This window comes from Hemiscyllium ocellatum, chromosome 24 (genome assembly GCF_020745735.1).
Source record: "Hemiscyllium ocellatum isolate sHemOce1 chromosome 24, sHemOce1.pat.X.cur, whole genome shotgun sequence".
NCBI classification, from domain to species: Eukaryota; Metazoa; Chordata; class Chondrichthyes; order Orectolobiformes; family Hemiscylliidae; genus Hemiscyllium; species Hemiscyllium ocellatum.
This window is the reverse complement of record NC_083424.1, coordinates 55,985,204-56,561,919: the sequence shown is the minus strand read 5'-3', so window position 1 is coordinate 56,561,919 and position 576,716 is coordinate 55,985,204. Positions and strand designations below refer to the sequence as shown.

General features: G+C 43.7%; 6 protein-coding genes across 11 annotated transcripts; 2 read left to right on the top strand and 4 right to left on the bottom strand.

The window, feature by feature from the left end:
- The first annotated feature begins 11,696 nt into the window (after positions 1-11,696).
- smpd4 (sphingomyelin phosphodiesterase 4) lies at positions 11,697-85,221 on the top strand. 3 transcript variants are annotated; one of them, XM_060843835.1, is made up of 19 exons: positions 11,697-11,838; positions 12,677-12,763; positions 16,649-16,791; positions 20,735-20,810; positions 22,161-22,269; positions 25,862-25,914; positions 27,950-28,101; positions 31,366-31,498; positions 38,408-38,479; positions 41,070-41,162; positions 48,495-48,646; positions 54,556-54,646; positions 55,786-55,886; positions 61,869-62,032; positions 64,866-65,071; positions 69,489-69,725; positions 72,477-72,608; positions 73,489-73,617; positions 84,243-85,221. In XM_060843835.1, the coding sequence occupies exons 1-19, from the start codon at positions 11,800-11,802 to the stop codon at positions 84,564-84,566; spliced, it is 2,493 nt and encodes an 830-aa protein (XP_060699818.1). In that variant the 5' UTR covers positions 11,697-11,799; the 3' UTR covers positions 84,567-85,221. The 3 variants fall into 3 exon arrangements, with proteins under 3 accessions (XP_060699818.1, XP_060699819.1, XP_060699820.1); XM_060843836.1 differs by lacking the exon at positions 41,070-41,162; XM_060843837.1 differs by lacking the exons at positions 11,697-11,838; positions 16,649-16,791 and having other exon boundaries at positions 12,680-12,763.
- Positions 85,222-91,882: 6,661 nt separating this feature from the next.
- On the bottom strand, positions 91,883-141,108 carry LOC132827421 (coiled-coil domain-containing protein 74B-like). Its single transcript, XM_060844097.1, has 8 exons — positions 140,754-141,108; positions 116,621-116,665; positions 114,543-114,620; positions 111,150-111,291; positions 105,250-105,463; positions 104,574-104,674; positions 103,573-103,629; positions 91,883-92,127 (listed from the first exon to the last, which is right to left on the bottom strand). The coding sequence occupies exons 1-8, from the start codon at positions 141,061-141,063 to the stop codon at positions 91,992-91,994; spliced, it is 1,083 nt and encodes a 360-aa protein (XP_060700080.1). The 5' UTR covers positions 141,064-141,108; the 3' UTR covers positions 91,883-91,991.
- An 11,551-nt stretch (positions 141,109-152,659) lies between these two features.
- Positions 152,660-308,164, bottom strand: med15 (mediator complex subunit 15). 3 transcript variants are annotated; one of them, XM_060844094.1, is made up of 18 exons: positions 308,033-308,164; positions 299,999-300,086; positions 299,272-299,323; positions 295,123-295,143; positions 272,891-273,085; positions 268,294-268,466; positions 261,560-261,775; positions 248,814-249,047; positions 231,929-232,036; positions 192,579-192,694; positions 188,311-188,438; positions 177,814-177,948; positions 169,718-169,781; positions 168,092-168,158; positions 166,189-166,349; positions 159,013-159,179; positions 158,690-158,788; positions 152,660-153,155 (listed from the first exon to the last, which is right to left on the bottom strand). In XM_060844094.1, the coding sequence occupies exons 1-18, from the start codon at positions 308,098-308,100 to the stop codon at positions 153,019-153,021; spliced, it is 2,229 nt and encodes a 742-aa protein (XP_060700077.1). In that variant the 5' UTR covers positions 308,101-308,164; the 3' UTR covers positions 152,660-153,018. The 3 variants fall into 3 exon arrangements, with proteins under 3 accessions (XP_060700077.1, XP_060700078.1, XP_060700079.1); XM_060844095.1 differs by having other exon boundaries at positions 272,948-273,085; XM_060844096.1 differs by lacking the exon at positions 231,929-232,036.
- An 11,044-nt stretch (positions 308,165-319,208) lies between these two features.
- On the bottom strand, positions 319,209-333,804 carry snrpd3 (small nuclear ribonucleoprotein D3 polypeptide). The gene is made up of 3 exons (XM_060843833.1): positions 333,600-333,804; positions 320,225-320,417; positions 319,209-319,404 (listed from the first exon to the last, which is right to left on the bottom strand). Exons 1-3 carry the CDS (start codon positions 333,723-333,725, stop codon positions 319,343-319,345), a joined length of 381 nt encoding a protein of 126 aa, XP_060699816.1. The 5' UTR covers positions 333,726-333,804; the 3' UTR covers positions 319,209-319,342.
- A 340-nt stretch (positions 333,805-334,144) lies between these two features.
- On the top strand, positions 334,145-353,320 carry gucd1 (guanylyl cyclase domain containing 1). The gene is made up of 6 exons (XM_060843832.1): positions 334,145-334,398; positions 334,744-334,828; positions 334,915-335,080; positions 337,753-337,844; positions 340,502-340,743; positions 352,250-353,320. The coding sequence occupies exons 1-6, from the start codon at positions 334,368-334,370 to the stop codon at positions 352,339-352,341; spliced, it is 708 nt and encodes a 235-aa protein (XP_060699815.1). The 5' UTR covers positions 334,145-334,367; the 3' UTR covers positions 352,342-353,320.
- A 7,950-nt stretch (positions 353,321-361,270) lies between these two features.
- On the bottom strand, positions 361,271-497,682 carry upb1 (ureidopropionase, beta). 2 transcript variants are annotated; one of them, XM_060844090.1, is made up of 10 exons: positions 497,553-497,682; positions 495,078-495,249; positions 473,471-473,558; positions 462,792-462,886; positions 408,606-408,767; positions 395,884-396,053; positions 391,200-391,281; positions 371,709-371,751; positions 365,138-365,292; positions 361,271-362,856 (listed from the first exon to the last, which is right to left on the bottom strand). In XM_060844090.1, the coding sequence occupies exons 1-10, from the start codon at positions 497,666-497,668 to the stop codon at positions 362,773-362,775; spliced, it is 1,167 nt and encodes a 388-aa protein (XP_060700073.1). In that variant the 5' UTR covers positions 497,669-497,682; the 3' UTR covers positions 361,271-362,772. The 2 variants fall into 2 exon arrangements, with proteins under 2 accessions (XP_060700073.1, XP_060700076.1); XM_060844093.1 differs by lacking the exon at positions 408,606-408,767.
- Positions 497,683-576,716: the final 79,034 nt, after the last annotated feature.

Below are 576,716 nucleotides of genomic sequence, written 5' to 3'. Positions count from 1 at the left end.
TCTAACACCCCTACTGCTACCAATCCTTCAATTGTGTCGGCGATGCAGGCTTCAGCCTCTGGTTTGTGTGGGTATTGTCTCTGCCAAATCGAAGAGGGGTCTATTAAATCGAATGTGATTGGTGTGACGTGTTTGCAGTAACCAACGTCCGTCGAACCTGCTGACCACAAGGTATCCGGTAGAGTATCAAGCATCGCTACAGCCTGTAGATGGTCTGTCTTTTCTCTGCCATGAAACCTTTCAATCTGCGTATGTTCCAGCAGCACCTTGTCAGTTGTCCTGTACATAATTCTATAAGCTTCAACTGATGGTGAATATTGTAAGCCGGGTAACTGAGTCCAAACCCAATCAGTTGGCACCATCAAGCGTTTGGACATAGGTCCCAGATCCTTGGCTTGATATTCAGCATGCACTGCCAATGTGACATGCGGTATAGCTTCTTCAAACATCTCGTACCATTCCAACTGTTCTGCAGTTAGTTCCACAACACGCGCCACACCTTCTGACCCGAGCAGAATGCAACTGGAGGAAATATCCTATTGAGTGTTGATAGAATGCATGCTGATAGATTTCATCATCATCTCTATCATAATATAATCGTCTTTCGGGAAGCCTTCTTTGTTTCATTAGCCTTCCTTCTAGCCTCATCGAGCTGTAACTTCAGCAACTGCACTTGAGCTGACTCGTTGCTTTGTTTATCTTCATCCTGTTTTGTCCTGTAACGCTTCGTGTGATGTGTCAAGTGTTTTTCCCACTGTTCTGTAGAACATCCTGGGATATCAGGATTACTCTTCATTGCCTCTTTTACTCCCTTAGGCATCCCTGCCATAATGGCATTCCTAAATAATGTGGTCTGTAGCTGACCCGACCCTGAATGGCTCCCCGCAGTATCTGTCCACGTGCCTTTACGTCTAGCCAAAAATGCAGGCATATCCTTGCCCACCTTCATTGTGAAGGTGAGCGAGTGCATTGCCCCCGGTGGAATTGGGAATCTATCCCTCATTGCCCTTCCCACACAGGTGGCATGCTGCACAAACGGGTCCGAGTCAGGTACTAAGGTGGTCCCCGCAGACACTTCAATCTGCTGTACCTCCCACATACTCAATTGTTTGCCCAATAATGCTCTCCAGTCGCCCATAGCTAACTTGTGGCCTAGTGTGTATTGACAAAATTTAGTCATCCAGGGTCCACCTTCCTCATGGGCGGGGGTATTTTATCCAAGATACAGTTCATGTCCGTACAGGTAAAGGGCTGATACACATCCCCCGTAAAAGAGCCTTTATAAACTAAAGGCATTTGGTGGTGCTGATATTTTATAGGCTGCCACAATGTATCCCTTTGTCGCAGATCATAACTGTTTTCAAACGGGGGCTGTACCCCTGATGGGCCATGTTCGGCATGCATGGTAAGCGAGCCTTTTAAAGTGATGGGGTATGTGTTTGGACCGTCCCCTGGTCGGGACTCGTCGTCTTCACTATCTGTGCTATTCCTTGACTCCTCCTCATCCCAGTTTTCCCTACTTCTTACTTCTCTTAAATCTCTCCTTCTCCTGTCTGAGAATCCGTCATCTGGTAACTGACCTGAACCATGTAATCTTCCCCTCATTTCATTCTCAGCCCTATACGATGTCGAGTGAGCATCTGGCTCTTGCACTATTGAATATCTCCCCTGTCCTGGCTGTTCTTTGTTTCTGCTGTACGTGATTGTCATCCTGCTTGCTTCCTCTGCATCCTTAATCCTCTGTTCAGCTTCTAATGTTAGTTTTTCTACGTTTCTGATGCTTTCTTCTAGTGCTTTTGCCAGTCTTTCTTTTACTACATTATACTTTCTTGTTCCTACTTCTTGCAAATCTAACACCCTTTCTTGAACATGCATAAGTGGCATTTGTGTTACAGGATATGGAAGTGGTGATTGTGCACCAGGCAAGTTAGGATACAATGGCGCGGATGGTCCTGCCTTTTCTGTTTTAGAGGTACCACCTATTCCCCTTTGTAATGTTTCTACTGCTACACAGGCTAATGTCATGTTATGTAGATTAATCCTCCTCTCTTCTTTCTCCTCGCCTTCTTTTGTCCACTTTCTTCTAACCAATATTGACCCTCTCTCTCTCTTCATATGCTCTTCTACTTCTAATTTAACTTGCTCTTCTGCTTTTCCTAAAAATGGTAACAATTTCTTCCGCTCCTCACCTTTAGGGATTTTGCCCTGTTTTTGTAATTCTTCCCAAATCTTGTCATATTTCTCCATCATTGTTTTTTGTTTGTTCTTTGCAGGCCCACTGACTAACTGACTTCTGGCTTTACCCCACTGCTGTTTTACGGGCAACATTAAGTCGGAAGAACATCCTCCATTTTCTTCACACTCTTTATCAAATTCCCCTACCATTTTATGCATTCTTGTTTTTAATCCTCCCGTCCAGTAGTCAGTCGGTTTGGATATAATATAGCCGAGCAACCAACCCAATCAGAGACAAATCCGGTGGCCAGTCAGTTTGTATGGAGTACACCTGAGCAACTGACCCTTTCAGTGAGAATTATCAGCAGTTTCGTTGTCACCTTTAGATTTCCACTGCCTACTCTCTCTCGCTGAGACACCACCGTCTTTGTCTCCGAGACACCACTGGCTTTCTGCCACCCTCCGTACATTCCCCAATATAATTTCAAAACTTACAACACATCAACCATAAACCAACATTTGTGAGCGTTGCTTTTATGAGATCCTGCTCAATGGACTTTAAACCTTCTCACACTTACATACCTTGGTGCTTTTATGAGGACTCTAACCCCATGGGACTTTAAACCTGTACGTATTATATCAATACTTTATCCACTTACTATTACCAGGACACTTACAGTATAATGACAACAATCAATTTAGTATCTCCAATTGCAGAACTTCGATATAAACAGGTGTCTGCTCACCTTTTTATGCGGCGCCGCTTGTTGTTGTCATCAGACGTCAGTTGTCCGTTGTTTCTATTTTTCTCTCTTTTCCGTCACTTCTCCATCTTCATCACGTCGGGGTCACCAATTGTTGGACTTTGGCTCAATCTACCAACTTACTTTCTTCTATGTGTGAGCCCAGTCCTGTGTGTTCTTTAAATGAAGCAATAGAAGAAGATATTCAATCTCACACTCTTTAGTTTTATTCTAGCAGTAAGTGGATAAAATATACAGAGCTCTGTGTCTAAAACTTTCTGTCCCTGACAAACTACAAAATGTGTCAGTTCAAAAAGAAAAGACGTATTCCTGCCCCGACCCAGTCTTTTATACAATAAAAAACGTTATGTAATCACTGAGGTAGGATTATCTTCTGATTGGCTGTTGATCTGACTCCATTCTCCGCCTCCTCGCATTCCCGGATGTCCGACCCCACGTGACCTTCCTTTGCCCACGAAATGGCAGACCACGTGACCTTCCCGTCCGCGCAATGAAGCATCACGTGATCCCCTTCTGTGCGCGCAACGGAGCATCACATGACCTCCGCACGCCGAGCACATCCATACTCGCGGCCAGCTTATTCCACAAGTAAGCCATATATTTACATGACCACTAGTCTTGACCTCCATGTACACTGCTGCATGGTCTGAAATAACTATATTTCTTATTTTACAGGACAATATCGAATTCAGAAAGGTTGAGGGGACAAAAATAAATCAATTCTGATATGGCATTTATGCGGGTTAGAATAACAAGTAAAATCTCTACCCTCAGGATGAAGACACCTCCACACATCTACCAGTCCCAACTCCCTATTCAGATCAGCCAACTGCCTAGATCGCAGAGATATACCCACAGACATCTTCGGCATCCTGTCCACCTTGGGATCGATAATACAATTAAAATCTACCCCTATAATTGTGTGACGCACCCAGAGGGCCATCAACCTTGAGAGCGCATCTGTTACGAATTTAAAAGGATGTGCTGGGGGCAATATAATATTCAAAATCCCATACTCCTCTCCATATATTCGAGCTTTAAGTATTATAAACTGTCCGGACTCATCTTTTATCTGGCTTAACATTTGGAACGGTCGATTCTTCCGGATAAGAATGGCCAATCCCCTACTTCTCGAATTTAAAGGTAGAAAGAACACCTGACCAAATCCTTCCTGCAGTTTCAAATGGTCCTTGTCAATTAGATGTATCTCCTGTAAAAGGGCTACATCGACCTTCTTTTTAAGACTTGATAGTATCTTTTTTCTTTTAGTTAGCGAGTGGCTCCCTTTAACATTCCAGGTGCACTATTTAAATGAATGGCTAGCCACAATCGTTCAGGAGGAAGAACCCCACTCAAAAAGCATTGAGTAGAGACCGTAAACAATTCACATAAATTTAAAAATATAACCTTTGAAACAACTAAATCAAAACTACTAAGAACTACTCCTAAGAAACAATAACGTAAAACAAAACTCAAAGGAGACTTTTCCCCTTATCCACAAGGGGCACTCCTACCATCCAATAATCCCACCATCCAATAATCCTACCATCCAATAATCCCACCATGACTCCTTCCAACTAGAGACATGCCCTCGGCCCAGACATCGCAAAGTAAGATAAACAAATACCAATGTCTTATCACAGGGAAATTAAAAGTGAGCAACCAACCATCCCCTTCATATTATTACCCTCAGCATTCTTAGCAAAGCAGCAACATGAAATAAAATATATACAATTACAATCCCAGCGAGTATTAAAGGAAATCTTGAAAGCATCCCCCAACAACCAGATAAACCAAGCAAATTATAACTAAGAGTTAAAACAAACAGCACTCCCCGCCAAAGGAATGATGAAAAAGAGAAAGGGGGGAGGAGGAAAAAACAGGGGTTAAATAAAATATTCGTCCATATAGTTCAAATCCTTCAGTCTATTTGAGAAAATTCTTTTGCTTTTTCCAGTGATCCGAACTTATACACAGACCGTCCGTGACTGAAGTGCAGCGCTGCCGGGTATCTCATGGAAAACTGAATATTTAAATCCCTCAGACACTTCTTTACCTCATTAACCGCCTTCCACTTGTGTACCACAACTGGAGAGAAGACCAGGGACAGCATTATTTTGGATCCCTCGTATACCGTGGCTTGGGGATCCTTCCCCAAAGCTCTAGAGGACTCCAGCAACATCTGCTTATCCCTGTAGTGCTGGAGTCACACTAGGACTGGGCAGGGCCAAGGCCGTTGATCTGCTCTTCTAAGGCCCAGACTCGGCATTCATGAGCCCAGACCTGACCCATGGAAGATTCAGCAGTGGTCTCGGAGGCCGCGGCCCATTGCTCCGCCCCTCCAACATGCTGCCCAAGTTTCTCGATCTCCCGGTCACGCTTTTGCAGCATGACCAAAATCGACTCCCAACTGGACCGGGATTCCTCAATCGAAGCATTGATCTTCTCTTGGAGTTTGACGAACTCTGAGATCAGGCTCGCCTCTGCAGGTAATTCCCCAGGGGCGGCCGTGGATGCATCTGTTGCTGCGGGTGGGGTGGGGGTCCCTGTCTGTTGCGAACTCCGTGATCCTTTACCTTTAGTGGCCTTAAAATGTACCAAACTACTAAAGTTTGGTGCAAAATGGCTATAGTAGCTGGGAAAAAGCTATTTTTAATGATTTAAAAAGTGAGGGGAGGGTTGGTACACCACTTCGTCTGGGTCCTGGGCAGAGTTCAGCAGACTTAGACCTACTGGGTCATCGCCATCCTGAATCCCTCAACGCCGTGTGTTTGATTTTACCTTTTTTGCCAAGGGCTGTTTAAGGTAATTGTTGCAGGAATTTGGAACAATTAAGTTGGGATAGGCTACTCGGTTTTCAGATAAATTAAGTTATTCAATATTCTGTTTTTTTTTGTGTTGCATTCAATGATCTTGCAAATACATTTTGTTTAAAATTCAGTGGTTGGGTCAACTGCTCATGTTGTCCCCTGTACAAGAAGGGTAGTAAGGATATTGTGAGTAACTACAGACCAGTAAGCCTGAAGTCAGTGGTGGGAAAGTTGCTGGAAAAGGTACTGAGGGATAGTATCTATTTATATTTAGAAATGAATGGGCTTGTCAATGATAGGCAACATGGTTTTGTGTGGGGGAGAGATCGTGCCTTTGTAACTTAATAAGAGTTCTTCGAGGAAGTGACCAAGTTGATAGATGAAGGAAGGGCTGTTGATGTCATATACATGGAGTTTAGTAAGGTGTTTGAGAAGGTTCCCCATAGTAAACTAATGGAGAAAGTGAAGTCACATGGTGTGCAGGGTGTTCCAGCAGGTGGATAAAGAACTGGTTGAGCAACAGGAGGCAGAGAGTAGTAGTTGAAGGGAGTTTCTCGAAATGGAGAAAGGTGACCAGTGATGTTCTACAGGGGTCAGTCCTGTGGCCACTCTTGTTTGTAATATACATAAATGATCTGGAAGAGGGCACTGTTGGTATGATCAGCAAGTTTGCAGATGACACAAAGGTTGGTGGAGTAGCAGAAAGCATAAAGGACTGTCAGAGAATACAGGAGGATATAGACAATAGACAATAGATGCAGGAGTAGGCCATTCAGCCCTTCGAGCCTGCACCGCCATTCAATATGATCATGGCTGATCATTCCTAATCAGTATCCGCTTCATCCAGTATATAGTATCAGTATCCAGTATATAGATAGACTGGAGAGTTGGGTAGAAAAGTGGCAGATGGTTTTCATTCCTGAAAAATTTGAGGTGATGCATTTAGGCAAGACTTATTCTAGAGCAAATTGTACAATGAACGGAAGAGCCTTGGGGAAAGTTGGTGGGCAGAGAGATCTGGGAGTGCAGGTCCATTGTACCTTGAAGGTTGCTGCACAGGTGGATAGAGTGGTCAAGAAGGCATATAGTATGCTTGCCTTCATTGGACAGGGTATTGAGTATAAGAGCTGGCAAGTCATGTTAAAATTGTACAAGACATTGGCTTGGCTGCATTTAGAATACTGTGTATAGTTCTGGTCGCCACATTACCAAAAGGATGTGGACACTTTGGAGAGGGTGCAGAGAACGTTTATGAGGATGTTGCCTGGTATGGAAGGTGCTAGCTATGAAGAGAGGTTGAGTATGTTAGATTTATTTTCATTAGAAAAAAGGGGATTGAGAGGGACCTGATTGAGGTTTACAAATTCATGAAGGGTATAGACTGGGTGGATAGAGACAAGCTTTTTCCCAGGGTGAAAGATTCAATAACGAGAGGTCACGCTTTCAAGGTGAGAGGTAGAAAGTTTAAGGGGGATGCACGCGGTAAGTACTTCACACAGAGGGTGGTGGGCGTTTGGAACGCTTTGCCAGCAGAGATGGTAGAGGCAGGCACGGTAGATTAATTTAAGCTGCATCTGGACAAATGCATGAGTAGGTGGGGAGCAGAGGGATACAGATGCTTAGGAATTGGGTGACAGGTTTAGACAGTACATTTGGATTGGCTGAGGCTTGGAGGGTCGAAGGGCCTGTTCCTGGTCTGTAAATTTTCTTTGTTCAACTGCATCACTCCTAGAAATCTCCACTTTACGCCTGCTTAAAACAACTAGCAACATTGGAGTCTGGGATACTTTCTTGAAATATTTTGAGGGGGTCTGGCCTGTTCCACAACACTGGGAACAAACTCTATCTTCTCATTCACCTCACAGACTGGAAAAGTTGCATCTATGTATGTCGAAGCTAAGCTTCCAAACCATTGGACCAATTGAACTACTCAGAAAACACTGTTCTGATAAGGGGATACAATGTTCAGGGGATACAAACAAAACCAGAATTGTTGGGGAAACTCAGCCCTTCTAGCAGCATCTGTGGAGAGAAGGCAGAGTTATAATGTTGAGTCCAGTGACCCTTCTTCAGAACAGATTCCTCTTACTTAATCCCCTCTTCATTGGTCATTTCATTTTAGCCTGAGTACTTTGGCCTCTTCAACACTCTTTCCTATTCTCTTGTCACTGACCCAGGCTTTATGTATTTTAATTAGTTTGGCCATCTTTGCCTCTTCTGCATCCTTAGTAGTGTCCTTTGAGGCACAGAATTTCCTCTTTCCAACCTATAATCTTAATTGCCCATCCTTTCTCTCACTGACCTTCTCCCACAGCAAGCAGCTGTAGGTTAATTCTTCCTAACTTTTCACATCCTGCTCAGCAATCTCAATATTGATGCAGGGGACTTTGCCACTGGCTCAGCACCTTCCTTCTTTGCAGAACATCTATTTACTTGTCAACAAGACTACTCCCATAAGTGGCAGTGCAAAGATGTATGCTAGTGTAAGAATATGCAGGAATTAGAAAGCAATTCAGATATTAGCATGTAATCCATCCGGTAGTTTCACAAATGTCGACGATCCCTTCACTTGCTGTCGGAGTTGTGATATTTTCATTATTAAATTTCACGAATGCCTATCCGCAACTTGAATCATCGGTCAAAATCATATTTGCCTATTAATTCCTACATAGATCTATTTCACTTTACAAAGGCTGCCATTTTTCTTCAGCCTTTGGAGTTGTTCAAGAGTTAATGAACATCATATTTTGCAAATAATTCAGGGAGCAGTATGTTAGTTCAATGTTTTACTTAGTTCATTTCCAATAGGCAACCTTTTGATGACAGGTTGAGATGTTCCAACATTTGGAAGAGCATGAAGTACAAATCAAAGCAGTCAAATGTATAATATTCAAAATTCTGTCAGGTATTTGGGTCACAAGTTAGACAAAGGTGGCTCACATCAACCCATACTGTAACAGGAAATATACCACACCCTCAGAATATCTCTGAGCTCAGATCTTGCTTTAGTCTAGTGAATTATTATGGCAAATTCTATCAAGTCTGGTAAACATATTTCATCTGGGGTTTAGGACAGACAAGTGTGACAAAGTGTTCAAGTTGTGTGGTAGTAAATTGGAAGATGGTACAATGGTATACTTATACATTTCAATGGTACAATGCTTGTACATTTAAACGGTGTAATGCTTGTACATTATACATGTCCAATAAGACTCAGCTAGCAGGTGACACTTCTCCATATGCAGTAAGTGTCCAGCTCACTAATGTCTTGGATAATAGTGAAGAAAAACAGATTGCATTTGCCTTACAAATCCTGTGCCAGTGTGCAAAATTATACTCAGACAGAGCATGAAACAATGTCTTTGGACTTTGGAATGTGATTTCATAAATACCTGTATTGTTGTGATTTCATAATCAAACCTTACCATGGGCCACTGACAGTTCCTTTAAACTCAAAGTCTCCAGTGCCCACTTCAATTGCAACCCAAATGCAGACATGGGCTTTGATTTGATAGATGTGATATTAAGTACAGGTGATCAAATTACCATCCCCAAGTGATATAGAACTCAAGGATGACTTTTTACATGTAGGAGTTGCCAGTCAAAGTAGATGACACAGATAGAACAACCCATAGGGACGCTGTATTACCAAGGGCATAGATCTATATTGCAAATAGGTGGCAAACACATATACAGATTTAGAAATCAGGCTTCCTTTTTAAATGTATAAGAATGAGCTGTCAATTGATAAAGGTAGGGTTAGGTGGGGAGTCAGGGTTGTAATTCCTGAAAGGTACAGACCACTGTAGGAGATGCAGAAGACATTGGTGTCTCTCTGCAAGTGGGAAGTTGCTACCTGGGTGCGAAGGCACACCAGCATCTGACCATCTCCCTCTGTGGGAGATTCAGCAATGTAGCAAATGCCCAGAGTTTCCTTTTGTCCCAGAACGGTTTTTTTTTGCACTGTAGGGATTATGTGGCTTCTGATAATTACAAGTGTGAACCAAAAGTTTTAGAGAAGAATCACTCTGAAAGGATGGATTGTGATATCTGAAAAAGGAGGTGGTGAGGACTTCGATGTGGCAAACTATTAGGGGAACTCGGCTGATAGTGTGGTCAGTCACCTAAAAACACAAATAAAGCTTGTGCTTCCCATCTTCAAATTTTAAAAGCATAAAAAGCTTAAAATGCTGAATCTCAACCATAAAATACACCCATGTTTCACATCCTTCTGTTTGTTGCTTACGATGACAAACCCATGTCCACTATCACTGCACAGTTCAGTCTGCTAGCCACCACCTCTCTGGGGAGACTCCGCCATTCCATACAACAGCTTTTACCACATCACCAGGAAACAAGCCCAAAACAAATCATCAACCGTTTACAGGGAAAAGCACCTCATCACATTCCAAATAAACCATTCCCATCTCAATACTTTCACTATTACTGCCCTCCTGAGGATCAGACCGAACTGTTAATGCCTTCCCAGACCCCGCTCTTAGTGCCCCCCCTTCCCCCAGACCCTGCTCTCCCTGTACCCCTCTCCCCACATGGCCCAGCTCTCACTGCCCCCCTCACCCTGGGCCCCCTCTCACTGCTCCCCCTCTGCCTGCTCCTGCTCTCACCGCCCCCCTAACCCCCTTCCCCCAGGTATGCTCTCACTGTCCCTCCCCCCTCACTGTCCCATCTTCCACTCCGCTCTGACTGCTCCCCCCGCCCCGGGCCCAGCTCTCACTACTCCCCCTTCCCCCGCTTTCACTGCTCCCCCCGCCTTGCTCTCACTGGGGGGGGGGCTCTCCCCTTCTCTCTGTTTTCAATGGGGAGCGCTCCCTTCCCCCCCCCTCACTGGGGGGTAAGCTCCGCTCCCCTCCCCCTCGCTCTCACTGGGCTCCTCCCCCTCGCTCTCACTGGGCCCCTCCCCCTCGCTCTCACTGGGCCCCTCCCCCTCGCTCTCACTGGGCCCCTCCCCCTCGCTCTCACTGGGCCCCTCCCCCTCGCTCTCACTGGGCCCCTCCCCCTCGCTCTCACTGGGCCCCTCCCCCTCGCTCTCACTGGGCCCCTCCCCCTCGCTCTCACTGGGCCCCACCCCCTCGCTCCCACTGGGCCCTTCCCCCTCGCTCTCACTGGGGCCCTCCCCCTCGCTCTCACTGGGCCCCACCCCCTCGCTCTCACTGGGCCCCACCCCCTCGCTCTCACTGGGCCCCACGCCCTCGCTCTCACTGGGCCCCTCGCTCTCACTGGGCCCCTCCCCCTCGCTTTCACTGGGCCCCACCCCCTCGCTCTCACTGGGCCCCTCCCCCTCGCTCTCACTGGGCCCCACCCCCTCGCTCTCACTGGGCCCCACGCCCTCGCTCTCACTGGGCCCCTCCCCCTCGCTCTCACTGGGCCCCTCCCCCTCGCTCTCACTGGGCCCCTCCCCCTCGCTCTCACTGAGCCCCACCCCCTCTCTCTCACTGGGCCCCACCCCCTCTCTCTCACTGGGCCCCTCCCCCTCGCTCCCACTGGACCCTTCCCCCTCCCTCTCTCCCCCCGCTCCTCACTCTTTACTTTACACCAACATCCAAACAATCAGAAGCCGCCATTTTCCCGAATGAACATTACTCGCGGGTTTCTCGCTGTGATTTCAGTCACACGGTAACATTGTTCCCATTCGCCAAACCCGTGCTTTAACCCGACCAATCAGTAACTAGCCTTACTCGAACCGCCAGCCCTGTCAAGTTCACCTACACCAATCGTCAGCCAAGACCTATATGACCCAATCAGCAGCGAACCTCTGTCCGACCTCATCCAATCAGAATCCGGATTCGTCTCATCACGTCCAATCAGCAGCGGATTCCTCCCCCGGTCTGTTCCAATCAGCAGCGGCTTTCCCTTCACATTGTTCTCCAATCGGGTGTTGCAGTCAGGACCACGTGATATTGATGTCGCAGGTTGATGACGGCGATCGGCGCGGCGGCTTGAAGCTGGCGAGTGGTTCTGGAGTGTGGCGGGGGTTGTTTGGGCGGGTGTGTGGCCGCTTATCGCAGCGGGATACCCTCTGCGGGGAAGGCATGGCGGCCCTGCCCTTACAGCAGCCCAGCTACCTGCTGGTGAGTGCACCGGGCTCAGCCGACGGCCTTGGCTTTGGGTTTTATTCCTAACAGAACCCTGTGGATGCTGGAAATCTGAAATAAACACAATTTAAACTCTTTAAACACTCAGCAGGTTTAATACCTCTGTGCAACAGAATAAACATATCTGACCAAAGGCCATCAGCATTGTAACTCATTGGAAATGAGCTGAACAGACAGCAGGATGCCATGTAGAAACTGGGGGTAGAAGAAGAGCGCAAGAAAAGTTTTGTGGTTAACTGGAATGATTAAATGACAACCGCAATGATAGTGTGAGGTGGAAGCAGATAGCACTGTGACAATATAGATCAATCCTTCCCAAATTCTCCCACTGATATCTATTCCAAAGCTTGGAAATTTTCTTTAATCCCACATCGAAAAGCAGGTAACTGAAGAGATGGTCTGTCAGCTGGTGGGGAACGGGGGCATGAGCACTGGTGGTTATTGCTGCTTTGGAGCTTGTTACCCCCAAGGTTTTAACTTATGATCCCATTTTGGGAAGCTGAGGTATAGAAATGATCTGGGTGCACAGAATGAAAGGTTGATGGCTATATGATGGCTACTAGCTCTTTATTGTGAGTGTCCTTAGGTTCTCTACAGTGTTAGTTTTTTTGCTATTTGTCCTTGAATCTTTTTGTGTGATAGATTGTAACTTTCAGGAATCAGTTTCTCTTCCACTTGTTCCTTGAAAGCATCTATAAATTGAACTTGCACATTTGTAGATTTTTGTCTATACTTTCTGGTGATATTTGGAATTCTGATCCCTGTCAGAAGCCTTTTCAGAAAATGAAGGAATGGAATTGTTCTCTCTTTGCAGGCTCTTCTAAAAGCAGATGGTACGAATAAGCCTCTATTTCAGAGATGTCATGAATTATCCAAAGCGATAGAAGATTATTCACCCAAGGTATGATGCTACCTTATCTCTCTTTTGTGATAACTCTTGACAGTTCTTCCAGTACATTGACCTTGGGTGTATATACCCTCTATGCCATCCCAGGCCATAACTACACATCCTTTGAGTGTGTGCAGTCCTTATTTCTGACCCTGTCTGTGTGAAAGGATGCAGCAAGGCATGACCACAGCACTACAGATGGACTTTGCATGAGCATTCTTTTACTTTGGGTATTGTGAATCTGTGGAATTCTCTCATCAAGTGAGATATGGGTACTTAGTTGTTTAAGGTGGAGATTGTTAGATTTATGAATATATGAACAATTGGAGAATCCTGCAAGAAAATGAAATTGAGATCAAAGGTCTGCTAGATTGTAATTGACAAGAGTAACCTTGCAGGGCCAAATGGCCTCCTATTCATAGAATTATACGTGGAAACAAACCCTTCAATCCAGCCAGTCCATGCTGACTATAATCTCAAACTAAATGAGTCTCACCTGCCTGCGGTCCAAATATTTCTTATTCATGTACTAATCTAAATGTTTTTTTAACATTGTAACATTGTGCATCCACCTCATCCTTTGGCAATTCACTCCACATATGAACCACTCTGTTTTTAAAAACAAATCGTACCTCATGTCTATTTTGAATCTTTCTCCTCCCTCCTGAACAATATGCCCTCAGTCTTGAATACCCCCACCCTAGGGAAAAGATCCCTGACATTTATTTTATAGATACCCTGTCTTGATTTTGTAAACTTCTAGAAGGTCACCTCTCAACCTCCTACATTCCAGTGAAAAGAGACCCAGCCTATCCAGTCTCTCTAATACCTCAATCCTTTCTCTGCAATGTCCTGGTTTATCTCTTCTGAAACCTCCTCCAACTTTATAATATCCTTCCTATAACAGAGTGACCAGGACTGAATGCAGTACTCCAGAAGCGACCTCACCAACATCTTGTACAATCTCAACATGATGTTCCAACTCCTGTACTTAATGGTCTGAAAAATGAGGGAAAGTATGCTAAATGCTGCCTTAACCACCCTGTCCACCTGTGACACAAGTTTCAAGGAATTACTCCTTGGTATCCTCCAGATCTTGCACTAATCGGTGTGAATATTCTGCTGTTTAAGAAAGCTAAATTTTAGATTAGATTACTTACAGTATGGAAACATGCCCTTCGGGCCAATAAGTCCACACCGACCCGCCGAAGTGCAACCCACCCAGACTCCTACATTTACCCCTTACCTAACACTAGGGGCAATTTAGCATGGCCAATTCACCTGACCCGCACAGCTTTGGACTGTGGGAGGAAACCGGAGCACCTGGAGGAAACCCACGCAGACGTGGGGAGAACATTTCGGGCGGCACGGTGGCACAGTGGTTAGCACTGCTGCCTCACAGCGCCTGTAGACCCGGGTTCAATTCCCGACTCAGGCGACTGACTGTGTGGAGTTTGCACGTTCTCCCCGTGTCTGCGTGGGTTTCCTCCGGGTGCTCCGGTTTCCTCCCACAGTCACAAAGATGTGCGGGTCAGGTGAATTGGCCAAGCTAAATTGCCCGTAGTGTTAGGTAGGGGGTAAGTGTAGGGGTATGGGTGGGTTGCGCTTCGGCGGGTCGGTGTGGACTTGTTGGGCCGAAGGGCCTGTTTCCACACTGTAAGTCTAATCTAAAAAAAACATGCAAACTCCACACAGTCAGTCGCCTGAGTCAGGAATTGAACACGGGTCTCTGGCGCTGTGAGGCAACAGTGCTAACCACTGTGCCACCATGCCGCCCACCATTTAATGTTTCCCACCTTGCTTTGGACTAGTAAAATAGTCTGGTGGAAAATATAATTAATGAGCCCATCCTCTTCCCTCACTCCATCCTACTTTTATCAAAAAGAGTCAAAATCTTCAGTTGATCAGCCCAGCTCAGTACCCTGTATATTTTTGTAATATCACATTTGTATTTCTGTAGTTGATATTAATCTGAACTAGTAAGTAAAGAAAAGGGGTTACTTTTTAATATTGAAATGTTCTGGTTAATACTGAGTACTGGTGATCCAGGTAAATGTTTCACAACTTCCTTTTGTAATCCAGAAATTTGTTAGTGAGAAACTAAACTTGATTAGCTCAATTCGAAACTGAAATTCATAGCTCCTTGAAAGTCCATGGAGTTGCAGGTAGATAGGATAGTGAAGAAGGCATTGAGTACGCTTTCCTTTATTGGTCAGAGTATTGAGTACAGGAGCTGGGAGTCATGTTGCAACTGTGCAGAGCATTTGTTAGGCCACTGTTGGAATACTTCATGCAATTCAGGTCTCCTTCCTATTGGGAGGATATTGTGAAACTTGAAATGTTTCAGAAAAGATTTACGAGGATGTTACCAGGGTTGGAGGATTTGAGCTACAGGGAGAGGTTGAACAGGCTGGGGCTGTTTTCCCTAGAGCATTGGAGGTTAAGGGGTGACCTTATAGCAGTTTATAAAATCATGAAGGACATGGATTGGATAAATAGACAAGGTCTTTTCCCTGGGGTGATGAAATCCAGAACTAGAGGGCATAGGTTCGGGGTGAGAGGGAAAAGATATAAAAGAGACCTAAGAGGCAACTTTTTCACGCAGAGGGTCATATGTGTATGGAATGAGCTGCCAGAGGAAGTGGTGAAGTACAACTGAAATGTTTAAAAGGCATCTGGATGGGTAAATGAATAGGATGGGTTTATAGGGACATGGGCTGGGTGCTGGCAGGTGGGACTAGATTGGGTTGGGATATTTGGTCGGCATGGACGAGTTGGACCAAAGGGTTTGTTTCAGTGTTGTACATCTCTATGACCCTATGAACCCCAAGGTCTACCTGTTCCACAATACTACCTAGGGCCCTACCATTAATTGTACCTTTGCATGTTTTACCAAAACGCAATGCTTTGCACTTATCTAGATTAAACTCCATGTGCACACCTCAGCCCATTGACTGACTTGATCAAGATCTATCTGTAATCTTAGATAACCTTCTTTGCTGTTCACTACACCACCAATTTTAGTGCCACCTGTAAACTTGCCAACCACACTAACTGGCCATGAAACGATACAACCAGCCATCCTTAGTAGCCACATGCGCAGATGACAAGCAACATGAATCCGACTGGGACAACACTACTATTATAGGACAAGCCAAACAGAGAACAGCCAGGGAATTCCTGGAGGCATGGCACTCATCCACATATTCAATCAATAAGCACATCGACCTGGACCCAATATACCGACCATTGCAACGGACAGCTGGAACTGACAACCGGAATTGGCAGATTCAAACCACTACAAATGCTGGAGGAAAGATCACAGAAGCGCTTCACAGGAGGCTCCCAAGCACTGAGGATGCCACCTAGACAGGGGACGAAACATCTGCAACACAAATTCCCAGCTCGGCGAACAGAACCACAACAACGTACCTTTATATTTTCATCTAAATAATTTATATAAATATCAGAATTGGACCCAGCCCTGATCCCTCTTCAGTTTTTCTTAAGAGTCTTGTATGTTTCAAAAAGATTAACTCTCATTCTTTTCTCACGTTTTTTTTCCCCAATACTACCCTAGGCCGTACTTCAGTTGTGCGAGCTCTGCCCTTGTTCGTTTTGCTAAAAGGCAATACCTGTTGACCTAATTTGTCAAGATCTCTTTGTAATCTTAGGTAGCCTTCTTCAATGTCAACTTTACCACTAATTTTGGTGTCACCCATGAACTCACTGAGCATGCCTTCTGTATTCTCACAAAGCTATATTCATAAAGCTCTTATGCATTTTCACCATCAGGGAGCCTTTTTACTTTTCTAGTGTGTCTTTTGCCTTTTATCAGTATTTAGTTACTCAGCTGCTTGGTGAACCTGTTTTTTTTTTTTGTTTTGCTGTTTCTAGGAGCTCCATTTGATTTTCCCCTGGCTAATGGAGAGTGTGTTTGGCAACCCAGATGGAACTGTTCCTGGTTGGAACTTGCGATATTTGCAGGGTCGTTTGAATCCAAGTGAATACGCTGCTGTGGTTGATTTTTTAGATCCCAGGTATAACCATTCTTGCTTCCTTTTCATTGTAGAAGGATAGAACTGAAGATTGACTCTAAGGAGCCTAAATTATAAAAGTAGTCAATCTTCCTTGTATGCTTACAAACTTGAGTTAGGAGTACGAGTAGAAGAGGGAGTTGGAGTATCAGTGGTAGGGAGACCAACTATGATCTCATTGTTCTTTTTTTTAAAAGTCCATTCACGGGCTGTGGGCTTCTTGGGTCAGCACTTAATGCCGATTCCTAATTGCTGTTGAGAAAGTGATGGTGAGTTGTCTTCTCTTAAACAAAACACTCAGCTCCTCAAACCACCTCTGCCATCCAATAAGCTCATGGCTGATCTGATCTCCCAATCCCTGATAACATCCAACTCTCTTCCTCGTCAAGAATTATCTACCTTTACCACTAAGAAAAATTGATTAACATTCAATTTTTCAGTCCTGATTGGGCGACTCCTGATTTTTAGCTCTGTCCTGTAATTAAAATTCCAGAGAAGCTGAACAGATCTCATAGCATCTGCAGAGACAGAACAGTGTAATATTTCCTGTCAAGTATGACTCTTATTAGGAATTGTTCTTAGGAGTTTTATCAGACTTGAAACGTTAACTGCTTCTCTATTCACACATGTTGTCAGATTAACTGTCAGTCTAATTTCCATCAGTGAATCAAAGTTTCAGAATTACTGTATCTGCTGCGATGCACTTTTGAAACATCCCTTTGAGAAAGGTCTTGCAGAGATGTAAACCTTTATTTATATTTGGCTTTTATCTGATATTGTCAACAGCAAATAGGATATAACAAAAACTATTTCCATAAGCTTCATTAGCAAGCATTCATAGGTCAGCAACAGCTGTGTTAGGTAAATATTTAAGCTCATCTTCAGAAAACTGCAATGGGTTGATGAGTGGCAGATGGAGTTTAGTTTGGATAAATGCAAAGTATTGCATTCTGGTAAAACAAACAAAGGCAGGATTTGTACAATTAATGGAAGGGCCCTAGGTAGTGTTGTCTGACAGAGACCTAAGGGTTCAGGTATGTAGTTCTTTGAAATTTGCATCACAGGTGGACAGGGTATTTAAGAAGGCATTTAGCACACTTTCGGAGTAAAACAATGACTGCAGATGTTGGAAACCAGATTCTGGATTAGTGGTGCTGGAAGAGCACAGCAGTTCAGGCAGCATCCTTTCCTTCAGTTCTCACTCCTTTGAGTGTAGGAGTTAAGTCGTGTTGAGGTTGAACAGGATGTTGATGATTCTTCTGGAGTACTGAGTCCAGTTCTGGTCGCCCTGTTACAGGAAGGATATTATTAAGCTGGAGAATGTTCACAAAAGATTTACCAGGACATTGCTGGGAATTGAGTTAAAAAGAGAGGCTGGACAGGCTGGGGCTTGTTTCACTGGAGTGTATGGGTTCACTGGAGCAGAGGAAGTGATGGATGCAGTGTTTAAAAGACATTTGGATATGTAGAGTCATAGAGATGTACAGCATGGAAACAGGTCCTACCTATCCATGCTGACCAGATATCCTAGATTAATCTAGTCTCATTTGCCAGCTCTTGACCCACATCCCTCAAAAGGGGGCGAAAGTGAGTACTGCAGATCCTGGAGATCAGAGTCGAGAGTGTGGCGCTGGGAAAACGCAGCAGGTCAGGCAGCATCCGAGGAGCAGGAGAACCTCTGTCCTTGAACTCCACCCCTCCAACCGCAACAAGAACAGAATCCCTCTGGTCCTCCCCTTCCACCTCACTCACATCCAAGGCCCCAAAGGATCCTTCCACATCTGTACCTCCACTAATGTCATCTACTGTATCCATTGCACCCGATGTGGAACGGGGAGACAGGATGCCTACTTGTGGATCGTTTCAGAGAACATCTCTGGGACACCCGCACCAACCAACCACTGCCCCGTGGCTGAACGCTCCAACTGCCCTCTCACTTCACCAAGCACATGCAGGTCCTGGGCCTCCTCCATTGCAAACCCTAACAACCCGATGACTGGAGGAAGAATGCCTCATCTTCCATCTTGGGACCCTGCAACCATGCAAGATCAATGTGGATTTCACTAGTTTCCTCATTTCCTCTCCACCCCCATTATCTCAGTCCCAAGCCTCCAAATTGACACTGCCCTCAGGACCTGTCCATCACCTTTCCCATCTATCCGCTCCACTCTCCTCTCCGACTTATCGCATTCTCAGCTACCTCTCCCCCCCACTGCCCCCCAACCTCACCCCCCTCCCATTTATCTCTCAGTTATCCTCCCCCTGACCCACAAGTCTCATTCCTGATGAAAGCTTTATGTCCGAAATGTCGATTCTCCTGCTCCTCGGATGCTGTCTGACCTCCTGTGCTTTTCCAGCACCACACTCTCGACCCCCACATCCCTCTAAACGCTTTTTATTCATATAACTATCCAGATGTCTTTTAAATTCTGTAATTGTACCAGCCTCCTCCACTTCCTCAGGCAGCTCATTCCATACACTCACCATCCTTTGCGTGAAAACGTTGCCCCTGAGGTCCCTTTTAAATCTTTCCCCTCTCACCCTAAACATATGCCCTCTAGTTCTGGACTCCACCCCCCCCCCCAACCCAGGGAAAAGACTTTTGTCTATTTATCCTATCCATACCCCTCCTGATTTTATAAACCTCTATAAAAATACCCCTCAGCTTTCAATGCTCTAGAGAAAACAGCCCCAGTCTGTACATTATCTTTGGGAAGCGCAGTATCTTGGATTTCAAGTATATGATTTTGTGACCTGCAGATAGACTTGATGGGCTGAATGGACTCTATGTTAGCCCTCCAAACAGCATCTCATACAGACTCAGCCCCACAATCCCCTACTCTATTCCTACATGACTAATCTACCTAGCTTGTACAAGCCTAGACACTGCAGCGCAATTTACCATCGCCAATCCATCTAACCTGCACACCTTTGGACTGCAGGAGGAAACTGGAACACCCAGTGGTGCAGATATCGGGTGAATATGCTAATGCCACACAGACAGTCACCTAAGGCTAGAATTGAGCCTGGGTCTCTGGTCCTGTGGGACAACAGTGCTAACCACTGTGCCACCACAAGGAAAAACGCCATTTGGCACATCGAGTCAGCACATCGAGTCCAAATAAGATCCCACCAAGGCCCCCCCAAACCTACCTCTATAACCCCGGATTTTACCATGGCCAATCCACCTAGCCTGTGCATTCTTGGATAATTTAGTGTCACCTAACCCGTATATCTTTGGATTGTTCTGGACTTTAGACAAATGCATTGCTTCTCTGACTGTTCTGGCCAATGTTTTTAGCTCACCTGTTTCAGGAGAACGTATTGTGCGGTCATTTATCTGGTTGCTTGTAAGAGTTTGGTGCGCGCACACACTGCTGCATCTCACTGCCTAGTAACAGTAATGACAATACACAATTATTAAGTGATTGTGATAACGTTTGGGTTGACCTGTACGCATGAAGGGCATCGGAAAGAATTGCTTGCTTTAATATAACACTTCTAACAACCATTGGATGTCTCTAGTGCTTCACAACCATTTGTGTACTTCTGAAATGTGTTCACCATATTGTTGGAAAAGAAGCAGCCAATTTGCAAATGGCAAGCTTCAAATGATATAGCTTTAAATTGAGGGGTGATAGATTTAGGACCGATATTAGGGGTAGTTTCTTCACTCAGTGTAGTAGAGACGTGGAACAGCCTGCCTACAACAGTAGTAGACTCGCCGACATTAAAGCCATTTAAATGTGGATGATAATGGAACGGCGTATGTTAGATGGGCATCAGATTATTTTCACAGGTCGGTGCAACATCGAGGGCTGAAGGACCTGTACTGTGCTGTAACATTCTATATTCTATGATATTAAATGCAAGGTTTGCATTAAAATCTACCACTTCGATGACTTTTTACTATTAATGAAAATTCTCTTTTTCTTATATTTAACAGTGGCCCAATGATGAAGTTAGTTTACAAACTTCAGGCTGAAGATTTTAAGTATGAATTCCCACTCTCATATCTTCCTGTGAGTATGGAGCAGTGTTGTACTAATGTACATTGTGTTCAGGGCAGATTCGCAGCATTAGTACAACATTTTGTGACATTTTAAGCAATTAAGTAGTGACCACGATATTGACAATGATGAATATTACAGATGCCCTTGGCCTAGATGTCCTAGATTGTACTAAATAATCGGTTAGTGTAGCCAAGAGGATACTTTTCCTGGTTAGGGAGTCAGCAGTTCAGGTCCTGATATTGGAATTTTACAGCATGGAAACAGACTGTTTCATCCAACTCATCCATGCTGACCATGTTCCCAAACCAAGTAAGCCCACTTGCCTGTGTTTGGCCCATATCCCTCCAAACCTTTCTATCCAAATATCTTTAAAACATTGTAACTTTATTTGCATCCACCACTTCCTCTGGTAGTCCATTCCAGACACAGACCAATATATAACAAAAGTTGCCCCTCATGGCCTTTCTAAATCTTACCTCTCCTTTAAATTATATCCCCTGGTTTTGAACGGTTTCTCCTCCCTCATTTTTATAACTGGAATCCTCCATGCCTGGCAACACCCTGGTAAATCTTCTCTGAAACTCCTCCAGTTTAATAATATATTTAATAATATTGTGGTGACTTAATCAATAATTGATTCTTGTGTTGGGTACCCTGTATCTTTTCAGAAGCCATGTTGTATATTTCTACTGATCCCTTCCCATTGCCAGTAATCGTGAAAGAATAAATCATAAAATCATAATCATATCGTTTGCCACATTTCTCAAATAACAGATGTCAGATTGGTTTGACCCTTTTTTGAAACATGAAGTACATGATCGAGCTTTCAGTTGAATGAAATTACCCAAGCTATTCAAGACTCAGTCTGGTAGTGTCTGCCCCAGCTCCTTAATTGACCTTTTCTAATTACTGTTTGTGCATTCAGTTTTTCTAATCTGTCAAAAATGCCATCATCTGTTGTATGTGTGCTGTTCAGGACTGAGCACCCTTCTTTGGAATAGAAATATAATCAACAATGATGCAAAAAATATCATTCGGAACTTTTACCATAACTTGAAAATCAATATAAATCTGTCTTGCACTGCCCTTTAATTGCCCTGTACACTCCTTAATGATTATTTAACTCAGCTTTAAAAATCATTTCTGCCCTGACTGTAGCAGTTGTTCACAATCTTCATTTGCAGAGATGTTTTGTCTACTCATGTCTTCCTTATGTCCATATTTATCTATAAAAAGATCAATGCCTCTTGTGCAGAAATTTGTGTGAAGGACAGATATAAACTATCTGCAGTTTGAGACTGGCTTCCTGAAAATTGCAATGCTTTCTAATATTGGTCTGTTGGTGTTTTTATCATCCAGGGTCCTGTGAAAGCTTCAATCCAAGAAGGTGTTTTACCTGATTTTCCACTGTATCATAACAAGCTGCAGTTTCCTCTGTCAGGAATGACCAACCTCAGTCTCTCACTCAGTATCCTTTCACTCAAGTGTATGTGGAGCTGATGACTCTGCCTTCGCTGTGTAGTGTTGGTGCCGGATCCTTCTCTTTGCATTTTGTGTTTCAGGATATTAATTTGCTTGATTTTGGGATAATCTGAATAACTGGCTTCAGGGCATTTTTATTTGTGTTGTTTCAATCAAGGGCGTGGGTAGAATATCTGGATATGTTAACTGATATAGCTGTACCTGATCTTTGAGTCTTTGTTGATGATTCATTGCCAGAAGTCCCAGCTCATGTCATTGTACCTGGTCAGAGCTGTCACACTAGCAAGAGCAAATGCACCTCGTAATTTAAATTCACTCAACACGAAAATGGTTTCAGATTCCAGAGGGATTTTAATAGTAATAAAGACAGAGGTACTGTGCCCCGGCCTGTATCCCTATGTACAATGATCTGAACTTGGATACTGTAAGGGTGCTAATTGGTATCAAAACTCTGAAATTGATTATGCACAACTGTCAAGATTCTTGCTTCTGTCCAGTGACTTCCTCTCAACTTTAAAACCCCGAAGTACTTTTATGGTACTGTTGTGGTACTGGGCAAAACACCTAGATGTCATGAGTTCAAATCCCATCATGGTAATGTGTGAAACCTGGTAACTTGTCAGCTCTCACCTGAAACACTGACCATGAAAATAGACAGCTTGTCACTTATAACTCTTATTTTGTTCAAAGAAAGCAGACTAATAATCTCTGCTGGTTCTGTCCTGCATGTGATGCCGGTTCTGGAAGCTGCCTGTAGGCCCTCTGCAGTAGCTACCCTCAGGAGGATATCTCAGCTTATCAGATCTCTCATTTCTGGTACCCTATTAGTAAATACCTAAAGCACAGAATTGAGCACAGTGCACCAGCTAAGATCTAATCAATGATATGTAGCAATCATAAATATGCAATAATGGACCTCTTCAAACTTTCTCCAGCGTTCAATAAGATCATGGCTAATCTAGCTGTAAATTCAACAGCACTTTCCAATTTAACCACCTTAATCTTTTACTCCCTTGCAGATTGAAAACAAGTCTCATTCAGCCTTGAATATATTCAAAGACCCTGCCACCACGTTGTCCTGTCGTCTGTGGAAGAGAATCCCAAATTCTAACGACCCTCTGAGAAAAGAAATTCCTGCTTATTACAGTCTTAAATAGGAAACCCCTAATATTAAAACTGTGCCCCATAATCCTGTATCCTTCCACAATGGAAAATATGCTTTCAGCATCCTTTAGAATCCTGCTTCAAAGGTTCATTTCTTATTCTTCTAAGCTTGAATGAGTATAGACCCAGCCTACTCAACATTTCTTCACAAGATAACCCCTTCAACTCAATAATCTCAGTGCTCAGTTCATCAACTACACCAACACATTCCATCCCGACCTTAAATTCACTTGAACCAGGCATCTCCGACACCTTCCTCCCCTTCCTGGACCTCTCCATCTCCATCAACGGTGACCAGTTCAACACTGACATGTTCTACAACCCCACCAACTCCCACAGCTATCTGGATTACACCTACTCCCACCCTGCCTCCTGCAAAAATGCAATCCCTTATTCCCAATTCCTCCGTCTCCACCACATCTGCTCCCAGGAGGACCAGTTACACCACAGACCAGATGGCCTTCTTTAAAGACCACAATTTCTTCTCCCATGTGGTTGATGATGCCCTCCAGCACATCTCTTCACTTCCTGCAACTCCGTCCTCGAACCCCTCTCCTCCGACTGCAACCGGGACAGAACCCCCCGGTCCTCACCTTCCACATCGCATCATCCTCTGCCACTTCCACCACCTACAAACTGAACCAACCACCTGAAATATATTTCCTCCGCAAAGCTACCTGCTTTGCATAAAGACTGTTCCCTCCGCCACTATCTTGTCAAATCCACCTGATGCCTGGAGGAAGCGCACCTTGGGACCCTCCAACCCCAGGGCATTAATGTGGATTTCACCAGTTTCCTAATTTCGCCTTCCCCCACCTTATCCTAGTTCCAATCTTCCAGCTTAGCGCCATCCTCATGACCTGTCCTATCTGCCCATCTTCCTTCCCACCTATCCACTCCACCCACCCCTCACCTCCATCCACCTATTGCACTCCCAGATACCTTCCCCCGCCAGACCCAAACCCCTTCCATTTATCTCTCCACCCTCTAGGCTCCCAGCCTCATTCCTGATGAAGGGCTTTTTTCCTACTCCTCGGATGCTGCCTGACCTGCTGTGCTTTTCCAGCACCAAGCTCTCAACTCTAATCTCCAGCATCTGCAGTCCTCATTTTTGCTTAATCAGCCAAATGAACGTTCTCTGAACTGCTAACACAAATATATCCATCTGTCAGTAAAGAGACCAAAGCTGTACTTTGTACTCTCAGTGCAGTCCCACACAAGGCCTGCACAGTGATAACAAGTCTGTCTTTCTTTTATATTTCATTCCTCTTGCAATAAGGGCATTCCTAGTTGCATGCTGTTCCTGCATGTTAACTTCTTATGATTCATGTGCCTGCTGTCCCAGATCCATGTACTGTCGCACTCTGCTGTCTGTATTCTGTTTTTCTATTTCTCATGACAGAATGATAAGCCTAATTTATTTTCCTAGTGTATTCTTCTGCCAAATTTTGTCCACTGAATTTACCTACCTCTATCCTTTGGCAATTTTTTATTATCCTACCCATAACTGATGTTCCTCCCTGTCATCTGCAAATTGCTTGCGAAATATTCTGTTTCTTCATCCTGATCATTAATTGTAAGGTTGTAAGTAGTTGAGGCTTCAGTGACTGCAATCATGTGGCATTCAGTGGTTACAGTTTGTCAACTTGACAATGACACAGTATGACTGTTAGCAGCATGAATACAGGGTTGACTGAGAGCCCTGGCAATTTCAGAATGGTACCAAATCCAAATCACCTACATAGGCTGGTTCCCCCTTGATCAACTCTGGGTTACATCCTCAAAGAGCTCTAATAAGTTGCTCCAACACTCTTTCCCTTTTGCAAAACTATGTTGAGTCTAAAGATGACATCATAAAGGATTAGCTTAACCATATCTCTTTCATAAAATCAATGATCTTGCCCTGTAAACTTGTCCCACCACCTTTAATTTGTGTATGTGAATCCTTCATTTGTCTAGGCTAACCAAAACATCTGGTTTGCGGATGGGAAATGTGTGACTGATGTCCATGCAGTCAAACTCCAAGGAGGCAGCTGGGACTCAATGCTGCAAGTGTGAGACTGGTTTAAATTTGTCCTGAAATATTGATTCCCTAACTCTGTTTGGCAGATTTAATGCATAGTTTTCACACTTGATAATAAATAGAACTCACCCAAATCCTGTTAGGACAATTATGTGTCGAGTTTTGCTGGTGAACGATTCTCTTCCTTCTCACTACATAGAATGATGTTTCTTTTTCTTCATGAAAACTGTGTCATTTATTACTCTAAAAGGTTGTAGCAAGGTGCGCTTTGTTCTGTGAATTTCTTTGGAGCATTGGGATTGAATTTTGAACAGCTGTACGATGAACCAGCAATGCAGAGACTTTCACAGTTTTTTTTAAAGTAGTTGGCAATTCTTAACTGCATAACCAGATCCCTTTGAATACTATTTCTTCAATTTTGCTATGCACCTCACCACACCGCGGGTAAGTTGAGACTGCTGGATATGAAGTGGCACAGGATAAAGGACAGAGAGAGCCTGCTGCCTGGGTGTTTGACCCACTGCCAACAGTGGCCTCTGTCAGGGATGCCTAAGTTGTAACCTTGACCCTGTGGCTAATGATTCATTCCATAAAGTCTTGGCAGTTCCATTCTAATTGAGATTTATAACATAGAAGTGTTTCAGTAAAGCCCCTCATCAGATCTATTCAAGTAGCTGTGCATCATGTAATCTTCCTCCACCCTATCTCTGTAACAGCATGCAATCTCCCACCCAACTCTCCCCTCCGCGCCCCACCCCCAATATACAGTTGTTATTCAATCTATGGTTTTGACAATTCTTCATATTTGATTAACCTAAATATCTTTCAGCCTACCACATTACATAAATTGAGCTCATTCAAAACTTTTATCATTGACTCTGCTTCTGTTCTTGATTTTAAAAATACTCGACCTTATTTTCACGTACTTTGAAGGTGCTCACCCAAAAAGCAGATCTCTGTAATCTTCTCTGCTTTGGGATACCTGTACCCGTCCAGCATTTCCCTCTGCTTGATTTTATTTGCGGAACCATCTTGGATATAGCTTTACCTATCGGGACTCTTGCCTCTGGAGCATTCTCCCTAAACCCCTCACCATCTACCTCTCTTCACTGCTTAAAATTTATCTCATTGCCCAAACATTTAGTTACTGTCCTATTTTCTTGTGTTAAATTTTGTTTGAAAAATCTTGTGAAGTTCCTCAGAACATTTTATTTCATGAACTCTACTGTATCAATATGAATTGTTGTGGTACTTTTTCTCACCCTCATTAACATATCCTCCCATTCTTCTTCAGTCTTTGCTTAGCTTCCCCTTATAAATTGTGCAAAGTGACTCACTTGCTCAGTATGGTAGAGCAGAAATTCCATATTCTCGCCATTCAAAAACAACATTTATTTAACTTCTTTAATGTAAAATATTCCAGGAACCTTCACAGGAATATTATAAAGCAAAATCTGACACTCAGTGGCAGGAGATATTAGGGCAAGAGGCTATAAACTTGGTCAAGGGGGTACGTTTTAAGGAATATCTTGAAGGAGGAAAGAGTCTCACAAGGTTTATTGACAGAGCTTTTGCCTAGCCAACAGAAAGCATGGCCACCTCTTGGTGATTTCAATCCATGCCAATGAATTTGTCACTTTGAAAAGGACTCAGATAAAGAAAAATAAAGTGCAAGATCAATGTAAGATTGTGATCATTATGTATAATGATTAAAATGTTGGATGCAAAATTCCAGTTGATGTTATGATTGCATCTAAACAATAATGTGACAGGTCAACATGAATTGTTGCAGAATGCTATTCTTGTAGTTAGCTTTACCAATATCTCTCAGTTCAGTATTGCCAGCTGTGTCTCTGTTCCACAGCACTGCCAATCTGGCATCTACCAACTTTTTCCCCTCTTTCTCCCAAATACATGCAATATCAGAATAGTTTTGAAACTCAGTGAAAGTGTGTTAGGAGTCTTAAGCACTTTTTTTCTGTGCTTCTCCAGTTCTGAACTCTTGTATAACCACAATTTCTTTAGTGCAACCCCACCTTCAATCGCGAGGATGCAAGGTGTGGAATTTTCCTTTGAAACTCTTCACCTTACTTTCCTCCTTTATTACACTCCTTAAAATCTATTTAATTAAGCTTTTAATTATCAGTCTTAATATCAGCTTATGTAATTTGGTGACAGGTTTATTTGATATTTTTTCCCATATCAAAGTATAAATATAAATTGTTATTCAAAGCTCTCTTCACCTTTTGTTGCTCTCATTTCATTTACAATATTAAGACTTGCTGTTGAAAATGTGGACCAAGAATATTGTTTCAATGGGGATGTTACATTTTGGGAGTAGCAAGTGACACAAATACTTCACAGAACTGTGTGGGAGATCATGGGCTGGGTATAGACTGATAAAATGCTTCACAAAAACTTCAAGGCTCTTGTGGGAAGCATTTTGTTCTCTTAATATTGCTCTCAACTCTTGTTACAGAATTGTTCATCCGGTCAGCTCTTCAGCACCTCAGACAGTGCCTATTTTGTCATAGTGGACAGGTACCTGAAATACTTTCTCCCTACAGAGGGGAATGTGCCACCATCACCAGTTCTGAATGCATGTGGAACAGTTTCTCCCCCAACACCAAGGTACTTTTGCTCGTTTTTCTAACTATCAATTATATTGGGGATTCTGGGATGAAGTTACATAGAACAACACGGCGCAGAACAGGCCCTTCGGCCCTTGATGTTGCATCGACCTGTGAACTATTTTCAGCTCATCCCCCGATACTATCCCAACATCATCTATGTGCTTATCTAAGAATTGATTAAGTCTGCCTAATGTGGCTGAGTTAAGTACATTGGCAGGCAGGGCATTCCACATCCTTACCACTTTGAGTAAAGAACCTGCCTCTGACATCTGTCTTAAATCTATCAACCCTCACTTTATAGTTATGCCCCCTTGTACAAGCTGACATCATCATCCTAGGAAAAAGACTTTCACTGTCTACCCTATCTAATCCTCTGATCATTTTGTATGTCTCTATCAAATCCCCTCTTAGCCGCCGCCTTTCCATTGAGAACAGACCCAAGTCTCTCAGCCTTTCCTCATAAGACCTGCCCTCCAGACCAGGCAACATTCTGGTAAATCTCCTCTGTACCTTTTCCAATGCTTCCACATCCTTCCCGAAATATGATGACCAGAACTGTATACAATATTGGCCTGTATACAAGAGTGGCCGCACTAGTGGTTTGTTTAGTTGCAGCAATATATTGCGGCTCCGGAACTCAATTCCTCTACCAATGAAACCTAACACACACCATATACCTTCTTAACAGCACTATCAACCTGGGAGGCAACTTTCAGGGAGCTATGTACATGGACTCCAAGAATGGGGCGGCACGGTGGTTAGCACTGCTGCCCTACAGTGCCAGAGACTTGGGTTCAATTCCCAACTCTCTGTGTGGAGTTTGCACATTCTCCCCGTGTCTGTGTGGGTTTCCTCCGGGTGCTCCGGTTCCCTCCCACAATCCAAAAATGTGCAGGTTAGGCGAATTGGCCATGCTAAATTGTCCATAGTGCTAGGTGAAGGGGTAAATGTAGGGGAATGGATCTGGGTGGGTTGTGCTTCGGCGGTTCTGTGTGGACTTGTTGAGCCGAAGGGCCTGTTTCCACACTGGAATAATATAATCTAATCCCTCTGCACATCCACACTATCAAGAATCTTTCCATTGACTCAGTATTCTGCCTTCCTGTTATTTTTCCCAAAGTACATCACCTCACATTTAGCTGCATTGAACTCCATTTGCCACCTCTCAGCCCAATCTTGCAGTTTGTCCAAATGCCCCAGTAACATTCTTCCAAATTGCCCACTACTCCACCGACTTTAGTGTCGTTTGCAAATTTACTAATCCATCCACCTATGCCTGCGTCTTAAGTCATTTATAAATGTGACAAACAGCAGTGGTCCCAAAACAGGTGATTGTGGCACACCAGTAGTAACCAGACTCCAGGCTGAATATTTTCCATCAACCACCACTCGCTGCCTTCTTTCAGAAATCCAGTTTCTAATCCAAACTGCTAAATCACCCTCAATCCCATGCCTCTGCGTTTTCTCCAATAGCCTACCATATGGAACTTTATCAAAGGCTTTACTGAAGTCCATGTATACCAGGTTAACTGCCCTACCCTCATCTACATGCTTGTACACCTTCTCAAAAAACTTAGTTGTGAGACATGACCTGCCCTTGACTAAAACCAATTATCTGAAATCAAATTGTTGCTTGCTAGGTGATTATAAACCTTATCTCTTATAATCCTTTCCAAAACCTTTCCTACAACAGAAGTAAGGCTCACTGGTCTATACTGACCTGGGTCATCTCTGCTGCCCTTCTTGAATAAGGGCGCAACATTTGTAATCCTTCAGTCCTCTGGTCCTAAACCTGTAGACAATGATGACTCAAGTATCAAAGTCAAAGGCTCTGCTATCTCCTCCCTAGCTTCCCAGAGAATCCTCAGATAAATCCCATCCGGCCCAGGAGACTTGTCTACTTTCACTCCTTCTAGAATTGAGAACACCTGTTCATAACTAACTTCGATCCTTTCCAGTCTAATATTAGATTTGATTCCCTTCGACCCAACAAGTCCACACCAACCTTCTGAAGAGCAATCCATCCAGATCCATTCCACTGCATGCCCCTGACTAATGCACGCTATGGGCAATTTAGCATGGCCAATTCTCCTAATCTGCACATCTTTGGACTGTGGGAGGAAACCGGAGCACCCGGAGGAAACCCACGCAGACACGGGGAGAATGTGCAAACTCCACACAGATAGTTGCTCGAGATGGGAATTGAACCCGGGTTCCTGGTGCTGTGAGGCAGCAATGCTAACCACTGAGTCATCGTGCTGCCTCGTCCCTCATTCTTCTCCTCCACAATATTCTCCTTTTCCTGATTGAAAACCAATAAAAAATGTTCGTTAAGCAACTCTCCGATCTCGACAAGGTCAACTTCCTACTTCTGTCTTTGACTGGCCCTATTTCTACCCTAGTCATCCTTTTATTCCTCACATACCTATTGAAAGATTTAGGGTTCTCCTTTATTCTATTTGCTAAAGACTGCTAGTGTCCTCTCTTTGCTCTTAACTCTCTCTTTAAATCCTTCCTAACTGATCTGTAACTCTCCATTACCTCATCTGAACTATCTTGCCTCATCAACAAATAAGTCGCCTCCTTCTGCTTAACAAGGGATGCAATTTCTGTAGTAAACCACGGTTTCCTTACCTCACCACTTCCTCCCTGCCTGATAGGGACATACCTATCAAGGACACGCAATATCTGTTCCTTAAACCAGCTCCACATTTCCATTGTCTGCATCCCCTGCATTTTGCTACCCCTTTCTATGCATCCTAATTCTTGCCTAATCACATTATAATTGCCCTTGCCCCATCGATAACTCTTGACCTGTGGCATGTACCTATCCATTTCCATCGCTAAACTAAATGTAACTAAATTATGGTCACTTTCTCCAAAGTGCTCACCTACAACTAAATCAAACACCTGCCCTAGTTCATTACCGAGCACCAGATCCAATATGAGCTCCCCTCTTGTTGACCCTTTGACATACTGTGTCAGGAAACTCTCCTGTACACATTGGACTAAACTAATCTATTTGAATACCAAATGCTTTTCTCCTGTTTGTTTTCTTTCTGTCACAGTAAGCCAGCTCCCTCAGTATTCACCCACAGAGTGCTGATGTTATTGAGCAGGAATTGATTCAGGAGACTGTTAAGAATTTATCTGGCTGAGCCACTTACTATCAAAACCATTTATCAGTGGGAAGAAAATGCACATTTGTTAACCAGGATGTTGTGTCCTCCTTCAATATCTGTTTTTTATTCTCTTCATACAGAACACCAAGTGTACCATTCACGTCCTATGGTGGGCCCCACACCAGCCTACTGAAACGTCACATTTCACATCAGCCTTCTGTGAATACAGACCCAGCTGCTCAGGAAATCTGGAGATCTGAAACACTGCTTCAGGTAATGATCAATACAGTTTGGTGTCTTCCTTGCTGCAGAGCTTTGTAATGCTATCCTGGTCAAAGTATTGAATGTGACTTTGTTAGCAGACAGTTTGCGTTTGCTTGCAAACAGAGTCAGTATCAAGTGTTAGCAAATCAAGTCGTAGAGTTTGATACTGTTCAGCAGAAAGCTGAACTCCCAACCTTAAGTCCTCCCTCCTGCATGTTTTTGAAACCTTGATCTACTCCTTTGTTACTTTGGACTGCATTATTCCCATTTCTACCCTCTGTAAACATAAGTGCATCCAAAGTTCTCCTGTCCAAATTTGCACCAAGTCCTAGTTCACCCATCAGTCTGGGCCCATTGACGTACATAAGTAGATAAAAGCATAGCTATTGTGTTGCTCTATTTTTGATATTCTGTATACCATTCCTCCCAGACCTATCATATACACCATTGATGAATGTACTGTTAGCTGTCTGCATTCTAATGGAGCTCCCCTCCCTCAACCTCTCCAACTGATTTCCTCTTTGAAAGCCTGTGTCACTTTGACCAGGTATTCTGGCCACTTCTATGTTCTGCACAATTTTAGTAATTAATCTCATGTTTTTATTTATTTGAATTATGGAAGTGAGCAGATTATGAATGGCAGGTTGTGTTATAATGATTAATTATTTCGTGCATTGTTTTTGTCCCCTTTGCATGTGAAGTATATTAGGTAAAATATCAATACGCTCTGAATCCACAGCTTCTCCTATTTTATTAGAGTAAATTGACAAATTTACAGTTCGTAACCAATAACATTTGCTTTCTGCCCTGTATTCAGTTTTATTTTAATCCATCCCAGTTTTTGTCCCTGCAGCATTTGGGTGCTAGTGGTAATATTTTGTAAGGCGTTTGTCTCAATGTTTTCTTTGCAACTCTTGGTACACCACTGGTGGCCTGTCCTTTGCTATAAACTCCACTACAGCCATTTAATTTATGTTGTTTCTTATTCTCTCTCTTTCGGGCATGTTTTTAGTTGTTTTGTCCTTGCATAGAGAACTGTACTCTTAGCTTTTATAGTATTCCTGAAATTCTCTCCTTTGCTGTCCTATTTCTGTCCATCTTCCGAGGTAAGCAGTATTTCTGTTCTGCTTGTGTCGTAGTTCCTTGATACAAGCAGCCTTGAGTTCAGGCAGTTTATTGCAAATGCTTCTAGTGTTGCTCCATTAGCTTTTCCTTTACCATTGACGCCAGACTTTTTAAAAATCTGGTTTGTTGGCTAGCACCTCCTCTTTCAAGAGCCTTGCATGGGATCCATGTCCTGCTCCCTCTGGGTTTGAATGATTTACAAAAGCTGCTTTGATTGCTCGTTGTGTGGTTCCTCTATGTCTTTCAAAATTATTGCCTTCACTTTGGGGGAGAAAGAAGTCTTCATTATGAAAACATTTGTTAATACTGAATGTTTTAATAAGCTCGTTTTATTGGGGGGTGGGTGGGTGAGGTGTGATGGAAGAAGGCAGGGCAGGTGACTGTGGTGTCAGCAACCATGATTACATTAATTTTAAAATGGTGATGGAAAAGAATAGACCAGATCTAAAAGTTGAAGTTCTGAATTGGAGGAAGACTAATTTTGATGGTATTAGGCAAGAACTTTCCAAAGTTAATTGTGGGCAGATGTTCACAGGTAATGGGATGGCTGGAAAACTGTGCCACAAGGATCGGCAATGGCTACACTGCTTTTTGTCATTTATACAAATGATTTGGATGTGAACATAGGAGATATCGTTATTAGACTTGCAGATGACACCAAAATTGGAGGTGCAGTGGACAACGAAGAAGGTTACCTCGGAGTAAATTGGGATCTATATCAGATGGGCTAATGGTCTGAGGAGTGGCAGATGGAGTTTAATGGGCAGCATGGTGGGTCAGTGGTTAGCATTGCTGCCTCACAGCACCAGGGACCCAGGTTCAATTCCAGGCTTGCGAGACTGTCTCTGTGTGGAGTTTGCACGTTCTCCCATGTCTGCATGGGTTTCCTCCGGGTGCTCCGCTTTCCTCCCACAGTCCAGAGACGTGCAGGTTAGATGAATAGATTAAGCTAAATTCCCTGTAGTGTTCAGGGATGTGTAGGTTGAGTGCATTAATAGAGTAATAGGGTAGGGGAATGGGTCTGGGTCAGTTACTCTTCAGAGGGTTGGTGTGGACTTGATGGGCCAAATGGCCTGCTTCCACACTAGGGATTCAATTCATTCTATTCTAGTTAAGTGCCAGGTGCTGCATTTTGGAAAGGAAAATCAGAGCAGGACTTACACACTGAATGTTCAGCAACACTCCCCAGGACCTTACCAAAGACCTTGGAGTGCAGGTTCATAGATCCTTGAAAGTGGAATTGCAGGTAGATAGGATAGTGAAGAAGGTGTTTGGTATGCTTTCCTTTATTGGTCAGAGCACTGAGTATTGGAATTGGGAGGTCATGTTGCGGCTGTACAGAATGTTGGGCTCGGCCTCCCTCCTATCAGAAGGTTGTTGTGAAACTTGAAAGGTTCAGAAAAGATTTGCAAGGATGTTGCCATGGTTGGAAGGTTTGAGCTACAGGGAGAGGCAGAATAGGCTGGGGATGTTTTCCCTGGAGCATTGGAGGCTGAGGTAGAGCTTTATAAAATCATGAGGGGCATGGATAGGATAAATAGGCAAATCTTTTTTTCCCTGGGGTAGGGGAGTCTAGAACTAGAGGGCATAAGTTTAGTGCGAGAGGGAAAAGAAATAAAAGGGATTCGAGGGGAAACTTTTTCACACAGAGGGTGGTGCATGTGTGGAATGAGCTGCCAGAGGAAGTGGTGGAGGCTGGCACAATTTCAGCATTTTAAAAGGCATCTGGATGGGTATATGAATAAGAAGGGTTTAGAGGGATATGGGCCAAGTGCTGGCAAATATGAAGAGATTAGGTTGGGATATTTGGTCGGCATGTACGAGTTGAACTGAAAGGTCTGTTTCCTTGCTGCACATCGCTATGACTCTATTTTAAGTTATAATTGATTAGCTCTTCAGAGTTAGTGTTTATTTTATCTGTGTTTTTTTAAATTCCAGTTGGAGTCCAAATCAAACACTCCTATCCATCCCTCAAATATATCCCATGTAAAGGTTGACTTCTGGCCTAAAAGAATTGGTTTCAAAAATTCTACTTTACATGAGTTCATACCATTTTTAATCCAGTTCCCTTTTTGAAAATTGCTATTGGATCGGCTTCCACTTCTCTTTAAAGTAGTGTGCTCCAGATCATCATAACTCATTGTATATTATATTTAGGCCTCATGTCATTTCTGGTCCTCTTGCCAATCACCTTAAATCTATGTTGTCTGGTTACTGACCCATTTATGGGACCCTTATGCTGACCTTATTTATTCTTTCGAAACTCTTCATGAGGTTGAACGCAACTATTTCCCCTTGACTGAGGGATCACCAACCAGCAGTATAGATCTAAGTGGCAGAAAATTTAAAGGAAATGTGAAGAAAAACATTTTCACCCAAAGAGTGGTGGGTATCGGGAACTTGCTGCCTGTAAGAGGGGTAGAGGCAAAAACCCTCATTACACATGAATGTTTAGATGTGCACTTGAGATGCCAAGTATCTGAAAACAGAATTAAAATAGTTAGATGGTTGCTTTTGACTGGTGCAAATCAGTACTTTAGTTTTCTATGACCCTATGACAGTGCCTCAAATAGCGTGTGATAGCCTTCATGATTTGTCCTACTATCTGCAAACACTTGTGTGTGTTCACTCATGGGTCTCTTTGTTCATGTACCCACTTGAAAATTGTCTTCCAGTCCTTCTGACCAAAATCAATCATTTCATATATCTCTGCATTAAATTTCATCCGTATCTCTTTCCATTTCACCAGTCTGTCTTTATGTTTCTGATATTTCTGGGTTTTTGTTGTCTGCAACTTTTGAAATTATACTCTGTATATATTCAAGTTCAGATCATTTTTATATATTTGTAAAAATAGTTGTCCTATACTGATGCTTGGATGACACCACTAAAACTTTGGTCTGGTCTTAAACACAGCATTTGAACACAGACCTTTAGCATTGCTGAAAGACAAACTGTTGAGTTCAAGAATATCAAATTACAAAAGGAGCAACAATTTATACTGTCTGAGAACAGGGGGCTGATTGGTTAGCCAGTCAGTTTTGATTGATCAAGACCCATTATGGAGAATACGTCAGGAACTTAGGGGCGGTACGGTGGCACAGTGGTTAGCACTGATGCCTCAGCACCAGCGACCTGGGTTCAATTCCCGCCTCAGGCGACTGACTGTGTGGAGTTTGCACATTCTCCCCGTGTCTGCGTGGGTTTCCTCCGGGTGCTCCGGTTTCCTCCCATAGTCCAAAGATGTGCAGGTTAGGTGAATTGGCCATGCTAAATTGCCCGTAGTGTTAGGTGAAGGGGTAAGTGTAGGGGTATGGGTGGGTTGCGCTTCGGCGGGTCGGTGTGGACTTATTGGGCCGAAGGGCCTGTTTCCACACTGTAAGTAATCTAATCTAATCTAAAAACTTATTAGAAACGTAGAATATTGGAACAAGAGTAGAACCAGAACCATTCAGCCCATCTAGCTCACATGATATTCAGTATGGTCATGGCTCAGTCTCAGTGATATACTCCTGTTCTCACTCCTTGTTGTTTGACATTGTTAGCCTCTAGAAATCTATTTGCTGCTTTTGAAAAATATATTCAATGATTTAATTTAATGCCATAACCCACCATATCATTTCTGTTTGGAGGCCAAATGACAACTCCGGCTAATGTTTTTCACCTCTTCGTGTTTCGTAACCTTTCTCTCTGTTGCACTAATTTAATCTTTCACAGCACCATTCATTTTTTTGTTTCCTGTCCTTCCTAAAGTTTGAATAACCTTGGATGTTCACTTCCCAGCCTTAGTTGCATGTGGGAGCATGACTGTGTAGATGTAATCATATTATACGTGTTTACGACTGTGTGTGCTATTAGTTTCTGTCCTTTACTGAGTTTGCCTTGTGTTCAGATATACAACCTTCAGGCTAATCTTTTTTAACACTTCTTGTACTAGGACTTTATTTACTGCTAGCCGCATATTTGCTTTCTACTTTCATAACTTTCATTTCTATTTTAGCTTCCCCAGGCTTTGTTTAATCCAAAAAAGGGCACAATGCCTGGTTATGCTTCTTTGTCCTGGGTATGTAAATTCATAGCTTCTAGCAAACATCATTGAACCACATTGCTAAATCCACTGATGATCTTCAGTTGGTTGGTTTTCTGTGTCTCCTTCTGCGATGACTGTTCACTAGTTTATCTATAACTATTAGTCAGTTTAGTATATATCTGTACTTGTCCCTTTAGTCCCAAAGGCTTCAATTTTGAAAACAAATTGGTCATGCTGTACTTCATGACAATCCATATATACAACTGCACCTTAGACTGTTCTCATCCACTGTTATCTAAGAGCTCAAGTTGGTCAAATACAGTTTACATTAAGTAAATCTATACTAGCTTTTTATTCACCCAAAATTTGCAAATATGAATTAATATAGTGCCAGATATTATCTTGAAGTTTTCCCACCACTAACATTAAGCTGACTGACCTGTCATTTTATAGTTTAATAATTTTGACTGTGAAACAAGGTGTTTTCCTCTGAATCTCCTTTCAGTATCTGAAGTTGTATGCCTTTTCTATCCTGAGGGCTGGAAACATTTTAATCACCTTCTCTTCGGTAGTTCCTGTCCTATTCATTTCTCTGCTGCCTCTTCATAACTACATTGACTGTAACCTCTTTTTTTCGTGAAGGCAGATGTGAATGCTCATTTGGAATCACAGCTGTGCCATCCATCTCCACAAAGTCATTACCTTTTTGGTTCCCATTTTGACTCTTCTTTTGACTAATCTTTTTACCTGATGATCAAGTTATAATCACTTTGTTAGGTTGCCCACTAACCTCGTTTCTTAGACTGTCATCCTTGCTCCTTTTTTGTTTCTCAGTTCCCCTCTTTGTATTGAGTTTGATTTTCTTTGAAATAATGAACCTGGCATTGTTCATAAACATCTTTTAACTTAGATTTTAGTTTTTGCCTTCAGTCATCCAGGGGACTTTAGCTTTCAACGTCCTTTTTTTTCCAGCTAGTGAGAATGTCCCAAATCATTACTCAAGTTATCTGCTCTTTTAAAGGCCTCCCATTACTCAATGTTTTACATATTTATCATTCATTTCAATCCTTTTGTCCATGTCTAATTGGTCAGGCTTGATCTCAGCCAGAAAAGCCATGGTGCTGAGTACAGTTGTTTTGTGCCTTGCTCTAATTTTGCAGGATTACTTCACTGTCTTGTATTTTTGTTTGGCTCCATATTGAAATGAATTTCAGAAAGCTGACAGGGAGTGATGAAGACGATTCCTCTTTGCCTGCCTTCTGCTTTCTCCCATTTATTTCTCTTTGGGTGAATATATGGTGTAATGCTGTGCTCTAAAGAGCAGCATGTTCTACAATTCAAGGAAACAAATACATGAACAGGGCTGAGCAAACATTCTTGACCCGAACGAGAGCTGTCTTCATCAAGGTGATTGAGGCAGAAATTATTGGTCATCGGTGTAAGCTGGAGTTTCTGCACAGCCTTAGAGAGACTTGCTGATTAAAAATATTGTCAAATATACTACACAAGTACAAGCAGAGGAAACTACATTTAACCCATTAAAACACCCGGAAGATTGATGCATTCAGAAATTTTAGAAAGTTTCAAATAACTTACTTGATGGGCTTTTGAGTCACTGCCAAAATGTGGGGGGGGCAGGGCTTTTGAAACATGAGGATGAAAGGGTTGAGCTGGAGGAGAGAGGGGTTTGGATGCAAGAGCTGGTACGGGAGAGGTGGGCTAAATGCTTTTATACCTTTTACTTTTCTGTTGTTTGCTCACAGATTTTCATTGAAATGTGGCTTCACCATTATTCACTGGAATTATATCAGAAAATGCAGTCTCCCCATGTCAAGGTATGTGCTCCCATATTTTTCTTATGCTTTCTGATGAACTGGTTTAACTGCTTTATCACTTGTCTTGAGTGCTATGTGTGGGCTCCAGCAGACTGCAGTTATAAAATTGAAACTGGTTTACTAATCTACATTTAACCTGCAAGCCCCTGATTTTTAATCTGCTGCTTCATTGAAACCGATTTGTGTTTCAGGCTCTAAAGGAGTGCTTCCAACATGATTCCTGACCGCTTAGGAATAGACTCAACCTCATTTTGGTTTATTGTGAAATTTAAATTTTCTTGTCATCTCTCATGGGATGCGACATTGTTGGTCAGGCCAGGAGTTATGGCACTTACTTAATTGCCCTGGAGAAGGCGGTATTGAGCTGCTCTAATGAACCACTGAAGTCCATGTGTGTAGGTACATCCCCATTGCTGTCAGGGAGAGAGTTCCAAGATTTTGACCAGCAACTCTGATCTAATTAAGAATGGTGTGAGACTTCAAGGAGGAGAAGCATTTTACTCTGTTCCCCCCTCCACTTTTTAGGCAATTTTTAAAATTAAGTATTAAAGTAATTTGTTTTTGATAACCTACGGTATTATGATTTGATTTCAGAGATTTCATGAGTAAATTCTAACATTCTAATTACTCCTTGACCACACCCCTGAAGCAGAGTCATTGCTTGGAATTATGGCTGTGGATCAAATGCTGGTTGTACTGGATTGAAATGGCTTGTTTTTAAAACTTGTGCTTCATTTTGTGGACCAGAGCTCCCACTGGCATATTCATGTTATCCTGAAACTCCCAGTGTGACCAGGATGGAGTTTTTAAATCTGAGGGTGATCATTTAGTTTGACCGCACTTTAGAGCTCTGCTCCAGCTTTGCATGTTGTGTCGATTTGATGCTTTGGGTGCATGTGCGTTATGCTTCTACATTATTTTCTTTTTTTCTCCCCCCTCGCCATCTTCATCGTCTCCGCTCTGATTCTGACTGCCTTGTACATTTGGGGCATTGCAAGCCAGGGCCACAGGTATTCACTTTGAAACCGACTAACTCAAGTTAACCTTTTTGAGGATGAGGGTCTGCCTCAGCAGTCATCTACTTTTCGTAATTCTGTTCTTTTGAGAAGATGGTTCTCTGCCTCTATTTCAAACCATCAGTGGCCTCGGCTGATTGATGGGTTACATGTACAGTTCGACTGTTCTGTTTTAAGCTGTATCCAACTGACCCACTATAGAGCGCACCACTGCACTAATTGCTGGGAACTAAGCTGACTAAATGTTTAGCTTTTCATATATGGGCCAAAAATGAGACAAATATTTCAAAAGCTGAGTGTCCTTCAAAATTCAAAAGGGTTAACATGATATAACCTATTGCAGTGTTGTGACTTGGTTTATTTAACAATTTTAGAGATATGTGCATGTTTTTAGTTCGACCAGACATGAAAATTTCAAACACCCAATGCTAAACTCGGAACCCAGTGACAACACTACTGCTTGCTTTGGTTACCTCTGGGCAGCTTCTGTGACTTTGGTAATGCTGCATTGACTAAAAATGTGTATTTCAGAATTGATGGTAAATTGATTATGTTCTTGCACTGTACTACTCAGTGTTTCATGTTTGTATTGGCCATTGTATCAACCCTCTTAACTGCCATTCAGTGCTTGGTCAATGCCAGCAGACAATGCCTAAAAGCAAATCTGAAAATCTAAAGCTCGAGACTGCAGAGTAATTCTGCAAAATGTTTCTCTTTGGGCAGTTCAAGGTGAGGGATGTTGTGCTCAAGAGTGAAACATTTTTGAACATAGAACAGTACAGCACTTCGATGTTCGGCCTTCGATGTTGTGCCTGCCTTTTATGCTATTCTATACTTTTATGAAATTTATCACGAAATGATGTCCCTCATTAAATGCCTGCAGTGGTCTTTGTTCTCAGTCACTTAAAAACAGTTTTATTGCCATGCTTAAAGCGTGGTTCATTTGCAAATATTAGTGCCTTGATATTGTCCTGGTACCAGACATGGGGCAGGCGATTGATCTCACTGATGGACCTCACATGAAATTGAAACCCCTGATGCAATCTGATTATAGTCTGAATCTATTGACTTATTGAGCACTGTAGAGGGCAGTTTACTCTGCATCTGAACTGTGCTGGCCTTATCCTGAGTGTGTTGTTATGCAGGGGAGCATTGTTGACTGAACTTGATCAGCACTGACATAGCTCCTGGTTCTTGAAGTTAGCCTGGGAGCAATAATTTGTTTCACTAATGCAATGATCTCACTTTTAAAGCCCACATCAGTACAATGTTCTGCTTGGTCATTGGGCACCATTCCAATCTGCTGCCTATTGACTTTATCTGACACCTGATACCATTATTGACTTTCAATCTCATTTGATCCAGTGGCTGTTAAAACTGCTAGTTTTTTCAGTTGTGCTTTTTAGAAGCTGGAGTTTGGCCATAAAGGGTGTTAAAGATGTCCATGTTAGCAATGAATGAATGTTTAAATGTTGATTTTGCTGTGTTTATAATGTTTCTCTCTCTCTCTCTCTGTGTCTCTCTCGGTTAATGCTTTCCCTTTGTATTGTCTTATTTTTGGATGCTAACCCCAGTTGGAAGTGCTACAGTACCGCCTCGGTATTTGCAGTACTCAGTACAACTCTGCATCACCACTGCCTGGCCATGGCACCTTCCACACTTACCAAGTACCTTTTTATTTTAATTTTTGGTGTCTTAATTTAATCTTGTCAGCCACATGGTAAAACTGAGAATCTATGCTATCCAATAGTGCCAATCAGTGACTCCTGGGTACAGGGCAGAGTCTGCTATGTTTCAGGAAGTAGATTGTCCCATGATGAGACTCTTAACTGAGGCTGTCAATCAGGTACTAAGTGCATAAGCCTGATGATTGTGGGCCTGTGAAACTGTGAAATGAGACCAGTTACTTAACCTTTGCTTCAATTTGTGTCACATTGTAAAATGCTACTATTTGGCCACTGAAGGACAAGAGACTCTTGCAAGAAAAATGTGCTGAAGAAACATCTGCTAAGTAACATGCTTTTAAATAATTAATCCCATTTCATGGCCTTGCTGTCTCATGTAGATTCGCTTTCTCATTGATGCTGCTTACCAGGACCTTGATTTTCTCCCTGATGCTTAAAACTCTTCCTTTTAACAGCAGTTGACTCTCTGTGCCATCCGAATCCCAATGCATTGACTGAATATTTTCCTGCCTTACTGTCTCTAGCTGTTGGACAGGGTCAGGCAGAAGATGAACAAGAACTCTTAAGTCTTTGAGATTTAATTATTGAAATATTACAAGAAGTTTCATCGAGAGGAGTAAATTGTTGATTTTATTTGAGAGGGACATTAGAAAATGCTCCCTTTTTAAAAAAAATTACAATTATTTTTCATTGAGTGGATGAGACCTGAAGAAAAGTGAGATGATGGAGGAAGACATTAAGTGGGAGAATCAGGCTGAGACTAATTGAAACTCCTGAGCGATTGGAAAGAGAGGAAAAGGGCCATCAAATTAAGACAATTGGTCATATTAGAGCCTGTATTTTGAGTTGGAACCTGTTCAGAAGTATATGGAGACAGATCATGCTATTGGAGGACAGAGCAGTATTGGACATTTAGAATCAAAACAACTTATCAAAAACTTATGCTGTTACCAATCAAGGGAGGCTTCTGCCCCTCAGGTAGATGTAAAAATGCTCATGTGCTATTTTGAAGAGCAGGGCCTGTAGATAAGACTCTTTCAATTGCACTTTCACAACTCACAACCTCTATTATCTAGGAAACCAGGAAAATATGTGCAAGGGAACACCACGACCTTCAAGTTCTCGTTCAAGCCATGCATCATCCTGTTTGGAATTATGTTGTTCCTGCCCTATTGCTAGGTGAAAATCTTGGAATTCCCTCCCTAATAGCAGTGAATACTCCTGTAGGTATACCTGCATTACTGGGACTGTAGTAATTCAGGTCAGTGCATTCCTACCATGTTCTCCAGGACAATTGAGAATGGGCAATAAATAGTACCTTAGCCAGCATCACCTTCATACTTTGACAAATCGATTCACGCTTCAGTCAAGGAACATTATTCAGTGTGTGACTGGTTTGGAATTGTTAAGTGAGGGAATCTAAATAAATGGTCATTATCAATTAGAGGAAAGACTTCAGCCCCTGGTTCGCCAATCCATCTATTTGTGTAATCCTGCATCACCAGTGCCTCGAGATTTATTTCCCTCGAGTGCCCATCCAATTCTCTGTTGAAATCACTATCACCTCCACTTCTGTTGCCCTCACAGGCAGGAAATTTGAAGCTATTACCACTTGCTGTGCTGCGTAAAAACAATTGTTCTTAGATTTCCCATCCGATTTCTGAACCAAAACCTTACATTTGTGGCCCTAGCTAATGGAACAGGTTTTCATTGTCTGCCTTATCAAAGCCTGTCTTAATCTTGTGTACCTCTGTCAAATCCCCCCTCCATATCTGCTCCAAGAGAAAACAAACCCAGCTTTTACAACCTAACTTTATAACTAAACTTCCACCCCCCCCCTCCCCCGATCCTTGAAACCATTCTGATAAATCTCCTCCTCTGCACTCTGTCAAAGACCCTCCTATCCTTTCTTAAGTATGACCAGAACTGGACGCAATATTCCAGTTGTGGTTTAAATCAAAGCTTTCTTAAGGTTCAGCACCACTTCTCTTGTGTTATCTGCGCCTCTATCTATGAAATCAAGGTCTTATATACTTTTGGATGTAGGTTTGCTCATTGAGCTGCAAAGTTTATTTCCAGAAGTTTCATTACCTTACTAGGTAATATCTTCAGTGGGCCTCAGGCGAAGAGTGGCTAGGGTTTCTGGACATGTGTTCAAAAAGAATGGGTACCCAATGAATACAGTCTGCCGATTTCTCAGCAACAAACCCAAGCAAACAGACAAAACACGTCCAGAAACCCTCGCCACTCTGCCCTACATCAAAGACATCTCAGAAATGACTGCCAGGCTACTCAGACCCCTTGGCATCATGGTAGCCCACAAACCCTGCAACACACTAAAACAATAGACAATAGGTGCAGGAGTAGGCTATTCAGCCCTTCGAGCCTGCACCGCCATTCAATATGATCATGGTTGATCATTCCTAATCAGTATCCGCTCCCTGCCTTACCTCCATAACCCTTGATTCCACTATCTTTGAGAGCTCTATCCAACTCTTTCTTAAATGAATCCAGAGACTGGGCCTCCACTGTCCTCTGGGGCAGAGCATTCCACACAGCCACCATTCTCTGGGTGAACAAGTTTCTCCTCATCTCTGTCCTAAATGGTCTACCCCGTATTTTTAAGCTGTGTCCTTTGGTTCGGCACTCACCCATCAGCAGAAACACTCTGCCAGAGTGTCCAATCCTTTCATAATCTTATACGTCTCAATCATATCCCCTCTCAGTCTTCTAAACTCAAGGGTATGCAAGCCCAGTTGCTTCAGTCTTTCAGTGTAAGGTAATTCCAGGAATTGACCTCATGAACCTACGCTGCACTCCCTCAATAGCCAGAATGTCTTTCCTCAAATTTGGCGACCAGAACTGCACACAGTACTCCAGGTGTGGTCTCACCAGGGCCCTGTACAGCTGCAGAAGCACCTCTTTGCTTCTATACTCAATCCCTCTTGTTATGAAGGCCAGCATGCTATTAGCCTTCTTCACTACCTGCTGTACCTGCATGCTTGTCTTCATTGACTGGTGGAACACTCAGATCTCTCTCTACTGCCCTTTACCTAAATTAATTCCATTGAGGTAGTAATCTGCCTTCCTGTTCTTGCCACCAAAGTGGATAACCATACATTTATCCACATTAAACTGCATCTGCCCACTCACCTAACTTGTCCAGGTCACCCTGTAATCTCCTAACATCCTCATCACATTTCACCCTGCCACCCAGCTTTGTATCATCAGCAAATTTGCTAATGTTATTGCTGATACCGTCTTCTATATCATTAACATATATTGTAAAAAGCTGCGGTCCCAGCACAGATCCTTGCAGTACCCCACTGGTACCGCTAATGAACTTGAAAGACCCTATACAAACAATGAGCAAAACTAACATCATTTATAAATTACCATGCAAGGACTGTAACAAACACTACATTGGACAAACGGGCAGAAAACTAGCCACCAGGATACATGGACACCAACTAGCTACAAGAAAGACATGACCCTCTCTCACTAGTATCCTCACATACGGATGAGGAAGGACACCACTTCGGCTGGGAAAACACATCTTTTGCCCGAAGCGTCGATTTTACTGCTCCTCTGATGCTGCCTGAACTGCTGTGCTTTTCCAGCACACTTGCATCCATCCTAGCACAAGCCAAACAAAGACATGCACGAGAATTCCTAGAAGCATGGTGTTCCAATTGGAACTCTATCAACAAACACATAGAGTTAGACCCCATCTCCCACCACCTGAGAAAAGGAACAGGAAGTGACTTCACCACAGGAAATAATATCATCACAGGAAATGACGTCCCCAACCCAAAGAAACATAAATTGAAAACAGGAAGTTTCAGCGTTGCTTTGCCTGAGGTCCACTGAAGATGTTACCTAGTAGGGTAACGAAACGTCTGGAAATGAACCTTGCAGCTCAGTGAGCAAACCTACATCCAAAACCTCAACCTGAGCTGCAAATCTTTTCAAAACCCGCTCTTATATGCTTTACTGACCATCTCTCAATTTCTCCTGCCACCTTCAAGATCTAAGTATGTGAGGTTATGAGGAATTATAGTTTGGATGCTTGCAAGATAAGTACCCAAGAGAGCTACACTTGGAAACATAGAAACTCTCAAGGCTGGATGAGACGAGTCTTTGCTTCTATCTACTAAAAAACAAGATCATCTTTTGGCACTAAAATTTTGAGCATTACTTTATTTTACCAAAGTTCTGTTGTTTTGCCATGTATGAAGCGTTTTATTTACAAGTTGCCTTGGTTAAAAGCCCATTTACCATGTGGCTTTCTTTGTGGTGTGTTAGCATTCTACTGATGTAGATGTTTCAGTTCAGCATTTCTCTTGGATGACTTTAGTTACGGGCTGTTAATAAATACAGCATAGAGTCATAGTCACAGAGATGTACAGCATGGAAACAGACCCTTCGGTCCAACCCATCCATGCCGACCAGATATCCCAACCTAATCTAGTTCCACCTGCCAGCACCTGGCCCAATATCCCTCCAAACCCTTCCTATTTATATACCCATCCAGATGCCTCTTAAATGTTGCAATTGTACCAGCCTCCATCACTCCCTCTGGCAGCTCATTCCATACACATACCACCCTCTGTGTGAAAACGTTGCCCCATGGGTCTCTTTTATATCTTTCCCCTCTCACCCTAAACCTATGCCCTCCAGTTCTGGACTCCCTGACCCCAGGGAAAAGAATTGTCTATTTGTCCTATCCATGCCCCTCATAATTTTGTAAACCTTTAAAAGGCCACCCCTCAGCCTCTGATGCTCCAGGGAAAACACCCCAGCCTATTCAACCTCTCCCTATAGCTTAAATCCTCCAACCCTGGCAATATCCTTGTGAATCTTTTCTGATCCCTTTCAAGTTTCACAACATCTTTCTGATAGGAAGGAGACCAGAATTGCACGCCGTATTCCAACAATATTTCCTGTCAGTTCTCACCCTGCTCCTGTTGGGAGTTGACAGTGTACGCTGTACATGGAACCAGCCTACATGATGTGTGTTCTGTTGCTTGAGATGGAAACGGTGCCAAACACACTCTTTTGTAGGCAGAGTGTTGTTGGTGCCAGAAATAAACTTGATAATTAATAACTGTTTTTATACAGTAAAGTTCTGCACAACAGACTCAGTAATGAATTATAACATTCTATTTCAAATGTGACCTTTCCCCAATTATAGAATCCCTATGTTGTGGAAACAGGCCATTCAGCCCAACAAGTCCACACTGACTCTCCAAAGAGTAACCCACCCAGACCCCTTCCCCTAACCTATTAGCCTATATTTACTCCTGACTAATGCACCTAACCTACACATCCTTGAACACTATGGGCAATTTAGCTGGCCAATCCATCTAACCTGCACATTTTTGGATTGTGGGAGCAAAATGTAGCACCCACAGGAAACATACAGAGACACTGGGAGAGTGTGCAGACTCCATACAGACAGCCGCCTGAGGCTGGAATCGAACCCAAGTCCCTGGCACTGTGAGGCAGCAGTGCTAACCACTGAGCCACCGTGACCATCTTGTTGATCCAAGACAAATCCTGGCCTTTAAATGTTTTCATTTCAGTATTTTCTGTGAATTTTATTTTTGGTGTGGGTGATTTATTGCATGGGAATGTTTGTAGTGACTTCACATCAGAACATCTTGCCTGTGGTAAGGTTGAAATGATAACCAGCATCTGCAGAAAGGGTTTGCACCTCTGCCAGGTAATATGAATTATACCCTGTTATATAATGTGACATTTATATTGAATTACCATTATTATACTCTATCTGGGATACAGCAGATGCAGTCAGGTGTCTCCCATAGCATAGCTCGATGTGATCAGTATTTTTTGTTTTTGATGCTTCAGCTTGACCTTCAAGCTTTGGATGTTGAAGTGAAACTGTTAGTGCAGAAAGTGGTGTCAAAATGCTGGACCAATTGATATGTAAAAGGCTGTGCTCCTCATCTAGGCTGGTCCTGAAGATAGTTACTGAGTCAAAGAACAGAGCAAATTCCAGCCCCATTGCTTGGAGCGGAACCCAGAGGAAAACGTTAACAAATAAACAGCATGAAACTTGCCAATTCAAAGCAAAGGCAGAAGCATCCTGTCCTAGAATAACATTCAATGAGCTATGCTGAAGCAACAGTGTTGTTTTCATTATTTGATCCAATGCTTAATGTTCTTCTTTGAGAAAATGACTCATTCAGCATCATTCTATTCAGTGTCATCTTTCATACCTCATGTCCCTTTCCCCTTTACGGTGACTGAGCTAATAGTACAGGCCACCCATTGTCAGTTTTCTCCAATCATATAGTCCACAGTCTCCCAGTGCACTTCCCAGTTAACAGGATTTGGACATTGCGTCACTGGATGTGTTTTTCAGTTAAGAATTACACTATCTTTCCCCAACCTCACCCCTGATGACTGTGTCTGTGACCAGTCCTGATGAAGGGTCCTAACCTGAAACGTCGACTTGCCTGCTCTTCCGATGTTGTCTGACCTTCTGTGCCTTTCCAGCTCCACGTTTTATCGACCCTGACTCCCAGCATCTGCAGTCCTTACTATCTCGGTTTCCCTGTGCTTAGTTTTAACGAGGTTTCCTTCCCTCTTTGGTCCCTGAAATCACTGACTCTTGAACCTCCTCTTGACTAATTGGTCCCTTTTCAGTTGTGAAACTACATTGTGAATGTTGGCCATTTAGTTGCAGGCTGAAAATGCAGCCTTATCCTCAGCTATTTGCGCTTGGTTTTCACACATTCTCACAACCCAAATTGCGGCCACAGCATCACAGTTAGAAACAGGAACCTTCCAATCATGAGCCCTGACTGTCATCCTGGTCAAAATCTATTAATTTCACAGATCAGAAAGGAAATCTGGGATCTTGTGGCTGAATGAGCCTGTTACACACGAGTGAGAGTTTATTTTGAATAAGATCTGAGAATTTGGATGAAGTGCTGCATGAGCAGGCCACTTTGCAGATGATAGGACCAAGGTGTCAGCCCATTTTGCACTTAACAATTTCTGATGCTCCTAGGAAAAAGCGAGAAGCAAGGAAAGTCAGTGACCATGCAATTGTTCTTGTGGAGTGAACAGAGTTAGGTGATAAATTATTGTTTTTGGTGCATGTTAGTTTAATTATTTAACTCTGCCATTGTCATTGTGCAGGTTAGATATGAGATCAGTCAAAACTGGTCCTGAGAAGGAGATACATTTAATTAAGTTGATCCTTACATTAAGTTACTGCCTTAGCATTGAATTATGATTCTGCATGCTCTCTGCATTTTCTGACATCTGTTCTATATTTGATAGGAACCCTTCACTCCAACAGAGGAGCATGTGCTCATGGTGAGGCTACTGGTCAAGCATCTCCACTGTTTCTCCAATAGCCTAAAACCAGAGCAAGCCTTGCCTTCACCTTCAACTCATTCTCACACTGCGAGTCCACTGGAGGAATTCAAGAGGTTAGTCATCTCTTTTTATGAATTGTGTATTTCTGAAGATTTCAGTCTGACTGAAGTAGAGACTGAGTGGAGATAGTGGGCAGTTACCTCAAATGGCAGGATATAACTCATGTCCAGCAAGAATCTCTATGATGATACCCAAATATTGTACTGTTATTATTGATGGTCGCATTAAAAGCCACATGTCCAAGTTTGCTGATGGCACAATGAAAGACAGTTTGGTGAAAATGCAGATGGAAGCTTAAAATTATGAGGGAACTTTGAATGGTTGCATGCAAACAAAAATGCAGCAAATGTGCATGTAAAATCATTCACTTTCAACCTTAAAAAGTTAGGTACCTTTTAAATGATGAAAAGTTAGAAATGGTGAGGGTTCAAAAATATTTTTGTTGGGATTTGGGATTTTGGTGAAGATGTGTTGGGGTGTGGAGGTGAAGGTATACATGTTTGAAAAAGGTTCTCAACAATCGCAGAGCATGCAAAGGTTAATGGATTGCTGGACTTTGTACCTTAAAGACAAGGAAATAAAAGTCATGCTGCTGCGCAAAGCCTCAGTAAGACCACACCTATGGTGCTGCAAGCATCTTTAAATGCATTGAAAATGGACCATAGATTTACCAGACAGTTGTGTGGACTCCAAACATTAATTTACAAAGCACGTAATTTTGCAAGTAATTAAGTAAGCTGGGCTTGTATTGCTTCAAAATTTGGAATTAGCTGAAGGATAATTTGATTTCAGGATATTAAGGGAACTAGGTTAGATGGTGAGGAACTGCTTTTTGATGAGTTAAGGACTAGGCACTGTGTAACACTGAGAGTGAGACCTTTCAAGGATTGAATCAGGAAATATTTCTTCAAAGAAATGGTAGGAGAAATGTAGAACTCTCTTGGGTGGATAGTTGATATGCGTGATCAATTGTAAATTTTAAAATAGTTTTTGTTAACAAATGGAATTGAAATGGGAGAAGACAAGTATCAATCATGATCTCACTGAATGGTGGACAGGCTGAAGGTGCTAAATTACCTGTTCCTGTGGAACCTGTGCTCCGAAGTAATTCTATTTGGTGTTGCCTAAGTCAGCATCAAGTTCTCCCAACAAGAGAGTCATGAGACTACTTCCAGCCAATGTTATTAAATATTTTAGATCAGGTCCTGCACTGATCAGTAGAGTCATAGAGATGTACAGCATGGAAACAGAATCTTCGGTCCAACCCGTCCATGCTGACCAGATATCCCAACCCAATCTAGTCCCACCTGCCAGCACCTGACCCATATCCCTCCAAACCCTTCCTATTCATATACCCATCCAAATGCCTCTTAAATGTTGCAATTGTACCAGCCTCCACCACATCCTCTGGCAGCTCATTCCATACACACGCCACCCTCTGTGTGAGAAAGTTGCCCCTTAGGTCTCTTTTATATCTTTCCCCCTCACCCTAAACCTATGCCCTCTAGTTCTGGACTCCCCGACCCCAGGGAAAAGACTTTGCCTATTTATCCTATCCATGCCCCTCATAATTTTGTAAACCTCTCTAAGATCACCCATCAGCCTCTGATGTTCCAGGGAAAACAACCCCAGTCTATTCAGCCTCTCCCTGTAGCTCAAATCCTCCAACCCTGGCAACATCCTTGTAAATCTTTTCTGAGCCCTTTCAAGTATCTCAACATCTTTCCGATAGGAAGGAGACCAGAATTGCACGCAATATTCCAACAGTGGCCTAACCAATGTCCTGTACAGCCGCAACATGACCTCCCAACTCCTGTACTCAATGCTCTGACCAATAAAGGAAAGCATACCAAACACCGTCTTCACTATTCTATCTACCTGCGACTCCACTTTCAAGGAGCAATGAACCTGCACTCCAAGGTCACATTGTTCAGCAACACTCCCTGGGACCTTACCATTAAGTGTATAAGATTTGCTTTCCCAAAATGCAGCACCTCACATTTATCTGAATTAAACTCCATCTGCCACTTCTCAGCCCATTGGCCCATCTGTTCCAGATCCTGTTGTAATCTGAGGTAGCCCTCTTTGCTGTCCACTACACCTCCAATTTTGGTGTCATCTGCAAACTTACTAACTGTACGTCTTATGCTCGTATCCAAATAATTTATGTAAATAGTGGAGCTAACTTGCCTCAATTGTTTAATCAAACAACAAAACTTGTATTGATGTTGTGTTTTTAATTTCACAACTGTGCCTAGTTGCTTCATTGTATCAAAGTCAGGTACAAAAGGATTCAGTAAAATTTCTCACTAAACTTTTACTGAGTGCAATTTCCAAATTAGTCCACTTTTGCTGCACTGAATTAGAAGGGTTGAGTCCCCACCTCTGACCCTGAGTGTTTTGTCCTTTAATTATGTTTCTTTTAATTTGCATCTCTCCATAGTTTAATTGTGAAAATGCTACATATACGCCATGCACTGGATAATACAATAATACAAGCAGACCTTCAATTTATTGCTTCTCATGCCATGTTAAGAGCTAGGTGATATGTGTCTCCCGAATGTGTCTTTCCTCCCATTGTACTGATACTGCAGTAATGGCACTGTAGGTACCCTTTCCTCATGTGTTAAGGGACCATCAGGAAAGTGATTTATCTTTACTCCTCACCCTCTTCCAAACAGTCTGCCTTCCTGAAAGCACTGCTGCTTGTTTTCTCATCAGCTGTTGAACTTCAAAGGACATTGCTTTCTGATAGATGGTCACTGATGAACCATCATTCTCTGTCTGTCCTTCCCCATTCTCTCCCCACCTCCATCCCCAAAGACACTTGTAATTCATCTAAGACATCTTCTTTGAAGCAGCGGGAGCAGAACGGAAATGTGGAGAGATATTAAACCAAGAGGGAGCAGAACTGAGTTACTGTGAGAGAAATAAGAGTCAGAATGTTGAAATAAAACAGGAAGGTATTGAGGAAAGGTTAGAGCAGCCACGGATGCAATGAAGAGCTATGTTGAGGTTACAGTTGCAGTAACTTCTGTGATTATTTTAATGCATGTTGTCTATTATTAGATGCACACTGCCTGAACATGAAGACTTTCCATTAAAAGCTCTGAAATGGTATCTCAAGTGCCAGCTTTTAAGCCTCAGCAAACACTTGCCTGCCTTGTGTTGCTGATGAATGATCTAGAATGGGAAGATTATGACATTGCCATTTATGGTAGGGAAAACTGATTAAAAATCTATCAAAAGGACAATTGTTAATTCATGCTGGAGTACTTAGTTAGGCCACACATGAAAACGTCTGTTCACCAAAAACCTTCCTAAAGTATCACAGGAGGGTATCGGTGAGCAATAAGACTGATTAAAATCTAAAGGAAATGCACTGAGGGAAAACTGGAGAAACTCCATTGTCATGAGGAGAAATAGGAAAAAACACAAGGTTCAGAATATTCTTTTAAATCAGCCAGCATACTTGCATTTAAATCCAAGAACATTTTTTCTGACTGTAAGTTGATTGTTGAAGGAGTGACATTCTCAGAGATGAACATATGGAGCAATTTGCCAGACTGTGTAACATAGACCATAATACATAGGAAGAGAATTAGGTCATTCGGCTTGTTGCGTCTACTCTGACATTCAATGGTCTCTGATGGAGTTCTCAACCCCATATACCATTATCAACACTTGTCTTTTCCCCATAACCCTTGATCCACTTCTTAAGCAAGAACCTTTTTACCTCTCTCTTAAATATAGTCAATGACTTGACCTCCACAGCCCTCTACTGAAATGACATTCACAGGTTCGCCACACTCTGCCTGAAGAAATTCCCCCTTCAGTTTTAAAGGAGCGGCCCTTCACTCTAAGGTTGTGCCCCAGGTTAGAATCTCTCCATTGCAGAAACATTTACTCAGTGTCCACTCTATCCAGGTCTCTCAATATTTGCAGGTTTCAATGAGTTCCCCTTACACCCTTCTAAACTCCATTGAGTACAGACGCAGAATCCTCAATCATTCCATATATGACAAGCTTTTCAATCCCAGGACTATTCTTGTAACTGCCTCTGGACACCCAACAAGGCTAGTCTATCCGTCTGTAGATAAAGGGCCCAAAACTACTCTCAATATTCAAATGCAGACTGACCAGAACCTTATACATCCTCAGCAATCCATCCCTTCTCATGTATTCTTGTCCCCTTTTGCCTACATTTGCCTACAAAAGTGCTAACTGAACCTGCTTATTGACCTTAAGAGAATTTAGAACTAGGAGTCTTAAGTTCCATTGTGCTTCAGATTTCCAAAGCCTTTCCCCATTTAGAAAGTATTCTATCTCTCTATTCTTCCTACCAATGTGCATAACCTCACACTTTGCCCCATTGTATTCCATCTGCCACTTCTTTGCCCACTTTTCAACCTGTCCCAAGTCCATCTGCAGCATCTCCATTTCCTGTCATCCACCTACCTTTCTGTCATCTGCAAACTTAGCAACAATCCCTCAATATTTCGTCCAGACTGTTTATGTATAACTTGAATAGTTGTGGTCCCAACATCTATCCCTGCGGAACTTCACTAGTTGCTGGTTGCCATCCTGAAAAAAACCCCTTTATCCCCCCTCCATGCTTTCTGCTAGTCAGCCAATCCTGTATGCATGCCCCTAACACCATGGGCTTTTACGTAGCAGTGTCCTTGTGGCATAGACGGTGGTGGTTGCTTTTCGGGCTGTGACCAGCAGTGTGCCGTAAAATTTAATGCTGAATCCACTGCTTTTTGTCATTCACATAAATGATTTGAATATGAATGTTAAAGGTATGGTTAGCAAGTTTACACATGACACCTAAATTGGTGCTCTAGTAAACAGCGAAGAAGGTTACCTCAGAGTGCAAAAGGACCTCGATCAGATGGGCAAATGGGCAAAGGATTGGCAGATGGAGTCTAATTTAGATATATATGAGGTGCTGCATTTTGGTAGGAAAAATCAGGGCAGGACTTATACACTTAATAGTAAGGTCCTGCAGCGTGTTATTGAATAAAGACACCATGGGGTGCAGCTTCATGCATCCTTGAAAGCAGAATTGCAGGTACACAGGATAGTGAAGAGGGCATTTGCTACGCTTGCCTCAATTGGTCAGTGTACTGAGTATAGGAGTTGGGAGGTCATATTGTGGCTTACAGGACATTGGTTAGGCCATGTTTGGAATATGACATTCAGTTCTGGATCCCCTGCTGTAGGAAAGATGTTGTGAAACTTGAAAGGCTTTAGAGACAATGTACAAAGATCCATAGTTGCAAGGTTTGGGCTTTCAGGAGAGGGTGAATAGGCTCGGGCTGTTTTCCCTGCAGCATTTGTAGGCTGACGGGTGATATTGTGGAGCTTTACAAAATCATGAAAGCCATGAATAGGGTGAATAGACAGGTCTTTTCCCCAGGATAGGGGATTCCAAAGTTAGAAGCCACAGGTTTAAGGTGAAAGGGAAAAAAAAATTAAAAGGGTCCTGAGGGGCAATATTTTCACGCAGATATGGAATGCACGTGTATGGAATGCGCTGCCAGAGGTGGTATTGGAGGCCAATACAATTAAAACATTTTAAAAGGCATCTGGATGTGTATAGGGGATTTAGAGGGATATGGGCCAAATGCAGGCAAATGAAACTAGATTAATTAAGGATATCTGGTCAGCAAGGATGACTTGGATTGAAAGGTCTACTAACCTGTTCACATCTATTACTCTGTGTGTACCTGAGTGTGTCTAAGAGGTGAATGACAGTAGTAAATGTAGATGTGTTGTTTGCTGCTTTAGTACATTGCTGTTCTTTATCGTGTGGCTCCTGCTGTGGGTTGGAGGAAGTTACAGGCTGAATTACACCAATTGATCATGAAAATTAAGATTCTGTGAAGTAGTTTTTCTCCACTTCTTGCACATGACTGCTTAGTTAATGTGAAAATAATTTGCTTTGATTTTCTTGCAGAGCTGTGATTTCATGCTTTCTTCAGCAGAAGTTGTATGTGTTCCTGCAACAATGTTTCAGTCACTGGCCTCTGGATGCCTCCTTTAGAGCGGTATGTTGCAACTGAGCACTGCATGTTTTTATTATGTACCTCAGAACTGCCTATAAAAGTTGGAATTATGTTGAACTCCTCAATGCACAGTAACTGACACTAGATTGAACAGTAGGGATGTTTGCCATGCTCTACTGTTGCTGTGTTCCAATGCTAGAAACTGAATTTCAACACACCATATGAAATGGGAGCAGCATTAGGCCATTCAGCCCATCAAGTCTGCTCTGCTATTTATTGAGATCATGGCTGATCTGATAATCCTCAACTTCCTTGTCTTTTCTTCATCACCCATGATTCCCTTACTGATTAGAAACCTATCTCAGCCTTGATCATACTTAATGATCCAGACTGAAATGATTTAACAACAAGTGGTTGACTGAATTTTGAAGTATGATTAGCCAAGATCAAACTTGAATTCTCATCCTTGTCTTATCACCTCGAGTTTTTTCCAGCCCTAAAATTTCCCAAGAATTCTTAGCCCTCTCTTTCCCATCTATCGGCACCATTTGTAGTTCTGCCCTCAAATGATGAACCTCCTTTCCTCTATCCTTTTGCTTCTCCACCTTCAAGACCCTCCTTAAATCCCAACTTTGACCAAAGCTGTCAGCTGTTTTACAATATCGGACAAAGTCCAGATTATCATTAAAACATTTTGAACTACTTGTGCTCTGGCAGATCGCAATATAACCCTTGTCTGTGTTGAGTGAATTGCTGCCAATGGACAGGCAGTCCCTGGGTTGCAAATGGATTCTTTTCTTCAGTCTATTCACAAATCCATTTGGTCACAATTTGGAAGACAAAGCAAAGCAATATAGCTGTTAGTTATTAAAGGCAATGTTCCTTTGATGGATCTTTAAAATTTCACCCTGCACAGGAATATATATATAAATCAGCGACCCCTTGCTGTGTAGAATGACAGTGTAATGCTGTTAATTCTGCTGCCATCACCAGTACAACAAGAAGTTATGATTTCATTCTGATGAATCTGCTTGATAGCTTCAATTTTCAGACACAATCCAACTTAAAGTTCAAAACTTATAATCGTACAGCCTGGTGATTTTACACTAAAAAGATTCCTTGGAGACAGGGTTCAATTTTTAATGTTTGCCTCTTTTTAATAGTTCAGTTTTTCTCTGCAGGTTTTGGAAACGTGGTTGAGCTATCTGCAGCCATGGAGGTATGCCGGAGATAAACCATTCAGCCTGATTGATTCTATGGATCGCAGCATACCAGACAAATGGTAAATCACATGGAAGACTTTGATATAACAGTGCAATTACAGTTAAAATGCAAGCAAAGGTACTCTTCTAACTTGGCTCGAGTCATCTTCACTTTATACCCAATTTTGAGCTCTCAGTGGAGAGCTATTTCTTTATATTATTCATATTTTTGAGCATGGGATCTCTGGGCCATGCTCCTCTCTTTCCCCTTCTCCAGGTTAAAAGCAGTACACCACCCATTATGTCAAACAATAGCTATCTTTTATAAGGTGCAGTACCTAACACTGCAGATATTACAAACAAATGTGTTTACACCAATTAATCTTTGATCTGCCAGGAGTTAGGAAGCAGATGTATTTTAGTTTTGTATGGTGGAAGTAAATTGGAAATGGTTTTGTCAAGATGTTCACTGCACGCCCCACCCCCAAAACAAAAACTAGATTTGGGAACAGCTGGTTAAAATTGGTCAAACCATTTGCTCACTTGGGGGTAAATGCTGATCTGACAGTTTGGGCCAATTCATAGATTGATAAAGTGCAAAAAAGGCCCTTTAGCCCATCGAGTCTTCATCGACATAAATACCACTAAAAGTGTACTAATCCCCATTTCCTGCACTTGTCCATATCCTTTTGTGTTATGACGAAATATCATGCTTTCCTGTTGCTACTTCTGTGTATTTACACAAAATTGTTGAACAGCACAGTACAGGCCCTTCTGCCCTTGATGATGTGCTGACCTTTTATGCTACTCTAAGATCAAACTAACCTACATACCCTTCACTTTATGATCATCCATGAGTCTATCCAAGAGTTGCTTTAATGTCCCTAATGTATCTGACTCTACTACCACTGGTGGCAGTACATTCCACACACCTAACACAGTGAATGGGAAGTGGCAAGATCCAGCTAAATTAGAGTCATAGAGATGTACAGCACAGAAACAGACCCTTAGGTACAACCCGTCCATGCCGACAAGATATCCCAACTCAATCTAGTCCCACCTGCCAGCACCCAGTTCATATCCCTCTAAACCCTCCCCATCATATACTCATCCATATGCCTTTTAAATGTTGCAATTGTACCAGCCTCCACCACTTCCTCTGGCGGCTCATTCCATACATGTACCACTCTCTGCGTGAAAAGGTTGCCCCTTAGGTCCCTTTTATATCTTTCCCCTTTCACCCTAAACCTTATACCCTCTATTTCTTCCACCACCACAGGGAAAATACTTTGTCTATTTGTTCTATCCATGTCCCTCTTGATTTTATAAACTTCTACAAGGTCACCCCCTCAGCCTCCAACACTCCAGGGAAAACAGCCCTATCCTATCCAACCTCTTCCTATAGCTCAAATCCTCCAACCCTGGCAACATCCTTGTAAATCTTTTCTGAACACTTTCAGGTTTCACAAAATATTTCCGATAGGAAGGTGACCAGAATTGCATGCAATATTCCAACAGTGGTTTAACCAATGTCCTGTACATTTGCAACATGACTCTCAACCCCTGTGCTCAATACTCTGACCAATAAAGGAAAGCATACCATACACCTCCTTCACTATCCTATCTACCTGTAACTCTACTTTTAAGGAACTGTGAACCTGCACTCCAAGGTGTGCAACACTCCCTAGGACCTTACCATTAAGTGTATAGATCCTGCTAAGATTTGCTTTCCGAAAATGCAGCACCTCGCATTTATCTAAATTAAATTCCATCTGCCACTTCTCAGCCCATGAACCCATCTGATCAAGATCCCGTTGTAATCTGAGGTAACCTTCTTTGCTGTCCACTACACCTCCAGTTTTGGTGTCATCTGCAAACTTACTAACTGTACCTCTTATGCTCGCATCCAAAGCATTTACACAAATGATGAAAAGTAGAGGACCCAGCACTGATCATTGTGGCACTGCATTAGTCACAGACCTCCAGTCTGAAAAACAACCCTCCACCACCACTCTCTGTCTTCTACCTTTGTGCCAGTTCTGTATCTAAATGGTGAGTTCTCCCTGTATTCATTAAGATCTAACCTTGCTCACCAGTCTCCCATGGGGAACTTGTCGAACACCTTATTGAAGTCCATATAGATCACTTCTACAGCTCTGACCTCATCAATCCTTTTTGTTACTTCTTCAAAAAATTCAATCAAGTTTGTGAGACAAAGCCATGTTGACTGTTCCAAATACATGTTCATCCTCTCCCTCAGGATTCCCTCCAACAGCTTGCCCACCACCGATGTCAGGCTCACTGGTCTATAGTTCCCTGGCTTGTCCTTACCACCCTTCTTAAACAGTGGCACCACGTTAGCCAACCTCCAGTCTTCCAGCACCTCATCTGTGACTATTGATGATACAAATATGTCAGTAACAGGCCCAGCAATCACTTCCCTAGCTTCTCACAGAGTTCTAGGATACATCTGATCAGGTCCTGGGGATTTGTCCACTTTTATGCACTTCAAGACATCCAATACTTCCTCCTCTGTAATATGGACATTTTGCAAGGCGTCACCATCTATTTCCCTACATTCTATATCTCATGTAATTTTCCACAGTAAATACTGATGCAAAATACTAGTTTAGTATCGCCCCCATCTCCTGTGGCTCCATACAAAGGCCGCCTTACTTATTTTTGGTAGGCCCTAATCTCTCCCTTGTTACCCTTTTGCCCTTAATGAATTTGTAAAAGCCCTTTGGATTCTCCTTAACCCTATTTGCCAAAGCTATCTCATATCCCGTTTTTGCCCTCCTGATTTCTCTCTCAAGTATACTCCTACTGCCTTTATACTCTCCTCAGGATTCCCTCGATCTATCCCGTCTGTCCCTGACATATGCTTCCTTCTGTTTCTTAACCAAAGCCTCAATTTCTTTAATCATCCAGAATTCCCTATACCCACCAGCCTTTCCTTTCATCCTAACATGAATATGCTTTCTCTGGATTTCTCATTTTTGAAGGCTTCCCATTTTCCAGCTGTCCTTTACCTGCGAACATCTGTCCCCAATCAGCTTTTGAAAGTTTTTACCTAATACTATCAAAATTGGCCTTTCTCCAATTTAGAATTTCAACGTTTAGGTCTGGTCTATCCTTTTCCATCACTATTTCAAAACGAATAGAATTATGGTCGCTGGCCCCAAAGTGCTCCCCCACTGACACCTCAGTCACCTGCCCTGCCTTATTTCTCAAGAGTACCTTCTCTAGTAGGTACATCCACATACTGAATCAGAAATTTCCTTGTAAGCACTTAACAAGTTCCTCTCCGTCTAAACCCTTAACACTATGGCAATCCTAGTCTATGTTTGGAAAGTTAAAATCCCGAACCATAACCACCCTATTATTCTTCCAGATAACTGAGATCTCCTTACAAATCTGTTTCTCAATTTCCCTCTGACTGTTAGGGGGTCTATAATATAATCCCATTAAGGTGACCATCCCTTTCTTATTTCTCAGTTCTACCCAAATAACTTCCCTAGATGTATTTCTGGCAATATCCTCCCTCAGTATAGCTGTAATGCTATACGTTATCAAAAATGCCACCTCCTTCCTCTCTTGCCTCCCCTTCTGTCCTTCCTGTAGCATTTATATCCTGGAATAGTCCTGTCCATCCGGAGCCATATTTCTGTAATTGCTATGATATCCCAGTCCCATGTTCCTAACCATGCCCTGAGTTCATCTGCCTTCCCTGTTGGGCCTCTTGCATTGAAATAATTTATCAGTCGTACCTTGTTCTCTGCTTTGTCCTGACTGTTTGACTCACCTTTGTGTTTAACTGTACTAATCTCAGATTGAGCTCTTTCCTCACTGTCTCGCTGGGATCCCCTCCCCCCGCCCCCACTTTCCTAGTTTAAATCCTCCCAAGCGGCTCTAGCAAATCTCCCTGCCAGTATATTAGTCCCCTTCCCATTTAGGTGCAACCCATCCTTCTTGTACAGGTCACCTCTACCCCAGATGAGATTCTAATGATCCAGAAATGTGAATCCTTTTCCCGTACACCAGCTCCTCAGCCATGCATTCATCTGCTCTATCCTCCTATTCCTGCCCTCACTAGTTTGTAGCACCAGGAGTAATCCAGATATTATTACTTTTGAGGACCTCCTTTTTAAATTCCTGCCTAACTCTCTGTAATCTCCCTTCAGAATCTCAGCCTTTTCCCTTCCTATGTTATTAATTCCAATGTGGACAATGATCTCTTGCTGGCCCCTCTCCCCCGTGAGAACATTCTGCACCCTCTCTGAGACATCCTTGATCCTGGCACCAGGGAAACAACACACCATTCTAATTTTTCATGCTGGCTACATAAATGTCTGTCTGTCCCTCAGACTAGAGAGTCCCCTAACACAATCAATCTGTTGGAACCCTACGTACCCCTCACTGCATTAGAGCCAGTCTCAATACCAGAAACTTGACTGTTCGTGCTACGTTCCCCTGAGAATCCATCATCCCCTATGTTTTCCAAAACAGCACACTTGTTTGAAATGGGGATAGCCACAGAAGACTCCTGCACTACCTGTCTACCTCTCTTACCTTTCCTGGAGTTAACCCATCTATGTGACTGTATCTGAGATTTGCCCACCTTTCTATAACTGCCATCCATCACATCCCCTTGCTCTTGTAAAGTCCTCATTGCCTCTAACTGTCTTTCCAACCGATCCGTTTGATCTGATAGGATTCGCAACCAACGGCATTTATTGCAGATATAATCCTCAATAACTCATAAACTCTCCCTAAACTCCCACATCCAACAAGAAGAGCACATCACTCTACTAAAGGCCATTTTTGCTTCTTCCAATGTACAGACCCAGAAAATATTCCTCTACAAAACACTGCTCCAGGTTAAATTAATACTCATGGCTTATATTTTAAGTTTAATCAAGAGACATGTCTCAATAAAACAAATAATCAAGAAAGAACCCACTCTACTCACTACTGCAGACTTACTGTAAGGCCACATTTAAAATATCCATTATTCTGTCTCAGTGCTGTGACCTCTCCAACAGGTTCCTGTTGTGAATTTGTGAATCAGTTGTGAATTTCACTGTTTGTTAATTTTCCCAGACGCACTCCGATGCCCAGCGATAGATGAATTCAACAGCAAAGGCAGTAACTGTGCAGGTTCACCGCTGTTTTAGTTAGCAATGGGGGTTTCTCTCTCTCTCTCTCTCTCTCTCTCCTACACCGACCTCACCATGTGCTTCCTTTGTCTGTTCCTCTCCCTTTTTAAAGTGCTGTTATTTTGACTTTTTTTTTCTCCAAAGTTCCAAAAGAATGCAACAGTTAGAATTGTCTTTAATTGATTGAACTGGAAAGGAGCTGGGATTTTGTTCTGTTATTTTATTTGAAAGATGTTTCTAAGATCAGGTTTATTTTTGTGTAAATATGTTTGAGCGAGTACTATGCTGCTTTCATTGGCTGAGGCTCACTAAGCTTGGTGTAATTTATTCTGAAGCAATCAATCTGCTAGTATATTGTTTCATTGCAAAGACCACTTTTCATTCCTTAAACTTTCCATGTCATCTTTTATTTCCCTCTCTCCCAAGCAGATAAAAACAACAGTTGTGCATTACTCAACTTTTCTTTAAGATGGTAGATACTTTAAAATTCTTTAAAGACTTTGAAAGATGAAGGATTGTTCCCAGTGGTTGGCAATCAGAAACATAGGTGCAGATATGAAGATTGTCTCTGCAAGAGCAAAGGGGGAGTTTTAAATAAATGCTTTGTTGCTCCATGCAAATATTGGAAAGTGATTCCAACATCACGTAAAAAGAATATGTAGCCGAGTTGATTAAAAAAATTTAGGCAATGGGATTAGAGTGGATTGCTCAGTTTGAAGAGCTAACAGAGACACGGGCACAATGGGCTGAGTAGTTATTCTGAGGACACCATATTTTGTTGGTGTTTGAGCATTCCTTGTGGAACCATGGTGTGTGGAGGATTCTTCCGGTTTTCAATTGTCACAATCTAATTGGTGATTGATTATTTCTGTCTTGCTTCTAACCATTCATTCTATCTCACAGGGCACCCTTTGTGCAGGACAACCTGCTGATGTTCACAAAACTCTTCCAAGGTTTTTTGAATCGAGCATTGCGCACTGACCTTGTCAGTCCCAAGAATGCACTGATGGTGTATCGAGTGGCCAAAGTGTACAGTCAGCCCAACCTTGCTGAAATGATCAAGGAAGGTAAGAATTGATTATGACACTATTGTTTATCATAGGAACATAGCAGATTGGAGTGGGCCATTCAACCAATCAAGCCTGCTCTGTCTTGAATACAATCATAGCTGATCATCCATCTCAGTCCCTATTCCTGTTTCTCCCCATACCCCTTGATCTCTTTTGCCCTAAGAATTAATTCTAAGCTTTCTTAGTCTGACAAGGTTCCCCATGGGACCCTGGTTAGCAAGGATTTGGATACAAAACTGGCTCGAAGGTAGAAGACAGAGGGTGGTGGTGGAGGGTTGTTTTTCAGAGTGGAGGCCTGTGATCAGTGGAGTGCCACAAGGGTCAGTGCTGGGTCCACTACTTTTCATCATTTATATAAATGATTTGGATGTGAACATAAGAACCAAAGTTGAAGGTGTAGTGGACAGTGAAGAGGGTTACCTCAGATTACAACAGGATCTTGATCAGATGGGCCAATGGGCTGAGAAGTGGCAGATGGAGTTTAATTTAGATAAATGTGAGGTGTTGCATTTTGGGAAAGGAAATCTTAGCAGAACTCATACACTTAATGGTAAGGTCCTAGGGAGTGTTGCTGAACAAAGAGACCTCGGAGTGCTGGTTCATAGCTTCTTGAAAGTAGAGTCACAGGTAGATAGGTTCGTGAAGGTGGCGTTTGGTATGCTTTCCTTTATTAGTGTTGAAAATGTGTTGCTGGTTAAAGCACAGCAGGTCAGGCAGCATCCAAGGAACAGGAAATTCGAGGTTTCGGGCCAGAGCCCTTCATCAGGAATGAGGGGAGTGTGCCAGGCAGGCTAAGAGTATTGAGTACAGGAGTTGGGTGGTCATGTTGTAGCTGTACAGGTTAGGCCACTTTTAGAATATTGCATGCAATTCTGGTCACCTTCCTATTGGAAAGATGTTGTGATACTTGAAAGGGGTCAGAAAAGATTTACAAGGATGTTGCCAGGGTTGGAGAATTTGAGCTACAGGGAGAGGCTGAACAGGCTGGGGCTGTTCTTCGTGGAACGTCGAAGGCTGAGGGGTGACCTTATAGAGGTTTACAAAATTATGAGGGCATGGATAGGGTAAATAGACAAAATCTTTTCCCTGACGTGGGGAAATCCAGAACTAGAAAGGCATAGGTTTAGAGTGAGAGGGCAAAAATATGAAAGAAACCCTAAGGGGCAACTTTTTCACGCAGATGGTGGTATGTGTATGGAATGAGCTGCCAGAGGAAGTGGTGGAGGCTAGTACAATTGCAACATTTAAGAGGCATCTGGATGGGTGTATGAATAGGAAGGGTTTGGAGGGATATGGGTCAGGTGCTGGCAAGTGGTACTAGATTAGGTTAGGATTTTTGGTTGGCATGGTCGAGTTGGACCAAAGAGTCTGCTTCCATGCTATATATCTCTATGACTCAAAGATTCAATGCTTTAGTCTCAACTGCTTTCTGTGGCAGAGAATTCCCCAGGCTCACTACTGTCTGGGTAAATAGCCAGTCCTAAATGGCCTTAGCTGCCAAGCAATCTAATGGAACTGCTCCAAGGGTGTAAAGGATCTTGAAAATGACCACCAATTTATTCACTATTTCTTAGGTTCACATTTTTAACTACTCTGGGATGTAGGTTATTTGGCCCTGGAGACTTATTGGTTTTAATCCCATTAATTTCCCATATACCATTTCCTTCCTAATAATTATTCCCTTTAGCTCCTTCTTCCCCTCCTCCTCCCTTTCCGTTCTCCAACATTTTAGGAAGATTATCCATGTCCTAATTTGCGAAGATCAAACCAAAATATGTATTTAACTGGTATTCCGTCTCTTTGTTCCCCATTATAGCTTTCGCAGTCTCTGACTGTAAGATTGATTATCTTCACTAACTTTTTATCTTCACATCCACACGAATTGTAAAAGATTCTCTGGGTGTCTTCCCCACAAGCGTACCTTCATCATCTATTTTACCCATCTTAATCAGTCTCTTTGTTCTCTTTGGCTGATATTTAAACTACATCCAATCCTCAGCTCCGCTTTTTTTTGGACAATTTGTTTGTCTCTTCCTTGGATCTGATATTGTTACCCTTGTTGGCCACGCTTTGGTCACCTTGTCTGTTTTATGTTTGAGTCAGATGTGCTCTTTAGGTGTTTACCATTGCCTATTCACCATCATTCCTTCAGTAACATTTATCATAACCAGCTCACATCTCATTCAAATCATGCTTTACTTCATTCAGATTCAGAACCCTGGTATCAGAATTAACCACATCACTCCCCACCTTAATGAAAAATTCAATCATAGCCACTATTCCCCGAGTGACCTTGCAGAGCTAGATTGCCAATTATTCCTTTCTCATTACACAATACCCTGTTCAGGATGGCCTGCTCTCTTGCTGGTTCCTTGATATTTTAATCCAGAAAAACGTCTCATACTCACTTCCCTTTGCTGTCATTACTGATTTCATTTGCCCAATTTGTATGCAGTTTAAAGTCATCTGTAATTACAGCTGTGTCTTTATTGCTTGCCTGTCTACTTTCCAGTTTAATGCCTTCAAAGTAGTCTCTCTCAATCTTTCCATCTGAAAGGACCCACAGATCCAAATTGTATGGTTTGCATTTGCTGCCCCCTGCCCCAGGGGTGCAGGGTTCCCTCTGGCAATGCTGCCTTGTTTCGTGCTGCGCCTCCCACATTTCTGCACTGGTGCTTCAGTCTGGGTTCTGAGTAATCTTCCCCAGTCTGTGAGCTTCTGTGTCGGGTGATATTGAGCATGGCTGAGGAATTTCCACCAGTTCCTGGAAGGTAACCGTTTTACTTTTGGCAGTGATGTAAACTCCACAATGTGTCCTGTTTATAAACAGCTGAGCGCTTGTTCATGGAGCCTGATCCAATGCATCGCCCGAGGCAGCATCGTGTATATACGTCTCCTGGCTTCAGCAGCACCTACATGTCCTCATGGCATTCCCCAATGGCGGATACAGCCTTCAGAGTCAAGAGTCATGTGTACAATTTGGAGGGGCAGGACTGTGTGTACAAGCAGATGTTTGGGTCCGAAGTCAGGAATCTGGTGAGTACAAGGTGCTGAATGTTCATCCCTGATCCATGTTCCCTTGTCTCTTTGGTGGAATGTAAGAACTAGGGATGTGATAGATCTGGGGTCATGGGAAACCAGAAAACAGTCATGAAATAGTCCTCCTCACTCCTTGAAGACAGAGGTATGAGTCCCAGAGATGCTGACTTCTTTTTATATATATATATATATATATATATATTTTAAACAAACAAACAAAATATGATAAATGACCCCATGGGCATTGATTATTGTTGGAGTCCTGTGGTAACTCCATAATGATGTTGTTGAGCTAAGCAGCAAATTACAGTTCTAAAGTGCAGTCAAGCCTGGTGATCCAGGGAGTAAATGACCTAACATGCTTAAACTGAGTTCCCTATTTCCTCCTGACTCTGTAGATAAGACAGACTTCCAAAGAGTCAAAGGGAGCTCAGTTTAAGCATTCACTCATTGCAACACTAGGCTCGACTGCACTTTAGAACTGAAGATTGCTGCTTAGTTTAAGAACAACCTACAACTGGATCCCAGAATGTTTCAATAGAGGGTCATTGAGCGAAACTTGACACTGAGCCACATGAGGTCAAATGAACAAAAGTTTGGTCAAAGAAATAGCTTTTGAATAATGTATTTAAAAAGCAGGGCGAGGCTGAAAGGTTTAGGGACAAATTCTGGAGCTCGGGGTTTAGGCAGCCAAAGGTATAGTGCCCAGTGGTCGACTTGTTAAAGTTGATGATGTATAAGTGACCAAAATTAAAGGAGTGCAGATATTGAACTTAGGCGGGGATTACAGAGTTAGGGATGAGAGTGGCTGTGCAAATACTTAAAAGGACTTTTCAAATCAAGCTGGTGTCAGTCAAGGTTAGTGATGAATGGGACATGGTGAAAAACCTTTAGATTAGATTAGATTACTTACAGTGTGGAAACAGGCCCTTCGGGCCGACAAGTCCACACTGACCCACCAAAGCGCAGCCCACCCAGACCCCTACATTTACCCCTTACCAAACACTGCAGGCAATTTAGCATGGCCAATTCACCTGGCCCGCACATCTTTGGACTGGGGGAGGAAACTGGAGCACCCGGAAGAAACCCACACAGACATGGGGAGAACATGCAAACTCCACACAGTCAGTCACCTGAGGCGGGAACTGAACCCAGGTCTCTGGCGCTGTGAGGCAGCAGTGCTAACCATTGTGCCACTGTGTCGCTCACTGTGCCACCGTGCCGCCCACCATCATTTGAGTTAGAACATAGAACATTACAGAGCAGTACAGGCCCTTTGGCCTCAATGTTGCGTCGAACTGTGAAACCAATTGAAAGCCCAAATAACCTACACTATTCCATTATCATCCATACGGTGGCTCAGTGGTGAGCACTGCTGCCTCACAGCGCCAGAGACCTGGGTTCAGTTCCCGCCTCAGGTGACTGACTGTGGAGTTTGCATGTTCTCCCCATGTCTGTGTGGGTTTCCTCCGGGTGCTCCAGTTTCCTCCCCCAGTCCAAAGATGTGCGGGCCAGGTGAATTGGCCATGCTAAATTGCCTGTAGTGTTTGGTAAGGGGTAAATGTAGGGGAATGGGTCTGGGTGGGTTGCTTTTCGGAGGGTTGGTGTGGACTCGATGGGCCAAAGGGCCTGTTTCCACACTGTAAGTAAGTAATCCAGTGACCATTTAAATGCCCTTAATGTTGGCGAGTCCACTACTGTTGCAGACAGGGCATTCCATGCTTTTACCACTCTCCCTGAGTAAAGAAGCTAGTTCTGACATCTATCCTACATCAATCACCCCTCAATTTAAAGCTATGTTCCTTCATGCTAGCCATCATCATCTGAGGAAAAAGGCTCTCACTGTCCACCCTATCTAACCCTCTGATTATCTTCTATGTCTCAATTAAATCACCTCTTAACTTCCTTCTCTCTAACGAAAACAGTCTCAGGTCCCTCAGCCTTTCCTCTTAAGACCTAACCTCTATGCACCCTTTCCAAAGCTTCTACATCCTTTCTATAATGTGGCAACCAGAACTGTAAGCGATACTCCAAATTTGGTCACTCCAAAGTTTTGTACAGTTGCCACACGACCTCATGGCTCTGAAACTCAGTCCCTCTACCAATAAAAGCTAACACACCATTGGCCGCCTTAACAGCGCTATCAACCTGGGTGGCAGCCATCAGCGATCTATGCACATGGACACCAAGATCTCTCTGCTTATCTACACTACCAAGAATCCTACTATTAGCCCAGTACTCTCTATTCCTGTTACTTATTCCAAAGTTAATCGCCTCACACTTTTCTGCATTGAACTAAATTTGTCACCTCTCAGACCAGGTCTGCAGCTAATCTATGTCCCTCTGTAACCTACTACATCCTTCTACACTAGCCACAACTCCACCACTTAGCGTCATCTGCCAGTTTACTCGCCTATCCTTCTACACCCTCATCCAACTTATTTATTAAAAAAATGACAAACAACAGTAACTGAACTCCATGTTGAACATTTTCCGTCAATCACCACCCATTGCCTTTCAGCTAGCCAATTTCTGATCCAAACTGTTAAATCACCCTCAATCCCATATCTCCATAATTTCAGCAATAACTTATCATCGGGAACCTTATCAAACACCTTACTGAAATCCAAATACACATCAACTGCTTTACCCTCACCCACCTGTTTGCTCACCTTCTCAAAGACGTTTATGAGGCACGACCTATCCTTCACAAAACTGTGTTGACTCTCCCTGCTCAAATTAGTTTTTCTAGATGATTATAAATCCTATCTCTTATAATCCTTTCCAACACTTTACCCACAACCAAAGGGAGGCTCACTGGTCTAGAATTACCAGGGTTGTCTCTACTCCCCTTTTGCTATCCTGCAGTCTTCTGGCATTATTCCTGGAGGCAATGACGATCAAAGCCAAAGGCTTGACATTTTCCTCCCTGGCTTCCCAGAGAATCCTAGGATAAATCCCATCTGGCCCAGAGGACTTATCTATTTTCACCCTTTCCAGAATTGCTAATACTGCCTCCTTATGAACCTCAATCGCATCTAGTCTAGTAGCCTGTATCTCAGTATGTTCCTCGACAACATTGTCTTTTTCCTATGTCAATACTAATGAAAAGTATTCATTTAGCATCTCTCCTATCCCTTTGGACTCCATGCGCAACTTTCCACTACTGTCCTTAATTGGCTCTAATCTTAACCCTAGTTGTTCTTTTATTCCTGACATACTCTTGAAAGCTATAGGGTTTTCCTTGATCCTACCTGCCAAAGACTTCTCATGTCCCCTCCTGGCTCTTCTTAGCTTTCTCTTTGGGTCCTTCCTGGCTAATTTGTAACTCTCAAATGCCCGAACTGATCCTTCACATCTCATCCTAACATAAGCCTCCTTCTTCCTCTTAACAAGGAAGAGGTTCAACTTCTTTAGTAAACCCTGGTTCCCTCACTTGACTGCTTCCTCCCTGCTTGACAGGTGCATATTTATCAAACACACACGGCAGTTCTTCATTGAACAAGCTCCAGCCCCTGCAGTTTCCTTCCTCATCCTATGCATCCTAAATTTTGCCTGATTGCACCATAATTGCCTTGCCCCCAGCTCTAACTCTTGCCTTGCAGTATATACTTAATCCTTTCCATTGCTAAAGTAAATGTAACCAAACTGTGGTCACTATCGCCTAAGTGCTCAGCTACCTCCAAATGTAATACCTGGCCAGGTTGAATACCATATCCAATGTGGCCTCACCTCTTTTTGGCCTATCTACATGCTGTGTCAGGAAACCCTCATGCACACATTGGACAAAAACTGACCCATCTAAAACATTTGAATTATAGCATTTCCAGTCAATATTTGGAAACTATCTTGTCACTCTTGCTCCTATCCAGAATCATCTTTGCTATCCTTTCCTCTATGTCACTGGACCTATTCAGGGGCCTATAGAAAACTCCCAACATGGTGACGTCTCCTTTCCTGTTTCTAATCTCAGCTCACAGTACTTCAGTAGACGATGCCACTATAATACTGTCCTGGACTAACAGTATCACATATCTCCCTCTTTTACCACCTTCCCTGATCTTCCTTAAACATCTAAACCCTGGAACTTGCAACACCATTCCTGTTCCTGCTCTATCCATGTCTCTGAAATGGTCATAACATTGAAGTCCCAGGTACCAACCCATGCTGCAAGGTCACCCAGCTTATTCTGGATGCACCTGGCTTTGAAGTGGACATACTTCAAACCACCTCCCTGTCTGCTGGTACACACCTGTGACCTTGAAACCTTATTCTTGACCTCACTGTTCTCATACTTCTGTATACACTGGAGCGACAGTTTCCATCGCCCTGCTGAATTAGTTGAACTGATATTTACAGTCAGGGTAGGTGCAAAGCTTATATCTATCTGAATTATTGGCTCATTCTTCCATAGGTTCTGAAACTGGCCCATTTAATAGCACAGGCCAAGCAGACAGCAAAATCAATCTCTGATCATACAGCTGAGCAATCGACAGGCCAGTCGCTCATGTCCTTATTGGGCCTGACCACCTATGATTTCAACACCTCAACTTACGGAGGCAGTGACCTGGATGACTTGGGACCTGATGAGATACGGAAAACTGATGAGTACCTTGAAAGATCACTGGAGTACTTGTGTTTAGTGTTCAAGGTAAGTTTCATATTTTGAATGTTAGAATTGATTTGAGTGAGACTTTGCTCAGGATACAGACTAAATTGGTGGGTTTGGTTCCTCTGCTAATCTTGCATTGCTAAGGGATTTCTACTGTTACAACCCTCGGGTGCAGAGGGAGTTCTAACTGTGATCTTTGAGATTTCTGGCTATGGAGGTGCTGGGGAGGAAATCAAATTCTGATGAATGTGTTTACGTATCAGGCCAGTACCACTGTTAGAGAGCTGTGGGGGTGCCTGGAGGGCAACTGGCGATGTTCTAAAATGAGACATCTTCCCTTGTTTATCTGTTGGAAGATTCTACAGCATTGGACTACTTACAGAGTCCAAGAGTCAGATTGTTTTCCTTTGCCTAGCAACCAAACATCCTTCGCCCTATGAACTGCAGTTACGTTATGCCCAAAACATTTTGGGGAAATGAACTGCAAGTGAACAGCAAATCTTTTTTGTTGTTTAGATAATGGAAATATATTTCTATGCACACTCCCAATTCAATCCCTTCACCTGCACTATATCAAAACCTCTACCTTTATCTAGGAAGCTTTGGTTATAGGCAGGTATGGACGAAGGATTGATTTTGACTTTTTTCAATCTGCTTCCCAGCTCAGTGCATAAAGTGCAATTCAGGTTCAGGAAACCTGCATCCCAGACTGATATCTCCACTGGAAGTCAGGCTGGTAGAAGACACAAGCTAGTAAAGGATTTTCAGACATGGTCATTCTTCTTCAACAGTCTCTCATGGCTGAGGATGAGTTGCTTCCACTTAAGAAGCCCTACAGTGTGGATACAGTCCATAAGGCCCAAGAAGTCCACATCAACCCTCTGAACAGCATCCCACATAGAACCATCCCCCTACCCTATCCCTGTAACCCTGCATTTTCCATGGCTAACCCACCTAGCCTGCACATCCTTGAACACAGTGTAATTTAGCAAGGCCAATCCACCTAATGTGCACATTTTTGCACTATGGGAGGAATCAGGAGCAGCCGGCTGAAACCCACGCAGACTGGGGGAATATGCAAACTCCACATGGGCAGTTGCCTGAGACTGGGGTCAAACCCGGGTCCCTAGTGCTGCGAGGCAGCGATGCTCACCACTGAGCCTCCACACCGCCCTGCAGTATGGTCCACTCCTGGAATTGTAGACTCTGCCTCTGGCGGGGCAGTGTTGTTTGAGGAGACGGGCTGCTTACCCCTGGTTTCCAGCTGCTCCACTTGGTGATGCTCAAAGTGATTACTGCTTTTGCAGACGTTTCTTCTCCAGTTTGTGCCTTCCAGGATAAGTAATTCCAATATATTGGTAAAGGTGTTGCAGTTGTTTAGTGGAGCTTTTGGGGTGTCCTGTAGTGTTTCCTCTGACCACCTAGTGATCACTTACTATTGAGGATATTGGAGTAGAGCACTTGTTTCATCAGTGTTGTGCCAGCACATAAACAATGTTCCCTCCCCCAATCACAGCTGGTCGTGAGTGACCAGTGCCTTGATACTGGGCATATTGATCTGGGAGAGGCCACTCAAGTTGGTACACTTAACCTGCCAGTGAATTTGTTGGATTTTGAAAAAGTTATAACTATACAGAGGTTTGAGGGGTCTGCTGTACGTGGTGCATGATTCTGATGCATTTCAGAGGCTGGGGACCATAACTGCTCTGTAGATGATGCGGTCATGGATTCAGAGTGTCTCTCTGCTGTATTTTAATAATTTTTCAAGACACCTCAATGCCTCTTTCTTTCACTATCTCCATATCCCTTTGTCGTTAATCTCCAGAAACCTCTCAATTTCTGCCTTGAACCTGCTCAGTGATTGAGCTTCCACAGCCCTCTGTGGTGGAGAATTCCAAAGAGTCACCAGCCTCTGAGAGAAGAAATTCTTCCTCAGCTCCATCTTAAAGACTGAATTCATTAAGGCAAGAAAGTAGTGTGTTGGTAATATTGCTGTATCAGTAATCCAGAGGCCCAGGCTAATAGTCTGGGGCCATCATTCAAATTCCAGCACAGTAGATAGTAGAATTTTAATTTGATTAATAATGTTAAATCTGGAATGAACAATTTGTCAATCACATTATAGCCAATTCACATTGGTATAACACACATTATACCAGAACGACCTGTACACCTATAGTTCATCTATGTCACTCCTTTATCACTATTATCACCGCCTTTGTTTTGTTCTGGGCATTGTCACCTGCTGTTCAAATTCCTCCCCTCTGTGCAGAAGTATAAAACCTCTCTCTCCAGCTCCTTTCAGATCTAAAGGAGAGTCCTACTAGATTCATAATGTTAACTGTTCTTTCTCTCCACAAATGCTCCAGTATTTTCTGCTTTCAATTTTAAGGTTTCCGGCATCTACACTGTTTCGCTTTTATTTTATAACTGTTCTCTTTTCTGGGCTTGATACATTTACAAATGTATCCCCTTGTGAATAATAAGAAAGCAAGCCACACGGGCTTACAAGCCAACAGATCTGCTCAAACCAAATCATTGCCTCGGTAAGATTGAGTTATTCATTTCAAATAGTTGCTGATTGGAAAAGTTGCTTAACACTAGTCTCTGCATTTCACACGACGCGCATCCTCGGAAAAGTGATCACAAGGAGTACTTCAAATGTGGTAAAATGTTTTTAATCTTTAAGTTTCCAATAGGAAACAGTTTGAACATCCTCACCACTGAGTTCCTAATAACTGAGTGAGTTAGAAAGTTCAGCTGATCAAAGTGATATCTGTTTGTCCACAGTTCAGCACCCCACACCTGACATCTCTGGCAATGAATGTGGGAGCAGCTACAGATGAAAATGGAAGGCACCAGATGCCCGACTGTATTCAGGGCGAGAATGGGCTGACCTTGACCCAACTGGGCAGGTACCAGGTATGTAAACAACCCTGTCACTTGCTGTAGCACATCTGATACACAGGAGTTTCAGAAACCAGAGCAGAAATGGAGTTTTCAGTATTTCATTGTTTGTCTCACTGCTCAGCCCTGGCTCCCAGTAGTTGTCCTTCATTTCTGTTCCTCGTTATGCATTGAGTGTTTACTGAGCCAGAGCAGGCTAGGGGAATTCACTGAAGAATTCCATGCCACCTCTTGTTCTGATTCCATGTTTCATTGGGAAGGATAGGACCACATTTAGCAAGTTTTGGAGTACTGCCTTTACACCGATCACCTACCTCCTGGGCATGGGGTTAGAGAGACATATTATAAAAGTAATCGTTTCCCTTGCGAATAACTTAATACCTGAAAAAGTGAAACATTCCAAGCAGCTCAGTAAATTTCTCCAGAAAGAGTCTGAAGTATTTTCACAAACAACACTGTGGCTTCTTCCTAGTCTAGATGAGCCTTACTGATCATGGCCAGCTGGTAGGCTTGGTTGTGGGGGGAGTAGGAGACATGTATGTTCTCGAAACCAGGGAGGATGAAAATCAGCCAGCTGCTACATTCCTCGTAGCAAACCGGTAATATTGCTGGAAATTGTGGGCGGCTGAGGGAGGAACTCATCCAGTTTTCAAGCACTTGCTGCAGCTCACTCACATGTCGAGTTGCCACACGTGCACTGATCATTGACTGTCACTGAGGAGCAGATTAATGGAGCTGACACTGGGTTAGGTTCATGATGTGACTTTCACTAGGAAGAAGGTCAGTGGTTCTGTCTACTGCCTTGTTCCTTAGTGGGTGGGGAGAGGGTTTAGGGGCTGAATTGTCTTCCTTGTGTACCGCTGTCTGGCTGTACTAAATTGTGCATGTTTTGCAGATTATAAATGGACTCCGACGGTTTGAGATAGAGTATCAGGGAGACCCTGAGCTGCAACCAATTCGCAGCTATGAGAGTGGCCTGTTAGTACGTCTACTGTTCCAGATATCATCTGCCATCAACCAGCGGGTATGTTGGTCATTATAGCCAGCAGTTATTAGTACTGATTCTTTCTCTTTCTATTTAAAATTGACTGCGCAATGTGAATAATGTTTCCTCTTCCCCTTAAGACCTGGGTGCAGTTAATAAAGAGAGCTGATCAGGTGGGGTGTAGAGGGGCAAATGGAATTTATTTGAAAAGTGTAAAGTGATGCATTTTGGGTAGATTAACAAGGCAAAGGAGTGCATGTTGAATGGTTGACCTGTAGAAGTCAGGGCTGCAAATGTGTTGCTGGTCAAAGCACAGCAGGCCAGGCAGCATCTCAGGAATAGAGAATTCGACGTTTCAAGCATAAGCCCTTCATCAGGAATAAGAGAGAGAGCCAAGCAGGCTAAGATAAAAGGTAGGGAGGAGGGACTAGGGGGAGGGGCGATGGAGGTGGGATAGGTGGAAGGAGGTCAAGGTGAGGGTGATAGGCCGGAGTGGGGTGGGGGCGGAGAGGTCAGGAAGAGGATTGCAGGTTAGGAGGGCGGTGCTGAGTTGAGGGAACCGACTGAGACAAGGTGGGGGGAGGGGAAATGAGGAAACTGGAGAAATCTGAATTCATACCTTGTGGTTGGAGGGTTCCCAGGCGGAAGATGAGGCGCTCCTCCTCCAGCCGTCGTGTTGTTGTGTTCTGCCGGTGGAGGAGTCCAAGGACCTGCATGTCCTTGGTGGAGTGGGAGGGAGAGTTAAAGTGTTGAGCCACAGGGTGATTGGGTTGGTTGGTTCGGGCGTCCCAGAGGTGTTCTCTGAAGCGTTCCGCAAGTAAGCGGCCTGTCTCACCAATATAGAGGAGGCCACATCGGGTGCAGCGGATGCAATAGATGATGTGTGTGGAGGTACAGGTGAACTTGTGGCGGATATGGAAGGATCCCTTGGGGCCTTGGAGGGAAGTGAGTGTGGAGGTGTGGGCGCAAGTTTTACATTTCCTGCGGTTGCAGGGAAAGGTGCCGGGGGTGGAGGTTGGGTTGGTGGGGGGTGTGGATCTGACGAGGGAGTCACGAAGGGAGTGGTCCTTGCGGAACGCTGATAGGGGAGGGGAGGGAAATATATCTTTGGTGGTGGGGTCCGTTTGGAGGTGGCGGAAATGGCGGCGGATGATACGTTGTATGCAGAGGTTGGTGGGGTGGTAGGTGAAAACCAGTGGGGTTCTGTCTTGGTGGCGGCGGAGGAGCGGGAAGTGGAGGAGATGCGGTGGAGGGCATCGTCGATCACGTCTGGGGGAATCTGCGGTCCTTGAAGAAGGAGGCCATCTGGGCTGTGCGGTGTTGGAATTGGTCCTCCTGGGAGCAGATGCGGCGGAGACGAAGGAATTGGGAATATGGGATGGCGTTTTTACAGGGGGCAGGGTGGGAGGAGGTGTAGTCCAGGTAGCTGTGGGAGTCAGTCGGTTTATAATAGATGTCTGTGTTGAGTCGGTCGCCCGAGATAGAAATGGAAAGGTCTAGGAAGGGGAGGGAGGAGTCTGAGACAGTCCAGGTGAATTTCAGGTCGGGGTGGAAGGTGTTAGTAAAGTTGATGAACTGTTCAACCTCCTCGTGGGAGCACGAGGCAGCGCCGATACAGTCATCGATGTAGCGGAGGAAAAGGTGGGGGGTGGTGCCAGTGTAGTTGCGGAAGATGGACTGTTCCACATATCCTACGAAGAGGCAGGCATAGCTGGGGCCCATGCGGGTGCCCATGGCAACTCCTTTAGTTTGGAGGAAGTGGGAGGATTGAAAAGAGAAGTTATTCAGGGTGAGGACCAGTTCAGTCAGTCGAAGGAGGGTGTCAGTGGAAGGGTACTGGTTGGTGCGGCGGGAAAGGAAGAAGCGGAGGGCTTTGAGTCCTTCGTGATGGGGGATGGAGGTGTACAGGGACTGGATGTCCATAGTGAAAATAAGGCGTTGGGGACCGGGGAAGCGAAAATCCTGGAGGAGGTGGAGTGCGTGGGTGGTGTCCCGAACGTAGGTGGGGAGTTCTTGGACTAAAGGGGACAGGACCGTGTTGAGGTATTGGGAGATGAGTTCGGTGGGGCAGGAGCAGGCTGAGACAATGGGTCGGCCGGGGCAGGCAGGTTTGTGGATTTTGGGCAGGAGGTAGAAACGGGCGGTGCGGGGTTGTGGGACTATGAGGTTGGAGGCGGTGGTTGGGAGATCCCCTGAGGTGATGAGGTCCTGGATGGTCTTGGGAGATGATGGTTTGGTGGTGGGAGGTGGGGTCGTGGTCAAGGGGGCGATAAGAGGAGGCGTCCGCGAGCTGGCGTTTGGCTTCAGCGGTATACAGGTCAGTGCGCCAAACTACTACCGCGCCTCCCTTGTCTGCCGGTTTGATGGTGAGGTTGGGATTGGAGCGGAGGGAGTGGAGGGCTGCACGTTCTGAGGGTGAGAGGTTGGAGTGGGTGAGAGGGGTGGACAGGTTGAGTCGGTTAATGTCACGGCGGCAGTTGGCTATAAAGAGGTCGAGGGCGGGTAGGAGGCCAGTACGGGGTGTCCAGGTGGATGGGGTGCGTTGGAGGCGGGAGAAGGGGTCGTCAGAGGGTGAGCGAGAGTCGTGAAAGTAGGCACGGAGGCGAAGGCGGCGGAAGAATTGTTCAATATCTCGCCGCGTGTTGAACTCATTAATCCGAGGGCGTAGGGGAATGAAGGTGAGGCCCCTGCTGAGGACTGATCTCTCATCCTCAGAGAGGGGGAGGTCTGGAGGGATGGTGAAAATCCGGCAAGGCTGGGAGCTAGGACCTGGTGTGGGACTGGAACTGGAGCTGGGGGCGGGGTTAGGGGCGGGGACAGAGATCGAAGTAGGGGCGGAGTTAGACGTGGTGACGTTGCTCGATGTGGGGGCGGGGTCATGCGTCGTGACGGAAATAAGCGTGGGGGCGGGGTTACGTGAAGTGACGAAAGACGGCGTGGGGGCGGGGTTATGTGTGGTGGCGAAGGTTTGCGTGGGGGCGGGGTTACGCGTAGTGACGAAAGACGGCGTGGGGGCGGGGAAACCTGAGGATTTGTGCTCCTGCAGGTTAGTGATGTCAGTGGGGGCGGAAGTGGCTGCGCCGACGTCAACCGGAGGGGCGGAAATGGTTGCGGCGACGGAGGAGTGGTGGTCATTCCCGGTGGCCGCGTGGGTCGCGGGTCCGTCGGCGATCGTGGAAGCGGTTGTGTGTGTGGTGGTCACCGGGGCAGTTGTTGGGGCGGCGATCGCGGGGGCTCCGAGGTCGGTGGGGGCGGAAGTGACGTCACGGTCGACGGCGGCCTTTGGTGCCGCGGGCGCTGTGGAGGCCACATGTGTAATGGCGTCCGACAGGCCTATAGAAGATTCTGGAATAGTTGAGGAGCCACGAGTGTTCTGGAATAGTTGAGGAGCCACGAGTGTTCTGGAATAGTTGAGGAGCCACGAGTGTAGAAGTCAGGGACCTTGTTATGCATGTCCGTAGGTCCTTGAAGGCAGCAGGATAGGTGGATCAGGCAATCCATGTAGAATTTGGGAACCTTGCCTTTATTAATTGAAACAAGACGATTATGATAGAGCTGTATATGATGTTAGTTTGGCCACAGCTTGAGTCGTGTGCAATTCTGGTTACTACACAGAATGTGATTGCACTTGTGGTGGTGCAGAGGAGATTCACCAGGATGTTGCTTTGGATGGAGCATTTCAACTGTGAAGAGAGACTAAACTAGGCTGGGGTTGTTTACCTTGAAGCAAAGAAGGCTTTGAAGGTGGATTGTGGTGTTCAAATGTATGAGGGAAATACATAGAACATTTTCACCTCAGCAAAGTGGTCAATCGGGGAAAAGATTTAAGGTAAAGGAATGCGAAGTTCAGAGGGTACTTAAGAAAGATTTTTTCCAGTCAGTGGTAGGTATCTTGAACTCCGTGGTTAAAAAAAGTGAAAAGTTGTTTTGCGAATTGGAGGAAGGTACTGTTCACCTGAGGTCTGTCGTAGGGCCAGTGCTTTCCTTGATCTATATGTGATACGTGAAATTGGTTGCTGTTCACCATTCCAAAATTTGCAGATGACAAATCTTGGAGTTCTTGTGAACTGTGAGGAGAATAATGATCAAATCATAGAATTCCTGCAATGTGGAAGTAGGCCATTCGGCCCATTGAGTCCACAACCAAAGAGCATCCCCTACCCTATCTCTGTTAGCCTGCATTTCCCATAGCTAATCCACCTAGTTGCATATCCTTGGGCAATTTAGCTTGGTCACTCCTCCTAACCTGCACATCTTTGGACTTCGGGAGGAAACCAGAGTCACTGGTGGAAACTCCTGCAGACACGGAGAATGTGCAAACTTCACACAGATAGTTACCTGAGGTTGAAATTTTACCCAAGTTCCTTGGTGCTGTGAGGCACTTCATATACTTCAGAAGGACATGGGTTAGTGCGATGGATAGCAGATAAAATTTAATGCCGTGAAATGTAAATTGATGCATCTGAAAGGAAGAGGGAGGTGCATCAATACAATCTAAAAACTGCAGTGTTAACAGGAGTGTAGAAGCAGAGGGGCTTATGGGTATATCTGTATAAATCTGTGAACGTGGCAGGATAGCTTTTTAAAAAAAAATCATTTGTGGGATGTGGGTGTCACTGGCTGACTAGCATTTATTCCCATTCTTAGTTGCCCTTGAGAAGGTGATGGTGAGCTGCCTTCTTGAACCAATGCAGTCCACTTGCCATTGGAGAGGGAATTCCAAGATTTTGACCCAGTGACAGTGAGGGAATTGCAATATATTTCCAAGTCAGAATGCTGAGTGGCTTGTAGGGGATCTTGAAGGTGGTGATGTTCCCAAAATCTGCTGCCCTTGTCCTTCGAGATGGAAGTGGTCATGGGTTTGGAAGGTGCTGTCTGAGGATCTTTGGATGATTTCTGCAGTGCATTTTGTAGATAGTACACACTGCTGCGACTGAGCATCAGTGATGGAGGGAGTGAATGCTGGTGGATGTTCTGCCAGTCAAGTGGACTGTTTTATCCTGGATGGTGTCAAGCTGCTTGAGTGTTGTTGGGGCTGCACTCATCCAACCAAGCAGAGAGTATTCCATCATGCTCCTGACTTGTGCCTTGTAGATGGTGGACAGCCTTTGAGGAGTCAGAAGGTGAGTTACTCATTTCAATATTCCGAACCTCTGACCTGCTCTTGTATAGCCACTGTGTTTATGGGTTGAGTCCAATTGAGTTTCTGGTCAGTGATAACCCCAGGATGTTGATAGTGGGGGGATTCAGTGATGGTAACCCTGTTGAATGCAAGGGGGTGGTGGTTAGATTGTCTCTTATTGGTGACAGTCATATATCCTGGCATTTTTTTGTGGCGTGCGTGTTACTTGCCACATATGAGCCCAGCCTGGATATTGTCCGGATCTTGTTTCATTTGGACATGGACTGCTTCAGAATTTGAGGAGTCACCAATGGTGCTGAACATGGTGCAATTATCGGTGAACATCCATTTCTGACTCTATGATGTAGGGAAGGTCATAAATGAAGCGGTTGAAGATGGTTGGACCGAGGACACTGTCCTGAGGAACTGAGATGACTGATCTCTGACAACTTTGACCATCTTCCAATGTGACGGGTATGACTCCTACCGCCAGAAAGCTTGCCCTAATATCCATTGATTCCAGGTTTGCTCGGGCTCCTTGATGCCACATTCGGTCGAATGCAGCCTTAATGTCAAAGGCTGTCACTCTCACCTCACCTCTGGAATTCAGCTCTTCTGTCCATGTTTGGACCAAGGCTATAATGAAGTCTGGAGTTGAGTGGCATTGGTGGAACCCAAATTGGGCATCACTGAGTGAGTGCTATGTGATAGGACTGTTGATGTCATCTTCCATCACTTTACTGATAATCAACAGTAGAGTGATGGGGAGTTAATTTGCCGGGTTGGATTTGTCCTGCTTTTTATGTACAACATAACATACTTGGGCAATTTTCCATATTGTCAGTCAGATGCCAGTGTTGTAACTGTACAGGAACAGTTTGGCTCAGAGAGCAGCAGGTTCTGGAACACAAGCCTTCAGTACTATTACTGGAGTGTTGCCTTTGCAATATCCCGTGCCTCCAACCGTTTCTTGATATCATGTGGAGTGAATCGAATTGGCTGGAGACTGTATCTGTAATGGTTGGACCACTGGAGGAGGCCAAGGTGGATCATACACTCGCGCTTCTAGCTGAAGATTGCTGCGAAATTTTCAGCCTCATCTTTTGTCCTGATGTGTTGGACTGTTCCATCATTTGTGGAACCTCCTCATCCTGTGAGTTGTTTAATTGTCCACTACCATTCATGACAAGATGTGGCAGGACTACAAAGCTTTGATCTGCTCCGTTGGTTGTACCATTCCTGATGAAGGGCTTATGCTCGAAACGTCGAAGCATTCCTGATGAAGGGCTTATGCTCGAAACGTCGAATTCCCTATTCCTGAGATGCTGCCTGGCCTGCTGTGCTTTGACCAGCAACACATTTTCAGCTGTGATCTCCAGCATCTGCAGACCTCATTTTTTACTATGGCATCATTTAGCCCTGTTTATCGCTTGCTGCATATGCTGTTTGGCATGCAGGTAGTCCTGTTCGGTAGCTTCACCAGATTGATACCTCATCTTCAAGTACGTCTGGTGCTGCTCCTGGCATGCCTTCCTGAACTCTCCATTGAATCAGGGTTGAATGGGGGATATGCCAGGCCTTGAGGTTACAGATTGTGTTAGAGTACAATTTTAATTCTGTTGATGGCTTACAGTGCTTCATGGATGCCCATTCTTGAGTTGGTAGATCTGTTCAAAGTCTGTCCCACTAAACACAATACAATGGAGATTGTGAAGGTGGGACTTTTGTCTCCACAAGGACGTACAGTGGTCATTCTTATCGATACTGTCATGGACAGATGCACCTGCAGCTGGCACATTGGTAAAGAGGAGGTCAACTATGTCTTTTCCTCTTGTTGGTTCCCTCACCACCTGCTGTAGACCCAGACTGGCAGCTCTGTCCTTTAGGACCTGACCAGCTCGATTTATAGTATTGTGCCAAGTGATTCTTGGTGGTGGACAGTGAAATCCCCCACCTAGAGTGCATTCTGTGCCCTTGCCATTCATTGTGCTTCCTCCAAGTGTTGTACTGATGTTGGAGAAGTACCGATTCATCAGCTGAGAGAGTACGGTAGATGGTAGTCAGCAGGTTTCCATTCCCATGTTCAACCTAAAGCCCTGAGATTTAATGGGGTCCACAGGGTCAATGTTGAGGACTCCCAGAGCAACTCCTTTCCAACTGTATACCACCTCTGCTGGGTCCGTCCTGCCAGTGAGTCAAGACATATCCAGGGATGGTGATGTCTGGGACATTGTAAGATATGAGTATGATTTTTGACACACTGTTGTTTAATTAGTCTGTGACACCACTCTCCCAATTTTGATACTAACCCCCAGATGTTAATGGAGGAGAAAGTGAGGTCTGCAGATGCTGGAGATCAGAGCTGAAAATGTGTTGCTGGAAAAGCGCAGCAGGTCAGACAGCATCTAAGGAGCAGGAAATTCGATGTTTTGGGCATAAGCCCTTCATCAGGAACCAAATGTTAATGAGGAAGACTTTGTAGGGTCGACAGGGCTGTTTCTGACGTTGTCTCGTCCAGTGCCTAGATCGATGCCAGGTGATCTGTCTGGTTTCATTTCTTTGAGACTTTGTAGTGATTGGTACAACTGAATGATTGGCTAGGCTATTTCAGAGGGCAACTGAGAATCAGCCACAATGCTGTGGGTCTGGAGTCACATGTAGGCCAGACCAGGTGAAGATAGCAGATTTCCTTCCCTGAAGGACATTAGTGAACCAGATGGGTTTTTCCGACAATCGACAATGATTTCGTGGTCATCAGTAGATTCTTAATTCCAGATTTTCTTTTGTTGTTGAATTTAAATTTCACCATCTGCCATGGTGGGTTTTGAATCCAAGTCCCCAGAACATTAGCTGAATCTCTGGATTAATAATCTAGCCATAATCTAGCCTTCGCCGACCAGCATTGAAGAAGTCATCATTACGGAATGTGGGATCTTGGGTGTAGAGTATAAACTGAAGTATAATGAAACAATAACAGAAATTGGTGGGAAAACATAGCAGTTCTGGCAGCTGCTAATGGGGACTTTTATGAGGGGATCTACAATTTAGGGGCACAATCTCAAAATTAGGTCATTCAGCTAAGACAGAGATAAGGAGTTTCATCTCTGAGGATTTAGTTTTTTGATTTGTTGTCCCCAGAGAGCTCTGGAGACCAGATCATCGAACTTATTCAAGGCTGAGATAGGGAGAGTTTTGATGTAAAGGCAAAAGGGTTCTGGTGGGCAAGTAAGAAAGTGGAGTTAAAGTAAAAGTCTGATCAGCCATGATTCCGCAGGTTCACCACCCTCTGGGTGAGCAGATTTCTTCTTGTTTCAGTGCAACATGGTCTGTTATGTGTCCTGAGACTACGACCCCTTGCTCTGGACCCTTGGCTAGGAGGAAACATCATCTCCACATGCAGTCTGTCCAACCCTGTCAGAAATGAAATCCCATCTTGTTCCTCAAAAATCCTGTGAAAATAGGCCTAGTCAGCCTAACTTCTCATGTATTTCAAATATACCATGCCAGGAGTCAGTCTGGTGAATATTCACCACAGGCCCTCTCTGGCAGGTATTTCTTTTCCTAAGTCAAGGAGATCAAAACTCTCCACAGGATTTGGCTGTGGTCTTATCAAGGCCTTATAAACTGCATTGAGTTCCTTGTCCCTGTCTTCAAACAGTCTTGCAGTGAAGACCAACATACCATTTGCCTTCCTAATTGCTTGCGGTCCTGTGTGCTTGAATGACCAGTGTATAAGAACACCCAGGTCTCTTTGTGCATCCACATTTCCCAATCTACTACCATTTAAATAATACTGTCATTCTGTTTTTCCTGCAGAATTGACATAACACGTTTACCAATGTGATACTGTGTCAGCCACGGACTTGCCCAGTCAGTCAACTTGTCTAAATCACCCTGATATGTTTTATGAATAGCTGGGTCTGGATCCCTATGGTGCACCACTTGACACTTCTTGCAGTGTGAAACTGATCCATTTATTCCTATTCTACTTCCTGTCTGTTAACCAGTTCTGAATCCATACCACTATATAGAACAATACAGCGCAGAACAGGCTCTTCTGCCCTCGATGTTGCGCCGACCCGTGAACTATTCTCAGCTCATCCCCCTATACTATCCCATCATCATCCATGTGCTTATCCAAGGATTGTTTAAATCTCCCTAATGTGGTTGAGTTGCCTACATTAGCAGGCAAGGTATTCCACGCCCTTACCACTCTCTTGAGTAAAGAACCTACCTCTAACATCTGTCTTAAATCTACCACCCCTCAATTTGTCGTTACGCCCCATCGTACAAGCTGACGTCATCATCCTAGGAAAAAGACTTTCTCTATCTACCCTATCTAATCCTCTGGTCATCTTGTATGTCTCTATCAAATTCCCTCTTAGCCTTCTTCTTTCCAATGAGAATAGACCAAAGTTTCTCAGCCTTTCCTCATAAGACCTGCCCTCCAGACCAGGCAACATCCTCGTAAATATCCTCTGCTCCTTTTTCCAATGCTTCCACATCCTTCCTGAAATATGGTGACCAGAACTGTACACAATATTCCAGGTGTGGCCGCACTAGTGGTTTATATAGTTGCAGCATGATATTGCAACTCTGGAACTTAATCCCTCCACAAATGAAACCTAACACACTGGATGCCTTCTGAACAGCATGATCAACCTGGGTGGCAACTTTCAGGGATCTATGTACATGGACTCCACGATCCCTCTGCACATCCACACTACCAAGAATCTTTCTAATGAGCTAGTACTCTGCCTTCCTGTTATTCTCCCCAAAGTGCATCACCTCACATTTAGCTGCATTGAATTCCATTTGCCACCTCTCAGCCCAATTCTGCAGTTTATCTATGTCCCCCTGCAATCTGTAACATTCTTCCAAACTGTCCACTATTCCACCGACTTTAGTGCCAACTGCAAATCTACTAATCCATCCATCTAAGTCATTTATAAAAATGACAAACAATAGTGGTCCCAAAACTGATACTTGTGCCGCACCACTAGTAACCAGACTCCAGGCTGAATATTTTCCATCAACCACCACTCGCTGCTTTCTTTTAGAAAGCCAGTTTCTAATCCAAACTGCTAAATTACTCTCAAATCAATGCCTCTGCATTTTCTCCAACAGCCTACTATGTGGAACCTTATCAAAGGCTTTACTGAAGTTATTAACACCAATCCCACAAAGTTTGATTTTACTCTCACATGGGACAAAAGATTTCTGAAAATATGAACACACTACATCCACTGGTTCTCCCTCATCTATTTTACTAGTTACATACTTCAAAAAAATTCCATTGGGTTTGTTAAACACTTTCCTTTTCATATATCCAAACTGACTTGATGTATTACTGGGTGTGTTTTATGTTTCCTGTTATCACATTCTGTATAATAGACTCCAGCATTTTCCTGAAGGTCATCTAACTGGTGTGTAATTCCTGATTTTCTCCCTCCTTTCTTAAACAGGTGGTTCAGGCTCCAGGGGTTAAATTGCCTAATGCTCCTTCTATTTTTTATGTTCTTCTCTCTTTCATGTCCTACAGTTTGCTGGTGAAATGGAGGCCCTGTGTCAGCGGGACAGTATAATGGGAAAACTGGCTCGTTATTACCTGACCTACCCAGAGCTGAGTCGGAGGATAAAGTCAGGTCCCGTGACATGCCGCACCTTCCAACAGCAACGTCCACGGCTCAGCCTGCGTTTTCTGGCTAGTTATCGCACGCTGTTCTCTCTCTTCATTTGTATGGTTATTGGTGCCACACTCAACCTGAATCCCTTAGCTTCTTTTCTCTTGATCGTGACCTTCTGGTTTCTCTGTGGGATTGTATGGGCTCTCTGTACAGATCAAACAAAACCTCACCAGGCATGAAAAGTAAAGGAGTCAGCTGTTTCTATTTTTTTTATCATCTTCAGAAAACGATTTGTTTCAATTGTAAAAATTAAAACCAATTTTTAAATCAGATACCAATACCTATGTTTTAAAAATATTTTTTTAATTATTTAGTGTTACTGTCTGAGCTGTTAACTATAGAGTTATTTTTACAGATGACTATGTACCTTTCTCTTGTTATATGATGTCCCCTCAGTATTGCCCATGACGTGTGGTGGTGAGGTTTTGCCAGAAGAAACATCAATTGAGCCAATGCCCTGGGTCTGGTTTGTTAGACTCTGCAGTCTGTACTGGGATTTAATTTGCAGCTCTGGGAGTGTGCTTTAGTTACAAGACTGGCTCATTTCTCATGTTTGTTGCTGCAACCATTGGAGAATGGATTGTCTTGTACCCACTAGCACCAGCATGGAACTGAGCTGAAGTGAGACCAAGTACCATGAAATGGTCATCCATCTGAAAGTTTAAAGCAGGCCCTAGGACTGATCACTTCAAACTAAGGAAATATTGGCAATGCAGGGATTGCTGTTGTCAAAAATTGAACTTGTTCCTGAGTGTGCATTCTGCTGTATGATGTGAAAATTACAATTACAGAACTGATAATACCAAAATAAACACAGATAATGGAAATATTGAACAGGTTGGAAAGTATCTGTGGTGATGGTTCAAATTGATGATCTGAATTTAGACGAAATATCATCAGCTTGAAAGGTTAACTCCATTTCTTTCTGCGCACATGCTTGCCTGACTTGCTATTTCCAACATTTTGTTTTTTGAATGACTTGATGTATTCAATCTGTGTTGAAAGATTGGGAGAAGGATGGAGTAGGGTTGAGAGTGCACACAATCCCAGAATGAGAAATTCTGTCTGCGGAAGTTGAGCAGAGTTCTCTATATGCTAGTAATTTGTGGGGCTTTGTTAATTCAGCATAGAATCCAGCTCCCCACTGTTCCATGTCCTCACTGCTTCTGCCTTTTTCTGTGAAATACTTTTGTGTCGTTGGCATGACAGGTGTTGAATTTCAGCGGAATTGATCTGAAGATGAAGTGTACAAAACTACTGTCAATATCCTGTGTAAAATTGTCAGCCACACTAAAGGGAAATCAGTAATGTATTTTCAAAATGAATTTGATAAATCTTGAATTTAGTGTTTAATCTGTTTGTATTTTAATGTTCTACTAGTTGGTATTTGAGGCACTGCAATTTAAATTAAAATGGAAATGTTTAGTTTTTTAATGAGATTGGAAATGTTGATATTCTGAGGTATTTGGGGATAATCATACAGTGAGTAGCAAGTTATATTCCAGTCATTGAAGTAAAAGCTAAGAGTAAAAAATTTTTACTGATGTTATTTAGGGCCTTGAAGTGATGCCAAAGTATGACATAATTTTGATTTTGTTACCCAAGGAAGGACCCTGTTTTGCATTCTATTTAGGAACAAGCTGTTCCTGGAATGACCACTGACCGGTTCACAAAACTACTTAAGAATCCACTATCCCAGGCAGCTGTGTTTGAGAGACATTGAGTATATTCAAGATCTTCATCACTATAATTTGGATCTTCAGGGAATCTAGGCATATGAAGAGCTGGAAGGTGTAAGTTTAAATTAGCCATGATCTCCAGAACAGTGGAGCATGACTGAAGGGAGGAAAGACTTGATTCTTTTTCTTAAATTTTTATGTTTGTGTTCTTAGAATAGGACCTTTTTAATCACACAAAGGTAATCATCTCCTAATGAATGCCAGTGATAAATGCTAATATAATGGGAGGATTTTTTTTTAGATTTGCTACAGTGTGGAAACAGGCCCTTCAGGTCAACCAGTCCACACTGACCCTCTGAAGAGTAATCCACCCAGACCCATTTCCCTCTGACTAATGTACCTAACACTATGGGCAATTTAGCATGGCCAATTCACCTGACCTGCACATCTTTGGACTGTGGGAGGAAACCGAAATACCCGAAGAAACCCACACAGACACGGGGAGAATGTGCAAACCCCACACAAACAGTCGGCTGAGGCTGGAATTGAACCCGGGTCCCTAGCGCTGTGAGGCAGCAGTGCTATCCACTGAGCCACCATGCTGCCCATAATGTACTAGCAATCACCCTGATCTCATGGGTTATAAACTAATCAACTGACACAATCATGTTAGCTTGTTCCGTCATTGTGTGATCACAGCTGATCTGTAACCTAATTCCCCATGCCCCTTAATCTGTTTAGTTAGCAAAAATCCATGGACCTCTGATCTGTTGCCATTTGCAGAAGAATTCCAAACTTCACTATTTGTGTAGAAGCTTTTTCAAAATGTCACCTTTGTAAATCTTCCAATTTTTATATTCTGCCTCCTACCATAGACTCACCAACTAGTGTCAAGAGTTCTCCAGCACAGCATCGCATCCATGTGGTTAAAAAACATAACTATTCTAATCCTGTTTTCCAACACTTGGCTCACAGCCTTATATGCCTTGGCATCACAAGTGCACATCTAAATACTTACTAAATGTAATGACAAACACCTCAGAGGCAGAGTTCCAGGTTCTCACTTCCTTGGCTTAAATTGGTCAATGCCGACCAAAATGTCCATCCACTCTAATCCCATTTCCTAGCACTTAACCCATATCTTTCCTTTCCATGTATTTGTCCAAATGGCTTTTAAATGTTGTAATGTACGAGACCTAAAGGGCAACTTTTTTACACACAGGGTGTACATGTATGGAAATGAGCTGCTGGAGGATGTGGTGGAGGCTAGTACAATTACAACATTTGGAAGGCATCTGGTTGGGTATATAAATAGGAAGGGTTTGGAGGGATATAGGCCGGGTACTGGTAGGTGAGACTAGATTGGGTTGGGATATCTGGTTGGCATGGACGGGTTGGACTGAAGGATCTGTTTCTGTGCTGCACATCTCTATGCTCTATGTACCTGCCTCAACCACTTCTGCTGGCGGCTCATTCAATTTGCAGATCACACTGTGTAAAACAAAACGTTGCCCCTCAGGTTCTCTTATTCTTTCTCCTCTAATCTTAAACTGATGCCCTCTAGTCCTCGATTCCCCAATTCTGCATTCACCCTATCCATGCCTCTCGTGGTCTTATACACTTCTCTAAGGTTACCCACCTCCACCCTCCCAGTCTCCTGCGCTCTAAAGAAAAAGGTCCTCACTTGTTCAACCTCTCCCTATAAACTCAGACCATTGAGTCCAGGCAACCTCCTTGCAAATTTCTTTTGCACTTTTTATCTGGATTCAATTCCATTTGCTACTGATCAGCCCATCTGACTATATCTCCTCTATATCCTCTTGTAAACTGAGAGCAACCTCACTATTTGCCACCTCACCAATTTTTGTATCATCTGAAAACTTATTGATGAACTCTCCAACATTAAAGTCCAAATCGTTTATATAAACCACAAACAGCAAGGACCACATACACTGACGTGATCCCACTGGACACAGACTTCCACTTGGAAAAACATCCTTCAACCATCCATCTGCTGCCGCTTTCTACTGCTGAGCCATTTTGCCAAATTTCTTTGGATCCCCTGGGCTATTATCTTTGTTATCAGACTCTCTTTGTTGGACTTTATGAAAAGTCTTGTTGAATGCATTGCCCTGATGTACAGACATGGTCAAATCTTTGAAAAATTCAGCCAAGTTGGTCAGACAAGGCTGACAAAATCATGCTGACTGTTGTTGATTAATCCCTAGCTCTCCAAACGCAGATTAATTGCATCAGAATTACTTCCAATAGTTTCCTGAACACTGAGATTAGACAGCAGAGATCAAGTGATTCCCTTGAAGTATATACAAGCAGTAGAAATATTCTTGAGTGAAATCAGGAGAGCAAAAAGGGGACATAAGATTGCTTTGGCAAATAGGGTGAAGGAGAATTTAAATGGATTCTAGAGAGAGGTTGGACAAGCTAGGACATTTTTTTTTAACAGTGTAGGAGACTGAGGGGGTATCTTATAGAAGTGTATAAGATCATAACAGGCATGGATAGGGTCTTTTTCCCTGGGTTGAAGAATTGAGGACTAGAGGGCATCAGTTTAGGGTTAGAGGGAAAAGAATAAAAGGGAACCTGAGCGGCAACTTTTTTTTTATACAGAGGGTGGTACGCCTGCCAACAGAAGTGGTTGAGGTGGATACATTAACAACATTTAAAAGGCGTTTGAACAAATATATGAATAGGAAAGATTTAGAAGGATATGGGCCAAGTGGAGGGAAATAAGGTTAGCATGGATGGACCAGTTTGGGCCGAAGGGCCTGACTCTGTGACTCTCATACAGTATTTGTTAATCTTAATAGTCCTGAAGGCTATAAAGTGCCCAGCTAAAATATGGTCTGTTGTTAGTGTTATGTTTTACTGGAACATTGCCACAGACCTAGGACAAAGCCAAGTTGCCTATGCATAATGATTTTCTAAGCATCTTGTTATAACCTCTAAAGTGGATTCTAGCACTTGCCCTATGACAGACAATAGGCTATAGTTTCCTTTTTCTTACTCCCTCCTTTCTTCAATATGTGTCACTTTACCTATTTTCAATCTTGGGATTTATCCAGAATCTAAGGAATTTTGAAATATTATGACCATTGCGTCCATTATTTCAGTTTTTTAAAGATACCAGGATGAAGGCCATTATATCTTGTGAACTTTGTTAGAAAAATTATTAGCCCTAAAGATTGACAACCTAGTGATGGTTATTAAGCTAGATTAGATTCCCTACAGTGTGGAAACGGGCCCTTCGGCCCAACCAGTCCACAATGACCCTCTGAAGAGTAACCCACGGGGCGGCACGGTGGCACAGTGGTTAGCACTGCTGCCTCACAGCGCCAGGGACCTGGGTTCAATTCCCGCCTCAGGCAACTGACTGTGTGGAGTTTGCACGTTCTCCCCGTGTCTGCGTGGGTTTCCTCCGGGTGCTCCGGTTTCCTCCCACAGTCCAAAGATGTGCGGGTCAGGTGAAGTGGCCATGCTAAATTGCCCGTAGTGTTAGGTAAAGGGTATATGTAGGGGTATGGGTTGGTTGCGCTTCGGCGGGTCGGTGTGGACTTGTTGGGCCGAAGGGCCTGTTTCCACACTGTAAGTAATCTAATCCACCCAGACCCATTTCCCTCTGACGAGTGCACCTAAAACTATGGGCAATTTAGCATGGCCAAATTCACCTAACCTGCACATCTCTGGACTGTGGGAGGAAACCGGAGCACCCGGAGGAAACCCACGCAAACACGGGGAGAATGTGCAAACTCCACACTGACAGTCGTCCAAAGCTGGAATTGAACCTGGGACGCTGGTGCTGAGGCAACAGTGCGAGCCACCTTGCTGCCCATATAAAAAAGTAACCTCTTCAAGCATTGTCACATAACCCACAATTGGAGTTGTCACCATCGAGACTAGCCTCCAAGCCATTCAATGAATTCAAACTTCACCAATTATGTGGTGGGATTTGAACCCACATCAGCAGTCATTGAGGTCAGGATTACTGGTCTAGTTACATTACCAGTACACTACCATCTCTTCAGGCTACAACATAATAGTAGCAGAGTAGGATGCCCCAGCCAGAGCTTGTTCGCTCTTTTTCCTTTTTATTCTCTCTCATGTATTTTTTTCTTTATCTTTTTCCTTTTCTTCATTTGTTATTTTGTTCAGGTTAGTGTTTGGTGACTCTGACTCTGAATCAGTATTAGTTTTGCAGAATAGCTGGCATTCTGCCCTCATTCATTTCTGCAAACACCAATGCCAAATAATTCTACAATATCTTCACTATTTCTGTAATTTCACTGTCACCAGCTTGTTGTCATCAATGTTCCTGACTACTGTTTTTCTTAATAGAATTGTAAAATGTTTCATCTTCTGTGGGTTTTACATGTGTCATTTTTGTTGCTGTTACTATCTATTCTGTTGTCCTTTTGTTAGAATTTGTACTTGTTTTTTCCTTCTGTACATGTTTAGTTTTACATTGTCTCTGTTCATTTTAGTCATCTATGGTTTTGTTTTTGCAGTGATAGAACCAGTTAAAGTACAGAGTATCTCACTTTGAATTCTTTTGGAAAACCAGCCACCGTCTTCGATTATTTTACTTATTGACTGCATGTGTCCTGTTTACTGTAGATATTCTGCTTCATAACAGTGAAGTCAGTCTTATTAAATCTAGAACCTTAGTAACCATTTAATACTTTTCCTTTTCAAACATTACATTAAATTTGATCAGGTTATGACTGTCTGGCTTATTACTCCATTACTAATTCTAAAATGGCTTATTCCTCATTGGCTCTTGGACAAATTGTTGCAGAAATCCTGTCCATTTAAGAATTTCACTAACTTTCTGACATGTGTTGGTACGTTCATCCCAATCTGTATTAAGTTAAAATCTCCTATTAAACCATCTGCCTTTGCTGTACGTTTATGTCATCTGCATTTATACAATCTACCTCTGGAATATATCCGCAATGTCTCAATTATGTGCTTTTCTCCTGTTATGTCAATGTTAATGCTGAAGTGATTTAATTCATAACCACTAAGGCTACCATTACTATTTCTTAGCTTGCTCCCATCATAACCCGTTACACTGAATTTCCACTGTGGATCATCTTCAGCCATGTCTCCAACATCATCCATTGATGCAATGGCTGACTAAGTACCTCTGATCACCCATCAAAGTGATCGGAGCCCTGTCGTCTGTGGATACCTGTTCAGACATTGTTATTACACACACACACACCCCCTGACAGTTTGAGGAACATGAATTTATAGTCAGCCTGACACCAGTGTAATTATTCCATCTACACCATTTTCTGCAGAGCCTGCAGATGCAACCTTGTCTCTTACTGCAACTGATTAATCACCATTCATAGATGCAATACATTCCAAGAAAAAGTGTGATCATGAAAAGGAGAGAGCAGCTTTTCCTTTAAGGAACAGGGTCAGATTGTTTTAGAATTATTGCAAGCCTTAACAGCATGTAATCCAGAAGGAACGCAGACCACTCCCAGAAGTGTGGCTTGATCTCTCAACTCTCCCTCTGACAGCTGCCATTAAGTTGGACACCAATCATATCCAGGCTGCTTTGATGGAATTATGCTTTGGCGACTATCTGTTCAATAGATCAAAGGTTCGGACCTACCAGCTAGGCAAGGGCATGTTGGTTGCTGCCATCTGCTGTACCTGCTTATAAAAGGTTATCTGTATTGATATTAGTATTCATGTACAAGATGGGATTTAGGGCTAGTTTAAGGAATATTTTAATGCATAGTAAAGCAGGTTTCCCTGTAGAACAAATGCACAAAGTCAGTCCATTCATATCAATGTCCACAAGAGTGCATGTGCGTGAGATTATTAAGTGCAGATATAAATTTTGTGACCATAGAGCTTTTGTGCACTGGAGTCTCTCATTGACTCAGAGTACTACAGCAGAACCTTCCGACAGCGGTTCTTCTGCACGGCCTGCAATCGCCTCTGTCTCTCTGTGGCTCGGTTTCCCACTGTATTCTTCAGTGCAGGAAGCATGACTCTATCTGCTGTCGGTAGCACAGTTTCAGGCCTATGGAGTGAGAGCACAAGTCTAAGAATGCAGCTAGGCAAAAAAGGGCACGGCAACACCTACCTCAGGACTGATCGCAGGATCTGGGATCTTCTAATGCACTCAATTGTGTCTCTGTTGCCTCATGTCCCATTTCTAAGTACAGTGCACCAGGTAGAATATATCAAACTGTCAGCACAGAAACAACTTGTATAAAGATATGGCTTGAGGACTTTTAACTGTGTCTTTCTGAGTTAAGCATAAGCAACAAGGATGACTTGATTGTGACGGCCTGAAAGAGTCCTTGGTAGGCAAGTATAATTAGTACTTATACATGGCACGTAAAGGATTGTATTTTATTTTCAAATTAACTTGATTTAATAACGTTTAATAAATAAAGTTTGTTTAATAAATAAAGACTCGGCAGAACATCCTGGTCCTATGGAAAGCACATTCTTAAGGGGGTACTCTAGCATAATTCTCATGCACAAGAAATGTCATCAGCTGGAAGTGCTCAAGTTCTTGGTTTTGGAGAAGAAGCAGTAACTGGCATTACTGCAGTGCATCTGTCAGACTGAGCACTACACTGAATATGTGCGGACGGAGAGTGAATGGCTGACTGCCAGACAATCAAGGAGCAACATCTCATTCTTTAAGGAGTATTCAGGTCCAAATATCAGTGAGAATGCTGGAATCTCTGGGGAGGGCTGCCACAACCATGTACATAGGTGGCTCAGTTAAATGGAAGAAAAGGGCAGGTTGGGAAAGCAATAGTGATAAGGGATTCTACTGTTAGGGAATAGATGTTACTGTGGATATGAATCCAGGCTGGTACGTTATCTCCTTGTCACCAAGATCAAGGATGTCAGTGAGCAACTACAGAGCATTCTCAGGGATGAACAACCAGCAGTTGCGGGTCATGACTGTACCAATGACATATGTAGAAAAAGTGATGAGGTGTTACACGCAAAGTTTAGGGAGCTAGGAAAGAAACTAGCAAGCAGGGCCTCTGATTGTAATTTCCAGATTACTGGCTGTCATCTTCAAGCAGAGGACTGTGTGGCGAGAGAGATTGTGCAAGAGGGAGGTCATTAAATTCCTGGGACATTGAGACCAGCACTGAGACAGATGGGACCAGGTTGCATGTGAGCAAAGTCAGGACTAATGTGTTTTCCTTATGCCATTAGGGAGAGTTAAAGTACCCTAGCAGGGATTTGGGAACATTAGAGAGAAACAAAATGTAAACTAGGAACAAGAAGCTCAGCGCAAGCTGGAAGAACACCCCATCTTCTGCTCAGGAACTCTGCAGTCTTCTGGACTTAATATGGAGTTCAACAACTTTAGGGCTTGCGCACCTCTCCCCATGTTTTACCCCACTCCCTACGGTAGGGAGACTAGTGGAGAAAAACCTGAAGGAACGAATTAATAGCTATTTGGGTTAATTAGAGATAGTCAGCATAGCTTTGGATGTAGGTTTGCTTGCTTTGTCAGAGGGAGGTCTTGCCTAACAAATTTGTTAGAATTTTTCAAAAATGTGATCACGTGTTGATGAGGAAAATTCACTTGATGTAGTTTATATGAATCTTAGCAAAGCTTTTGACAAGATTCCATATAGAACACTGATTGAGAAGGTTAAAGCACATAGAATTCAGGGAAATATGGCAAGCTGGATCAGAAACTGGTTTAGTAATTGGCACAAAGGGTAGTGGTAGAAGACTGTTCGAGCGACTGGATACCAGTGTTCAGAGGTATACCACAAGGGTCAGAACTGAGACACTTATTTTTTGTTATATACATAAATGAAAATGTAGGGGGAATGTTAAGCAAATTTGGAGATGACATTAAGACTGGTTGTGAAGAAGATGTTTGTAGGTTATAGGAGGACGTAGATGGGTTTGTCAGGTGGACAGATCAGTGTCAGATGGTATTTAACCCTAATAAGTGCAAGGTGATACACTTGGAAAAAGAAACAAGATGAGGGAGTATTTAATGAATAGCAGGACACTGAGTGGCTTAGAGGAACAGAGGGATCTTGGGGTAATTATTCACACATCCCTGAAGTTAGCAGAGCACGTGAATAGGATAGTTATGGCAGCATATGGGACACCTGCTTTTATCAGTCGTGGCACAGAGCGTAAGAGCAAGGAGATAATGTTGGAGCTGTATAAAGTGTTCATTAGGTCACAGCTGGAGTACTGTGTGCAGTTCTGGTCATCCCACTACAAGAAGGTTCTGATAGCACTCGGGGAGTATAGCACAGAGGAGGTTCACCAGGATGTTGTCTTGGATGGAGAAATTGAGCTAAGGATAGGTTTGGATGTTTTTTAGAGTAGAAAAGATTGAGGGGGTATAAGATTATGAAAGGTATGGACAGGGTGAATAGAGAGCTGCTGTTCCTCTTGATTTTAAGGGTCAATCACAAGAGGGCACAGGTAAGTGGCAGGGGATTCAGAGGGGATATGGGAAAATACTTTTTCACTCAGCAGGTGATGGGAATCTGGAAGGTAGGTGAAGCCGGAAACCTTACAAACTTTAAAAAATATTTGGATAAGCACTTGAGATATCAGAAAATTCAGGGATATGTCACAAGCATAGGAAGTTAGGATTTGCACATCTATGACAATGTGGACTTGCTGGGCTGAAGGGCCTTTTCTGCACCATATGAATATATGAATCTATTACCAGCTGCTCATTCCCCTAGACTGACCATTAAGCTTTGTCAATTTTCTCTCTCTTTGGGCTCTATCTATTGTTTACTCTCCCCCTTCGTCCTACTCTATCTTTTGAATAAAAACTATTCTTTTCCTACCTGCCATCAGTTCTGAAGGAGGGTCACTGGACCCAAAATGTTAATTCTGATTTTTGTCTAAAGATGCTGCCAGACTTGCTAAGATTCTTCAGCAATTTCTGTTTTTGTTTCAGATTTCCAGCATCTGCAGTTCTTTTGGTATTTTTAACAAGAAAAGGTTCACAAGGTTGATTTCAGGATTGGAGGCAATTTCTTACGAGGAGAGGTTGAGCACGTTGGGCTTGTACTCATTTCAGTTTAGAAGAATGAGAGGAGATCTCATTGAAACATAAGAATTTTATGAGTTTTGACAGTGCAGATGTGGATAGGTTGTTCCCCTTGTGGGTGAATCTAGGACCAGAGGGTATAAACTAATTGCCAATTTAAGAGAGGTTTGAGGAGGGATTTTTTTCTCTCAGAGAATGGTGAATCTGTGGAATTCCTTATCTTACAGTGTCTGGGTCCTAAAGTGTATTTAGGATTGATTCAGGCGGATTTTTATGTGGTAAGGGAATCAAGTGTTCTGGGATAAGACAGGAAAAGTGGAGTGGAGGACCATCTGTTTGAATAAAAGCAAAATATTGCAAATGCTGGAAGTCTGAGACAAACACAGAGAATGATGGAGAAACTCAGCAGGTGTGGCAGACTCTGGAGAGAGAAACAGAGTTAATGTTTCAAGTCCATTATGGCTCTTCTTCAGACTTCTTCTTCTGTAGAAGAGTCATACTGGACTTGAAATGGCAACTCTGTTTTTCTTGTGGTTTTATGGTCTTCAAAATTTATTTACCTTCTGCCTTAAAAATAATTGAAGGATTCTGCTAATCCTAATTTCTGCTTCACTTTTTCAGGAAGAAAATTCCAATTCATGCTGAAAATTATCCCAAACTACTCCCACCTGCCTGCTCCTGGCCCATATGCCTCCAAACCCTTCCTATTCATGTACTTATCCAAATGTTTTCTAAACATTGTAATTGGACTCCAGATCCACCAGGGCCTCAGGAAGTTCATTCCACATGTAAACCACCCTCAGTGTAAAGCATTTGCACCATTTGACCTCCTCTCATCTTAAAAATGTACTCCCTAATTTTGAAATCCCCCATCCAAAGGAAAAGACAACCAGCATTAACTCTATCAATACTTCTCATTATTTTGTTAACTTCTGTAAGGTTACCTCTCAACCTCTTACGCTACAGTGAAAAATGTCCCAGCCTATTCAGCCTTTCTTTATATCTCAAACTTTTCATACCCAGCAACATCCTGGTAAATCTCCTCTGAACCCACTCCAGCTTAATAATATCCTTCCTTTAACTAGGTGACCAGAAGTGTTGAGGGGTCTGTTTCTGTGATGTATGACTCTATGATTCATGACCATCGTAGAAAATATTTCACCTCATCTCTTTTAAATGCTCAGCATTGGATTTTTAAACCGTTCTAGATTAGAGTCATAGAGATGTACAGCATGGAAACAGACCCTTCGGTCCAACTTGTCCATGCTGACCAAATATCCTAACCTAATCTAGTCCCAATTGCCAGTACTTGGTTCATATCTTTCTAAACCTTTCCTATTCATATACCTATCCGGATGCCTTCTAAATGCTGTAAATTGTACCACTTTCTCTGGCAGCTCATTCCATTCATGCACAACCCTCTGTGTGAAAAAGTTGCCCCTTAGGTCCCTTTTATATCTTTCCCCTCTCACCCTAAACCTAGGCCCTCCAGTTTTGGACTCGCACAACCCAGGAAAGACCTTGTTTATTTATCTTATCCATGCCCTGCATGATTTTATAAACCTCTATAAGATCATCCCTCAGCCTCCGATGCTCCAGGGAAAATAGCCCCAGCCTATTCAACCTCTCCCTATAGCTCAAATCCTCCAACCCTGGCAACATTCTTGTAAATCTTTTCTGAACTCCTTCAAGTTTCACAACATTCTTCTGATAGGAAGGAGACTAGAATTGTATGCAATATTCCAAAAGTGGCTTAACCAATGTCCTGTACAGCAGCAACATGATCTCTCAACTCCTATACTCAATGTTCTGGTTAATAAAGGAAAGCATACCCACTGCCTTTTTCACTACCCTATCTACCTGCAAGTCCACTTTCAAGGAACTATGAACCTGCACTCCAAGAGCTCTTTGATCAGTAACACACTCCAGGACCTTACCATTAAGTGTATAAGTCCTGCTCTGATTTGTTTTTCCAAAATGCAGCATCTTTGCATTTATCTAAATTAACTTCCATCTGCCACTGCTCAACCGATTGGTCCATCTTTTCAAGATCCCGTTGTACTCTGAGGTAATCTTCTTCACTATCCAGTCAATTTTGGTGTCATCTGTAAACTTACAAACCGTATCTCCTATGTTCACATCCAAATCATTTATATAAATGACGAAAAGTACGGGACTCAGCACTGATCCTTGTGGCATACTACTGATCACAGCCTCCGGTCTGAATAGCAATCCTCCACACCACCCTCTGTTTTCTATCTTTGAGCCCATTCTGTATCCAAATGGCTAGTTCTCCCTGTATTCCATGAGATCTAACCTTGCCAACCAGTCTCCCATGGGGAACCTTGAATGCCTTACTGAAGTCCATATAGATCATGTCTACTGCTCTGCCCTCATTATCCTTTTTGTTACTTCTTCAAAAAACTCAATTTTGTGAGACATGATTTCCCATGCACAAAGCCATGTTGACTATCCCTAATCAGTCCTTGCCTTTCCAAATACATGTAAATCCTGTCCCTCAGGATTCCCTGTAACAACCTGGCCACCATTGATGTCAGACTCACCGGTCAGTTCCTTGGCTTTTCCTTACTTCCTTCTTAAATAGCGGCACCACATTAGCCAACCTCCAGTCTTCCGGCACCTCACCTGTGACTATCGATGATATAAATATCTCAGCAAGAGGCCCAGCAAACACTTCTCTAGCTTCCCACAGAGTTCTCAGATACACCTGATCAGGTCCTGGGGATTTATCCACTTTTATACATTCAAGACATCAAGCACTTCCTCCTCTGTAATATGGACATTTTTCAAGATGTCACCACCTAATTCTCCACATTCTATATCTTTCATGTCCTTCTCCACAGTAAACACAGATGCAAATACTTGTTTCGTATCTCCCCCATTTCCTGCAGCTCCACACAAAGGCTGCCTTGCTGATCTTTGAGGGGCTCTATCTCTGATGAAGGGCTCTGGCCCGAAATGTCGAATTTCCTGTTCCTTGGATGCTGCCTAACCTGCTGTGCTTTAACCAGCAACACATTTTCAGCTCTATCTCTCCCTAGTTACCCTTTTGTCGTTAATGTATTTGTAAAGTCCCTGTGAATTCTCCTTAACCCCATTTGCCAAAGCTATCTCATGTCCCCTTTTTGGTCTCCTGAATTCTCTCTTAAGTATACTCCTACTGCCTTTATACTCTTCTAAGGATTCATTCAACCTCTCCTGTCTATACCTGAAGTATGCTTCTTTCTTTTTCTTAACCAAAACCTCAATTTCTCTAGTCATCCAGCTTTACCTACACCTTCCAGCTGGATTCTCCATAAGAAGGAATATCCTCTGTCATAACCCCTCAAATTTTGCTATCAAATTACCTCTTACTCTTGAAAACTCCAGCAGACACAAGCTTAGCCTGTACTACCTTTCAAGTGGCATAGTGGTTAGCACTACTGCCTCACAGTGCTAGGGACCTGGGTTCGATTCCAGCCTCAGGCAACTGTCTGTGCAGAGTTTGCACATTCTCCCTGTGTCAGCGTGAGTTTCCTGTGGTTGCTCTGGTTTCCTCTCATTGGGAATAAGATGTGCAGGTTAGGTGAATTGGCCATGCTAAATTGTCCATAGTGTATAGGTTAGGTGCATTAGTCAGTGGAAATGTAAAGTAATGGGGGAGGGAAATGGGTCTGTGGGTCTCTGTGTGAGATACTCTTCAGAGGGTCGATGTGGACTTGTTGGGCCTAATGGCCTGTTCCTACACTGTAGGAATTCTATGATAAGGCAATCACACCTCCAGGTACTGAGTCTATAGCTACCAATGAGTAGGAAAGATTTAAAGACACACGTTTGCAAGATAAGAGGTATCTTAAACCACATAGTAGTTATTTATTATGGGGGATTTGAATCATCCTAATGTAGTCTGGAACAATAAGAGAATAAAGTACAGAAGATTTATATTTAAGAATTTTATATATCCATATATTTCCAGTCCATTGAGAAAGGAGGCAGTGTGATATCTGGTTCTGGGGAATGAGGTGGCACAAATGGATCAAGTGTCTGTGAGGAACATTTAGGAGCAAGTGACTGTAGCATTGGTTATGTTAGCTCCTGAAAAAGACAAAGAGTAATCCAAAATAAACTTGAGTGGAGAGCTAATTTCAAGAGGGAAGTGGAGCTGGCTCCAGGAGATTAGAATCAAATATTTGGGAGGCTGTGGATTGCCTCTTAAAAGGATATAGTTCAGGTATATTCGCATGTGGGGAATAGTGGGAAAGCCCGAATTCCCTGGATGACCAAACAGGTGGAAAGTAATATGAAAGGATACATATGACAGGTGTCAAGTGGATGATACAACAAGGAACAAAGCTAAATATATAACATATGAAACATTCAGGAGGACATTGGATAAAATAATGTGCAAGGAGATTGGCACCAGGTAATGATGCTCATTTAATGAGCTGGTGAAGACAATATGGACCAAATGGTGTCCTCTTGCACCATTCTGTGAATTCCTCGGGGGAGTGGAAAAAGAAGTAAGAGCTGCAAAGACAGAGTATGAGAACAAATTGGCAGCTAACATGAAAGGGTATCTGAAAGTTGTTTATAGCTTTTTCTAAGAGAAAGTGAGGAATGCAGATGCTGGAGATCAAAGTCAAGAATGTGGTGCTAGAAAAGCACAGCAGGTCAGGCAGGATCTAAAGGAGCAGTAAAATCGACGTTTTGGGCATAAGCTCCGCATCAAAATCTTATGCATGAAATGTTGGTTCTCCTGCTCCTCGGATGCTGCCTGACCTGTTGTGCTTTTCCAACACCACAATCTTGACTATAGCTTTTTCTATACAGTCTGTGTCTATATAATCTAAGAGAAAGTGAGGATATAAATTTATAGCTATATAAATTGTGAAAGAAGAATTAAAGGAAGAGTAGGGCCAATTAGGGACCAAAAAGGGGATTTACACATAGACACAAGAAGCATGGTTAAATAACTAAATGTGCACTTAGAACATAGAACATAGAACAATGCAGCGCAGAACAGGCCCTTCATCCCTTGATGTTGCGCCGACCTATGAACTAATCTAAGCCCATCCCCCAACACTATACCATCATCATCCATGTGCTTATCCAAGGATTGATTAAATCTCTCTAATGTGGCTGAGTTAACTACATAGGCAGGGCATTCCATGCCCTTACCACTCTTTGAGTAAAGAACCTACCTCTGACATCTGTCTTAAATCTATCACCCTAGATTAGAATGGTGCTGGAAAAGCACAGCAGTTCAGGCAGCATCCGAAGAACAGGAAAATCGACGTTCCGGGCCAAAGCCCTTCATCAGGAATACATCTCTATTCCTGATGAAGGGCTTTTGCCCAAAACGTTGATTTTCCTGCTCCTCGGATGTTGCCTGAACTGCTGTGTTTTTCCAGCATCACTCTAATCCAGAATCTGGTTTCCAGCATCTGCAGTCATTGTTTTTATCTAGTTAAATCTATCGCCCCTCAATTTGTAGTTATGCCCACTTGCACAAACTTTCACTGTCTACCCTATCTAATCCTCTGATCATCTTGTATGTCTCTATCAAATCTCCTCCAAGCCTTCTTCTTTCCAATGAGAACAGACCCAATTTTCTCAGCCTTTCCTCATAAGACCTGCCCTTCAGACCAGACAAATCCTGGTAAATCACCTCTGCACCTTTTCCAATGCTTCCACATCCTTCCCGAAATATGGCGACCAAAACTATACACAATATTCCAAGTACGGCCAAGCATGACATAGTTGCAGCATGACATTACGGCTTCGGAACTTAATCCCTATACCAATGAAACCTAACACAGTATGCCCTCTTAACAGCACTATCAACCTGGTGGCAACTTTCAGGGATCAATGTACATGGACCCCAAGATCCCTCTGCACATCCACACTACCAAGAATTTTTCCACTGATCTAGTATTCTGCTTTCCTGTTATCTTTGCAAATTGAATCACCTCACATTTAGCTACATTTTCCACCTCTCAGCCCAATTCTGCAGTTTATCTACATGCCCCTGCAACCTGCAACATTCTTCCACACTGTCCACTACTCCACTGACTATAGTGTCCACCTATGCCTGCATCTAAGTCATTTATAAAAATGATTAACAGCAGTGGACCCAAAACAGATCCTTGTGGCACACCACTAGTAACCGGACTCCAGGCTGAATATTTTCCATCAACCACCACTTCTTTCAGAAAGCCAGTTTCTAATCCAAACTGCTAAATCACCCTCAATCCCATGCCTCTGAATTTTCTCCAACAGCTTACCATATGGAACTTTATCAAATGCTTTAGTGAAGTCCATATATACCACGTCAACTGCCCTACCCTCATCCACATGCTTGGTCACCTTCTCGAAAAACTCAATGACCTTTGTGAGACATGACCTGTCCTTGATGAAACAACGTTGACTATTTGCAATCAAATCATATCTCTTATAAGCCTTTCAAAAACTCTTATAACAGATGTAAGGTTCACTGGGCTGTAATTACCTGGGTCATCTCTACTGCCCTTCTTAAACAAGGGCACAACATTTGCAATCCTCTAGTCCTCTGATACTAAACCTGTAGACAATGACGAACCAAAGATCAAAGCCAAAGGCTCCTTCCGAGCTTCCCAGAGAATTCCATTCTGGCCTGGGGGACTTGTCTACTTTCACTCCTTCTAGAATTGATAACATCTCTTCCTTACTAACCTCAATCCATTGTAGTCTAATATTTCATATCTCATTCTTCTCAGATGCAATTTCTGTGGTAAACCACGGTTCCCTTACCTTATCACTTCTTCCCTGCCTGACAGGGACATACCTATCAAGGACACACAATATCTGTTTGATAACATCTACCTTCTTCCTTGGTAAAGTCAGATGCAGAACTTTGCTCAAAGGTGCAGCTGAGAACTGGATGGGCTAAAATACAATAACACAGTATTAGAGAGGTTGTTGTACTTAAATCTCCAGGACTAGATTATTCCCAGGATATTAAAGGAAGTAAGAGTGGAAACTGGAGCGGCCTTGCTCCTTTATTTGGATAATTAAGGATTACCTCAGGAAAGCCAGTGTGAATTAAGGAAAAATCATATTCAACTTATTTGTTTGAGTTCTTTACAGGAACAGAGAGGGTTGATAAGGATAATGTGATTGATGTGGTGCACATTGACTTTCAAAGGAATGTGATACAATGCCACAAAACAGGCTTGTCAGCAAAGTTGAAGCCCATTGTGCAGAAGAGACAGCATTATAATGAAGACAAAGTTAGCTGAGTGTCAGGAAGCAGAGTGTATTGAAAAGTTATAATTTTGGATTGAGGAAAATGCATTGTGGTGTTCCCCAGGAGTCAGTATTGGGGCCACGTGTCTTCTCAATCCATATTAGTGACCTAGACTTGAGTGTACAGAACTCAAATTAAAAATTTCCAGATGAGTCAAAACTTGGATTGTAAACAGTGTAGATTTCCAGAGGGCAGAGACAGATTGGTAAAATGGGCAGACATGTGGCAGAAGAAATTAAAGGCAGCAAAGTGTGAAATAATACAGTTTGTTTGGAAGAACGTGGCAAGACAACTGGGAAAAAAATAATTCTAAAGTGAGTGCAGGAGCAGACAGACCAGAATTTTTATGGAAGTGATAAAGTGATTAATAAAGTGTATGGGATATTGGTCTTCACTGGTCAGTGAAAAACAGCCACAACATCTGACCCACCCCCACAGCATTAACTACAAGACTGGGTTCAATTGTGCACACCTCTGCCCCCACGTTGAATATCCCATCAACTACTCTGCCTGGACCTATGTAAGATGTTTGGATGAGATAAGAAAATGTTTCAGTTCCTATGAATATTGCATTATTCTTTAGGGGAGACGCGGAGTTATTTATCAGGTTCTATTGCCCTATCTGTCTTGTCTATCCTATTTATGTAAGTGTTTGGATTTAAAGAGGGTACAGTTTAATTTTTCATTGCTGATTAATAATCCAATTTGCTACATGTTTGAGGATAGGTTTGTTATAATAATAAGTTTCTGTTTTACTTGTTCAATGCTGAAAACTGACAGGAGTTCCTTCTTTCTTAGGTACTGGTTACAGCCAGATGCTAAACAGCCTAGAATTACACTACCCATGTGCACACTTGTGATGATCCATGAAATAGCGGAGCTATTGATTCCTAGTGTGGTATTCCCAACCGGGGATGCGACAACAGAGTCAGGCTGTAGGATACCTAGCCTCACATAACTGAAAACATTTTAGCTTGCTCCTTGAAGTGACTCTTCATTCCCTTGGCTGTTTTAAATTTGCCATGTCTGAATTACCAATGACTAAGGTCAGTGAAACATATAAAGTGGGAAAAAGTCCTGACACTTCTTGATCTCAAGTTCTTTCACTGTTGACTTGTGCACAGAAAAAGGCTTCAGGTTGACACCAAAATGCTCAGTAAACTTACAGTTTTTTTGGTGGTTCTTTCAAAGGCACTTTGGGAAGCTGCACAACATCCCGGTCCCTGAGAGGAAAACAAACACAAAGTTACTCACTCTGAACTATTTCATATATCTTATTATTTTACCAATACACCACTCCCTGAGCAGCTCTCGTTGAGGATAAATAATTGTATCATTCTTCCCCTTTTGCACAAAATATCACAAGGACTAAGCTGTTACACTTGTGCAGCCTCCTACCAAATTGATGTGGATGCCTGGCAGGAAGAGATCACAGGCTGCATGGAGTCAAAATGAAATCTGGAGACTTTTACATTGGCTAAAGTTGAAATGCAATCAACAACTGGCAGTGATTTGATTCACCATGGTAATTGTCACTGTGTGAAGAATACGAATCAGGAGAAGTAGGCTATTCAGCCTTTCAAGGCTGCTGTGTTATTCAATAAGATTATTGCTGATCAGTTTGTGTTCTGAATTCTACATTCTTGTCTACTCTCAATAGCCTAACAAAAAAAAACTGTCCACCTCCAACTTAAAAATATTCAATGACCCTGTCTCCACTGCCTTCTGAGACAGAGAACTCTGAAGTTACAGAACCCTCAAAGAAATATCTCTAGTCTAAAATTAGGTGTACCCTAATTTAAAAGTATCTCCTAACTCTGGACTCACCTATAAGAATAAATATCTCTTCCATGTCCACCATAACAAGACCATGAGATCTTATAAACCTCAGTCAAATCACCCCTCGCTCTGCTGAGCTCTAGTGAAAAAATAAGTCCAGCCTGTCCAACCTTTCTTCGGAAGACAACCTGCAATATGCAATGTGCTCATTTATAGAACGGGATATTTAAGAGTTAGAAAATTATATGTGGTGAGCAACAGTGATAGTACATAAATTAACTCTAATTTGCTCAAGTTGATCCCAAGCGAGTCTTCATCTATTCATACTTTAGTTATTAAACAGTATTGTATTTCCCACAAGATTGAAATAAACATTCCAATAACTCACTGACTCAAATCAGCTAGGTAAGCCTTAGCAAGGAGGTAGGCATCCGGAGTCCATTTGTTGGAGTATAGCAGATCTTTCAAACTCGTCTTCAAACGTAGGAGCTAAAACAACACAATTGAATGTGAATGATGATACAAACAGTAGGATGATCGCTACAGGGTCAGAGACAGAGGCCAGTGCATATTTACTTATTTCCTACCTCTGGAAGCAATCAGTGCTCTGTCTTCTCATATAGGTAGAGTAGCTTTAGATTTGGATCATTGTAACAGAAATTAGCGATAATACTGTAACACAGATAGAATCAAAGTCCCAAATGTCTCAATAATAAAAAAAGCCTTAGTGAATGGTTCCAGTCTCAATTCTCGAACAATGAGTTAACTGTATGGATAGCTATTTTGAGGATAGCATAGTTGTAATTTTTATTATTTATCTTTGTAATTTATCTGTTGAAGTTAAATGATCTGTCAGTTAACAGCTGAAGCTCAGAGATCTATTACTAAAAATGAGCAGATTACATGATACAATCTGATATACTCCAGTTAGCTGCAGTTATCAAAGGTACAAAGTGCACTTCCTCAAGTCATAATGACACAAAGCCCTCTAACAGGATTGCACAGTGATGCTGAGCTCAACGAGAATAACAATGCTAAAAGCTCAGTAAACAAGAAATTCTTACCTCCTGAGACTGTAAGCTGTTGGTATTATGCAAGTGTTGGACGATGATTGCACATTCCTGCAATGTTGGAGCTCGAGGTGATCCAGAAGGATCTATCTGGATCAAAAGGGGAGTGAGTGATGTAACAAGTATCTGTGTCTCATCTAATTCTGGTTGAAGAGTCAGCACAGGTAAGACTAAACTGGATTGCTGTGAGGCTTCAGATCCATTGTTCCTACAATAGAAGAATCACCATTGGTCTGAAACATATCTTGGACAAATGTTGCGTTTTCGGATTTTATCTATCGACCTAAGGGAAATTGAACCTTCAGGAGCTGATTGTGAGGATTATTGATTCATCAAGGGGCACTTGCCACTGGATCTGGTTCAAATCCTACCCAGACAGACAGACAGTTTATTTTGGAACACTCGGGGAAGTGCCTTTTCCGAGTCTTTACATCGCTCGTCGATGTTTGTGTACTCTCTAGCAATACCACAGACCAAGGACCAGGTGATACTGGTGGTATATGAGGCTGGTTATTTTCGTCATTATTAGCAGGGACCTACTGATGTTGGTGATGTTGTAGGATTTTGTGGACCGGCATCCCCCCGTTTTTTATCTTTTTATTTTTATATTTTTTTTTGGTAGGGTTCGGCCGGTCCTTGTCTTGGTGAAGGATCTTATCGCACCGTTTACGGTTATTTGCTCACTTGTCACTGAAGAGTTGTAAGAGTTCAAGTGTCAGTGACAGAGTGAGCCTTGATGTCTTTTGGGTGAACGTACCATATCTCTCGATGCCGAGGAATTTCATGAGGCGGTTATTCATATCCAGCCACTTGCCTCGTGCACCCATCATGGAGCCAAAGTATTTGGGGTCCACGCCTCCTGTCAATTCCGTGACCTCGGCATTCAGGTGTTTATATTTCTCTTGTTTTTCCCGCCATGCTGTTTCCAGTGCTTTGCTATCATTCTCATACCGCACTGTGACATCTACAACCGCGATCTTCTGCTCTTTTCTAAATATGAGATCGGGCTTCCCTAGGGAACCGTCTTTGGCAAACAGCCTGGGCTCCACGTACGATGTCTAGCCGTACTTACTGACGTGTTTCTGCAACTGGTCAGCGATCGTGTTATGGCGTTTTATTCAAGCATTTTTCACAAATAGGCAGCATCCTGAGATGTGTGATATGGTCTCGTTTGCCATCTCATACCTTCAGCATAGTTTGTTTCGGTTTGGCCTTCCTCTAGATAGTGTGGCTCTTGTCGGGTATAGATTACACCGCAGGAGCACGCTGTTTATGAATCTAGAGGATTTTTGTTGTACTCCGACTTTTGTTCAAGAATTAGAGATCTTGTCATTTCTAAAGTACTGGATGCCTGCCCCTTGACACTCCAGCTTTTGCCAATTTTCAAATTCCCACTCCCTCCAGCCAGCATACCTATGGGGTGGTTTTGGTCGCCTCACGTTTGCCTCCTGGAGTACAGGCATGATGTCTTGAATGGCAGTCATCGGGTTGGTTTCCCCTTCACCGCTATTGCGTCTACTGGGTTGGAAATTTTCAATTTCCTTCAGGACCTTGAGCTCGCGCAGTCCTGCAACTATTTCTGTGTTGCTCTCTCCTTTATATTGAAAGGAGGCCCGAATGACCACTGGACATGTCGAGTGCCTCACGTTTGTGAACAATTGTGGATGGGATTTGCACTTTCAGTTTTGGGATGCCTAAACCGCCGTTCCTGTTGCTAGCGTATAGCACTCCGTTAGCGATATGAGGTGGTAGGTGTAGGAATTCTTTGGTGGTGTTACGGATTATTTGGTCCAGTTTTATTAGAGTTGCCTGCAATGCTTCTGTCAGGATCAGGTGGAAGTACAATCTGGAAATGACATGTATCTTTAGGATCTCCAGCCATTGTTGTGGTCGAAGAGGTGCTGCTTGTATTCCTCTAACCCAGGACCTAAGCTTCTCCTCCCACTCCCCTTCTGCCACAACTGCCCATGGATCGATACGGGCACCCAGGTATTTCTCTGTGTTGCCTGGGGGTATGTAGGCTATGGACTTGTCCCGCAGCTTCCAGTTTGCGAAGTGATTGTACAAGAAGGTTTTCCTTTTAAAAATGAAGTGGTATCCCTTCGTCTTTGCTGTGTTAATACTGAGGCCTGTATGGTCACAGTACAGCTGGAGCAGCTTCAGATTCCTAGCCATGCCGGTGTGTGAGTCGCTTAGAAGGGCAATGTCATCCACGAAGGCTAAGGTCGAGCAGTTGACTCTCCTGCCACGCAGGGGCATGGAGACCCCCGGGTTGGCCCTTTCCAGAGAGCATACTAATGGATCCAAAGCAACGTTAAATAATATTGGTGAGAGTGGGTCGCCCTGCTTTACGCCCCTCTCAATGGCTATTGGGGTGGTTAAGTTTCCATTCCCTTCCACCACTGTTGTGTTGCCAGTCTTTGATGAGACTTAAGGAGAAAGTGAGGACTGCAGATGCTGGAGATCAGAGCTGAAAATGTGTTGCTGGAAAAGCGCAGCAGGTCAGGCAGCATCCAAGGAACAGGAGATTCGACGTTTCGGGCATAAGCCCTTCTTCAGGAAATGGTTTCCTGAAGAAGGGCTTATGCCCGAAACGTCGAATCTCCTGTTCCTTGGATACTGCCTGACCTGCTGAGCTTTTCCAGCAACACATTTTCAGCTTTGATGAGACTTTGGGTAGTTTCACTCTTTTCAAGGATTTGATCAATAGCTTGTGCCCAACCGAGTTGAACGCTTTTGCTAGATCGACAAATACAACTGCGAGGTCCTTACGATTGTGCTTTGCTCCCTTAATGATGTTTTCAAGGACGACAATGTTTTCATTGCATCTGGGAATGGCTACTAGGAACCCCTTCTGCCTGGGGTTTATTTTGACTGTTTCACTTAGGCGTTTTGCCATTATTTTCGTGAACAGCCGGAGCAGCATTGGATCAATAGCTATTGGTCGCCAGTTGTCAATGCTTTTCAAACAGTCCTTATCCTCGCACTTTGCAATCAGGACCGTTCGACTCTTTTTTTAGTGAATCGGGTATCGTGCTTGACTTTAGCCACAGGGAGAAGAGGCGGAGTAGACGAGTTTCCTCTTGCTCATGGATTGTTCTTATGTCCTGCAGTTTCAGGTCCAGTGGTACTGTTCTCGTCTATCCCCTTGATAGCTGTTTCAACTTCCTCTACCTCAATGGGTTTCATCAAGCACCCGTCATCAACTTTGCCAGTGTATGGGGCATACTTATTTATGTTTGATTTTTTATTTGGTGCTGACAGTTTCTCACAGAAACAGGTCTCCAACTTCTCTTTTGAGAGAGGACAAGCGGATGAGGTCGGCGCCCCCATGATCTCGCGAGCTAGTAGGTGCCGGTTAGTTTTGTAAAGCTGCTGTGTTGCTCTAAACAGCACTTAACGTGCTGCCCACCATTTTTTGGCTCCGGTATTGCTACCAGTCCTTTTGTCTTTCTTGGCCCAATCTTTTTGAGGCCTCTTGTGTTTGTCCTGTCTTTTCCTACTATTCATTAGTAGGTCGGTAATACTCTCCGCTAGTCCGATTCCGAGGGCAAGCGTGTCCGGGTCATTCCTCGCGCTCAAGAGCTCCTCAGCTTTTGTAAGCTGGTCATCTACGTCCCTATGTTTACGGATCGATGTCGGTGTTCTTCGGCTGGCCCTTTGGCGTTGGGCTTGATCTGCGGAATTTTCCTGGACACTCTCTGCCTCGGAATCGTGCGAGTTTATACCTGTCGTTGATTCGCTGATGGTCGTGACCTCCGTCGGGGTGTTTGCCAGGAGCCTGCGCTTGTCTGATATTTGCTTTGGTGTTTTGGTTTTGAGGATGCTAGCAATGGATTTGTTTATAAATTTGCATTCTGCAAATCTCACCTCCAATTCCCTCAGGAATGCCACCTCCTCCTGTGACCATACGCGGTCACTTCTCCCAGGTTTTCACTTGACTTTGGGTGCCGGTTTGAGATTTTTCTTGTTTCGTAGAACCAGGTGTCTGTGCCTCTCATGTTGACCAAGGCTTGACTTCGTTGAAAATCGTTGGTCACATGCGCTGCATGCAAACTCCCCAGTTGGAGGTTGTTTTGTTCCTTTGCATTTTGGAAAATGGCAGGCGATTGAATGGTATCCTCCTGCTTTATTGCAGCGTGAACATTTTGTTCGGATGTTCTTTATTCCGTTTTAGTCGCATGGGTCTTAAACAGGCTCAGCGTGGGGAAGAGGGTGTCCCAGTCCTTGCAGAACAGCCCATCGATGGGATAGTGGATGACTACCTCTGAGACAGATGTTCTATCGCACACTGGCTCGATAACAACTCCTTCCATGAAGGCAGTTGCATCAGCTGTTTCCTCGCCAGTCTCATTTATAGTCTTTTTTAGGTCTGAGCCCTGCATTATGTCTCGATAACTTTTGTTGTAGAAGATTTGGGTGGCTATGCTTGTCTCAACCGCAGGGTGGGCCGCCCTTACGGTGCCTTCTTCAATGTTATCTATGTCATCCGTTACAGGGTGAGCCAGCTCTCTGGGAGGGGTGACCAGTCTCAGCTCCATGTAAGGTAGGAGGTAACATCTCAAGGTCGTTGTCTCGGTCTGGACCGAGATGGACCTTGTTGTGGGTTTTAAACATGTACAACCTAATGGCTTATCCCAGCTCGCAGTTGCGGATGACTGGGGGGAGGTTGTTTTTCCGGGACGCTTCCCAGCCGGACTGCTCCATTGAAAATGGAAGACTCATACTGGTTTTTTGAGAGCAGGTCAGTCTAGACCACGGCCGTCTCGTACTTTTTCTTGGTCACCCAGCAGTCAGGACTGCTGGGCTTACTGGCGGGGCCAGCAGGGAGGCACGACATAAACTATGCGCCAAAAATACGTGAAAATGTCATAGTCGGCAACTACGCCTTCCTAACGGGGTTATGTCAGAGTTACTCCCGCCTTAAGAGAGTCATAGTTACTTCCGTGACTTCAAGATACTCTCAATCCTGTTCTTAGTGACTACACAGTGTTTAATGATTGGCAATGACTGGTCTAAGTTGTGGGAATTGATGCAGTCATGTTCTCAGTAAAACTTCCTCTAATCTACCCCAACAATGTAGTGTAGTCTCAACCCCAGAAGGCTCTCTCCTACACCAATGAGGATTTTGTACTGAGGAAATAATTCCCCATACCACAGTATTTGGATAAGATTATAAGTAAGATCATGTTTTGTTCTCCAGGCCAATGTCTACCAGGAACCTGGCCAGCCCATTTTATGCAGGATCCTTAGAGCTAGCAGGTGAAGGACATTTTCAGACTGGCCTTTAGAACAATGGACACTTACTTTCATGAAAAAGGGTCTTTCATGTAAGCGGAGTAGATTTTTTTTCCTCTCAGAGTCTTAGGAATTATCTTCCCTGGACACTGATAGTGAGGTTATCAGAATTTTTTAAGGAAGAGGTTTTACTAACAAAGGAATAAAAGGTTATAGTGGCAAGCAGCAATGCGGATTTGAGGCCACATTCAGATCGGCTGTGATCTTATTGAATAGCAGATCAGCTTCAAGGAGCTGAATTCATATGTTCATCCCAGCAATCAGAATTAGATTTTAATTCAGACTCCTGAAATGGTAAGTTAATGCCTAGGCCTCTATGGCCTGAAAACTGTGCTTAACTTGGTTGTCATTTCAACAAACCACTAGTCAAATCCCAATAATTATATTATGATTAGGATCCATGATGTTTGAAAATGTCCAATTCTCAGTGTGGTGTGATGCATGAAGACTGGGAAGCTTAATCTTGATAAAGTACAACCTCCCCCCACCCCAATCCTAACAAATATAACCAACTGCAGGGGTTCATTGTGGGCTATGATGGGCTGGCCAGCTTGCAGGATGGAAGAGCCTCTTGCACTTCTCATATCGCACTGTACCTCCTGTTAGCTGCCTCTGTGGAGAGTTTTCGCCGAGCAGAGTTGTGCTTCTGTGGCTCTTTCAGTGCTATCCTTTGCTCCTTGACACGATCTTCTTGCTGTACAGCTCGGCGCTGATTACCTTTCTGAGAATGCTTTCTACCTGCAAGAAGAATACAATGAAATTGCTGACAAGATTGTCAGAGGCTTCAGAGAATTTAGATTAAATTCCCTACAATGTGGAAACAGGCCCTTCGGCCCAACATTTATTGCATGATTCTTTAAACTGGAGAACTATTCTTCTAAGCAGAGCAGGTAGAAGTAATCTTTACAAATAAATTAGCCAAAACATTCAATTTAACATGATAGACCATGATAGCAAATTAACATTGAGCAGCCATTAAAGAATCACCTACAGAAGTGGGGTGACTGCTAGGCTTATTAGTTCAAGTTGTGTTCCCATTTAAAGGTTTTTCTTGTATTGCAGTAAGGATGCTTCTACAGTACAGTCTGGGACAGAGAATTAGTTAAATGCTTTGTAACTGCATTCACAAAGGAAGAATTTTGGGAAAACATTGCCTTTAACAATAATGCATTATATATATAATTTAAAATTGACCAGGCGATTAAAATGCTAACAAGGCTGCTTTTAAAAGTTTCCTCAAATATTACAAACGGCATGTGAACAAGCAACTTATTTGAAACAAAAATAGGAATTGCTGGAAAAACTCAGCAGGTCTGGCAGTATCTTTGGATGGAAAGCAGAATTAATATTTAAGGTCCAGTGACTCTTCTTCAGAACTGTTTTGATTTGTTTCTGATTTCCATATTCTGCAGTTACAGACTCATAATCATAGAATCATACAACATGGAAGCACACCCTTCAGTCCAACTAGTCCATGCTAACCATGTTCCCAAACCAAACTAGTCCCACCTGCCTGGATTTAGCCCAAATCCTTCCAAACCTTTCCTTTTCATTTACTTATCCAAATGTCTTTTAAATGTTATAACTGTACCTGTATCTACCACTTCCTCCGGCAGTTCATTCCACACACAAGTCACTCTCTGCATAAAAAAGTTATCCCTCATGTCTTTTTAAATCTTCCTCCACTCACTTTAAAAATATGCCCCCTATTTTTGAACTCCTTCTGCACTATTCACTTTAACTATGCCTCTCAAGATTTTATAAACCTCTATAAGGTCACCCCTCAACCTCCTATGCTCCAGTGAAAAAGTCCCAGTCTATCCATGTGTTTTTTGTTTCGCGAAGCAACTTGTTAACTTGATCCAGCAATCGACAAACACCTCACATCCATTTGACTGGGAGGTTCTGGGCAGTCAATGGGGTGTCTGATATAGCCCTGTTGCATGACAGAACAAGTCAAAAGGTCAGAAGTCAGTTTTTGTGAAGCAGGTAGCATTGAAGCCAACCCAGCAGAGGCTGAGGGGAAGATTCAAAGCAGAAAAGTATTTAAAGGTTATAATGTTTAAATCAAGTAGGATAAATCATTGATGTTGGCGATTGTAGCATAGTGATTGTTTTGTAATATTACACAGAGAAGCTAACGAAATTCAGTGAATTTGAACATCTGTAACTGTCAAATTGCACACTGACTTGCTGAAAAGATTGGAACGACTTGATACAGTAAATAAATGATTAGTCAGAACTTTAGAGGGTAAACAATTACACAATTAGATTCACAATCACGAAAGTGGAAAATAGGCAGACCAAGTACATCCCAAAATGTAAAACATGGAAATAGTACAGCTAGCTAAATCTGTAACACTTATATTTACTAAAAGAGTGCACAGCAAGTCTTCAAGCAACCATAAAATTGATTAAACTAAAACTTCATACATAACATACTTTAATAAACATGAAGCAAAAGCAATACAATGTGAAGCTTTGGAAAACTTTGACAAATACTCTTTGCATTGATATAACTACTTGTTTTCTTGGTATTGCTCATACTCAGCAAAAGTAAAACAGCATGTAGCAATGCTAAATAACAGATGTACTATGTGAATACCCATGAATGTTGCTCGTGGTCAGTTTTAACATACTATGGAGATATTTTCAGATTTGAATGGGTTATGTAAGCTTGTTTTTCATGCTTCGCTTATATTATTTGCGGTTATTTATTGTATTTATGTAGCACCTTTCATGACCTCAGGACATCTCAAAGCAATTTACAGCCATTGCGGTATTTTCAAAGTGTCTGGCTCTTTTATACAATTACTTCCTTCAGTTTAATTATAGTTATTTTTATTCGACCTGTTTGGACATCCTAGGATGATGACGTCAGCTTGTATGGGGGGCATAACTTCAAATTGAGAGATGTAGATTTAAGACAGATGTCAGAGGCAAATTCTTTACTCAGAGAGTGGTAAGGGTGTGAAATGCCCTACCTGCCAATGTAGTCAACTCAGCCACATTAGGGAGATTTAAACAATCCTTAGAAGAGGATGGGATAGTGTAGGGGAACAAACTGAGAATAGTTCACAGGTTGGCGCAACATCGAGGGCCGAAGGGCCTGTTCTGTGCTGTATTGTTCTATGTCCTAAATTATGACACACCTCCCAGGTGGAAATTGAACTCAGGCCTTCTTTCCAGATGTGGGGAGACACCACCACTGCACCATAAGTGCCTTTTGGTTTAACAATATAATAACCATGTTATAACAGATTTCTGAATCATCTTGCCTGATCAATTACAATTGTTCAACTTTCTCACGTGATCAATGAATGCATCCATGACATGGATTCTCAGATCAACATCTAAAAGCAAAATTGGATTTGGGGGGGATGATGATTGTTATAACTCAGTAATGAAGGAAAATGTCTGAATTGGTCCAGGAAAATTGGACTTGATGAAGAAAGATTCTATTCTCAGAGTTCTAGGTGCAAAAACTGAAGTTAGATTACAAAGGGAAGTGAACCTGAGGATTTTCATTCAAACCTTCCACCACAGGACACAAATCCACAAAATATGATCTTTTCCATAGAACTGCTTAATATTCTGCTGTCAGACAGATAATAAGAGTTATAATGGACCCTCCTGTGGACATTACATTCAAACACTGGACAGATTAAAGAGCTATAATAATATGTAACTGAAAGAATCAATCCCACACTCACAACAACGTAGCAGAAGAAGAGTACAAAAGAACTCAAGAGGCAGGACCAGGACCATTTGGCCCATCCAGCTGGCTTCACCATTCAATATAATCATGGCTAATCTTGAGCTTCAACCCCACTCTCCTGCCATTTCATGACAATGCAGCTCCTGACTACAGCCATTGAGTATGTCATAAAAATGCAGCTTTTACAACATATTGAAATTGGACAATCAACCAAAAATGAATAAGGGTTAATAGCATGTAAAAGGAGATGAAGGAGGTTTTGCATATTTACCTGTAGAATGGTCTCTGGAACTCATTTGGGTAGTATCTGAGATTGGACCAGTTGGACTAACGCACATTGAACTCCCCACTGAAAAATAAAATAAAATGGGCAGTTGCTCAGTTCATTGTATGCACGCTGGATCTTTATTGAGAAAAGCTATAATAATCTCACTTCTCTATTATTTCCTCAGTGCTGTAGATTTCTTCTACAAAAAATATTTATCCACATTTTTAGGAAAAGGTGCACGAGACTCTGCCTCAGAGCAATGTGCAATTCTTGTTTTCTCTAAAAATATGAGATTGCCCACCTTTTTTTTATTCACAAATGGGTATGAGTGACAATGGCTGTCCCAGCATTTTTACTCATTGCTAGTTACCCTTGAGAAGGTGAGTTGCTTTCTTTAACTATTTGGTGTAGGCATATCCACAATATGTTCGGGACTAAATTCCAGGATTTTAACCCAGTGACATTGAAGGAACGATAAAATATTTCCAAGTCAGGATAATGAGTAGCTTGGAGGGGAACTTGCAAGTGATGGTGTCTCCATGTATCTACTGTCCTGGTTATTTTAACAGTAGTGCTCATGGGTTTGGAAAGTGCTGTCTGAGGAGCTTTGGTGAATTTCTACTATGCACTTCAGAGATGGTACACCCCATTGGTACTGAACATCAGCAGTGGAGGGAATGAGTGTTTATAAACCGATCCACATATCCTTGCTCATTCCACTAGACCACACTTCACTATATTCCTCTTCACATCATCAATTCTTGGTTAAATTTTATACTTTTGTGATTAATTAACTGTGAGAGTTCATTTGTCAGACACATGCCCAAATTATATTAATACTGTTAAAACAAGATGATCCAGCACCAAGCCCTGGAACATATCACTTCCAGTACTGACTACCAAGGACCGGGTTCTGGATATACCAATTCCAGCAGCAATTACTGAAGTATACCACTTCCAGCTCAGACTCCTTAGGGAATACCACTCCAGCTATGACCTTTGGGGTATTCCATCTCTTGGTTTGACCTGCAGGGTATACCATTTCCAGCAACAACTTCCAACATTAGCACCTGGAGTATACCAACTTTAGGGCCAACCTCTGGGATATACAACTTCCAAAACTGACCCGAGGTATAATACCTCCAGCACTGACACCTGTTTCATCAAATATGGTCTGAAGGAATGTCTGAGACCTAATGGAGTTAGGGAACAAATTATGGATATATTAACGAAGGGTTGGTTGCATAATTATGGGGAGCTAGTAATGAGTGGGGTGAGTGTGTGGCTAACTGAAATAAAGCTCTCACATAAATAAGTGGACTTAGACTTAGACTTAGACTTACAGTGTGGAAACAGGCCCTTCGGCCCAACAAGTCCACACCGACCCGCCGAAGCGAAACCCACCCATACCCCTACATTACCCCTTACCTAACACTACGGGCAATTTAGCATGGCCAATTCACCTGACCCGCACATCTTTGGACTGTGGGAGGAAACCGGAGCACCCGGAGGAAACCCACGCAGACACGGGGAGAACGTGCAAACTCCACACAGTCAGTCGCCTGAGTCGGGAATTGAACCCGGGTCTTCAGGCGCTGTGAGGCAGCAGTGCTAACCACTGTGCCACCGTGCCGCCCAGAACTTGGGATCTGTTTGAATAATTATCTTTTGGCATATAATCCTGAGGTATACCATCTTCAGCAATGATGCTGTGTGTGGGTATACTAATTCCCTTGGGAATACCACCTTGAGGACCACACTGGCACCTAGGGTTTACTGCTTTCTCTAGTCCAAGTAAATTAATTATCGCTCTTCTATTCTGACCAATCAACTTGCTAATCAGCATGTCTTTCTTTCTCAGCTCTGGCTTCTGCCAGTTTGGACTTGGCTGACACACTATTTGCTCTCCAACTATTGCTCTACTGTGCTCACTCTCTACTGTTTTACCAGGTAGTCCAACACCCTATTTGCTTAGTTGAAGGTTGCTGAGACTCTGTTAGGTTTTAAACCAGCTGTATACTTAAACTGCTGGAGATGACAAAATTAATTTAACAATAAATAAAAGTTAATGAACATTTTACCTTGAGGGGTCAACCTCTGATTCATTATCATTTTGAAATGGAGATCTGAAAATAAGAAGCAACTCATTAGGTATAGAAATAAACAATTTGAGAAGAAGATGACATGCAGTGCATCACCAAGGAGTGAAGCTTTTCTAGAAAGTTGTTATGCCTTTTACAATACCCCATTAATCCATATTACATGATTGTCACTAGAATTTCATTAAATGAAAACAAGTGGGAGACTTGACAGGGAATGTTGTTTTCTCTTGTGGAGGAGTCTAGGACCTGAAGCATAATCTCAGAATAAGGGGGTTGCATATTTAAGACAAGGACAAGGAGAAATTTCTTCTCTCAGAGGGTAATAAATCTATGGAATTCTTTACAGCAGAGGACTGACAAGGCTGGATTGTTAGGTATATTCAAGGCTGAGATAGATATTTTTAATCAGAAAGGGAATTAGGATTTTGGGGAAAAGGTAGGAAACTGGAGTTCAGGATTATCAGATCAGCCATGATCTCATTGAATGCCTACTTCTACTTTTATGGTCTCTGGTCAATGAATCCACGTTACAGAGTTGTCACTGGAATTTCAGATAAGAACTTGCATTGAAATAGCATTTTTCATGGTATTGGGATGTCACAAAATGCTTCATGATCAATTGAATACTTCTGAATTGTTGCTAATGTTGTAATGTGAGAAAACAACAGTAAGTTTGCACACAGCAATACCTTACAAATAGTATTGAAGTGAATGGCCAGATATTTTCTTTAGCAATATTGACAGAATAAGAAATATGGCAGGAACCTTACCGAACTCTCTTGTTCATCTTTCAAATAGTACCATAAGATATTTTATGTTTTCTGTTTTCTTTTATGTTCACCTGAGACTTAAGACAGCACTTTGCTTTAGCATCTCATTGAAGACACTATCCCGACACTGCAGAACCACCTCACTTCTGTACTGAGGAGATAATCTAGAGTAAATACTCAAATAAAAACAGAAAGTGCTGGAGAACCAGAATGTCAAAGAAGAATCATATCAGTCTTGAAACTTTAACTTTTGTTTCCCTCCCACACATTTTGCCAGACCTGCTGAGGTTCTGCAGCATTTTAATTCAGGCCTCCAGTGTATACAGTACTTTCCTGTTATTATATACTCAAAACATTGCAATGCAACTTGAACCTACACCATTCTGACTCAGAGAGGAGAGTGGTATGAACTGAGTGCAGGCTTTGCTTCCTTTTCTGTACCTCATTATTAAAACACCATCAAAGCCTGATGCAGCTTGGTGGATAGGTTGTTACTATTTTGACTTCCAGTCATTAATATCAATGATGCTGCACTTCAAGGAGAACTTCGGAATGTTTTTGAAGTCTTCTCTTTGTCCTTCCCTGGAACACTGGCCATTTTGAGAGTTGAGAAACAGGACTTGGTAAAGGAGAGACTGTTAAGCAATCCAGACATACCGTATATATTTGTGTAAAAGTCAAATCTTTTAGACTATTTTTAAAAATTCAATTTATAGGGTTGACTATTACATGGGCACTAATTTTAAAGGGCTGAAATTCATGCTGCAGTTGTTGTGGAGGAAATGTAGAGAATCACCTGGAAATGCAGAGAGTTCTTCAAGAAGTAGTTCTTTTATTTGCAAAAAAAACCGTACACTGAGAAAGCAGATTCTCGAATGCCCCCAAACCTCAGAATCCGCAGTTTTTAATTTTTTTTTATCATGTTTCTCTTAGCTTATCTGCATGTCCAACTATATTAATCAAAGTACCCTACTCTAGTTACACAATAAACCAGTGATGTTAGTTCCCATTATCTCTTCATTCTACTTAATGTTATTCTAATGTCAGGGTTAGATATTTAGTGTCAGCTTTTGCAAAAAATGGTCTTTCATTCCAGACCCTACTTGATATTTTCCTATTGTCATGATTAGATATTTATTGCCAATAGTCTCAAGCAGACTGACCCTACTAACTATTAATTAGACATTTAATGACATGTCCCAAATGTTTATACTCCCAATCTTGTCATAATGATACTCAACAGATGAGGCTAATTTTACTAATTGTGTTATCTCATCTCAACATAGTGACTTTTCAACCTCAACCTTACTCTGCTAATTGGTGTAAGAGCATTCTACTATTCTTATCCCATCCTGCCTTCCACAGACCCCTTGCAACAAATCACCAGTGGCCTTCATGCTTTAACCCTTCCTTGCTTTCATGCTATTTGTTTTACATACAGTTCAAAATACCATGTTTTGATCGCTCAACTTGTCTCAGGTAAAGAAGACAAACATAATGAATTACGGTCAAGGTAATTACCAGATAAAAGCAAGAGAAACAAGAATGAATTACTGGCAGTAAATTTTATTTATACATGTTGGTATGAAAATTTAACATGTCAAAGATCCTTTGAAATCCTGCAAAATTACACTGTTCAACACTGTCATGGCCTGGTAGAATGGCCCACTTAAAATGAAACATTTATTAAATTCTGAATATGTAAGCATCTTACTTTCCCGTCAAATTCTTCTGTTTTCCTCCCATTTACCCTTATATGTAATGAACCTCAGCAACATTAACAAATTTGTCAAAGAATTAAAGATATACATAACAAATATATCTCAGTTTTATTTGAATATAACAGCACAATTAAAATGATTAACTTTTTAACGATATTATGTTTTGGATGCATAGTGAGCAAAGTGGGATAAGTACCAATAGACTTAGTACCAGTCTGAATGAATCAAAACATGCTCTTGCAAACGAAGTGGGCTAAATAGTAAGAAAAGGAGGGAAAAGCAGAAGGTGAACGTACTGTAATTTGTTAGAGCTGTATTGTTTGATACCATGAACTTTGCAGCTCATAGTGGGTACTTGCATATGGAGGTAGTTACCACTCAATTACACAATCATTCATAAAATAGGCAAAGAAGGAAAAATATCGAAGAATTATTCACAATATGGATACAGAAGAAGGAGGCTGGGGAATTTTGAGTCCATGTATGATGTAATTTTACTGTTGTTGGGTGAGGTGGGTAGGGAACTGGAAAAGAAATTATGATAAAGAGCAGTATCAGACAGCCACAGAGTGAAATGGGAGTCTGTACTAATCCTGATCTATAAGCATATCCGGGAAGTAAAATATAAAGTAGAAAACATGGCAGGATGGAAGAGGAGGGAAGGGAATGAGCATGAATGTGTGAGAAAGGTCAATGACAAAGAAAGTAGCAGGATTGCTGAAGCAACCATTCTTGCATCGAAAGCCTATGTGTAGACATATATTTGTGTGCTTAGTGATTTACTTAAAGAGGAATCAAAGTGGGGGCGGGGGGGGGGTCGTTAGAACTGTCCATGGCTGTGCAGCACAAAATGGCAATAGGCTGCTCCTGATTAATGCAGGAGAACATGGCTGCTAGTAGATAGAGGGCTTGGGAAAATATTTGCTTAATATAGTCTTTACAAGTAGGACAACAGTAGCTCTATAGACTCAGGTTTATTGAACTAAGACAGAATGTGCAACTCCAGTTGTTTACACAGAAGACATAGATAAGACATTTAATTACTGAATCTCATCGTGGGCGGCACGGTGGTGCCTCACAGCGCCAGAGACCTGGGTTCAATTCCCGTCTCAGGCGACTCTCTATATGGAGTTTGCACATTCTCTGGGTTTCCTCCCACAATCCATGCTAAATTGCCCGTAGTGTTAGGTGAAGGGGTAAGTGTAGGGGAATGGGTCTGGGTGGGTTATGCTTTGGCGGGTCGGTGTGGACTTTTTGGGCCGAAAGGCCTGTTTCCACACTATAAGTAATCAAACTCTCCTGAATTATTTAATCAATCTGTTACAATACTACATTTTAGTCAAAATTCTTCAGATAATCATAGATATGGATTCCAAAGTAGTTAAAGATACACCTATATGCAAAAAATCACTAAGAGCATTAGATGAAAAGATTCAAATCAGAAATCCAATTACTTACACACTACGGTCGAAACACAAGTAAAATAAAACAGAATTTAGAATAACAACTATTAGAATTTAGAAATACAACAGACTCGAAATCACAACTTAATGAAGGAGCTGTCCCAATACCCACAACATCCTGAAAACACACCCATTCGTAAATGGTAAATTTAAACTCAGGTTCTTGCAGGTAGGAGAGATGGTGCAGAGAACAGTCAGGCAAAAAACATCTGTTGAAGCATGGCACCTGTTTTTACAGTAACAGTTCTCTGCTACCAGATTCTGACTGCCTGCTAAAACAACCTCAGCCTTTCCGCATAAGACCTTCCCTCCATACCACGTAACATCCTGGTAAATATCCTCTGCACTCTTTCCAATATTTCCACATCCTTCTTATAATGCGGTGGCCAGAACTGTACGCAATACTCCCAGCATGGCCACACCAGAGCTATGAAACTCAATCCTTCTACCAATAAAAGCCAATGCACCATACGCCTTCTTAACAACCCTATCAACCTGGATGGCAACTTCCAGGGATCAATGCATATGAGCACCAAGATCTCTCTGCTCATCCACACTACAAAGAATCTTACTATTAGCCCAGTACTCTGTATTCCTGTTACTCCTTCCAAAGTGAATCACCTCACATTTTTCCGTACTGAACTCCATTTGCCACCTCTCAGCCCAGTTCTGCAGTTTATCCACGTCCCTCTGTAACTTGCAACATCCTGGAATACTATGTGCAATTCTGGTCTCCTTCCTATCAGAAAGATGTTGCAAAACTTGAAAGGGTTCAGAAAAGATTTACAAGGATGTTGCCAGGGTTGGAGGATCGGAACTATAGGAAGAGGCTGAACAGGCTGGGGCTGTTTTCCCTGGAGTGTTGCAGCTGATGGGTGACCTTATAGAGGTTCACAAAACCATGAGGGGCATGGATAGGATAGATAGACAAAGTCTTTTTCCCTGGGGTTGGGGAGTCCAGAACTAGAAAGAAGGTTTAGGGTGAGAGGGTAAAGATATAAAAGAGATCTAAGGGGCAACGTTTTCACGTGAGCTGCCAGAGGAAGTGGTGGACGCTTGTACAATTGCAACATTTAAAAGGCATTTGGATGGGTTTTTGACTATGAAGGGTTTGGACGAATATAGACCGGGTGCAGAAGGGACTAGATTGGGTTGGGATATCTGGTCGGCCTGGACGGTTTGGACCGAAGGGTCAGTTTCTGTGCTGTACATTTTTATGACTCTATAACTATCCACAACTCCTCCAACTTTAGTGTCATCCGCAAATTTACGAACCCATACTTCTATGCCCTCATCTAGGCCATTTATAAAAATGACAAACAGCAGTGGACCCAAAACAGATCCTTGCAGTACCCCACTAGTAACTGAACTCCAGGATGAACATTTCCCATCAACCACTACCCTCTGACTTCTTTCAGCTCGCCAATTTCTGATCCAAACCGCTAAATCACCCTCAATCCCTTGCTCCTATATTTTCTGCAATAGCCTAGCGTGAGGAGCCTTATCAAACACCTTACTGAAATCCACATACACTACATCAACCACTTTACCCTCATCCACCTGTTTGGTCACCTTCTCAAAAAACTCAATATAGTTTGTGAGGCACAACCTACCCTTCACAAAACCATGTTGACTATCCCTAATCAACTCTCTCCTTTCTAGATGATTATAAATCCTATCTCTTATAATCCTTGCCAACATTTTACCCAGCAAAAGTAAGGCTCACTAGTCTATGATTGCCAGGGTTGTCTCTACTTGCCTTCTTGAGCAAGTGGACAACATTTGCTATCCTCCAGTCATCTGGCACCATTCCTGTAGATAATGATGACATAAAGATCAAGACCAAAGGCTCTGCAATCTCCTCCCTAGCTTCCCAAAGAATCTGAGGATAAATCCTATCCGACCCAGGGGAGTTATCTATTTTCATACTCTCCAAAATTGCTAACACCTCCTCCTTATGAACCCCAATCCCATCTAGTCTAGTAGCATGTATCTCAGTATTCTTCTCAACAATTTTGTCTTTTTCCAGTGTGAATACAGACGAAAAGCATTCATTTAGTGCGCCTCCTACCTCTTCGGACTCCATGCACAACTTCCCACTATTGTCCTTGACTGTCCCTAATCTTACTGTAATCATTCTTTTAATCCTGACATACCTATAGAAAGCTTTAGGGTTTTCCTTGATCCTATCTGCCAAGGACTTCCATGTCCCCTCCTGGCTCTTTTTAGCTCTCTCTTTCGGTCCTTCTTGGCTAAATTATAATTCTCAAGCGCCCTGAGTCTTCATATTCATCCTTCCTCTTGACAAGGGGTTCAATTTCTTCAGTAAACTATGGTTCCCTCACTCAAACACTTCCTCCCTGCCTGACAGGTACATGTTTATCAAACACACGCAGTAGCTGTTCCTTGAACAAGCTCTACATTTCAGTTGTGCCCATCCACTGCAGTTGCCTTCCCCATCCTATACATCCTCAATTTTGCCTAATCGCATCATAATTGCTTTCCCCCCAACTATAACTCTTGCCCTGTGGTACATACCTATCCCTTTCCATCGCTAAAGTAAATGTAACTGAATTGTGGTCACTATCACCAAAGTGTTCACCTACCTGCAAATCTAACACCTGGCCCAGTTTATTACCCAGTAACAAATCCAACATGGCCTCGCCTTTTGTTGACCTATCCTCATACTTTGTCAGGAAACCCTCCTGCACACATTGGACAAAACTGACCTATTTAAGGTACTCGAACTATAGCGTTTCCAGTCAACATTTGAAAGCCCCATAACAACTACCCTGTCACTCTTGCTCCTCCAATCCAGAATCATCTTTGCAATCCTTTCCTTTATATCCCTGGAACTTTTTGGAGGCCTATGGAAAACTCCCAACACGGTGACTTCTCCTTTACTCTTTCTAACCTCAGCCCATAGTACCTCACTAGAGGGGTCCTGATTAAACATCCTTTCTGCCACAGTAATACTGTCCTTGACAGGGAAATTTGCTAGAGCTGCTTGGGAGGATTTAAACTAGTAAGGTGGGGGGGATGGGACCCAGGGAGATAATGAGGAAAGAGATCAATCTGAGACTTGTACAGTTGAGAACAGAAGCAAGTCAAACAGTCAGGGCAGGCAGGGACAAGGTAGGACTAATGAATTAAATTACATTTATTTCAATGCAAGGGGCCTAACAAGGAAGGCAGATGAACTCAGGGCATGGTTAAGAACATGGGACTGAGATATCATAGCAATTACGGAAACATGTCTCGGGGACCGGCAGGATTGGTAGTTTAATGTTCCAGAATACAAATGCTACAGGAAGGATAGAAGGGGAGGCAAGAGAGGAGAGGGAGTGGCATTTTTGATAAAGGATAAAATTACAGCTGTGCTGAGGGAGGGTATTCCTAGAAATACATCCAGGGAAGTTATTTGGGTGGAACAGAAAAATAAGAAAGGGATGATCACCTTATTGGGATTGTATTATAGACCCCTTAACAATCAGAGGGAAATTGAAAAACAAACTTGGAAGGAGATCTCAGCTATCTGTAAGAATAGTAGGGTGGTTATGGTAGGGGATTTTAACTTTCCAAAAATAGACTGGGACTGCCATAGTGTTAAGGGCTTAGATGGAGAGGAATTTGTTAAGTGTATACAAGAACACTTTCTGATTCAGTATGTGGATGTACCTACTAAAGAAGCTGCAAAATTTGACCTATTCTTGGGAAATAAGGCAGGGCATGTGACTGAGGTGTCAGTAGGGGAGTACTTTGGGGCCAGTGGCCATAATTATATCAGATTTAAAATAGTGATGGATCTAAAAGTTGAAGCACTAAATTGGAGAAAACCCATTTTGACGGTATTAGGCAAGAACTTTCAAAATCTGATTGGGGGCAGATGTTTGCAGGTAAAGGGTTGGCTGGGAAATGGGAAGCCTTCAGTAGTGAGATAATGAGAATCCAGAGAATGTTATGGTGAAAGGAAAGGCTGGTAGGTATAGGGAATGCTGGATGACTAAAGAAATTGAGGGCTTGGTTAAGAAAAAGAAGGAAGCATATGTAAGCTATAAACAGGATAGATCAAGTGAATCCTTAGAAGACTATAAAGGCAGTAGGAGTATACTTAAGAGGGAAATCAGGAGGGCAAAAAGGGGACATGAGATAGCTTTGGCAAATAGAATTAAGGAGAATCCAAAGGAAGTGGTAGGTTACAGCAGGATATAGATAAGTTGCAGAGCTGGGCAGAAATGTGGCAAATGGAATTCAATGTAGCTAAGTGTGAAGTCATTCACTTTGGTAGGAGTAACAAGAAGATGGATTACTGGGCTAATGGTAGGCTACTTGGTAGTGTGGATGAGCAGAGGGATCTTGGTGTCCATGTACACAGATCTCTGAAAGTGGCCACCCAGGTAAATAGTGCTGTGAGGAAGGCATATGGTGTACTGGGCTTTATTGGTAGAGAAATTGAGTTCCGGAGTCCTGAGGTCATGTTGCAGTTGTATAAGACTCTGGTGCGGCCTCATCTGGAGTATTGTGTGCAGTTTTGGTCGCCATACTATAGGAAGGATGTGGAGGCATTGGAACGAGTGCAGAGGAGGTTTACCAGGATGTTGCCTGGAATGGTAGGAAAATCTTATGAGGAAAGGCTGAGGCACTTGGGGCTGTTCTCATTGGAGAAGAGAAGGTTTAGGGGAGATTTGATAGAGGTGTATAAGATGATTAGGGGTTTAGATAGGGTCGACACTGAGAACCTTTTACCGCTAATGGAGTCAGCTGTTACTAGGGGACACAGCTATAAATTAAGGGGTGGTAGGTATAGGACAGATGTTAGGGGTAGATTCTTTACACAGCGGGTTGTGAGTTCATGGAATGCCCTGCCAGTAGCAGTGGTGAACTCTCCTTCTTTATGGTCATTTAAGCGGGCATTGGATAGGCATTTGGAAGTTATTGGGCTAGTGTAGGTTAGGTAGGATTTGGTCGGCGCAACATCGAGGGCCGAAGGGCCTGTACTGCGCTGTATCTTTCTATGTTCTATGTTCTATGTTTTTACAAATACATTAAGGACAAAAGAGTAACTAGGGAGAGAATATCACAAACATCAGCAAGGTGGCCTTTGTGTGGAGCCGCAGAAAATGGGGGAGATACTAAACGAGTATTTTGCATCAGTATTTACTGTGGAAAACAATATGGAAGATATAGACTGTAGGGAAATAGATGGTGACACCTTGCAAAATGTCCACATCACAGAAGAGGAAGTGCTGGATGTCTTGAAATGCATAAAGGTGGATAAATCCCCAGGACCTGATCAGGTGTACTCTAGAACTCTGTGGGAAGTTAGAGAAGTGATTGCTGGGCCTCTTGCTGAGATATTTGTATCATCGATAGTCACAGGTGAGGTGCCGGAAGACTGGAGGTTGGCTAACTTGGTGCCACTGTTTAAGAAGGGTGGTAAGGACAAGCCAGGGAACTATAGGCCAGTGAGCTTGACATCGGTGGTAGGCAAGTTGTTGAAGGGAATCCTGAGGGACAGGATGTACATGTATTTGGAAAGGCAAGGACTGATTAGGGATAGTCAATATGGTATTGTGCGTGGGAAATCATGTCTCACAAAAGATTGAGTTTTTTGAAGAAGTAACAAAGAGGACTGATGAGGACAGAGCGGTAGATGTGATCTATATGGACTTCAGTAAGGCGTTCGACAAGGTTCCCCATGGGAGACTGATTAGCATGGTTAGATCTTACGGAATACGGGGAGAACTAGCCATTTGGATACAGAACTGGCTCAAAAGATAGAAGACAGAGGGTGGTGGTGGAGGGTTGTTTTTCAGACTGGAGGCCTGTGACCAGTATCTGTCCCCCTAACTATGGAGTCCCAAATGACTAATGCTCTACTCCTCTCCCCTCTTCCCTTTTGAGCAACAGGGACAGACTCTGTGCCAGACATCTGTGCCCCACTGCTTACCCCTGGTATGTCGTCCTCCACAACAGTATCCAAAACGGTATATTTGTTTCGGCATAAGCCGAAACATCGATTCTCCTGCTCCTCGGATGCTGCCTGGCCTGCTGTGTTTTTCCAGCACCACAGTTTTCAACTCTGATCTCCAGCATCTGCAGTCCTCACTTTCTCCTAGTTGATCTTAACCTACTGCGAATGAAGGGCTTATGCCCGAAACATCGATTCTAATTGTAGGTAGTCTGTATCTAGTGAAAAATGTGAGTAACTCTTCTACAATCCTTTTTACTGTGATATTGCATAATGGAATGGCCTCAGGAAATCTAGTAGACACATTCATTACTGTAAACAAATACTGATTCACACCTTTTGTTTAAGGTAGGAGTCCTATGCAATCAATAAATGGTTCCTCAAATGCAGGAATAGGTACCCCTAAATTACCTCCTACTTACCCCTAAATTATCCCTAAAGGCAGATGTAAAATGGATATTCCAGGAGTGACGCAGCTGGTCAAACCACTTTAAGCAAAATAAAATTTATTTACACACTACAGTTGAAACACGAATAAAAAAAAAACAGAATTTAAAATAACAACTATTTGGAAACCCAACTGACTTGAAACTGCAACTTAACGAAGGGGCTGTTCCAATACCTGCAACATTCCAACACACCCTCTGGCAAATGGTAAATTAAAACTCAGGTTCTTACAGGCAGGAAGGATTGCGGAGAGAAGAGTCAGGCAAGAAACATCTGTTGAAGCATGGAACCTTTTTTCACAGTAGCAGCTTGTCTGCTACCAACAGATGCTGACTGCCTGCTGAAACAAACCAAACTAGAAAAAAAACCCTGAACTGGGAGAACCGGCCATTCCCTTGTCATTGTTTAAAGTAGTCACTTCCAGACATATCCACACCTCTGCCTTCATCACCCCTCTTGAAAAAAAAGACAAAATAACTTTGTTAAAGGGGCAGGATTGTCACACTCAGAAATCACTTCCCTAGCTTCCCACAAAGTTTCAGGGCACCCTTGATCTGGTCCCGGGAATATATCCACCTTTATACATTTTAGGTTGAAGTGGGAAACCACACAACCGTTAAAACATATTTGGATGTGCATTTGAAGTGTCATAACAAGGCAACGGTCCATTGCAGAAAAGTGGAACTAGGGTCAGTAATATTAAACTTGAGGACCGAGTTTGAACTGTATGATTCTGATGTCAGGAGCTATGTGGACCCTGGCAAAACTTAAATTGAACTATTGATGACACCATTGTTACGACTCAGTGGTCGAACCCCAGAAAAGTGTGAGTCAGTGAAAGAAAACTCCAGATTTCCAATGTTTAAAGAAAAAAAAATTTTTCTAACTCTAACAGTGAACACTAAACAAAAACTATTAATAAACCCAGCCCCCTTTGTCTTGACTAATCACAATCTGACATCAACTTTATAACACAATTATTAAACATTAAATTAATTTTATCTTTCCAAGTCCATTGAGTCTCTGGTGCTGTCTTCTTTCCAGTCTTCTGAATCTGCTACTTCCTTCCTGGGCTGTCTCAATCGGCTGTTTCCTTCCATTCTTCTGATTCTCTTGTCTTCTCTCTGGGTCATCTCAAATGATTTTTTGTACTGCGAGTGTCTTTGTATAAAATTCCTTGGTGCCTTGAAAAGATTATGCCTTCTGAGAGATTTCTTTGAGAGCCTTGTTTATTTCTTTAGATGGCAGTTGGCCCTGACTAATTTTCAAAATACCCTTCCGTTTTAAACCCCCAAGACTCATACCCTCTCATTGGTCCAATGTTGTCAATACAATCAAATCCAATTCAATTGATTTTTGGTATTCTGGGTGTATGGGTGGAATGAGCTGAAAAATGTGTTGCTGGAAAAGTTCAGCAGGTCAGGCAGCATCCAAGGAGCAGGAGAATCGACGTTTCGGGCATAAGCTCTTCTTCAGGAAGTATGGGTGGCATGGTGGCTCAGTAGTATGTTCTCCCTGTGTCTGCGTAGGTTTCTTTCCGGTGCTCCAGTTTCCTCCCACAGCCCAAAGATGTGCAGGTTACGTGAATTGGCCATTCTAAATTGCCCATAGTGTTAGGTGGATTAATCAGGGGTAAATGTTGGGGAATGGGTCTGGGTGGGTTGCTCTTCGGAGAGTCTGTGTGGACTTGTTGGGTCGAGGGGCCTGTTTCCACACTGGAGGGAAACTAATTTAAATTAATTGGTTAAATTCAAATCTGGTTGCCTTAACATCAATCCCAAGCTGATTGTTACATATGATCAATTCTCAGCACTCTCTGCACCTGTCAGCTAGTCACAGACACACGTACTGTCACAATCTCTCAGCTCAGAAAATGCACCTGTCTCTTAAAGCGACTGTACACTCTTTCAATTTCATAACGCCATCTATCATTTTACTATTGGCCAGGTTGGTCTAAACTTGATTTTTGGACACAGAATATGCCTAGACAGTTTTCCACATTGCCAGGCAGATGCTAGTCATAGTCATAGAGTCATAAAGTCACATAGCACAGAAATAAATCCTTCAATACAACTAGCCCTCATCCACCATAATCCCAAACTAAACGAGTCCCACATGCCTGTTCCTGGCCCATATCCCTCCAAACCCTTCCTATTCATGTACTTATCAAAATAGTTTATAAACGTTGTAATTGTTCCTGCATCCACCATTTCCTCTGGAAATTCATTCCACACACGAACCACCCTCTATGTAAACATTTGCCCCTCAAGATTTTTAAAATCTCTCTACTCTTACCTTATCTCACCTAGTCTTGAAATCCCCCAACCAAGGGAACAGACAATTACCATTAACTCTCATTATTTTGTAAACTTCTACAAGGTTGCCTCTCAACCACCTACACTCCAGTGAAAAAAGTCCCAGCCTATCCAGCCGTTCTTTATAACTCAAACCTTCCATACCCAACAACATCCTGGTAAATCTTTTCTGAACCCTCTCCAGCTTAATAATATCCTTCTTATAACTGGCCAACCAGAACTAGATACAGTAGTCCAGGAGAAGCCCCTCCAATGTCCTATACAACCTCAACATGACTTCCCAATTCCTATACTCAAAGGACTGAGCAATGAAGGCCACTGTGCCAAATGCCTTTTTAATCACCCTGTCTATATGTAATGCAAACCTGAAAGAATTATGCACCTGGACTCCTAGGTCCTTCTGTTCTACAACACTACCCAAGACCCTACATTAATTGTATAAGCCCTACTCTTGTTTGTTGCACCAAAATGAAATACCTCGCATTAATCCAGATTGAACACCATGTGCCATTTTTCAGCCAATTGAGCCATTTCATCAAGATCCCTTTGTAATCTTAGAAAACCTTCTTCACTGTCTACTACACCACCAATTTTGGCATCGTCTGCAAACTTACGATACATGCTTTCTGTATTCTGATCCAAATCATTAATATAAATGATAAACAAAATAGGACCCACAACCGACCCCCGTGGAACATCACTGGCAACATGCCTCAACTCCGAACAGCAGTCCTCCACCATCATTTTCTGTCTCCTGCCATTAAGCCAATTATTTATCCAATTGGCATGCTCATCCTGAATTCAATGTTAACCAACTTTACTAATTAGTCTACCATGCAGAACCTTGTCAAAGGCTTTACTAAAGTCCAAGTAAACAATGTCTACTGCTCTGCCCTTATCGATCTTTTTGGTAACGTCCTTAAAAAACACGGTCAAGTTTGTGAGACACGATTTACCTCCCTCAAAACCATGCTGACTGTCCCTAATCTATTTATGCCTCTCTAAATGTCCATAAATCCTATTTTCAAAATCACCTGCAATAATTTACCCATAACCAAAGTCAGACTCACACATCGATGGTTTCCTGGTTTCTCCTAACAATCATCAGGCACCTCACCCATAGTTATAGATAATGCAAATATCTCTGCAAGGGATCTCACAATTTCCTCCCTTACTTCCCACAACAGGTCCCAGAGATCTATCCATCTTTATATTCTCTAAAACCTCCCAAAATTTCTCTTCTGTAATGTGGACTTTTTTTTAAACATCAACTTTATTGCTCTGCGTTATCTAGCCTTCATTTCTTTCTTCACACTAACAAAATGATGTGACATACTCACTTAATATCTTTCCCATCTTTTTGTTTAAACACAAAGTGGACCTCCTGATCTTTAAGGGGCCCTACCCTCTCTCTAGTTACACTGTTGTTCTTAATGTATTTGTACAATCGCTTTGGATTATCTGCCAATGCTATCTCATATCCCATCTTTGCCTTCCTGATGTTTTTCTTAAGAATTCCTCTACACTGTTTACATTGATTAAGACATTTAACTGAACCAAATTGTCGATAATAAAAATGAGATTCCCTTTTATTCTTGACTATCTTTATTCATCCATTGTTCCTGAATCTTACCAACCTTACCCTTCACTCTAACAGGAACATAATGCCTTGAACTCTTGTCATCACATCTTTGAAAGCCTCCCACTTGTTATATGTCACTTGCCTGGATGGATTCAGCTCCAATAGCACTCAAAAAGCTCGATCCTCGCTAAGACTTAATCCACACCCCATCCATCATCAGTGTATAGTTGATGCCATGAATGGTATTTCAAGATGCACTGCAGCAACTCATTAAAGTTTTTTTTTCAACAGCGCCTATCCTATCTCTCTCAGTTAGAAGGACAAGAACAGCACATACATGACAACATCATCATCCACATGTTTGTCTCCAAGCCCCATACCAACCTGACTTGGAAATATATTGCTGTTCCCTCACTGTCATAGAACATAGAACATAGAAGGATACAGCGCAGTACAGGCCCTTCGGCCCTCGATGTTGCGCCGATCGAATCCTACCTAACCTATACTAGCCCAATAACTTCCAAATGCCTATCCAATGCCCGCTTAAATGACCATAAAGAAGGAGAGTTCACCACTGATACAGGCAGGGCATTCCATGAACTCACAACCCGCTGTGTGAAGAATCTACCCCTAACATCTGTCCTATACCTACCACCCCTTAATTTAAAGCTATGTCCCCTAGTAACACCTGACTCCATTAGCGGTAAAAGGTTCTTAGTATCTACCCTATCTAAACCCCTAATCATCTTATACACTTCTATCAGATCTCCCCTAAACCTTCTCTTCTCCAATGAGAACAGCCCCAAGTGCCTCAGCCTTTCCTCATAAGATTTTCCTACCATTCCAGGCAACATCCTGGTAAACCTCCTCTGCACTCGTTCTAAAGCTTCCACATCCTTCCTATAGTATGGCGACCAAAACTGCACACAATACTCCAGATGAGGCCTCACCAGAGTCCTATACAACTGCAACATGACCTCAGGACTCCGGAACTCAATTCCTCTGCCAATAAAGCCCAGTACACCATATGCCTTCCTCACAGCACTATTTCACTGGAAAAAGTTCTGGAACTCTATCTCTCACATTATGGTGGATGTCCATACACCACATGAACTCTGGTAGTTCAAGAATGCAGCTCACCACCACTTCTCAAGGCCTATTAGGGATGGGGAATAAATATCAATAAACATCAATGTCCATATCCCAGAAACAAACATTAAAAGAAAAATTCAGCATGCACAATTAAATAACTCCACAGATGCCAGTATCCCGCAACCAAGTCACCCTTTATTTATAATTTGACACTGTTCCAGCTTCCTCAGAGCCAACTCTCAGAATAAACAGAACTTGTGACAGTCCTGTTTATAATGTCTTCCCCAGCACCCATGGTGTGTGCAAGTGCGAGACGCAGTGAGAGACACAAAATGCACAAATCTTTATTCAATTTCCACCACCAGGAAGATAGGAAAACACCTGAGTGGCCTGTGATAAGCAGTGCCCTTCACATCAAAGGGCAATGCTGTGTGATCAAACAGTGAAGGGGAGGGCAGGGACTAAATCAAAATAGGAGTTGATGGGGGAGACAGTCCTGTTTTTTTTTTACACGCTGACACTGGTCCAGCCCAAGTGATAGGGAAAACACCCGAGTGGTCCAGTGACAAGCAGTGCCCTTCACTTCAAAGGGCAATGCTGTGTGAGGCTCTCTGTTCTTTTTTTTAATCAAACCTTTACTTTTTTTTTCTTCTTATTAACCCCACACTACCGCCTAACTGCGGTAGTGCTTATTTTACCCCAGCACCCATGGTGTGTGTGTGTGTGCAGGTGTGAGGCACAGTGAAAGACACAAAGTGCATGAATCTTTATTCAATTTCCACCACCAGGAAAATAGGAAAACACCTGAGTCGCCAGTGACAAGAAGTACCCTTCACATCAAAAAGGGCAATGCTGTGTGATCAAACAGTGAAGGGGAGGGCAGGGACTAAATCAAAATAGAGTTGGAGGGGGACACAGTCCTGTTTATAGCTGTCAGTAGGACTCCTGATTGGACTAAATTAACAGCCCCAATCAGGGAACTGATTTTCTATAAGGTCCACTTGGTTGACCTTGTTACAATCACTACACACAATGATTTACTTCAGTATAGATCATCCCGCCTTGCTTATTAATGACAGGGGTGATATGATGGCAGGAGGACTGGAGTGTGTTATCAACTCCAGGAAAGACATCTTCATTTAAGTTGAATTTCCTTTAATGTTTTGATTTGAGGAAGTTAGTGGTACCCTTTCCAAAGGGACACTTAATCGTTAATCGATGATTTAACAGAGCTATCAAGGAATTGTTACCAATCCAATTATAAGATCACAGTACAATCAGTCAACATCACTATGCTCTTGCAGAAGGAACAACTGATAAACTTCTTAGAGTCATTTTTAGGATGTAACCAGTAAGGTAGATAAAGGAGATCCTAAGGCTAGATGCACTTCAGATACCTGAATTTCCAAAATAGTTGATAACTTTGAGAGTGCACAAAAATCAGTGCCTCAGATATCACAATCCATGTTAATGGGACCAAGATTAATATAACCAAGTTTACTGATGATGGGATGTAAATTGTGAGGAGGGCACAAAAAGGCTGCAATGAGATTTATACAGTTTAAGTTTTTTTAGCTACTTATTTTTGGTAGTAGATTAGAAAATCAATACTTCTGAAAAAGGCCAGTAACTTGTAAATGTTGATTTCAGAGAGATTTGGTTGTATCAGCAAGAAACACAAAGTTAGCTTGACACCATCCAGGAGAAGATGAGGTCAGCAGATGCTGGAGATCAGAGATGAAAATGTGTTGCAGGAAAAGCGCAGCAGGTCAGGCAGCATCCAAGGAACAGGAAATTCAACATTTCGGGCATAAGCCCTTCATCAGGAATCATGATTCCTGATGAAGGGCTTATGTCCGAAACGTCGAACTTCCTGTTCCTTGGATGCTGCCTGACCTGCTGCGCTTTTCCAGCAACACATTTTCAGCCTTGACACCATCCAGGTCAAACCAGCCATTTGACAGCACCATATTCTCAAACATTCGCTCACTCTACCAACACTCAGTGCAATAGTGTGTACTGGCTTCAAGATTCACAGCAGAAATTCACAAAGACTTATTAGAAAACATCTTTCAAACCTATGACCACTACCACGTAAAACATTAAAGGCAGACGATAATAGGAACACCTCCAAGCCATTTACCTTCCTGACTTGGAAATATATTCCCATTCCTTCAATATCACTGAGTCAAAACCCTGGAATTCCCTTCGGAACACATCAAATGGACAGCAGTGTTCTGTCTCAAGAGCAGCTAGGGCTGGGCAATAAATGCTAGCCCAGCCAAAGAAAACCATGCTCTCTGAATGAATAAAGCAAGAAGTGTGAAATTATAGCAAGAAGTTAGGAAGCCAAGCAACAGCTTGTTGTAAGATAACTGGAGCACAAGAACAAGCATATCTTGCTACAGTTTTGTAGGGATTTAGTGCAAGCATAGCTGGGGTACTGTGCATAGCTTTCATCTCTATACCTTAAGATAAATATACTTGAATCGGAGATAAACAGTAAATATTTGCTCGTTCCAAGCATGTGGAATTTAAAAGAATAACATAATCTGATTGAAACATATAACATTCTGAAGGGGCTTGACAGCGTAAATACCAGCAAGATATTTTTCCACAAAGGCTCCTCCTACAGTGTTCTCAGTGGCTATTTTTCCAGTTTCAACAACTCCTTTATTAGCTGATGCAGACACAAACTAACAATATCATGTGACGATGCTGTCACTTTAAAAAGGTTATTTGTTCCTGGGTTTCTTTTAAAAGTGAGGTTGTCAAGGTGGAGGTGCTGAACTGGCTACTAGAAACAGCTGAAGTAAATAACTTAGCAGGCCTTTCGGTTTTGTTTTTAAAAGGTTGGAACAGTGGAAACAGTGAATGGAAGTGGCCAGTTCTCACAGACCAGCCTTTCTCATTTTGTTTTAACTTGAACAGTCAGAAGCTGTTTGGGGTCCCAGAAGAATTGGAGCTTCAGTGAATGATTCCAAGCTGCTACTTTCTCTGAAATCTCTCGATGTTGTTTCCTCTTGGATTGGACAACTGCATGTAAGAATCTGTGTCTGAATTTATCTTTTTGCCAAGGGGTGTGTTTATAGGACACAGAACATTACAGCGAAGAACAGGCCCTTCAGCCCTTGATGTTGCACCAACCTGTGAAAACAATCTGAAGCCCGTCTAACCTACACTATTCCCTTTTTAACCATATATCTATCCAATGATCATTTAAATGCCCTTAAAGTTGGCAAGTCCACTACTGTTGCAGGCAGGGCATTCCATGGCATTACTGAGTCAAGACACTACCTCTGACATCTGTCCTATATCTATCATCCCCCAATTTAAAGTTTTGTCCCCTCATGCTAGTCACCACCATCCGAGGGAAAAGGCTCTTTCTATCACTATCACCTGATGAAGGAGCGTCGCTCCGAAAGCTAGTGCTTCCAATTAAACCTGTTGGACTATAGCCTGGTGTTGTGTGATTTTTAACTAAGAATCTTACCATTAGTCCAGTATTCTGCATTCATCCATCGCCACTCCCTTACCACCCGACGCCTGGAGGAAGAACACCTCATCTTCCACCTCTGGACCCTCCAACCCCATGGCATCAATATTTACTTCACCAGTTTCCTAATTTCCCCTCCCCCCACCTTATCCTAGTTCCAACCTTACACCTCAGCACCGTCCTCATGACCTGTCCCACCTGTCAATTTTCCTTCCCACCTATCTGCGCCACTCTCCTCTCAGACCTATCACCTTTACCCCCACCTCCATCCACCTACTGCACTCTCAGCTACCTTCTCCCCAGCCCCACCCACCCCTTCCATTTATCTCTCCATTCCTCCCGAGGTGCCCATCTTAATTCCTGTTGATGGACTTTTGCCCGAAATGTCGATTTTTCTGCACCTTGAATGTTGCCTGACCTGCTGTGCTTTTCCAGCACCACTCTATTCTTGCCTCTAATCTCCAGCATCTGCAGTACCCACCTCCATCTTGCAAATTTACTAACCCATCTTTCTATGCTCTCATCCAGGTCATTTATAAAAATGAAAAACAGCAGTGGACCCAAAACAGATCCACAAACACACCATCCTAAACACAACCTCTGCAGACTGGGTTGGTCATAGCTTAATACCCTTTTAACTCCATACCAGGGTTCAAACTCAGATTTAAGGTTTAACAATTGACAACATTTTCCCTGTACAGTAGTCCCCTGTACCTGCTGGAGATACGTTCCATGACCTACCATGGAAACCCAAAACTGCAGATAGGAGCGAACCCATTCATTTCAATGGGACACGTACCATCCTGGCAGCTCCCTGGGTCCCTGTTTCCAGAATGTTCCATTTTGCATGTTTGGCCTGTAGTAGACCGCAAGTAACTGAAACCACAGAACACCATTCTCCACATAAGGGAGTCGCCCTGTATAACAGTTCCTTAACATATGTAGTCTTAAGTATTCTGCAATCATCTGCAAGGACTTCATTGCCTCAGTGGTATTAGGCTTTCTTGACTCCTAGTTAGCTAAGGATTCCTTTTTTGACAAATGTAAAACTGTTCTTCCTATTTAGCACCTTCCCTCTCAGCCACTGCAGCCTCCTTCCCTTCCAGTACCTTTTGCAGCCTGCACCACTTCTTTTGCGCCCACCCCATACGCACTTCAGCCACCCTCCTAGCTCATGCTCTTGAAATTTCACCTCTCTTACAACCTCTCCCTGTCCCCACTCCCATGCAACCTTCTCATCTTTAATATCAAATAAAACCCACGACAGTCAGCTACCCAGCCTCGATCCACCAAACCCTACCAAACGTTTTACTCTCAAAAAGGGTCCCCTCCCTCCCCTCATGTCTCACCACTTGACTAAGCAACTCTGCTAAAGGCTTTGCCAACAGTTCTTTTTTCCCCTTTCTTTCTTACTTAACCTGCTTGCTACTTCTCCAATCATAGGCTGTTTCTGTCTCATTTTCTGTTGATTGGTTCCATTTGTGTCTATCATCAATAAACACAACAGAGACCAGTCTATCATTTAGAGAATCCCTACGGTGCGGAAAGAGGCCATTTAGCCCATCGAGTCAGCACCAAGAGCATCCCATCCAGACCCAACCCCCTGCCTTGTCCCTGTAACCTCTCATTTCTCATGGCTAATCCACCTAGCATACACATTCCTGGGCACTATGCACAACTTAGCATGGCCAATGCACCTAACGTGTACACCTTTGGACTTTGGGAGGAACCTGGAGCATCCGACAGAAACACATGGAACGTGCAAACCCAACACAGGCAGTCACACAAGGCTGGAATCAAATATGCATCCCTGGCATTGCGAGGCAACATGCTAATCACTGAGCAATTGTGCTACTCCACTGGGGAGCAGCTCCTTACAACTTCTACTTCCAGGTTAGGGGAGGGACAGAAAGGAGGGAGAGGTGCATGGATGGGTGCAGTTGGAGCCTAATGAGAGAGAGAGAGAGAGAGAGAGATGAAAGGGGTAGATGAACATGGTGACCGTGAATAGCAGGCCAGGATAAAAGAGTAGCTGAATAAATAATAATCAGAGCTGAGATTAGTCGAGAATTTTGCTTCCAAATTCAACCTGTCCTCATCTTCATCTTGTCCACCTCTGAATCTTCCCTTGGCATCATTTTCTGATTCTGGGGATTGGCGGACGACTGATATCCATTACAACAGACCAACTCCCACAGCTACCCAGAGAAATGTATACATCCTCATACGTTGCTTCCTATAATAATTCCATTCCATTCTCCGAGTTTCTTCATCTGGCCACGTTATGACACTAGTTATGTTTAGCACAGCCAATCTATTTTCACCAAATCCCAGACCTATTATCACATTGCATAGTTTGCTTTCAGCATTAACTACTCATGCTCTGACACTCTCAGCTCTCACTATCAATTATTCAGCTTTTCTTCTGTCCTGGCCTGCCATCCATGATCCCCTCATTTACTCACCCCTTTCATATATATCTCTTTCTCTCTTTACCTATCTGATCACCTCTTCTTTTCCTCATCCCATCCTCACCCCCATCTTTAGCATTAATATCAGTTTTTACTAGCTGCTATCAGTTCTGAAGAAGAGTCACTAGACTTGAAATGTCAACTTTGCTTTCTTCCCACGAATGCTGCCAAGCTGCACAGTTTCATCAGCAATTTCTGATTTTGTTTCAGATCTCCAACATCTGCAATTCTTTGTTTTATTTTAGCTGAAATGGAAGTTGGATTGCTGGATAACTGAAATACCAGAAGAGATTTGCAATTTGAAAATAAAATACTACATATTTTTGAGCTGTGCTTTTTGAAGTTGCAAGTGAGAGAATGAGATTAAGTGGCACTGAGTCTTTTGAGTTGAGTAAATTCAGCCTGTCGACAGTCTTCTGTCTGGTTAAACTACAGAGTATTAAGAGCTGTAAGCATCAGGGCATCAGGAGAGTAAAATTCAGAGGCTGCAAAGAGAAAGTGCTCCCCCTCTCTCTTACTCGCTCTCTTTTTCAATGTGGGAAATAGACTGTCAAACCAAGGAAGTTTAAAAACAATTCCGAAAAAGACTTAGGTTCACCTCGTCAACCACTAAATTGAAAAATGACCATCACCCTAAGATGATGCATTATCATTGCTAAACTCAAAAGGATTGATAACTTTCCACTTTGTGGTCTGGACTTCTGACCTTCAAAAATTTGTCTATTCTATATTATTTTCTACTCATAGTGTATGTGTTAAACCATTTGTATTTTGTCTGTCTTAATTGTGACTGAATGTGTGCATGTATGGGGCTTGCAAGGGGTATATATAATAATCAATTAGAAATTCTTTTCTCGCTCTTGTTAAAGTTACATGTGTCACAATGAATAGAGTTTTTTTTCTGTTAGTGATGAAACCTAGTGTGAACTTTTGTCCTGATCAGCAACCAATCAGGCAAATGGTAATTTTGGTGGCCTTTTTGGGTTTTTATACATTTATATATTTGGGACTACTTACAGAACAGTGGGACATGATTATCAACACAATCTTCCCAGTTAAATCGTAACACCATATTGCCAAATTTCATCATTCCTCCATGGTGACTGGATTAAATTATTTGAGTCTTTTATGTAGACATTACTTCATGGAAAGCAGATGTAATCTGTACACAGGTTTTGATGCTCATCTCTAACTGCCCTTGAACTGAGTGGTTTGCTACTTGTAGAGAAGGTGGTAGCATCATGGTAATGTCTCTGCATTGGTAATCTGGGGAGCTGAGCTCACTCTCTGGGGATATCGGTTTAAATCCTCTGAAATTGCTGAGCAAAGTACTCAGGTCAAGGCCAGTTAGGAGTGAGTGAAAAATGCTGGCCTTGTCTACAAGATGTACATCCAATGAATGATAATACTCAAGTTTGGGCTAAGTCAGAACTTCACCTGATAAAGGTACTCCAAATGTTTGTGATTTCAAATAAACCTATTGGACTATAACCTGGTGTCATGTGATTTCTGAGTTTGACCACCCTGGTTCAACATCAGCACCTCCACATCAGGTTTGGGCTGACAGTGTCAAGTAATGTTTGTGCCAAAAGTACCAAACAAAACCATTTACAACAGAAGAAAATATAAGCATTGTCCCCTGGCATTCAATGTCATTACCATTGCTGAATCCTCATTATCAACATTCTGAGGGAAATTCAACTGAACCAGTAATGTATATACTGTAGCGACAAGAGCAGGTCAGAGACTAGAAATCCTGCAGTAAGTAACTCACCTCTTGACTTAAAAGCCTGTTCATTATTTACAAGGCACAAGCCAGGAGTGTGGCGGAATACCTTCCACTTGCCAAGATGAGCATAGCACCAACAAAATGCAAGAAGTTCAAGGTCAAAGCAGCATGCTTGCTTGGCACCCTATCCATAAATATTTATTCCTCCCTTCACTGACGTTCAGGTGTAACAGTGCGTAACATCTACAAGAAATACTGTAGAAATTCATCCAAGCTCCTTTGATATGCACAAACTAGCATCTAGAAGGAACAAGGGCAGCAGCTACACTACTACCTACAAGCCATTCACCAACTTGATTTGGAACTATATTGCCACTCTTTCACTGTCACTGGTTCAAAGTCCTGGGACTCCCTCCCTGAAGGTATTGTAAGTGTACTTATACCAGTTCAACTGCAACACTTCAAGGCACCACCTTCAAAGGCAACTAAGAATGGGCAATACATGCCAACACAGCAGTGACACCCACATCCCAGGAATTAATAATACAAAAATAAAAATGATTTCAGAGGGTGTGGAGTCACATGCAGCCTGGACCATAGGATTACAGATTTAAGTCCTAAAGTGATACAGATAAGTTTTTTTGACAGTGGTTGCTTCTTAGCACCATTACTGATCCTATCTCTCAATTCCAGATTTGTTAATTTAAATTTCACCTGCTGTTTTTATGTGAATTGCACCTATGCCACCAGAATGTTAGCCCAGCCCAGAGACTCAAGCACATAATCCAGGCTGGCATTTTTACATTTTACTGAGGGATTGTCTGACCATTGCCTTTCACGAGGCATTAAACTGAAGATGCTGAAGCCTCACTTATCCTGTCCGACACAATTCTGAAACAGAACAGAGTTATCACCACCATCCTGTCCATATTTATTCCTCAACTATCATCACTACAAACAACAGCTGTAAAGTGCTTTGGGACGCAGGCTGAATCTCAGTTCACATCCACCTCCACTCCCATGTTATTCTGTTTAAACACCCAAAAAACACACACCTTGATTAGCCCGTTTGAGCTGTTCGATTTCCTGATGTAGTTTGTCCAGTGTTTCCGAGTGCTGTTCCTGCAGGAATTTCAGATTCTTTTCCAGGGTGACTACCCGCAGGTTGGGGTCAACATCCCGCTGCTCGTACAGGGGACTGAGCTGGTGCGGGACCTCACTTTTGGGTGTCTTTGCATTGGGTGACAAGGGCAGGTGCTTGACATTGTCCTGGAAGAAGGAGCGGGGATAGCGGCTCCTCTGGACGGTCCCAACCCGGGACCACTGGGGCAGGTTACGGAGTGGGGGAAGGCTGGCACTCGACATATGCCCCGGGGAGAGGGCTTCCATCAAATCTCCGCTGCACGGCAGTAACTCAGGCCTAGCCAAGTCTGAAATTTATATATAAATAATTTTAAAAAAAAATTCTGATGTGTTTCTTCTTCCCTTTCAGATCATTCAATCTGCGCTGGAGGCCAGAATGGAGAACAAATGCAAGCTCTGAGTTGGCCTATCACTGGGCTTTGGTGAAGTCGCTGCTCTGAGGCCAACTCAGCTTTCCTTAACTTTCCCAAACAGTAAATAATCCACTGGGTTCTCAGAGGCAAGGGTGCTAAGTCCTCCTTGAATTGCTGCCGTGGATCCACTGCAGTGTCCTGCTGCCTTCTCTCAGAGCTTCTATGACTACACTCGCAGCCGTGTTCCCCGCTGGCCATACAAGTTCTTGGTGCTGCTCTCAATGTTTCTGCCCCATGAGCAGTGGCTGGGCCACATCTCTATTTCTGAAATCTCCAATCCGATTACTGCAGGAGAGGAAAGGCAAAGGAATCAATGAGGGGAAAGGAAGGCAATGGGATGATCAAGCAAGTGGGCCATTGTTTCTCATTATTTATTCATTCCAGAGACACAGTTGTTGAACTTGAGCCTGAACACACTTAGTTACCTTAGAACATACTTAGCAGCAAAAAGGAGTTAAGGGGAAAGTGCGCCTTACAGGTAGCAAGAGGATTGAAGGGAGAGTGGACCTTACAGGAAACAAAAGGACAGCACTGACCAAAGGCAAGAGATAGAAATATTGGGGGCAGGGTCTACAAACCTAGCTTTGTACAAGCTGATGTTGGATGAAGGGGTGTCAGTGATAGTGGTGGCAGTTCAGGGATGTGATTCCTAATAGTGAAGAGATAAGTTGGCTTACATAATGAGGATAAAGCCAACAGCGTCTATTCATTCCCCGTGTCAGCTGTAGAGATTCAAGGAATCTCCTCACTTGATCCATGTTTCTGGAATAGTTACCCTTAAGGCGTCCATAACTAATCATTTCTCTCCCTCTCTCACCCTGTAATGGGTGGGTTACTTAAATGGATATTTAGGATTCTCCTCTGGAGAATCTTCACACAAATTCAGATGTTGGAGATGAAACACTGCAGCTTGTTAAAGAAACTAATGCTGTGTTGGGAGCATTCACAATAAAGTAGGTGAATTATTTGCACTAATATAAGCAACATTCGGAGGTTTTTGTGGTAAGTTTGCAGATGACACCAAAATTGGAGGTGTAGTGGACAGTGAAGAAGGTTACTTCTGACTGTAATGGGATCTTCATCAGACGAAGTTTAATTTAGATAAATACAAGGTGCTGCATTTTGGGGGGACACCAATATTCTGGCAGGAATAGTTCAACTTGAGAAGGTTTAATAGTTCAACTTGAGAAGGTTTAAAGTAGTGTGGCAGGAGGATGGGACCCAGACGAGGAGGTCAGTAAGAACAGGGACTGGGCATGACCTTAATACTTAGGCAAATGTAGCTCACAGAAAGAGCAGTCAGGCAGAGGTTGTTGGTCTCAGCGTAACTGGAGGCTTGGACTGTATTTGCTTCAATGCAAGAAGTATAACAGATAAGGAGGATAAACTTAGATTAATGCATGCAATTATGTTGTTGTTCAGTCATGATTGAAACTGGGACAGAAATGGCAGCTTAATGTTCTGGGATATCAATGTCTTAGACAAGACAGAGGAAGAAGCAAAAAGATGAGGGAGTTGTATTACTGGTTTGGGAACATATTACAGCTGTATTGAAGGAGGACACTCTGGACAGATCTTGCAGCAAGACATTGTGGATACGGGAGACAGTGAGATCGGCAGATGCTGGAGATCAGAGTTGAGAGTGTGTTGCTAAAAAGCACAGCAGGTCAGGCAGCATCCGAGGAGCAGGAAAATTGACGTTTCAAGCCAGAGCCCTTCATCAGGAGCTGTGTGTACAGCTCAGGAATAGGAATGGTGCAATCTCAATGCTGCAATTGTACTACAGACCTCCCAGCTCAACAGGAGAAGATATGTAGTCAGATTCTGGAAAGGGGTAAAAACAACAGCGTTGTTATGGTGGGTGACTTTAACTTCCCCCACATTGACTGGGACTGCCTTAGTCCTGGGGGTTTGGATGGGGACCAATTTATTAGTGTGTTTAGGAGGGTTCTTTGAAACAGTGTGTGGATAGTGCAACAAGGGAGGGGGTCACACTGATCTGATACTGAGAAGTGTGCCTAGCCAAGTGATCAAAATTTCAATTGGGGAGCATTTTGGGAATAGTGAACAGTATGTTTTCGGGTACTTGTGGATAAGGATAAGAGTGGACCTCGGATGAAGGTGTTAACTTGGGGGAATGCCAACTATAACAAAATTAGGTAAGAATTGGAGAATGTGGATTGGGAGCAACTGTTTGAGAGTAAATCCACATCTGACACGCAACAGTCTTTTAAAGATCAGTTGATTAGAATGCAGGACAGGTACATTCCTGTGAAAATGAATAACAGGATTGGAGGGATTCGGGAACCTTGGATGATAGTGGAAATTATCAGCTTATTCAAAAAGACTTAGTTGCCTAAGTCTAGGCAACTAAAAACAACAGAGTCCTTGAAGAATATAGAGGAAGTAGGAAGGAGCTCAAAGGGGGAGTTAGGAGGGCTAAAGATGCTATGAAATGTCACAGGCCAGCAGGGTTAAGAAGGATCCCAAGGTATTTTGTACATATAATAGGAACAAGAAGGTAGTTAGGGAATGAGTAGGCTCACTCAAGGATAAAAGAGGGAGGTATGTGTGGAGCCAGAGAAAATCGGTGACATCCTTAATGAGTACTTTACAACGGTATTCACCAAAGGCCACGTGGGATATTGAGGTTAGAGAAAGGTGTGTGAATACTCTTGAGCAGGTCAACATAATGAAGGAGGAACTATTGGACTTGTTGAAATGTATTAAGGTAAACAAGCCCCTAGAGCCAGGTGGGGTCTATCCCAGGTTAGGAGGGAGGGAATAGCTGTGGCCTGAGCAGGTATCTTTACATCCTCTTTTGCCTTAGGCCGAGGTGCCAGAGATTTGCAGAATGGCCAATATCGTTCCTTTGTTTAAGAAAGGAAACAGAGATAACCCGCATAATTACAGACCAGTGAGCCTGTTGCCAGCAGTCAGAAATCTGTTGGAGAAGATACTGAGAGACAGGATTCATTCACTTTTGGAAGCAAATAGACTTGTTAGAGAGATCACATCTCACCAACTTGATTCAATTTTTGCAGGAGGTGGCAAGAATGATTGATGAGGGGAAGGGAAGTGAATGTTGTTTATATGGACTTTAGTAAGATGTTTGATAAGGTACCTCGAGCAGGCTGGTATCAGGGGTGAGCTGGCTAGATGAATACAAAACTGGCTTGATCATAGAAGAGAGAAAATAGTGGGGCAACAGTGCTTTTTGGAATGGAAATCAGTACACAGATCCCTGAAAGTTGCCACCCAGGTTGATAGTGCTGTTAAGAAGGCATACGGTGTGTTAGGTTTCATTGGTAGAGGGATTGAGTTCCAGAGCCGCAATATCATGTTCTAACTATACAAAACACGAGTGCAGCCGCATTTGGAATATTGTGTACAGTTCTGGTCGCCATATTTTGGGAAGGATGTGGAAGCATTGGAAAAGGTGCAGAGGAGATTTACCAGGATGTTGCCTGGTATGGAGGGCAGATCTTATGAGGAAAGGCTAAGAGACTTGGGTCTGTTCTCATTGGAAAGAAGAAGGCTGAGAGGGGATTTGATAGAGACATACAAGATGATCAGAGGATTAGATAGGGTAGACAGTGAAAGTCCTTTTCCTAGGATGATGACATCAGCTTGTACAAGGGGGCATAACTACAAATTGAGGGGTGACAGATTTAAGACAGATGTCGGAGGCAGGTTCTTTATTCAGAGAGTGGTAAGGATTTGGAATGCCCTGCCTGCCAATGTAGTTAACTCAGCCACATTAGGGAAATTTAAACAATCCTTGGATAATTCAAAGTTTGGGAGAAGATTTGTAGCTCGGGTGTTCGTTGTTGTGGTTCTGTTCGCCGAGCTGGGAATTTGTGTTGCAGACGTTTCGTCCCCTGTCTAGGTGACATAGACAGAAGCAGCAGATACCAATCACTATAAATGCCAGAGGAAACATCACAGAAGTGCTTCACAGGAGGCTCCCAAGCACTGAGGATGTCACCTAGACAGGGGACGAAACGTCTGCAACACAAATTCCCAGCTCGGCGAACAGAACCACAACAATCCTTGGATAAGCACATGGATAGTGTAGGGGGATGAGCTGAGAATAGTTCACAAGTCAGCGTAACATTGAGGGCAGAAGGACCTGTTCTGCACTGCATTGTTCTATGTTCTACATAACTAGTGGCATTCCAGTCCTGGGACCTCTGTTGTTTGTAATATATATAAATGATCTGGTGGAAAATGTAGATGGTCTGCTTAATAAGTTTGCAGATGACACCAAAATTTGCAGAATTACAGCTGTAAGAAGGATTATCAAAGGATGCAGTGGGATTATAGATAGTTGGCCACTTTGTTAGGAGGAATGGAGATGAGAAAAGTGCAGATGTCCAAAAGGACACAGGTATCCCCATTCATAAGTCAACTGAAAGCCAACATGGAGGTGTAGCAATCAATTAGGCAAGAGCTTTTTTGGACTTTATTTCAAGAGGACTTGAGGACAGGACCAATGAAGCCTTGCTTCAGTTAAGACTGCATCTAGAATGTTGTGCACACTTCTGGTGCCCTTGCCTAAGCAAAGATACACTTTACACAGGTGAGTGCAGAAAATCACCAGACTGGGATGGTTAAACTGTGGTTTGAGGAAATATTAAGGAGACTGGTATAGGTTAAACTCCATAGGTTAGAAGATTGAGAAGTGATCTAATTGAAATTTAGAGAAAATTCTTAAAGGGATATTGCAGAAAGGATGTTTCCTTTTGTTGGAAGGAAATTGGTGGGTTTAGAACTACTGTGTTTAGACTCAGAATAAGCCATTTAGTCCTGAATTTCTTCATTCAGAGGATACTGATTCTTTGGAATTTTCTACCACAGGAAAGCTCAATGACTGAGTTAGTTCGAGACGGAGATCCAAAGATTTCTGGATACTAATGACATTATGGGGAGATAGTGCTGAGGTAAGTAATTAGCCTTGATCCTGAATGGTGGAGCAAGTTCAAGGGGCAGAATGGCCAAGTCCTGCTTTTCTCTACCTGTGTTTTTAAGATGTTGGGTTTACAGATGTAAGTTGAGCTGAAAGGTTCATTTTCATGAAACTTACATCCAGAACATTAACCTGAGTTACAATTCTTCTCAAAGCTCACCAATGTTGGGTTTACATCTCTACTAAGCAAAACACACCAAGAATTCTAATGGTGTGGTTCAGATGTAGAAAGTAATGGGGGTAGGAAGATGACATGTCGACAAATGATTAGGGTAAATTTGTTCATCATTCACACAGCTGATAAAGCTGTCTGACAGAGCTAGATTAAGCGACAGTAGATAGGGGGTGGGTTGGGGAGGTGAAGTTGGGCATTATCTGGCGTCCAGGAACCACAGAAACTGCCCATGATTTATCCTCAACTACTGAACTGAATCTCATTATCCTCTTCACACCTACTCTCCTGCTAATCGTATTTCAAATTACACTAATCCCCCTCTCCAGTCTAAAATCACTTTCTCCCAGTCGAGCTGTGAATGGGGAAGGGATTTAGGATGAAGGGATAATGAGAAGGGCTGGTATTTGAGGGAAACCCTAATAATGAAGTGTTCTGGTTTATTGGGGAGGTAGTTGTTGTCCAGTTATGGGGCTATTTGGTGGGCCCTGGGATTTAGGTGAGGAGGCCTTGGGTTTAGGTGTGTGCCAGCCTGTCCCCTGGTCATGGCTGGAGGGGAGTGTGTTTCCGGGTTGCTGGGGGGGGTAATGGCGCCCTTTATGGCCGGGTCCCGGTGGGTGGTGCTGGCAGCATCATGAACCCCCATGGAGGGGGATGCGGCTTCCAGGTGGGAGTGTGTAGGGGACCCGCTGGGATTGAGGTGCGGTAGGTCCCGGTCCCGGGTTGAGCTACTCACCGAGCCGGGCGGTTGAAAGCGGCCGGGCGGCGGTGGTTGGGCGATCGCCGCGTTCCCAGGGTGACAGCCGTTCCCTAGTAACCGGCCGCGTTACCATGGGCAACCAGAAACTCCCACTTGTGGAGGGATAGGGTTTTGGCGTGTTTGAGAGGCCGCACTGAGGGTTCAGTAGAGAGGTGCGGTGGGTAGGGACGGCGAGTGATGGAGAGTGTGTGTCAGGGATGAAGGAGCTAAAGGGTTACGGCTCCAGGAGCCTCTGAACCCCCATATCCATCGAGGGAACTTGGTACAATCCAACATGGCGAGCGTGCCAAGGTCACGTGAGCAGTTCTGTTCCATTCCCCCTTCATGGCCTGGAACAGCAGCACCAGGGAGGGTGGTGACTGAGAGAACACAGTAGGAGTGCTGTTCCCAAGTCATTGCTCTGGTAAAGGGCATGCAATCCTTGCTGGCTTGCATCTATAGTCCCAATAGCAGGTGGCGAGCAATGCTACCAACTCAATCATTCTACCTCAAAAATGCTAACACATCTCCCATGTGTGTATGATTACCACTCACACACTCCAGTATTCCATCTTTAGTTTTTAATTCCTAATGCAGACCATGCTCCACATTGGCATTATCAGTGAGAGCGGAGTCAGTTTTCCCATGTACAATAATAGAATAAAATCTCTACAGTGTGGAAATCGGCCCTTTGACCCAACAAGTCCACACTGACCCTTCGAACTCAGGCCCATTGCCCTAACCTCTTACTCCACATTTACACTGACTAATGCACGTAACCCACACATTCCTGAACAATATGGACAATTTTAGCACTGCCAATTCACCTGACCTGCACATCTTTGTGATTGTGGGAGGAAACCCATGTAGACATGGGGAGAATGTGCTAACTCCACACAGTATCCTAAGACTGAAATTGAACCCGGGTCCCTGATGCTGTGAGGCAGCAGTGCTAACCACTGAGCTACCATTCTACCCGATGATGGTCAAATAATTTTACCTCTCCACTTACCTTGATTGTAGCTTGGGTATTGTGCAGCATGCTATAAATGGCTCTAAAACATAAAACATTTGTGTTGTCATCATTATCTTTCCATATGCCTGCCAATCTGATCTGTCTATATCCATGATATCCTGTTGCAGCTTTAGCTGAAAAGCTCATCTATACTCGTCATCTCCTGACTTAATTTGTTCATGTTCTGAAGAAGGGTCACTGGACACAAATTTAACTTTGTTTTTTCTCCACAGATACTGCCAGATCTGCGAAGATGTTCAAGCAATTTCTGATTTTGTTTCTGAATTACAGCACCTGCAGTTCATTAATTTTATTTTGTTTCTTTTCTGTGCTCGTGAGGATCTCAGCTGCCCCTACTTAAGCTGCAGTTCCTTCAGAATGGATTCAACTAACCCACAAAGTCATGCTCACTAACAACAATCCACCCCAACCTTCACTGGCTCATACAAGGCTTTTAAGTAGTCATCCTCTTCAAAATCATTTACACCCTCAACCTCTAATCTTTACCTACTTATTTTAAGGTTGTCATATCAGGTTCGATGAATTCCTGGAAGATGTCACATACTCCCCTCTCCCCAACTGTCCTGCTATTGGCTGCCTAACAAGTAAGAACCTTATACTTCTCATTTGAGCAGGATGCAAGACCATCTGAAAGGACCACATCAGTGCTTGATAAATCAGAGCTGGGGAGGTGTGGACCTGACTGGAGCTGCAGCAGTGAATAATGGGAGATGTTGAGTGTTCAACTTGACTGTTGTATTTTCTAAAGTACACAATAATGTTATAGAACAGCAGCTAGACAATTGTTTAGTGTGTGTCAAAGGATTTTGCCCTCTAAACTGTGGCAGTGTTTTGAACACAATATGGGAATCCATAGCATTTTGTATCAAATTTAGAGGTTAGTTTAATTAATAAACAATATCAATCAGGGTAGATATAACAGTGAACTATTAAAAGTACTAGCACAGAGTATGATTGAATAGTTTATATAAGGTGCTGACTTGATTCTAAAAAGGATTGGATCCAGGGTCATGTGGAACCTTGGGGGAAATGTCTTCAGCTACTCAAGCTTGAACTCAGGATTTCTGACTTTGTGGACAGGTGGAGTCACTGCAGAAGATCAGGAAGGATATTTTGTGGAGCATACATTCCGGGAGGTGGCTATGCCACAGACGGAATGAACGGTGTTCAGGGGAGACAGTGACATAATAGTATATTCAGTGGATCAATTATCCAGAGACCCAGGCTAATGATTGAAATTTGAATCCATGCTACCAGAACATATAGTACCATAGAGGTCAGCTCCCATTCTCCTGGCTGCACCTCATATTCTCTGCTTTCTTTCACGGAGGAAGGTCGTTTTAATGGTGATCAGAAACCAGAAGACTTTAAAACTATATTAAAGCAGAATGAAGTGTTCTATCATCAGAAGCAGAGAATGACAAAAATGAAATGTGATGATGGATACCCCTAGGCTGTCCTCCAGCATAACCATGAGTCAATTAAAAGTCAAGCTGCTGGAGAAGCTTTCCACTGATGGTGCCAGATATAAGTTAACGTTGAGTCCAATATAACTTATTTAGAATTGAACCATCCATTTGTGCCTCATTCTACAGCTTACCCTGCATTTTTATTATTTAGATAGTTCAGCAATAAAGAGTACTTAGTAATTTTACCAGGTTTTTTTGGTTATTTATTCTGGTCAATTTAAACCAGTAATAAAAATTTACTAACAATGATCCTACACCACTTCTTACAAAGCACTTTCAGACATTCATGCACAAAAAGTGTTCAGTGCAATTTGTTGGCCCACTCAGGGGAGATAGTGACATAATGGTACTACTTCCCCTGAACACTGTCCACTCTATCTGTGGCCTAACCACCTCATGGAATGAGTGTTCCACGAAATATCCTTCCTGATGTTCTGCCATGACTCCAGCTGCCCCATTAAGTCAGAAATCCTGAGTTCAAGCTTGAGGAGCTGAAGACATTTCCCCCAAGTTCACACATGACACTGGATCCATTCTCCTTTTTAGAATGAAGTCCACATCTTATTTAAACTATTCATTCGTATTCTGTGCTAATTCTCTTATTAATTCATTCTGTAATACTTACCCTGACTGATTGACAGTGCCAGAGACCCGGGTTCAATTCCCGCCTCAGGCAACTGTCTGTGTGGAGTTTGCACATTCTCCCCGTGTCTGCGTGGGTTTCCTCCGGGTGCTCCGGTTTCCTCCCACAGTCCAAAGATATGCAGGTTAGGTGAATTGGCCATGCTAAATTGCCCATAGTGTTAGGTGAAGGGGTAAATGTAGGGGAATGGGTCTGGGTGGATTGCTCTTTGGAGGGTCGGTGTGGACTTGTTGAGCCGAAGGGTCTATTTCCACACAGTAAATAATCTTATCTAATCGAAACTAACCTATAAATTTGATACCCAATTTTCTCTAGATTCTCCAGAAATTGAGAAGTTTCAGGGGTGCCTTTCACGCCTCTCTCAGCTGGTCATTCCTTACATGGTTATATACAAAAACTGTTGTCTGTTTATTCAACTCTGACACTCAGCATAGTTGGTGTTTTCATGTAGTGGTCAGGAGCATTAAAAAACAGGCTGATCCTACGTTTGCTCATATGCCAAGATATTGAAGGGAACTGTTACAACCTAATGCTGTCTCTCCTCAGATCCACCAAGCCAGGTATCAGAATTGGCACAAATGGAATTCCTTTCTCTGTCCTTACTAGAAATAAAGAAAGAATGTTCCCGATGACCAGGGAGCCCAGGACCACGGGTGACAGTTTAAGGATATAAGTAGGCCATTTAGAACTGAGATGAGGAGAAATTTCTTCACCCAGAGAGTGGTAAATCTATGGAATTCTCTGCCACAGAAAGTGGTTCAGACCAAAATAATGAATGTTTGCAAGAAGTTGTTATGGCTAAAGGGGTCCAAGGATATGTGGGGAAAAAAAAGTATATAGTACGAAGTTGGATGATCAGCCATGATCATACAGAAAGGCACAGCAGGTACAAAGGGCTGACAGGCCTACTCTTATCCTACTTTCTATGTTTCTATAACATATCATGCCTTAAGTGTCCCTCAAAAACTTTGCTATGAAATGCTGTAATTATAACACAGCAAGTTCCCACAAATGTTTGATATGGTTCCCCATAATGGGCTATTGCACAAAATATGGAGGCATGGGATTGAGGGGTATTTAGCAGTTTGGATCAGAAATTGGCTATCTGAAAGAAGACAAAGGGTGGTGGTTGGTGGGAAATTGTTCATCCTGGAGTTTAGTTACTAGTGGTGTATTGCAGGATGTGTTAGGTCCACTGCTATTTGTCATTTTTATAAACAATTTAGATGAGGGTATAGAAGGTATGTTAGTAAACTTGCGGATGACACTAAGGTCGGTACAGTGGACAGTGACGAAGAATGTTGTAGGTTATAGAGAGACATAGATAGGCTGCAGAGCTGGCTGAGAGGTGGCAAATGGAGTTTAATTTGGAAAAGAGAGAGACGATTCACTTTGGAATGAGTAACAGGAATGCAGAATACTGGGCTAATGGTAAGATTCTTGGTAGTGTAGATGAGCAGAGGTCTAGGTATCCAGGTACATAGATCCTCGAAAGTTGCCATCTAAATTGATAGAGTTGTTAAGGCAGCATATGGTGTGTTAGCTATTATTGATGGAGGGATTGAGTTTTGGAACCTTGAGATCATACTGCAGCTGTACAAAACTCTGCTGCAGCCACATTTGGAGTATTGCGTACCAATTCTGGTCACGAAATTATAGGAAGGCTGTGGAAGTTTTGGAAAGGATTCAGAGGAGATTTACTAGGATGTTGCCTGGTATGGAGGGAAGGTGTTATGAGACAAGGCTGAGGATCTTGAGGCTGTTTTTGATAGAGAAAAGGCTGAGCGGCGACTTAATTGAGACATACAAGATAATAAGAGGGTTAGATAGGTTGGACAGTGAGAGCCTTTTTCCTTGGATTGCACAAGGGGACATGGCTTTAAGTTGAGGGGTGATAGATATAGGTTAGATGTCAGAGGTAGTTTCTTTACTCAGATAATAGGGGTGTGCAATGCACTGTCTGCAACAGTAGTAAACTCACTAACTTTAAGGGCATTTAAATGGTCATTGGATATGCATATGGATGAGACTGGAATAATGTAGGTTAGAGAGGCTTCAGATTGGTTCCACACATCGGCGCAACATCGAGGGCCAAAGGGCCTGTACTGTACATTATGCAGACTAGGAAAGCTCTTCTTCAAACAGCACAAACTCTTTAAAATCCACTCAGCAGGCATGTGAGCAGGATATCTCATCAAGAGGAATACTGCTGCCAGAGCTGCACTTCCTCTGAGAATGTCAGCCTGAATTATGGGCCCACACCTGGGATAGGGCTTGCACCTGACTTGGAGAGGAGAGTGCGCAAACCAGCCCATTCATTCCTGCAGCATCAGGCACTTGAGCTAAATGTAAACAAAAAAGTGCAATTAACCAATCGTTTGGAAATAACAACTTTACTCCAGTGACAATTTCACTGATACATTATTAAAAACACAGATGCCCAGGTAACATACAGGATATTGAGAGTCACTCTCATTGGGCCATGAGCAAACACAGTATCTGAAATAGAAACAGGGGCTGTAAATAAAGTACTGAATTCTTGGTACATATCTTTATATCCAAAACAAATACCAGGGAAAAGGTCCCATATTGTTTTAAAGTGATCAGGAAGAAAGCTAAACGGTGCAACTCCTTCTCTATTGTTCCACACATTTAGCTTCTTAGTGAATCCATTAGAAGGCTCCTTGGTAAGATACAGACTCCATGCTGGAATGGGTACGCTCCTCCCCCACTGGGTTATGCTGCAGAAAAACAGGCCTGCTTCACACTTTGTGCCCACGTGTTGAGGAGTGCAGTGACTGAGTGCTTGTCCGGCAGCTGCAGTAGTCTGGATGTCATTGCACGGTGAACCATCTGTAGGAAGGGGTTGGCCTCTGCAAGTGAACAGAAAACAAGTGGAATTTAATACGGAAAAGTATGAATTGATTCACTTTGGAAGGAGTAACAGGAATGCAGACTGGGTGCTCAGTGTTCGTTTGGTGTCACAATGCACACTGTGAAAGGCTCAGAGAGCTGCCACAGGCTGCATTCTTGTCCACAAAAGCATTGACTGTTTGCTGACACTGGCAGTTCGGTGCTGCACATTTTCTAAACTTATTCGATCCTTAATAACCAAACTTCATTGCTGGCTTAGAATAGAACCACAGTTCAGGAACCAAGGAATCTCGTCCTTGGACTTGAATGTGGGGCTGGGGAACTGGTGCAGGAAGCAAGAATTTAAATTCTTGGATCACGGGTATGTTTTGTGGTAAGCATAAATTTGGGATCAGTTCCTGCAGATTGGAGGGTGGCTAATGTTATGTTAATAGGTTAGGGACCAGCATTCTGGCAGGCAGGTTTGCTACTGCAACACAGCTACGTTTAAACTAAGTAGCGGGAGGGGGGACAAACTGGATGTTTAAGAAGGAAATTGGAGGGAAAGTTAGAACAAGGGAAGTCAAGAAAGACAACTGTATCTCAATGAGGCAGAAAACTCAGAAAGGGATCATGCTATAAGGTTGAGTGAAATAGGAGTTGATGGGAAGGGTAAGGGCAGTAACAAATTAAAAATACTATACATGGATGCACGAAGCATTAGACATAAGATGGATGAGCTTGAGGCTCTTTTGGAAATTGGCAGATACGATATTGTGGGGATAACTGAGACATGGCTTCAAGTGGACAGGGCCTGGGAAATGAATAGTCAAGGTTACACGTGCTTTCGCAAAGACAGACTGACAGGCAGAGGGGGTGGGGTGGCCATGTTGGTAAGGGATGATATTCAATCCCTTCCGTGGGGGGACCTAGAATCAGGGGATGTAGAGTCAGTGTTGATAGAGCTGAGAAATACTAAGGGTAAAAATACCCGCTTGGGAGTTATCTACAGGCCCCAAACAGTAGTCTGGAAGTCGGATGTAAGTTAAATCAAGAGCTGAAATTGGCCTGTCGCAAAGGTGTTACTACAGTTGTTATGGGGGATTTCAACATGCAGGTAGACTGGGAGAATCAGGATGGTATTAGTCCTCAAGAAAGAGACTTTGTGGAGTGCCTCAGAGATGGATTCTTAGAACATCCGGTGCTGGAGCCGACCAGGGAGAAGGCAATTCTGGATCTGGTATTGTGCAACGAACCAGAATTGGTCAGGGACCTCGAAGTGAAGGAGCCATTGGGAAGTAGTGACCATAATACAATAAGCTTCAATCTGCAATTTGAGAGGGAGAGGGTACAATCGGAAGTGACAATATTTCTGTTGAATAAAGGGAAGTATGGAGCTATGAGAGGAGCGGGCCAAAGTTCAATGGTGCAATACCTAAGCAGGGATGACAGTGGAGGAACAATGACGGATATTTCTGTGTATAATGCAGAAGTTGCAGGATCAGTTCATTCCAAAAAGGAAGAAAGATCCCAGGAGGAGGCATGGGTGGCTGTGGCTGACGAGGGAAATTTAGAAACATATAAAGTTAAAAGAGACAAGTATAACATAGCAAAGATAAGTGGGAAAGATAAGTGGGAAAACGGAGGACTGGGAAGCTTTTAAAGAACAACAGAGGATTATTAAGAAGAAAAATACGCAGAGGAAAAACGAATATGAAGGTAAACTGGCCAATAATATAAAGGAGGATAGTAAAAGTTTTTTTAGGAATGTGAAAGGCAAAAAAAATGGTTAAGACTAAAATTGGGCCCTTGAAGACAGAAACAGGGGAATATATTACGGGGAACAAAGAAATGGCAGAAGAATTGAGTTGGTACTTCAGATCTGTGTTCACTGGGGAAGACACAAGAAATCTCCCTGAGGTAACAGTGGCTGAAGGACCTGAACTGAAGAGAATTTATATTTGCCAGGAATTGGTGTTGGAGCGACTGAAGGTGTTAGGTCTGAAGGTTGATAAGTCCCCGGGGCCTGATGGTCTACATGCCAGGGTACTGAAGGACGTGGCTAGAGAAATCGTGGATGTGTTGGTGATTACTTTCCACAGTTCAATAGATTCGGGATCAGTTCCTGCGGATTGGAGGGTGGCTAATGTTATACCACTTTTTAAGAAAGGTGGGAGAGAGAAAGCAGGAAATTATAGACCAGTTAGTCTGACCTCAGTGGTGGGAAAGATGCTGGCGTCTATTATAAAGGATGAAATTACGACACATCTGGATAGTAGTAACAGGATAGGTCAGAGTCAGCATGGATTTATGAAGGGGAAATCATGCTTGACTAATCTTCTGGAATTTTTTGTGGATGTAACTCTGAAGATGGATGAGGGAGATCCAGTGGATGTAATGTACCTGGACTTTCAGAAAGCTTTTGATGAAGTCCCACATAGGAGGTTAGTGAGCAAAATTAGGGTGCATGGTATTAAGGGCAAAGTACTAACTTGGTTGAAAGATGGTTGGCTGATAGGAAACAATGAGTAGTGATAAACGGCTGCATTTCAGAATGGCAAGCAGTGACCAGTGCGGTACTGCAGGGATCAGTACTGGAACCGCAGCTTTTTACAATGTATGTTAATGATATAGAAGATGGTATTAGTAATAACATTAGCAAATTTGCTGATGATACTAAGCTAGGTGGCAGGGTGAAATGTGATGAGGATGTTAGGAGATTACAGGGTGACCTGGACAAGTTAGGTGAGTGGTCAGATGCATGGTAGATGCAGTTTAATGTAGATAAATGTATGGTTATACACTTTGGTGGCAAGAACAGGTTCGGCAGATTACTATCTAAATGGAATCAATTTAGGTAAAGGGGCAGTACAGAGAGATCTGGGTGTTCTTGTACACCAGTCAATGAAGGTAAGCATGCAGGTACAGCAGGTGGTGAAGGCTAATAGTACGCTGGCCTTCATAATAAGAGGGATTGAGTATAGAAGCAAAGAGGTTCTTCTGCAGCTGTACAGGGCCCTGGTGAGACCACACCTGGAGTACTGTGTGCAGTTCTGGTCTCCAAATTTGAGGAAAGACATTCTGGCTATTGAGGGAGTGCAGCATAGGTTCACGAGGTCAATTCCTGGAATGGCGGGATTACTTGACACTGAAAGACTGGAGCGACTGGGCTTGTATACCCTTGAGTTTAGAAGACCGAGAGGGGATATGATTGAGACATGTAAGATTATTATAGGATTGGAGGTAGGAAACATGTTTCTGCTAATGGATGAGTGCCGAACCAGAGGACACAGCTTAAAAATACGGGGTAGACCACTTAGGACAGAGAGTGATGAGGAGAAACTTCTTCACCTAGAGAGTGGTGGCTGTGTGGAATGCTCTGCCCCAGAGGGCAGAGACCCAGTCTCTGGATTCATTTAAGAAAGAGTTGGATAGAGCTCTCAAGGACTGTGGAATCAAGGGTTATGGAGATAAGGCAGGAACAGGATACTGATTAAGGATGATCAGCCACGATCATATTGAATGGTGGTGCAGGCTCGAAGGGCAGAATGGCCTATTCCTGCACCTATTGTCTATTGTCCTGCCTGGTACCTTAGAATGGCAGTTAAGCAAAGTTCCAGACATCACTGAACAGGATTTTCATTGAAGAATCGGATCATATCCGTCTGCTGAGATTCAAACCCATGCCAGTATCACAAGGTGCCAATCTTGAGAATAACTCATCTGAATAAATGCACATCAAATCTCTCAGAGCTCATCAAACATCATTCATTACATTAAAATCAAACCATAGTTGTCATGCAGGCAAGCCAGCACCAGCCTATGTTGACAGTGAAGGACCAATCTGTTTTTGGTGATGGTAAATGAGGGACAAATATTGATCAAAATAATAGAACTCCCCTGCCATTCTGCAAATTTAAGATTGGGATCTTTTATCTTTGGGACAAAAGAGATGGAATTCCTATCCTAATGGCTGGCTTATCTACAGCAATTGGACTGCAGCAATTCACGATGGCAGCTCACCATCACCTTCCCAATGGATGGGCAATACATGCTGGCCCATCTATAGTAAAGGCATGAGAAGAATGATTGAATGAATGTGTGTGTGAAAGAGAGAGAGAGAGATTCTCCAGTCACTTAGCCTAAACATGTGCCTATGCTATATAGACTTTGGAAAAATTAAAGATCTTTGCTTGAAAAAACATCAATTATGAAATGACTACTTTTACCATATTATTCCCAGGAACTGATAGATTTCTCTACAATCATCAGTGAAGGCAATGATGCAACAGATTAATCCTTAATCTCCACAGTTCCAAACATCATTATTTTTACTATTTGTGTTTGTGGTAGGCCTTTATGACTGTTCATAAGGCCATAAGGTACAGAAGCAGAATTAGGCCACTTGGCCCATCAAGTCTTCTTCGCCAATTGATCATGGCTGACAGGTTTCTCAACCCCAAACCTTCAAGATCTCCCATAACTCTTGATCCCCTTACCAATCAAGAATGCATCCATCTGTCTAAAATAGACTCAATAACTTGGCCTCCACAGTATTCTGCAGCAATGAGTTCCACAGATTCAACATCCTGCGGATGAAGAAATTCTGCCTCATCTCAGTTCTGAAGGGTCATTACTTCACTCTGAGGTTGTGTCCTTGGGTCCTAGTCTCTTCTACTGGTGGAAACATCTTCTCCATTTCCATTCTATCCAAATCTCTCAGTATTCTGTAAGTCTCAGTGAGATCTCCCCATCATTCAATATAAATTAGGAATAGAGGGCAGGCCACTTAGCGTCTTGAGCTTACTGTGCCTATTAATAAGATGGTGGTTGATCTGCTTGTGACCCCAACCCCACAATGCTGCCAACAATCTTCCGCCCCATTGCTTACCAAGAATATATCCAGCTCCCCCTTACATTCTGCTTCCACCACTTTTTCAAGAAGAGAATTCTAAAGACTTGTTACCCTCAAAGAATTAAATTCTCATTTAGCTTCAATTGGCAATCCACATTGTCCATTTTCCCACACGAGGAAACATCCTCTCCACGTCCATCCAGTCACGAAGCCTCAGGATACATTGTCTTGCAAGTCAACCTGCCCATTCCTGGTTTTGCAAACCTCTGTACTACTTCCAGTGCATTTACACACTTTCTTAAGTGAGGTGATCAATATTGTACTGTACTGTCTACTCTTCTCAAACTCATTTTGGTTGTTTATTGGACATTATTGCTTTCGAAAAGTACATTAACTGTTAGCAGGAAGTGAAAGCTAACTGGAGATTCAAATAGAACTATAAATTGACACATGTTGAAACAGTGGTTGTGGGTTAAGAGAAGCTTGCTTATAATGTGTAACTCTGTAAATAAATGCCTGTAAAAATAAATAAAGATCAGCACATTTCTATCCTTCACCAAATAATTAATCACAATATAAATCCATTAATATGTAAAAAGGAGGAATGACATCTCCAATGAGGAAGTCATCTATCTCTTCAAACAAGCCCATCTTGTATTACAACATATGAGGAGTCCCAAAATCTTCTTATTCTCTTACCATACTGCTGAGAGTCATCTGTCCACTGAGGGCTCTGGTCTGGGTAATCAGCTGGAACACTTAGCTGCAGAGGGGGCACACTAGGGAGACTCTTATCATCTGGCAGGAAAGGATATAACAATATTAGTCCAAGTAATCAGCAGTAATCTACTCAGATCTGAAAGAATCATGTTACAACATAATCACACTACATCCTCCCAGTCAAAAAGCTAGTTAATCTTTTGAAGGCAAGGCAATTTTAATCATTTCAAACCTGAAATCAATTACATTTAAATAGTCACTGCACACTGATCAGAATGGTGTCAGAATCTGTCTTGACTTACCTAATTTACATATGAGGTGGACTGTTCCATTATTACTGCAGTGGGATGGGTCCAAATTCACCAGGAATTTCGGATTGAGCCGCGCAACCTCACCCTGTAAAACATTGGGAATGGTTTGCCTCTCATCCTCGTCATGCTTGCGCTTCCGTGGTGAGATCAGAGGGGCCCTGCGCGGAAGAAGTCATCAGTATTTAGTTTTAAATTCCACAGCTATCCTAGTTGGATTTGAACCCATGCCCCCAGTGCATTGGCCTGGGTCTCAGGATTACAACCCTAGCAAGTTGATTACCACGATGAGCCAAGCGATGCTCTATTTCAAATCTTTTTCTGGAACTCCCTTTGCTTTTTGCAGATGAAAATCTGGTCAGCACAGCATCATGATGATTGTGTTATATATTCCCCATTGCTGATCAGCTTGTGATCTTCTGCTGTGTTACCACAGAGATGTCCATGTGCTTGATCACTGTGTGTTAACCGACCAAGTGTTCCAGCCACCTCTCTCAGCTTCCAGTCATGACTTGGGATATTGGGTACTATTTAATATTACTCCCTCTCCAATACCAAGAGACAAGGAATGGCTCTGAGCAGGATGGGTTTCCCAGCTTCCAAACAATCAATCAGTTACAAAAAAAACTGAGCCTGTCATTTTCTATCAGTCTCTTTCTTGTCCTGGCCTCCATTTGGTGACTGCCCATTGCAATTCCAGCCTGAGTTCAAGCCTTTCAGTGAGCAGGATACGGACATGACTTGTGGCAGTGACTAGCGGTCCTGCTCATCATCATGACCAATACCAAGCCAGTCAGTATTAAAAGACAAATCAACTTGATAACAGGATAAACACCTCGTGAATATGACAACAGGCAACTAAGGCATAATGGAGCTAGTCAACATTCCTTTGATCAATGCTTTACAAAGAAGGTTGCTACCTAAAACATTGCAAAATCGAATACCAAGATTTTAACAAGAGGAGTCAGAGTAAGTTTGGCAGACAATGGCTGGAACTTTTAAAATGTTGTGTTAGGACATGGTTAGAGAGACAATCAGCAGACTGCAGCACCAGAATTCCACCAATTGATGTGCAAAGCCTTCTTAATTCTCTCCGACCAGTCCAAGATTGCAAACCTTGGAATCAGCCCAGGCTGAGATTCTCAAACTAAATGCACTGAACTATTTACTAAAAGGAACCCAGGGCTGCTTCTTCAGACTCTGTCTTAGTTACTGCTCATTCTGAGACTTCAATCCATATTCTAACATTCATTATCATCCCTGACCTTTAAACAGCGACACCAGTCCTACCAGAATAACATAAGCAGGGAGTCAAATGGATAATTGCCCCATTAATCACATTTGAAAGCCATACTTCAGTGATTGACAAGGCTTTTATGCACTTAATCTATATTAAGGAATGATCGCCAACTCAACTTGTGAAAGCATAATTCTACCGTACTCCGATTGGTACAGTTTCAATCATGAGTTCATTACTAAACAGAAAGCACAAGTCCCACCTCACTTTTCAATCACTGGATGACACAATGATGACATGCGAAGCAAGCAATTCAAACTGAGTTTTAGGAGATAGAATATACAGCTTGAGAATGTGGTTCAATTGAGGCATTCAAGAGGGAATTGGGTTGTTGTGTGTAGAGGAAGAACGTGAACAGCTATCAACAAGAGACAAGGAAATGCAGTGCATTGCTCATTTGAAGAATCCAGTCAGACAAAAAAAAAGCAAATTATCTCTTTCTGAACTGTAATAAGTCTGAGATTGCTCAATGAATTTAAACTGCCCTGCAGACCAGACAGGAGGACATTTTCCAAAGACTATCATGATACTCCTTCCAGTCGAAAAAATCCCACGGTGCAGAATCCTTGCACAGAATTCATCAGTTTTAACACCTATTTCAGTGCAGAGGCCAAAATTCAATAAAATTTCATAGAAGCCTACAAAATTCTAACAGGACTGGACTTGCTATGTTTATATATCTACACAACCATCCAGATGGAACCTTTTCAATCTACCTCATTTGCACACATCATGTTTTGTGAAAAGTGACTAGGACCTTTTTGAAATCCACATTTGTTCCTTTGTAGGTTAACATTAATTATATTGTACATATCCTTATACACTGGAGTTAGATTGTCTAATTGATAACATTGACAGATAGCATTAGCTTTCTATACTCACTGGTGGGATATCTATAGATGACTTTGTATTACTAACCAGTCCAGATGTATTCTCAAGAATACATGAAAGTGAGCCTATTTATTTATATACCAGGAGAAAAAATACAAGAACAAAAAAATACAAAATACAATCCCACATTCCCATCCACCCTAATAAATCCTATTCTTCCACTTAATAAGACCTCTGTCTTAAAAATAATAAATGAATCTGCCTTCACTGCTTTCTGAGGCAGCATGTGCCAAAGTCTCTCAGCCCTTTGAGAGAAAAAGAGACTCTCCTCATCTGTTTCCTGAAAGGGTGACCACTAATTTTAAAACAGTGCTCCTAGGATGCTTTGGAGAGGGTTCAGAGGAGGTTTACCAGGAAGCTGCCTGGACTGGAGAACTTATCTTATGAAGAGAGGCTGACTGAGCTCAGACTTTTTTCATTGGAGAAAAGGAGAAGGAGAGGGGACCTAATTGAGGTACACAAGATAATGAGAGGCATAGATAGAATCGATAGCCAGAGACTATTTCCCAGGGCAGAAATGACTAACACGAAGGGTCATAGTTTTAAGCTGGTTGGAGGAAAGTATAGAGGGGATGTCAGAGGCAGGTTCTTTACACAGAGAGTTGAGAGAGCATGGAATGCGTTACCAGCAGCAGTTGTGGAAGCAAGGTCATTGGGGACATTTAAGAGACTACTGGACATGTATATGGTCACAGAAATTTGTGGGTGCACACATGAGGATCAGTGGTCGGCACAACATCGCGGGCTGAAGGGCCTGTTCTGTGCTGTACTGTTCTATGTTCTAGTTCACTGCTGCCTCACAGCGCCAGAGACCTGGGTTCAATTCCTGCCTCAGGCAACTGACTGTGTGGAGTTTGCACATTCTCCCCATGTCTGTGTGGGTTTCCTCTGGGTGCTCCGGTTTCCTCCCACAGTCCAAAGGTGTGCAGGTTAGGTGAATTGTCCGTGCTAAATTGCCCGTAGTGTTAGGTGAAGAGGTAAATGTAGGGGTATGGGTGAGTTGCGCTTCGGTGGGTCAGTGTGGACTTCTTGGGCCACAGGGCCTGTTTCTACACTGTAAGTAATCTAATCTGTCAGTAAAAAAAACTCACAAAAACAAACATGCTTTCCATGCCCATTTTGTCAAGACTTTTCAGGATCTTACAGACTTCAATCAAGCCACCTCTCTTACTCTTCTAAACTCCAGTGGAAATAAGACGAGTCTGTCAAACCTGTTGTATCAATCCAGTAAACCTCCTCTGAAGTAAAGGCATCTACATCTCTCCTTAAATAAGGATATTAAAACTGCATTGTTCAACTGGCTCTCAACAATGCCCTGTACAACTGGAACATTACATCCTTATTTATATTTTCAATTCCTTTTTAATAGAGGATCACATTGCATTAACCTTCTTGATCACCTGCTGTACCTGTATGCTAACATTTTGTGATTCATGCACCAGAACCATCTGGTCCCACAGACTTGTCAACTCATAACTCCATCAGTTTGCCCACATCCTTTGAGACTGTAATTTCATTAGCTTCTCTTTCTACCACCTACTGATTTACAGCCATTATTGGAATAGCTTCTTACATTCTCTATAATGAAGACAGAAGACATAACTACATTTGTTAGTTACATCTGCCATTTATTTATTGTCCACAATTAACTGCATACTCTCCCTCATTCTCACTGTCTAAGGGCCCAAAACTGACTTTACTTACTATTTTCCGTTTTAAATACCTGTAGAAATGCTTGCTATCCATTTTAAAATTTCTAGCCAGGTTTCTCTCACACTTCAGTCATTCTCTATTGTTCTTTATGTTCTGACCAATCATTTGACCTGCCACACCTTTGCGCAGTTGTATACCTTTTCCTTACAAGTGTTGCTTTCCTTAACTTCTTTAGTTAACCACAGATGGTAGGTCTTCTCTGCAGACCTTTTCTTCATTGTTGAAATGTACTTATTCCAAGAATTCTGAAATACTCCCTTAAATATCTATCACTGCGTCTCCGTTGATCACTTCTTGGACTAATATGTCAGTTCACTTCAGCTAGATAAGCTTTCATGCCCACACGATTGTCCTTATTTAAGTTTAAAACACTAGCCTTAAATTCGATCTTCTTCCTTTCAAACTAAATGTAAATCATATTGTGGTTGCTGCTAAGGGTGCCTTAACTCTTAGGGCATTAATTAATTCTGTTACATTACACAATACCCAGTCTAATATAACCTGCTTTCTGGTCAGTTCCAAATAATGCTGCTCTAAGAAATTCGCTCGAAAGCATTATATGAACTCAACCTTATGACTACCAATCCAGTTTTTTTGGAAGATTTGTCACCATGATTATTTCTGCCCCTTTATCAAAAGTACACAATACTATCTCCGCACCATCATCTTTACCCCAGCTTCCTACTTTCCTTGAATGTCAAATACCTCGCTGTTTCATCCTGCCATTCTCCAACCTTCATTTCCCTTGTTACTTTATTCCTCTCTTTCCTTGACTCTACTGAATTACCACATATTTTCACATTTAAGCCTTGCCCCTCCTTCTTAGTTTAAGAGCCTTTCCACTTACCTAGTTATGCAATTCACAAGGACATTTACCAATCTAACAGCTAAAGACAAGTTCACTCCAAGCTAGTTATAATTCGTAATGACATGAACCAACTCATTAAGTATTGTTTTTAATTTTAACCTTGCATTTCTGCATGCTTAAATTCAGTTTGCTACTGTGCTATGCACTATCAGTAACACCATATCTTCTAGAATACTTCTTAGAATTCTAGTGGATTACAGTAATAATTCCACCTTTCCTAAATACAATCCTTAATCAAAATCTTGAACTCCTTCCCAAAGATTGAACTAGGACTTGTAGATATGTGTAGCTTGTCTTCTGTCTACCTTGTTAAACAGTAGGCTCATATTTGTGATGTCGGACAATTACAGTGAGGACTTGCTCAATGGCCACATGCTCTTTTCATTCACCCCGAGCAACTTCAGTGGATGAGCTGAGATCAGTCAAAGCTCAGAATCATCCTAACATATTACAAATGCAACTTTCTTTACAATATGGAAGGATACTACATTTCCTATATTTTTCTGTGAATTTTGGCATCTCATCCACTTTGAGCTTCAATGATTGTCACCAGGCCATAAACAAGTAGTTCCTTCATCAACCCCCCTTTCTCCCAGCCGTCCTCAGCCATTGCTTCCTATAGCCAGCTTCACAAGCATCTGCTCCTTCTACTTGTTCCTGCGACTAATACCTTGTTAGCTTTTATATTTTTTGCTGTATTTCTCAGATGTAGCTTTCCTCAATCCACCCGCTGATTTTCCTGCCAGTAACTTTCAGTGTGAAACCCACTCTTCTTCCTTAACATAGTACAAAATACCATTGATGGTGTTTATCTTAATCAATCTGAATGGATCTGAAACAATCTGAAGAGAGGCAACAACCTAGAGGAATTATTGCTAGACTGTTAATCCACAGACCCAGGTTTGAATCCCACTATGGCAGATGGTGGAATTTGAATTCAATAAAAATCTGGAAATAAGAATCCAATGATGACCATGTCAATAGTCATCTGGCAAGTATATTTTACTCCAGAGTCACGGGACCAGGTGTGGGGTTGGGTAAAAAACATGGAAGGATGGAACCAGGCTCTAAGGTTATTGAACTTGATGTTGAGTCCTAGAGGCTGCATGGTCCACAAGTGGAAATGCAATGTTGTACTTTGAGCTTGTGTTGAGTCTTGCTGAAACACTGCAGCAGGCGTCCAACAGAAATGTTAGTGTGGGAACATGCTGGTGTGTTGAAGTGCAGAGAACTAGAAGCTTTTTGTGGATAGAATACAGATGTTTGCAAAGGTGTCAACCAGTCTGCATTTCACCTCTAATGTAGGGGTGATCACATTGTGAACTGTGACTAGACTGAATGACATGCAGATAAATTGCTACCAATTAGATTTAAGGACTACATTTGGTGCTTTCACAAGTGAAACCATTTTGTCCATCTCTATCTTCCCTTTCCCAATCTTAAAAACGTTTGTTAAGTTCCCCAGTCTTACAGTTCCAAACGAACATCTCACATTTTGATACTACAAAATGTACACAACTTAAATTTTATTCATGTCTTTAATTTGGTAAAATATCTCAGAGTGTCACCAAGATCCAATTGGTAGGTAAGATCACAAAGTCTCTAAATGAGTGGTTTGTGTGGAGAGAGGGGTTGGAAAAAATCTACCAACAGTAATTGGGAGTCATAGAATCTTAGAATCCCTACAATGTGGAAGCAGGCCATTTGACCAATCGAGTTCACACCAAACCTCCAAATAGTATTCCACCCAGATCCACCCCTTTACCCTGTCCCTGTAACCCTGCATTTCCCATGGCTAATCCATCTAGCCTGCACATCCCTGGACACTATGGGCAATTTAGCATGGCCAATTCAGCTCACCTGCACATCTTTGGACATTGGAAGGAAACCAGACTACCCGGAGGAAACCCATGTAAACATGGGGAGAATTTGCAAACTCCATGAAGACAGTCGTCCGAGCCTATAATCAAACCCAGGTCTCTGGTCCTAAGTCTGTGGTGCCAATCGCTGAGCCACCATGCCTCCCTGAATCAGCTTAGCTCAGTCAGGCGGGTGACTGGTTTGCAACACAGACTGACACGAATTCTCACACTGGCTGAGGTTATCATGAATGACTCTCCTTCTCTCAACCTCTGCACTTGCCTGAGGTGCGGTGACCCTCAGGTTAAACCATCAGTCATCTTTCTCTCTCTGAAAGCAGCCCTATAGTCTGGTAAAACTATGGCAACATTTTTGTTTCACTAACAGTGAGGCTGAGAAAGGGAGACCGCAACTAAATAAAAGTGAGTCCTTCCTAAAAGTATTAATAGTCAGTTCATCAATGAAGCACACATTCCTGTAGCCAGGACAATCCAGTAATCCATACTTTGTGGGCAAGGTGATGAGAAATTGTCATACATACGTGATTGGTGGTCCATGGATGGCAGTCATGGCAGGTCCAAAAGTTCGCTGGAGGGAATGGTTGAAGACTGGGGAACGGATGTTGGCCAGGACAGCATCGAGGAGGGGCTGGCACAAGTACTGCTGCTTTGTGATGGTCATTGGTGGAGGTGGTGGTGTGGGCTGTGAAGAGAACAGAAATATATATTACTAACCTATCTGTCTAATGGGCACTCAGGGATTATCTACATTAACAAAAAGAAGCAAATTAGCTTAAAGCAGGAATCATATATGGAGCAGAGATCTTTTCCCCATTTTCTTTTTCTTAAATTCATTCGTGCGATGAATGCATTGCTGGCTGAGTCAACATTTATCACCAAGAGGGCATTTAAGAGTCAACTACATTACTGTGGGTCTGGAGTCACATGTAGGCTAGACCAGGTAAGGATAGCAGTTTCCTTCCCTAAAGGACATTGTGAACCACATCGGTTTTTTCAAAAGCCGACAATGGATTCATGAACATCATTAGGACTCTTACTTCCAGATTTTTATTGAATTCAAATTTCACTATCTGCCATGGCAAGGTTTCAACCCAGGTACCCAGGATATTACTTGGATCTCTAGATTAACAGCCCAGCGATAATACCATCAGGCCATCGCCTCCCCTAAACTTTCATAATTTACAAGAGTTCAATCCGAAATGTCAGTAAAATTTCAAGTGTCGCAGATACTCTGGTGAACAAACTGTCCCCTCTTCTGAGATACTGCATAAACAGATTGATTAGAAGCATCCTAGCAATTCCTGAACCAGTTGCCCACAAAACAGCACTGGCCATGATCACAAACCAGTCCAGATCCCAAAGGGGTCTCTCTAACCATTTTACTCTATTTCTTTCCCCTACAAGAGATAATGGTAAAGTCGCCTTAATGCCAAAGTCCTGTGGGGCTGCTCTCTCATTTGACAGAGGCGACTAGTCATGGCTTTGACTGAGGGTCACCGCACCTCAGGTGAGGTTGGAAAACAAGATCTTCGTGGTACCTTCAGCCAGTGCAGGAACTGAACCCATACAGCGTCACTCTGCGTCATAAACCAAGTGCTCAGCTCCAGAGTGATGCCAACAGGTTCAATTCCCACACCAGCTGAGGTCATCATGAAGGTCCCACGCCTTCTCAATCTCACCCGAGGTGTGGTAACCCTCAGTTGGGCAGCACAGTGGCTCTGTGGTTAGCACTGCTGCCTCACATCACCAGGGTCCCAGGTTCAATTCCAACCTCAGATGACTGTCGATGTGGAGTTTGCACATTATCCCTGTTTCTGCGTGGGTTTTCTCAGGGTGCTCCAGTTTCCTCCCACAGTTCAAAGATGTGCAGGTCAGGAGAATTGGTCATGCTAAATTGCCCATAGTGTTAGGTGCATGGGAAATAGGTCTGGGTGGGTTACTCTTCGAAGGGTCGGTGTGGACTGGTTGGGCCGAAGGGCCTGTTTCCACTATGTAGGTAATGTAATGTAATATATGAAAACAAACCACCAGTTATCAGAGTTCAATGAGACCGTAGCTCCATGATTCACTGGGACTATGGTGTGATTAGGAATAGGAGTAAAAATATTCCAAGCAAATTTCTGCTCTTAAGACTATCTAATATTTCCAGTAGAATATCTCTATATACTGGAATGGGCTTGAGGGGCTGAATAGTATACTCCTGTCTCTATGAAGGCTGGATGAAAGCAGAATAGGGCTAGGCTGAGGCACCTACCAGTCAACTTTTTGTTTGCTGTCAGTGGTTGCATGGAAGGGTATATGGCAAGGTAGAGGGACATGGCCAGTGTTTCATTCAATCTGCACTCCAATTAGGGTCAGAGAAGATGGGAAATTGGAGGAAAATATTTAAGGTTAAGTGTTACCATATCAAGCAGTGCAACTCACCACAGCCATGTCATTTTTGAGCTTTTCCAAAGCAATTTCACACTTTTGGAGAGTTGCTAAAGAACATCTGTGAAAATGAATCAAATGAGTCCTTTAGTATCACCAACAGAAGGAATGAGTCTTTTAATACAGAAACACAGAAAAAGCTTTAAGATGCATGGTGGCCACTCAACCCATTGTGTCCACGACAGCTGAAAAAGAGCTTTCCCATCTAATCCCACCTTCCAGAATATGGTCAGTAACTCTACAGGTTGCAACACCTCAAGTAGTCTTTTTTTTAAGGTACGAGGGCTTCTGTCTCCGCCATACTTTTATACAGCGAGATCCATACCCACTCTACACCACATACAGATTCCTCTCCAGTCCTCCCACAAATCATTTTTGATGTATACCTCATCACTGATCTCTGTTAATGAAAATAGTTCCTCCCTATCAATTCAATATAGGCCCCTCAATTTTATACACCTCAATGAAATCTTCCCTCAGCCCTCTCTGCTCCACATATCCAATTTTTCCTCATCACTAAAATTGTCCAATCTTGGCCTCTATACCTTTTCAGTAGTGTTGCCCCATATATTTATCACAGCCACCATATGGTGAATTGTTCACTTTCCAAACCATATAATATGCAGTTATCTTATAGTTGCAGAAGTGGAGATGAGTATGAGTATGCCACTTGCTCAACTGTTTTTTGATATCAATTCCTAATTGGACAAGATAGAATTAGCCATATTGCTCTTAGACAGGTGTCATGCCTCAATCTGACCATGACTATGTTTATCAAAGAGTAAATTCTCTGTTCCTGTTGCTGCTCACCTGGGTCAGTGTATCAACATCCAAATACATTCAGCTTTAATCTTATTGATCTGCTGAAATAACCAATTGAAAAGAGTTGGAGTAACAGAGGTTAGAGCAGTGGCTCTAGAGGCGCAGTAGTGGTGTCTCTATCTCAAAGCCAGGAGACCCAGATAGAAGTTCCAACTGCTCCAGAGCTGTGTACTAACATCTCTGAACAAATTGATTGAAAATGTGTAAAAGAGCTTAGTGGTGGCTGGCCATCAGCCAAAGGTTCCATTAAACATTTGCACACTGAGGGGTGACCTTATAGAGGTTTACAAAACTATGAGGGGTATGAATAGGATAAATAGACAAAATCTTTTCCCTGGGGTTGGGGAGTCCAGAACTGGAGGGCATTTGTTTAGGGTGAGAGGGGAAAGATATAAAAGAGAACTAAGGGGTAACTTTTTCACAGAGGGTGGTGCATGTATGGAATGAGCTGCCAGAGGAAGTGGTGGAGGCTGCTACAATTGCAACATTTAAAAGATATTTGGATTGGTATATGAATTTCCTATTGGAGGGATATGGGCCGGGTGCTGACAGGTGGGACTAGATTGGGTTGGGATATCTGGTCGGCATGGATGGGTTGGACCGAAGGGTCTGTTTCCATGCTGTACACTGCAAGACTCTAAGTCAGAGTGCAAAGGAGACAGTTAGTGTTCAGTCAGTAAACTTGTAATCCTGAGACCCAGACAGTCGACAATAACCTATGGAATGGAGAATAGACAACAGAGACAGTCTCAATATAAAACACACCATCTCTGCATATCAGTACAATTCATGCCATACCGCTTGTTAGGGTCAGTGAGGATGTCCAGGAGGCTCTTCATCTTACTTAGATCTTTCTTTCTGTCTGTAACATACAGGTTGGTCAAAATATTAGATAATCTCTGACCAGAATCGTGTTGCATCAGCATTTGCATTAATGATAACTATATAACATGAAGGTGGAAATTAATACCACCAAATACAGCAAGAGACTGAACAAAGCTACCTAAGCGAATGAAGCAACATACAATTGAGCGTCACAAATTTTCCAACAATCCAGTGGTACTCTGACAAACATGCAAAGCTTAAAATTGTATAACAAGCTGATGATTGCAGCAAGGTAGTAATTGGGATTGCTATGGGCTCTTCAAACCATCGTTACTCCTTCATATGTGCAATTCTCTCTATAAAAACCCAGCTTTGCTATTTCCTTTCCATCTTTATAATTCCTCATTTGTCATTCTTCTTTACTGGTACTCCGTGTCTGTGCTCTCCTGGACCTTTTTTTCAAGTAACATATGCTACATAATGGCAAATGGTTGTTGCTACTCCGCTGCACTGAGAGAGCAGAAAGTGACAGAGCAACTCAAAAAAAGATTGCTGGTAGTCATCCAATCCGAGCCGCAGGTTAGTTGGTTTTATTTATTCATTCACGGAATGCACGTATCGCAGTGTGGGTCAGCATGTATTTCCCAACCCGAGTTGCCTGGTGAGTTGTCTTCTTGAACTACTGTAGCCATGGGTGTAGGTGCACCCATGGCACTATTAGAGAGGGAATTTGATCCAGGAACAGTGATCTATTTCTAAGTAAAATGGTGAGTGGCTTGTAGGGGAACCTGCAAGGTGGTGGTGCCCCAGTGTACCTAATGTCCTTGTCCTTCTAGGTCATAAAGGACCTGAGTTTGTAAGATGGTATTGGAGGAGTCTTGGCAAGTTACTGCAGTGCATCTTGCAGATAGTACATACTGCTGCTGCGGAGTGTTTATCATGAAGAGAGAGGATTTTGAAGGTGTTGGATGGATTGCCAATCAGCAGGCTGCTTTGTTCTGCATTATGTCAAGTTTTCTTGAGTGTTTTTGGGGCAGCATTCATCCAGGCAAGTGGAGACTGTTCTATCACACTCCTGATTTATGCATTATAGATGGAAGACAGGCTTTTGGGAAATCGGAGGTGAATTACTCCCTGCAGTATGCTGAGCCTTTGACCTGCTCTTGCAGCCACTGTGTTTATATGCTTGATCAAGTTTAGCTTCTGGTCAATGATAACCTCCTGGATGATAATAGTGGAACATTTAGAGATATTAATGCCATTGAACATCCAGGGATGATGATTAGATTCTCTCTTGCTGGCGATGGTCATTGTCTAACACGTGTGTGGCATGATGTTCCTTGCCACCATAAATTTGGATGCAGTCCAGGTTGCTGCATTTAGATTCAGACTGCTTTGGCATCCGAGGAGTTGTGAATGATGCTGAACATTATGCATTTGTCAGGAAACATGCCACTTCTGAGGTCATGCGTTATTTGAGTCAATGCACTTAAGGCAAAGTGGAGATGGGAATTAACAGCAACACACTGCTCCATCTGCACACAGGGGCAACATGAAATAGGCCTACCTTATGTACAGAATGAACCTGATTCAGCCCAATTCAGCTGTTCTGCTGTCCTTTCTCTCTTGTAAGGAAACAGGAATACTTACGATGGATCTCTGGATGCTTGCTGGTTGTGGTGATGGAAAATCAAGAATTCATGGGAAACAGAGAGTCCTTCACCAGCAGGGTTGATTGTTAGCTGCCCTCCAAAGTGTCCTACAAACATCAACAGGTCAAGAGCGCAACCCACCACCACCTTTCCAGGGTAACTAAGGAGGGGCTTTGGAACAGGAGTAGGCTATTCAGATTGACTTAGCTGTCCACACATTTAGATCATGGCTTATCATCTCTTCAATACCATTATTGTGCACTACTTCTATGTTCCCTGGTATCATAAGTCTCCAGAACTTAATCAATTTTTGTCCTAAAACTTGCTCAACGATTGAACGTGTCTCTAAGAAACAGAATTCTAAAGAATCTCCACAATCTGAACTTCTCCTCATTTTCATCTTAAATGGCCAACTTCCTCTTTCTGAGAATCTCACTCCTGGTTTAAGGTTCACTAGTCAGGGGAAACATCTGATCTGCACCCAACCTGCAGTCCCCTCATTCTTCGGAACTCCTCATAATACAGGCTACTTTCTTCAATCTCTTCTCCTCCATTCTGCCTTCCCAGAAGGTGAACCTATTTTGCACTCCCTCTATGGCAAGTATATCCTTTATTAGATTAGGAGATAGAACTGTACGCCAGGTGAGGTTTGACCAAGGATCTAAATAACTGCAGCAAAACATCTTTACTTCATGTTCAAATTTCCGTTTAGGTAGCCAACCGACTCCTTGCCTTCCTAATTGCTTACTACATTGTCATACCCATTTGTCCTCCATTTGTTTGCTGCACCACAATGCAAACTTTTAGAGACTCAACAACAATGATACTAAGCTAGGGAGAATGCTGAATTGTACGGATGATGCTGAGTGCCTCAGAGGAACATTGGCAAGTTGACCAAATAGGCAGACACCTGACAAATGAATGTGAAAGCAGAGAAATGTGAGATAATCCATTTTGGAAGAAGAAACTCAGACAGATAATAAAGACTCAATGATACAACTTTGAGGGAAGTACAACAGCAGAGGAACCTAGGGCTCACTAGATGATTCTTTGAAGGCAAGCTGAAACAGCTGTTAAGGCGGCTTATGGAATCCTTGGGTTTATAAATAGAGGCAAATAGGATAAAAGTGATACTACACCTCGATGAATCATTTATTCTATTTGCCTCTATTTATAAACCCTCTGGAAATATTGCGTTCAGATTATGTAAGGAAGGATTGTAAAGTACTGGACAAAGTTCAAAGGAGACTTACTAGAATGATTCAAGAAATGAGGGATTTTAGATTCAAGGAAAGATTATAGAAATTAGTTTATTCTTCTTGGAATAGATAAGGTTAAGAGGTGATGTTGCTGAGTTGTTCAAAATTATGAACAATTTTTGACAGGGTAAAGAAGGATATTCTGTTTCCACTAGTTGATATGTCAGCAATTTCAAGATTGTTGGCAAAACAGCTAAGAGTGAGATGAGGAGAAACTTGTGTATTCAGAGAGTTGTTTAGGATTTGGAATGTGCTGCCTGCGAGGATGGTAGAGGTGGATTCCACTGGAAGTTTCAAACGATAGCTGGACATATATTTGAAAGTGGTGGAGTTAGAAGGGTATGGAGATACAGCTGGAGGGTGGACTAGCTGGGAACTCTTTCAGGAGCCAGTGCAGACATGATGGGTAAAATGTTCTTCTTCTGTACTGTAAACCTCTACAATTCTATAACACTTAGACTTAACATTAAACACCCGTATTTCCCATCCTCTCACCATTTAAGAAGTATTCAGATGTTTTCGTTACCAATGTAAATAACTTCACTCTCATTCACATTTACTCCACCTGCCATGTTCTAATCTATTCACTTAGCCTGTCCAAGATCTCTTGAGGCCTCTTTGCATCCTCCTCACAATTAACATTCATACCCTGTTTGATGTCATCAGCAAATTTGGAAATATTACAATTGGCTCCTACATCAACATCATTTATATAGATTATGAACAGATCTACTACTGACCCCACTGGTAATTGCTTGTTATCTGAAGATGTGTTTATTCCTACTTTCAGTCTACTAACCAATTCACAATCCAATCAAGACTAGCAGATTTCCCAGCCCAAACCCATGCACTCATTTACTAACCTCGTGTGGGACCTCAACAAAAGTTTTCTGAAAATCCAAATACGCCACACCTACAGGTTCTCCTCTTTCTACATTACAAGTAACATCCTTAAACAAACTCTAAAAAGTTTGCCAAAGATATTTATTCCATGAATCCAGGTTGACTCTGCCCAACATTATCACTATTTTCTACGTCAAGTCATTATATTGTTTCTAATTGATTCTAACATTCTCCTTCTTCTTCATTTCTTAAACACACGGGAATTGCATTTGCTGCTTTCCAGTTCCCAGAAACTTTTCCAGTACCTATAGAATTTTAAGAGATAATCTCTCGGCATCTTGTTCAACACTCGGGGATGTAGTTCACCTGGTCCAGGGAATCTACCAACCTTAATCCAGTTGACTTTTGAAGTACTACTTGTTTATTGAAATAAATTTCTTTTCATTGCTCAGTTTCACAAATCCCTTGGTCATCTTGTATTTCTGAGAGATTTTCGATACCTTCTTCCATGAACATGTGCAAAATAACTGTTTAGTTTCTCCACTTGCCGTTCACTACAAATTTTTCAGTCCATTTGTCCAAGCTAAACTTTTCACATACCTAAAGAAGCTTTTATGTTTCTTGCTAGGTTGCATTCATACTATTTTCCCTTTCCTTTATGAGTTTCTTAGTCCTGTTCAGATTTACCACTTTCTTTGATCTGAAGCAATTTTTAACATTTTTCATTGGCCATGGTTGATTGAGGATTCACTTTGAGTGTTTGAGCCTCAGAGGAAAGTATCATCTGTTGTGGACAATGTAATATTTCATTGTCAACTGTTAACTCTACCATTCTCAAACTGTCTCAGCCCATTTGCCCCTTATTTTTTTCAGTTTCCTTTGTTCAGATGTAAGATCTCAGTTTCAGAATGAACTACTTTGTTTTCAAATTTAATGCATAGTTCTGTTATATTATGATCACTATTTAACAAGGTGTAATGAGCCCTTTCTCATTACACAACATTAAATCTAAAATAACCTGATCCCTATTTGGTTCCTCAATGTACTGCTCCATCTCTCTCACACACAAGAAATTACATTACAGAATGAATGCTAATTTGGTCTACCAAGTATATACGTAAATTGAAGTTGGCCATTATTAATCTATTAGCCACATTATCTGCAACTCTAATTTCCGGATTGATAGCGTACCTTCACAATCTTCCTGTAGTATGCACCCAGAACTAGTCACAATACTTTTTTTTAATGTGGCTAAGCACAACTTTCTTGCTTTTATATTCTATGCACCCAATGATAAAGTTTAAGATACAATTTGCTTCATTACACGCTCTCAATCTGTCCACAACTGACAGTGAATTATGCACATGTACACCCTTGCCCCTCTGCTAGAATTTCACCCTTAATTTCACGGTAATATTGTCTCTGAGAAAATTAATCACTTTACACTTAAAGAATGGATAAACGATTAGGAGAGCAGACCCTGATTTCATTCTCTTGATGATGGCCCAACAACACTGAAGCCAACTGGTTCAAGAAATATTGTGGCTCAGATCAGCTAACACAGCAGATGCTGAGGTTGGAAGCTAGCCCCCTCCGGATCTTTTATACATTTATCCAACTGGAAAAGATTTCAGGAAAAAAACTCCAATCTACTTATCAAAGCAAAGTTTTGTAAATGATAGCATGTTGGAAAGAAAACTGGCTGCAAATCCAGGCAAATCCTCTAACATTCAGGAAGATGTTCTTTAAACCACTATCTGAATTATCTGAGCAAGCCCCAATGTTCAGGTTGCTCTAGATCTCCAGCTTGCATTCTGAGCTTAATTATCAAGGAAGTACACTACATATATTGTAAAGGCTGGACTTTGTGTCACAATGCCGTCGCTGTTGGGAGGTATACTGTTAGGTCTACAATGGTAGCTTACAGTGGGTCCAACATGGTGGATCCTAATTTAGGTGTAGCACATACCAGAAAGATGTCGAAGAGTTGGAATACATTTTCCTTTTAAGTTTGCTTGTAAAAGGAAGGACCGTGACATAGCTTTTGGAACTCAAAGTTGATCTTGAACAATTTGCAAGATTCACTACACACAGCTCAGTGAGTCAGCATGGTATTTAATTGATTGAAAAAGAAGGCATACTTGGAGACAATTAGGGAATTGAAACTTAACAAAAAGTACCAGTGCAATTATGAACAAAGGTTGCACATTTGGCTTAAAGTGAATAAAACAGGAGATGACAATAAAGAAAATGTTTCCCTCATCGAAACAGGACCAGATGCCTTTGATGTAGTGACTAACAAATGTTACCCCAGAGACTGCAGTATTCAATGCTGAAACTACAGAGCTTCTCAACTGATAATACAGCATGATTAAGAATAAAATTGCAAAGAGCTGAATTCAAAGGAAGTGAAGGGAGACAGTAGCAGATTATGTTCTCCAGTTAATGAAACTTATTTGCTACTGTGGGCATAGCACAAACTTAGAACTCAATTTCTTAATACGTCCATAAAAGGCTGAAGAAATAATAAGATTCAGGCCTAACTTTTGAGAAAAGGCAATAAGCCTACGTGGAAGAGTTATTGCAATGAGGCCAAGGCTATAGAAATGGTTTTTCGGGAATAGTTTTCCTCAGCTGGCAAGGGAGATCCACTTGATTTTAGTGAGATCCAGACAAGAGACAAGAAATGATCCACTTGATCCATGGCCAGACACTAGAAAAGACTAGGAACAAATATATATGGATTTCTTTGAGGTGAAAAGGAAACAGCAACGTGCTTTGGTTAACAGCTACAGCAAGTAAATAAATGTTGAGAGTCTACGCCCAATACCGAAGTGTCAAAACTATTGAAGGTTTGAGAAGGTGTTTAGCAATTTATGCATTGCCAGAGGTGCTGTTGTCAGGTAATGGCCCACAGTTAATGTCAGAAGAGTCTGAAATATTTCAGAGCAAAACTGGAATTAACCATATTTTAATATCACCATTTCACTCAGCATTGAGAGGTGCTGCAGAAAGAATTATGTGGACAGAAGAGAAAAACAACAAAATATTTACAAGGTTTTTTAGATTAGATTCCCTACATCTAATCTAAAAAACCTTCTAAATTTTTCTAAAAATTCTTTTTCTCTTCTATCCACATAAATCTTTTGTCAAACTTCTCAATGCACATAATTCTGACTCATGGATAAACATGGAAATAACTACCAAGCTTATCACCTTGTAAATACTTTTTAAAAATTTACAAGGTGATAAGCTTGGTAGTCTTTCCATGTTTATCTATGAGATAGATTAAAATAATTCTCCTACACAATAACCACAGTGTACAGCAGGTTGCTCACTTACAGGTTAATGTTTAAACATCCTCCCAGGACAAGGTTTAATTTACTTAAGTCTAACGTCAACAGTAAAGTAAAAACAAGACACTAGATGCACTAGGCATGAAATGTTCAGTGCTTGTCAAAAGATCATGGTAAAAGAGATAAAGCTGTGAAAGTATGTGATTGGAGTTGCTGTAGAAAGAGTAGATACAAACACGTATCTAATGAAGAATGGAGAGAGTCATTGTCAAGTAGATCATTTACTTGAAAGAGGAAGTGTGACAAAGGGAAAGGAAGATAAAATTCCAATATTCCAAATTCCTCCAAAAGTCCAAAGTGAAAGTAAAGAAAGAGAGTCACAAAGAAAATGAAAGTTCACAGAATTTAGGCATTGACCAGTAACAAGACAATGATTTTCATTGATGCGAATTGGTGTCATAGCTCCAACCATTAAGGAAAGTTGCTCATTAAAGTAAGTGCTCAGATTTAATACAGTCAGAGATGCTGAGACAGCAGATTCAAGCCGTAGGAAATAGAAGACACCCTCACTGAAAAAGAAAGGTGGCACATTGGTTTCACTGAAAGTATGCAAAATGGAAGAATGAACAAATTTTTAAATTATTTTTGTGAAATACTTTCAGATATTAAATAAACCTTTTTATTGACATTTAAATTACTCATGTAATTTTAATACATGCATGTTTCTGTTGTGAATACAGTACAAAGAAAGTTTCAACCCAACATCGTAGATGCTTGTTTTGTCACATTGCTTTCTGAGATTAGATGTACCTACATCAGTCTATATTTTAAAGCAGACTTTGTTTTAATGAGTGGACAGAAATTAATATTGTTAAAACCTGAGCGTTTTGTCATACTGCACACTCTGTTGGGGTGGTGTAAAAGACAAATTATGCTTACTGTGAGACCACCTGGCGAGACTTTTGTCAGCGCAGTATTCAATAAATATGAGGTCACCTCACAAGTGTTAAGAAACTCACCTTCATTTTTGTCTATTTTGTTGATCATCCGCCTCAAAGGGTCAATGTACTTTGATAGCTGCTTCAATTTGTCCAGGTACTGCTGTTCCTCAGTCTGTGTCCGACCAGCTGGACTTGGAACTGAGCCTGGGTTCACTGTAACAGCAAAAGGAGGATGCTTAGTTTGGACTTCAGGGCCCTAATAAAGCAGTGCAGGATTTTATTCTCTATACCCTGTAATGTTTTAGACACACAAATGTTTAAGATAGAGCAAGACTCTAAAGCTTACACAACTGTTAGCCTGCCAGCAATTTGATCTGGTAGAGAGTGCCACCATGTAGTATTTCATCAGCACAGAGATAATGAAAAGTTGGTATCTACTCTGGTACACAGTCATTGGGAGTTGTTATCTGCTCTGGTGCAGAGTCATTGAAAGCTGACATTTGCTCCACGACAGGGGCACCAAGAGCTGGTATTTGCTCCAGTAATGGGGCACAAAGAGTTGCTATCTCCTCCAGTAATGGGGCACACAAAGTTGGCATCAAATCCTGTGCACGATAACTGAGAGCTGGTATCTGATCCAGTATTGGGGTACACAGAGCTGGTATCAGCTCTAGTGCAGCAGCACTGAGAGCTGGCATTGCTCCAGTACTGGACACCGAGAGCTAGTATCTGTTGTAGTACTGAGGCACCAAGAGCTGGTATCTGCGCCAGTACTGGGGCACTGAGAGCTGATATCTTCTCCAATACCGAGGCACTGAGAGGTTGTATCTGCTCGAGTACAGGATCACCGACAGCCGGTATCTGCTCCTGTACACGATAACCAAGAGCTAGTATCTGCTGAAGTACAGGATCAGCAAGTGTTAGCAATACCCGTGAGCTGGTATCTGCTCGTGTACTTGATTAATGAGAGCTGGTATCTACTCCAGTACTGAGATGTCAAGAGCTTGTATCTGCGTCAGTACTGGAGCATCGAGAGCTGATATCTGCTTCAGTACTAGGGCACCGAGAGCTGATATCTGCTCTAGTACTGGGGCACCGTGAGCTGGTATCTGCTCCAGTACACGATAACCAAGAGCTGGTATCTGCTCAAGTGCATGATCACCGAGTGTTGACATCTGCTCCTGTTCATGATAACCGTGAGCTGGTATCTGCTCATGTGCATGATTACTGAGAGCTGGCATCTGCTCCAGTACTGGGGAATCGAGAGCTGGTATTTGCTAGAGTACGGGAGAAGCAAGAGTCATAGACATATACAGCATGGAAATAGACCCTTCGGTCTAAACCGGCCACACCAACCAGCTATCCGAACCCAATCTAGTCCCACCTGCCAGCACCCGGCCAATATCCCTACAAATCCATCCTATTCATATACCCATCCAAATGCCTTTTAAATGTTGCAAATGTATCAGTCTCCACCACTTCCTCTGGCAGCTCATTCCATATACGCACCATCCTGCATGGAAAAAGTTGCCCCTTAGGTCTCTTTTATATCTTTCTCCTCTCACCCTAAACCTATGCCCTCTAGTTCTGGACGCCCTGACCCCAGGGAAGAGACTTTGTCTATTTATCCTCATAATTTTGTAAACTTCTACAAGAACAAAGAAAACATACAGCCCAGGAACAGGCCTTTCGGCTCTCCAAGCCTGAGCCGATCCATATGTACGATCTAAACCTGTCGGTCAATTCCTAAGCATCTGTATCCCTCTGCTCCCCACCTACTCATACATTTGTCAAGATGCATCTTAAATGAATCCACCGTGCCTGCCTCTACCACCTCTGCTGGCAACGCGTTCCAAACACCAATCACCCTCTGTGTGAAGTACTTACCGCATGTATCCCCCCCCACTTAAACTTTCCACCTCTCACCTTGAAAGCGTGATCTCTCGTTATTGAATCCTTCACCCTGGGAAAAAGCTTGTCTCTATCCACCCAGTCTATACCCTTCATGACTTTGTCAACTTCAATCAGGTCCCCCCTCAATCTCCTTTTTCTAACGAAAATAAACCTAACCTACTCACCCTTTCTTCATAGCTAGCACCTTCCATATCAGGTAACATCTTCGTAAACCTTCTCTGCACCCTCTCCAAAGCATCCACATCCTTTTGGTAATGTGACGACCAGAACTGTACACAGTATTGTAAATGCGGCTGAACTAATGTCTTGTACAATTTTAACATGACTTGCTAGCTCTTATACTCAATACCCCGTCTGATGAAGGCAAGCATACTATATGCCTTCTTGACCACTCTATCGATCTGTGCAGCAACCTTCAAGATACAATGGACCTGCACTCCCAGATCTCTCTGCCTATCAACTTTTTCCAAGGTCACCCCTCAGCCTCTGACGCTCCAGAGAAAACAGCCCCAGCCTTTTCAGCCTCTCCCTATCGCTCAAATCCTCCAACCTTCAGTCCTGGGGCATCGAGAGCTGGCATCGGCTCTAGTACTGGGGTACCAAAAGCTGGTATCTGCTAGAGTATGGGACCACTAAGAGCTGGCTTTTGCTCCAGTCCTGGGGCACTGAGAGCTGACACCTGCACCAGTACAGGATCACAGAGAGCTGGCATCTGGTCCAGTACTGTGGCACCGAGAGGTAGTATCTGCTTCAGTACTTGGGCACTGAGAACTGGTATCTGCTCCAGTACTGGGGCACCTAGGGCTGATATCTGCTCCAGTACTGGGGCACTGAGGGCTGGTATCTGCTCCAGTTCTGGGGCACAGAGCTGATATCTGTTCCAAGACTGGGGCCCTGAGAGCTAGCATATTTTCCAGTAATGGGGCACTGAAAGCTGGTATCTGCAGAAGTACTAGGGCACAAGAACTGATCTCTTCCAGACCAGAGACACTGAGAGGTGCTCCAGCTCAGGATCCCCAAGATGCACCTGCTCCAGTACAAGGTTACTGACAGCTGGTATCTGCTCCAGTGCAGGATCACTGAGAGCTAGTATCTGATCTAATACTGGGGCACTGACAGCTGATATCTGCTTCAGTACAGGATACGTTTGAGCTGGTATCTGCTCCACTGCAGAGATACCAGGAGCTGGTAGCTGCACCAGTTAAGAGTGAGCCACCAAGCCAATCTAATAGTCACAACACACAGCATGGCCTAATTAGGGACATTCAGCATGGCTTTGTGCAGGGCAAGTCATGTCTTACTAACTTAATTGAATTTTTCAAGGAGTTAACAATGTTGATCAATGAGTGTACAGTAGTGAGATGTGGTCTACATGGAATTTAGTAAGGTTTTTGACAAGGTTCCTTTTAATAGGCTCATCCAGAAGATTAAGATGCATGAGATCCAGGTGACTTGGCCGTCTGGATTTAGAAGTGGCTTGCCCATAGAATGGAGGGGGCAAGGAAGGATGTTTTTCTAGCTTGAAGTCTGTGACTAGTGGTGTTCTGCAGGGATCTGTACTGGAACATCTGTTGCTTGTGATATATATAAATGACTTGGATGGAAATATAGATGGATGGGTTAGCAAGTTTGCAGACAATAGAAAGATCAGTGGAATTGTGGATAACGTAGAAGGCTGTCAATGGATACAGAGGGATATAGATCAGTTGCAGATATGGGCGCAGAAATAGCAGATGGAGTTTAATCCGGGTAAATGTGAGGTGCTGCATTTTGGAAGATCAAATATTAAAGAAAAGTATAGTGGCAGGACTCTGAACAGCCCTGATAAACAGATGGATCTTGGCGTTCAAGTCCATAGCTCCTTGAAAATGGCCACACAAGATGGCAAAGAAGGTGTACGGCATGCTTACCTTTATTAATCATGGAATTGAGTACAGACGTCAGGATATCATTTTGCAGATTTATAAGAACATAGAACATAACAGCATAGTACAGGCCCTTTAGCTCTCGATGTTGTGCAGACCTGTGGAACCAATCTGAAGCCCATCTATCCAACACTATTTCATTTTCATCCATATGTCTATCAGATCAGTCTACTACTATTCCAGGCAGGGCGTTCCATGCCTCTCCTACTCTGAGTAAAGAAGCTACCTCTGACATCTGTCCTATATCTTTAAATTGAGGGGTGATACATATTTCCTCTCATGCTAGCCATCACTATTCGAGAAAAAGGACTCTCACTGTCCTCCCTTTCTAACCCCCAATTATCTTATATGTCTCAATTAAATCACCTCTCAACCTTCATCTCTCTAATGAAAACAGCTTCAAGACCCGAACCTTTCCTCATAAGACCTTCCCTCCATACCAGGCAACATTCTAAGAAATCTCCTCTGAATTCTCCCCAATCCTTCCTATAATGCAGTGACCGGAACTGTAAGCAATTATGGCAGTGCTAGAGTTTTGTGCAGCTGCAACATGACCACGTGGCTATGAAATTCAATCCCTCTACCAATAAAAGCCACACACTGCATGCCTTAACACCCCTAACAGCTGTTACGCCTGTTCATCTACACTCCCAAGAATCTTACCATTAGCCCAGTAGTCTGCGTTCCTGTGCACCTTCCAAAGTGAATCATCTCACTTTCCATTAAACTCCATTTGCCACCTCTCAGCCCAGCTCTGCAGCTTATCTATGTACCTTTGTAACCTGCAACATCCTTCAGCACTATCCACAACTCCATTGACCTCAGCGTCATTCACAAATTTACTAACCCATCCTTCTATGCCCTCACGTCATTTATAAAAATGACAAACAGCAGTGGACTCAAAACAGATCCTTGCAGTGCACCACTAGTAACTGAACTCCAGGATGAACATTTCCCATCAACCACCAGCCTGTCTTCTTTCAGCTAGCCAATTTCTGATCCAAACCACTAATTCACCCTCAACCCCATGTCTCCATATTTTGTGCAATAGCCTATTGTGGGAAACCTAATCAAATGCCTTACTGAAATCCAAATACATTACATCAACCACGTTACCCTCATCCACTGTTTAGTCACCATCTCAAAGAACTCAATAAGGTATGCGAGCATGACCTACCCTTCACAAAACCGTGTTGAACATCCCTAATCAACTTTTTCATTTCGAGATTAGTATAAATCCTATCTCCTATAACCTTTTCCAACACTTTATCCACAACAGAAATAAGGCTCACTGGTCTATAATTACCAAAGTTGTCTCTACTCCCATTCTTGAACAAGGGGACAACATTTGCTATCTACAGTCTTCTGGCACTATTCCTGTAGACAATAACAACATAAAAATCAAAACCAAAGACTCTGCAATCTCCTTCCTGGCTTCCCAGAAAATCAGAGGATAAATCCCATCTGGCTAGAGGACTTATCTATTTTTACACTTTTCAGAATTGCTAACACACCACCTTGCTAACGTCAATCCTGTCTAGTCTAGTAACCAAGACTTTGGTTAGGCCACATTTCAGAGTAGACTAGATTACCTACAGTATGGAAACAGGCCATTTGGCCCAACAAGTCCACAATGACCCTCCAAAGAGTAACCCACCCAGACCTATTCCTCTACCCTACATTTACCCCTGATTAATTTTAGATTAGATTAGACTTACAGTGTGGAAACAGGCCCTTCGGCCCAACAAGTCCACACCGACCTGCCGAAGCGAAACCCACCCATACCCCTACATTTACCCCTTACCTAACACTACGGGCAATTTAGCATGGCCAATTCACCTGACCCGCACATCTTTGGACTGTGGGAGGAAACCGGAGCACCCGGAGTTCTCCCCGTGTCACGCAGACACGGGGAGAACGTGCAAACTCCACACAGTCAGTCACCTGAGTCGGGAATTGAACCCAGGTCTCAGGTGCTGTGAGGCAGCAGTGCTAACCACTGTGCCACTGTGCTGCCCACAAATACACCTAACATTATGGACAATTTAACATGGCCAATTCCCCTGACCTACACATCTTTGGGAGGAAACCAGAGTACCTGGAAGAAACCCACGTAGACACGGGGAGAATGTGCAAACTCCACACAGTTGCCTGAGGCTGGATTTGCAGTGCTCACCACTGAGCCACTGTACTGCCCTGAGTATTGTGTTTAATTCCAGCCACCACATTCTGGCTTTGGAGAGGATGCAGAAGAGGTTTACCAGGATGTTGCCTGCATCAGAGGATATAAGCCACATAGACAAACTCGGGTTGTTTTCTCTGGAGCAGCGGGGCTAAGGGGAGACTTGATAGAAGCCTATAAGATTACAGGATGCATAGTTGAGGTTGACAATCAGAATCTTTTTCCCAGAATTGCAATGTCTAATACTAGGGGGTACGCATTTAAGTTGAGCCTGGAAAGTTCAAAGGAGATGTGACAGTCAAGATGTTTTTTGATACAGCGAGTGTTAAGAGTCTGAAATATGCTGCCAAGGATGGTGGTGGAGGCAGATATAATAGATGAGTTTAAGGGACTTTTAGATAAGTACATGAACGTACAAGGAATGAAGGAATACGGACCAAGGGCAGGCAGAAGGGATTAGTTTAATTTGGCATCATGTTCGCCAAAGGGCCCGTTCTTGTGCTGTACAATGTTCTACAGCATCTTGTAGACACAGAAAATAAATGCAGACACAAATTCCAAAAATTGTGAACCTTTTACACAAGACTCCAACATTATTTTTTACAAAGGACAGTGCCACTTGATAAATGCTTGTCCATTTACATTTTTTTCCAGTTCCATAGACTCTTGGTTTATCTGCTCTTCTTTTGACAGCAGTCACACAGTCCCACACTGTGGCAGCCTTACTAATAATGGTTCTCAGCCTTTACAGATCAGTCTCTAACCACAAGGTTCACTAATAAGACTCTGTCTGGCACATACTTCAGGTGTTACACTTATAGTTCTATAGTTAAAGATTTGAAAACTGGTACCAAATTCAATGGAATAAGCAAAATTACAGGCTTAATTGATATTGTGCAATATTAATGTTTAATGCAACTGTGGATAAAGTAACTTCACACACTTCTGTTAGATACTGCCACTCTCATCATAGCTCAAGAATTGAATATCTGCCTGATTGAAAGATGCAATTAATTTGGTTCACTATCGATTGAGAGTACAACAATGACATTAACTCTCAAGTCACAGTAAGATCATGACATTCACTGCTCGTTGATATTTAGGATGAAGATTCATGTGAATGTAGTAGAAAGGGATGGGAGCAGGGACATTATAGCTTCCTGTAAGACTTCAAAAGGAAGGTCTTACTCAAAACGAAGAAACTAGCATGACATCCACACTTCCAACCTTACTGATTCCAGCGGATAAATGCATCACTCTCTGGAGTTAGTGCAGCGTTGGATGAGGTCGCTCAGTTTTCAGTGGACAGGACAAGGCATTCCTAGACTGGCCAGGTGAGGAGTGGAGAAACAGGAATCTTCAGCTTGGGTCTTGCTGCTGTGATACAAAAGTACAAGCTTGCTGCTGTCAAGGACAGAGAATTGACCCAACTGTGGCTCCCCACAATGTGGAATCATCTACCAATGTTACATACCATCACGATCAGTGTTATGCAGGCATTGACACTGGTCAAAAAAATAAACAAGTCATAGAAACCCAACGTTGTTCTACCTCAGTCAGAGGGTGCTATAAACATTCACCATTTACTCTTAATCTTGCTAAGCTGTGCCTCTGACAATCAACTCAGTTCTGGGCCTGTTCTGATGCTAAACAGTCAGCCAGTTGGGAAAGCTCTCTCACATTAACATAACTGATAGTGGGCTGTACCTGTCACACTGCTCAGAATTTTTCAATGGTGTAGCGCACCACAAGTGACACATGGCTGATAGCCTCTTCTCTAATGTTTCAAACCAGGCAACTTACCAGTACAGCTTGGAGATAGAACATAGGAAAATACAGCACAGTACAGGCCCTTCGGCCCTCGATGTTGCGCCGACCAAATCCTACCTAACCTACACTAGCCCAATAACTTCCATATGCCTATCCAATGCCTGCTTAAATGACCATAAAGAAGAAGAGTTCACCACTGCTACTGGCAGGGCATTCCATGAACTCACAACCCGCTGCGTAAAGAATCTACCCCTAACATCTGTCCTATACCTACCACCCCTTAATTTAAAGCTGTGTCCCCTAGTAACAGCTGACTCCATTAGCGGTAAAAGGTTCTCAGTGTCTACCCTATCTAAACCCCTAATCATCTTATACACCTCTATCAAATCTCCCCTAAACCTTCTTTTCTCCAATGAGAACAGCCCCAAGTGCCTCAGCCTTTCCTCATACGATCTTCCTACCATGCCAGGCAACATCCTGGTAAACCTCCTCTGCACTCGTTCCAATGCCTCCACATCCTTCCTATAGTATGGCGACCAAAACTGCACACAATACTCCAGATGAGGCCGCACCAGAGTCTTATACAACTGCAACATGACCTCAGGACTCCGGAACTCAATTCCTCTGCCAATAAAGCCCAGTACACCATATGCCTTCCTCACAGCACTATTTACCTGGGTGGCAACTTTCAGAGATCTGTGTACATGGACACCAAGATCCCTCTGCTCATCCACACTACCAAGTAGCCTACCATTAGCCCAGTAATCCATCTTCTTGTTACTCCTACCAAAGTGAATGACTTCACACTTAGCTACATTGAATTCCATCTGCCACCTTTCTGCCCAGCTCTGCAACCTATCTATATCCCGCTGTAACCTGCCACATCCTTCTTCACTGTCCACAACTCCACCGACCTTTGTGTCATCCGCAAACTTGCTCACCCAGCTTTCAAGCCCCTCCTCTAGATCATTTATAAAGATGACAAACAGCAACGGTCCCAAAACAGATCCCTGTGGTACACCGCTAGTAACTGCACTCCAAGATGAACCTAGTCCATCAACTACTACCCTCTGTCTCCTTCCAGCCAGCCAATTCCTAATCCAAACCTCTAATGCACCCTCAATGCCATACCTCCGTAGTTTTTGCATTAGCCTACCATGGGGTACCTTATCGAACGCCTTGCTAAAATCCATATACACCACATCTACTGCTTTACCCTCATCCACCTCCTTAGTCACCTTCTCAAAGAACTCAATAAGGTTTGTGAGGCACGACCTGCCCTTCACAAAACCATGCTGACTATCCTTGATCACATTATTCCTATCCAGATGTTCATAAATCCTATCCCTTACAATTCTCTCTAAGACTTTGCCCACAACAGAAGTGAGACTCACTGGCCTATAGTTACTCAGGCTGTCCCTACTCCCCTTCTTGAACAAGGGGACCACATTCGCTATCCTCCAGTCTTCTGGTACTATTCCCATTGACAATGACGACATAAAAATCAAGGCCAATGGCTCTGCTATCTCCTCCCTAGCTTCCCAGAGGATCCTAGGGTAAATGCCATCAGGCCCAGGAGACTTATCTATTTTCATCCTTTCCAGTGTTCCCAAAACCTCCTCCCTACATACTTCAAGGCCATCCATTCTAATCACTTGTGACTCAATATTCACGCCAGCAACAGAGTCCTGTTCCTGAGTGAATACTGACGAAAAGTATTGATTTAGTGTCTCACTAATCTCCTCCGCCTCCACGCACAACTTCCCACTACTATCCTTGACTGGACCAATACCTACCCTAGTCATCCTAGATGGTGGCGTTAACATCAGAACCCTGCCATTGAACATCAAATTGAATCCAAAACAATGTTATGCCATTGGTATCAGTCTTGCTGTTGTGGGATGGAATGACAGAATTGTCAGAGCCTAGAAGGAAGTCATTTGCTCCATCAAGCCTGCACTGACTCTTCATCATTATCTAGTACCACTTTTCTGCTTTCCCCCCATTTCCCTGCTCACTATTTCGATCCATATAATCATCCAGTGCCCTTCTTGAAAGCCTCAGCTGAACCTGCCTCCTCTACGATTCCAGGTAGTGCATTCCACAGCCTAAGTATTGACATGTGAGAAAGTGTTTTCTCACACCTTCCCTATTTTGTTTGTGGATCACTTTAAATCTACTGCATCTTATTCCATGTACAAACAGGAACAACTCTGTCTAGCCCACTCATGATTTTGAAAACCTCTACTAAATCTCCTCTCAGCTTCTTCTCTCCAAGGTGAACAATCCCAACTTCTTCAATCTATCCTCAGAAATGAAATTCACTTTCCCCAAACAATTCTTGTAAAGCACTTCTGCACATTCTCTATTCACACCCTTCCCAAAATGTGGCATCCACAACTGTACACAATACTGCAGATGGTGTCTGACAAGGGCCTTCTACAAGTTCAGCATCACCTCCTCCGCGCTTCTCCTCTATGTCCTGCCACCATCAATGATTTTTGCACATACATACCCAGGTTCCTCTGCTCCTGCACCTCTTAGAATTGTATTCACAATTTAATGTTACTTTTCAGTATTCTTCCTACCAAAGTACATTACCTCACACTTCTCCAATGAACCTCATCTGTAACCAACACAACCAACTTGTTAATGCACTTTTGGAATTTCACACTGACCTCCTCACAAGACAGGTGATTCTAGGCAGCTTAAAACAATTAGAATGGTGCCAAGTGCTATTACTTATCTGTCTACAACTTAACAATATAACTGTAAACACCATACCTGGAGTATTGAGGGGGCCTGGGGAAGGGACACTGAAATTCTGTGGTGTCCGTGCTGCAGCTGGACTCTGTGTTGTCTGTGCTGATGGACTTGGCAGGAAGGCACTTGGTGATGGAGCTGGACCAGAACTGCAACAGATCAATCAGAGTTTGATTGCTTTATGACAGTTAGTGGACGGACCCTGCAATATCTCTCATTGCAGAAGATTTCATATCTAGTTTGGGAAAAAGAATCAACCTTCCTCCAACATGCTTTTCTGGTAAGAAAAGAATATCTCAACGACTTTAACTTTCTATAAAGCCCAAATCTGTGCAAAAGCTTGAAAACTACTGCCATTTTTGGAAATGCTTTTTCCGCTCTTGCTCATTTCATGAGAGGCACTTTCATTCCCAATTTATCACTCCACATCAATACCACCTCCTTTGAATGTTCTTCTGTACCCAAGATTCATTCTACACATTCTGCACGCTGAAAGGAGGACTCATTGCAGTATCCTATTACCATTCATTCTTTGTTACGAGTTTAAAAATGTGGAACTTCAGGCTTACTCAAGTCTATGGCTTTGGGCTATTAAAACACCACTTTGGTGTTATCAAACAATCAATTCCAGCTTTGCATCTTGCTTCCTCCATAAACTTAATATTCCCTCTGCATTACTGTCTGTTCTTGAATGGCTCAGGCACATCCTATTACAATTCCATTCAGGGATTCATCTTCAAAAAGAAACATTAGTCTATTCCATCTCCAGGTCCAAGAGTACATTATTTACTGTATTCATGGAGGAACATTGATCTTTAGCGTTCTGTTTTAATAACACTAGTTGCATTGTTTCCTTAAATACATATATTGACCACATTTTCCTGGCATCAATGCTAAAGCAGTGTTTGATTTGGATGTTCCTTCCTTTAAACAGTTAAAATGTATAGCTGGGTTAGAACTTTGAGTACTTAAACTATCTACATGAGTGTCTCTGCATGATGCTGGCAAAATGGTATGATTACTTTAATGCTAAGAGTGAGGCTAGTTATAGCTTAATATAAGAATTATAACTGGTCCAGAAAGTTTAAGTTGGGTTAACACAATCAAAGCTAGTCAGTTAATAATATGGTCCCTCAGAGAATATACCTTCACTTAATATTAAATAATTGGATTTCACTTTAGGACCTTAATGATAGTAACTACTTCATCAACCATGTACACTAAAACTACAAAGAACAGGACAAAATAAGGTGGATAAATGCACACCTGGCCGAAACAACAATTCAAAAGTGATCCCATATCACACAGAATTTGATTTCTTGACAGATCAGTTAAATAGATATGATGCATTCAATCTTAATCATGCAGATCTTAATCTGGACATAATGGATTTGCAAAAAAAAAAGTTGAAATATCTTAAATGGCTATACTTTTAATAGCAATAACTTGCCTTCATATGGCACAACACAAGTATATCTGGTAACCACTGATGCAGTTTCAATGCTCTTGGTATACAAAGTCCCCAATTCACTAATGTCACAAGAAGGAAGCATAAAAGAATATTTGGATAACTGTGTACCAAGCTTATCATTTTTTTCTGTAATCTCTCTCGCCTAACAATTTTACACTAACCAGTTCTGATGAGAGGTATAACTGAAAGGAGTAACAAGAAGATGGATTAGGGGCTAATGGTAGGCTACTTGGTAGTGTGGATGAGCAGAGGGATCTTGGTGTCCATGTACACAGATCTCTGAAAGTTGCCACCCAGGTAAATAGTGCTGTGAAGAAGGCATGTGGTGTACTGGGCTTTATTGGTAGAGGAATTGAGTTCCGGAGCCCTGAGGTCATGTTGCAGTTGTATAAGACTCTGGTGCGGCCTCATCTGGAGTATTGTGTGCAATTTTGGTCGCCATACTATAGGAAGGATGTGGAGGCATTGGAACGAGTGCAGAGGAGGTTTACCAGGTAGGAAGATCGTATGAGGAAAGGCTGAGGCACTTGGGGCTGTTCTCATTGGAGAAAAGAAGGTTTAGGGGAGATTTGATAGAGGTGTATAAGATGATTAGGGGTTTAGATAGGGTAGACACTGAGAACCTTTTTCCGCTAATGAAATCAGCTGTTACTAGGGGACACAGCTTTAAATTAAGGGGTGGTAGGTATAGGACAGATGTTAGGGGTAGATTCTTTACTCAGCGGGTTGAGAGTTCATGGAATGCCCTGCCAGTAGCAGTGGTGAACTCTCCCTCTTTATGGTCATTTAAGCGGGCATTGGATAAGCATATGGAGGTTATTGGGCTAGTGTAGGTTAGGTAGGCTTTGGTCGGCGCAACATCGAGGGCCGAAGGGCCTGTACTGTGCTGTATTTTTCTATGTTCTATGAATTGAATGGTGGAGCAGGCTCAGAGAACGATCTACTCCTGTTCCTATTTCTTATGTTATTCTGTTGTCCCAATTCTGTTTATACTGGAACAGGATAACAGTAGCTTCTATACTGGTCATCAAATGCCTTCTTAAAATCCATACATATAACACCTACAGATAATCCCCTATCCACTATTTTAGTCATCTCTTCAAAAAGATTCAGCTGTGTTTGTAAGACATGACCTACCTGCTGATTCTGTCTGATCCCTGAATTACCAGAAATGTCAAAACCATGCCTAATATTCTACCTACCTTCCTGACCATTGTCTCAGGCTGAACAAGTTGATCTGTACCACTGGGAATCTATTCAATCCCAAACTGATCTTTCCCTTCAGGAATACCTTCTATTTCCAAGTTGTAATAATATTTATTTTCACTGATGAAAACCTCATTCATGTTCTTTTTAGCATTTCCACACTACTATTCTCCTGGCCTACTGGTGTGCTTTCCACATACTCTGAAATTCACCCAGAACTCTGCTTCCTATATACTATTCTGCACCACATATTCTTCAACAACCACACCTGTCTTTGCTGAAACAAACAAGAGTATTGGAGGAACTTATCATGTCTGGCAGCATCTATGGAGAGAGAAAAACAGGATTAATGTTTTGAGACTGGTATAACTCTTCTTCCAGACCATGAAGAAATCATGTCAGACTTGAAACTCTAACTCTGTTTCTCCTTTCAAAGATGCTGCCAAACTGGTTGAATTTGTCCAGAACTCGGTGCTCATTTCAGATTTCCAGATTCTACAAGATTTCGTTTTTACTCCCATCTTTATTTATTTTGAATCTCTGTCTTTTAGCTTCTCAAATTTAAAACGCTTACTTCTCTTCTGTCATAAGTCCTCTTGGCTTCACAATATGGAATTCACTCCCTGAACCCTTATTACCACCTGCAAGCCTTCCTTTAAAAATATCTGAAGTGCTTTGGTACGTTTTTCCACAGTAAAGGTGCTGTGTAAATGAAAGCTGTACAAACATGAAACAAGACTCATTACAAGATCTCAGCAAAGTAAATTCAAACTAAGGGCTTCCAGCGCTACAGTTACTTAGAATACTATTAGGTTATGGGGCAAGACCAGTGAAACATAATTAGACTTTGGTGTATAGGCAGTGGATCATGTTATTAAACTGACAATAAGACAATGCAAAATATTAAGAGCTTAATCAAAAAATGATCATTTGAACACTTTCAGAATGTGATATTCACACTATAATTACAGAAACAAATAATAACATTAACTTAGCAGGTAGGTGGGACTAGTTTAGTTTGTGATTATGTTCGGCATGGATTGGGTTGATCCGAAGGGTCTGTTTCTGTGCCATATGTCTCTATGACTCTTTTAAACAAACAAAATCTTTTACATACTCTCCATGCTGGAAATCAGCAATATACATAACAAATAAAGAAAACAAAAAAAAGTTAAAAAGAAATGTGCTATTATTTTATAAAGATAATATACAACAAGACAACTGCATACTTGTCCTGACTGCTTTGCCACTGAAACATTATTTATTTTAAAGAATCTCATCACCATGAAAGTAACAACACAAACTACAGTAGCAGCCACACATTCAAAACCCAGTCCCTTAAATTTGAGGTGGAGGGAGTATTCAACAGCTCCTTAGACATCTTTAACTGCACTTTAGCCTCCCATGATAGTGTTTCTATAGGTGTTGCAAAGTTAACTTTTACTGGAACTTTTACTGAAAAAGTGACAGCTCAGAGCAGAAAATGAGACCATGCTTCCATTAATAATCAAGATCTCAAGCACATCATCCTGCCTCCTTCAACGTGCTTCATGGAATTTGTTCCTTATAGAAACATGGCATTGAAAGAGTCAAAATATCTGATATCACTCACCTCACAGAGCTCTGCTGGGATGAAGGTGGCTGAGGAGATGGTTGTGGCTGCGGTGGTGGAAGCATCGTCTGCACTTGCTGCACTGGAGAAGGTATCATGGCAATCGCATTGTTAACCTGTAGTTAGGCAGACACAAGCAAGGCAGGCAATGAATACCTACAATTTCACAGGACACACCTCCTGCATCCTTCTTCATTCGTTTTTAGAGCAGGCTGCAGGATTACCTTGCAGAACAGAGTGCTGTCTTTAAATACCTAGCCAACATCATCACAAAACCTCATCATCACTCTCTATAGGTTACTAAGACAAATCTACAATGTCCTGCCAACTAAGTCTGAATTGAGATTCAGTTGGATTGATTAAAAATAATTGTGAACCAAAGCAAATTTCATTATCTCCCTCTTCTCCAAGACAATATGCTGTTTTTGTTTGATGAACCTTCAAAAGTATTTTGTTGGCCACAAAGTGCTTTGGGTTAGCCTGAGAATGTGAAAGGTGCTACATAAATGTAGATTCTTCCCTGGCTGTAGCCAAAATGCAGCAAAGCCAAGTTCAAATCAGAAGAGTAGCTATCAGCACTTCAAAGCTACTAAGCTATACTTGCATTGTCTAGCCTTGGAAAGCTATAGCAGATTTTCACACTAGTTCTTTCCCAACAGAACAACCTGCTGTGAACAAAAAAATACTATCCCATGAGACTTCAACAAAACAAGAGGAAAATGGTTTACATTGTGGTTTTGAAGAACTACAGTCAGATGGCAGGATAGAATTAAAACGCCTATCAGAAGCTCCTGGGATTAATCTCTACTCTGTATTGAGGCAGTCAGTCCAAAGGGCTAACACAATTAATCACGATTTGGAGATGACGGTGTTGGTCTGGGGTGTACAAAGCTAAAAATCACACAACACCAGGTTATAGTCCAACAGGTTTAATTGGAAACACTAGCTTTCGGAGCACTGTTCCTTCAACCACCTGATGAAGGAGCAGCGCTCCAAAAGCTAGTGCTTCCAATTAAACCTGTTGGACTATAACCTGGTGTTGTGTGATTTTTAGGTTTGTACAATTAGTCACAGTATCTTTGGTGTAAAGAGAGTTTGAAAAGAAAATCAACTAAGGTTGCTAGCCAATGGGGTCCTGCTGAATTTCACATGAGCAAATATCACAGGATGGCATGTTAAGTTTGGATACAATACTCTCAGGGTCAAAGACAATAATGTCGTGCTCCAAGTCTCCTTACAGAGGAGACTATTCTAACAAATCGTCAATTTGCCCTATTTAAACCATTCAATCTTTAGAGCTTGCACTGTAGCACATGTTAGCATCTCGTAAAGAAAAGGTTGAAAATCGTGCAAAGGCAATAGAATCTCAAGGAAAGATAATGCATAATGATAAGAATTTGGATACCCTCTGAAGAGGAATAATAGCTGAGTGTTGCGGAAACTGACAGAGACATTTAGAGGGTATATTAGTGCACAGAGTGCAAAACAATCAAGTTGAGTGCAGTGAGCAGGTTGGTTGCAGGTGCAGTTTACTGTCCAAAAAACTGCAACAGATCTTGAGGAATGAGAGAAGAAATGTATTGTGAATGGTGAAAACTCAAGGATTAGAAAGTTTGTCAGGTGTAAACACATAGATCATTCAAAGCTGGCAATGAAGGTAGCAAAGGTCATAATATAAATAAGATTCTGGATTTTATACATGGATGCATTATAAAAGAAGTGATACCCAATCTACATACAGCACAGCCTCAAGTTACACCGAAGCGCTGCTTGTGTGAGGACAGACATACAAACTAATTAGGAGTAGGTCATTCAGCTTACTCCACTGTACAATAAGGTCATGGTTGATGTGACTATGGCTTCAAATCTACTATTCTGTCTACCTTCATTACCTCTGACTTCCTTATTAATCAATATTCTAACTCAGCCTTAAAGGTCTCTCCACTGTTCTCTGAGGCAAAGAATTCCACAGACTAATGAACCTCAGAAAAAAATTGTTTTCAATTCCATCTAAACTGGGAGACCCTTTGTTTTTAACTTATTTCCCCTCATTCAAGTTTTTCTGGCAAGAGGATACTGGTCAAGTCCCTTCCAAGATTTTTGATAAGCTTGCTTCTCATTTTCCTAAATTCCAATGGATGAGGGCCCAATCTGTTCAACCTTTCCTAAGATAACCATTCATTCCAGGAAATCAATTAAGCAAATCTTCTCTGAACTGCTTCTAATGCATTACTATACTTTCCTACATAACAAGACCAAAAATTGTGGTCTCATCAATACCTTGTACAACTGTAGTAAAACAATGCTACTTTTCTATTCAATTCCTTTTGCAAGAAAAGCCAATATTCCATTTGCCTTCCTAATCAATCTGCTGTCTGGTTTTCCTAACTTCTTGTGATTTACATACCACAGGACACCCAAATACCTCTCTACAACAGAGCTCTCTGCAATCTCTCTCTCTATAGTCTCTCAAATAATATGCTGCCTTTCTATACTTCCTATCAAAGCTGAAAAGTTCACTTTTCCCACATTATCATCTGCCTACTTTTTGATCATTTACTTAAACTATCCAAGTCCCTTTTCAGATTCTTTATATCCTCTTCACAACCTATTCTCATACCTGTCTTTTGTATCAATAGTAGATTTAGAAATCAAACATTTGGTTCCTTCATCTAGGCCTGTGATGTAGATTTGTAAATATTTGAGGCCGCATCCGAAACTCCATCAGTTCCATCTTGCCAATCCCAAGTTACTGATAAATTCCTGCTTTCTACTTCATATTAGGTAACCAATCCTCTATCAATGTTAATACATTATTGCCAACACCATGAGCTCTGATTTAGTACAGTAACCTTTCATCAGGCATCTTACACAATGCTTTTTGGAGATCCAAGTATACTCCCTCTACAGGTTTCCTTGTAGAGGGAATATAGATATTGCTACTTATGGGTTAATAAATGTTTATATCATTTTCCCTACATCAGATGTTAAGCTAACTGGTCCAAAGTACATTTGTTATTTTCTGAAACTTACTATTTGTGTCTCCTACAGTGAAGACAGACATAAAACACCTGTTCAATATTTATGACACATCCAAACTACTAATATTGACTGCAAATAGCGGAGGTCCAAGCACTGATCCTTATATTATCTCATTGGTCACAGCCTGCCAACCTGCAGAGTGTGAAAATAGACAAATCCCCTGGGCCGGATGGGATCTATCCTTATTTAATACTCTTAATTCCTCATTGTCATTCTCTAGAGAACCAATGCTCACTTTAGTTGTTAATTTCATTTTTAAATACTTGTAGCAACTCTTACTATCTGTTTCTGTATTCCTTGTTAGCTTTCTCTTACATTCTGTTTACAAATTCTCTTCAATCCTCTGACCAGAGTTGTATACTGTTTCTTTCAAGTTGATAGTATCTTTAATTTCCTACATTAGTCATAGACTAGAAGAGATTGAGGTACACAAGAAGAGGTATTAGAAATACTGCAGTGTGTGAAAATAGACAAGTCCCCTGGGCCAGATGGGATCTATCCTAGGATCCTCTGGGAAGCAAGGGAAGAGATTGCTGAACATTTGGCATTGATCTTCAAGTCATCATTGTCTACAGGAATAGTGCCTGAGGACTGGAGGATAGCAAATGTGGTTACCTTGTTCAAAAAGGGTAGTAGAGGCAACCCTGGTAATTACAGACCAGTGAATCTCACTTCAGTTGTTGGTAAAGTGTTATAAGAGATAGGATTTATAACCATCTAGAAAAGAATAATCTGACTAGGGACAGTCAGCACGGTTTTGTGAAGGGTAGGTTGTGCCTAACGAATCTTATTGAGTTTTTTGACAAAGTGACCAAATGGTAGATGAGAGTAAACAGTTGATGTGGTGTATATGGATTTCAGCAACGCGTTCAAGAAGGTTCCCCACAGTAGGCTATTATACAAAATGCGGAGGATTGGGATTCTGGGAGACATAGCAGTTTGGATCAGTAATTGGCTTGCTGAAAGAAAACAGAGGGTTGTAGTTGATGGAACATGTTCTTCTTGGTGCACAGTTACTAGCGGCGTACCACAAGGGTCAGTGTTGGGTCCACTGCTGTTTGGCATTTTTATAAATGACCTGGATGAGGGCTTAGAAGGGTGGGTTAGTAAATTTGCGGACGACACTAAGGTCGGTGGAGTTGTGGATAGTGACGAAGGATGTAGTAGGTTGCAGAGAGACATAGATAGGATGCAGAGCTGGGCTGAGAGTTGGCAAATGGAGTCTAATGTGGACAAGTGCGAGGTTTAGATTAGATTACTTAGATTAGATTAGATTAGATTACTTACAGCGTGGAAACAGGCCCTTCAGCCCAACAAGTCCACACCGACCCGCCGAAGCGCACCCACCCAGATCCATTCCCCTACATTTACCCCTGCACCTAACACTATGGGCAATTTAGCCTGGCCAATTCACCTAACCTGCACATTTTTGGACTGTGGGAGGAAACCGAAGCACCCGGAGGAAACCCACGCAGACACGGGGAGAATATGCAAACTCCACACAGTCAGTCGCCTGAGGCGGGAATTGAACCCGGGTCTCTGGCGCTGTGAGGCAGCAGTGCTAACCACTGTGCCACCATGCCGCCCACATATGACACTGTGTGAGGTGATACACTTTGAACGGAGTAATCAGAATGCAAAGTACTGGGCTAATGGTAAGATTCTTGGGACTGCAGCTGAGCAGAGAGATCTTGGTGTCCATGTACACAGATCCCTGAAAGTTGCCACCCAGATTGACATGGTTGTTAAGAAGGCACACAGTGTTTGGCCTTTATTAATAGAGGGATTGAGTTCCTGAACCAGGAGGTTATGCTGCAGCTGTACAACGCTCTGGTATGGCCACACTTGGAGTACTGTGTACAGTTCTGGTCACCACATTATAAGGAAGATGTGAAAGCTTTGGAAAGGGTGCAGAGGAGATTTACTAGGATGTTGCCTGGTATGGAAGGAATGTATTACGAGGAAAGGCTGAGGGTCTTGAGACTGTTCTCGTTAGAGAGGTGGTTGAGAGGTGACTTAACAGAGACATTCAAGATAATCAGAGGGTTAGATAGGGTGGACAGAGGGAGCTTTTTTCCAAGCATGGGGACGGCAAACACAAGGGGACACACCTTTAAAGTGAGGGGAGATAGGTATAAGACAGATGTCAGAGGTAGTTTCTTTACTCAGAGAGCAGTAAGGATTTGGAATGCTTTGCCTGCATCCGTAGTAGATTCACCAAGTTTGAGTGCATTTAAGACGTCATTGGACATACATGGAATAGTGCGGTGGGATGGGCTCCAGATTAGTATGACAGGGTGGCGCAACATCGAGGGCTGAAGGGCCTGTACTGCACTGTAATGTTCTATGTTCTATTTTGCATACTTTCCCTAAAGTCTTTCCTTCTCATTTGAATGTTATCTTTACTGCGTTTTGAAATATCTCCTTAAACATCTGACTGAATTTCCACATTTTCAACACAATTTCTGAGATCAATTTCACCAGTTGTGTCTTCATACATTTTTAATTGCCTTTACTGAATTTTAAAACTCCAGACTGATCCCCAATCTTCTCATTTTGAAACTGAATATGACATTCAATCTCATTATCATCACTGCTATCCAGAGGCTCTTTTGCAGTCAGGTCTTTAATTAATTGTGTCACCCCAAATTACCAGGTCCAGAACATGCTACTCAAAGAAACTATCCTACAAACACACTCTGAACTCATCTTCTATGTTACTGTCACAAATATGATTACTCCAATCTATTAGTAAATTAAAATTAACCATGATTCTTACAGAGCCTTTCTTACAAGCTCTCATTATTTCTTGGCTATATGCTCTATTCACAGCTTTAGGGAATCTGCAAAGTACTCCCAAAAAGTGACTCTCAATCTTTAGAAACAAGATTATTACACTAATGTTATTTTATAGAGGGTTTTATAGAGGGAATTAACGTGAGTCTTTACAAAAACTGGTTTGTCCCCGACTAGAAAACAGTGCCCATTACTGAACACCACACTTTAGAAATGATGTGAAGACTTCTGACAGAATTCAGAAAAGAGTCACAAGAATGGGTATAGGGTTGAGGGACTTCAACTAATTGGAGATTGGATATGCTGTGCTGTCCTCCTTGGTAAAGAGTAAAATGGTATGCAAAATAAGGGCGGCACGGTGGCACAGTGGTTAGCACTGCTGCCTCACAGCGCCAGGGACCTGGGTTCAATTCCCGCCTCAGGCGACTGACTGTGTGGAGTTTGCATGTTCTCCCCGTGTCTGCGTGGGTTTCCTCCGGGTGCTCTGGTTTCCTCCCACAGTCCAAAGATGTGCGGGTCAGGTGAATTGGCCATGCTAAATTGCCTGTAGTGTTAGGTAAGGGGTATATGTAGGGGTATGGGTGGGTTGCGCTTCGGCGGGTCGGTGTGGGCTTGTTGGGCCGAAGGGCCTGTTTCCACACTGTAAGTAATCTAATCTAAAAAAATCTAATCTAAAAAAAAATTAAGAAAGGTGGTAGTGTAGAAAATAGCTGTTACCATTGGAGGGAATGTCAAAACCATAGAACTAAAAACCAATAACAACATGAAGAAAGATCTTCCTGCACAGTGCTGCTTAGGCTCTGAAAAGCATTGCCCGAGTGTGTAATGGCCATGGATTAAATCAAGACTTCCAAACCAGAGCTGGATAACCATAAAGAGAAAAGCAAACTATGAGATTACAGAGAAAGAAGTAGAGAGTGAGATTACCTGAGTCGCCCTTGCAGACAGTCAGTTAGAACACATTCAGCTAAGTGGTCTCCTGTGCTGGAAGCATTCGGATTGTAGTGCTGTACTCGAAAAATTGCAACTGAATATGAAAGTGATCAATGTGATCTGCCTGTAATGCTTGCAAGACAAAACTTTTCACTGTGCCTTGGCACACGTGGCAATAAATTCAATTCAAGTTTTGTATTGTATACAGTGATGAGTTTGGATGTACAAAAATAAAAATGGACTTCTCGTTAGGAAACTCAAGGCATGTGGAATGAGTTACAACTGTAAAAGTTTTCTTCAGAAAAAAACTATCACGTCAAGTACAATCAGCATCAAACTTGAGGCTACGTTCGTTCATGTGCATGTGGTGGGGGGGGCGGAAATCAAAGACATTTTCCCAAAAAGAGTTGTAACTATTTTGTTCTGCTATATACCAAAAAGCAATACGATAAATTCCATACAGAATAATAACTATTATACAAAATATGAAGACTTTCTACCCTAGTTCCCAAATGAGCTCATAACTCAGTAGTATTGTGGACGTGGGGGTCCCAATTCTTGGTCCCTAGTTGCTGTTGTGTTAATTGCTGGTCTCAGATAGATTGGACGAACTGGTTTTGGTGTCCTTGGCCATGGCAAGGGAAAACTAATGTAACAGAAAAGTCTAAAGCCATGGGCTGTCCTAAATCTATGTAAAGGAATACTAACAACATGGGCCATACCTAAAGGATATGCTAAACTAGCAAGGAGGGGATGTGAAAGTACCTCACAAAAAAAAACACCTAGTCTGGAACTTAGAGGTCAGGCAATAGGGAGGAAATGAAGAATTACAAAGAATGGGATTTTTCTTTTAGGTCTATATGCATAAAATGAAACACCAACTTACATATTATACATACATCAGTCTGTGATATACATATAATATATTCTACATACCAAACATAGCTTCAGGACTGGGTTGGAGGACATGTCCTTGTTAATATTTTGAGGCCAGCTAGCTTAGGCAAAATTGACTCCACTCTCTCATTGGTCAGAGTGACAGCAATGAAGAAGAAAACCTAAATGTTTGCAAAGATACCATTATACAAAAAGATATATGTCTATAGGTATAAAAGGTATATGGTAAAAGAAAACCAGATTGGATAATGGTAATGTCCAGACAACAATTTTAAATTGATGCATTTAGCAAAACTTTCAGCACTAAAGTATCAAATTCAGTTGAAAGCAGCTAAGACTAAACCTTAGCTAAAGTATTTCAACAATAAAAATAGTTTGCAGGCAAATCACAAATCAATGGTAATGAGCCACATAAGTCAATATTTTTTAACTTTGATGAAGGCATCATGATGCACTTGTATAAGGCCAACTCTGACCATGTGGAAGACCTTAGGATCATAGGAACAGACCATTCAGCTCCTCATGCCTACTTGGCCTTTCCAGATCAGGATTGATCATCTATCTGGATGCCATATTTTTGCACTATCTTCTTACATCTTGATGCCATTATGAACTAAAAATCTATCAATTTCTATCTTGAACAAAGTCAATGATTAAACCTGCGCAGTACTCTGGAGGTCGGAAAAAAATCTTAAGTTCTTACTGAAAACGTTCTTCCTCATCATTTAAGTCCTAAATAACTTCCCTTTTATTCTGAAACTCCCACCTTCCCCACCCCCACCACACTATCCACACCCCAATTCTCGATCCCACAGCAATAGATAATATACTTGATCTTCATCTATCTTGTCCATCACTTTATGAATTTTGTAAGTTTTTATGAAACTGCCTCTTGTTCTTCTAAACCTCAGAGAGTACAAGCCGAGTCTCCTCAATCTCTCCTCATTGGACAGTCCAACCATCCCATGAACAGCAAGTAATATTCTTCCTTTGACAAAGCGACCAGAACTGTACACTATAATCCAGGTGCACAGTCACTAGTGTTTTACACAACTGAAACAAGACCGCTTCGTTCCTGTACTCTAACCCTCCTGTTTTAAAGGTTAATATACAGGCTACCTTCCAAATTGCTTGCTGCACTTGACAGGGTTAGTTTCAGTGACTTATCAACAAGGACACACAAGGACAGCAGCATTTTCTAATCTACCACCATTTAAGATATACTTTGCACCTTATTCCTCCTACCAAAATGGATAACCTTACACGTACCCACATTATCTTCCATCTGCTACATTTTTACCCACCAACTCACTCTATCTAAATCCCTTTGTAGCCTCTTTGTGTCCTTCTCACAATTCACGTTCCCAATTTTTATATCATTTGCAAGTTTGGAAATATTACAATTAGTCCCCACATCCAAACTACTGATATTGACTGCAAATAACAGAGGTCCAAGCACTGATCCTTACATTATCTCATTGGTCACAGCCTGCCAACCTGCGAATTTACCCATTTTATTTCTGCTCTCCACTTTTTGTCTGTTTATAAATCCTTAATCTGTGCCAGTATATGACCTCTAATCCCTATTTTGTTGACGAACTTCCAATTACGGATTTTAAAGAAAGTCTTCTGAAAATCCAGATGTACTTGGAGTCATAGATATGTTCAGCGTGGAAACAGACCCTTCGATCCAATTCATCCAAGCTGACCAGATATCCCAACCTAAGCTGGTCCCATTTGCAGGTACTTGGCCCATATCCCTCTAAATCTTTCCTACTCATATACCCACCCAGATGCCTTTTAAGTGTTATAATTGTACCAGCCTCCCCTGTATCAACTCGGCTAGTAACATCTTTAAAATAAAACTCTATTGTGTTCATCAATTATGATTTTGCCTTCATAAAACCATGTTGAGGCTGTCCAATCACAATTATTTTCTAAATATCCAGAAATCTCAATCTTTATGGATTCTATTATTTTATAAAACGCTTACAAGTCTGCAATTTCCTGTTTTCTTTCTCCCTCCTTTCCTAAAACAATATGGCTACATTCAGAATCTTCCACTCTGCAAGCACCACTGCAGAATTAATAAACTTTTGAAGAATGATCAGCAATGCATCCACTATCTCTGTAATCTCTGTAGCCATCTCTCTCAAGACCCGAGGGTGAAGATCTTTAGGACCCAGGGATTTGAAAATTTTCACTCCCATTAATTCATCCAATGCGACACTTTAAAAAATTAATTCCTTCCACTTCCACACACTTACTGGATCTTTGGACTTTAGCTCTTGTGTCACCCTCTGTAAGTACAGTATAAAGTGCTTATTTCTTTTATTTTTCTATTTCCTATAATAAATTTTCCTGTCTGTGCCAAGAACAGACCAGTATTTGTCTTTCTAACACTTTCTTTTTATTATACCTATGGAGGTTTTTACAATCATTTTTAAGATTCTTGATATTTTATTCAATTCTCCTTTTCATCATAAATTTCTTGAACCTCCTGCGTTGAGTTCTAAAATGCTCCCAGTCTTCAGACTCACTTCATTAGCCTTTTTGTGCTAATAATATCTTTAACTTCCCTTGTTAATCATGGCTCTCACTCTTCCTGGTGCGTTTTGGCCTACAGGAATACATTTTTTTGAAAACTAAACATTAGTCTTTTAAATACTAGATGTTACCAATTTACCATAAAATCTTTTAATGCATTTTTTTCCAACCCACAACAGCCAACGTCCTCCTCAGACAATCGTCACTATTCATTAATGGTTCTTTTACACCAAGATCATTAATCAGCTCTTTCAGCATGATACTCAATATTAAAACCCTATTCTCCAATTGTTTCCTCAATGCCATTGCTCTAGAAACATTCTTTGCAGGAATACTTCTTTCACATTGGTGCTAATTCAACCAACTAATCTATGTGCAGATTGAAGTTGCCCATGATTTTTGAATTTGTTTGTTACATGCACCTTTACTTTCTTGAGTTACATTGTGCCTTGCAGTGCTACAAGCTTGGCTCTCACGAAATGCGTTTGATGAACAATCACTCATCAGAATGGAAAATGGAAAACCAATTAGTGAATAAAATAGACTCCTGCATAGAATCCCTACAGTGTGGAGACAGGCCCTTTGACCCAACAAGTCCACACCGACCTTTTGAATAATAACTGACCCAGACCCATTCCCCTACCCGATTATTCTACATTTATTCCTGACTAATGCACCTAACCTACACATTCCTGAATACTATGGGCAATTTAGCATGGCCAATTCATCTAACCTACACATCTTTGGACTGTGGGAGGAAACTGGAACATCCAAAGGAAACCTGGGCAGACACAGGGAGACTGTGCAAACTCCATACAAACAGTTGCCCAAGCACTACCTATTTAGTCTTTCCTGACTGACTGTCTGTCTCTCTATCTCTTTCTCTCTCCCCCACTCCCCCACCCCACCCCCCCACCCCCCATGACATCAGTAACTTGACATTAGCAGACATTTGCAAGCATAAAAATCCTGTGCAAGTGTGGTGACACTCGAAACCACAGGCAGCCACTGGTTTGTTCACAAGTAGCACTAGTAACCCACAAGCTTACGACCATGCTGCTAATGGCTAACAGATCAATATCTTGCTCCATGAAGGAATAAAAATCCAATTGCTGCAAGGTGTCTTTGGCTGTCATCCATTCCCTCATCATTTGGATGAGCAGAGGGATCTTGGTGTCCATGTACACAGATCTCTGAAAGTTGCCACCCAGGTAAATAGTACTGTGAGGAAGGCATATGGTGTACTGGGCTTTATTGGCAGAGGAATTGAGTTCCGGAGTCCTGAGGTCATGTTGCAGTTGTATAAGACTCTGGTGCGGCCTCATCTGGAGTATTGTGTGCAGTTTTGGTCGCCATACTATAGGAAGGATGTGGAAGCTTTAGAACGAGTGCAGAGGAGGTTTACCAGGATGTTGCCTGGAATGGTAGGAAAATCTTATGAGGAAAGGCTGAGGCACTTGGGGCTGTTCTCATTGGAGAAGAGAAGGTTTAGGGGAGATCTGATAGAAGTGTATAAGATGATTAGGGGTTTAGATAGGGTAGATACTAAGAACCTTTTACCGCTAATGGAGTCAGGTGTTACTAGGGGACATAGCTTTAAATTAAGGGGTGGTAGGTATAGGACAGATGTTAGGGGTAGATTCTTCACACAGCGGGTTGTGAGTTCATGGAATGCCCTGCCCGTATCAGTGGTGAACTCTCCTTCTTTATGGTCATTTAAGCGGGCATTGGATAGGCATTTGGAAGTTATTGGGCTAGTATAGGTTAGGTAGGATTCGGTCGGCGCAACATCGAGGGCCGAAGGGCCTGTACTGCGCTGTATCCTTCTATGTTCTATGTTCTATGTCAGACCCCTGGAAGTTACACAACCTTCCAGCGCTCTACAGACCCCAGTTGGAGAACCACGGGTTTCTGCTCTTTGTTGGACATGAACCATGGTATTTTTGTCACCTTACATCAGGTTGTCTATTTCTTGATCTCTAATTCCAAGCACAGACCACATGGGAACAGGCTCTGAAAATGCTAGAATGGACTGGCTGAGCCAAATGGTATATTTCTGCACCATATATCTTGTGTAAACCTATATAAAAACCCTTCCAACTTCAGTGCAAATGAGCAAAGATTTTCTCCAGTTAAATGTCAGGAAGACTGAAGCCCCTGCTCTCAGTCCTCGCTTCAAAACTCTGCTCCCTCGCTACAGACTTCAACCTTCTTCCTTGGTAACACTCAGATTAAAATAATCTCTTTGCCCTTTCTAATTCTGTAATCTTCTCCAATTCCAAACTTTTGCAATAGCTGCAGTCCTCTAGTTACGATTTTTACACATTCCAATCCATAATTTGAGTGATTGCTGGAAGCCAGGCCTTTCATGGTTTAGGTCCCCAATTTCCAAATTCCAGTCCTACACCTCTCCATTTCTCTTGTTCACCTTTCTCCTTTAAAACATTTAAAATCTACCATTTTAATAAAGCTTTTGGTGATTAGAGCTAATATCTCCTCTGCGGCTCAGTGTCATTATTTGCTTCATATTCCTTATGATAAACTTTGGGCATTTCATTATGTTAAAGGTGCTACATAATTACAAGCAAGAGGATAGATGAATGCAGAGTGGTAGACGTTGTCTACATGGACTTTAGCAAGGCCTTAAACAAGGCTCCAATTGGCAGACTGGTTAGTAAGGTTAGATCACAGAATTCAGGGTAGCTTACCAATTTGAGATAAAAAAAGCTGGACAGTAGATGACAGAGGGTGGTGATAGAGGGTTGTTGTTCAGACTGGAGGCTTGTAACTAATAGTGTGCTGCAGGATCAATGCAGAGTCTGCTTTTGTTTAGGTAGCTCAGTGGTTAGCACTGCTGCCCCACAGCACCTGGGATCTGGGTTCCATCCCAGCCCTGGGCGACTGTCTGTGTGGAGTTTGCACTTTCTCCCAGTGTCTATGTGGTGCTCTGGGTGCTCCAGTTTCCTCCCATAATCCAAAGAAGTACAGGTTAGGCGAACTGGCAATGCTAAATTGCCCACAGTGTTCAGGGATATTTAGGTTAGGTGCATTAGTTAGGATGAATGTAGAGCAATCGGTTAGGGGAATGGGTCTGGGTGGGTTGGTCTTCGGAGGGTCGGTGTGGACTTGTTGGGCCAAATGGCCTGTTTTCACACTGTAGGGATTCTAAGTTCCAATATAAATTATTTGAACGAGAAGATAGGAGGCATGGCTAGTAAATTTGTGGACAACACCAAAATTGGTGGCACAGCAGAGAGTGAAGGTTATCTAAGAATACAACAGGATCTTTATCAACTGGGCCAGTGGGAGTTTAATTTCGATAAATGCGAGGTTTCGCATTTTGGTAAGACAAACCAAGGCAGGACTTACACAGTTAATGGTAGGGCCCTGGTGAATGTTGTTGAACAGAGACACCTAGGGTGCAGGAATACATAGTTCCTTGAAAGTGGCATCACAGGCAGATAGGGTGGTGAGAAGGTATTTGGCATGCCTGCCGTCATCAGTCAAAGCATTAAGTACAGTACTGTATACAACTCCAGTCACCCTGCTACAGGAAGTATGTTACTAACTGGAAAGGCTGCAAAAAAGATTTACAAGGATGTTACGGAGACTGGAAGTTTTGAGTTTGTAAAGAGAGCCTAGATAGAGTGAGAATTTTTTCATACAGTGTAGTAAGCTGAGTTGTAATCTTATAGAGGTTTATAAAATCATGACGGGCATTGGTAAGGTGAATAGCCAAGGTTGGGGAGTCCAAAACTAGATTGCATAGGTTTAAGTTGAAGAGGGCAAGATTTAAAGGGACCTGAGGGGCAATTTTCACACAGTATGCGCTGCATATATGGAACAAATTGACAGATCAAGTGATAGATGCCAGTACAGTTGCAACTTTTAGAAGACATTTGGACAGGTACATGGATAGGAAGGGTTTAGAGAGATATGGGCCAAAATGCAGGCAAACAGGATTAGTTTAGTTTAGGAAATATGGTCAGTATGGACAAGTTGGGCCAAAAGGCCTGTTTCTGTGTTGTATGATTCTATGACTTTAATTCCAAAGAAGGTCCAATCTATCCAACCTTTCACAAAAGTTAATTCCCTAATCCCAGGTACTAGTCAAGTGAATCTGCTCAAAACTGTTGCTAACACATTTACATCTTTTTTAAAATAACAAAACTGCTTACAATATTCCAGATGTAATCTCATCTATGCACTGAACAACTGCAACAAGACAATCTTACTTTAATATTCTATTCCCCTTGCAATGAATTACGATATTCCATTTGCCTTCCTCATCAATTGCAATATCTTTATGTGACCTGTATATCAGGACACCCAAATCCTATATACTCCAGAACTCTACCCCTATGCAATTATGTGCTGCTTCTTCCTATTGAAGTGGATAAGTTCACATTTCCTACATTATGTCTCATTTGCCAAACATTTGCCCACTCACCTATCCTATCAATATTCTTTTGTAGATTCCTCATGTCCTCTTCACAACTTATTTTCCTATCTTTGTAACGCTGGCCTGTAGTTTCTTTCTTTTGTCAACCAACCCCACCGTGTTGAGTAGAGGTGTCACATTTCCTGTTTACCAATCGGATAGGACCTATCCAGCACCATTGCAACTTTGGAATACTAAGTTAAAAATCACACAACAGTTTTAATTGGAAGCATACTAGTTTTCGGAGCGACGCTACTTCATCAGGGTGATAGGAATACTAATGTACTCACTATTTCAGCCGTCACTTCTTTAACATTCTAGGATGAATCTCATCAAGAACTGAGGATTTGTTAGTTTTAGTTCTAACTGCTGTTCATCTTATCCCTTCCATGGCAAATGAAATTATTTCAAATTCCTCCCTCTCTTCATCTGCCATGTCTTATTTTTCATTACTGATTCCTCAGACACACGTTCTGGAGAACCAACATTCATTTTACTTACTCCTTTCCTTGTTAAATACCTCTAGAAAGCTTTACTATCTGTCTTCATATTGCTAGCCAGTTCTTTTCATAAGCTAATTTCTCCCTCATAGAGTCAGAGTTATACAGCATGGAAACAGACCCCTTGGACCATCTAGTCTACACCAATCATGTTTCTAAACTAAACTAATCCCACCTGCCTGCAATTGGCCCATATCCCTCCAACCTCTCCTACTCGTGAATTTATCCAAATTTTAAAAAAAAATTGCATCTGTATCTGCATCCACTACTTCCTCTGGCAATTCATTCCACACAGTAAAAACGTTGACCTTTGTGTCCTTTTTAAAGTTTTTCTTCTTTTAATGTAAAAAGATGTCCCCTAGTTTTGAACTTCTCCACCTTAGGGTGATAAAAGTTCGCCATTCACCTTATCTACGCCCATCGTGATTTGTAAATCTCTAAAGTTACCCCTCAACCTCCCACGGTCCAGTGAAAGAAGTCTCAGTCTAGCCAGGCTCTCCTTATAACTCAAACCGTCCATTCCTGGCAATATCCTGGTAAATTTCCAAACACTCCATGTCAACCATAAACCCCAAACTAACTAATCCCAACTGCTTGCGCTTGACCCACATCCGTCCAAACATTTCTTATTCACGTACTTATCTAAATGACTTTTAGACATTGTAACAGTACCCTCGTTCACCACTTCCTCTGGAACTTCATTCCACGCATGAACCACTGTGTAAAAAAACTGATCCCCTCATGTCTTTTTTAAAATCTTTCTCCCTTCACCTTAAGAATATGCTCCCTAGTCTTGAAAGCCCCCTCCCTAGGAAAAAGACACCTGTCATTCATCTTATCTATACCCATGATTTTATAAACCTTTATAAGGTCACCCCTCATCCAGCCTCTCCTTATAACTCAAACACTCCATTTCTGGCTACATCCTGGTAAATCTTCTCTGAACCCTCTCCAGTTTAATACCATATATACTTGAGTAAACGTTGATCTCATGTAAAAGTGGCCAAAATATCTGGAATTTTCCATATAACCCATGTAAAAATCAACCCTAGTTCTTCACAGATAATAGACTAACATTTAAGAGTCAAGGTATGATCCTGGACATAAATGTTACAATGAGGAGATTAATTTTATTTTTCGTGTTATTATTTTGTTTTGATGTACAATTCACACCAACGTTAGGCTACGGATTTCTTAAGTTCAGGTTGTAAGTTTGCTTGCTGAGCTGGTAGATTTGTTCTCAGATATTTTGTCACCATGCTAGGTAATATCATCAGTGAGCCTCTGATCAGTGAGTGCTGGTGTTCTGTCCCACTTGCTATTTGTGTGTCTTGGTCTGTTGTGGTCAGTGACATCACTTCTGATTCTTTTTCTGAGAGGTTAGTAAATGGGGCCCAAATCGATACGTTTGCTAATGGAGTTGTGGTTTGAATGCCAAATCCATAAACACAAACGAGAAATTTCATGCCAAAAAACTCTATACAGTAATGCGACTGACCATGAATGGGCAAGTACGCAAGAACAAGTCACCAATACTAACATGGAATAACAAAGTAATAACAAAGACTTGGATAAAAAAACCTGTCAGACCGATCTCTCAGACATGGAAAAAGCCATCCTCGTACGAGGGATGAACTTCCACAACAGGGATGTGGACAAAAAGGACTTCCCAGCAGCACTGGAATCCATCCTGAAAGACAACGGACTCCAGGATGAAATCCAGCAGGCTATCAGACAGTAGGAGCACAAACGCTAAGCAGATAGAAGAGAACACCCTCAACACATTGGTAAGGAAAGCCCTGGAAGGACTCAGAAAAGACAGAAATATTGTAATCTTACCGGCAGACAAAAGGCGCAAGACTGTCATCCTAAACAGAACACAATACATTGAAAAAGCAAACACACTACTCGCAAATATCGATATCTACCACCAGGTGGCAATGAACCCAACTCCACAGCTATAAAAGCGGTTTACAGCATCCCTGAGGAAATGTCACAAGACCGGTGAAATTAAGAAGACAGACCTCCAAAGAGTGAAACCTGAAGAATCCAACAATCGACAGATTGCCAAAGGTACATAAACAAGGGCCCCCACCCTCCCAGACTCAGTCTCACTTTCCAGCACACAAACAACAGATTAGCAAAGGAACTGCAAAGCAAACTGAAACACCTCGAAGACTCAAGCCATTCCATCCACTCCACTCAGAAATTCCTTAACATCATCAAGGACACCAAGGAAAGCTATACACACTGACCAGATACTCAACTACAGGAGCAAATCATCCCAACACCCACAAACGGAGTTGTATCAGGACATTATTTAAACCAGCCACAACACACTGCAGCACTAAGAGAAGCCGAAGACAAACACCTATACAACATATTCTGGAACAATGGATATCTGATAAATGCAGTCCTCCGATTCCTACACAACAGACCTAACCAAGAAGACACAACACACCCAGAGACTCTAGCCACGCTGTCATTTATTAAAGACATCTTGGAGATGACTACCAGACTACTCCAGCCCCTTGGCATCATGGTAGTCCACAAACCTACCACCACACTGAAACAATTTAAAGGACCCTGTACCAACAACCAGCAGAACAAATGTCATATACAAAATACCCTGCAAGGGCTACAACAAACATTGCATTGAACAGACGGGCAGGAAAGTAGCCATCAGGATACATTAGCACCAACTAGCCACTCAAAGACATGACCAATGATCACTAGTATCCAAACACAGACGAAGAGGGATATCAGTTTGACAGGCACAATACATTAGTCCTGGGAATTCTTAAGAGGCCTGACATTCTAACTGGAACTCCATTAACAAATATATAAATTTGGACCCCATTTACCAACCTCTCAGGAAAAGTAGTGATATCACCCACCACAACAGACCAAGACACATAAATAGCAAGAGGGACAGAACACCTCAGGTGAATTGGCCATGCTAAATTGCCCGTAGTGTTAGGTAAGGGGCAAATGTAGGGTATGGGCGGGTTGCGCTTCGGCGGGTCGGTGTGGACTTGTTGGGCCAAAGGGCCTGTTTCCACACTGTAAGTAATCTAAACCAGTGCTTCATCGGAGGCTCACTGATGATATTACCTAGCATGGTCACTAAACACCTGAGAACAAATCTACCAGCTCAGAGAGCAAACTTACTACCTGATCCACAACCTGAGCTACAAATCTTCTCCAAAATAGCATTTAAGTTCATTATCAAACGAGCACTATAATTAGCATAATTAGTGTGTTACAAAGGTTATCACACCATCATTCCCTACTTAAGCAGACTTATATGCACTTACTTCACTATCATTATACTGTGCAGCTGTTGACGATTTCTCACAACAACAATAATCAGTGAGACAGTATGAGAATCAAATGTCTGATAACTTTTGGTATCAGAAATAAAAGCTTAAACTGTTACTTTAAAAAACTAAAACAACAGTAGATGAGAAAAAACAGAGGGAAATAGAAGAATTTGATGTGAAAGATTAAGACACATCAGGTCAGAGTCAGGTGGCAACCTCCTTTTGAGTGCAGCTCAGCTGAGCTTGGTTCTCTGTAACAGTTCTGGAATTACCGCCATTCAATGTGTATTTTTCCTTTATTCGTTTAGAGATCAATTGGGCTCCTGCTAATGATACGGTATTTTGGACTGTAGCATGAATTTCAGCCCCTCAAAAGTAGTAACTATGTAATGGTCGACCCCATAAATTTAATCTTAAAAAATAGTCTAAAAATTCAACTTTTACACAAACAGATATGGTAATATCCTTCCTATAACGGGGGACCAGAACTATACAGAGTACACCAAAAGTGGCCCCATCAACATCCTTCACAACCTCAATATGATGTCCTAACCCCTACACTCAAAAGGTTTGAGCAATGAAGGCAAGCGTACTAAATGTCTTCTTCACTACCCTGTCTACCTGATACAAATTTCGAAGAATTATTAATCATCTTTGAGTCATTCCTTGTGGTTCTTTATACTCTGTCCAGTCTTATGACTTGTCATTCATCATCGTGGTATTATATGCTTTTCCTTTCAATTTGATACTATCTTCTGCTTCCCTAGCTGACCATAGTGCATTTTTCCTGAGTTTACTTTTTTAACTTATTAGACAATATGCCTTCTAAGTAGACGGAAATATCTCTTTAAATGTCTGTAACTGCATTTCTACTGATTGAACCTATAACCTGACTTTTCAATTCATTTCACTGTCTTCATAACTACCCTTAAGTTTAAAACTCTAGTCTTCTATCCAACTTTCTCATCCTCCAAAATGAGATATTCAATCATATGACAACTGCTGCTACCTAGAGGTGATTTCACTACAAGGTCATGAATTGTGTCTCTTTGCACATTACCAGGTACAGTTAAGATTGCTGTGTGTTTAGCTCTAGAGCATGCTACTCCAAGAAACTGTCACCAAAACAGATAAGATTAGGGCGATAGGGAGAGAAGATAGAGGATCTTAGGAACAAAATGTTGAATCCATTTGGGTGGAGATCAGGAATAGTAATGGGAAGATGTCACTGGTGGCAGTGGACTATAGGCCACCCAATAATAATGCTACAGTGGCACAGGCGATCAATTAAAAAATATCCGACGCATGTAGGAATGGAATGGCAGTGGCCTTCGAGGAGTTTAACATGCACATCGATCGGCCGAATCAAGTCAGGCGGGCGGTCTTGAAGAGGAGTTCATAGAACTCATCCATGATAACTTTCTTGAAAAGCATGTTACTGATACTACAGTAACAAGCTTAGATGTGGTCCTGTGTAATGATACAGGTAAAATTAATGATCTCATAGTTAAGGATCCTCTTGAAAAGAGTGATCACAGTATGATCGAATTTTGGATACAAATGGAGGGTGAAAGAGTACATTCTAAAAACAGGGTGTTATGCTTAAAAGAGGGAGACTATAATGGGATGAGAAAGGAGTTGGCTAAATTAGACTGTGAACACAAGTTGTATGGTGGAACAATTGAAGAGCAGCTGGAGAACTTTCAAAGAGATTTTTCACAGTGCTTAAGAAAAGTATATCCTGGTCAATAACAAGGGTAACAAGGGTAGGAAGAGCCAGCCTTGAATAACCAAGGAAATAAAGGAAGGCACCTAATTAAAAGCTCAGGCTTACAAAGCAGCCAACAGTAGTGGGAAACAGGAGGATTGGGAAAATTTTAAAAAGCAACTAAGAACCATGAAGCAAGCAATACAGAAAAGAAAGATAGATTCCAAATGCAAACTTGCACAGAACATATAAACAGGTAGGAAAGGATTTTAGAAACATATAAAATGGAAATGGGTGGTTAATGTGGACATAGGTCCCTTGCAAGATGAGAAAGGGGAATTAATATTGGGTAATGCTGAAATGGCTGAAGCCTTGAATACCCTTTTTGTGTCAGTCTTCACAGTGAAAAATGTATCTAATGTGCTAAAGATATGATTGGAGGTGAGGACCGCAATTCAACTGTTATCACTAAAGGGGTAATGTTGAGCAGACTTGAGTATCTAAAGGCAGATAAGTCTTGATGGAATGCACCCCAGGGTGCTGAAAGAAATGGCAGATGTTACAGTAGATGCATCAGTGGTAATTACCAAAATTCACTGGACTCTGGGCAGGTCCCGGCAGACTTGAAGACATGGTCACACAGTTTAAAAAAGAGTGTAGGCAGGTAAACTATAAGTCAGTTAGCTTATCATCTGTAGTCAGGAAAATGCTGAGGTTATCATTAAAGAAGAAAGGGTTCCATTAGGCAGACACAGCATGAATTAAGGAAGGGAAGGTTGTGTTTGATAAACTTACTGGAGTTTGTTGAGGATGTAACAAGTGCGGTGGATGGAGGGGAACAGGTGGATGTTTGTACAGAACAACCTTGATTATCCGAAAGAGACGCTGGGTGGTATTTTGTTCGGATAATTGATCTGATCATAAACAAGCAGTAATTTGAGTGCCAGTTATTGGACATGCCTCGATTATCTAGCAACACACGCCATAATGCCGTTTAATCGAATGCTGAGTTGCCTAATGCCATTTTTACAGGATCTTGAGATCTTGCCTGGATAATCCGAAGTTCGGATAATTGATGTTCAAATAATCGAGGTTGTTCTGTACCTGGATTTCCAGAAGGCATTCGATAAGATCCATAAGATAACAGTGCATGGAGTTGCAGGAAATGTGCTAGCATGGATAGAGGTCTGGTTAACCAATAGGATATCTCTATTGTTGGGATAAATGGGTGTTTCTCTGGTTGAAGATCAGTGATGAGCAGAGTGTCACAGGGGTCAGCGTTGGACATGCAACCTTTCATGATATATATAAATGATTTGGAAGAGGAGGCAGAGTGTAACGCATCCAATGTTTGCTGATGACACTAAATTGAGTGGAAAGGCAAACTGTGCAGAGGATGTGCAAGGTCTGCAGAGAGATTTAGATGGGTTAAGTGAGTGGGCAATGGTCTGGCAGATGGAGTACAATATTGGTAAATGTGAGATTATCCACTTTGGAAGTAAAGATAGTAGGTCAGAGTATTACTTAAATAGTGAAAGATTACAGCATGCTGTTGTGCAGAGGGACTTAAGAATGCTCATACACGAAGCACAAAGTTGATGTGCAGATGCAACAGGTAATCAGGAAGATAAACGGAATGTTGTCTTTCATTGCTAGAGGGACTGAATTTCAAAACAGGGAGGTTCTGCTGCAAGTGTACAAGGTGTACAAGTGTGTGCTGTTCTGGTCTCCTCATTTGAGGAAGGATATACCGGCTTTGGAGGCAATACAGAGGAGGTTCACCAGATTGATTCTTTGGATGACGGGGTTATCCTATAAGGAGGTGTTCAATTGTCTGGGCCTGTACCCACCAGAATTCAGACGAATGAGAGGGGAATCTTATAGAAACATATAAAATTATGAAAGGGATAAATTAAATGGAGGCAGGCAAGTTGTTTTCGTTGGTGGCTGAGACTAAGACTAGGGGACATGGCCTCAAGATTAGAGGGAGTAGATTTAGGACAGAGAATGAAGCGAATCTATGGAATTCTCTGTCCAAGGAAGCAGTAAAGGCAGTTTCATTAAATGTATTCAAGACATAGTTGAATGAGTTTTGCATGATAGAGGAATTAAGGGTTATGGAATAATGCAGGTAGGAAGAGCTGAGAATGATGGATAAATTAGCTATGATTTAATGAATGGTGGAGCAGGCTCAACGGGCAAATCGCCTACTCCTGCATCTACTATTATGACGCTATGAAAACATTCCACAAATAAATCATCCAGATTACATTTGTCATTCTGATTCATCCGATCTACATGCAGATTAAATCAGCCACGATTATCTCCAAACAAGAGAAAGTGAGGACTGCAGATGCTGGAGATGAGAGTCGAAAAGAGTGTCACTGGAAAAGCACAGGAGGTCAGGTGGCATCTGAGGAGTAGGCAAATTGACATTTTGGGCATAAGCCCTTCATCAAGAATGTGTGTGTGTGTGTGTGTGTGTGTGTGTGTGTGTGTGTGTGTATATATAAAGGGGGCTAAGAGATAAGTAGGAGGGTAGGTTATGGGGCTTGGGGGGGGGGGGGGGGGGCGGGGGAGGTAGCTGGGATGGCTTTAGGTAGATGCAGGTGAGAGGTGATAATGATAGGTCAGAGCCGAGGGTGCAGCGGACAGCTGGGAAGGAAGATAGACAGGTAGAACAGGTCAAGAGGATGGTGCCGAGGTAGAAGGTTGGATCAGGGATGAGGTTGGTGGAGGGGAGATAAAGGAACTGGTGAAGTCAATGTTGATGCCGTGTGGTTGAAGGGTCCCAAGTCAAAAGATAAAAGCGCCCTTCTTCCAGTCGTCAGGGTGGCTTGGATTTGGCGGTGGAGGCAGCCCAGGACTTGGCAAATAGCTTTCCCAGCTACCTTCCTCCCCCACCCTCCTATTTATCTCAGTCCCCCTTCCCACACCTTTCCTGAAGGGCTCATGTCCAAAACATTAATTTTCCTGCTCCTCAGATGCTGTCTGACGTGCTGTTTTTCCAGTGCCACATTTTTCGACTCTTATCTCCAAGCAAGTTGACCATTAAACTGCAAATCTTCCCTATATATATAATGGCAGACGATAACAGGTGAGTTTTCTGGTCAGAAGGGAATGGAAAACTACTGCAATACTTTATTAAGGCTAATCATACACCAATCCTATGGAATCTACCCTCTTAAGGCGTGGCAACTGGAGAAAGAAAGAATAAAAATACTTTACATAGACCTAGATATGTTCGGAAATTGGTGTCATACACTTGGTGAGTAAGTATTATTGCAAAGCATGGGTATATCAGGTAGGGTTGCATACTTAGCCTTGATGAATGGGGTGGAGTAACAGTGTTTAAATCTCTTGATATTCATGGCAAATGATATGAGGCTATCATAAAACAAACAAGAATGAGGATACACTGGCAGGATGGGGAGCATTAGGATATACTGACAGGATAATTTAATATTGTCCAGTTTTGACCCTCCTCACATGGTAAATGAGGTTCGGAAAAATGAGTCTGAAATTTAAAAGTGCTTAGAAATCACAACAGTTGGAATAATTTACTCTAGAAAATGGGAGTAGACTTCAAGGTTTGGTTCAGACCTTAGAAGATAATGTAAGGATTAAATTCAGTCAAAATAGATGGACTACTTGATAAAGATGGATAGTGAGGATCAGGGGTGAAAATAACTTACCCAAGCATAGAAGTTCTTTGGAAGGTTTTGTGGTGTTGTGGTACTGTCCCTACATGTGGGCCAGAAAGTCTGAGTTCAAGTCCCACCCATCCTGGAATTGTGCTTTTAACACATCCAAACAGGTTACTATAAACAACCACAAGCTGGTCAGGCATCAGAAGGTAGATTGCCTTCAAATGACAGAATAAATAATTGACTCGGAGAGTGTATAAAAATTCAAATAGGAGCTGGCCAAGTTCTGCATATCCAGCACTGCTTCATAAAAGTGAATGAGTGAGTGTTTTTGACTATACGCCTATTAATCAATGTGGTTTTTTTGAACTCTGATCACTTCAGAGGTCAGAGAGGAATTTCCTTAATTTATTTCTCCTAAATCAGACTCAGCTATTTTTTTGGTAATTGCATAACGGGTTTGTCAGGAGACTTAGATATATATGCGTTGCACCTTGAACACATGACACAAATTTGACGGTATTGATAGCCTTATCCTCTTCTTCCATATCTGTAAGTTTGTGTGTTTCGAAAAATCTGCTAGACAGCAGAATCAGATTTGGGCACATCTAGGGGAGAATTCAAATAAAAGAGTGACTTCTCATTAGACTGGCATTGCATCCTATCATCTAAATATCCTGCACCAACACTACACAAAGCTAATCGCAGTCAGCAATCTAAGAGTGTACCTTCCAGGTTTAGTCTGAGAAAAATATGTGAACAGTTTTAGAACTGGACTAGTAATGTTCAAGACTTGTGTACACAAACACAGCCATGGCAAGTTATGAATCTGAATGTGTCAATTTATCAGAATACAGTGAAAGCTCCAAGACTGCTCTTTAGGAAAGAGATTTTGTACATTGCTACACAGTCTGTTCGAAATGTGACTCTAATCCCATGCCAATTCCTTTAGGCAACCCTCAACTTCATAGAAGAATGTGAGACAGGCAAGAAACATAGACATAAATAAAACCCTCTCTTATTGAATCCTAACAAGGAACAAAGTGTTGAGCTATCTGAGTAACTGAAGCGCAGAAGAGTGGGATTCTCAACTTGGATCTCCAATCTAATTTTGTTTTCTCAGGGATGAATTCAAATAAGCATGGGAAAGTGTGTACATACTGAAACAGAACAGGTGACATTCAAAACTGGAGGTGTCTTTTCGGTAAGACACTCATGTTTAAGACCATAAGACACAAGAGCATAAATTAGGCCAGTTGGCCCATCGAGTCTGCTCTGCCATTCAAACTTGGCTGATAGGCTTTTCAATCTCATTTTCCTGCGTTCTCCCTACAATCTTTGATCCCCATGACAAATAAGAGGGCTTGTGCCCGAAACATTGAATTTCCTGTTCCTTGGATGCTGCCTGACCTGCTGTGCTTTAACCAGCAACACATTTTCAGCTAAGAACTTGACAGATAATGACCTGTCCTCCACGCCTTCTATGATAATGAATTCCACAGATTCACCACTTTCTGGATAAATAAGTTCTCCTTATCTCCATTCTAAAGGGTCTTCCCTTTACTCTAAGGCTGTGCCATCAGGCCCTTGTCTCTCCTGCCAAAGGAGACATCTTCCCAATGTCCATCCTTGTCCAGGCTGTTCATTATTCTGTAAGTTTCAATCAGATCCCCCTCATCTGTATAAACTCCATCGAATATAGTCCCGGAGTCCTTGAACATTCCTCATATGTTAAGCCTTTCATTCCTGGGATCATTCTCATGAACCCCCTCTGTCCCACTCCATAGCCTATCCTGAGGTCTGGGGCCCAAAATTGCTCTCAATACTCTAAATGTGGTCTGACCAGAGCCTTATAAAGCCTCAGAAGTACATCATGCTTTTATATTCTAGTCCTCTCAAGATGAATGACAGCATAGTATTTGCCTTCCTAACTAGTGACTCGACCTGCAAGTTTACCTTAAGAGAACCTGGACTAGGATTCCCAAGTCCCTTCGCACTTCAAATTTCTGAATTTTCTCCCCATTTAGAAAATAGTTCATGCTTCTATTCTTCCTACCAAAGTACATGGCCTCACAGTATCCTACATTATATTTCATCTGCCACTTCTTTGCTCACGCACCTAATCTAACTTTTCTGCAGCCTTCACAATACTACCTGTCCCTCCATCTATCTTTGTATCAACTGCAAACTTAGACAGAATGCCCTCAGTTCCTTCATCTAGATTATTAATATATAAAGTGAGAAGTTGTGGTCCCAGTACTGACCCTTGTGGAACACATTAGTCACCAGCTTCCATGCCTTCTACCAGACAGCCAATCCTCTATCCATGCTAGTACCTGGCATCAAACACCATGAGCCTTTATCTTACTCAGCAGCCTCCTGTGCGACACCTTATCAAAGGCATTCTGGAAGTACAGATAGATAACATCCATTGGCTCTCCTTTGTCTAACCTGCTCGTACAAAGAATTCTAACAGATTTGTCAGGCATGCCCTCCCCTTGATGAAACCACACTGACTTTGCCCTACTTTACCATGCACTTCCAAGTATTCAGAAATTGCACCCTTCACAATGAACTCCAAGATCTTACCAACAACTGAGGTTAGGCTAATCTGTCAATAATTTCTTGTCTTTTGCCTTGCTCCCTTCTTAAAAGGAGGGGTGGGGAGGGGGGTGGGGTTGCATTAGCAATTTCCCAGTCCTCTGGGACCCTCCCTGCCTCCAGTGATACCTGAAAGCTCACTACTAAAGTCTTCACTACCTCTTCAGCTATCACCTTTGGAACTCAAGGGCGTATCCCATCTATCCGGTTCAGGCGATTTATCCACTTTCAGACCTTCCAGTATTTCTAGGACCTTCTTCTTGGTGATGGCCACCATACTCATCTCTGCCCCACTGACTCTCTTAAATTTTAGCATATTACACGTGCCTTTCACCATGAAGACTGATGCAAAGAACATATTCAGTTCCGCAGGCACTTCTTTGTTCCTTGTTACGATTTCTCCAGCATCATTTTTCAGCGGGCAATGTCCATTTTTTGCCACTCTTACCTTTGCAGTTCCTCAACTCTATCCACACAGACTTCACACCATCTAACTTTAATTATTGCTATTGAATTAATTTCATTTTTTTTTTACTAACAAGGCAACCCCAGCCCTTCTGCCGATCTGCCTGTGTTTTTGATAGGATGTATATCCTTGGAAATTTAGCTCCCAGTCCAGATCCTCATGCAGCCATGTCTCGAACTGCACCACAAGTTCATTTACCTTATTTCGCATACTGGGCACATTCAGATACACACCTTCAGTCCTGTATTGACTGTTTGAAGTTTGATTTCTAACCCTTTCCAAACATTGCTGGAGATTTTAGCAATCTCTCCTTTCTTTTCTTTTTTCATATTTTTCAATGGACTTGAAGCCACCCCCACAGATGTTGACCTGCAGCTTTGCTTCCCATTGGTCATTATACTTCTTGGAGTTTTATCCTCCCCTGCTCCTCCCACTTTCTAGTTTAAAGCTCTGTAGACCAACCTATTTACCCTTTTTATGAGAACACTGATCCCAGCTTGGTTCAGGTGGAGCCCATCCCAAAGGTACTGTTCTAATACTGAGGCAATGCCCCATAAAAAGGAACCCCTCTTTCCTGCAGCACTCTTTTAGCCCACCTGGGGAAGTGTTTACACCGCTTATTCTCATGTGCCTATACCAATTTGCATGTGGCTCGGGCAGTAATCCAGAGATTATAACCCTTGAGGACCTGTTTTTTAATTTGATTCCTAGTTCCTGATAACCCTTAAACCGGCCCTTTTTCCTAGTCTTGCCCACATTGTTTATCCCAACGTGGTGCACAACAATAGGATCTCCCCCTCTCTCTCCAGTATCCTTTCAAGCTGGTCAAAGATGCCCCTCACTCTGATACCAGATAGGCAACTTACCATGCGGGGCTGTCGATCCTGCTTACTATCTATTTCTCTAATTACAGAATCTCCTACAACTACCACTTGTCTTACTACTCCCACCACTTGAATGACATACTGTACGTTGAGGCAGTGGTCAGCTGGCTCATCTTTCCTGCAGTTCTGTTCCTCACCCAGACAAGCGTGTACCTCATACCTGTTAGACAAGGTCAAGAGATGAGGCTCCTCCACCTGGATCCCTCTAACCACCTCACTTGCAGTCACACTCTGCTGTCCCTGGCCACTGACCAAATTTGTGACCCTTAATCCACCAGATATGACAGCCTCCTGAAACAAAGCATCCAGGTAACTCTTCTCCTTCCTGATGTGCTGCAGTGTCTGAAGCTCAGATTCCAACTCATCAACTGAGCCGGAGTTCTTCCAGCAACCAACACTTGCTGCCGATGTGGTCACTGCAGTTCACAATGGGATCAGCCAGCTCCCACATCATACAGCTATATTTAACATGCTAATTTATTGTAGAAAACCAGATGGACTACAGTAGGTCACCACCAAAGAGAGAGCTTTAAAAAAGGTTGACTAAGTAATGGTACATAAAGCCTGGGTATAAAAGGGCCAGTAGAGTGGAGAAACATGGAAAGGCTGGGCGTGGTAGGAAGTTCCAGGAGAAAGTAAACAGTTCCAGTTTCCAGAGTTTCAAGAAAGAACAAGTTAGAAGACGACAAAGCTTCAGTACAACGGAGTTAGAAAACAGGAAGGAGAAGCGGTATGTAAGACAAGGTTTATTTGATGGGAAAATAAATATAAGAGACAGAAGTTTAAGAATCTAGATAAATGCGAGGTGCTGTAATGAGACCTTGGAGTGCAAGTTCATAGTTCCTTGAAAGTAGAGTCGCACGTAGATAGATAGTGAAGGTGGCATTTGTATGCTTTCCTTTACTGGCCAGAGCACTGAGTAGCATAGGAGTTGAGAGGTCATGCTGCAGCTGTACAGGACACTGGTTAGGCCACTTTTGAAATATTATGTTCAATTCTGGTCTCCTTCCTATTGGAAGGCTATTGTGAAACTTGAAAGGCTCCAGGAAAGATTTACAAGAATGTTGCGAGGGTTGGAGGGTTTGAGTCATAGCGAGAAGCTGAAAAGGCTGGCTTGTTTTCCCTGGAGCATGGGAGGCTGAGGGGTGACCATGTAGATGTTTGTAAAATCGTCAGGGGCATGGATAGAGTTAAAAACTCAAGGTCTTTTCACTGGAGGATTCTAGAACTAGAGGGCATAGGTTTAGGGTGAGAGGGGAAAGATTTAAAAGGGACATCAGGGGCAACTTTTTCACACAAAGGGTGGTTTTTGTATAGAATGAGGTGCCAGAGGAAGTGGAGGTGGCTGGGACAAATATAACAGTTAAAGGGCATCTGAATGTGAAGGGTTTGGAGGGATATGGGCCAAGTGCCGGCAAATGGGCTAGATTAATTTTGGATATCTGGTTGGCATGGAAGTGTTTCACCGAAGGGTCCGTTTCCATGCTGTACATTGCTGTGACTCTATAACAGAAGAGACAGAACAAGTTACAGTTAAAAGGAAGGCAATAGTATCGTGGCATTATTGCTGGATTGTTTATCCAGAGACCCATGTAATGTGGTGGGGACCTGGATTCAAATCCTGTCATGGCAGATGGTAGAATTCGAATTCAATAGAAATCTGGAATTAAGAATCTGATCGTGACCATGAAACCACTGTCGATTGTCAGGAAAAATCCATCTGGCTCATTTATAACCTTTAGGGAAGGAAACTACCAACCTTACCTGGTCTGGACTACATGTGGCCCACAACAAAGTGGTTGACTCTTAATTGCTCGCTGGGCAATGAGGGATGGAAAATAAGTGCTTGCCGAGTCAGGGAAGCCGTCATCTCGTTAATGAATAAAAAAAATTAGCCCTTTTAAAAGAAAAATGTGCCTTTTAAATTTGTGGTACTGTTATGTTGCTATTAGTGGGTGAATTAAACTCCCTGTTTACAATCACCAGCTTCTCTTGCTGCACTAAATTCTGAGTCACTTTGTCCTCTGTGTAATGTAATAGCTTCAAAAGCAACCAATCCTCAAAACTGTTGATGACCACCAATCTTGCACGGATTTCCTTCCTGCTGGCATTTGTTCCATCCAGTTACCACAATTTCTTTTCAACAGTCCAACTCATTTCTCATCTGGTCAGTTTCATGCTACTTTCAAACCTTAGCCTAGAAGACAGGAGTTCTTAATCTGGGCTGATATCCTGGTATCTGCTGAGAGAGGGTTGCACTGGCAGAGGCATCCAGTCAACTATTTGGTGTATGTTAAATTAATCTGTGGCACCATTTCAACCGGAGCACGGAATTCTTGCTGGCTGACAATCCAATTCAGCTTTTCGGTACACAACATATGGCTGATACTTGCATCTTGACAGATTAACACAATGATGACCTTTGTAGAAGTTTGACTTTATAAGCTTCAAATTTCACCATATGTGAAATGATATGGCTGCACCAATCCAATAATTCTGCTGTAAGGACTTGGAACACAGAAAGAGTGGACCATTCAGCCACTTGACCATGAGATCTACTGCAACACCATTTCCCACAATTATCTCATATTCCTTGATATCATAGATAGCTGTAAATCTAAGGAATAATGTCTTGGAGCAATTCAATGACTGAGCCTCCACAGCCCTCCAGGGTAAAACATTCATTCAAAGGATGTGGGTTTCACAGGCTTAGCCAACGTTTATTGTATGTCCTGGGTTACCGTGGTGATGGTGATGGAGATGAACAGCCTTCTTGAGCTGCTGAAATCTATTTGATCCAGAATCCATTAGGAAGCACATTCCAGCATTCTTTACCCAGTGCACAGAAGGAAGGGGGATGTCTTTCTAATTCAGGATGGTGAGTGGCTTAGAGGGGAACTTGCAGCTGTTCTTGACCTTCTAGATGGTTATGGTCATGGGTTTGAAAGATATTGTCCAATAAGACTTGCTCCTGGGAGTGGCCATCCACAACAAGCTTTCTTGGACTCTTCATGTAGACGCACAGGTTACAAAGGCCTAACAACACCTCTTCTTCTTCAGGCAGCTGAGTTGTCATCTTTTATTGGAGCATCATCGAGAGGATTCTGTCTGGATGTATCACTTCTCGGTATGGTAACTGTACCATTCAAGATTGGAGACGGTTACAGAGAGTGGTGAACTTGGCCTGGACAATCACAAAGGCCAATTTCCCATCTATAGAATCCACCTACCAGGAACGTTGTGAAGGAAAGACCGCCAGCATTCTTAAAAATCCATCCCACCTTGACAATGTTTTTCTACAACCTCTACCATCTGGGAGAAGGTACAGAAACCTGAACACACGCACCAGCCAGTTTTGTAACAGTTCCTACCCTACTGTTGTAAGAATACTGAATGGACTCACAAACTCTTAACATTCGCCCGTACCTGTATTTTTGTTTTTACTGCTGTTTACCTATTATATCCTTATCTAAGTGACTTAACTCTGTGATCTGCCTGTATTGCTCGCAAGACAAAGCTTGTCACTGTACCTCGGTACATGTGGCGATAAATTTAATTCAATTCAATGCTGAGATATTGTGCCTTAAAGAAATGCAATTTTTTGGGAACCATGCATCAACTCCTTAAATAATAACCAGTGCCTGTCTACAGTCACATCTTTTAATATATTTTCCCAACTCAGGACAGGTAACCTGTTCGATTTACCTTCATAGCTCCCTTGATTTGATTTAAGTCTTAGTTTCAGACTGAACGACACAGTTTCAAACCTAATAGAAAATTTTGTCATATGCTTCTCATTCTTCCATATAGTTTATTTTACAATGATATTATTAGCCCTTTTTCATTGTATAATGCTGGATCTAAAATAGCTTATGCTCTTGTTTGTTTGACAACATACAACTCAAGAAAGCCATATTTACATATTACAGGAATTCTTTCTCCACAGCACTTGTTAGGTTTACCTAGTCTATACATAGATAAATGTCATTCATGATTACTACATTTCACTTCTTTCAAGCACATCTAATTTCCCGATTTATACAGTGACATACATCCTCACTTTTTAGTGGCCTATAAAGCACTCTTACCAAAGATTTATGCTCCCTGCTGTATCTTAGCTCCAGCCAAACAGACTCTATATCTTGTCCTTCTCATTTAAGATTCTCTCTCACTAACGTATTAATCCCATTCCTGGTGATCAGTACCTACCTCTCACTTCCCTTCCACTTTTGCCTTTCCTTCCTGAATGCCAAGTATTCTCGGATAATTGGATAATTTGCTCAGTTTATACTTTGAGATGATTCACAGGAGGTTGACTGGGTCAGGACACCAGTCACACTTTACTGTGAAGCTGGGGTTAGACAGGAGCAGGAGACAACCAATCAGCCCTGATTTTCAGACATTCAATTTGTTCATGATCGACTCATAAACCTAGAATTCAACAGTGCAGTGCAGGCCCTTCGGCCCTCGATGTTGCGTTGACCTGTGGAACCAATCTGAAGCCTAATTATCTTACACTACTCCATTTTCATCCATGTTTATCTAATGACCATTTAAGTGCCCTTAAAATTGACGAGTTTACTGCTATTGCAGGCTGTGTTTCATGCCCCTACTAATCTACGAATAAAGAAACTACCTCTGACATCTGTCTTATATCTATCAATTTAAAGATGTTTCCCCTCGTACTAGTCATCACCATCCAAGGAAAAGGGTCTCGCTGCCCACCCGAGAAAACCCACTGATTATTTTTTATGTCTCAATTAAGTCATCTCCCAACCTCCTCCCCACTACTGAAAACAGCCTCAAGTTCCTCAGCCCTTCCTTAAAAGACCTTCTCTCCCTCCCAGGCAACATCCGAGTAAATCACCTCTGAATCCTTTCCAAAGCTTCCACATCGTTCCTATAATGCAGAATTATATGCAATACTCCAAGTGCAGCCACACCAGAGTTTGTACAGCTGCAGCATGACCTCATGGCTCTGAAACTCAATCCTTCTACCAATAAAAGCTAACACACCGTATGCCTTCTTAACAACCCTATCAACCTGGGCAGCAACTTTCAGGGATCTATGTACACGAGATCTCTCTGCTCATCTCCATGCCAAGAATCTTACCATTAGCCCAATACTCTCTATTCCTGATGCTTCTTCCAAAGGGAATCACCTCATTAATTTCCACATTAAACTATTTGCCACCTCACAGCCCAGCTCTGCAACTTATCTATGTACCTCTGTGACATCCTTCAGCACTGTCCACAACTCCACCAACCTGAGTGTCGTCCGCAAATCTAATAACCCATCCTTCTATGCTCTATCACCCTCAATCCCATGCCTCCGTATTTTGTGCAATAGCCTGCCATGGGGAACCTTATCAAATGTTTTACTGAAATCCACATACACCACATCAACCGCTTTACCCTCATCCATCTGTTTGGCCACCTTCTCAAAGAACTCAATAAGGTTTGTGAGGCATGACCTACCCTTCACAAAACCACGTTGACTATCCCTAATCAACTTATTGCTCCCGAGATGATTATAAAATCTCTCTCTTATAACCTTTTTCAAGACTTTAACTATAACCATAGTAAGGCTCACTGGTCTATAATTACCAGGGTTGTTTCTATTCCCCTTCTTGAACAAGGAGACAGCACTTGCAATCCTCTAGTCTTCTGGCACTATTCCTGTAGACAAGGACAACATAAACATCAAACCCAATGGCTCTGCAATCTGCAACCTGGCTTCCCAGAGAGTCTTAGGATAAATCCCATCCGGCATGGGGACTTATCCATTTTCACATTTTCCAGAATTGCTAACACCTCCTCCTTGTGGACTTCAATCCCGTCTAGTCTAGCAGCTTGTATCTCAGTATTCTTCTTGACAACATTGTCTTTTTCAAGTGTGAATACCAACCAAAAATATTCATTTAGGGCTTCCCCTATCTCCTCGGACTCCAAGAGAATGCCCTACCTGCTAACGTAGTCAACTCAGCCACATTAGGGAGATTTAAGCAAACCTTAGATAAGCACATGGATGATTTTGGGATAGTGTAGGGGGACGAGCTGAGAATAGTTCACAGGTCAGTGCAACATCGAGGGCCAAAGGGCCTGTTCTGTTCTGTATTATTCTCTGTTCTGTGTACAATTTCTCACCACTATGCTTCATTGCGCTAACCTTACTGTAGACATGCTTTTATTCCTGATATACCTACAGAAAGTGTTTTCCTTGATCCAATCTGACAATTTATTTTTGAATTCCTTAACATTGGAATTTTTTTCTTTGTTTATCTATTCACGTGATGTGGCATCACTGTCTAAACTAACTTTATTGCCCAGAGAGTAGATAAGAGTCAACCACATTGCTGTAGGCCTGACCAAATAAGAACAGCTGGTTTCTTTCCCTGATGGACATTAGTGGACAAAACATTTTTTCCCCCAACAATTGACAATGATTTTATGATCGTCATTAGACACTTATTTTCAGATTTTTAATGGATTCAAATTCTACCATTTGCAATGGCAGGTTATGAACCCTGATCACAAAACATTAGTTTGTGGATTAATAGTCTAGTGATAATATACTAGGTAATACCACTTGGCCATCACCGCCCTATCAGTTCCTTGATGATTACCCAAATGAATTCTTCTATCATTATAGACAACTCAGTCAGATTCTAAATCAAAGGAATACAGTCTATCATTACAGAATTTGTTTACGCAGTTTTCTAATTATTTCGTGAGATGTGGGTGTCATTGACTGAGCCAGAATCTGTTGACTCTCCCTAAATGCCCTAGAGAAGGTGACTATTTAAACCACTGCAGTCTATGCTTTTAGGGATGAGATTCCAAGAGTTTGACCCAGCAACAGAGAAAGAAAGGCGATATATAGAACATAGAAAAATACAGCGCAGTACAGGCCCTTCGGCCCTTGATGTTGCGCCGACCAAAGTCTACCTAACCTACACTAGCCCAATGACCTCCATATGCTTATCCAATGCCCACTTAAATGACCATAAAGAGGGAGAGTTCACCACTGCTACTGGCAGGGCATTCCATGAACTCACAACCCGCTGAGTAAAGAATCTACCCCTAACATCTGTCCTATACCTACCACCCCTTAATTTAAAGCTGTGTCCCCTAGTAACAGCTGACTCCATTAACAGAAAAAGGTTCTCAGTGTCTACCCTATCTAAACCCCTAATCATCTTGTACACCTCTATCAAATCTCCCCTAAACCTTCTTTTCTCCAATGAGAACAGCCACAAGTGCCTCAGCCTTTCCTCATACGATCTTCCTACCATGCCAGGCAACATCCTGGTAAACCTCCTCTGCACTCGTTCCAATGCCTCCACATCCTTCCGATAGTATGGCGACCAAAACTGCACACAATACTCCAGATGAGGTCGCACCAGAGTCTTATACAACTGCAACATGACCTCAGGACTCTGGAACTCAATTCCTCTACCAATAAAGCCCAGTACACCATATGCCTTCTTCACAGCACTATTTACCTGGGTGGCAACTTTCAGAGATCTGTGTACATGGACACCAAGATCCCTCTGCTCATCCACACTACCAAGTAGCCTACCATTAGCCCAGTAATCCATCTTCTTGTTACTCCTACCAAAGTGAATGACTTCACACTTAGCTACACTGAACTCCATATCTCCTGATAAATTCAGCATAGTTTGTGGCTCGAAGGGAAACTTGCATACAATGACATTTCTGATGCTTACCGCCCTTATTTAACACCCCAAGCCCAAATGAATCAACCCTGCACCTCCTTCCATACCTAATATATCCCTTCCAAGGTGCTCAGTCCAAAATTGAACATCGTATCTGTAGCTGTGGTCGGTCAAAGGCTTTATATGAATAAGGGATACCTTTTATCATCTTTGCATTTCAGACTTCATGGGATGAAAAAAAATGTTTGGATGTTGAACTCACCAGACTAAAAGTACTTCAAAATATCTATTTTCCAAATCAGTTTTTCACAATTATAAGGTTCAAACATTATCATTTCCATCGATCAAGGAATTCAAAGAAAGCAAATGTCAAGGAACAAGTAGTTTTGTCAGACAAAAGCTTTAATTCTAAGTTACACAAGCAGTATCCAAGCATGACCATACAGCAACTCATTGCATCTTAATGTCTATCTAGAAGGACAAACTCAACAAATAGTGGAATTGCTGAACCAACCAATGTTGCAGAAGTGCACCTTCCTTCAAGACTTTTGTTGACTAATTCAAGGGAAGTTCACCCAAAAGAAGGAAAGAATCAATATACTAAATACATTGCTGAAATTTCATGGATTTTCGAACACCTGGATATATATCCCTTCTCTTTCTTTCCACACATTCATATCTGAATCACTTGTTGCAAGACTTAAAAAAAAAATGATTTGTCATCAGCACATTTAATAGAAACATTCCTTCCTAATTAGTGAGCTAGCTGCAGTTTCAGATTGCTCTGCTGTGACTCAACTCCAAGCAGGAGTCATTTTGTTGATTTACTTGTTACTTTTGTCAAGGAAATCCTCAAGGAAAAGCAATTAGACCAAGGTTCATTGTTAATGGAGGCCTACACATCCAATCATTTAACACAGGAGATTCAGATCTCCAACAGCACCAGCGATTTGTGTGACTGCGTGAGTGGGCAGCTCCCTGAAGTAGGATTGCTGAATACATAACTGGATGCTGCGTGGGTAGTGAGCAGCATGTTGAAGCAACAAGTCAAACATGAGCAACTTGTCTTCAAACTGTACAAGCTCATTTAATCTAAGACTGCAGCCTTTCAGTCTATGCTGGAATTGCTATTGCTGAGATGTTCATTTGGGCTGTCATATAAAAGCAACGTTGTTTTCAGCTACTTCATTCTCTCACCCAGCCATGACAAGGTTTGAAAATCCATCCAAAGGCTTAAACACACATACCTGTGGAACCTTCACTGTGCACCCTTACAACAATCTGAAATGATTCTAAAAAGCTTGTTCTCACTGTATACCTTCCACACCAGCTCCTTTCTAACATAAAGCAAATTTAGCCTCATGAAGACTAAACTCAGGTAAAGTCATATAGGGTGTACTACCTGCATTTCCAAATCTGAGATGTATCAGTAAAATCAACAGTGAGCCTGACCTTGAGTGGGATAAAGGCCCCTTGATTAATGCACACATTGCAAGTGAAAGTTAAGATACGCTACTGTGAGGTTAACATGCTAGAAAGTTTAAGTGTGCTCAATAACTCGGTCAAGCTTTACTTCTGCCCATCAGACTAAGCTACAAAATGGAACATAACTGAAAACAGGATGTCTTTCTAGTTATTCTCTCACAAGGTAAAGGGTCGAGAGGTAAAAATGAAATCAGTTACAGATTGCTTTAAGCACTGTTACATGGAACTGTACTTTCTTGCAACGGGATGTATTAAATGCAGAACACGTTGCAAAGCACTTACCTTTACAGTTGATTGTGTATTAACGGGATGCCTCCTTGCAGAACATACAACTGTAAACCTATGTACAGAGTGTCTGTTGCCAAATTAAACCTAAACAAGCAAAGATTCATCTGCTGGCAGTTTACCAGTCCAACAATATTACAACATAAAAATAAAACATAGTTCCTTCAGTAAAATGGATAACACAAAGGTTTTTAATTAAGCACAAAAGTACACATGCCTGAGCTAAACTTTGTTAATGTACAATATGTGCTATTTAGCCTTTCCAAAGATTATACAAATGAATTGAGTTCTGGGACTGACAGCTAAGTTCCAGCACTCAGACATCAGCAATGCACAAAATAATTTGCCCAAATTCTGTTCAACCACACAGGTCACACCAACCAAGTGACTCAACAAAGCCCCCCAGGAAAGCAGCAGAGGTGTGAAATGCGTACATATTTAGTTGACTGACAAGCTACACATTTACAGAGACATCATGGGAACCATGCAGAGCTTTTCACATGGGAAGGGGGAAAAAAGGCTTTTTAAAATCCATTCATAAGCTGAAAGCACAAACATAATTAAAATAGTTTGCAAAACAAAAACATGAGATTATGAGGACAGTTCTATAAGTTGACTCCCTGATGCAAACTGTGACAACTATGATCAGTCATCACATTCAGGAAGATTCTTGTCTCATGTTATTCTCATTGATTTGGTTTCAAAAGCCAAAGCACATTTTGATTAGACTGATCGATAATCACAATGAACACTTTTGCATAGAAACAGGTTAGATTTCAAAAACCTCAAGTCAATCTCTCACAGAAATCCAAAGGGCCAAGTCCAAAGATTCCTCACTGGGACATGGCCAAGTTAGGAAGTTGCTTGCGCTGTAATCCTAATTTGTTTAATGATTCACTACTTTCATAATTTCATAAATTTTTCTTATTTTCCTTCCTGTGAAATTAAAATTCAAACCTGTGGGACATTTTGACCAGAATCTAAGGAGGTAACAATAAAATATTGTAAATGGACATGATGTGGTGCATAGTTTCTAGACAGAGGATGCTTCTGGAATTACACCTGACCCAAAGCCGTTTCATAGAATAAACTAGCAATTATATAGTAAAAAGTTATTAAAAAGTTTTATAAAAGTTTCAATAGCCCCAATTTTTGGCCCTTTTCTCCCAATTACACCTACTCTTGCTAGAATATCAGCAGGCATTTCTCCAAGAAAGCTCCTATGCTTGCCTGTGGCTGATCAACATGAGGTGCTATTCCATTTGGCTCTGGGGATTAGTGAGCAGGTGCTGAAACATTGGCCCAGTTCTCTGGCTTTTAGCAGTAGCCTCCATCCTTACCCTGTTAGTACAGTATAAACAAGGATAGAATCTGCTGTAATCTGGTCTGTGTGACTCAGTACAATGCATTACAAAGGCCTTTTTACTTCAGCACCAGTTCACAGAGTTGAATACCACATACATAAAATCATGCAAGAATCAGTGAACTAGGTTATGCAAAAAATCTTCAATTTTCTCAAACTTCATTTACATAGTAATGGAAGGTCAACAAACGTTGTCCCAAGGAAATTTTATTTTGTTCCTTGGATAGCAACATAATCGGGTTTCCTTATTTTCAACCTCTGAAGAGTGCGCCCGTTCATCTGTTTAATCCCTGATGGATAATCTCAGCAGATGATTCAATTATGAAAAGAACACCAACAACCTGTTTTTATACAGTAGCCCCTTCGCCTTACTCCCCATATATTCCAACTAGGGCTGGTGGTGATCAACAACAGGGTTGTTGGCCACTGCCTCCCCCCTCCCTTTCCTACTCTAATGGCACTGAGGACAATTCTCAAGGTCTAGCTGCAGATGGTCCATCACAGTGGTCTTACATATTTTCCCAGTAGGTTGTCAAAACAGCAATCATTGTAAACTGAATAGAGGTAGACTGTAGACTGAAGTTTGCTTTGCATCTTGATCTTACAGAGAAAGCAGCACCTACTTTGGGACTCAACTGTCTGGGATTTCTGTGCAGTTCAGTAACTCGTTGGTTTTAGAAGATCCAAACCTGGAACATTTAATATGTTACCCATAAGTCAACCTACAGAGTGGCCTATTTTACAGTTAAATACCTGTGCTATTTGCTGTCCTCCCAGGGGAACGGAGCTTTGAGGCGTGGACGATGCAACAGAGGCAGGTGGGAACCGTGGTCGTACAGCACGGGTCATAGAAGACATCATCTTTGAGGACAGAGGGACAACAGACAAGTAATCGCAAAACAAGAATGCAGTGCTGCAGGAACGAATGGAAGCACACACGTCCCTAAGTGGGCCAAAAATTGGGCAGCTTGCAGCCACCTTCTGTCATACTGAATGTTTGTTATGTTGCATTATAGATAGGGAAAAGCTCAGTCAGCATCAACAGACCTGAAATCTAATCAGGAACATAAACAGGTTTATATTTGTTCTCACTGGAATTTTTATTTAAAATTGGAAAATCTGATTTCAGTTATTTTACTTTATAAATGGCTTATACGAGGTATTATGGGTTCATTAAATTCTGGTCCATTTACTAAATTTCTATGGCAGTGTTGTCCAATACACATTGCCGACAAGCACAGATGTGGTTACAGTGACGCCGAGTTAGCCACATGCACCAATTTGTGTAGAAAGAATCTTAAACAAACTCACACCAAATATCTAAATGATACTAAAAGTAAATGGTACTTCACCAAACCAACATCTACCAACTATCACTAACCAAAAACGTGAAGCACTCGCAACCAAAAAACACACTGCTATTGATGATACAAACCTATCAATCAACACATGAGGTTAAAGTTTTCATGTGAGCATTGAGATCCATTGTCCAATGACTTAGTCTATAACGGATTTAACTGATATAACTAACTGACTGTTTATTGATCAGGCATGCAATTAGACACCCATGCTTAGTAGAAATCATATTGGACAACACTGACCTACAGCATGCTGATAACTGTTGCACTGACTGACTTTGCCCCTTTCTCAGGGGTGCTGATGATACCTGAAGTTCAATTCCACCAGCACTGGCCAGACTCCAATTCCTCAGCTCATTGGGCAATTTTGTGCCTATTTCATCTTGGCCTGAGGATACTGGGTGCCATGATGTCACTGCAGGTTATCAGTCTACACAAAGAATATCCTATATATCTTAAAAGTTTTTGAGGCCTTTTTTGTGCAAATATTTTCCTGACCAGCTTTAGATTGTTGCCACTTTGCAAAGTACATTTACGGTCTTGACACTCTAAAGGTGGAAACAATCGAGATAATAATGAATCACTGAAGAGAAAATGGCAATTTCTCCTACCCTATCCCTTTTGAGTTTTATAGGACGTGTGTACTTTCAAAAATAAAGTTTAAATTCAGCAATATTTAAACAAAAGAGGCAGCTTGAGCAGAGACTGAGGTGATTCCATTAGTTCACAAAAACACAGACAGCCAGCGAAGGGCAATGAGAGGTGATTAAAACAGGAAGCATCACAACATGCACTCATGACAAGCAAAATCGTCAAGAAAATCCCTCTGCAAAATCGCCAGCTGGTCTATCTCCAACCAAAGCCATAACATTCCTGAAGCTTTTCACCAAGCTAGCCAGCATCTATGGATCAGTATTTCCGTGCACTGGCCATTACTCAGTAGCTTTCCTCAAGCGCAGGAGGGCTGGGCTATCATTGTCTCTGTTGCTGATTTACTCCTTCCCAATTGGATACTTTGTTTCAGCATCGATCATATTATGCAAAATCAATATTAAGGAGATTACAGTTGTCATGGCACCTCATCATCCATCCTAGGATACGCTCTAATAGCAACTTGTAACACCCACATAAACTTTCCAGTAAGAATATAATTTACAGAAGTTAAGACCGAGAGTGCACCTGAGCTATGCATACTGTTCTGTTCCAAATCTCACTGACAAAAGAAACTATTGCCGTCTTTTGCAAGGTCCACTCTATTAGTCGCATTCAATGTATTCTCCTTTGTAGCCATTGATCCTCAGCCATTTTCAACCCTCTGTCCCATATACTCATGTATATTCTCTGTATGGTAATCCTCAAACTAAGAACAGGTAGAGTGATGAGATAGCCTCTTATCAGCCCATTAGTGCCCTTCAGTATCCATCATAATGAGAGTGAACTGCACCATTCCTTCCCTCTTACTGCTCACACTGGATATTCACAGGAAACACAAACTAAATTACAAAATTCTCTTGTTCAAGTGTTTGCACTAGTCAGCAACAGCTCTGCAACCAAGAAACAGAGAGAGTGTAACCATTTAGCATGAGGTAGAATTGTACCCCAGCCCAGACCAAGTCCAAGTGCTATTGCCTTATTGCTCAGAAACCAGTTACCCCTGTTTCATTCTCGGGGCAGCAGGTTGTCACCAGAGAGTCAGAGCTCCGCCTGGTTCTTGTGCTACATGGGGCGAGGAGGGCGAGAGAGTAAAAGGTGAGTGGGAGACAAACAGATAAAGAAACATTAGGTCACAGTGTGGGACATATACAATGACATGACATAGGAGCAAGAGTGGATCATTCAGCCCCTCAAGACTACTCCACCATTTAGTGAGGTAATGGATGATCATCTATGTCAATCTTACTTCCTGCACTATTCTCATATCCTTTGATACCTTTAATATTAGAAACCTATTGATCACTATCCTGACATACTCAACACTTCAGACTGCACGGGTGGTAAATCTTTGAAATTCCGTACACCAACTGAGTGAAGAAACTCTTCATTTCAGTCCCTTATTCTGAGACTGTGTGCCTGGCTCTCTTTTCCAACCCCTCTACAAAAAGAGAGGTGCATTTACCCTGTTGATCCTTGAAAAAGTTATATGTTTCAACGAGAACAACTCTCATTGTTCTAAGCACCAGAGAATACAGGCCCAGTGTTCTTTTTGACTCCTCAACTCAGGAATAAACCGTAGTCCAGGTGAGGTCTCACCAAGGTTTTTTAAAATTCTACCTACAGGAATGGTATAACCTTGTTACAATGGCAGATAGAATGACTGGAAGGCATAGTAGAGAGCAGGGGTGAGAAAGTTTATGACGGGCATGTACAGAGTGAGAGAAACACACAGAAGAGAAAGGAAATAGAAAAAGGTAAAGGCAGATTTAAATGACAATTTAAATGTGCAACAGAGAAGGTGACCGAAATAATTAGTATAGAATAAAAATAGCCAGGGAAGACAGGAAGAACAGAAAGAGCACAAGAGAGTCCATTGCAGGCTGGAAGAATTCGACCAGTGATTTCAAAAGAATACTGCAGCAAACATTTGCTCAAGTATTTCTCAGCTCTTAACTCTTCCAGCATCAAAGCTTTGGGTAGCTAGGTATTGGGTGGCTGAGCAGGAAGATGACTAATGGAAGTAGATGTCAATTAATCAAAGCAAAAGAAATCAGAACTGTGCCCAAGATCAAGAATGCTGAAACTATATGAACCTGAGTGAATCTGGATCTCTCACTACAGTCCTGTTCAACACCACTCAAGAGGAACATATAAAATGCTAATACACTGACTAAAAGTGCAAGCTTGGTATTTCCCAACTTTTGCATCAGTAACATCAACAAATGTTGAGGTACTAGTGGGATATTAAAACTCTAGTTAAATTCATGTTCTGCCAAGTCCTGCAATTGGCTGTACCCATTTGACAACATGCCAGCCGATAATATTTTGGAACCTGGAGTTTGCATGCTCTCTGTGTCTGTGTGGGTTTCTTCTGGGTCTTCAGTTTCCTTCCAAAGTCCAAAGATGTGCAAGGTAGGTGGATTGGCTATGCTAAATTGCCCACTGTGTTCAGGGATGTGTAGGTTAGGTGGGTTAGCCGTGAGAAAAGCTGGGTTACAGGGAAAAGGGTAAGGGGATGGGATTGGGTGAGAAGCTCTTCAGAAGATTGGTATAGACATGTTGGGCTGAATGGCCTGTTTCCACATTGTGGTGGTGGTGGTGATGATGGTGGTCTATGGATGAATACTGAGCTAAAATAATCCAAAGCCTTGAACAGTTTAGAACAAATGCTGACAATATTGTCAAGAAAAATCTGGTACCTCACAAGATGAAATATCAGCTCTGATGTCAAAACAACCATGAACATAGTTCTTTCTAGATAGCCAGCTGAGTTAGTGAGTGAATGCAAACACACCACAATTTGATCGCAATTAAACAGGACAGTTCCAACATACAATCATCCATTGGTTCACACATCAGAGAGCAGGAAAGCTGCCCAAAGTTTTTACTCAGTGCAGTACTGCAGTTAGAGGTCCAGCCAGTAGAAACTCTCAATGAGGTACTCCCACAACCTGGCAAGTTAATCCATACAATCCTTCAGGAGACTGAAGAGCTCGAGTAAGATCTAGACCTTTTCACTTCCAGTTCTTGGTCACCAAATCATATCAGAATTTCAAATACAGTCGCTTCCACAACCTGTATCATTGGCATGAACACTGGTCAATTCCAATTTCTTCAAACAAAATTCAAGATAGGGTGTGGTGAGACAGAGCTCAAAGTTCCAAAGTTGAAAGCTTGTTTGGATCCAATAAAGATGGATCAGAACAGTTTGCAAATGGTGATTAAATTGAATTCAGAGTACTGCAATCATTTTGGACACTGCACTGTATGAAGGATATAGCAGTTTTGGAAGGGATGCAGCACAAACACACAAGTATGATTCTGGAGCTAAAAGATATAATTTACAAGAATAACTGCATAGACTAGTTTTAGATTCCCCTAAACACAGAAAATTAAAGGGGTGAGCTTATTAACTATGTGATGTAACTCAAGGTTTTTGTAGACTGAACAGATAATAATAATTGACACTAGGCTATTCACAGGTACCCAACCCCACCCCCACACCGATCTCCGCCCCCACTCCCAGCTCCAGTCCCACACCAGGTCCTATCTCCCAGCCCTGCCATATTTTCACCATCCCTCCAGACCTCCCCCTCTGAGAGGATGAAAGATCAGTCCTCAGCAGAGGGCTCACCTTCATCCCCCTACGCTCCCGGATTAACAAATTCAACACGTGGCGAGACATCAAGCATTTCTTCTGCCGCCTTCGCCTCCGTGCCTACTTCTTCAACCAGGACTCTAGCCCACCCTCTGACGACCCCTTCTCCCGGATCCAACACACCCCAACCACCTGGACACTCCGTGCTGGCCTCTTACCCACCCTCGATCTCTTCATAGCCAACTGCCGCCGCGATATTGACCGCCTCAACCTGTCCACCCCTTTCACCCTCGCAATGTGCAGCCCTCAACTCCCTGTGCTCCAACCCCAACCTCACCATCAAACCAGCAGACAAGGGAGGCGCGGTGGTAGTTTTGCGTACCGATCTTTATATTGCTGAGGCTAAACGCCAGCTTGCGGACACCTCCTCCTACTGCCCCCTTGACCATGACCCCACTCCCACCACCAAACCATCATCTCCCAGACCATCCATAAGCTCATCACCTCAGGGCAACTCCCATCCACAGCCTCCAACCTCATAGTCCCACAACCCCGCACTGCCCGTTTCTACCTGCCCAAAATCCACAAACCTGACTGCCTTGGCTGACCCATTGTTTCAGCCTGCTCCAGCCCCACCGAACTCATTTCTGCATACCTTGACACGGTCCTGTCCCCCTTAGTCCAAGAACTCCCCAACTACGTTCGGGACACCACCCACTTCCTCCACCTCCTCCATCATTTTCGCTTCCCCGGCCCCTAAAGCCTTATCTTCACCATGGACATCCAGTCCCTGTACACCTCCATCCCCCATCATGAAGGACTCAAAGCCCTCCGCTTCTTCCTTTCCCACCGTACCAGCCAGTACCCTTCCACTGACATCCTCCTTCGACTGACTGAACTGGCCCTCACTCTGAACAACTCTTTTCAATTCTCCCACTTCCTCCAAACCAAAGGAGTAGCTATGAGCACCCGCATGGGCCCCAGCTATGCCTGCCTCTTCGTTGGATATGTGAAACAGTCCATCTTCCGCAGCTATACTGGCACCACCAACCCTTTCCTCCACTACATTGATAACTGTATCGGCGCTACCTTGTGTTCCCACGAGGAGGTTGAACAGTTCATCCACTTTACTAACACCTTCCACCCCGACCTCAAATTTACCTGGACCGTCTCAGACTCCTCCCTCTCTTTCTTAGACCTCTCCATTTCTATCTCAGACGACCGACTCAACACGGACGTTTACTATAAACCAACTGACTCCCACAGCTACCTAGATTACACCTCCTCCACCTTGTCCCCTGTAAAAACGCCATCCCATATTCCCAATTCCTTCACCTGCGCCGCATCTCCTCCCAGGAGGACCATTTCCAATACTGAACGACCCAAGTGGCCTCCTTGTTCAAGGACCGCAATTTCCCCCTCAGACGTGGTTGACGATGCTCTCCTCCGCATCTCCTCCACTTCCCGCTCCTCCGCCCTTGAACCCCACTGCTCCAATCGCCACCAGGACAGAACCCCACTGGTCCTCACCTACCACCCCACCAACCTCCAGATATATCGTATCATTCTTCGTCATTTCCGCCACCTCCAAACAGACCCCACGACCAAGGATATATTTCCCTCCCCACCCCTTGCGCCCACACCTCCCCCCTCACTTCCCTCCAAGGCCCCAAGGGATACTTCCATTTCTGTCACAAATTCACCTGCACCTCCACACACATCATTTACTACATCCGCAGTACCCGATGTGGCCTCCTATGCATTGGGGAGACAGGCTGCCTAATTGCGGAACGTTTCAGAGAACACCTCTGGGACACCCGCACCAACCAACCCAACCGCCCCGTGGCTGAACACTTTAACTCCCCCTCCCACTCCGGCAATGCAGGTCCTTGGCCTCCTCCATTGCCAGACCATAGCACACAATGCCTGGAGGAAGAGCGGGCCTCCAACCACAAGGGATGAATGCAGATTTCTCCAGCTTTCTCATTTCCCCTCCCTCCACCTTTTCTCAGTCCCAACCCTCAGACTCAGCACCGCCTTCTTGACCTGCAATTTTCTTCCCGACCTCTCTGCCCCCGCCTCCTCTCCAGCCCATCACCCTCACCTTAACCTCCTTCCACCTATCGTATTCCTGACGCCCCTCCCCCAAGTCCCTCCTCCTTACCTTTTATCTTAGCCTGCTCGGCACACCTTCCTCATTCGTGAAGAAGGGCTTATGCCCGAAACATCGATTCTCCTGCTCCTTGGATGCTGCCTGACCTGCTGTGCTTTTCCAGCAACACATTTTTAAGCTCTGATCTCCATCCCTCACTTTCTCCTATTCACAGGTAATGGCTCGGAACTCTTCTCAATGGAAATTTTGAATAATCTATCCCAAAAAAGGTAGCCATGGTCCCAGTCATCTGCAAATTTCAAAACTGAGATATTTTACTGGAGCACAGCAGAGTTTACCAAACTGTGGGTTGCAGCCCCAGTGGGTTTCATTAAAACAATGATTGTCATAGAGTTCCAACCATGATTGGAACTGTGAGAACCTCTTAAATCTTGCAAATTTTTAAAAAAATAGTGGGCACGGCCAAACCACCTGATCTGGTCAGCCTGAAACAAAAAACAGAAGTTGCTGGAAAAGCTCAGCATCTCAGCTGACAACATCTGTGAAGAGAAATCAAAGATAATGTTTCAGGTCTGGTGACTCTTCCTTGGCTGGTCAGCCTGAATTCTGTCCTAACAAACCAAATTGGAAGGTAGAAAATCTTTTGCTTAAAAGCCCTAACTATTAAATACCTTCGCCCCCCCCCCCCCCCCCCCCCAACCACCATCGATCCCTTGTGTCTCTCATCACTGTCCCCTTCTGCTTTCATCAGTCACCACCCTCAGGCATCTCTGCTTCACTGCCTATCCGCCCCTCACAGATCCCACAAGTTTGAAATCTTGAGAACTAAAATGTGGACAAATTATTGAAAGGTTTGGAAAGCACTGAGGCATCAACAGTTCCAGAAATAAGTTACAAGTGGCAAATGGAGATAAGAACCTAACTAAATAGCAGAACAGTTGAGGGTGTTTTTTTTAATTACAGGAACAGGTTCTTTGGTCCATCATATCTATGCTGACTATGATGCCATTCTAAACTACTCCTATCTATCTGCACATGGTCCATATCCCTCTGTTCCATACCTGTAGATGTGTCTGTCTTAACGCTGCCTGAATGTTGCTATTGTTTCTGCTTCTACCAACTTCCCTGGCAGTGTGTTCAAGATACCCAACATCCTGTGTGTAAAAAAACTTGTCTTTGATAATTCCTTTAAACTTTTTCCCTATCACATTAAACCATTTGACGTATCCAGCCTGAGAAAAAGACATCAACTGTTGATTCATTCATGCCTCTCAATTTTATATATTTCTATCAAGTCACCTCCTTAGCCTCTATTGCTCAATGAAAAACAATCTAAGTTTGTCCAACAGACTCTAGTTCAGCAACATCCTAGTAAACCTCTTTTGTACTTTCTCCAAAACTCCATGTCCTTCCTATAGTGTGGTGACCAGAACTGCACAAAGTACTCCAAACATGGCCCACCACAACTTAGCAATTTGTACACTTAGTCCTCACTGAAAGCAAGCAGGCCATACACCTTCTAGACCATCTTATCCACTTGTGTTGCCATTTCAGAGCACTATGGACTTGTACCCCCAAGAACCTTAGGTATATCACTCCTCCCAAGAGTCATGCCATTTATTGTATAATTTCCTTTTGCCCTTCTTAAACAGAGGAATAACATTGGCCATTCTACATTCTTCTAACACCTCACATTTGACTAAAGAGGTTAAAAAGATCTCTGTCAAAGCTCCAGCAAGCTCTTCCCATGCTTCTCTCAGTTTCCTGAAATAGATCGCATCAGGCACTAGGGACATATCTATCTTAATGTTTTCAAGATACCCAAAACCTCCACCTCCTTAATTTAGATATGCCTCAAGATACTCCTCTCTAATATTACCATCATTCATGTGCTTCTCTTTACTGACTACCAATGGAAAGTACTCATTAAGGATCTCACCTACTTCCTCTGGCTCTATGTATAAATTCCCACCTCTGTCCTTGAGTGGATTTGTCTTTTCCCGAGCTGCCCTCCTGTTCCTAATATACACATAAAATGTCTTGGAATTCTCCTTAATTGCCAATGACATTTAGCATTTTTAGCCTTCTTTATTCCTTGTTTAAGTTCTTTCCTGCAGAATTTATATTCCTCAAGAGCATTGTCTGATCTGTTTCCTAAACCTTATGTATGCTTCCTTTCCCTTCCACATTAAATTTTCAATATCGCTTGTCTTCCAGGGTTCTTGAATATTATCATCCTTATCTTTCATCCTCACTGGAGCATGCTAGTCCTGAAAGCTGATCAACTGGCTTTAAAAGACTCCAACATATCAGATGTGGATTTACCTCAAACAGCCACTCCCAATCTAATTTTTTAGATTAGATTAAATTACTTACAGTGCGGAAACAGGCCCTTCGGCCTAACAAGTCCACACCGACCCGCTGAAGCGCAACCCACCCATACCCCTACATTTACCCCTTACCTAACACTACGGGCAATTTAGCATGGCCAATTCACCTGACCCGCACCTCTTGGGACTGTGGGAGGAAACCGGAGCACCCGGAGGAAACCCACGCAGACACGGGGAGAACGTGCAAACTCCACACAGTCAGTCGCCTGAGGTCTCAGGCGCTGTGAGGCAGCAGTGCTAACCACTGTGCCACCGTGCCGCTCCAGTTCCTGTCTAATACTGATATAATCATCCTTCCCCCACTTTGGCACTTTCATCCAAGGACCAATCCCTTCCAAACCTACCTCATTCCCTTCCAAACCTACCTTAAAACTTATAGAATTATGAACACTATTCCCAAAGTATTTGCCCATTGAAATTTAATCACCTGGCCAGGATCATTCCTCAATAAAGGTCCATATATTGTTTCAAAAGGCCCTCCTGGATGCACCCAACAAATTCTGCTTAAGCTCCTAGCACTAAGGGAGCGCCAATCAATATTGGGGATGTCAAATAACCCACTGCTTATTTAAAACCTTTCCAAGATCTACTGTCATATCTGTTTCTCTTATCTCCCATGAGCTATTGGGAGGCTTATAGTATAAAGTCATAGAGACGTACAGCACGGAAACAGATCCTTCGGTCCAACTCGTCCATGCAGACCAGATATCCCAACCCAATTTAGTCCCACCTGCCAGCACCCGGCCCATATCCCTCCAAACCCTTCCTATTCATATACCATCCAAATTGTTGCAATTGTACCAGCCTCCACCACTTTCTGTAGCAACTCATTCCATACACATACCACTTTCAGTGAAAAAGTTGTCCCTTAGGTCTCTTTTGTATCTTTCCCCTCTCACCCTAAACCTATGCGGCACGGTGGTTCAGTGGTTAGCACTGCTGCCTCACAGCGCTAGAGACCCAGGTTCAATTCCCATCTCGGGCAACTGGCTGCATGGAGTTTGCACATTCTCCCAGTGTCTGCGTGGGGTTCCTCCCATAGTCACAAAGATGTGCAGGTCAGGTGAATTGGCCGTGCTAAATTGTCCGTAGTGTTAGGTGCATTAGTCAGGGTTAAATGTAGGAGAATGGGCCTGGGTGGGTTGCTCTTCGGAGGGTCGGTGTGAACTTGTTGGGCTGAAGGGCCTGTTTCCACACTGTAGGTAATCTAATCTAATCTATGCCCTCTAGTTCTGGACTGCCTCCACACCAGGGAAAACACTTTGCTTATTTATCTATGCATGCTCCTCTTGATTTTATAAACATCAATTAGGTCACCCCTCAACCTCCGTCACTCCAGGAAATACAACCCCAGCCTCTCCCTATAGCTCAAATCCTCCAACCCTGGCAACATCCTTGTAAATCTTTTCTGAACCCTTTCAAGTTTCACAACATTTTTGCAATAGGAAGGAGACCAGAATTGCACACAATTCCAAGGTCTCTTTGTTCAGCAACATTCCCTAGGACCTTACCATTAAGTGTATAAGTCCTACTAAGATTTCCTTTCCCAAAATGCAGCATCTCACATTTATTTAAATTAAACTCCATCTGCCATTCCTCAGCCCGTTGGCCCATCTGATCAAGATCCCATTGTAATCTGAGGTAACCTTCTTCGCTGTCCGCTACACCTCCAATTTTGGTGTCATCTGCAAACTTACTAACTATATTTCTTATGCTCACATCCAAATCATTTATACAAATGAGGAAAAGTAGTGGACCCAGCATCGATCCTTGTGGCACTCCACTGGTCACAGGCCTCCAGTCTGAAAAACAACCCTCCAGCACCACTTCTCTTCTATCTTTGAGCCAGTTCTGTATTCAAATGGCGAACTCTCTCTGTATTTATTGAGCTCTAACCTTTCTCATGAGTATCCCATGGGGAACCTTGTCGAATGCTTTACTGAAGTCCATATAGATCACATTTACCGCTCTGCCCTCATCAATCCTCTTTGCCACTTCTTCAAAAAGCTCAATCAAGTTTGCGAGACATGATTTCCCATGCATAAAGCCATGTTGACTATCCCTAATCAATCTTGCCTTTTCAAATACATGTACATCCTGTCCCTCAGGATGCCCTCCAACAACTTGACCACCACCGACGTCATGTTCACTGCTCTATAGATCCCTGGCGTGTCCTTACCACCCTTCTTAAACAGTGGCACGCTAGCCAACCTCCAGTCTTCCAACACCTCATCTGTGACTATCAATAATACAAATATCGCAGTAAGATGCCCAGGAGTCACTTCTCTAGCTTCCCAGAGAGTTCTAGGGTATACCTGATCAGGTCCTGGGGATTTATTCACTTTTATACGTTTCAAGAAGTCCAGCATGTCCTCCTCTGTAATATGGATATTGTTCGATGTGTCACCATCTATTTCCCTACATTCTATATTAGATTACTTGCAGTGTGGAAACAGGCCCTTCGGCCCAACAAGTCCACACCAACCCGCCAAAGTGCAACCCACCCAGACCCATTCCCCTACATTTAACTCCTTCACCTAACACTACGGGCAATTTAGCATGGCCAATTCACCTAACCTGCACATTTATGGACTGCGGGAGAAAACCGGAGCACCCGGAGGAAACCCACGTAGATACAGGGAGAATGTGCAAATTGCACACAGTCAGTCGCCTGAGGCAGGAACTGAACTCAGGTCTCTGGCGCTGTGAGGCAGCAGCGCTAACCACTGTGCCGCCCACTATCTTCCATGTCCTTTTCCTCACTAAATACTAATGCAAAATACTCATTTAGTATCTGCTCCATCTCCTGCAGCTCCTGCTGATCTTTGAGGGGCCCTATTCTTTACCTTATTACTCTTTTGTCCTTAATGTATTTGTAAAAATCCTTTGCATTCTCCTTAACTCTATGTCCCCTTTATGCCCTCCTGATTTCTCTCAAATATATCCTACTGCTTTTATATTCTTCTAAGGATTCACTCCATCTATCCTGTTGATACCTGACATACGCTTCCTTCTTTCTCTTAACCAAACCCTTAACTTCTTTAGTCATCCAGCATTCCTTATGCCTACCAGCCCTTCCTTTCACCCTAACAGGAATGTACTGTCTCTGGGCTCCCTTTACCTAATTTCTGAAGGCTTCCCATTTTCCAGCCGTCCCTTTACCTGCAAACATCTGCCTCCAATCAGCTTTCGAAAGTTCTTGCCTAATACCGTAAAAATCGGTCTTTGTCCAATTTAGAACTTCAACTTTTAGATCTGGTCTAACCTTTTCCATCACTATTTTAAAACTGATAGAATTATGGCCACTGGCCCCAAAGTGCTCCCCCACTGACACCTCAGTCACCTGCCCTGCCTTATTTCCCAACAGTAGGTCAAAGTTTTGCACCTTCTCTAGTAGACACATCCACGTACTGAATCAGAAACTTTTCTTTTTTACACTTAACAAATTCCTCTCCAGTTAAACCCTTAACACTATGGCAGTCCCAGTCAATGTTTGGAAAGTTAAAATCTTCTCCCATAACCACCCTTTTATTCTTACAGATAACTTAGATCACCTTACAAATTTGTTTTTCAATTTCCCTCCGACTATTAGGGGGTCTATAATACAATCCCAAAAAGGTGATCATCCCTTTCTTATTTCTCAGTTCCACTCAAATAATTTCCCTGGATATATTTCTGGGAATATCCTCCCTCAGTACAGCTGTAATAGTATCCTCTTATCAAAAACGCCACTCCTCCTCCTCTCTTGCCTCCTTTTCTGTCCTTCCTGTAGCATTTGTATCCTGGAACATTAAGCTGTCAGTCCTGTACATCCCTGAGCCACGTTCTCTGTAATTGCTATGATATACCAGTCCCATGTTCCTAACCATGCCCTGAGTTCATCTGCCTTCCCAGTTAGACCTCTTGCATTGAAATAAATGCAGTTTAATTTATCAGTCCTACCTTGTTCTCTGCTTTGTCCGTGCCTGCCCTGACTGTTTGACTCACCTTTGTTCTCAACTGTACCAGTCTCAGATTGAAATCTTTCCTCACTATCTCATTGCCTCTCCCCTCCAGACACTAACAGAACTATCTGTCCAGGTAACCCCTACCCTGGAAGAGATCTCAATGATCCAGATATCTGAAGTCCTCCCTCTTACAACAGCTCTTTAGCCATACATTCAACTAAATTATCTTCCTATTTTTGGCCTCACTAGCACATGGCATAGGGAGCACTCCCACAATTACAATCCTAGAGGTCCCACTTTTCAACTTTCTATTTAACTCCCTAAACTCCCTTTTTAGGACCTGGTCTCTTCCTGCCTATGTCATTAGTACCAATGTGGACCACAACCTCTGGCTGCTCACACTCCCCTTTCAGAATATCCTGGGCCAGCTCAGAGACAACCTTGACAGTGACACCAGGGAAGGCAACACATCATCCAGGAGTCTCACTCAAGTCCACAAAAATGCCTGTGCCCCAACAAATCAGTTCCTTTCACTATCGCACACCCACACCTCGACACTGTTGAACAATAGAGCCAACTGTTGTGTCACTGACCTGGCTGCTGTTGTTGCTTTCCTCTGACAGACAATACCATCTCCCCCCACGACTACTCCAATAGCGTCCAAAACAGTATACTTATTTGAGACACGAACAGCCACAGGGGACTCCTGTGCACTGCCTGCCCGCACTTCCTGGCGATCACCCATCTATCTGGCTTAATCTTTGGTGTGACCACATCCCTGAATTCCTGATCTATAAAACTTTCTGCCTCCTGCATGCTGTGCAGAGTCCAACTGCTATAACCAATCCATGCAGTCTGAGAGAAGCTGCAGGTGAGTACACTTCCTGTTGACATAGTGACCTCTCCCTGAAGTCCCACATTTCACAGGAAGTGCATAACCACTTCTTTAACTGCTAGCATTATTCCTCTGGAATTAAAAGAAAATACCTTAAGCTTGTCTTAATGCTGTGCATCCTTCTCAGCAACTGACCTATTCCTACTCTCATAAATAGAAAAAGCACCTCGTTCCCGAAAACATGCAGAAATGAGGAAAAAGAAATCCCCTTTCAGTGGATTAAAGCAAACATTCAAAACTTGGATATTTGCAGATTGCAGAGCAAAACTTTTAAGAGCTGGAAACATTGCCACTATTGGCTATGTGACACTGTGCCTCTGTAAATCAGCTGCCAAGCACTGAGAATTGCTGATTATTTTTCCAAGTCAAAAGTCTTGCCTGTTGGCAATTCCTGATGGAAAGATGAATGCATAGGGCATGAGAAAGAAGCAATGAGACATCGTCTGCATCTCCCTAATCCCAGACATGGAGTGGTGAGGAAAAAGAAAGAAGCGCTATGCAGCAATCCACCTTGCCAAGCAGAGCAACAGCTCAACCAGCACTGCAATCCTTGCATCTTCAAAGTGAAACATGAGGCAAGCAGGTTTTCTGTCTTGGAGTGGGTCCTAAGGATGATCTGCCCTTTAGTACCTCTATCCATCAAGGATGGCATTAACTACCTGAATGGAGAGTGCAGAACTGATCAACCTTTGGGACAAGCTGCAGTGAATGTAGAGTCCTTATAAATATGCACAAAGCAATTGGATGAATCCCTGGCTGACAGGCGCTGCAGCATACAAGAGAGAGGTGGGATGTCTTTTGATTTGGTTCACGGTCACTGTGGTCTGTGGAATAAGAAATTCCTTTCCATTTCTTCACCCTGTTTAAAAAAGAAAATCAACCTGTTGCTTGTCAAAATACCCAGCTGCTTTGAGAGCCTCTGCAGATGCACTGAGGTTCATCCTTGCTTCAGAGGTGAAGAGATCAAAGTTGTATGCCCAAGCCCATAAGAGCCTTGACATCTGATGGTCTGAAGGTCAAGTGTCTGAATGAATGCTTCTTTCTGCTTACATGGCAGTGGTGGTACTGACTTCCATCAAACGGTTTCTACAGCCAATAAACTCATTCCAGATATTGCTGAAATCTGCATTCGTGGCAGCCATCCTGATCACCTGTAACCAGCCGATGACTAGGAGAAAGTGAGGACTGCAGATGCTGAAGATCAGAGTTGCAAAGTGTGGCGCTGGAAAAGCACAGCAGGTCAGGCAGCATCTGAGGAGTAGGAGAGTCAATGATTTGGGCATAAGCCCGGCTCTCCTGCTCCTCGGTTGCTGCCTGACCTAGTCTGCTTTTCCAGTGCCATACTTTTCAACATCAGCTGATGACTGTCCAGCAGAAATACTTGAAGGCTGGGCTAACTTGGCGCAACCATTGTCTCATCAGAGGACACAGAACTTATTGCCTCAGAGGCTGTATTCAATAAATGCACAATTTTGGGCGATGTCATGAGATTCACAAGTTAGCAAGATAGTAAAACCGGCAATTCCTAGTTTCAGATGTGCTATTGGATGTAATAATTAAGTCATATAGAACCTGAGCAAGGTCAGTTTGGCATCCATATTATAGAGAAAATACTGAGGTAGAAGACAGGGTACTATGCAGTTACACGGAAATCTGCCTCATATGAGAAACACAAGTAGAAAGATGCTGTACAAACTGCAGTTCTCTTCATTATAACAGAACAGACTACAGGGAGATTTGATCAAGATATTTAACATTCTAAAGGAACAAGGTTAGATAGAAACACGCTATTTCCAAAAGTCAAGAACAAGGGTCAAAGATGTACAATTTAATAAAAAAACTAGGAGATGGAGAGCAGTTAGAATTTTAATCTGGCACAGAGTTGTGACACTAGTAGGGTTAGTAACTGAACCAGAGGCCTCATCAACATTTAAGATTAAGTTAGTTAATTGAAGGGAGGGAGAAGTGAGGAATATGTGACAACAGGTCGGGTGGAGGATAAACATCAATGGCATCTGGTATGCAAAGGGTATGTTTCTGCATTACAACCTCTGTGTAATTCCACACTTGCAGTCCAGGATGTCAGGCAGGCTACACACACCAGTTAGGTTTTTAAGAGGGCTAAGAGCTTGCAAAGATGCAAACAGCAACATTTCCCATAGTTCTTTGTAAGTAATACCACAGCTGCTTATTAACAAGATCTCTATCTCTGACATTCATTTCACAAATCAGTAAACTGGCCTCAGAATCTATCAGTAATCCCACATCTTCCCTGCCCAAATCCACTTTATGGCCAGCTCAAAATTGAGCAATTATTAAGTTAACGTTTCAAAAAATGATTTCAAGGTAAATAGCAATATGCTTATCCAGATTGTGAAACAAGTGACATCCACACAATATGTCTTTTTGCCATTCCAAATACAATCGAAACCAAATAAAACATATCTAAACGTAAAGTACAATTGTTTTGTCAGTAGCTGCAAAACTGGAAGAAAAAAGGAATTAGGTTTAGGATCAATTTATTATTGTATTATTTAGAAGCAGCTTGCTTTACAATGCGTGCAATTAACAACCCAGACAAGGACCCTGGAAAGGTATATGAAATCTACCAGAAATAATACAACATGCTAATCAACTCATGCAGTGAAGGCCAGTTGGCACTCACTTTCATCACTTTCCTTACCTGCCCTCCTGCTCCAATTTGTGCTTGAGCCTGGGCCTGTGCTTGGGCTTGAGCCTGGGCCTGTGCTTGGGCTTGAGCCTGGGCCTGTGCTTGGGCTTGAGCCTGGGCCTGGGCCTGGGCCTGTGCTTGTGCTTGTGCCTGGGCCTGTGCTTGGGCTTGAGCCTGGGCCTGAGCCTGGGCTTGGGCCTGGGCTTGGGCCTGGGCTGTCTGACCCTGGGGAAACTGTGAGCGGACCTGAAATAAAACAGTAAGAGTTCAAATAACCACATTTAATCTGAATTATATACATTTCCTACTACTTCGGTAAATCAATAAATGTTAAGAATCAGACGGTCAACCCAGTCTTTTAATCTGGCTTTCCTCAGCAGGAAACCGAACAAAAGGGTGGGTACACAAAGGACATGGATTTATGATAATTATCAACAAAGACAGAGGCAAGTTGAGAATAATTTACTTTTATGCAGCAAGTTTGGATCTGGAATGCATAGCTTGAAAGAGTGTTGGAAGCAAATGTAGTAATCACATTCTACTGGAAATTGGATAAACACTTTAGGGGAAAAACTTGTAGGGTGATGGTGAGTGGGCCCCATTGTGAGACTAACTGGATGAGCTTTTCAAAAAGCCAGAACATGGACCAAGTTATCCCTTACTATGACAAATTGTCCAGCTAAGTCAACCCCCAATTGTGTTGGATTGGTCAGCTAAAGACAAGTTGTAAGACAAAGAAATTAGATGAGGACTAAACTGTACTTGTTCTGTTAGACTTGCAGTGGTTTGAAGCACATTCATGATATACATTGTGTAAATATCTTACCAATAATCTTAGGTAGGCATATACCAACAGCCTCAAAGAGACAGAATTCTGAATACAAGGTCAAGAATAATTGCTATTTTTAATAATAAAGATAGAATATTAGTTTCAGCTGATATGAGTTATTCAGTTTCACTAATGAATCCAATAACAAGCATGTGACCTGATTTGTTTCCCATTTTTAACAAAGATTTGCCTTCCTTTGGGCCTGGGCATCTGGACGTGATGACCTAGCACTTAGTTTTAGAATGATCCCAGTAGTATTACTAATGCTATAATAAAATAATAATGCTATAAAACATTTGTTTAATAATAGCTTTAAAATTTGCAATTTTTATTTCCTTAATTGCATCAATAGATGGCAGACAGTAGTGGTGGAAGGATATTCTTCTGGCTGGAGGTCCGTGACTACTGGTGTTCTGCAGGGATCCTTACTGGGATCTCTGCTATTTGTGATATATATAAATGACTTGGATGGAAATGTAGATGGGTGGGTTACTAAGTTTGCCGATGATTCAAAGGCTGGTGGAACTGTGGATAGTATAGAAGGTTGTCAAAGGTTACAGCAGATATAGGCAGAGAAATGGCAGATGGACTTTAATCCGGGTAAGTGTGAGGTGCTGCACTTTGGGATATCAAACGTTAAGGAAAAGTGTACAGTTAATGGCAGAACCCTGAACAGCATCGAAATACAGAGAGATCTAGGGGTTCAAGTCCATAGCTTTCTCAAAGTGGCCACTCGAGTAGATAGGATGGTAAAGGCAGCGTATGGCATTTAAGTAATTAAGTACAAGAGTCAGGATGTCATGTTGCAGCTTTATAAGACTTTGGTTAGGCCAAACTTAAGAGTGTTGCATTCGATTCTGGTTGTCACATGACAGGAAATATGTGGAGGCTTTGGAAAAGGGTGTTGAAGCGGTTTGCCAGGATTACAAGGTATGAGTTATACGGAGAGACTAGAAAAACTCGAATTGTTTTCTCTGGAGTGGTGGAGGTTGAGGGGAGACAATAGAGCTCTATAAAATTATGAGATGCATAGATAAGAGTTGACGGTCAGAATCTTTTTCCCCCCCAGGAGTTGAAATGTGCAACATACAGGGGGAAGTTAAGGAGGTGTGAGGGACAAATTTATTTTACACAGAGAGTAGTAAGCACCTGGAACATACTGTCAGGAATGGTGATGGAGGCAGATATGTTTGGGGCATTTAAAGGACTTTTAGATAAGAACAGGAATGGAGGGATATGGGCCAATGGCAGGCAAAAGGGCGTCATGTTTAATTTGGTGTCATGTTTTTGCATAACACGAAGGGCTGTTCTATGTTCTACCTGTTGGCCTTAACTTATTACCACAGACTTTCCAAAAAATGAAAGTTTCCAAAGGTGAAAGTTGGATTTTACCGATGGGGCAGCAGGACCCTGTTTCAATTAATCTTTCCCTCTCATAAAACAGGGTTGAATAACACTCCAGGCAAAGGGTTCACTATAAGCCAGCTCCTACGACATTATTGCCAAATGGAGAGGCCATATGTCCTATTTGAATAGTTGGCATATCTGAGGGAGTGACACCTGACAGGCTCCACCTTGATGAAAATGTCTGAAAAGGTGACCAGCTGACCTGCAATTTAGCAGTTAGCAATTTAGCAATCTATGTACACTGGAAGTAATTTTAAGATTTATTTCTGTAAATTGTGTTAAGGGCAGGTGTGCAGAAATCAATAGCATCGATTAGAAAAATTGACCTTGTTTTCTTTAGGACAGAGAAAGTTAAGGGGAAGAAACTGTTCATACTGACAGGAATGACTGTAAACACAGGACATAGATTTCAGAAAGAGGAGAAATATTTTTCTACGGCAAGTTGTTGTAATCTGGAATGCACTGCCAAAAATGATGCTGGAATCAGATTCAACAAAACCTTTCAAAGGGTATTTTTATTTGAACAAAGAAACATTTCCCAAGTCAAGAGGAAAATAGCTGGAAAAATGGCATGAGTCGCTAAAAAGTGACACAAGCACAATGAATCATGCCATATATCATATCCTTTAGAACCCTGAAATGGTGATTTCACAGAACTGAAGTTGGAGATACTTGCAACAAAATCAAGGAACACAGGAAAACAGAAACAAGAGGACATCATTAAGGTCTCAAAACTCGGTTCCCCATTCAATGAAATTATAGTTGATGTGTGACCTAGCTCCATATAGCCACTCCTGCCTCATCTCTTACTTCTTTGGTTAACAAAAATCTGTTAACTTCATTTTTAAAACAAATCTAGCATTTGCGAATACAAGTTCCAAACTTCTGTCCTTTGTGTGTAAAACTGCTCAAATTTTATTCATGACGGATTTGTTCTGATCATTCTGGAATTCCCCGCAATGGAAATAGTTTCTTCTGTGATCCCTTGAAACTTATCAATTCATCTAGTCACAGAATCCCTAGAGTGTGGAAATAGGCCAGTCAGCCCACAACAGGCCTACACCAGCTCTCCGAAGAGCATCCTATGCAGACTAGGTAGACCCACCATACTGTTAAGGAGGGAATTCCAAAATTTTGACCTAATAACACTGAAGGATTGGAAATATATTTCCAAGCCAGGATGGTGCGTAACTTGGAGGGGAACCTACAGGTGATGATGCCCCCATGTATCTGTTGCCTTTGTTCTTCTAGATAGAAATGACCACAGGTTTGGAAGGTGCTGTCTAAGGACCTTTGGTGAATTTCTGTAGAGCATCTTGTAGATAGTACTCAACTGGGCATCAGTAAGCTGGTGTTGCTGAGCAGATATTGTTCGTAGAACCATAGAATCCCTAGAGTGCATTTGAGGCCATTTGGTCCATTGTGTTTACATTGAGCCTCCAAAGAGCATCCCACCCACCCACTGTATCCTTGTAATTACCATGGCTAATCCAAAGTGCCTGCACATCTTTGGGAGGAAACCAAACTACCTTGACAGAACCCATGCAGACACAGGGAGAATGTGAAAACTCCACATACACTGTTGCTCAAGGCATGAATTGAACCTGAGTTCCTGGCACTGTGATGCAGCAGGACTTACCAATGAGCCTGCCACCTTCCATCAGTTTGCTGGTAACTGTGGGTAGATAGGACTGAAATTGGCTGGATTAGTTATGTGCTGCTTTTTGTGCATAGGACATTCCAGAGCAATTATCCACACAGTGGGTGACACGGTGGTTCAGTGGTTAGCACTGCTACCTCACAGCGCCAGAGACCCGGGTTCAATTCCCATCTCAGGCAACTGTTTGTGTGGAATTTGCACATTCTCCCTGTGTCTGCGTGGGTTTCCTCCGGGTGCTCCAGTTTCCTCCCACAGTCCAAACATGTGCGGGTTAGGTGAATTGACCATGCTAAATTGCCCGTAGTCTTAGGTAAAGGGGCAAACGTGGGGGAATTGGTCTGGGTGGGTTGCTCTTCGGAGGGTCGGTGTGGATTTGTTGGGCCGAAGGGCTTGTTTCCACATTGTAAGTAATCTAATCTAATCAGAAATAGTTGGATAGATGCCAGTATTGTAGCTGTACTGGAACAGTTTGGCTATGGCAGTGGCAAGCTCTGGAGCACACGTTTTTAGTACAATTGCTGGAATGCTGTCAGGGCCCATAAAGATGAGGCATTCTTCCTTCAGTTGGCAGGTGGTTTTGATCTGGCAGTGGAGGCAGCCCAGGACTCTCATGTCCTAGGGGAAGCTTTGGAAAGGATTCAGAAGAGATTTGCTAGGATGTTGACTGGTATGGAGAGAAGGTCTTCTGAGTAAAGACTGAGGATCTTGAGGCTGTTTTTGCTAGCGATGATGATTGAGGTGACTTAATTGAGTCATATAAGATAATCAGAGGGTTAGGTAATGTGAACAGTGAGAGCGTTATTCCTCGGAATGTGATGGCTAGCGTGAGGGGATATAGCTTTAAATTAAGGGGTGTTAGATATAGGACAGATGTCAGAGGTAGTTTCTTTACTCAGAGAGTAGTAGGGGCATGGAACTCACTGTGTGCAACAGTAGTAGACTCACCGACTTTAAGGGTATTTAAATGGCCATTAGATAAACATATGGATGAAAATGGAACAGCATAGGATAGACATCAGATTGGTTCCACAGGTCAGTGTAACATCAAGGGCTGAAGGGCCTGTACTGCACTGAAATGTTCTATGTTCTGTTTTCTAATTCTCTATCACAGGAGACTGTAAAAGCTCACTGACTGAAACTCAAGGAGTTGGTTGATAGATTCCTTGTTACTAATTACATCAGGGAATATGTAATTGAAGCAGATGATCGACCATGATCTACAATGCCAAAGCAGGCAGAAGGGGCTGAATGGCCAACTCCTATGTATTCATGCAACAAAGATAAAAACAAGAAAGATAATATAGGATCTGTGGCTTGCTGCATGTTCAACTGAAGTAGAGAGCACCATATCACTGAAAACTACAGGGACAATAACTTTTGATTTAAAACTGACATCTGTTCTGTACATACGTACATAAACTTTTATTACTACCATAATTTTGATAAGTTCCAGTGCACAGAGGTGAGGATGCAAAGTTCAGAGGAACAGTAGCCTAGCACTGGGATGACTATCCATTTACTGACAACTTTGACCTGCTAAATAAAATGAAGATAATACTGTTTTTCTGATCTTGCACCAAAAGCATCTAGAACCTAATGTGCAAAATAAACAGTGTTGTTATCTGAGGTTAAAGTATATTTGTAAATTGACCTCAGGGTGAAGCTTCAATTAAGACTATGGATTAAACTCAATTTAAAAATGAATGGTCTAGGTTGTAGATCTAATTTCACAAGGAGTACAAGACCAGAGTTATGCACATTTATAATTGCCCTTTGCCCCATGGTGTTCATTTGGATTGTATACTCAACATCCCAAGGTTACAAACAAAAGTCACCTCAATTTTCCATGGTATGCAAAACATCATAATCATACAACATGGAAACAGAACCTTTAGTCCAACCAGTCCATCTCGACCATAATTCCAAACTAAACTAGTCTGCGCTTGGTCCATATTCCTCCAGACATTTCTGATTCATGTACTTATCCAAATGTCTTTCAAACAGTGTAACTGTGCCCAAATCCACCACTTCTTCTGGAAATTCATTCCACACATGAAATACAGTGTACACAGTGTAAAAGAAATTGCCCCCTTGTTTTTTTTCAAATCTCTCTCCTCTCACTTATATATGCCCTTTAGTCTTGAAATCCCTCATCTGATGGAAAATGCACCACCAATTCACCTTATTTATTACCCTCATGATTTTATAAACCTTTAAGGTTACCCCTCAACCTCCTTTGCTCCAGTGAAACAAAGTCCTCGTCTATCCAGCCTCTCCTTATAACTCATTCCATTCCTGACAACATCTTTGTAAATTTTTTCTGAACTCTCGCCACCTTAATAACATCCTTCCTATAACAGGGTAACCAGAATGGACAGAGTACTCCAGATGAGGCCTCATCAACTTCCTGTACAACCTCAGCATGACATCCTAACTCTTACACTCAAAAGGTCTGAGAAATGAAGGTAAGCGTGCTAAACACCTTCTTAACCACACTGTCTACATGAGATGCAAACTTTAAAGAATTATGGATCTGAATCCCTAGGTCTCTCTGTTCTACAACACTAACCAAGACTCTACTTTTAATTGTTTAAGTTCTGCCCTTGTTTGTTTTACCAAAATGCAATACTTTGCATTTGTCCAAATTAAACTTAATCTGCTACTCCTCAGCCTATTGTCCTAATTGATCATAATCTCTCTGTAATCTTAGATAACCTTCTTTACTGTCCACAATACCACCAGTTTTGGTGTCATCTGCAAACTTACAAACCATGCCTTCTATATTCTCATCTAAATTATCTATATAAGTGCCAAACAAAAGTGGGCCCAACACCAATTCCTGTGGAACACTACTGGGAACAGGCCAACAGTCCGAAAAATAATCTTCCATCATCCCTCTGTCTCTGTTGTTAAACCAATTTTGTATGCAACTGGCAAGATCACCCTGAATCACATGTGATTTAACTTTACTAATTAGTCAACTATGCGGAATCTTGTCAAAAGCTGTAGTGAAGTCCAAGTCAAACTCACAGGTCTATAGTTGCCTTACTTCTCTTGTTAAACAAAGGCACAACATTAGCCACTCTCCAGTCATCCGACGCATCACCATACTTATAGATACAAATATTTCTGCAAGAAGCCCTGCACTTCCCTTCCTAACCTCCCACAACGTCCTGGGATACATTAAATCATGTCCCCAAGACACGTCCACCTTTATAGTTTCTACGATCTCCAAAACTTCCCCTTTTGGAATGTGAACAGTTTTAAAAACATCAATATTTATTTCCTTGTGTTCTCGAGCCTTCATTTCTTTCTCTAAAATAAAAACTGACGAGAAATATTCATTTAATATCTTTGCCACCTCCTGAGGTTCAAACAAGGATGATCTCTTTGATCTTTAAGAGGACCTAGTCTCTGTGTCTAGTTGTTCTTTTGTTTTTAATATACCTGAAAAAACTCTTTGGATCATCCTTAATCTTATCCGCCAGTTATCTCTTTGCTTTCTTGATCTCCCTCTTAAGAAATTCTTTATATTGTTCAAGAGATTTATTTGAACTAGATGTCCATATCTAATATATGATTCCTGTCTTTTCTTGATTATAACCTCAATATCTTTATTGATCCATTGTTTTCTAATCCTACCAGCTTTACCTTTCACTCTAACATAATGACTCTGAACTCTCATTATTGCACGTTGAAAGCCTCCTATTAATCAGACATCCCTGTGAACAGTCTACTCCAATCAACTTTTGAAAGTTCTTGTCTCATATCATTAAAATTAGTCCAATTAAAATCTTTAAAATTTGTGGAAGGATTATCCTTTTCCATAACTATTTTAAAACAAATATAATCATGATCACTAGATCCAAAGTGTTCTCCCACTATCACTTCAGTCCTGCCCAAGAGAAAATCAAGTTTTGCTCCTTCTCTAATAAGAACATGTACATATTGATAAAGAAAAAATCTTCAACACATTTAACAAATTCTTCACCATCTAAACCTTTGACACTGTGGTGTTACAGACAATGCTTGGAAAATTAAAATCACCTACTATTACAACCTTATTACTCTTACGAATGTCTGAAATCTGTTTAAGCATTCAATCCTCAATTTCCCTCTGATTATTGGGGGTCTACAGTACAATCCTATGAAGGGGATCATTCCTTTCTTATTTCTAATTTCAATCCATGTACTTTCACTGCACGACTTTTCAGAAACAGCTTGCCTGGTTACAGCAGTAATGTATTCCTTCATCAAAAACACCAGTCCCCCTCCTCTTTTGTCTCTCTTTCTACCCTTCCTATAGAATCATCCCTCATCCCTGAATCCTGGAATTTTGAGCTGCCAGTTTTGTCCATCCCTCAGATAAGTTTCTGTAATAGCTATGACGTCCCAATCCCACGTTCCCAAATATGCTCAGAATTCATCAGCGTTACGTGTAAGACCCCTTGCATTGAAATAAATGCAATTCATTCTTCAGAGTTACTTCATTTTCTGACTTGCCTGTCTTTTCTAATCAACTAGTTCTTTTCAGATTCAGAATCATCCTCATCTATCTACAGGGGAACCTCGATTATCTGAACGAGATGGGCAGGCAGTATTTTGTTCAGATAATTGATTATTCGGTTAATTGATTCAATGCCTTTCCTCTGGGGCTCAGAGTTTTCTGTTAACTCCACTCCCATGAAACAGCAGCACACCGCATGAAGGGGATCCAGGAACCTGTATTCCTGAATATTACACCATCTCTTGGCACTGAGAGATTACTACTTTTGATGTTCTATTTTTAAAATCTTCTACCTAACCTCTTATAATCATTCCGTAAAGCCTTAACCTTTTCCCTAACTATGTCGCTTGTACCAATGTTAAAAATCACACAACACCAGGTTATAGTTCCAGGTTATACTTATTTGAAAGTATTGTACACATTGGTTCCTACCAAAGAGTACAATAACTGCAGGCTTCTTTCTCCCTTTTAACAGTATGCTTCAAATGTTGAGAGACATCCTTAATCTTGGCACCAGGAAAACAACATGCTCTCCTAGATTCACAGTCACTGCCAGAGAATTTCCTGTCTGTGTGCCCTTGACAGAAGAGTTTCCTATAACAATTATTCTTTTTAATTTTGTCAAACCCTGCCTGACAGGAGATTCATTCTTCATGCCCAGGATCTGACTGCCTCTTATATTTTCTTTTGAGAGACTATCCCCTTCAACTGCACCCAAATCTGAGTATCTGTTTGAGAGGAATTGCCACAGGACACTTCCGAACTACCTGTTTTACCTGAGGGGATCAGAAAACCTGCTCCAAGACTTTCATCAGTTATTTCGTACAGTGAGCAAATATCAAGGGCATATTCAGAGATCCTGACCTTCCTTACTCATCACACAACACTTCTCACCAATGCTCAGCAACTTTCTCAGGAACTCACAGTGAACTGCTCACCATAAACAAAACTCATGAGTTCCTATGATTCTCATATCTGAAATTATATCTATTCCAAATGACAAATTGTTTTGATAAAAATGCTTCCAAAAATTTACAAACTGCAAAAATTAATTACTACCTTCAACCTACCTTCTTCTTCCTCACATTTATTTCTTCTTTTCCAACACAAAAACGGTAGGCATAATATTATTTGTGCCTGCCTTAACCTTCTAAATTACAGAGAATACTTTGCACAATCTTGCCTCATAACTTAACACAGAGTCCTGACATCATTTGAATAAATGTATGCAATACTCCCTTTATAAATTCTGATACCAAGAACTGCTCCCAGCTGTGGTCTATCCAGGGCTTTGTGTAGTTACTGCATTCTAGTCCTTTAGATGTAAAGGCCTATCCAGTACATAATAATCTCTGTAACTGGATCCCTGATTCTCTTTGGGTTACTAATGTTAGCAGGTTTCACAATTTATAAAATACCCAGTTCTAAACCTTTTAGCTTGGACTTTTGGACTTCACATTTAGCTAGATCAAAATCTATTTGCCACATTCTTTAAGTTATCAGTATCTATTTATTGTCTTATGCTTTCATCATTTGCAAAACCACAACAACAAAGAGGTCATCGTGCCTATGCTGGCTGCATAAACTAGCTGTCCATTCTAATATCGCTGCCTAGCTCCTTGCAACATCTCAGCTCATATCCATGTTCTTTTATGTAAGTTGAACGTTTCTACCTGAACCTCCAGACTGTGAATGAATTCTGGACACTGAAAACCCTCTGAGTGAAAACACTTGTCCTTAAGTGCCCTTTAAATCTTCTACCAATCACTCTAAATTTGTGCTTACATCTTTGCATCATTGTCATATTTGGGCATGTGGCTTGCTATCCCATCATCTAAGTCATGAATAAATATGTTGAGTTGTTGCGCCCCAATCAAAGACCCTTTTGGGGTACCACAATCCAGTATCCCAACTCTCTGTCTTCACTAATCAGCCAAATCCCAAACCAAGGCATTGCTTAAGCTTTAACTTTTGTTACAATCTTTTATGAGGGGCTCTATAAAAATGTGTTGCTAAAAGTCTGTATAAGCATCATCCACAGACATTCTTCTGATTACTACTTTAGTCACGCCTTCAAAAAAATTCAGTCATATTTATCAGACACGACCTAGTTTGTATTAATGTACAGGGCTATCTTTGACTAGCCAATAATTTTTGAGATGTCTATTATTAATTAGGGTCACCTAACAGACATTAGGTGAACTGGTGTTTAATTCCCTGGCTTCTCTCTCTCAGCTTTCTTAAATACTGGAGTAACTTATGCACTTTCCCAATGCAAACAAGGGCTCGTGAACCAAGAGAACTTTGGAAGGTGAGAGCTTGGGTATCTGCAATATTCTCACTTACTTCCTTTCGAACCCACCTGAAAACCATTTGTCCCTGGGAACTTGTCACTCTATACTGCAATTATTTTCTTCATTTACATTTATTTTTGAGCATCCTGAATGATTACTAGTTTCCTGTGGCAGTCTGGCATACTGCTTTCTGGTGATTTTTTTTGTTTAGTTTCTCAGTAGTCTCGTTGGGAATTTAGAATAGTGGGAATGGAGGTTAGGACAGATGAATGCTCCTCCTGCAGAATGTGGGAGGTAAGAGTCAACAGCAGCGCCCCTGCAGACTGCATCTGTGAGAAGCGCACCCAACTCCAGCTCTTCGAAAATTGCATTAGAGAACTAGAGCTGGAGCTGGATGAACTTCGGATCATTCGAGGGGTGGAGGGGGCTATTGAGAGGAGTTACAGGGAGGTAGTCACACCTCAGGTAAAAGAAGAGGGTAGATGGGTTACTGTCAGGGGATGGAAAGGGAACTGGCAGGCAGTGCAGGGATCTTTTGTGGCCATTTCCCTCATTAACAAGTATATTGTTTTGGACACTGTTGCGTGGGCTGACTTACCGGGGTAAGGCACGGGGCACAGGTCTGTGACACAACAGTCTATCTCTATTGTTCAGAAGGGAAGGGGGAAGAGGAGCAGTGCATTAGTCATTGGGGACTCCATAGTTACGGGGACAGATAGAAGGTTTTGTTGGAATGAAAGACACTCACGATGGTGTGTTGCCTCCCAGGTGCCATGGTTCGTGATGTCTCTGATGGTGTTTTCGGGATCCTTGAGGGAAGAGGGGGAGCAGCCCCACATCGTGGTCCACATAGACACCAACGACATAGGTAGGAAGAGCGATGGGGATTTAAGGCAGAAATTCAGGGAGCTAGGGTGGAAATTTACAGTGAGAACAGAATTGTTATCTCTGGCTTGTTGCTTGTGCCACATGCTAGCAAGGTGAAGAATAGGGAGAGAGGGGAGTTGAACACGTAGCTACAGGGATGGTGCAGGAGGGAGGGTTTTGGATTCCTGGATAATTGGGCCCTTGCTGGGGTAGGTGGGACCTCTATAAACAGGATGGTCTTCACCTGAACCAGAGGGGTACCGATATACTAATGCTCTTTAGATGGGTTTAAACTAATTCAGCAGGGGGATGGGAACCGAAATTATAGTTAAAGTATACAGGAGGATAAGAGCAGTGAAGTCAGAACTAAGGTTTCAAGATTGCAAGAATGCATCGCCAGGCAGGCTGCGGGTTTGAAGCGTGTCAACTTCAATGCCAGGAGCATCTGGAATAAGGTGGGTGAACTTGCAGAATGGGTTGATATTTGGGATTTCGATGCTGTGGCCATTTCAGAGACATGGATAGAGCAGGGACAGTAATGGTTATTGCAGGTTCTGAGATTTAGATGTTTCAGTAAGAACAAAGAAAATGGTAAAAGAGGAAGAAGTGTGGCACTGTTAGTCAAGGACAATATTCCGGTTGCAGAAAGGACATTTGAGGACTTCTCTACTGAGGTTGTATGGGCTGAGGTTAGAAACAGGAAAGAAGTCACCTTGGGAGTTTTCTAAAGGCCTCCAAATAGTTCCAGAGATGTAGAGGAAAGGATAGCAAAGGTAATTCTGGATAGGAGTGGGAGTAACATGGTGGTAATAGCTGGCTTGAGGGAATATAGTGTTAAATTGAGGGGTGATAGATATAGTTCAGATGTCAGAGGTAGTTTCTTTACTCAGAGTAGTAGGGGCACTGCCTGCAACAATAGTAGACTCGCTAACTTTAAGGGCATTTAAATGGTCATTGGATAGGCATATAGACAAGAATGGAATAGTGTAGGTTAGATGGGCTTCAGATTGGTTCGTCAGGTCAGAGCAACATTGAGGGCTAAAGAGCCTGTACTGCGCTGTAATGTTCTAAACTAACTTCACTCCATTGTTTTAAATTCTAATGTGAAGAAATTATCCAACATACAGTGAAGGTCCACCTAGCTGAGGAAATGTTCATAACATGACAGTTGCTTAGCAGTGACAGGCTATATACCTGGTGCAGAGGTTGAAGCTTCATTGGTGGCTGCTGCTGTGTTAAGGATGAAGACATGGAAACCTGGCCTGACATCTGGCCCGGCACCTGAGTAACCATGGGCTGAGACTGGGACTGAGGCACTAGCTGAGATGGTGTTTGAGACTGCAACTGTTGAAGCTGCTGGAGTTGGATCTGTTGTTGTTGCTGCTGTTGCAGTTGCTGTTGAATCAACCTCTGTGACAGAATGAGAATGAAAATATCATTAAGCTATTATACAAGCTCAGAAAAGTCAACTTAATGCATTATTACATAAGTGACAGATCTGCATGCATCCATCAGCACCACACTTCAGAGTTGCATCCATAACTGTGCCCCAGTGTTACAAGTGACAGACCTATCTTTTTTACCACCAGCACCATTATCCAATTTTACATAATGACAGATTCATCGCCACCAGTACTGGACACGTGTTATACAGAAACAGACATGCCCTAACCAGTACTATATCCCAGGGTGCGACAAACTTGTCCCCACCATTCCGATAAAGGGCTCATGCTTGAAGTGTGTCAACTCTCCTGTTCCTTGGATGCTGCCTGAACTGCTGTGCTTTTCCAGCGCCACACTTTTCAACTCTGACTCCAGCATCTGGAGTCTTTATTTTTTCCCACCAGTACGTAACCCAGTGATGTGACCTGTCCCCACCAGAACTGTACCAGAGTGGTGTGATAGACCTGTCCCACCAGGACTGTATCCCAGTGTGTGACAGACCTGTCCCCACTGGTACTGTGTCCCATTATTATTACAGACTTGTTGTGTTATTCTCTCCTTTGGTCTTGCACCGTCACCCCATCTGTCATTTAATCTGCCTTATTTTTCCCCCTATCAGAGTTCCTTCCTCATTCTCTCCAGCTTTTCTGCCTCTTTTCTTCCTTCAAACTCTTCTAGTTCTGATGAAAGATAATTAGTTTGCTTCTCTCTGCAGAAATTTTTCAAATAGCAAATTTTCCTCAAGTCGCAAATTGAAGTCAATGTTCTATGTATCCAAGATGGAGGATGGAAAAAGTTTGTGGCTGCAATAGCTGCTCCTTTTTTGAGGTACTTTAGGTGTTGGAGGTGATTTCCTTGAATTCTAGGAGTAGCAATTACTGTTTTATACACCTTTGCATTTTTTTTGGAACTTTTGGAGAAAAAAAATTAAAACGATGGCACTTTTAAAAGGGAGTAGGACAGACAACAGGCAGCCCATGGTCAGAGGAGGGCGAGAGAAAGACACTAAGTGACACAGCAGTGAATCTGCATAGTTACTGCCTTTGCTGTTTGAATTCATGTGTCGCTGGACATTGCAATGCATCTAGGAAAATGTAAACAGCGAAATTCACAACTGATCTTGGAGGAACGTGTTTCGGAGAGGTCACACATAGAAACAGGTAAGTGTATAATTTGAAGTGTAGCCTTGCTGTAACTCTACAATAGTGAATAGAGTGGGATCTTTCTTGATTATATGTTTATTAAGATGTGTCTCTTGATTAAATTTTAAAAATATAAGCCATAAATATCAAGTTAGCCTGTTTTGGAGCAGTGTTTTGTAGAGCAATGACACAATGCTACTTTCTGGGTCTGCAGATTGGAAGGAGCAAAATGGCCTTTCGTAGAAGGACATGCTCTTCTTGTCAGATGTGGGAGTTTTGAGAGCGTTTACTTGTTACTGAGGATTATATCTGCAATAAATGTTGTTGGTTGTGAATCCTCCTAACTATTGGAGGGACAGGTTACAGGCAGTGAGGAATTTACAAGAGCAAGGGGGGAGTGATGGATGGCAATTATAGGAAGGGAGAAAAGCTGCAGATACAGTCACATAGGGTTAACTCCGGGAAAGGGAGGAGAGCTAGGCAGGCAGTGCAGGAGTCTTTTGTGGCTATCCCCATTTCAAACAAGTACGCTATTTTGGAAAATGTAGTGGGTGATGGATTCTTAAGGGAATATAGCATGAATAGCCAAGTTTCTGATACTGAGACTGGCTCTTATGCAACGACGGTATGTCGGGTTCCAAGCAATCAACTGTGTTAGGGGACTCTCTAGTCAGAAACAGACGTTTCTGCGGCCAGCAGTGAAATATCAGAATGGTAAGTTGCCTCCTGGGTGCCAGAATCAAAGATATCTCAGAGATGGTGCAGAATGTTTGCAGAGGGGAGAGGGACCAGCAGAAGATTATTGTATATATTGAAACCAATTATATAAGAAGGGAATAGGATGAGATTCTAAAGAGACAATATAGAAGGTCAGGCAGGAATTTAAAAAGGAGGTCCTCGAGAGTAGTAATATCTGGATTACTCCTGATGCTACGAGCTAGTGAGGGTAGATATAGGAGGATAGAGCAGATGAATGAGTGGCTGAGGACTGGTATATGGGAGGAGGATTTGCATTTTTGGGTCACTCGAATCTCATCTGGTGTAAAAGTGACCTGTACTAGAAGGATGGATTGCACCCGAATTGGAAGGGGACTAATATACTGCCAGGGAGATTCACTAGAGCTGCTCGGGAGGATGGGACCCAGGGAGGGAGTGAGGAAAGATCAATTTGAGACTGGTACAGTTGAGAACAGAAGCGAGTCAAACAGTCACAGAAGGCAGAGACAAAGCAAAGAACAAGACAAGATTGATAAGTTAAACTGCATTTATTTCAATGCAAGAGGTCTAACAGGGAAGTGAGATGAATTCGGGGCATGTTGAGGAAAAAAGTACAGGGACATCCTAGGAATTGCAGAAACTTGGCTCAGGGATAGTCAGGACTGGCAGTTTAATGTTACAGGATACAAATGCTCCAGGAAGGATAGAAAGGGAGGCAAGACAGGAGGTGGGAGTGGTGTTTTTGATAAGGGATAGCATGACAGCTGTACTGAGGGAGGATATTCCCGGAAATACACCTAGTGAAGTTATTTGGGTTGAACTAAGAAATAAGAAAGGGATGATCGCATTATTGGGATTACATTATAGACCCTCTAATAATCAGTGGGAAAGTGAGAAACAAATTTGTAAGGAGATTTCAGTTATCTGTAAGAATAATAGGGTGGGGATTTTAACATTCCAAACATAGACTGGAACTGCCATAGTGTTAAGGGTTTACATGGAGAGGAATTTGTTAACTGTGTACAAGAAAATTTTCTGATTCAGTATATAGATGTACCTACTACAGAAGATGCAAAACTTGACAAACTCTTGGGAAATACGGTAGGACAGGTGATTGAGGTGTCAGTGGGGGAGCACTTTGGGGCCAGCTAATTCTATTAGTTTTAAACCGTGATGGAAAAGGATGGACCAGATCTAAAAATTGAAGTTCTAAATTGGAGGAAGGCTAATTTTGACGGTATTAGGCAAGAACTTTTAAAAGCTGATTGGGCCAGATGTTCGCAGGTAGAGGGACGGCTGGAAAATGGGAAGCCTTCAGAAATGAGATAATTAGAGTCCAGAGACAGTATACTCCTGTTAGGGTGAAAGGAAAGACTTAGGTCTCGGGAATGCTGGATGACTAGAGAAATTGAGGGTTTAGTTAAGAAAAAGAAGGGGCGGCACAGTGGCGCAGTGGTTAGCACTGCTGCCTCGCAGCACCAGGGTACCAGGTTTGATTCCAGCCTTAGGTGACTGCCTGTGTCTCCCGTGTCTGCGTGGGTTTCCTCCGGGTGCTCCGGTTTCCTCCCACAGTCCAAAGATGGGCAGTTCAGGTGAATTGGCCATGTTAAATTGCCCATAGTGTTAGGTGCATTAGTCAGATTAAAATGGGTCTGGGTGGGTTACTCTTCGGAGGGTCGGTGTGAAGTTGTTGGGCCGAAGGGCCTGTTTCCACACTGTAGGGAATCTAATCTAATATGTCAGGTATAGACAAGATAGACAAGTGAATCTTTCGAACAGTATAAAGGCAGTAGGAATATACTTAAGAGGGAAATCAGGAGGGTAAAAAGGAGACATGAAATAGCTCTGGCAAATAGAGTTAACGAGAATCCAAAGGGTTTTTACAAATATATTAAGGACAAAAAGGTAACTAGGAAGAGAATAGGACCCCTAAAAGATAAGCAAGGTGACCTTTGTGTGGAGCTGCAGGAGATGGGGCAGATACTAAATGAGTAATCTGTATCAGTGTTTACTGTGGAGAAGGACGTGGAAGATATAGAATGGAGGGAAATGGATGGTGACATCTTGAGAAATGTCCATATTACAGAGGAGGAAGTGCTGAATGTCTTAAAACACATAAAAGTGGATAAATCCCCAGGACTTGATCAGATGTACCCTAGAACTCTGTGGAAAGTTAGGAAAGTGAGTGCTAGGCCTCTTGCTGAGATGTTTGTATCGATAGTCACAGGTGAGGTGCTGGAAAACTGGAGGTTGGCTAACGTGGTGCCACTGTTTACAAAAAGTGGTAAGGACAAGCTAGGGAACTATAGACCAGTGAGACTGACGTCAGTTGTGGGCAAGTTGTTGGAGGGAATCCTGAGGGACAGGATGTACATGTATTTGGAAAGGCAAGGACTGATTAGTATAGTCAGCATAGCTTTGTGTGTGGGAAATCATGTCTCACAAACTTAATTGAGCTTTTTGAAGAAATAACAAAGATGATTGATGACGGCAGAGTGATGGACGTGATAAATATGGACTTCAGTAAGGCGTTCAACAAGGTTCCCCACAGGAGACTAGTGATCAAGATTGGATCTCATGGAACACAGGGATAACTAACCATTTGGATACAGAACTGGCTCAAAGGTAGAAAACAGAGGGTGGTGGGTGGAGGGCTGTTTTTCAGACTGGAGGCCTGTGACCAGTGGAGTGCCACAAGGATCGGTGCTGGGCCCAATACTTTTCCTCATTTATATAAATGATTTGGATGTGAACATAGCAGTTATAATTAGTAATTGCAGATGACATCAAAATTGTAGGTGTAGTGGACAATGGAATCTTGATCAAATGGACCAATGGGCTGAGGAGCTGGTAGATGGAGTTTAATTTAAATAAATGAGAGATGCTGCATGTTAGGAAAGCAAATCTTAGCAGGACTTATACACTTAATGGTAAGGTCCTAGGGAGTGTTGGTGAACAGACACACCCTTGGAGTGCAGGTTCATAGCTCCTTGAAAGTAGAGTCGCAGGTAGATAGGATAGTGAAGGCGGCGTTTGGTATGCTTTCCTTTATTGGTCAGAGTACTGAGTACAGTAGTTGGGAGGTCATGTTGAGGCTGGGCAGGTCGTAGGTTAGGCCACTTTTGGCCTACTGTGTGCAATTCTGGTCTCCTTCCTATCAGAAGGATGTTGTGAAACTTGAAAGGGTTCAGAAAAGATTTACAAGGATGGTGCCAGGGTAGGAGGATTTGAGCTATAGGGAGAGGCTGAATAGGGTGGGGCTGTTTTCCCTGGAGCATTGAGGTTGAGAGGTGACCTTATAGAGGTTTATAAAATCATATGGGGCATGGATAGGAAAAATAAACAAAGTATTTTCCATAGGATTGGGGAGTTTAGAACTAGAGGGCATATGTTTAGGGGGAGAGGGGAAAGATAATGTTGTGGTTCTGTTCGCCGAGCTGGGAATTTGTGTTGCAGATGTTTCGTTCCCCTGTCTAGGTGACATCCTCAGTGCTTGGGAGCCTCCTGTGAAGCGCTTCTGTGATGTTTCCTCCAGCATTTATAGTGGTTTTGTCTCTGCCGCTTCCGGTTGTCAGTTCCAACCGTCCACTGCAGTGGCTAGTATATTGGGTCCAGGTCGATATGTTTGTTGATAGAATCTGTGGATGAGTGCCATGCCTCTAGGAATTCCCTGGCTGTTCTCTGGGGAAAGATAATGTAGAGACCTAAAGGTGCAGTTTTTCATTCACAGGGTAATGAGTGTATGGAATGAGCTGCCAGAAGAAGTGGTGGAGGCTGGTACAATTACAACATTTAAAAGGATGGGTATATGAATAGGAAGAGTTTAGAAGGATATGGGCAAAGTGCTGGCAAATTGGACTAGATTAAGTTGGGACATCTGGTCAGTATGGACAAGTTGGACTGACAGGTCTGTTTCCGTGCTGTCCATCTCTATGACTCCACATATTTCAAACATGCTCAGTTTTCAAAACAGATTTCCAGCATCTTCATTAACTTTGCTTTTCTAATAAATTATTTTTGGAAATGCTCTTGATAATATAGTAACTTTGCAATGAGTATCCTAATGGGGAGCATTAAGATTTAAAACAACTAAAGGATTCTCTTGTTAACCACAGCTACTAATCCCAACTTTAATCAAGTGAGTGAAGCAGGATTTCTCTAAAAAAATGAGAGGATGGCAAGATCTCACCAAATCAGTGTGGGCTCCTGCCCAATACAAAGCCCACTGCTTTAGCGGAAAGACTGGCAGTTCCCCTGATGAGTTACTGCGAGATGATCAATACAGCTCATAAGATGATAGCTTATATGCTGGGGCGTGTTAAGTTAACTGTTTGAGGTGGTAGTAGGGATTCTAGGGATGCAATCGGTGTTGTGGGGTCAGGGAGTTTGAGAAGCCAGGCAGATTGGCTGCTCCCAGTATTTAGTTTACTTGGTGATAAATGCACGTACTCAGTCAATAAGTTGGGCTACAGTGATTCACATGATCAAATAGCCTGCTGCAAATCATAGTCTCAGTAACTTTGGAACAGGAGGGGAGAGGAGAGAAACTGTTTGAAGACAGCAGGTGATAAAGCAGTTTACAACTTGCATTCAGGATTCAATTCAGGTATAAGCCAGTCCTGTTACCTGTTGCTGTTGCTGCTGCTGCATCTGAAGTTTCATCATCTGCTGCTGCTGTGCCTGGAATTGTTGTTGCTGTTGCTGTTGCTGCTGCACGACTTGTTGGGCCTGAAACTGTTGCTGCTGTTGCTGTTGCTGCTGCTGCTGCTGCTGGGCAATCTGCTGCATCTGTAATTGGGCTGCAGGATTGGATTAATAAAAGCGCACTGTTAACTTTAACCCCCTCACTCAGTGTGAGCTTCGCCCTGGATCCAACTGGTCCTTCACTGAAGCAAAGTGTATCTTACACAAGAGGTTATGGGGATGGAATCTAACAAGGCACAGCATTCCGGTGGCTCATGAAAATTCCATGTACTGGACGTGAGTATTGTATATTGAACTGACTTTATACAAATTCGGTATTTAACAATCTCAAAGGTGTAAAGTTGGTCATTCACATAAAAGAGTGACCTGTGTTCATTCCACTAAACACAGTGAGGTACATACTGGACAATATTAGGTGGCATAAATGTAACAGGCACTGAAAATTGCAAACTGTGCTAAACTGTTTTTTGTACCTATGACTCCAGTTCAAAAGTGTGACAGATTTGAGTGCTTCACCAGTCACTCAGTAAAAATAACTATGATTAAGCCAAGGGAACTCTAATGAGCAATCAAAGCTTGCCTGTTACCCACATTATACCAAAAATCCATCTCCCTTGTGCTGAATCTTCTTCAGCACCACTGTGGTATCCAATATATCAACAATGATAGAGTCTGGAAGGAGACATCAAAACTAGTCCGAGGGTAAATAATCAGCCATTTAGGACTATAATGAAAATAAATATTTTTCCTGAGAAGGTTGTGAATCTTCAAATTCTCTACTGCAGAGGGCTGTGGATGCCCAATGGATGAGCATGTTCTGACGAGAGACTGATAAATTTCTGGAATTTAAGGGAATCAAAGGATATGGGAGTTGGGTGGCAATGTGGAGTTGAGATCAGAGGTGAACAGTGAGCATACTGAATGGCAGAGCAATAGTCAAGTAACAAACTCCTACTTGTTTAGTCCTTCCAGTGTAATGAAGGGAATGTCTCTGCATAATATAAACATTATAAGCTTGAAGCTAAGTAGCCCCCATGTGTCTCACCACACTCTGAATGAAGACATTTCTCATCTCAGTCCTAAATGGCCTACCCCTTATCCTTAATTCTTAGTTATGGACTGCCCTGTCATTTGGGACATCCTTCCTGTGTTTAACTTGTCTCGTCCTGTTAGAATTTTATCTGTTTCTCTGAGATCTTCTCTAATTCTTCCAAACTTCATTACAAGCCAACTTCCTAGCCAATTGAGCATCTCTTCATATGTCAGTCCTGCCATCCCAGGAGTCAGTCTGGTAAACCTTCACTGCACTCCTTCCAGAGCCAGAACAATCTTCCTCAGATAAGATGACCAAACTGCACATAATACTCCAGGTGTGGTCTCACCAAAGTCCTGTACAATTGCAACAAGATATTCCCGTTTTTGTATTTAAATCCTCTCGCTATGAAGGCCAACATACCATTTGTCTTCCTGACTGGTGTACAAGAATACCCAGGTCTCATTGCACCTCCCCTTTCCCAATCTATCACCAATCAGATAATGATCTGCCTTCTTGTTTTTGCCACCAAGGTGGACAACCTCACATTTATTCACCTTAGATGTCATCTGCGATACGTTTGCACTCACTGAGCTCATCCTAACCACAATGAAGCATTTCTGAATCCTCCTCCCAGCTCACTCTTCCACTCAGCTTTGTGTCATCTGCAACTTGAATATATTCTATTTAGTTCCTTCTTCTAAATCATTTATATTATGAATAGCTGGAGTCCAAGTATTGATCATCATGGTACCCCACAAGGCACTGCCTGTTACTTGGAAAAATACCCATTTATTCCTACTATTTGTTTCCTGTTTGCTAACAAGTTTTCCACCCATGTCAGGACACTAACCCATGCACTTCTGTTTTGCATGCTCATCTCTTATGTGGGACCTTATTGAAAGCATATGGAAAGTCCACGTAAACTCACTCCCACTCTTTCTAATTCTGGTGTTGTTTTCCAAGTGCTCTGCTCTCAAGTTCTTCTAACAGACTCTGCCATTTCCCCACTCACGCTGTCAGGTTAATCAACCAATAATTTCATTTTCTCTCTACTTCCTTTTTAAATGGTGGGGTACATGAGCTACCCTCCAAGACTGCTCCAGAGTCTAAAAAATTCTCAGATGACCACCAATGCATGCAACATTTCTAGGATCACTTCCTTAAATATTCTGGGAAGTAAACTAACAGGCCCTGGGGATTTCTCAGTCTTCAATACCATCAATTTCTCCAACCCCATTCCTCTAGTAATATTGATTTCCTTCAGTTCCTCCCTTTCATCAGGCCCTGCGTGCTTCAACATTTTTGGTCTCGTATTTGTCAAGACAGAACAAAAATTTGTATTTAGTTGATCTGCCATTCTTTTTGTTCCCAATTAAACTTGTCCTGTTACTGAATGTAAAGGATTTACATTTGTCTTAATCTTTTTCACCTTGCATAGTAAGAGAAGCTTTTACAATCAGTTTGTATGTTTCCTGCAAGTTTACTCTTGTATTGTACTCTCCCAATGCCTTCCACCTTCACCTCCCCAAATGAATCCCTTTGCACTCCTTTGTTGAAATCTAAGTTGCTTCCAAACCTCAGGTCTGCTGTTATTTGCCTATTTTGTATCCCCCTTCCTTGGATCTTATATCATCTTTAAATTCTGTGTTTGGGCCACGTTTCCCATTTTATTTTTGTGCCAGAAAAACGCACAATGCTTTGCTTACACACAAACAAGAAATGATCTAGTAAACATCTATTTGTAAGTGAATGGAGACCACAAGAAATCTCAACACCAATGGGTGAACAGTCTGAAAAGGAAGTGATCACAATAACTGTCTCAAGGTATTCAGGAAATGCAGGGCAAGAAAGGAAAAGAAGGACACTCGCAATGATTAAGGAGAATATGATTATCCTTGTGAAAGGGGTCAAGTGACAAGACATGACATACAATAGAGGTGTCAATACACTACTGGGAGAATTCTACAGGCAACTAATAACTGGAAATGATATACGGCATTATATTTGCAGAGAAATTACACAAAGGTGCAAATACTATAATTATAAAGGGGGACTTTAATTAACCCAATACAGATGGGGTATAGCCTAAAGACCAGAATGGTATGACCCAGCCTGCCTAAAAAGAGAAGATTCAGGTACAGTCAAGGTAGAAGCTCAGGCCAGGAGGCTCATGAGGGTGATTGCTAGGGCAGCCAAATCCAGAGCTACCTGCAAGAAAATTATGACAGAGAAGTAGAAAAAGAGCGACTGTGACAGATTGAGGTTGATATTGTAAGTGAGAACCAGGCTGAATATAAAAAGTTCAGATGGAAAATAAGAAAATATACGAGATGCAAAAATAAAGCATGAGGTACAAAACTGGTCAGGACAGACTAATATCAGAGAGCCCAGAAATCTTTTATGGGAAATGAAAACATTGAAAGATTATATTTAAACTGGCAAGCTTCTGGGACCAAATGGGATGCATCCCAAAATTCTGAGTAAAGCAAGAGTGAAATTTGTGGAATTACCTGTCATAATTCTTCTGAGATGCAGGGTTGGTACCAGATAGCTGGAGAATTACAAACGTTACATCCTTGTTCAAGAATGATGTAGGCACAAATAACAGACCAGTCAATTTAATTTCAGTAGTGGGAAAGCTTTTAGGAATAATAACCTGAGACAAAATAACAGTTACTTGGAAAAGGATGGATTAATTATAGAAAAAATGGATCTGATAAAGACAAATTGTATTAAGCTAGGATGATTTGAGTTTTTTTAATGAGGTAACATAAAGGGTCAATATGTTTAATGTAGTGTAGCCAAAAATCTATAACTGAAAATGGGGTAGAGGTGGGAGAGAGGCAGAAAGAGCTGATTATTGGAGGTTTAGATAGTACAACAGTAGGAAGCTATATATGGTTATTTGCAGTGGCATTTTGTTGCAGCTAATAATCCATGTTCTCACTTGTTAAAGACCCAGTTTATTCATAACAAATAAGTTTTACATTTATTGATGAAGTTTGGTGGGAGTCCTTTTTGGCCTGAATAACAATAAAAGCAAAGCAATTTCAATATCTTGGTAACACTAGTTAGGATGTCTCATGGAGTCAGGGGACTTGATTCCTCTCCCTTCAGGGTAATGAAAGGCCCAAAGAGGGAACTGTATATTTTAGTAACCATATAACATAGACACTATTCTACAAGCCTTCCTATTGAGTCGACTATTGTGTTCCTAGCCGAGAAACAGACACCTTCAAAGTTACATTCTCCACACCACAGCCTATCCTTCTCCACCTCCCATTTCCCCATTCCCCCCTAAGACAAGAACCAGACATAGCCACCAAGCAACTGTGTAAGGAACTGGAGTATCATGTACAGGGAATACTCAAGCCAAGCGGCATAGTCTAGCAAGAAAGCACCCAAAAAAGACATTGAGACAGTGACTGCCATAAAACAGGTGCAGCCTACTTCAGGACTTTGCAACTTCTGTATCCTACTCACACTGCTGCTGCGTGCTTGGCGGGAAGCCAGGCATGTGAGGCACCATTCCAGACGTACCCGGCTGAGGCTGTCCAGGATGTGACATTGACTGATTCAACTGTCCCAGACCTGCCACTCCGGGGGTACGAGTGGCCATCATCCCACTCGAGCTCCCCGTAGGGCCACCTTGCAAGTTCTGCAAAGCGTTCATTGGATCTAGGAGGGAGGGAAACAGAAAAAAAAACTTCTGTTAAATTCTTTAATGAAAAGCAGATGCCCAAATAAAGATCAGGTAAATCAAAGAATCACAGTGCACAGAAAGCAGCCATTTGGCCCCACTGTGCCAGCGCCATTTCTTTGAAAGAGCTGCCCAAAGAGCCCCAATCCCTGTTCTTCAACAACAATCCTGCAAAGTTTTTCCATCAAGAATTACACAATTTCCTTTCAAAAGTTACTACTGAATCTGTTTACAAGATAATTTCTAATCAAACTCGTTCTGCAAAAATTATTTCTTCATATCCTCTTTAGCTCTTTTGCCAATTATTTTTACGACATGTTCCAACATTTTCACTCTATCCACCCATGAACAAAGAAAATTACAGCACAGGAACAGGCCCTTCAGCTTTCCAAGCCTGCGCCGATTCAGATCCTCTATTTAAGCCTGTCACGTATTTTCCAAGGATCTGTATCCCTCTGCGCCCTGCCCCTTCATACATCTGTCTAGATACATCTTAAATGAAGCCATCATGCCCGCCTCTACCCCTCTACTAACAATGCGCTCCAGCCACCCACCACCCTCTGCATAAAGAACTTTTCACGCACATCTCCCTGAAACTTTTCTCCTCTCACCTTGAACCCATGACCTCTAGTGATTGAGTCCCCCACTCTGGGAAATAGCTTCTTGCTTTTATGTTAAATTTACAGCACAAAAATTTAAGCACAATTAAGCCTGATTATTCTATGACAGCACAAGCTCCATACAAAAACAGAAACTGCTAGAGAAAATCAGTAGATCTACAGCTGTGGAGAGAAGCAGAGTTAGTGTTTTGATCCAGTGACGCTTCTTCAAAAGGATCGTGGGCATGATCTTAACAGGTGTCTTTGGACTCAAAATATTAACTCTGCTTTCGCTGCCCAGATGCTGCCAGACCTGCTGAGTTTTCCCAGCAATTTCTGATTTTCTTTCAGGTTTTCAGCATCCGCAGTTGTTTATTTGGTTTGTGTCAAGCTCCAGACAAACCTCCTCCCATTCTTCATTAAACCTGATTAAAATATCTCCTTCTCCCAGGATGAAATAATTATGCTACCTCTTAAATTCATCAATGCTATTCACCTTAATTATGGCTTGTAAATAGAAAGTTCTACTGTCTCATCATTCTTTGAATACAAATTGGATATTGATTTCCCCACAAATGGAAAATTCTTCTTTACATCTATCTTATCCCTCATAATTTTAAAGATCTCTATTCAGTTGATCCTCAGACTACTAGAGAGAATGAGGTACAATCCCCTCAGCCATGCCCGTAAACTACAACTAAGCCCTCATATCATCTTTATAAACATAGAACATTACAGCACAAGACAGGCCCTTTGGCCCACTATATTGTGCTGAGCATTTATCTTTATCTAAGATCAATCTCACCCCTACACCCCGCAATTTACTGCTATCCATGTGCTTGCCCAGCAATCTTTAAAAATGTCCCTAATGTCTCTGACTCCACTACCATTGCTGGAAGTGTATTTCATGCACCTACCAGTCTTTGTGTAAAAAACAAATCTTATTCAACCTTTTTCCAGTGCCTTTATAACTGTAAGACCATAAGATATCAAAGCAGAATTAGGCCAGTCAGCCTATCAAGTCTGCTCTGCAATTTGATCTTGGTTGATATGTTTCTCAACCCCATTTTCCTGCCTTCTCCCATAATCCTTGCTCGTATTATCAATCAAGAACCTATCTATCTCAGTCTTAATTACAGTCAATAACTTGGCCTCCACAGCTCTCTGCAACAATAAGTTCCACAGAATAATCATTCTCTGGCTTAAGAAATTCTTCCTCATCTCCGTTCTGAAGGGTTGTGCCTTACTCTGAGGCTCTGCCCTCGGTTCTGGTCTCTCCTAACAGTGGAAACAACTTCTCTATGTCAACTCTATCAAGGCCACTAACCTTCAAAGAGATACCCCCTCATCCTTCTAAACTCCATCAAGAACAGATCCAAAGTCCTCAATTGCTGCTCATATGACAAGCCCTTCATCCCAAGGATCATTCTTGTAAACCTCCACACCAGTACACCTTTCCTTAGATACAGGGCCCAAAACAGCTCACAATATCCCAAACATTTTCTGACCACAGCCTTATACAGCCTCAGCAGTGCATCTCTTCTTTTCCATTCCAGCCATCTCAAAATGAATGTTGACACTGCATTTGCTTTCTACGCTGCCAACTGAACCTGCATGTTAACCTAAAACGAAATCCTAAACTAGGAATCTTAAGGCTTTGTGCTTCAGTTTTCTGAAGCCTTTCCTTGCTTAGAACATAGTCTGTACCTCTATTCTTTCCATCAAAGTGCATAAACTTATACCTTCCTACACTGTTTTCCACCTGCCATTTATTTGCCCACTTTCCTAGGCTATCCATGTCCTCATGCAACTCCCAGCTATCCCTCCACTTATCTTTGTGTTATCTGCAATCATAGAAACAATGCTCTCAGTTCCTTCATCCAGATCACTAATAAATAGTGTTGGTCCCAACAATGACCCCTGCAGAACTCTGTCTGTCACCGACTGCCATCATGAAAAACACCCCATTATCCTTACTGTCTGCTTTCTGTCAGTCGGTCAATCCTCCATTTAACCCTGTACCTTGCCCCTAACACCATGGGCTCTTATCTTATTTAGCTGCATCCTGTGGAGCATTTTGTTAAAGGCCTTCTGGAAACTGAAATGGATCATGTCCACTGGCTCTCCTTTCTCTAACTTATTTGTTACCTCCTCTAAGAATTCTAAAGATTTGTCAGACATGACCTGCCCTTGACAAAGCCCTATTTTACTACGCACTTCCAAGCACTTTACACTCTCATCCTTAATAGTGGACTCTAAAATCTCACCAATGACAAAGATCAGCCTAACTAGCCTATGGTCTCCGATCTTCTACCTCCCTCTCTTCTTAAACAGGATGTTAAGTTAGCCATTTTCCAGTCCTCTGGACCTCTGTGAGTCCAGTGATTTCTTATAGATCATCACCAATACCTCCTTAATCTCTATAACTATCTCCTTAAGAACTCCAGGGTGTAGACAATCTGATCTGGGTGATTTATCTGCCTTCAGACCTTTCAGCTTCCCCCAACACCTTCTCCTTAGGGGTGGTCACTACACTCCCCTGTACCCCTGATTCTCTTGAACTTCTGTTATGCTGCTGGTGTCTTCCACTGTATGCCCAAATACCTATTCAGTTTCTCCACCATTTCTTTGTTTTCCCATTACTTTCCCAGCCTCATTTTCCAGTAGTTCACTGTTGTCCTTCTCTAACCTTTTAGATATCTCAAAAAAACTCCTGCAATCTACTTTGACATCACAAGCAAGCTTACTCTCATATTTTATCTTCTCCCTTCCCCAATTGCTTTTTTTAGTTATCAAAGGTTTTATCAACTGCTTTTCAAAGGCTCCCCAATCCTCTAGCTTCCCACTAATATTCAGCACTTTTTATGCTTTTTCTTTTGCTTCTATACTGTCCCTGACTTCCCTTGTCAGCTATGGTTGCCTCATCCTCCCCTTATTCCTTCGGATGAATTTCTGCTGTGCCTTCTGAATTAACCCCAGAAACTCCAGCCATTACTGTCCACTGTCTTCCCTGCTAAGATTCCCTTCCAATCAAACTCTAGCCATCTCCTTCCTCATGTCTTTGTAATTATCTTTACTCAATTATAATATCTTTATATTAGATCCAGCTTCTCCCTCTCTTATAGCAGGGTGAATGTTATCACTACCCCTATGGGTTCCTTCACCTTAAACTCCCTAATCAAGTCTGCTTCATTACAAATCATCAAATCCAGAATTGCCTGTGCCCTAGTGGGCTCCACCACTCTTTATATTATAGCATCTCAAAGATATTTCACAAATTCCTTTTCTTGAGATCTGCTGTAAACCTCATTTTCTTAGTCCACCTGTATATTGAAGTTCCCCATAATTACTGTAATAGTGCCTTTCATGCATGCCTTTTCTATTTCCTGATTTATTTTCTTCCCCATTTTCCGATTACTGCTAGAAGGGCAGTGCAGAGGAACCTCAAATATCCAGCATTCGATTCTCCAAATTTTGGATTATCTGAACAAGATTGCACGGTCCCGATGCTTGGCTACACTTATGATATCCAGCATTCGATTAACCAAACGAAATACTCCCTGTCTGTATCCTTCAGATAATCGAGGTTCTTCTGTATATAACTCCCATCAGGGTCTCTTTTTCCCTTTGCAATTTCTCAACTCTACCCATACAGATTCTATGCCTTCCAACTCTATATCTCCTACCATTAAATTCATTCCATTTCTTACTAACAAGGCAATCCCACCCCCTGCCCAACCTTTTGATATGATGTGTATTCATAAGTATTTAGTTCCCAGCCTGATATCCTTGCAGTCACATCTCTATGATACCCACAATATCATATTCATCAATTTCAATCTGCATTACAAGTTCAATTACCTTGTTTGGTATTTATGTATGTATGTATTTAAGTACAACACCCTCAGGTTTGTGCTGACTGCCCCCCTTCTCATAGTTGTCCCCTCATCTGCCATGCCTGAACTTAGATTCTTGACCCTTTCCTATAATTCTGAAACTTTAATAACTTCTGCTGAGCCGTGTCCTTTCTGTAATATGGACATAATAAATGTGTACAACACTCCTGGTGTGTTCTAACCAAAACTCAATATCAGCTTGACACAGCTCTATTTGTTAATCTTTTTGCTCAATTTATATGGTTTGTTTCTTTATGGTGTTATTATATTGCTAACCTGTTTTGCAAGGTTTGTGAAGGTTTGTAGCTCAGGTTGAGGTTTAGGGTGTAGGTTTGATATCCAGACGTTTCATTACCTGGCTCGGTAACATCATCAGTGGTGACCTCCAAGTGAAGTGAAGCTGTTGCCTCCTGCTTTCTATTTATATGTTTGTCCCGGATGGGGTTCCTGGGGTTTGTGGTGATGTCATTTCCTGTTCGTTTTCTGAGGGGTTGATAGATGGTATCTAGATCTATGTGTTTGTTTATAGCGTTGTGGTTGGAGTGCCAGGCCTCTAGGAATTCTCTGGCATGTCTTTGCTTTGCCTGTCCCAACATAGATGTGTTGTCCCAGTCAAAATGGTGTTTTCTTTCATCGTGTGTAGGGCTACGAGGGAGAGAGGGTCGTGTCTTTTTGTGGCTAGCTGGTGTTCGTGTATCCTGGTGGCTAACTCTCTTCATGTTTGTCCCACGTAGTGTTTGGGGCAGTCTTTGCATGGAATTTTGTAGATGACGTTGGTTTTGTCCATGGGTTGTACTGGGTCTTTTAAGTTTGTTAGTTTTTGTTTGAGAGTGTTGGTGGGTTTGTGTGCTACTAAGATTCCAAGGGGTCTTAGTTGTCTGGCTGTAATTTCTGAAACTTCTTTGATATATGGTCAGGTGGTTAGGGTTTCTGGCTGTGTTTGGTCTGCTTGTCATGGTTTGTTCTTGAGGAATCTGCGGACTGTATTTTTTGAGTATCCGTTCTTCTTAATACGTTGTATAGGTGGTCTCCTCTGTTTTCCAAAGTTCATCTGTGTTGCAGTGTGTGGTGGCTCATTGGAATATTGTTCTGATGCAGCTGCGTTTGTGTGTATTGGGGTGGTTACTGGTGTAGTTAAGTATTTGGTCAGTGTTTGTCGGTTTTCTGTATACGCAGGTTTGCAGTTCTCCATTGTCCTTTTTTTCAACTGTGACGTCCAGGATTGCGAGTTTCTTGTCAGTTTCTTCCTCCTTGGTGAACTTTATGCCTGTGAGGGTGTTGTTGATGATGTTAAATGTCTCTTGTATCTTGTTTCGTTTTGTGATGACAAAGGTGTCATCTACGTTGCTAACCTGTTAATAAAGTCCAGTGATTTGTGTATCTGCATCTTCCTGGTGCTCTATGCCATTTCAAGTTCCTTTTATTTGGGACCTCCATATTCTTCTACCAGCATGTCTCATCATAGTTGACAGTAACAATTCACTCTGCAAATTCATTCATGTCATCTTTGATATTTTGAAGTTTTCCTCAGTACTGACTACAAATCAAACTGATTTTGCTCACAATATTGAAATGGTACTTCCAATTGCTGAGTCTTAAGTTATTTATGCCAACAGTGAATTATAATAGTTGCAACACTAATCTTGTCACATTTTGCAGTTGAATAACTACTTTTAACCTCAATATTCTGCTTTCATTCTTGAAGAAATTTTGCTATTCATTCTGAGACACATCTTCTGACTCTGCACAAACTGACTTGAGTAACAAGTCTTCTGCGTGGTACCTTACCAAAAGTGATTTGAAAATCCAAAAGTGTGTTGTGGGTTGGCATTATGCCAGTTTGCTCTTTCAGCAGTTTATTCAAAGAATGCAATAAGGTAGTTCAAACATGACCTTCCCATTTGAAATTATGCTGACTACTCTTCATTATATTTTTAGTTTCTAGATGCTATTATAAACATCATTAAAGGTGCCATTATCGCTCCTATCACTAATATTAAATGAATTGGTCCATAAGATCAGGGAACTGTTCTATTTCCTCTTACTAATAGGAACAGCAGTAGCTCTCTGGCATTACAGAGGAACCTCGATTATCTGGTATTCGATTTTCTAAGGATTGGATTTCTGGCAAGATCACAAGGTCCCAACGCTCGGCTAAACAATGTTATCTGGCATTCAATTGTCTGGAATTCAATTAACCAAATGAAATACTCCCTGTCCGTGTCCTTCGGATAATCAAGGTTCCTCTGTGTTCCCTTTTCTAATGGATTTTTCCTTTATTCAAATACGATCTGATCGCTCTTCCCTAACTTTTGCTTGATATGTGTAGAAGCAATTCATGCAGACCAAGGATTTTATCCTTCTTATCTTTAACCGGTTTATCGATACAATTAAAAAAAAATTAACTCCTGCGATGTAGATATCACTGGCTAGTCCAGCATTTATTGACTCTTTGAACAATTGAGAATGGACAGTCACTTTGCTGTGGGTCTGAAGTGACATATAGGTCAGGTCAGGTAACTTTCAGCCATGATAGGATTCGAACCCTAAGCAAATTTCAAATTCAGTAAAGAAGTTCAATAAAAACTAGCCAAATACATAAAAGCGCATCTGGAAATCTGCCAACCTTACCTGCTCTGCTCTACATGTAATTCCAGACCCAGGAATGTGGATGACTCTTAACTGCCATCTGTGCAAATAGGGATGGGTAATAAACACTGGCCCAGCCAGGGAAGTTCACAATCCAGGAATGAATTTTTAAAAAGCACAGTTCCTTCACAGTCATTAGGTCAAAATCATGCACTCATTCTGAACAATACATTGAAGATACCTACACTACATGGAATGGAGCAGTCTAAGGAGGTGGCTCATCACCACCTTTTCAAGTGTAATTAGGGATAAGCAACAAATTTTGGTCTTGCTAGCAACACTGCACCCAAGACTGAAGACAAAAGTCAGCAGAGTGACCCAGGGACCCTGCCATTGCAGCAGCCAGCTGAGAGTGGTAATGGACAATTAAACAAACATCAACAAGAGTTTCCCTGATGGAGGAGCCCTCCCCATCAGCACAAAATATATTTTTTCCCGATGACAAGTCTAAAGGTGTTCAATGCCTTCGCGGATGCTCCACCTCCATTTTGGACAGTCTTTTGCCAGAGATTCCCAGGAGTCAGTGGGAATGCCACACTTCACCTGTGAGGCTTTGAGGACATTCCTGAAGGGCTTCCTCTGCCCAGCTCACCTGCCATTTCGAAGCCTGGAATACAGCACCTGCTGGGAGGGTCATGTCGGTCATGCATACGACATGTTCAGTCAAATATAGCAGATCAAGGGTGGGCAGTGGCTTGATACTGGGGTAGGTGGCCTAGTCATGGACACTGGTGTTGGTGCATTTTTCATCCCACTGGATTTGCAGGATCTTGTGCAGGTAGCATAGGTGGTATCGCCCAGTGCCTTTAGGTGGCTGCTTTAGACAGTCCACTTCCCAGAACCATATAGAAGGGCTACAACCACTCCTGTAAATTATAACCTTGCTGTTGAATCAGATGTTGATCTTGAACACCCTTTTCCACAGGCATTTGAAGGCTGCGTTTGCACGCTGGAAGCAATGCTGGATCCCTTCATCAATAGCTACTTCAGCCAACAGATACTGGAAGTGATCAGCATTCTCAAAGGCCTCTCCATGGACCTTGATGATTGGGGATTTGCTCCACAATGCCAGGCCAGGTTAAAGAAGGACCTTTTCTTGCAGATGTTCAGGGCGAGACCCATGCTGTCATATGCCTCTGTAAAGGTGCAAACGTCTGGAGTACGTCCTCAGAGACTACACATACATAAACATCATCGCAAACTGCAGCTCAATGACAGTGGTTGGGGTGACTTTGGTTTTGGCTTGAAGGCAGCACTGGTTGAATAACGCCCCGCTGATTCTGTAATTTATCTGCACTCCACCAGGTGAAGCATTGCAGCGAGGTAGATTAAGGAGAGTGTTGGGGTGATGACACAGCTCTGCTTGACAACTGCCTGATCAGGGAATGGGTTGGTGGTGAAGACATTTGTCATTACCACAACTTCCATATCGTCATGAAGCAGGCAAAGAATGGTGACAAATTTCAAGGTGCAACCAAAGCAGGAAAGAATGCTCCAATATGCAATATGGTGTCAAAGGCTTTTGTAAAATCAGAGGCGGCCAAGTACAGGGGTGGATTCTTTTCTCTGCATTTCTCCTGCAGCTGTCACACAGTGAAAATTATGCCCATTACGATCCCCACCCAATGAGTCATGAGGAGTTCAAACACGGAGGAGACGGTTGAGGAGGACCTTGGCAATGGCTTTTCCTACAGTCAACAGCAGGGAGATTCTCTTGGAGTTACCACAGTCAGACCTGTTCCCTCTTTTGAAAATTCTCACAACTGTGCCTTCTCAGAGCTTTCCTGGGATGTTCTCCTCCTTTCAGATAAGGCAGACAAGGGCATGTAGCTGCAGCAGGAGATCTTTGCTTCTGTACTTCAATGCCTCAGTGGGAATACCATCTGCTCCAGCAGCCTTGTTGACCCTGAGCTGGCAGACAGCCTTTGCTATTTCGTGAAAGGTTGGAATATTGCAGAGCTCACAGCATGTAGGACGTGATCAAGAACACTTGGGTCAATGGCAGAGTCCTGGTATCTGAAGTGTTCCCCAGTGTTTTTTGATAGTTTTGTTACCTTTGATAAGAATCACTCCATCCTTGGCCATCTGTGGGTTGTCGGCCATTTGTTGAGCCTCCAGTGCTTTCTCCACCCATCACTTTATTTTTATGCCACGGGTTTGATTTTGTACCTTTGCTTTTAGTCGCCTGTAGACCTAATTTTCTCTGAGTGTGGCTGCTGTTTTACACTCAGAATTGCCATGCGCTTCTGGCTTAATAGCTCCTGGACCTCATGATCATTCTCATTAAACTAGTCTTGTTGTTTCTTGGTTGATGGCCAATCACGTTTTTGCAGGCATTTATAATGGCCAATTTAAGGACAAAACAGAAACTGTTGGGATCTCAAGACACAGTGTTGCCAAGGGTCACTAAGTATGTGGAGAGGAATTGGTTATATGAGGCTATTTTATCCAGGTTTTTAAATGCCTCAATGCTAACTTTTTTCTGGCACTGCTTATGTTGTCTCCATTGTGATGGGGCTATATAAATATTGATCCTGCCTCAGATCAGGCAATGGTCCACCCCAGCTATCATCAACTCTGTCATGACTGATGTGATTTTAACGTTTTTCCGATCCCTCGATCTGACAATGACGTAGTTAAGGAGGTGACAGTGTTTAGAGTGCGGGTGCTGCCACATTGTCTTACATTTGTTCCTTTGGTGGAATAGTGTGTTGGTGATTAGGAGGTTGTGTTCGTGGTATTTGGTCAGAAGAATACCGTTGGAGTTTTGCTCCCAACTCCCTCTTTCCCAATTACATCACCCCAAACTTTTGCCAGTAGGTGGTGAAATCAACAAGGATGATTAGGCTGTCTGCTACAGGGACACAAGAGAGATTGGTCAAGGCTGGAGTAGATTTTCTCCTTGTCCTCGGCTGCTACCTTGAGCATTGGTGTATGTGCACTGAATATTGTGACATACTGTCTGTAAGCAAGAGTGAATCAGAGTGTCATGAGGTATTTACCTATCCTCAGGGGAGGGAGTCTTTGAGCTGGTTCTCCAGTTTGCTTTTGGTGGCGAAGTTGTCTCCATGGATGCTGCACTCTTCTTCGGCCTTGCCTTTGCAGAAAAAGGTGCAGCTACCACCTTGCTCTCTGTATTATCCTTCCCCTGCCTGGCAGGTTCACTCAGGGCAACAATGTCAACATCATAGTGCCTGAGTTCCCCAGCAATGATGGCAGTGTGGCGCTCCATTTTGTCACTGGCAAGATTGTCCATAAGGGTCCTGACGTTCCAATCCTAAGGGTGCTGAAGGTGCCTGAGTGAGAATTGTTTTGACATGGTGAAACTGTTGCACACCAGTTACCACACAAGCTTTGCAGGGCATGGTCTTGGTCCAGGGGTGAGGGAGTTCCAAGATATTTGGAGGCAGACACTGCTGTTTTGTCTTAGATTGCCTATGGAGTTCGGACAAACAGTTCAGAGCTGGGCGGCACATCATGTTGGGTTAGTGCAAAGTCTGAGCTGAGGACAGTACAGGTCATTCTGGTATTTCAGACGTGTTTCAGCACTGCAAACTGGCAATAAAGCAATTGACGAATTGTGGATGCTGTTTGGATAACACAAACTTTCTACTGAATGGGTATAGTCATTTCCTATAGTGATCTTCTACAGCACGATTTTCTATAGTGCAGGGTAACAGAGGAACACTACTGCTGTATTATACAGGATGCACTGTAGGAGAAAGGAGAGAGAACAAGAAATATAGCGTGGTTGCTGCATTCTCAGCTTGTGATTGTGAAATCACTGGGCTGAGGGTGGGGGTTTGTAAGATAACTGATGTGGAGGGGGAAAGTTGTTAAAAAGAAATCACTGGGCTGGGAGTTTGGGGAGTATATATTAAAATAAAACATTGGGGGTTAGGGGTTTATAAAATCACTGAATTGTAGTTTATAAAATTACTGGGCTGGTAGGAGTTTATATAAACACTGGGCTGGGAGGGTTTAATAAGATTATTGGGCTGAGGGAGTTTATATCCCCGGGGGGGGATATTTTATAAAACACTGGACTCTCAGGTGTTGTGAATAAAAAAGATTGCTGGGCTGGAAGAGCATTATAAAATTACTGGGCTGAGGGGCGTTATAAAGATTACTGGGGGCGGGAGGTTAAAATAAAACACTGGGCTGGGATGTTATAAACATTACTGAAGGTTGTGTAAACACAGGGTTGAGGGTTATATAAGCACTGGGCTGGGGGGGGTGTTATAAAATTAGTGGCGGGGAACACTGCCTTAGGGGATTGTTGTATAAAACATTTTGGAGATTATAAAAAAAATCTCTGGGGAGGTTGTTGTAAAAATTTTTGGGGGGGTTACAAAGACATTGGAATAGGCGTTGTGTGTTAGGAAAAATCTCGCGGCAGTTGCAGCAACAGGACGTCCGGTGGGCTGGCAGTTTCTGAGTTCTGCAGCCACTGTTAGGCTCCCTTCTACACGCCAGAAGACCCAGTTCAAAGGCAACCAGAAGATGGAAGGAGTGATGCTCGGATCTCGGTTCCCAGGGTTGTGTGAGCAGGAGAGGTTGAGTGAGGCATGAGAAGGTAAGGAGAGGTGAGGGAGGGGAGGTAAGGAGAGGTGAGGGAGGGGAGGTAAGGAGAGGTGAGGGAGGGGAGGTAAGGAGAGGTGAGGGAGGGGAGGTAAGGAGAGGTGAGGGAGGGGAGGTAAGGAGAGGTGAGGGAGGGGAGGTAAGGAGAGGTGAGGGAGGGGAGGTAAGGAGAGGTGAGGGAGGGGAGGTAAGGAGAGGTGAGGGAGGGGAGGTAAGGAGAGGTGAGGGAGGGAGGTAAGGGAGAAAGGGCAGGTAGATAGCTGTATGTTCAGGCTGTTGTGGGCTAGGTTAGCACCATCTTCTCGAGTAGTGCTACATTGTGCAGTTGATGTAATCAGCATGCACAAAAAACTAGTGATATGCTGGAAGATTTGAGGATACGACACACAATTACAATACCTTTCGAGCCCAATCTGGAGAGGCTTGTTTTTAAAGCAACTCACTTCACAGCAGTAGAAGGCTGAACAAGTTATATTACCGATGCTACAAGAGATTTTTAATCCTTCAGCTTGGAATACAGGGAAATCTTTGTAAAACACATATGCCTAAATTACGGAGACTTAAATGTTTCAATGATCTTGCATTGTAACTGCAATGTGAAAAATCACAAATTAAGAATTGTGGGCAGCATTCATAGGACACATTCATGCTCGGCATCAACCGGTAAAAGAACGTTTTTTTGTAGAATGGGGAATTCTTTACCCACACTCCATTACATTAACAGTTTGCGAAGGTAGGTCACTGGACATCAAATGTTAGCACTATTTTCTCTCAACAGATGTTGCAAGATCTCCAGCAATTTCTGTTTTCCTCAGATCTCCAACATCCACATCTTGGCTTTATTTCCATAATGTAATAGATGCTACTAACTGCTCCTTTCAACATTATCTGCTACAACATGAGGGTTCCAAGATGGAGTGCTGCAGGATGGTAAGCCTACCTCCAATTCATGTGGGATCTCCAGAATCTCTGGCTTGTCCAGTGCACATTATTCCAGTTGAGCACAATCCTCATGCAATGGGGAAAGAAGACTACCAAGTGGTGTTATGGAGGTGTGGATGTGTACTGGACTTCAAAGCTTTGGAGAAGATTTGTAGCTCGGGTGCTCGTTGTTGTGATTTTGTTCGCCCAGCTGGGAGTTTTTGTTGCAAACGTTTTGTCCCTTTTCTAGGTGACATCCTCAGTGCTTGGGGGCCTCCTGTGAAGCACTTCTGTCATGTTTCCTTCGGCATTTATAGTGGCTTGTCTCTGCCGCTTCCGGTTGTCAGTTGCTGTCTGCTGCAGTGGCCGGTATATTGGGTCCGGGTCGATGTGTACTGGACTTTTAAGAAAGACAGAGGAAGCTGGCAAGGACTGAAAGTTCGGAGTGGGCTGAACAATTTTAAAATGTAATATTTGGTTGACACAAATAGCTGGTTCTTTGTTGCCATGGTAAAAAAAAATCAAATTTGGCCAATCAGTTTAAATTATACCCCAGTGACCAAAATCCAATCGAATTTGAATTGTACTGTTTGGGATGACATCAAACCAATGAAATGATTTGACGTTTTGAGGTATAAAACTGGACATTTTGAACATTTAGGAGAAAATAGCAAAGAGGGGCCAAGCAAGCACCAACATAAGGCCAGCCAGACAACTCTCCAAAAGGCACCTGTCCATAAGAAATTTGTGCATCAGAAGACAGAAGCCAACTTAGAGAAATCTACAGAGAAAATTTGACATCCGAAGATGACAACTGGGTTCGAAATTGATTTGCCATAAATTTAAGGGGGAATTTGTCAGACCAGTATTGTGGAGTGGGAGGTAAAAGATAGGTTTAAGAGGAAGGTTGTAAATAGTTGTGGTTTTAATGTTCTCTGTTGGATTTAAAGAATAATATTGTTAATGACGTGAGATCTTCACTATTTTGGAGGGGGCAGTTGAAGTTGGAGGAGCGACAGCCACGACCAGAGGCTCGACAGGAAGGCAAATTTTACTTACCTCATGTATAGGCAGAGTGCACGCTGAGGCAGGAATGGACGCGGGACTGCTGGATAAGTGAGGCTTTATATTTGGGCAGTTGCTTTACCCGAAACACGATTTGGGTAGTTTCTCCCACCCGTCCTCCTCCTCCTCTAAACAAAAAGAAAGTTCTGTGTGCTGGATTGATAAGTAGACTAGTTTTTTTTTAGTTTTCAGTCCTCTTGTTGCAAATTTAGAATTGTGGAAATGGAGCTTAAGGTAGTTGAATGTTCCCCTTACAGAATGTGAGAGGTAAGGGTCACCAGTAGTCACCAATTCCAACTCCTCGAAAACCGCATTAGGAAACTGGAGCTAGAGTAACTTCAGATCACTCAGGAGGCAGAGGGGGCTATTGAGAGGAGTTACAGGGAGGTAGTCAACCTCAGGTACAAGAAGAAAATAGATGGGTTACCGTCAGGGGATGGAAAGGGAACCAGCAGGAAGTGCAGGGATCCCCTGTGGCCATTTCCCTCAATAAGTATACCGTTTGGATACTGTTGGGGGGAATGACTTACCAGGGGAAAGCACTGGGGCACAGGTCTCTGGAACAGAAGGGAAGGGAAAGTCATTAGGGACTGCATTGTTATGGGGACAGATAGGAGGTTCTGTGGGAACGAGAGAGACTCGCGGTTAGTGTGCTGCCTCCCAGATGCCAGGGTTCATGATGTCTCTGATAGTGTTTTGGGGATCCTTGAGCGTGAGGGGAAGCAGCCTCAAGTCGTGTTCCACATAGGCACCAATGAACAGGGGATTTCAGGTAGAAATTCAGGGAGCTAGGGTGGAAGCTTACAGCGGAAAAAAACTGTGTTGTTATCTCTGTGTTGTATGCCCGTGCCCATACAAGTGGGGTGAGGAATAGGGAGAGAGAGAAGTTGAACACGTGGCTCCAGAGATGGTGCAGGAGGGAGGATTTTGGATATTTGGATAATTGGGGCTCATTCTGGGGTAGGTGGGACCTCTACAAACAGGACTGTCCTTGCCTGAACCAGAGGGGTACCAATACCAAAATAATTCAGCAGGGAAATGGGAACCTAATTTGTAGTTCGATTTAGTAGTGACGTCAGCAATAACATTTCAATGTCTCAAGAGGGCACTGGCAAGCAAAACATTGGTTTGAAGTGTGTCTATTTCATTGCCAGGAGCATCCAGAATAAGTGGGTGAACTTGTAGCATGGGTTGGTACCTGGGATTTCGATGTTGCGGCCATTTCAGAGACATGGATAGAGCAGAGACAGGAATGCTGGTTGCAGGTTCTGGGATTTGGATGTTTCAGTAAGATCAGAGAAGACAGTAAAAGGGGTATTGTGGTAGCAGAAAGGATGTTTGAGAACTCATCTACTGAGTTAGTAAGAGCTGAGGTTAGAAGAGGAAAGGAGAGATCACCCAGTTGGGAGTTTTCTATAGGGTTCCAAATAGTTCCAGACATGTAGAGCAAAGGATAGCAAAGATGACTCTTGATAGGAGAAAGAGTGACAGGGTAGTTGTTATGGGGTCTTTAACTTTCCAAATATTGACTGGAAATACTATAGTTTGAGTACTTTAGATGGGTCAGTTTTTGTCCAATGTGTGCAGGAGGGTTTCCTGACACAGTATGTAGACAGGTCAATGGTCGAGGTCACATTAGGTTTGGGACTGGGTAATGAACCCAGCCAGGTGTTAGATTTGGAGATAGGTGAGCACTTTGGTGATAGTGACCATAATTCGGTTATGATTACTTTAATGATTCAAAGGGATAGGTATATACCACAGGACAAGAGTGATAGTTGGGGGAAAGACAATTACGATGTGATAAGGCAGGATTTAGGATGCATAAGATGGAGAAGAAACTACAAGGGATGGGCACAATTGAAATGTGGAGCTTATTCAGGGAATAGCTTCTGCATGTCCTTGATAAGTATGTATGTGTCAGGCAGGGAGAAAGTTGTCAAGTGTGGGAGCTGTGGTTTACTAAGGAAGTTAAATCTCTTGTCAAGAGGAAGAAGGCGACTTATGTAAGGATGAGATGTGATGGCTCAGTTAGGGAGCTTGAGAGTTACTAGTTAGCCAGGAAAGGCCTAAAGAAGGGGTTAAGAGGAGCCAGGAGGGGACATGATAAGTCATTGGCAGATAGGATTCAAGAAAACCTTAAAGCTTTCTATAGGTATATCAGGAACAAAAGAATGACTAGAATAAGATTAGGGCCAATCAAGGATAGTAATGGGAAGTTGTGCATGGGGTAAGAGGAGATGGGAAGCAGGAAATGAATACTTTTCGTCAGTACATACACTGGAAAAAGACAACATTGTCAAGAAGAATACTGAGATACAGGCCACTAGACTAAATGGGAATGAAGTTCACAAGCAGGAGGTGTTAGCAATTCTGAAAAGTGTAAAAATAGATAAGTCTCCTGGGCCGGATGGTATATATCCTAGGATTCTCTGGGAAGCCAGGAGGAGATGGCAGAGCCTTTGGCTTTGATCTTTACATCGTCATTTTCTACTGGAATAGTGTTGGAAATCTGGAGGATAGCAAATGTTATTCCCTTGTTCAAGAATGGGAGTAGAGACAAGTGAGTCTCACTTCAGTTGTGGGTAAAGTGTTGGAAAAGGTTATAAGAGATAGGATTTATAATCGTCTAGAGAGGAATATGCTGATTAGGGATAGTCAATATGGTTTTGTGAAGGGTAGGTCATGCCTCACAATGCTCCTTGAGTTCTTTGAGAAGGTGAACAAACAAGTGGATGAGGGGAAAGCAGTTGATGCAGTGTATAGGGATTTCAGTAAGGCATTTGATAAGGCTCCCCATGGTAGGCTATTTATTGCACAAAATACGGAGGCATGGGATTGAGGGTGTGGATAGGAAATTGGCTAGCTGAAAGAAGACAAAGGGTGGTGGTTGATGCGAAATGTTCATCCTGAAGTTCAGTTACTAGCGGTGTACCGCAAGGATCTGTTTTGGGTCCACTGCTGTTTGTCATTTTTATAAACAACCTAGATGAGGGCCTTGAAGGATATGTTAGTAAATTTGTAGATGACACTAAGGTTGGTGGATAGTGCAGAAGGATGTTGCAGGTTACAGAAGGATATAGATAAGCTACAGAGCTGTGCTGAGAGGTGGCAAATGGAGTATAATGCAGAAAAGTGTGAGGTAATTCATTTTGGAAGGAGCAACAGAAATAAAGAACACCGAGCTAATGGTAAGATTCTTGGTAGTGTAGATGAACAGAGAGATCTCGGTGTCAATGTACATAGTTCCCTGAAAGAAGCCACCCAGATTGATAGGGTTGTTAAGACGGCATACAGTGTGTTAGCTTTTATTGGTAGAGGGATTGAGTTTCAGAGCCACGAAGTCATGCTCTTGCAAAACTCTGCTGCGGCCACACTTGGGGTATTGCGTACACTTTAGGTCACCACATTATAGGAAGGATGTGGAAGCTTTGCAAAGGGTGCAGAGGGGATTTACTATGATGTTGCCTGGTATAGAGGACAAGTCTTACGGGGAAAGGCTGAGGGATTTGAGGCTGCTTTTGTTAGAGAGGAGGAGATTGAGACGTGATTTAATTGAGACATATAAGATATTCAGACGATTAGATAGGGTGGACAATGAGAACCTTTTTTCCTCGGATAGTGACTGCTCGCACGATGGAGGACAGATATAGAACAGATGTCAGAGGTAGTTTCTTTACTCAGAGTACTGGGGGCATGGAATGTACTGCCTACAACAGTAGTAAACTCGCCAACTTTAAGGGCATTTAAATGGTCATTGGACTGACATATGAATGAAAATGGAATAGTGGAGGTTAGATGGGCTTCACAGGACCGGAGGGTCTGTACTGCACTATAATGTTCTACGTTCTATCTTCTTTGCTTCTCGAAATTTTACAGATTATGGGACGAGGTGTGTTCCTGTGTGTCAGGTTTAAATTAACAGAGGGGTTTCCCCATGTCATAACAGTGTCAATGAACTACGAAACACAAAAATCAGAAAATTAACAGAAACCTGCTGATAAGGGTTCCAAAATTAGCAAAAAAAGGGAAGATTGTTCTGCCAGTCTTCAGTTATTTTATTAGACTCAACCAACTTATTACAATAAGAATATCTCAAAACAGAGAACATCTAATTTAACATTCTTAAGTGACCCAAATTTACAGATTTCACTAATTTACTTAATGCAGTACATTCATCCCTTGCCAAATGATCAATCAAATTTGTTGCAACTGATGTGAAGCTGTATTAACAGTGAATTCATTCACAACAAGGTTTTATGCTGTAAATCAGGGTAGAGTGACAGAATTCACAGAAACCATATGTTTGAAACCAGCTGCATTTCAGGGGCAGATATTGGTCCATTCAAAATCTGGGTTTTTGTCATATACTTCTCTTTATTCACTAAATGTGGCTGGCTCTGGCTGGGCCAGCATTTATTGCCCACTTCTAGTTACCCTTGAGAAGATGGCGAGCTGCTGTACTGTCATCTATTTCTAGGATTTTGAATCAATGACAATGAAGATATTCCCAAGCCAGGATGGTGAGTGGCTTGGAGGGGAACTTCCAGATGGTGGTGTTCCCATGTATTTGCTGCCCTTGTCCTTCTAGACAGTAATGGCCATAGTTTGGAAGGTACTGTCTAAGGAACCTCAGTGAATTTCTGCACAAATAGTGCAGTCTGCTACTACTGAATGCCAGTATTGGAGGGAGTGGAGGGTTGTGAATGTGGTGCCAATCAAGCAGGCTGCTTTGCTTTCAAATGGTTGTTGGAGCTGCATCATCCAGCCAAGTGGGGCATCCTTCCATTCCACTCTTCACTGTGCCTTGCAGGTGTTTGACAGCATTTGGGGAGTCAGGTGTTGAGCTTCTCACTGCAGGATTCCTAGCCTCTGACCTGCAGTTGTTGCTGCTGTACTTGTATGACTAGTCCAGTCCTGTTTCTGGTCAATAGTAATGCTCTGGACATGGATAGTGGGGGAATTCAGTGCTAAATGTTAAGAGGTGATAATTAGATTCTCTTTTGTTGGGCAACAGTCATTGCCTGGCATTTGTGTGGTGCACGTGATACTTGGGTATCATGTCCAGGTCTTGTTGCATTTAAATGTGAACCAAGAATGGTGCTGAGTATTTTGCGATCATTAGCGAACATCCCCACTTCTGACCTTATAATAGAGGGAAAGTCATCAACAAGAAATTGAAGAATACACCAGAGTCCATTCAACCTGCCACATTACTCAGCGTCAATAAGTGTGGTGCTGGAAAAGCACAGCTAATCAGGCAACATCTGAAGAGCAGCACAGTCAACATTTCGAGCATTAGCACTTCATCAGCATCTGAAGTCCTCACTTTCTCCTACCACTTTCTCCTGTAAGATCTTCCAAATCAACATGTCTTTCTCACATTATCCTTGGGCCCCAAAAGTTGTATCAATCTCCGTTCTGAATGTACTTATTGGCTGAAAATTAGAAGTAGAGAAGTACAAAGATTCACAACCCGCTGAATTCTCCTTGTCCAAATTCTAAATGGGTGACACATTATTCTAAGACTATGACCTATCATTTTAGACTTTCCAGGCAGGGGTGAACCAGCCTTGCAGTTTCTTTCCTATCAAGACCACTAACAATTGTACAACTTTCAGTAAGGTCACCTCTCATTCTTCTAAATTGGAGATATGGGTCCATTCAATTCAACCTCCATTCTTCTCATCCTAGGACTCAAACTAGTAAACCTCTATCACAACCTCCATAAAACAAACATATTCCTCCTTGGGAAACTAAAACCTTGCCTGAGATGTGGTCTCAAAGCTATAAACAGTTGTGGCAGATCCCTTTACTCCTGCAGATTTACTACAGGACAGAAAACTTAGGCAAACCGATAGAAAGTGGAGCTCCACGAAAGTCAGAACTGGGAGCACTATATTTCACAAATTACATAAAATTATTTGGACTTGAAAATCAGAAATACGATTTCAAATTCTGTTGATGTGACCAAATCTGGGGCACTGTTAATATAAAAAAAAAGAGAAGACATCACCACCACTGGAGATTCAAAACATAGAACAGTACAGCACAGAACAGGCCCTTCAGCCCACGATGTTGTGCCGACCACTGATCCTTACATATGCACCCTCACATTTCTGTGACCATATGCATGTCCAGCAAACTCTTAAATGTCCCCATGACCTTGCTTCCACAACTGCTGCTGGCAACACATTCCATGCTCTCTCAACTCTCTGTGTAAAGAACCTGCCTCTGACATCCCCTCTATACTTTCCTCCAACCAGCTTAAAACTATGACCCCTCGTGTTAGTCATTTCTGCCCTGGGAAATAGTCTCTGTCTATCGACTCTATCTATGCCTCTCATTATCTTGTATACCTCAATTAGGTCCCCTCTCCTCCTCCTTTTCTCCAATGAAAAAAGTCCGAGCTCAGTCAATCTCTCTTCATAAGATAAGCCCTCCAGTCCAGGAAGCATCCTGGTAAACTTCCTCTAAACCCTCTCCAAAGCATCCACATCTTTCTTATAATAGGGCGACCAGAACTGGACACAGTATTGCAAGTGCAGTTTTATAGAGCTGCAACAAGACTCAAACTCAATCCCCCTGTTAATGAAAGCCAAAACATCATATGCTTTCTTAACAACCCTGTCCACTTGGGTGGCCATTTTAAGGGATCTATGTACCTGCACCCCAAGATCCCTCTGTTCCTCCACACTGCCAAGAATCCTATCCTTAATCCTGTACTCAGCTTTCAAATTTGACCTTCCAAAATGCATCACATCGCATTTATCCAGGTTGAACTCCATCTGCCATCTCTCAACCCACCTCTGCATCCTGTCAATGTCCCGCTGCAGCCTACAACAGCCCTCTATACTGTCAACGACACCTCCAACCTTTATGTCGTCTGCAAACTTGCTGACCCATCCTTCAATCCCCTCATCCAAGTCATTAATAAAAATTACAAACAGTAGAGGCCCAAGGACAAAGCCCTGTGGAACACCCCTCACCACAGACTTCCAGGCAGAATATTTTCCTTCTACTATCACTCGCTGTCTTCTGTTGGCCAGCCAATTCTGTATCCAGACAGCTAAGTTCCCCTGTATCCCATTCCTCCAGACCTTCTGAATGAGCCTACCATGGGGAACCTTATCAAATGCAGTTTTGCACCAAGAGTGCAATACAAAATGTGGAACTTGTCAGGTTACATGAACAGAGATAGGGGATGATTCATGTGGAGGATAACCAGAAGAGACTAAAGTGTACATATCATGTACACATTTCATTTCAGTAGTGAGCAAAAGCAGGAACATCCTCCCTATCTCCCAAGCCAAAGGACATTTCTCAGCAACAAAGAAAGATGAGCTCATCCTGGGTGTAGGGCCGAGGCTGAAACCTTCTTTGCATGGATGATTACAAGCTCACCTCTATGCATCAATTCAACAAAGCAGCTTAGTAAGGATTGTTCACTTATAAACAGTTGAGAATGTCAAGTTCCCAATCATTCTTACCCCAAGAGTAAAGCCTGGATTTCAACAGCATGAGTAGTTTATTCACAACAGTCATTGCAGGAGTTGCATTTATTTGAGAGACTCCGATTTCAACAGAAGTAGTTTGCAATAGCAATACTGTAGAAGCATGAACTGAATCCAAGGGAATCAGCACTAGGGCTTTGCTAGAAAAATGCTGGCATTGTGGCTCAAGAATATGTAGGGAGAGCCTGACTGTGAACAAGGTATTCATCCCAAGGACTATCACAATAGAGCCTGATCCTCTCCTTACTCAATGGGCAGATGTGACAGGGGCTGGTTCATTTCTTACCCTTACAAAACCGGAGGAGGAGTGAGGTCAGTTTGAGCGTCCCAATTGCAATCCCAGTTTAGATCAGAGACTGGAAAGGTCACAAGGAACCTTCTGGTTTCTACATTGTACACACTGCCATTACGAGGTCTCACAACGAATAGCAATAGAGATATCAGGAAAGAGTCCTTCATTATTGTTCACTTTCAACAGGACTAAGCAGCTGCACAGAAAACCTTGCCCCATCTTTCTCTTTTACCTGCTGACTACTTGACAAATCTGTCCCTGGACCCATAGACAGCAGTGTTTCAAAAAGAAAGCTCCAAATAGGAGATGAGCAATAAATGTTGGTGCTGTCAGTGAAGCCCACAACCAGTGGACAAATAAAACAAAATGCCAGGATATCTATGCATTGCTGTCATGACGATCACAACAATTACAGGCCTGAATCAGGTAACCAGTCAATCATTTCAAAGGCACAATTTTATTATATCTCACTGAAGTCTGAAATTAAATACTGCTTACCACCAGCTCGACTCTTCTTATCTGCAAAAACACAACACATCAGCAGATTATAAAGAGGAAAATATGCCCTTCAGCATTTTCAATACAGCATCAGAGTTAAATGTGCAAGATACCACACTGCATCCACTTTAACACAAAAAAGGTCTCAACCCATATATTTTTAGAATCTGTCTTCCCTAACTCAGCCTGGGTCTAGAGACAAGTGCCTTGATCTCGAAAAACATTAGAAGTATTGGTGGGTACAGGTCCACTGTGCATGGTAGCAGTAATTCGTGCACGGTTTTTATAGATTGGGCACTGGCTCTCAAATTAACGGCGGTAACAGCAATGTGACACACCCACGGTTTAAAACTAAGGTAAGCAAACTGTCCCGAAAAAAAATAAAATTAAGGTAAGACTGGCGTATAGTGCATGTGTGTTAAATGTAGCAAATCGAATTAGTTCAAGATTGATATCTGAGACGCTGGGGACCTCAGGAGGTGGAGGAAATGGATCATCCACTCAGGCAGCTTACACTGAAGAGTGGTGAAAATGTTTTAGTATTGATATATTGGGCTCTCCTACCTTTGAGGGCAAAGATATTTGAGGAGTCTCCACTCCCAATGTGCGTCTACCACTATTCACAATGGAGATGTGGCAGGACTGCAGATCTTAGGTTGTCAAATCACTTAGATCTGACTATTACATGCTGTTTCTGCTGTCTGGTATACAAATACCCTTGTGCTGTAGCTTCACCACACTGACACCGTTTTTTTTGAAAAAAGGTATGCTTGATGCTGCTCTTGCCCTGATCACCTCCATTATTTATTGTACCATGGTTGCTGGCAGTGGGAGTGTGGAGGATGTGCTGGACTATAAGTTGACAGATTGTGACTGAATACAATGATGCTACTGATGGCCCACAGTGTCTCACAGGGGCCCAGTTTGGTTTTAAGCCTATCTTGTTTAGCATGGCAGTAGCTCCATCCAACATGAAAGATAGTCTCAATGTGAAGATTGGATTACGTCTCCACAAGCACCAGATACTGTGATGGACGGATGTATTTCTGACAGGCAGATTGGTGAGAGATGGTTGAGCAAATTTTTCCCTCACTACTTGCCACAGACCTAGTCTAACAACAATGTTCTTCAGGGCTCAGTCAACAGTGGCGATACCAAGCCACTCTTGGTAATGGACATCAAAGCCAGTCGGCTACATTATATTTTGATATCTTGCTACCCTTGATGTTTCTTCCAATTAGTGTTCAACATGAAGAAATACTGATTCGTTAGCTGTGATGGAGTTAAAGTCAAAAATTAGGTTATAATCCAACAGGTTTATTTGAAAGTACTGGCTTTCAGAGCACTGCTCCTTCATCAGGTAGCTGTGGAGCAGGATATGACAGAATATATAGCAAACGATTACAGTGTTATGCAACTGATATGATATATTGAACAAACCTAGATTGCTGTTAAGTCTTTCACCTTTTAGAATGGGTTACAGGTTTTGGTTCATTAATATGTAAACCTCAGAACTTCTTTCAAGTCACATTTTCAGGAAAACTTAAGGTTTTATATATTAAAAAAATCTCAGCTCATACAATGCTGAATGAGGTGTGAGGTTAGAGTCTGTCTGTATCCCAATCTTGAGTCAGGCTGGTTCTATTTCCAAAGTAGGAATTTATAAAATGTTACATGGATTGACTGCATGCAGATTGTGTGGTTTTTGAACATAATACAACGTAAGTGCAATTACAATTCCGTAAATGCAAAGTCACCCAAACACTTATATGTGTGCCTGCGTGCATGTGAGGGGGTGGGGAGAAAGAGAGAGAGAGAGAGAGCGAGCGCATGCACATGCATGTGGGAGACAGTGAGTGTGCACGCATGTGAATGATAGAGTGTGAGTGTGTGCGTTTGCCTGTGTGCATCCTTGGTAGCGTGCATGAGTATGACGGAGTATAAGCCTGTGAGAGGGTATATGCTTGGGTGGTCTGAGAGAGACCGTGTATATGAAAAAATGTCTGCGTGTGAGAGTAAGTGTGCATGCGTATATGAGAGAGAGACTGTATACTGTAGTGGGGTCACCTGCAGTGTGACACGAACCAAAGGTTCCAGTTGAGGCTATCCTCATGGGTACCAAACTTGACTTTCAGCCTCTGCTCGGCCACTCTGCATTGTTGCATATCCTGAAGTCTGCCTTGGAGGACTTTGGAAATAGAACCAGTCTGACTCAAGACTGGGATACTCACAGGCTCTAACCTCACATCTTTAATGCATTGCCTGAGCTGAGATGTCATCTTTTTTCAAAATAAAATCTAAGTTATCTCAAGAATGTGACTGAAAATTAGTTCTGGCATTTACATATTAATAAACCAAAACCTGCAACCCATTCTAAAAGATAAGAGACTTAACAGCAATCTCGGCTTGTTCAATATTTCATATCAGTTGCATGACACTGTAATCTTTTGCCATAATTTCTGTGTCTTATGATCTTGATCTAGAGCTACCTGATGAAGGAGCAGTGCTCCGAAAGCTAGTGCTTCCAAATAAACCTGTTGGACTATAACCTGGTGTTGTGGGATGTTTAATTTTGTCCACCACAATCCAACACAGGCATCTCCACGTCATCAACTTAAAGTCGTAAGACTTAATGGAATCTACACAACTCCACTGTACACTCTCCCAAATGTATGTCATTGTTCTATGATTTCTGGTGGGTCTGTCCTGCTTGTGGGACAAGAATTAACCAGGGATGGTGATGGTGGGGTTTGGTGGTGTTTGGATGATTCATCGAGTATGACGATGTCAGGCTGTGTCTTGTCCGTAGGGCAGCTCTCACATTTTTAACACAAGCCTCCGAATGTTTGAGGGGAGGAACTTGCAGTTCACCTTTTCCGTGGCAATGCTTAGCTTAATGCTTGATAGTCTGCTGTTTTATTTTGAATGGACATTTCTGAGATGAGTTGATTGCTTGGTCAATTCAGAGGGAGATGAGGGTCTGCAATCATATGTAGACCAGAACATGATAAAGATGGTAAATTTTATTCTCTCGAGAACATTAATGAAGATGATGGCTTCATGAACATCAATACTGAAATCGCTTTTTAATGTAGGTGTAACTAGCTATATTGAAATATTCCCAGCTGCCATGGTCGAATTTTAAACTCCTGCCTCTGGTACAATAACGCCAGATTACAAGTAAAGCACATTACCACTAAGCTAATATTCCACAGTCTTGATGTGGATGTAGGTTTGCTCATTGGGCTGGAAGGTTCATTCAGCCAGCAAACCTACATCCAGAACCTCAACCTGAGCTACAAATCTTCTCAAAACTCGCTAATTCCACAGTCTTTTCAATCATTTCCATCTTTCCCATGCTGACATGGGCAGATTCTCTCAGTTCTTTGTTAATCTCCCTCTCTTGCTCCCTCAATCCCTGCAGTCTCTCTCTTCTCATCACTGACCCCTGTAGTCGGTCTCTCCTTCCATCACCCACCTCCTCTCTCATCCCTTGGCCCCTTCCAACTGTCTTTCATTCTGATGCCTGCAGTCTCTCCCACACAAATCGTGCAGCACCTCTCTTTCTTGCTGACCCACCCAGTCTCTCCCTTGCTCGGTGATGCACCTAGTTTCTCTATCCCTCCCTCACTGACAAGCGCCATCTCTCCTTCCCTCACTTCCTCACTGACCCGGGTGGCCTCCTTCTCCCTTGCTGACCCGGGTGGCTTCCCACTTCCTTATTGACCTGGGTGGCCTCCCCCTCCCCCACTGACCCGCGCCATCCCGCCCTCTCCCACTGACCCGTGCCGTCCCGCCCACCCTCACTGACCCGCGCCATCCAGCCCTCTCCCACTGACCCGTGCCGTCCCGCCCACCCTCACTGACCTGCGCCTTCCCACCCTCCCTCACTGACCCGCGCCTTTCCGCCCACCCTCACTGACCCGCATATTATAATTGTTGTATTGAAATTATATTACTCTTAGAAGGCATAATTTGTGTTATCAGATTAATAATTGGAAGATCGCAAGTTCCAAATCTACCCTGACATTTGAGAGCTTAAATTTGGTTTTAAAACAACCTGAAAATAAAAATTTGGTTTTACTGGAAGTGACCATGTGGATGCAACTTCAACAAATCTCCAAAACTGAAGTAATTGACAGTACTTACGAATGTCTCTAAAATGCAGAATAAGCCTTGCCACCAAACTAAGATACTCCTCCTGTTGGAACAGGGAACAGAACAAAATCTGACCATATGCCACTGTCATGATAAAATACAACAGTTTAACTGATAAAAATAGATAAAGATCACTAGGAATTATTAAGTGTGACACTGTAAGAGGAATTTTATGCTGTATCTAACCCCACACTGTACCTGTTCTGGACGGTTTGATGGAGACACGGAGAGGCAGCCTTATTGTGTCTTTTTTTTATTCATTTGTGGGACTTGGGCATAGCCCATCCCTATCTGCCCTTGAGAAGGTGGTATTGAGCTGCCTTCTTCCGCAGTCCACTTGCTATGGGTTGACCCACAATGCTGGTAGGGAGGGAATTCCAGGATTTTGTATCTAACCCCTCAATCTGATGCCCTGAGAGTGCTTGATTTGGATGGTATCAGCTTTACTTTCAATTTTAAAAAGCAGGAACTCTATTCCATATCCAACTTCATGCTGGCCCTGTCCTGCGAGTGTATGGTGAGGACAGTGTAGAGGGAGAACTTCTCTGCATCTAACTTCTGCTACCCCTGTCATGGGGTTGTTTAATAAGTCAGCGTTGAGGAAGCTCTACTTTCAGCTAAAGAAGTAGGAAGAACTTAAACAGAATGATGCCAGAAGGAAAGTTTGTTCCCTTGAGCACCAATTAAGTTTGGCATATTTCAGAGCTTTCTCCCTTACCCTTGACTTTGCTTTCAGGAAGACGTGGTTTTCCATATCTTTGCTGGATTTCGTGATTGGAGTGCCTGCTGCCCGCATGGCTTCGTCTCTGGAAAGAAAAACAGCCATCAGAGGTAGCAGGCGATTACGAAGATTTTGTGTAAAAATGGTAAAACTGCAAAATGGGGGAAAGCATTGTGTAATCCCTTTAAAAGATGGTGTTCTGTTTGGTGTTTACAGTGAAAATGAATGTTTGAACTGCAGGTACACAGATTGAACTATTTTATATCCAATAGCCAAGCAGCATTTTACTATGACAAGTCTTTTCAAATTTAGCCAATTAATTTAAACAAAGCACTCAGAGATTGAAACTCAATTAAATTTAAACAGGACGATGTTGACAACCTTCAGCCTATCCGTTATAAAGAAATTAGCATGGCGGCACTGGTATAAAGATGGGGGCAATTGGTCGGACAGGGGAGAGCCGACTGCAATATGAAGAGATAAGAATATTCCAGTTTTCAGTTAAAAAAAAGCACCATCTATTCATAAAGGTACATGGCATTGAGATAATATCCTTGACACCAGAAAATGACGAAGGTGGCATTTTGGACAGTGGAATACGACAGAAGATACAGAAATTTCAGGAAGACAAACACTGTGTGAACTTTGAAAGACTTAAGTTTTAATTTATTATTTGGATTTATATAAGTGAGACCAGCATTATTGGAACAGCATACTATTAGAATCTTGTTTTATTCATGAGTATGTAGTTAGAGAGGGATTCACTGATTTTCTTAGTCAGGTCCAAATCGTGATGGTCTGAATGTAGTCTGGAGTTTGGTTAGACAGGGATTGTCTGGTTAGTTAGTAATCTGCTAATTTGTTCACTGAGTTAGACAAAAAAATTTTTATTTGTTAATTATACACTGGGTGTAAGGATTCCATCTCATTTAACCACTCATTTATAACAGACTGTGGGTAAAAGATAGCACTTTCACACTTCTTGATCAGATTATGAGACGAGATTACCTTCTCAGGGTGTTTGGGTTTTAATTACCAGAGGGATGTCGACCTCTGCTCCGTAACAAGGCTTCGAGTAGTAATCAAGAAGAATGCTGTGGGATGCAAGGTAGGAAATTGCAGGGGCTCTGAAACAAATTATTAATTCCTCTCTGGGAGACAGAGTGATCAAGGGAAAGGGACAGAGGAGCAGTGAAGGGAAGTAGACATGGTGATCGAGGGGAGGGGACAGAGCAGCAGTGAATGGAAAAAGACAGGTTGATCAAGGGAAGGGGGCAGAGGAGCGGTGAAGGGAAGTAGACATAGTGATCGAGGGAAGGGGACAGAGCAGCGGTGAAGGGAGGGAGACAGGTTGATCAAGGGGAGGGGACAGAGGAGTGGTGAAGGGGATGGAGCATGGAGTAGATGGGGATAAGAGGAGGGAGTTGGGGGAAGGGGCGTGGAAATGGGGAAACAAGGGACAGAGTCGAGGGGAAGGGGTCTCATGGAATTGGGAGGGTCGTGGGGAGGGGAACAGTCATGGGGAGGTGGCAGATGGAGAGTGTCGATGGGAGTGGTCGAGGCCAGGGGTCTGGCTAGCACAAGGGAGGGGGACAAGAGGGTCGGGGGGGGCAAAGAGGGTCGGGGGGGGCGAAGAGGGTCGGGGGGGGGCGAAGAGGGTCGGGGGGGCGAAGAGGGTCGGGGGGGCGAAGAGGGTCGGGGGGGCGAAGAGGGTCGGGGGGGGCGAAGAGGGTCGGGGGGGGCGAACAGGGTGAAGGGAGCAAAGAGGGTCGGGGGCAAAGAGGGTCAGGGGCAAAGAGGGTCAAGGGGGGCAAATAGGGTCGGGGGCAAAGAGGGTCGGGGGTGCAAAGAGGGTCGGGGGGTGCAAAGAGGGTCGGGGGGTGCAAAGAGGGTCGGGGGGTGCAAAGAGGGTCGGGGGGGGCAAATAGGGTCGGGGGCAAAGAGGGTCGGGGGTGCAAAGAGGGTCGGGGGTGCAAAGAGGGTCGGGGGTGCAAAGAGGGTCGGGGGGTGCAAAGAGGGTCAAGGGGGGCAAATAGGGTCGGGGGCAAAGAGGGTCGGGGGGTGCAAAGAGGGTCAGGGGGGTGAAGAGGAACGGGGAGGGGGGAAGATGGTCAGGAGGGGGGAAGAGGGTCGGGGGGGGCGAAGAGTGTCGGGTGGGGGAGGGGGGAAGATGGTCAGGAGGCGTGAAGAGGGTCGGGGGGGCGAAGAGGGTCGGGTGGGGGAGGGGGGAAGATGGTCAGGAGGCGTGAAGAGGGTCGGGGGGCGAAGAGGGTCGGGGGGCGAAGAGGGTCGGGGGGCGAAGAGGGTCGGGGGGGAGGGGGGAAGATGGTCAGGAGGCGTGAAGAGGGTCGGGGGGGCGAAGCGGGTCAGGGGGTGAAGAGGGTCGGGGGGCGAAGAGGGACAGGGGGCGAAGAGGATCAAGGTGGGCGAAGAGGGTCGGGGGGCGAAGAGGATCAAGGTGGGCAAAGAGGATCAAGGTGGGCAAAGAGGATCAAGGTGGGCAAAGAGGATCAAGGTGGGCAAAGAGGGTCGGGGGGCAAAGAGGGTCGGGGGGCAAAGAGGGTCGGGGGGCAAAGAGGGTCGGGGGCAAAGAGGGTCGGGGGCAAAGAGGGTCGGGGGCAAAGAGGGTCGGGGGCAAAGAGGGTCGGGGGCAAAGAGGGTCGGGGGCAAAGAGGGTCGGGGGCAAAGAGGGTCGGGGGGCAAAGAGGGTCGGGGGGGCAAAGAGGGTCGGGGGGGCAAAGAGGGTCGGGGGGGCAAAGAGGGTCGGGGGGGCAAAGAGGGTCGGGGGGGGCAAAGAGGGTCGGGGGGGGCAAAGAGGGTCGGGGGGGCAAAGAGGGTCGGGGGGGGCAAAGAGGGTCGGGGGGGGCAAAGAGGGTCGGGGGGGGCAAAGAGGGTCGGGGGGGCAAAGAGGGTCGGGGGGGGCAAAGAGGGTCGGGGGGGCAAAGAGGGTCGGGGGGGCGAAGAGGGTCGGGGGGGCGAAGAGGGTCGGGGGGAGTGAAGAGGGTCAGGGGGGCAAAGTGGGTCAGGGGGGAGCAAAGAGGGTCGGGGGGCGAAGAGGGTCGGGGGGGCGAAGAGGGTCGGGGGGCGAAGAGGGTCGGGGGGCGAAGAGGGTCGGGGGGAGCGAAGAGGGTGAAGGGAGCAAAGAGGGTCGGGGGCAAAGAGGGTCAAGGGGGGCAAATAGGGTCGGGGGCAAAGAGGGTCTGGGGGGGCAAAGAGGGTCGGGGGCAAAGAGGGTCAAGGGGGGCAAATAGGGTCGGGGGCAAAGAGGGTCGGGGGTGCAAAGAGGGTCGGGGGTGCAAAGAGGGTCAGGGGGGTGAAGAGGATCGGGGAGGGGGGAAGATGGTCAGGAGGGGGGAAGAGGGTCGGGGGGGCGAAGAGGGTCGGGGGGTGAAGAGGGTCGGGGGGTAAAGAGGGTCGGGGGGTAAAGAGGGTCGGGGGGTGAAGAGGGACGGGTGGGCGAAGAGGGTCGGGGGGGCGAAGAGGGTCGGGGGGGCAAAGAGGGTCGGGGGGGCAAAGAGGGTCGGGGGGGCAAAGAGGGTCGGGGGGGAGCAAAGAGGGTCGGGGGGCGAAGAGGGTCGGGGGGGCGAAGAGGGTCGGGGGGGCGAAGAGGGTCGGGGGGGCGAAGAGGGTCGGGGGGGCGATGAGGGTCGGGGGCGAAGAGGGTCGGGGGGGGAAGATGGTCAGGAGGCGCGAAGAGGGACGGGGGGGCGAAGAGGGTCGGGTGGGGCAAAGAGGGTCGGGTGGGGCAAAGAGGGTCGGGTGGGGCAAAGAGGGTCGGGGGCAAAGAGGGTGGGGGGGCAAAGAGGGTCGGGGGGGCAAAGAGGGTCGGTGGGGGCAAAGAGGGTCGGGGGGGCAAAGAGGGTCGGGGGGGCAAAGAGGGCCGGGGGGGGGCAAATAGGGTCGGGGCGGGTGAGGGGGGCGAAGAGGATCGGAGAGGGGGAAAGATGGTCAGGAGGCGCGAAGAGGGTCGGGGGGGGCAAAGAGGGTCGGGGGGGGCAAAGAGGGTCGGGGGGGGGCAAAGAGGGTCGGGGGGGGCAAAGAGGGTCGGGGGCAAAGACATCTTTGGACTGTGGGAGGAAACTGGAGCACCCGGAGGAAACCAACGCAGACACGGGGAGAACGTGCAAACTCCACACAGTCAGTCGCCTAACCGCTGTGCCACCGTGCTGTCCGTCTCGTGGAGGGAGGCAAAATAGTCAAGGAATGACAGGAGGGGAGTGGGTCGTGGAGTGGGCGGGATGGGGGGAGGTTGTCCAAGGAGGGGTTCCACGGTGTGGATGGAGAGCAGGGAGGTTTGGGATGGGGAGGGGGGGACACGTGGGTGGAAGTCAAGTGGGAAGGGAATAAAGGAAGGAGATAGTCTAGGGGACTAAAGGAGTTGAGAGGACAGAGGAACTCAGGAGGGAGGGTCAAGGGACGCAACGCAAGAAATTTAGGAAATGACTGCAATTTAAAGTAAATACAGACATGCATATATCAGAATAAATGTGGAAATTAATAGCAAAAACAATGTTTTATTTCTGACAAGGTATGATGCAATTGGAGTGGAGGAGAAGGGAGTCGAAGAGGGAAGGGGTCAAGAGAAGGGACGGCATCGAGAGGATGCGATGGGGAGGGGTCCAAAGGGACTAGGGTCGGGAACGGGAGGGAGCTCAGGAGTGGGAGGGAGCTCGGGGAAGGAGGGAGCTCGGGGAGGGGAGGGTGGGGATGTGAGTGAAGGAAAGGGAAGAAAGTGGAGAGGCAGGGTAAAAAGGGAGGGTTAACAGGGTGTGGGTCAAGGGAAGGGGAGTGAGGGAAGGTGGGGGAGGGGAGTGAGGGAAGATGGGGGAGGGGAGTGAGGGAAGGTGGGGGAGGGGAGTGAGGGAAGATGGGGGAGGGGAGTGAGGGAAGGTGGGGGGGGGGAGTGAGGGAAGATGGGGGAGGGGAGTGAGGGAAGGTGGGGGAGGGGAGTGAGGGAAGATGGGGGAGGGGAGTGAGGGAAGGTGGGGGAGGGGAGTGAGGGAAGATGGGGGAGGGGAGTGAGGGAAGGTGGGGGAGGGGAGTGAGGGAAGATGGGGGGAAAGGTCTGAGGAGAGGGGGAGGAGGAATGGGGAGGGACGAGAGATTGGAGGGATGGATGAGGTGATGGAGGAGAGGGAGTTGGGGGCTGAGGGGAAGAGGAAGGGAGAGGGTGGAGTTGAGGAGAGGGTGGAGGAGAGGAGAGGGTGGAGGAGAGGGGAGGGTGGAGGAGAGGGGAGGGTGGAGGAGAGGGGAGGGTGGAGGAAGGAGGGTGGAGAGTCGGCGGGGGGAGGGAAAGGGTGGGTGGGAAGGTGGGGGGCGAGGGGACTGGGGGGCGAGGGGATGGGGGGCGAGGGGACTGGGGGGCGAGGGGATGGGGGGGCGAGGGGACGGGATGGCGAGGGGAGCGAGGGGACGGGATGGCGAGGGGAGCGAGGGGACGGGATGTAAGGGGGAGCGAAGGGACGGGGGAGCGAAGGGACGGGGGAGCGAGGGGACGGGGGAGCGAGGGGACGGGGGAGCGAGGGGACGGGGGAGCGAGGGGACGGGGGAGGGCGAGGGGACGGGGGAGGGCGAGGGGAAGGGGAGGGCGAGGGGAAGGGGAGGGCGAGGGGAAGGGGAGGGCGAGGGAAGGGGAGGGCGAGGGGAAGGGGAGGGTGAGGGGAAGGGGAGGGCGAGGGGAAGGGGAGGGCGAGGGGAAGGGGAGGGCGAGGGGAAGGGGGAGGGCGAGGGGACGGGGGAGGGCGAGGGGACGGCGGGGGGGCGAGGAGATGGCGGGGGGGGCGAGGAGACGGTGGGGGCGAGGAGACGGTGGGGGCGAGGAGACGGTGGGGGCGAGGGGACGGGGGAGCGATGGCACGGGGGAGCGAGGGCAAGGGGGGGCGAGGGGAAGGGGGGGCGAGGGGAGGGGGGGGCGAGGGGAAGGGGGGGCGAGGAGAAGGGGGGGCGAGGGGAAGGGGGGGCGAGGGGAAGGGGGGCGAGGGGACGGGGGGAGGGGACGGGGGGCGAGGGGACGGGGGGCGAGGGGACGGGGGGGCGAGGGGACGGGGGGGCGAGGGGAGGGGGAGCGAGGGGAGGGGGGCGAGGGGACGGGGGGGGCGAGGGGAGGGGAGGGGTGAGGGGGCGGGGGTGCGAAGGGAGGGGCGAGGGGAGGGGAGGGGCAAGGGGAGGGGAGGGGCGAGGGGAGGGGCGAGGGGAGGGGCGAGGGGAGGGGCGAGGGGAGGGGAGGGGAGGGGAGGGGAGGGGAGGGGAGGGGAGGGGAGGGGAGGGGAGGGGCGAGGGGAAGGGGGGGTCGGGGTGATGGGTGGGAAGGGGGGGTCGGGGTGATGGGTGGGAAGGGGGGGTCGGGGTGATGGGTGGGAAGGGGGGGTCGGGGTGATGGGTGGGAAGGGGGGTCGGTGTGATGGGTGGGAAGGGGGGGCGTGGGTGGAAGTGCGGGGGGGGAAGTGCGGGGGGGGAAGTGCGGGGGGGGAAGTGCGGGGGAGTGGGGGGGGAAGTGCGGGGGAGTGGGGGGGGAAGTGCGGGGGAGTGGGGGGGGAAGTGCGGGGGAGTGGGGGGGGAAGTGCGGGGGAGTGGGGGGGGAAGTGCGGGGGAGTGGGGGGGGAAGTGCGGGGGAGTGGGGGGGGAAGTGCGGGGGAGTGGGGGGGGAAGTGCGGGGGAGTGGGGGGGGAAGTGCGGGGGAGTGGGGGGGGAAGTGCGGGGGAGTGGGGGGGAAGTGCGGGGGAGTGGGGGGGGAAGTGCGGGGGAGTGGGGGGGGAAGTGCGGGGGAGTGGGGGGGGAAGTGCGGGGGAGTGGGGGGGGAAGTGCGGGGGAGTGGGGGGGGAAGTGCGGGGGAGTGGGGGGGAAGTGCGGGGGAGTGGGGGGGAAGTGCGGGGGAGTGGGGGGGAAGTGCGGGGGAGTGGGGGGGGAGTGGGGGGGAAGTGCGGGGGAGTGGGGGGGAAGTGCGGGGGAGTGGGGGGGGAGTGGGGGGGGAGTGGGGGGGGGAGTGGCGGGGGAGTGGGGGGGGAGTGGGGGGGGAAGTGCGGGGGAGTGGGGGGGAAGTGCGGGGGAGTGGGGGGGAAGTGCGGGGGAGTGGGGGGGAAGTGCGGGGGAGTGGGGGGGAAGTGCGGGGGAGTGGGGGGGAAGTGCGGGGGAGTGGGGGGGAAGTGCGGGGGAGTGGGGGGGGGAGTGGGGGGGGAGTGGGGGGGGGAGTGGGGGGGGAGTGGGGGGGGAAGTGCGGGGGAGTGGGGGGGGAAGTGCGGGGGAGTGGGGGGGGGAAGTGCGGGGGAGTGGGGGGGGGAAGTGCGGGGGAGTGGGGGGGGGAAGTGCGGGGGAGTGGGGGGGGGAAGTGCGGGGGGGAAGTGCGGGGGAGTGGGGGGAAGTGCGGGGAAGTGCGGGGGAGTGGGGGGGGGAAGTGCGGGGGAGTGGGGGGGGGAAGTGCGGGGGAGTGGGGGGGGGAAGTGCGGGGGAGTGGGGGGGGGAAGTGGGGGGGAGTGGGGGGGGGAAGTGGGGGGGAAGTGCGGGGGGAAGTGCGGGGGGGAAGTGGGGGGGGAAGTGCGGGGGAGAAGTGGGGGGGAGTGGGGGGGAAAGGGTCCGGGGGGGAAGTGGGGGGGAAGTGCGGGGGGAAGGGTCCGGGGGAGGGGGGTGTAGGCGGTGGGGGCAATGGGAAGGGGGATGGGCCCGGGGGAGGGTCCGCGGGCGGTAAATGCGGACCCCTCTCCTGCTGCCTGACCCAGCGCCAGGTTCGTGTTCTCAGGGAGAGGGACTAGATTTTAAACGGTAACTGTTTTCCCTGCACACCTGCTGTCAGACCCGCTGAGGTTTTTCCAGCAGTTCCTTTTATTTTGTTTTAAATGTCAGTGACTAGCGCCGCTCATTCAGGAAGCTGCCGCCCCCGCACGATGCTGTCAGCCGGCTCGGGGACTCAGGAAAGCCCGAGGTCGGTCCTGGGGCCCTTTTCCATTCCCAGTCACGCCACGTTACCGAGACCCGGACCCGGACCCGGCGTTCCCGGTCCGGCCTGGCACCGCTCACACTGCCCAGTACACTACTCACATCTGCGCCACCACTTTCTGGCGAAACGCGGGGCTCCGCCAGTCGCTATCGCTCACGTTCACATCCATCGTGCGGCCTGGCCCGACTCACCCAACAACGAACCAGGCGCTGAGTCCTCCCACCGCGCGGGGCGCTGAGTCCTCCCACCGCGCGGGGCGCTGAGTCCTCCCACCGCGCGGGGCGCTGAGTCCTCCCACCGCGCGGGGCGCTGAGTCCTCCGACACAGTCCTCCCAACACACGGGGCAAAACGCTGAGTCCTCCCACCGCACGGGGCGCTGAGTCCTCCGACACAGTCCTCCCAACACACGGGGCGCTGAGCCCTTCGATACAGTCCTCCCACCGCACGGGGCGCTGAGTCCTCCGACACAGTCCTCCCACCGCACGGGGCGCTGAGTCCTCCGACACAGTCCTCCCACCACACGGGGCGCTGAGTCCTCCGACACAGTCCTCCCACCACACGGGGCGCTGAGCCCTCCGACACAGTCCTCCCAACACACGGGGCGCTGAGCCCTCCGACACAGCCCTCCCACCGCACGGGGCGCTGAGTCCTCCGACACAGTCCTCCCAACACACGGGGCGCTGAGCCCTCCGACACAGCCCTCCCACCGCACGGGGCGCTGAGTCCTCCGACACAAGTCCTCCCACCGCACGGGGCGCTGAGTCCTCCAAGAGAAGTCCTCCCAACACACGGGGCAAAACGCTGAGTCCTCCGACAGCGCGGGGCGCTGAGTCCTCTCACCACACAGGTTGCTGAGTCCTCCGAGAGAAGTCCTCCCACCGCGCGGGGCGCTGAGTCCTCCCACCGCGCGGGGAGCTGAGACCTCCCACCGCGCGGGGCGCTGAGTCCTCCCACCGCGCGGGGCGCTGAGTCCTCCCACCGCGCGGGGCGCTGTGCTCTCCCACCGCGCGGGGCGCTGAGTCCTCCCACCGCGCGGGGCGCTGTGCTCTCCCACCGCGCGGGGCGCTGAGTCCTCCCACCGCGCGGGGCGCTGAGACCTCCCACCGCGCGGGGCGCTGAGTCCTCCCACCGCGCGGGGCGCTGAGTCCTCCCACCGCGCGGGGCGCTGAGTCCTCCCACCGCGCGGGGCGCTGTGCTCTCCCACCGCGCGGGGAGCTGAGTCCTCCCACCGCGCGGGGCGCTGTGCTCTCCGGGACGGTGAGCCTGTAAGATGGCGGAGTGTTTCACTGAGTGTTTGTGTGGCAGCCTCTCATTGATGATCCTGGATTTCACTGAAACAAATGGAAGGTTCCTAGTGATCATCGGAATTTTTTAAATTCAGGAATATTTCCAAATTCAACGCTATGTACATTTTAAACATGGATCTCATTGTTCCACATGGTGTTCCTCAGTTAAATCCAGAGTGCTCCGGGTGTTGGAGATCTGGAGCAGAGAGAGAAAGCAGCGCCAGGAGCAGGACACTCAGTTTCACATTTGCTCTGACAAGTTAAAAATCACACAACACCAGCTACAGCCCAACAGGTCTGCTCGGAAATACAAGCTTTCAGAGCGCTGCTCCTCCATCAGGGAGTCAGTGGGTCAGGATCATAGGACACATTTATTGTAAAATATCAGGGTCATGCAACTAATGTGATGTATTGGACAAACCTCGGTGCCCATTAAGTCTTTAATCACTTACAGTGTGATTATGTTAAAAATGACACTGCCAGGTTATCATCCAACAGGTTTATTTGGAAGCACAAGCTTTCAGAGCGCTGCTCCTTCATCGGGTGGTTGTGGAGAATATGATTGTAAGACACAGGATTTACAGCAAAAGTTTACAATGTGATGTAACTGAAATTATATATTGAAAAAGATCTGGATTGTTTGTTAAGTCGAGTAAAAACTCGAAACGTCGAATTCTCTATTCTTAAGATGCTGCCTGGCCTGCTGTGCTTTGACCAGCAACACATTTGCAGCTGTTTGTTAAGTCTCTCATCTTTTAAAATTACCATGTTGGTTTCAGTTCTTTCACATGTAAATTGTAAAACTTCTTTCAAGTAAAATTCCTGAGATAACTTGTGGTTTTATTTTTTAAAAAGTGACATCTCAGTTTAGACAATGAATTAAAGGTGTGAGGTTAGAGTTTGTCTGTATCCCAACTTTAAGTCAGACTAGTTCTAAGTAGGAATTGAGAAAATGTCACATGGACTGACTGCTCCCAGATTGTGAAATGGAAGGTTCCTGAAGAAGGGCTTATGCCCAAAATGTCGATTCTCCTGCTCCTCGGATGCTGCCTGAGCTGCTGTGTTTATCCAGCACCACATTTTTCAACTCTGGTCTCCAGCATCTGCAGTCCTCACTTTCTCCTGCCCACAGATTGTGTGCTTTTTGAACAAAATAGAACGTATCTGCAAAACCAAATCTGCAAATGCCAGTTCACCCTTATCTATTTGTTTGTGTTTGATGTGAATTTCTGAGACCATGTACCCTGATTCTAGAGTCTCCAACCAAGGAAATTATCCTCCCTGCATCTATTCCATCCAGCCCCTGTTAGAATGCCTCTCATCCTTCTAATCTCAAGTAAGTTCATGCCAAGTCAAACCAATCTCCCTTCATACAACAATCCTGTGATTCCCCAGTACCGACCTAATTAAACCTCTGCTGCACTCTAAGGCAAGCATATCCTTCCTTGGATAGACAGACGAAAACTATGCAAAAAAGTCCAGGTGTGGAGTCACCAAGCCCTGATGCAGTAAAATCTAAATGATGGTACTAAAATCTTCTTCCAATGAAGGCCAAAATAGTATTTGCCTTCCTAGTTGCTTGCTTATTTTAATTGACTAGTCTGCAAGGATATCCAGACCCGTTTGTACTTCCACTTTCCAATATATTACCATTTAAACAATAGCTGAAAATGTGTTGCTGGAAAAGTGCAGCAGGTCAGGCAGCATCCAAGGATATCCAAGGGCATATGTCCAAAACGTTGAATTTCCTGTTCCTTGGATGCTGCCTGACCTGCTGTGCTTTTCCAGCAACACATTTTCAGCTCTGATCTCCAGCATCTGCAGACCTCACCTCTGTTTTTTGTATTGAAATGTATAACTTAACATTTAGCCATACTGTAATTGATCTTCCATGTGTTTGCTTGTCTCTCAGCTTGTCTAAATCACCTTGGAATCTTCTTGCATGTTCCTCACAATTCGTAATCCCACCTAGTTTCGTATCACCTGCGCAAAAGGAATTAGGTATACTAGTTCACGATTCTGTTAAGGTTAATATACAGGTTCAGTTGGTAGAAAGTAAATATAATATTAGAATTCATTTTAAGACAGCCAGAACAGTGATGCACTGCTAGATCATATTTATGAGTTTTGGACCCTGTGTCTAAGGAAGATTGTGCAGGCCTTGGAGGGGGTCCAGAGGAAATTTACAAGAATGATCCCAGTAATGCAAGGCTTGTCATATGAGGAGCAGATGAGAACTCTGGGTTTGCATCAATGGAGTTTAGAAGGATGATAGGCTTCTCATTGAAACTTAGACAATACTAAAACACTTGGATAGAGTGGACATGGAAATGTTGTTTCCACTAGTAGGAAAGACTAGGACCTAAGGGCACAGCCTCAGAATGAGGAGATGACCCTTTAGAACTGAGATGAGAATTTTGTCAGCAGAGGATAGTGATTTGGTGGAATTTGCTGCAAAAGGCTGTGGAGGCCAAGACGTAAAACTGTATCAGAACATAGAACAATGCAGCACATGAACAGGCCCTACAGCCTATGATATTGTGTTGAACATGATGCCAAATTAGACTAATTCCTTCCCCCGACCTTGGTCCAAATCCCTGCATTCTTTGCATATTCATGTGTTTTTCTGAAAGTCTCTTAACCACCCCCCCGCCACCCCCACCACCTCCATTCCCATCTGCCCCCACCATCAACCCTGGCAGCATGTTCCAGACTCCTACCACTCCCTCCGTAAAACACTTGCCCCTCACTTATCCTTTGAACTTCCCCATCTTGCTTTAAATGCACGCTCCCTAGTATTAAGACATTTTAACTCTGAGAAAAGACTCTGACTCTGACCATAATTTTATAGGCTTCTTTCAAGTCTCCCCTCAGCCTCTACCGCTTCAGAGAAAACAATCCAAGTTTTTCTGGCTTCTCCTGAAAGTTCATACCCTCCAATCTGGGCAGCATCCTGGTTAACCTCTTCTGCACCCTCTCCAAAAGCATCCATACCCTTCCTGTAATATAGTGACCAGTAATGTAGTGCAATACTTGTGTAGCCTAACCAAAGTCTTATAAAACTGCAACATGATATCCTGACTCTTGTACTCGGTTTCCCAACTAATAAAGGCAAACATGTCATATCACCAAACTTGCATGGCCACTTTCAAGGAGCTATGGACTTGAATCCCAAAATTGCTCTGTACATCAAAGCTAGTCAGGGTCCTGCTATTAACCGAATACTTTTCTTTAACATTTGATCTCCCAAAGTGCAGCACCTGACACTTAACCAGATTAAATTCCATCTGCCATTTCTCCGCCCATACCTGGAATTGATCTATATCCCCCTGCACCTTTGACAACCTTTTACACCATCCACAACTCTACTGATCATTGAATCGATTGCAATCTTACTAATCCATCAACCTACATCTTTCAGCCGTAACATGATGTTCCTGTACTCAATATTCTGACCAATGAAAGCAAACATGTCAAATACCTTCTTCACCACCCTGTCTAACTCTGACTCCACATCCAAGGTATATATGTTGAACTTTTCTAAGTCCCTTGGCGCTTTTTAAAGTACCAGTTACTTTTCTCAGAACTTTTTCTGAATTATTTGTTTCACAGCTGAAACCAAAGTAGACAACTTGTTCAGCATATCAGAGTAATTCTAATGATGGAATCAATGGAAACTATTGGAGTGAGGAGAAGGATTTTCTACCTGTCTACCTGAAGGTGTGTGAGACATTTCTGTGGCCTGACTGAGCACTTGGTAAGAATGCTTGTGGATGAACATATTCCACTGCTGCAAATTGAGGCCCTTCAGTTGACAATTACAACCTCACACCCAGTCTACAACAGCAATGCATAATCCTCAAATTCCTCACAGTCACAATTAAATCTTTGCTTTCCAATGATGCAGATAAACCATATTTTAAATTGAGCCACCTTTCCTCTTTTATTTTTGTGCGAGCCAACAAATGAACAATTGTCGTAATTCGTGAACACATTCTTTTAATATGACCCATTGCCTATCCACCAGCAATCCATTTTATAAGATTGTCCAATTCATCATTGCCAATTCACACGTCATACGCAATATTTTCCATTATTTTGATCAAGGACCGTAGTTTTAAATGCAACAACTTCGATCTCCATATTAATGTAGAATTCTATCGTGGTTTAGTTGCTCTTCCCTACATTACCCTGCACAACAAGATTGTTAATTAATCCTTCCTTGTTATATATTATACACAGTGTGAGATTGCTGTTCTCTGGTTGGTATCTCAACACATTGGTGGAAAAAACATCATTGTATGTACTACAGGAAATCCTCCTACACAATGCCACTGCTAGTTTGGTTTGTCCAATCTATATGTAAATTAAAGTTGCCAATGATTACAATTGCACCCTTATTGCATGCAAGTCTGATTTCTTGTTTAATGCCTTCCTTTGTATGTCCACCACTGTTTGGGGACCCCTGGATAACATTTTCTGTGCCTGGTCTTCCTTGTCTCCACCCATACAGAATGGACAACATGATTTTCTGAGCCAATATTCATGATTGCTTGATGTTACTCCTTCAGTAACAATGCTACCCCACCTTCTTTCCTTCATTGTCTGTCTTTCCTAAATAATGAATGATGCTCAGTTCTCATCCTTGGTAACCTGCAGCCAAGTCTCTGTCATCTCGACTGTATCGTAGCTGTTTTTATCTTTTTCTGCTGTTAAATCATATACCTTATTGCAAATGGTAAATGGTAAAGTCATAGAGTCATACAGTATGGCAGCAGACCCTTTGGAACAACTTGTCCATGCTGACCAGTCATCTCAATCTGACCATTTGCCCATATCGGTCTAAACCCCGACTGTTCATATACCCATCCAAATGCCTTTTAAATGTTGTAATTGTACCTGTCTCCTCCACTTCATCTAGCAGTTCATTCCATACATGAATTACCCTGTGTATGAAAACGTTACCCCTTAGGTCCTTTTTAAATCAAGCGGGCTGCTTTGTCATGGATGGTTTCGAGCTTCTTGTCGGGGCTGCACTCATCCAGGCAAGTGGGGAGTATTCCATCACACTCCTGACTTGTGCCATGTAGATGGTGGACCAGCTGTGGGGAGTCAGGAGGTGTGATACTCGCAGCAGTATTTGTTCAGTGCGGGGAGTCAGGAGTATCCCTGGCCTCTGACCTAATCTTGTAGCTCATGCATTTATGGGGTGAATCCAGTTGAGTTTCTAATCAATGATAACTCCCAGGAGTTGATAGTGGGGAATTCAGTGATGGTAACACCATTGAATGTCAAGGGTGGTTAAATTATCTCTTGTTCGTGATTGTCATAGCCCGGCATTTGTGTTGTCATTTGTCAGCTTAAGCCTGGATATTGTCCAGATCTTGTTGCATTTGGACATGGACTACTTTAGTATCTGACGAGTCACGAATGGTGCTGAACATTGTGTAATCAATGGTGAACATCCCCACTTCTGACCTTATGATGGAGAGGTCATTGATGAAGCAGCTGAAAATGGTTGGACCTGAACACTATCCTGAGGAACAACCACAGAGATGCCCTGGAGCTGAGATGACTGACCTCCAAAAAACTCGCTTATCTTCCTGTGTGTCAGCTATGACTCTAACCACTGGAGATTTTTCCGCCGATACCAATTAATTCCAGTTTTGCTAGGGTTCCATGATGCTACACTCAGTCGAATGCAGCCTTGATGTCAAGGGCTGTCACTCTCACCTCACCTCTGGATTTCAGCTCTTTTGTCCATGTTTTGAACCAAGGCTATAATGAAGACAGGAGGAAAGGGGCCCTAGTGTAGCCCAAACTGGGCATCACTGAACATGTTGGTGCTGCTTGATAGTACTGTTAATGAAACACTCCATCACTTCACTGATGATCGACAGTACTGATGGGGTTGTAATTGGCCAGATTGGATTTGTCCTGCTGCTTATATACAGGATATATGTAGGCAATTTTACACATTGCTGGGTAAATGTCAGTGTTGTTACTATACTAGAACAGCTCGAATCGGGAGCAGCACGTTCCGCAACACAAGTCTTCAGTACTATTGCCAGAATGTTGTCAAGGCCTGTAGCCTTTACAGTATCCCGTGCCTCACATGGAGTGAGTCAAATTGGCTGAAGACAGGTATCTGTGATGCTGGGTGACCACTGGAGGAGGCTGAGATGGACCATCCACTCTGCACTTCTGGCTGAAGATTGCTGCGAATGCTTCAGCCTTATCTTTTGCACTGATGTACTGGACTCCTGTATCATTAAGGAAAAGGATATTTGTGGAGACTCCTCCTTTAATCAGCTGTTTAATTATCCACCACCATTCACGTCAGGATGTGACAGCACTGCAAAGCATAGATCTGATCTGTTGATTGTGGGATAGCTTAGCCTTGTCTATGTTGCTGCTTATGTTGTGTGGTATGCAAATAGTCCTGTTTGGTGGCTTCACCAGGTTGACACCACATCTTCAGGTAAGCTCAATTCTGCTCCTGGCATGCTCTCCTGCACTTTCCATTGAACCAGGGTTGATCCCCTGGCTTGATAGTAATGGTTGAAAGGGGGATATACTAGGCCATGAGGTTACAGATTGTGCTGCAGCACAATTCTGTTGCTGTGGATGGCCCACAGTGCCTAATGGAGTCGAGTTACTAGATCTGCTCGAAGTGTGTTCCATTTAGCACAGTGATAGTGCCACACAACACAATGGAAGTTATTCTCAGTGTGAAGGCAGGACTTTGTCTCCACAAGGACTGTGCGGTGGTCACTCTTATCAGTACTGACATGGACAGATGCATCTGCAGCTGGCAGATTGGTAAAGATGAGGTCAAGCAGGTTTTTCCCCTCTTGTTGTTCCTTCACCATCTGCTGCAGACCCAGCCTGGCAGGAATGTCCTGTAGGACTCGACCAGCTTGATCTGTAGTACTACTACCACCCCCCGCCAGAGTACATTTTGTGTCCTTGCCATCCTCAGTGCTTCCTCCATGTGTTGTTAAGTACTGATTCATCAGCTAAGGGAGGACAGTACATGATAATCAGCAGGAGATTTCCTTGCCCACATTTAACCTGAAAGACACGAGACTTAATTGGCTCCAGAGTCAATTTTAAGGATTCCCAGAGCAACTCCCTCCGGACTGTCCTGCTGGTGAGACAGGACACATCCAGGAATGGTGATGGTGGTGTCTCTGACATTGTCTGTAAGGTATGATTCCATGACTATGACCATATTATGCCGTTGCTTGACTGGACTATGAGGCTGCTCTTCCAGTTTTTATACTAGATGTTAGTGAGGACGACTTTGTAGGGATGACAGGGCTGTTTCTGACATTGACTTTACTGGTGTCTAGATCAATGCCAAGTGATTCATCTAGTTTCATTTCTTTGAGACTGTGTAGTGATTGGTACAACTGAACGATTTGCTAGGCCATTTCAGACGGCAAATGAGAATCAACTGCACTGCTGTGGGTCTGGAGTCACATGTTGGCCAGACCAGGTGAAGATGGCAGATTTCCTTCCCTTAAAAGGACATTAGTGAACCAGATGGGTATTTTCAACAATTGACAATGGTTCATGATCACCAGTGGATTCTTAATTCCAGTTGTAAAAAAAAATTCAATTCAAATTCCACCATCTGCCATGATGGGATTCAAACCTAGGTCCACAGAACATTATCTGGGTCTCTGGAATAATTGTCTAGCAATCAGATTCCCTACAGTGTGGAAAGAGGCCCTTCGATCCGACAAGTCCACACCGACCCGCCGAAACGCAACCCACCCAGACCCAACTCCCTACATTTACCCCTTCACCTAACACTACGGGCAATTTAGCATGGCCAATTCACCTAACCTGCACATTTTTGGACTGTGGGAGGAAACCGGAGCACCCGGAGGAAACCCACGCAGACACGGGGAGAATGTGCAAACTCCACACAATCAGTCGCCTGAGGCGGGAATTGAACCTGGCGCTGTGAGGCAGCCACCATGCCACCCATAAATACCACCTTCACATCCCTGGCCACTATGGGACAATTGAGCATGGCCAATCCACCTAACCAGCACATCTTTGGGCTGTAGGAGGAAACCAGAGGAAACCCATGCAGTCACCCAAGGCTGGGATCGAACCCAGGTTCCTGGCACTGAGAGGCAGCAATGCTAACCACTGAGCCACCATCTCTATCTTGTATTTATCAAAATACTTGCATGATTTTTCAAGAACTCTTTCATAGGATATGGACAACATTGGCAAGGCCAACATTGGTTGCCTGCCTGAACTGCCTTTGATTGACCATTTTGAACTAACCATTACTACAGATCTGGAGTCCAGTGTAGACCAGACCAGGGAAGGCTGGTAGATTTCCTTCTCTAAAGGACATTAGTGAATCAGATGGGTTTTTACATCAATCACTGATGGTTTCGTGATCACAATTACAAAGACTAATTTCACCAGCTGCCATGGGATTTGAACCCATACCTCCATCACCCTGTGAATCTGAACTACTAGTCATTACTGTTATTCCACTATCTCTCCAATAGAATGCCAAATTTCAAAGGTCACAATTTATTCTGCAGAGAGTGGCAAATAAAACATTACCATAAAAAATCCACTAGATAACTATTGTCCTCAGTCTTCTGTTTAGTTAAAAACTCTCAATGTCAGAATACAATCCATCTTCCTGCAGAGGACAGGGTCTTAATTCTGAACATATGTAGTCAGTGAGTGAACCATCTTTGGATCCCCATCTTAAATCAGTGTCAGGAGACTTGGGTGAGCACTTGCTGAATAATCAAGACACCCTTGTCAGCTGCATATCACACTTAGGGAAGAGATAAGAAAGCTCTCCAACTTGTGATTGTACACAATATACCTGTTAATAGAGTCAAAATTTTGCAGCCGTTTAGAGCCCCGAAAAAAAATGACATTCTTGGTTCTTCAATTAGAAGACATTCTAATGCCTTGCATCATCCTCTATCTAGCTAGGTCCCAGTGGGATGCAAACATCAGGCAGTCCTTGAATAAGACTGTCTGCATTTATAGGGAGTGTTTATCTCACATTGTGGACAATATAATCTTCTCTTCATCCTACTGTCAGCTGATCACACGTGTGCTATGGGTTTCAGTGCCAATGTGATGCCAGCTACATAACATAAGCTACACATCTTAAGTGATATCAAACTTGTCACTTGCAGTTTCTGCAGTGGCTAGTGTGCTTATTGTGCCCAGCCAGCAGTTGCAAAAGCACATAACAGTGTTCAACCTTAAATATGATTCAGCCTTTGGACACCACTTACTGAGCAATCCTGACTGCACTCAGAACTATACTGGAAACCAATTTAAGTGTACTATTTGGGCTCACAATGCAATTTATTCATGCATGCTAGAAGCTCCAAGTCGTCATATAGAGCAGTCTCAACTTTGCAGGTACACGGGCCAGACTGTTTCGTGGACGAAAGAGGCAGAAAACTGCTATCTACCTGCTGCACTCCCCATGGCAATAACCTTACCAGTTTAATTAGCACAAATTGACAATTAGTGGATCTTACACTCCTATGCCAAACAAAACCTTCCAATCTTGCATATTGTGCCCTTTCAAAAGTTGGTTTCCTTGCATTTTGGTGCTGATAAGAACAAGATAAAATACTTCAACTTCATGTCTTTTTAGCAATGCTGAAATTAGGTTTTGTTGGCAGTGAATCACAGTCTGACAGACACTGGAGAAAGGTTTATTAAAAAAAAGGTTGACTGACAGGACAAAATGAAACTATTTAGACAGTTCTTTTGGACATAATAGGTCTGATAATCACAGCTTATTTTGTAAGGTTCAAAGATGAAACAGTCCATGACAGAAAGTAGAGGAGGTAAGTCCTCTAAAAAAGGATGAGGTAGGAGAAATCAAGACAGATTTCAGCATGTTCACTGTCTGAGGAGTAGCTTATCACAATAATTAAACACATCCATCTACAAAGACAAAACACAGACATCGGCTATGGAAAAGAACATTTTTATTGGCAACATATCTTAACAAACCTGACTTCGTCATTCTACGGAATTATAAAATAAAAATACACAAAAAAAAATCCTGGAATTCCTCGTGGGTGATGCGAAAGGCAGAGATGGCCTCACCTCCTCTTCTGAAAAATGTTTCCACGACCCATCCCACGACCTCGGCCTCGAGCAGCCACTGTGAAAAATATATAAATTTTTTTAAAAATAGTATTTTCACTTCCAGACACTTGCTATTTAAGTTCTTGTAAATTAAAAGTCAAACTGCCTCCACTATAATGAAACTGAAAGTAGTATCACTAAGCTGAAAGTAAAGCTTCCTTTGCACTGACCCCATCCAGCACTATCGGGGCAGGTACAGCATGGGGTTAGATAGAGAAAAGCTGCCTCTACTCTTTGAAATTGAAAATAAACTGTCCCCATTAATAACTTCCAGGATAGGTACAGGGCAGGGTTAGACAATGTAAAGCTGCCTCAAGCTTCTTCTACACGGTCTTATCAAATCCTCCCAAATGTGGAACAGCACAGATTTTAGGTACAGAGTAAACTTCACTTTTAAAATGAAAATAACATTCTCTGCACTGTTTTAAACTGAAAGCAAAGCCCCATGACATTGCTCCAATCAAACATACCCAGAACAATGTGAGAAGGAGGTTTGATACAGAGTGAATCTCACTCTACATTTCTGTAAAATCAGGTCAGCACACAGTTCATAAATTTAGATTGCACTGCTACATCCACATGAACCCCTACACCCCATCAAGTAGAAATGCACTCTGTCAATTTCATAACCAAGCACCCTGACCAATGCACCAAATGCTTTCATTAGCAGTAGAGAGGAGAGTTTAATCCCCTCAGTGATTGCTCAGTATTCCAGGTACCCAGAGGTATAGTGTAGTGACCTCAGCAGGCCTTGTAATGGAGTGGGTGAGAGGGAATGAACAACTTAATGGCACCAGCCACTGAAGAATTATGATTTAGGATATAGACACACGAACCTTGAGCTTTGAGGATGGCAGCTTTCCCTCGGCCAGCCCCAGTTCCCTGGTTTTTGTTCTTCATGCTCTTTAACATGGGTGCATTCTTCAGCATATCAGGTAATATCAGGAAGCGAATCTTGCTGCCACGGATGTAGACCTGTTCTAGCTGAGCCACGCGCCCATCCCGGTAGGTGACAGTAATATTGGACATCTATATAGCAAATGGGAACAAGGTCAGTCAGCTCTGAAACCAAAAGGGCACAACTATGTTAACATTTAATATTTGACAATGAAACCCAAGTGGAAAATAAAGCCAGCACAGCAGTGAGTAAAAAATGAGGTCTGCAGATGCTGGAAATTACAGCTGAAAATGTGTTGCTGGTCAAAGCACAGCAGGCCAGGCAGCATCTCAGGAATAGGGAATTCGACGTTGAGCATAAGCCGCATCTGCTCCCAGGAGGACCAGTTCCAACACCGCACAGCCCAGATGGCCTCCTTCTTCAAGGACCGCAGACTCCCCCGAGACGTGATCGACGATGCCCTCCACCGCATCTCCTCCACTTCCCGCTCCTCCGCCCTTGAGCCCCACTCCTCCAACCGCCACCAAGACAGAACCCCACTGGTTCTCACCTACCACCCCACCAACCTGCGCATACAACGTATCATCCGCCGTCATTTCCGCCACCTACAAACGGACCCCACCACCAGGGATATATTTCCCTCCCCTCCCCTATCAGCGTTCCGCAAGGACCACTCCCTTCGTGACTCCCTCGTCAGATCCACACTCCCCACCAACCCAACCTCCACCACCGGCACTTTCCCCTGCGACCGCAGGAAATGTAAAACTTGCGCCCACACCTCCACACTCACTTCCCTCCAAGGCCCCAAGGGATCCTTCCATATCCGCCACAAGTTCACCTGTACCTCCACACACACATCATCTATTGCATCCGCTGCACCCGATGTGGCCTCCTCTATATTGGGGAGACAGGCCGCTTACTTGCGGAACGCTTCAGAGAACACCTCTGGGCCGCCCGGACCAACCAACCCAACCACTCCGTGGCTCAACACTTTAACTCTCCCTCCCACTCCACCGAGGACATGCAGGTCCTTGGACTCCTCCACCAGCAGAACATAACAACACGACGGCTGGAGGAGGAGCGCCTCATCTTCCGCCTGGGAACCCTCCAACCACAAGGTATGTATTCAGATTTCTCCAGTTTCCTCATTTCCCCTCCCCCCACCTTGTCTCAGTCGGTTCCCTCAACTCAGCACCGCCCTCCTAACCTGCAATCTCCTTCCTGACCTCTCCGCCCCCACCCACTCCGGCCTATCACCCTCACCTTGACCTCCTTCCACCTATCACATCTCCATCGCCCCTCCCCCTAGTCCCTCCTCCCTACCTTTTATCTTAGCCTGCTTGGCTACTCTCTCTCATTCCTGATGAAGGGCTTATGCTCGAAACGTCGAATTTGATGCTGCCTGGCCTGCTGTGCTTTGACCAGCAACACATTTTCAGCCAGCACAGCAGTGTCCAACTTATTCCAACAGATCACTAGGACATCAGCTGAAGCTACTAGAAAATCACAGCTCTAAAACATGCAGAGACTACAAAACCATCTGTCCAAAATGGAACAGAATAATAACTAAATCTGAAAAAATGGAACTAGAGCAGAAACCTGCAGCAAGGGACACAGTGCAAGCTTTTGGCCTCATGCTGGGACCCCTACCTCTGTCTGCAGCAGGATTTGAACCTCTTGGTTCAGTCATAGAGTCATAGAGATGTACAGCATGGAAACAGACTCTTCGGTCCAACCTGTCCATGCCGACCAGATATCACAACCCAATCTAGTCCCATCTGCCAGCCCTCAGCCCATAACCCTCCAAACCCCTCCTATTCATATAACCACCCAGATGCCTTTTAAATGTTGCAATCATACCAGCCTCCAGCACATCCTTTGGCAGCTCATTCCATACACATACCACCCTCTGTGTGAAAACGTTGCCCCTTAGGTCTCTTTTATATCTTTCCTCTTTCCCCTTTCACCCTAAACCTATGCCCTCTAGTTCTGGATTCCCCAACCCTAGGGAAAAGACTTTGTCTATTTATCCTTTCCATGCCCCTCATAGTTTTGTAAATCTCTATAAGGTCACCCCTCAGCCTCCGACACTCCAGGGGAAACAGCCCCAGCCTGTTCAGCCTCTCCCTATAGCTCAAATCCTCCAACCCTGGCAACATCCTTGTAAATCTTTTCTGAACCCTTTCAAATTTCACAACATCTTTCTGATAGGAAGGTGGCCACAATTGCACGCAATATTCCAACACTGGTTTAACCAATGTCCTGTACGGCCGCAACATGATCTCCTAACTCCAGACCAATAAAGGAAAACATACCAAACACCTTCACTATCCTGTCTACCTGCGACTCCACTTTCAACGAGCTATGAACCTGTACTCCAAGGTCTCTTTGTTCAGCAACACTCCCTAGGACCTTACCATAAAGTGCATAAGTCCTGCTAAGATTTGCTTTCCCAAAATGCAGCACCTCACATTTATCTGATGTTGTTTAAACACAACAACGGATACCCGAGCTACAAATCTTCAATCAGATTTTAAACATTTATCTGAATTAAACTTCATCTACCACTTCTCAGCCCATTGGCCCATCTGGTCCAGATCCTGTTGCAATCTGAGGTAACCCTCTTCGTTGTCCACTACATCTCCAATTTTGGTGTCATCTGCAAACTTACTAACTGTACCTCTTATGCTCGCATCCAAATCATTTATGTAAATGACAAAAAGTAGAGGACCCAGCACTGATCCTTGTGGCACTCCACTGGTCACAGGCCTCCAGTCTGACAAACAACCCTCCACCACCACCCTTCTGTCTTCTACCTTTGAGCCAGTTCTATATCCAAATGGCTAGTTCTCCCTGTATTCCATGAGATCCAACCTTGCCAATCAGTCTCCCATGGGGAACCTTGTCAAACGTTTTACTGAAGTCCATATAAATCACATCTACTGCTCTGCCCTCAATTTTCTTTGTTATTTCTTCAAAAAATTCAGTCAAGTTTGTGAGACATGATTTCCCACGCAAAAGCCACGTTGACTATCCCTGATCAGTCCTTTCCAAATACATGTACATCCTGTCCCTCAGGATTCCCTCCAACAACTTGCCTACCACCATAGTTTAGGCTCACTGGTCTATAGTCCCCTGACTTGTCCTTACCACCTTTCTTAAACAGTGGCACCACGTTAGCCAACCTCCAGTCTTCCGGCACCTCACCTGCGACTATCGATGATACAAATATCTCAGCAAGAGGCCCAGCAATCACTTCTCTGGCTTCCCACAGAGTTCTCGGGTACACCTGATCAGGTCCTGGGGATTTATCCATCTTTACCCATTTCAAGACATCCAACACTTCCTCCTCTGTAATATGGACATTTTGCAAGATGTCATCATCTATTTCCCTACAGTCTATATCTTCCATATCCTTTTCCACAGTAAATACTGATGCAAAATACTTATTTAGTATCTCCCCCACTTTCCACAGCTCCACACAAAGGCTGCCTTGCTGATCTTTGAGGGGCTCTATTACCCTTTTGTCCTTAATGTATTTGTAAAAACTCTTTGGATTCTCCTTAATTCTGATGTTGTGGTTTTGTTCGCTGAGCTGGGAATGTGTGTTGCAGACGTTTCGTCCCCTGTCTAGGTGACATCCTCAGTGCTTGGGAACCTCCTGTGAAGCGCTTCTGTGATCTTTCCTCCACCATTTGTAGTGGTTTGAATCTGCCGCTTCCGGTTGTCAGTTCCAGCTGTCCGTTGCAGTGGTCGGTATATTGGGTCCAGGTCGATGTGCTTATTGATTGAATCTGTGGATAAGTGCCATGCCTCTAGGAATTCTCTGGCTGTTCTCTGTTTGGCTTGTCCTACAATAGTAGTATTGTCCCAGTCGAATTCATGTTGCTGGTCATCTGCGTGTGGCTACTAAGGATAGCTGATTGTGTCGTTTCGTGGCTAGTTTCACAGGAGGCTCCCAAGCACGGAGGATGTCACCTAGACAGGGGACAAAACGTCTGCAACAAATTCCCAGCTCGGCGAACATAACCACAACAACGAGCAACCGAGCTACAAATCTTCTCACAAACTTTGATCTCCTTAATTCTATTTGCCAAAGCTATCTCATGTCCCCATTTTGCCCTCCTGATTTCCCTCGTAAGTATACCCCTACTGCCTTTATACTCTAAGGATTCACTCGATCTATCTTGTCTACACCTTACATATGCTTCCTTCTTTTTCTTAACCAAACCCTCCATTTCTTTAGTCATCCAGCATTCCCTATACCTGCCAGCCTTTCCTTTCACCCTGACAGGAATATACTTTCTCTGGATTCTTGTTATTTCATTTCTGAAGGCTTCCCATTTTCCAGCCGTCCCTTTACCTGCAAACATCTGCCCCCAATCAGCTTTCAAAACTTCTTGCCTAATACCGTCAAAATTGGTAATTCTCCAATTTAGAACTTCAACTTTTAGATCTGGTCTGGTCTATCCTTTTCCATCACTATTTTAAATCTAATAGAATTATGGTCACTGGCCCCAAAGTGCTCCCCCATTGATATCTCAGTCACCTGCTCTGCCTTATTTCCCAAGAGTAGATCAAGTTTTGCATCTTCTCTAGTAGGTACATCCACATACTGAATCAGAAAATTGTCTTGTAAGCACTTAAGAAATTCCTATCCATCTAAACCTTTAACACTATGGCAGTCCCAGTCGATGTTTGGCAAGTTAAAATCCCCTACCATAACTACCCTGTTATTCTTACATTTGGCTGAGATTTCCTTACAAGTTTGTTTCTCAATTTCCCTCTGACTATTAGGGGTCTATAATACAATTCCAATAAGGTGATCATCCCTTTCTCATTTCTCAGTTCCACCCAAATAACTTCCCTGGATGTATTTCCAGGAATATCCTCACTCAGCACAGGTGTAATGCTATCCCTTACCAAAAATGCCACTCCCCCTGCTCTCTTGCCTCCCTTTCTGTCCTTCCTGTAGCATTTGTATCCTGAAACATTAAGCTGCCAGTCCTGCCCATCCCTGAGCCATGTTTCTGTAATTGCTATGATATCCCAGTCCCATGTTCCTAACCATGCCCTGAGTTCATCTGCCTTCCCTGTTAGGCACCTTGCATTGAAATAAATGCAGTTTAAATTGATTAGTCCTACCTTGTCCCTACCTGCCCTGACTGTTTGACTCGCTTCTGTTCTCAACTGTACCAGTCTCAGATTGATCGCTTTCCTCACTGTCTCCCCGAGTCTCACCCCCTCACCTTACTAGTTTAAATCCTACCAAGCAGTTCTAGCAAATTTCTCTGCCTGCATATTAGTCTCCTTCCAATTTCGGTGCAATCCGTCCTTCTTGTACAGGTCACTTCTACCCCAAAAGAGACTCCAGTGATCCCATACATCTGCTCTATCCTCCTATTCCTGCCCTCACTAGCTCGTAGCACTGGGAGTAATCCAGATATTACTACCCTTGAAGACCTCATTTTTAAATTTCTGCCTAACTCTCTGTAATCTCCCTTCAGAATCTCAACCTTTTCCCTTCCTATATCGCTGGTTCCAATGTGGACAATGACCTCCTGCTGGCCCCTCTCCCCCGTGAGTACATTCTACACCCTCTCTGAGACATCCTTGATCCTTGCACCAGGGAAACAACACACCACCTGATGAGCAGAGGCCAGAGCTCTCGATAGCACACATTAGGATGGTTATAATCAATAGAGGGGCCTTCTCATGCAGTATGACGAATAGTCACAGAAACTTTAAACCATCGAAACTGGAGTGCTGGAGATTGGAAGAGCAGAAGTGGAATAAAGGGAAAAATTGGAACACCAAGCTGCTCTCATTCCATCTCTTGTTCTAAGTTTTGTAAAATCAGAAGTGAAAGTTAAAGTTCCAAACATTATGGATCCTTGTTCAATGTTTCTATTTCAGAGTTTTGTTCACATTTGGAATTCTCTGCCTCAGATAGAGTGGAATATACTGCAGACTGAATGAGACAGACTTTTGATACACAAAGGGACTCAACGGTTATGAGGGCAGACAAGCGTGGTCAAGACCAGAATCAGATTAGCCATGATTCCACTGAATGGTACAGCAGACCTGAAGAGCCCAATCCTGCTAGGAATGATTAAAACCAAGAATAAATCATATGGAGAAGGAAACACTTTGATAATAAAGAGAAAACTGACAAGTGAGGAGTCTTCAGAAGTTTGATAAGAAGAATTCAGAAGCATTATGTTTCTGTTAAGAATGAAAGGCAAGGCTGGTGAGAGTAGGGAACAATGGATGAACAAAGATAGAGGTTCTAGTCAAGAATATTTAAAAAAAAATCATAAATGTAGAAGTATGGTCAACTAAGTCTCTTCAACAATATAAACAGAATAGGAGCATTCTAAAGGAGGAAACCAGGAAGGCAAAGAGGAGCTATCAGATAGCCTTGGCTAAAAAGGTTAAAAATAATTCAAATATATTCTACAAATACATAAAAACAAGTGTGCAATGAGAGAGAGAGAGAAAGTAGGACCCCTTAAAGATCAAGGAGGTAATCTTTGTGTTGAACATCAGTAAATGGGAGAGACATTAAATGAATATTTTGTGTAAGTTTTTACAGTTGAGAAAGAAAGGGTGGGGGGGGGGGTGAGACAACTGAAGGAAATAAATATTGGTGTTTTGAAAACATATCATATTACAGGAGAGGAACTGCTGGATGTCTTAGGAAATGTCTTAGTAAAACAAATGGCTACATTTCCAGGACCTGATCAAATATATCCAAAACACTGCAGGAAATTGCAGGGTTCCTAGCAAAGTTCTATAAACTTGGGTGAAGGATCAGAGGACTAGAGAATGGCTAATGTTATGCTATTTTAAGAAAGGCTGCAAGGAGAAGCCTGGAAACTATAGACCTGTGAGTCTGACATCAGTAGTGGGTAAGTTGTTGGAGGTGATTCTGAAAGATAGATTTTTACATGCATTTGGAAAGGTAGGAACAATTAGAGATAGTCAGCATGGGTTTAGTGCAGGAAAATCATGTCTCAAAAACTCAACTGAGTTTTTTTTAATGAAATAACCAAAAACATTGATGGACTTCAGTAAGCCTTTGACAAAGTTTCACATGGTAGACTAATTATTAAAGCTAGATCACATGAGACTCAGGGAGAGTTTGCTAATTGAATACAAAATTGACTTAACAGCTGGAGACAGAGTGACAGTGAAGGGTTGTTCTCATGTGCCAACAGCAACTAAGCAAATTTACCAGGTGCAAGACCACATGCATGTTCTCTGACATGGAGGAGATGGTCTTCCATTATATGTTGAGTGCGTTCATCTGCAGTCCTTTTTTAGTTTTTTTGAAGGGGTAGGTGTTGAAATATTATTTGCACTTCAACCCCATGGTTTTGATCTATGGGTGAGGCAGGGACATGGCTTTTCTCTTGGGCATTGCCAAGATGGCCATTAACAGGTCCAGGCAGCGACCCAGAGAGGGGCTTGTTGTTCCTGACTGCCTGCCCCCCTTTCATGGTTATGCCCATACTCGGGGATCACATGTGCTCATCAGTAGGGTCAAGGTCTTTCATGATTTTGTAAATCCTTTTGTTTTCCATAGTACAAGTTTCCATTTTGTCTTTTGAGTTGCATTTATTTTGGATTTGTGCCCCTGGAAAAGGATGGGCACAAGAAATATTTATTCTATATTTTGACCCCTTGTTGTCTCTTCCCCAAGAGTGGGGGGAGGGGGTGCGCAGAGCTGAGAAAAGCCATTTTCTCTTTCTCCAGTGTCACTGGAGTTTCATTTTGGTTCAAACGTCTTGGAAACTTTGATTTTTGTGTTTTAAAAGGGCATAGTAAGCTTTGCTCTGGGCTCAACCCAGTGCTGTCCTAAATCTAGGAGTGTCTGATGGGGGTAGACATTTGTTTGTCATTTATATAAATGATTTGGATAGAAAGCATGGTCAGTATGGCAAGTTTGCAGATGACATCAAAATTGGTGGTATACTGGAGATTGAAGAAGGTTATCTAAGATTACTAAGAGATCTTGATCAATTGGGTGAACAGGCTGAAGAGTGGCAGATGGATAAATTTGGATAAATGTGACGAACTGTATTTTGGTAAAATAAACAAGGGCAGAACATAGACAATTAATGGTAGGGCTCTGGTAGTGTTGCACGACAGAGATCTAGGGGTTCAGGTAATAATTCTTTGAAATTTGGATCTCACGTAGACAGGATGGTTAAGAAGGCATTTTGCATGCTTGTCTTCATTGCTCAGTCCTTTGAGTATAGGAATTGGGAAGTCATGTTGAAATTGTAAAGATTGTTGGGGAGGCCTCTTCTGGAATACTATATGCAGTGCTGGTCACCCTGTTATAACAATATTATTAAACTGGAAGGGTTCAGAAATATTTAACAGGATATTGTTGGGATTGGAGAGTTTGAGATATAAACTTTGACAGGAAAGGCTGGGACCTTTTTCACTGGAGATTGCAGGAGGTTTATAAAATCATGATGGGCATAGATATGGTCATTAAAAGGGTCTTTTCTCTAGGGAGCTTAAAACTAGGGGACATATTTTGAACAGGAGGGGAAGAAGATATAAAACAAAAGGACATGGGGGTAACTTTTTTTAAAAAAAAATCACACAGCGATTCATGTGTGAACGAACGGTCAGGTGTTGTGGTGGAAAGGTTTGGAGGAGATATGGGCCAAGCACAGGCAGGTGAACTAGTTTAGTTTGGGACATGGTCAGCGTGGACCAAAGAGTTTGGTTCCACAGTTTGACTCTGTGACAAAATAAAGGCAAGGAACTTCCAGGCAATTCTGGTCAACAAGCTCAGAATTCCATCAGCAAAAAGGTCCAAATCCTCTTGAAAGAGAACAGGGAGAAGGACTCTTTCTAAAAACTCAGTTAAGACCCTATCAGGTTCTGTCACATTCTCTGGATAAAATCAAGAGAAAAACCAACTTTATACTCCATTAGAGAAGAATGCTAATTGGTTGGCAAGAGGGCTCTGATTAGTAGAAGGGTTCCCATGGAGAAAGCACCAGTTAACTACCTGAGAAATGAATCTGGACATGGTTGTCACCTATAATGTAGGGTGAAACAGGTGGTGTGTGTGCGCATGCATGCGTGTACATGCAGTTTCCTTCAGTCTGCGAACATATTAACATGTGCAGCTTCCAGTATGTACAAGCCCACCAACACTGCCAGCCTAAATGACAATCCTCCTGATCACTGCACACGTTGACAAAGTGTGTCCTTTTTCACCAATACTCACATTCTGTTCTACCATACAACAATCTGTATTTTTGAAATGCGCTAATACAGAAAATCTGCATCAAACATTCAGATAGCAAACTCTGACAAACAGCAACATTATAATATCCTGATCAAGGCTTGCTGTTCTTGGAGAAGAGATAAATATCAGCCAAGTCAGAGCAAACTCTTCTACTCTTCATAACGGTGCCATAAAAACGGTTATATCCATATTAGAGAGCAGATGGAGCCTTGATCTCTCACACTCCCTCAGTACTGCCACTGCTAAGAGATAATCAGATATAGCTGTCCTCTGTCAAGTCAGATAAAAAGGAGACACCAGACTGTGTCCATAAGAGAATATCACGGAGCATCTTCATGAACTTAGGAGCCTCCAGTGCTGAGCTGTACTGAGAGGTTAACAATGGGTCAATGGTCTCCTCCTGCGCTGAAACTCCCAGATGCATGGGCACTCATAATCCAAAACAAGAGGCATCGTTAATGGAAGTTGGAAGAGCCAAGAGAAATTAGTGAAAAGATGGTACTTAAAAAATTTAACTGGATCAAAACCTGATAAATTTCCTGGACCAGATAAGCTTCACCTCAATAACTACATAAAAAGCAGCTATGGAGATAGTGAGTGCATTAGTGGTTCCCAATTCTATAGATTCTGGAAAGGTTCCTGATGGCTAGAAGGTAGTAAATATAACTCTAGTAATTGATGAGAGAGAAAGAGGGGGAGTGGATAGCTCCAGACCTGTCAGCGTGACATCAGTGGTTGGGAAATATGAGAACCTATTGTGAAAATTCCCTAACTTAATATTTAGAAAAAAACAAAAACAATGCAGTCAACATGGATTTATAAAAGGTATATAACAAGGTTGGAGATTTCTTGAGAATATTACTTGTAGCATATGAAAAGGAGAGCCAGTGCATGAGTTGAACTTGGATTCACAGAAGATTTATGATAGGGTCCCGCACAGGACATTAGCAAGTAATATTAAAGTGCGTGGGATTCGTGGGGGAGGAAGTGTACTAGTCTGGATTCCTTTGGTTATTGGCTATTAGACAGAAAACAAAATAAGCAGATCATTTTCAGGATAAAAACCTAACGAAGTGCTAGAAATCAGAAGCAAAAACAGAAATTAACAAAAATTGCAGTTCTGAGGAAGGATCACTGGACTCAACACAGTCACTCTGATTTCTCTGCACAGATGCTGCCAGAACTTGAGCTTTTACAGCAATCTCTGCTTCATCCAGTTTGGATGGTGTTACAGTGCAGTACCACAAGGCTCAGTGCTAGGTCCATATTTGTTAACAACCTATAAGTGGATGTGGGGAACCAGTTGTGATATTTCCAGATTTGCTGATGGCACCAAACTGGGTGTGAATGCAAATTGTTCAAGAAGTGAATAGGCGATAGCACAGCAGATGGACTATAATATGAATAGTTATTCACCTTGGTGGAAAAGGAGGCAGACTATCTCTTAAACAGAGAAAGGTTGGGTAATGCAGGTGCCCAGAGAGATAAGGGCATGTACATCAATGGAAAGCTAGCCTGCAGGGGCTGCAAGCAATTAAACAGGCAACCAGCACTTTAACAGTAATTTCAAGGTGATTTAACCACCGAAGATGTTGTGCTACTGCTGGGACAAGAATCAGTGCCGAGCCCTCTGTTGGTTGTAATACAGTAAATATAAACAACGTGGATGAAAATGTAGGTGGTCTAGTTAGTAAGTTTGCAGATGACACCAAAAATTGGTGAAATTGTGGATTGTAAGGAATATTACCAAGGATACGGTAAGATAAAGTTCAGTTGGAAAGTTAAACAGGGGAAATGGCAGATGGATTTTACAATGACTAAGTGTGAGGTGATTTATTTTGAGGTGAATGCAATGGGAAAGTATATGGTAAATGGAAAGACCCTCAGGAGCATTGAAATAAAAGAGGAATATTGGGATCCAAGTCCATAACTCCCTGTAGTGCAGAAGGTGGGAAAGAAGGTGCTTGGCATGCTTGCCTTTTTCAGTCAGAGCACCGAGTGTAAAAATTGGCAAGTAATGTCAGAGTTGTATAAAACCTGAGTTCAGGCCATATTTGAAACACTTGTGCTGTTCTGGGTACCACACCACAGGAAGGATGTGGAGGCTTTAGAGAGAGTGCAGAAGAAATTTACAGGATGTTGCCTGGATTGGAGTGTATTAACTATAAGGGGAAAGTGGACAAACTTGAATTATTTTTGCCAAAGGTCAGAGTTGGAGGGATAACCTGATATAAAATTATGACTGGCATGGATAGACTTTCTCTCAAGATGGAAATGTGAAAAACAGGGGACAGGGGAGAGCAGAAAAGTTTAAAAGGAGCTGTGCAAAGGAATTTTGTCTTTAAACACAATTGATAGCAGGTTCACTGAAAGCACTGCTAGGAGAGATGGTAGAAACAGATTTTATAGCAACATTTAAGAAGCATTTAGACAGACATGTGAAGAGGTAGGGAATAAAGTGATACAGAGCATGTGTAGGCAAATGGGATCAGTATAGACTGGCAGTCAGTGATCATGTTCAAAAGTCAATCAATTGCTGCAGTTTCTGAAGACTAATGATGAAAGAACATGAAAATAATACAGGGAAGCAGCATTGAGGAGACAATCAGCCAAAAAGGAGGTGGTAGAGCAGGCCCAGGGGGGCTGAATAGCCTATTCATGTCCCAAATATTACAAGCCGGAGTATAAAAAAGGATAGGAAGGATAAAATGATAAAGGTCCAGGGGAAAATTGATGTACAGAGAGATCTGGGTGTTCAGGTCCATTGTTCCCTGAATGTGGTAATGCAAGTCAATAAAGTGGTCAAGGAAGTGCTTTCCTTCATTGGACGGGGTATTGAGTACAAGAGTTGGCAGGTCATGTTACAGTTGTATAGAACTTTGGTATGGCCACATTTACAATACTGCGTACAGTTCTGGTCACCACATTTCCAAAAGGATGTGGATGATTTGGAGAGGGTGCAGAGGAGGTTGGTTAGCATGTTGCTTGATATAGAGGGCGCTAGCTATGAAGAGGTGGAGTAGATTAGTATTATTTTCATTAGAAAGACAGAGGTCAAGGGGGGACCCGACTGAGGTCCACAAAACCATGAGGTATAGACAGGATGGATAGCAAAACACTTTTTCCGAGTGTTGAACTCAATTACTCGGGGTCACTAGTTTGAAGTGAGAGGGGAAAGGTTTCGGAGAGATACATGGGGAAGGTTTTTTACGCAGAGGGCGGTGGGTGTCTGGAACGCGTTGCCAGCGAAGGTGGTAGAGGTGGGCACGATATTTAAGATGTTTCTAGACGGATACATGAATGGGCAAAGGGATACAGATCCTGAAGGTCGAGGATCTGGATCGGTGCAGACCCGGAGGGGGGCTGTCGAGGATCTGGATCGGTGCAGACCCGGAGGGGGGCTGTCGAGGATCTGGATCGGTGCAGACCCGGAGGGGGGCTGTCGAGGATCTGGATCGGTGCAGGCCCGGAGGGGGGCTGTCGAGGATCTGGATCGGTGCAGGCCCGGAGGGGGGCTGTCGAGGATCTGGATCGGTGCAGACCCGGAGGGGGGCTGTCGAGGATCTGGATCGGTGCAGGCCCGGAGGGGGGCTGTCGAGGATCTGGATCGGTGCAGGCCCGGAGGGGGGCTGTCTAACTCGCTTTGTTCTTTGCGGCAGAAAGTGTGCGAATTAAAGGAGGGAAGTTAAAAAGGAAAGATTGAGAATAAATCTTTCAGAAACCAGAAGGAGAGCATTTCGTCAGCACAAAGCAGACCAGAGCCTGAAAACCAATGGAGCAGTCAATGTAAGATAGTGCACAGCAAGATCCCACAATTAGCAAGGAGACGATGACCTGATGGTGAGGAAGGAACAGAGACCGCGGGGACATCTCCGCCCCTGCCCATCCCCCATCCCCCAGCCCGAGCCCCCATCCCCCAGCCCCCATCCCCCATCCCCCAGCCCCCATCCCCCATCCCCCAGCCCGAGCCCCCATCCCCCATCCCCCAGCCCCCATCCTGAGCCCCCGCCCCCATCCCCCATCCCCCCGGCTTTACCTGGCAGTTCATGTTATCCTCGGCCTCGATCAGTTTTCCCCGGTAAACCTCGCCGGTGTTGGTCTCACAGGTCACCACATGGCCCTCGGCCTCGTGAAGCACTTTAATAGGGACTCCGATCGACATAGTGCCAGCTCTCTCAGCGCGCCTTTCACACTCAGCTCGTTTACAGTCCTCCACTATCCCAGCAACCACCGCGTTTACAGTCCTCCACTATCCCAGCAACCACCGCGTTTACAGTCCTCCACTATCCCAGCAACCACCGCGTTTACAGTCCTCCACTATCCCAGCAACCACCGCGTTTACAGTCCTCCACTATCCCAGCAACCACCGCGTTTACAGTCCTCCACTACCCCAGCAACCACCGCGTTTACAGTCCTCCTATCCCAGCAACCATCGCGTTTACAGTCCTCCACTATCCCAGCAACCACTGCGTTAAGAATCTTCCGCTGTCCCAGCAAACACCGCGCAGCTAGGTGCTCCTGGGTCCCAGAATACCACTAACCGGAAGCCCTCTGTTGTCTGTGTAACAGAAACCACCTTCCCCTGACGCCTTTCTCCTTCAGACGGGTTCCGGGAAACGCCTCCTCCTGCTATCGGGGACGGCAAGAGGCTGCTGAGAGAATCACCAGCCACTCCCTCCGCCAGGCCCAAGCTGCGGGGTTTGTCTCAGTGTCGAAGGGAGAGGGATTAGCTGACAGATTTGGGGAGGAGGAGGGGGGGGGGAGGTTACCGTCTGGAACCTCCCCCCAGGGGAGAGTCGTCACCATGAAGCCCAGTGAGACGGAGATGCTGAGAGGTCAGTGTGGGTTCAGGGTTTGCTGCTTGTGGTGAGGGGGAGGGGGGGGGTGGTGAGGGGGGGGGGGGGGGGGTGGTGAGGGGGGGCGGGGATAGTGGGTGGGGGAGGGGGGGGTGGTGAGGGGGAGGGGGGGGTGGTGAGGGGGAGGGGGGGGGATAGTGGGTGGGGGTGGGGGGGGATAGTGGGTGGGGGAGGGGGGGTGGTGAGGGGGAGGGGGGATGGGGCAGTGAGTGGGGGAGGGGGGATGGGGCAGTGAGTGGGGGGGGGGGGCAGTGAGTGGGGGGGGGGGGGGGTCAGTGAAGGCGAGGCCGCACTTACTCTGTCTCTGTCTCTCTCTGGCCTCAGGTGAACTGGTTCAGTTGAATGTTCCTATCATTCAGCAATCCTTTCACTGGGACTGTGGACTCGCCTGCTCCAGGATGGTCCTGCAGTAAGTGACACTCTCTTTCCCCCTCACCCCCCTCCCGCTATAGTTCTTGTTTATTACATTATTCTCTCTCATCCTCCTGTGTAAAGATATCTCCATCCTGTGAGTGACGAGGAATTCCAGACAGCCTGTTGGAGATTACAGCTCAGTGAAAGTGTCTGGACAATAGATCTGGCTTACCTGATGCAGCAATTTGGTGTTATGCACAGATTCTGCACACAGACACTGGGAGTTGACAAGGGCTATCGATACCAGGTGAGCTGTTACCTGTACCTCACATGCACTGAACATAATGGCAGGATCAAAATTTCGATTGATTTGTTGAACTGGGTCTTGTATCACAGGATTCACAAGAAACAGAAGGTGCTCATTGTTTCTGCAGCCATTTCCTAGTGCCAATTCCCTGCTTTTTACCCATATACTTGCACACATTTTGTATTCAAATAATCATCCAAAGCCCTCTTGAATGCCTCGATTTGACATGCATCATCACATTTCCAGGTATAACTTTTACTTTTCACATCTTTTCACTCCTCAGTTGCCTAAATGGGTGACTTAAGCAGGTAAAAACAATGACTTGCAGATGCTGGAAACCGGAAGAGCACAGCAGTTCAGGTAGTATCCGAGGAGCAGTAAAATTGACGTTTCGGGCAAAAGCCTTTCATCAGGAATACAGGCAGAGAGCCTGAAGGGTGGAGAGATAAGTGAGAGGAGGGTGGGGGTGGGGAGAAAGTACAGATTACAATAGGTGAGTGGGGGAGGGGATGAGAGTGATAGGTCAGGGGGGGAGGGTGGAGTGGATAGGTGGAAAAGAAGATAGGCAGGTAGGACAAGTCATGGGGACAGCGCTAAGCTGGAAGTTTGGAACTAGGGTGAGGTGCGGGAAGCGGTAATGAGGAAACTGTTGAAGTACACATTGATGTCCTGGGGTTGAAGTGTTCCGAGGCGGAAGATGAGGCGTTCTTCCTCCAGGCATCTGGTGGTGAGGGAGCGGTGGTGAAGGAGGCCCAGGACCTCCATGTCCTTTGCAGAGTGGGAGGGGGAGTTGAAATGTTGGGCCACAGGGCGGTGTGGTTGATTGATGTGGCTGTCCCGGAGATGTTTCCTAAAGCGCTCTGCTAGGAGGCGTCCAGTCTTCCCAATGTAGAGGAGACCACATTGGGAGCAACGGATACAATAAATGATATTAGTGGATGTGTAGGTAAAACTTCGATGGATATGGAAGGCTCCTTTAAGCTTGACACCATTCAGGGCAAAGCAGCTCACTCCTTCCACCATCACTCAGCTGCTATCTACAATAATGTACTATCTACAATTCACCAAAGATCCGTACACTTTCCAACCCACAAACACTTCCATCTAGAAGGGCAAAGGCATAGGAACACTATCCACTGCAAATTCCTCTGCAACCCATTCACCATCCAGACTGGGAAATGTATCCTGCATTGTCACAATTCTGGAAGTTCCTCCCTAAGGGTATTGTGGGTCAACCTACAGCATGCGGACTACCTTCTCAAGGGCAACTAGGAACAGAGCTGAAAATGTGTTACTGGTTAAAGCGCAGCAGGTCAGGCAGCATCCAAGGAACAGGAAATTCGACGTTTCGGGCTTTTGCCCGAAACGTCGAATTTCCTGTTCGTTGGATGCTGCCTGACATGCTGTGCTTTAACCAGCAACACATTTTCGGCTCTGATCTCCAGCATCTGCAGACCTCACTTTTTACATCTAGGAACAGACAATAAAATGCTAATCCAATGAGGGACATCCACAACTGAATTTAAGAAAAGCCTATACCCGTGGATGGCCCGTCACTCTGGTTAGCAGTGCTGCCCCACAACGCCTGGGACCCAGGTTCGATTTCAGCCTTGGGCGATTGTCTGTGTAGAGTTTGCACATTCTCCCCATGTCTGTGTGGGTTTCCTTTGGATTTTCCGGTTACCTCCCACAATCCAAAGATGTGCAAGTTAGGTGAATTGGCCATGCTAAATTGCCCACAGTTTTCAAGGATGTGTAGGTTAGGTGTAATAGACGGGCGTAAATATAAGGTGGGGGAATGGGTCTGGGTGGATTACTCTTCAGAGGTCGGTGTGGACCTCTTGGACCGAACGACCTGTTTCCACATTGTAGGGATTCCAATTCTGAATATACCCTTTTTCCCTCTTGTTGGCAGAAAGACTTGAGTTCCATCTTTTGTTTAGTAATATACTAACTCCAGTCATTGCCTTCATGGTACAGATTTATACTGGCCCAAAGCCTCATTGGCATTCTGTCTTGCACTTGAGAAAATGTGTGTACTGGCATGGTGTCTGATCCTGTTCCTGTCCCATGATCAGTGTTGAATTGCTGTCCATGGGGCAGGAATAGGATCATCGGTTGAACTTGTATTTCTAACATAAAGCTAAATGAGGGAAGAATGGAGCATGTAACAAATGGGATCTGGCACAGGCCATTTAGCTCTTTAAGTTCTGCCATTCAGTAAGATGATGGTTAACCTTGGTCTTCACTATAACATTCAAATAAATCTTAGATCATAATGGGGAATATGCTGTTGGAAGCTGTTGCATACAAACTGACTCTGTGATAGACTTGAACCTTGATGGGAAACTTTTAAAAGAGATGTTAAGAAATGGCATTAATGGTCTAATTTAATTATAAAAGCCTTGTTATTAATTTTAACACAAACCATTTTTACATTTTTGAAATGGTCAATGGATTTGTTTTTGAAAATAATTTTGAATTATGTGATTGGTTTATCACCAAAACTATAGTGCAATGCTTATGTGCATAATTTGTGAATGAGATCCCTAGGATATGGATGTATCTATCTAGATTTGCCTGTGCCACATCGGAGTATCTGTTGAATTATTTCATAGGGCTTTGGGATATGATTTCTCTTTGAGAAGTGACTTGCCCTTTCCTTTCCTCAGTCTTTCTATCGGAAACATTTCGAGACTGAAGAGGACCGGGTTAATCAGCTGTTTTCTCAAGCTGAAGCAAATGGAGTTCATGTAGAAAAGAGGTAGGGGCCTGGCGTCCTGTGTTTATTCATGACCTGACTCCATGGGAAAGGCAGTGCCTATTTATTTACAAGCTGCTGAGATTGGCAGTGCATCTGGAGGGTGGGTTGGGTGAGGTCATCAATAGGATGGTTGGCTGATAAAGTCGAGGGGAAAATTTGAGAAGGGGAGAGATTTAGTCTGTCAGAAATCACAATTAAATTCAAATGTCAGAACTGCTAATTTCATTTTCACCTCAAGTAATTACGTGAGTGAAAAGAAATGAGAATATAAGGACCTCTGGTAAACAACAAGTTATTTGCTTGTCAATACACAGTGTTCTCTGGTGGCTGAATGTTGGTTGCATGTATTTTTGAACTGACCTGTCGGGACATGTTGAGATGCTACCCTGGGGCAACTGGGAATTGAACCTGGATCTTGCGCATTGACCCTTGAGAATCTTGTTGGCTAGTTTCTAAAGGCTTTAATATTGCACAGCAGCTCCAACACATCTGGGTTCAGCAGTTTTTAACCTCTGAGCATTGGCCTGCTTAGAATAAGTGAATTGTATTCTATTGTATGCTGATGTTATGTTTGATTTGGATTTGTTATCCTGTGTTTATATCAGGAGTTTAAACAACTTTCTCCCCCACCCCAAGTGCTTTTCTTGAGGACAACTTTTTAATTTTTCAGGGGTTATTTTTCCCTGATTGGTCACTGCCACAATTCACTTTTCCCAAGTGTTTTGAGGGTGTTAAGGATTGAATTTTCCTACCTTCCTCGCTCAAATCAAACGTTGGCGTGTTAATCATTCTCTGCATATGTTCAAACACTTGTATCTTGTATTAAAAGTCTCCAGTCCAATGCTCATTTCCCATTTATTTCCTACTTTATATTTGAATTGTGGTTGAATTATGTTACTGTGGTCTACCTGCTTCCAGGATACTGTATCCCTTTGTAACCTGCTCACTGTCTTTGATGTTGAGATTTCAGGAAGCATTTGGAAAGGTGAATAACATGCTTGCCTTTATTGATGGAGGACAGGAATAAGAAAACTTGTTAGAATTTTAGTTTTAAGACTATATGTATTTGGACTGATTCATTAAGTGGTAGTGGTAGTTGGGGCAAGCAGGGGGGAGTTGTCCTTTGAAAATAACTTAAAAAAATGTGGTCTTCAACTCTCTTGAGTTTTGAGTCAAGATTCTGAAAGGGCAGACTCGGAGCCTCCCCACGTAGTGGAGACAAAACACAAGGGGATCAAGCTCTGGACAAGGATTTAGTCTAGGAGATAAACGATAAGGAGAAAGTTCTTCGCTCAATAGATTATGAATCTTTTGGAATTCTCTACGCCACAGGGTTGTGGCTGAGCAGGTCATCACATACATGGCCTCGTCTCCCTCTTAAATTCCCTGCTTTGAAAGCTCCTTTTATTTCCCAACACTTACTGTTTTTCTGGGCTGCTTCACTTCTGATGTCTTTCCAAAGCCTGTAAAATGCCACGTGTCTTCTCTTTGTGTTCTTCTTTCTGATTTCCCTCACTGTCTTCCTATTCCTGGAAATTTCTTTGAGAGATCCTGGCCGTGCAGCAGCCCAAATTATCATGAATTCATTCCACAAATATGAGTGACCACTTCTGATGCCTGTATTCGCATCGTTCAAATTGCTGTCATCCCTCACCAACACTGTCTCTCAGTTGCTTGCTGCCTCCTGGTTTCAATACTAATCTTCTTATTTCACTCTGTCCCATGAGCCACTTCATCATATATCACAGCACAGACTTTCCCTTCACAAAGTTCCTTAGTGGGCGGCATGGTGGCACAGTGGTTAGCACTGCTGCCTCACAGCGCCAGAGACCCGGGTTCAATTCCCATCTCAGGCGATTGACTGTGTGGAGTTTGCACATTCTCCCCGTGTCTGCGTGGGGTTTCTCTGGGTGCTCCGGTTTCCTCCCACAGCCCAAAGATGTACAGGCTAGGTGAATTGGCCATGCTAAATTGCCCGTAGTGTTGGGTAAAGGGGTAAATGTAGGGGAATGGGTGGGTTGCGCTTCGGCGGGTTGGTGTGGACTTGTTGGGCCGAAGGGCCTGTTTCCACACTGTAAGTAATCTAATCTAACATTTGCAGGTCAGCAATACTGGCGATTCCTATTACTGTATCATGTGTTTTAGGCACAGCATGTATTTCTGATAACTAGTTGTTTTCTGTCACTCTTAGATCTTCTGATCCCCCTACACAATGGCCCTTGCAAGTATTTAAACCCTGAAGTTTTATAGTTTTGGCTTTTACTCATATTAAGATGATCCATATTTACTTTCACGTCTTGTTTTCTATGAGCCGTTGACACAAACTAAAGAAGGATTCTAAAGAAAGAAATTTCCCCAGTTTCTTCTGGAGGAGGACGTCTCCCTTTGGCCAGTAATAGGTCGTGGAACATTCCAAAGCAAGCAGGAACCCTTGCTGAATGTGGTGATGGAGTTTGCTCTCACCCAGCAGCAATGCTAATAGTGATCACAACACACGTTCCATATAACCTGGGAGCCTGGAGAAATGGCAAACATTGTAGAGGAGCTAAGAAACACTTGAGCCAAGGTTTGGGACCCCACCTCTTAGTGCCTATAAGATTGTGTGTGTTCCCTTGTTTAACAGAAGCTGAGTTGCTCTGTATCTGTCTCTGGAACAGGTCTGTCACCATTCAGGAGATCCAGCAGCACCTAGCTAAGGAGCACGTGATCATCGTCCTAGTGAATGCAGTCCTGCTTGTCTGTGACCTCTGTTCAGCTCCAGTCAAGTTCTGTTGCCTCCTGCCCATTGGACAGAAATGTTTCTGCAGGAAGCCAGACTATCAAGGCCATTTCATTGTGGTGTGTGGCTACAACAGGAACTCGGGTTGCATCTTCTACAACAACCCAGCGTATGCTGACAGTAAGTGAAACTCAACAATCCACTACAGGAGAAAGGAAGAACATCCTCTAATCTACGAGTCATAGAGACGTACAGCATGGAACAGACCTTTGATCCAATCTGTCTATGCCAACCAGATATCCCAACCCAATCTAGTCCCACCTGCCAGCACCTGGCCCATATCTTTCCAAACCCTTCCTATTCATATACCCATAAGTCATTAACAAAACCTCACCATTACTCCACTAATTTCACTCTTCCTTCCAGTCTCCAACAGCAGTCATGGAACTGACTAGAGAAGAAACTATTTTATATTTTGTCTTGTGTAATGAGACAATGTTGATTAATAATCTTAGTCAGGAACCTTCTAAAGAAGATTGGTCATAATCTAGTTTCTACATTGAGGTCTTGTGTGACAGTTACCATAGAGATTAGAAGCAGGAGGAAGCCATCCATTCCTTCAAGTCTGCCTACCATTCAATATGATCATGGCTGATTACTAACTCAGTCCCCTGTCCCCACTTTCTCCCCATGTTCTTTGATAAGAACTAAATCTAACTCATCCTTGAAGACATTTAATGTGTTGGTGTCAACCATTTTCTGTGGTAGTGAATTCCACAGGCTCCCAACTCTGTGTGAAGAAATTTCTCCTCCTCTGAGTCCTAAAAGGCCTACCCCATATCCTTAGATAAAACGTAAAATTAACTCGTTAAAATTAAAACCAATTATCTAGATATTGGGAAGAGTTGACTGAGATAGATAGGAATTTAGTTACAATACAATTTTTTTGTTTAATGTTTGACAATTTTCAATGAATATTCTTTGAGAAATAAAATCTCATTAGGAAAACTGTGCTGAAATATCAAGGTGAAGGATTGTATTAGTTTAAGAGGCTGTATAATTTTGCCAAGAATGGCAGTAAGCCTGACGATTAGGGAGCCGTGGAACCAAAAGTGGATGGCCAGAAACATTGCTGAAACTGGGGGGAAAATAAAATGAGAGTAAACTTTTAAGAAATTATAAAAATAACTTGAGTTTTAAATATGTAAGATAAAGTTGTCAAATTCCCAAAGGATTATAGGTCTGATCACACCTTAGATGACTGGTGGGGAGATTAGTCTGAAGGACACCATGTCTCAAGTAGGGGGAGAGGTTGAAAAGATGAGATCTTCATGGTGACCTCCGCTGGTATAGAAACTGCATCCACACTGTTGGTGTTGGTTTGCATCTCAAACCAGCCATGTCGCCAACTGAGCAAAACTGAGATGGGGGAGATACTAAAGCATTAGTGTTTACTGAGGAGAGGATATGTACGATAGAGAATTTGTGGAAATAAATAGCCACACCTTGAAAAATGTCCATATAACAGTGAAGGAGGTGCTGAATGTCTTAAAATGCATAGAGGTAGATAAATCCCCAGGACCTGATCAGATGAATTCAGAACTCTTATGGGAAGCTAGGGAAGTGATTGCTAGGCCCCTTGCATATTTGTATCATCAATAACCACAGATGCGATGTCTGAAGACTGGAGGTTGGCTAGCATGGTGCCACAATTTTAAAAAATTAGAAAAATCCAGGGAACTACAGACCACTGAGCTTGACATCAGTGATGGGTAAGTTGTTGGAAGGAATCCTGAGGGATAGGATTTACATGTGTTTGGAATAGTCAGCATGGTTTTGTGCATGGGAAATTGTCTCCTACTAGATTTGTTTTGTTTTGAAGAAGTAATGAAGAGGATTGATCTGGGCAGAGTAGTGGACATGATCTATATGGACTTTAGTAAGGCATTCGACAAGGTTCCTCTTGGTAGATTGGTTAGCAAGATTAGATCACATAGAATGCAGGGAAAACCAGCCGTTTGGATACAGAACTGGCTCGAAGGTAGAAGACAGGATGGTAGTGGAGGGTTGCTTTTCAGGCTGGCGACCTGTGACTAGCAGTGTGTCACAAGAATCGGTGCTGGGTCCTCTGCCTTTTATATAAATGGTTTAGATGTGAACATAGGAGGCATAGTTAAAAAGTTTGCAGATGACACCAAAATTGACAGTGTAGTGGACAGTGAGTACAACAAGGTCTTGATCAGATGAGTCAATGGGCTACGGAGTGGCAGATAAAGTTAACTTGGATAAATGTGAGGTGCTGCATTTTGGAAAGACAAATCCGGGCAGGACTTCTACACTTAAATGAGACGAAAGTGAGTACTACAAATGCTGGACATCAGAGTCAAGAGGGTGGAGCTTGAAAAGCACAGCAGGTCAGGCAGCATCCAAGGAGCAGGAAAAATAAGAATTCCTGATAAAGGGCTTTTGACCAAGACATTGATTTTCCTGCTTCTTAGATATTGCCTGATCTGCTGTGCTTTTCCAGCACCACGATCCTGACCTCTACACTTAATGGTAACATCCTGGGAAGTGTTGCTGAACAAAGAGATCTTGAGGTGCAGGTTCGTGGTTCCTTGAAAAAGGAGTCTCAGGTAGACTGGATAGAGAAGGCGGCATTTGGTATGCTTACCTTTTGTTGGTCAATGCATTGAGTAAAGCAGATGGGGAGATCATGTAGCAGCTGTACAGAACGTTGGTTAGGCCACTTTTGGAACACTGTATGCAATTCTGATCTCCCTCTTATCAGAAGGGTGTTGTGAAACTTGAAAGGGTTCAGAAAAGATTCACAATGATGTCAGCAGGGTTGGAGGATTTGAGCTATAGGGAGAGGTTGAATAGGCTGGGCTGTTGTCCCTGGAGCATCGGAGTCTGATGGGTGACCTTTATAGAGGTTTACAAAATCATGAGAGGCATGGATAGGATGAATAACTGAGATCTTTGCCCCAGGGTAGGGGAGTCCAAAACTAGAGGGCATAGGTTTAAGGTGAGAGGGGAATCATTTGTAAGGATCTAAGGGGCAATTGTTTCACACAGAGGGTGGTGCATGTACAGAAGGAGCTGTAAGAAAAGGATTCTGGGTAATCCAAGATGGAGGACAGGAAAAACCTCTGGCTGTAAGAGCTGCTCCTTTTTTTTTTAGGTGTTTTAGGTGTTGGAGATTTCCTCAAATTTCAGGAGCAGCAATTCCTGTTTTATATGCTGTTGCATTTTTTTTTCCAAAGTTCCAAAACAGTCAAAACAACAGCTGTTTTAAAAGGGAGAAGAGCAGACAAAGGAAGCCCATGGTGAGGACAGTGCAAGAGAGAGAGAGAGAGAACCTACACAGTTACAACTACAGCACTGGTGTTTGAATTCCTGTATCGCTGGGACATCGGAGTGCATCTGGGAAAATGAACAGACAGTGAAATTCACAACTAATCTTGGAGGAACTGTTGGGAGAAGTTCACAGCACAGAATCAGACAAGTTAATTGTTTTTTAAGTCTGTTCAAGAGAAAGGCTGCAGTAGTGAGTATTGTGGGTTCTTTCTTGATTATATGTTTTTGGAGATAAGTCTCTTGATTAAACTTAAAATATAAGCCATAGCTATTAATTTAAGCTGGGGCAGTGTTTACAGAGGAATAAGACGGTGTTATTTTCTGGGTCTGTAGATTGTGAAGGAGCAAAAATGACCTTTGCAGTGAAATGTACTTCTTGTCAGATGTGGGAGTTTAAAGAGAGTTTAATGGTTACTGCGGATTATATCTGCCATAAATGCTGTTGGATGCATATTTTATCAGATCGATTGGAGAGACCGATAGAAACGATGAGGAATTTGCAACAGTAACAGTATGTGATGGATGGCAGTTATAGGAAGGGGGGAAAGTCTCTGATACAGTCACATAGATGGGTTAACTCCAGGAAGGGTAAGAGAGGTAGGCCCCCTTAGGCAGGAGTCTTTTGGGGATATACCCATTTCAAACAGGTATGCTGTTTTGGAAAATGTAGGGGGTGATGGATTCTCGGGGAACATAGCACAAACAGCCAAGTTTCTGGTATTGAGAATGGCTCTAATGCAACGAGGGGTACGTTGGCTTCAAATAGATCAATTGTGTTTGGGGATTCTGTAGTCTGAGGTACAGACAGACGTTTCTGTGGTCAGCAGAGAAAAAGCAGAATGGTGTGTTGTTTCCCTGGTGCCAGGATCAAGGATGTCTCAGAGAGGGTGCAGAATGTTCTCACAGGGGAGAGGAGCCAGCAGGAGATCATTGTCCACATTGGAACCAATGACATTGGTAGGGAAAAGGTTGAGACTCTGAAGGGAGATTACAGAGAGTTAGGCAGAAATTTAAAAATGAGGTCCTCAAGGGTAGTAATATCTGGATTACTCCCAGTGCTACGAGCTAGTGAGGGCAGGAATAGGAAGATTGAACAGATGAATGCATGGCTGAGGAGCTGGTGTATGGGAGAAGGATTCACATTTTTGGATCATTGGGATCTCTTTTGGGGGAGAAGTGACCTGTACAAGAGGGACGGATTGCACCTAAATTGGAAGGGGACTAATATACTGGCAGGGAAATTTGATAGAACTGCTTGGGAGGATTTAAACTAGTAAAGGGGGGGAGACCCAGGGAGATAGTGAGGGAAGAGATTAATCTGAGACGGGTACAGCTGAGAACAGAAGTGAGTCAAACAGTCAGGGCAGGCAGGGACAAGGTAGGACTAATAAATTAAACTGCATTTATTTCAATGGAAGGGGCCTAACAGGGAAGGCAGATGAACTCAGGGCATGGTTAGGAACATGGGACTGGGATATCATAGCAATTACAGAAACATGACTCAGGGATGGGCAGGACTGGGAGCTTAATGTTCCAGGATACAAATGCTACAGGAAGGATAGAAAGGGAGGCACAAGAGGAGGGGGAGTGGCATTTTTAAGAAGGGATAGTATTACAGCTGGGCTGAGGGAGGATATTCCCGGAAATACATCCAGGGAAGTTATTTGGGTGGAACTGAGAAATAAGAAAGGGATGATCACCTTATTGGGATTGTATTATAGAGCCCCTAATAGTCAAAGGGAAATTGAGAAACAAATTTGAGATCTCGGCTATCTGTAAGAATAATATAGGGTAATTATGGTAGGGGATTTTAACTTTCCAAACATTGACTGGGACTGCCATAGTGTTAAAGGTTTAGATAGATAGGAATTTCTTAAGTGCGTACAAGACAATTTTCTGATTCAGTATGTGGATGTACCTTCTAGAGAAGGTGCAAAACTTGACCTACTCTTGGGAAATAAGGCAGGGCAGGTGACTGAGGTGTCAGTGGGGGAGTATTTTTGGGCCAGCGACCATAATTCTATTTGTTTTAAAATAGTGATGGTAAAGGGTAGACCAGATCTAAAAGTTGAAGTTCTAAATTGAAGAAAGGCTAATTTTGAAGGTATTAGGCAAGAACTTTGAAAGCTGATTGGAGGCAGATGTTCGCAGGCAAAGTGATGGCTGGAAAATGGGAAGCCTTCAGAAATGAAATAACAAGAATCCAGAGAAAGTATATTCCTGTCAGGGTGAATGGGAAGGCTGGTAGGTTATAGGGAATGCTGGATGACTAAAGAAATTGAGGGAAGAAAATGACAGAAGCATATGTCAGGTATAGACAGGATAGAGCTGAAAATGTGTTGCTGGTTAAAGCACAGCAGGTTAGGCAGCATCCTAGGGCCCTTCATCTGGCCCGAAACGTCGAATTTCCTGTTCCTAGGATGCTGCCTAACCTGCTGTGCTTTAACCAGCAACACATTTTCAGCTCTGATCTCCAGCATCTGCAGACCTCACTTTTTACGATAGACAGGATAGATCAAGTGAATCCTTAGAAGAATATAAAGAAAGTAGGAGGGAAATCAGGAGGGCAAAATGGGGACATGAGATAGCTTTGGCAAATAAAATTAAGGAGAATCCAAAGGGTTTTTACAAATATATTAAGGACAAAAGGGTAAGTAGGGAAAGAATAGGGCCCCTCAAAAATCAGCAAGGCAGCCTTTGTGTGGAGCCACAGAAAATGGAGGAGACATTAAATGAATATTTTGCATCAGTATTTACTGTGGAAAAGGCTATGGAAGATATAGACTGTAGCAGTGGTTAGCACTGCTGCCTCACAGCGCCAGAGACCCGGGTTCAATCCCGCCTCAGGCAACTGACTGTGTGGAGTTTGCACGTTCTCCCCGTGTCTGCGTGGGTTTCCTCCCACAGTCCAAAGATGTGCGGGTCAGGTGAATTGGCCATGGTAAATTGCCCGTAGTGTTAGGTAAGGGGTAAATGTAGGGGTATGGGTGGGTTGCGCTTCGGTGGGTCAGTGTGGGCTTGTTGGGCCGAAGGGCCTGTTTCCACACTAAGTAATCTAATCTAATCTAATCTTCATAGCTCCTTAAAAGTGGAGTCGCAGGTAGATAGGATAGTGAAGGAGGAGTTTGGTAAGCTTTCTTTTATTGGTCAGAGTATGAGTACAGGAGTTGGGAGGTCATGTTGCGGCTGTACAGGACATTGGTTAGGCCACTGTTGGAATATTGCATGCAATTCAGGTCTCCTTCCTATTGGAAAGATGTTGTGAAACTTGAAAGGGTTCAGAAAAGATTTACAAGGATGTTGCCAGGGTTGGAGGATTTGAGCTACAGGGAGAAGCTGAACAGACTGGGGCTGTTTTCCCTGGAGCGTTGGAGGCTGAGGGGTGACCTTGTAGAGGTTTACAAAACTGAGGGGCATGGATAGTATAAATAGACAAAGTCTTTTTCCTGGGGTTGGGGAGTCCAGAACTAGAGGACATAGGTTTAGGGTGAGAGGGGAAAGATATAAAAGAGACCTATGGGGCAACTTGTTCATGCAGAGGGTGGTACGTGTATGGAATGAGCTGCCAGAGGGTGTGGTGGAGGCTGGTACAATTGCAACATTTAAAAGGCATCTGGATGGGTATATGAATAGGAAGGGTTTGGAGGGATATGGGCCGGGTGCTGGCAGGTGGGACTAGATTGGGTTGGGATATCTCGTTGGCACGGACGGGTTGGACCGAAGGGTCTGTTTCCATACTGTACATCTCTATGACTCTATGACAAAGTGGTGGAGGCTGGTACAATTACAGCGTTTAAAAGGTTAAAAATCACAACACCAGGTTATAGTCCAACAGGTTTAATTGGAAGCACAGTAGCTCTTGGAGCGACGCTCCTTCATCAGGTGGTAGTGGAGGGCTCAATCCTAACACAATTTATAGTAAAAGTTTACAGTGCGATGTAACTGAAATTATACATTGAAAATTTGATTGTCTGTTGAGCCTTTCATCTGTTAGAATACAGTGATAGTTTCACGTCTTTCATGTGTAAATCACAAAACTTTTTTTTTAAAAAAGTTGCATTCTTAGGTTAGCTGTTAACAATGGGTGATAACTCGACAACATATTGTCTAGCTATCACTATTGTTAACAGCTAACCTGAGAATGCAACTTTTTAAAAAAAGGTTTTGTGATTTACACATGAAAGAAATGAAACTATCAGGGTATTCTAACAGATGAAAGGCTCAACAGACAGTCAATTTTTCAATGTATAATTTCAGTTACATCACACTGTAAATTTTTACTATAAATTCTGTGTCAGGATTGAGCCCTCCACTACCACCTGATGGAGGAGCTTGTGTGCTTCCAATTAAACCTGTTGGACTATAACCTGGTGTTGTGATGTTTATATTTGTACACCCCAGTCCAACACCGGCATCTCCAAATCCAGCCTTTAAAAGGCATCTGGATGATATGAACAGTAAGCATTTATAGGGATATGAGCCACGTGCTGGGAAATAGAACTAGATTTATTAAGGATATCTGGTTGACATTAATCAGTTGGACCAAAGGATCTCTTTCCGTTATGTAAGAGTCTTAAGTCCCACTCCATGACTGGAGTTTTATTTTGATATTGTCAAAAAAAGTGGATAATTGTCTGATTCTTCTGAAATAGCCATACAAATGAAATAGTTCATTTGTACCCTTGCAACCCTCAGAGCTTTCTCAAGTGTTAAAAATGGAGGAGTACCAATTCATCAGTTGATGGACAGTATGTGGTAATCGGCAGGAAGTTTCCTTACCTATGTCTGACCTAATAGCCATGGCAGGTAGTAACAGTGGGACAGATGCTCTAACCATTTGCACCTCTCTTCAAAAGGTGACAATGATCCCAAGCAAACTATAGCTAATTCTGGATAGAGTGGAGAAATTAATGGGACTAAGGACTGACAAATCCTCTCAAATGGTGACATTCTGGGATTTTAAAAGGTTTCTGGAAATGTCCCTGTGGTTTGGAAGTCAGCAAACATAACATTTTTTTAAGAAAAAAAGGAGAATTAAAAAGTGAACTACAAACCTGTTAGCCATCGGGAAAAGTCCACTACTTAAGGAAATGATAACAATGCACTTAGAAAATCATCATATGATATAGGAATTGCATTTGACAGGTCTATTAATAGTTGTGTGTGGATATAACTAACAGGCCAGATAAAGGTGATACCTAAAAGACACATGATAATGGGCCACACAAAAGATTATTTCAAAAAAGGGGTCATGGTCTTGTAGATAAGATGTTAATAATAAGACAAAGTAGAGATAAACAGCTACTCTTCAAACTGATAGGTTGTTAACAATGGGATACCGTAAGGTTCATTGCTGGAGCCAAAACTATTTCTTTATTAGTGCCTTAAGTGAATGGACCTAGTACAATTTATTTAAATATGAAACTGTGTAAAGCTATGCTATGTGGAGGATGCAAAGGATCATGGATAGGTTAAGAGTAAGCATGGCAATATGTGTGTAAGGGAGAATAGAAAACAGAATATTTTTAAACTGGTGAAAAACGATTAAATATTGGCAAATGAATAATGGTAACTTTTTAAAATAATAAATTCATGGGATGTGCACTTTGGCTGAGCCAGCATTTATTACAATCTTAAGGTGTTGGTAAGATGCCTTTTTTGAACTCCTGCACTGATTTGGTGTGGACCTAAAGTGCCATTAAGGATCCCAGAATTTTGACCCAGTGACTCTGAAGAACAATGATATGTCATAGACAGATGTATCTGCAGTAAGCAAATTGGTGAGGATGAGGTCAAGTAAGCTTTTCCCTCTAGTTTCACCTGTTGCAGGCCAAGACTTGTATTCCAGGCTGATGGTGTCTCAAAGACAATTAGTAATGCTACAGTTGAGCCACTCTGTGATAGACAAATCTCTTATCCAGAAGACATTTTGTACCCTTGCAACCCTCAGAGCTTTCTCAGTGTTAAAAATGGAGGAGTACCAATTCATCAGTTGATGGACAGTATGTAGTAATCGGCAGGAAGTTTCCTTACCTATGTCTGACCTAATGCCATGAGATGTCATGGCATCAAGAATCCATGTTGAGGACTCCCAGGGCAACTCCCTCCTGCTGTATTCCACAGCACCATCTTGGAAGGGACCATGAAGGTGGTGCCTGTCTGGGAAATTGTCAGGTATGATTACATGAGAATGACTGTCATTCTGTTGTTTGACTAATCTGTGAGAACCTCCCAATTTTGGCACTAGCCCTCAGATGTTAATAAGGATGACTTCACAGGATCAACAGGATTATTTGTTGTTGTTTTTGGCACCAAGATTAATGCTAGTTGGTCCATCTAGTTTCTTTTTATTTTTGAGATAAAACAGTTGATTACCCTGAGTGGCTTGCAACCCTTTTCATATGGGTTTTTTGTGACAATCTGACATGGTTTCACGGTCATCATTAAACACATAATTCCAGATTTCTGCTTTGATAGGATACAAACCTGGGTCTCTGTATTTTATGCCCCATGACAACGACACTATGCCATCATGTCTCCTTTGGCCTTTATTGTAAGGGATTCAATTATTAGATAAACAAATAGTAGTGATGGCCTCATACTTAGGGCCTATTGCCATTAGACGATTAATCCAGAGACCAAGGTAATGTTCTGGGCACCTAGGTTTAAAACCTGCAATGGCAGATGCTGGAATTTGAATTCAATAATAATCGGGAAATAGGAGTCTAATGATAACCATGAAACCAATTGCCAATTGTCTCTTTCACTAATGCCCTTTAGGGAAGGAAATCTGCCATATGTCATTCTATGTGGTTAACTCTTGGGCAATAAATAAGTAACACATCCCATGAAGAAATAAAATAAGGAAAATTGCCAGCGATTGAATCTCAGTGAGCTTGTTCAGGACAATTATTAGATTTTTGAATCTTAAGGGATATTGGGATAAGGTGAGAAAGTTGGATTTGACGTATGTGCTCAGGTCTGATCTGTGACAAATTGAGCTTGAGATGTTGGACTCCTGCTCCAACTTACTGTATTCCATCCAGCTTAGAGCAATTCATAGTCCCTTCACAGATCATCTCTGAAAGGTCCAAGGACTTTGCAGTTTTTTAACATCCTTAATGATAATCAGGATGTTCCAAAACAGAGGTTATTTTGAAATATACTCATTCACTAGAACTTCAAGCTGAAATACTTAAAGAACTGCAAATGTTGGAAATCTGAAAAAAAAACCAAAAGCTGGAAAATCTCAGCAGGTCTAGTAGCATGTGTGCTGAGAAAGCAGAGTTGTTTCAGAACCAGAGAAATCAGAAGGAAAAGAAATTAGTTAATGGTTTGGGTTCAGTGACGCCAACTCTGATTTCTCCCCATAGATGGTGCCAGATCTGTGATTTTGCAGTAATTACGGCTATCTCTAAGTGAAGCTGCCCTGAAAGTGGTGGGATTGTGCAGGGGAAGCTGCCTGTCAGTGATGTGTGTTAACTGAAGGTTAAATAGCAGTTGCTGAAATGCAGTAAAATCTTGATTAATGAACTAGCCTAGTGGTAACAATGAACCATTGTTGATTGTGCATAAACACCTACCTGGTTCAGTGATGTCCTTTTATGGAAGGAAACTTGTCATCCTTACCTGGTCTGACCTACATGACTCCGGACACACAGAAAGAGGTCATCTGGACAAATGGGCTGGGAAATAAATGTGGTTTAGCCAATGATGTCCATATCATGTCAATTGATAAAGTAAAAATAATGACCAGTGACTGGGAAACTTTATATCCATCTGAGGGAACCATTTCCCAGTACGTATTGAAACTAGGCAATCTGTCTTTTGGAAATGGTGCTTGTGAAATCGAGAGAATTCATTTTCCCATCGCTTTTTATTAGTTCAAATCATCTCAATGAGTATTTCAGTGGAAAGATGCTGGGGGAAGGAATTAAATGTTCAATGATTTTCCCCTTTAAGTTGTGTTACCTGCTCACATTCCTCCTTTTAACACAAGTCAATTCTCTGCAATCCCCCTCACTTTAACTAAATTTTGTTGCCCTCATCCTTTTTGAGGGCTGATTATTCAGTTTGGATTGCATTTGGCACCAGCAGCCTGAGCTAGGAAAGGGTGTATCATTCTGGCTGACTGTGAGCTTTACCTTGGCCTATGATCACTCCATTCTAAAAGTGATAGGCAACACTCAAGTTGACTCTAACCAGGCCCATCGGCTGTCAGTCCCAATCTGATATTATCCAGTAGCTTGAGGGAGAGGTATAGAGGAAAAAACACAAAATTGGGGTGGATTTTGAGTTGTGTTCATTGATACTTGCCTTGTTTTTTCAGGAGTCTGCTGCACAACTGTAAGTAACTTCAATGAGGCCCGCATGAGCTACGGGACAGATGAAGACATTCTGTTTGTTTACAAAGACAGCTGATTACAGTATCGCAGTGGATGGCCCTAACAGCATGTCAAAACACATACTACCTAAGGACGTGAGATGGTGGCATTGCAATGCATTCCTCAATTTGCACAGTGCGAATCTGATTTCTGTCATAGTACTGCACCTATTCTCTCTCTTCGTTCCTGATGGTCGCCGATTGGACAGAACCCATATGTGACTCCTTTCCCTCTACAGAAAGCTTGCTGTGGAGTCTTCCTGGAAAAGTCAGGTTCTGGAGAAAAATAACTTATTCCAGCCTGGGAAGATGGCCGTCCCATCAGGTTTCCATTGCCTGCTCAGCTTGATGCTCACGAACCACTTAGAACTCAACTGGTTTTAAATACCAGTCAAAACTGTATGCTCCTATATTTTAGGCCTTCCTATAGAACTGAGGAGAGCTTTAATTCTTGTAAATGCTTTGGGTTCATCTGCCAAAAGTGCTGCTATGTAATTCTTTTCTTAGGGGTAGAAGGCGAGCACTAATGGGTACAAATGCTCTTGGAATTCAGTACAGTACAGTCATTTGTTGGTTGCTTTCTTGCTTTGCATAGATGACCTTGAGTCAGGGAGGGTCAATCCCCTCTAGCTGTGAGGGTCACCAGACTCGACAAGTCCAGCTGAGCCCATGGGTAGGTTAAAATGGGAGCTGGGCATTGAGAATGTAAAAGCCTTACCCCTCACTTTACAAGGTGGTACAGTCTAGGACCGGCACTGTGCTAGCAGCCCATAACCTCATTAGGAACCTGCACTGTAGAACAGTCTATAGGTTGGTCTCAGTCTCTGACGTGAGAGAGCAGAACCTAGCCAACTGAACCCACCTCTGCCTGGACTGAGACCTCTATTGATCTGCCTGTCAAATAAGATTATGCACAAAATGTTAAATGGGAAAATGTTTCTGAAAGCTTTTTAGAAAGAAATTATGCTTGGCAAAGAAATATCTTTAATTTTATAAAGGAAGCTCTGTCACAACCAATCTGCTTTGCAAACTTAGATTATTCAAAAGGTTATCCGTGCCTCAATGTGGAAACTTGTTGCACCTTAAAATATCAGGATGCCAGCCCCCTCTGCCAGTGGCGAGTCTCTTCCCTTTTTTCCAACTCCGTCCCTGATGGTGATTCACCACTAATTCCTCCTCCGCCCACACCAACTTTTTCGATTTGTGTAAATTTGCATTCTAAGCCCCTATTGGCTTAGTCCTTTGGTTCTAAAGCCTCACGTGTGAATTATTCTTCAGCCACATCATTAACGCCTTGAACTGGTGATAACTCTGAACTTTAGCCCCATAAGCCTGAGTTATTGATGCAGCTCATTCACTCCCATTTTTAGTTCACAGCATTCCAATCTGTTTTCAACACATTTGTAATTGGGTTAATTTGAAATCATTGCATCGCATTAAATGGTGATTTGATACATATGCCAGACTAGATTTTTCAATTATCTTGGACAAATATTAAATTATAGGGGGCTTCAGTGAAATCCCAGTGAGAAGCTTGGTTTTCAAGTTACCTTGTGTCTGGGAGGTGCTAAGGGATTGTAAGCAAGCACTGGAATTCCCACTGTTTCACCTTCCTTGAGGCTCCACAGCTTCACTTTACCTGTCAAACTTTGGCCTGGTTGTGTTTCTCTGCAGTACTATGACATATCCTTTCAGAACAAGCTGTTCTGCAGTTACTGGTTAATGGCTTTTGCCTTACAAATGTACAGTACTGAGGAACAGTTAAATGCAATATGTACAATTTTTAGGGAAGAGTGTTACTGCAACTTGTACATGAGTGATACAGCAAGCTGACAAACCTCAGCTGGTGTACAAGGCAGCAGCAGCAGGTTTCTTGCTGTTACAGTTTTACCTGTTTTCACTTGTTCCTAATTGTCTCAATTTATCACAAAAACAAACTGCTGCTGAAATTCAGCAGGTTTGGCAGCAGCTGTGGGAAGAAAGCAGAGTTGATGTTTCAAATCTGATGACTTCATCAAAACATTCTTCTGATGAGACTTGAAACGTCAACTCTGCTTTCTTCCCACAGCTGCTGCCAAACCTGCTGAATTTTAGCAGCAGTTTGTTTTTGTTTCAGATCTCCAGCATCTGCAGTTCTTTATTTCCCTTGATCTATTGTTTCTCAGCTCTTGATTCCAAACAGGACATTTTCAGCCCATGATTGGGGTAGCTGTACCATTGAGACTTATCTTCTAAAATGACAATAAAAGCACTTCTGCCAATGACTATGTATTGTTGTACCTATTTGGCAGAATATACCAAAATAATAGACCCTCCCACACATCACTAGTGGCATAAAAATTTACAAGGCAAAAGTGAGGACTGCAGATGCTAGAAACCGGAGTTGAGATCATACTGGTGCTCAAAGCACAGCAGGTCAAGCAGCATCCAAGGAGCAGGAAAATCAATGTTTTGGGCAAAAGCCCTTCATCAGGAATAAAGGCAGGAAGCCTCCACTGTGGAGAGATAAATGGGAATTTACAACAGAACCATATTCTACACTTAGTGGCTGTAAAGTTAACTTTAGTGAATAAGTGGCACTGTGGAGGTGAACTATAAGATTGTTGGTACCAGCAAATAACTATGGCCCTGAAACCACTAATGGAAGTTTAAAAATGATATTCTATCTGATCTCGACAATGATAAACAGTCCTTCCTCACTCTCCACATTGTTTGCATCCTTTGACACAGTGAGCACACCAACAGACAAATACCTCCCCAAACTGCTGTCCATTCTTCACAGCCAACTGGAGGTGGAGAAAGTCCTGTAATCCCATTCTACTTCCTCTGGCTTTCCACTACTTTTTAAACACGGCATATCTTACAGCAGTAGTGCCAAGAAGCAATCAGCTTCCATCTGTACATATCTCTGTTCCTCCCTCCCACTGCCTTTGACTTACCCAGTACTCTGAGCTGAAATTTCCTTAAACATCAAGATAAAAGCCAGTCTTCAGTTCAGCCCTAAACCTTTCACTGCTTATTTAACTCCCCAGTCTCGACTCATGTAGAACAAGACTGCTTGCATCCTGCATGTTCCTGATCTTAGATTGACCCCAATCTTTCACACAGATTACTTTTTTCAGCATCAGGCACTCTGCCTCAGCTCATCTGCTGCTGAAACCCATTATTGGAGATGCGGCAAGTGTTTTAGTGGTGGACAGGATATTGAGCAAGCAGGCTGCTTTGCCCTGGATGGTGTCAAGGTTCTTCAGTGTTGTTGCTGCTGTGTTTATCCAGGCCAATGAGGAGTATTTAATGGAGGTGAGTTGCTTACTTCAGGTGTCTTACCTGCTCTTGTAGCCACAGTAATTATACAGCTGATCCAGTTCAGTTTCTTGTCAATGGTGACCCCCAGGATAGGAGATCCAGTGCTGGTCATGGCACTGAACATCACCTGACTTCCCTTCCTGTCCTACTGTTAACTGTTCATGTTTTCTCCATATTCTTCTACTTTCCTTTTAAATTGCTGTAATTATCCCTGAGTCTTTGTAAATTCTTGTCCCTATCAAATCCTTTTAAGTCCCCTCCCAAATCCATGACAACCTTCCTCAAAATACCAAAATGGTTGGTACTAAGTGTGACAAAGATATTTTACACAGATGTGACAAATCCTTACATTCCGTCTTTGACCTGCCTGCAGCCTTTGACACTATTGACCTGACCATCCTCTTCTAGTACCTTCCGCTGGTCTTCAATGGGGTGACTACTGGTCTAGCCAGAGAATCATTTAAAGTGGTTTTTCTCTGATTTTGCATGTTACCTCTGGTATTTGCCAAGTATCTATTCTTGGATCCATCCTAGTTCTCATTTAGCTGCGCAGCTACACCTCACCATCACTTCTCTTAGCTCTCCCCTGTTTCTCATTTGATCAGACTATTTATCCAAAATCCAGTACTGGATGTCAGAAGTTTCTTCCACTATGCAGAAGACCAAAGCTTTGATCCCTATCTACAAGCCTCAGTCCCCAGGTGTCATCTCTTTCTAGCTGGCTCAAGCTGAATTGAACTGTTTTCCAACCTGGTGTATTTTAGCCAGAGCAAGCTTGTGACCTTATATAATTGCCATCATTACGGGGGAGTGATGAGCTTTTGGTATTAATCACTGGACTGTTAATGTAGAAACGCAATGTTTTGGGGACCAGGGTTCAAATTTCACCATGGCAGATACAATCAGAGATGGACAGCATGGAAACAGACTCTTCGGTCCAACCATGCTGACCAGATATCCCAACCCAATCTATACCCACCTGCCAGCACCCGGCCCATATCCCTCCAAACCCTTCCTATTCATATACCCATCCAAATGCCTCTTAAATATTGCAATTGCACCAGCCTCCACCACATCCTCTGGCAGCTCATTCCATACATGTACCACTCTGTGAAAAGGTTGCCCCATAGGTCTCTCCATACTTACAGTGTGGAAACAGGCCCTTCGGCCCAACAAGTCCACACCGACCCGCCGAAGCGCAACCCACCCACACCCCCACATCTACCCCCCACCTAACACTACGGGCAATTTAGCATAGCCAATTCACCTGACCCGTACATCTTTGGACTGTGGGAGGAAACCGGAGCACCCGGAGGAAACCCACGCAGACACGGGGAGAACGTGCAAACTCCACACAGTTAGTCGCCTGAGTCGGGAATTGAACCCAGGTCTCTGTTGCTGTGAGGCAGCAGTGCTAACCACTGTGCCACCGTGCCGCCCAATCTTTCCCCCTGTCACCCTAAACCTATGCCCTCTAGTTCTGGACTCCCCATCCCCAGGGAAAAGAATTTGTCTATTTACTCTATCCATGGCTCTCAATTTTGTAAACCTCTATAAGGCCACCCCTCAGCCTCCGCGCTCCAGAGAAAACAGCCCAAGCCTGTTAAGCCTCTCCCTGTAGCTCAAATCCTTCAACCCTGGCAACATCCTTGTAAATCTTTTCTGAACCCTTTCAAGTTTCACATCTTTCCGATAGGAAGGAGACCAGAATTGCACACAGTATTCCAACAGTGGCCTAACCAATGTCCTGTACAGCCGCAACATGACCTCTCAACTCCTGTACTCAATACTCTGACCAATAAAGGAAAGCATACCAAACTCCTCCTTCACTATCCTATCTACCTGCGACTCTACTTTGAAGGAGCTATGAACCTATACTCCAAGGTCTCTCTGTTCAGCAACACTCCCTAGGACCTTACCATTAAGTGTATAAGTCCTGCTAAGATTTGCTTTCCCAAATGCAGCACCTTTCATTTATCTGAATTAAACTCCATCTGCTTCTTCTCAGCCCATTGGTCCATCTGGTCCAGATCCTGTTGTAATCTGAGGTAACCCTCTTCGCTGTCCACTACACCTCCAATTTTGGTGTCATCTGCAAACTTACTAACTGTACCTCTTATGCTCGCATCCAAATCATTTATATAAATGATGAAAAAGTACAGGACCCAGCATTGATCCTTGTAGCACTCCACTGGTCACAGGCCTCCAATCTGAAAAACAACCCTCCACTACTACTCTACCTTTGAGCCAGTTCTGTATCCAAATGGCTAGTTCCCCCTGCATTTCATGAAATCTAACCTTGCTAATGAGTCTCCCATGGGGACCCTTGTTGAAACCTTTACTGAAGTCCACACAGATCACATCTACCACTCTGCCCTCATCGATCTTTTGTTACTTCCTCAAAAAACTCAATCAAGTTTGCGAGACATGAATTCCTGCGCACAATACCATGTTGACTATCCCGAATCAGTCCTTGCCTTACCAAATACATGTACATCCTGTCCCTCAGGACTCCCTCCAACAACGTGCCCCCCACTGACATCAGGCTCACTGGCCTATAGTTCCCTGGCTTGTCCTTACCACCCTTCTTAAACAGTGGCACCACGTTAGCCAACCTCCAGTCTTCCGGCACCTCACCTGCAACTATCGATGATACAAATATCTCAGCAAGAGGCCCAGCAATCACTTCTCTGGCTTCCCACAGAGCTCTCCGGTACACCTGATCAGGTCCTGGGGATTTATCCACCTTTACTCATTTCAAGACATCCAGCACTTCCTCCTCTGTAATATGGACGTTTTGCAAGATGTCATCATCTATCTCCCTACAGTCTATATCTTCCATATTCTTTTCCACAGTAAATACTGATGCAAAATACTTATTTACTATCTCCCCCACTTTCCATGGCTCCACACAAAGGCTGCCTTGCTGATCTTTGAGGGGCCCTATTCTCTCCATACTTACCCTTTTGTCCTTAATGTATTTGTAAAAACTCTTTGGATTCTCCTTAATTCTGTTGTGGTTCTGTTCGCTGAGCTGGGAATTTGTGTTGCAGTCATTTCGTCCCCTGTCTAGGTGACATCCTCAGTGCTTGGGAACCTCCTGTGAAGCGCTTCTGTGATCTTTCCTCCGGCATTTGTAGTGGTTTGAATCTGCCGCTTCCGGTTGTCAGTTCCAGCTGTCTGTTGCAGTGGTCGGTATATTGGGTCCGGGTCGATGTGCTTATTGATTGAATCTGTGGATGAGTGCCATGCCTCTAGGAATTCCCTGGCTATTCTCTGTTTGGCTTGTCCTCTAATAGTAGTATTGTCCCAGTCAAATTCATATTGCTTGTCATCTGCGTGTGGCTACTAAGGATAGCTGGTCGTGTCGTTTCGTGGCTAGTTTCACAGGAGGCTCCCAAGCACTGAGGATATCACCTAGACAGGGGACGAAACGTCTGCAACACAAATTCCCAGCTCAGTGAACAGAACCACAACAACGAGCAACAAATCTTCTCACAAACTTTGATCTCCTTAATTCTATTTGCCAAAGCTATCTCATGTCCCCGTTTTGCCCTCCTGATTTCCTTCTTCAGTATACTCCTACTGCCTTTATACTGAGGATTCACTCGATCTATCCTGTCTATACCTTACATATGCTTCCTTCTTTTTCTTAACCAAACCCTCCATTTCTTTAGTCATCCAGCATTCCTTATACCTACCAGCCTTTCCTTTCACCCTGACAGGAATATACTTTCTCTGGATTCTTGTTATTTCATTTCTGAAGGCTTCCCATTTTCCAGCCGTCCCTTTACCTGCAAACATCTGCCCCCAATCAGCTTTTGAAAGTTCTTGTCTAATACCGTCAAAATTGGTCTTTCTCCAATTTAGAACTTCAACTTTTAGATCTGGTCTATCCTTTGCCATCGCTATTTTAAAACAAATAGAATTATGGTCGCTGGCCCCAAAGTGCTCCCCCACTGACACCTCAGTCACCTGCCCTGCCTTATTTCCCAAGAGGTGGTCAAGTTTTGCACCTTCTCTAGTAGGTACATCCACATACTGAATCAGAAAATTGTCTTGTAAGCACTTAAGAAATTCCTATCCATCTAAACCTTTAACACTATGGCAGTCCTAGTCGATGTTTGGCAAGTTAAAATCCCCTACCGTAACTACCCTGTTATTCTTACAGTTGGCTGAGATTTCTTTACAAGTTTGTTTCTCAATTTCCCTCTGACTGTTGGGGGTCTATAATACAATCCCAATAAGATAATTATCCCTTTCCTATTTCTCAGTTCCACCCAAATAATTTCCCTGGATGTATTTCCAGGAATATCCTCCCTCAGCACAGCTGTAATGCTATCCCTTATCAAAAATGCCACTCCCCCTCCTCTCTCCTCCCTTTCTGTCCTTCCTGTAGAATTTGTATCCTGGAACATTAAGCTCCCAGTCCTGCCCATCCCTCAGCCGTGTTATGGTAATTGCTATGATATCCCAGTCCCATGTTCCTAACCATGCCCTGAGTTCATCTGCCTTCCCTGTTAGGCCCCTTGCATTGAATTAAATGCAGTTTAATTTATTAGTCCTACCTTGTCCCTGCCCGTTTGACTCACTTCTGTTCTCAGCTGTACCAGTCTCAGATTGATCTCTTTCCTCACGATCTCCCTGGGTCCCACCTCCCCACCTTACTAGTTTAAAATCATCCCGAGGAGCTCCAGCAAATTTCCCTGCCAGCATATCATTCCCCTTCCAATTTATGTGCAATCCGAACTTCTTGTATTGGTCACTTCTACACCAAAAGAAAGTCCAATGATCCAAAAAAATGTGAATCCTTCTCCCATACACCAGCTCCTCAGCCATGCATTCATCTGTTCCATCCTCCTATTCCTGCCCTCACTAGCTTGTAGCACTGGGAGTAATTCAAATATTACTACTCTCGAGACTCTCAACTTTTTCCCTGAAGGGAGTTTACAGAGAGTTAGGCAGAAATTTAAAAAGGGCAGAGGATGGAATTTGATAAAAATCTGGAATTGAGACTCTAATGATGACCATTAATCCATGATGGATTGTCATGAAAAATCCATTTGGTTCACTAATATTCTTGAGGGAAGGGAACTGCCATACTTACCTGGGCAATAAGGCATGGGAAAGATATGCTACTCTAGCCAGTGACACCCACATCCCTTGAATGAATTTTTCAAAAAAAAATCAAGGGCCCTATTTCCATCTTAAATAAGGAGGGAAGAAGTTGAAATTAAAAGTGCCTTATCTCAGTGCTCAAAATATTTATAAGGTGTAGCAACATAGTACAAATTGGGTTAAAGAAACCTGTTAGCAATTACAGGCCTGTGGTTCCACTGTGACTATGAATGGGAACTAAATATTTTCGGGTACTTGATCTTTTGAAAAGGGTGGAAAATGAAGATCAGTGGGCTTACTTCCTCTCAAAGAATGATAATTTTGTTTGATGGGGTGCATCCTCTTTGATTATTGTCCTGATTATTCTCTCCTTTTCAGCAAGATTCAACCAGCTGACACTCACCTCATAAAACTTGAATGGATTTCTGAGGAATATACACTGAATAGCTGCTAGTTCTTTTTAATTTGTGTTTTCTAGTCTCAGGTCAGCATGTATTCGATTAATACCCAAGAATTATTAAAGTATTTAATATTTTGATCAAAGGCCGCTCCACAAGAGCACATTTCTTGGCAAATGTAATTGTTTGTCTGAGATAAATCATTTAATAGATCCAGAGCTATCATATTCAGTATAACCATCTCTGGCTTAGACAGGTACGACGATAAAATGCCTGCCATTTCAATAAAACTACTGAGCTGCTCATGTGCCACCAGAACACAGTTTGACTGGCAGCTCGGAGATCCTTAGGTAAGTGATTGACTGCAGCTTTTTCAGATGCCTTGAGGTTTCCAGTGAAGGAACAGTACGGGGTATCAGTTTCCTATTGGTCAGGAAAATCAAGTCTATGTTGTCAGCTATTATGGCTGCAGCATTTCAGTACTAATAGGTCTAATTTGATCCAGGGAAAACACTTGCAACAAGAGAAGGAGGATCCAGTTGTCATGGTCTATGTATGTAACAACAACAAAGGAAAAGGTTGTGCCTGATCAGTATGAGGCACTATTCACTAAATGAAGAAACACAATCTCAAAACTAATGATCCGATTATTAGAGTCATGTGCAAATTGGCATAGGAGAAATCAGATTAAAGAGATGAAGGTACAATTCAAACACTGCTGTGGGAAATATGGGTTCCAGTTTGGGACTAATGTTCTTACTGAGTGCATAACTAGACAAGTAGATGATTTAAGACTAAATTGTGGGGGTAAGGGATCAAAATTGGGAAAATGTGGTAAATCCAAGGTTAGAGTCAAAACCAAAGAGAAAGGAAGGAGGTATGGAAAATGATATACAGACAGTGACAGGAAGGGATGGAGAGTCCAAATCTAAGTAAACCAACAGATCAGAATAGAGGATACAAAACAAAGACATCTGAAAGCTCAGAGCATCTGAAACAAAAAAGATGAAACAAGAGCACAAACAGAAAAGAATCTGATCTAGTAGCCTGGCTGCATGGACAACAGGGAGCTAGGAAAAGGTAGAAGGTTGAGTCTTTTAGTTAACCATCTGATGGTGATTGATACGAATGACCCATGTTGAGTAAAACCTGGTTGAGGAAGTCGTTTGGGTAGGGTTGAAGGGCAAGAAATCACTTGTGGGAAGGAAGAAACAACAATAATCATCACAGATTTTAATCCACATATAGACTAGAGAAGTCAGATGGGCAAAGAAGCCAAGATGACAGGTTCATAAAGTATTTTCAGGATAGTTTCGTAGAACAGCATGTACAGAAATCACATTATACTAGACCTGCAGAAAACAAAGTGCTGGAGAGACTCAACAGATCTCCAGTAACTGTGGAGACAGAAAATAGTTTGTTCCAAGTTCAGTTGAACTTTTTCAGCATTAGAAATAAGTTCTGTGTCCTCTGATGATGGTTACTTGGAGTCTGAGGAAATATCTGGTGTAAAATCACAATGAGAATGCTTTGGATAAAGGGAAATAGGAAATAAAGAGAATATGACTCAGCAAATGGGTACAAGTCCTGATCAGTCATTGCAATTCTCTGACATCGTCTCCATGTTGTCTGTGCCCAACAATGTCACTACTCTGTGACTATGTAGGGATCAAAATTAGGCTGCACTGCCTCAGCAAGTTCGTCAGCATACATCTCGTATCTTCCTGTCATCTGAGAAAAAAAAACAGGAAAAAGGAGAGGTGTCAGGAATAGAACATAGAACAGTACAGCACAGTACAGGCCCTTTGGCCTTCTATGTTGTGCCTGCCTTCTATCCTACTAAGATCAAACTAACCTAAATACCCTTCATTGCACTATGTTCCATGTGCCTAGAATAGGTTCCATAACAAAGAATAGTTGAAAAGTCCCTAATGCATCTGACTCAAATACCACAGCTGACAGTGCATTCCACACACCCACCATTCTCAGTGAAAAGAACCTATCTCTGACATCTCCCCTAAACCTTCTTCCAATCACCTTAAAATTATGCCCCCTCGAGATAAACATTTCCACCATTGGAAAATATCAATCAAATCACACAAGTCAAGTCTTGAACTTGTCCAATGAGCATTGTAGAGAACAGCAGTCCCTTTGTACACAGTGACCACCATTCTATGTCAAGAACTGCAGTCCCTGTGACTATTATATAGAACGGCAGTCCCTTTATATGGTGCAGAGAACAGCTTTCCCTATGTCTATTACAGAACAGCAGTCCCTGTGAACAATACAGAGAACAGCAGTCGCTGTGTATAACAGAACAGAAATTGTGCACAATGCAGAGAAGAACAGTCGCTGGGTACAATGTAAAGAACAGCAGCCCATGTGTTCAACGTAGGGAACAGCAGACTCTGGGTATAATCGGGAACAGCAGTCTCTGGGTATAATCGAGATCAGTAGTCCCGGTGTTTATTAAAGAGAACAAAAGTCCCTGTGTATAATATAGAGAACAGCAATCTCTCTATTATACAGAAGTGCAGTCCTGTATAGAGAACACCAGTCCCTGTGTCTAATATAAGGAACAAGTCCTGCGTACACTGCAGAGAACAGCAGTCCCTGTGTACAATGTCTTAGACCTCCTACCTACAGCTTAGTATTTCCCTACACCCTACTGCTCCTATTCACTCCCTCTTACTCCTCCTCCTCCTCCTCCCCCCACCTTTTTTTTTGGTCAGTCATTTTGTCCTGGACTGAGAGATTGGTATTTAACAAGTCCAGCACCTCGACCAGTGCCAACTGAGCTGGAGACCATACTGGAGTTAGACCTGAAATACAGATTGAACCACGTAGCCAGTCCTCCTGCAGTATCAGGCCCACTCTGATCAATGAGGGGATGTGTAAGGGGCTAACACGCAAGTGTTCATTCTTCATGTGTAGATTGGCTGTGTGCAGGTTCTTGTTGCGGAGGTGCCGGTGTTAGACTGGGGTGGACACGACACCAGGTTTATCCGAAAATTGTAAGCATTTGGGGCGCACTCCAAAAGCCTGTAATTTTAAATAAACCTGTTGGACTATAACCTGGTGTTGAGACTTCTAAAAAGGTTCTTATTGTCAGAAGGTTTCCGGAGTGAGAGGGGATTTTGTTTGAATTTTGCTAAAGCTGCCATGACTAGAATGTAACATCACTGATTCTCTGATCCAACCGAAACCTTCGACATTTCTTCACACAGCGGGTTGTGAGTTCATGGAATGCCCTGCCCGTATCAGTGGTGAACTCTCCTTCTTTATGTTCATTTAAGCGGGCATTGGATAGGCATTTGGAAGTTATTGGGCTAGTATAGGTTAGGTAGGACTCGGTCGGCGCAACATCGAGGGCCGAAGGGCCTGTACTGCGCTGTATCCTTCTATGTTCTATGACTGTGATCCCCATATGAATCATTTTTCCAAACAGATTCAGCCAAGTCCAGAGAAACAACTTGAATGTTGGAATAACATCTGGAAGCTGGGGAAAGGCATGGAGGTTGAGGAGAGGTTGTGGCTGGATCTCCTTCTGCAGGAAATGTCAAGGAGACCAGATAAGCACCTCTCCTTAAACTGATGGCGAAAAAACAGTTGGTTCCTCAGACAAAGCAAAGGTGACCAAATTGGGCCATGACTAAAGATAGAATTGGGACTGGAGACAAAGAAGTTGAGGAGTAGCTGGACAGATGGAGGAGCAGCTAAACAGAGAGAAGGGGGAAGGTTAGAAAGTGAGGGAGGAGGAGATGTGTACAGAATAAGGGTGGAGGAAGGACAGGTTGACTGAGGGCCAAGCAGAGGAAATAAATGAGAAGTGGGCTTGGTGCACACATCCCATCAGTCAGTAGTAAAACCTGCAAATCCTGTTGGTTCATCCAATGTTGTTCATTTCCAACCTGACTGACTTTTGAACTAGCTTTTCCATCTGGAAGAGGAGATATCGGAGAATTGAATAGAATAGCACCAAAGAAGAATCATTTATCTTTGCTTTTCTTACCTTGAAGGCCCATTTATCATTTACCTGCCGACACAGGTTGAGATCGAGCTCAGCCACAAGGAGACCATCCTCAATACGAGACAGGCCAGGAGTCCGGCTTCCATCAGGCGCAGCTACATAACTGGATCCATAAAAATGGCCAAATTCATGATGTGCTTTCCGTAAGAAAGAGAAAAAAAAATTAATCCAAAACACCTCATCCCTAACACAACAACTCTTTCCTACTAGCCCTTCATCCAAAACAAAATCACCTCCCCACGAAATAACAACACCCCACAAAGCATTGCAACAACCCCTTCCCCTGAAATAATAATCTAGCCCACACTTTATTGACTGGTGAATGAAGTTCAGAGTACACAGAGGGATGTGAAAGGTAAAAAGTGTGGAATACACCTAATATTTGCTAAGAATGACAGTGAGGTTTTCAGAAAATAAACAGCCAAAGCTAAGGGGAGACTGGCTGCAAAGTTAACCCATTTGGAGCAGATGGGGGAAGGGCATTGGATTGGAAATGGTTGTGGTGTGTAGTGAGGTGAGGGAACCGTGTGATACACAATCCCCAGGTTCTAGAATGGCCTCTATGGATTGAAATTTGAAACATAACCCCACTGGTCAAGGAAGCAGAGAATACCAAGAATACAGGCCCAGGGTCAGTCCTCAATAAATTACTAGAATCTATCAGAATTAGATGGTCACATAGAAAATCAGTGATTAGGCAAATAGGTGGGCTGATGTTCTCAGGAGTTTGCCAATAGTTCATATCACTGAGGGGTATAACATTCTTGAGAGAAGTGTACTGGGTGAATGCGAGAGGCTGCTTCCCCTTAGTTTGATTCCAGAACAAGGCATTCAATATGTGAGGCATAGATAGAGGCTTTTTCCCAGGGTTGAAGTTTCAATTACAAAGGGGCATAGGTTCAAGGTGGAGGGGGGAGAGAGTTTAAGGGAGATGTGCGAAGGAGGTTTTTCATGCAGAGATTGGTAGGAGCCTGGAATACTCTGCCAAAAGAGGTGATGGAAGCAGACACATTAGCAACATTTAAGAGGCATCTGGATGGTTACGTGTATAGGGAGGGAATAGAGGGATACAGACCGAATAAGGGCAGAAGGTTTTTTAGTTTAGTTAGGGCATGATGATCGGCACAGGCTTGGAGGGCTGAAGGGTCTGTTCCTGTGCTGTACTTCTCTCATTGTTAATAAGGCACCCCACATGTTAGGCTACTTAATAAGAGCTCTTTGTGGTGGAGGGAGTATATAAGCATGGATAAGAATTGGCTACTAACAGAAACAGTGGTGGTATAAAGGACAAAGAACGAAAACAATTTACAGTCAAGGAACAGACCCTTTGGCCCTCCAAGCCTGAACCAATCCAAATCCATTCTCTAAACCTATCGCCCAATTCCTAAGGATCTGTATCCCTCTGCTCCCCACCTACTCATCCATCTGTCCAGACGCACCTTAAATGAATCTACTGTGCCTGCCTCTTCCACCTCTGCTGGCAACGCGTTCCAGGCACCTACCACCCTCTGTGTAAAGTATTTGCCGCGTACATCGCCCTTAAACCTTTCAAATGTAGGGGAGGGAAGAAGTGGGAGGATTGGAAAGAGAAGATATTCAGGGTGAGGACCAGTTCAGTCAGTCGAAGGAGGGTGTCAGTGGAAGGGTACTGGTTGGTGCAGCGGGAAAGGAAGAAGCGGAGGGCTTTGAGTCCTTCGTGATGGGGAATGGAGGTGTACAGGGACTGGATGTCCATCATGAAGATAAGGCGTTGGGGACCGGGGAAGCGAAAATCCTGGAGGAGGTGGAGGGCGTGGGTGGTGTCCCGAACGTAGGTGGGGAGTTCTTGGACTAAAGGGGACAGAACCGTGTCAAGGTACGCGGAGATGAGTTCGGTGGGGCAGGAGCAGGCTGAGATAATGGGTCGGCCGGGGCAGTCGGGTTTGTGGATTTTGGGCAGGAGGTAGAAACGGGCGGTGCGGGGTTGTGGGACTATGAGGTTGGAGGCAGTGGATGGGACATCCCCTGAGGTGATGAGGTTATGGATGGTCTGGGAGATGATGGTTTGGTGGTGGGAGGTGGGGTCGTGGTCAAGGGGGCAATAGGAGGAGGCGTCCGCGAGCTGGCGTTTGGCCTCAGCGGACCGCAGATTCCCCCCAGACGTGATCGACGATGCCCTCCACTGCATCTCTTCCACTTCCCGCTCCTCCGCCCTTGAGCCCCGCCCCTCCAACCGCCACCAAGACAGAACCCCACTGGTTCTCACCTACCACCCCACCAACCTCCGTATACAGCGTATCATCCACCGTCATTTCCGCCACCTCCGAACGAACCCCACCACCAGGGATATATTTCCCTCCCCTATCAGCGTTCCGCAAAGACCACTCCCTTCGTGACTCCCTCGTCAGGTCCACACCCCCCACCAACCCAACCTCCACTCCCGGCACCTTCCCCTGCAACCGCAGGAAATGCAAAACTTGTGCCCACACCTCCTCCCTTACTTCTCTCCAAGGCCCCAAGGGATCCTTCCATATCCGCCACAAATTCACCTGCACCTCCACACACATCATCTATTGCATCCGCTGCACCCGATGTGGCCTCCTCTGTATTGGGGAGACGGGCCGCCTACTTGCAGAACGCTTCAGGGAACACCTCTGGGACGCCCGGACCAACCAACCCAACCACCCCGTGGCTCAACACTTTAACTCTCCCTCCCACTCCACTGAGGACATGCAGGTCCTTGGACTCCTCCATCGCCAGAACATAACAACACGACGGTTGGAGGAAGAGCGCCTCATCTTCCGCCTGGGAACCCTCCAATCACAAGGGATGAACTCAGATTTCTCCAGTTTCCTCATTTCCCCTCCCCCCACCTTGTCTCAGTCGATTCCCTTGAACTCAGCATCGCCCTCCTAACCTGCAATCCTCTTCCTGACCTCTCCGCCCCCACCCCACTGTGGCCTATCACCCTCACCTTGACCTCCTTCCACCTATCACATCTCCATCGCCCCTCCCCCAAGTCCCTCCTCCCTACCTTTTATCTTAGCCTGCCTGGCACCCTCACCTCATTCCTGATGACGGGCTCTGGCCCGAAACGTCAAATATCCTGTTCCTTGGATGCTGCCTGACCTGCTGCGCTTTAACCAGCAACACATTTTTAGCTCTATCCTTTCTAGTCTAATATCCCGTACTTCATTCTTCTCCTCTACAATATTCTCCTTTTCCTGAGTGACAATCTTCTTGCTTTTAATACATATATAAAATGTCTTGGGATTGCCTTTAACCCTAGTTGCCAAGGTCATTTCATGCTCCCCCTCCCTCCTCCCCTCTCCCTGTTATCTTAATATTCATGGGCCCTATTCAATTTTAGCTTTCTAAACTTCACAAATGCTTCTTTTTCCTTTTTGACTAATTTCACAATCTCCCTCATGATCCAAGGGTTCCCAAGCTTGCTCCCTCATCTTTCCTCCTTACAGGAATATGCTGGCCCAAATGCTGATCGATAGGCATTTAAGCAACTCTCACATGTCAAATGTGGATTTGCCAGATAACAGCTCCACCCAATTAATTCTCCCCAGCTCCTGCCTAATACTGTCATAGTGATCTCTCTCCAAATTTAATTCCTTCCTGCAAAGTCCTGGCTTATCCTTATCCAAACTATCTTAAAATTGAAGGAGTTGTGATCCTGGTTTCCAGAATGCTCTCCCACTGTAATGTCAGTCAGGTCCATCACTAGGACAGCCTCATTAGCTAGTATAATGTCCAGTATGGGCCCTCCCCTCTTTGTACTATCCAAATACTGCTTCAAGAAATCTTCTTGGACACACCTAACAAATTCTACCCCATCTAACCCTCTTGGTCTCAGGAAGTCCCTGTCAAGTTAAATGGCAATGGCAATCGTGTTAAGAGAACATAGAACTGTACAACACAGCAATGGATCATTTGGCCCACGACGTTGTGCTGAACATGATGCCAAATTAAACTAATCCCTTCCTCCTACCCTTCGTCCACATCCCTCCATTCCTTACATATTCATGTGTTTATGTACATGTCCCTTAAACGCCCCTATCGTCTCTACCTTCATCACCACCACCCCGGCAGTGCCTTCCAGACTCCTACCATTCTGTGTAAAAAAAACTTACTCCTCACATATCCTTTGAACTTTTCTCCCCTCTCACCTTAAATGCATGTTCCCTAGTATCAGACTTTTCACCTCTGGAGAAAAGATTCTGACCGTAAACACCAACTATGCATCTCCTAATTTTAATCGACTTCTATCAAGTCTCCCCTCAGCCTCTACTGTTTCAGAGAAAATAACTCAAGGTGTTCTAGCCTCTCCTCATACCCTCTAATCCAGACAGCATCCTGGTCAATCCTCTCCAAAGCCTCCACATCCTTCCTGTAATGTGGCGACAAGAATTGAATGCAATATTCTTAAACGTGGCCTAACCAAAGCCTTACAAAGCTGCAATAGGACATCATGACTCGTGTACGCAATTCCCCAACCAATAAAGGCAAGCATGCCAACAGCCTCCGTTATCACCTTATCTACTTGTGTGGCCACTTTCAGGGAGGCTATGGACTATAACCCCCAGATCTCTCTGCACATCAACACTGTTCAGCCTGCCATAAACTGTACACTCTTTCTTAACATTTGATCTCCCAAAGAGCAGAATCTCACAGTAGTTTAATCTGTACAACATCTGCTACTTCTCTGCCCATATCTGTGGCTGATTTATATCCTGCTGTATCCTTTGACAACCTTTTACACTATCCACAACTCCACTGATTTTTGTATCAAGTTAAAAATCACACAACACCAGGTTATAGTCCAACAGGTTTAATTGGAAACACACTAGCTTTCGGAGCAATGCTCCTTCATCAGGTGATTGACACAATCACCTGGTGAAGGAGCGTCGCTCCGAAAGCTAGTGTGCTTCCAATTAAACCTGTTGGACTATAACCTGGTGTTGTGTGATTTTTAACTTTGTACACCTCAGTCCAACACCGGCATCTCCAAATCATGATTTTTGTATCATTTGCAAACTTACTAAACCACTCATCTACATGTTCTTCGAAGTCTTTTATATAAATCACAAATAGCAGAATTCCCAGTACAGATCCCTTGGAACACCATTAGTCATGGACCTCCAGCCTGAAAAACATTCTTCTTCCCCCGTTACCCTCTGCCTTCTACGGGCAAGCTGATTCTGAATCCATGTTTCCAAGTCACCATGGATCTCATGCATCTTAATCTTTTCAAATGAGCCTACCATAAGGGATCTTGTTCAAAACCTTAAAAACAACATCCACTGCTCCACCCTTATTCATCACCTTTATCACCTCTTTGAAAAATTCAAACAAGTTAGTAAGACATGACCTGCCCTGCACAAACCCATGCTGACTTTCCTTACTTAGACTATGTTTTCCAAATGTACGTAAGTCCTATCCCTAAGAATTCTCTCCAATAGGTTGCCAACAACCAAATGTGGGACTCACTGGTCTGTAATTTCCTGGATTATCCCTACTTCCCTTCATGGACAGAGGAAGGACAACAGCTATTCGCCAGTCCTCCAGGATCTCTCCACTGGCTAACGAGGATGCAAATACCTTTTGATATTTGTACAATTCAATACAAAAAAGTCCCAACAATCTCCCCTCAATACCATCAGGCACTGGGGACATATCCATCTTCAAGCTCTTCAAGAGATGCAACACCATTTATTTCTTGATCTCAAAATGCAATTAGCATGCATACCTTCCACCCCATTGATCTTTCTTCTGGATCAATATCAACCCAAAGTACTCACTTAGGATCTCATCCATATCCTCTGCCTCCAAGCACAAATCCCTTCCTTTATCCTTGAGTTGTCCTATCGTCACCGTAGTTATCCTTTTATTTTTAAAAAATATGTATAGAATGCCTTGGGATTTTCTTTAACCCTACTTGCCAAGGTCATTCCAAACCCTTTTGTGCTCTCCTAATTGAATCCTTTCTTGTTTTCTTTATATTCCTCACAGGCCCTGTCCGATTTTTGCTTCCTAAATCTTAGATGCTTTTCTCCTTTTGACTAAATTCACAATCTCCCTCATTATCCAAACGTCCCTCACCTTGCCATCCTTGTCCTTCTTCCTTACTGGAACACGGCAATCCTGAACTCTGATCAGCAGATGTTTCAACAACTCCCACATGTTATCTTCCCTTGGTACATGTGACAACAATAAATCAAATCAAATTCCTTTTACCCTTTATGTTCTAGCTAACAATCCAGCAGCTACTTTTAGTTATTGTTGTGCCCATTTTATTCCGATACTCTTTGTTCATGGATCCTTGAATCATATTCACTTCAGTTTCTTGCCTGTTCACCATTTAAAATGTACTCAAATCTTTTATGGCACAAAATGCATGATTAAAATCAACTTTAATAAACATCAAGCTTTATCAAGAACAGAAGTATCTTTTTGATACAAGTACTCACCTACAAAAGATGGGTTATCTAATGAAAGCTATGGAAACAACTTAGCAGGATAAAATAAAATGAAGAGGAAGAACAAACTGATCTTGCTTGCTTACCTTTCTGCCCATCACCTGAAGTAAATTCATTCTTGAAACATTCCTGGATAGAGAAATAAGCAGGAGGTGAATTCAGTATGAGCAGCAGTCAATCCAGTGGACAGAGCAGTGGGACATCTGAGCTGAGGCTGTTTCCTCAGCTATCATAGCACTCCCACTGGACACAGATAATGTTCACAACAGATCAAGACGGACTCTGCAAAGTTGCACCTAACCTTACATAATTAGCAGCAATTCACAACAATATTCTCAAGACATGGTAGGATACCAGATAACTAAGAAAGGGCGGCACGGTGGCACAGTGGTTAGCACTGCTGTCTCACAGCGCCTGTAGACCTGGGTTCAATTCCCGACTCAGGCGACTGACTGTGTGGAGTTTGCACGTTCTCCCCGTGTCTGTGTGGGTTTCCTCCGGGTGCTCCGGTTTCCTCCCACAGTCCAAAGATGTGCGGGCCAGGTGAATTGGCCAAGCTAAATTGCCCGTAGAGTTAGGTGAAGGGGTAAATGTAGGGGTATGGGTGGGTTGCACTTCGGCGGGTCGGTGTGGACTTGTTGGGCCGAAGGGCCTGTTTCCACACTGTAAGTCTAATCTAATGATATGCAGCTCCCCATTCTCCCATCTGATGGATAGAAACTAGACAGTGTCAATTCTTGACATCAAACTAAAGCTGGTACCTGGCATCTCCTTTGGGCCTCCATCATAAAGGCAGTCCCCAATATCTCAGGACACACGCCATGAGCAATGACTGCCTGCTCCTCAGAGGTTGGCACTGGATAGGTACCAGCCTCTCTGCACCCTCATAGCACACTGTTGACCCACTTCCAGTACGGGATCTGCAGTTTACTGCTGCACTTTGGAGCACACTAGCCCATTTCACTGGAATGCTGCTTCCAGGCCAAGTTATTCCTGGGGACAGGCACCAGGTCATGGATTGGACTCAGGTCTCGCACGTTCTCTCAGTGCTCTCTCATGTTGTGGAGTCTCACCTTGCTTTATTGCACTTTGCCCTCTCAGCCATAGCTTAAAAGGCTCACAGTCCTTCTGTTTTGCCTTGCTGTTAAATATATACATAGTGCCGGGCAGTATATATTGCTATACATTAATTTCACACATGCACATATGCCATCACACTGCATTGTGTGGTTAAACCAAACGGCCATGTCTCAAAGTCTAAGCTCATGTTATCCTCCAAAAGATAATAACCTTTAAACAGATTTCAAATCCACACTTTTGAGAGTTTTATTTCAGTTAGCCACACTACATAAAACACTCACCCCACTGATTACTAGTTTTCCATATTTTTACAACCAATTTAAACCCAATTAATTCTTCATTAAAATACCCACCACGTGCTTTAGCATTCTATTAGGTCTCAGGCATACCTTCAGACCATATGAGGTGATAACAATCTACAGCTGAAAACGTGTTGCTGGAAAAGCACAGCAGGTCAGGCAGCATCCAAGGAGGAGAACTGACGTTCCGGGCATGAGCCCTTCAGTCAGGCCAGTTCAGACAATCTACAGTCAGGCCAAGGGAGACAGCCTTCTGTCAGGGTGGAGTCCCTGAACATGTTAAGGGCATTGTTTAAGATCAGTACACCCAGTTGGCAGTCAGACGTAAGGTCAACATCACTATAGTCCATGGAGTTGACCATGTTCAGTCCCATAGATCCACTATAACTAGGGCGTGGAGTGGTGGTAATTCATTAAGGAACTCCGCAGAGTTCAGAGGTCCAATCAACCAGTCTTCGGCAGTGGAGGCTGACAGTCAGGCTGTTCAAGGAACTGGTGGACCATGCTCAGTTCTGGGATCAGCTCAAAGAAAGTGGAGGGATTATGATGAGTCACTGTTGTGGCAGAGAAGTTGGAGAAGTGAATTCTCGAGATTGGAGGAATCAATGTTGAGGTGCAGAGAGGACAATAGCTGAGGAGGGAGAACACAGCATCTAAAAGGGGGAGTTCAGGGAACATTTAGAGCATGGTTTCCTGTGGTGTGGGATGGGGAGTGGATTATATCAACAATCACAACCACCACCCACTTCAACAGGGCAACAGTGCATTATAATGAATGACTGACTATAGGGCCTGGATTCGGGGGGTGGGGGTAATGTTGTATTTCAAATAGATTTGTGGGAACATTTGGAATCTCAGTTTTGCCATGCTTACCAGGGATTGCTATGAAGAATGCAACATGGAGCTTCAAAGGGTACTCCTGGTTTATCAGACTCACTGTGTCAAGCAGGAGCTGTGATGCCATCCATACTCATGTAAAAAGTAAATATGCACTGGAAATGGAAGGCAGCGGTCAGTCAGCACACCTGGAGTAAGTGCAGTAAGTGTTTATTTTCTGTCTGAGGGAACAGGCTCTACTCCAGAGTAATAGGAGGTCCTTCATGGGATAATTGCATTAATCAGGCACTTTCACAGTACAGGGTAAAGTCAGACATTCAATTTCAAGTCAGATGTTAACTCCTGATCTAATTTTCTTCCTTGTCTGCAGCTTTGTTTAACGTTCGTGACATTAAAAAGTTACCACTGACCAATCAACCAAACTGTACTCACCTCACCTAGTTTAGTTTCATGCTCAATTTTAATTTTATTTTCCATAACCTCACACTTCATGCTTCTTTTCCAGGTTTACTGTTGACTCCTTTGTGCAAACAGTTCACTTTTCATGATTTGGAGATGCTGGTGTTGGACTGGGGTGTACAAAGTTAAAAACCACACAACACCAGGTTATAGTCCAACAGGTTTAATTGGAAGCACACTAGCTTTTGGAGGGACGCTCCTTCATCAGGTGATAGTCACCTGATGAAGGATCAATCACCTGATGAAGGAGCGTCCCTCCAAAAGCTAGTGTGCTTCCAATTAAACCTGTTGGACTATAACCTGGTGTTGTGAGATTTTTAACTTAGTTCATTTTTCAGCAGAGTTATATCGTCTTTAGTGCTTTAAGAATGTCATTGAGGATACTTCAATGGTCAGCTAAGAAAGCTCGACAGTTCTTTAAATTCAGTTCATAAATTTTGCAAATTGCCTCTTGTTTTTCATATGCTTGAGCACGCTCTTCATCTAATTCCATTCTCTCCAAAGGGATCACTTCCCATTCTGAATTTCTAATTTATGTTCAAAATCAGGTAATTCTTTCTGCAGTTCTATAGGTCAATAATACATTCAGCTTTTCCACCCACCTTCAAAGCATGTGTTCTTTCTGTTTGGTCATTAGCTCGGAGTATTATTGCTATCTGCTTTGTCACAACTTGGATGTGCTTTTCTTGCATTTTCAATTCACGCTATTGTGAAACTTCTTCAATTGCCATTAATTTTCCTCCTTGGCCTTTTTAAAATTGTAGGTCAGGTTTTGGACTCATCTTTAGTCTGTGTATCAATGTTAACAGCAGCTTTATTTGTGTGGAGCACAAATACCAGAATTAGACCTTTTTGAATGGCCTGCTCTCTGATAGTAAAGACTTTATAACACTGTCCTCTCCAAAACACAACATGGTACTCCACTCCTTTCAGAACATAAAAGATACCAAAGCACAGTTTCAAAGAGAGATGGGATATTTTCCCCAGTGTTCTAACCAAAGTTCAAGCCATATAAAACCGAGTTAACAAAACTGAAAGTGATGGAGAAATTCAGCAGGTCTGGCAGCATCTGTGGAGAGAGAAACTGGGTTAATGTTATGTAATGGTATGACTCCATTTCAGAACTGGGTTGCTCGCTGTAGTCTCCAGGAGAATCTTCAAACACTGTAAACTCCAGGAAAATCCTTGAAGTTTGGTAGCCCCATTACAGCTGTTTCTGCAGGTTTGTGTGTAGATTGAGTTTGTTAGTTTAGTGTTGTAACAGGCATGTGTCTCATCATTAGATAAGGTCTTCTCAGGATGAATTATTTTTCACAAGTACTTTCACAAAACATTTGTGGTATTGATGACAAACCACGAGTGTCAAAGAACTTTCTGCCACCGAGGGGAGCTGCAGCCTCAAGAATGGACATTCTGACGGCTTGCAGAGAACAGAACTGCAGCTGAAGCCCAATTCCTTCTGGCTGTAATTTGGAGCCACTTACTGGATCAGTAATACATTGCAAAATGAGCCAGCTCCCTCACTATCTTCCACAGAGCTAGTTTAGCAGCTTCATTCTTTATAACCTGACCAGCTGTGTCAGTTGTGGTGCTGCCAAGCTATTGTAAGTCCCCTGCCCAAGGTACCTTCTGCAGCTTTGCTACTCTTAATGCTTCCTCTAAGTGTTGTTCAATGTGGAGGAGCACCGATTCATCAGCTGAAAGGGTGAAGATGGAACATCAGCAGAACATTTCCTGCCCATGTTTGACCTGATGCCACTGAATCTGATAGAGTCCAGAGTCAAGGGAGCGCAGAAGTAGTCAGTGCTAGGGATGCCAGGGGTCTGGTTAAAAGCTGGAGGTAAAAGCAATATGTCTGACAGGGGCTTTTCAACCCAGCCACAGAACCTCTCTGTGCTATTTCCTGACCAATTAGTGTGTGTGATGATGCCCAACCTAGAGCCATTTCATTGGAATTGGGACCAAACAGAAATAAATTGATAAAATGGAAGCTAACATCTTTATTTTTTCTTGTTCCTGGGAAGTCACTGGCCGGGTCAACATTTACTGCTCATCCCTAATTGCCTTGGAGAAGGTGGTCGTGAGCTGCCTTCTTGACCTGCTCGGGTCCGCGGATTGCAGTGATACCTACAGTATAGGAGTTCCAGCAACTGACCCAGCTGGAAGGAATTGTCATATATTTATTTGCAAGTCGGAATGGTGTCTGACTTAGAGGGGAACTTGCAGATGGTGGTGTTCCCATGTCTCCATTGCCCTTGATCTTCTAGATTGTAGAGGTCATGAGTTTGGAAGGTATTGTCTAATGAGCCTTGGTGAATTTATGCAGTACATCTTGCGACAAAGCATCAGCGGTGGAGGAGGTAAATGTTTGTGGATGTGTTGCTAATCAAACTGCCTGTTTTGTCCTGGATGCTGTCAAGCTTCTTGAGCATTGTTGGGGCTGCACTTATACAGGCAAACGAGTATTCCATACCAATCCTGACTTGTGTCTTGTAGACAGACTTTGGGGAATCAGGTAGTGAGTTACCTGCTGCAGTACTCCTAGCCTCTGATCTGGTCTTGTAGCCAGTTTTTACACAACTAGTCCAATTCAGATTCTGGCCAATGGAAACCCAGAATGTTGATAGTGCAGCACAATGCCACAAAATGTGAAGGGATGGCTGCAAAATTCTCTATTGTTGGAGATGGTCATTGCCTGGCACTTGTGTAACATTCATGCCATATTTCAGCCCAAATTGGATATTATCCAGGTCTTGCTGCATTTGAACACGGACTGCTTAAATATGTGAGGAAAAGCAAACAGTACTGAATGAACATTGGTGATGATCACACAAACATCCCCACTTCTGATCATTGGGGTTGGAAGGTCATTGATGAAGCAACTGAACTGGTTGAGCCTAGGGCAGAAGCTGGCAGACCTGCTGATCTTTTTCAGCAACTTCCATTCTGGTCACCAACTTCAGAAAGAAGTGTAGATAACGCTCCTATCTGCATTAATGGTGCAGAGGTGTAGATGATGGAGAGCTTCAAGCTCCTAGCATTAAAAATATCAATAAACTCTCCTGGTCCATCCACATGGACATTACAGGCAAGAAAGCACACCAATTCCTCTACTTCCTCAAGGCTCAGAAAATTTGGCATTTCCACAAAGGATGTTACGAATTTCTATAGATGCACTATAGAAAGCCTCCTATCCCATACACATCACAGATTGGGATACCAACTGCTTTACCCAAGACCACAAGAAATTAGAGAGTTGAGGGCAGCCCGGTCCATCACAAAACCCAGCTTTCCTTCCATTGACTGTCTATACTCCCCACTGCCTCGGGAAAGCAGCCAACGAAATCAAAGACCCCTCACACCCCAGTTATATTCACTTTCACCCTCTTCCATCAGGGAAAAGAAAGAAAAGTTTGAAAAAACATACCAACTGATTCAAGAACTGCATCTTCCTGGTTGTTATCAGACTGATTAATGAACCTCTCGCATACTGGAGTTGATCTCTCTCTGCTCCGTTTCTGTAGTTGTAACACTATTGTGATGATGCTGCTTCTTTAACAAGGTTATGTTGTTCTTGGTTTCTTTCAAAAGTGTTTTATGAGACACAGGTTCTGAAATGCTGGCTTGATCTACTTGAGGAAGCTTTTAAGTTTAAAAAAAACCCTGTACAATAAAAGGGGAGCCGCCAGTTCTCCTAGCTCAGCTTACTTCTGGTTTGGTTTGATTTGGGTTTTAGCAGTCGGGCTGTCCAAAAAAGTCAGTCAGTTGTGAAGCAACTGGACTCAAAAGAAGCAGGACCATTCTGATCCTCCCTCTCCTGTAAGAACCAGTGTTGGACTTTTCCTTTTTTCACAAAGCAGGGTTTATGAAGATTGTTGCAAGTATTTAGAATAGCATCATTAAGTTGCGGTAATCGGTTAGGTTTTTGGATAGTTGAGTTATTCTGTATTCTGTTCTCTTTTGCTTGTGTTTCATTTGGTAATATTGCATATAAATTCTGTTTTGTTTGAAACAAGTGGTTGGGCCAGCTGCATCACTCCTGAACTATCCACTGTACACCTGCTTAAAGCAATGGGCAATGTTAGGGTCCAGGCTACTTTCTTGGAATGTGTTGAGGGAGTCTGGCCTGGTCCATAAAAGACTGGGGGCTCATTCAGGATTTGTTCTATAGGTCCAAATTGGGATTATGGTGTTTGGGCTCAAAAACACTGCGAGTGTCAGGTGTTAGTGTCTTTCAGTCTGGGTGTTGATTTTGGTTTGTTTAAACAGTGCTTGGAACAGCAATGATTTGGAGATGCAGGCATTGGATTGGGATGTATAAAGTTGAAAAATCACAACCCCAGGTTATAGTCCAACAGGTTTAATTGGAAACACTAGCTTTCAGAGTACTGCTCCACAATCACCTGATGAAGGAGCAGCGCTCCAAAAGCTAGTGCCTCCAATTAAACCTGTTGGACTATAACCTGGTGTTGTGAGATTTTTAAACTTGGAACAGCAAAGGCTCTATCAGGCACTAAGAGTTTTCAGAGAGTGAAAGCAGAGAGTTTGGGGGTTTCACAAAAGGTGGTTAAGGCAAAGCTGCGAGAATTAGTAGACAAGCTGCAGTTGGAGCTGCCTCCTTCCATGAGGAAAGAGCAAATAATTACAGCAATAACTCAGCATTTAAATTCCTGGAAACACGATCAGAATCTTTGGAGATGGCTAAAATTCAACTGAAAATGAAACAGCTCGAGTTCGAGGCAAAAAACAAGGACAACAGAAATGAAACAGTCTGAAGTACAATTAAACACAGAAAAGGAATGAATAAGTATAGCAGAACAAAAAGAAAAAAAGAGAAAGACAAAGAAAGTGCGAGAGAAAGACAGAAGAGAGAGATTGAGAGAGAGAAAAGTAGTAGAGGGAGTTTGAACTTCAGAAATTGGAACTTTGACAGGATGAAGGCCGATGGTAAGCTTAGTGAGGAAGACAGTGAAGACGAGCAAACCCATGATAGCCAAAGGCCTGGTGACGATCTGTTTAAATATTTTCATGCATTGCCTAAATTTGATGAGAAGGATGTGGAAGCCTTTTTTCATTTCATTTGAAAAAGGTAGCTAAACAAATGTTGTGGCCAGTGACCACGTGGGTTTTGGTGATGCAGGTACAGCTAGTGAGGTATTTGCATCACTAGCACAGGAAGTATCTGGGGCATAACAGGTGGTGAAGAAAGCCACCTTAAGTGCATATGAGCTTGTACCAGAAGCCTCTAGAAAACATTTCAGGAATCGGAGGAGGGACCCTGGTCACAGAGTTTGAAAGGATCAAAGTAAGTAATTTTGATAGGTGGATAAAGGCATTAAAGAAGAGCAAATCTATCACGTTCTTAGAAAGACTATTATTTTGGAAGAATTAAAAAATTCCTTTCCTGAAGTAGTGAGTACTCATGTGGAAAAGCAGAATGTTAAAAGGACAAGATTAGCAGCTGAAATGGCCAATTATGAGTTGGTCCATAAATCAAAGTTTGGCTTCCAAACTAAATTTCAATCAGTGAGGGATAGAAATTGGAGAAAAGAGAAATTCTCGCCTGGAAAAGGAAAGGTAGATCTCAGCGAAGATCATAAGAATAACATAACACAGGGTAAAAAGGAACCCCGAGAAGGGGAAAGCAATGTTAAAAAGCTGTGTTTTTCTTCACTGCGATAAAAGGAGGCCACATGAAATCAGTGTTGGTGGGTTAGGAAAAGCACTAGGAAGCCAGATGTAGGAGACCAGGATAAGCCAGTAAATTTTGTTGGGAGTGGTAACAGAAAGCACAGTGGAAGCTAGAAACCTGCACCTGAATGTACAAGCTGGTCGGAGGTTGGCTAAGAAGAGAAGTGCAAGAAAACCTTAAAAAATAGACCTGAGAAGATAATGTTTACTCACATAGGCCAGAAGCAGCAAGTAAAGAGGTTACTGTATTAAGAGATACAAGATCCACTCAATCTTTGATGTTGAAAGATCAGGAGAGATGTACCCCTGAAGGACTACTGCCAGAAAAGGTGCTAGTATTGGGAATTCACAGTGAAACTAGAAATTATGTAGAGTGAGGTTAGATATATTAGATTAGATTCCCTACAGTGTGGAAACAGGCCCTTCGACCCAACAAGTCCACACCAATCCTCTGAAGAGTAATCCACCCAGACCCATTTTCCTCTGACTAATATACCTAACACTATCAGCAATTTAGCATGGCCAATCCACCTAACCTGCACATCTTTGGACTGAGAGAAGAAACCAGAGCACCCAGGGGAAACCCATGCAGACACGGGAAGAAAGTGCAAACTCCACACAGTCACCCGAGGCTGGAATCGAACCTGACTCCCTGGCGCTGTGAGGCAGCAGTGCTAACCGCTGAGCCACCGTGCCGCCCCAAGATAACATAACCAAAGTGAGTTAGTGACTAGATCTCATCCGTAGTAATGGCACCAAAATCGCTGGGTACCATCTGGTTACATGCGAACTATTGTAAAATCAATGCAGTTACCAAGATTGATGCATATCCAAATCCACGTTTGGAAGACTGTGTTGAAAAGATGGGACAAGTAACCTATATTTCTAAGATGGACTTGCTCAGAGGATACTGGCAGGTACCTTTGTTTGAAAGAGCAAAGACAATTTCTGCTTTCATAATGCCAAATGGATTATATCCATTTAAAGTCATGCAGTTTGGTATGATAAATGTGCCAGCCACATTTCAGAGTACACTGTTGTGCCATATATATAGATGACCTGGTGATTGTTAGTCAGACATGGAGGAAACATTTGCAACATTTATCAGAATTGTTCAATCAACTTCGGGAGGCAGGCTTAGTGATAAACCTGGCTAAAAGAATTTGTCAAAGCCAAAGTCACCTTCCTTAGCCATGTTTCTGGACATGGACAAATGGCTCCACAGAATGCATATGCAAAAGATAATTGGGGTGTTTGAAGAGCAGTACTATGATTCCTGGGATTAAGTGAATTTTATTGAAATTCAGTCACTGAATTCCTAAAGAAAGGCAAGAGGTGTCAGTGGACAACGGACTGTCAAAAGGCATTTGACAGCCTGGAAGCTGTATTAACCACTGCCTCAGTATTAGCCACACTTAATTACGCAAAACCAATCAAGGTGGCTATCGATACGAGTGATTTGGGTGTCGGTGCGGTGCTCTTACAAGAGGAGAATGAGAAGATAGAAAAAAAGACTTCAGGTGTTTCTCCAGGAACCTGAACATTCATCAGCAGAAATATTTGACAGTTGAGAAGCTTAGTGTTGGCATTACAACATTTCAATATTTATGTTACCAGAAACTTAGCTGAGACAATCATATACACTGATCAAAATCCATTGAAGTTTGCAGAGAAATTTAAGAACAATTCCAGATTGCTGTTAAAGCCATTCAATTTGAAAAAACTGTGCATGTGGCAGGATGAGAAAATGTGATTGTTGACACATTGTTGAAACTTGAACAGATTCCCTACAGTGCGGAAACAGGCCCTTCGGTCCAAGTCCACACTGACCTTCTGAAGAGTAACCTGCCCAGACCCATTTCCCTCTGACTAGTGCATTTAACACGATGGGCAATTTAGCATGGCCAATCCACCTGACCTGCACATCTTTGGACTGTGGGATGAAACCGAAGCACTCGGAGGAAACCCAAGCAGATACTGGGAGAATGTGCAAACTCCACCCAAGGCTAGAATTGAACCAGGGTTCCTGGCGCGGTGAGGCTGCAATGCTAACCACCAAGTCGCCCACTTGAATGAGAAACGGAGGTGTTTGGTGGTAGGAGTAAAACAGACTGAAACAAAATGTAGTAGTGCATGCTTACATCATTATTGTCAATGTATACAGGCGTTGTAATGTTTTAACAATTTAAGATTAAGGGGTTTTAAAATGAGGCTAACTTTTGATATTGATGGGCTTCTTCTTTTAAAAAAGGGGGGGAAAGGTGTGATGATGCTGCTTCTTTTACAAGATTGTGTTGTCCTTCGTTTTTTTCCAAAAGTGTTTGAGTCACAGGCTTGATCTACTGGAAGTTAAGTTTTATAAAAAACTTGTACAATGAGTGGCCAATTTTCCCAGCTCAGCTTTTCTCTGGTTTGGTTTGATTTGGGTTTTAGCAGTCTGGTTATTCAGAGAATGTAATCAGTCAGTTGTGAAGCTGCTGGACACAAAGAAGGAGGTCCATACTGACCCGCCCTCTCTCTCTCCCGAAAGAACCGGTGTTGAATCTTTCCTTTTTTCGTAAAGTGGGGTTTATAGGGATTGTTGCAAGTATTTAGAACAGCATCATTAAGTTGGGATAATCTGCTGGGTTTTCAGATAGGTTATATTAATCTGTATTGTGTTTGGTTTTGTTTGTGTTTCATTCAGTAATCTTGCAAATAAATTCTGTTTTGTTTAAAACAAAGTGGCTGGGCCAGGTGCATCACTCCTGGAGATATCCACTGTACACCTGCTTCAAATAACCAGCAAAGTTAGGGTCCAGGCTATTTTCTTGAAATACTTTCAGGGGTCTGGCCTGGTCCATATAACTATATTCTGATTTTGTTCTACTACCCTGATATATTTATAGAAGTTGTGATTTGTCTAAATAGCACAAAACAATATTTTTCATGTTATCTTGGTACATGTGACAATAAAAAATCAAATCGATTCAGTAAATACTGGACCAACCAATGACATCCACAACATTGAATGAATGTTTTAAAAAGTCCTCCACTCACAGCTAAACACCTTAGAGAATGGTCTTCTTGGTAACTATCACATTGCTGAACCATGGTTTTGCCTGTATTAAGGACAGTCTTCTGAAGCCCAGCTCTATTCCAGCTCCTGGTATGCAGTCAGAGCACATCACATTCTTGTCGAAGAATAGCTTGTATTTCTCCAGCACTTTTCAAAGAACAAAAAATTACAGCACAGGAATAAGCCCTTCAGCACTTCAAGCCTGCACCAATCAAGATCCTCTATCTAAACATGTTGCCTATTTTTGAAGGATCTGGATCTCTCTGCTTCGTACCCATTAATGTATTTTGTATGGTAAAGGAAAAAGGGCATTTCACAAAGTTGTTAGATGAAGTGACCAGGAAGGTTAATGAGGGTAGGGTGGTAAGATGTAGTCTATAAGGATTTCAGTAAGGCCTTTGATAAGTTTCCACCTGGCAGGCTGCTCTGAAAGGTTAGATTGCATGGCATCTCAGGGAGTTAGCAAATTGGATACACAACTGGCTTGATGGTAGGAAACAAAGAAAAATAGCAGAAGGATGCTGGTCAGACTGGAGGCCTGTGACTAGTGGAGTGCCTCAGGGGTCAGTGCTGGGCCCATTGCTGTATGTTATCTATAATCAATGATTTGGATGAGAATGTACAGGGCATGATTAGTAAGTTGTTGATGACACTAAAATAGGTGGTATTGTTGTCAGTGAGGAAGGTTATCAGAAATTGTAGCTGGGGAAGTGGGCCGAGAAATGGTAAATAGAGTTTAATATAGATAATTATCAGGTCTTGCATTTTGGAAAGTCAAATCAAAGTAGGAGTTTCATGGTGAATGGTAGGACCTTAAATGGTGTAGTGGAACAGAGACACCTTGGAATCCAGGTGCACAGTTCTCTGAAAGTAAAGTCACAGTAGACATAGTTTTGGCACACTGGCCTTCATCAGTCAAGGCAAGGAGTGTAGAAGTTGGAAAGTTATGTTGCAGTTGTACAAGTGAGGCTACACTTGGAGTATTGTGTTCAGTTTTGGTCATCGTACTCTAGGAAGCATGTTATTAAACTGGAAAGAGTGCAGAAGAAATTTACAAGGACGTTCCCAGGAGTCAAGTTTAGAGGGAGAGGTCGGACAAGCTAGGAGTTTTCCTTTAGAGCGTAGGAGACTGAGGGGGATCTTATGGAAGTGTATAAGATCATGAGATAGGATGAAATGCACTCAGTCCTTTTCCCAAGGTTTAGGAATCAAGGAATGAAAGGGCATCAGTTTAAGGTTAGAATAAAAAAGGGAACCTCAGGGGCAACGTTTGTTTTTTTTTTTAAAAAACACAGAAGGTGGTACACATATGGAATGAGTTACCAGAAGTGATTGAGGCGGGTACATTAACAACATTTAAAAGACATTTCGACACATACATGGATAGGAAAGATTTTGAAGGAAATTGGTCAAATGCAGGGGAATGGGGTTAGAATGGACAGACATTTTGGTCGGCATGGACCAATTTGGACTGAAGGACCTGTCTCCATATTGTCGGATTCTACAACTGTCGAAGCTCCTAGCAAGGCAGCTTCAAAGCTCCAAGCCATTGGAGAGATCAGAGAGTGTGACTGAAAGGAAGGAGTAGGTTTCCTTAAGGGAGCAATGGGTAGGATTTCTTTGGTTCAGGTTGAGGAGCAATATAGCTGGTCTGAATCACATTACTAGGTCTGCCACACATGTTTCATATTCATCTCCGGTGCCTGCCCCTTAGAGATAAGCAAGGAAGACAGTCATTCCTTAGCAATGGATAACTGAGTGTAACTTTGCGCCCTTTACAGCTAGGATGGATATACAGTACTGTGAACTTCGCACAAGGGCTTGGAAGAAGCATAACTCCGTAACGAGTAAATTGTGACTGTCCTAATCACACATTTTACTCAACTGAACACTGGTCCCAAAGTTCCAACAGCAGGAGTTCATGACTGAATCCAATCATAGGAGGTGCTGAGGAACATTGTGTCCATTTCTGGCCTCAAGGTAAACAGTTTCCAGTAATTATTGCCTTGAATCACACGGTTTTATCATCTACAGGACAGCCATTCACATTGTGTAATTTACTTGCATCTTCATGTTCGAGACTTGTCAGAGTCACTGATACTCATCATAGACAATGAAATCAAAATGATGATGTGAACAATCTTCACACAGACTGATCATGAAGAGAAGAGTTGCATTTATATAGCATCTTTCACAATCTCGGAGCAGTACAAAATACTTCCAAGTCAATGAGGTACTTCTAAATTGCAATCGTTGTTGTAATGCAGGAAATTTGTTTCTGTGATAAATATTGCATGTGATGGCCTGGAGATGTAATGCTCCCATGTGCCCCATAGGAGAAATCTGACCTGTGGAAGAAATTCAGGGATAGTAGTAAATAAAAGTGAAGTATTGATGCACCAGATTCCATCTTCAGGATGAAGGCATCTGTATCCTGAAGGTCAAAAATTAGCCTAAAACTTCCCACACATCCAAAAGCCACAGCGAGAGGAGGCAAATAATATTCTGCACTCTGGGGAAATTGTTTGTTATTCTACTTTGAAACAGATTTTTGATTGTGTTCCAAATTATCCTTAATCTGTCCCGTGATGATGACCCTGCTAAAGTAGAAACAAAGAGAAAGCTTGTATTTCCACAGAATCTTCCATGACCACAGGATATCAATAAGTACTTTAGAGCTCACACTTGCTTACTGTTGTAATATTGGAGTTACAACAGTGTGTATGGCCAAATCTCAAATAATAATTTGAAAACAGCCAAATAATATGTTTTACAGATGATGGTTGAGGGATAAATAGAAGTCAAAACCAGGAGAGAAACTCTTGTCTATGTTCTGTATTACCAAGCCTTTATTTAAAGATTTTTCTACTTCGGCAGGGGAAGTGCCACCATCTTCTCTGTTACTTTACACATACTATCTGTGCTACAGCACTCACTTCCTATCAGTTCACACGGACCACCACTTTCAATGTTGTTTCAATGGCTGTAACCCAACCCAACCCCCAGATTATTAACACTTCCTGTCCTCTGCACTTCCTACTCACTCACTCAGGACACCCTACCACTTGTATCAGCACCAGCAGCTGTACCACTGCTCAATCTTTCCCTTTACCTCACTGCAGGAGAAACAGGCCACAAAAGGGCAAAGATGGGTGATGTTGGGCCAACATTTGCCCCCTCACCCTCTCTGAAGTGAACATAATTTAATGTGTAAGAGAGGACCACGATTCTCATGTGGCGATTCCAAAACCTCCATAGCTTGGCAGCCAAGTAAGCTTTATTGGCAAGTACAGCACTACTCTCTCATTACCACCAAAGTGAATATATTTTTAGCATGCTGAAGCTTCTAGCTCTATTGCCCAATTTATGCTCTCTCTTGCTATATGCAGGCACCAGGAGCATGCACACAGTAGATGCCAGAAATGCTCACAGATTTGTATTCCCATCTCTGTAGTCATTTGCTACTCGGGTGAAAAGAGGACGAGGGACCTTGACCTCAACTCTAGCTGCCCCTATCCTTTCAAGGAGATAGGGTGATAAAATCAGGCAAAGGAGGAAACAATGCATAGGCTCTAGGAAATCTGCTCTCAGAATAATCTGGAGGTGCAAAGGCACTCCACCTGCATCTCCACTCAACCTATAACCCTTAACCTTTTGAAAGTGGCAGTCAAGGAGGGCGAGTCTGCATCTGGGGAGGTCACTTGCAACATGTCTGGGTTCTCCAGCCACAAAAACCCAAGATCATCTGTCCAAACCTTGGTTACGTTGCAGGGACAGCACCCTCCACCCTTAGCCAAGGACCTTGGTACTGCGCCTAGACATAATAGGAGGGCAAGGGAAAAAATAAAGCATTCTGAAAGCATTCCGTTATGGACCAAGCAAGATCTCCTCAAAACATTTCAAGAAAGTAGCCCAAACCCTAACTTATCTAGTTGTTTTATGCAGGTGTAGAATGGATGTTCCAGGAGTGATACAGCTGGTCAGATCACTGAGTTTTAAAGAAAACAGAATTTGTGTGTAATATTACCAAATGAAACACAAATAAAAGACAGCAGAATGTAGAATAATTTAACCTATCCAAAACCCCAAAAGACTACCCCAACTTAATGATACTGATCCAAATTCCTGCAACAATCCCTATACACACTCCTTGGTAAAAAATACAGGGTCTTACAGGAGCCTCAAACTGACCCAGCTGCTTTCAGTGAACAGCCAGACTGCAAACACTAAACCAGAGAAAACCTGAGCTCAGAGAATTGTACAAATGTATTTTCTATAAACTTGAAAGCCTTTTTTACTGATGCAATATCTGTTAGCAATGGTCAAACTGGCCCTAAAACCCTTCAAACCCAGACTTTTGGAATTGCTGCTGAAAAACAAAAGCCAAGGACAGTATAGCCTTTTTAAAGAAGCAGTAGCATCATCACAGGTGACATGGATGACACTTCATTGTTCACAGAATGTCACACTTGGCACTTGGATTCATCATCTAAGTCAGACTCTCGTTTTAACTGCAGCTATAAGAATAAAGATAGCCCACCTTAGCACCATATGACAGGAACAGTCTGAAGAATTGTTACTCCTTCCTGAGGAGTTCAGGATTTGTAAGCTATGTAGTTGATTAATGCATGACCAGCACAGGAACATTTTTTTCTCTAGTCTCCAATTTGTAAGTCCCTGATTAATGCCATTGGCCCTCGAGGGGCCTCAATATCCACAGGTGGAGTCCACTCTTACAAATCAGTTTCTATGTTTGTGGCAAAGTTGAGATTTAATTGTAGATGAAGGTTTTCTAGATGGTGCTAACGACAGTGAACTGCAGACTCCACCTCTTGCTGTCGGACCCACCAACCAAACTTTATCTTCCTTTCTGCATTGCATACATTGATAACCCCATCAACACTGAGCCTCCCCATTTTTCCACCCAATCCTTTTATTTAACTATTTCTTTCCCAGTTCATCCCCTGAGCTCCATGCTTACTGCCTCGTCATGCCCAACGTAGTAATCCACTGCACTCCCTTGAAGTCAGGGTGGTGGGTGACCATAGATGACCCCTGCCTCTCCTCACAACCCTGAGGCCTCCTATTCTACAATAACTCCACCCTTGTATGAAAGGCTGCCCCCTTCACAATCACTGTCCCCTTTGCATCCCAGCATGCTGCCTCCAGTCCTCACACTAGAGTTCTGCATTTTCCCCCATGTAGCACTATCCCATTATAACATCCCTTGATGCCTAGTAATCAACCACACACATATCTCCACTCCTCCCCCACACCCCACCCTCCTAAAAGTGAGTGCATGCTAAGGGCCCAGAGATTCATCCTGTTCTCACATGAAATGGGTGTGTCCCCCTGTGCATAGGAACACACAGGACACAGCTGACAGCAGCCAGGAGGCAGTGAAATCCAAAGTGCAGTAGTGAACTGTATTAAAAGGTATGACAGGATGTGTCATGATAATTGGTGAGGTTGGTGCTTTGCAATGCGTATGGGGGGGGTTACCCCAAATATTTTGAGAATTGTGGCTGGGATGGATACTGGGAGAAGATGCCAGAGACATCCATCTGGGGAAACACTGATATTCCTATCAGGAAATGGCATCACCCAGATTCTCTCCAGGCTCTGGGAGATTCACAACCTCCTGACCACTGCGGCGAGACTTGGCAAGACATGCAAACTGGACCCTCGCCACTCACCAGTAAGATTCTGATCCAGTTGTTTCAGAAAGAAAGTCTGATTTTCCTCATGTCATGAACCTAAATTTTCCAATCTTGATATTTTTTATTTATTCATTGGGATGTGGGTATCACTAACATTAGTTGCCAAATCCTAAAGTGTCCAGAGGGCAGTTAAGAGTTAGCAATATTACTATGGGTCTTGAGTTATATGTAGGTCAGATCAGGTAAGGACAGTAGATTTCCTTCCCTAAGGGACTATTAGTGGACCAGATGGGTTTCTTCTGACAATCAAGAACGGTTTCACGGTAGTGGACTCTAATTCCAGATTTTTATTTCAGATGCCATTATCGGGTTTGATTTGCCGAGACATTACTTGTGTCTTTGGTTTCACAGTCTAGCAATAATACCATAAGACCGAACACCTCCCTAATATTTACCCCACATTCCGACTATTGCCCATGCTTTTTCAGACACTAAGAAAATTCTGCCCATGGTTTCCATGCTGGTTTAATTTGCATCACTATAATTTAGTCAATCCATCCAATACTTAAGAATTGAAGCAGCGGTTTTCAGATTTTGTCTGGAATAAGCCACCATTAACCTTTCCTCAAGACTGGTTTGATTGATCCCAGATAAATTAGCTTTTCTCTAAAATATAAACTGGCAATATGACATGCGTATTTGTAAATTGTGCCTTTCCAAGTACCAACTACACTAAACTTGCTAAACATTAATCATCAGGGTTCCTGTGATAAAAGACCATGTTGTTGCCCCTCACACTGAAATCAGGAGCAGGAGTAGGCCACTCAGCCCTTCAACACTTTCGTTACTCAACTTGATCATGGTTGATCCTCTACCTTAGCACGATGGTCTAGCAGTATCATTCATCCACTGATATCAGCAGCACCTAGAAATCAATCAAGCTCTGTCTCGAACACATTTCATAACTGAAGAACTACAGTTCTCGTTTGCAGAGAATTCCAAAGATTCAAAACCCTCTCAGTGAATAAGTTCTTCATCATCTCAGACTTAAATAACTTTATTCTGTGTCCCCTTTATTCTGTGTCCCCTGTTTCCTCCCATCCCTCACCAAGTCCCTCATGAGAGGAAACAACCTTTCTGCACCTACTTATTGAGCCCTGCAAGTACAGGTATTACATAAGTTTTTATGAGATAGTTTCTCATTCTTCTAAACCCTAGTGAATACAGACCCAGTCTTCTCAATCTGTGCTCGTAGGATAGTGCCACTATTGCTGGGAAACCTCTGATGCACTCCCTCAAGAGAAACCAAAATTCCCTTGCGATGGAGGCCTACATACCGTTTGCTCTCCTACCTGTTTACTGCACCTGCTGCCATTTTTCCAGCATTAGATGCTGTCATTGACCTCCAGACCCCTTGACCCCACTACTGACAGATGTGCCTTTAATCCAGTCTAAGCTCAATCACCTCTGGAATCAAACCCCTCTGCCTCTTCATGCCTCTCTCCTCCTTTGAAACCTTTCTCAAAAATTCCAATTTTGACTCAACGTTTTAGGTAATCTCTCGAGGCTTCTCCTTTGGCTCTGCTTCAATTTGTGTTTTAATAGCTCCTTTCCTTTTAATTTTTTTAAAGGCAATATTGAAGGTGCTGTTTCAGATCAGGCTCAGATAATTTTTCTTTAGGAATCTTCAATCCTCCTTTCCTTAAAGCATCATTTTTAAATGGGAATACAATAAGGATAAAGATGTACAAGTTAGATGAATTGGCCATTATAAATTGCTCTGGAGTGTCCAGGATTAGCAGTGGTAAATTTGGGTTACAGGGATAAGGTGAGAGTGCGAGGTCTGGGCGTGACTGGATGAGCCAAATGGTCTCCTTTAGGGATTCTAAAGATAACAATAGGTCTAATATTGGAATTTATTCAGAGATAAGCAATCAAGGGCAGAATGAACACAAGCAAAAGAGAAAAGCTTGATCATGTTTTTATTAGGATCCCTAAAGGTTTATAATTCCACACAGCACCCTTTGTCCATAGACTGTTCAATTTAAGTCATCCAACAAGTGACTGGGAAATTATGAAGAATTCTATTCTTGGAAATCCCTAATGGTATTATGTGTACCAGCAGTTCCTGCCCACATCTTGAGGGTAATTAAGCTTAGGCAATAAATACCAACCCAAATGGGGAAGGTCACATCCTTCGAATGACGAACAAAAATGTTCTGTTACATAAAAACTGAAAGAACTGCAGATGCTGTAAATCAGAAACGAAAACTGAAATTGCTGGAAAAGCTCTGGTCTGGCAGCATCAGTGAAGACAAATCAGAGTTAAAATTTCAGGTCTGTTGACCTTACTCAGAAGATTTTTTTTGTTTGTTACATGGAATATGCGAGATTCTAGCAAAGTGAGAGTCAAGTGTGTGTTGAGGCCCTGTCCCAAGGACCATTCAGCAGTCACAAATTAAGTTCAACACTAAGTTCAACACCGCTACTCACCGTCCCGACTCGATTGATGGCACAGGTGAAACAGTGATGGGCGATGGCTGCATTCCTGGCTTCAATAGGCCACATGGGTTCACTGAAAGTCAAAATAACACATTTAGACAAGCACTACCTTCTTGGGTGAGTTTCCACTGACACGGCAGCAAGACATTGAGGGAACTGAAGAGTTCCTGGCTCTGAATTGATTGGCCACTGACAAATATTTTCCTTCAAAGCAGATATTGTTGTAGTAATCAGAGAGTTTTCCACTAAATCCCCAGTGATCTCCATTTTGTTAGGGCTCCTTCCACCTCACTCCTGGCAGTCAGCTCAAGTCCACACTTGGATCAAGGCCGTGACAAGGTTTGGGAAAAGCGGCTCTGGCCTAAGTATAGCTGAGCAGCAGTGAGTAAGTCACTCATGAGACAACACTTGACAACCTGTATTGCTGATGCTAGTTTCTTGCATCACCTCACTGAGCACTGGAGCAGTAATTTGCCCCAATTAGAGTTATTCTGCATTTTGTCAATAGGATATACCTACCCAGTTGTTTAATTGCCAACACGATAGCTGCACTGGACAAACATTTGCCAAACTGTGATCAACATTCTCTTTCAGCTTGTATAAAAAGAACTGCAGGTGCTGAAAAATCAAACAAAAACAGAAAATGCTGGAGAAACTTAGCAGGTCCGGCAGCACCTGTGAGTAAGATTTTTTGAGTCCGGTGACCCTTCATCAGAGCAGGTCTGACAAAGTGTCACTGGATTCGATATTAAATTTCTCTGCATATAAATGCTGCCATACCAGTGAGTTTCTCCAGAACTTTCTATTTTTGATATTACATCTTATTTTACTGTTGACAATTTGGTTGATTGTTTTATATGCATGGCCCCTTTAAGATTTTCCACATGGCTGCATGTTGTCAGATTGCATGAGGTCAACGTCAGGTCTCTCTGGAAACTGGTCCCAGTCACAGCTTTGGAGGAAACATTGACAATAAGTCTCAATTCAGTTCAAACATATCCTGGGTTTTACTTGACAGCAGTATGAGGGAAATTACTTGTTTGTGAAGAGCTACCTACAAACTAATCCAGAAGCATTACTGAAAGCCAGGATAGTAAATAATCCGCCTCCAGTTAGTGATTTGTACTTTCTTGACCTTTTGACAATCAATGCTCACAGAATCCACCTCTAATCAGAAAAATCAACAAAAGCAACAAATGTCAGTGGACAGGGCCCATAAAATCCAAAGGTTACAGGGCTGAGTGAAATGTAATACAGCCCTTTAGTGACTGACTCACAACAGTGATGCATTTTGATTAGATTAATGGGAAGCCATTCACCTTATCAAAACATCTGTTTTGAAAATTTTGCATTACTTAACAGTTTTCCCAAAGCAAGCTTCTGCTCACATTCTCACCAAGGCAGCGATTTATACATGGTCTCTGCCCTCTGTGTCCTAAACAGTTTGGAGGAAAGGGTGGGGGTAGAGAAAAAGGGAAAAAAAAGGGGGGAAAAAAGAGGAAAAAAAAGGGGAGGAATAGTTTTATTGTCATGTATTTTACAGTGAGCAAAACAATAAAATACAGTGGAAAGCTTTTCCACTATCTGGCGCCATTTTGAATAGTTTTAAGAAAAAGAAAAAAAATAGAAAGGTATAGCTCAAAGAGAGCCCATCATTCCTGAACCAGCTTATTATTAATGACGTCTAAGAATAAAGAACAATGCAACATAGACCATTTGTCATACCAAGACTCTGCCGACATATGACCCCTTTCTAAACTAAAACTCTTTTGCTTCTACACGATTTGTAATCCTCTATTCAATGCTTATTCATTTGTGTGCCATGATGCCTCCTAAACATTACTATTGTATCTACCATTTCCTCTGGCTGTGCATTCTAGCCACTTAACACATTCCAGAGAAAAATCTTACCCCTTACCTCTCCTTTAATTTTTCTCCCATTACCTTAAACCTATGTTCCCTCGTAATCTTAGGAAAAGGATTCTGACTATCTAAGCTTACAAAATTGAGATGCAATCAGGTGGCCTCAGCCTCCAACATTCAAGTGAAAACAAACCAAATTTCTCCAATCTCTCCTCATTACTAATATCCTCCGAACCAAACAACATCCTGGTTAAAAAAAAACCTTTTCTGTATGCTCTCCAAAGCCTCCACAAGCTCCGGTAATGTGGCATCTAGAAGTGTATGCAATATTCCAAATTTGGCCTAAGGTTCTATACAGATAGACGACTTGCCAATTTTTAAACTCTATGTCCCGATTGATAAAGCCAAGCATGCATTTCATCTTAAAATAAAGATCTCATCCACTTGTATTACGTTAATGCTTCCAAGGGTTTGCTACTTATTGTATACTTCCGTCTCACATTAGATCTTCCAAAATGCATCAGTTCGCACTTTCCCAGATTAAGCTCCATCTGCCATTTCAGTGCCCAAGTTTCCACCTATCTACATCCTGCTGTATTCTCTGGCAATCCTCTTCACTATCTGCAGTTCCCCCAGTCTGTGTTATTTGCAAACTTACTAATCAGACCACCTACGTTCTCCTCCAAATAATTATACTTACAAACAAGGGTCCCAGCACTGATCCCTGCAGAACACCGCTGGTCACAGATCCCAAGACAGAAAAACACGCTTCCACCACTACTATCATGACAAAATCAGTTCTGTACCCATCTTACCAGCTCAATGCTGATCCCATGTGACTTCACCTTCTGTACCAGCCTGTCATGAGGGACCTTCATAAAAGCCTGGCTAATGTCCATGTAAACAACATTCATTACCCTGTTCTCATCAATCATCTTTGATACTTCCTTAAAAAACTCAATCACGTTTGTGAAACACAACTGCCCTGGACAAAGCCATGCTGCCTTTTACTAATCAGTCCATATTTTTTCCAGTGCGAGTAAATCCTGTCCATACGAATCTTCTCCAATAATTTCCCTATACCACAGGACTCTCAGCCTCTAAATTCCCAGATTATCCGTTGCCCTCCTTAAAGGCTGAAATTTCCTCCAACCATGAATGCATATTGTAAATTTGACCAGACATTGAACTGGAACAGCCATATAAACACAATGGCTACAAATAAAGGTTAGAGGCTGGGAATTCTGCAGCAAGTAACTCATCTTCTAACTCTTCAAAGTCTGTCCATCATCTACAAAGACACAAATCAAGTATATAATGGAATATTCCCCACTTGCCTGGATAAGTGCAGCTCCAACAACACAAAAATGTTCAACACCATCCAGGACAAAGTAGCCTGCTTGACTGACACAACATGCACCACCTTCAACAATCATCCCCTCCACCATCACCTTTCAGTAGCAGCAGTGTATATTACCTAAAAGATGCACTGTAGAAATTCACCAAACCTCCCTCGACAGCATCTTCCAAACCCATGACCACTTCCATCTAGAAGAAGGGCAGTACATATATGAAAACAACACCACCTGCAAGTTGCCTTCCAAGTCATACACCATCCTGACGTAGAAGTATATGGGCTATTCCTTCATTGTTGCTTTGTCAAAATCCTGGAAATCTCTCCCTAACTGGGTGCACCTATACTCCAAACACTGCAGCAATTCAGGAAACAGATCATCAGCTTCTACATGGTAATTAGAGACAGGTAATAAACATTTGCTTAGCATGAATTAATGAATGAATGAAAAAAAGTCTTTACTGTCATTAGTCCCCACCATGAACTCCCTTCTCCAACAATCAAATCCATGACACTTCCATAGCAACCATCAGACACTGAATCTCAACTCTGAGCTGAGATTCCAACCACCATGATAGTATTGAATAGTGAAGCATACTCAAAAGGATTAAATGGCCTATTCCTGCTCTTATTTTCTAATGTTTCTATGTCCTGTTTGGTAATGCTAATATGAGGTTTTACTCCAGTAAAGGCTCAGTCGGTCTTCCACACCAGTTTTAGCGAAATATCCTGCCTGATGCAACTCCTAATAGAGTATCGTCCTCACCTTTATCCTAAACACTCAGAGTTCATTACAAGGCCAGTACATTATTAAAATACAATGTACACTTGAGATAGTACACTTGGAGAGCACACCAGATAAGAGTGTTAGAGGACTCGTCAATTAAATGTCAATGTTAACCCTCCTCTGCCAACACCATTTTGCAACAGCTAAGAGATGTTTGTAAATATGATTTAACTGTGCAAATATGTTCACCTAGACTTATACAGCTTCTATCCAGCAAAGGGAACTTTCAGCTGTACCCTGCACAGCTTTCAGAATAATCTTGTCATTTGGTTAATAAAATTTGCATTACAGGCCAAACAATATATATGGACTTATCATTTCAAACGCAGTTAAGTCAGAAGAGAACCCCTTCCTCCATTCAGCCTGATCCTCTGTTTGAAAAATGCCCTATATTTGGGACTCTAGGAATTTAGAAAAAAAACAATATACGTCCATCAGCGAATTGGTCATTTGTAGAAAGCAGTGTTTGAAGTTCAGGATGAATAGAGTCACAGCCAAGAAGTTATGGCCATCTGCATGACCAAATGCTAGTGTAATGAAATTAATTAGTGGAAGTGATGTGTTCCATTATATCAATAACTATTTGGCAAAAACATCTAAGGGCTCTGGCCAAGCAGAGAATGAAATGTCACCACAGGATACCCGTAATTACAGTCACATTGTTCTCTCACCTCAGCGTCCCCACAGTAGCGGAGGGGTTGAAGATAATTTCAGCTCCATTAATGCTATACATTAACCAGTTCAAAGGGTGATGTCGACCAAAGCAGATATTAACAGCAATCCGTCCAAACTGAGTCTGAAACACTTTGTGTCCTGTGTTTCCTTCCATGTAGTATGTAGACTATGAAGAAAAAACATTTCCATTACCAAAATTACAAGTTTGAATTTTGTTACGATGTTGGAAATTAATCCAAAACACTCACTATCCTGACTTGGGACACATACAGATTATAGGAAAATTGCATAATAACAGCACCACTTAAACTAATGGGGCTGAAACTGCGTTATACCCAATACACCCTTTAAACGTTCACACTTGAGAAAGTGTCCTCAATTTGTCAATTCAGTTGAAATGAAATGAAAGTTATCGCGGAACGACCTGTAATTGCAATTCCTTTATCTTCATTGGGTCCATTGGCTGGAAGTCTTTTTAAAGAGTAGGAAGATTCACTAACTTAGTACTGGCGCTTTAAATTAGGACTATTGGTTTTTAGTTGAGGAGGAGCAATAAACAGAATACAACATAACTGAATAACTGGATAACTGGATGCTAAATGCAGTGGCGGAGTGAAACCAGGATTTTTTTTCCCAGAGGAGCTGTGGATGTTCACTGCCTTAAATATAGTTTGTCAATGCAGGAGGTTACAGAGAATTACACAGAACTTCACCACATTTAGCTCATCTAGTGAACTATGCTGATATATCTGCTCCAAATGAGTCTCCTCCCTTCATCTCTTCCTATCAGCGTATCCCTCTTATCCTTTCACCCTTTTGCGTTTCTTCAGCTTCTCCTAAAATGCATCTTCAATGTCACATAAACTAGTCCCTGTGGTAGCAAGCTCCATATTCCATCAACTCTAGGGTACAGCAGTTTCTCCTGAATTCCGTGAGATTTATTTAGTAACAATTATATATTTACAATTCATGATTTGGACCTACTCTCTCATCTCCACAGAAGCGCTTCACAGGAGGTTCCCAAGCCCTGAGAATGTCACCTAGACAGGGGACGAAACATCTGCAACACAAATTCCCAGCTCGGCGATCAGAACCACAACAAAGAGCACCCGAGCTACAAATCTTCTCCCAAACTTTGAACTCAGATTAATGTGTAGTGATGGGCAGCACGGTTCAGCACCAAGGACCCAGGTTCAATTCTCATATTGGGTGACTGTCTGTGTGGAGTTTGCACATTCTCTCCCCATGCCTGCATGGGTTTCCTCCAGGTACTCCGGTTTCTTCCCATAATCCCAAAGGTGTGCAGATCAGGTGAATTGGCCATGCTAAATTGCCCATACTGTTAGGTGCGTTAGTCAGGGATAACTATAGGGTAGGGGAATGGGTGTAGGTGGGTTACTCTTTAGACAGTCGGTGTGGATTTGTTGGGCCGAAGGGTCTGTTTCCACACTGTAGGGTATCTAATCAATGTCATTTTGGGGTGGCAGGCAATGACTGCTGTGGATTTGGACATTGGTCGCTGCTGATGATCTTGGGTTGGAATGTAGATTAGTCCAGTTATGTACAATTTGCTGATATTCCACCTGCACTGACAATGAAAATACAGCAAGAGGTTTTTTTTTGACATGAACACTATTTTCAATTTACCAAAAGCATATGGGAGAGATAAAAACAACTAGGTCACTTACTGCAAAGAGTTAGACAGAAAGGTTTTTGAATAGCTCATGTGGATTGACACTAGCATCATTTATACACCTCCAGAAGTTTCTGGTTGTGGTATAGTGTATGGTGAGCTGTACCATGCAAGGATTAGTCTGCTTTAATGGAGTTATTAAAATTCTTCCTGTAAATCAAGGTACATTGATCAGTTTTTCATTGTTAAAAGGACAAGCTACAAAATACAATTAACTACTTTAATGGCTTTTGAGTTTCCAAAATAGGGGTCATTATACGTGACACAACAGTGATTACCCCGATCAGTAACCAATCGTAGTGTTCCAGCCTGCAGCTCAATAGGTTTTCAGTCTATTAGGTGAAATTATTGGCTTTGGAGAGAAATTGGAATCAGAAAATAAAATCAAGGTGCAAACTAAGATCAACAATGTATTTATTTAGTGATCTGATTCCTCACATAGAACGTAGGTGAGTACTTTTGAAAATGAAACAAATGAAAATGAAAATGCCATTAGTGTGGGCATTTTAGTATCCTGGGAGAAACAGGCTACACTTCACCTTGTTGTACAATGTAATACCAACCACTGGTAGCTTTTGTTGGAGGTGGAGCGCTGTCGCCAATCCTCCTTTCTATTCTTTTAAATAAAATCAAATAACAAATTAAATGATTATTTAAAAAAAGGCACCTCATACCTCAATAAAACCATAAAACACAGGAACAGAAGTAGGCACTCAGCCCATTGAATGGGAGCAGATTCAACGAAATCATGGATAATTTGATAATCCTCAACTCCACTTTCTGGTCTTTTCCCCCAATTACCTTAAAGATCTGTCTATGCCAGAGAGCCCTCTGCACTAAAGAATTGTAGATCACAGACTCTGTTTTTCCACTGAACAGTCAGCAGCAATTAGTGTAAAAATTGTTTAAAAAGAAATTTAAAAATCAACCTGTTTGGATATGTTATATCCCAACTCTGGGGGAGGTGGGACTTGAACCCACAATCTCTTGCCACAGGTAGGGAGGGACACCATCACTGCACCACAAGAATACCCAGTAAGCAGAGTAGTGCTGTGAATTGAATCAGTCACATTTTTTTTTCAAAAAAAAAATTTTCATAAAATTATTTTGATGATCTATACAATTGGTCATGCCATACATACATAAACCTTCCATTTCTTTGCATTCACATATACAGGTCCGTACGTTTACTATCCATATATTTAGCTGATGTGTCAGCGGAGCCCACTTACTGCATGGGCCCCCTGTTCTTTGGCAGGCAGATGTTACACAGTGGTCTTTCCCCATCGTGCATTGGCGGCAGCTGACCCAAGCTTCAGCGCATCCCTCAACACCTAGTCCTGGACCTTGGAATGCGCCAAGCTGCAACACTCAGTCAGGGTCAACTCCTTCAGCTGGAAAATCAACAGGTTTGGGACAGACCAAAGAGCGTCTTTGACCGAGTTGATGATTTCTCCAGGCACAGTTGATGTTCGTCTCAGTGTGTGTCCCAGAGAACAGGCCGTACAGCACAGAGTCCCGCGTCACAGTGCTGCTCGGGACAACTTCGACAAACACCACTGCATTCGTCTCCAGTCTTCCTCTGCATAGGCACATTCCAGACGGAGGTGTGTGACAGTCTCGTCCCCTCGCAGCAGCTTCGAGGGCAGCGTGCGGTGCGGCAGGGCAGAGAGTCCGGGCGTGCATAAAGGATCTCGCAGACAGAGCCCTTCTCACCACCAGCCAAGCCACTTCTTGGTGCTTCTTGGAAAGTTCTGGCGATGAGGCATTCTGCCAAATGACTGACAGTCTGCTCAGGGAACCGCTCGATAGGATCCGCCCTCGCCTTTTCCCGAAGGGTTTCAAGGACACTACATGCTAACCACTCTGATGGATTTGTGGTCAAAAGGTGTTTTTCTTCATAAAACTTCTCCATGAAGGACAGGTGATACGGAACGGTCCAATTACTTGGAGCGTTCCACGACAGCGAGGACATGCCCATCCTGGCAACACTGGGGGCAGGTAGAACCTCAGTACGTAGTGACACTTGGTGTTTGCGTACCGGGGATCCATGCACAGCTTGATGCAGCCACACACAAAAGGTGGCCAGAGTGAGGGTGGCATTTGGCGTGTTTTTTCCCCCGTTGCCCAGAGCTTTGGACCCTGGCCATCTTTGATCCCCATATAAAATGGAAGATGGCCCGGGTGACTGCAACGGCAAAGATTCTGGGAATAGGCCAGACCTGTGCCACATAACAACAATGACAAGGCCTCACACCTGATGACCAGGTTTTTACCCGCGATAGAAAGTGACCGTAGCTTCCATCTTCCCAGTTTCTGCCTCACTTTCTTGATACACTCCCCCAGGACTTGGCACATGCCCCTAGTCCCTCCGAACCAAACACTCAGCACCTTCAGGTGGTCAGTCCCGACAGTGAAGGGGAAGAAGGATTGGTCAGCCCAGTTCCTGAAGAGCATGGCCTCGCTCTTGCCTCAGTTTATCTTGGCCCCCGAGGCCCGTTCGAACTGGTCACATATGGCAAACAAGGCAGGAGAGAGAGGGCAGCCCTGCCTGACTCCAGATCTGACTGGGAAGCTGATTCCCACCCATTGACTGGAGACTGCACTGAATGTTGGTGTAGAGCAGTCTGATCCAATTACAGATTCCCTCCCCGAAGCTTATTTTGGAGAGAACATCTCTCGCATACATGCGTGATATCCTGTCAAAGGCTTTCTCCTGGTCCAGGCTGATGAGGCAGGTGTCCACCCCACTGTCCTGCATGTAGGCGATCGTATCCCTAAGGAGTGCGAAACTCTCAGCGATCTTCCTGCCTGGTACAGCACAGGTTTAGTCAGGGTGGATCACCAATCCCAGAGCAGACCTGACCCAGTTGGCGATGACCTTTGCCAAGATTTTGTAATCTGAATTTAATAGTGAGATTGGTCTCCAATTTCTGATTTCCTGCCTCTCCCCCTTCTGCTTGTAGATGAGGGTGATGATGCCTTTCCTCATGGATTCACTCATGGTACCTGCCCGAAGCATACTGACATACACCTCCAGCAGGTCCTGGCCAATCAAGTCCCACTGAGCAGAACACAGCTTGACCGGTAAGCCGTCGCTTCCGGGAGTTTTATTTTTTCGAAGGACTCTAGGGCCTTGGTCAGCTCATACTGAGATAGTGGCTGGTCCAGCCTCTCCAGTGTTCTGTCAACACTCGGGACACTCCCAGTTGTCACAATGGACTCTGAACAAATACTCACTAACGCACTGAGGTTCAAGGAGTTAGCTGCAGCAATCCTCCTTTCTACTGTTTGAAGTTATGAATTTACAATCCTGCTGAATAGGTCTTGCCCCTCATGCAGTTGCAACACGATGAAATCTGCTGAGTACATTACATCGTTAGTTGTCCATTTATGGAGCACAAGTTTTACACACCTCTGGAGGAGGTAGGACTCTATCACTGAGTCAATCACTACACTACAAAAGCCCTCAAAATCAGCTCCAATATGTTTCAATGCATATTAGCTACCCCCTATTATTTCTGGAACATGTCCTGGTTTATTCTTAAAAGGTCTATCATCAACAGCATTGTCAAAGTGCCAACAGTTTGAGGTTCTGAAATCCCTCTATTTCCAAAGGTGCTGAGATTTGGTCCAACTCACACTGGCATCTTCTGCTACTTTATGCATCCGTTACATAAAGGTCTGACATGGCAGCTGTAACTGAACCAGTCCTCACTTAGTATCTGCCTTTGCCCATTAGGGGGTGACTAGACAGCAATCCCCCAACTCTCCCCTCAGCACTAAGCTTAAATCGCATTAGACCCACAAATTCTGGTCTGTATGAAGTTACAAAATCAACTGTACCAGAGGAGCACCTACTAATCTCTCCCCAGCCTCACTGAATGTCGCAGTGGATTAGAAAGCAAGCAACTGCCTCCTTGGAAAAAGCAGACACACTCCAATAACTCCCCCTCACTTCTATCCAATTGTTTTCTGTCAGTTGCAGTCCAACAGTAAGAGTCAGAAAACAGGATTGCTGCCCGGCGCTGCTTTACCCAGCAAAGCATCAACCTCCAGCAATATTTCTTTTAAGAATCATTTCTTTCTAAAATCGGAGTAGATTTATATAGCTGGGAGTGAGTACTGGTGATGTACAACCTCACTGACACTAAATCTTTCAGTTGCATTTCATCACCCATACAAATCAGCCAATGCTCTACAGTCAATTATTTTCACTCTCATTGCTTAGACACAGTACCAGTCAGGGTCAGGGCAATGGGTCAGTGAGGACAAGGATGATGGGTCGGAGTGATGAGTTAGAGATGGGCACCAATAGAAGGCCATCCACCTCTGGAAGTGCTGTGATCAAAGGTATAGGTAAAAGGAAGATGGTGTACCTTAAGATGGAGTTGCATTCCGAAGGCTTTGAAAAGCTAAACACTGTCTGTAGCCATCAGGCTACCTTTGAGGGGAAATCCCAAGAGGCTTCAATGGCTGTAGTGCGGCCTCAATGAACAGCCAGAGTGAAAAAATTCCAGTCACCTGTTCACCAACTCTTCCCTTCACTCCTTCCTGCCCCACTGAAAATATCTCTTGCTCTCTCATTCACCACCCCTGTCTTGCTGCCTCTCACCAAGGCTGTTGCTCATTGCAGTTCAAGTCCAATGATAACCCTCTCAACCTGTCACCAATTAGAACCCTTAAGTGATCATTAACAGCAACTTGATGGCCTCAACACTCCTGCAGCCTAATTCCTTACTGTTCCAAAAGGCGAGGAAAATGTCCACTTCCCCAAAGGGAATCTAGGCCAGCCTGCTTGCACAAAGCAGGGGGCAATGGAGTTACTTCATCTACCACAGTCTAGGGGCAGGAGTCTGGCTGTTGAAAGCCAGCCCTTTGCAGCAATACCCCTGACACCCCTCCTTATCACCACGATATTCCCCCCAAAAAGTTGGCTTGTCACCAGCACAGTTCCTCATGGCTGCACAATCCCCACACCACTCTCCGGTTCCCAATGGCTTCTGACTAGCCAGTACCTTCACGCAGGGTTGAATTTCAGTGTCAAATTTCCATGTTGACTAAGAAGCTCATGGATAGCACTCAAATTGCTAATTGAACTTTGATCCAGTGGGGTTCTTGCTGGTGGACCAGAGGGATGAGTATGCTAGCTGCCACCTGGAGACACCCATACCCCACATAGATGCTGCCTGGCCTGCTGTGCTTTGACCAGCAACACATTTGCAGCAGGGCACTAAATCTAGCCCATTGTTTTACACAGTAATGAGGATAGCAGCTACAGAAAACCTAAAACTGAATTCAGAGTGTTTGAAATTATTTGAAAAAGACATAAGAAATATCTCCATTTTATAGTTGATTTTGTTTTGTTCAGAAACTTTCTTGGTGATGTGCTAATGTATACTCCACATTGCTTTGCAGTTATCTTTATATTCTCCCTTTCTACCTCACTTAACTTCTACTACACACATTCTGACTGCTGCCTGGTTATTTATACAAATGACACTACATCATACACAAAATAAACAGATCAGGCAGGAATTCAATTCAGTATATTCACCAACGTTAATAAAGTGCATTCATGACGCACTTTAGATGACAGGCTGCTGCTTTGCTCCCAGCTATTTGTTATCCTATATTTAGAGACCCACTGCATTTATAGTAGACAAACGTTCATTGGAAGTGTCTGTGTGATAATTGCTTTTGCCTCTGGGCTGAGTCTCATCACAGTCAAGATATTTCATGGATGACATTTACCATAATTTATCTGTTGAAAATGCAAAGTCATAAATGTCCTTACAACGTGAGCTCATTCATTGATCAAGAATGGTCTCTGGTCTAATGACTGCTTTGTGAAAAGTATCTTAGAGGCCACAGTTGCCCCTGAATTATCTCACATCAAGTTCTGTTCACCTACATTAGCTCTGACTCCATTGTACGACCAGTTTAAAGTTCTCATTTAAATTTTCTCTGCCTCATTCTTCCCTATCTCAGGTGTCTTGTGCTCCACAGCCTTGAACCTGGCATTCCTCTAACTAACCTTCTTGACTCTTGTTTTCACCCTATGGTGGTTGTGCCTTCAACACCTTGGTCCCAGGTTCTGGGATTAAACAATCATATAATGTTCTCCTAACACTTTATCTGCAAGGCAAGCAAGACAATGAGAATAGGCTTGAAACAGAACAAATCTCCCAGTATCACAAGAGATAGCAACAGAGCCACCGTTGACTAGAGCTGATCTGAACCAGCAATATCATTACTGCAGCTACATGAACAGGTCACAGGCTAGGAATCTTGCAGTGAGTTGTTCCCAAAGTCTCTCCACTTTCTACTAGGCACAAGTCTTGATGGAATACTTGCCATTTTCTTAGATGAGTGCAGTTTCGCTCAGATCCCCCCCCGGATCACACTCAGGAAGTTTGATCCCATCCACGATAAAACATCCCATATGACTGGCACCACATCCGTCACTTGCAACATTCAGTCCCTTGATCATTGACAATGGTGTAACGGTGTGTATCCTCTACAGGATGCACTGCAGCAACTTCCCAAGACCCCTTCAACAATCACCATCTTCAGTGGGAACTATATCACTGTTCCTAGTTCGAAATCCTGGAAAGGGCAACTGGGGATGGGAAATGAATGCTAGGCTAGCCAGCAACTCCCATCTCCTGTGAATGAATAAGCAGCATGTGCATCCTCATCCAGGTGAATCAATGACTGATATTAAATGATTGTTTTATTTTCATTCTTTTGATATTTTAAGGGCATTAATCAGCAGGAAATGATGCCACATATTATATAATGCAGAGATAAAGCAGGGCAGTGGCAATTGTAGGGAGCATTTCTTGAATACTGGGATGTAGCAGGAGATTAGAGACAGATGAATCTGGTGGAAATTCAAAATGGGAGCTAAGTGGCACAGGTAACTATGGATCTAGTAGCTGCACATTAATTGTACTTTTTTTTGTAGAATTAATTAGAATCATAGAAACCATACAGTATGGAAGCAAGGCCATTCAAGCCCATCGAGTAAACACAGTCCCTCCAATTAGCATTTGCCCAAACTCATCCCTCTAACCTATCCCCGTAACCCTGCATTTACCATGGCTAATCCACCTAGCCTGCACATCCCTGGACACTATGGGCAATTTAGGAGAGGTCATGCCTGACAAATCTGTTAGAATTCTTTGAGGTAACAAGCAGGTTAGGCCAAGGACAGCCAATGGATGTTATTTATCTGGACAGCCTGATGCCTTTGATAAGGTGCCACACAGGAGGCTGCTAAATAAGATTAAGGGCCCATGGTATTAGAGGCCATGTACTAGCATGGATAGAAGATTGGCTGTCTGGCAAAACACAGTGAGAATAAAAGGGGTCTTCTCAGGATGGAAGCCAGTAACTAGTGGTGTTCCACAAGGTTCGGTGTTAGGACCACAACTTTTCACATTAAAATGACCTGGATGAAGGAACTGAGGGCATTCTGGCTAAGTTAGCAGATGATGCAAAGATAGGTGGAGGGAAGGGTAGTATTGAGGAAGCAGGGAGGCTGCAGAATGATTTAGACAGGTAGGGAGAGTGGGCAAAAAAGTGGCAGATAGAATATAATGTGGGAAAGTGTGAGGTCATGCATTTTGGTAGGAAAAAGAGGGACACGGACTGTTTTCTAAATGAGGAGACAATTCAGAAATAGGAAGACTTGAGAGTTCTAGTCCAGGTTTCTCATCAGGTAAATGTGCAGGTTTAGTCAGCGGTGAGGAAGGCAAATACAATGCTGTCATTCATCCCAAGAGGACTAGAATATAAAAGCAGGGAGGCACTTGAGGCTTTATAAGGCTTTGGTCAGACCACATTTAGAGTACAGAAAGCAATTTTGAGCCTCATACCTTAGGAAAGATGTACTGGCTATGGAGCAGGTCCAGAGGAGGTTCATGAGAATGATCTCAGGAATGAAAGGCTTAACATATGAGGAACACTTGATGGCCCTGGGACTATACTCGATGGAGGTTAGAAGGATACGGGGGGAGGGGGGGGTGGGGAATCTGGTTGAAGCTTACAGAATACAGAACAGCCTGGACAATGTGGACATTGGGAAGGTATTCCATTGGCAGGAGAGATGAGGACCCAAGGGGCACAGCCTGAGAGTCAAAGGAATACTTTTAGAACAAGATAAGGAGAAACTTCTTTAGCCAGAGTGTGGTCAATCTGTGGAATTTATCGCCACAGAAGGCTGTGGAGGCCAGGTCATTGAGTATATTTAAAACAGAGACAGAAGTTCTTGATTGCCATGGGGTTCAGAGGTTACTGGGAAAAAGCAGGAAAATGGGGTTGAAAAACTTATCTGCCACGATTAAATAGTGGAGCTGACCTGATGGACCGAATGGCCTAATTTCTGCTCCTATGTCTTATGGTGGGATTTAGCATGGCCAATCCACCAAACCAGCACATCTTTGGACTGTGGGAGGAAATCCACACAGACACTGTGAGAAACTCCACAGTTACCAGAGGGTGGAATCAAACCTGGGTCCCTGGCACTGTGAAACATCATTGTTAAACACTACACCACCCTTACATTATCAGGAGGACAGTCAGAATGGCAACAAGATAGTATGCAGCGATCAGTATCAACCATCCCTAACCTGTAATTCCTAAACTACTGTAGAAAACAGTCCAACCCAAAATGCTCCCGGCTCCATAAGACACCTGCCCGATACAAAGTCTACTAGCACATACCTGGAGAGCAGCCCAAACACTTCTGCAAAAAATCGTGGCTGGGCCTGGAGCAGCAAATCAGCAGCAACTGTAACCAGGAACTTCTCCACTGGGTCCTAAGCAAACTCCTTCCGGTAAAAGACCACACAGTAAATTACCTTGTACACTGGGTTCTAAGCAGACCCTCTGCAAAAATACCTGCTCCACAGGGTCCTAGGAAGGATCACTTAACTGGAAGCAGTCACAATCCACTCCACCAGACCATTCATGTAAGAAACCGGTGAGGAAGTGGGGTAAGCATACCGGCCTGCTAGTAAGACTGAGACTACGCAGCCTTCAGAGCAGGACACCCACTCAAACATAAGGATGGTCAATGGTCATGAAGTGTTTTGAAAGGCTGGTTATGGCATTCATCAATTCCAGCCTCCCCACGACTCTTGATCCACTCCAATTTGCCTAACAGACCAACAGATCCATATCAGATGCCATATCACTTGCTCTTCACTCCTCCTTAGAACATCTTGACATCAAGAACGGCTACACAAGAATCCTACTCATTGAAGGCTGAACTGTAGTCAACACTATTATCCCCTCAAGAACGATTACTAAACCTAGTGATCTTGGACTAAGACCCACTCTCTGCAACTAGATCCTCAATTTTCTGACCTACAGGCCACAATCAGTGAAGATTGGAGACAATATTTCATCCTCACTAATACTCAACACTGGAGCCCCCCAGGGGTGCGTACTTAGACCCCTACTGTACTCACTGTACACCCATGACACGTCACCAAGTAACAAATAACGTTGCCATTTACAAGTTCGCTGATGACACCACCATAGTTGGTCAAATCTCAGATAGCGACAAAACAGACTATAGACTGGAGGTGGAAGACTTGGAAAAATGATGTACTGAGAACTACCTAGCGCTCAATGCTGGCAAAACCAAGGAACTTATTGACTTTCGGCATGATGTTACTCATGCTTTCCAACACATTAACAGAACAGAGATGGAACGAGTGGAGTGTGTCAAGCTCCTGGGAGTGGTCATCAACAACAAGCTTTCTTGGACTCTTCATGCAGACACACTGGTTATAAAGGCCCACCAATGTCTCTTCTCCCTCAGGCGACGGTTACAGAGTGGTGGTGAACTCGGCCTGGACAATCACAAAGGCCAACCTCCCATCTACAGAATCCATCTACCAGGCCCGCTGTCAAGGAAAGGCCGCCAGCATTCTCAAAGATCCATTTCATCCTGGCAATGCTTTTCTACAAACCCTACCATCAGGGAGAAGGTACAGAAGCTTGAACACACCCCAGCCTGTTTTGTAACAGTTTCTACCTTACTGTTGTTAGAATACTGAATGGACTCAAATTCTTGACATTGGCCTATACCTGTGTTTTTGTTTTTGCCGCTGTTTATCTATTATTTACTTACCTATGCTACTTAACTCTGATCTGCTTGTACTGCGTGCAAGACAAAGCTTGCCTCTGTCTATGTGACAATAAATTCAATTCAATTCAAAACAACGGATAAATGTTGTGAGACGTGCCACCGGGAGCATTTGCTACCATCCAACCTCTTGTAATATTAGTCTCATGTTCAGTGCTGAAGGATTCACCATGAACTAGACATTGACAAAAGAGGTCATCCTCAGTAACAATAAGATAACTAGATAGTAAAGAACTAACAGGTTACATTAGCTGAAAACTGGTTAATTATACTAACGAGGTAATAGTAACCTCCTAAGAGATTCTATGCTATAATTATAGTCCGTTAAACCGACTTTAACGGACAGCAAATTAGAACTACTCAGAACTAAACTAGATAATCCCGTATGCAGAACTACTCCAGAGCCTTGGAGTTAAGCCTTTCAGGCCAAGGGAGCAGGAACTTGCCCCTCACTCAAGGTGACAGACTTAAACCTACACTAAATCAAATTCATACTGAGCGGAGATTGTAGCTGGAGCATGCTATTGACATGTTATGTCCGTGTGGTCCATTTTACCTCACTTGGGCTACATAGGAAACTCAAATTTTGTAGATAAAAACAAAGAACTTGGGGATGGTGGAAATCAGAAAGAAAAACAGAAATTGCTGGAAAGGCTCAGCAGTCCTGGCAGCATCTGTGGAGAGAAATTAGAGTTAGCATTTCAGGTCGAGTGACCGTTCCTCAGAACAATTTTCTTAGGATTGTCAGAACATTTCTATTTTGAGCATATAGAAAGGCAGAATCTGGAAACTGACAAGACAAAATATTCTGTTGCTGCAATTTTCATGCATAGAACACATTGAAATAGTCACTATCTTCTCACCTCATTAAAATCGCCAACCCTAGGAATGTGATTCTTCCTGGTCTTGCCAAGGACTTTGCCAGAGTTAGAAATCACAACCGCAGTGTTCCACAGCGTGTCCCCATGAAACTCATCTCGCTCTAAGATTGGTGACACTATGACCAGGTTATATTTTCTTGCAAGCTGTAGGAGGCAGGGAACAGGGCATGAAGGAAGATAGACAAGGAAGAACAAAAAATCAAGAATATGCTGAATAAGACTGATGAAAGGTTATTATCGACCTTGTTGTACCTCTCGGCTTTTGGCCAAAAGCTGAAAAGAGGCACAGATTTTGAAACCATTCCCCATCTGTCTTATTTGATCTACTATAACCTTGATAATGACAATGTTTGAAACAGACACCGTACTAGATATGATCCCACCCTCCCATTGAGTAGGACACTGAGACTGCATTGTGATCATGGTCCATGCATAATTATCAGTCTCCGCTCTGTTGAGAGATGTGGGTGCTGCTGGCTAGACCATCGCTTAATTATCGCTCATCCCGACAAGGTGAGCTGCCTTTCTTGAACTGTGTGGATTATAGACTTTTGTAGCAGCTTGATACCACTGAGTGCAGTCATGCTGTGCCATTTCAGAGGGCAATTGAGAGACAAATCACATTGCTATGAGTATATAGGCCAGATTAGGTGAGGACAGCAGATTCCCTTCCCTGAAGGACATTCATGAACTAGATGGTATGTTATAACATTCCCATGATTTCACAGTCACCATTAGAGACTAGCTTTTTATTCCAGATTTAATTGCACCTAGCTTTTGTTTTCACGCTCTTAACATTTCAACTCCCAATTTATTTTCTTATAAGAAATGTAATAAAAGAGAGGTAACAATAAAAACCTGTGGCCTGCCTTTTGCCAAATAAATTGTTTTGTTCTTAAGGCGGCACGGGATACAGAGAAATCTGGCTGTCTGGATACAGAATTGGCTACCCCATATAAGACAGAGGGTGGAGGTAGATGGAAGGTATTTAGCCTGAAACTTGGTGACCTGTGGTGTTCTGGAGGATCTGTTCTGCGATCTCTGCTCTTTGTGATTTTTATAACTGATTTGGATGAGGAAGTCGAAGAGTGGATTAGTAAGTTTGCCAATGTCACAAAAGGTTGGTGGTGTTGTGGATAGTGTTGAGGGCTGTTGTAGGATGCAACAGGATGCAGAATTGGGCTGAAAGTGGCAGATAGGGTTCAACCTGGAAAAGGGTGAAATGATTCATTTAGGTAGGTCAAATTTGAATGCAAAATACAAAGGTTAAAGACAGGATTGTTGGCAGTATCAAGGAACAGAGGGATTGTGGGGTCCATGTCCATAGATCCCTCAAAGTTGCCACCAAAGTTCATAGGGTGTTAAGAAGGCATATGGTGTGTTGGCTTTCATAAGCAGGGGGATTGAGTTTAAGAGCTGCAAGGTTATGCTACAGCTCTATAAAGCCCTGGTTATTTGGAATATTGCGTTCAGTTCTAGTTGCATTATAGGAAAGATGTGGAAGCTTTAGAGCAGGAGCAGAGGAGATTTACCAGGACACTGACTGGACTGGAGGGCAGGTCTTATGAAGAAAGGATGAGGGAGCCAGGGTTTATCTCATTGGAGCAAAGGAGGATGAGAGGTGACTAGATAGAGAGTGAGAGGGAGGGAGTGGGGCAGGAAGCATTGAGTGGAAGAGTTGGTGAGGAGAAGCAACAAATAGGAGTGTGTCAATGGGGAAGAAAGAATGAGAGATGGAGAGAGGGAGAGGACATGAGGTAGGGGAAGGGTGAAGGAGACTGAAGTGGCAAAGTTTATTGTTAAATCAAGCCTGAGAATGCTCAGTTACTGTGTTGAAATGAAATCAGAAGTGTGACTATTCTGGGAATATCCCTAATGTGAAAACACGATTTAAAACATGCTTTAAACGGGAATGACCTGAACTTAAAGTTTAAATTCCTTAGTTGTCACGGTGGGATCTGATCTTGGTGTTGTTGATCATTAGCCGAGACCAATGGATGAGAAGTCTAGTAACATGACAATATCACAAGATAGTAAAGGCTCCTTGCCAATGTTGCAATATCTGAGATTTGGGAGTTGTTTCTTTCTACATGGACACCTACCACAGTTCTACCCTCATGATTTATCACAGAGGGGGTTATGGGCTTTTCACCTTCAGAAAGAAATTTGTACCTGATGTGGTGATATTTGGGTTAGCTCCCATTTCATAAGGTTCAATAGTTGGATTCAATAGATGTTTACCACAGCTACTGGAGTCGACATATTACAATTAAAGGCACTGCCCTGTCTGGGCTAGTACTGAGTAATTTGGTTAACAAACTGTTGCATGCTTTCTCAGAGTGTCATGTTGCAAGTATCCCCAGTAAGATTGAACTGGAGACCTTTATACCATCAGGACACATGGCATGATGCGATAATAATATCTTGAGCATATATAAGGACATATATTGCATACCAGTTGTAGGACATAACCCAACAAACTGAAACCTCACAACAATATAGATGAACAAGTCTCCAACACCACTCTACTTCTTTTTTAGCAGAAAATTATCAGATCAGTGAGTGCATAACCAGGAAAGCAAATGTGTCAGTCACTAATAAAAGGCACCATTAACTTTAAGTCAATATAAACCAATAGATGTCAGGTCACTCTCAGGGCAAGTGTCAGTATGTGTCAAATCACTATATAGGATTTTATGGTCTTCTTCCTCTTTCACAGAGATAACCACTACCTTGAGTTGTTGGTATACCCAAATCCAACAACTGGTGTGTCTGGAATTATCTGTATTTACCTAATGTTCTACATGTTTTAAATTGTCAGAGGTTGCTGGAAAAGCTTAGCGCATCTGGCAACATCTGTGATGAGGAATCAGAGTTAATCTTTCAGGACTAAGTGACTCTTCCTCAGACTGCCGGAGCCAAAACGTTTATTCTGACTTCTCTTCATAGATGCTGCCAGACTTGCTCAGCTTTTCCAGCAACTTCTGTTTTTTTTCTGATTTATGGCATCCACAGTTCTTTCGGTTTTTCTTTAAACTCAACGAGGTAAAAACAATGACTGCAGATGCTAGAAACCAGATTTTGGATCAGTGGTGCTGGAAGAGCACAGCAGTTGAGGCAGCATCCAACGAGCAGCGAAATCGATGTTTCGGGCAAAAGCCCTTCATCAGGAATAAAGGCAGTGAGCCTGAAGCGTGGAGAGATAAGCTAGAGGAGGGTGGGGGTGGGGAGAGAGTAACTTTGCTAGAGAACAAACCCTGCAAATGCAGTTTTCTTTTATATCTTTGAAGGTTGAATATTGCTGAGACGTTGCTTTCAATATCTTTGCTTACATCCAAGAGATCTAACAGGGCTGAGTGCCTGACGACCTGGATTCCTAGCAAGAATTAGCAGTTTCAGGAAGGAGGAAAAAACCTTCTTCCAATCTGTTATTTACTCAGCTAAATCATTAAACTTGTGACATTATACATGTTGAAACCTGCATTTCAGGATGATTTACAGAATCAATAAAGTTAACATTTTCTAAATCAACAACATCCCTCACAACAAAAACTTCTTAGCATTGTTTGCAGAGTCAAATGGTTAACAAAAACTTCTGTTTATATCTCAAGATATAGAGCTGGAGGAGATTACAGGGAAAATTTGAAAACAAGGAACACAATTTTTAAAATCAAGACATCAGTTGACTGAGAATCAATGTCAGTGAATGAGCACTGGGGTGAGAGAAGAATGGGATTTGATGCAACTTGAGACTTACGCAGCAGAGATTTGCAACTGTTTAAATTGGAACATGGGAGAGCAGACTGGGAGTGGGTTGGAATAGTACAGACTGGAGGTGATAGTCAAAGGTTTGAGTAGTGGGTGAGCCAGGGCAGGTGAACTGGGGGCATTATTACAATGTTAATGTGCATGCACACCCCAGGGCTGCAGTGGTTCCAGAAGCCAGCTGATCACAACCCTTCTCGAGAGTATTTGGGATGGGAATTCAAGCCAGCTTCAAAGTTACACACTTAAACAGGGGACTTGTTGGAGAACAATTCATGGACTAGATTGACTGGCAAGTGGAAGCTACAATAATGTTATAATTGGTGCACTGGATACACAATTTTAATGAGAACAAAAAGAAAATTACATAGCTATCCATACTAGGCAACATCCTGGTGAACCACCTCTGCAGCCTCTCCAAAGCATCCACATCGTTTTGGTAATGAGGCGACCACAACCGTACACAATATTCCAAATTTGGCTGAACCAAAGTCTGATACAACTGTATAATGACCTGCCAACTCTTGCACTCAATACCCTGTCTGATGAAGGAAAGCATGCCATATTTGGTTTCTCTTTTCAAGGAGTCCCTGGCAATTACAGACTGGTCAATCTTACATCTGTGGTCAAGGTTTTGGACAGAATTCGGAGGGATAGGATTTATGACTATTCAGAAAAGCATAGCGTGATTAAAGGCAGTCAGCATGGCTTTGAGAGGGGCAGGTCACGCCTCACAAACCTTACTGAGTTCTTTGAGGAAGTGACAAGACAGGTCAACGAAAGTCGAGCAGTGGATGTGGTGTACATGGACTTCAGCAAGGCATTTGATGTGGTTCCCCATGGTAGGCTCATTCATAAAGTCAGGAAGTATGGGATACAGGGAAATCTGGCTGTCTGGATTCAGAATTGGTTGGCTGTCAGAAGGCAGAGTGGTTGTAGATGGAATGTATTCTGCCTGGAGGTCAGTATTGAGTGGGGTCCCACAGGGCTCTGTCCTTGGGCCTCTGCTCTTTGTAGTATTCATAAAGGACTTGGATGAGGAGGTTGAGGGGTGGGTTAGTAAATTTGCAGATGACACAAAAGTTGGAGGAATCAGTGATAGCATCGAGGGCTATTGTAGGCTGCAGCGTGACATACAGGATGCAGAGCTGGGCTGGGAATTGGCAGATGGAGTTCAACCTGGATAAATACAGTGATGCATTTTGGAAGGTCGAACTCAAATGCTGAATATATGATTAAAGCCAGGATTCTTGGCAGTGTTGAGGAACAGAGGGATCTTGGTGTTCAAGTGCATAGATCCCTCAAAGTTGCCACCCAAGTGGTTTGTTAAGAAAACATATGGTATTTTGCCTTTCACTAACGGGGGGGGGACAAATCTAAGAGCCACCAAGTTTTGCTACAGCTCTACAAGTCCCTGCTGAGACCACATTTGGAATATTGTGTCCAGTTCAGATCGCCCTACTATAGGGAAGATAGAGACTTTGGAGAGGGTGCAAAGAAGATTTACCAGGATGTTGCCTGGACTGGAGGGCTTGCCTTATGAAGAGAGGTTGACTAAGTGTGGACTTTTCTCTCTGGAAAAGAGGAGGAAGAGAGGTGATCTGATCAAGGTGTACAAGATAATGAGAGGAATGGATAGAGTCAATAGCCAGAGACTTTTCCCCAGGGCAGGATTGACTGGCACAAGTGGTCATAGTTCTAAGATATTTGGAGAAAAGTATAGAGGGACATCAGAGGTAGGTTCTTTACGCAGAGAGTTGTGAACGCATGGAATGCATTGCATTGAGGGATGCACAGGTTAAGTTACTTTATTTTACATTAGGATTAATCCTCAGCAGAACATTGTAGGCCAAAGGGTCTCTTCTGTGCTGTACTTTCTATGTCCTACGTATGCTTTCTTGACCACTATTGATCTGCGTTGCCACCTTCAGGATACAATGGACCTGAACACCCAGAGCTCGCTGTACATCAATTTTCCCCAGGGCTTTTCCATTTACTGTATAGTTCGCTCTTTAATTGGATCTTCCAAAAATCACCTCAAATTTGCCCAGATTGAACTTCATCTGCCATTTCGCCACCCATCTCTCCAATCTATCTGTACTGTGCTGTATTGTCTGAATGCCCCCTTCACTACCTGCTACTCCACCAATCTTAGTGTCATCTACAAACTTGCTATTGTACATCACAAACAGCAGTGGAGCCAGCACAGATCCCTGTAGAACACCACTGGTCACAGTTTTCCATTTTGAGAAACTTCCTTCCACTACTAATGCTCTGCCCAGTAAGTTCTCTATTCATCTAGCTAGTACACCTTGGACCCCATGCGACTTCACTTTCTCCATCAGCCTACCATGGGGAACCTTATCAAATGCCTTATTGAAGTCCACTGACATCTGCAGCCCTCCATCAATCAACTTTATTACATCCTCAAAGAATTCTATTACTTTCGTAGGAGATGACCTTCCCTGCAGAAAACCATATTGCCTAACCCTGATAAGCCCATTTTCTTCTAAATGTAAATAGATCCTATCCCTCAGTATCTCCAGCAGCATCCCTACCACTGACGTCAGGCTCACTGGTTTATAATTACCTGGATTAATCCTATAACCCTTCTTAAACAAGGTGACAACATTAGCAATTCTCCAGTCCTCTGGGACATCACCCATGTTCAAGGATGCTGCAAAGATATCTGTCCAGGCCTCAACTATTCGCTTCCTTCAGTTACCTGGGATGGATCCCATCCGGACCAGGGGATTTGTCCACCTCAATGCCTTTTAGAATACCCAACATTTCCTCCTTCCTTATACAGACTTGACCTAGAGTAATCAAACATCCATCCCTAACTTCAACATCCACCATGTCCCTCTCCTCGGTGAATAGCGATGCAAAGTACTCTAAGAATCTCATCTATTTTCTCTGACTCCATGCATAACTTTCCTCCTTTATCATTTAATGGGCCAACCCTTTCCCTAGTTGCCCTCTTACATCTTTATTTGTATATAAGAAGCAACTCTGAAGATGGACGAGGGAGATCCAGTAGATGTAGTGTACCTGGACTTTCAGAAAGCTTTTGATAAAATCCCACATAGGAGGTTAGTGAGTAAAATTAGGGCGCATGGTATAGGGGGCAAAGTACTAGATTGGACTGAAAATTGGTTGGCTGATAGGAAACAAAGGGTAGTGATGAACGGCTCCATTTCGGAATGGCAGGCAGTGACCAGTGGGGTACTGCAGGGATCTGTGCTGGGACCGCAGCTTTTTGCAATATATGTTAATGATATAGAAGATGGTATCAGCAATAACATTAGCAAATTTGCTGATGATACAAAGCTGGGTGGCAGGGTGAAATGTGATGAGGATGTTAGGAGATTACAGGGTGACCTGGACAAGTTAGGGGAGTGGGCAGATGCATGGCAAATGCAGTTTAATATGGTTATCCACTTTGGTGATAAGAACAGGAAGGCAGATTACTACCTCAATGGAATCAATTTAGGTAAAGGGGCAGTACAGAGAGATCTGGGTGTTCTTGTACACCAGTCAATGAAGGCAAGCATGCAGGTACAGCAGGTAGTGAAGGCGGCTAATAAGCATGGTGAAAATGTGTTGCTGGAAAAACGCAGCAGGTCAGGCAGCATCCAAGGAACAGGAGATTCAACGTTTCGAGCAGAAGACCTTCTTCAGGCTTATGCCAGAAATGTCCAATCTCCTGTTCCTTGGATGCTGCCTGACCTGCCGCGCTTTTCCAGCAACATATTTTCAGCTCTGATCTCCAGCATCTGCAGACCTCACTTTCTCCTAATAAGCATGCTGGCCTTCATAACAAGAGGAATTGAGTATAGAAGCAAAGAGGTGCTTCTGCAGCTGTACAGGGCACTGGTGAGACCACACCTGGAGTACTGTGTGCAATTCTGGTCTCCAAATTTGAGGAAAGACATTCTGGCTATTGAAGGAGTGCAGCGTAGGTTCACGAGTCAATTCCTGGAATGGAGGGATTACCTTACACTGAAAGACTCAAGCAACTGGGCTTGTATACCCTTAAGTTTAGAAGACTGAGAGGGGATCTGATTGAGACACCTAAGATTATGGAAGGATTGGACACTCTGGCAGCAGGAAACATGTTTCCGCTGATGGGCGAGTGCCGAACTAGAGGACACAGCTTAAAAATACGGGGTGGACCATTTAGGACAGAGATGAGGAGAAACTTCTTCACCCAGAGAGTGGTGGCTGTGTGGAATGCTCTGCCCCAGAGGGCAGTGGAGTCCCAGTCTCTGGATTCATTTCAGAAAGAGTTGGATAAAGCTCTCAAAGATAGTGAAATCAAGGGCTATGGAGATAAGGCAGGAAGAGGATACTGATTAGGAATGATCAGCCATGAGTAAAAAGTGAGGTCTGCAGATGCTGGAGATCAGAGCTCAAAATGTGTTGCTGGTTAAAGCACAGCAGGTCAGGCAGCATCCAAGGAACAGGGAATTCGACATTTCGGGCAAAAGCCCTTCATCAGGAATGAGGAAAATGTGTTCAGCAGGCTAAGATAAAAGGTAGGGAGGAGGGACTTGGGGGAGCGGCGATGGAGATGTGATAGGTGGAAGGAGGTCAAGGTGAGGGTGATAGGCCAGAGTGGGGTGGGGGCGGAGAGGTCAGGAAGAAAATTGCAGGTTAGGAGGGCGGTGCTGAGTTCGAAGAAATCGACTGAGACAAGGTGGGGGGAGGGGAAAATGAGGAAACTGGAGAAATCTGAGTTAATCCCTTGTGGTTGGAGGGTTCCCAGGTGGAAGATGAGGCACTCTTCCTCCAACCGTCGTGTTGTTATGTTCTGGCGATGGAGGAGTCCACCACTTGCCCACTCCACCAAGGACATGCAGGTCCTTGGACTCCTCCATCGCCAGAACATAACAACACGACGGTTGGAGGAAGAGCGCCTCATCTTCCACCTATTCTCTCCCTATTACTGAATTCAATAAGGTAAACTAAAACCAAATGAGATGAAATGCTTGGAATCTAGTTAAACTGGAAGCTGCTTTTTCACCGCAATATTCAAAAACAAGGTCTCTGTATTAGGAGGAAGAGGGATAAGCAATAGGAGAGCATCCGCAAGGTTGCAGGATGTTTGGTAATGGCAGGATGGGGTTGGTGGGTGTGTGGGAGCTGGTCATATGATATGCTCACACAATCCAGCCCCTTAAGCTTGCTCTGCAATTTAAATACATCATGGTACATCTGATTGTAAATTCAAATTCATATTCCATCCTACCTAATTAACTTTCACCCTTTGCTTACTGCGAATCTATCAACTTCCGCCTTCAAAAATATATTGAATATATTTAAAAATATACACTGCTTCCTTATCCTTTTCAGGACGTGTCCCCCAAAGAGGAAAGTTTACATCAACACCTCGTCACCATTTCTCTATTCAGTAACCATAAGAACTGAGAAACAGAACCAGAAGTAGCCCATTCAGCCGGCTCTGCCATCTAATAAGATCAAGGCTGATTTGACTTTGGTCTTAGCTCTACAATCCTGCCTGTTCCCCAAAGACTTAGACCCCCCTGGGCCAACAAAAATCTGTTTAACTTGGCATGTTATTGAAAGGATATTATTAAACTAAAGAGGGTTCAGAAAAGATTTACCAGGATGTAGTTGAGAAGAGAGGGTTGGAGATATAAAAATAGATTGGAACACCTTAGACCTTTTTCACTGGAACTTAGGAGGTTCAGGGTTGACCGTGAGGTTTACAAAATAATGTGGGACTTGGACAAGGTGAATAACAAGAATCTTTTCCTTATTCTTTAAGGGAAGAGGATTTTTTTTAAAAAAGACAAAGTGTGGTCAGTATGTGGAACGGACTGCCAGAGAAAGTGGTGATTGCAGATACAGTTACAATGTTGAAAACACATTTGGGTAAGCTTATGAATAGGAAAAGGCAGGTTCGGAAGGATATGGGCCAAGTGCAGGCAGGTGGGACTAGTGTAGTTTGGCAACATGGTCAGTATGCACTGGTTGTACCAAAGGATACGTTTCCATGCTGTATGGCTCAGATTTATAATTTACTTAGGGAAGGCAATGGCCAAGTGATATTATTGCTGGACTATTAATGCAGAGATTCAGGTAATGTTCTTAGAACCCGGATTTGAATCTTGCCATGGGAATCTGGAATTAAGAATCATTGACAACCATGAAATCATTGTGGATTGTTGGGAAAAGCCCATCTGGTTCACTAATGTCCTCACCTGTCTGGCCTATACAGGAGTCCAGACCGACAGCAGTGCGGTTGATGCTCAATTGCCCTCCGAAATGGCACAAGCGATTCAGCTGTACCAATCGCTACAAAGTCTCAAAGAAATGAAACTGAATGGATAACCTGACATCTGGGGGCTCTAGCCAAAATTTGGGAGAGCTGTCTCACAGACAAGTCAAGGAACAGCCTGACACTGTCTGTAAGGTATGACTCGGACTATGTCCCAGACACCACCATCACCATGCCTGGTTGCGTCCTATTCCACCAGCAGGTCAGACCCAGTAGAGATGGTAGCACAGTGGCATACAGTCGGGAGGAAATTGCCCTGGGAGTCCTTAGTATTGATGCCAGACCATCACACAGTCCTTGTTGAGACAAAGTCCTGCCTTCATATTGAGAATAACCTCCATCGTGTTGTGTGCTAAATATGACAGACTTCGAATAGATCCAGCAATTCAAGCCTAGGCATCCAGGACATGCTAGTGCCATTAACAGCAGCAGAATTGTACTCCAGCACAATCTGTAGCCTCATGGCCCAGCATATCCTATTTGCAACCATTACCAAGAAGCCCAGGGCTCAACTCTGGTTCAATGGACAGTGCAGAAGGGCAAACCAGGAGCAGCACCAGATGTACCTGATGATGAGGTGTCAACCTGATGAAGCTATCGAACAGGACTACTTGCATGCTAAACAGCTTGAGCAGCAAGTGATAGGCAGGGCTAAATGATCCCATAACCAATGGACGAGATCGAAGGTCGGCAGTCCCTCCACATCCTCTTATGAATGGTGGTGGACAATTAAGCAACTCACTGGAGGCAGCTCCATAAATATCCTTTCCTCCATAATGGAAGAGCAACTGAGAAGGTTGAAGGTTTTGCAGCAATCTTCAGCCAAAAACGTTGAACGCATGATCCATCTCTGTCTACTCCAGTGGTCCCCAGCATTACAGATACCAGTGTTCAGCCAATTCGATTTACTCCACATGATATCAAGAAATGGTTGGGTGCACAGGATATTGCAAGGACATTTCAGCAATAGTACTGAAGACTGGTGCTCCAGATCATGCTGCTCATTAGCCAAGCTGCTCCGGTACAGTTACAACATTGGCATCTACTCGACAATGTGGAAAATTGTCCAAGTATGTCCTATATATAAAAAGCAGAACATATCCAATCTGGCCTTACTGCCCCATCAGTCTACTGTCGATCATCAGTAAAGTGATAGAAGTTGTCATCAATAGTGCTATCAAGCAGCACCTGCTTAGCCGTAACCTGCTCAATGACACCCTGTTCGGGTTCTGTCAGGACCACGCAGCTCCTGACCTCATTACAGCCTTGTTTCAAACATGGACAAGAGAGCTAAATTCTAGAGGTGAGACGAGAGTGACAGCCCTTGACATCAAGGTTGCATTTCACTGAATGAGGCATCAAGGAGTCCTGGAACAACTGGTTAGAGTGACACCTACTGTTGTTGGAGGTCACATCTCAGCTCCAGGATATCTCTGCAGGAGTTCTTCATGGTAATGTCCTAGGCCCAAACATCTACAGCTACTTCAGTGACCTACCCTTCATCATAAAGTCAGAAGTGAGGATGATTGTGCAATGTTCAGCACCATTCACGATTCCTCAGATACCAAAGCAGTCCGATGCAACAAGATCTGAACAATATCCAGGTCTGAGCTGACAAGCATCATTCACGCTACACAAATGTCAGGCTGTGACCATCACCAATAAGAGACAATCCAAATGCTGCCCCTTGACATTCAGTGGTGTAACCATTATTGAATCCCCTCTACCAACATCCTGGGAGTTAACATTGATCAGAAATTCAACTGGACTTATTACAAACACAGTGGCTACAAGAGCAGGGCAGAAGCTAGGAATAGTGCAGCAAGTAACACATCTCCTGACTCCCCAGAGCCTGTCCATCATCTACAAGGCACAAGTCAGGAGTGTGATGAAGTACTCCAAATGACTGCAGCCCCAACAACACTCAAAGTTTTACACTATCCAAGACAAAGCAGCCCACTGATTGGTATTATATCCACAAGCATCCACTCCTTCCACCACTGACGCTAGTACCAGCAGTGTGTACTATCTACAAGATGCACTTTAGAAATTCAAAGTTCTTCAGACCTATGACCACTTCCATCTAAGGAGGACAAGAGCAGATGACATATGGGAACACCACTACCTTCAAGTTCCCCTCCAAGCCATTCTGTCTTGGAAATATATTGCCGTTCCTTCACTGTCACTGGGTAAAAATCCTGGAATGTCCTCTTTAATGGCATTGAGGGTCAACCCACAGCAGGTTAACTGCTGATTTCAAAGAGGCAGCTCACCATCACCTTCTCAAGGGCAACTAGGGACAGACAATAAATGCTGGCCAGCCAGCGACATCCACATCCCAAAGAAAACAATGGTCTGCTTCACTCTAGAGAAGAGAGGATTCCAAGGAAAACTACCATGAGACAGAAGTAATGCTTCTTCATCTCCATGTCATATGGGAGCCCCCACTATGATGGGGCTCTGTACCAGAGTTCTAGATTCTTTGAAAAGAGAAAACATCCTCTCAGCATCAACCCTATCAATCTCCTTCGGTATTTTATGTTTCAATAAGATCACTTCTCAATCATTGAATGTCCAGTGGATACAGGTCCAATCTGTTCAACTGTTCTCCATATGACAAATCTTCCAAACTGCCACCAATTCTAGTATATGTCCCTCCTTAAGCAAGTGACCAAAACTAGGCACAGTACTTTATGTGTCATCTCTCCATGCTCTGTACAGTTGATGCAAGACTTCCCTACTTTTACTCACAATCCCTCAGCAATGGAGGCCAACTTACCATTGGCCTTCTGAATCATGTGCTGTACCTACACATATTTACCTCTCAGGCAACCAAATCACAACAGGAGAAAGTTACAGAGTGAAGGAGGACCATTCTGTAATGATCCCAACCTCCCCATCCCTCTTTAATATAGCTGAGGCTGGCTCAGGGATGTCACTGGGACATTTTAAAAATCACAACCAGTGAAAGTTGGTGGCATATTGAGGACAAGTCGTCCAGTTAATGTAATTTTAAATAGTTTTTCATGATTTTCCATTGGCACAAAAGTGGTCACAGCTTTACTCCAGGACCCAGACTTTGAGCACCCCCACCCAAAACATGGATGCTATCAATCTTCTGCCATTGACAACGTAAATGTTGAAGGCCATTTATACTAGTCCCTGGTGGTGGCGTATGCACACACGCTCACACACTTACCCACTGACTTGCTCTTGCATCAGTGGCATTATACACACTGGTTTCAGATAACTGTTCATGCAGGAAGGAGTCACTTTTAGAGCATGTTGAATATTTAACTCCTCTAGAATAATTCAAATACTGCTAATATTGTACTGAATCAGTACATCACAGCAATATTTGGCTTCTGTATTAAGTAACATGCCCAAGCTGGCCAAGCAATCTTAACCTCAACACAAAAAAGTTTTCCTCATTTCAGGAAAGGTAGGAAACTGATTACTCGAGGCTCAGTGGGCAAAGTAGAAAATTGTGGATGCAATTCCTATTCTATGGACTTGATCACAAAGGCCCAGTGCAGATCTGAGGGAGTACTGCACTGTCAGAGGTGCCAATTTTATGATAAGAACATCTTGTTCACCACCACAGGAGGATGCAAATGATCTGGTGATGTTATTGCAAAGGTGAGCAGGGTGTTCTACCTAGTGACATGGCCGATATTAGTCATTAAAATTACCCAATATGGGAACTGCCCAGTGAGGCCATTGCCAGGTCTGGACACTGGGTACAGACACACTCAGCTGGTTTCAACTATAAAGTGATAATTGACCTCAGGGCCCCTAATTGAATTGACAAATTCATGGCTTCAGAAAAGGGCAAGGGAATTTCCCTCTCCTCATCACCACCATAGAGCTCCCAATGCAGTAACACTCAAAAACTGAGTGAGAACCTAGCCACGATGATATCCATGATTGAACGGCTTGGATTCAGTCCAGGACTAAGAAGTTAAACAACGAAAAAAAACACCAAATAAAAACCAAAAGAAGCAAGGATGTTGTAAATCAGAAACAACAGAAATTGCTGGAAAGGCTCAGAGGTCTGGCAGCATCTGTGGAGAGAAATCAAAGCAGAGTGACCCTTCCTCAGGAAATACATGCAGTGTTGCAAAAGGAGAGAGAGATGGGCCAAACTTCAGCGTAAGGAAACTCCAGTGAAAGAATCAATTGGACTCCCTCCCTGGCTATATGTCACAGAGTCATAGAGATGTACAGCATGGAAACAGACCCTTCGGTCCTACCCATCCATGCCGACCAGATATCCCAACCAAATCTAGTCCCACTTGCCAGCACCCGGACCATATCCCTCCAAACCCTTCCTATTCATATACCCATCCAAATGCCTCTTACATGTTGCAATTGTACCAGCCTCCACCACATCCTCTGGCAGCTCATGCCATACACATACCACCCTCTACGTGAAAAAGTTGCCCCTTAGGTCTCTTTTATATCTTTCCCCTCTCACCTTAAAACCTCTGCCCTCTAGTTCTGGATTCCCCGACCCCAGGGAAAAGACTGTCTATTTATCCTATCCATGCCCCTCAATTTATTAAAACCCACAGATATTTCCAGAGGGGAGGATAGAAAGTTGGAGGTACTGTTGATACTGGACCTTTTCAATTCACTTGCAGCAGCCCAAGTTCTAAAATTTTTATTCTCTGTTTAGCCAATTGGAGAGAAAAGACAATTTTAAAGGAGTGGCATCAAATCATTTCCAATCAAAAAGTCAGATTGGGTGATAATATACTGAAGCAGGATGATTAAAGAATATATAAAAAAAACACAAAAGAGTGCCCGGTGTAGCAAAGAACAATTGTCACATCACGCAGCTGCAGTAGTGAATAAACCAGGCCATCAGGAATTTGCTGCACAGGGCTGAGGCGATGTGTGAAAAGCCCAGTCTGTGAGCTACGTGATAAGCTGCGCGTTCCACTGCAGCTGCCTTGCAGTCTCAAAGATTTATTCACTTTACTTGCTCTCCATTATGCCATTTTTACAATCATATCAGAAACTTGGAAAACAGGAGGAAATTGATGGCATGCAGGAAAATGATGTGTGCCTCTGGAATACATTTTTACTTGTCCAGCAGCTATATGATGCAAAATAATCTCTCCTGCAGTTTACTCTCCTAAAGCCCTTTGCACCCAGAGGTTACACTATACACAATTACAATAATGATTGCATCATCAACACAGTCTTTTTCTTAGGTCAAATATTTACATCTCTACAAAACATTGGGAATTAGAATTCTACTTCCAGCTTCCTCAACTACTCAGGGAAAGGTGGGTGGGAGGCAGATAGGAAAACACGTCCAATTTGGATTCTCACTAAAGGGTTGAATTATGTTGATTGAGGCTTCGAAGCTGCAGGAGTGCAGAAAGGGAGTGACACAGAGGTTTCCCCACTTTCCTCCTTAAGCCTTCTCACTCCTGCATGAAGTTCATTTGTGCAGACTAAGGGGTCATAAGAGGAAGAGTCCATCCTTGCCACAATAGCAGTTGGAATAGGACTAGCTACCTTCTCCTTAGTCACATATCACTCCACAGAGGAGAACAGACATCAACAGATGCAGAAATCTTACCAGCTCTTTGAATGTATGTCAAAGTCAGCAGCAGCCATGTGGCTCCTTGCTTGCCCCAAACATTCCTCATTTTCAGACACCTTTTTAATCTCTAGGAACCTCCTCGGGGGGGGGGGGGGGGGGGGCACACAAGGGTAACTTGGAATAAGACTCAAGGAGGAGGTCTTTTTCCAGGAGATTGCTGACAGTAGAAACACCCTACCCAAGAGCCTGAATCTACCAGGAGGTTGACTCTCAGACATGCGGAGAAAGTAGATTCGCTGCTTGTAGACCCTGTCTTCAGGTCTGGCCTCTGGCCTCCTACACCTCAGGGCTGAATTCACATGAAAGCAGAGTTCAGATGGTCTGGAAGTAGGACCAGAGGCAGCCTTGAGAGGGTGGGGGAGTTCTGCTTGAAGACTGCACATCAACTTCCATGACCAACAATAGCTGCTGGAACAGGACTAGCCACCTTCTCCTTAGTCACATTTGACTCCAAAGGAGAACAGGCATCAACATCAACAGATGCAGAAATCTTACCAGCTCTAGAATTGTACAACTTTTAAAAAAAAGTTTCACAGGTTCAAATGCCCTTTGACTCCCCTACTTTCCTCAGCAGCACCTTTTTTCCTAGAATTCTATAACTCCCAAAACTATTTAGCTGGAGTTTGGATTCACAACAGAGATGGATGGGTGAAATACTACAAAGACACACTAATGGACAACTTGAGATCGTGCAACTATAACCTCAACAATTGTGAAGACACAGCCTTTGGTAGATTCTGTGGGAGCTGACAGGCAGATGGCTGAAACACTAGTAAAATTTGGATCAAAATCCCTGAAGTCCCTCCCCTGCAGCATTATACCACCAGGTCTACAGCAATGGCCCAACCCACAAGACCCATATCATAGATGAATCAGGAAAACACTTCCCAGCCTTGTCAGACTTCCAATGCACTAGCCTGGGCAAGACTGGGATCTTAAATCAGCACAATATAACACATTCACCGACAAGAAGCCTGAAAATATCAGGCAACGAAAGGATGATTTGCAATCATACAACACCTTGTATGACCTTATATAGTCAATGAAATATTCGATGATGAGGTCTCTACAGGACAAGCCAATTTGTATGCAGCAATGAGAAAAACACTAGATAATCTGTTTTTGTGGGACAGTTTGAAAGTTAGATGTAGAAACAATATTTAATGGTAATGGTTTGTCTATAGCCAAATTTATTCACATCTGTCAGCGTGCTGCTGAGAGAGATTTGGCAGTATGAAGCTCCACTTCAAAACCAATTGATCACAAGCAGAAATAAAATGCATCTTTGCCCATTTCCTCATCCAAAATAATTGTTCTAGCTGTTAAGTATTCATAGCCTAATCTAATCCATTAGGTCAAATTTCATGGATTGCAGCTTCCTCTTACAGGTGTTGCGTTACCATCAGCAGAAATATAATTGGAAACCATCTGGTAGCCAATAGCTTACCATCTGGAATATCAATACAGAGGGTTACAATTAATCAGAAAACCCTTTAAGTGAATACGATGGGCATAATAACTGATGTTTTCATCACACTATTTACACTTTAATGAATTGTTACCTCATTGCAAAGAAGAGGAAAGCAGATTGGAGACCATCTCCTAGCTGTTTTGACTTACCTTGTAAATTTCCTTTGAAATCAGAACATATGATTGAGACACAACCTATGACCACTTTACAAAACGTTTGAATCAATGACATGTTTGCTTAAAAGGAAGAGGAAATTTGGTTAATGACAGTGACTGTACTACCACCGAATGTGAAGGGGTGATGGTTACATTCACTTTTATTGGAGATGGTCGATCCCTATCAGCTCAAGCTTGGATATTGTCCGGATATTGTTGTGTTGGAAATGAAACCAAAACAATAATAGTGAGTAAACATCCTGAACCCTAACCTCATAATGGAGGGAAGGGCATTTATGAAGCAGCTGAAATGGCTGAATCTAGAGAACATTCCTACAAAGGCTAACAGCCAGAACCATCTTTCTTTGTGTCAGGTAGAACTTCAACCTGCAGGGAGTTTCTTCACATGCCACACCCAATGTCCACCTACTTCAATGTTACAATGACTCCTAGATACCAGATTAGAGAAAGTGTGGCTTTGATGTCAAAGGCAGTAACTCTCCCTTCTGGAGTTCAGTTCTTTTATTCATACTCGGGGTGAGAGTGGTCAGGAACCAAGTGGTCCTAAAGGAGCCCAAACTGAATGTCAGTGAGCAGGTTATTGGTAAGTAAGCGCAGCTTGACAACACGGTCTAGAACTTACTAATGATTGAAAGTAGACTAATGTAATTGTCCTGCTTTTTATGTGCAGGACCTACCTGGACAATTTTCCATATTGTTGAGCTAGTGTTGTAGCTGAACTGGAACCACATGGCTAGAAATGCAACTCGTCTGGAGCGCAAGTCTTCAGTGACCCATACCCTTTACAGTATCCAGATTCTTTAGTAGTTTCTCATTATCACCTGGAGTGAATCAACTTGGCTGAAGACTGGTACTTGTATCAGCCTTAGGAGGAGCCTGAAATGGATTATCCACTCAGCACTTTTGACAATGGACGCAAATACTTCATCTTGATTTTTTGCACAGGAAGGCAGACTTATTATTTGAATGGTGAAAATTTGGGGGAAAGTGGGAAGATGCAACAAGACCTGGCATGAGGTACAAGGCGGCAAGTGTGCATCAAAGCTGTCACTAAGAGGTAATTTGATCCTATTTTTTAAAAAACAGATTGTAAGGCAGAGGTGGAGAGCAGTCTCAAGTTGAACTTCATAGCAAGAGGATTAGATTACAGATGCAGAAATATTTTGCTGAAATTGTACCACAATTGTACGATGTACAGTTTTAGTCTCTTTACCCCAAAAAAGGAAGTCCTGGGTATTGCAACAAAAATTCACCACACTGATTCTTGGAATAGCAGGACTTCGTACGAAGAGTGTCTAGAATTTAGAATGAGGGAGAATTTCATAGAAACAAAAAGAATCCTAATAGCACTGGACGGGAGTAAACACAATACGGGATGACCCTGATGACCAGAGAGTCCAGAACCAGGAGTCACAGTCTCAGGATAGGGAATGGCCAATTAGGACTGAGAATGCAAAGAAATTTCTTTCTCAGAGAGCAGTGAGTCTGTGGAAGAGAATTCCACAGAAAGCAATTGAGGCCAAAACACAATGTTTTCGAAGAGTTAGATACAGTTCTTGGGGCTAAAGGGATCAAAGAGTATGGGGAGAAAGTGGGATCAGTGTTGGATGATTACCCATGATCATATTGCATGGCAGAGGGGTTCAAAGGGCCAAATGATCTACTTCCTGTGCCTATTTTTCAATATTTCCATGATTTGACAGAAGATGAGAAATAAGACGAGACGTAGGCTGTTTGATATTAAGATCCTCAAAATAATACAGTTATTGCCGAATTCCGATAGCCTTTGATTCCTTTATGACTTGCTCTAAATGAAGAAATTGCTCCTCATCGTAATCTATGTGGGTTGTACCCCTTGTTCAAAGATCTCCATCCAAGGGAATTAATCTTTTAGCAACCACTCCATGGGAGCAGTCTCAGAATCTTATATGTTTCAGCCTGTTTCACAACTGCATATAGGAGGACTATACAACTTTGATCTGATCAAATGTGGCATGACTTATTGTATTTACTGCACAATGCTCTCACTGTCATTTGCTACAGGCTCACTATATTAATACTTCATTTTTGAGTACTTTGTGTATATATAGAATATTGCCCAAATTCTACATTGAACCAGGGGTGAACCAGTTGACTTGCTGGTAAATATAGAGTGGGGGATATAGCAGGCCATGAGGTTACAGACTATAGGCGAATACAGTTCTGCTGTTAATAACGGTTCATGGACCTTACGGATCTAGTTTTAAGTTGCTAGATCTGTTCTGAACATATTCCATTTTACTGGGCTAAGTGCTACTCAACAAAATGGCAGGTGTTCTCTCAGAGTGACATAGGGACTTTGTCTCCACAAGGTTGTGGGATGGCCACTCCTATCAGTATTTCCATGGATAGATATATCTATGATAGTATCATAAACAAAGCAGTTATGTCATTGCAGCACTTAGTAAATGAAAACCACTCTGACTCTAACTGAACACAAACTAACAAAATACTGATACAAGCCACCTTAGTGCACAGCTACAAGTTCTAAGTGGATTGCAGAGAGACAGACCAGAAATGGAATTAGGTGTTTAGACGAAGGGAAGACAAAGAAATAAAGATACACAGAGACCAAATGCTGTTCTGTTGAACCAATGTGAGCATGCCAAAACCACAGAATAAGGAAAAACAAGGACCCTACTCCCTCTTCCCAAAATCTGCCATATTGCTGGTTTACCTGTGCAATAAACAACTGACTATTAAGCTAGAGAATCAATTGCAACTGCTGGATTAGACTTCCAGCGTGCTGCAGCAAGAAATTCAAAATATGGGCCCCAACAATCTATCAAGGAGACTTATTGGTACGTTCTTCTTACAAGTATTCATAATTTTTTGTGTATAACTATTGCCAAGAAACCCTCAGTAATAACATGCAATCAACTGACCTTTTATATAAAAGCTTGACTGCTCTTCTGCTTTAGCTTGAATCATTACAAATTAAATGGAGGTAAGACAAGATGCAAATAGATACATTGTTTGGTGGTAGTCATGAAAGTCCGGCAGGTTGCTGAGCATGAGGTCAGCTAAGGTTGTTCCCTCACAATTACAGATACTTAAAAGGAGTTGGACAGACTGGTCTGCAATGGTGCTACTGAAATACTAAGTGATGCACATTGAATTCTCCGACCCAGATAGTATTAGTCTGATTCATTGGGAAGAATTATGTCAACCTTATGTCAACAACCACTAGCCATGAAAATTAATTTCTCAGCAGCCATCCTTGTGAACCTTTTCAGAATCGTGTGTGTTTTGGCAAAAATGTTTCAATGTTTAGTAAAATTTACTAATCATTCACAAGAGCAGCAGTAGATGGCAATTAACAGGAGCTTCTCTTGTTTAACTTGATGCCATGAAAACATGGGATCCAAACTCAATCCTGGGACTCCCTCAATCATTTTCTCCTAATAATATATCACTATGCCATTACATCCAATAATTCTGTCCAGGTGGTAGGATAGGATATTCCCAGAAATGGAGGAAGACATATCTGGGATATCTATAACTTATGTAAAGTCATTTTGGATATGGTTTCAAAATTATATCAAACTTTGGTTATTATAACATCTAGATTAAAGTCTTTTTCCTTTTCTCCCACTATTTTACTTCATTTCCATTCCCCTCACCACTGCTTTCTTCCCCTTTTCTGTCCTTTTTGTTTCCATTCTGTCTTTTATCCTCCTAAATACTGATCTCTTACGCCCTCTCCACCGCTTCCGTAGGTCTTACCTTTTCTCCCATCTCTATCTTTTTCTCACTGGGAAAACAATAGTATTTCATAAACTCATTATTCTCATTAAATTCTATTGTGGTTTGTTTCAGTTACAAATAGGTGTACCTTTGAAGAAGCTGTGTTTGTCAGTAGCTGTGTCATACCTCACTGTTCACATTTACTCAGGTCTTAGTTGAGGAATGAATATTAACAGGACATCGCGTTCCCATCAAATGGTCCCGCAGTATGTTCACCATCCACCCAGATCACCACACTAGGCACACAGGCGCACCAGAAATGACAATGGCAGAAACAGCCCAGTGAACCCCATAGAGTCATCTTTACTAACATCTGGGAGCTAGTGTCAAAATTGGGAGACTAGTCAAGTAGCAGCTTAGCATAGTCATACTCACAGAATCATACCTGACAGAAAGTGTCCCAGAAACCACCATCGCCATCTTTGGACATATCCTGTCCCACCGGTGGGACAGATCCAGCAAAGGTGCTGGCACAATGGTATACTTTCGGCGGGGGGGGGGGAATAAAGAGAGAAAGAGATAACCTGACGGTCCTCAAAACTGACTCTGGACTTAATGAATCCTCAGGGTTTCAGGTCAAACATGGGCAAGAAAACCTCCTAGTTATCACATACTATTCTCCCTCAGCTGGTGCATCAGCATTCCTTCATACTGAATACCACTTGGAGGAAGCACTGAAGGTAGAAAGAGTGCAGATAGAAGATTTCAACATTCACCACCAAACGTGGCTTAGCAGCAGCACTAATGATCGAGCTGGTCAGGTCCTAAAGGACATAGCTGCTAGCCTGCATCTGTGGCAGGTGGTCAGGGAGCCAACAAGAGGGAAGATGCTTAACTTCATCATCACCAACCTGCCAGCCACAGAAGCATCTGTCCATGACAATATAAAAACTGGTCCTGTATGAGGCACTCTGGGCTATCAGCAGCAGTAGAAATGTACTTCTTCATAATCTGCCCAGTATATCCCCCATTCATCCATTACAATCAAGTAAGTGATCAACCCTGGCTGAAAGGAGAATGCGGAAGGCATGCCAAGAGCAATACCAGGCAAACCTAAAAACGTCAACCTGGTGAAGCTACGGAACAGGACTACTTACAAGGCAAACTGCATAAGCAGCAAGTGATAGACAGAGCTAACTGATTCCATTATCAATGGATTCTGCATTCCTACCCCATCTAGTCGTGAATGGTGTAGACAGTTAAACTCCCTGGAGAAAGTTCCACAAACAAATTGGGCAGCACGGTGGCACAGTGGTTAGCACTGCTGCCTCACACTGCCAGAGACCCTGGTTCAATTCCCGACTCAGGCCACTGTCTGTGTGGAGTTTGCACATTCTCTCCGTGCCTGCGTGGGTTTCCTCCGGGTGCTCTGCTTTCCCCCCCACAGTCCAAAGATGTGCAGGTCAGGTGAATTGGCCATGCTAAATTGCCCATAGTGTTAGGTAAAGGGGTAAATGTAGAAGATGGGTGGGTTGCGCTTCGGCGGGTTGGTGTGGACTTGTTGGGCTGAAGGGCCTGTTTCCACACTGCAAGTAATCTAATCTAATCCCACCCTCAATGTTGGAAGTGCCCAACATATCAGTGCAAATGATAAGACTGAAGCATTTGCAACAATCTTCAGCCAGAAGTCAGAGTGGTTCATCAATCTCTGTATCCTCCAGTGGTCCCCAGCATCTCACATGCCAATCTTCAGCCAATTCAATTCACTCCATGTGATATCAAGGGTTGGAGACATATACAAGATGGATCCAACCGTAAACTTAAGGGTTAAATTTGATGATATTTGATAGTTTCATGACCTCAAATGAGTCCTCTGAACTTTCCTGTTCATGCCGAAGACAGCACAAATCAACATGATTTTCTGTAAGTGCTTTTCTTTATTTGCTGTTCGTTACTCTGCGTAAGAGAGACTGTTTCATCCCAGATCGTTGGATTTCACCTTGAACTGGGGATCGCAAACAGTGCCAGGAACAACCTCAGCCTCCAGACCAGCCATCGATTGAGGGTGACCCGACAGGCAGAAGGGCATGAGCTTTATTTTCTTTTTCCCCTCTCTTTTTATTTTTTTTACTCAAACGATCATATTTAAGCAAATTGCTATTGTTGAGTCTTCTCAAACAAATCCAAAAGAACCGCTTGGATATACCTGGTGATCCAAGACATTTTTGATGCCGAGGATGGAATTCAGGGAAATGTTAAGAGAAGGTAAAAACAACCGAATGCTCCAGAGACCTACTGCATTCTGGGGTGGTATGTGGCAGACTCTGGATTCGGCTCTGCAGCTGATGTTAGTACAATTAGGATCCCCAAAAGAATGGGATACACAGTTATAATCAGAAAACAGAACCGGAGGCCAGATTTCTGTGCTGTGCAAGTGCACTGAATCTTGAAGTGTTAACTCTCAGCAGTCTGGTTTGAATGCACCTTTGTTGGTTGCTAAATGTCTTGTATAATTTGTGTATTTTGTTCCCTGGAGCTCAAAGTCTGGGGATACTTTGAAGTCAGTTTACATTTTGGGATGTACGGTGATTTGAAAGTGTACGGTGTGCCTGTATCAGTGTGGGACATGTATCGTAAACGCAGTGTCGTTTTAAGAAACCAGTGGTTGTGTAAAGCAGAACTCTGACAAAATATTGATTAAAAATTTGGTTAGTAAAGCGCGTAAAAATTTACCTTTTGGAGTTGGCTCTGTGTCGTGTTTGGACAGGGTAAATTTTAATTCCAGAAATTACCATGTTTGGAATTTCATTTTCTGGCTAGAGTGAACTTCCAAATACACAGTCTTAACATGAGTGAATCTTTAATTCTGGATGATAAGATTATACATTTACAATGAGTCATTGGTGTAAAACCCCTCGCAGGAGAAGAGACAGATGTAATTATGTGCAGGAGTTTATGCCCCACCCCTTTCTCAATCCGTAGTAGATTAATATTCATTAACCCATTCTGCGTGACATGGAATGGATGGAGTTTGTTTTTTTTTTAAGAAACTAAATGCTGGATCTGTTTGCAGGCTTTCAATGTCAACACAGTGGTGGGTGAGGCAACCTCATCCCATCTAGCCATTCATTAATTAGTCATTCAGTGTTGGGGAAGGACCTTGGAAACTTAAAATGTATGGAGTGTCAGGAATCTTGAAACCTTGGAGCCTGGGTACACTTAAGCATATCATAAGAACTATATTAAGACTCACATGCCCTGGTATTCTAAAACATTTAAATGGAATAGTTATCTGAAAATTTAAAGTACTTCTGGGAAATGATAAAGTGCATGCATGTTACAAAGCAGACGTCATCACCCTCTGATAATTAAAACCAAAGCACGCGGAGAAGATAATCTGATCTCATATTATGATAAGAGACATGTGACAAGTGGTATAATTTACCTCTTACCCTCAATCTGTTATAAAGGAGTGGTTAAATGAAGTGAAATCCTTTTACTCATTCTACAATTAACAAGTAATAACTTATTTTATCTAATTCCAACAGTGAACAAATTAACAGAATTACTTTCAAACTGAACAATTTCCTCCTAAGTATTAACTATTCCCTAATGGAATTAAATTCTGCTGGAATGAATACTGTTCAAATAACAATTCCGATTGATACGAAGTAAGTGATAAATTTGCGGGGGCAACAGAGACTCACGATTGGTATGTTGCCTCCCAGGTGCAAGGGTACGTGATGTCTCTGATCGTGTTTTCCGGGTCCTTAAGGGGGAGGGGGAGCAGCCCCAGGTTGTGGTCCATGTTGGCACCAACGACATAGGTAGGAAGAGGGGTGAGGCTGTTAGGCAGGCTTTCAGGGAGCTAGGTTGGAAGCTCAGAGCTAGAACGAACAGAGTTGTTGTCTCTGGTTTGTTACCCGTGCCACGTGATAGAGAGTCAAGGAATATGGAGAGAGAACAGTTAAATGCGTGGCTACAGGGATGGTGCAGGAGGGAGGGATTCCGGTTTCTGGACAACTGGGGTTCTTTCTGGGGAAGAACCCCACAGAGCAGTCTTCTGTTCTGCACCCTCTAATCCAAAGAGCACAAAATCAAAAGAAACAAAGAACAAAGAAAATTTCAGACAGGAACAGTCCCTTTGTCCCTCAAAGCCCGCGTTATCCAGATCCTCTATCTAAACTTGTAGAAGAGTGGCACAGCAGGAGCATGCTGGACCCATAATTCAGGGCAATGAATCAAAACCATCCTCTGCTATCTGCTCAATGTCGCTTTTAATGGCTGAGTGGTTAGCACTGATGCTGCACAGTTCTAGGGACCCGGGCTTGATTCCAGCCGTGGCCATGTGTGAAGTTTGCACATTCTCCCCATTTCTGCATGGGTTTCTTCCCGGTGTTCCAGTTTCTTCCCACAATCCAATGATGTGCAGGTTAGGTGAATTGATCATAGTAAATCGCCCATAGTGTTCGGTGCATTAGTCAGAGGGAAATGGGTCTGAGTAGGTTACTCTTTGGAAGTCTTATAGAGGCATAGAGATGTACAGCATGGAAACAAACCCTTCAGTCCAACCTGTCCATGCCGACCAGATATCCCAACCCAATCTAGTCCCATCTGCCAGCACCCGGCCCATATCCCTCCAAACCCTTCCTATTCATATACCCATCTAAATGCCTCTTAAATGTTGCAATTGTACCAGCCTCCACCACTTCCTCTGGCAGCTCATTCCATACATGTACCACCCTGTGTGAAAAAATTGCCCCACAGGTCCCTTTTTATATCTTCCCCCTCTCACCATAAACCTATGCCCTCTAGTTCTGGAGCCCCTGACCCCAGAGAAAAGACTTTGTCTATTTATCCTATCCATGCGCCTCAATTTTGTAAACCTCTATAAGGTCACCCCTCAATCTCCTACACTCCAGGGAAAACAGCCCCAGCCTGATCAGCCTCTCCCTGTAGCTCAAATCCTCCAACCCTGGCAACATCCTTGTAAATCTTTTCTGAACCCTTTCAAGTTTCACAACATCTTTCTAATAGGAAGGAGACCATGGACTTGTTGGCCAGATGGCCTGTTTCTACACTATAGGGATTCTATGACGATGTAATTCTATGATAATGACCTGTAGTCTATTTTTCCAGGATCTGTATCCCTCTGTTCCCCGCCCATTCATACATCTATCTAGACAGATCTTAAATGACATTATCATGCCCACCTCTACCACGTCCGCAAGCAACGCGTTCCAGTCATCCACCATCTTCTAAAAAACAACTTTCCACACACATCTCCCTTAAACATTTCTCCTTTCACCTTGAACTCGTGACCCCTAGTAATCGAGACCCCATTCTGGGGAAAAAGCTTCTTGCTATCCATCCTGTCTATACCTCTCAAGATTTTATAAGTCTCAATCAGGTCCCCCCCCCCCCAACCTCTGTCTTTCTAATGAAAATAATCAAAATCAGCGCAACATCTTTTCATAGTGCCCTCCATACCAGGCAACATTCTGGTGAGCCTCCTCTGCACCCTCTCCAAAGCATCCACATCATTTCGGTAATATGGCGACCACAATCGTACACAGTATTCCAAATGCGGCCGAACCAAAAGTCTGATACAACCGTATCATGGCCTGCCAACTCTTGTACTGAATACCACGTCTGATGCCTTCTTGGGCACTCTATCGAACGGTGCTGCCACCTTCAGGGTACAATGGACCTGAACACCCAGATCTCTCTGTACACCAATTTTCCCTAGGCCTTTTCCATTTACTGATTGGTACGATCTTGAATTGGATCTTCCAAAATACATCACTTTGCATTTGTCCAGATTGAACTCCATCTGCCATTTTGCCACCCAACTCTCCAATCTATATTCTGCTGTATTCTCTGACAGCCCCCTTCACTATCTGCTACTCCAATCTTAGTGTCATCTGCAAACCTGCTCATCAGACCACCTATACCTTCCTCTAGAAGATTTACGTATATCAGTGATCCCAGTACGGATCCCTGTGGGACACCACTAGTTATAGTTCTCTATTTTGAGAAACTCCCTTCCACTACTACACACTGCCTGCTGTTGCCTCTATCCATCTAGCCAGTAGTCTGGACCCCATGTGACTTTATTTTCTCCATCAGTCTACCATGGGTAACCTTATCAAACACCTTAGTGAAGTCACGTTATATGACATCTACTGCCCTTCCCTGATCAATTTTGACACTTCCTCAAAGAATTCTATTAAGTTGGTAAGACATGACCTTCCCTGCAGAAAACCATGTTGCCTAACACTGATAAGCCCATTTTCTTCTAATGTAAATGGATCCTATCCCTCAATCTTTGAGCAACCTCCCTACCACTGATGTCAGGCTCACCGTGTATAATTACCTGGATTATCCCTGCAACCCTTCTTCAACAAGGGGACAACATTAGCAACTCTCCAGTCCTCTGGGACCTCTCTCGTGTTCAAGGATGCTGCAAAGATATCTGTTAAGGCCCCAGCTACTTCAACTCTAGCTTCCCTCAGTACCCTGGGATAGATCCCATCCGGACTTGGGGACGTGTCCACCCCAATGCTTTTTAGAATACACAACACTTCCATCCTCCTTATATCGACTTGACAGAGTAATCAAATATCTATCTCTAACCTCAACATCAGTCATGTCCCTCCCTCTCCTCGGTGAATACCAATGCAAAGTACTCATTAAGAATCTCACCCATTTCCTCTGACTCCACATGTAACTTTCCTCCTTTGTCCTTGAGCAGACCAACCCTTTCTCTAGTTACCCACTTACTCCTTACATTATAAATAAAAACTTTTGGGATTTTTCTTAATCCTATTTGCTAAATATATTTCATGACCCGTTTAGCCCTTTTAATTTGTTTCAGATTGGTCCTACATTTCCGACATTCTTCCAAATATTCGTCTGCTTTCAGTCACCTAGACCTTATGCATGCTTCCTTTTTCCTCTTAGTTAGTCTCTCAATTTCACTTTTCGTCCATAGTTCCCTAATCTTGCCATTTCAAACCCTCATTTTCCCAGGGACATGTCCTGCACTCTAATCAATCTCTCTTTAAAAGCCTCCCACATATCAAATGTGGATTTACCTTCATACAGCTGCTCCCAATCCACATTCCCCAGCTCCTGCCAAACTTTGGTATAGTTGGCCTTGTCCCAATTTAGCACTCTTCTTTTAGGACCATTCTCATCTTTGACCACAAGAATTCTAAAACTTACGGAATTGTGATCACTGATCCCAAAGTAATCCCCTATTGAAACTTCAACCACCTGGTTGGCTCATTCCCCAACACCAGGCCCAGTATGGCCCCATCCCGAGTTGGACTATTTATGTACTGGGAGAAAGTGAGCACTGCAGATGCTGGAGATCAGAGTCGAACAAGCACAACCAGTCAGGCAGCATTCAAGGAGCAGGAGAATTGACAGAATGTAAGCCCTTCATCAGGAACAATGAAGAACTTATGCTCGAAATGTCGATTCTCCTGCTCCTCAAATGCTGCCTGACCGGCTGTGCTTTTCTAGCACCATACCCTTTGACCCTATTTACATACTGCTCCAGAAAGCCCTCCTGGGTGTTCCTTTCAAATTTTGCTCCATCTAGACCTCTATAACTAAGTGAATACCAGTCAATGTTGGGAAAATTAAAATCTCCCAACTCCCACCACCCTATTGTTCCAATATCTTTCCATGATCTGTGTAAATATTTGTACCTCTAACTCACGCTCACTCTTGATTAGATTAGATTTTCTACAGTGTGGAAACAGGCCCTTCAGGCCAACAAGTCCACAATGACCCTCCGAAGAGCAACCCACCCAGATCCATTCCCCTACATTTACCCCTGACTAATGCTGAAAACGTGTTGCTGGTTAAAGCACAGCAGGTCAGGCAGCATCCAAAGAACAGGAAATTCTGTTGGATGCTGCCTGACCTGCTGTGCTTTAACCAGCAACACATTTTCAGCTCTGATCTCCAGCATCTGCAGACCTCACTTTTTACTCCCTGACTAATGCACCTAACACTACGGGCAATTTAGCATGGCCAATTCACCTAACCTGCACACCTGTGGGAGGAAACCCACACAGACACGGGGAGAATGTGCAAACTCCACACAGTCACCCGAGACAGGAAGTGAACCCGGGTCCCTGGCACTGTGAGGCAGCAGTGCTAATTACTGAGCCACCGTGCCGCCCGAAAGGGTGGTCTGAAGTACAGCCCCAACATGGTTACTACACCCTTCCTATTTCTGAGCTCTGTCCACATTGCCTCACTGCTCGAGTCCTCCATAATGCCCTCCTTCAGCACAGCTGTGATCCTCTTTGGACCAGTAAGGCAACTCCTCTACCCCTTTTACCTCTCTCTTTCTCTCCCACCTGAAGCAATGATATTCTGAGATATTTATTTGCCAATCAAGGCCTTTGCTCAATCAAGTCTCAGTAACAGCAAGAACATCATAATTCCAGATACTAATCCAAGCCCTAAGTTCATCTGCCTGTACCTGCGCAATGCAGCCCTTTCAATCCGCAATGTTGCGCCGACCTGTGAAATCAATCTGAAGCCCATCTAACCGACACTATTCCATTCTCGTCCATATGCCTACCCAATAATCATTTTAATGCCCTTAAAGTTGGCAAGTTTACTATTGTTGCAGGCAGTGCATTTCATGCCCCTACTACTGAGTAAAGAAACTACATTGGACATCTATCCTATATCCATCATCCCTCATGCTAGCCATCACCAGAGGAAAAAAGCTCTCACTGTCCGACCTATCTAACTCTCTGATTACCTTATATGTCTCAATTAAGTCTCGTCTCAAACTTTCTTCTCTCTAATGGAGAGCCTCAAGCCCCTCAGCCTTTCCTCATAAGACCTTCCCTTGATACCAGGCAACATCTTGTTAACCTCCTCTGAACACTTTCCAATTGCTGGCACGTCCTTCCTATAATGCAGTGACCAGAACTGTATGCAATACTCCAAGTGTGGCCGTACCATAGTTTTGTACAGCTACAACACAACCTCTGATCCGAAACTCAACCCGTCTATCAGTAAAAGCTAACACAGGTACATCTTCTTAACAACCCTATCAATCTGGGTGACAACTTTGAAGGACCTATGTACCTGAACACAGGCCTCTCTGCTCATCTACACTACCAAGAATCTTATCATTAGCCTAGTACTCTGCATTCCTGTTACTCCTTCCAAAGGAGATCAACTCTCACTTTTCCACATTAAAATCCATCTGCCATCTCTCAGCCCAGCTCTGCAGTTTACCCATGTCCTTCTGTAACCTACACCATCCTTCAGCACTATCCATAACTCCACCAACCTTAGAGTCATCTGCAAATTTACTAACCCATCCCCATGCACTCATCCATGTCCTTTATAAAAAGGATAAACAGTGGACCCAAAACAGATCCTTGCAGTACACCACTAGTAACTGAACTCCAGGATGAGTTTTTCCTATCAACCACTACCCTCTATTCTTTCAGCTAGCTAATTTCTGATCCAAACTGCTGAATCACCCTCAATCCCATGCCTCCGTATTTTGTGCAAGAGCCTACAGTGGGAAACCTTATCAAGTGCCTTCTTGAAATCCATATACACATCAACTGCTTTACCCTCATCCACCTATTTGGTCACCATCTCAAAAGAACTCAAGGTTTGTGAGGCACGATTTACCCTTCACAAAACCATGCTGACTATCCATAATCAACTTATTCCTCTCAATTATAAAACCTCTCTCTTATTACCCTTTCCAACACTTTACCCACCACCAAAGTAAGGCTCACAGGTCTATAATTACCAGGTTTGTCTCTACCCCCCCTTCTTGAACAAGGGGACAATATTTGCTATCCTCCAGTCTTCTGGCACTATTGCTGTAGACAATGACGACAAAGATCAAAGCCAAAGGCTCGGCAATCTCCTCCCTGGCTTCCCAGAGAATCCCAAGATAAATTGCACCTGGCACCAGAGTTAATCCTCTGCCTCCTCCGACCAGCACTGGACCTGTACCAACAAGGGGTCTCCTGCTTCAGCTTTTGCCTGTCGGCCAGGAGGGGACACATGGCATTGCAGTAGGTGTTCCTGAAATAAGAGCAGGGGATGGAGCAGTAGGCATCTTTCACAGTGGTGTAGCAGTGGTCTAAAATGTTCGGGCCCCTAGTGGGGTAGGTAAGGTTCAGGTGGCACTTGGGCAACACATTCCTTAGATTGGCTTGACTGAAGTCACCAGTTACAATAAACAGGGCCTCAGGTGTTCCAACTCCAGGGTGTTAGTGGTAGAGCATGTCCAGAGCTTTCTCAATCTTTGTGGTGGTGTGTACACAGCAGTTAATATAGCAGTGGTAAATTCCCATGGTAGATAGAAGGGGCGGCGGCATTTGATGGTGAAGAATTCAAGGTGAGTCAACTGTGGTTCACAAAAGTGACTGAAGATTTTTAGATCAAAGCAAGAGGCTTTGAAAGTTGCCAAAAATGATGAGCATTTTAGAGTTCAGCAAAAGATTAAAATGAGAATATGTTTCTTGCTTGTGCATAAATTGTAAAAGATTCTGTAGGTATGTGCGAGAGAGAAGACTGGCAAAGGCAAATGTGTGTCTGTTATAGGCAAAGAAAGCAGAGTTTATAATTGGAAAAAAGATAATGATGGAGAAAATGTTATAGTGTTGCTGGAAAAGGACATATTTGAAAAGGGTTCAGAAAAGATTTACAAGGATATTGCTCAGGTTGGAGGGTTTGAGCCATAGGAAGATGCTGAAAAGGCTGGGGCTGTTTGCCCTGGAGCGGAGGCCGAGGGGTAACTTTATAGACGTTTATAAAATGAGGTGCATGGATAGAGTAAATAGACAAGGTCCTTTCCCTGGGGTGGGGGAGTTCAGAACTAGAAGGCATTAGGTTAGAGTGAAGGGTGAAAGATTTAAAAGGGACCTAAGGGGCAATTTTTTCATGCAAAGGGTGTGCATGTATGGAATGAGCTGCCAGAGGAAGTGGAGGAGACTGGTACAATTACAACATTTAAAAGACATCTGGATGGGTATATGAATAGGAAGGGATGTGTGCCAAGTGCTGGTAAATGGGGCTAGATTAATTTTGGACATCCGTTCGGCATGAATGAGCTGGACAGACGGGACTGTTTCCATGCTGTACATCTGACTCTATATTGTCTTCTCTTGCACTCAACTGGACTAATAGTACTGGAGGTGAGGAGAGTGCTGATTAGTTGACAAATAGACTGATTAGTTGAGGGGGTGCCATGGAGATTGCAGTAGTTCATGATTGACATTTAATTCCAGATTTTGCTGAGATTTTAAGATCAAGCAGTTGACCTGATCAGATCATTGCTGTGAAAAACAAGCCAGCAAATGGCTGTAACTCAGAAAAACTATGGCCAAGTACTGTGCCTGTTTAACTCAAAGTAGGTGATGTATTGAATTAAATTGAATTTATTGTCACATGCACAGAGGCACAGTGAAAAGCTTTGTCCAACGAGCAATACAGGCAAATCAGAGTTAAGTAGCATAGATAAGTAAATAATTGGTAAACAGCAGCAAAAACAAAAACACAGGTACAGGCAAACGGAGTCAAAGAGTCAGAGAGATGTACAGCATGTCCAACCCACCCATGCCGACCAGATATCCCAACCCAACCTAGTCCCACCTGCCAGCACCCAGCCCATATCCCTCTAAACCCTTCCTATTCATATACCCATCCAAATGCCGCTTAAATGTTAAGATTGTACCAGCCTCCACCACTTCCTCTGGCAGTTCATTCCACACCCATACCACCACTCTGTGTAGAAAAAATTGCCCCTTAGGTTTCTTTTATATCTTTCCCCTCTCACCCTAAACCTATGCCCTCTAGTTCTGAACACCCCAACCCCAGGGGAAAAAAAACTTTGCCTATTTACCCGATCCATGCCCCTCAAATTTTGTAAATCTCTATAAGGTCACCCCTCAGCCTCCTACACTACAGAGAGGACAGCCCCAGCCTGTTCAGCCTCTCCCTACAGCTCAAAACCTCCAAACCTGGCAACATCCTTGTAAATCTTTTCTGAACCCTTTCAAGTTTCACAACATCTTTCCGATAGGAAGGAGACCAGAATTGCACACAATATTCCAACAGTGGCTTAACCAATGTCCCGTACAGCTGCAACACGACCTCCCAACTCCTGTACTCAATACTCTGACCAATAAAAGAAAACATATCAAACACCTTCTTCACTATCCTATCTACCTGCGACTCCACTTTCAAGGAGCTATGAACCTGCAATCCAAGGTCTCTTTGTTCAGCAACACTCTCTAGGACCTTACCAGGAGGTGTATAAGTCATGCTAAGATTTGCTTTCCCAAATGCATCACTTCGCATTTGTCTGAATTAAAGTCCATCTGCCCCTTCTCAGCCCATTAGCCCATCTGAACAAGATCCTGTTATAATCTGAGGTAACCCTCTTTGTTGTCCACTACATCTCCAATTTTGGTGTCATCTGCAAACTTACTAACTGTACCTCTTTTGCTCACATCCAAATCATTTATGTAAATGACAAAAAGTAGAGGACACAGCACCGATCTTTATGGCACTCCACTGGTCACAGGCCTCCAGTCTGAAAAACAACCCTCCACCAGCACCCAGTCTTCGACCTTTGGGCCAGTTCTGTATCCAACTGGCTAGTTCTCCCTATATTCCATGAGATCTAACCTTGCTAATCAGTCTCCCATGGGGAATCTTGTTGAACGCCTTATTGAAGTCCATATACATCACATCTACTGCACTGCCCTCAATCCTTGTTACTCCCTCAAAAAACTCAATCAAGTTTGAGGGACATGATTTCCCACACACAAAGCCTTGTTGACTAGCCCCAATCAGTCCTTGCCTTTCGAAATACATGTACATCCTGTCCCTCAGGATTCCCTCCAACAACTTGACCACCACCAACATCAGGCTCACTGGTCTATATAGTTCCCTGGCTTGTCCTTACCACCCTTCTTAAACAGTGGCACCATGTTAGCCAACCTCCAGTCTTCTGGCACCTCACCTGTGACTATCGATGATACAAATATCTCAGAGGCACAGCAATCGCTTCTCTAGCTTCCCAGAGTGTTCTAGGAACCTGATGGGGTTCTAGGGATTTATCCATCTTTATGCATTTCAAGACATCCAGCACTTCCTCCTCTGTAATATGGACATTTTGCAAGATGTCATCATCTATTTCCTTACAGTCTATATCTTCCATACCCTTTTCCACAGTAAATACTGATGCAAAATACTCGTTTAGTATCTCCATTTTCTGCAGCTCCACACAAATGCCGCTTTGCTGATCTTCGAGGGGCCGTATTTTCTCCCTAGTTATCCTTTTGTCCTTTATGTATTTGTAAACACCCTTTGGATTCTCCTTTATTCTATTTGCCAAAGCTATGTCCCCTTTTTGCCCTCCTGAATTCCCTCTCAAGTGTACTCCAAAGTGTACTGCTTTTATACGCTAAGGATTCACTCAATCTATCCTGTCTATACCTTACATATGCTTCCTTCTTTTTCTTAACCAAACCCTCCATTTCTTTAGTCATCCAGCATCCTCTATACCTACCAGCCTTTCCTTTCACCCTGACAGGAATATACTTTCTCTGGACTCCCGTTATCTCACTTCTGAAGGCTTCCCATTTCCGGCCATCCTTTTACCTGCAAGCATCTGCCCCCATCAGCTTTCAAAAGTTCTTGCTTAATACTCTCAAAATTGGCCTTTCTCCAGTTTAGAACTTCAACTTTTAGATCTGGTCTATCCTTTACCATCACTATTTTAAATCTAATAGAATTATGGTCGCTGGCCCCAAAGTGCTCCTCCACTGACACCTCAGTCACCTGCCCTGCCTTATTTCCCAAGAGTAGGTCAAGTTTTGCACCGTCTCTAGTAGGTACATCCACATACTGAATCAGAAAATTGTCTTGCACACACTTAAGAAATTCCTCTCCATCTAAACCCTTAACACTATGGCAGTCCCAGTCTATGTTTGGAAAGTTAAAATCCCTTACCATTATCGCCCACTTATTCTCACAAATAGCTGAGATTTCCTTACAAGTTTGTTTCTCAATTTTCCTCTGACTATTAGGGGGTCTATAATACAATCCCAATAAGGTGATCATCCCTTTCTTATTTCTCAGTTCCACCCAAATAACTTCCCTGGATGTATTTCCAGGAATATCCTCCCTTAGCACAGCTGTAATGCTATCCCTTATCAAAAAGGCCACTCCCCCTCCTCTCTTGCCTCCCTTTCTATCCTTCCTGTAGCATTTGTATCCTGGAACATGCCAGTCCTGCCCATCCCAGAGCCATGTTTCTGTAAATGCTATGATTACCAGGTCCCATGTTCCTAACCATGCCCCAAGTTCATCTGCCTTCCCTGTTAGGCCCTTTGCATTGAAAAAAATGCAGTCCAATTTATTAGTCCTACCTTGCCCCTGCCAGCTTGACTTGCTTCTGTTCTCAATTGTATCAGTCTCAGATTGACCTCTTTCCTCACTACCTCCCTGGGTCGCACACCCCCACCTTTCAAGTTTAAATCCTCCCAAAAGCTCCAACAAGTTTCCCGGTCAGTATGTTAGTCCCCTTCCAATTTAGTTGCAATCCGTTCTTGTACAGGTCACTTTTACCCCAAAAAAGATTCCAATGATCCAAAAATGGGAATCCTTCTCCCATACACCAGCTCCTCAGCCATGCATTCATCTGTTCTATCCTCCTATTCCTGCCCTCACTAGCTCGTAGCACAGGGAGTAACCCAGATATTACTACTCTCGGGGACCTTTTTAAATTCCTGCCTAACTCTCTGTAATCTCCCTTCAGAATCTCAAGCTTTTCCCTTCCTATGTCACTGGTTCCAGTGTGGACAATGACCTCTTGCTGGCCCCTCTCCCCCGAGAGAACATTCTACACCCTCTGAGACATCCTTGATCCTGGCACCAGGGAAACAATGCACCGTTCTGATTTTTCGCTGCTGGCCACAGAAACACCTGTCTGTACCTCAGAAGAGAGAGTGTCCCCTAACACAACTGATCTCTTGAAACCCAGTGTGCCCCTCGCTGCATTAGAGCCATTCTCAATACCAGAAACTTGGCTGTTCGTGCTATATTCCCCTGAGAATCCATCCGCCCCTACATTTTCCAAATTAGCATACTTTTTAAATGGGTATAGCCACACAAAAAAAAAAGACTCCTGCACTACCTGCCTACCTCTCTTACCTTTCTTGGAGTTAACCCATCTATGTGACTGTATCTGAGACTTCCTTTCCCCCCCCGCCCTTCCTATATCTGCCATCATCACATATGTTTGTTGTTGCAAATTCATCATTGCTTCTAAAGGTCTCTCCAACCATTCCATAGTCTGATAAGATTTGCAACAGCATTTATGACAGATGTAATCTGCTGTTATCCTTAAACTCTCTTTAAACTTCCACATCTGACAAGAAGTACATAATCACTCTAAAGGCCATTTTTGCTTCTTCACAATCTACAGACCCAGAAAATAACACTGTCTTACTCCTCTACAAACTCTGCCCCAGGTTAAAATATAAGCCTAGCTATTAATTTAAGTTTAATCAAGAGACATATGTCCAAAAACAAATTAAGAAAGAACCCACTCTACTCACTTCTGCAGACTTTCTGTAGATCACACAAAACAATACACTTATCTGCTTCTGTGCTATGAACTTCACCCAACAGTTCCTCCAAGACCAGTTGTGAATTTCACTGTTAATTTTCCCAGACACATTCCTATGTCCAGCAATTCAAACAGCAACGGCAATGTCAGTTTCTTTCTCTCTCTCCTGCACTGACCTCACCATGTGCTTCCTTTGTCTGTTCTTCTCCCTTTTAAAACTGCTGTTTTGACTTTTTTTCCCAAAGTTCCAAAATAATGCAAGAGTGTATGAAACAGTAATTGCTGCTCCTGGGAATTCAGGGAAATCATGTCCAGCACCTAAAATACCTCAAAAAAGGAGCAGCTGTTACAGCCAGAAATTTTTCCCGTCCTCCATCCTTCTTATCTGGCTAACTTGTAACTCTCAAGTGCCCTAACTGAGCCTTCATCTCATCCTGGTTGCCACCCAGGTAAATAGTGCTGTGAAGAAGGCATATGGCGTACGCTTTCATTGGTAGAGGAATTGAGTTCCAGAGTCCTGAGGTCATGTTAGAGTTGCATAAGACTCTGGTGCGGCCGCATCTGGAGTATTGTGTGCAGTTTTGGTCGCCATACTATAGGAAGGATGTGGAGGCACTGGAACGGATACAGAGAAGGTTTACCAGGATGTTGCCTGCTATGATAGGAAAATCGTAAGAGGAAAGGCTGAGACACTTGGGGCCGTTTTCATTGGAGAAAAGAAGGTTTAGGGACTTGATAGAGGTGTACAAGATGATTAGGGGTTTAGATCGGGTTGACCATGAGAACGTATGGAGTCAGATATTACGAGGGGGCATAGCTTTAAATTAAAGGGTAGTAGGTATAGGACAGATGTTAGGGGTAGATTCTTTACTCAGCGAGTTGAGTGTTCATGGAATGCCCTGCCAGTAACAGTGGTGGACTCTCCCTCTTTATGGTCATTTATATAGATATTTTTATTGGGAATTTAACATTTTGACAAATTTACAAAAATAAGCAGAATTTTCAAGCACAAACATTAATATAAAAATAGATCTTAAATATATAATCATCAAAATTCAACTAATCCACAATCATCCAGAGTGTATAGTTGAGTCGCTTACATCCTTCAAATAAGAGAAAATGTTCTCTAATACACTCATAACAGTATGATAAAAAGGAAGCTATTTCCAAACAATAAGAACAAAAAAAAGATTAAACATGTTTGAATGGAGATCTTCCCCCTTGTTCTCAGGGGGCCTTACTACCTTTCCAACGTTCCACCATATCCTCTCCCAAACAGTGTCCCACCCTCGACCCGGGCGCTCCTTAATAGGATTTAGATATAATACCGAGCTAGAGTTAACAGTGAGCGCCGCACCCCCACCCATACCTGAGTATATCTAATAGCATCAATGCCACGTACAAACACACAACTATAAAATTACAACTCCAACAGATTACAGTTAAGTATAATAACATAGCAAGGAAGCCAACCCCGCTCCCAGAGGCAAAAGTAAAGTAGAATAAAGTATCCATTTCTCCCCACAGAGTGTGGGAGAGGCAAGCCAACATAAATTGTCTCTTACGATTTATTTAACCGAGTCTAAAAGTTTCTTGGCCTCTTCCGATGATCTAAAATTATACTCGGATCCTTCGTGGGTAAAGCATAACGTCGCTGGGTAGCGTAAGGTGTATTGAATATCTAAGTCCCTTAAACATTTCTTCACCTCATCAAACGCCTTCCTCCTTCGTGCCAAAGCCGGGGAGAAGTCCTGAAATAACATAATCTTGGATCCTTCATGAATCATAGCTTTAGGATCCTTTCCAAGCTTTCTGGAGGCGTCCAGGAGTATCTGCCTCTCCCTATAACTCTGCAGCCGGAACAGGACTGGGCGTGGGCGCTGGTTTGGGCCAGATCCGCGTACTGCGACCCGGTAGGCCCACTCCACCCTTACCCGGTCAGTTTCGGCCCCCAGGTTTAAAAGCTGGGGCAGCCATCGCTCCAGAAATGCTGCTAACTGTCCTTTCCCTTCTTGCTCTTGAAGGCCCAGCAACCGAATATTCTTTCTCCGATTTCTGTTGTCAATATCATCCATGTAGATTTCAAAGGCCCTGATTCTCTGCTGGAGGGTTTGCACCTGTTCTGCAGCTGTTTGAGCTGCAGCCTCGGAGGTCGTGGCCTTTAGTTCCGCCCCCTCCACTCGGCCCTGTAATTCTCCAATAGTTTGACTCTGTTTCTGCAGCTTTTCTTCGAATGCATTCCATCTCTGTCGGGATTCTGCGATGAAATTGACGAGTGTCGATTCCAATCTAGCAATCATCTCTATAAGGCCTGTTTTTACATCAGCTGCAGCAGGAGAGGAGGGTGGGGGAGGGGTCTTTGTTTTCTGAGAGCTGCGGGGTCCCTTTGATTTACTCATTATCCACTCAGTATTAGACTATTTAAATATAATATTCAGCAGCTAATTAAGATTAAAGAAATTTTTTGGGTGGTTTGGCAAGTGTGGTGGGGACAGGAAACCCACTTTTCCCAGGTTTTGGGAAGGGCTCTGTAGACTCAGACTTGCTGAGTCGCCGCCATCTTGGATCTCCTTTATGGTCATTTAAACGGGCATTGGATAGGCATATGGAGGATAGTGGGCTAGTGTAGGTTAGGTGGGCTTGAATCGGCGCAACATCGAGGGCCGAAGGGCCTGTACTGTGCTGTATTTTTCTATGTTCTATGTTCTATTCTAACATAAACCTCCTTCTTCCTCTTGACAAGAGATTCAACTTCTTTAGTAAACCACGACTCCCTCGCTCAACCACTTCCTCCGTCTGACAGGTACATACTTATTAAGGACACGCAGTAGCTGTTCCTTGAATATGCTCCATATTTCAATTGTGCCCAGCCCCCGCAGTTTCCTTACCCATCCTATGCATCCTAAACTTGCCTAATCGCATCACAATCGTCTTTCCCCCAGCTGTAACTCTTGCCATAACTTCCATCCATCTGATCTAAAATTGCTGTGCATGGATGGTCTCATTTTTGTTTTATAGCACCTTGGGATGTTTTCTCAAACACAAGTTTTTGTTGTGGAAAATCTATGTGCATCTTTAAAATACCAGAGTAGCTCCTCAACAAACCACTGCAGCCAAACTGAGCTCTCTTAAATCAATATCATTTTAAAACTGCCAAATACTATTAGTAATAGCATTTGTTGCATTGGTACCTGGTTTTCTTCCCATGATCATTTCGTTTTACACAGACTTTCCTTCACATTTTATCACCTTCTCAGATATTACAGGATGTCCAAAGAATGGAATTGTGGCTGTTTGGCCTCCTATATGCTGATGTCACCATTTTAATTTTTGATGTGGAACATCAGACAGGATGGTTGTGAACCAGGAACATGAACAAAATTCACAAAATGTTCTGCTGCGAGACAGGAAAATAAATGCAGTGCCTAGATAGGGGTCAATGAGTCTTTTAGAAATAACCGAATTGTACAAAAAATGAGGCAGTGACATACAGGCAATGTCATTGGGCTACTGATCCAAAACCCAGTTTTATACTCTGGGATACTGGGTTTGATTCCCACCATAGCCGATACCCATAGCTTAATTTAATAAAACCAATCAGCACCCTCTTCTCATGTTGTATAACATACCATCTCTTTCTTCAATTTGGTTTATTTCATCCTAGTTCTGATGAGTGCAAGATAATTCAACAGCAATTTTTAAATAACTATTAATAACTACAGTTCAGTAATTCCAAACAGCTGTGATTTACAAGTTCTTGGAACATCATAGGTGCAACACATCCATTCTAATGCTTTACCTTTCTCACCATGGCTCCCCCTCTAATTCACTCTCGAAAATGAATCGTATCACACTCCACTACATGGAACTTCAGCTGCTTTTGAAAGAGTGCCTTATACACCAACGTCTAGGCCAATAATATTGTAAAAGCTGTGGCATTAGTACTGACCCTCGGGGATCCCCACTGTATTCCTTCCTCCAGTCTGGAAAACCAATTGTTTACCACAATTCTCGATTTCTTGTCCCTCGTCCAAATTTGTATACACAATCCTATTGTCCTTTTTATTCTGCTATTTCTACTTTGTCAACATGTCTGCTGTGCAACATTATCCATTGAGCTTGAAGAACATTATATTAAAGAGCTGCAAGCGATCATTCAGCTCATCATCATGCTCTCTGAAAATTAAACATACTTTTGTGCCATTCCTCTAATACCTGTCTTTTTCATTTCAGAATGTTGAGCCACTTTCTTGGTATGGTTATCAGAAATTGCAGAACGACTTTGATTGGCTGGGGAAGTGGGCCGAGAAATGGGAAATGGAGTTTCATACAGATAAGAGAGATTTTGCATTTTGGAAAGTCAAATTAAGGTAGGAGTTTAATGGTGAATGGTAGGACCTTAAGGGTGTAGTGGAACAGAGGGACCTTGGAGTTCAGGTGCAGGTTCGCTAAAAGTAGAGTCATAGGTAGACTGGGCAGTGAAGGCTTTTGGCGCATTGGCCCACAGTCAGGGCACTGAGTATAGAAGTTAGGAAGTTATGTTGCAGTTGTACAGGATGTTGATGAGGCCACACTTAGAATATTGTGTTCAGTTTTGGTCACCTTGCTATAGGAAGGATGTTATTAAACTGGAAAGAGTGCAGAAGAAATTTACAAGGATATTACCAGGACTCAAGGAACTGAGTTACAAGGAGAGGTTAGACAACCTAGGACTCTTTTCTTCAGAGCGTAGGGAAAAGAGGGTGTGTTAAGATCATGAGTCTTTTTCCCAAAGTTGGGCTATCAAGGACTCAAGGGCAGCCAGTTAAGATTAGAGGGAAAAGAATAAAAGGGAATCTGAGGTATAATTTTTTAAACAGAGGATGGTATGTATATAGAATGAGCTGCCAGAGGAAGTGGTTGAGGTGGGTACATTCACAACATTTAAAAGGCATTTGGACAAATACATGAATAGGAAAGATTTAGAAGGACATTGGCCAAGTGCAGGGAAAATGGGGTTAGCGTGGATAGACATTGTGGGTGGCATGGACCTGTTTGGGCTGAAGGGCCTTTATCCATGCTGGAAGAACTCCGTGAGTACGATCAAGAAACAAGGACAACATTTGCACCTCAAAAATGCCAGGCAATGACTACCTCCAGTAACAGACAATTTAACCTTCAATTCTTGACATGCGTCACTGATTTCCCTTCTATCAACATCCTGGGGGTTACCATTGACCAGAAATTCAAGTTAAACTCGCCGCATAAACAGGGGTGTTATAGAACAAGTCAGAAGCTAGGAATACTGTGACCTGTAACTCCCCTCCCAACTCCAGAAAGCTGGTCTGCCATCAACAAGGTAACAATCTTGAATATGATGGAACACTCCCCACTTGTCTAATTGAAGGCAGCTCCAACACTACTCAAGCAGCTTGACACCATCTAGAACAAAGCAGCCCAATTGGCACCACAAGCATCCACTCCCTCCACCTCTGATATTCAGCAGTATCAGTGTTTACTATCTACAAGATACACTGCAAAAATTCACCAAAGTTCCTTAGGCAGCATCTTCCATAATCATTTCCATCTAGAAGCTGACCACTATGAAAGGAACAGAAGGACCACATGCAAACATGTCAACAACTCCCTGCAGAAATCTTTTAAGTACCTTATTGACCATCACCAGTGGGAATGACAAGCCATAGACTGTGATGCCGAGAGGTGCCTTTGAGACTGAATGAATAGCCAGCATGAAATAGAAAATGCTGCTCCCCAGCAGTGACTGCATCTTCACTTGCACTCGTTGTGGGAGATTTTGTTGAGCACATAGGCCTATCTAACCACGAGAGGGTCTGCAACCATCTTAAAATCTTTATCAGTGCAGAAATTCCAAGAGATCCAAGCTTTGTTCAACCATTAGATGTTTCTCTAAAGAAGCTCTTTAAGGATCTTTTGAGAAAACAATGGAATGATTTGATGATTGGAGGGGAGTAGACACTCACCAATGGGAGCAACAAATGGGCTCTGACATTAGCAGCCAAGTGTGAACGGGTTGTAAAACGGTCATCGAATATTTATGAAATGTGGCTATTCTATGCACATAATGATAGTGGAGATTATCTATGGAATGGTCTGACCAAAGAGGATATGAATACTTGATGAAGATGATGATCTCAATAATTATACTATTCAAGAAGCAGATGGAGATGAATTATTTGGCCTGAGGGTAAGGATGGTGACTTTTCTGGATGTTAAGAAAAGTTCAATAAATGCTGTGTTTCTAATTAGTATTCTCGTTGGTGCTATGAGAAAACAGCGAAATTGTATATGTTTAGCATCGACAGTCTTTGTTTTTGATGTATTTGATAAAGTTAATGACATTAACATGTCTCCTTGGAGATTATTATTTATTTTAATTAAAAATGCAATAATATAAATATCGTGAGCTCCTTTTGCACTACTCTTCAGTGGGGACAGTCTGTAATAGCAAGACGATGTGGCAACTATAATAGTGAGGTAATGGAATAGGGTAAATTTCAATCCCTCCAAAATGTTACTCATATAAAAGACAACTTCCTACAATTGTGACTGCCACTGTGAGCTGTGCCAGACGTTGAGGTGATGCAGTAGGCATAGCAGGCACCCATTGGGGGGCATGGCTCATGTTGGAGGGGTGTCAAAAACAAGGCTGGAGAAATTGCTTTTCATGGCTAAGTTCACCTATACCTTCATGTCTCAGTTAGTTGTTTGAAATGTGTGCCAGAATGAAGCATTTCACTTGTCAAATGATGTAATAACTTTTTGATGTTCAGAATAACAGGAAAAGCTGAAGCTGTCCTATATAACTCCTTAACCAGGAATGGACTGTAAAGCTGGAGGAACAGCTAATTTTTTTGTTGGGTACTTCTCAGCTTTCCAGACTCAACACCAAAGCCAACCCTTTCAGTTTGTAAATACTGCTCATCTTTTGAGCTAGTAGCTGTGGATAACGATTCCAACATTGATTAGAGACTCTAGCGCTCCTTTTTTCATTTCTTCACTCATCCCATTTCCCTCCATCAGTTTCATCACTTCATCTCTGCTATAATCACCCAAGCACAAACCTTCCCTTTTGTTCTTCCCACACCATTCCTGTCTGCACTTTTACAGCTTGAACATATTCCATTATGTGAAAAGCTCATTGATCTGAAAAAATTAACTCTATTTCTCCCTCCACAGACACTGCCAACCTGCTGGGCATTTCTGCTTTCATTCAAGAATTTTAGCTCAACAATATTTAATTTTGCTGGAGTTAACCAGTGGCCTTTATCATGGGGATCTCCAAATAATGAAGAATTCAACTGATGGCAAACATTAGGTGGCACAGTGGTTAGCACTGCTGCCTCAACGCCAGGGACACAGGTTCAATTCCCTCCTCAGGTGACTGACTGTGTGGAGTTTGCACGTTCTCCCCGTGTCTGCGTGGGTTTCCTCCGGTTTCCTCCCACTGTCCAAAGATGTGCGGGTCAGGTGAATTGGCCATGCTAAATTGCCCGTAGTGTTAGGTAAGGGGTAAATGTAGGGGTATGGGTGGGTGCGCTTCGGCGGGTCAGTGTGGACTTGTTGGGCCGAAGGGGCTGTTTCCACGCTAAGTAATCTAATCTAATTTCAAGGAAGGAGGAATGAAGGAAAGAGTGATAGGCAAAGAGAGAAAGAGGGCGAGAGAATGAATTGTGAACGTCGGTGAATTACTTCTACTTTTAGCTCAAGTTTAGATAGTAACTTGTCTGGACCTGATGACTGTTGCTATCTATCTTGTAATAGGCAGCAAATTCAAATCAGATAAAATTAAATGTCAGCAATTCAGCAATGCTTAATATATTTAAAATCCTCATTGTTCTCAGCTGAAATGACTTAATTTAAATATATAACTAGTTCTTTAAAAAAACAATATTGACGTGTTAATGATGTAGTTTGTACCTGTTTTCAGGCACATAAATGACATTCCTGTCCAGCAGAGCCAGTTTTGAGTGATTAGCACCTCGATGATGAGCAAGCTGGCCTAAGAGAAGACCCTGCTGTTGGACTGCCTTTCTTGCAACACATTTGAAGTATCTTACAAATACACCATTGATAGTACTTCCCCAGTACTTTAAGCTGTTTGCTATAGTTAAAAAAAAATCACACAACAGGTTATAGTCCAACTGTTCATTTGGAAGTATAGGTACAAGCTTTCAGAGCGCTGCTCCATCAGGTAGCTAGTTTGCTAAATATTAGCCTAAGCCGCTGAAACATATAGGGATCACTGCTACTTTGTAAACCATGAACTCTCAGGTTTGAAATCCAAGTCCTCAAATATTCTTTTCCTCTGCTGTCTAAAAACCAAAGTGGCACACTGAAGATGGTGACGAATTTTGGTTCTGAAGAAGAGTCATAACAGAATCAAACTGCTTCTCTCTGCAGGTGCTGCTCGACCTGCTAAGTTTTTCTAGCAGTTTATCAAGATGGTTTCGGAACAACCAGGTATGTGTGTGTGGAAGGGATTCAAGTGCTTAAATGTACAGCTGGTGTGTGACCAGTACAAAATGATCCTGAAAGCACATACTAGACTGTGTTAGCTGCATTCATATTGAGGCAGTTTCAACTGGTGCTTCCAGTAGAGTACCAGGGACGTACACCTAGCCAGGTGATGATGGAGATTCTAAAATACCATCTGTTATTTTAACTAAGTTTTTTTAAATCCACCTTCTCTCCTACTCTTTAGCTCCCACTATGCAGTGCATAGTTAGAAAAATATTCAAGAAGTGCCATAAAGTTACAGAAAATAACACTTTAATGAGCTGAAAAGGGGCTGACTTGTCCTTTTTAGTCCCCAGTCACTCGTTATATATTTCCTTCTCCGTGGGGATTTTCTTCTATGTGACTCATAGATGGCATAATAAAGGTCCCGAATGTTGCAAGTCAGACAGCATCCAAAGTTCTATCTGTGGAATAACAGCAACATTTCTTCTTAATAGCCTAGACTTTCAGCAGTAGTTTGCATACATGAAACCATTTTGCCTTCTCTTTGCCAATCCTTTAGCCAATCCACTCAAATCTGTGCCCTTTGGTTGCCAACCTTTCCAGATGGGGTTTCTAACTCTAAACTTAATGGCTTCCAACCCCTTCAAGTCATTCAAGCAACAAACTGCAGTCAGAGCCAACATCTTTGACTTTTAACAAAAGGATTCTTGCTACTTAAATTCTCGTCAATGAAAAATATCAAGTCAGTCAAAATCCATCTCTATGCATTAGCTAAACGTCCCTTCAAGAGCTCCTTAAACCAATTATTCACTTATAGACATGACCTTGTGCATTATTAGAGTAAGCAAAATTGAACTTAGCAAAAATAAATAATACTGACTGAAAAAAACTGATCAAAAAGCACAAATGACAAAATAATTGCTGAACTATAGTTTGTCCCCCGTTGCAATTATTATAGATTTTGGCAATAAAAATCCATCACAACATGCAGATCAATTAGGAAAGTACATCATGTGATATGGCATGAAGCCAAACCCATCCGGAAAAGGTTAGATTCATTCTCTGGTCCTGACTATCAGCACAATACCAGGCTAAAACAAAAAAAAAGCAGGTCTGACCTCGAAGCTTCTAAAACAGGCTGAATTTAGATAGTTGAGAGGGGAAACAAAAATAAATCACAAGCAAAAAGTGAATATGAGAAGAGACTAATAGCTAATGTAAAATGCTAAGAGTTGAGGATTATTCAAAATTATTATGAGTTTGGACAGAGTATATGAAGACAGACATTAACAGGGAACTAAAAAACGTTTTCTGTACACAAAAAGGTAGGAAGAAGGATACTGGGACCAATTCAGGATTAAAATACAAGATTTGCACAGAGGAAAAGGGCATGGCAAAATTCAAGGTGAAAGAGGAGGTAGTTGAGACACTTGTTAGAAGGTAAGTTAATAATAGGCACTGGAACATTGACATCTCACCAGGACCAGAAGAGATACATTTGAAGGCACTATGGGTCAATGAAGGTTGATGACGACAGTGGGTTAATGGGGTATACACAGACATTGTCAAACTGACAACATGGAAAAGAAGTTGGCTGAGTAACAAAATCTAGGACAGAAGTACATCAGAATATGGCATTGCAGAACAGCATTTGGCCATTCAATACACTTACGGCATATCTGGCTATGGTCTCAACTTCAGTTTACCTTTTATTTTCTTGACTATTGTTCTGATTGCAGCTGATGATGCTGGACAGAAGAGATATGCCTCGGTATACCAGAAGTTTTATTTTTACTTTTTCTTTATCATATTAGACAGTCACTCAGCATATTCACAAGAGTCTAGCAATATATTTCTAACAGAAAACTTTAGAACATTAGACAAGAGAAAAACATGAACTGTATTAACCTATGCATGAAATACTTCAAATGGTGCCTTTACAAATATTAAAAAGAAAAAGTCAAGCTTTTCACCTCAACAACTACCTTACAGTGCTACTTAAGACTTGGATGAGGAGAAATTACTTCTCAGAGGGTTGTGAATTTGTGATTTCTTTACTGCAGACAATTGTCGAGGCTGGGTTGTTAAATATATTCAAAGCTGAAATCGAAAGATTATTAATCTAAGTTTTTTTTATTCATTCAAAAGGATGAAGGCATTGCTGCAAAGGCCAGCATTTATTCCCCTGCCCTAATTGCCCAGAGGGCAGTTAAGAGTCAACCACATTGCTCCTTCCACCACCCTAACCTCCTTCCACCACCCTAACCTCCTTCCACCTAACGGATTCTCAATGCCCCTCCCCCAAGTCCCTCCTCCCTACCTTTTATCTTAGCCAGCTTGGCACATCTGCCTCATTCCTGAAAGGCTTACGCCTGAAATGTCGGTTCTCCTGCTCCTTGGATGCTGCCTGACCTGCTGCGCTTTTCCAGTGACACATTTTTCAGCTCTGATCTCCGGCATCTGCAGACCTCACTTTCTCCTAACGCATTGTCATGACTTTGTTGAAGGAATACAAAGGTGTTTAGTAGTGGAAGAAATGTACTGCAGTATTGAATGAGTGCATGCTTAGAGTCAGTGTAGTGTATATGTAGTATACTCATAGCAAAAGACTAAAGGGCTTTAAAAAAAATGAAGCCATCTTTGCATACTGATTTTTGTTTCAAAACAGGGAGATGTGACCAAACTATTGTTATGAAGTTGTAGGCATCTATTGTATCTTTGAGAGAGTGAAAACTGGTAAACATCTAGCAGGCACAAAATGTGCTGGAAAATTAAAAAAAGTAACATTTGGCTATGAAATAACTAGCAATTCAAATTTAGCCAGTTTAAATTATGCCCCAAGACACTAAAACATAACAGTAAAATTCAAATTTGGTTAAGATAGTTGTGGGGAAGCAGCTATATATATATATCTCTCTTGTCTACAGCTGAAAGTTTAGGTGTTCTCACTGTTGTTAGAATTGCATGCGAGACAAGAGATTTTACTAACTTTGCCTAGGGTGTGTTTATGGGATGTCGAAGAGCAAGATGCTGGAAAAGCACAGCCAGTCAGGCAGGCAGCATCTGAGGACAATGCTCAAAATGTTAATTCTCCTACTCCTTGAATGCTGCCTAAGGGGCTGTGCTTTTCCAGCACCACACTAACTCTGACCTCCAATATCTGCAGTGCTCACTTTCCCCCTTTTGTGTATTGATGGGATGTTACTATACTGGAACAATTACTGTTTAGTAGTTAGATAATTTTATATTCTGTTAAGCTTTCCAATAGTGTTAAAGTTATACCAATTCTTTTCTTCGTATTTTAATTGTAGAGTAAGAAAAAGAGTGTTTTGATTAAAGCCAAGTAGTTTAAATGAATCGAATCACATCGGAAACACATCACCTTATACTTCCCTTCAAACGTATCAAGGAGATTGTCCAGACCGTCACTTAGTTTATTTAAAGGGGGCTTGGTCTGATCCATAACAAGTGGGTGGTGAGCAAATTATTGGAGAGGATTCTGAAAGAGGTTAGAGATAATCAGCATGGCTTTGAGAAGGCCAGATCATGCCTCACAAGCCTTACTGAATTTTTTGAGGATGTGACAAAACACATCGAGGAAGGTAGAGCAGTGGATGTGGTGTAAATGGATGTGAACAAGGCATTTGGTAAGGTTGCCCATGGCGGACTGTCTTATAAGTGTCTTGGATGAGGAAGTGGAAGGGTGGGTCAGTGAGTTTGCCGACGACAAGGTTTGGCGGAGTTGTGGGTAGTGTGGACGGCTGTTGTAAGTTGCAATGGGACATTTATGGGATGCAGGGCTGGGCTGAGAAGGGGCAGATGGAGTTCAAGTGTAAAGTGATTTGTTTTGGAAAGTCTAATTTTAAAGGCAGATTATAGGGTTAAAAGCAGGATTCTTTGCAATGTGGAGGAACAGAGGGTTCTCGAGGTCGATAGACCCCTCAAAAGTTGCCACCCAAGTTCGTAGGGTTGTTAAGGTGTATGGTGTGTTGGCTTCCATTAGCAGGGGGATTGAGTTTAAGAGACGCGAGGTTATGCTGAAGCTCTATAAAGCCCTGGTTAGACCAGACTTAGAATATTGTGTTCAGTTCTGGTTGCCTCATTATAGGAAAGATGTAAAATTTAAAGAGGGTGCAGAGGGGATTGACCAGGATACTGCCTAGACTGGAGGGCATGTCTTATGAAGAAATGTTGAGGGAGCTAGGGCTTTTCTCTTTGGAGTGAAGAAGGATGAGAGGCATTGATAAAGTGGATAACCAGAGACTTATTCTCAAGACAGAAATGACTATCACAAGGGGGCATAATTAAGGTTTTTAGAAAATGTCAGAGGTAGGTTCTTTACACACAGTGGTGGGGATATGGAATACACTGCCAGCAGAGGTAGTACAGTCAGACACATTAGGGATGCTTAAGCGCAGAGGACGAGCAAGAGAGCGAGCGAGAAGGGACAGTGCTGTAGAGCAAACCTATCATAGCCAAAAGCCTGATGGGGATCTGTTTAAATATGTTTAAGTGTTTCAAAGTTTGATGAGAAGAACGTAGGAGCCTTTTTCATTTCAACTTGAGAAAGTGGCGAAACAAATAAAATGGTAGGTCATCACATGAATATTAATTAGAATTAATAGAGTGTGGAAACAGGCCCTTTGGTCCAACAAGTCCACACTGACCCTCCAAAGAGTATCCCACCCAGACCCATTACCCTATTACTCTACATTTCCCCTGGCTAATGCACCTAACCTACACATCCCTGAACACAAGTGAATTGGCTATGCTAAATTGCCCAAATCTGCACATCTTTGAATTGTGGGAGGAAACCGGAGCAGACACTGGCAGAATGTACAAACTCCACACAGACACAGTAACCCCAGGCTGGAATCAAACCCGGGTCTCTGGTGCTGTGGGGAGAAGAATAGCGTTCCATTGTATAAAGTGAGGTTGGAGAGTCCAGTGAAAAGTGAAGTGGTGGGAAGAATAGAGAAATTCTCTGTTCTGGAGATAGTTTATCCTCAAGAATGATAAAGGTGGATCTCATGTGGAAGTGATGCCTACTATGAAACCCGATGGAAACTCAGGCAGCTGAGATTTTACAGGAAGTATTGTATATCCTGGGATTTTTCCTGACTGTGGTAAAGTCACAGGTTGAAACAGAAGGAAAAATCAAAGAAGAAAAATAGCTGAAGTTTAATTTATCAGAAATGATGATTGATCAATTGACAAAAAACAACAGATGGAAGACAAGTGGATATTTTTAGTTCTAAGAGGTTAGTTGAATTACAACAAAAAGATTACAAAATGATGCTATTTTATCAAAAATCATATATTGAAGAAGAATCTGAGCATTTCCCAGTATGTTACGATCTTAAAAATGAACCCTTGATGAGGAAAGGGAGACTATTACATAATGAGGCAGGTGAAAAATGGGTAGATGTTCATCAAGTTTATTACTTGTGGGTTATAGAATATGTGTGTGCTGTAGGTAACAGTGCACCTTGTAGATAGTACACTCTGCTGCTAGAGTTGTGGAGGGAGTAAATGTTTGTGGAAGGGATGCCAATCATAGCAGCTGCTTTATCCTGGATGGTGTCAAGCTTCTTGAATGAGATGCACACATTCAGGCAAATGGGCAGTATGAGTTGTAGATTATGGACAGGCTTTGGGGAGTCAGGAAGTGAGTTACCTGCTGCAGTATTCCTGGCTCCGACCTGCTCTTATAGCCACTGTATTTAATTGGCAGGTCCAGTTCAGTTTCTGGTTAATGGTAACCTCCGGGGAGGGATATTGGAGGGTTCAGTGATCATAATGCGAAAGGAGCAGTTGAGAGATTCTTTGTTGGAGATGGCCGTTGCCTTGCATTTATGCAAGCAACATATCATACCACACTTCAGCCCAAGCTTGAATATTGTATTTGAACATGAACTGCTTCTGAACATAAACTGACGAGTCACGAATGGTGCTGAACATTGTGCAATCACCGAACATTTCCACATTTGACCTAATGAAGGAAGAAAGGTCATTGATGAAGCAGCTGAGGATGGTTGGGCCTAGGGCACTATCCTGAGGAATTCCTGCAGAGATATCCTGGTATGACGCCAATCATTTGAGAATCTTCTCTCCAGTTTCCACTGACTCCAGTTTTGAGAGGGTTCCTTGATACTACACTCAGTCAAATACTGCCTTGATGTCAAGGTCTGTCATTCTCACCTTACCTCTGGAATTCAACTCTTCTGTCCATGTCTGAACTAATACTTTAAAAGGAGACTAGAAGCTGAGTGGCCCTGGAGGAACCCAAATTTTATACAGCAAAGCTCAGTGCAAGCTGGAAGAACAGCACCTCATTTTCCACTTGGAACTCTACAGTTTTGTGGACTTAATATTAAGTTCAACAATTTTATGGCTTGAGCTGTCTTATGTACTTACCCCTAACCCCACACACCAGGCCTTGTTATCACATGGTCTGCTGTTACACACAACCCATTGTTAGCCACTAACAGTCCCCATTAATAGCTATTCACCCTCCCGGCCTGATCATTATCCACTTTTGTGGAATTGTTCTTTTCTCTCTTTGGGCTCTATTGCCACCTATCATTTACTCCCTACCCCCTCCCCTACCCTTGTCTTCTGCACAAAAACTGACATTTTCCTAACCACCATCAGTTCTGAAGAATGGTCACTGGATCCAAAACAAACTCTCATTTTTCTCCACACATGCTGCCAGGCCTGCTGAACTTTTCCAGAAATTTCTGTATGTGTTCCAAATTTTATACACACTACCTTCTAGATTGGCTTTACTTTTCCTTTCAACTTTTATGTGTATCACTTGTTTTAACAAAATAAAGAAAGCCTTAAATGTAACAGAAGCTTGTTACATTAAAAATAGGGACACACAGATCAGAAAGGCAGCGGCAACAGGTTTTGTTCAAGAAATGACTCCAGTATGGTGAGACCTTCTGTCAATATTCACAGAGTAGCAGAGTGTTAGCTCCATCTTTCTCTCTGGGACTGAATGTTTACGTAGCTGCAAACCCTTCCATTATCTGTGCATCCCTCACTCCCACATTAGCTTAAATTCCTCAATAACACTATGCATTGCCCACACCTACCCTCAGCAAAATGTCAATCCCATTTTGGTTTAGTTGCAGCTCAATAGACTTCTACAGGTCCTATATTCCTCAGAAACAGAGGCAAAGATCCAGGAATCTAAAGCCTTCTCCCCTACTTCAACTCTCTGGCATGTGGCACTGAGAGTAATCCACAGATTACAACCTTAGAGTTGGTTTTTCAATCTGCTACCTAGCTCCGTAAATTCTGGCTGTATGACATACACTTTCTATTGATATCATCAGTCCCTATATGAATGATGATCTGACTGTTCACAATTCCCCTTCACAATGCTCCACAACCAATTACATCATTGACCCTACTACTACAAGCCAGCACACCATCTTAGAGTCACGTTTCTATTAATAGAGTCTCCTATTGGTCTTCCTTTCCTTCTATAGCTGGGCTCTGGCCACACTCCCCAGAGGAACTGTCATGTTCACCGTTTTCTAACACAGAAAAGGCGTTCTTGAGTGAGGAATGAATTTGTATTGCACAGTTACATTGCACGTTGCTCAAAAACGGCATACATTCACACAGAACTCTGAGCTCAAAAACTGCAGGAATTTATGTAAAACACTTATCTCACTTATTAGATTAGAATCAATCTAAACATCAGGTCATAGACAGAAAACACAGGGGGCTAACACCTTCAACACATTGTCTAGCTATCACCATTGTTAGCAGCTAACCCGAGAATGCAACTTTTAAAAAAAGGGTTTTGTGATTTACACATGAAAGAAGTGAAACTATCACTGTATTCTAACAGAAGAAAGGTTTAACAGACAATCAATTTTTCAATGTATAATTTAAGTTACATCACACTGCAAATTTTTGCTATAAATTCTGTGTTACGATCAAGCCCTCCACAACCACCTGATGAAGGAGCGTCGCTCCGAAAGCTAGTGTGCTTCCAATTAAACCTGTTGGACTATAATTTGGTGTTGTGAGAGTGATTTTTAACTTTGTACATCCCAGTCCAACACCGGCATCTCCAAATCGTTCTTCAGTGAGATATTCTTTGGAATATTCCTACTACCTGCCTAACTTACTTTTTCTGGCTGACAGTAACCCATTCCCTCTGACTGCACTTTCTTAGGCTGGTGGGATGACTACATCTATTCATATAATTCGCAACTATATTGCTGAGTCTCCAAGTGACACTGAAGCTCCAAAGCCAAGAGTGCATACTGAACAGACTGATGGTACTTCCTGCAAGTGTGGTCATCCAGCAATGTCCGAGATTTCCCCCACACACTGGGAACTCCCAGTCAGTCCTAAAATGCTCGTCTTAAATTTAGGATAAGTTTAAAAAAATCGGTTTTGTTAAGGATGGAACTCTCGACTTTCCTTCATGCTTTTCTCTATATTAAGACTGGAACCTACTCACTACCAGCTGTCTGCGGTATTAACCTTTTCAGCCTTTTTAAATATTGGTAAGGTTTGCACTGGGGTTAGCCACTCACTGACCTCTCACTCTTACTGGTTTTATGGATCTGACCTCCTGTGTAATCCCATTCTGAATAATTTTCACCAGCCCTTATACTCGGGAAACCTACACTGCCCTAATGTCCAGTGCTTACACAAACCGGATTGGATTCACTCAACAACTGGTGGCCATATTTTGGTCGCTTCGCCACCCAAACTAGAATTTCTTCTCACATTTCTCTCCTTTAAGATGCCCCTTGACCTAATTTCTAGGTTAAGGAATGCTTGTTTGAACCCATATCACCTTATGTGGCTGTGTTAAGAACATATCTATTGACATCACTTTTGTTCAGGTGTCTTGGAATTAGTTTAAAATCAAATGCTATGCAGTTCTTAATGTCTTCCATCAAAACCATGTAAAAGTTCTCCTTGTAACTTGGGGAAACTACTCACCTCTTGGCAAAACCGTGTTGTCTGACCATCTTCTGCAGATTCAGCAAATTCTGTCCATGGCAATTTTTCTCTTGTACAGAAAGCAAATGGCATAGCTACAAAATGAAACATTGCAATGAGTTCTGATGAAGAAATACAATAAAACACTGCTCCAAGTAAATATTCAAAAATACATGTGGAATATGTCAAATACTCAGGAGGAATTCTGTGTGGAGAGGATTAAACCGAAACAAAGTTAATGCTTTCAGCTGAATGACTCTCATTCACAGCTGAAGAAAGGTAGAGCTGGCTTGGTTTGATGCTGTTGAAAGTGGAAGAGAAGGAACAACAGGGGACATCTGGGATAAGAAGGTTAGAATTGCTTAAATGGGAACAGAGGGGTAATAGATGCAGACAAAGACAGCAGAGACTTTCAGAACCTGTGTGTGGAGTTTGCACATTCTCCTAGTGTCTGTGTGGGTTTCCTCCGGATGCTCCGGTTTCTTCCCACAGTCCAAAGATGTGCAGGTTAGGTGGATTGGCTGTTCTAAACTGCCCATAGTGTTAGGTGCATTAGTCAGAGAGAAATGGGTCTGGGTGGATTACTCTTCGGACAGTTGGTGTGGACATGTTGGGCTGAAGGGCCTGTTTCTACACTGTAAAGGAATCCAATCTAATCTAAAAACACCCAGTATCCAAAAGGCAGCCAGGAAAGCTTTTGAAAGTTTTGATACTGTGGTAGGGAAGGAAATCTAACTGGAGGGATTCAAACTTGGAGCTTCTGAAAAGATGTGCCAACATATTTGAGGGCTTTGGATGGGGTTGGAGATGGAGCAGACGTTTGGAAGGACATTGGGAACAGAGTTTGATTTTCCAACAGGAATGATCCTGCATATTTAGAGAGGTCATCTGAAAATATCAGCAAATATGTTTTACAAAGGTTTAGAATGAGTTCCTTCCTTTTGTACTCAATCCCACTACTAATAAAGCTGACTAACAAAGAATTTTCTGCAACTGAAGATGCTGAGTTTGGGCACACAATCGGGTACGATGGCGACATATCTAAATCATGCCACCTCCCTTCACCACCAAAAATCAAACTGAATGGTAAGATACACAGTCACACTCTGGCCTCCAGCTAATTTGTTTCTTCCCCAGCTCAACAGGTCAGAGATGGCCAATCAGTCCAAATCCTGATTTGCAGGGTAAGTGGTGTTGGTGAGTTGATCACATGCTACCTTGTTCCTTCAGTTGGTGTTTTCCTCCAGTTACATCCTCACCTCAGTTTCTCAGCTATGATGGTTGTGTGCTTAAGTCTGTCACTATTGGAATAGTGCCTGAAGGTTAATGTTCCAGGCCCCAAACTCCATTTTAATAAGTGGGATAGGCCAGTGTGTGGTCATTGCATGCCAACAGCCATCGACATCTATAACACAGAAAGAGGCCCTGTGGCTCATTGCGTCCACATCAGTCAATAACAACCATCTAGATGTTGAAATCCCATTTTCCAGCACTTCACCCACAGTTTTGTCTGCTTTGGCATCACAACATAGAATATGGATCACGGAATACCCTTCAACTCATTATCTAATGTTTCTACTGACCATGATGCCATTCTATACTAATCCTATCTGCTTACACATGGCCCATATCCCCATCATTCTAAGCCTGTTCATGTGCCTCTTAAATTTGCTATTGTATCTACCACCTCCTGTGACAGCACGCTCCAGGCACTTACCACCCTCTTTAAAAACCTGCCCCACACATCTCCTTTAAACTTTTCCCCCTCTTACCTGAAATCATGCCCCTCAGTATTTGACATTCCCATTCTAGGAAAAAGACTTGACTACCCACCCTATCCAGTCCCCTCATACTATCAGATCACCCCTCAGTCTTCGATGCTGCAGCGAAAACAACTTCTCCTTATAATAAATACACTCCAATCCAGACAACACCCTCTCAAAAGCCTTCACATCCTTCCTATTGTGTGGCAACCTGAACTGTATGGAATAGTCTAAATGTGGCCTGAAGTTTTGTACAGTTGCAACTTGGCTTACTAACTTTTATACACAATGCCCCAACCGAGGATGCTATATGGCTTCTTTATCACTTTATCCACTTTCAGGAAGCTATGATTAGATTAGATTAGATTAGATTACTTAGTGTGGAAACAGGCCCTTCGGCCCAACAAGTCCACACCGACCCGCCGAAGCATAACCCACCCATACCCCTACATTTACCCTTACCTAACACTACGGGCAATTTAGCATGGCCAATTCACCTGACCCGCACATCTTTGGACTGTGGGAGGAAACCGGAGCACCCGGAGGAAACCCACGCAGACACGGGGAGAACGTGCAAACTCCACACAGTCAGTCGCCTGAGGCGGGAATTGAACCCAGGTCCCAGGCGCTGTGAGGCAGCAGTGCTAACCACTGTGCCACCGTGCACCCCAAGATCCTTCTGCACAATAATGCTCTTAAGGATCCTACCATTTGCAGAATACTTTCCTCTTGTAATTGGCCTCCCAAAATGTATCACCTCACACTTATCCAGATTAAATTTCATCTGCCACTTTTCTGCCTAACTTTCCAACTGATCAATATAATGCTTTGACAAACTTCCTCACAATCCACAGCTCCACTTTTGAGGAGGTCTGCAAACTTACTAATTAGACCTTCAACATTGTCATCCAAATCATAAATAACCAAGGCTGCAGAACATTATTGGTCTCAGACTTCCAGTCAGAAAAACAGCCTTCACAACTACCCTGTCTTCTATGAAAGCCAATTTTGTATCCAACTTCCACATTCACCATGGACCCCACAAAACAATCTTCTGAACCAGTCTACCACTAGGAATCTTGTCAAAACACTTTAGCAAAGTTCATGTGGACAACAGCTACTGTCCTATCCTCAATCATCTTCATGACTTAAAAAAACTCAACTTTGAGAGACAAGATCGCCTTCCCCCACCTGCCTGCGCATCAAGTCGTCTCGACTATCCCATGTAAGTCATTTCTTTTCCAAATGCAGGTAAATCATGTCCCTAAGAATCTTCTCCAGTAACTAAAAGCAGAGAGGTAATGTTGCAGCTGTACAGGGTGCTGGTAGGCCACACCTGGAGTGCTGTGTGCAGATTTGGTCTCCTTACTTGAAAAAGGATGTACTGGCACTGGAAGGGGTGCAGAGGGAGTTCGCTGGGTTGATTCTGAAGTTGAGGGGGTTGGCTTATAAGAGGGTGAGTAGATTGGAATTATATTCATTGGAATTCAGAAGAATTGAGGGGGGGGGGGAGGGGGGCATTATAGAAATATAAAATTAAGGGAATCGATAAAATAGGAATAGATAGGATGTTTCCACTAGTAGGTGAAACAAGGAGGAGAGGGCATGACCTCAAGATTACAGGAAACAGGTTTAGAACTGAACTGTGAAGCAACTTCTTCACTCAGAAGGTTGTTAATCTATGGTATTCCTTGCCCAGGGAAGTAATTAGTGATTCAGTAATCCTTTAAAAGCTAAGATACCCTTTTGAAAAATAAAGGAATTAAGGGATATGGTGAAGACGTGGTTAAGTAGAGCTGAGTGCATGAAAAGATTAGGCAATGATTGGCGAAGCAGGCTCGAAGGGCCAAACAGCCTGCTCCTAGTTCTTACGTTTCCTCCCCACAGCTGCAAGGCTCACTGGCCTATAATTTCCTGGATTATTCCTGTTGCCCTTCTTAAACAAAGGAACAAAACTGGCTAATCTGCAGTCTTGTGACCTCATCAGTGGTTAAAAGAGTATAATACAGATCTCTGTCAAGGCCCCAGCAATCTTCCCCCTTGCTTCCTTCGGTATCCCGGGATAGACCCATCAGGCCCTGGGGTCTTTTTTTTTAAAAAAACACACCCAACACTACCTCCTCCTTAATAGAGATATGCCCTAGAATATCAACATACCCATCCCATATCTTACCATAATCTGTGTCCTTCTTGGTGAATACTGATGCCAAATACTCATTAAGCACCTCAGCCTCTGACTCTGTGCGCAAATTCATCCTTCATCCTAGAGTAGACCTACTCTTTCCCTAGCTACCCTCTCGGTGTTAATATTTTTTAAATATTGTTACGAAGCGTTTATGTTCACTTTAAGATAAGGTTCCCCATGTTAGGCTCATTCAGAAGGTCAGGAGGAATGGGATTCAGGGGAACATAGCTGTCTGGATACAGAATTGGCTGGCCAACAGAAGACAGCGAGTGGTAGTAGAAGGAAAATATTCTGCCTGAAAGTCTATGGTGAGTGGTGTTCCACAGGGCTCTGTCCTTGGGCCTCTATTGTTCGTAATTTTTATTAATGACTTGGATGAGGGGATTGAAGGATGGGTCGGCAAGTTTGCAGATGACACAAAGGTTGGAGGTGTCATTGACAGTATAGGGGGCTGTTGTAGGCTGCAGAAGGACATTGACAGGATGCAGAGATGGGCTGAGAGGTGGCAGATTGAGTTCAACCTGGATAAATGCGATGTGATGCATTTTGGAAGGTCGAATTTGAAAGCTGAGTACAGGATTAAGGATAGGATTCTTGGCAGTGTGGATGAACAGAGGGATCTTGGGGTGCAGGTACATAGATCCCTTAAAATGGCCACCCAAGTGGACAGGGTTGTTAAGCAAGCATATGATGTTTTGGCTTTCATTAACAGGGGGATTGAGTTTAAGAGTAGTGAGATCTTGTTGCAGCTCTATAAAACTTTGGTTAGACCGCACTTGGAATACTGTGTCCAGTTCTGGTCGCCCTATTGTAAGAAAGATGTGGATGCTTTAGAGAGGGTTCAGAGGAGGTTTACCAGGATGCTGCCTGGACTGGAGGGCTTATGAGGAGAGGTTGACTGAGCTCGGACTTTTTTCATTGGAGAAAAGGAGATCTAATCGAGGTATACAAGATAATGAGAGGCATAGATAGGGTCGATAGCCAGAGACTATTTTCCAGGGCAGAAATGGCTAACACGAGGGGTCATAGTTTTAGGCTGGTTGGAGGAAAGTATAGAGGGGATGTCAGAGGCAGGTTCTTCATACAGAGTTGAGCACATGGAATGCGTTGGAGGCAGGGTCATTGGGGACATTTAAGAGACTGCTGGACATGCATATGGTCACAGAAATTTGAGGGTGCATACATGAGGATCAGTGGTTGGCACAACAGCGTGGGCTGGAGGGCCTGTACTGTTCTATGTTTTACGAATTTTAATGTAAATTTAAAGTACACCCAGCTGCCAGAACAGCTAAGAGATAGGCTGTTTCAAATAGATACATAGAACAACAGAAACTGAAACACATGGTCAGCGGATCCAAACACTCCATACAATCAACACAGGAATTCTTGGACGTCATCAGGAATACACACATAGACAAAGAAGAAACCATGATCTCATTCGACGTGACGGCACTGTTCACTTCGATTGACAAAACCCTAGCCAGAGAAACAATAGCCAACCTACTGGACATACAGAACAGAAAACAGGAGGTGGAACCTATCAACAAAGACGGCATACTTAAACTACTGGACTTGTGCCTCACTACACACTTTACATTCAACAATCAGATATACGAACAAATCAACGGAACACCCATGAGATCACCAATCTTGGGACTCATAGCAGAGGCAGTTATGCAAAGGTTAGAACAAATTCAACCCAAACTCTGGGTCAGATATGTCGATGACACGTTTGTAATCATCAAAAACACGGAAATAGAAAAAACACACCGGATCATCAACGCCACACTCACAGGAATCCGATTCACGAGAGTAGTAGTAAAGGATAGCCAACTCCCATTCCTAGACGTGATAGTACAGAGAACACCGAACGGAGAATTCATCACAAGGGTACACAGGAAAACAACACACACAGACCAAGTCCTAAACTATGAAAGTAACCACCCCAACACACACAAACGAAGCTGCATCAGGACACTATTCAAAAGAGCCACAACACACTGCAGTACACCAGAACTGCGAAAAGAGGAAGAGGAACACCTATACAAGGTATTCGCCAAAAACAGATACCCGCGCAACTTTATCAACAGATGCCTTTTAGACATACCACGGAACGAGGACATGCCACAACCAAAAGGACTAGCCACACTACCATACATCAGGAGCGTCTCAGAACTGACAGCCAGACTACTGTGACCCTTAGGACTCATAACGGCACACAAACCAACAGCCACGCTCAGACAACAACTCACTAGAACAAAGGACCCGATACCCAACATGAGCAAAACTAATGTAGTTTACAAAATACCATGCAAGGACTGCACAAAACACTATATAGGACAAACAGGAAGACAGCTAACAATCCGCATACATGAACATCAACTAGCCACGAAACGACACGACCAGCTATCCCTAGTAGCCACACACGCAGACAACAAGCAACATGAATTCGACTGGGAAAACACTACTATCATAGGGCAAGCCAGACAGAGAACAGCCAGGGAATTCCTAGAGGCATGGCATTCATCCACAAACTCCATCAACAAACACATCGACCTGGACCCAATATACCAACCACTACAGCGGACAGCTGAAACTGCCACCCGGAAGCGGCAAGGACAGACCACTATAAATACCGGAAGAAACATCAAAGAAGCGCTTCACAGGAGGCTCCAGAGCACTGATGTCGTCGCCTAACCAGGGGACGAAACGTTTGCAACAAAAACTTCCAGCTCGGCGAACAGAACCACAACAACATAGAACAGTTGGCTGTTAAATGGTTGTTGTTTTGACTACAATTCAAATTTAACCAATTAAATTTAAATTATGTCCAGGATACTAAAACCCAATTGAGTTTGAATTTACTGTAGACACATCATCGGACCAATGACAGGGCACATCGATGGGGGGGGGGGGGGGAATATAAAATGGGGCCAATTTTGAAAATTGGTCAGAACGACTGTCACTGAACAGCCAATCCATTGCCGTAGAGCTGAAGAGCTAACTGCCCATCTAACACCTTGCTCTCAAAAGAAATAAAAAGGCACTCTCTATCGAAAGCTATCTTTTCCTATAAATGTTCTTGCAGTAAAAAGAAAGACGACGTCCAAGGGAGACCAGCAGACAGAAGATTGGAGACAGTGGAGAAGACAGACTTGAGATTAAGTTAATGTCATGTTCAATAATTGTGTTATTGCAGCAACATTTTTATCGAGTTAGGGTCAGATAGTAATTAGTTAAGAAAAAAAAGTGTTCACTTTGTTAATAGGGTTTTGTTTAGTGTTCACTATTAGAGTTAGGAAAACAAGTCATTTTTCTTTAGATAGTGGAAATTAGGAACACACACACACACACACACACACTTAACAGATTACAAAACGAAGCAAGCTTTTCTGCGTTGGTTTTAATTAACAGAGGGGTTAGATTTCCATATCATAACAGTTCATATATAAAAATACATTGGGACTGTCGTTAATCCTACATTCCAAAAATACTTCATGGCCCCTTTTAGTCTTTCTAATTCCTTGTTTTAGTTCTCTCTGCTCCTTTTATGTTCCTCAAAAGTCTTGTCTGTTCTCAATATCTTAAATCTTACATATGTTTCCTTTTTCTTTTTGACTAAACTTTCAATATCTCATCATCCAGGGTTTCTGAAGCTTATTGTCCTTTCTTTTTATCCTTACAGAAACATGCTAGTCCTGAACTCTGATCAGCTGGTCTTTAAAAAGATTTCCACATGTCAGATGCGGATTTACTTCAAACAGTTGCCACCAATCTAATTTCTCCAGATCCTGCCTAATACTGTTGTAATTAGCCTTCCCTTCCATTTAGCACTTTCATCTGTGGAACAATCTTATCCTTAGCCACAAGCTATTTTAAAATTTACAAAATTATGATCACCATTCCCAAAATGCTTCCCCACTGAAACTTTGATAACCTGGCCAGGTTCATTCTCCAATAGAAGGTCTAGTATGGCCTCTTTTCTAGTGGGACTATCTGCATATACTTTCAAGAAAACCTGCGGTAGGTACAGTACAAATTCAGACCCATCCAAGCCTCTGACACTAAGGGAGTCCCATTCAATACTGGGGAAGTTAAAATCATCCACTGGTCATTGACTTCCAGTCAAAAAAACCACCCTGCAACAATCACCATCTGCATCTTGTCAATCAACCAATCATTGATCCAATTTACCAATTTTACTTTTTCTATTGGCCTCCCATGAGGGACCGTATCAGAAGTCCACATAGACTACATCAGAAGTATTGTCTTCATCTACACACCTGATGGCCACTTTGAAAAGTTCTATCTAATTGGTCAGACACCATCTCCCCTTAACAAATAATACAGATTGTATTTGATTAATCCCTGCCTAAATGTCCCTCAGAATTAGCAAGTTTTGAGAAGTTTGGTAGCTCAGGTTGGGGTTCTGGATGTAAGTTTGCTCACTGAGCTAGAAGGCTCATTTTCAGATGTTTTGTCACCATACTAGGTAACACCATCAGTGAACCTCCGGTAAAGCACTGGTGGTATAGAACCCAAGGGAATCTAAACACATAAAAAAGCGGCCATACCACCTTAGTTTCCTGTTAATTTACTGTCATATATTCCTAGTTGCCTCTAGTTTCACATCCAGCTCAGATCTCCACTATCACGAACTGTATGATTTTTTTGAAATTACTATGACGTGGACATTACTGCGAGGCCAGCGTTTATTGCTTATTTACAGTGTAATTTAAACCTACATCTTCAGATGTTTATACAGCTCTGTTTCTGAACCATTTCCTCCCACCTTCTAATGCTTCTTAGAGATACTAACATTCCTCTCCACATTGAGGTAAACTAATCCCCACGGCACCAGTCAACCTCCTGCAAGGACACTTAGCTTCAGTTCTGTTCAGATGCAACCCACAGTGTTAACAGATCCCTCTGGTTTCAAAATTGGTTCCAAAACTCTCTTTCCAACGTTTTCTCTCTATCCACACATTAATATGAAAGCTCCCTACAATTCCTATACAGGTAGCTTTTGTTCAACCCTGCATTATAGAAAAACCGTGCTTTAGAAGCAGCACATAAAGGATTGGTGATATAATCATGTTACAGCTAAGTTCAACTTTAGGATCAGTGTCCCCAGTTCAATCAAGTTACAGTGAATTTGCACAAACAAAATGCATGGGATAACAGAACAACCTGTACTAACGTGCACATGGAAATGTGAGGTTTCCTCATTTAAATTTCCTCCCAAATTATAAAAACTGACTACAGGACCTTAAACCTCTTCTATGTCAATGTGCTGATTTATGTCTTCCTTACCTCCCTCCCCCTACCTACAGTATTCGGCACCCTCTTTTGTTGTCTTTTAGGTCTGATACAAGGGCAGTGACATTCCACACAGAACTCATATCGGCTGCTGCCTGTCCTGATTACTGTTGAATCCTCCGTGACCTCTGCATTTTAAAACATTCATTCAGGGGATGACAGCCTCACTGGCATTTATTGCCCTGGCAATTCTCTGTAACCCCTGTGCAGTAATTTGTTCCATTAGTGGAGTCCTCCAGGGGTCTGTGCTAAAGCCCAAAATGTTTACCAAGTATATCAATGACCTCAATCAGGGAGTGAAGACAAAACTAAAATTTGTAAGTAACACCAAGGAAAGTGGGAAAGTATGCCATGAAAAAGTAGCAAGGCAGTTGCAGAAGAATAAGATAGACTGAATGAGTGGGCAAAAATTTGACCAATCACACAATGTGTGGAAATGTGAAGTTGCTCATTTTGGCAGGAAAACTGAGTATTACTTAAGTTCCTATGGTGATGTGCCTCCAGTTTGCACGTGGCTTCATTTGGATTTTGGAAAAAAAATATTCAGGATGTGGTCGAAGAAAGACCACCTTCTGGTTGCCAATCATTTCAATTCCCCCACCACTCCTCTGGCTACATGCCCATCCTGGACCTCCTCCACTGTCAAAATGACAGCACATGCAAACTGGAAAAACATCACCTACATTCCGCCTTGGGAGCTTACAGCCCAGTGGCTCCAACACAGTTCACCAGCTTCAAAATCTACTCACCCACAACCTCATCCTATGTCCAGCCCCCTCTTCCTCCCCATCTGCTTGACCTGACCGGACCTAACCTAACCTGTCCATCTTCCTTCTCACCTATCTGCTTTATCCTTCCCACTGACCAATCACAATAACCCCTTACCTGCATTCTCTTACCACTATCTCACCTACCTTCCCCCAGCTCGACTATTTCAGTATTTATTTCAGAGTTCCCTCCCCCCCCTCCTCAGTCCTGATGAAGGGTTCTGACCGAAAGCATCGACTCTGCTGCTTCTCTGATGCTGTCTGACCCTAGTACTAAGGAGAATTGATTTTAAGTTAGGAGTCATTGTTTTAGGGCAGAGGCGAGGGATTTTTTTTCACCTGTTGTTCGCCGGTTTAATATGGAAGGGCAAAATGTGTCAGCACAGGCTTGGAGGGCCGAAAGGCCTGCTCCTGCGCTGTACTATTATTTGTTCTTTGAAGACGGGGTGGGGGGGGGGGGGGGAAGAAACATTGAATAACAAGAAATGGACAGATTCTTGTTGGACAAGATAAATCAAAGTTAATTAGGGGTAGATGGGAATATGGAATTTGAAATGTAAACAGATAAGTCACGATCTTATTGAATGGCAGAGGCAGCTTTTTGTTTACACTGGCATCTTATCCTATGAAGGAGGGATCACTTACTCCAGGCTTCCTGGAGGCAGACAATATTCACTCCACACATGGCAGCCACTTCCACAATGTCTGCGATTCGTTTCTGAAGGGCAGCAACCTGAGGGGTTAAATAAAAAGAAACAGCCCAGTTATTACCTGCAGAACAGAATACCAGCCCATTAAAAACTCAGGACAATTCATGGATTACAGAAGCTGCCAGCATTTCATACATGGTGGCTGTAAAGTTCCATCAACATGTTCCTCCTGTCCCTGCTCGCATGGAATGAGAAACATCTGAATGAAAAACAGACTACCAATCCCCAGAGATTAATGGTCCAGTTTCAAAATTGCATCTTTGAAGACTGGTTCCAAGCTGTCTTGTCATACTTTCACAGGTAGGTATTATTACTTATATTAGTCCAAAAGAAAAAATAAATGCACCCCTCCCCAACACATGGTGCTCACTAAGACGTTTTGGCAGGAATAATCAAAAATAAGCATACTATCTAAAGGCAGACAGATTGCGGAACTCTATGTAAAGGGATCTGGACATCCCAGTATTTAAAATGCAAATCATTGTGACGATGCGTTCCTTTAACAAGATAATGCTGTGCCTAATTTATTTTTTCAGAGGGGTCGTAAAGACAGAGGTTTCTGTATGTCTGGAAATATCTACTTACAAAAGCTTTTAAGTTAAGTGTTTTTTAAAAACACAGAGTCAGATGTACAATACGGAAACAGACCCTTCGGTCCAACCTGTCCATGCCGACCAGATATCTCAACCTAATCTAGTCTCACCTGCCAGCACCCGGCCCATATCCCTCCAAACCCTTCCTATTCATATACCTATCCAAATGCCTCTTAAATGTTGCAATTGTATCAGCCTCCACCACTTCCTCTGGCACCTCATTCCATACACGTACCACCCTCTATGTGAAAAAGTTGCCCCTTAGGTCTCTTTTATATCGTTCCCCTCTCTCTCTAAACCTATGCCCTCTAGTTCTGGACTCCCTGACCCCAGAGAAAAGAGACTTCGTCTATTTATCCTATCCATGCCCCTCAGTTTTGTAAACCTCTATAAGGTCACCCCTCAGCCTATGCTCCAGGGAAAACAGCCTCAGTCTGTTCAGCCTCTCCCTATAGCTCAAATCCTCCAGCCCTGGCAACATGCTTGTAAATCTTTTCTGAATCCTTTCAAGTTTCACAACATCTTTCCAATAGGAAGGAGACCAGAATTGCACACAAGGGAAGTGGCCAATTCTCCCAGCTTGAGCAAGCTTTTTTGTTTGCAGCTGCTGGTCAAGTTTTAGCTAGAAACCCAGAGAAGCTGCTGGGGTGCAAAGAAGCAAATCCATGCTGATCCTCTCACTCTGACATCTTTCCTGTCAGAAACTGTATTTGATATTTACCTTATTTTGCCAAGGGGGCATTTCTGGGAATGTCGCAAGTATTTGGAACAGCATCACTAAGTTGCTATAGAGTCAACTGGGTTTTCAAATAGATCAAGTAATTCTAAATTTGGTTCTTTTTTGTTTGCAATTCATTCAGTAGTCTGTAAATAAATCCTATTTTGTTTAAAATCAGTGGTTGGGCCAGCTACATCACTTCTGGAATATCCACTTACACCTGCTTAAAACAACGAGCAAAGTTAGGGTGCAGGCTACCTTTTTGAACTGTTTTGAGGGGGTCTGGTCCGGTCCATAACAGATTGGGAGCTCAGTATGGGATTTGTTCAAAAGTTGACAAATAGAGTTAAAGGATTTTTAAAAATGCATCAAGGACAAAAGGGTAATAAAGGGAGAGAATAGGGCCCCTCAAAAGATCAGCAAGGCGGCCTTTGTGTGGAGCTGCAGGAGGTGAGGGAAGATACTAAACGAGTATTTTCCATCAGTATTTACTGTGGAAAAGCACATGGAAGATATAGAATGTAGGGAAATAGATGGTGACATCTTGAAAAATGTCCATAATAAAGAGGAGGAAATGCTGGATGTCTTGAAATGCATAAAAGTGGATAAATCACCAACACCCAATCAGGTGTACTCTAGAACTGTGGGAAGCTAGGGAAGTGATTGCTAGACCTTTTACTGAGATATTTGGATCATCGATAGTCACAGATGAAGTACCAGAAGACTGGAAATTGGCTAACGTGGTACCACTGTTTAAGAAAGGTGGTAAGGACAAGCAAGGGAACTATAGACCAGTGAGCCTGACGTCAGTATTGGGCAAGTTGTTGGAGGGAATCCTGAGGGACAGGATGTACATGTATTTGGAAAGGCAAGAACTGATTAGAGATAGTCAACATAGCTTTACGTGTGCGAAATCATGTCTCTCAGTCTTGACTGAGTTTTTTGAAGAAGTAACAAAGATTGATGAGGGCAGAGCAGTAGATGTGATCTATATGGTTCCCCATGATAGACTAGTTAGCAAGGTTGGATCTCATGGAATACAAGGATAATTTGGATACAGAACTGGCTCAAACGTAGAAGACAGAGGGTAGTGGAGGGTCGTTTTTCAGTTTGGAGACCTGTGACCAGTGGAGTGCCACAAGAATCAGTGGTGGGTCCACTACTTTTCATCATTTATATAAATGATTTGGATGTGAGCATAGGAGGTATAATTAGTAAGCTTGCAGATGACACCAAAATTGGAGGTGTAGTGGACAATGAAGAAGGTTACCTCAGATTACAATAGGATCTTGACCAGATGGATCAATGGGCTGAGGAGTGGCAGATGGTGTTTAATTTAGATAAATGTGAGGTGCTGCATTTTGGGAAGGCAAATCATAGCAGGACTTATACACCTACTGGTAAGGTCCTAGTGAGTGTTGCTGAACAAAGAGACCTTGGAGTGCAGGTTCATAGCTCCTTGAAAGTGGAGTCGCAGGTAGATAGGTTAGTGAAGGCTGCGTAAGGTATGCTTTCCTTTATCGTTCAGAGTATCGATTTCAGGAGTTGGGAGGTCATGTAGTGGCTGTACAGGACATTGGTTAGGCCACTATTGGAATATTGCGTGCAATTCTGGTCTCCTTCCTATCGGAAGGATGGTGCAAAACCTGAAAGGGTTCAGGAAAGATTTACAAGGATGTTGCCAGGATTGGAGGATGTGTGCTACAGGGAGAGAGTGAATAGTCTGGGACAGTTTTCCCTGGAGCGTTGGAGGTTGAAAAGTGACCTCAGATGTAGGAAATCATGAGGGGCATGGATAGGGTGAATAGACAAGAGTCTTTTCCCTGGGGTGGGGGGAGTCCAAAACAAAAGGGAACAGGTTCGATGTGAGGGGGGAAAAATTTAAAAGGGAACCAAGGGGCAACTTGTTTTCCACACAGCGGATGGTGCGTGTATGGAATGAGCTGCCAGAGGTAGTAGAGTTGATACAATTACAACATTTAAAAGGCACCTGGATGTGTATATGAATAGAAAGGGTTTAGAGCTATACGGACTAGGTGCTCGCAGGTAGGATGAGATCGGGTTGGGATATCTGGTTGGCATGGACAAGTTGGACTGAAGGTTCTGTTTCTATGCTGTACATCTCTAGGACTAGATGTTCCACATCTCGTAATCCAAGGCTCCTTCACCTTACCATCTCTTCCTTGCCTCAGTGGGACAAACCTATCCAGCACTCACACCAAGTGCTCCCTAAACAACCTCCACATTTCTGTCATGCATTGCCCTGAGAAAATAGCTCAGTGGATAGCACTGCTGCCTCACAGCGCCAGGGACCTGGGTTCAATTCCAGTCTCAGGCGACCATCTGTGTGGAGTTTGCACATTCTCCCTGTGCCTGTGTGGGTTTCTTCCCACAGTCCAAAGATGTGCATGTTAGGTGAATTGGCCACGCTGAATTGCCCATTACTTTCAGGATGTGTAGATTAGGTGCATTAATCAGGGAAATGTAGAGTAATAGGATAGGGAAACAGGACTAAGTGGGATACTCTTCGTTGGGTTGGTGTGGACTTGTTGGGTCGAATGGCCTGTTTCCACACTGTAGGGATTCTATGATGATTCCATGATCTGTTCCACAGTTCCTGCCTAATAGCACTGTAATGCCCCCTCCCCCAACTAAATATTTTGCTATACCATCCACTCCTATCCCTCTCCATGACTATAGTAACAGGTCAGGACATTGTGATCACTACCAGCGAAATGCTCTCCCACCAAGAGTTCTAACCCCTGTCCTGGTTCATTGCCAAGCATCAAATCCAACATGACCTCCTCTCTCATCGGCCTATCCAAATATTGAGTCAAGAATCCTTCCTAGACACACCTGACAAAGTCTGCTCCATTCAGACTATTTTCACTAAGGAGGTTCCAGTCACCCATAACACACCCCGCCCCCCCCCCCCAACCCCCCCACCCCACCCCCGTTACTTCTGCATCTTTCCAAAATCTGATCCTCCATGTCTGTTGCTGTGGGGGATCTATAGAAAACTCCCAGTAAAGTGACTGCTCCTTTCTGGTTTCGGACTTCTACCCATAATGACTCAGTAGAGAAACCCTCCACCCCCACCCGCCCTTGACAACCCCTTTCATTAAGGTGTAACCCATTCCCACCTTCCCCAGAAGGCATCCCAATGATCCACATGTCTAAAGCCCTCCCTCCTACACCAGCTCTGAATGCATGCGTTCAGCTGCACTCACTCTGTTCCTAACCTCACTAGCCCATGGAACTGATAGCAATCCTGAGATTACTACTGTTTGGCCTACTTTTTAGCTTCTTTTTAGCACCCAGGAGACAACATACATTCCAGAGTCTCATTTGCGACCACAAACTCCTGTCTGTTCCTCTAACCATTGAATCTTCTATTAATAACATCTCCTGTTCTCCTCCCCAACAGTTTCCAAAGTGGTATATTTATTATTGATGGCAATGGCCACAGGGGATCCCTGCACTAACTGCCGATTTCCTTTCCCTCTCATGGGAGTCACCCAGCTACCTTTATCCTGTAAGTCAAGTGTGACTACCTTCCTATAGATCTTTAACCTCTTTAGCCTCCCAAATGATCCGAAGTTCATCCAGCTCCAGTTCCCTAATGCTGTCTGTGAGGAGCTCGAGTTGAGTGCATTTCTCACAGGTGAAGTCAGCAGGGATATTAGTGATAACCCTTACATCCCACATCCAGCAAGAGGAACATGCAGCTGCCCTAGCTTCCATTCCCTCTGCATAAAATTGCCAAGAGGTTTAAAAAAAAGCCATTACCTTAGCGACCCCTCAGTCTTTTTCTGGCTAGAGGAAGAGGACAGGTGATAGACACTAGACATTGTGTGTGAACTATTGCAAGGTCAATGCAGTTATAAAGACCAATGCGTATCCGATTCCACGTTTGGAAGATTGCGGAAAAGGTGGGACAGGCAACTTATATTTCTAAGTTGGACTTGCTCAGAATTGACTATTATTTGAAGTCATGTCATTTGTTATGAAAAACATGCCAGCCACATTCCAAAGACTAAGCAATAAGGTCATTTCCAGATTACCGAATTGTCTGGTTTATCTTGATGACCTAGATTGTTAGTCACACGTGGAAAGAACATTTGCATCCTTTAACAAAATTGTTCGATCAATTGTTGAGGGGCAGACTTGGTGATAAGCCTGGCTAAAAGTGAATTTACCAAAGCCCAAGTCACCTTCTTGGGCCACATTATTGGACATGGACAAATGGCCCTATGCATGCCATCGACAAAAAGTGCAGTACCATGACTCCAGGGATCGAGTGGGTCTTATTGGAAATTTGTTCCAAATTTTAGCAGGGTGGCTGCTCCACTCACTGAAACCCACTGAATCAATTGACAGCAAACTGTCAGAAGGCATTTGAGAGCCAGAAAGCTGTGTTAACCACTGCCCCAGTGTTTGCCACACCTAATTACAAAAAACCATTCAAGGCAGCCATCGATGAGAGTGATTTGGATGTCGGTGCTATGCTCTTACAGGAAGAGAATGATAAGATAGCAAGATCTATCAGGAATTTGAACAGTCATCAGATATATTCAACAGGTGAGAAAGAGACTTTGAGCTCAGTGCTGGCATTACAACATTTCAATGTTTACGTTACAAGTAACATATGACAATCATATACACTGATCAAACTCATTGAAGATTATGGAGAAGTTCAAGGTCAAACAGTCCAGACAGTTTAGATGGAGCTTGTTGTTACAGCCAATTTGAAAATTGTACACGTGGCAGGACGAGAAAACATAATTGCTGCTGCATTGCCGAGTCTTGGATAAGAAACTGGCATTCGGTGGCAGGAGTAAAAGGACTGAAACAATGTATTAGCGCACATTACATGGACTATAAATATATACCGGTGTTGTAGTGTACTAACAATTTAAGAGGATGGGGTTTTAAAATGAAGCCATCTTTAGATATTGATGGTTTTTTTATTTAGAAACAAGGTTATTCTGTCCCTAGTTTTTTTTTCCAGAGGGGCCATTAAAGGCAGAAGTTTCGATGTGTCTGGAAATATATCTACTTAAAAAAGCTTTTAAGCATTTTTTCTTAAAATAAAAAACACTTGTGCAGTGAAAAGGTAGTGGTCAGTTCTCCTGGTTGAGGGTTTGTTTGGTTTGAACAAGCTTTTTGCTTGCAGCTGCGAGTCAAGTTTTAGCTAGGAACCCAGAGAAGCTACTAAAGACAAAAAAAAAATCAATTCTATGCTGATCCTCACTCGTTCTCTGACATTATTCCTGTCAGAAACTATATTTGATTTTTACCTTCTTTTGCCAAGGGGGTGTTTCTGGGTATGTTGCAAAATTTGGAACATCATTAAGTTGCAATACAGTCGACTGGGTTTTCAGATAGGTTAAGTTATTCAAGGTGCACTTCTCTTTTGGAATGTTTCATTCAGTAGTCTGTAAATAAATTTTGTTTAAAACTCAGTGGTTGGGTCAGCTGCATAACACACTCCTAGAATATCCACGTTATAGCTGCTTAAAACAACTGGAAAGGTTAGTGTCTGCGTTCCGCTCATGAAATGTTTTGAGGGGGTCTAGCTTGCTCCATAACATCATTAGTATGCAGGTACAGCAAGTAATCAGGAAAGCTAATGAAATGCTACGTTTTATTATGAAGAGAATTGAATGCAAGGGAGTAATGTATGCAGTGTTCATCTTGTGTGTAAGTGCATTAGATGCAATTCAGACAGGGTTTGCTAGTCAATTACCTAGAATGAACAGATTGTCTTATGAGGAAAGATTGGATAGACTAAGCTAATACCTGCTGGAGATGAAACAAATAAGTGGCAACTTGATAGAGATCTTGACAGGGTGGAAGCAGAGAGAATGTTCCTTATTGTGGGAGAATTGAGAATTCAGGGGTCACTTAAAAAGTCACACATTACCCATTGGAGACATCCATGGGAGAGATTATTCTCTGTATAGGTGGTGCTCCTCCCCAAAAGTGGTTAGATTTAGAGCTTGGAATATTTATAAGGCACAGATATATGGACTCTTGGCATGTGTGTGAAAAGTTATCAGGGTAAGCAGGAATGTGGGATAATCAGATCATATGAGAGAGCAAAGAAGGGTCATATGTTAAGGGGTTAGCCCTGAATCCTTGATAGGAATCCTCACCTCAAACAGAGAAGGTTCACATCCCATTCCACAGACTTGAACACAGTCTAGGCTAACACTGCAATGCAGTTCTCCTGGTCAGAGATAGTCTTTCCAGACATAGGGAGAGGCAACAGCCCTATACTAAAGAATATACACCATTCTGGAGGTTTCTGTGAAAGGAGCAAGACATGCTGAGATGATCTTAATGTATATGGAGTGTAATACTTCACACAGAAATACTGTGTACAAAATCAGGGATGGTATTCTAAATACTTATAAAGCCCTGATCAGGCTTCAACTATTGCATCCATGTATACAGACCCAGCCAACAATGCCCACATTTTAAAAAAATTAAATCAAAAATAGCCCAAACCAGAGTTGGTTGTTCAACGTACTGCTGCATAACCCATGTCATACACACTCCAGGGATTCAGTCATCATTCGGCAGTTAGGTTTACTAATATGCAACTTCCAGTTACATATCATTACTACATCACACGTTACATATACCTTGAATTTCCCAATTTAGATCATGCCCTCCATCATCATTACTGGGAACAACTTCAATCAATGCTTGTTCTCCCTTGCTGACTCTTAGCTCTCCTTAAATTGAAAGATCAAGTCGTAGAATCAATCTAAGATCCTCTTTCACAAATGAACTGATCTAATTCCTTAGAAAAAAGGATGTGTAGTAGCATTTTTTCTCTCCTGTCCTTCCTAAATGACGAATACCCTTGAATATTCAATCCTTAGTCTTGGTCACTTTAGAGCCACATTTCTGCAATAGTAATTAGATCATACCCATTTACCCTATATACATTTTACATTATACATCGTATCCTTGGAACTCAGCCTTAGACAGTTGAGGGGGCTCAGTGTTCTGTATAATCAAGAGTTTTATACATTTTCTTATACATTAAAAAAAGGAAAGATTCTTGCTGTTCAACTTCACATTTGTCTTTTTTTTAAAAACAAAAAAATTGTATCACACAACTCAACAGCACTTGATTTTCAAGTTGTAAAAGTCATCCCTGGGTACACTATTGCAGTTGAACTTCCATTTCAGTTTACAGCCCACAAATTCACAAGATTTAATAGGCCAAAGAGACAGAAAAAGCTACCACCTTTAAAAGGAAATGAAGTGTTGTTTTAAAGGTGCTTCAACTTAACTTAACACCATCATCCATCCCTTGTAAAGCATTTAAGCAACTTCTTGCAATATTCTTCTCAAATCCTTAAACTATATCCATACAATCACCTTCTTGTTCATGCACCTGCTATTACATTATTTATCCTGGAAATGTGAACAATTTTTACATTGTTACAATGGGATTATTGATTCAACCATGCAATCTTGCATTTATTTGTATTTTTATTTAAATTTATTTTTTAGTTTGTTTCAGCAATTATTAGGCTCTTCCAGATGTTTTCTTTATTGACATGATTTAAAACAGTCCCCAAAACATTACCTTGGATTAACAGTTAAGCAATGAAAGATTAACAAAAAAAAGCGCTGATAAGAGGCCGTACATCACCATTTCCTTCAAAATGCTCACGAGCCAAAACTAATCCCAAAAATATCCTTTTCCACTGGACAGCATTTATTCTGAAACTGGTTTAATTTGTTCCAAAAGTATCCTGATGGTTTTTCTATTTTTAATTCATTGCTTGCAATGAGACTGCACGTACCCTGAAGTCACTCGCATCAATTGCATTTTAAAATACTTCAAGTCAGTGACAGACAAAAATGGTTCATTTATTAGGATTGCCTTCAACTTTTCAAAGGCTACTTGGCATTATGCTTGAACGTACCAGCTCTACTGGTTTTCAGAACAAATCTGTTAAAGTGACAGCTACTGCGCTGAAATTAGGGAAACAGTTCCGATGCATACAAATCTCACGATTTCCTCTTTGGTTTAGGAACAGGGAATTCTTTCAGAGCCTTCCACTTGAATGGTTTTTGGTAATACTTCCCTTGCCCCAAGGCATGTCTGAGACAAATTCCCCTCGTTTTTGTAGTATATATTGAACTATTGTTTTCATCTAAGCTTGACTATCGGCTTAACCAGAGGATTTTTTTTAAAAAATCAGTACTGATTCCCCAATAACCACAGTATGGTATATCCTGGTATATTTATCATGATTTTCTTGAATTTCTTAAGCAACTTTACTAGATCATCCCTTTGCCCTGCTTCTAAATACATCTGTCCCAGTATATGCTAGTCAAATTAGAGAAGGCAGTTTTTAAACTGTCACCTCGCCTTCTAGCTCAATCTTGCTATCCGTCATCTTTCCACCTGACATACACCTTCTACTTATCTTCCTATTAGGATGATATTTCCAGAATATAATTATGTGATATCTAACTCTTCATCTTGCCACCAGGAGTATCTATCTGATAAGTCACTCTACAAACCTTCCTTACTGACTTTCCTTAACCGTTGGTTGTGGGATCGCTTTGTGACACCTATCACTTACTGCTTATCATAGATTCCTTAGTGTGAAAGCCCACTGAGCTTACACTGACCATTCCATCCAGACGCACTGTCCCATCTTATCCTTGTAACCCTGCATTTACCATGGCTAATACAACTAGCCTGCTCATCCACGGAAACTATGAGCAATCCAATTAACCAGCACATCTTTGGACTGTGGAAGGAAACAGGAGCATCCAGAGGAAACACGTGCAAACACGCAAGAATGTGCAAACTCCACACAGATGGCCTAGATTGGCAGTGATTAAAGGTGCTGGTTTGATCACATTTTCAGGTTTTCTCACTAACGTTTTTGTCGTTTTACAGAACTGCTTTACATCCTTTGAAGACTTGAACAGGTGACTTACCTGTTCAGCATTCAAGCTTCCTGAATGCCTACATGTCCTGCCACATGAGTTTCAGCAGCTGCTTTTAATATCTCCTTCTGATATCTGGGCATTACTAATATTTAGAGTCATAGAGTTGTACAGCATGGAAACAGACCCTTCGGTCCAACCTGTCCATGCCAAACAGATATCCCAACCCAATCTAGTCCCACCTGCCAGCACCCGGCCCATATCCCTCCAAACCCTTCCTATTCATATACCCATGCAAATGCTTCTTAAATGTTACAATTGTACCAGCCTCCACCACATCCTCTGGCATCTCATTCCATACACGTACCACCCTCTGTGAGAAAAAGTTGCCCCTTAGGTCTCTTTTATATCTTTCCCCTCTCACCCTAAACCTATGCCCTCTAGTTCTGGACTCCCTGACCCCAGGGAAAAGACCTTGTCTATTTATCCTATCCATGCCCCTCAATTTTGTAAACCTCGAAAAAGGTCACCCCTCAGCCTCCGACGCTCCAGGGAAAACAGCCTGTAGCTCAGATCTTCCAACCCTGGCAACATCCTTGTAAATCTTTTCTGAACCCTTTCAAGTTTCACAACATCTTTCCGATAGGAAGGTGACCAGAATTGCACACAATATTCCAACAGTGGCCTAACCAAAGTCCTATACAGCCGCAACATGACTTCCCAACTCCTGTGCAACACATTTTTAAACTCTAACCAATAAAAGGAAAACATACCAAATGCCTTCTTCATTATCCTATCTACCTGCGATTCCACTTTCAAGGGGCTCTGAACCTGCACTCCAAGGTCTCTTTGTTCAGCAACACTCCCTAGGGCCTTACCATTAAGTGTATAAGTCCTGCTAAGATTTGCTTTCCCAAAATGCAGCGCCATGCATTTATCTGAATTAAACTCCATCTGCCACTTCTTAGCCCATTGGCCCATCTGGTCCAGATCCTGTTGTAATCTGAAGTAACCCTCTTTGCTGTCCACTACATCTCCAATTTTGGTGTCATCTGCAATCTTACTAACTATACCTCTTTTGTTCGCATCCAAATCATTTATGTAAATGACAAAAAGTAGAGGACCCAGCACCGATCTTTATGGCACTCCCCTTGTCACAGGCCTCCAGTCTGAAACAACCCTCCACCATCACCCTCTGTCTTCTACCATAGAGCCAGTTCTGTATCCAAATGGCTAGTTCTCCCTGTTTTCCATGAGATCTAACCTTGCTAATCAGTCTCCCATGGGGAACCTTGTCGAATGCCTTACTGAAGTCCATATACATCACATCTACTGCTCTGCCCTCAACCTTCTTTGTTACTTCTTCAAACAACTCAAATCAAGTTTGAGAGACATGATTTCCCATGCACAAAGCCATGTTGATTTTCCCATATCAGTCATTGCCTTTCCAAATACATGTACATCCTGTCCCTCAGGATTCCCTCCAACAACTTGCCCACCACTGAGGTCAGGCTCACCAAGAGTCCACGGATTGATGAGGTGGTCTCCATTTTCTCATTAGAACTCTGTCAGAAAGGTTGACTTTGTTAGAATTATAATCCCTGGAGTTCAGAAGACACTCAATGAAACCTATAAAATTCTGACAGGACAAGTCAGGGTAGATGCAGGAAGGAAGTTTACAATTGCGATGGGGGAAGGGCCAGAACCATTGATCACCATCTAAGGGTACAGAATAAACATTTTAGGACTAAGATGAGGAGAAATTTCTTCAAGAGAATGGTGAGCCTGTGGAACACAAAGTGGTCAAGGTTAAAACATTGTTATTTCCATCTCCTTGAAATCACACAATCGGTTAAAGAGATCAAAGAACATGGGAAGGAGGAGGAACAGCCTATCAAGTTCAGTGATTAGCCATGATCAAATTGAATAGCAAAGCAGGCTTGATGGGCTGAATGGCCTACTTCTGATCCTACTTTCTATGTTTTAACATAATAGCACTCCAGCCTCAGCTCAATTGTAAGCCACTTGTATCATCTTAATTATCTTCGAGTCTGCTTTGAATTTCAAATAGCAGAGACTTTTCCAACACTTCTGAATCATTCCCGTCCTTAAAGAAAGTTTTGGCTACTGACAGTTTGTGGTATTACTGACCTCCAGTGATGGACTTGTAGAAATTGCTTTGGTAACCACACACTATGGAAAAATACCTGGAATTACTTAGATTAGATTAATTAATTAGATTACTTAGTGTGGAAACAGGCCTTTCGGCCCAACAAGTCCACACCGACCTGCCGAAGTGCAACCCACCCATACCCCTACATTTTGCCCCTTACCTAACACTACGGGCAATTTTAGCATGGCCAATTCACCTGACCCGCACATCTTTGGATTGTGGGAAGGAAACCCGAGCACCAGGAGGAAACCCACGCAGACACGGGGAGAACGTGCAAACTCCACACAGTCAGTCGCCTGAGACGGGAATTGAACCCGGGTCTCTGGCGCTGTAAGGCAGCAGTGCTAACCATGTGCCACCCTACTTCTGCCAACTGTTTTATTTCTTTAACCTCAATCAGGTGTTGTGATTAAAGGTGGTGAAGTTATAACTTTTATAAAAACATTATCTGGGAGGATATTGACTCCATCCACAGAAATTTTAGCAATTCCTATAACCACTAGTCCAGATACCAAAGTAACTCTCTAATTCCACTTCATACAATTACACTTTGCACTTATCCTCTTGTGAAAAAATTTCAAGACATTTTATTCCATTTCTCTATTTCTTTAAAGTTATTAATATAAGGTGGTATCTACTGACCCCGTCTGTCATGATCACCAAGTATCCTTTATTCTGGATTGTATATACTATTACAGAAAAGTGACTTTACCTACTTACTACACTTTATAAAGAACAATCAGTGCATACGATCTAATAATTCAATCTCCTCATTCTTCTGATGTTTGACAACTGTTTGAATTTTATATTTGCAAGTCAGTCTCCCCATATTCTACTAGATCAATCACCGACTGCCAGATAATTTCTGCATTTGCATTTTCTTAAACCCCAGCACAACCATGAGGTAAACTGGAAAAAATTTAAATTCCCAGCTGTTAAGCAACGCTTGACTAAATTACTTGGCAGGTTTCACATTACTTCACACATTTTGATTTTTTTTTTTAAGGGCAATCTCGGGGTTCAATTTAAAGAGGTAAGTCAAAAGGAGGAGAGATCAAGGCGGTAGTGTCCTCCTCCTGCTCAACGTAAAACGTCGAGCACAGTTCCAATGCCTAGAGCATAGCGTGTGTAGAAAAATGTATCCAACTGCAGATCCTGCAGCTCAGATTTTAGAGCTGGAGTGGCAGCTGCGGATACTGGAGCATCCACAAGGCTCAGAGTACTGTGGATGACATGTACAGAGGTAGTCAGTTCACAGGCTACAACTCCACTGACAGGTAGGGAACAGATAACTACCATGCAGAGTAAGAAGACTTGGAAGGCATTCCAGGAGTCTCATGTGTCTATTCCTCAACTAACAGATATACCACTTTGGATACCGGGACCAGTTGTAGGGGAGGTGGGAGCAGTAAAAGCTGAATGTGTTGCAACTAGGCTGTAATGGCACTGGTGTGCCGAAGGAATATTTACTCATGCATGTAATATCTACTAAGGATGCTGCTAGACATGCTCAGTTTTGCCAGCAATTTCTGTTTTCATTTCAGAGTCCAGAAGCAGCAGTTCTTTATTTTATCTACTCATGCAGTTGCAAAAGGATTAAACTAAACTGGTTTTGGGGGGGGACGGGACCCATCCAGGGAGACAGAACAGAGTGAGACAAGGGCAAAAACGGAATGAGAAATAAGTGACAGGCAGTGAATTCAAGGGCAAGATTAAAGCAGAGCCACAGTGCAAACTAATGTAAGCGAGACTAAGAATTTGAAAAAGCAAAGCCTTAATGCAGAGCTTAATCCAGGGGTATTCAATTTTTAGGAAGGGCAGGCAAGTGGAAAAGAAGTTGGAACAGCTTGCTAATAAAACACTAATTAACACAATAGTGACAAAAAATATTACCTCCAGTGAAGTGGAATCTATATGGGTGGAGCTTAATTAAGACCATGGAGCAGAAAATGACAGCCGGGGTCAAATATACAGACCCCCCCAAACTATAGTGGTAATGCCAGGGAAGATATTAAATAGGAAATTAGATATGCTAACAATGGCACAGATGTAATTATGGATGACTTAATTCTGCATACAGATTAGGCAAATTAAATCAATACCATAGAGGAGCAATTTCTGGAATGTGTATGGGATGGGTTTCTGGATCAGTACAAAGAGGATATCCAAGACTGGGAATTAGAAAGGGCCCCTTGCGAAGAGGGACCATAATATGACAATTCTTCATTAAGGTGGAGAGTGATGTAACTAATTCTCAGACTAAGGTTCTGAATCTAAATAAAGGAAACTATTTGAAGTGTGAGCTGGTTATGATAAATGGGAGAAAGTTACTGAAAGGGATGATTATGGACAGGCAATGACAAACATTAAAGAGCCTGTGGAACAAATATAAAACAGGAAACATAGCCCAAATGGGAACTAGTCTATGGCTAGCAAGAGAAATTTGCAATAGTATGAGAGGCATACAAATTGGTCAAAAAAGAACTGGATGCAGTTTAGATTTAGCAACAGAGGATTAAAAAAAAAATTCATTCAGGGTAGTGTCCTAGGCTCAACAACCTTCAGCCAGTTCACCTTCCCTCTGTCACAAGATCAGAGCTGGGGATGTTCGCTGATGATTGCTGTGTCAGCACCATTCTCAACTCCTCAGATACTGAAGCAGTCAGTGCTCAAATGCAACAAGATCTAGACAATATCCAGCCTTGGGCCAACAAGTAGCAAGTAACATTCACGCCATATAGATGCCAGACATGTACTAACCACCGACTCTTGACATTCAATGGTATGACAAAATCACCGAATCCCCCATTGTCAACATCCTTGGAGTTACCATTGCCCAGAAACCTAACTGGACTCACCACATAAACACAGTGGCTAGAAGAGGGCGGCACGGTGGCACAGTGGTTAGCACTGCTGCCTCACAGCGCCCGAGACCCGGGTTCAATTCCCAACTCAGGCGACTGACTGTGTGGAGTTTGCACGTTCTCCCTGTGTCTGCGTGGGTTTCCTCCGGGTGCTCCGGTTTCCTCCCACAGTCCAAAGATGTGCGGGTCAGGTGAATTGGCCATGCTAAATTGCCCGTAGTGTTAGGTAAGGGGTAAATGTAGGGGTATGGGTGGGTTGCGCTTTGGCGGGTCGGTGTGGACTTGTTGGGCCGAAGGACCTGTTTCCACACTGTAAGTGATCTAAGAGCAGGTCAGAGATCAGAGATACTATGGCGAGTAATTCACCTCCTGACACCCCAAACTCTATCCACCATCTACAAGGCACAGATCAGGATTGTGACGGAATACTCCCCATTTGCCTGGATGGGTGCAGCTCCAACAACACTCAAGAAGCTTGACACCATCCAGAACAAAGCAAGCCGCTTGACTGGCACCACATATACAAACATTTAATCCCTCCACCATCGGTGCTCAGTAGCAGCAGTGTTTACTATCTACAAGATGCACTGCAGAAATTCATCAAAGATCCTTAGACAGCACCTTCCAACCCCACGGGCCTGTCAATCTTGTGGTCATCTGCAAATTTGGGAAACGTGATTAGTCGTGATTCCAACAATGACTCCTGGGGAACTCCACTAGTCAGCAGCTGCCAATCTGAAAAAGAACCCTTTATCTACTCTCAGTCTTCTGCCAGTCAGCCAATCCCATATGCATGCTAGCACCTAGTGCCCAAGACTTAAGTTCTTATCTTATTTAGCATCCTGAGTGGCACCTTGACATAGGCCTTCTGGAAATTCGGAAAATAGATCACATTCACTGGCTCTCTTTTGTCTAACTGGTGTTTTACCTCAAAAGAATTCCAACCGATTCATCAGGCATGATTCAGCCCTATTTTCCTGCACTTTCAAATACTCCACAATCTCATGTTTAATAATGGACTCTAAAATCCAACCAACGAGCCAGGTCAGGCTAACCAGCTTATTGTTTCCTGCTTTCTGTCTCCTTCCCTTTTAAAAGGGATGTTATCTTAGCCATTTTCCAGTTCTCTGGGACCCTCTAACTCAAATGATTCCAGAAATCACCAATACCTCCAAAATCTCCTGAGCGCTCTCAAGTATCTGAGGTGAAGTCCATCTCACCCAGGTGATTTATCCATCTTTCAGCCTTACCCAGTACCTTTTCCTTAGTGACGGCACTGCATTCACCACTGCACCCTCTCTGGTGGTTCTAGTATGCTACAAGTGTATGTGTGTCCATGTACATGGTGAAAGACATGTTACCTAATCAGTTCCGTGCTATTTCTTTGTTCCCCATTACTACTTATCCAGCCTCATTTTCCAACAATCCAATGTCCACTCTTGCCTTTCTCTTACTTTTTAAGTACCTAACAATATTCTTGCAATCTTTTATCTTACTAACTAGCTTGCCCTCAATTCTTGCTTTTTTTTAAAAAAGATATCCTTTGGTAACTTTTAAGGCTTCTCACTGAACTTCACCACATTGTATGTTTCAAAACAATTCAAATTTTACTGTGTTGCAAATACAGGTATAGGGAGGCTGATTTGCTTTGGCTATCTGTCCTCATGTTGTAACATGGAGTCCAGTGAGAGGAAGGAAATCGTGCAGGGAATTGATGGGATTAAAGGCCAATTATTCCCCGGGACCCAATAATCCACATCCTAGAAGTGGACCAAGAAATACTGAATTAATTGGCGGCCATCTTTCTAAACATACTGGAATGGTTTCTATGGATTGGGGGCTCGAATATAATCCCACCATTTAAAAAAGGCAGCATGGTGGCTCAGTGGTTAGCACGGCTGCCTCACAGCACCAGGGATCTAGGTCCGATTCCAGCCTTGGGTGACCATTTGTGTCAAGTTTACAAATTCTTCCCATGTTTGCATGGGTTTCATCCCACAATCCAAAGATGTGCGGGTTAGGTGAACTGGCCATACAAAATTACACAGTGTTCAGGGATGTGTAGATTAGGAGCATTATTCAGGGGAAAGTGTAAAAGTAATAGGGTAGGGGAATGGGTGTGGATGGGACACTCTTCAGAGGGTCAGTGTGGACTTGTTGGGCCTAATAGCTTGTTTCCACACTGAAGTGATTCTGATTCCATGGTAGAGAGAATAGAGAATTATAGATCAGTTAGCCTGACATCAGTAGTGGGGAAAATGCTAAAGATTTAAAAGCAGAGCACTTGCAAAACAGTGACAAGATCAGAGAGTCCGCGTGGATTTACGAAAGAGAAATTATGCTGGTCAAATCTGATGGAAGTTTGAGAACAAGCAAGGAGAGTTAAAAAGGGGAACCAGAGGATGTGGCTTACTTGGAATTTCAGAAGATTTTTGGCAAGGTCCTATATAAGAGGTTAGTATGTCAAGTTAAACATTATGGGAATGATTGCACTAGAAGGAATGTAGAGGAGGTTTGCCAGGATGTTGAGTGGGTTGGAGCATCTGAGCTAGGAAAAGAGGCTGGAATAGCTCGTTTTTTTTTCCATTGGACTGGAGAAGGTTCAGTCATCATATAGAAGTGCATAAGATTGAGGGGCATGGACAGGTTGGACAAAAAGCAGCTGTTCCAATCAGTTGAAGCAGCAATAAACCAAGAATGTAATTTCAGTTGAAGGGTCAGAAGTTTATAAGCGATTTGAGAAAAAAAAAAGCTTTTTACTCAGATGGTGGGAATCTGGAATGCCTGGGACAGTAGAAACAGGAAACCTCACAGCCTTTTAAAAAAAAATATGTTGGAATGACCATTTGAAGTGTCATAACAGTCAAGGGTTAATTGCTGGAAGGTGTGATTAGCGTAAATGGATTGGTTTAGACTTGATGGACCAAAGGGCCTCTTCTCTACTGTATGACTATGAAACTATGACTCTCAGAGTAGCAGATAGTTTACTGACATCGATAGAGAACTGGTTGGTAGTTAGGAAACAAATAATAGAAACAAAAGAAACTTCTTCTAATTGACAGCCAGTGACTATTGGGGTACTACAAGGATCAGTGTTTAGATCCCCTATTCACAATACATGTTAATGATTTAGGTGAGGAAACTAAAAGTAATACTTCCATCTTTGCAGGTGACACAAAGCTGACTGGAAGGGTGAACTGTGAGGAGGATGCTTCAGTGTGATTTGGACAAATTCATCAGATAGATCCCAGATGAAGTATAATATGTACAAATATAAAGTTATCCACATTGGTAGCAAAAACAGGTCAGCAGATTATTATCTGAATGGCAATAGATCAGGAAAGCAAGAGGTGCAACCAGACACAGGTGTTCTTGAAAGTTAGCATACAGGTGCAGCAGGCAAATGGTACGTTGGTCTTCATAGCAAGGGGATTCAAATACAGGAGCAGAAAAGTCTTGCTGCAATTATGCAGAACTTGAAGAGTATTGTGTGCAGTTTTGATCTCCTTATCTGAAGAAGGACATTCTAGCTGTGGAGGGAGGAAGGAACCACAAAGATTTACCAGACTGATTCCTGGCAAGACTGGCATATGAAGAAAGATTGGATCAGTTAGCACTCTAATCATTGGAGTTCAGAAGAATGAGGGTAGATCTCAGAAACCTATAATAGCATTAGACAGGGTAAATACAGAAAGACTACCCCCACTGACTGGAGGGGAGGGAGGAGTCCAGAATTAGCGAGCACAGTTTAAGGATACAGAATATGGCATTTAGGACAGAGGAGAAGGAATTTGTTTGGTGTGCCTGTAGAATTCTCTGCCACGAAAGCCGTTGAGGCCAAAACAAATGAATGCTTTCAAGAAGGAGTTAGGTTTAGTTCTTAGGGCTAAAGAGGCTGAAAGGTTATGGAGCAAAAGCAGGGACTGAGTTGGATGATCACTTATGATCAGAGTGAATGACAGATGGTGCAATGGCCAAATGGCCTACTCCTGCTCATATTTTCTAAGTTTTGATTCTTTACAGATTCACAACCAAAAATAACAGGTTTGAAAAAAGAAAACAAGGCAACACAGCTCATCGGCTAGAAACAGAATTGAAAAGTAGGATGGGTGAAGCTGTATCTGAACTTTCACAATAGAGATTCTCCATCATGAAGAAAATGAAGCATATACCTGGAAATCCCAAGTTCCACCCTGTAAACAACACTTCCAACTTTCACATATTGGGTCAGAGTAAAGACACGCATGAGTCAACAGACAGATGGCAACTTAAATGATCAGATGCCTCCAGTTGAGGTACTCAGTGAGGAACCCTGTATGTGCAAAGCAGAAATTGCGATATAATTTCTTGGATAGCCATCATACTCTTTTGAAGAGATACCTCCTTGGATCTGGTCTCCGGAGACATTTAGAGAGCTAGAGATAGTAAGGCACCATTGAGGAGATATGAGATACCTTTAACCTTGAGTAAAATGAGTCATTCTTAAACAAAAAATACATAAATACATGGGGGGTTATTGTTCTGTCAAATAATGTCAGAAAACTGGTGATTCCTTTCCTGATTAAAAATCTGTCTGTCTCAGCCTTAAATATACTTAATGATTCAGCCTCAAAACCCCTCCGATAAATAATTCCTCCAAAGAGAAATTCCTCTCATCTTTGCCTTAGATGGACGGCCCCTTATTCTGAGATAATGCCCTCTAGTCCTAAATTCTTCTACAGGGGAAACAACTTTTTCACATCAATCCTGTCAAATTCTCTAATAATGTTATGATTCAATGAGGCAGTCTCATTCTTCAACATGCTAACAAGAAAAAGCTCAACCTATTCAACCTCTCCTCATAAAACAATCTCTCCATAGCTTACATCAGCCTAGCAAAATTTCTCTGTACCGCCTCCAACACCAGTATCTTTCCTGAGGTAGGTAAGGGGATTAAAACTCTTCACAGTATTCCAGTGGGAATTTATCACTTCTCTGCACCTAATCTGGGAGCAAAACCCCAGTTCTTGATCAGACCATTTCACTAAAAGAATTTAAAAAAGGGGGTGCAGAAAGAAAAATTGCACAGGTAATACCAGAACTAAAAGATTATATTTATCAGGAAAGTCTAATCAAGCTCAAAAATTAGGCACTTTTCTGCAAAAAAAAAGTGGTGATCATTTGGAGGCCTGAATTTATTAAAAGATTCAATAAAGCAGACCTGAAGAAAATATTTCTAATTCTAGGGGTGTCTAAAGCTAGGAACCCAAAAACGTAAGAGTATTTAAAGGAAGGTTTTTATCTAGAAGATGGAACTTACTACCACTGGGAGTGTCTGAAATGAATAAAGTTTAAAGGAAACGTTTAAAGGAAAGCTAGATAAACAGAGGGAAACAGGAAATAGAAAGATTTTTCAGATATGGTGAGAGAAGGTATATACAGAGGAAAATCGATTATCCGAATACCAATAATCCAAAAAACGGAGTATCCGAAGGACATCGAGGTCCCGATAGAAACATTACACTAAAGATGTGTTTCCAGCAGTGACCGCGTCTTTTGTTTCTATGATTAAAAGGTACCATCTCCAAATGACTAACCTCCCTCCTTTTTTTCTCTCTCTCTCGAGTTCTACAGAGGGGTGTACCCTAACCCCCTCCCCAGGAATAATCTCTCCAATATTGTCCTGTATAGGGCAAACATGGAACCTGTCAAAAAATTCCAGTAAAAAGTTGCGTGTGTCTGTGGTTGTGTCTGTGTGCGTGCTATTTGAAGACTCACCCCACAAAGACAGCGACAGGTGCCTTGTTGTTGGCGTACAGTCCAGCTGCCCTGGAGAGGGGCCGGGAGTGGACGGGTGGTGGTGAGGGGGCTGTGTTGGGGGCGGGGATTTGCAAACTTTGTGCTGGGGGCAGGGCTGGACTGGGTTGGGGACAGGGGCTCACGCACTGTGCGCTGGGGGGCAGGGTCGGTGTTGGACAGTGGGGGTGGCGCAGTGTTGGAGGCTGGGTCTCTCACACAGTGTGCTGCTGCAGTCTCCTGACTAGAGAGCAGACTTTAAAAACCCCAAGCCCCAGAGGAAAGGCATTTACTCAATTTTTCGAATAATCGATTATCCAAACGAAATAGCGCCTGCCCATCACATTCGGATAATCGAGTTTCCACTGTACAGAGGAACCACTTGGCCCTATTTGTAGTCTGTAAGTGAAGTGTCATTTCTTAGGACGTCCACAGTCATTGCACTGGTTTCAATTCAAACACTGAAGCAAGCCCACACCATCCCACACCTGCTCAGACACAGGGGAATCAGTAGGAAGGAGAATCTTGTTCTGAATAAGTCCCACTCGCACAACTCGAGGCTGACGGAGCTGCTCTGTGGCGGCCTCAAATCCAAAACCCTTTAGCTGAAAGTCCTTCTCCAGAGAGGCTGTCAAAGCTGACTTCGGCAAATCCAGCTTTCTGCAAAACAGAAAATGTACACTTAATGCTCGACAATCTAAAATTCGGGCTTTTATTTTCATTTATACAACTACTTTCCACAAAATCTCAGTTGCTCCCATGCATATGTTGCTTTTGCCCTTCCGGATCAAACCAGTTGTGATTTTAGAAGGTGCTGCTTAAGGATCTTTGGTGAATGTCTGTAGTCTACCTTGTCAGCAGAACACTGCTGTGAGTCAATGTTGGTGGCAGAGGGAGTGGACGATTGTGGATATGGTGCCAATCAAGTGGGTTACATTGTTCTGGATGGTGTCAAGCTAGTTCAGTGTTGTTGGAGCTGCATCCATTCAGGTTTTCCTTCATTGAGTAAGGATATTGCATACAAAAGCAGACATGTAACTTTGAAACTAAACAAGAACTAATTAGGCCTCAGCTAGGGTTTCAGGAAGGACATTAGGGAGAGCACAAAAGAGATTTACAAAAATGTTGCCAGGCCTTGGAGATTATAGCTATGAGGAACTAAATGAAGGTGTACAAAATAAAACAATGGCACAATGGCAGCACTGCTGCCTCACAGCGCCAGGAACCCAGGTTTGATTCCCACCTCTGATGACTGTGTGGAGTTTGCACATTCTCCCCATGTCTGTGTGGGTTTCCTATGGGTGCTCTGGTTTCCTCCCACAGTCCAAAGAGGTGCAGGTCAGGTGAATCGGCTGTGCTAAATTGCACAGTGTTAGTCACATTAGTCAGGGGTAAATATAGGATAGGGGAATGGGTCTGGGTGGATTACTCTTCGGAGGTAAGGTGAATGTTTCATTGTGGGGTCCAAGGGCCTGCTTCCATAATGTATGGAATCTAATCTAATCTTTCAAAAAAAAAGGAACTTCGATATCATGGATATGGAAGACGTCTTTTCAAGACAGAGGGGTCAATTACAAGAAGGTACAGGTTTAAAGGTGATAGGTAGAAGGCTCAGATGGAACATGAGTGGGTATCTGTCCATTGCCTAGTTTGGTGTTTTAGAGAGAGACAAATTACTTAAACAAACAACTTATTTAAAGTGGAGGTGCTGTTAACTGCAAGGGATGAAGGAGTGGGAATAGAATGGACAGCTAATTTATTTAGTCAGTGTAAACACGATGGGCTGAATGCCTTCTTTCAGTGCTATAACTTTTCTCTGGTTCTATGACATCGTGCAGCCAGGTCTCTCTTGACTGGATCAAAGTATCTCTGCTCATGGTAGTAAATCTGTAAACACAAGATTTGCTATTAACAGAAACAGTTTGGGGTCAGTTTAAGATAAAAAGCTTAAGAAACTATTTAGCAAGTCAGCAAGTATTGTGAATCAAAGAAAACTTTGTACTTGTACCTTTTTTCACCTCGAGATCTAAAAATTTAGAGCCAATGAAACATTCACTGCTCTAATTTAAGAAACATGCCAATATTGACCACAGCAGGAGCTCATGAACAGCAAGGTGTTAATGACTATCAGTCACTTGTGAAACTCATTAAGTGGACAGGATTAGAAGAACTAAGCATGGAAGTAAAACATTTGGCCCATCCATTCCAGCACTGCCATTCGTTAAGATCAAGGCCGGTCTGATTCTGGCCTCAAGTCTGACTTCCTTACTGTACTCCATAACCCTAGTCTTGTTGATCAAAAACCTACAAGCTCAACCTCAAATACACTCAGGTTTGCCTGAAACTTGGTCTTCCAGAAGGAATTAACCCAGACCAAGTGTTGCAAACAAGCACATTTCAAGGTTCAGGACGACATGCTGAGGGACGCATTAAAGAGAAGGCTTTTATATAGGAAACGATCAACATCACAGTATATGCCTAACATGTTGTAGGGCCAGTTAAGCATGTAGTCACATTTGAAATATGGGAAACAGCAGCTAATTAATGCACAAAGACCCACAAAAGTAGTGGGAAAGATATACCCCCAAATAATCTGTTTTTTTTGCGACCTTGATTCAAAAGTAAATGTTGGCCACTACTTCAGGTACAGAGACATTCCTTGCTCTCCATGCAAAGCCAGCTCCTCTGACAGAGCAACACTCCCTCAGTACCGCATCGGAGACCCTTCTACCACAAAGTCTTGCGTTTAGTAAGACAACTTTGTGTGGACGGGTGAAGTTTAGTTCGGGACAAATTAATGAAATGAGTTACAAAGGGGAAAAAAACCTCAGAAATCTAAGTGCTGACGGGACAGCAGGCTGACCCACACCCTCGGCCTGGAGCCGCGGGGCTCTCTGGGGATTGTAGTTCACTAACACACACACACACTGTGCGGGGACTACATTCTACCATCCGCTCCTCACCTCGTCTCTTTGCCATATAGCATCCTCCGGACATGCTGGAACACCGCGGGTGGAAGGTGCTCCTCTAGACAGTCCTCCAGAGAGCTGACCTCCTCAGCCGCCATCTTCGCCGCCATTACCGGCCGCCCAGAGAAACTGCTGGAAACATTGCGGAGGCCCCGCCCCCCCCCTGTCCGGATTGGATAGACTACCGCTCTCCTTTGTCCTGATTGGACAAGTGTCGGCCCGTCACCTGTCCAGTTTGGGCAGCCCTGGCCACACCCCTAATTGTGATGAGTTGGAGATGCTGCAGTGGGACAAAGTTAAAAGTCACACAGCACCAGGTCATAGTCCAACAGGTTTAGGTTAGATTACTTACAGTGTGGAAACAGGCCCTTCAGCCCAACAAGTCCACACCGACCCACCGAAACACATCCCACCCAGACCCATTCCCCTACATTTACCCCGTCACCTAACACTACAGGCAATGTAGCATGGCCAATTCACCTAACCTGCACATTTTTGTGACTGTGGGAGGAAACCAGAGCGTCCGGAGGAAACCCGCGCAGACACAGGGAGAATGTGCAAACTCCACACAGTCAGTCCCCTGACACAGGAATTGAACCCGGGTCTCTGGCGCTGTGAGGCAGCAGTGCTAACCACTGTGCCACCAAGCACACTAGCTTTTGGAGCGACGCTCCTTCAATCCTGATGAAGGATCACCTGATGAAGGACCGTTGCTCCGAAAGCTAGTGTGCTTCCAATTAAACCCCTAATTGTGGTGCTGGAAAAGCACAGCAAGTCAGGCAGCATCCGAGGGGCAGGAGAATAGATGTTCCGGGCCAGAGTTCTTCATCAGGAATATCAGCACTACACTCTCAACTCCGAGCTCCAGTATCTGCAGTCCTCACTTTCTCCACGCCCTTAATTGGCCAACAATGCCCTGCGAAATGAGGTGGTGAGGATTGCATTTGTATTGCATCCTTCCCAATCTGCACCAACCCCACTCACGTGAGAAACAGTGGCCAATTTGCGAACCTACAAGCAACAATGAGATAAAAACTGAAAGAACTGCAGATTATGTAAATCAGAGACGAAGACAGAAATTGCTCTGTTTTGAACAACAGGTTCTGGCAGCATCTGTGAAGAGAAATCAGGATGTGGAGGTGCCTGTGTTGGACCAGGGTGGACAAGGTCAGAAGTCACAGACACCAGCTTGTAGTGCAACAGGTTTATTTCAAATCACAAGCTTTCAGAATACTGTCCCTTTGTCAAGTGAAGTAAGGAAAAGCACATGGACACAGAATTTATAGGCAGAGAGACCAAGGATCAGAGCGATCAAAAGGTCATTAAAATTATTTAAGTGGAATAATAAGTCTCTACAGGTGATCAAGTGTCAGACGGTGTGAGTAAAGTGTCCACTAAGAGTAGAGATATCTCAACAAGTTATCAAGGTAATAGTGTTAAAACAGGACAGTAAGGAAAATTTAACAAGTACAGAACAATATGGTGGGGTAACACAACATGAATCCAAGGTCACAGTTTAGGCCGTCTTCATGGACATAGAACTTATGAATTCAGCTCGGCAAGTCCGCATTATCTCAAAGACCGCCTTGAAGGACGCTAACCCGAAGATTGGAGGCTGAATGTCTTTGACTGCTGAAGTGTTCCCTGACTGGGAGGGAATAATCCTGTCTGGCGATTGTTGCTCAGTGTCTATGCACCCATTGTCATTGCATCTGCACGGTCTCTCCAATATACCATGTCTCGGGGCATCCTTGCTGCAGTGTACGTTGATTGGTGTTCCCACACATTATGGTAGAATCCATGTTGATGATTTGACATGCTTGCAGAGGTTGCCGTGGTAGGGTTGTGTGGTGTTTTAGTTGATGTTGTCCTGGCTGGGTAGTTTGCTGTGAATGATGGTCTGTTTAAAGTTTGAAGAAGGGCTTATGCCCAAAACGTCGAATCTCCTGTTCCTTGGATGCTGCCTGACCTGCTGCGCTTTTCCAGCAACACATTTTCAGCTCCGATCTCCAGCATCTGCAGACCTCACTTTCTCCCCCTGTTTAAAGTTTGGCAGTTGTTTGAAGGTGAGAAGTGGGGACAAAGGATTATCTTGGCAAGATGTTTGTTGTCATTGATGACATGTTGAAGGCAGTGAAGAACGTGACGTAGTTTCCAAGTTCAAGGGACAACAAAGGGTACTCTATTGGTCGTGTCCTGTGTCTATCTTCTGAGGAGGTCGTTGCTGTTTTTTGCTGTGGCATGTTGGAACTGGCAATCAATGAGTTCAGCATCATATCCCATTCTTATGAGGGCTTCTCTCATGAACTTTAGTTGTCCATTGCATTCCTCCTCATCTGAGCAGATACTATGTATACACAGAGCTTATCCATAGGGCATGAGTTCTTTAACATGTTTAGAGTGGAAGCTAGAGAAGTGCAGCATTGTTGCAGTTATTTGTGCTCTTCCAGTAAAGTGAGGTACTAAGATGTCCTTGATGAGATGTGTCTGTCTAAGAATAAGACTGGTTCTGAAGAGTAGTCCATGGTAAGTCTGAATGGACACTGTTGAAAATGTGTTGCTGGTTAAAGCACAGATGGCCTCAATTTTTACTTAAAGCACAGATGGAGCACAAAGAGAGAGAACATTTGGACAGACAAAGGAGTGGATAACAATCTGGTTAGGAGGATGAATAGCTATTAATGGGGACTGTTATTGGCTAACAATGAGTTGTTGTAATAGCAGACTTTGTGATAACAAGGCCTGATGAGTGAAGCTGGGGGCTAGGATTTAGGAGAGTTCAAGCCCTAAAGTTATCGAACTTGATCTTGAGTCCAGAAGGGTCCCTAAAGCAGAAAATAATGTGTTGTTCTTCCACTTATGCTGAGCTTTGCTGGAGTACTGCAGCAAACCTGAGGCAGAGACATTGGCCAGGGAACAGGGTGGTGTGTTGAAGAGGCAGGCAACTGGAAGCTCAGGGTCATTTTTGTGGGCAGAAAGTAGGTGTTTTGGGAAACGATCGCCCAGACTACATTTCATTTCCCTAATGTAGAGGAGACCATATTGTGAGCAGTGGTGCAGCAGACTAGACTGTGTGAAGTGCAGGTAAAGCACTGCTTCACCTGGAAGATGTGTCTGAGGCATTGGATACTGAGGAGGGAAGAACTAAATGGGCAGGTGTTACACCTTCAGTGATTGCAGGGAAAGGTGCCATTGGGCTGTGGGATGATGTTGGGAGTGAAGGAAGAGTGGACCAGGATGTCCTGGAGGGAATGATCCTTGTGGAAAATAGACAATGGAGGGGGGAAGGGAAATATGTGTCTGGTGTGGCATCTGACTGGACCTGGCAGCAAATAATCTTCTGAATGTGGATCCCTATCACTTTTGCAAGAAGAAAGAGAGGGGGTGAGGGCCAAAGTGCAGGTGATAGGTCAGACCTAGTTGTGGACCCTCTCAACAATGGTGTTGGGGAATCCTTGGTCAAGGAAGAAGGTAGACATTTCAGAGGCTCACTTGTCAAAATTGGCATCATCGGAACATATGCAATGAAACGGAGCAACTGGGAGAATGAAATGGTCTTTACAGGAAGCAGGGTGCGAGGATGTATAGTACAGATGAATGTGGGAGTTGGTGGGTTTATTAGTGAATATTAATGGCTAGCCTGATCCCAGAAATAGATGTTGAGAAATAGAAGGGAGGAGTCAGAGATGGACAAGGTAAATGTGAGGGCAAGGCAGGTTGGAAAGTGGAAGCTAAGTCGATAAATCTTTCCAGTTCCGGACAAGAGAGGGAGGTAGTGCTGATGTTATCATCAAAATATCAGAGAAAGCTGTCAGTGGGGTCTGGAGTAGAACTGGGACAAGGACTGTTCCACGTGGCCCACAAAGAGAAAGGCAGAAATGAATAATGGCTGGATAGTAATCTGTTCTCAAATGGTGGCTTGGGAATAAAATCAGCCAGGCCACAAGCTTTTAAACTGGGGGAAGTCAGTGGCCTAATGGTATTATTGCTAGATTGTTATTAATCTGGAGATCTAGGCAAGATTCTGGGATAGCAGGTTCAAATCCTGCTATAGTGGAATGTGAATTTAATTTTAAAGATCTGGAATTATGAGTCTAATGATGACCACAAGTCAATTTTTGGAGAAAATCTGGTTCACTAATATCCTAAAGAAGCTGCCATGTGATTCCAGACTCACAGCAATGTGACTGTCACTTAAGTGCCCCTCTGGGAAATTAGAGATGGGCAATAAATTCTGGCCTAGCCAGTGATACCCTCATCTCATGCATAGTTAAAAGCTAAGGATTGGTTGTTAGGTATGATGAGAAGGGTTCTTATGGAGGCAGATAGAGCCAGGTCATGGCAGTATTATGATACACATAAATGCAAGAAGAATGGGGCAGAGAGCTGAAAAAAAAATTCTACATTGGCAAACAATGTGAAGGGAATGGAAGTTAAAACGTCTTCATTAAAATAAATAAACTGGAGGAATCCAAGATGGCAGCAATCTAGAAGAGTCACTGTGCTGAGCTCTGCACCACAGCGCAGACAGGAGTCTCAACCCACCCTATTCAGGTCATCTCAGTAAATTAGGACTTTGGAAGAGTCTCAGAGTCTTAGAACTTTACTTATCTTCATTTCACTGCCTAGGGTTACTGAAGAAAGGAGCAAGTTTGCCCGAGGACAGGGCCAAGGCCCAACCCACAGGTGCCAACAGACTCGATTACTTACCAGGTCTTGGTCTCAGAGCTCACAAAGTCTCGCGAGTTGCTGGGGAAGCAGATCAAGGACAAGCTGGCCCTGATCTCTGCTATGCTGTAGAAGCATGAAAAGTAGCTGGGGACCGTGGGAAAAGGTCGGAGGAGGTTGAACACCGAATCACAGTAGTGGAATGTGAGACTGACTCTTCTAAGGACTGGATCCAAGCCCTGAAGATGCTGTTCCATAATTTTCTTAATCAGGTTGATGATCTTGAGAACAGGGCAGGAGGAAAAACTTTTGTATTGTTAGTCTGCCAGAGGGGACGGAAGGTGAGCAACCAATGGAATTTCTTGAGGATTGGCTGCTGAAATTCCTTAACTTGGAAGCTGGAATGGCAAGCCTGAAGATTTGAAAGAGCTTGCCAGGTCATGGTACAGAAGCCAGGTCTGGACCAATGCCCTTGCCGTATCCTGATATGGTTCCATAATTATAGAGGCAAATGGAGAATATGGAAGCTTCCAGAATCCAGGGGAATGATCCAAAGGCTTTAGCTTACGAGGGCTCCAGGATCATGCTTTTTCAGGACTTCTCCACGGCGGTGATCCAGAAAAGGAAATCTTATGATGGCATCAAAAAAGGATTGAGGGAGCTTGGGATCCAGTACTCTCTAAGGTCCCTGGCAGGGCTTTGGATTATCTTTAATGGATTTGTATACTTCTTTCACTCATCAGAGAAAGTAAGAGACTTTGTGGACAAGCTAACTTAGGCTGGGTGATTTTACAGGTGCAGGTAATAGCATTGTTTGGATATGTCCTTTTTTTTAAAGGAAGTCTTATTGGAGTTTTCCTTTTCTCACTTTTTTGGCACTATCCTGGGTTAAATTGTGCTTGGGGACGGATGGAGTATTCAATTTTAACTTCTAAATTAAGCTATACCAGAGGATGGATGGGGTATTCATGTTTTCTTTCTTTTTTTGTTTGTGTTTGTGATGCGGCTCTATCAAGAAGGGAAAGTGGTTGGGATGGCTCAACACCTATTTATGGGCAGTTTAAGGCTAATTTTGGTATTTAAATGCCCTAATTGCTGTATTGTCTGCGTGGTGCCAAGTAGGGTTTTGGGGTGTGTAGGCGCCCCCTTTGGGTCGGGGTTAAATTCCCCTATTCAGTGTCATCGGTGCTTTTTTTTGTGTTTGTTGCATATAGTTTTTGGTAGTTTTGAATGTTTGTTAACTGTAGTGGCTTTAGTTTGTGCAGTTTTTAATGTTCTGTGGATTTTCTTTCATTGAGGCTCAGCAATTTGTAATTTGGGTTTTTCCTCTCTGTAGTCTAAATGGACTCCAGATGGTTATTGCTAATGACCCACTTAAGTCCACATCGATCAGAAATTTACCTGTACCCCTACCAATGTCATCTATTGCATACGTTGTACCTGGTGTGTTCACCTCTACATCGGGGAGATAGGACATCTTCTTGAAGATCATTTCAGAGAACACCTGAGACACCACACCCAGCAACCCCACCACCCTGTGACTGAACTCCCCCTTGCACTCCATCAACGACATGCAGGTCCTGCGCTTCCTCCACCACCAATCCATTACTACCCGCCGCCAGGAGGAAGAACATCTCATATTTCACCTTGGGACCCTGCAACCACATAAGATAAATGTGGATTTCAACAGCTTCCTCAATTCCCCTCCCCCCACATTATCCCAGTCCCAAGCCTCCAACTCGGCATCACCCTCCAGACCTTTCCATCACTCCGTCCTCTGACCTATCACCTTCTTCCTTACCTTCATCCACCTACCGCTTTCTTAGCTACCTTCCCACCCCCAACCCCACCTCTCATTTATCTCTCAGCCCCGGCCCACAAGCCTCATTCCTGATGCCCGAAACATTGATTCTCCTGTTAGAGTCATAGACATATACAGCATGGAAACAGACCCTTCAGTCCAACCTGTCCATGCCGACCAGATATCCCAACCCAATCTAGTCCCACCTGCCAGCACCTGGCCCATATCCCTCCAAACCCTTCCTATTCATATACCCATCCAAATGCCTCTTAAATGTTGCAATTGTACCAGCCTCCACCACATCCTCTGGCAGCTCATTCCATGTGTAGAAGTTGCCCCTTAGGTCTCTTTTATATCTTTCCCCTCTCACCCTAAACCTGTGCCCTCTAGTTCTGGTCTCCCTGACCCCAGGGAAAAAACTTTGTCAATTTATTCTGTCAATGCCCCTCATAATTTTCTAAACCTCTATAAGGTCACCCCTCAGCCTCCAATGCTCCAAGGAAAACAGCCCCAGCCTGTTCAGCTTCTGCCTGTAGCTCAGATCCTCCAACCTTGGCAACATGCCTGTAAATCTTTTCTGAACCCTTTCAAGTTTCACAACATCCTTCCGATAGGCAAGAGACCGAAATTGCACACAATATTCTAACAGTGGCCTAAACAATGTCCTGTACAGCTGCAACATGACCTCCTAATTCCTGTACTCAATACTCTGACCAATAAAGGAAAGTATACCAAATGCCTTCTTCACTATCCTGTCTACCTGCGACTCCACTTTCAAGGAGCTATGAACCTGCACTCCAAGGTCTCTTTGTTCAACAACATTCCCAGCACCTTACCATTAAGTGTATAAGTCCTGCTAAGATTTGCTTTCCCAAACTGCAGCACCACACATTTATCTGAATTAAACTCCATCTGCCACTTCTCAGCCCATTGGCCCACCTGGTCCAGATCCTGTTGTAATTTGAGGTAACCCTCTTTGCTGTTCACTACATCTCCAATTTTGGTGTCATCTGCAACCTCTTATGCTCCTCTTATGTTCCTCAGATGCTGCCTGACAGGATGTGCTTTCTCAGCAACACACTCTCGACTGAAATCTGTTGCTAAGCATTGTAGAAGCCCGATTATTATAAATATGGTCAAAGCATGGAGGATGATGTGGCAGGGCGAGGGCAACCTGCATAAGATCTCACTGTTTCCCCCCTGAGTTGGAGCTCCAGGATTCAGGCCGGGTTCAATGGACTCCAACTTTAAAGCATGGGAGTCAAGGGAGTCTCCTGTTTGGGAGACCTACTTGAGGAAGAGGTCCTGATGTCTTTTGACCAACTAAGTCAAAAATATGGGTTACCCAATAGGGACCTCAGAGAAGGACCACGCTTTTAGGTCAGCTACAAGTCCAATATGGAGAGAAGAGCGCTCCAGTGCGCAGGCAGTACTCCATACCATTTACAGAGAGGGGGCACCTTGGAAAGTATGGAAAGACTCTATAGAGTCTGGAGTCAGGAACTAGAGGTAGAAATTTGATCTGAAACATGGGAGACATAAGGAAGAATGTGAAAAAGATCTCAATATGTAGTAAAGCACAGGCTATGTAATTGAAGCCCCAGAGCGATTAGCAAAATTCAAGAAAGGAGCATCTAAATGTAAAACAAGCGCTAGCACTCTTACACATTGTCTGTGGTCATGTCGTATGTTCTGTACGTGCTGGGGTACCATCGCGAATGAGGTGGATGAGATCCTGGGAATTGAAGCTAGGGCAGATCCGGTATCCCTTCATTTGGAACTGCCGAATCTGCCTTCACAAGATGAACACAGGAAAAGAATATTTGATATTCTCACATATTGTGCAAGGAAGAACATTTTAATGAGCTGGACCTCAGAAACCTTCCCAGGTCTCATGGGGTGGTGCAGATTAGTGATAGAGCACGTCCCTCTGGATTTCCTTCCGAATGTGGTGCACCGGAAAACAGGTATTCTATCCGATGTGGTGGGTCTTTTTAAATTATATAGACACAGACTTGTCAGCCATTTTGACCAGAGCCTTTATATAGCTTGAAGACCGGATTTGGTGGTCCAGGGGCCTTGGGGGAGGAAGCTTGAATAAGTACGGGTATAATAACTGATGCTCCCGTGGATGGGCGTCTTAGTGGGGATGGATTGGGTGGTGTAATTTAATTTAGCTTAATTTAAGTTGATTTTATCTAATTTGACCTCATCTAAGTTAGGTTAGTCTAGTATAATTTAAGCTAATTTAAACTAATTTGCTGAGTTCAATTATTTATTGAATTGTAACATGGAGAGATTGTTCCACACCTTTGTGATAATTTTGGTTTGTTTTGTAGGGTAGTAGATAGTTTTTTTTGTTAATGTTTGTGTAACATAAGATTAACTTACAGCCTTTTGTACTTCTGTAGTTTTGTCAAAAATAAAGACCTTTTTCAATAAAAAAAATAGTAAGTTTGCGGAGTATTTCTCCAATAAATTCAGGGCTTTCCTAGACATTAATTCAGGTTCGGCTAGTAGCCTGTCGATTCTCTGGGAAACTGCTCAAGCAATGCCAGGGGTTAGTGATTTCCTACTCTGCCAGTGAGAAGCGGCAGAAAGATAAGCAGCAACGTCTGCTCAAAACACAGTTGAAGGCACCCGAGAAGGCATACTTTGACAAGTCCTCATTGCCCAAGCTGCAGAGATCACAGTGCTTCGGTCTACATTGTACTTCATGCTCACGCAGACAGCTAAGAAGGAGCTCACTGTTGCAAACCAAAAGTTGATTGACAAACTGGGCAAGTGTATCTTGCCAGGCAAAAGAGTGTCCCCAAAGCCATTATGTCGATTAGGAAAGGCACTGGAAACCTAATCTGTGATTCTAAAAAGATTAATAAGGCATTTCGGAGATTTTACTCCGAATTATATCAGTCTTGAGAGTTTTAAGGATAGGCGAGCTAGGATGAAGTCTGTTTTCAAGAATCTGGAGCTCCCAGGTGAAACCCCCGAACAAGAGTCTTTTCTTAATGTCCTGTTATCAGTGGAGGAGGCTGTGAAGCAGCTTCAGAGTGGAAAGGCACCTGGTCCTATGGACTTCCCAGTGAGTTTTATAAAGAATTTATCAACATGCTGTCAGGCCTGATGATCAGCATGTTCAATGATTCATACAGTCATAATCATTTCCCGCCATCTCGAAGAGAGACCAATATCTCTCTTATTCTTCAAAAAGGGAAAGCTCCAGAGGACTGTGCTTCCAATGGGCCCATTTCACTTTTAAACGTTGATTTCAAAATCCTTTCTAAGACTCTTGTGTTAGGGGTAAAAATTCTATTGCCTTCTATTATTAAAGAGGATCAGATGGACTTTATAAAGGGCCACAGATCTTCCAATAATGTTAGGAAGGTTACTTAATGTGATCCAAGCATATCAACAACAACCGCTATAGGGGTTAGTGATCTCTCTAGATGCAGAGAAGGCATTTGATCAGGTCAATGGTCATAACCTTTTTCTACTCTAGAGTGGTTTGGCTTGGGCGAAGCCTTTATAAGATGGGTAAAGGTCCTCTATAGTGACTCTCTTGCCGTGGTTCTCACCAATAGTGTGCAATCAAGCAATTTTAATATCTTCAGGGGCAGTTGACAGGACTGTCCCCTCTCACCATTGTTTTTAACATTGGTGATCAAGTTGCTGGGAGAGGCCAACTGTAGGGATCCTAATATATCAGCTCCAGAAATGGGGTCAAAGTTATGTAAGATTTTGTTCTACGTGGATGATGTTCTTATTTTTTTGTCAAGTCAACAGTTTTGGTACCTTGTCTGATACAATGTATCAATTTGTTTGGCACCTTTTTGGGTTACAAGATCAACTTTGCAAAATCACAGGCTATGCCTATGGGTGATCTTACAAAAGTGCCAGGTTTTGAAGGCGAATTTCGATTCCCTTTTAAGTGGTCACAAGGGGGCTTTCTTTGTTTAGTATATCCATTACTCCCATTTTTGATTGGCTGTTTAAAGCTAATTTTGTTCATTTATTCAACAAAATCAAAAAGATCTTTAAAGGTGGGAGGCGCTAGTGGTTTCCTGGTTAAGTTGGATAGCCCTTATCATTCCCCACTGACTTTACCCTATGCAAATGCTCTCTTTTGATCTTCACTAGGCAAACTTTCAGGAGACTGGATGGCTCGTTCAGCTCTTTTATCTGTCATCGTAAGTGGCCCCTTATTAAGATAACTAAATTGTTAGTTATTAGTTATTATTCATTTATTTATGCATTCAATTGTTATTTTTCTCTCTAATACTGTTACATATATTTGTATATGAGTGTAGTTTGGTTTTTTGCTCTTTTTCTACACTGTTTTGAATTGCATTGTTTTGTATTTGTTGTAACATTTAAAAAATCTATTTTTCAATAACAAATATATTCAAAAAACAGTAAATAAACCATCTGCAATAAAATTGAGAACTAATGAGAGATTTAGGTCTAAACACTGATACAAAAACATGCTTAGAAGAAGCTCAGAGTTAGATCAAACAGAGTTGTAGTCTCTGGTTTGTTACCCGTGCCACGTGATAGAGAGTCGAGGAATAGGGAGAGAGAGCAGTTAAATGCGTGGCTACAGGGATGGTGCAGGAGGGAGGGATTCCGGTTTCTGGACAACTGGGGTCCTTTCTGGGGAAGGTGGGACCTCTATAAAAAGGATGGGCTACACCTGAACCTGAGGGGCACCAGTATCCTTGGGGGGAGGTTTGCTAGTGCTCTTTGGGAGGGTTTAAACTAACTCCGTGGGGGCATGGGAACCAGGACTGTAGCTTTAGGGTACAGGACCTTGAGTGTAGGGAGGTTAGGAATAATGCAGTGATCTCTAAGGAGGGTGCCTGTAACCAGAAGGGTGGATTGAAGTGTGTATACTTCAATGCCAGAAGTATAATGAATAAGGTAGGTGAACTTGCAGCGTGGGTTGGTACCTGGGACTTCGATGTTGTGGCCATTACAGAGACGTGGGTAGAACAGGGACAAGAATGGCTGTTGCACGTTCCAGGGTTCAAATATTTTAGTAGGATCAGACATGGGGGTAAAAAAGGGGGAGGCGTGGCATTACTTGTCAAAGATAGTATTACAGCAGTGGAATGGACGATGGAAGAGGACTTGCCATCTGAGGTAGTTTGGGCTGAGGTTAGAAATAGGAAAGGTGAGGTCACCCTGTTAGGTGTTTTCTACAGGCCTCCTAATAGTCCTAGAGAAGTAGAGGATAATATTGCGAGGATGATTCAGGAAAAGAGTGAAGGTAGCAGGGTGGTTGTTATGGGGGACTTTAACTTCCCAGATATTGACTGGGAGAGCTATAGCTCGAGTTCATTAGATGGGTCGGTGTTTGTACAATGTGTGCAGGAGGGTTTCCTGACACAATATGTCGCCAGGCCAACAAGAGGGGAGGCTATATTGGATTTGGTTCTAGGTAATGAACCAGGCCAGGTGTTAGACTTGGAGGTAGGTGAGCACTTCGGGGACAGTGACCACAACTCGGTGACTTTTACTTTAGTGATGGAGAGGGATAATCGTGCGCCGCAGGGCAAGAGTTATAGCTGGGGGCAGGGAAATTATGATGCAGTGAGGCATGACTTAGGATGTGTGGATTGGAAAAACAGGCTTCAAGAGAAGAACACTAATGAGATGTGGGGATTGTTCAAGGAGCAGCTACTGCGTGTCCTCGATAGGTATGTACCAGTCAGGCATGGTGTAAAGGGCCTTGTGAGGCAGCCGTGGTTTAGTAAGGAATTGGAGTCCCTTGTGAAAGGGAAGAAGGCGGCATATGTAAAGATGAGGCGTGAAGGTTCAGTAGGGGCGATTGAGAGTTATAAGGTAGCCAGGAAGGAGCTAAAGAGGGAGCTAAGAGAAGCGAGAAGGGGACATGAAAAGTCTTTAGCTGGTAGGATTAGGGAAAACCCAAAGGCTTTCTATAGGTATGTCAAGAATAAAAGGATGACTAGGGTAGGTATCGGTCCAGTCAAGGATAGTAGTGGGAAGTTGTGTGTGGAGGCGGAGGAGATTGGAGAGACATTAAATCAGTACTTTTCATCAGTATTCACTCAGGAACGGGACACTGTTGCTGATGTGAATATGGAATCACAAATAATTAGAATGGATGCCCTGGAAATATGCAGGGAAGAGGTTTTGGGAATATTGGAAAGGATGAATATAGATAAGTCTCCTGGGCCTGATGGCATTTACCCCAGGATCCTACGGGAAGCTAGGGAGGAGATAGCAGAGCCATTGGCCTGGATTTTTATGTCGTCATTGTCAACGGGAATAGTACCAGAGGACTGGAGGATAGCGAATGTGGTCCCATTGTTCAGGAAAGGGAGTAGGGATAGCCCTAGTAACTATAGGCCAGTGAGTCTGACTTCAGTGGTGGGCAAAGTCTTAGAGAGAATGGTAAGGGATAAGATTTATGAACATCTGGGTAGGAATAACGTGATCAGGGATAGCCAGCATGGTTTTGTGAAGGGCAGGTCATGCCTCACAAACCTTATTGAGTTCTTTGAGAAGGTGACTAAGGAAGTGGACGAGGGTAAAGCAGTAGATGTTGTGTATATGGATTTTAGTAAGGCGTTCGATAAGGTTCCCCATGGTAGGCTAATGCTAAAACTTCGGAGGTATGGCATTAAGGATACATTAGAGGTTTGGATTGGGAATTGGCTGGCTGGAAGGAGACAGAGGGTAGTAGTTGATGGATTATGTTCATCTTGGAGCGCAGTTACTAGCGGTGTACCACAAGGATCTGCTTTGGGACCATTGCTTTTTGTTATCTTTATAAATGATCTAGAGGAAGGACTTGAAAGCTGGGTAAGCAAGTTTGCGGATGACACAAAAGTCGGTGGAGTTGTGGATAGTGAGGAAGGAAGTGGTAGGTTACAGCGGGATATAGATAAGTTGCAGAGCTGGGCGGAAATGTGGCAAATGGAATTCAATGTAGCTAAGTGCGAAGTCGTTCACTTTGGTAGGAATAACAAGATGATGGATTACTGGGCTAATGGTAGGCTACTTGGTAGTGTGGATGAGCAGAGGGATCTTGGTGTCCATGTACACAGATCTCTGAAAGTTGCCACCCAGGTAAATAGTGCTGTGAGGAAGGCATATGGTGTACTGGGCTTTATTGGCAGAGGAATTGAGTTCCGGAGTCCTGAGGTCATGTTGCAGTTGTATAAGACTCTGGTGAGGCCTCATCTGGAGTATTGTGTGCAGTTTTGGTCGCCATACTATAGGAAGGATGTGGAAGCTTTAGAACGAGTGCAGAGGAGGTTTACCAGGATGTTGCCTGGAATGGTAGGAAAATCTTATGAGGAAAGGCTGAGGCACTTGGGGCTGTTCTCATTGGAGAAGAGAAGGTTTAGGGGAGATCTGATAGAAGTGTATAAGATGATTAGGGGTTTAGATAGGGTAGATACTAAGAACCTTTTACCGCTAATGGAGTCAGGTGTTACTAGGGGACATAGCTTTAAATTAAGGGGTGGTAGGTATAGGACAGATGTTAGGGGTAGATTCTTCACACAGCGGGTTGTGAGTTCATGGAATGCCCTGCCCGTATCAGTGGTGAACTCTCCTTCTTTATGGTCATTTAAGCGGGCATTGGATAGGCATTTGGAAGTTATTGGGCTAGTATAGGTTAGGTAGGATTTGGTCGGCGCAACATCGAAGGCCGAAGGGCCTGTACTGCGCTGTATCCTTCTATGTTCTATGTTCTAAATTTGGAAAGTAAACACTCAAGGCTACACAAACTTTTGGCAAGACATACAGAATGACAATGGAGATGGGGTAGTCCTGATAATAAAGGATAATATGAGGGCATCAGTGAAGAAGTATCTCAGATCATGAAGTTGAATTGATAAGAGTGGAGATTAGAAATAGCAAGAATCAGAAAACACGTGGGAATAGGTTGTATGCCCCCAAACAGTAATTATAGCATTGGACACAGAATTAAACAAGGAAATATTGGAGCTTGTAGCAAAGGCACCGTGGGGGTTTTGATTTTCATATAGACTGAGATCACTGAGTTGGTAAGGGTGATGTGAAAGGTGAGTTTGCTGAATGTTGTCATGTCAGATTCTTGAATGAAATCATTGCAGAACTGAAAATGTCTTCGATCTCAGTCTTATGTATGAAAATACCTTAGTTCTAAGTTGAAGCAAAGTTAATTAGTAACATGAAAGTAACTGCTGGGAAGTAGTGATCACAATTCCATAGTAAGTTTGAAACTGAGATACCTCAGTTTGATCCACAGAAATAAATGGGGTGAAAAAGAATGAAGAAATAAATGAAATTAATGTCAACAAAGAAAAGGTATTAGAGAAGCTTGAAGGACTAAATCCAACAAATCCCTAGGAGCTCATGGTCCACTCAAAAAGAGAGAGCTATAGAGATAATGGAAGCAAGAGCTATGATTTTCCAAAATTCCTTAGATTCAGGAATTATGCCACCTGATTGGGAATGGAAAAACAGTGAGGTAAAGGCTAGTTAGCCTGATGTCAGTCAATGGGAAATTACTGGAAACTATTATTGGGGAAGCCTTGACAATGCCCAAGATCAACAATGATTCATCTTGAAGCACTGGATGGGCCTAATTCAAATTAGTCACCTTCTGTTCCTAGTTCTTGCTTTTTCTTCTTCTTCTTCTACTCAACTTGAGCATACTCCAATCCTTCCTCATCTAAATCTATCATTGTGATTCTCTATCCCATGCTCCCATATGTGCTTGTCTAACTTCTGCTTAACTGGAGTATGGGAGGTTGACGGGTGACCTTATTGCGGTTATAACATCAAGAGGGGCATAGATAAGATGAATGACAAGGGTCTTTTCCCCACATGGGGGAGTTTAAAACTACGGGGAGTATTGTTATGAGAGGAGAAAGACTTACAAATAGGATTTGAGGGGCAATTTTTTAACTCAGAGTTTTTTTGGACGGAAAGAACTGCCAGAGAAAATGGTGAATGCAGATACAGTTATAGCATTTAAAGACATCGAGATAAGTACATGAATAAGGAATGTTTGTAGGCATGTGGGACTGGTTTATTTTGGGATTATGGTTGGCATGAACTGGTTGGACTAAATGGTCTGTTTCCATGTTGTATGACTTTATGACTCTATTGGCTTCCGCCACTCTCTGTGAGAGAATGTTCCACATTCCACGTGCAGCAGCGGGAACGATGAGAGTGAGGAGCTGAGTGGGAGTGGTCAAATTGCACTCTGGGAAGGTGAGCGAACTGATACATTTGGGCAGTGGCTAGATGCAATACACTACATGTGTAGTGTCTACCACCCGCCTCCTCCTCCAACCAAAAAGACACAACTCTGGTGTGTTGATAAGGTAAGATTTTTCTTTTTTATCGTGTGCTGGTAAGTAGTGTGATTGATAAAATCATCTTTGTTTAAATTATCTATTATTTGATGTTATAGTTGGACAAAGTTAAGCTTAAGAGTAAAATGGCAGGAGATCCCAGACCTGTGTTATGCTCCTTTTGCTCAATGTGGCAGCTCAGGGACGCAGCTGATGTCCCTGACTCCTCCTTCATGTTCAGGAAGTGCGTCCAGCTGCAGTTCTTGTTAGATTGCATGATGGCTCTGGAGCTGCGAATGGACTCACTTTGGAGCATCCGCGATACTGAGGAGGTCATGAATACCATGTTTAGTGAATTGATCATACTGCTGATTAGGATTGCTGAGGGAAAAAGGGAATGGGCGCCTAAGAGGCAGAAAAAAAGCAGGAAGGCAGTGCCAGTGTCCCCTACGGTCATCTCCCTCCAAAACAGGTATACCGTTTTGGATACTGTTGGGGGAGATGGCTCACCAGGGGAAGGTAGCAGTAGCCAGGTTCATGGCACTGTCGCTAGATCTGCTGCACAGAAGGGCATGTAAAAGAGTGGAAGAGCTTTAGTCATAGGGGATTCAATTGTAAAGGGAGTAGATAGGCAGTTCTGTGGTCGAAAACAAGACTCCGAAATGGTATGTTGCCTTTCAGGTGCACGGGTCAGGGATGTGTCAGATTGGCTGCAGGACATTCTTAAGGGGGAGGGTGAAGAGCCAGCTGTTGTGGTGCATGTAGGCACCAATGATACAGGTAAAAAATGGGATGAGGTCCTAGAAGCAGAAATTAGGGAGTTAGGAGCCAGGTTAAAAAGTAGGACCTCAGGATCTTAGGATTGCTACTAGTGTCACGTGCTAGTCAGGGTAGGAATGAAAGAATAGACAAAATGAATGCATGGCTTGAGACATGGTGTAGGAGGGAGGGGTTCAGATTTTTGGGACTTTGGGACTGGTTCTGGGGGACGTGGAACTGTTACAAATTGGACAGTCTACACCTGGGCAGGACTGGAAGGACTGGAACCAATGTCCTCGGGGATGCTTTTGCAAATGCTGTTGGGGAGGTTTAAACTAATTGGACGGGGATGGGAACCAATTGAGGAGGTTAGTGGACAGTAAGGCGGTAGTAACTAAAGCTTGTAAGGAACTAGATAATGAAGTCAGCATGATTAAGGGGAAGAGTAGGCAGGGAGCAGAAGATGAACACAAAGGGACAGGTAGTCTGAGGTGCATTTGTTTTAATGCAAGAAGTGTAGTAGATAAAGCACATGAATTTAGGTCTTGGATTAGTACCTGGGAGTATGATACTATTGCTATTACTGAGATTTGGTTGAGGGAAGGGCAAGATTGGCAACTAAATATCCCAGGATATCGATGCTTCAGGTGAGATAGAGAGGGAGGTAAAAAGGGTGGAGGAGTTGCATTACTGGTCAGAGAGGATATCACAGCTGTGCTGAAGGTGGGCACCATGGAGGACTCGAGCAGTGAGGCAATATGGACAGAGCTCAGAAATAAGAAGGGTGCAGTAACAATGTTGGGGCAGTACTAAAGGTCTGCTAACAGCGAGCATGAGACAGAGTGCAAATTTGTAGACAGATTATGGAAAGGTGTAGGAGCAACAGGATGGTGATGGAACATTTTAATTTTTCCAATATTGATTGGGATTCACTTAGTATTAGAGGTCTAGATGGAACAGAATGTGTAAGGAGCATCCAGGAGGGTTTCCTAGAGCAGTATGTAAATAGTCCCAACTCAGGAAGGAGCCATACCTGGACCTGGTGTTGGGAAATGAGCCCGACCAGGTAGTTGAAGTTTCAGTAGGAGATTACTTCGGGAATAGTGATCACAATTCCGTAAGTTTTAGAATACTCATGGACAAAGACAAGAGTGGTCCTAAAGGAAATGTCTAAATTGGGGGAAGGCCAACTATACCAAAGGTCAGCAGGAGCTGGGGAGCATGGATTGGGAGCAGCTGTTTGAGAGTAAATGCACATTTGATATGCGGGAGGCTTTTAAAGAGAGGTTGATTAGAATGTAGGACAGACATGTCCCTGTGAAAATGAGGGATAGAAATGGCAAGATTTGGGAACCATGGATGACAGGTGAAATTGTGAGATTGGCACGGTGGCTCAGTGGTTAGCAGTGCTGCCTCACAGCACCAGGGTGCCAGGTTGGTTTCCAGCCTTAGGCGATTGTCTGCGTGGAGTTGCACATGTCTGCGTTGGTTTCCTCTGTGTTCTCTGGTTTCCTCCCACAGTCCAAAGATGTGCAGGTCAGGTGAATTGGCCATGCTAAATTGCCTATAGTGTTAGGTGCATTAGTCAGAGGGAAATGGGTCTGGGTGGGTTACTCTTCAGAGGGTTGGTGTGGACTGATTGGCCAAAGGGCCTGTTTCCATACTATAGGTAACCTAACCTAATCTAATCACTCATGGACAAAGGAAGAAAGTTATGCATGGAATCAGAGAAAGTGGGTGAGATTCTTCATGAGTACTTTGTGTCGGTAAAAAATGAGGTCTGCAGATGCTGAAGATCACAGTTGAAAATGTGTTGCTGGTTAAAGCACAGCAGATTAGGCAGCATCCAAGGAATAGGAAATTCGACGTTTCGGGCATAAGCCCTTCATCAGGAATGAGGAGAGTGTGCCAAGCAGGCTAAGATAAAAGGTAGGGAGGAGGGACTTGGGGGAGGGGCGATGGAGATGTGATAGGTGGAAGGAGGTCAAGATGAGGGTGATAGGCCGGAGTGGGTTGGGGGCGGAGAGGTCAGGAAGAAGATTGCAGGTTAGGAGGGCGGTGCTGAGTTGAGGGAACCGACTGAGACAAGGTGGGGGGAGGGGAAATGAGGAAACTGGAGAAATCTGAGTTCATCCCTTGTGGTTGGAGGGTTCCCAGGCGGAAGATGAGGCGCTCCTCCTCCAGCCGTCGTGTTGTTATGTTCTGCCGGTGGAGGAGTCCAAGGACCTGCATGTCTTCGGTGGGTCCTTTGTGTCGGTATTCACCAAGGAGAGGGCCATGATGGATGTTCAGGTTAGGGATAGATATTTGATTACGCTAGGTCAAGTCGGCATAAGGAAGGAGGAAGTGTGTATTCTAAAAGGCATGAAGGTGGACAAGTCCCCAGGTCTGGATGGGATCTATCCCAGGTTACTGTGGGAAGCAAGAGAGGAAATAGTTGGGTTTTTAACAGATATCTTTGCAGCATCCTTGAACAAGTGTGAGGTATCTGAGGACTGGAGAATTGCTAATGTCCACTTGTATAAGAAGGGTAACAAGGATAATCCAGAAATTATACATGGTGAGCCTGACATCAGTGGTAAGGAAACTGTTGGAGAAGACATTGAGGGATAGCATCTGTTTATATTTGGAAGAAAATGGGCTTGTCAATGCTAAGCAGCATGCTTTTGAACAGGGAAGGTCATGTCTTACCAACTTAATAGAATTCTTTGAGGAAGTGGCAAAGCTGAATGATGAGGGAAGGGCTGTAAATGTCATATACTTGAACTTCATTAAGGGATTTGATAAGATTCACCATGCTAGGTTGATGGAGAAAGTGAAGTCACACGGAGTCCAGGGTGTACCAGCTAGATGGATAGAGAACTGGCTGGGCAACAGAGTAGTAGTAGTGAAAGGGAGCTTCTCAAAATGGAGAACTGTGACCAGTTGTGTTCCATGGGGATCTGTGCTGAAACCACTGTTCTTTGGGAGATACATCAATGATCTGGAGGAAGGTATAGGTGGTTTGATTGGCAAGTTTGCAGATGACACTAAGATTGGTGAGTAGCAGATAGTGAAGGGGACTGTCAGAGAATGCAGCAGAATATAGATAGATTGGAGAGTTTGGCAGGTGGAGTTCAATCCAGGCAAATGCGAGGTGATGCATTTTGGAAGACCCAACTCAAAAGCGAACTATACAATAAATGGGAAAAGCCCTGGGGAAAATTGATGTGCAGAGAGATCTGGGTGTTCAGGTCCATTATTCCCTGAAGGTGGCAATGCAGGTCAATAGAGTGGTCAAGAAGGCATATGGCATGCTTTCCTTCATTGGACGGGGTATTGAGTACAAGAGTTGGCAGGTCATGTTACAGTTGTATAGGACTTTGGTTTGGCCACATTTGGAATACTGCATACAGTTCTGGTTGCCACATTATCAAAAGGATGTGGATGCTTTGGAGCAGGTGCAGAGGAGGTTCACCAGGATGTTGCCTGATATGGAGGGTGCTAGCTATGAAGAGTGGTTGAGTAGATTAGGATTACTTTCATTAGAAAGACGGAGGTTGAGGGGGACCTGATTGAGGTCTACAAATCATGAGAGGTTTGACAGGGTGGATAGCAAGAAGCTTTTTCCCAGAGTGGGGGACTCAATTACGAGGGGGGTCATGATTTCAAGGTGAGAGAGGAAAAGTTTAAGGGAAATATGCGTGGAAAATTCTTTATGCAGAGGGTGGTGGGTGCCTGGAATGTGTTGCCAGCAGAGGTGGTAGAGGCAGGCATGATAGCATCATTTAAGATATATCTAGACAGATGCATGAATGGACAGGGAGCAGAGGGATACAGATCTTTAGAAAATAGGTAACAGGTTAAGGGAGAGGATCTTGAATGGCATAGGCTTGGAGGGCTGAAGAGCCTGTTCCTGTGCTGTAATTTCTTTGTCCTTTGTTCTCACCACTGTACAAAGACCCTTCTTCTGAATTTCCTTTGAGTCTTCGATGACGATCCTATGGTGATTTTGATCTGTCATACACGTGGCAATATTCCCTATCTTGTTCACAGCACTGGAAGAAAATGTTCCATCCTTCTAAAGGTCTCACCAATAACTATCTTTTCAAGGTAAAATCACCATTGTCTTACCAAACCACAGGGCTGCTCTTTTATTAAAGAGAGAGGTAACTTATGATGGGTTTAACCTAAGTGTCACCACACCTCAGTTGAGAGGAGAGCCTTTCATGGTATCCTCAGCAGGTACAGAAATTGAACCATGCTGTTGGTATCACTCTGCATCACAAACCAACTGCGCTAACCAAACCCCTCTTCAACACACTAATCGATCAATGTTTATCAAACTCATATTTCAGGAAACATTGTGGCAACTCTTTGTTACACACCTTTCTCTGCCTCTGTATCCTTTTCTAATCCTCCACCTTTCTTAGTCATGTACCTGCCCAAATGCGTTAAATGTCATAATTGTACCTGCACCTGCCACTTCTTCTGGCATTTCATTCCACATATGAACCACCCTTTGTGTGAAAACATTGCCCCTCAGGTCCTTTTAACATATTTCTCCTCTCTCATCTTAAAATTATGCCCTATAGTTTGAACCTCCCCACCCTAGGGAAAATACCTTTGTCATTCACCTTACCCATGTCCCACAAACGGGAATAGTTTACTTTGAGAAAATTGGTTGAAATGGATGAGTTAGACGAGGTTTTTGTACTGTATGGCTCTATGATGGCTCAATTCTATTCCTCTCAGAAGAAAGCAAGTGTTTACTTTATTTTATTGCATTTTTGGAATTGTGGAAGAACTTTGAGCAATTCGAACATTTATACTCCTAGATCCACTTGTATTTTGCAAGAAAATTGTGATGTCTTTATCTTTCTTGCCAAAATATAACAACCTACATTTTCTGTTGAAATTGAGAGAGGAATTCGAGTTTTGAGACAAAGGGACAGATGGAGATTAAGAGGACATTGAGGGTTGCAGGAGAGGTTGGGATGAACTCCTTGAGAGAATCACATGAGGCTGTAGAAGAGAAGGGCCCAACAGGTAATTAAAACAGAAATTGCTGGAAAAACGCAGCAGGTTTGTCAGCATCTGTGGAGAGAAAACAGAGTTAATGTTTCTTCAGAAACCCGCAGCCAGATTTGCTGAGTATTTTGAGAAATTTCTGTTTTTGCTTCTGATTTCCAACATGTGCAGATTTTTTTTATTTAAATGTGGTAAAGTCAGGAGTACAGGAATGTAGGAGACCAGATATTAGAAAACAAACAAGTGTTACGTGGGAAGAAGTCATTTTGAGATTGTGAATTGTACTGAGATCTGATACTGCACATTCAACAGATCCATCCTGCTGATGATCAATTGTAGGCAAATGAGGTTGGAGACCACTTATGACAGTGGAATTAATTAACAGACATGTCAATATTTTTCAAGGTTTGTTTCCATTTGACTAAGTGTCTTGTCAGACTGAACTGCAGTATTTGACACTGAATTATCATTCTAAGAATCTCCTCTATCCACCGTGGGGGTAAAGAGGTAATTTTTATAGATTTATAGAGATTTACAGCATGGAAACAGGTCAGCCCAACTTGTCCATGGCATCCAATTTTCACTATTAATCTAGTCCCATTTGTCTTGGTTTGGTCCATATACCTACTTGCCAATAAGACCACAAGACATAGGAGCAGGAATTAGGCCATTTGGCCCATCGAGTCTGCTCTGCCATTCAGTCGTGGCTGATAGGCTTTTCAACCCCACTTTCCCGCTTTCTCCATGTAACCTCTGGTCCCCTTGCAATCAAGAACTTATTTTTCTCTGTTTTAAATACACTCAATGACCTGGCCTCTGTAACCTTCTGTGGCTGTGAATAAGGAGAAAGTGAAGACAGTAGATGCTGGAGATCAAAGTGGAAAGAATGTGGTGCTAGAAAGACACAGCAGATCAGTGTCTGAGGAGCACGAGAATCAACGTTTCAGGCATATGCCCAAAATGTTGATTCTTCTGCTCCTCACATGCTGCCTGACCAGCTGTGTCTTTCCAGCACCACACTCTCAACTGTGGCAGTGAATTCCAGATTCACCACTCTCTGGCTAAAGAAGTTTCTCCGTATCTCCATTCTAAAAGGTGTTCCCTTTACTGTGGCCTCACGTCCTCATATCTCCTGCCAATGGAAACATCTTCATGTCCACTCTGTCCAGGCCATTCAATATTCTGAATGTTTCAATCAGATCCTTACTCATCCGTATAAACTCCATCGAGTATAGTCCCAGAGTTCTCAAATATTCCTCACATGTTAAGCCTTTCATTCCTGGGATCAATCTCATGAACCCCCTCTGGATCCACTCCAGGGCCAATACATCTTTTCTGAGGTATGAGGCCCAAAATTGCTCACAATACTGTAAATGTTGTCTGACCAGAGCCTTGCAAAGTTTCAGAAGGACCAATTCCTCCGCCTCTGCTGTATCTACTCCCAGGAGGACCAGTTCCACCACAGAACACACCAAATGGCCTCCTTCTTTAGAGACCGCAATTTCCATTCCCAAGTGGTTGAAGATGCCCTCCAATGCATTTCATCCACATCCCGCACCTCCGCCCTCAAACTCCACCTCTCCAACCATAAAAATGACAGAACACCCCTGGTCCTCACTTTCCACCCTACCAACCTTCGCATAAGCCACATCATCCACCAACATTTCCACCACCTCCAAACGGACCCAACCACCAAGGATATATTTCCCTCAACACCCCTTTCCACCTTCCGCAAAGACCGTTCCCTCCGTGACTACCTGGTCAGGTCCACGCCCCCTACAACCCACTCTCCCATCCTGGTACTCTCCCTTGCCACCTCAGGAATTGCAAAACCTATGCCCACACCTCCTCCCTCACCTCCATCCAAAGCCCCAAAGGAGCCTTCCACATCCATCAAAATATTACCTGCACATCCACCAATGTCATTTCATTGTAACCGTTGCTCCCGATCTGGTCTCCTCTGCATAGGGAGACTCCTCGCAGAGCACTTTAAGGAACATCTCTGGGACACCCAGACCAATCAACCACACTGCCCAGTGGCATAACATTTCAACTCCCCCTCCCACTCTGCCAAGGACATGCAGGTCTTGGGCCTCCTCCACCACCGTTCCCTCTCCACCTGATGCTTGGAGGAAGAACACCTCATCTTCCGCCTCGGACCACTTCAACCTCAGGGCATCAATTTGTACTTCTCCAGTTTCCTCACTTCCCCTCCCCCCACCTCACCCCAGTTCCAACCTTCCAGCTCAGCACTGTCCCCATGACCTGTCCTACCTGCCAATCTCCCTTCCCACCTATCCGCTCTACCTATCTCTGATCTATCACCTCCATCTCCACCCCGTTCACCTGTTGTACTCTTTGCTACTTTCTCCCCACCCCCACCCCATTTTATCTCTTCACCCTGGAGGCTGCCTGCCTCCGTTCCTGATGAAAAGCTTTTGCCCGAAATGTCAATTTTCCTGCTCCTCGGATGCTGCCTGACCTGCTATACTTTTCCAGCACCGCTCTAATCTAATGCCTGCTCTTATATTCTAGTCCTCTTGAGATGAATGACAACATTGCATTTTCCTTCCTCACCAACTCAACCTGCAAGTTTCCTTTAAGAGAAACCTGGACTAGGACTCCCAAGTCCCTTTGTACTTCCCATTGAGAAAATAGTCCATACTTTTATTATTCCTAGCAAAGTGCATGATCTCACACTTTCCTATGTTGTATTTCATCTGCCACTTTTATGCCCACTGTCCTAACCTATCTAAGTTTTTCTGCAGCCTCCCTGCCTTCACAATGCTACCTGTCCCTCTGCCTGTATTTGTAGCATCTGCAAACTTATCCAGAATGTCCTCAGTTCTTTCATCCAGATTGTTAATGTATAAAGTGAAAGGTTGTGGTCCCGACACCGACCCTCGCGGAACACCTGCTTCCATCCTGAGTTGGATCCTTTTATGTCCACTCTCTGCCTTCTGCCAGGCAGCCAATCATCTATCCATGCTAGCGCCTGGCCTTTAACACCACAGATCCTTATTGTACTCAGCAACCTCCTTTGCGGCTTATCAAAGACCTTCTGGAAGTCCAGATACGTAACATTTCCTTGGTCTAACTTGCTTGTTACCTCCTCAAAGAATTGTAACAGATTTGTCAGGCATGTCCTCCCCTTGATGAAACTACACTAACTTTGCCCTATTTTACCATACACTATCAAGTATTCAGAAATCTTATCCTTCACAATGGACTTTAAAATCTTACTAACGACTGAGGTCAGGCTAATCAGCCTGTAGTTTCAAGGCTTTTGCTCCCTTCGTAAACAGGGTGTTACACTGGGATTTTCCAGTCCTCTGGGACCCTACCTGCCTCCAGTGATACCTGAAAAATCACTATTAAAGCCTCCACTATCTCTTCAGCTATCTCCTTCAGAACCTTAGGGTGTAGGCCATCTGGTCCAGGCGATTTATTCACCTTCAGATCTGTCCCATCCATGTATCTAACAAAATGTTTCTTAAATGACAAAATTGTACTCGCCTCCATCATGACCTCTGGCAGCCTGTTCCAATCTGTATGTGAAAACATTGCCTGTCTGGATCCTTTTGTATCTCTCCTCTCTCACCTTAAATGTATGCCTTCCAGTTTTAGACTTCTCTACCAAGGGGAATAGCTGTTGGCTATCTACCTTATCTATGCCTCTCATTATTTTATAGACCTCTATAAGGTCACCCTTCAGTCTCCTACACTCCAGAGAAAAAGTTCCAGACTATCCAGCCACTCCTTATAACTCAGACCCTCCAGTCCAGGTAGCATCATAGTAAGTCTTTTCTGGACTCTTTCTAGTTTAGTAATATCGTTTCTATAGCAGGGCAGCCCAAAGTGCAAACAGTACTCTAAATGCGGCCTTATCAATGTCTTGTACAGCTGCAACGTGACACCCAATTCCTACACTCCTATTATATTGAATTAATGCCTTGTTGATGTTCCTGTGATTTCCAAAACTAGCTTCAAAGCCTTAAGACTCACTATTGCCAAAACCACCTCCTTTACCCATCAATCTGGCTCTGAACACAGCTCTTAGTAATTGTGAGCTGAACATTGGGACCTGGGGGATGCTAAAGCAACATAAGAAGTTTTAAAGGATTCAAAAGTTTGGAAGTGACCTCAATCTATTTGATAAGGCCCATAGGTCATAATGACTCAGTACCCAATTCCCATCTTGCAAACAAAGCTGCCAACTCTGTTTGGTATGGGAGATGGAAGGATTAGACACAGCCACATCAAGGAAAGTGTCATATTTATTTACTCTGAATCTCCCTTTTTCAATCTCCCTCACCATTATCTTCCCGAGGCTGGAAGAGCAGTGATTGCTAATTGCTGAGAGAGTGGCAGAGAAACAGGATAAGTCTAGAATTGTTGAAATCGGGGGATCCAAGATGGCGGCATCCTGTTAGGATCGCATTTGCTGGGCTCCACACTGCAACACTGACCCGACAGAGCTAGGACCCATCCCAAACACTTTATTGTGAGTAAAAACACAGTAAAGGAGCTAGAAACCTGAAAAAAATCTATTTGCCTTTGTCCTTGCAGCTGGAGAATGCCAAAGAAATAAGGAAGCTCACCCAGGGCCAGGACCTCGGCTCAGCCCTCTGAGGCTTGCTTACTCACCAGACCCTGGTTAAGGAGCTAGCCAAATCTCGAGAGATCCTGGGGAGACAGATCCGGGAAAAAATTGAGGAGAAGGTATTTCCTGTATCTGCTATGCTGTAAAACCTGGGAAAAAGGACTGATAAGCTCGAGTGCTGGGCTGCAGGCATAAACTGACTCCTCCAAGAAACACAGGTCCGAGGTATGTTGGATCTGGTAGATAATCTCGAAAACAGGCGCAGAAGAAAGAACCTGCGCGTTGTTGGCATACTGGAGGGGACGGAAGGTGAGAGGCCAGTGGAGTTCTTTGTGAAGTGGATCCCGGAGTTCCTTGGTTTGAAGGTTGTGAAGGGAAGGATGACAATTGCAGCATGAAAGCCAGGTGTGGATCAGCGTCTATGCCCTGTCCTGGTGAGGTTTTATCATTATAAAGACAAGCAGAGGGTCATGGAAGCCTCAAGAGCCCAGGGGAGGAATTCAAGGGTGTTGGTATGTGGCGGCTCCAGGGTCATGTTTTTTCCAAGACTTCTCAGCAGCAGTGGTCCAGAAAAGGAAGTCCTACAATAGTGTCAAGAGGAGATCGAGAGAGCTTGGGATCCAGTATTCTTTGACATATCCAGCGTGGCGCTTTGGATCGATCATAATGGATCCATACATTTGTATGATCTGCCAGAGAAAGCGAAGAACTTTGTGGACACATTAATTTAAATTGAATGGCCAAATAGGCGAAGAGGACAGAGCTGTTCGGGTTTGTTCTTCTTTAAAAAGGACTTGGTGGGTTCTCCTTTCTGGTGATATGTTGTGTGAAATGATGACGGGATGGGTGACATATTTATTTTTCGTTTACTTGTTTATAGTACTAACCTTGCTTTTTGGGTGTTTTTTTTCTCCACCGGGTGGTCGGTGTATGTGATGCAACCCTAGCTGGTAGGAGATGAGAGGGTGGTTGGGATGGTTAGTAGGGTTATAAGATGTATAGGTACCCCCTTTGAATGGGGGGGTAAATTCCTCCAGTCAGTGCCTTTGGTGATTTTTTTTTGTTTCTCTGTTTTTGTTGTACATAGTTTTTATAAGTTTTGCAGATTTGTTGGCTGTAGTTATTTTAGTCTGTGTTGTTTTTGGGTTTTGTGGATTCTTTTGCATTTAAACTCAGCAATCTGTGGTTCGGGTTCTTCCTCTTTGGAGTCCAGATGGTGCTGTAGAAAATTATGGCTAAGGATGTGTTTAAGTGGTGCACCTGGAATATGAAGGGGAATTACTCACCTGTCAAGAAGAAGAAGGTATTTTACAGCCTTTAAAGGAAGAGGGTGGATGTTGCCTTATTACAAGAAACACACATGGATGATGCAGAGCATTTGAAGCTGCAACAGAATGGGTATGACTAGGTTTATTTTGCATCTTTCAAAACAAAGAGTAGAGGGGTGGCCGTTTTATTTGGAAAGAATCTCCTATTTAAATTATTAGAGTGCATTAAAGACACACACAGGAGATTTGTAATCCTTTGATACATGGGGAAGAACACGGGATCTTAAATGTTTGCTGCCCCTAGGCCACCCCCTTAAATTCTTGACAGACACATTTTCTAGACTGGTTAACCTTGCATCTCAACCTATCATTGTAGAAGGGGATTTCAACTGCCTCACAGATCCTACGGTACTCAGATTGCCCAAAGGCCCACCAATATCTTCTTTGCAATCTAAACAATTAAGGGGTCTATGTGCTGAATTGGGATTGGTAGATGTTGGAGGCACCTTCACACTACTGGCAGGGACTTCACGTTCCTTTCAAACCCACATAAATGCCATACCAGGATTGATCTTTTTCTGACCCCCTGCAGCACATCTGGGCTCGGTGGTGTCACGTACAATTGGCAATCTCACAATTTCTGATCAGGTCCCGGTGTGTTTAATAGTTCAGAGTAAGGTTATGGTGGTAGGCTCAAGGCACTGGCTTCTGGGCCCTTCATCCTCAAGGACAGCAAGTTTATTGAATTCTTTTCTATTGAGTTCAGGGCTTTTTTAGCTATTAATTCAGGCTCGGCCAGTAGCCCATCCATTCTTTCGGAAACAGTCAAAGCCTATGCTAGGAGGTTGGTTATTTCCTGTTCAGCCAGTAAGAAGCGACGGATGGGTGAGCTGCAACACTTGCTTGAGTATGAAAGTAGCTGAAAAGGCATATTTTGACAGGCCCTCGCTGCTTAAACTGCAGAGGATCATGGCGCATCAGGCTACACTGAACTCTATGATCACACAGACAGCCAAGAGGGAGCTTACATTAGCATTTCAAAGGCTGTTTGAGCATGGGGATAAGCTGGGCAAGTACCTAGCATACCTTGCTAGGAAAAGGACTGCCCCCAAGCCATTACCTCGATCAGAGAAGACATTGGAAATTTGACCTACAATTCCAAAAGGATTAATGCAGCATTCTGGAAATTTTACTCTGAATTTTACCAATTTGAAAACCGTGAGAATCGGTGGGTTGGGATGAAGTCTTATTTTAAGAATTTGGACCTTTCAACAGTGACCCCTGAATAAGAGTCTCTCCTCAATGCCCCATTGTCTGAGCAAGAGGTGCAGGAGGCTGTGAGGTAGCTCCAGAATGGGAAGGCGCCGGATCCTGACGGGCTCCCAGTGAGTTCTATAAAGAATTTATAAATATATTGTCAGGACTGATGCTTAATATGTTTAATGACTCACATGGTCGTGGCCTCCTCCTCCTACCATCCCTAAGAGAGGCGAACACCTCTCTCATTCTTAAAAAAGGGATGGCCCTGGAGGACTGTGCTTCCTATAGGCCCATTTCACTCCTGAATGTTGACTTAAAATCCTACCCAAGACTCTGGCATTAAGGCTAGAAACTGTACTGCTCTCCATCATTAAGGGGTTCATAAAAGGTCACAGATCGACGGATAATATCAGGAGAATACTTAACATGATCCAAGTATGTCACCAGCGATCAGTACAGGGATTGGTGATCTCCTTAGATGCGGAAAAAGCATTTGACAGGGTCAAGTGGCCATATCTTTTCCATACTTTGAAGCGGTTTGGCCAGGGATAGACCTTCATCAGGTGGGTGGAGGTTTTGTATAGTGATCCTCTTGTTGCGGTCTTCACCAATAGTGTATGATCAAGCAATTTTAATATTTGTAGGGGCAGTCAACAGGGCTGTCCCTTGTTACCATTGCTTTTAACATTGGTGATCGAATCGCTGGCAGAGGCAATATGCAGGGATCCCAATATAACCGCTCCAGAAGTGGGGATGAAGTTACATAAGATTGCACTGTATGCAGGTGACATTCTTGTCTTATTATCAAACCCAGTAGTCTCAGTGCCCACCTGATACAAAGCATCAATCTATTTGGTGGCTTCTCGGGATCAATTTTACGAAGTCAGAGGCCATGTCTGTAGGCTGTCTCCCAAGAGCGCCTGATCCTAAGGGCAGATCTCGGTTCCCTTTTAGATGGTCATGGGAGGGCTGTCTCTACTTAGGTATAGTTATTATCCCATTTTTGATCGGCTGTTTAAAGCCATTTATTCAACAGAATCAAGTGGGACCTTCTTGGAGGGAGGTGTGTCCGATCTCTTGGTTAGGTCGGATAGCCCTCATTAAAATGAACGTTCTGCCCCCCAACACCCCCCCCCCCCCCCCACCCCCACACCCACCCCGTTGTATCCTATGCGAATGCTTCCTGTGCTTTTTACTAAGCAAATATTTAGAAGACTGAATGGCTGGTTTAATTCTTTTATCTGGAATCGCAAACTTCCCCTAATTAAATTGACTAAATTGCAGTTCCCTTACAGACTGGAAGGAGTGGGCCTCCCAGATATCAAAGACTATCAGTTAAGCTTGTTACTATCTTGTGTGAACGATTGGGCCCGGGGGGGGGGCGTCACTCACTTTGGTTGCACATCGAGGCATTTTTGGCATGCTGCCCCTGTGGGCGGCACGGTGGCACAGTGTTAGCACTGCTGCCTCACAGCGCCAGAGACCCAGGTTCAGGCAACTGTCTGTGTGGAGTTTGCACATTCTCCCCGTATCTGAGTGGGTTTCCTCCGGGTGCTCCAGTTTCCTCCCACAATCCAAAAGTGTGCAGGTTAGGTGAATTGGCCATGCTAAATTGCCCATAGTGTTAGGTGAAGGGGTAAATGTAGGGGAATGGGTCTGGATGGGTTGCTCTTCGGACAGTCGGTGTGGACTTGTTGGGCCGAAGGGCCTGTTTCCATACTGTAAGTAATCTATCTATCTATTAGCCTGCTGTTCTTAGACAAGATGAGAACAGTTAAGGAACATAGACACAGTCCAATAGTCATCGATACTGTCAAGGCATGGAGGGCAATTCATCATTTTTGACACCCATAGTTGGTATGCTGGGCTTTTAGCCAGAAATGATGGACCCTAGGTTTAAACTGTAGGCAGCTAGGGGTGCGTCTTGCCTGGGTGATTTATTCGAAGGGGACATATTGATGTCCTTTAACTGATGGCTCTGAAATATGAATTGCCCAGTAGGGTCCTCTTTTATTTCTTTCAAATTAGAAATTTCATACAAAAAGAGACCACACTTCTGACTGATCCTTATAGGTCCAACATGGAGACGAGGGTATTGAGTGCTGAGGATACATTATCTGTTAGCAACGTTTATCACCTATTGGGAGAGGGTGCCTTGGACAAGACTGAACAGCTCTGTAAGGTATGGGAGAGGGAGTTGGACACTGAGATCTCTTCTGAACTATGAGAGGATATCTGGGAAAATGCAAGAAGGATCTCAAATTTGCAACAGGACCGACGCCTTGCAATTGAAGATTCTCCACAGGGTCCATCTAACCCCAGACCGCCTCAATATGTTTAAAGTGGAAATATCTCCAATATGTCCTAAATGTGAAGTGAGCATGGGCAGGCTTACTCATTGTCTTTGGTCCTGCCATAGACTGCAGGCATATTGGAGTGCTGTGGTTGGCAAAATAGAGAGGGCCTTGGGGACAGAGATGGAGATGGACCCGGTATCTCCTCTTCTTGGTTTTGTTAATTGACTTTCATTAGATACACACACAAAAACACTTTTCAATATCCTCATGTTTTGTGCCAGAAAGAATATCCTATTAGTGTGGTTATTGGAAAGTCCCCCGAGGCTGGCGAGCTGACGTAAGCTAGTCATGGGCACATCCCCTTGGACTTTCTTACGATTATGGTGTACCATAAAACTGAGAAGCATTTTTTGGACTACCTCAGTACAGATTTGTCCGCCACACTAGTCACAGCCTTTATATAGCCATGATAAATCTATATAATGGATTTGGTATCCAGAGAGGTGGAACTATGAACATATGAATATGTATAAACTTAAGCATTCGATGATTGAGGGCTATTGCTTTATTTTGCTGAGCTGTGTTATGGTTATTATTATTGTTAAGATTTTTCTTTTTTAGCTTAGTTATTAGTTTTTATTTATGTAATTAGCAGGTTCGTTTTTAAATATTAATTTGAATTGTTTGGTTTTGTATTTGTTGTCAAATTCAAAAGAAAGAAAAATCCTTATTTTTAATAGAAATATATTTAAAAACAAAATGGTGAAACCTCACCCCTGCCTGACCCAAAACCGAAACTGGAAATTGCTCAGATGATTGGTAACATTGCATCAATCAGCATTGTGACAGGAATGCTGCAAGTAAGCATAAACAGCCGAGAAGTTTATAATCCCACACACAGCAACAGCTATCCTGACCAGGTCGACTCCTCAAGGACTGAGCTTTTCCAAAAACAACAAGATTCCTCAAATCTCATTACAAGCATCTTGTGTGTTCACCAACATAGAATCCCTTACAGTGTGGAAACAGGCCCTTCGGCCCAACAAGTCCACACCGACCCGCCGAAGCGCAACCCACCCATACCCCTACATTTACCCCTTACCTAACACTACGGGCAATTTAGCATGGCCAATTCACCTGACCTGCACATCTTTTGGACTGTGGGAGGAAACCGGAGCACCCGGAGGAAACCCACGCAGACACGGGGAGAACGTGCAAACTCCACACAGTCAGTCGCCTGAGTCGGGAATTGAACCCGGGTCTACAGGCGCTGTGAGGCAGCAATGCTAACCACTGTGCCACCGTGCCGCCCACTGTAGTGCGGAAGCAGACCATTCAGCCCACACCGACCCTCTGAAGAGCCACCCCCAACTTTATCCCTAAGACCCTACATTTCCCATGGCTAATCCATCCAGCCTTCAAATCTTTTGACTGTGGGCAGAAACTGGAATAGTGGGAGGAAATCTACACCGACACAGGGAGAATGTGCAAACTCCACACAGACAGTCATCTGAGGCTAGTATCAAACCCAGGTCCCTGGTATTGTGAGGCAGCAATGCTAACCACTGAACCACTGCCTTCATGGTTGAAGTGCATACTGATATTGTTGTTTGTTATCTCTGTGAGGTTGCCATCTTGATAATTGAGTGATTCATGACACTCTGAAGGAGTTTGGAAAAATCAGACTGGATTCCTAATGAATTTTAATTGTTCAAATCTGTCCACTTTCAGAACCGTTAAGACTAGGAATCGTTTCCTTACATTACAATTGTGGCTACACTTGAAAAGAATTCTCCTGGTTGCAAAGTGCTTTGGGACATCCTGGAGGGTGCAAAAAGGCGCTATATAAATACACATCATTCTTTTATCCTGCAGACACAGTGACTAATTAATGAAACAGATGTGCTAGTTCATATCTCAACTATCTTCCCAAGAGCCCTTATATTTTTAAACGCAAGTGAATAGTCTTTTGTTTGTCTCATTAACTATTCCGCATGTCATCTTGCTTTTGCGTAACCCTTAAATGTCATTTCTTAAAACAGTTTGCTATTTTCATTTGGGTTATTTCACGAACTCAACCCTTTTAACAATCTCTGTCTCAGTTAAAATTTGAAAATTATAAACACATTTGAAATGTTTCCTGGCAATTACACATTGTTCTTGGTAGGTGGGGGGTGGGGGGTGGGGTGGGAAATTATCAAAAACGTGTGCTGGGAAACCACTGAGATCAGATTTTTCTCTCTGGACAATTTTACTCCAACCAGAGTTAACTCTAGTTGAGTTTTAACCAACCTCAATGTGGTGTGTGGTGTGGTGTTGTTTAGAACGATGGGAAAAAGCAGGGGAATGGGACGCCTGTAACGAGCTAGCACAGACATGATGGGCTGAACAACCTCTGTCGGCACTGTAAGCAGGATAAAATTGAACAGCCCCAAAAATAGATGCAGGTTAGCATGCTGTTTCCTTCTGGTGAAGGCTGTAAGCCAACATATTATATCTCTCAGTGCTGATCTCACTACTAAGGCACCAGCTGCCTCAGCAACACAACTGCGTGAGGTCATAGAGTCACATGGCATGGAAACAGACCATTCAGTCTAACCAGTCCATGCCAACCATAATCCCAAACTAAACTAGTTCCACATGCCTGGGCTTGGCCCACATCCCTCCGAACATTTCTTATTCATATATTTACCCAATTGTCTTTTAAATATTTAAATGTACCTGCATCCACCACTTCATCTGGAAGTTCTTTCCACACATGATCCACTCTCTGTGTAAAAAAATTACCACTCATGTCTTTTTTAAATCTTTCTCCTCTCACCTTAAAAATATGCCCCCTAGTCTTGAAACCCCCCCGCCACTGTAAGTAAAATGCATTCACCTTATCTATACCCCTCATGTTTTTATAAACCTTCCTAAATTCACCCCTCAACATTGGTATCACATAAGCCAGCGTTATAAATGGGAGGTGCATTCTATCTGCAGTGACTGCCATGAGACACAGGGAAAGCGCGGTGGAAACTGACTATTGAGTTAACAGTCAGAAAGGGTATTTTATAAATCTCCAACACAGCCCTGGAGCCGTTAGTGCATTAGGAAAGAAGCTTCCCATTGTTAATAAATCAGGAAACCCACCAAACAGCCTGAGAGGTCAATGGGAGCAGATAGATATCACAATGAAAGGGCCTAGATGCAGTCGTAAAAGAAATTCAATGACCTTGCATGAATGGTCAACATCAGTGAATTCATCTTCAATTGCTATATTCTGCCAAATGCATCAGGGGTTCTCATTCGCTCCTCAATGCACTAAAGCCATTCTACCTTATTCATTCATGGGATATGGGCATCACTGACTGGGCCACTGCCCGTCTCTTGTTGCCAGTTGAGAATCAACATTTACCCCTATCGTACCTAACCTACACATCCATGAACACTATGGGCAATTTAACACAGCCAATTCACTTAACCTTCACATCTTTGGATTGTGTGAGGAAACTGGACCACCCAGAGGAATCCCACACTGACTCGGGAGAATGTGCAACCTTCACATAGCTGGCCGCCTGAGGCTGGAATCGAAACCAGGTCCCTGGCGCTATGAGGCAGCAGTGCTAGCTACTAAGCAACCATGCCTCCACGAAAGTAATGGTGAACTGCCTTCTTGAACTGCTGCAGCCCATGTGCTGGAGATAGACCCACAATGCCATTAGGGATGGAATTCCTGCATTTTGACACAGCGACAATATATTTCCAAGTAACGATGGTGAGTTGCTTGTAAGGGAACTTGCAGTTGGTGGTGTCCCCATGTATCTGCTGCCCTTGTCCAGCAGATGGAAGTGTTTGTGGGTTTGTCTGAGGATCTTTGATGAATTTCTGCAGTGCATCTTGTAGATAGTACCCACTGCTGCTACTGAGTGTTGGTGGTGGAGGGAATGGATGTTTGCGGATGTGGAGTTAATCAAGCGGGTTGTTTTGTACTGGATAGTGTCAATAGCAGGGTTTTGATAGTGGAGAATTCAGTGATGGTAACACCATTGCATATGAAGAAGCATTAGTTAGATTATCTCTTATTGGAAATGGTCATTGTCTAGCATTTGTACAGTGTGAACGGTACTTGCCACTTTTCAAACCAAGCCTAGATATTGTCCAGATCTTGTTGCATTTGAACTTAGACTGCTTCAGCATCTGGAAGTTGCAAATGGTGCTGAACATTGTGAAATCACTGGCACTTCTAACCTTATGATGGAGCAAAGGTCATCGATGAAGCAGTTGAACACATGAAAATAAAAACTAGAAGCAGGAGTAAGTAATTCAGTCCCTCAAACCTGCTCCACCTTTTGATACAATCATAGCTGGTCTCAATTGGTCCCAACTCCACTTTCCCGAATACTCTCCATAACCCTTCAACTGATTATTAATAACACTCTGTGTATTTTAGGTTTGCTTAATGTCCTAGCATCTACTGCACTCTGGGGGAGTTAATTCCACAGATTCACAGCCCTTTGAGAGAAGTAATTTTTTGTCAATTCTTATCCTAAAACTATGACCTCTTGTAGATTGCCTCACATGAGGAAACATCCTTTCAACAGCTACTTCTTAAATCCCCTTTAGCATCTTAAATACCTCAATTAGATTTCATTCTTCTATATTCCAGAGCTTATCGACCTAAACTGTTCAATTTAAGACAAATTCCTCATCATTAGGAGCAATCTTCTCTGAACTGCCTCCCATACAGCCACATGCCTCCTCAAGTAAAGAGCCCAGGATCATATGAAGTACTCCAAGTGAAGGTTGTTGGGCCTAGGAGACTAACTTGAGGAACACCTCCAGAGATGTCCAGGAACTGAGATTACTGACCTCCAATATCCACAACGATTTTCTTATGTGCCAGATATGGTACCAACCAGTGGAGAGTTTGTCCATGATTCCCACTGATGAGTTTTGCTTTGGTTCCTTTGATACCAAGCTCGCTCACTCATCAATAGCCTTCTTCATACTACATTTATTTTTTCATCAAAATCTCACACACCTAGCATTGCTGCAAACTTCACGCCATGTCTCACACCTTGCATAAACTGTGACAGGCACATGGCCCGAGCAGATTACCCTCTCACTAACAGGCATCCTCCCTCGTGAAAAAACTGAGCTGGTGCAGGCCTCAAGCACAGCAACATCTAATTAGTGTGAGAGAGTCATGGCTGCCTGACCGAAACTTGAAGGAAAAGACAGTGATCACTAACATTGCAGTGGACATGACAGAGACTGTTAGCAGTTGCTTTACCGAATCCATTGAAGATGCTGATATGTTCATATCAACTCACATCCCACTGCCCCCCTCTGTCCCACACTTCTGTCTCAGCGATAGAGTGAGAAGTGATAGAAGATCACACACAGCGGGTTGTGAGTTCATGGAATGCCCTGCCCGTATCAGTGGTGAACTCTCCTTCTTTATGTTCATTTAAGCGGGCATTGGATAGGCATTTGGAAGTTATTGGGCTAGTATAGGTTAGGTAGGACTTGGTCGGCGCAACATCGAGGGCCGAAGGGCCTGTACTGCGCTGTATCCTTCTATGTTCTATGTTCTATGTTCTAAGAGCAGAAGGGCAGTGATGACTAAGAAAGACCTTGACTCCCTTGCCCCAGAAAGGGAGCTTACCCTTACTTCAGATGAAAGCTTAGAGACAGCATCAGTTTATGGTGGGAGACTAAGTACCGTTCGATAGAAGGTAGTTTAGAGGGCAAGGTGGTGGCAAATCACCAGAGGGAGTTCAATTATAGGGGAGTCAGATGAATCAGGGCTATTACAGAATGTTTGCTCAATGAAACTCTCAGTGTCTTGGCACACCTGGCAGAAATGCTGCTGCCTCTGCCAAGGAGCAGGGAGGAGCTGGCATTAAGTTGGCACAGGACTCAGTATGGAGCTGGGTCCCTCACTTCTCTCATGACAATGCTAGTAGAGCCAGGCATTAGTACCATATCTGCTGGCTGTTGCCTCCAAATGCAGCATAAGCAGATACCAGCTAATGTCAGTGTGCCTTAGTGAGGGCACAAACTGAGGGCATGACTGGTCAGCTGCCAACAGGCTCCTGACCACTGCCAGCTGATTCTAGTGTCCAAACAGGCTTGCAGCATCTTCCAGGAGTCTGACTGACTGTAAGAATCATGGAGGCACTATACCGGAGGAATGACAACAGAGCCTGCATCTGCCATCTTCTTTAGGGTGGCACGGTGGCTCAGTGGCTCAGTGGTTAGCACTGCTGCCTCACAGCACCAGGATCCCAGGTTCAATTCCAGCCTCGGATGACTGTCTGTGTGGAGTTTGCACATAACCCCCTTGTCTGTGTGGGTTTCCTCCGGGTGCTCCGGTTTCCTCCCACAATCCAAAGATGTGCAGGTCAGGTGAATTGGCCATGCTAAATTGCCCGTGGTGTTAGGTGCATTAGTCAGAGGGAAATGGTCTGGTTGGGTTACTCTTCAGAGGGCCGGTGTGGACTTGTTGGTCGAAGGGTCTGTTTCCACACTGTAGGTAATCTAATCTAATCTAATCTCATGAACTCCCCCACTCGTGCCTGTGACCTGTCTGTTGCCTATCTGCCATCCCAGACCATTGCCCGTCTGGGGAGGGAGAGAAGGGCCGTGAGCCCTTCCCAGGATTGAGCTGCTCAAGGTTATCCTGCTGGTAGACCCCCAGCACTCTTGATGTGTTCCCTGTTGAGTGCTGTGGAGTTCCTTCAGATCTCCTCTGGCACAGGAAGCAGTCTGTGGGACACTGACTGTGGGGCAATGTGGTTACCATGATATCATCACTCACCCCCATGTAAACCACAATCAGTAAGGATTGGCAATATCCTCCGCCATAATCCTCAACACCGGTGCACCACAAGTCTTAAACCCCTACAGTACTCCTTATACATTCATGACTGTGGCCAAATATCCCCCCCAATTCCAATAACAAGTTTGCTGATAACACCACCATTGTAGGTCGGATCCCAAACGGCAATGAGACAGAATACTGAGTGCTTGATGACATAGTGTAAAGACAACAATCTCTCTATCAACCTCAACAATACAAAGGAGCTGATCATTGACTTCAGGAAGGGCATACCTCGACTCCATCGATGGTGCTGAGGTTGTGCGTTTCAACTTCCTGAGAGTGACAATCACCAACAATCTGTCCTGGTCCACCCACGTTGATGCAACGGTCAGAAAACACAACAACACCCCTTCCTCATCAGGAAGTGAAGGAAATCCAGCTAGTCCACAAAGATTTTGACCAATGTTTGTAGATGCACCATAAAAAGCATCACAATGTGGTATGGAAACTTCGGTCCACTGACTCTATCTATACTCCCATGTCTCAGCAAAGCAACTGACATCCTACAAGACACATCCCCCACCCCCCAGTTACACTTTCTTCCATCCAAGTCCATTGGGCAGAAGATGCATGCATGAACAGATTGAAGAACATTTTCTTCCCACTGTTATCAGACTTTTGAGTGGTCCTCTCAAATGTTAATTCTGATCTCTCTGTCTGCAACACTGTAAAGATTAGATTAGATTCTGCACGGTGTGGAAACAGGCCCTTCGGCCCAACCAGTCCACACCGACCCTCCAAAGAGTAACCCACTCAGACCCATTTCCCTCTGACTAATGCACCTAACACTATGGGCAATTTAGCATGGCCAATTCACCTGACCTGCACATCTTTGGACTATGGGAGGAAACCGGAGCACCCAGAGGAAACCCATGCAGACACAGGGAGAATGTGCAAACTGCACACAGACAGTCATCCGAGGCTGGAATTGAACCTGGTACCCAGGTACCCAGGTATTCTGCACTCTGCACTGTTGCCTTGGCGCACTCTGATTGACTTGGGAGTTTATTTCCATCCTGAAGCAACTCTCTTCAGCTGAACTCTCTGCCTCTGAGCTATTGGGACTGGTTCTCAGGGAGGTGAGACCTAGACAAGCCAAATGACTAATACCTCGACAGAACTGAAATCACTGCACTGCTGGTAGTTTGCACATGCAAGTGAGGACAACTGCAACTATAATAACTGTTTATTCACTGTCGTTGCCTCAAATTCTGAGAATTCCCTCTTTAATGGCCTTGTGGGTCTACCTACAAAACACGGACTACAGCAGTTCAAGAAGGAGATGATTATCATCTTCTCAAGGGCACTTAAGAACGGATAATTAATGCTGTTCCAGCCAATGGCGCCCATATCTCAAAGATGAATTTCAAACAACTTGAAATGAAATAAACTCTTTGCCTGTGGTGCTGGTCTTCAGATTAAATGCTGCCAATAATGACCCAGGGTCACATCATTGAGTTAATTATCACTCGAGTTCATAGAAGAAGAGTCACTGCCCTCAGGGTCACAGGTCATAAATGAAGTGGTAATATTTCTATCAATCATACTTAGAGCTGACGTGCATTTTGATTATCTTTGTGTAACTGCATGTTGCTGTTTAATAAAAAAACATAATTTCACAATATGTAGAAACTATACAGTCAGATTATTTTCATTTTATTAATGTGATAATAATTACACTCTCTCTGGTTTACGTTCTCTCCGGTTTACGTTCTCTCCGGTTTATGTTCTCTCTGGTTTACGTTCTCTCTGGTTAAAGTTCTGTCCGGTTTACGTTCTCTCTGGTTTATGTTCTCTCTGGTTTACGTTCTCTCTGGTTAAAGTTCTGTCCAGTTTACGTTCTCTCTGGTTTACGTTCTCTCCGGTTTATGTTCTCTCTGGTTTACATTTTCTCTAGTTGATATTTTCTCTGATTATGTTCTGTCCCAGTAGTATTCTCGCGGTCTATTGCTCATGTTCTCCCTCTTGACCTTTTGAGTCAGTCAAAAACCTGTCAGTGCACATGTGAGGTTCAGGTTGGAACATCGAACGTAGAATGTTACAGTGCAGTCCAGGTCCTTCGGTCATTGATGTTGCTTGGACCTGTGAAAATAATCTGATGCCCATCCAACCTACATTATTATCCATATGTATGTCCAATGCCCATTTAAATACCTTTAACGTTGACAAGTCTACTACTATTGCAGGCAGGCTGTTCCACACCCCTACTATTCTGAGTGAAGAAACTACCCCTAATATCTCTCCTAAATCTATCACCCCTCAATTTAAAGCTACGTCCTCTTGTGTTAGCCTTTACCATCCGAGGAAAAAGGCTCTCACCGCCCACCCTATCTAACCCTCTGATTATCTTATACATGTCCAATTAAGTCACCTTCTTCTCTCCAATGAAAACAGCCTCAGTTCCCTCAGCCTTTCCTCATAAGACCTTACCTCCATACCAGGCAACATCCAAGTAAATCTCCTCTGAACCCTTTCCAAAGCTTCCACATCCTTCTTATAATGCAGTGACCAGAACTGCACGCAATACTCCAGGTGTGGCCTTACCAGTGTCTTGTACAGCTGAAGCATGACCCTGTGCCTCCGAAACTCAATCCCCCTACCAATAAATACCAGCACACCATATACCTTCTTAACAACCCTATCAACCTGGGTGGCAACTTTCTGGACTTTATGCACCAGGACACCAAGATCTTTTTGTTCATCTGCAATGCCAAGACTTTTACCATTCACCCAGTACCCTGCATTCCTGTTATTTCTTCTGAAGTGAACTACCTCACACTTTTCCGCATTAAACTCCATTTGCCATTTCTCAGCTCAGCTCTGCATCTTATCTATGTCGTTCTGTAACCCACAACATCTTTCAGCACTATCCACAACTCTGCCTACCTTAGTGTCATCCACAAATTTACTAACCCATCCTTCTAAGCCCACCTCCAGACCTTTTCTAAAAATTTCAAATAGGAGTGGCCCCAAAACAGATCCTTGTGGCACACCACTGGTAACTGAGCTCCAGGATGGACATTTCTCATCAACCACCACCCTCTGTCTTCTTTCAGCTAGCCAATTTCTGATCCAAACTGCTAAATCACCCTCAATCCCGAAACTCTGTATTTTGTTCAATAGCCTACCGTAACCAAACACCTTGCTGAAGTCACATACACCATACCAACTGCTTTACCTTCATCCATCCATTTTGCCACCTTCTTAAAGAACTCAGTAAGGTTAGTGAGGCACAACCTACCCTTTACAAAATCGTGTTGACTATCTCTAATCAGATTATTCCTTTTCAGATGATTGGATGAGTATATGAATAGGAAGGGTTTGGAGGGATATAGGCCGGGTGCTGGCAGGTTGGACTAGATTGGGTTGGGATATCTGGTCAGCGTGGACAGGTTGGACCGAAGGGTCTGTTTCCGTGCTGTACATCTCTATGACTCTATCTCTTATAACCTTTTTCAACACCTTACCCACAAGCGAAGTAAGGCTCTCTGGTCTATAATTATTAGGGTTGTCCCGACTCCCCTTCTTAAACAAAGGAACAACATTTGCCATCCTCCAGTCTTCTGGTACTATTCCTGTTGACAATGATGACATAAAGATCATAGCCAAATGCCCTGCAATATCCTCCCTGGCTTCTCAGAGAATCTGAGGATAAATCTCATCCAGCCCAGGGGTCATATCTATTTTCAGATCTTCCAAAATTGCTAAAACCTCGTCTTTGTCAACCTTATTCCCGTCTAATCTTATAGCTTGTATCTCCATATTCTCAATAACATTGCCCTTTTCCAATGTGAATCCTGATGAAAGGTATTCATTAAGCGCTTCCCCTGTGCCTTTGGATTCCACACAAACTTTCCATTGCTTTCTTTGATTGGCCCTAATCTTACTCTCATCATTCTTTTCTTCCTGATAGACCTATAGAAGGCCTTAGGGTTTTCCTTGATCTTATCCGCCAACACTCCTCATGTCCCCTTCTGGTTCTTCTTAGCTCTTTCTTTAGACTTTTTCTGGTTAACTTATAACTCTCAAGGGCCCTAACTGAGCCTTCTTGCCTCATCCTCACATAAGCCTCTTGACACGAGGGTTAAAGGTCATTGAGAACATTTACCTTCATATTTCTGCTCTAACCGAAGGGCAGGCTTTTAGTCCTGCCTCTCCCACACTCCGCCAGCTGAGTTAGTCAGTTACAGGCCCTCATACCAGTCGGGATGATTCCCACCTGTCTTCCCCTTCCTTTTCCTGCAGGAAAACACTGGTGTTCCTGTGTCATCAGTGCAATCAGAGACTCCCTGATGTTGTAACCTGACACACCCAGAGAATAATAAACTGATTCCTCACATAGTAACTTGTTTTTGAAAGAAAGATTTCTTTTTGTAGATGAGATGGGAAGCTTTTCCTCATGTAAAGTGTGGTAGGGCTGAGGGATTTTCTCTGACACGGAAGAGTGAATGAGAGGCTGATCCCACGATGAAAGGACCCAGACTAAGGGGGCACAGATTTCAAATAATTGATAAAAGAAATGAAAACGATACGAGACAAGAAGGACTTCATTCAGTGAGGGGTTGAGATCTTGAATGCATTGCCTGAGAGCGTCAAGGACATATGGTCATACAACGCTCTCAATAGGAGCTGGATTGTTATCTGAAAGGAAAAATGTGCAGGGTTTTAGGGAGAGGGGAGGGGACTGGCACTGGGTGAACTGTTCATTCAGTGAACCAGTACAAACATGGTGGGCTGAATGGCCTCTAAATCTACTCAGTTTTCTTATGTTTCTCTGCCCCTTTTACAGCTATTTCCTGCTCCCACCATACCCCCATCACCTTTGTCTGCTCCATTGTAGATCTATTAACGATACAAGATTTCACAACAGTTAAAAACGATGGTCTGGGCATTTCCCGGGTCTTGAATTTCTTGCTGTTCTGGAAAGGGTGTTCAGGATGGGGTAATGCAGGGACCCAACCGCATCAGAAGCTGCAGAAATGGCTCCACACTGCTGTGAATCATTTCTGTGAGTTGTTCACAATCATAGAAAAGATTAAACCTTGAAGTATTTCCTGGACTATCAGCATTTGTCTTGACTGCTTGATCGTGCTATTTGAAGTAGTCAGCTGCAACTTAAAACCATTACGTTTCTAATTTGCACAGAGTTGAATGCTAACTCCCTTCCCTCATTTTCCCCACGCAAGGGATCTTGTTTATCTCCATGCCTTACTCAGGTCACCTCCTACATGTCAGGGGAGCCTGAGAATCCATGATAATAGGGAGCAGGTTTCACTGTGTTCAGGGAATATGGAAACAGCCTCATTGAGATCATTTCTCACAGGATGCAAAGCTGTGAAGCCTGCACTTCCTCCAATGATGACAGTAGATAGCAATGATCGTCAGATGGACCTTCCGGAATATTCTCCACATGACTCTAGGGAAACCCAAGGGGATCAATGAGCCCTTTGTTTTTGGCCTATTGGAAAAAATCCAACTCGAAAAGATACGGCTCAGCAGCACAGTCCATTTAAAGCTGTTGCAGTAATGCTAGGGTTAAATTAACACTAATTTGACAATCTCCCAGAGGAGGCCAGTGTGGGAAAAAAAGGAAAATATCAGGAGCTGGGGGATCAGCCACAATGCGGGAGCAGAATCATGCTGCACTCTAACAGACCCTCGTTCACCCAGTTCTCACTGAGGGATCATGACAGTTTTCAAGCCCGGAGCTGCGGTCACAGTGGGAAAGGATGTTCGGGATGTTCGGGATGTTCCAGTGGGAATGTGGTTGAGGGGCAAAAGAGACTTGTCTCCTGGATGAGAAGAGCTTAGAAAGTGTGGATGGGGAGGGAGATATACACCCAGGTCAGACAAAGCACAGGGGAAGGAAGTTAGATCAACCAGGGCACTCTCTCTAGAGTTATGTTTGTAGAGTTTGGAATTGTTTCAACTGAGGTATTACAATCAACTTTGTAGATTTTTTTATTAATTCACAGAATAAGGGTATCGCTGGCTAGGCCAATATTTAATGCCCACCCCTAATTGCACAGAAGGCAACACGGGGTCCACCATCTTGCTGTGGGTCTGGGTTCCATGTCAGCCAGATCAGGTAAGGTCAGCAGATTTCCTTCTCCACATTAATGATCACACCAGATGGGTTTTTCCGACAATTGTCAATGCTTATATGGTTGCCAATATGATTTGTGTTATGGCTTCAAATCATACACCCCTCCCCTACTGAAATCAGACACCTCACCCACTCAAATCAGATCCCTCCCCCACTCAGTTCAGTCCTTCTCCCCAACTCCAATCACAGCCCCACTTGTACTCAAATCCGACACCTCCTCCACTCAAATCCACCCCTATTCAAATCAGACCCACTCCCCACTGAAATCATTCCCCTTCCACACTGAAATGATCTTCCTCCCCCACTGAAATCAGACCTCTCCCCAAATAAAATCAGTCCTTTGCACTGAATCCGATCCCTCCCCACTCGATTCAGAGCCCCTCCTCCAGTGAAATTCGACACCAGTCACTCACTCAAATCAGGCGTCCCTCCCCCACTGAAGTCAGAACTGCTCTCCTGAGTGGTGGATGTGATCTATATGGACTTCAGGGAAGCATTCAACAAGATTCCATGTGGTAGACTGATTAGCAAGGTTAGATCACATGGAATACAGGGACAACAAACCATTTGAATACAAAATTGGCTCAAACTTGGGAGACAGAGTGGTGGTGGAGGGTTGCTTTTCTGATTCCATGTCTGTGACCAGGAGTGTGCCACAAGGATTGGTGCTGGGTCCACTGCTTTTTGTCATTTATATGTGAATTGAGGAGGCTTGGTTGATAAGTTTGCAATTGACACCAAAATTGATGGTGTAGTGATCAGTTTGGAAGGTTACCCCAGAGTACAATGGGGCCTTGATCAGATAGGCGATTGGGCCAAGGTGGGGCAGATGGAGTTTAATTTGAATAACTATTGTGGTTCTGCATTTTGGTGGGCAAGTCAGGGCAGGACGTGTATGCTTACTGGTAAGGTCCAGAGGAGTGTTACTAACTAAACAGGCTTTGGGTGCAGGTTCATATTTCCCTGAAATTGGAGCCACGGGTAGACAGGGTGGTGCAGAAAGCATTTGATACCTTTGCCTTTATTGGACCATGCATTGTGTATTGGAGTCAGGAAGTCATGTTGAGGCCGCTACAAGACATTGGCTGAGCCACTTTTAAACATACTGTGTTCAAATCTGATCAACCTGCTATAGGAAAGATGTTGTGAATCCTGAAAGCGTTCAGAAAAGATTTATAAGGATATTGGTAGAGTTGGAAGATTGAGTTATAGGCAAAGACTGAATAGGCTGGGCCTATTTTCTCTGGTCTGGTGGAGTCTGAGGGGTGGCCTTATAGAAGTTTATAAAATCATGAGGGGTATGGACAAGGCTTCTTCCTGGGATAGGGGAGTCCAAAACTAGAGGGTATAGGTTTAAGTGAGAGGGGAAAGATTTAAAAGTGACCTAAAGGACAGCCTTTTCACGCAGAGGGTGGTGTGTGTATGAAATGAGCTGCCCGAAGGTTTTTGGAGGCTTTTACAATTACAATATTTAAAAGGAGATGTGGGTGAAATGTTGGCAAATGAGACTAGATTAATGTCAAATACCTGATTGGCATGGATGAGTTGGATAAAGTTCTGTTTCCATGCTGTGTATCTCTGAGTCAAAAACTCTATAAACCTTCTGCCCTTACCTTAAATCTAAGACCCTCATCATTGATTCCACCTTCAAGGGCAGTTGTTCCTTCCTATACTGTATACCCTATCAATGATCCTCATAATCTTTTACATCTCAATCATGCCCCTCTCAATCTCCTCTGCTCTAAAGAAAACAACTCCAGTCTGTCCAATCTCTTTTCAAAAGACTGTCCAACCCAGGCACCATCCTGGTAAATCTACACTGTACCCTGTCCAATGCTACTGCATCCCTCCTATTATGTGGATTCCAGACTCTACACAATACTCTGGCTCTGACCAAGCTAATGTTTTATACAGTTCCAGCATAACCTCCCTGCTGTCAAACTCTATGGCTCATCTAATAAAAGCAAATATTGCATATGTCTTCATAACCACTTTATCCACCTGTCCTGATAACTTAAGGGACCTATAGATGTGCACACCAAGGCCCCTCTAATCCTCAGTGCTTCCCAGGTTTCTGCCATTCGTCATGTCTTGGTTGTCCTGCTCAAGTGCATCACCTCACATTTATCCAGATTGAATTCCATTTGTTACTGATCAGCCCACCTGACCAGCCTGTCATTCTCCACCTGGAATATAAGATTACTCTCCTCACTATTTATCACTCTACCAACCATCTAACATCAATGAGCTTACTTATTAACCCTCCAACATTCAAGTCTAAATCATTTATATAAACCACAAACAGCAAGGCCCAACACTGACATCTATGGGACTTCACAAAAACCCTTCAACCATTATCCTCTGCATCCTGCCACTTAGCCAATTTGCCAAATTTCCTTGGATCCCATGGGTTCTTACTTTGGCTATCAGTCTCCAATGTAGGACCTTATCAAAAGTCTTACTGAAGTCCAAGTAGACTACATCAAATACATTGCCATCATCTACATACGTGGTCACCTCTTCAAAAAATTCAATCAAGTTGGTCAGGCATGACCCCCATTAAAAAACCTTGCTGACTGTTTCTGATTAATCTCTGCCTCTCGAGATTAATTCTGTCACTCAGAATAGTTTCTCCACCATCAAGGTAGACTGACTGCCTTTAGTTTTCTGCTTTATCTCTTGATTTCTGTCCTACATCCCTATTAACCCTGGGAGTTACTGGGTGGATATAGGATTTGTAAGCAGATATTGATGGCATATCCTGATATTCTAAACAATATCTTGGGGTTTGTTTCCTCAGTCTCTCTGCTTCTCAAACACAAAAGCTAAATATATTGCAGATGGAAGAAACTGGAAATATAAACAGAAAAATGTGGAAAATCTCTGCGTCTTTGAAGAGAACAATTAATGTTTTGGACTTTTTCAAGACCTTCAGTGTGCTCGCCCTTTCTGCTGACCTGCTGAAATATCTCCTCCCGGATTCTGGTTTTTTGCCAGAGTTTCGGGTTGTGCAGCAAGGGAAGCAATTTTTACTTTGTTATCTTGTTGTGACTTGTTTACTCGGGATATTGCTGGTCAGTTTATTTACTGTCTCTTCCTTGAGAAATAGGAATGCTCCGGAATGTGGTCATGAAATGCAGCTAATAGTCACCCTGTTCCTAACTGCAGCCCTCTGGTATTAGCTGCCCCATGTGTTTCACTTCCCATGCTTTCTTGACTCTGCCCCATCTTCCCCCAACTTTACACCAGCTCTTTCCCTTTGACTCTTTCTTCACTAGCTCTGCCACATTGTCAGTCCTACCCTGCTTCAGTCTCACTCAGACCTGTACCTTGTGTCATCCATGAAGATCGAATGAATTGAAATAAAACGAGGCTGGCCATCTTCAACTGGTTCTGTTCAAATCATTTGTCAACTGATTCAGTCTGATTCAGACCATGTCAGCTGATTGAAGTCTGGGTCCTGTTCTCGATGGTGTCACTGTCTCTCTCTCTCTCTGGGCTCACAGATTTACCAAGGGAAGGGGCTCAGTGGTCCTGATCCCAGTGTGCAAATCACCCACCCCTCCTAGTATAGGCTGAACGAGATTACCATTTGATTTATCAACATGTCAATAATGAGAATCAAAGCAGAGCTTCTTTCCATCGCTATATGCAATGCTGAAACAAAATGGTACCTGCTGGAGAATGGATGTGCAGTAATTGTATGGGATTCCTTGGGACCTGTTCGGATTTGCATTATTCACCCAATTAACTGACCTCTAACAGAACAGCAGTGAGGAGTCAGGACAATTTGTCTGAATGGCCACTGGGGCGAATCTAGCCCTGCTTTCGGGAGTCTGTTCTAAGACTAGTACCTGCCTGAACCCAATGAAATCTGGTATGCAGCTGCTCACGAGAAAGATGCTAGAACTGTGGAATTATCCCATTGGGAACAGCAGAGAAAAACACACCCTGATCTGAAAATGACCCTTTGCTGTACCAGACTATTTCTCATCACAACACACCACCATCTCCACCACTCACTGAGATGTTTGGAGGATGTATGTTTTTTCTGGACTGGTCTCCCACACTCTGTTCTCCCACTAGCTCTGTCTGTCCCCACTGGCTGCTTGGTCTCTGATTGGCTTGTAAAGGGAGTTGTGTTTGATAGCTGGCTACAGCAAGTTTGAAGAATACAGTGATGGACAGGTCACTATCCAACGAACATCTGGCCAGTTTTATCATTTATATTTTTTATAAGTCTGTGTATCAGAAACTGCAAACACACAGACAGCTCCCCAGCAGTATCAGGGTTCACCATTCTAACATGAACCAACAGGCTAGATACTCACATAAGACTTGTTAATTTTTTTAAACTTATTAATATTTAGAGTGCGTTTGTGGGATTGCTGTATATATGTGTGAGAATATATGAGCATGTGTGAGAATATATAAGCATGTGTGAGAATATATAAGCATGTGTGAGTGGGGTTCTGGGCACCAGACTTTAGGAAGGATGTGAGTGTTGTAGTGATTCACAATAATAGTTCCAGGGATGAGAATTTTAGTTATGAGGTCGGCATTTCCCAGGAGTGGAGAAGGCTAAGAGGAGATTTGATAGATGTTTTCAAAATCCAAAGAGGGTTGGAGAGAACTGAAAGCAAGAAACTGTTCTCACTCGTAAAATGTTTCAGAATGATAAGGAACAGATAAAACTTGCAGCAGATGTGTTGTGAGAAAACACTTCTTCAAGCACTGTCTGGAAGTGAGATGGAGGTGGTGAGGCATTCAAGAGGAGATTGGATAATTATTTAAACAAAATATTGGTTTTGATCTTACTAGAAATTGGCTAAGTATTAATTTCAGCGAGTCTCATGGAAGGTCTCTCTCCATATGCACTAGCAAGAATTCTTCACTTTTTTCCCAAGGCTCCATGCCCATCGTCTCTGTGGCACCCCCTCACCTGGTCTTCCCTCTCATCGGGGCAGATGTCCTCACCACTTCCAGGGGCCTCCTGAGATCCCATGCACCAGGTGCTGTCAGCCAAGAAAGATTTTTGTTACCGTTTCACTGGGCACAGAGTAAGAGAAGAACCAAAATGAAACTGAGGGCACAGAGGTAGCACAGCTGACACTTCGTTGTCAATGCAAATGCACATCCATAAATGGATTGATTTTTAATAACCAAGCTCTGCAGGTTACCTGTCCTTCACATCATTTCATCTTAAAACCTATCCAAGGGAGTGCTAGCCTTACCCAATTGGGCACACATCCCCTGATAGAAACCAAGGTGGATGTGACCAGCAAGGAGTCTCCCTTCCTCACTCAGTAACCTATATCCTCCAATGTATTATCACCTCCCTCTGGTTGATGTGTTCCCCTTCACACTCATTGGCCACTCTGCATCTCAGCATGGTTGCTTCGAAGCTCCAGAATTGACTTCCCCATCTTGCCTGGATTAGATTCCCTACAGTGTGGAAACAGGCCCTTCAGCCCAACAAGCCCACACCAACCCTCTGAAGAGCAACCCACCCAGACCCATTCCCCTACATTTCCCTCTGATTAATGCACCTAACCTGTATACCTGTGGGAGGAAACCCCCACACAGACACGGGGAGAATGTGCAAACTCCACACAGACAGTTGCCCCGAGGTGGGTATTGAACCCAGGTGCCTGGTGCTGTGAGGCAGCAGTGTGAACCACTGAACCACCGTGCCATCCCCATATAAAACACCCAAGATACTAAACTAAATTCTGATAGACCCCTTTACTTTCACTGAGCTGACTCCCAGCACTGACAGTACCGCCCTCTGCCCTCCCTCTCCCCGCTACCCCAGCTAACCCAGACAGATTAAGCACTTACCGATGACTGAACAGACTTCTGACTGATCTCGGAGGAACTCCTATGATTCCCCAAAGTGGTTACACAGATACTCTCCTTGACTTATCTGCCCTACATTGCTCCCCGCTACGAGGACTGTGCACCTGTACCTGAGGATGCTGATCCGCCAAACCACCCAACCCTCAATCATGTCTCCCTCCATCCCATGTCCAGTCATTACTTTGTCCATGGTCACTCACAAAGAGTGTCGGGGGACCAGGGGAATGGGGTGTCACTGTGAGAGGGATAGGCTGCCAGGGGATTAGGGGAACGGGGTGTCAGTGTGAGAGGGACAGGGTGCCAGGGGCTCTGGGGAATGGGGTATTAGCATGAGACGGACAGGGTGCTGGGGGATCAGGGAATGGGGTGTCAGTGTGAGAGGGGCAGGGTGCTGGGGTTCAGGGGAATGGTGTGTCACTGTGAGAGGGGCATGGTGCCCGGAGATCAGGGAATGGGGTGTCAGTGTGAGAGGGGCAGGGTGCTGGGGGATCAGGGAATGGGGTGTCAGTGTGAGAGGGGCAGGGTGCTGGGGGATCAGGGAATGGGGTGTCAGTGTGAGAGGGACAGGGTGCTGGGGGATCAGGGAATGGGGTGACAGTGTGAGAGGGACAGGGTGCTGGGGGATCAGGGAACGGGGTGTCAGTGTGAGAGGGGCAGGGTGCTGGGGGATTAGGGGGATAGGGGTGTCAGTGTGAGAGGGACAGGGTGCTGAGGGATCAGGGAACGGGGTGTCAGTGTGAGAGGGGCAGGGTGCTGGGGGATTAGGGGGATAGGGGTGTCAGTGTGAGAGGGAAAGGGTGCTGGGGGATCAGGGGAATGGGGTGACAGTGTGAGAGACAGGGTGCTGAGGGATCAGGGAATGGGGTGACAGTGTGAGAGGGACAGGGTGCTGGGGGATCAGGGAATGGGGTGTCAGTGTGAGAGGGACAGGGTGCTGGGGGATCAGGGGAATGGGGTGACAGTGTGAGAGACAGGGTGCTGAGGGATCAGGGAATGGGGTGACAGTGTGAGAGGGACAGGGTGCTGGGGTTCAGGGAATGGGGTGACAGTGTGAGAGGGACAGGGTGCTGAGGGATCAGGGAATGGGGTGACAGTGTGAGAGGGACAGGGTGCTGAGGGATCAGGGAATGGGGTGACAGTGTGAGAGGGACAGGGTGCTGAGGGATCAGGGAATGGGGTGACAGTGTAGGAGGGACAGGGTGCTGGGGGATCAGGGAATGGGGTGACAGTGTAGGAGGGACAGGGTGCTGGGGGATCAGGGAATGGGGTGACAGTGTAGGAGGGACAGGGTGCTGAGGGATCAGGGAATGGGGTGACAGTGTGAGAGGGACAGGGTGCTGAGGGATCAGGGAATGGGGTGTCAGTGTGAGAGGGACAGGGTGCTGGGGGATCAGGGAATGGGGTGTCAGTGTGAGAGGGACAGGGTGCTGGGGGATCAGGGAATGGGGTGTCAGTGTGAGAGGGACAGGGTGCTGGGGGATCAGGGAATGGGGTGTCAGTGTGAGAGGGACAGGGTGCTGGGGGATCAGGGAATGGGGTGTCAGTGTGAGAGGGACAGGGTGCTGAGGGATCAGGGAATGGGGTGTCAGTGTGAGAGGGACAGGGTGCTGGGGGATCAGGGAATGGGGTGTCAGTGTGAGAGGGACAGGGTGCTGAGGGATCAGGGAATGGGGTGTCAGTGTGAGAGGGACAGGGTGCTGGGGGATCAGGGAATGGGGTGTCAGTGTGAGAGGGGCAGGGTGCCAGGGGATCAGGGAAACGTGATGTCAGTTTGAGAGGGACAGAGTGCTGGGGTTCAGGGGAATGGGGTGTCAGCGTGAGAGGGATAGGTTCCTGTGGTTCTAGGGAACAGGGGAACATGCCGGAGGATCAGAGGAATGGGATGTCACTGTGAGAGTGATGGGGTGCCAGGGGATCAGGGGAATGGGGTGTCAGTGTGAGAGTGATGGGGTACCAGGGGATCAGGGGAATGGGGTGTCACTGTGAGAGGGACAGGGTTCTGGGGGATCTGGGAAATGGGGTATCAGTGTGAGAATGGCCATGGTGCTGGGGGATTGGCGGATTGGGGTATCAGTGTGAGAGCGACAATGTGCTGGGGGATCAGGGAATGGTGTGTCAGTGTGAGAGTGACAGGGTGCTGGGGGATCAGGGAATGGGGTGTCCCTGTGAGAGGGACAGGGTCCCGTGGTTCTGGGGAACAGGTTGTCAGTGTGAGAGGGACAGAGTGCCGGGGGATCAGGGGAACGAGGTGTCACTGCGGGAGGGACACTGTGCCGGAACATTAGGGAATGAGGTGGATTACAGAGCGGGGGGCTGTGGGTAGTTGTTGATGATGGGGATTACAGAGCGGGAGGCTGTGGGTTGTTGTTGATGATGATGGGGATTACAGAGCGGGAGGCTGTGGGTTGTTGTTGATGATGGGGATTACAGAGCGGGAGGCTGTGGGTTGTTGATGATGATGGGGATTACAGAGCGGGAGGCTGTGGGTTGATGATGTTGATGGGAATTACAGAGCGGGAGGCTGTGGGTTGTTGATGATGATGGGGATTACAGAGCGGGAGGCTGTGTGTTGTTGATGATGATGATGGGGATTACAGAGCGGGAGGCTGTGGGTTGTTGTTGATGATGATGGGGATTACAGAGCGGGAGGCTGTGGGTTGTTGATGATGATGGGGATTACAGAGCGGGAGGCAGTGGGTTGATGATGTTGATGGGAATTACAGAGCGGGAGGCTGTGGGTTGTTGTTGATGATGGGGATTACAGAGCGGGAGGCTGTGTGTTGTTGATGATGATGATGGGGATTACAGAGCGGGAGGCTGTGGGTTGTTGTTGATGATGATGGGGATTACAGAGCGGGAGGCTGTGGGTTGATGATGTTGATGGGGATTACAGAGCAGGAGGCTGTGGGTTGTTGATGATGATGGGGATTACAGAGCGGGAGGCTGTGGGTTGTTGATGATGATGGGGATTACAGAGCGGGAGGCTGTGGGTTGTTGATGATGATGGGGATTACAGAGCGGGAGGCAGTGGGTTGATGATGTTGATGGGAATTACAGAGCGGGAGGCTGTGGGTTGTTGTTGATGATGGGGATTACAGAGCGGGAGGCTGTGTGTTGTTGATGATGATGATGGGGATTACAGAGCGGGAGGCTGTGGGTTGTTGTTGATGATGATGGGGATTACAGAGCGGGAGGCTGTGGGTTGATGATGTTGATGGGGATTACAGAGCAGGAGGCTGTGGGTTGTTGATGATGATGGGGATTACAGAGCGGGAGGCTGTGGGTTGTTGATGATGATGGGGATTACAGAGCGGGAGGCTGTGGGTTGTTGTTGATGATGTGGATTACAGAGCGGGAGGCTGTGGGTTGTTGATGATGATGGGGATTACAGAGCGGGAGGCTGTGGGTTGTTGTTGATGATGATGGGGATTACAGAGCAGGAGGCTGTGGGTTGTTGTTGATGATGGGGATTACAGAGCGGGGGGCTGTGGGTAGTTGTTGATGATGGTGATTACAGAGCGGGAGGCTGGGGGTTGTTGTTGGTGATGATGGGGATTACAGAGCGGGAGGCTGTGGGTTGTTGTTGATGATGATGGGGATTACAGAGCGGGAGGCTGTGGGTAGTTGTTGATGATGGTGATTACAGAGCGGGAGGCTGTGGGTTGTTGTTGATGATGATGGGGATTACAGAGCGGGAGGCTGTGGGTTGGTGTTGATGATGATGCGGATTACAGAGCGGGAGGCTGTGGGTTGTTGATGCTGATGATGGGGATTACAGATGCAGGAGGCTGTGGGTTGTTGATGATGATGGTGATTACAGAGCGGGAGGCTGTGGGTTGTTGATGATGATGGGGATTACAGAGCGGGAGGCTGTGGGTTGTTGATGATGATGATGGGGATTACAGAGCGGGAGGCTGTCTGTTGTTGATGATGATGCGGATTACAGAGCGGGAGGCTGTGGGTTGTTGATGACGATGATGGGGATTACAGAGTGGGAGGCTGTGGTTTGTTGATGATGATGGGGATTACAGAGCGGGAGGCTGTGGGTTGTTGTTAATGATGGGGATTACAGAGCGGGAGGCTGTGGGTTGTTGATGATGATGATGGGGATTACAGAGTGGGAGGCTGTGGGTTGTTGATGATGATGATGGGGATTACAGAGCGGGAGGCTGTGGGTTGTTGATGATGATGGTGATTACAGAGCGGGAGGCTGTGGGTTGTTGTTGATGATGATGGGGATTACAGAGCGGGAGGCTGTGGGTTGTTGTTGATGATGATGGGGATAACAGAGCGGGAGGCTGTGGGTTGTTGATGATGATGATGGGGATTACAGAGCGGGAGGCAGTGGGTAGTTGTTGATGATGATGGGAATTACAGAGCGGGAGGCTGTGGGTTGTTGATGATGATGATGGGGATTACAGAGCGGGAGGCTGTGTGTTGTTGATGATGATGCGGATTACAGAGCGGGAGGCTGTGGGTTGTTGATGATGATGATGGGGATTACAGAGCGGGAGGCTGTGGGTTGTTGATGATGATGGGGATTACAGAGCAGGAGGCTGTGGGTTGTTGATGATGATGATGGGGATTACAGAGCGGGAGGCTGTGGGTTGTTGATGATGATGATGGGGATTACAGAGCGGGAGGCTGTGTGTTGATGATGATGATGGGGATTACAGAGCGGGAGGCTGTGGGTTGTTGATGATGATGATGGGGACTACAGAGCGGGAGGCTGTGGGTTGTTGATGATGGTGGGGATAACAGAGCGGGAGGCTGTGGGTTGTTGTTGATGATGATGGGGATTACAGAGCGGGAGGCTGTGGGTTGTTGATGATGATGATGGTGATTACAGAGCGGGAGGCTGTGTGTTGATGATGATGATGGGGATTACAGAGCGGGAGGCTGTGTGTTGTTGATGATGATGATGGGGATTACAGAGCGGGAGGCTGTGGGTTGTTGTTGATGATGGGGATTACAGAGCGGGAGGCTGTGGGTTGTTGATGATGATGATGGGGATTACAGAGCGGGAGGCTGTGGGTTGTTGATGATGATGGGGATTACAGAGCGGGAGGCTGTGGGTTGTTGATGATGATGATGGGGATTACAGAGCGGGAGGCTGTGGGTTGTTGATGATGATGATGGTGATTACAGAGCGGGGGGCTGTGGGTTGTTGATGATGATGGTGATTACAGAGTGGGAGGCTGTGGGTTGTTGTTGATGATGGGGATTACAGAGCGGGAGGCTGTGGGTTGTTGATGATGATGGGGATTACAGAGCGGGAGGCTGTGGGTTGTTGTTGATGATGTGGATTACAGAGCGGGAGGCTGTGGGTTGTTGATGATGATGGGGATTACAGAGCGGGAGGCTGTGGGTTGTTGTTGATGATGATGATGGGGATTACAGAGCGGGAGGCTGTGGGTTGTTGTTGATGATGATGGGGATTACAGAGCGGGGGGCTGTGGGTAGTTGGTGATGATGGGGATTAAAGAGCGGGAGGCTGTGGGTTGTTGTTGATGATGATGGGGATTACAGAGCGGGGGGCTGTGGGTAGTTGTTGATGATGGTGATTACAGAGCGGGAGGCTGTGGGTTGTTGTTGATGATGATGGGGATTACAGAGCGGGAGGCTGTGGGTTGGTGTTGATGATGATGCGGATTACCGAGCGGGAGGCTGTGGGTTGTTGATGATGATGATGGGGATTACAGAGCAGGAGGCTGTGGGTTGTTGATGATGATGGTGATTACAGAGCGGGAGGCTGTGGGTTGTTGATGATGATGGGGATTATAGAGCGGGAGGCTGTGGGTTGTTGTTGATGATGGGAATTACAGAGCGGGAGGCTGTGGGTTGTTGATGATGATGATGGGGATTACAGAGCGGGAGGCTGTCTGTTGTTGATGATGATGGGGATTACAGAGCGGGAGGCTGTGGGTTGTTGATGATGATGATGGGGATTACAGAGCGGGAGGCTGTGGTTTGTTTATGATGATGGGGATTACAGAGCGGGAGGCTGTGGGTTGTTGTTAATGATGGGGATTACAGAGCGGGAGGCTGTGGGTTGTTGATGATGATGATGGGGATTACAGAGCGGGAGGCTGTGGGTTGTTGATGATGATGATGGGGATTACAGAGCGGGAGGCTGTGGGTTGTTGCCGATGATGGGGATTACAGAGCAGGAGGCTGTGGGTTGTTGTTGATGATGATGGGGATTACAGAGCGGGAGGCTGTGGGTAGTTGTTGATGATGATGGGGATTACAGAGCGGGAGGCTGTGGGTTGTTGATGATGATGATGGGGATTACAGAGCAGGAGGCTGTGGGTTGTTGATGATGATGATGGGGATTACAGAGCGGGAGGCTGTGGGTTGTTGATGATGATGATGGGGATTACAGAGCGGGAGGCTGTGGGTTGTTGATGATGATGGGGATTACAGAGCAGGAGGCTGTGGGTTGTTGTTGATGGTGATGGGGATTACAGAGCAGGAGGCTGTGGGTTGTTGATGATGATGATGGGGATTACAGAGCGGGAGGCTGTGGGTTGTTGTTGATGATGATGGGGATTACAGAGTGGGAGGTTGTGGGTAGTTGTTGATGATGATGGGCATTACAGAGCGGGAGGCTGTGGGTTGTTGATGATGATGATGGGGATTACAGAGCGGGAGGCTGTGGGTTGTTGATGATGATGATGGGGATTACAGTGCGGGAGGCTGTGGGTTGTTGATGATGATGATGGGGATTACAGAGCGGGAGGCTGTGGGTTGTTGATGATGATGGGGATTACAGAGCGGGAGGCTGTGGGTTGTTGTTAATGATGGGGATTACAGAGCGGGAGGCTGTGGGTTGTTGATGATGATGATGGGGATTACAGAGCGGGAGGCTGTGGGTTGTTGATGATGATGATGGGGATTACAAAGCGGGAGGCTGTGGGTTGTTGATGATGATGGGGATTACAGAGCAGGAGTCTGTGGGTTGTTGTTGATGATGATGGGGATTACAGAGCGGGAGGCTGTGGGTTGTTGTTGATGATGATGGGGATTACAGAGTGGGAGGCTGTGGGTAGTTGTTGATGATAATGGGGATTACAGAGCGGGAGGCTGTGGGTTGTTGATGATGTTGATGGGGATTACAGAGCGGGAGGCTGTGGGTTGTTGATGATGATGGGGATTACAGAGCAGGAGTCTGTGGGTTGTTGTTGATGATGATGGGGATTACAGAGCGGGAGGCTGTGGGTGGTTGTTGATGATGATGGTGATTACAGAGCGGGAGGCTGTGGGTAGTTGTTGATGATGATGGGGATTACAGATCGGGAGGCTGTGGGTTGTTGATGATGTTGGTGGGGATTACAGAGCGGGAGGCTGTGGGTTGTTGATGATGATGATGGTGATTACAGAGCGGGAGGCTGTGGGTTGTTGATGATGATGATGGGGATTACAGAGCAGGAGGCTGTGGGTTTTTGATGATGATGATGGGGATTACAGAGCGGGAGGCTGTGTGTTGTTGATGATGATGATGGGGATTACAGAGCGGGAGGCTGTGGGTAGTTGTTGATGATGATGGGGATTACAGAGCGGGAGGCTGTGGGTTGTTGATGATGATGATGGGGATTACAGAGCGGGAGGCTGTGGGTTGTTGATGATGATGGGGATTACAGAGCGGGAGGCTGTGGGTTGTTGATGATGATGATGGGGATTACAGAGCGGGAGGCTGTGGGTTGTTGATGATGATGATGGGGATTACAGAGCAGGAGGCTGTGTGTTGTTGATGATGTTGATGGGGATTACAGAGCGGGACGCTGTGTGTTGTTGATGATGATGATGGGGATTACAGAGCGGGAGGCTGTGGGTTGATGATGATGATGGGGATTACAGAGCGGGAGGCTGTGGGTTTTTGTTGATGATGATGGGGATTACAGAGCGGGAGGCTGTGGGTTGTTGATGATGATGATGGGGATTACAGAGCGGGAGGCTGTGGGTTGTTGATGATGTTGATGGGGATTACAGAGCGGGAGGCTGTGGGTTGTTGATGATGATGGGGATTACAGAGCGGGAGGCTGTGGGTTGTTGATGATGATGGTGATTACAGAGCGGGAGGCTGTGGGTTGTTGATGATGATGGGGATTACAGAGCAGGAGGCTGTGGGTTGTTGATGATGATGGGGATTACAGAGTGGGAGGCTGTGGGTTGTTGATGATGATGATGGTGATTACAGAGCGGGAGGCTGTGGGTTGTTGATGATGATGGGGATTACAGAGCGGGAGGCTGTGGGTTGTTGATGATGATGATGGGGATTACAGAGCGGGAGGCTGTGTGTTGTTGATGTTGTTGATGGGGATTACAAAGCGGGAGGCTGTGGGTTGTTGATGATGATGATGGTGATTACAGAACGGGAGGCTGTGGGTTGTTGATGATGATGATGGTGATTACAGAGCGGGAGGCTGTGGGTTGTTGATGATGATGATGGGGATTACAGAGCGGGAGGCTGTGGGTTGTTGATGATGATGATGGGGATTACAGAGCGGGAGGCTTTGGGTTGTTGATGATGTCGATGGGGATTACAGAGCAGGAGGCTGTAGGTTGTTGATGCTGATGATGGGGATTACAGAGCGGGAGGCTGTGGGTTGTTGATGATGATGATGGTGATTACAGAGCGGGAGGCTGTGGGTTGTTGATGATGATGATGGGGATTACAGAGCGGGAAGCTGTGGGTTGTTGATGATGATGATGGGGATTACAGAGTGGGAGGCTGTGTGTTGTTGATGATGATGCGGATTACAGAGCGGGAGGCTGTGGGTTGTTGATGATGATGATGGGGATTACAGAGCGGGAGGCTGTGGGTTGTTGATGATGATGGGGATTACAGAGCGGGAGGCTGTGGGTTGTTGTTAATGATGGGGATTACAGAGCGGGAGGCTGTGGTTTGTTGATGATGATGATGGGGATTACAGAGCGGGAGGCTGTGGGTTGTTGATGATGATGATGGGGATTACAGAGCGGGAGGCTGTGGGTTGTTGATGATGATGGGGATTACAGAGCAGGAGTCTGTGGGTTGTTGTTGATGATGATGGTGATTACAGAGCGGGAGGCTGTGGGTTGTTGATGATGTTGATGGGGATTACAGAGCGGGAGGCTGTGGGTTGTTGATGATGATGATGGTGATTGCAGAGCGGGAGGCTGTGGGTTGTTGATGTTGATGATGGGGATTACAGAGCGGGAGGCTGTGGGTTGTTGATGATGATGATGGGGATTACAGAGCGGGAGGCTGTGGGTTGTTGATGCTGATGATGGTGATTTCAGAGCGGGAGGCTGTGGGTTGTTGATGATGATGATGGGGATTACAGAGCGGGACGCTGTGGGTTGTTGATGATGATGATGGTGATTACAGAGCGGGAGGCTGTGGGTTGTTGATGATGATGATGGGGATTACAGAGCGGGAGGCTGTGGGTTGTTGATGATGATGATGGGGATTACAGAGCAGGAGGCTGTGGGTTGTTGATGATGATGATGGTGATTACAGAGCGGGACGCTGTGGGTTGTTGATGATGATGATGGGGATTACAGAGCGGGAGGCTTTGGGTTGTTGATGATGTCGATGGGGATTACAGAGCAGGAGGCTGTAGGTTGTTGATGCTGATGATGGTGATTACAGAGCGGGAGGCTGTGGGTTGTTGATGATGATGCTGGTGATTACAGAGCGGGAGGCTGTGGGTTGTTGATGATGATGATGGGGATTACAGAGCGGGAAGCTGTGGGTTGTTGATGATGATGATGGGGATTACAGAGTGGGAGGCTGTGTGTTGTTGATGATGATGCGGATTACAGAGCGGGAGGCTGTGGGTTGTTGATGATGATGATGGGGATTACAGAGCGGGAGGCTGTGGGTTGTTGATGATGATGGGGATTACAGCGCGGGAGGCTGTGGGTTGTCGTTAATGATGGGGATTACAGAGCGGGAGGCTGTGGGTTGTTGATGATGATGATGGGGATTACAGAGCGGGAGGCTGTGGGTTGTTGATGATGATGATGGGGATTACAGAGCGGGAGGCTGTGGGTTGTTGATGATGATGGGGATTACAGAGCAGGAGTCTGTGGGTTGTTGTTGATGATGATGGTGATTACAGAGCGGGAGGCTGTGGGTTGTTGATGATGTTGATGGGGATTACAGAGCGGGAGGCTGTGGGTTGTTGATGATGATGATGGTGATTGCAGAGCGGGAGGCTGTGGGTTGTTGATGATGTTGATGGGGATTACAGAGCAGGAGTCTGTGGGTTGTTGTTGATGATGATGGTGATTACAGAGCGGGAGGCTGTGGGTTGTTGATGATGATGATGGGGATTACAGAGCGGGAGGCTGTGGGTTGTTGATGATGATGATGGGGATTACAGAGCGGGAGGCTGTGTGTTGTTGATGCTGATGATGGGGATTACAGAGCGGGAGGCTGTGGGTTGTTGATGATGATGATGCTGATTACAGAGCGGGACGCTGTGGGTTGTTGATGATGATGATGGGGATTACAGAGCGGGAGGCTTTGGGTTGTTGATGATGTCGATGGGGATTACAGAGCAGGAGGCTGTAGGTTGTTGATGCTGATGATGGTGATTACAGAGCGGGAGGCTGTGGGTTGTTGATGATGATGCTGGTGATTACAGAGCGGGAGGCTGTGGGTTGTTGATGATGATGATGGGGATTACAGAGCGGGAAGCTGTGGGTTGTTGATGATGATGATGGGGATTACAGAGTGGGAGGCTGTGTGTTGTTGATGATGTTGCGGATTACAGAGCGGGAGGCTGTGGGTTGTTGATGATGATGATGGGGATTACAGAGCGGGAGGCTGTGGGTTGTTGATGATGATGGGGATTACAGAGCGGGAGGCTGTGGGTTGTTGTTAATGATGGGGATTACAGAGCGGGAGGCTGTGGGTTGTTGATGATGATGATGGGGATTACAGAGCGGGAGGCTGTGGGTTGTTGATGATGATGATGGGGATTACAGAGCGGGAGGCTGTGGGTTGTTGATGATGATGGGGATTACAGAGCAGGAGTCTGTGGGTTGTTGTTGATGATGATGGTGATTACAGAGCGGGAGGCTGTGGGTTGTTGATGATGTTGATGGGGATTACAGAGCGGGAGGCTGTGGGTTGTTGATGATGATGATGGTGATTGCAGAGCGGGAGGCTGTGGGTTGTTGATGATGATGATGGGGATTACAGAGCGGGAGGCTGTGGGTTGTTGATGATGATGATGGGGATTACAGAGCGGGAGGCTGTGGGTTGTTGATGCTGATGATGGGGATTACAGAGCGGGAGGCTGTGGGTTGTTGATGATGATGATGCTGATTACAGAGCGGGAGGCTGTGGGTTGTTGATGATGATGATGGGGATTACAGAGCGGGAGGCTTTGGGTTGTTGATGATGTTGATGGGGATTACAGAGCAGGAGACTGTGGGTAGTTGATGCTGATGATGGGGATTACAGAGCGGGAGGCTGTGGGTTGTTGATGATGATGATGGTGATTACAGAGCGGGAGGCTGTGGGTTGTTGATGATGATGATGGGGATTACAGAGCGGGAGGCTGTGGGTTGTTGATGATGATGATGGGGATTACAGAGCGGGAGGCTGTGGGTTGTTGATGATGATGATGGGGATTACAGTGAGGGAGGCTGTGGGTTGTTGATGATGATGATGATGGGGATTACAGAACGGAAGGCTGTGGGTTGTTGATGATGATGATGGGGATTACAGAGCGGGAGGCTGTGGGTTGTTGTTGATGATGGGGATTACAGAGCGGGAGGCTGTGGGTTGTTGTTGATGATGATGGGGATTACAGAGCGGGAGGCTGTGGGTTGTTGATGATGATGATGGGGATTACAGAGCGGGAGGCTGTCGGTAGTTGTTGATGATGATGGGGATTACAGAGCGGGAGGCTGTGGGTTGTTGATGATGATGATGGGGATTACAGAGCGGGAGGCTGTGGGTTGTTGATGATGATGGGGATTACAGAGCGGGAGGCTGTGGATTGTTGTTAATGATGGGGATTACAGAGCGGGAGGCTGTGGGTTGTTGTTGATGATGATGGGGATTACAGAGGGGGAGGCTGTGGGTTGTTGATGATGATGGTGATTGCAGAGCGGGAGGCTGTGGGTAGTTGATGATGTTGATGGGGATTACAGAGCGGGAGGCTGTGGGTTGGTGTTGATGATGATGGGGTTTACAGAGCGAGAGGCTGTGGGTTGTTGATGATGATGATGGGGTTTACAGAGCGGGAGGCTGTGCGTTGTTGTTGATGATGATGGGGATTACAGAGCGCGAGGCTGTGGGTTGTTGATGATGTTGATGGGGATTACAGAGCGGGAGGCTTTGGGTTGTTGTTGATGATGGGGATTACAGAGCGGGAGGCTGTGGGTTGTTGATGATGATGGGGATTACAGAGCGGGAGGCTGTGGGTTGGTGTTGATGATGACGGGGTTTACAGAGCGGGAGGCTGTGGGTTGTTGATGATGATGATGGGGTTTACAGAGCGGGAGGCTGTGGGTAGTTGTTGATGATGTTGATGGGGATTAGAGAGCGGGAGGCTGTGGGTTGTTGATGATGATGATGGTGATTACAGAGCGGGAGGCTGTGGGTTGTTGATGATGTTGTTGGGGATTACAGAGCGGGAGGCTGTGGGTTGTTGTTGATGATGATGGTGATTACAGAGCGGGAGGCTGTGGGTTGTTGATGATGATGATGGTGATTACAGAGCGGGAGGCTGTGGGTTGTTGATGATGATGATGGGGATTACAGACTCGGACGCTGTGGGTTGTTGATGATGATGATGGTGATTACAGAGCGGGAGGCTGTGGGTTGTTGATGATGATGGGGATTACAGAGCGGGAGGCTTTGGGTTGTTGATGATGTTGATGGGGATTACAGAGCAGGAGGCTGTGGGTTGTTGATGATGATGATGGGGATTACAGAGCGGGAGGCTGTGGGTTGTTGATGATGATGATGGTGATTACAGAGCGGGAGGCTGTGGGTTGTTGATGATGATGATGGGGATTACAGAGCGGGAGGCTTTGGGTTGTTGATGATGATGGGGATTACAGAGCAGGAGGCTGTGGGTTGTTGTTGATGATGGGGATTACAGAGCGGGAGGCTGTGGGTTGTTGATGATGATGGGGATTACAGAGCGGGAGGCTGTGGGTTGGTGTTGATGATGACGGGGTTTACAGAGCGGGAGGCTGTGGGTTGTTGATGATGATGATGGGGTTTACAGAGCGGGAGGCTGTGGGTAGTTGTTGATGATGTTGATGGGGATTAGAGAGCGGGAGGCTGTGGGTTGTTGATGATGATGATGGTGATTACAGAGCGGGAGGCTGTGGGTTGTTGATGATGTTGATGGGGATTACAGAGCGGGAGGCTGTGGGTTGTTGTTGATGATGATGGTGATTACAGAGCGGGAGGCTGTGGGTTGTTGATGATGATGATGGTGATTACAGAGCGGGAGGCTGTGGGTTGTTGATGATGATGATGGGGATTACAGACTGGTACGCTGTGGGTTGTTGATGATGATGATGGTGATTACAGAGCGGGAGGCTGTGGGTTGTTGATGATGATGGGGATTACAGAGCGGGAGGCTGTGGGTTGTTGATGATGTTGATGGGGATTACAGAGCAGGAGGCTGTGGGTTGTTGATGCTGATGATGGGGATTACAGAGCGGGAGGCTGTGGGTTGTTGATGATGATGATGGTGATTACAGAGCGGGAGGCTGTGGGTTGTTGATGATGATGATGGGGATTACAGAGCGGGAGGCTGTGGGTTGTTGATGATGATGCGGATTACAGAGCGGGAGGCTGTGGGTTGTTGTTAATGTTGGGGATTACAGAGCGGGAGGCTGTGGGTTGTTGTTGATGATGATGGGGATTACTGAGCGGGAGGCTGTGGGTTGTTGATGATGATGGTGATTGCAGAGCGCGAGGCTGTGGGTTGTTGATGATGTTGATGGGAATTACAGAGTGGGAGGCTTTGGGTTGTTGATGATGATGGGGATTACAGAGCAGGAGGCTGTGGGTTGTTGTTGATGATGGGGATTACAGAGCGGGAGGCTGTGGGTTGTTGATGATGATGGGGATTACAGAGCGGGAGGCTGTGGGTTGGTGTTGATGATGATGGGGTTTACAGAGCGGGAGGCTGTGGGTTGTTGATGATGATGATGGGGTTTACAGAGCGGGAGGCTGTGGGTAGTTGTTGATGATGTTGATGGGGATTACAGAGCGGGAGGCTGTGGGTTGTTGATGATGATGATGGTGATTACAGAGCGGGAGGCTGTGGGTTGTTGATGATGTTGATGGGGATTACAGAGCGGGAGGCTGTGGGTTGTTGATGATGATGATGCTGATTACAGAGCGGGAGGCTTTGGGTTGTTGATGATGTTGATGGGGATTACAGAGCAGGAGGCTGTGGGTTGTTGATGCTGATGATGGGGATTACAGAGCGGGAGGCTGTGGGTTGTTGATGATGATGATGGTGATTACAGAGCGGGAGGCTGTGGGTTGTTGATGATGATGATGGGGATTACAGAGCGGGAGGCTGTGGGTTGTTGATGATGATGGGGATTACAGAGCGGGAGGCTGTGGGTTGTTGTTAATGATGGGGATTACAGAGCGGGAGGCTGTGGGTTGTTGATGATGATGATGGGGATTACAGAGCGGGAGGCTGTGGGTTGTTGATGATGATGGGGATTACAGAGCAGGAGTCTGTGGGTTGTTGTTGATGATGATGGGGATTTCAGAGCGGGAGGCTGTGGGTTGTTGATGATGATGATGGGGATTACAGAGCAGGAGGCTGTGGGTTGTTGTTGATGATGATGGGGATTACAGAGCGGGAGGCTGTGGGTAGTTGTTGATTATGATGGGGATTACAGAGCGGGAGGCTGTGGGTTGTTGATGATGATGATGGGGATTACAGAGCGGGAGGCTGTGGGTTGTTGATGATGATGCGGATTACAGAGCGGGAGGCTATGGGTTGATGATGATGATGGGGATTACAGAGCGGGAGGCTGTGGGTTGTTGATGATGATGATGGGGATTACAGAGCGGGAGGCTGTGTGTTGTTGATGATGATGATGGGGATTACAGAGCGGGCGGTTGTGGGTTGATGATGATGATGGGGATTACAGAGCGGGAGGCTGTGGGTTGTTGTTGATGATGATGGGGATTACAGAGCGGGAGGCTGTGGGTTGTTGATGATGATGATGGGGATTTCAGAGCGGGAGGCTGTGGGTTGTTGATGATGATGATGGGGATTACAGAGCGGGAGGCTGTGGGTTGTTGATGATGATGATGGTGATTACAGAGCGGGAGGCTGTGGGTTGTTGATGATGATGGGGATTACAGAGCGGGAGGCTTTGGGTTGTTGATGATGTTGATGGGGATTACAGAGCAGGAGGCTGTGGGTTGTTGATGCTGATGATGGGGATTACAGAGCGGGAGGCTGTGGGTTGTTGATGATGATGATGGTGATTACAGAGCGGGAGGCTGTGGGTTGTTGATGATGATGATGGGGATTACAGAGCGGGAGGCTGTGGGTTGTTGATGATGATGGGGATTACAGAGCGGGAGGCTGTGTGTTGTTGATGATGATGGGGATTACAGAGCGGGAGGCTGTGGGTTGTTTTTAATGATGGGGTTTACAGAGCGGGAGGCTGTGGGTTGTTGATGATGATGATGGGGATTGCAGAGCGGGAGGCTGTGGGTTGTTGATGATGATGGGGATTACAGAGCAGGAGTCTGTGGGTTGTTGTTGATGATGCTGGGGATTTCAGAGCGGGAGGCTGTGGGTTGTTGATGATGATGATGGGGATTACAGAGCAGCAGGCTGTGGGTTGTTGTTGATGATGATGGGGATTACAGAGCGGGAGGCTGTGGGTAGTTGTTGATGATGATGGGGATTACAGAGCGGGAGGCTGTGGGTTGTTGATGATGATGATGGGGATTACAGAGCGGGAGGCTGTGGGTTGTTGATGATGATGGGGATTACAGAGCGGGAGGCTGTGGGTTGATGATGATGATGGGGATTACAGAGCGGGAGGCTGTGGGTTGTTGATGATGATGATGGGGATTACAGAGCGGGAGGCTGTGGGTTGTTGATGATGATGATGGGGATTACAGAGCGGGAGGCTGTGTGTTGTTGATGATGATGATGGGGATTACAGAGCGGGCGGCTGTGGGTTGATGATGATGATGGGGATTACAGAGCGGGAGGCTGTGGGTTGTTGTTGATGATGATGGGGATTACAGAGCGGGAGGCTGTGGGTTGTTGATGATGATGATGGGGATTACAGAGCGGGAGGCTGTGGGTTGTTGATGATGATGGGGATTACAGAGCGCAAGTCTGTGGGTTGTTGATGATGATGATGGGGATTACAGAGCGGGAGGCAGTGGGTTGTTGATGATGATGGTGATTACAGACCGGGAGGCTGTGGGTTGTTGATGATGATGGGGATTACAGAGCGGGAAGCTGTGGGTTGTTGATGATGTTGATGGGGATTACAGAGCGGGAGGATGTGGGTTGTTGATGATGATGATGGGGATTACAGAGCGGGAGGCTGTGGGTTGTTGATGATGTTGATGGGGATTACAGAGCGGGAGTCTGTGGGTTGTTGATGATGATGATGGTGATTACAGAGCGGGAGGCTCTGGGTTGTTGATGATGATGATGGTGATTACAGAGCGGGAGGCTGTGGGTTGTTGATGATGATGATGGGGATTACAGAGCGGGAGGCTGTGGGTTGTTGATGATGATGATGGTGATTACAGAGCGGGAGGCTGTGGATTGTTGATGATGATGATGGGGATTACAGAGCGGGAGGCTTTGGGTTGTTGATGATGTTGGTGGGGATTACAGAGCAGGAGGCTGTGGGTTGTTGATGCTGATGATGGAGATTACAGACCGGGAGGCTGTGGGTTGTTGATGATGATGATGGTGATTACAGAGCGGGAGGCTGTGGGTTGTTGATGATGATGATGGGGATTACAGAGCGGGAGGCTGTGGGTTGTTGATGATGATGATGGGGATTACAGAGCGGGAGGCTGTGGGTTGTTGATGATGATGATGATGATGGGGATTACAGAGCGGGAGGCTGTGGGTTGTTGTTGATGATGGGGATTACAGAGCGGGAGGCTGTGGGTTGTTGATGATGATGATGGGGATTACAGAGCGGGAGGCTGTGGGTTGTTGATGATGATGGGGATTACAGAGCGGGAGGCTGTGGGTTGTTGATGATGATGATGGGGATTACAGAGCGGGTGGCTGTGGGTTGTTGATGATGATGATGGGGATTACAGAGCGGGAGGCTGTGTGTTGTTGTTGTTGATGATGGGGATTCCAGAGCGGGAGGCTGTGGGTTGTTGATGATGATGATGGGGATTACAGAGCGGGAAGCTGTGGGTTGTTGATGATGATGATGGTGATTACAGAGCGGGAGGCTGTGTGTTGTTGATGATGATGATAGGGATTACAGAGCGGGAGGCTGTGGGTTAATGATGATGATGGGGGTTACAGAGCGGGAGGCTGTTGGTTGTTGTTGTTGATGGGGATTACAGAGCGGGTGGCTGTGGGTTGTTGATGATGATGATGGGGATTACAGAGCGGGAGGCTGTGGGTTGTTGATGATGATGATGGTGATTACAGAGCGGGAGGCTGTGGGTTGTTGATGATGATGATGATAGGGATTACAGAACGGGAGGCTGTGGGTTGTTGTTAATGATGGGGATTACAGAGCGGGAGGCTGTGGGTTGTTGTTGATGATGGGGATTACAGAGCGGGAGGCTGTGGGTTGTTGATGATGATGATGGTGATTACAGAGCGGGAGGCTGTGGGTTGTTGATGATGATGCTGGTGATTGCAGAGCGGGAGGCTGTGGGTTGTTGATGATGATGATGGGGATTACAGAGCAGGAGGCTGTGGGTTGTTGATGATGTTGATGGGGATTACAGAGCGGGAGGCTGTGGGTTGTTGATGCTGATGATGGGGATTACAGAGCGGGAGACTGTGGGTTGTTGATGATGATGATGGTGATTACAGAGCGGGAGGCTGTGGGTTGTTGATGATGATGATGGGGATTACAGAGCGGGAGGCTGTGGGTTGTTGATGATGTTGATGTGGATTACAGAGCAGGAGGCTGTGGGTTGTTGGTGCTGATGATGGGGATTACAGAGCGGGAGGCTGTGGGTTGTTGATGATGATGATGGTGATTACAGAGCGGGAGGCTGTGGGTTGTTGATGATGATGATGGGGATTACTGAGCGGGAGGCTGTGGGTTGTTGATGATGATGATGGGGATTACAGAGCGGGAGGCTGTGGGTTGTTGATGATGATGATGGGGATTACAGTGAGGGAGGCTGTGGGTTGTTGATGATGATGATGATGGGGATTACAGAGCGGGAGGCGGTGGGTTGTTGATGATGATGATGGGGATTACTGAGCGGGAGGCTGTGGGTTGTTGTTGATGTTGGGGATTATAGAGCGGGAGGCTGTGGGTTGTTGATGATGATGATGGGGATTACAGAGCGGGAGGCTGTGGGTTGTTGTTGTTGATGATGGGGATTACAGAGCGGGAGGCTGTGGGTTGTTGTTGATGATGATGGGGTTTACAGAGTGGGAGGCTGTGGGTTGTTGTTGATGATGATGGGGATTAGAGCGGGAGGCTGTGGGTTGTTGTTGATGATGATGGGGATTACAGAGCGGGTGGCTGTGGGTTGTTGTTGATGATGATGGGGTTTACAGAGTGGGAGGCTGTGGGTTGTTGTTGATGATGATGGTGATTAGAGCGGGAGGCTGTGGGTTGTTGTTAATGATGATGGGGATTACAGAGCGGGAGGCTGTGGGTTGTTGTTGATGATGATGGGGATTACAGAGCGGGAGGCTGTGGGTTGTTGTTGATGATGATGGGGATTACAGAGCGGGAGGCTGTGGGTTGTTGATGATGATGATGGGGATTACAGAGCGGTAGGCTGTGGGTTGTTGATGATGATGGGGATTACAGAGCGGGAGGCTGTGGGTTGTGGTTAATGATGGGGATTACAGAGCGGGAGGCTGTGGGTTGTTGTTGATGATGATGGGGATTACAGAGCGGGAGGCTGTGGGTTGTTGATGATGATGGTGATTGCAGACCGGGAGGCTGTGGGTAGTTGATGATGTTGATGGGGATTACAGAGCGTGAAGCTGTGGGTTGTTGATGATGATGATGGGGATTACAGAGCGGGAGGCTGTGGGTTGTTGTTGATGATGCAGATTACAGAGCGGGAGGCTGTGGGTTGTTGATGATGATGGGGATTACAGAGCGGGAGGCTGTGGGTTGGTGTTGATGATGATGGGGTTTACAGAGCGGGAGGCTGTGGGTTGTTGATGATGATGATGGGGTTTACAGAGCGGGAGGCTGTGGGTAGTTGTTGATGATGATGGGGATTACAGAGCGGGAGGCTGTGGGTTGTTGATGATGATGATGGGGACTACAGAGCGGGAGGCTGTGGGTTGTTGATGATGATGATGGGGATTACAGAGCGGGAGGCTGTGGGTTGGTGTTGATGATGATGGGGTTTACAGAGCGGGAGGCTGTGGGTTGTTGATGAAGATGGGGATTACAGAGCGGGAGGCTGTGGGTTGTTGATGATGATGATGGGGATTACAGAGCGGGAGGCTGTGGGTTGTTGATGATGATGGGGATTACAGAGCGTGAGGCTGTGGGTTGTTGATGATGATGGGGATTACAGAGCGGGAGGCTGTGGGTTGTTGATGATGATGATGGGGATTACAGAGCGGGACGCTGTGGGTTGTTTTTTTTAGACTTACAGTGTGGAAACAGGCCATTCGGCCCAACAAGTCCACACTTGACCCGCACATCTTTGGACTGTGGGAGGAAACCGGAGCACCCGGAGGACACCCACGCAGACACGTGGAGAACGTGCAAACTCCACACAGTCAGTCGCCTGAGTCGGGAATTGAACCCGGGTCTCTGGCGCTGTGAGGCAGCAGTGCTAACCACTGTGCCACCGTGCCACCCGTGTTGTTGATGATGATGGGGATTACAGAGGCTGTGGGTTGTTGATGATAATGGGGATTACAGAGGGGGAGGCTGTGGGTTGTTGTTGATGATAATGGGGATTACAGAGCGGGAGGCTGTGGGTTGTTGATGATGATGATGGGGATTACAGAGCGGGAGGCTGTCGGTTGTTGATGATGATGATGGGGATTACAGAGCGGGAGGCTGTGGGTTGTTGTTGATGATGATGGGGATTACAGAGCGGGAGGCTGTGGGTTGTTGATGATGATGGGGATTACAGAGCGGGAGGCTGTGGGTTGTTGATGATGATGATGGGGATTACAGAGCGGGAGGCTGTGCTTTGTTGTTGATGATGGAGATTACAGAGCGGGAGTCTGTGGGTTGTTGATGATGATGGGGATTACAGAGCGGGAGGCTGTGGGTTGGTGTTGATGATGATGGGGTTTCCAGAGCGGGAGGCTGTGGGTTGTTGATGATGATGATGGGGTTTACAGAGCGGGAGGCTGTGGGTAGTTGTTGATGATGATGGGGATTACAGAGCGGGAGGCTGTGGGTTGTTGATGATGATGATGGGGACTACAGAGCGGGAGGCTGTGGGTTGTTGTTGATGATGATGATGGGGATTACAGAGCGGGAGGCTGTGGGTTGGTGTTGATGATGATGGGGTTTACAGAGCGGGAGGCTGTGGGTTGTTGATGATGATGCGGATTACAGAGCGGGAGGCTGTGGGTTGTTGATGATGATGATGGGGATTACAGAGCGGGAGGCTGTGGGTTGTTTTTTTTAGACTTACAGTGTGGAAACAGGCCATTCGGCCCAACAAGTCCACACTTGACCCGCACATCTTTGTACTGTGGGAGGAAACCGGAGCACCCGGAGGAAACCCACGCAGGCACGTGGAGAACGTGCAAACTCCACACAGTCAGTCGCCTGAGTCGGGAATTGAACCCGGGTCTCTGGCGCTGTGAGGCAGCAGTGCTAACCACTGTGCCACCGTGCCACCCGTGTTGTTGATGATGATGGGGATTACAGAGGCTGTGGGTTGTTGATGATAATGGGGATTACAGAGCGGGAGGCTGTGGGTTGTTGTTGATGATAATGGGGATTACAGAGCGGGAGGCTGTGGGTTGTTGATGATGATGATGGGGATTACAGAGCGGGAGGCTGTGGGTTGTTGATGATGATGATGGGGATTACAGAGCGGGAGGCTGTGGGTTGTTGATGATGATGATGGGGATTACAGAGCGGGAGGCTGTGGGTTGTTGATGATGATGGGGATTACAGAGCGGGAGGCTGTGGGTTGTTGATGATGATGATGGGGATTACAGAGCGGGAGGCTGTGGGTTGTTGATGATGATGGGGATTACAGAGCGGGAGGCTGTGGGTTGTTGATGATGATGATGGGGATTACAGAGCAGGAGGCTGTGGGTTGTTGATGATGATGATGGGGATTACAGAGCGGGAGGCTGTGGGTTGTTGTTGATGATGATGGGGATTACAGAGCGGGAGGCTGTGGGTTGTTGTTGATGATGATGATGGGGATTACAGAGCGGGAGGCTGTGGGTTGTTGTTGATGATGATGGGGATTACAGAGCGGGGGGCTGTGGGTAGTTGTTGATGATGGTGATTACAGAGCGGGAGGCTGTGGGTTGTTGTTGGTGATGATGGGGATTACAGAGCGGGAGGCTGTGGGTTGTTGTTGATGATGATGGGGATTACAGAGCGGGGGGCTGTGGGTAGTTGTTGATGATGGTGAATACAGAGCGGGAGGCTGTGGGTTGTTGTTGATGATGATGGGGATTACAGAGCGGGAGGCTGTGGGTTGGTGTTGATGATGATGGGGATTACAGAGCGGGAGGCTGTGGGTTGTTGATGATGATGATGGGGATTACAGAGCAGGAGGCTGTGGGTTGTTGATGATGATGGTGATTACAGAGCGGGAGGCTGTGGGTTGTTGATGATGATGGGGATTATAGAGCGGGAGGCTGTGGGTTGTTGTTGATGATGGGAATTACAGAGCGGGAGGCTGTGGGTTGTTGATGATGATGATGGGGATTACAGAGCGGGAGGCTGTCTGTTGTTGATGATGCGGATTACAGAGCGGGAGGCTGTGGGTTGTTGATGATGATGATGGGGATTACAGAGCGGGAGGCTGTGGTTTGTTGATGATGATGGGGATTACAGAGCGGGAGGCTGTGGGTTGTTGTTAATGATGGGGATTACAGAGCGGGAGGCTGTGGGTTGTTGATGATGATGATGGGGATTACAGAGCGGGAGGCTGTGGGTTGTTGATGATGATGATGGGGATTACAGAGCGGGAGGCTGTGGGTTGTTGCCGATGATGGGGATTACAGAGCAGGAGGCTGTGGGTTGTTGTTGATGATGATGGGGATTACAGTGCGGGAGGCTGTGGGTAGTTGTTGATGATGATGGGGATTACAGAGCGGGAGGCTGTGGGTTGTTGATGATGATGATGGGGATTACAGAGCGGGAGGCTGTGGGTTGTTGATGATGATGATGGGGATTACAGAGCGGGAGGCTGTGGGTTGTTGATGATGATGATGGGGATTACAGAGCGGGAGGCTGTGGGTTGTTGATGATGATGGGGATTACAGAGCAGGAGGCTGTGGGTTGTTGTTGATGGTGATGGAGATTACAGAGCGGGAGGCTGTGGGTTGTTGATGATGATGATGGGGATTACAGAGCGGGAGGCTGTGGGTTGTTGTTGATGATGATGGGGATTACAGAGCGGGAGGTTGTGAGTAGTTGTTGATGATGATGGGGATTACAGAGCGGGAGGCTGTGGGTTGTTGATGATGATGATGGGGATTTCAGAGCGGGAGGCTGTGGGTTGTTGATGATGATGATTGGGATTACAGTGCGGGAGGCTGTGGGTTGTTGATGATGATGATGGGGATTACAGAGCGGGAGGCTGTGGGTTGTTGATGATGATGGGGATTACAGAGCGGGAGGCTGTGGTTTGTTGATGATGATGGGGATTACAGAGCGGGAGGCTGTGGGTTGTTGTTAATGATGGGGATTACAGAGCGGGAGGCTGTGGGTTGTTGATGATGATGATGGGGATTACAGAGCGGGAGGCTGTGGTTTGTTGATGATGATGGGGATTACAGAGCGGGAGGCTGTGGTTTGTTGATGATGATGGGGATTACAGAGCGGGAGGCTGTGGGTTGTTGTTAATGATGGGGATTACAGAGCGGGAGGCTGTGGGTTGTTGATGATGATGATGGGGATTACAGAGCGGGAGGCTGTGGGTTGATGATGATGATGGGGATTACAGAGCGGGAGGCTGTGTGTTGTTGATGATGATGATGGGGATTACAGAGCGGGAGGCTGTGGGTTGTTGATGATGATGATGGGGATTACAGAGCAGGAGGCTGTGGGTTGTTGATGATGATGATGGGGATTACAGAGCGGGAGGCTGTGGGTTGTTGATGATGATGATGGGGATTACAGAGCGGGAGGCTGTGGGTTGTTGATGATGATGATGGGGATTACAGAGCAGGAGGCTGTGGGTTGTTGATGATGATGATGGGGATTACAGAGCGGGAGGCTGTGGGTTGTTGATGATGATGGGGATTACAGAGCGGGAGGCTGTGGGTTGATGATGATGATGGGGATTACAGAGCGGGAGGCTGTGGGTTGTTGATGATGATGATGGGGATTACAGAGCGGGAGGCTGTGGGTTGTTGATGATGATGATGGGGATTACAGAGCGGGAGGCTGTGTGTTGTTGATGATGATGATGGGGATTACAGAGCGGGCGGCTGTGGGTTGATGATGATGATGGGGATTACAGAGCGGGAGGCTGTGGGTTGTTGTTGATGATGATGGGGATTACAGAGCGGGAGGCTGTGGGTTGTTGATGATGATGATGGGGATTACAGAGCGGGAGGCTGTGGGTTGTTGATGATGATGGGGATTACAGAGCGCAAGTCTGTGGGTTGTTGATGATGATGATGGGGATTACAGAGCGGGAGGCAGTGGGTTGTTGATGATGATGGTGATTACAGACCGGGAGGCTGTGGGTTGTTGATGATGATGGGGATTACAGAGCGGGAAGCTGTGGGTTGTTGATGATGTTGATGGGGATTACAGAGCGGGAGGATGTGGGTTGTTGATGATGATGATGGGGATTACAGAGCGGGAGGCTGTGGGTTGTTGATGATGTTGATGGGGATTACAGAGCGGGAGTCTGTGGGTTGTTGATGATGATGATGGTGATTACAGAGCGGGAGGCTCTGGGTTGTTGATGATGATGATGGTGATTACAGAGCGGGAGGCTGTGGGTTGTTGATGATGATGATGGGGATTACAGAGCGGGAGGCTGTGGGTTGTTGATGATGATGATGGTGATTACAGAGCGGGAGGCTGTGGATTGTTGATGATGATGATGGGGATTACAGAGCGGGAGGCTGTGGGTTGGTGTTGATGATGATGGGGTTTCCAGAGCGGGAGGCTGTGGGTTGTTGATGATGATGATGGGGTTTACAGAGCGGGAGGCTGTGGGTAGTTGTTGATGATGATGGGGATTACAGAGCGGGAGGCTGTGGGTTGTTGATGATGATGATGTGGACTACAGAGCGGGAGGCTGTGGGTTGTTGTTGATGATGATGATGGGGATTACAGAGCGGGAGGCTGTGGGTTGGTGTTGATGATGATGGGGTTTACAGAGCGGGAGGCTGTGGGTTGTTTATGATGATGGGGATTACAGAGCGGGAGGCTGTGGGTTGTTGATGATGATGATGGGGATTACAGAGCGGGAGGCTGTGGGTTGTTTTTTTTAGACTTACAGTGTGGAAACAGGCCATTCGGCCCAACAAGTCCACACTTGACCCGCACATCTTTGTACTGTGGGAGGAAACCGGAGCACCCGGAGGACACCCACGCAGACACGTGGAGAACGTGCAAACTCCACACAGTCAGTCGCCTGAGTCGGGAATTGAACCCGGGTCTCTGGCGCTGTGAGGCAGCAGTGCTAACCACTGTGCCACCGTGCCACCCGTGTTGTTGATGATGATGGGGATTACAGAGGCTGTGGGTTGTTGATGATAATGGGGATTACAGAGGGGGAGGCTGTGGGTTGTTGTTGATGATAATGGGGATTACAGAGCGGGAGGCTGTGGGTTGTTGATGATGATGATGGGGATTACAGAGCGGGAGGCTGTCGGTTGTTGATGATGATGATGGGGATTACAGAGCGGGAGGCTGTGGGTTGTTGTTGATGATGATGGGGATTACAGAGCGGGAGGCTGTGGGTTGTTGATGATGATGGGGATTACAGAGCGGGAGGCTGTGGGTTGTTGATGATGATGATGGGGATTACAGAGCGGGAGGCTGTGCTTTGTTGTTGATGATGGAGATTACAGAGCGGGAGTCTGTGGGTTGTTGATGATGATGGGGATTACAGAGCGGGAGGCTGTGGGTTGGTGTTGATGATGATGGGGTTTCCAGAGCGGGAGGCTGTGGGTTGTTGATGATGATGATGGGGTTTACAGAGCGGGAGGCTGTGGGTAGTTGTTGATGATGATGGGGATTACAGAGCGGGAGGCTGTGGGTTGTTGATGATGATGATGGGGACTACAGAGCGGGAGGCTGTGGGTTGTTGTTGATGATGATGATGGGGATTACAGAGCGGGAGGCTGTGGGTTGGTGTTGATGATGATGGGGTTTACAGAGCGGGAGGCTGTGGGTTGTTGATGATGATGCGGATTACAGAGCGGGAGGCTGTGGGTTGTTGATGATGATGATGGGGATTACAGAGCGGGAGGCTGTGGGTTGTTTTTTTTAGACTTACAGTGTGGAAACAGGCCATTCGGCCCAACAAGTCCACACTTGACCCGCACATCTTTGTACTGTGGGAGGAAACCGGAGCACCCGGAGGAAACCCACGCAGGCACGTGGAGAACGTGCAAACTCCACACAGTCAGTCGCCTGAGTCGGGAATTGAACCCGGGTCTCTGGCGCTGTGAGGCAGCAGTGCTAACCACTGTGCCACCGTGCCACCCGTGTTGTTGATGATGATGGGGATTACAGAGGCTGTGGGTTGTTGATGATAATGGGGATTACAGAGCGGGAGGCTGTGGGTTGTTGTTGATGATAATGGGGATTACAGAGCGGGAGGCTGTGGGTTGTTGATGATGATGATGGGGATTACAGAGCGGGAGGCTGTGGGTTGTTGATGATGATGATGGGGATTACAGAGCGGGAGGCTGTGGGTTGTTGATGATGATGATGGGGATTACAGAGCGGGAGGCTGTGGGTTGTTGATGATGATGGGGATTACAGAGCGGGAGGCTGTGGGTTGTTGATGATGATGATGGGGATTACAGAGCGGGAGGCTGTGGGTTGTTGATGATGATGGGGATTACAGAGCGGGAGGCTGTGGGTTGTTGATGATGATGATGGGGATTACAGAGCAGGAGGCTGTGGGTTGTTGATGATGATGATGGGGATTACAGAGCGGGAGGCTGTGGGTTGTTGTTGATGATGATGGGGATTACAGAGCGGGAGGCTGTGGGTTGTTGTTGATGATGATGATGGGGATTACAGAGCGGGAGGCTGTGGGTTGTTGTTGATGATGATGGGGATTACAGAGCGGGGGGCTGTGGGTAGTTGTTGATGATGGTGATTACAGAGCGGGAGGCTGTGGGTTGTTGTTGATGATGATGGGGATTACAGAGCGGGAGGCTGTGGGTTGTTGTTGATGATGATGGGGATTACAGAGCGGGGGGCTGTGGGTAGTTGTTGATGATGGTGAATACAGAGCGGGAGGCTGTGGGTTGTTGTTGATGATGATGGGGATTACAGAGCGGGAGGCTGTGGGTTGGTGTTGATGATGATGCGGATTACAGAGCGGGAGGCTGTGGGTTGTTGATGATGATGATGGGGATTACAGAGCAGGAGGCTGTGGGTTGTTGATGATGATGGTGATTACAGAGCGGGAGGCTGTGGGTTGTTGATGATGATGGGGATTATAGAGCGGGAGGCTGTGGGTTGTTGTTGATGATGGGAATTACAGAGCGGGAGGCTGTGGGTTGTTGATGATGATGATGGGGATTACAGAGCGGGAGGCTGTCTGTTGTTGATGATGCGGATTACAGAGCGGGAGGCTGTGGGTTGTTGATGATGATGATGGGGATTACAGAGCGGGAGGCTGTGGTTTGTTGATGATGATGGGGATTACAGAGCGGGAGGCTGTGGGTTGTTGTTGATGATGGGGATTACAGAGCGGGAGGCTGTGGGTTGTTGATGATGATGATGGGGATTACAGAGCGGGAGGCTGTGGGTTGTTGATGATGATGATGGGGATTACAGAGCGGGAGGCTGTGGGTTGTTGCCGATGATGGGGATTACAGAGCAGGAGGCTGTGGGTTGTTGTTGATGATGATGGGGATTACAGTGCGGGAGGCTGTGGGTAGTTGTTGATGATGATGGGGATTACAGAGCGGGAGGCTGTGGGTTGTTGATGATGATGATGGGGATTACAGAGCGGGAGGCTGTGGGTTGTTGATGATGATGATGGGGATTACAGAGCGGGAGGCTGTGGGTTGTTGATGATGATGATGGGGATTACAGAGCGGGAGGCTGTGGGTTGTTGATGATGATGGGGATTACAGAGCAGGAGGCTGTGGGTTGTTGTTGATGGTGATGGAGATTACAGAGCGGGAGGCTGTGGGTTGTTGATGATGATGATGGGGATTACAGAGCGGGAGGCTGTGGGTTGTTGTTGATGATGATGGGGATTACAGAGCGGGAGGTTGTGAGTAGTTGTTGATGATGATGGGGATTACAGAGCGGGAGGCTGTGGGTTGTTGATGATGATGATGGGGATTTCAGAGCGGGAGGCTGTGGGTTGTTGATGATGATGATTGGGATTACAGTGCGGGAGGCTGTGGGTTGTTGATGATGATGATGGGGATTACAGAGCGGGAGGCTGTGGGTTGTTGATGATGATGGGGATTACAGAGCGGGAGGCTGTGGGTTGTTGATGATGATGATGGGGATTACAGAGCGGGAGGCTGTGGTTTGTTGATGATGATGGGGATTACAGAGCGGGAGGCTGTGGTTTGTTGATGATGATGGGGATTACAGAGCGGGAGGCTGTGGGTTGTTGTTAATGATGGGGATTACAGAGCGGGAGGCTGTGGGTTGTTGATGATGATGATGGGGATTACAGAGCGGGAGGCTGTGGGTTGATGATGATGATGGGGATTACAGAGCGGGAGGCTGTGTGTTGTTGATGATGATGATGGGGATTACAGAGCGGGAGGCTGTGGGTTGTTGATGATGATGATGGGGATTACAGAGCAGGAGGCTGTGGGTTGTTGATGATGATGATGGGGATTACAGAGCGGGAGGCTGTGGGTTGTTGATGATGATGATGGGGATTACAGAGCGGGAGGCTGTGGGTTGTTGATGATGATGATGGGGATTACAGAGCAGGAGGCTGTGGGTTGTTGATGATGATGATGGGGATTACAGAGCGGGAGGCTGTGGGTTGTTGATGATGATGGGGATTACAGAGCGGGAGGCTGTGGGTTGATGATGATGATGGGGATTACAGAGCGGGAGGCTGTGGGTTGTTGATGATGATGATGGGGATTACAGAGCGGGAGGCTGTGGGTTGTTGATGATGATGATGGGGATTACAGAGCGGGAGGCTGTGTGTTGTTGATGATGATGATGGGGATTACAGAGCGGGCGGCTGTGGGTTGATGATGATGATGGGGATTACAGAGCGGGAGGCTGTGGGTTGTTGTTGATGATGATGGGGATTACAGAGCGGGAGGCTGTGGGTTGTTGATGATGATGATGGGGATTACAGAGCGGGAGGCTGTGGGTTGTTGATGATGATGGGGATTACAGAGCGCAAGTCTGTGGGTTGTTGATGATGATGATGGGGATTACAGAGCGGGAGGCAGTGGGTTGTTGATGATGATGGTGATTACAGACCGGGAGGCTGTGGGTTGTTGATGATGATGGGGATTACAGAGCGGGAAGCTGTGGGTTGTTGATGATGTTGATGGGGATTACAGAGCGGGAGGATGTGGGTTGTTGATGATGATGATGGGGATTACAGAGCGGGAGGCTGTGGGTTGTTGATGATGTTGATGGGGATTACAGAGCGGGAGTCTGTGGGTTGTTGATGATGATGATGGTGATTACAGAGCGGGAGGCTCTGGGTTGTTGATGATGATGATGGTGATTACAGAGCGGGAGGCTGTGGGTTGTTGATGATGATGATGGGGATTACAGAGCGGGAGGCTGTGGGTTGTTGATGATGATGATGGTGA

Coding starts and splice junctions, on each gene's coding strand:
- smpd4 (XM_060843835.1), top strand. CDS start 11,800: ATGGCGGCCCTGCCCTTACAGCAGCCCAGCTACCTGCTG. Junction 11,839..12,676: donor AGCAGCCCAGCTACCTGCTG/GTGAGTGCACCG, acceptor CTCTCTTTGCAG/GCTCTTCTAAAAGCAGATGG. Junction 38,480..41,069: donor TGCAGTCTCCCCATGTCAAG/GTATGTGCTCCC, acceptor TGCTAACCCCAG/TTGGAAGTGCTACAGTACCG.
- LOC132827421 (XM_060844097.1), bottom strand. CDS start 141,063: ATGTCGAGTGCCAGCCTTCCCCCACTCCGTAACCTGCCCCAGTGGTCC. Junction 114,621..116,620: donor TCAGAGGTTGACCCCTCAAG/GTAAAATGTTCA, acceptor TTTATTTTTCAG/TGGGGAGTTCAATGTGCGTT. Junction 103,630..104,573: donor TACCTAGCTGATTTGAGTCA/GTGAGTTATTGG, acceptor TTTTCCTCTCAG/GGACCGGGATGTTGTGCAGC.
- med15 (XM_060844094.1), bottom strand. CDS start 308,100: ATGGATGTGAACGTGAGCGATAGCGACTGGCGGAGCCCCGCGTTTCGC. Junction 232,037..248,813: donor AAATTGGAGCAGGAGGGCAG/GTAAGGAAAGTG, acceptor CTGTCCTCAAAG/ATGATGTCTTCTATGACCCG. Junction 168,159..169,717: donor CTCACTGACCCTAACAAGCG/GTATGGCATGAA, acceptor TCATTTTCACAG/ATGTTCTTTAGCAACTCTCC.
- snrpd3 (XM_060843833.1), bottom strand. CDS start 333,725: ATGTCGATCGGAGTCCCTATTAAAGTGCTTCACGAGGCCGAGGGCCAT. Junction 320,418..333,599: donor AGGATAACATGAACTGCCAG/GTAAAGCCGGGG, acceptor TTTGCTATATAG/ATGTCCAATATTACTGTCAC. Junction 319,405..320,224: donor TGCCATCCTCAAAGCTCAAG/GTTCGTGTGTCT, acceptor TATTTTTCACAG/TGGCTGCTCGAGGCCGAGGT.
- gucd1 (XM_060843832.1), top strand. CDS start 334,368: ATGAAGCCCAGTGAGACGGAGATGCTGAGAG. Junction 334,399..334,743: donor TGAGACGGAGATGCTGAGAG/GTCAGTGTGGGT, acceptor CTCTGGCCTCAG/GTGAACTGGTTCAGTTGAAT. Junction 335,081..337,752: donor ACAAGGGCTATCGATACCAG/GTGAGCTGTTAC, acceptor TCCTTTCCTCAG/TCTTTCTATCGGAAACATTT.
- upb1 (XM_060844090.1), bottom strand. CDS start 497,668: ATGGCGGCGAAGATGGCGGCTGAGGAGGTCAGCTCTCTGGAGGACTGT. Junction 495,250..497,552: donor CTATATGGCAAAGAGACGAG/GTGAGGAGCGGA, acceptor TCTGTTTTGCAG/AAAGCTGGATTTGCCGAAGT. Junction 391,282..395,883: donor GCTACTGTGGGGACGCTGAG/GTGAGAGAACAA, acceptor TTTGACTTTCAG/TGAACCCATGTGGCCTATTG.